This window comes from Globicephala melas, chromosome 2 (assembly GCF_963455315.2).
Source record: "Globicephala melas chromosome 2, mGloMel1.2, whole genome shotgun sequence".
NCBI lineage: Eukaryota > Metazoa > Chordata > Mammalia > Artiodactyla > Delphinidae > Globicephala > Globicephala melas.
Window position 1 is genome coordinate 147,870,699 of NC_083315.2, and position 467,500 is coordinate 148,338,198.

The 467,500-nt window shown below is 45.7% G+C and overlaps 3 protein-coding genes and 1 pseudogene across 13 annotated transcripts; 2 read left to right on the top strand and 2 right to left on the bottom strand.

Annotated features, from left to right (window-relative positions):
• Positions 1–47,316: 47,316 nt before the first annotated feature.
• Positions 47,317–313,822, bottom strand: DPF3 (double PHD fingers 3). 7 transcript variants are annotated; one of them, XM_060294995.1, is made up of 11 exons: positions 313,752–313,822; positions 205,241–205,401; positions 189,529–189,636; positions 174,632–174,759; positions 167,797–167,892; positions 159,141–159,219; positions 137,699–137,836; positions 113,163–113,291; positions 69,035–69,147; positions 51,641–51,722; positions 47,317–51,124 (listed from the first exon to the last, which is right to left on the bottom strand). In XM_060294995.1, the coding sequence occupies exons 1-11, from the start codon at positions 313,781–313,783 to the stop codon at positions 51,054–51,056; spliced, it is 1,137 nt and encodes a 378-aa protein (XP_060150978.1). In that variant the 5' UTR covers positions 313,784–313,822; the 3' UTR covers positions 47,317–51,053. The 7 variants fall into 7 exon arrangements, 4 of the variants coding, with proteins under 4 accessions (XP_060150978.1, XP_060150979.1, XP_060150981.1 ...); XM_060294996.1 differs by lacking the exon at positions 313,752–313,822 and adding an exon at positions 313,386–313,423; XM_060294998.1 differs by lacking the exon at positions 313,752–313,822 and adding an exon at positions 312,356–312,374.
• A 40,322-nt stretch (positions 313,823–354,144) lies between these two features.
• DCAF4 (DDB1 and CUL4 associated factor 4) lies at positions 354,145–384,976 on the top strand. Of its 4 annotated transcripts, none has more exons than XM_030831590.3 (14): positions 354,145–354,306; positions 364,956–365,052; positions 367,180–367,280; positions 367,679–367,836; positions 368,515–368,597; positions 369,774–369,876; positions 371,718–371,861; positions 372,751–372,800; positions 377,488–377,567; positions 378,652–378,750; positions 378,873–378,970; positions 380,080–380,253; positions 380,610–380,724; positions 382,607–384,973. In XM_030831590.3, exons 2-14 carry the CDS (start codon positions 364,964–364,966, stop codon positions 382,798–382,800), a joined length of 1,488 nt encoding a protein of 495 aa, XP_030687450.1. In that variant the 5' UTR covers positions 354,145–354,306; positions 364,956–364,963; the 3' UTR covers positions 382,801–384,973. The 4 variants fall into 4 exon arrangements, with proteins under 4 accessions (XP_030687450.1, XP_060150984.1, XP_030687460.1 ...); XM_060295001.2 differs by having other exon boundaries at positions 378,655–378,750; XM_030831600.3 differs by lacking the exon at positions 364,956–365,052 and having other exon boundaries at positions 382,607–384,975.
• LOC132596715 (CBY1-interacting BAR domain-containing protein 1-like) lies at positions 355,739–356,710 on the top strand (annotated as a pseudogene).
• A 2,641-nt stretch (positions 384,977–387,617) lies between the features above and the next one.
• Positions 387,618–436,724, bottom strand: ZFYVE1 (zinc finger FYVE-type containing 1). 2 transcript variants are annotated; one of them, XM_030831582.3, is made up of 12 exons: positions 436,515–436,724; positions 434,221–435,151; positions 413,975–414,479; positions 408,396–408,610; positions 398,709–398,815; positions 396,581–396,689; positions 395,006–395,103; positions 394,804–394,921; positions 392,369–392,539; positions 391,449–391,629; positions 390,806–390,919; positions 387,618–389,307 (listed from the first exon to the last, which is right to left on the bottom strand). In XM_030831582.3, exons 2-12 carry the CDS (start codon positions 434,731–434,733, stop codon positions 389,075–389,077), a joined length of 2,364 nt encoding a protein of 787 aa, XP_030687442.1. In that variant the 5' UTR covers positions 434,734–435,151; positions 436,515–436,724; the 3' UTR covers positions 387,618–389,074. The 2 variants fall into 2 exon arrangements, with proteins under 2 accessions (XP_030687442.1, XP_030687441.1); XM_030831581.2 differs by lacking the exon at positions 436,515–436,724 and adding an exon at positions 436,222–436,360.
• Between the last annotated feature and the right edge of the window lie 30,776 nt (positions 436,725–467,500).

Here is a 467,500-nt window from a genome sequence, read left to right on the forward strand (position 1 = left end):
GCCTGTTTTTCTAAGTAGCCAAGAGAACAGAGCTGGTCCCTAGAGAGAGCAGGTGAAGGGAGCCACAGAGGACTTTGAAATCCTGCCTAGTATCAAAGACAAGGTCAGCAGATGCCTGGTTATCCCAGAGCGAGTGGTCCATTTCAGCCATCTCTGCCTGCTCTGAGAATTCAAGCCCCCTTGTAGGGAACTAATTAAATTAGGCAGATTAGCAGTCTGCAGGATAAGCGATCCACTCAACACACTCCCCTGCATCCCATATGAGCCTTGTTTCCCAAAGCTTTAAGCCCCTGACACATTCGGGCTGTAAGAGGCAACGTCCTGGATGGAGTCAGAAGACTTGGGTTCTAGCCTTGGATTTGCCACCATTAGCTGTGTGGCCCTAGGCAGCTCATGGTAGCCCAGCACCCCTTAGGGCAAATGTTAAAGACTGCCACGCCACACCTCCAGAGGTTCCAAATGGGGAGTTTTGAGAACCCCAGGAATCTCCATTTTTCATAGGTAATCCTATCTGCACAGCAAAGGAAACTATCAACAAAATGAAAAGGCAAACTATGGAATGGAAGGACCCATTTGCACATCATATATCTGATAATGGATTAATATCCAAAATATGTAAAGAGCTCATACAGCTCAATAACAGAAAACAAATAATCCAATTAAAAAGTAGTCAGAGGAGTGGTCATTTTTTCAAAGAAGACACACAAATGACTAACAGGTACATGAAAAGACGCTCAACATCACTAATCATCAGGGAAATGCAAATCAAGACCACAGTGAGATGTCACCTCACACCTGTTAGAATGGCTAATATCAAGAAGATAAGAGACAACAAGTGCTAGTGAGGATGTGGAGAAAAGGGAACACTTGTGCACTGTTGGTGGGAATGTAAATTGGTGCAGCCACTACAGAAAACAGTATGACATTTCCTTGAAAAATTAAAAGAACTACCATATGATCCAGCAATTCCACTTCAGGGTATATAACAAAAGGAAATGAAATCACTAGCTCAAAGAGGTATACGCACCCCCGTGTTCATCGCAAAATTACTTACAATAGCCAAGACATGGGAACAACCTAAGTGTCCATCAATAAATGAATGAATAAAGAAAATGTGGTATATATACATAATGGAATATTATTCAGCCATAAAAAAAAGAAATCCTACTATTTTAGACAACATGGATGGACCTTGAGAACATTATGCTAAGTGAAATAAGTCAGGCAACGACAGATACTGTATAATCTCACTTATATGTGGAATCTAAAAAAAAACAAACAAAAAAAACCCCCAAGCTCATAGATACAGAGAAGAGATTGGTGGTTGCCAGAGGTGGGGGTAGGGAGTGGGGGGAATGGGGTGAAGGGGGTCAAAAGGTACAAACTTCCCATTATAAGATAAATAAGTTCAGAGGATCTAATGTACAGCATGGAGACTGTCGTTAACAGCACTGTATTACATATTTGAAAGTTCTAGGAGAGTAGATCTTACAAGTTCTCATAAGAAAAAATTTGTAACTATTTGAGGTGATGGATGTTAACTAAACTTACTGTGGTGATTGTTTCACAAGATATACATATATAAAATCATTCTGCTGCACACCTTAAACTAATACAATGGTATATGTCAATTAAATCTCAATAAAAATAGGGACAAAAGTAATCCCAGGTGATCCTGATACATATTCAGATGGGAACCACCGGACTAGATGCTTCCTATGTTTTCTTTCAGCCTGAGAACTGTAAGGGAAGAAGAGCTGACTGAAGTCCAGAAAAGACGTCTAACTCCTCTCCACCTCTTCTCTAACCAAAGATGCTTACCTCCATCTTCCCCAGGTTGAAGGTCTATACACTGCAGTCTGGCTGCGCCTAGAATTTTCCTAAACCGACTCCAACCCCCCTCTACTGGCTCTGTGCTTGCCAACCTCACAGAAGCAACCAATCCTGGGTTCCCCTTCTGGAAGGAAAGTCCCTCATTTAGGGATTAAGGATGCTCCATGTATGTACACACACACACAGACATGCACACGCACACGTATCCATGCACGTGACCATGAACTAATCTACTGAGTAGTTAAATGCTTCTATTCATGCAAGACTTTGCCAGAGGGAACTCACTGAGCCTGAAGATGAATGCATCGAGTCAGAAACAAAGGGAAAACACTGGGATCAAACCAAAAGATAAATTACAAATTGGATCAGTGGCTTTCATTCTCGCGGCGCTGTGGAGGCATGTTATTAGCTCTCTGGACATGCCCAGTGGCTGGCAACACACACACACACACCAACACACACAGAGCATCCACAAGCCCCCTCCCCGGTCAGGCACGAAGCAGAGGTGACCTTGACACTTCTCACTCCTAAGCCTTTAGCACTAAGACTCGCGACTGCACTCAGGATTCTGAGCTTTGGGCAGGAAAAAACGAACTTTCCTTTTGGCTCTCCCCCATGGTACCAGCTGGCGAGCCCACAGAACTTCTGCCAGTTCACTCACACAGGGTTCTGTGCCATCCCCAGTCCCTGCTGCCCCCTCCACAGCCCAGCCTCTTGTTTGGCAGAGTCAGAATGACCACAGAGGAAGGGGGGATCTGGCAGAAGGAAGGCAGGAGTGCGTCTCCCCCAAAGAAGTTAGGTGCCCCTAAGACAGGATTTGGTGGCTGACCTGATAAAGGACCCAGGGAGCCAGTTCTGATGGAAGGCATGTCCTGGGAAATTTACATCTATAAATATTTACTGAGATTGGCCATGTGACAGGTGTGGTGCTGGCTGCCACGCTTACAGAGTTGAGTAAAAGGGGTTCTGGGGCTTCCCTGGTGGCGCAGTGGTTGAGAGTCCGCCTGCTGATGCAGGGGACGCGGGTTCGTGCCCCGGTCCGGGAGGATCCCACATGCCACGGAGCGGCTGGGCCCGTGAGTCATGGCTGCTGAGCCTGCGCGTCCGGAGCCTGTGCTCCGCAACGGGAGAGGCCACGGCAGTGAGAAGCCCGCGTACCGCAAAAAAAAAAAAAACAAACAAAAACGGGGGTTCTGTCCTCCAAGACCACACCTTCTAGTAGAAGAGACAGACTTGTAACTAACCAAGTGTGACACAAGGCAGAGGGGCACAGGTACAAATAAAATGCACATTGTAAGGAGCAACTAATTCTACCTGAGCAGAAATGAGGAAGCGGGTAGCTGGAAAATTGCTGACCTGTTCAGGGAGCAGTGAGTGGACCCCATGACTGGAGCATACAGAGTATGGAGGACTGGAGCGGGTGTGAAGGAAAAGGAAAGGTCAGAGCTAGACACCAAAGAAAGACATCATGATGCCTCAAACCAGGGTAGGGCCTGGCAGTGAGGATGGAGGGAGGGGACGGATTCACACGATGCTGTGGTAGAATGTAGAGCCCTTGGTGACTCAGTGAATATGGGGGTCGGAAAGCAAGAGGGAGTATTGAGTATTTCAGAGGGCTCGAGTCAGCATGGAAGAATGGCGTGGGGTCAGTAGACCTAAGAATGATCCAAAAGGGCATGAGGACAGAGCGGCCAGGCTAGGAGCAGGTTTCCTGGGAATAAAAGCCGTGAGGGAGGTGAAATGATAATAGGTGGTGCTTAGAAAGGGCCTTTCCGAGTTTATTCCATCAGAGGTGGAGCAGTTTTGAGGCAGCCAGGGTGTGGCCGTGGGGTGTCAGGCAGCTGAACTGGAGAGAAGCAGGAAGGACAGCAGGGTGGAGGTAAGGGTCATCCCAGGGGATGTTGAGGTCACTTGGAATGACCGCAGGAGGTGCAGTAGAGGACGAGCCTGGGCGTCGAGAACTGGAGTCCTCATCCTCAGGGAATCTGGAGACGTGACCCGCAGGTCCACAGATGAGGGCACTAAGGAGGGGCGATGATGGAATAGCCACCTGCTGTCCCTTCAGCAGGAGAAGGGTCCGGGACGGAGTTCACAGGTGGGTGGCTGGGAGGCAGCGGTGAAGGGGGCAAGGGCATGCCAGCCTCCAGCTTCATCCGGATTGCCCTCAGAAGTGCATCTGGGCTGAGCCTTCCTCCCCAACCTCCATCACTTCTGGAAATAAAAGCCGGTCCCCTTGGGAAGCCAGTGCCGCGTGTGATGCTCTGCACACAGCAGTCCTTGGGCTGGCTGACTTCTGCTCTGGACTTCGTTCCCATCTGCCCGGCTCCTCCCTGAGAAGGCGTCCTCGGACAGCTCAAGGCTCTCCATCTGGGTCTTTAAGGGCCATCTGGTGGGACGGCCTCTCAGGGGGACGGTCTGGTGACGATACCCGTTTGACTTTTCAGTCATTAGACCCCTCCATAGGGTTCAAGGTGAACTGCCTCATACCCAGTTTCAGTCTTGTGAACACAGTTGAGGAAAGAGTCCCCTTGGTTTGAGGCTCTCCTGTCACCTTTTGCTTTCTCTTCCACGCAGGCAGCACACATTTTATTCTTCCAGTTTTTCTGTTCCAGGAATTTCCTCCAGGTCTCTGGCCACGTAAAGGTGGGTATCTATGCACACGGCCCACCACATGTGGGGCTCCCGGCAACAACAACAGCTAAAAGATCGTAATGTTCTCCTCCCCAAAGAGTGCATACAGAGTTTTCACTGAATAACATCACCCTGTAATCTGTAACAGAAAGAAAAGAAGTGATGATGGGGGGGGGGGGGGCGGCGGGGGGATAAATTGGGAGATTGGCATCTACACCCTTCTATATATAAAATAGATAAGTAATAAGGACCTACTGTATAGCACAGGGAACTTCACTCAATACTCTGTGATGACCTATATGGGAAGAGAATCCAAAAAAGAGTGGATATATGTATATGTATAACTGATTCACTTTGCTGTGCACCTGAAACTAACACAACATTGTAAATCAACTAGACTCCAATAAACATTTTTCTAAAGTGATGATAATTTATAGCAAAAGGACCCGGATCTCCAGCACAATAATGCCATTCCTTTAATGCGCCCCAAAGCAGCAGATTAGGACACGCCTTTCATTTCATAGGATGCTTTCGGCACCTTGAAGCATAAACCCTTTTGTCTGTTTGTTTCAACCATCTGGACCAGAAATTTCGTTTCATTTGCAGAAATGTCATCAGAATGAGTATCCGTAACCATACAGCTTTGTGCTGCAGGGCTGTCCTTAGAGCATCCTGCAGTCCCATGATGCAGGCAGGCTGGGAGACCGGGAACCCGCCTCTCCTCTTCCTGTCAATCGGGGCTTCTCAGCAGTGTGGATCCAACAGCCCCCAACCTGCTGTCCTCTATGCCTTGGGAAGAATGAATGATTTTCAGAGGAGATCTGAAATCAAGCAAATGTCTTAGTGATATTAATCTGAGAGCCTAAGGCTCTGAAATGCCTTATACCTTTCAGGTGAGATAAATACATGGGCTTTGTGACAGCGCTGACCTCGGTTTAGAGAGCGCCTCCCTTTATTTCTGGAACCATTGGTGTGATCTGAAGAGTGAGGCTGCTGGTAGAGGGCCTCCAGGGTCACGAGGCTGACCCCTGTTTTGTCTGTGAAGGTCACCTTCATGCATATCTGCACTGAAGTTCCCAACATGGGGCTGTAACAGGCAGAGGTATTATTTGACACTCACAGCAGAGCCCTAAACTGCCTCTAACTCAAGAGCGATGCCAAGGCTAACAGTAATTTTCTCTTGCCCAGAATCCTATATTCATATGCATATGAAATTCATGTCTATATGAAAATTTCCTGAGCAAATGCATGGCAAGTTTGAAAGGGTGGTCTACAGTGACTAAATTCCAGACATCTGAACAAAATCTCCTAAGGAGATAACCAAGTTCTCTGCATGGAAACACGGCCAGGGTTATACCTTCTTGTAGCATTCGCCAGCTCTTAGCACCTACCTCTTACCTCTGTCCCTCCCTCCCAGCCTCCCTCGACAGCTGGCCCCTTTTAGCCCCACCTCCGAGGAGCACATACATTTAGTGCAGCTCCAGTTCCTACGGTGAGAGGGCAGTAGCTGAAATGTCACCAGGAAACATCTAGGCCAGCATAATTTGAAGAAAGCTGGGTTAGGTTGCCCATGTGTATAATAAAAACACACCGTGGGAGAAGTGATTTCGCACCACACACCTGTCTAGACTGTGACCCTGGAGCTGCAGGCACCCTTGCCATCCGAAGCACCACCTACCACCCAAGGCTGAAAGGTGACTTACGTGTCCCCGTGTCCTTGGAAGGAGTCCAGGGCAGCCCCCAGAGGAGAAAGCCACTTCCTCATGTCACCGACCTGCTATTGCCAGGTCTGAGGGACACAGAAACAGCTCAGATTAGTGGCGATCTAAGGCAGGCCATCAGCCCTGGTAACAGAGAAACGTTACTTTCAAACCCCCAATCATATCTTGCTTGAAATCGAAGAAGCTGAAGTGTGTCATCGTCAAATGAAGCACAGAGGCGGGATGAGTGGCCTGGGAATTGGCACGGGGTAAAGCCCTCTCCTCTCCCTCTAGGGCTCAGAACTCTTGACTTTCAACCACCAGACCCTTACAGCAAGCGGCTGAAATTAGCTACCCTCCCCTCACACCGGGCTTCTGACTCAGAGCTTGTCCACACCTCTCTCCAGCCCAGAACACAAACGGCCAACCTACCATTCTGACCATTAGAACTTAACTTCCCTCATTTGAAAGACATTTTACTGATTTGGAAAGCGAAGAGCTTTTCGAATGTTTCTTTGGCTTGGGAGGACCTCCGCTATCTTCTGCGACACACCCGCATCCTCTTCCTCCCCTGTGAAATGCCTCTCTTGACGACACCCAAGGACCCCACCTCCTAACGTCTGGCCGTCAGCCTCTGATGCCCCCTCCCTCCTCCAGGCTCCACGCCCCACCTGACATCGAATCCTGTAACTTCTGCTTCGCTGTGCTCTCCCTGCCTCTGCCTGGGCTGAGGTCCAGCACGTAGCTGTTTGCAGTCACATCCCTGTCTGCGACCGAAGGCCTCCAGCGCCATCCCAGTATAGTCACTTCCTGCCTCAAACACCTCGATGGCTCCCTATGGGCGTCAGAATTCACTCAGTTCAATTCTGCACATGTGTACCTTGCACTCACGGTGTGTCAACCTAGTGCTGAGGATGTAAAGGTGAACTAGGTGGAGTCTGTGCCTGGAAGGATTTGCAGGGTCTGCCAGTGGGATGGGCACTGAAATGAATGTGGCTTCATGGGAAAAGCACTCAAGTGAAAGGAATTATAAAACATTTTGGAATTCTGGGAGCCAGGGGTTAGAAGAAACTACAGAAGACTGGTGACATTTGAGCTGAGGCGTAGAGGGTAAATAGGCATTTGTCAAGTGGACACTGCTGAAAGGGACACTGAGGGATCGTTCAGGAAAAAGAAATGACGGGCAAAGACATCAAATTATGGAAGCCAGGGCTTCCCTGGTGGTGCAGGGGTTTAGAGTCCGCCTGCCGATACAGGGGATGCGGGTTCGTGCCCCGGTCCGGGAAGATCCCACGTGCCGCGGAGCGGCTGGGCCCGTGAGCCATGGCCGCTGAGCCTGCGCGTCCGGAGCCTGTGCTCCACAATGGGAGAGGCCACAACAGTGAGAGGCCCGCGTACCACACACACACACAAAAAATATGGAAGCCCCTGAATGATTCAAGGCCTCCAAATGGGCAATCATTGTCCCTGGCCATCACTGTCACGTGCCACATGTACCATCTTTAGCAGAAGACCATCAAGATTAGGGCAGAGTGCGGCACGTCCCACCAGGTGGGAAGCCCGTCATCCAAATAACAAACTCAGTTCAGGACGCATCCCGCTTCCTACAGAGCTTCCTGCTATGGAAAGGCAGGAAGAGGAGGAAATGTCCAGCCCTGATGCCCAGAGACACTAAAAGGAAGCCCATGGGCCAGTTTTCAGTGGCATCTCTCTTGGGATGAGGCATTCCCACAACCCTAGGATAATGCTATCCAGTGACAATGACCACTGAAGCTCTGGAGACCCATCCCTTAGAATGCTGTCTGCTCAGCACTAACCAAGTGCCACAGGAGACCAGAGACAGACGTCATAGGACATTGTCCCTGAGCACAAAGTCCTCACAATCTCAATGCATAGATGAGACCCATGCAGAGAACCAAGTGAGATGGCAGCGTATAACGAAGTGAGTATATGACAACTGCGGGTCATAGCGGAATGAGCTCTTCAGACGGTCAAGTCACCGGTGTGGGCTGGAGTCATCGGGGTGGGTTCAAGGAGTAGATGAGCGGGATACGGGCTGAACCACGGAGGTTGGGTGGGAGTGGGACAGTAAGAAAGAAAGACAAAGAGCAAACCTGGGGGAACGCCATCGGCTAATGCATGAGCCTGGACACGTAGCCCCTCAGAACGGGAAGACATCCTGATGCTCGCCCATCCAAATTCTCAGCCATCACAAAACCCTCCTGCAGTACCACGACCACCTAGGCTCCTAAGCGGGTGCTGTCAGGGCACGACAGAAAGGCACCGAATGGAGAGACTCTGCAGCAGACCCAGATCTCTCTCTGTGCTGCCTCTCCTGATAGCGACATCTTTCTCCAAGGAGCCATAATCCTAAGCCTTAAAATGTCTTGCTTTGGGGCTTAGGGGACAACCCTTCCCCCCGACCCTGTATCTCAGCAAAAATACCATCCCCACCCAGGGCGAAAGCTTTGCCCTGCAGGACGGAAGCGATCGGCCTCCATCCTCAGCTTCCATATTCATGGGAATTGTTCATGCTCTGACCTGTAGCCCTGTGTGGGCTGTCAGCCGGGGAGCTGGGGCTAACGATCCCCAGAAGTGCACTTCAGGAATGAGCCCACAGCCATCTGCCTCTCCTCCAAGTAACTCGGGCCCTGGGAGAAATAAACAGCTGTTGTCCCTGCAGTCCCAGAGAAGCATGAAGTAGGGAGGGAGCAAGGAGGGGGCGGGGGGGGCAGCACCTTTCAGAGCGAAAGACCCTCCCGAGAGTGTTTGAAGGTTATTAGTGTGGCTATAATCAGGCTGTTGGCCAAATGCAGGTGGAGAATGAAGCCGTTTTGATATGGCTTTCTAGAGAAAGCAGAGCCTGTGTTGGTATAATCTATGCATACGATCTCTTTCAAGTAGCTCTTCAGCTTCTTACACGTCCAAGAAGCTAGGACTCGGGTCCCCTGCTAACCACAGTCAGAACTTCACACTTCTCTGACCTTCAAAAGGGATCAGGGCCTGCCAGCCAGAGCCCTGCCCTCTACATCTTCCACCGCTCTGTGAGAGTAAGTCCAAGCCACGCGGCCCTTCTCACATGCCCAGTCCGGGCCCAGAGACCCTGTGGGCTCACAAGTACTTCTTTTCAGTTCACAGGCAGGTGGTCTCATTCTGTGGGCAACGTCCTGTGCCCAGGATGGCCAGCCCAGCCCCTTCAGGCTTCCCGACGGGACTCAACAGCGGCCTCATTTCGAGGGACGGTCTCCTGATGAGAGAGGGGTCCTCAGCGTCCCCTGTAGATGAAGCCTCCTGCCCAGGCCCACTTCTTCTCAGGCTGAAGAAAGAGGACAGCGTGTCCCCACCTGCTCCTCCGTGAGTCCTTCTCTTCGTTCACAGTGCCCTCAGCCATCCATTTCTCCAAGCCTAAAGTCTGAGGCTCATTCCCTCCACCGTCCTCCTCCACAGACAATCAGTTACCAACTCTATCCTTACATCTCTCAGCCCAACCACTCTCCTCCTCCCCACTTCCACTCCAGTTGCTTCTGGTTCCCACCACAGCAGCCTACCCGGGTCCTCTGCGTGCAGTTCTGTCTCTCTCCAAGCCATTGTCCACACTGCAGCCAGAATCATCTCCCAGAAATTTCAGGTCTGACCCTCCAGCACCTCTGATCAATGTTCCATAGCTCTCGTCCTTAGGATGTTGTCCAAACGCCTTATCTGACTCTTTCTACCTCCGCGGCCTATGCTGCAGCCGTATTGAAAGTGCTCACCTAATAGGTCTGCTTTCTCTCACTAGCAGCCTTTGCACATGCTGCCGCCTCTGCCTCGAGTGCTTTCTCTTCTCCTCCCTACTCGGCTAAATCCTATTCTTCCTTCAGAGCTTGGCTCAGGGGAAGGCTCAGGTTTCCCCCCTCTCCAGGAGTCTTCTCTGATCCCTTTTTCCCCCAAGTTTGGGATAGAGGTCCCTCTTATATGGACTTGTTACAGTATATGATATGCACATCTCCCTCCCCTGCCTGTCTATGGGCTCCTTCCGGGCAAGGATGCTGTTGTAGTCAATTTTGTACCCCTTATGCCTATTACAGCATGTAACACTTAAAAAGCATTTCAAAAGCATCAAATGGTGACATTCGTAAAATAAAATAATGGAAGAGGTTGAAAATCATTCAGTGATCCCAAGGGCCAATAGCTTGGGGTGAGTGTAGTTGGAGATTAAGATGGGAGAATCACACATGCAAATCACACGTGCAGAACTAAGAAATGTTTTCACAGGAGGTACCTTCAGCTTCAGCTCAAAGTCTCCCCTCCCTTTTGATGGGTGCATTCCCCCTAGACCCATCCAATCAAATGTGTTGACTCTTGGTTCTGTGAGCCTTATCATTGACCAAGGAATAACACTTGGTAATTAGCACGTAGTGTAGGCTGACTAGTGTGGCATGAATGACTCAGCCGTGATGCCAAGACTAGGAGCATAACCATAGCCTCCACCCAACATAGTCCCCTTTCCATGGGGACTCTGATGTGCCGCCATGTGCTTTTCAACCCTGGGTTGGGTAAAATAATCTTTGACGTAGTTGTCCACTCTAATCCAATTGGGCTGATGGGAGGGATGCAAGAATACAGTCTTCTGAGCTGGTATTCGCTGGTTTCACGAACAAGTGAAGGCAAATGAGTTAAACCCTGACTCACAAAGTAGAAGCTACTCTGTCTAGCTCAGGCTTTTTCTTGAGCCAGTTTTTCTGTCAATCCTCCTTGGTGCCCCCAGGCCTCCCCAGGTCTCTTTCACAAGCTGGCAGATGTTTTCAACACAATGCTGGCAAAATGACTTACAGATGGTCACCCATATGGTGCCAGTTTGGATCTGACTCCTGGAGAAAATTCTGGAAGCCCACTCAGCTATGAAGGACACCCACCAGCTTCCTGCACTGGGTCCAAAGCTGACTGCTCATGGGGACACAGGTGGGAAACAGGTGCTTCACATAAATGGACTACCCTCTGCTAATCACCACCAATCAAGCCAGTGGTGCAGGAGAAAACAAAATGAGACAGAATCATCATCCAAGAGGTGAAATGAACTGGTAGCCAAGGAGGCAAGGGATGAGTCTGGATTCCCATAACATAAATGGTCATATGTCAGGCAGGCTTTGCTTCAGAGCAGGCCAGAAACTTGGAGACACAGTGTGGGGATCTTTAGATTTAATTCCAGTTGAGGCAGTATCTAGGGGTGTTCAGTGTATGACGTTCAAGCTAATCAGCGTCCACAACTGCCCAAAACAGACTCAATCAGCCAATCATTCAATGTTTATTGACTATCCAATACGTGCCAGGCATTTACTGAACGCCTACCACGGGCCAGGCACTATTCTGAGTCTGGGGACAGCATGGTAAATAATTACCATAAGGGCCATACTTTTTATTTTTTATTTATTTTTTTACATCTTTATTGGAGTATAATTGCTTTACAATGGTGTGTTAGTTTCTGCTTCATAACAAAGTGAATCAGTTACACATATACATATGTTCCCATATCTTTTCCCTCTTGCGTCTCCCTCCCTCCCACCCTCCCTATCCCACCCCTCCAGGTGGTCACAAAGCACCGAGCTGATCTCCCTGTGCTATGCGGCTGCTTCCCACTAGCTATCTACCTTACGTTTGGTAGTGTATATATGTCCATGTCTCTCTCTCGCTTTGTCACAGCTTACCCTTCCCCTTCCCCATATCCTCAAGTCCGTTCTCCAGTAGGTCTGTGTCTTTATTCCTGTCTACCCCTAGGTTCTTCATGACATTTTTTTCCCTTAGATTCCATATATATGTGTTACGGTATTTGTCTTTCTCTTTCTGACTTACTTCACTCTGTATGACAGACTCTAGGTCTATCCACGTCATTACAAATAGCTCAATTTCGTTTCTTTTTATGGCTGAGTAATATTCCATTGTATATATGTGCCACATCTTCTTTATCCATTCATCCGATGATGGACACTTAGGTTGTTTCCATCTCTGGGCTATTGTAAATAGAGCTTCAATGAACATTTTGGTACATGACTCTTTTTGAATTATGGTTTTCTCTTATATATGCCCAGTAGTGGGATTGCTGGGTCATATGGTAGTTCAATTTGTAGTTTTTTAAGGAACTTCCATACTGTTCTCCATAGTGGCTGTACCAATTCACATTCCCACCAGCAATGCAAGAGGGTTCCCTTTTCTCCACACCCTCTCCACCATTTATTGTTTCTAGAAGGGCTATGCTTTTTAGAGACTTACATTCCAGTCAGGGGAAGACAGAAAGACAAACAAATGAGAAAATGTTAGATAAGTAATAAGGGCGATGTGATAGAGGGTAAGTGGTGGCTACTTTAGGTTGGATGACTAAGGAAGTCCTCTCTGAAAAGCTGACATTTGAAACTATAGTCTGAATGAGAAGGAGGAACCAACTAACCGCATTGGCATCAAGGAAATAGCTAGTGCGAAGGCTCAAGGTGAGACAGGTTGATGCCCAAAGACAGCTGGAATAACAGTATCCTGACAATGGGTGATCCTACAGAAAGTAAACCTCTGGCTGACAGTGGAAGGGTCCAGAAACCGATATAGGCCTGTGTCGAAAACATCACCATGTGCAGCCAAGAGAGTCTGGAGAAGGCAGGGGTTGACAGTGACTAGCTCAACAATATTCACCATTGAGATACTCAGAATTCTAGAGGGATTCACATCGGGAGTAGGCTTGGCATTGGATCGTGGAGACAGGGAGAAAAGCCAGGTCTTGGGGCATTGGGTCGAGGCTACAAAGGAAGTAGGCAAGTACAGGAGAGACTAGAGCTGAGGTATGTCTGAAGGACGGGGTTGAACCAAGCCCAGGGTCAGAATCTAGGGAAGCAGGGCTGAAAGGCAGAATAATTCAATGGATCAGGAATTCAGCGTGCAGTCATGAGTCAGATGTGAAGCCAAATAGGCAGAAATCCAAAGATCGTGGCACTTCCACTTCCAGGAAATTTGGTATAAGCCTCCTGTTGGGAGGCATCAATCCAAGACTTAACTAACCCCAGAACACTACTGACTCTCAAATCTATACTTGGCAATGTACACATTTCTTTTGAAATGTAGTCCCAACTTCCTGAAAGTCTCAGGAAGTTCAAGCTCAACTTTTCCAAAGTTAAACTCATGAGGTCCCTCCTATCCCCTTCAAATCACCTCCTCTTTTTGAAGCCCACATCCCAGTGAATGACGTCCGCATCTACACTGCTCACAACCGGGGAGCCTGGACATCATCCACTGCAGGTTTTGCATTTTCCATGAAGCAGACTCTTAGATGAAGGTTAGCATAAGGAGATGTACTAGAAAGAGCTCTTGTGATCTCCACCTGTGTAAGGGAAAGGAGAAAAGCAGGATTAGGTAAAAGAAGACGTTGAGCTGCAGTGAAGTCTCAACCAAGGTTTCAGCCAACCCCTCAGGGAGCTCTGACGCTGGGAAGGCCCTTAGAGTTGTCTCAAGGTGGGTCTGAGTTGCCGCTTCTGTACCCTGACATTGACCTGTCATTGGATGCAGGCTATCTAGGAAAGCAAAGTGAACTTGGACAAGGCAAACTGTCTTCAGCCGAGGGCAGTTCTCCCAACAGCTGGAGGAATAAGTCCTTCAGTCCTGAAGGGGTCAGGGTGATACATCAAAGCATCTACTTCTTCTCTCTTTTGCCTCATCCCCACCATCCCATTAAAGGTGAGACGTGTCCTGGGGGTCTACCTTCTCTACATCTCTCCCACCCATCCTCTTCTCTCCTTCCACCTTGCCACTAATCCAAGTCTCAAAATTTCTCACCTGGACTAGGTCTTCAATCTGCTTTCCCTGGTCCTCTCCACATGGCTGCCACATGACTGTCCTATGTTTCTGAGACAGATCTGAGCCTGTTACTCTACAGTTTAAAACCCTTCAGCAGCTATCTTCAGAATACAATCTGAGTTCTCTACAGGATGAAATTTGAATTTCAGATCATAGAACGCAAGAGCCTTCAGGACCTGGCCCCTGTTGATGCCTCTGTCCTCCTCTTTCCCCACCCCCGACACCTGGACATTATCTTCAGCCTTTCTTCATGACTTAGGGTTCCTAAGTGTCCCTTTGGACACCTGACTCTTTGGTCAGGAAAGCCTTTCCAATCTCTACCTCTTTGACCTTTAGAACTCATTGCAGGGCTCACTCTGTCCTGAAATAATAGGCCCATCGCCATCCATCCACAGTCCCCCACCCCACCCCCAGGTCATCTTGGTCTTCCCTTTACCCCAGCATTCACAGATCTCTCATAATGACCTGATGCCTTGCTCCCCTTCCCTGTGACAAACTGAGACCCTTAAGAATAAAGACTGTATCATATTCTTTATACTGTCCCCCACTACTGCCACAGTATGTGGCACATAATAGGCACTCAGTAAATATCTGATGAATGAATCAAGTGGTCAACCAATGAGACTAAGAGAATAAGTTAGTAATGTTGTCTATTTTACACCAAAACAAGATGCTTTAAGGGGTTTATCCACCCAACAGGGATATGATAGCCACAAGGAATGGACAGATTGAATCCTCGTTCCAGGGCAACAGCTCCCAGAGAGTGTTGGGACTGTGTGCAACCATGATGGCCCGTTATCCCTGAGCATGGGTTTAACATAAACTGAGGGTCAGCAGTGTCTGTGTTTCTGGTAAGCTGGTGGGCTGTGTTCATGAGAGACCCACTGTGGCTCACCTAACACTCATGCCAAACCCCTTCTCCCATGCCTTCCTGCACTGCAGAGACTGAGAACTGAAAACCACATCCATTTCTAGATCTCATGTGACCTACTTTCCACCAGACATTCGGAAAATGGAAGTGAGCATGTGAGGTGGCAGCCATGTGCTGGGAGGTCAGAACTAGGTGACAGAGGTGCTGGGATTTTTGGAAAAGCCGTGGTGGAAGTCCTACTCCCTGGTCCCTGCCTTGGTGATTAAAAAAAAAAGTGTGTCCAAGTAGGCCCAGCAGTGAGTTTCTGCTCCAACGGTCATTGGGTGTTTCTCCTGGGTGGTTTCCTGACTCTTTGGTAAAACTGACGCCACACCTTGTAATACATCCCTTTATCCTTAAACTAGCAACTGAACAATACACTCAGTTACAAGGAAGCCTGTGGATTTTCCTTGGCAAGCGTTCATCCTGGGGGGAGAAGCAGCCATGTGATAAGCTTAACCCAGCAAGAAAACCTCTGTCATCAAAACCAAGACTCCTATCTGAATCCCATTAAGAACGAAACTGTCGGTAAAAATAGAAAGAACTGTCGACTAAAACCATGTAAACCACTGAGGCATAGTCAGCCCAGCTTGACTACCCTCCAGCAGTGAAGAAAGATGGATGCTACCCCACTTGGCTTCAAATTATTCTGCAGCTCTGCCATCCCAAAGGCTCCAAAGGCTTCCACTAGAGGGGAGTGTCATCCCCCACCAAGAGATGGCAGTGCCCCATCCGATGGCCAGTGGGACGCTCTAGAGCTCACGGGGCACAGAGCTGGAGCAGTGGCCGCGCTGGCAGTGGGAGGTTCATTTGTGAGCTCAGATGCAACGCTCCCTGGGGACTCCCAGGGGTATTTGGGCAGGGGAACATGCTGGGGTGCAGAGGTGAGACACTACCTGGGGACCCCCATAATATTGGGGGAACTCTTATCTGTGAGACCCTGTGAGATCCCCCCTGGGAGTTCCGAGAGATACTTGGGGAAGACTTGTTTGTGAACTGATGTATGGGGGTTTCCCAGGGGCTCTCATAAATGTCATCAAGTGGTCTCTCAACTGTAAGCACATGTGGGACGTGCCCTAGGGATTCCCAGAAAGACCTGGGAGGGCCTTTCATTCATGAGCTCATGGGACACATCCCTGGGGACTCCCACCTCTACGTGGGGGAACTAGTGTAAGAATATGTGAGGCACTCCTGGGCTCCAAAAGTTCAGGGGGCCCTTCCCAGGGGTTAGACACTCTGCATGGTCAGTTTGAGGCAGGATTCAGGGAAATTTGAGAATTTTGACCCATGTGACCTTTTTACCCACAGGCCTGGGAGCATTTTGACATTCATTTTGATTACTGAGAACAGAACCCCTTCCCTCTCTTCCTGGGGGACAAACTTATTATTTAGGTCTGGCAATTCTTTTGTTGAGGTTGCTATCAAAACTTGCTGGCCTGGGAGCCATTTTGACCCTGTCTGGTGACCTTGCATATCACTGTTGTGCTCCATTAGGCAAAAAGTTACAATTTAACTCTCAGAAGGCAAGCTTTTGTGCTGCATTTTTTGGGGACTATGTTGCCCTCTTACTATTTACAGAAATAAATGCAAGCTTTCACAAACTAGTTGCCCTGTGTGAAGGAAGGAGTGTGCAGGGTCCCTGGGCGTCCCGGGTGCCCCATGGAGCCAGCGCCCTGCTCTCTGGTCAGCTGCCAGGGCAATTCTCTCCTCCCCTGACTCCAATGCCGAGCGCTCATCCCCTGCAAGTTCTTTGCAGAGCTGGGAAACGTGACTCAGAAACACATCTGAGAACAAAAGAGATGAATAAACAATTCACACTGGAGGAAAACCAAATGACTACTAAACACTTGGAAAGATATCCAACTACACGAAAAATTTAAGAAATGCAGCTTAAAACTAGCCACCATTACCACTCATTAAATTAGCAAAAAAAAAAAAAAAAAATCAAGGATATCGAGAGCTGGCAACAGCGGTATAAAGCGTGGTTTCCACCTGCCACTGGTGGCGCTTTAAATTGGTGCAAACTTTTGGGAAGCAGTTTGGCACTTGATATCAAAAGCCGTTAATGTGCTCTAACTTTTGACCTTGTTACTCTGCTTCTAGGAATCTATCCTAAGGAGAAACCAGATTTCTGTAAAAGGATATGTATTAGAGTAATCACAAAAGAAAAGCTGAAACAGAAATGTCCAATAAAAAGAGAACTATTTAATAAATAATGATACATTTGTATGGCAGAATATTAACAAATAATAAGTACGTTTTCCAACAAAGTAGCTGCATGAAAAATTGCTTACAATATTAAGTTGGGAAAACACAGGGTTCAAAACCACATGGGACTATCTCACAAAAGACTTGTCTCCAAAAATAAAATCTTAGAACTAAATAAGACGATAATCCAATTAAAAAGTGGGCAAAAGGTTTGAAGATACTTCACAAAGGAAGTTATGCAAATGGCCAATAAGCATATGAAAAGATGCTCAACATCAGTAATCATCAGAGAAATGCAAATTAAACCAGTGAGTTACTACTACACACCCACTAGGATGTCTAACATTAAAAACATGCATAATACTAAGTACACTGTAAAGATGTGGAGCAACTGGAAATCTCATTTATTACTGGTAGGAGTTAAAAATAGTCCAGCTTTGGAGAGCAGTTTGTCAGATTCTCATAAAGTTAAACATACTCTTACCACATAACCTAGCAATCCCACTACTAGGTATTTAACCAAGAGAATTAAAGTATATGTCCACAAAAAACACTTGAACAGGAACACTCATCATCACTTCATCAGAACTGACAAAAACCCAAATGTTCACCAATAGGTGAATGGATAACCAAGTTGTGGCATTTACATATAAAGGAATATTACTCAGCAATAAAAAGAATACAGGGCTTCCCTGGTGGCGCAGTGGTTGAGAGTCCGCCTGCCAATGCAGGGGACACGGGTTCGTGCCCTGGTCCAGGAAGATCCCACATGCCGCGGAGCAGCTGGGCCCGTGAGCCATGGCCGCTGAGCCTGCACGTCCGGAGCCTGTGCTCTGCAATGGGAGAGGCCACAACAGTGAGAGGCCTGTGTAATGAAAAAAGAAAAAATAATAAAATAAAATAAAAAGAATACAGTATTGATATGTACAACAACCTGCAAAAATCTCACAAACATTACACCAAGAAAAAGAAGCCAGACACAAAAGTGTACTACTGTACGTTCCTTTTATATAAAACTGTAGGACAAGCAAAAATCATAATTACTTGGGGCTGGGTAAGGAAGAGGATGTAAGGATTGACTGAGAAGGGACACAAAGGAATTTTTTGGAGATGGAAATGTTCTATATCTTGACTGTGAAGCATTTGTTAAAACTCAATGAACTATATGCTTAAAAGACGTGCATTTTATTTCATTTAACTGTATCTCAATGAAGTTTTTTTGTTTAAAAAAATGTAAGTAGAGACTTCCAGTAAAAAAAAAAAAAAAATGGCACATTAACTACATGCATTCTTTCCAAGTCCCCACTAAATGACAGTAAAGAAAAAAGAGCAAGTAGGGGACCCAATTTTGAAAAGATGTGGTCAAGTTGGAAATCTGATGGAGGAGTGGTAACTGACCCAGCAGGGTGATGTGTCCCTCAACCTACAGCACATTCACTGGTTGATTTGGCCAAAGGAAGAAGGACGGGGACTCAGAAATTCCAGGTGTGAATAAGGGCAAGAATGAAGCAAGGGGGTGACTGCAGAAGAAGTAACTGAATATCTGTAGGTGGAAGAGTCTGTTCTCATACCCCACCATGCTGTGGCACAGAAAGCAATCAAGTGCCCCCTATGCCACCCCCAATAAAACATCAGTATGTTCGACTCTTAAACACACACACACACACACACACACACACACACATACACACACACACAGAGAAAGAGAGAGAGAGAGAGAGATCGATATAAAAAACCCCCCAAAAATTATAGGAACCCTCTAAGAAAGTAAATCAAAATTTTAAAAAACAGAAAAGATAAGGAAATCAAGGTTCAGTTGAGAAACTCCATATCCAAATATTAGGAGTTCCAGGGAGAATGGAGAAAATAAAGAGAAGAAATGATCAAAGAAATAATACAAGAAAAATTTCCAGAACTGAAGGACATGAACCTATAGAATAAAAGGACCCAAAATGCCTAGCACAATGACTGAAAAATGACCTTTACTTGGAACATTATTGTAAATTTTCAGAATACTATGCTTGAAGAGAAAATGCTAAAAGCTTCCAGGGAGTAAAAAAAAAAAGTCATCTGCAAAGGAATCAGAATCAGGCTGGCCTCTGACTTCTCACCAGCACTGTGGGTAATGATTTCAATGTTCTGAGAGTAAACTACCTGAACCTAGAATTCTATACCTGACACAATAATCAATCTGGCGTTACGGTAGAATAGTCAAGGACTCAAAAAATGTACCACCTTCACACCAAGTTTTTGGAAGTTACTTGATGTATGGTACCCAAACAGAAGCCTAAATAAAGGAAAGAATGCGATCCATGAAAAAGAGGAACCACGCCAGGAAAAGAGTGTCAGGAAGCCTCAGCTGGGGCCGTGGAGCAGGCTCAGGGGCAGTCAGTCTAGACTGGAGCAGGATAGAGGCCCCTGGATGAGAGAGAGCTTCCAAAACAGCAAACTTTAGATTACCTGATTGGATGGAAAAGTGGGGGTGAGATAGAGAACTTGGTAAAGAAATTGACAACAAAAACGTATGCAAAACAGAGAGCTGTCCAAGCAGCAAATGTACCCTTGGAGCACTGCTTGGCTCTGCAGAGAACCGCAGTGACATAGCCTCCATGCCTTACCCACTGTTTACTGATTCTTACTTTTCCAGATGAATTTATAGGAAAGATGGAAAACTTAATGGTTGTGGACCACCATGTACATGTTGACATGGGAAAAGCCAAAGTACTGTAGACAGAAGTTGATCTATGGAATATGTGGAGGAGAGCTGAAAAAGGGGTGTGTGTGTGTGTGTGTGTGTGTGTGTGTGTGTGTGTGTGTGTGTGTGTGTGTGTGTGTGTGTGTATTGTGTGTTTGGTAGGGGGCGGGGTGTGGGGTTAATATCCTCCCTGTAGAAAGTGAAGGGTCAAAATAACTGTATATAGTTGATAGAACAAGAATAAAAAGATATGTTTGTTGCTTACAGTAAAAAGTAACCCACAGAGGAATTCCCACCATGCAGGAGACGAGGCCAGAGAGGCCACACCATAAGAGCAGGAAGTCTAGCAGATAATTTCTAACACTGATAAGCAGGAAATAGCGGTAGACCCATGTCAACTGGAGATACAGGCTGACAAAACCACCAGAAGAAAATACCAGAAGGGCTAAAAGCAGCTGCCTCTGTGGATCAGGACTGGGGACAGATTTTCCTCCTGAGCTCTTCTACACTTGCCATTTTTATTTAACTATGTTCACATGTTACTTCACCAAAATTAAAAAAAGAAACATTTAACTAAACTATACACAGCATATGGTTGCCAATATTGTAAAATATATACAAATAAATTCATAGAAAAAAAAGACTTGAAGGAAATATAGTAGCTAAATCTGGGTGGAAGTTTTATGATGTTATTTAGCCTAGTCTTTATACTTTTCCATTTCCAATTTTTCTATAATAGGCATCCATTATTTTTATAAATAGAAAAAAATGTTATATAAAGAATCAAAATGACATTTAGGGACAACTTTTCAATGATATTGGAAATGAAGTGAAAGAAACAAATTTGCACATAAAAATGAATTTGATTATTTAAAACAATATGCATGAAAGTGGAAAGATTTAGGAAAATATTAAAGTAATTATCTTAATGGTAGAATACGGGTGATTTTTTTTCGTCTTATCTTTCCTTTTTTTCCCAACATATTTTTTTCATAATAAGCATATTAATCCAGGTTTGGCTGGAGAAGTAAATTTGATCTCTTCCATTGGCTTCAGGCCAAAATAACTATGTAATGCCTCTGGGGTGGTGCTGACACTTTGAAGGCCCTCATACTTGTGGCATTAACAGAAATAAATGCAAATGAGTTTCTCTGGTGACTGCTTCTAATTGAGCCGACTGGCTTCAGTCACCCACCCAGCATTCATCCAGTGCTTACTGTGTCCTGTGACCTGCAGGAGGGGCTGAGTGGGTATTGCAAATGGAGGGGGTGCCTGATCTTGTGTGGCAGACCAGTTTGCAGAAAAGAATAAACACCCACAGGTGAAAACAGATGGAAAGTGTGCCTAGAGCTACAACAAACAGCAATCTAGCCTGAGGGATGGGTATCCTTGGTGGAATCCTAGATGGCAGGTTTCCTCTCCCCTCCTCCAACAGAGACTCTGCAGAAGCCAGGTCCCCCCTCCTCCCCAGCCCCAGGAGGTGAGCATCCTGCAAATATCCAAGATAAGGATGAATAGCAACAAACACCTGGAATTCTTCACCATCCAACCACACTTGACTCCAGGCGAGCTAGGCTTACTCAGTCTTCCCATGGAGAAACCAAGAAGCCAGAAAGAAGGAAAATCAAGAGGACCCAGAGCTCTCTCTGAAAATGCTCTCCAAGGGCAGGCTGAGAGGTTAACAGTGTTCTCTGGCCAAGTGTGTCCACAAGACTTTCTGATGATGTAAGTCACAGTTATTGGCTCCCAAGTGACTGTCAACAAAAAGAAATGCATGGCCTGGACAGGGATACCTAGTATCTGTATTCCAAGCCTCAGAAGTTCCTTGGCTGTCTCTGTCTCCACCTGCAATTGCATTAAGACCAAAGTAAATATAAAAAGATGTTAAACGGCAAGTTTTGCTGAAGGCACCATGACACAATGGACATGACATTCCAATTTGGTGCCAAAATAAGACGCACATTTTTAAGGGAAGGTCCAAAAATTTGTTATGGAACTCAAATTTCTCACCTACACTCACATTGAAGGCATAAAATGCTCTGGCTTTTAGAGATCAAGGGAGAGGATTTGTAGAGAAGACTAATTTAGAAAAAAAATTATTGATGTGCAGTGAACCTCACCCCTTCCAAGAGGGAGGGTGAGAGGGGCCTGTTCCTCATCTCAAATCTAGTGAAAGGGGCTTCAGGGAGACCATTGAGAAAGCTTGGTAAGTGTGCCCTGTGATTGGGGGGGACAGAGTGGACCCATGTTGGATTCCTGCCCAGAAATCTAAAAGGCAGAGAGACATGGGCTGGCTGGCTGCTCCCACCGTGGATGGAAGGAGATACTGCTGCAGCTTTGGGACTCACCTACGAACTCCCAGAGTGTGTCTGGGCAGGGGCACCTGAATGCTTCCATTGGACCAGATGTGAGCCAGTGGTGCAAGAGAGAGTAGGTGTGGTCACCTTGGACCCTGTCCAAGAGGGGCTTCCTCGGGGGTGAACAGTCCTCAGCAGGGAGAAGTTGAAATGATCTCCAGGTCCTATGACCTGTGAGAAGAGTTTTGTGATGAGCTGGAGGAGAGTGACCACCCTGGACAAGAGAGCTGCAGGGAACAGTCCCAGTGATGGAGAGCTTCCTATGGACCAACCACACCCAAGAAAGAAAGTCAACCTTCCCTACTGCTGGTCAAGCAAGAGCGCCCAAGCCCCCCTCCTCTCTTTTCCCCTGCCTGCTCTAATTCAGGACCTTAAGTCCAACTGGGGAGTTAGAAGAGGAGGAACTGAGAAAGAAAGAAGAGACCCTCTGTCCCCACCCCTTCACCACCCACAGGCTTCCCACCTGTAGTAGCCCTAGCTATTGGGTTGTGTGGAGTTTGGGTTATTACATGGGCCTGGGCATTCTAATTTCTGAGTTGAGACAGTGTCTGGTGACTTAGCATGACTGCAGGACTTTTTATTATCTAAGAGGGAGCAGGAAAGTCATGGAACTGGCATGAGTTCTCCTCTGGGGTAAGGGAAGAACTTTCCTCCATGAGTACATTTGAAAAGGACAATGAAAATGAAAATAACGTTGTTTTATACTTACATCTCAGGGATCTCGATTGTTCAAAGCCTATCACTCTCTCTGCCATGGAATCCATGGCTTCTCCAAAACCAAAGATCGCCCCTCCTTATAGCTAAACTCAGTTCTGGTCCTTTATATAGAGCAAGGGCTGGCTAATGGAAATATTCAAAGGGAGAGAAGAGGAGATCCCAGAGAAAGTAAGGAGGATTGTGAATGTGGGGAACCCTGCAAAGGAGGGTGTAAGGCCGTTGGAGCAGCCATTACTGTTCTGAGGACCTGGATATTCTGTAGTACTAAGACAGGAGGTCCAGAAAGTTCTACCAGCTCTACCAGCAGCACCAAAAGGAAAGAACCATGGATAGAATTACAATTTGGGGGTAAGGGGGAAGAAGATAAGAATGAAACTAGTATTTTGGTGAGCACTTTACACACACCAGTAACTTTTACACACATCCTCTCATTTAATTTTTGCCACTGTCATGCAAAGTAATACCATCATCTCCATTCTGCAGAGGAGACACTGGGAATCCAGAAGTTAAGTGACTTGCTCTTGGTCATTGTCTGTCTGTGGAGCCCATCTACCTTCCACCATAACAGGCTGCCTCTCATATTGTTAAATACTTAGACAGTGACTCTAATGGGCAATGTAATGCAAGGGGCTATGGGATGCTTGGCTGATGGCTCTATGAGTGATGCCAGAAAACCAATTTTCTACCACGACAAGGTAGGCCAAGCCCCAGAATCCGGGCCCCTGCTAAAGCACTCCTTCCCACAGCCCTTTGCTGAGAGAAGCAGATCCTGGACTCCCTGACCCTCATCCCCAACCACTATGTTGATTGACCCAAGGGTCAGAGGCCTATGAAGGGATCTTGTATTAGTTAGGGTTCTCCAGAGAGACAGAACAAATATGAGATTAGACATAGATATAGATATATTTATTTAGAGAGATTTATTATAAGAAATTGCAAATAAATTGCAATTATGGAGGCTGAGAAGGCCCAAGATCTGCAGTCAGCAAGCTGGACACCCAGGAGGGTTGGTGGTATAGTTCCAGTCTGAGTCCAAAGGCTTGAGACCCAGGAGATCCAGTGGTATAAGTTCCAGTCCAAGGGCAGGAAAAGACCAGTGTCCCAGCTTAAGGAGTCCGGCAGGCAAAGTTTCTTACTGAGTCAGCCTTTTTGTTCTATTCAGGTCTTCAACTGATTAGATGAGGCCCACCCACATTAGGGAGGGCAATCTGCTTTACTCCGTCTACCCATTCAAATGTTAATCTCATCCAAAGACACCAACACAGGCCCACTCAGAACGTTCTACCAAAGTCTGGACACCCTTGGCTCAGTCAAGTTGACACAGAAAATCAACCATCATACGTCTGAAACAAAATTTCTATCCAAACAGGGACAATGGGGATTAACCAGCTCAACTGGATTCTCTCCAATACAGGGCAAGAGTCAAGACCGAGGTGTGGGAGTAGAAGCCAAAAGGTACACCCAGAAAAGCTTCCATGCAGGTGCAGAGTAAGCAGAAACCAGAGAAAGGAGAAGTTATAACAGGAGAAAAGGGCTGTGAACAGGGGGTGAGTTGGTTGATTAGCAGTGGCAGGGGCGGCTGCAGGAAGTGGAAACAGGAGTTGGATCCCCAAAATGGCAAAAGGACAAGAATTCTTGCTGCTGAGGAGAGCCTACGCTATCCAGTCCTAAAGGCCCAGCAAAGCCTGCCTGTTCCTGAGCTATATTCCAATACCCAGGAAGCCTAGCGACTTAGCTGTTCTTGCCTTCCTATGAGATACCTGTCTTCCTTCAGAGGAAGCATCAGCAAATTATGGTCCGTGGGTCAAATCCAGCCTGCCACCTGTAGCAGTAAATAAAGTTTTATTGCAACACAGCCACACCCATTCGATTACAATATTTTCTACGGCTGCTTTCACACCACAACGACAAATCTGAGTGGTTGCGACAGAGACCATATAACCCATAAAGCCTGAAATATTCACCCCCTGGTGCTTTCCATAAAAAGTTTGCCTTCAGGTGACACATCATTGAGCTCTTCCTATATGCCAGATGCTCTTCTCAGTGCTTTACTTGAAAAATCTCACTTAGCTCCCACAAAGCCCCTGAGAGATTAATCCAGTCCACCCACTAACGGAATTTTACAGATGAGGAAACAAAGGCTTCCAAAGGTTAAGTAACAGTTTGCTCCAGGTCAGACGTAGTGATGGAGAATTCGAACCCGACAACCTGATTCTGGAGTCTGTTCTTTTAACCACTGAAGCTACACTGCCATCCTGCCACTGTCTATTCCATGTATCTTCACAGTGAGTTCCTTCTTAGAAGACAAGCATTTTTATGCCAGAAACATTTTTTTAAAAAGATGGTTCTGAAAGGATTTCTTTTTTTACATTTTTACCCAGTGCAGTGGCGTCCAGTGTAGGCTGATGGGCAGAGCCAGGCTCAGCTGTGACTGCGGTGAGTGACTTGCTGACACTGGTCCCCGTGATCTGGACAGACCTGTGCAGAGTGTAGTGGATAGTCATGGGGACACCTCAGAGGCTGTGGTCACCAGTAGGAATGATCTTCTACTTTGTTGAGATTAGCCAAGGGGCCACTACTCACACTCAAGAGTGTAACACAGACATCTGGGAAGGTATGAGATGCCCCGCCAGCACCACGACCAGCAGAGAAAGAGCTAGCCACCAAGACCTGATCGAAGCAGGGAAAAATTAAGCAACTCATGAGCTGTTCTTGGTTTCTGCTTCTCCTCACAAAATTTAACAGTCTAGGACTTACTATTGCTTTAAGGAGGGTAAGCAGGGATGTAAAAATATTTTACAGCAGTTACGCACCCATCAGTCAGAAGAGATGCTGGGCCATGGCAATGAGACAGGCTCCTGGAGACCCCCTGTGTGTCGGGTGTTACCCTTTAGTGACTGGGTTGTGCAGAGGTGGGCAAGGGCCCTGAGAGAGGAAGAAAGGACACTGGGTTGGGACACTAGGCAGGGGCGGGGGCAGCAGCCATTACCACCCGGTTGGAAGCGTTTACAATTTTGACCCACAATATGGCCTGACCTGTACACCTTAGCTGAACGTCAGCTTGGAGTGGAAATAGTCCTAGATTTTGACCCTAGAGATCAATTTAATTAGTATTTGCCAAACATTCCTGATCATATGAATCACCTCATGTGCTGGTTAAAAATGCAAGTTTCGGGCTTCCCTGGTGGCGCAGTGGTTGAGAGTCCACCTGCCGATGCAGGGGACACGGGTTTGTGCCCTGGTCCGGGAAGATCCCACATGCCGCAGAGCGGCTGGGCCCATGAGCCATGGCCGCTGAGCCTGCGCCTCCGGAGCTTGTGCTCCACAACGGGAGAGGCCACAACAGTGACAGGCCTGCGTACCGCAAAAAAAAAAAAAAAGCAACTTTCTAAGCTTCATTGCTAGAGGTGCTAGAAGTCTGTATTTTTACATCCACCCTATAACTGTTATGATCTGATACATTCAGGAGACAGTCAGTTAATCCAGTGTTTCCCAAATACGTCTGGTGATAAGAAACAAATTCCCCAGCCCACCCTACCTCTTCTGAAGGAGAACTTCCAGGAGAGGGCCCTGGGAAGCTGAGTCACCCAGGGACTTGATCTATAATCAAGGAACATGTTAATACTGGAGATGGGACCAAGATCTAACTTTCCCGAGACAGTAGTTTGTCTCCCTACAAGCCCCCCAAATAGTGTGTGTTTATTAACCATCTATCAATTCTCAAAACAGGGTAGGATTTTTGTGAGGACAGCATCTGCGCCTTAATTTATAGAGGCGCCCAGAGCAAGTAAAGTGAACGACTCCAGTACAGTGGAGCCAAGATTCAAAGCAGGGTCCTCCTGCCCCCAGGTGTAGCCGTCCTCTTCTTCTCCCTCCACACCCCCTCCCCAGCAGGAAGCCCGCTGCGATTCAGACACACCTGCAAGAAGCAAATGCAATTCCCCTTAGTTATGGACTGTTAAGGAAACAAAAAACCTAGGTCCAACTGTGCCCCTGGGCACACTCCTGACAGTTCTTCAGTTAGCTGATTGCTTCCCCCAGCCTTCTAGAAAGATCTTAACAAGTTCTATTTATAGTTGACCCAGAGAGCTGATTCTCTCCTTCTTTGGGCTCCTGAGGCCCATATTGTTAAGAGTATCATGGCTCTGATACTCTGAGTGTGGGCAGAGTGGGGACTGAAAAACTTTTTGCTGGTTACCCAAAAGCCTTGATAACATCACACCATCTTTCGCCGGCTGCGTTAAGGAGAAACCACTTTCCTCCCTCTGCTGAGCTGCTTGCATATGTAGGAGTTAATTGTCCAAACCTCAGTTTTGTTGAATTAATTGCCTCTCCAGCTGGCCTCTCCTCCTCTGGCCTAGAGTGGAAATATGAAGGACTGTAAGGCGAGGGACACCTTCTCACGTGAGGGACACTCACAGTGTGGGTACCACCACAGGGTGACTCCTGAAGGCCGGCCCCTTGGGCTTATTCTCCACCCACACATTTTCCCTTCCACCCTAAATCCTTCCAGTGCATCCAGGCACATTTCTGTGGTCAGTAGTCATGCTTGAAAGCCATCCAGAAATAGTGACTGAGTTGCCCTTACTAGCCATATTTTCGTAGTCTTTGCTAAGCCTGGTGTCTTTCATAAATGATTCATGGAGCAACTCTAAGTGCATTTTATTTTCTAATAACCACCTCTCTCTGCCAGTCCATTATAGGTGAACTCTACGGAAGAGTAGTGAACCCTTATGAAAGATTACCCCCTGCATGCCCAAAATGACCACACTGACCTTAGCAATATTAATCCCTGGCCCGATTTTGCTGAATATGTCATACATATCCTCAGGTCACTGGAACTATGGTTCAGTGTGTTTTTCCATCTGTATCAAACAACCTGTGTATATGGTTTAATCATGAGTGTAAATGTGCAGGCCGAAATCACAACCTTTGATCCTAGAATTAAAAGATGACATACACTGTCCAAAGGTCATCTAATGCATCCCCCTGCGTCTCCAAAGGCATTGCCTAAGTCATTCCAGACAAAGCCATATGCAACCACTTGTTTAAAATAATTTTTAACCCCAGGAAGATGTCCAACCTTTTCCTGTAATCTGTTTTGTTGCTTAGCGGGTCTCATGAAGGTCCTCACACCATTGTGATGGATTTCTTCCTTTGTCTTTAGTGCAGACGGAGAGCAGCCCACTGAAGAATAGGCTGATTTACCATCAGTAAATTATGAGATGGTGCCTGTGTTTACACTTTCATTCTCCACCAAGGCATCTGTTTATTTAATTGATGGCCTCTTGCCTTCTTTAAAGGTTACCCTGGTATTTAGCAGGGTGTTGGGAGTGGCTGAGAAGTGATCAATTATACCTGCATTTACTCTCCTCCATCATCACTGCCATCATACAGTCCCAAACCCTTGCAGTCGAGACTCCATCCATCCATCCTGTGCTGCTTAGTTTGTTTGCCTCTGTGGAAACCACTGAAGCAATAATTGCTAAACTTAATGATCTCTCCTTGGTTTTGATATGGCTTGAACTCTAAAACATTCATGTGGGGAGAACTTGAAGGAACCAGGATTATATAACCTAGAGGAGAAGACACTCAAGTGAACAGAATGCTGGCTTCAAGGATCTGAGTTCCTTGGAATGCCCCTGTATTCGTTTTTCTGTTCAATAGTTCTATTTTCTATTCTATTTCCATTCGTTTCTCTATAGCTGTGACAAACATAGTAACTTACAACCACACAGGTTGATTATCTTTGGGTTCTGAGGGTCAGAAGTCCTAACATCAAGGTGTCAGCAGGGCTGCATTCCTTTCTGGAGGCTGTATGAGAGAACCCACTCCCTTGCCTTTTCCAGTTTCTAGAGACGCCCACCTTCCATGACTCTTGGCCCCTTCCTCTATCCTCAAAGCCAAGAATGGCTGGTTGAGTCTTTCTCATATCACATCACTTTGAAACTGACTCTTCTACCTCCTTTTTCTATCTTTTAAGGACCTTTGCGATTATATTAAGCCCATCTCTATTTTAAGGTCAGCTGATTAGCAACCTTAATTCCCTCTGCAATTTCTCTTTGTCATGTAACATAACAGATTCTGAGAACCAGGACATGGACATCTTTGAGTTGCCATGATTCTGCCTACTGCAGCCCCTAACTGGTAGGGTTAGGGCCAGCAGGTAGAAGTTACTGAGAGTGCAATTTCAGGCCAGTCCAAAAATTCAGGAAATAAAGAACTTTTTAATAGTCAGGACTGCCTAGAGGCAGAATTGCCTGTTATTGAAGATACTGAATCCCCAGTCCCTACAGGGCTTCAAGCATTGGTCAATGAGCCACTTCATCCTAAATGAGTGGTTACTACCTGCCAAGCACCTGCGCTAAGCACTTGTCATACCTTACATCACCAGTCTTCACAATAGTCCTACTGTATAGAAGTTACTGTTTTAGAGAAGATAAATTTATGCTCAGAGAGACTCAGATGAGACACCCAGCTCTGCCTGGTGTTAACTACATGACCTTAGGCAAGTTACTTAACCTCACCGATCGTCAGACTCCCCATCTGTAAAATGGGTAGAATAATGGAACCCACTTGGAGGGATAGTCATGAGGATTAAATGTGATAATAATAGCATCTAATTCATTGGTTTGTTAAATCTTGTAGCAAATATGTTTAGCCCAGTGCCTGTCTCATTGTAAAGGCTCAGTAGTTCTCACTATAATTCAGCACCTTACACTTAGTAGGATGTGGTGGACTCCTTGGGTGTCTGCCCAGCACCTGGAAACCTTCCCCCAGAGTCAGACTATGGGCCTCAGGCAGCCATGTTTCTCCTCCATGTCCCGGGCCTCGTTGTCATGGCTGATCGGACCAGCAGGGATCACCTGACTCAAGCCCGACCAAAAGATGCTCTCTCGCAGCAATCTGGAATCTGATGCCTGACAGATATTTGACTCAGTCTCTGTGAGTTACTCTCCCTGGATTTGGTGTTGTGGGACATTCATTCTCACTGAGGAAGAGAGAATAATCGGTCTCAAGAAACAGGATTAAAGCCGTTGCCCGGAAAGGAGCTAAGAGATGGAGGGACCAGACAGCTCCCCACACCTCTCTTCCCCTCCCCTTCTGAACCTGCCCCCTTGCCACTGCTGTGTTCCTGAGATACCCATGTGTCTTCCTAACATGTTGCTCTATTTCAATGTAGTGACCTTGAGTTGGTATGTGTGTTATTTACAACCAAAGAGCCTTAACACACAGATGTTCACAAACATTTGCAGACTGTTGGAGCTGAAAGGGACCTTCAGCCCCTTTCTTTGTTTACGCATCCAGGCATCGCGGTGCAGAGAGGTTAGGAGGCTGACCCCAGGTAACACCGAACCAGAGGCAGAGCCAGGATCAGCACCTAGAACCTCGTGGCTGCCCCGGGTTGAACTCTGCCTTCCACATCTGGCTGCCTCCAAATCCTTTTTTTTTCTTCAGCTCTAATGCCTAGGGTTTGAGAAGCTAACATGACTGGAAGCAGCGTAAACCTAGAGACTGGGAAGGGTCCCAGGGTTTCAGAAGGAGTTCAAAGGAAATTTCACATTGGGAGACCAAAAAACCTATTCAAGAAGCTAATTTTGATGCAGGATCTGAGCCTCTTCCAACAGCACCTGGGTCTGCCTGGATGATGCTGGAAAACAGAGGAGCCGGGCATCGTTTGCATATATGCAAATGAGGCCTTCCACAGCTGCCCAGAAGCCACCTCTGCTTGGAGCACCCAGCTCAGCGGCTGGGGCTGCTTTCATCTGTCTACTCAGCCTTGGAAGGTAGAGAGACGAGCTTGTCAGAGCTTCCCACCAAGCTGACAAGGACACAGAATCATCCCAACACCCCTGGGCTGGAGGAGCATAGCGTCTAAACCTCCACAGTGTGAAACCGGGGCCTCCCTTCGGGCCCTGGCCCTCATCCCCCCACCCCCATTTCTCTGTTGGGCAGGAGCCGCAGGGCCCAGTCTTTGCTGGCGGGAGAGCCGCACTCCTTCTGGGGCTCAGACATCGCCCTTTCTCTGGCCTCTAAAACCACCGAGGCTCATCGCTTCTCCTCTGCAAGGCCTTCCCTTCCCTTGGGAACGCAGGGAGAAGGAAGAGACCAGACAATTGGCCTGAGGTTGGGAGGCCTGACCTGAGCCCCAGCTTGGCCATTGGACTCCCTGTCACCTGGAGCAAAGTTCAGCTTCGGTTTCCCCTTCTATAAGGTGGGGGAGGGGGGCAAGGAGTTTAGAATCTGTGTTCCTAGCCAAGGAGCTCCTTCCCCAACAAAAATGTAGATTGACTGCCAATCAGTCACAGCTGTGCTGCTACGACTGCCACAGCATTGGGGGAGATGGGGGGTCCGTCAGCCTCTCCCCGACCTGTTCATCTCACAGAGCCCCCAGGTCTGTCAGAGCACATTTTGAAAACCACTGGGGGCTTCCCTGGTGGCGCAGTGGTTGAGAATCCACCTGCCAGTGCAGGGGACGCGGGTTCAAGCCCTGGTCCGGGAAGATCCCACATGCTACAGAGCAACTAAGCCCGTGTGCCACAACTACTGAGCCTGCGCTCTAGAGCCCGCAAGCCACAACTACCGAGCCTGCATGCAGCAACTACTGAAACCCGCATGCCTAGAGCCCGTGCTCCGCAACAAGAGAAGCCCGCACACCGCAACGAAGAGTAGCCCCTGCTCGCCGCAACTAGAGAAAGCCCGCGTGCAGCAACAAAGACCCAACGCAGCCAAAAAAAAAAAAAAAAGAAAGAAAACCACTGGGCTGGCTGGTCCCTAAGGTCCCTCCCTGCTGCCCAAGTCTGTGATTTCAAAGCCAGTAAAGGCTGCCCGGCAAGTGTGGGGAAGAAGAGACAGTGGGACTGAGGGGGCGAAGAGGATTTGAACTAATGGCAACACCCAAGACCAGCCAGCCAGCCCTCAAGTTCGTGTTTGTGGAACTGCCCTCAGGAAAATCCTGGTGGAGGCCCTCAGCCTCCATCCACATCAGTCAGGCCCCAAGGCCCTGGGAGGACTTCTGAGCCCGAGATGGCGGCAGAGGAGGGCCTGTCCGCCTCCTGTGCTCTCAGGGTCCTCTTCTCTTTCCCTGGCTGCCGCCCACACACACACAGACACTCTCACTCACTGCTGCCTTCAATCTCTCTCCCTCCCCACTCGCCCAGCCCAGCCCAGTCCCTCCCTGGGAAAAAGCTTGAACAATACCTGGAGAAGGGGATCAGGTATCCTGGGGGGACTGGCCCCTACAAAACACACAGATGGTTAATCCCTGGGCAATTCTGGGCTTTCCTTTCTTTCCTTCCCCCTCCCTCTCTCCTCTCTATTTCCACTTCTGGGCCAGCTCCCAGCATCACTGTTCTCCTGACAGACATCCTTTTCAGAAGAAAAGGCAATTAGCCCTGGATGACAGTTAACCGGCTGTGGGACCCAATGAGTCACTGTCGCTCGCCAGGCCTCAGTTTCCTCATCTGGGAAATGAAGGCGCTGCATGGACAAGAGGTGTTTAAGCTCTGGGGATGCTACCCATCCCTTTGAGAACCTGAGGCAGACAGACGCACACACGCAATTTTATAGCCAAGTCGGAAGCCCATCCACGGACTAGAGAAAGGTTATCCAAGGGTCCTGACCACACTCAAGTTCTTAGTCTCGGAGGCTGGGCCCAGCTGCCTGATACCACGCTAGCTACACCTCTCCTGCCCTGGGCTGCAGACCCCGAAGGATTCACAGGAGGACGGGGCCAGGCCAACTGCACCCACGCTGGCTGTTCCAGCTCCCTAGCCTCTCCTATCCCCACCCGTGGCAGGAGGTCTGCTGCTGTGCTCCCGGCACAGTTTCCCAAGCACTCATCTGTAGCCCTCCCGCAGCCTGCAAAATCCCCACGAAAGAGGAAGGGGGAGGGGGCCCCTCAGTAGACAGGGTGGGGGGCAAAGGGCTGCAGCCTCCCGCTCCTCCTTTTCAACCCCAACCCCCTGGCTTGGGCACACCCGCTCACACACCCTTGGCATCTGGCCTTGGCCCAGGAGGTCTGTCCTCTTGAAGTCAACGGCAGGCTCTAACTGACAGGGCCCTGGTTGGAGAGCCAGGGACCTCCCTCGCCCCTCCTCAAATCCAGCCCGCTCAGCGCAATTCACAGCACCCCCTGCTCATGACCCTTTAGAAGCTCTCCATCGAAGCTCCCAGCTCCGTTCTCTCACTGAAGGCTTTCTAGGACAGACTGCAGCCCCAGGCTTTCCTGCCTCAGCTCCTAAAACTCCTGTCCACACTGGTCAGCATGGACGGCCAGCCACATTTTCTTGTCTCCACACATGCCTGGAATAATCTCTCTCCCATCACCTAATGTCCCAATTAGTTGAAATGCCACCTCCTCTCTGAAGCCTTCCTAGCTTTCTCTCCAGTTGGAAGTCCTCTCCCCCTGAACTCTCGTGGCACATTGTCTGATGCCTCTGTGGCCTCTGCCACATTCCCCTCATTTCTGTGAGTAACCTTGACCGTATGCGACCATACAACTATTTAGTGGGCATCTATTGAGTGCCAGGTACAGGCCAAGTGCTTTACCTGAGTCATTTCATTTCACCTTCCTACAAATGCAAGATAAAACGTAGAGGTAATTATCTCCATTAAGAGACAAAGAGGCAAAGCCACATCTCTCTGACTCCCCAGCCATGTACTTTCCTTGGCCCTATTGTGCCGACTAAGTTTCTTAAGGGACAAGATCTTATTCACCTTTTCTCCTAGATGGAAGCTTTTGTCACAGCTGTCATTAAATGGTGGGAGAGAGGGTGGTAGGAGGAGAAAGGAGAAGGACCCTATGTGTCAGGCACTACACACATGCCACTGTCTTCAATCTTCACAGCAACTCTACAAAGTGGGTGTCATTATACCCATTTTACAGATGAGAGAACTGAGGCTCCCAGAGGTAATGTAACATGCTTGCCAACAGTGACTGTGAGTGACAGTGCTAGTCTTCCCTCCAAGCATTCTCAGGCTCCAAAACCCCTCCACCAAATATTTCAAGTTTCACGGTGTTCACTGAGGCAGCAATGAGCTTTCCTGGTGCCTCCCTCCAGTCCACAAATGGGCCCCCAAGTGTTAGCGTCCAATGACTTTTTTTTCTTTTGGCTGTGTTGGGTCTTCATTGCTGCACGCAGGCTTTCCCTAGTTGTGGCAAGCGAGGGGCTACTCTTTGTTGCAATGCATAGGCTTCTCACTGTGGTGGCTTCTCCTGTTGTGGAGCATGGGCTCTAGGCACATGGGCTCAGTAGTTGCAGCACACAGTCTCAGTAGTTGCAGCACGTAGGCCCTAGAGCACGTAGGCTTCAGTAATAGTGGCACGTGGGCTCTAGAGCGCAGGCTCAGTAGTTGTGGTGCATGGGCATAGTGGCTCTGCAGCATGTGGGATCTTCCCGGACCAGGGCTTGAACCTGTGTCCCCTGCATCGGCAGGCAGATTTTTAACCACTGTGCCACCCCGGAAGTCCCGAGTCCAGTGACTTTTGTAATTGAAATGTAGTTTCTTCCTGACTTCCATTAGGTAATTGGAACTGTATTCCCAGGGATAATAATTTTGGCCTCAAGACATAACTGAAAGCATACAGGACAGTGTATATTTTTAAATGGCATAACTAGAGGAAAGCTGATGATTTTATGGCACAACAAAGGCACACAAGGAAGAGAAAGGGAAATCTCTCCCAGCAGCCTCAGAAGCAGCGGATTAAAGTTCCACAATCAACTTGATGTACCTGCATCTGTGGAATAACTGAATAGATAACGAATCATCCCAAATTGAGGAGGTGGACTTCGAGAGCAAGATTTATGATTTTTTCCCCTTTTCCTCTTTTTCCGTGTGGAAGAAAGGCTCTTGGTGCTGCAGCCAGGAGTCAGTGCTGTGCCTCTGAGATGGGAGAGCCAACTTCAGGACACTGGTCCACAAGAGACCTCCCAGCTCCACATAATATCAAACGGCAAAAATCTCCCAGAGATCTCCAACCCAACACAAGCACCCAGCTTCACTCAACGACCAGCAAGCTACAGTGCAGGACATCCTATGCCAAACAACTAGCAAAACAGGAACACAACCCCACCCATTAGCAGAGAGGCTGCCTAAAATCATAATAAATCCACAGACACCCCAAAACACACCACCAGACGTGGACCTGCCCACTAGAGAGACAAGATCCAGCCTCATCCACCAGAACACAGGCACTAGTCCCCTCCATCAGGAAGCCTACACAACCCACTGAACAACAAAGGCACAACTGGAAGATCTCCCCAGAAGCTGCATCCACTCCTCTCCAAAGTCAGTTCTAGTTGGAGGAAGATGGGCCTTAATTCTTATCTAGTCCTTTAAAATCAAAGAGTAGTTACAAATCACCAGTTTTAAACCTTGTACTTTTCGGTGCTCTTTATCAATGGCTTTAGCGTGTGGTTGTCTGTTTAGGGACTAATGTAATAACGTATTTTTTCACGGTCCTTCATGAGCTCTTTAAGGAAAAACCTGGTCTTTTTACCCCAGAGAAGCATAGAGATCATTTTCATAATTTATTATTTCTTTAAGTGCAGAGTGGATTTCCCTTAAGAGGAGCACAGCGTGGCCCACTTAATACAGATCCTGTGAATAATGCAGTGGGACTTGAAGGATTCAGGTTTTAAGTGGGCTGTAGTCACCCAGCCGAGAGAGATGAGTAAAGGCCCAGCCACCCAATCCTTCCCATCCAACAGAGCCGCCTTCTCCCGACAGGGCCCAAGGCCCAGGGCAGATCTGCTGCTAATTTTGCCAGGGCCTTTCCCCAGAAGGAAAAAGACCTATGTCTGAGAGGCAGACTGTGCTCCATACCCCACCCTATTTTATTTCCTCTGATTTGCTCATTCATTCACTCACTCACATATCCACCCATCTATCCATTCATTCATTGAATATAGACCAGGGCAGTTGGGATTCCACCGTGAATAAGACACAGTCTGTGCCAATGAGAAAGCTCGCCAATGAGGCAAGGAGTGCCAGGCGCTATAGAGGGGTGTGTACCTAACATGGTGGAGCCTCTGAGGATGGCTGCTCCCCGGGCAAGTCAGAAAAGGTTCCACAAGGAGAGGGCTGAGTTGAGCCTTAAAAGTGTTTGCAGGTGGAGAGAGTATGAGTGCAAGAGGGTGGGGAGTGGAGGACAGTGACATTCTAGATAGAACACAATTCAGATACGCTGACCAAAGACAGAATGGAAGGATGGAGAAGCTCTGAGTAGCTGTGGGAAAGGAAGATTGTAAGAAACCACCTAGAGAGGATAGAGACTAAGATGTAAAGAGCTGAGAGTAGGATAAGGAGCTGTCCTTCAGGAGGGTGCATGGAGGGTGGGGAGAAGGCGTAAAGGTTGCAAGGATCCAAGCCCACATTCCAAACATAATGACAGGAGAGCTGCTGGAAGACCTCAGACTCATCTCTCGCAGGTTAAGGACTCAGAGCCTCCAACATCAGCTCTCATCTGCAGAAGAAGGCCCCCTGTGCAGTCTTGATGGCAACTAGGGCTCCGTGGAAGAGTTTGCCCTAGATCTGGGAGGCAGCCTGGGTCCCAGGGCCTAAGACACAGGTCCCGGACCAGCCCAGTGTCCCTAGAATAAAGTGGCAGGGGGTCTTTGCCCCCATCGTCCTCTCCATTTGGAAGGCCCACTCCCAAATTCCAGATCACTGCTGTCGAAGTCCTGCACATCCCTCTCTGTTCTCCTCCAATGCACCCAGGCTTTCTGCATCTGTTCTCCCCCACTGCGTACACTCAGGACTATACATCCTTCATTCCATCCTGAATTACAGCCACCTGTGCACATGCCAGCCCCCTCTGCTGGCATGCTGTTCCCATGGGAAGGTTCTATTGTTGATACAGAGCTCTACGTGACCCTCAAGGCTGCAGCCCACAGTAGACGTTCAAGTTGCATTAATCAAACTGGCTTAGATGACCCCTCTGAGCATCTCCATGGACACAGAGCACGCAGAGGTGTGAGGGGATCAGAAAGGGGAGGTGACTGAGAGACTGGCCCTGTGTCAGGCCCTCCTCAGCCCCCCCAGCCCCCAGGGAGGCTCTGTGGAATTGTGTTTTCCCTCTGTTTGGGGTTGAGCCTGTGTTTAGTCCCTGGAGGGGCCGGCATTATTCTCCTCAAGGTTTCAAGGGGGTTGAGAAGCGTTTCATGTTTCTCTGTTTGGCAAATAGTTCATCCCCTGCCTCCCCTCCCAGGAATCAGGAATCTCAGAAATTAAAGCCAGAGGGATTCGGGTTTCTTTCTGAGGAGGGGCTGCCACAGCAGATGCCAGTCGAGCCAGGAGGTGGTGGTGCAGGTGGGGGGCACAGCGCCTTGGGTTTTCTCTGCGGGGGTGGGAAGTGAAGGAAGGAACAGCTCTGAATAAAAAGCCCCGGGGCGCGGAGGGCAGGCTCCGGTTGCCTGCTCCTGCCAGACCCCTTTCTTTCAGAGCAGGGTTGGGACCACAGGGACCAAGAGCAGCCATTCTGCTCCCTCCTGGGGGCACGTTTCTCTTCTGGTGGAAGGGAGAGAGAGCAGGCACGGCACTTGCTGCGCTGGAGAGGGGGCTGGAGGCGCGAGTCCCAGCTGAGAGCGGCAGGCCCGGCCCAGATGCCAGCAGACAGGGATGGGGCGCTGCGGGAGGGACGGGGCTGAACCGGGCTTCTGAGCAGAGGCTCGGAGATGGGCGGGCGATGGCGTGAGCGGCAGAGCTGACACCTGGATCTCCGCTTGCCTCCCCCTGGAGAACACTTTAATGAGGCTCAAAGCTGTAATATCACAGAACGAGCATTAACAATGCTAATTACCTAAAGTTTAGCCCGGGAACGTTCTCAACCCACCCGTCTTGGGAACACACTGTTGTTCCGGCCCTGCTGGAGCATGGATGGGCTGAGGCATGTGACGGAGGAGCTGACAACAGAGTGCCAGTGCGGGCCAGGGTGGGAGGGAGGCGCGGGGCGCCGGGGGAAGGGAGGGTAGTGTGAGCTGCAGGCTGCAGGGACCCCCAGCAGAGGAGGAAGTGAAACCTCCTGGTCGTGAAGGATGTTCCTCCGCGCTGCTTAAGAGAAACCCAAGGGAGAAGCGCCCCTGCCTGTCAGGCCCACTTTGGGGAAAGCTGGGAGCAGAGACTGTGTCCATTTGTGTCCAGGCAGAGGGTGGTGGACCCACGACGGCCTCCCGCAGCCTCAGGGGACACCCCTCGTGCCCCTCCTGCCATGAAGCCCAAAGGCGTTTTCCCATTGTTGTGTGTGTGTGTGTGTTCAAAGCAGCTGAACAGAAGTATATGAAATGGATGAAATCAGAGCTGGTCAACGTCTGAGTTCAGGTTTGGGGCTTAGGACCCTTTTATCCACCCCTGCCCCCTGAGGCCCCTGGACATCTCTAAGGCCCCTTCCAGAAGCCTAGGCCTCTGCACTTGGAGAAAGAGTGTTGTACAATGACCTAGACTTCCAGCTTCATTGTGTCTGGCATGAAATCATGTCCTTCCCAGGGGCTGCTTGGAGTCAGGCATTGTTGGACGTCCCGGGGCCTCTGACCCAGGCCAGGAGAACGCACGGATGCTTGCACGGGTACCTACCTGATCTGTTGGCTCCTTACCCAAGCCTGCCTGAGTCTGGGAATGGCTTTATAGACACTCATGCCTGTATCTACAAAAGGTCACCCAGGGAGATAACGCAAGACTGAGACCTTCCGACTCCTTTCTGCTCCCCCAAGGAGGGGAACTCACACTATCTCTGTCACAATGCCACCCCCTCAGACTCTCTAACATGAGGGGTTATCCCACTGGTCACTCCTTAGTCCCCCCGCCCCATGCTTTTTCCTCTCCCCAAGGAAAGAACAAAGGAAATCCATTCTGCTCTGAATTTGCTTGAACACAATCTGGGTCCCTCCGGTTTCCCCCTCACTCCTCCATCCCTGCGACCCCCTAGAGCCACATCAGTGTCTGGTCTGTGTGAGATCACTTTCCCAGGCCCCAAGACCCATTGCCTCCCCTGAAGCCCTCTCTCAGCAACTGTGGATTGAGACTGGGATGCAAAGCTGGTTCCCTGGGGTCAAAGCAGAAACATCACAGCCCCCCATGCGGATGAAAGGCCTGTGCGTGGGTGTTTGTACCACCTTTTCCTGCCTGAACTTGGTCACAAGCCTGAGTCCCCCCGCTGCTGGAATGAGCAACTCAGCATTGCCAGCCCAGCTCCCACCTGACACCACACCGCATGAAGGCCTGGCCTTTCTGCTCTGGCCCCTGGGCGGGCACATCACTCCCTCCGCAGAGAAGGCCCACCGACCCGCTCGACAGCCCATGTCTGCAGCCACAATCAACAGCTCCTCTGCTAGAAAGAACCGCCCTACACTCTGCTTCGAAGGGAAAGCCTGGAGGCACACGATGACTTATTCAAGGACAATGGAGCATTTAATCAGCAAAGCGACTGAAAGAGACCTCGTCTTTCCCTGCTGCCATGTCCACCTGTGTCTTCAAAAAGGCACGAGCAGACTCTGACTAACAGCGCACTGACTGAGACCAGAAGTCCCTGATCGTGGCCTGGCTCCCCGGATGTCCCCCTGGGCTGTGTCCATCAGATGTCGTATTATTATTACCTGTGTGGTTCGTAAGCCCCATGGGAGTGGGGTCTTGCTTCTCTGCTGTTTCCTGAGTGCCCAGCACATGGTAGAGGCTTTATTTACTTATTTACCTTAAATGTGTGTGGGGGAAACTGACTCCCAACTTGCATCCTCCGGAAACCACTTCCACATGTTTCAGAAGTCCTGCCCCCAGAGGCTGTTCCTTTGTGGAGGTCGCTAAGCAGGCTTGGGGACTCTCAGGGCGGATATGCCTCCTGCAAAGCCTCTTGCTCCTTACCCTGGGCAGCCACCTCACTGCCTTTGATGGAAGGAGGGGCAATGACTCAGCGGGCTTCTAGATGGGTCCTGAGGTCCCTCCTTCCCCCACCGCGTCCCCACCTCAGCTGTGAGTCATCTCTGAGTCATCGGCCTCACCTCCCCCAGAAGCTCCGGGGGCTTCTCTTCAGGATGCCCTGCCCTGGTCTCAGAGGGCTCCTCATATGAAGCTCGTGGCGCTGCTGCCTGCTGTGACCGCGAAAGCCGCCGTGAGCGTGGCCTCCCTGGAGCCTGTGTCTGACGGGGTCAGAATTGCATCCGCAGGAGCCACTGGGACCTGGAATGTGTTGCTTTCCGGGTCTCCTTGCAAACATGTAAGCTCCAGTGTTTCTCTGGAGCCTGACACACAGGCGCACGTGTGCTCACACACACGCACATGCACGCATGCGCTCACACGTGTAGTCCCACTGGACACCACAGAATGAAAGGGCTCTACTCACACAGGCTCTGTACATTTGCAATGGATTTTTAAAGATGGGGGTGGCGGGGGGTGGGGGGGGGAGAGAATAACCAAAAGTTGCCAGGAGTTTTGAAGGCTTTTATTTGTTTCCACATTCTCTAAATTGCAGACAAAAAGATTCGCTACATAGATCATCAACACGGCTAACCAACCACAGAACGAGGATACGACCACAGCAAGGAAGGGGCAGGGCCTGCGACTCAGTCTTTGTGGACGTGCAAGGGCTCCACGGAGGGGCTGGGAGGTCCAGGGGTCCCCAAGATAAAGGCTGCTCGATGCCCACTTCAACTTGGCTACAGGACTTGACATCTCCCAGGCGCCCCTCCCAGAAGCCGGTCAGGACAGGAGGAAGGCGGGGGCAGAGGGAGGGGTCCTGGTTCACGGGCAGTCCTCCCAGCCAGCCCTCTTCTGAAGGAAGCAGTGGACTCCACTTCTGGGCAAGTCCTCCTCAATGGATCCAAATCCAGATGTGGGCTGTTTCCAACCTGCAGATCCTCCCGGAGACTCACAGTACACCCGCTCTCTGGGCAGTCACGGGACCGTCGCGTCCTCTCAGGACACTGGGAGACGGGGCACAGCCTCATCTCCGATACTGAAACACTGAGAGACTCAAAACATCCCTCAGACAGGGCAGAAATGTCACAGCACTTTTCACACCAGGAGCCACAAAAGAGTGGAAACTTAACACACAGGAGAAAGGAGCAGCCCCGGAAGGCAGAGGAGAAGAGTGGAGCACACGCATCTACGGGGGTGACAATCACCTGAAATCGTCAGGGGATGGGGGCTTTTGTTTGTCTGTTGCTGTGGTGGCTTTTTTTTTTTTTTTTTTTTGGCGGTACGCGGGCCTCTCACCGCTGCGGCCTCTCCTGCCACGGAGCACAGGCTCCGGACGCGCAGGCCCAGCGGCCACGGCTCACGGGCCCAGCCGCTCCGCGGCACGTGGGATCCTCCCGGACCAGGGCACGAACCCGCGCCCCCTACATCGGCAGGCGGACTCCCAACCACTGCGCCAACAGGGAAGCCCCACTGTGGTAGCTTTTTACAGGAGCCAACGGAGATCTCTCCTTCAGACCATTACACACAGCTCCCTAAGTCTGGAGCCCATCTCTCTAACCTTGTGAAAGCTGTGTCTGCCTCAGCCCTGGACACTGTCAGAGCACCCGAGCAGCTCAGGGCTGGACGACTCTAAGCTGTCTCATCAGTGGGAGGAAATGGGGTATTGGATCCCAAGGTCCAGTGGGGAGGGAGTTCGAGGGAGCAAACAAGGAAGACCCTTGTTAGCAGGCATTTCTATTGCTGGAGGTCAACTCTCTTGGCCATTCTTTTATGACTAAGAGTTTTAGAAAGGGTTGAGGCGGCGGGGGGGCGGGGATGGGCACGGTGAAAGAGACAAGAAAGCATTTCGGAATGACGGGGATACACTGTGAAAATGGCCTCCTCTCTTGTGCCCACACCTGCAAGAAATGACCCCGAATTTGCATCTTATCTGCAGGTCTAGAGCTATAAATGCATCCTCGGCAACTGGAGATCATTGGAACATCTCCTCCAGGGGTCCCCTTTCCAACCACAGCCCAAAGCAATCTGGGGACAGTAAATTCCTGAGTCTGCGAGGCACCCACGGTCTATTCACCGGCTGGGACAGGCAGTGTGGAAGCTAAACGGACCCATTCCCAGGTTCCTCACGCTCTGACTCAACCGGAGCCTGCAGAGGCTTCAGCTTCCTGCCATCCCCTCCTGAGGGACCCCTTCAGCCTTCCTACCCCAGGGGCCACAGCCCACCCAGAGGAACCCCAGGAAGCCCACCAAAGCCACCAGAACCAGCCTCTCTCTGAGGAGAAACGCAGTGGGGCTTTAGGCAACTATGAGAAGAAAATCAATTTCTCTAGGCTTCCTGGCAGAGATGTTCCACTTTTTGGCTCTCAGAGGGGAATGTTATCGAAACCGGGTTTTAAAATTGCCCTCAGTCTAAACACATTTGGGAAGGGAGGCACAGACCTGTCTGAGGACTTGTTCTGGCTCTCGCGCTGGTGGACTGTGTGACGTGGATGGGACAGCCTCTCCCCCAGGCCTCCATTTCCTAATTGGTCCAGTGGGTCAGCATCAGGCTGGGAAGGGGTCTGAGCAGACTGGATTCGCAGCCTGAGAGTAACCTTGAGTGGAGGTGGAGGGGAGACCGTCTTAGGGCTCAGCCCACTGGGCCAGCGATGTCCACCCTTCATGGAGCCTTGGCCGGTGGGGGGGCGGGGGGGAGGGCGCTGTGAGCTCAGGGTCCAAGGCCAGCTGCCTGGGGGCCGTGCTGCCAGTCTGGCCTGGTTGGGATCCAAGTCAGATGGGCTTCCCCTCCCTCCTCCCGCCAGCAAAAGAGACTGGTGGAGCTGGGTCAGTCGGAAGAGCCTCGCCCACAGGCTCTCAAATGGATGGATGGATCAAGCTCCAGAATGCATTGCGGGTTCTCTGACTCCCGGCCAAGCATCATGAAAGCCTCGTGTCCCTGGACTCTCCACAGAAATCACCAAAACCGCCTGCCGGGAGCCACGTGCCGTCCAGGGAAGAGCCTGCCCCCAAGAGAAAGCACAGGCTGCTTTAGGCCATCTCTGAGCTGACACCTACCCAGGGGCAGACATGTGCCTTCCCCCAGCCCAGGCGCTCAGCCTGAGAGCCAACTTGGTGCGGCTTCTTCAGCTGGAATCTGGCTGTGACATGTGCAGAGGAAGCGGGAGCTGGAGCAAATGGCCAATTTCTGGTGCTGTCAATACAGACAACGGGAGTCTAACGGAGCGTGAAACTCGGATCTGACGGACACCTGGCCAAAGGAGGGCATAGGAGATTTACTGAAAATGCCTTCGTGTCGCCCACCTGCACCAAGCCAGAAACGCTGCACAGCTGAGACAGCCTGGCTGGGGTCTCCATGGGAGTCCACCCAACCCATGCATGAGGCCCCCGTCCCACCACTATTCATCTCTGCTTCCTCCAGTGGGGACCGGACTAGACCATTGCGTGGGTCACTTTCCACCTCTGATCAGGCCCTGCCAGTCGCACCTGCCTGCCCGCCGTCCCAGGAGTGGAAAGGCAGCATCTGGAGGCACAGGCTCAGAGTCCCTCTGGCTGGTGACATACTCCAGCCCAGGTGGCTTCATCATCTCACTCGCGTTCATGTTAAGGATGCTCGTCTTCCAAGGGCAGCCAGTGCTTGGGAAACTTAAAAGCAACCAGGCTGAGGTCAACTGCTCTCTTCTCCCCAACCCCCAGAGGGTGAGAATAACTGGACACCTAAGCCTCATCCTCTACTGATGAACATGGGTCCCAAACAGAGAGACCCAGATACACATACACCTCCCCTGACGGCACACCAGGGTGACCAGGGTCCCTTGGGGGAGTGTAATTTTGGGGGCTGAAAAGCAGCAACTTTGGGCCGAGGTGTGCTTTATTTCCCCAGCACATCTGGGGGAATACCCGGCCAAGTGTTTTAGCCAGCACCAGCCTGCCCAGCAACCAAGCATGGCAGGCAAGAAGTGTGTTCATTTTCCTCTGGAGGAAAGATGCCCAGGGTGGGCCAGCATGGCACATGAGGGGTGGACAACGAGGATGGACACACTCCCTTTCCCGGTCCAAGGCACAAAGGCTCCCTAAGCATCTGAGCATTTCTTGCCAAAGCGTGACTCTGCTTTCCCAAATGCCACATGGACCAGATGCATCGGTGAGCCAGGACTCTGCCTCCCTACCCCGCCTCTCTCCAGCCACCTGCCCCCACCTCCTCTGCTCTGGGATTGTTCTGTTTTCATGCTCTCACTCACATATTTGTGTTCCTTTCCTTTTTTACTAGTACCTAATTTGGGCCTCTTCAACTACGTGGTGAAAATGTGCAGGGGGGTTATTTTCTTTTTCTTTTGTGCTACTGTTTCTTTCCACCACCACCCAGTCCTGCAACATCCGGCATGGCAGGAGGGACGGGGGTGGTGGTGGGGGGGGAAGGTGCAGGAAGGGAGAAGGCTGGATAAGAAAGAGGAGAACCAAGGTCTCGGTGGGGAATGATCATGAAAGGGCAACGTCAGTAAAACCCACAGCCCCAGTTCTACCTATAAAATCTTTGCAATCCCTTAGACAAAGCAGAATCGAGACTTTTTTTCCAGGTTCCCAACTGCTGCCAAACATCTTCCCCAAAGAAGCAGGGGAGAGTGAAGGGGAGAGATGAGAGAGTCCTTGCAGCCAGTGGTTTTCCAAGCACGAGGCTCCCTTTTCAACTCCCTGTGGTTGTGCAGGGGCTAGAAGCTGGGGGAGCCAGCCTGGGAGAACCCGGGGGAAAGAAAGCATCTTGTCTGGCAGCTCCTGGTTACTGGCAGTTCTCCCTCTTGTCCTGGAGCAACACATAAGGTTCGCTTTAGTTCGTTATGCGAGGGGTGCGTGTGTGTGTGTGTGTGTGTGTGTGTGTGTGTGTGCACGTCTCTGTTCTCATCATCCATATTAATAACATTGATAGGAATGACAGGGGTGCAGAGAGGCAAGCAAACGGGATGCAGTGAGTGTGAAGATAACCTGGAGACTTGAGGGGTCGTGTTGCTGAGGGAGAAGAGAGGTCCTGGGGGCCCACCTCCCCCCCCCCCATTTCCTACAGCGACCACTTACCCCTTCATTTCCCCACCACAGCAGCCTTTTTTGCCAGACTGGGTTGGTACCATCCTGAATGGCCACTCTGCTCGCTGCCTGGGCTAGAGGTCAGGATTAGTCATTGTATCTCCTGTCAAAGAGGGTTCTGGCTGCCCGCCAGTCCCGGTCCCTGCCTTCCTCTGGCCTGCCTGGGAAATGTCACCATCAGCACAAATACTTCCTTCTCTTGGCGGGGCCAAAGAGGGGGAAAGCCTGCAATGACCCTCTTTCAAAACACTGGAGCGAAGACAGGGAGGGGGCTGGGAACACAGGCCGTGAGCAGGGGCGTCCCTGCGCCCTCTGACCCCCGTCCTGCCCCCTCAGCCATCTGAGGGGACACGACCAGGGCTCACTCAGAGCCCAGAGCGCCTCCTCCGGGAGCCCGGCCCCTTCCGAAGCTTTCCGCTCACACAGGGAGCCCCTGTTCCTTCTGGGCAGGCCCAGACCCTTCCAGTCCCAGTCCCCTGCAGGCGCTCCCTGGGCCTCTCTTCCCAGCAGCCTGGGGAAGGCGCCATGCAGCCAACGCTTCCCAGGAGCCGCTGCTGAGAGGCTCAGGGGGCGTCCCTGCTCTCACAGCCAGGGCACCCGGGCAGGCAGCACCCAGGGACATCTTCCTCTCCCTCTGGCCTCCCTCTCAGAACAATTACCTCAGCTGTCCCACCTCCTTAGAAAGGGACCCAGCTCCCCAGGGTCAAAGCCCCGCTCTAGCTGCCTCAAAGGCCCTGAACTAACCCATCTGTTCTGCTGTTTCTCCCCCCCACCGCCCCGCCCAGGGCTGGTGGCTGCAGAGAATCATAACCAGACCCCCAAGCCCTGGAATGTTCAGGAACTCAACCCCCTGACAGCTGCAGAGCCCACCTCTGACCACTGACCAGTGAGACCCAAGGAAGCCAGCAGGGCTGTGGGCCCAGGTGGGGAGGCTTGTAGGCCTGAGGCAAATGAAAGTATCTGTGCTTCCCACCACTTCCCCATTCCTCACCTGACATCCAGAGGAATCCAACCGCATCCTTTGGGGGTGGGGGTGGGGTAAGATCGCAAAAAGGGGAGCACACAGCAGGGGTAGGAGGAACCCCATCCACTTTGCCGGGCGGTGGGGAGGACCGGCCAGGTGCCCCCTCTCTTGGTGTCCCAGATGCTGGCATCCTGGACTCGGGGACTGGATGGGGAGGGCCTCCCAGGCCCGACCCCTCTGGAAGCAGCGCCTAGAAATCCTCTGTTCCCAGGGTTGCAGGCCGTGATCTAGCCCGTCCTTTGCTGCCACCTCTTTGCCCACCAAGCCCCGTCCTTCCATGCAGACCAGGAGGACCTCAACAGCTTATCTCACTAAGTTCGAAGGACACTTTTTCTGTGGGGTTGGGAAAATCCACATCGACCGGAAGACCCTCTGTACCTCCCACCTCCAGCTGGGTGAGGGGCACCACTCCTGCCTGCTTTGCCCTCTGAAGCCCCCCAACCAACGGGGAGCCAGAGGCCAGGGGGCCTTGAAAAAGGAAGAGCTGTCCTGGTGTCCAGAACTGACAAAGGCTGGGCCTTTGGGGGAAAAAAAGAAAAGCACGTTGCCAGGATCTCAGGCCTGAGGAAAGAAAAGGGCGGGGAGAGGGGTGGGGTTATAATAACTCTTCCTTTCCATGCCCTCTAGTTATTTAGGTGCAGGACTTCTTTGTGAGTGGAAACCGGGTCTCTGGCCCCCTCCTCAGGTCCCCCTCCTTTTACTTCTCTTCACTTCTCTTTACCTTACTTGAAAGATCTTTGACCTTCTCCACTCCTCCCTCAGGGCCGCCCCTTCCTCCCCCATCTCCAGGGATGGGAACGTACCACAGGTGACAGCGGTGCCCAGCTCTGAAAAGGAGGCAGGCGTGGTGGTCAGGGCATCCTCACTGGGAGTGTGAGCGCGGCTCTGGCCCCCCGGGAGCCACGTCTCCCTTGGGTTGGGCATGGGCACACCCTAAGGAGGGGCCCACGGTGGGCAGCAGGGGAGAGGCTGGGGGGTCGGGGAGCGAGAGAGGAAGGGAGGCTGCCGTCCCAGCACCTGCATTCAGTCTGAGAACCACCTGAGGGGCAGGGAAGGTGGGTGGTCCTCAGCGCTCCCCACCAACCCCCTACACACGACTCAAAAGAGGATACTAGGGGCCCCTCTTCTCTGAGTCTGGAAGCCTAAGTGTGCCCATAATCTTTCTTCGAGAGCATAGATCTCTCTCCTAAACTTGCCCCCATAGGAAAAGTAATAATAATCCTCTAATTTTTCTTCCTTAAAATATCTGAACTTTTAAAGGGAAGGGCCAAAAGGAATCATGCTGTGTTCAAAGCACAAAGACTAAATAAGATGCACCATGAGTGTAACTCTCCAGGGTAGCATGCAACCATCACCGTGAAACCCAAACCCTCCCCCAACCTTAAAACCTGTTATCTTCCCCAGCTCTGAAGGACTCTGGCCTCCCTCCCTCCCCACCCCCGCGGGCTGGCTACGTGGTCCCAGACGGCCTGCGCTGAGCCTGGGGAAGCAGCTGCTCTCCTAGGCCTGCCTGGCTCCCTACCTGACCCTGGGGCAATGACAGGAGCAGGGGCTCATTGGGACCTGCTGGCTCCTGCCTTAGGGGCTCTGAGCCAGTGGGGGGTTTAGAAGGAAAGCCACCGGAAGGTAAATCTCCTGGCAGGGGCCTTGTCTCTAATTCCTCACGCCAGTGCCTCCAACTGGATTTGCTACAGGCCCAAAAAGCAGTTTCAAAAATACCCACAGGAAACAGAGGGTTTCAACTTCCGGTTGGGATCCCGCAGCCTCACCTCCTCTCTGGTCGGCGGGAGCCACAACATCGGGGTGAAGCAGAAGAAAGGCACCCTGGCTGTTCCCAGGGTTTGAGCTGTGAGGCAACAGCACCATTATCTCCACGTGGTGGCCTCTGGACCCAGTGACCAGAACTACCAAGGTGTGGGTCCCTCCCCATGCCAGAGCCCATGCCCGGACCTTCAGCAGCATTACCTCTCGTCCCCGCAAAAACCCTGCCGGAGAAGCCATATCTCCCTGCCTCACAGATGTGGGAAATGAGGCTCAGAGAGGTTAAGTCATTTGCCTGAGGTCAACCAGCTAGAAACTAACAGAGCTGGGCTTTAAACCAAAGTTTTTAAGTGACTGTTACACTGAGCTGAATTATAGCCGTCTCCAGAAGTTAGCACCCCATTCTAGGCTGTGTTGCCCTTATAGAAGGGAGCATCTTCATTCTGAAATCCCCAGCCCCAGGATAGATCTCTCACCTTCCACCACAGATCCATGCTCAGTCACAGTTTTCTTGTCACAGCTTGACCTAGTGGCCCTGACCACAGGCAGCCTCTTCCTTAAAACATAAACCCCCTTTGGTCAAAATGGAGATTCCAAGAAGCCGTCTAACCTTGGCTAACTCACACAAGAAAGGGGGTGTAGAAATCATTTGGGGTCCCTACTTGACAAGCCCAGCTCTCCAGTGATGATTTATATAACATTATGCTTTTTAAGACTCCTGATGTCACTGTGGGACAGGCAGGACAAGTATTTTCTCCATTTCACAGCTGGGCAAACTGAGGTTCAGAGATGTTAAGTGATTTGCCCAAGGTCACACAGCTACTCAATGGCAGGGGCAAAACAAAAACCCTGACCATCCATGTGCACCCTGTGATTCTAGTTCATTCTCTGGGGCTCAAAGAAAGAGCAATTGTTGACCAACACTTTCCTTTTCTCAACACAGAAGGTGATAAATGTGACCATGACTTCTGTTTGCTTGCAGTGTCCTGCAAGTGCCACCTCACAAGCTGGCTTTGCTGTCCCCATTTTCCAGACGGGGAAACTGAGGTCTCCAAAGAAGAAGGGGTTGGGCCCATCCTTCAGGGAGTGAAACTGGGAAGGGAACTATGGGCCTTCCTGATGTCTGGTCCAGACTCCTGGCCACCCTCATCCCTGTGGAAGGTTACAGCACCGTCCTTGGTCTGCGAGACCCAATCCTACCCTCTCAGCTTCTGTGGCGGCAAGTGTGGCTGGAGAGAGAACAGAGCCACCCCATCATCTGCGTTGAGGTGGGGAACAGATTTGCACACACTCCAAAGAGGGTCTGTCACTTGTAGGGTCACTATTTTGGTTTCAGATTTGCTTTTTTTTTTAACTTTTAAGCCATTTGTGGCTTTTGAGAACATTTTGATGACTTTTTTCCTAAAATTAAATCAAGGTGATTTTTTAAAACCAATAACCAGGCTTTGAGGACGCTTACTTTGGGTTTTGTGGGAGGACAGAGAGCCGGAGTGGTCAGGAGAGGAAATCTGGCCCTCTGATATGACCCACCCGGGGTAAATGGACGATGCGACCACATAGCAACTTCCCAGACCCTCCCTGGGCCTCCGGAATCCAAAACGGGTTCACCAACCAGCAGGGGGAAGGAAATATTTCATGAGGAAGATGAAAATCTCATCTGGTCAGGCCCTTTAAACGAGGTCCTTATGTATGCATGGAACCCCCTCCAAGGCCACAGGCTCCTGCAGGAGACTGACTCCCGTCATTGGCCACAGGTCACCCCGTAGAGGACCTGGGGGAGACCAGCACAGCTCGGCTGTGTGCCAGGCTGCCCCAAGTCTGCCGGCCAAGAGCAATTAGCCAGGAAGAAGGGCTCTTGCCAAGTCTCGGCGAGAAGGCCGCAGCCCGGCAGAGGTAGCCCAAGCGGCCAGAGCCTCTGGGGCTCCAGGGGCTTCTTCAGGAGCTGAAGGACTAAAAATAACTTGGGCCTTTGTTGTAAGCAGCCAGACCACAGAGATGGAGCTGATGTCAAGGAAGCTGAGCGTGCGCCAGGGTCCTGCTCACCGAGACCTGTCCTTTAGGCAAATGATTTTTCCAGAAATGTGTCAGTTTTTGTGTGTTGCTGCTGTTGCCACTGCTGCGGAGAGTCAAAGGCAGCCCGGTCCGCTCCAGCCCACAGGGCTGACTTCCAACACAGACTTCTGGGAACTGAGCCTCCCCAACTCTGGCTTCTCAAAAGGAGAGTCCAGCATGTACTGGGGAGCTTAGGAGACAGGAGCAGCCCTCGAGCTGAAGCTTCTGTGTGATTGTCGCCCTGGTCATAAATAATCACATCACCCCAATTATTTGTTTAGGGAACAATCATTTCTCCCCCATCCTGAAATTTCAAGAGTCAGGTCTCAGTAGACAATGGCAAACATACACTATGTGGAAGGAAGGAATTACTTGGGAAAAGGAATTCGTAGTGTCACATCAATACTGAAGGTTTCTCAGAGCTGCAGTCCTTGGGACCAACCTTCAGATTCTTGACCTGGCAGCCTTCACTCACCTCCCTGGTTCTTGAGTCCCACCAGGGAAAGCTCCAGACCCAGGCTGAGTGGAAGGCAGCGTCTAGGTCTCTTCCTCTGCCACAGGCTGTGGCCTGTCTCTCCTCAAGGATGCCCCGGCTCTGAAGGTCCGGTGCCTTGCCAGGCCATTCCTGATGGACAGCAAATACTGACTGGCTATGGCGGGGCCTCAGAATTATCTTCACAACATTTCCATCCACCCCTCAGGGCCTCCCCCCACCCCCAGCCCCATCAAGAGATCGCCCTGGCTGTGGATGCCACTGGATATCTGCTGGGGAAGCAGCTCTTCCTCTTCACGGGGACCAAGGAACAAGGAGGGATTTCAGGGCTCCATCGTCTAGACAGCCTCTAGGTTCCGAGTCTAGAAGTTTCCAGCGGGACTTGTAATAAATAAAAACTTCTCCACAGCTCTTTGCTCCTCTGCTGGGTTCAGGATGAAGAGGCTAAGCTGGGGGCAGGGAGGCTGTGCGAAGATTTCTTGGAACACAATAGATGGGAAACACCAAACCACGCATGAGTGACTGATGGGTGGTCACAAAATGGGACCAGTGGCTCCTTACATGGGAACCAGTGAGAGGGCCGCAGTGCTAGGGTAAATGTGAGGGGGGTCCACAGGGCTGTGGCTGGGGTCCTTCTTCAAAAGTTTACCATCTTTCTGGCAGAAACAGGAGGGGCTGGCTGAAGAACGGAAACCTGTGTGTAGGAGTTAAGCAGATGTCTCGCCCCCTCGGTTCCACGTGTCCACGCCCTCTGTGGTTACTGATGTTCCTTACAGTTGGTCTGTCTGGAAATACAGGAGTAGGGGCTCGATCTGATCTGAACTGGGCTCTGCTTCAGCCTCTCCGGCGGCAAGCCCCATTCTGTGACCTGGGGCCCTAGGCCTGGCAGCCGAAGGCTGAGGCTTTTTCTTTGAGCAGTTCCCAGCATAAGTGGCAGCTCCAGCTCCCTACAAGAAATGAGATGGCATTACTAGCAGCCCCGCCCCCGACCCTCAAGCCCCACCCCTCGACCCTAACCTTTTCGTAAGCCCTGTTTTAGTTTGACTTTCCCAATTCAGAGACCGAGTCCCAGTTCTGAGTCTGTCGCTCAGCTGCTCGGGAAACAGAAAGTGCTCAGAGATGATTGGTTGAACTGCAGTGAAGACCCTCCCTCCTTGGCTGTGCCTCTTAACCAGCATCACCGGGTCTGGACCACTTCCTCTAGAAGCTCACACCTCCCCCGCCCTCTCAGCCATATGTCTGGGAAACACCTCCTTGGCCCTCAAGTTGAAATGTCAGCTGGTTGAGCTGTGCCTCAGTTTCATCATCTGTAAAATGGGAGTGGTCATACCTGCTCCGTAGGGTTGTGACGACTAAATGAGACAAGACACGTAAAGCCCTTAGCACAAGGCCTGCACATTAGTGAGGGCTCAGTAAGTGGTAGAAGTAGCTGTTGTTGTTATTGTTGACTTCATCACCATTACCTTCTGGGGGCTCAGCCACTGGGGGATTTAAACAGTACATGTGGTAGCCGCGGTCACAGTCATCACAGAAGAGGAGCTGGTCCTGGTGGAATGCAGAGTAGGAGGAGAGGAGGAAAGTTTGAATTATTTAGAACCAACATCTGGCCCCCACCTACTCCGCCTGCCTTATTTCCATTGATCAACTTCCCTGGACGCCCCTTTCCAGGCCCCATTTAGTGTCCTCACTGTCCCTTGAACATGCCTTGTGCTTTGCCCACACCTGGAATTTCCCCCTCTGTCTCCCAAACTATGCGCATCCTACTCCCACTTAAGAGTTCCGCTCAAATCATAGCTGCTCCAAGAAGCCTTCCTAGACCACCACCTCACACCCAAGCTGAAAGGGATTCTTTATCCTTCTGAACTCACATAGCCAATAATTCTGCCTCCATAAGGGCGGAAAACTAATTTCATGCATTTCTGTGTTCTCCAGGATGATTGCCTAGTGCCTAGAAAGTACTTTCAATGTTTGCAAATTTTAATTGAATTCCTCTCAACCTCACTCTTCCCATTTGTGCAACGGGCAGCAACCATACTTGCTGGTAACATCCATAACACGTCAGAACTTTTTCAGGGTTTCATTATGCAAGTTTAGAGAAATGCAATGCCACCTTTCAGCTCTCAAAAGCCTCTTCGGGGGCTGGAGGCTGGAGCCAGGTGAGAACTGTCCCCTCCAGTGCTGTGGTTAACTTCCAAGGACACAGTAGGCACCTTGGCTCCTGCAGTTCCCTCTGCCTGGAGACTCTCCCAGTGCCTGACCCCTTCTGTTTTGGACCATTCCCTACCCACCCTTCAAGTCTTCAAACACTTCTCTTCCACAAAGCTTCACTAATCTTCGTCAAATGGAATTTCTCTGACCCCTCTTGCATCCTCATAGTACTTTCTCTTCCTTAGGACACTTAATTGTACTTTTCTTTATGCTACAAAGCCTGGCATGTGGTAGACATGTACACCCAGTCCATTTGGAACATGCCTCTTTTGTCCACTCCTTTATAGACTGCAAGGCCCTTGGGGCAGAACCTTGTCTTAACTCATCTCCGCATCTCCTTCAGAACTTCCTTGCACATAGTAGCTACTCAGTAAGCGTTTGTGATCTGGTCCCCATTCTCCAGGTTCAGCCCTGTTCTATTCAGTGACCTTTGGGCCTGCTTTGATGGCTTATAAGATGTCTGCAAAGTTAAGTTCTGTATCAAATCTCACCTTGGCTCTCACCAGTGTAGAGATCCTAGAAAAAGTAGATATAGAAGTTGAAAACCCCTGTGAGCAAGCCAATGGGGCAGGAGAGATCATGAATGATCTTTTTTTTATATCATGCTAAGACCTTTCAATAGGACAATGGGAAGCTTCCGAAGAGTTAGCAATAGAGGAATAACATGGTCAGCCTTGCAGTATAGAAAGATCTCACTAGCTGCTGTATAAGAAAAGATATCCAGGTGGAGAGAGATTGGTTCTTGAGGCTGGAAGGCCACTTAGGAGGCTACTACAGTCGTCCAGGTAAGAGATAACTTATGATGGTGGCCTGAACTAGGGTTGTGGCTTGGGGGAGAGAAAAGGGGCTTGCTTCCATCTGAGTGTCATTGATTAGATGTAGAGAGTGATAAGGAAGAAATCAAGGATGTCTTCTAGGTGGTGGCTTGGTCGGCAAGCCAAACGATGTAGCCATCCACTAAGGCATGGGGAGAGGAGCAGACCTGTGGGAGGCAGAAGGCAACCTCAGCTATGAACATGATCTGTAGGTCTACAGATCACCTGGTGAGGGTGCCTGGAGGCAGCTAGAGGTCGGGAGAGAGGCCTGGGCGTAAGATATGGACTGGGGAGTCACTGGTGATGAGATGGCACTGGAGGTCCTGGGAAGGGAAGTCCAGAGTACGTGAGAGCAGATGTCTTTGAACTTGTGCTCATGGAGGGGTGTTCGTGAACTCCTAGAAATTATATGCACAACTCGATGTATAGGTACAGAGGTACATTTTTCTGAGCAAAGGGTAAATCCATAGCTTTCGTTGAATTTTCTGAAAAATCAAGGACTCAAAAAAGTTGCTGAGGAGAAGGCCAAGAATAGATCCTTGGGGAACACCAAAGCTAAGGCCCAGGCAGAGAAGAAAGAGACTAAGAAACAGCAGTCAGAAAGGTAGGATGAAAACCAGAACAGTGTGGTTTATTCCAAAAGAGTTACACCATTATTGTTGGAGCTGAAATAAGCTAAATGACAATATGATTTAGGGATAATACAAGGAGAAACCAGTTAGGATAGGGACAGAAAACAGGGAGAGACTTGTGAGAAACAGTATTATTAATATCTGAAATACACTGATAACTCCTACTCTAGTGCTGACACGAGAAATACAAGGAGGTAGAATATACTGGATTGGACTTTCCCAAAGGGAAACCAAGGCATCTGTGGGTTTAAATGTCTCTTTCATGGGTTGACCATTGTCTAGCACCATATTCTCTTCTTTTCCATTTGCTTCTCAGATAATTGCCAGCCAAACCCACCAAAAAAACCCCAGCCCATGCGGACCCCCATGAGAAACACAATTTCAGGACATCTTACTCCCAAGTAGTCAAGAACCAGAATTCACCTATGGCTACAGTTCCAGGAGAATGGGAATCCCTTTCTGGGATGTGCAGGGTGAATCCCTGGCTATGTGAGAGGCACCCCCCATTGCCCGAGCAGCCTCACTCCTTGATTCCTCCCCTAAGGTTCTGCCAAGTCAACAAAAAACCTCTACATTAACACTATTTGTAAAGCCAAAGACCAGAATCAACCCAAATGTCCATCAATAAAGGACTGGTTGAATAAACTAATGAAGAGCTATGCAACTGTAGGAAGGAGTTAAGATCATGTCTATACATTGCTGTGGAGTAACCTCCGGGATATTCAGTGAAAACGCAAAGTAAAGAAAACAGGTATATCTTTCTACCATTTTCTAAGAAAACGCATCCACTTTCTTATGGATTCATGTGCACATATGCACGTTTCCATTTAACACAATAGAAAGATAAACCATAATTTTTTAAAATGGTCCTATAAGCAGAGTGTAAAAGAGGTAGGGATAGAAGTTAGATTTCTTTGAACATACTGTTTATTTTAAAAATTTGACTCTGGAGCCAGTAAATATTTTACATGGTCATAAAGCAAAATTCACAGGGTAACTGTCACTAAAAAAAAAAAAAAAAATGAAACAAATGAATCTAATCACGTACTAGTTGGTGGCATAATCACACAGAAAGAAACTATTCCAAGTGACTTGGAAACAAGTAGTTGGACTGTACCTCCTCAGTCAAATATATCTTAAGGACAAAAACAAGTGCAAATATGCATATACATATACATACATATATATATTTCTTTTCAGCAATCACATTAGTGTTGTTAATAGTGGAATTGATATTCTATGTGTGTATCAAATGAGTGGTTATGTTGGTAATGAGTAGCAAAAATTTTGACATGGTTAAAAGAAAATACAGATGTAAGAGTGATAAGGTTAAGTGAAAACCCTATAATTAGTTCTGGCAATGAATTGGAAGTATCAGTGTAAATTCACAGTGTATTTTATCTTTAAAACAAGCAAAACCTATTTTCTAGCTCTGTCCATTGAAAATGCTCCCAAACAATGACTAATGCAGTAAAAATTAGCACCCCATCACCCATATTATATCTTCTAAAAACCATTGCCCACTAAAAGGAACCAGGAGTCATTGGATAAATGGCTGATTCCAGGTCTGGAGCATGAAATGTGTTAAGTATCGTTACATATTGGAAAGCAAGGAAACAAATACTACTGAGATAGGGACTTCCCTGGTGGTCCAGCGGTTAAGAATCCATCTTGCAATGCTGAGGACGCCTGTTCGATCCCTGGTGGGGGAATTAAGATCCCACGTGCCGCGGGGCAACTGAGCCTGCATGCCACAATTACTGAGCCCGCTCTCTCTGGAGCCCCTGTACCTCAACAAAGAGCCTGCGCGCTGCAACAAAAGATCCCGTGTGCAGACCTGATGCAGCCAAAAAATAAATAAATATTAAAAAAACAAATACTACTGAGGTCATGTCAGAAGGACTCAGGATCCAAACTGTGTTCCCACTGGAACAAAAGTGGGAACACTGTCCCAAATATGGGACAATTTTAACTGTAATGGATTGAAATAAATCAAGTATGTATAAATCCTCGAGTCCATAGATACTATTTTCTACAAACTTTGTCACTTTTGTTAGATGCTAGGGAAACATCCCATCATTTTTTAATTTATTATATTGAAATAATTTTAGTCTTAGAGAAAAGTTGCAAAAATGATACAGAGTTTCTGCGCACACTTTACTGAGCTTCCCCTAAAGTTAACATCTTACATTACCACAGCACAATCATGAAAAGCAGGGAATCACCATTGCCATTAGCATGACACTATTGACTAATCTGCAGACCTCACCTCATTTGAATTTCACCAGCTTTTTTTCCCACTTAAGTCCTTTTCTCCAGGATTCAATTCAGGATCCTACATTCCATTTAGTTGTTAGGTATTCTTAGTGCCCTGAATCTGTGACAGTTCCTTGATTTCTTTGTCTTTCATGACTTTGACACTTTCGAAGAGTCCAGGCCAGTGATTTTGTAGAATGTCACTCAGTCTGAGTTTGTCTGATCTTTCTTCCATAAGAGGAGATCTTCTCAGTGCACCTTATCGGGGGCACGGACACCAATGTATCTTATTACTAGTAATGTTACTCTGATCCTATAGTTAAGGTAGTATAGTATCTGTAGTGTAGTTTTTCCACGGTAAAGTTATGGTTTTTCCCTTTGTAACATATTAATAAGTAATCGGGTAGGGGAGATACTTTGAGATCAAGCAAATATTCTGCTTCTCATCATACTTTTGCCTGCTAATTTTAGCATCAATTGATGACTCTTGCTTACAACAACCATACCATGATGTTTGTCTACTGGTGATTTCCCTCTGCCCTCTACATTTATTAATTGTAATCCTGCTCTAAGGAAGAGTTTACCTCTTCCCCATTCATTCATTAATTCATTCACTTATTCAATTTTTAAAATGTTAATATGAATATTTATTTTGTCTTTGGGTTATAATCCAATACTATCATTATTTACTTTGTTGCTCAAATTGTTCCAGATTGGGCCATTAGGAATTCCTTCAAGTTGGTTCCTGTGTCCTTTACCAATTTTTTAGCACCTCCTTACTTTCTAGTACCACAGGAGGCTCCGGCCTCCTCTTACATTTTCCCAGCTCCAGCTATTTCTCCAAGAATCCCTGGCTCCTTTTACTGGAGAATGGTATTTAGAAACCAATATCTGGGTGCTACAGGTCCTCATTGCTTCTGGGTTGTCATTGCTTCTAGGCCCTTACGACAGAGTTAGGAAATAAATGTACGTGTAGGTGCACATCTATATTTATTTCTGTATTTATCCACATGTGTGTGTACATATAAATAGTTACAGATATATAAACAAAATATATTATATTTAAAAGCATAAATTCATACTGATATCCCCTATTCCAACCCAGGACCACAGGGTTCAGTCTAGCCTTCCCCCTTTATTTGATTTTTCTTTCTCGGACATTGGGAAACCTGGCTCTCATTATTCACAATATATATATGTATCAGTTCAGACCTGCAGACACATCAAGTAGTTTCAGAATGACTAACTCACATGCCTGTGAGAAACAAATTTACTAACTAGCATATAATATGTGTATAGTCATTTCTGTCTTTAGCCTTAAAATACACAGTCAAATACTACTTTGCAAAGTTATCTAGGTTAATTTTTTCCTTCCCTACCCTTCAGTATGGCCATGTTACTATTTATATTATAGTTAAGTTCATTTGTTACTGTTCATATTCCATTTTCGCTTCCCCCAACTCCTGGCTGAATTTCAGTATTTATCTTGAGGGTATGTGAAACAATACCTTGGTTCAAAGAGTCAGAGCTATACAAAAGGTATTTTCAGAGAAGTGTTACCCCCCATCCCTACTATCCCACCCCCATTTCCCCATTCTTTCTACCCCATTCCCACCTACCCTGTAGATGACCAATCTCTTTAGTTTTTTGCTTATCCTTCCTGTATTTCTTTCACACAAGTAAATAGATATATGTATATTTTCTTATGCCTTTCTTGCAAGAATGGCAGCTTACTGTAGATATCATTTTTACTGTGCTTTTTTATTTAACAAATTCTGGAAATCGCTCCATATTAATTCATAAAGATCTACATCGTGTTGTTGTTGTTTTACAACTGCCTAGTACTTCATTGTGCCATCCTTTATTCAACCATTTTGTGTATAAGCATTTAGGTCATTTCCAATATTTTCCAATTATAAACAGTGTGACTATGAATAACCTTACGCATATGTATTTTCATAGAGTTGTGGGTATATCTTTAGGGTAGATTCCTATAGGTGAGATAGCTGAGTCAAAAGTCAAGTGCACAGTAGCTGTGTTAGGTATTGCTAAATTTCCCTCCAGAAGGGTTGTACCACTTTGTATTCCCACTGACAATATATAACGGTGCCACCTTTCCCACAGCTTCATTAACAGAATGCACTGCCATACTTTTCTTTCCCATTCTTATGGGTAAGAAATGATATCTCAGTTTTGTTTACATTTTAATTTCTTTAATTATGAGTGCATTCAAACTTTTTTTTGCAAATATGTAAGGGTCATTTTTATATCTTTTGTGAACTGTTTTTGATACCTTTTTCACATTTTCTATCAGGTTTATGGTCCCTTGTTCCTCAAATTTTAAGAGTTCTTTATATATTGCCACCTTTATCTGTGGTATATGATGCAAATATTTTCTCCCATTTTATCAGTTGTCTTTTTACTTTATTGTGTTTTTTACTATGCAAATGTTTATGTGGTCAGATTTGTCAACATTTTCTTTTATTCCTTCCGAATTTTGAGTCACAGAAAATCTTTCCTTATATTTAAAGAGAAATTCATCCATGTTTTCTTCTATTACTAGTATGGTTTTATTTTTTATATTTATATTCCCAGTCCACTTGAAGGCTGTTCTTACATATTACATGAGATATGGACCTAATTTTATCTTTTCCCAAATGGTTACCCTGTTGTCCCAGCACTGTTCATGAAAATGTCCATCTTTGATCCAGTAATTTTAGATACAACCTTTATTTTATACTAAATGTCCATATGTAGTTGGGTCAATTTGTGGGTTTTCTATTCCATTCCACTGGTCTTTTTGTCCATACTGTTTTAGTTTCAGAGGCATTACAGTATGTTTTAATATCTAGCAGGGCTAGACTCCCTCCATAATTTGTTGTCTTTCAGTGTTTCCTTGGCTATTCTTTCATGTTTGTTTTTCCATATGAACTTTAGTATCACTTGTCTTGTTCCATTAAAAAGCATGTTGGTGCTTTTATTGGGTTTGAATCAAATTTGTAAATTAACTTAGGAAGAACTGAGATCTTTACAATGTTGAGTCATTCTATCCAAGGTCACACAATGTCTTTTCATTTGTTCAAATCTATTTCTATGCCTTTCAAAAGCATTTAAAATTTTTCTTTATTTAGGTTTTACATACTTACTGTTAAGTTTATTTCTAAATATTTCTTATTTGTTGCTACTGTAAGTGGAGTTTCTCTATCATAATGTCTTCTAACTGGTTATTATTTGTGCATATGAAAGCTATTAATTTTTGTATGGTAATTTTATATCCTGCTACCTTTAATGTTTGAGTTAGCTTTACTATTCATTCTCTAGACTTGCCCAGATATACTATTAAAGTTATGAAATAGAGAAAAACTTTCTACTTTGTTGCCATTCTTATACTTATTGTTTTCTCTTGTCTAATTGCATTAGCTAATATCTCTAGAAAAATTATGAATAGTAATAGAGATAGTGGGCATCCTTACCTGGTTCCCGATCTTAGCAGAAATGCCTCTACTATTTCTCCATTAAATAAGACAATGGCTTTAGTTCTAAGGTATAAAAAGTTTATCATGTTAAGAAAATATCCCACAATTTCTATTTTCTTGAGGGTTTGATCATGAATACGTGTTGAATCCACCCCTTATTTTGAAAACTGATAAATAAAGGGAAAGAATCTAGTATTTATCCTGCCTCTTCTATATAATCTATACATGAAGGTAACCAAATATGAGGTTGGAAAAGTTTCTCTTTATAGAATTATTCCAGCTAATAAACAAAGAAGAAATTATGGAATAAGAATATCACTATTTGGTGGGACAGAGGAAGATGGCGGAAGAGTAAGACGCGGAGATCACCTTCCTCTCCACAGATACACCAGAAATACATCTACACGTGGAACAACTCCTACAGAACACCTACTGAAGGCTGGCAGAAGACCTCAGACCTCCCAAAAGGCAAGAAACTCCCCACGTACCTGGGTAGGGCAAAAGGAAAAAAGAATAAACAGAGACAAAAGAATAGGGACGGCACCTGCACCAGTGGGAGGGAGCTGTGAAGGAGGAAAAGTTTCCACACACTAGGAAGCCCCTTCGCGGGCGGAGACTGCGGGAGGCGGAGGGGGGAGCTTCGAAGCCGCGGAGGAGTGCACAGCAACGGGTGCGGAGGGCAAAGCGGGGAGATTCCCGCACAGAGGATCGGTGCCGACCGGCACTCACCAGCCGGAGAGGCTTGTCTGCTCACCCGCCGGGACGGGCGGGGCTGCGAGCTGAGGCTCTGAGGCTCGGGTTTCGGTTTCGGACGGAGCGCAGGGAGAGGACTGGGGTTGGCGGCTTGAACATAGCCTGAAGGGGTTAGTGCACCACGGCTAGCCGGGAGGGAGTCCGGGGAAAAGCCTGCACCTGCCGAAGAGGCAAGAGACTTTTTCTTCCCTCTTTGTTTCCTGGTGCGTGAGGAGAGGGGTTTAAGAACGCTGCTTAAAGGAACTCCAGAGACGGGCGCGAGCCGCGGCTAAAAGCGCGAACCCCAGAGACGGGCGCGAGCCGCGGCTGAAAGCGCGGACCCCAGAGACGGGCGCGAGCCGCGGCTGAGGGCGCTGACTCCAGAGACGGGCGCAAGCCGCGGCTGGAGGCGCGGACCCCAGAGGCGGGCGGGAGACGTTGGGGCTGCTGCTGCCGCCACCAAGGGGCCTGTGTGCGAGCGCAGGTCGCTCTCCACTCCCCTCTTCCGCGGAGCCTGTGCAGCCCGCCACTGCCGGGTTCCCGGGATCCGGGGACGACTTCCCCGGGAGAGCACACGGCGGGCCTCGGGCTGGTGCAGGGTCACGCCGGACTTTGCCGCCGCAGGCCCGCCCCGCATTCCGTGCCCCTCCCTCCCCGCTGGCCTCAGTACGTCAGAACCCCCGAATCAGCGGCTCCTTTAACCCCGTCCTGTCTGAGCAAAAAACAGACGCCCTCCAGCGACCTACACGCAGAGGCAGGGCCAAATCCAAAGCTGAGCCCCTGTGAGCTGTGAGAACAAAGAAGAGAAAGGGAAACCTCTCCCAGCAGCCTCAGAAGCAGCGGATTAAAGCTCCACAATCAACTTGATGTACCCTGCATCTGTGGAATACATGAATAGACAGCCAATCATCCCAAATTAAGGAGGTGGACTTTGGGAGCAAGATCTATGATTTTTTTCCCTTTTCCTCTTTTTGTGAATGTGTATGTGTATGCTTCTGTGTGAGATCTTGTCTGTATAGTCTTGCTTCCACCATTTGTCCTAGGGTTCTATCCGTCCATGGTTTTTTCTTAAAATTTTTTTCTTAATAATCAATTTTAAGAACGTTATTATACTTTACCTTCGTCCTTTCTTTCTTTCCTTCCTTCCTTCCCTCCTTTAGACAACGAATCATCCCAAATTGAGGAGGTGGTCTCTGACAGCAAGATTTATGATTTTTCCCCCTTTACCTCTTTTTGTGAGGGTTTATGTGTACGCTTCTGTGTAAGACTTTGTCTGTATAGCTTTGCTTCCAACATTTGTCCTAAGGTTCTATCCGTCCCTTTTTTTTTTAATTAAGAATTTTTTAATTCAATAACTTTATTATACTTTATTTTATTTTTACTGTATCTTCTTTCTTTCTGTTTTTCCTTCTTTCCCTCCTTCCTTCCTCCCTCCCTCCCTCCCTCCCTCCTTTCGTTCCTTCTTGCCTTCTTTCCTTCTTTGCTTCTTTCTTCCTTCCTTCCTTCCTTCCTTCCTTCCTTCCTTCCTTCCTTCCCTCCTTCCTTCCCTCCTTTCCTTCTTTCTTTCCTCATACTTCTACTAATTCCCTCTACTTTTTCTCCCTTTTATTCTGAGTCGTGTGGATGAAAGGCTCTTGGTGCTCCAGCCAGGAGTCAGGGCTCTGCCTCTGAGGTAGGAGAGCCAACTTCAGGACACTGGTCCACAAGAGACCTCCCAGCTCCACATAATATCAAACGGCGAAAATCTCCCAGAGACCTCCATCTTAACACCAGCACCCAGCTTCACTCAACGACCAGCAAGCCACAGTGCTGGACAACCTGTGCCAAACAACTAGCAAAACAGGAACACAACCCCACCCATTAGCAGAGAGGCTGCCTAAAATCATAATAAGGCCACAGACACCCCAAAACACACCACCAGACGTGAACCTGCCCACTAGAGAGACAAGATCCAGCCTCATCCACCACAACACAGGCACTAGTCCCCTCCACCAGGAAGCCTACACAACCCACTGAACCAACATTAGCCACTGGAGACAGACATCAAAAACAGGAGGAACTACGAACCTGCAGCCTGCAAAAAGGAGACCCCAAACACAGTAAGATAAGCAAAATGAGAAAACAGAAAAACACACAGCAGATAAAGGAGCAAGATAAAAATGCACCAGACCTAACAAATGAAGAGGAAATAGGCAGTCTACCTGAAAAAGAATTCAGAATAATGATAGTAAGGTTGATCCAAAATCTTGGAGATAGAATGGACAATAGAATGGACAAAATGCAAGAATCAGTTAACAAGGACCTAGAAGAACTAAAGATGAAACAAGCAATGATGAACAACACAATAAATGAAATTAAAAATACTCTAGATGGGATCAATAGCAGAATAACTGAGGCAGAAGAACGGATAAGTGACCTGGAAGATAAAATAGTGGAAATAACTACTGCAGAGCAGAATAAAGAAAAAAGAAGGAAAAGAACTGAGGACAGTCTCAGAGACCTCTGGGACAACATTAAATGCACCAACATTCAAATTATAGGGGTTCCAGAAGAAGAAGAGAAAAAGAAAGGGACTGAGAAAATATTTGAAGAGATTATAGTTGAAAACTTCCCTAATATGGGAAAGGAAATAGTTAAGTCCAGGAAGCACAGAGAGTCCCATACAGGATAAATACAAGGAGAAATACGCCAAGACACATATTAATCAAACTGTCAAAAATTAAATACAAAGAAAGCATATTAAAAGCAGCAAGGGAAAAACAACAAATAACACATAAGGGAATCCCCATAAGGTTAACAGCTGATCTCTCAGCAGAAACCCTACAAGCCAGAAGGGAGTGGCAGGACATACTGAAAGTGATGAAGGAGAAAAACCTGCAACCAAGACTACTCTACCCAGCAAGGATCTCATTCAGATTTGATGGAGAAATTAAAACCTTTACAGACAAGCAAAAGCTGAGAGAGTTCAGCACCACCAAACCAGCTTTACAACAAATGCTAAAGGATCTTCTCTAGGCAAGAAACACAAGAGAAGGAAAAGACCTATAATAATGAACCCAAAACAATATAGAAAATGGGAATAGGAACATACATATCGATAATTACCTTAAATGTAAATGGACTAAATGCTCCCACCAAAAGACACAGATTAGCTGAATGGATACAAAAACAAGACCCTTACATATGCTGTCTACAAGAGACCCACTTCAGACCTAGAGACACATACAGACTAAAAGTAAGGGGATGGAAAAAGATATTCCATGCAAATGGAAACCAAAAGAAAGCTGGAGTAGCAATTCTCATATCAGACAAAATAGACTTTAAAATAAGGACTATTAAAAGAGACAAAGAAGGACACTACATAATGATCAAGGGATCGATCCAAGAAGAAGATATAACAATTGTAAATATTTATGCACCCAACATAGGAGCACCTCAATACATAAGGCAAATACTAACAGCCATAAAAGGGGAAATCGACAGTAACACATTCATAGTAGGGGACTTAAACACCCCACTTTCACCCAAGGACAGATCATCCAAAATGAAAATAAATAAGGAAACACAAGCTTTAAATGATACATTAAACAAGATGGACTTAATTGATATTTATAGGACACTCCATCCAAAAACAACAGAATACACATTTTTCTCAAGTGCTCATGGAACATTCTCCAGGATAGATCATATCTTGGGTCACAAATCAAGCCTTGGCAAATTTAAGAAAATTGAAATTGTATCAAGTATCTTTTCTGACCACAACGCCATGAGACTAGATATCAATTACAGGAAAAGATCTGTAAAAAGTACAAACACATGGAGGCTAAACAATACACTACTTAATAATGAAGTGATCACTGAAGAAATCAAAGAGGAAATCAAAAAATACCTAGAAACAAATGACAATGGAGACACAACGACCCAAAACCTGTGGGATGCAGCAAAAGCAGTTCTAAGGGGGAAGTTTATAGCAATACAAGCCCACCTTAAGAAGCAGGAAACATCTAGAATAAACAACCTAACCTTGCACCTCAAGCAATTAGAGAAAGAAGAACCAAAAAACCCCAAAGCTAGCAGAAGGAAAGAAATCATAAAAATCAGATCAGAAATAAATGAAAAAGAAATGAAGGAAACAATAGCAAAGATCAATAAAACTAAAAGCTGGTTCTTTGAGAAGATAAACAAAATTGATAAACCACCAGCCAGACTCATCAAGAAAAAAAGGGAGAAGACTCAAATCAATAGAATTAGAAATGAAAAAGGAGAGGTAACAACTGACACTGCAGAAATAAAAGAGATCATGAGAGATTACTACAAGCAACTCTATGCCAATAAAATGGACAATCTGGAAGAAATGGACAAATTCTTAGAAAGGCACAACCTGCCAAGACTGAATCAGGAAGAAATAGAAAATATGAACAGACCAATCACAAGCACTGAAATTGAAACTGTGATTAAAAATCTTCCAACAAAGAAAAGCCCAGGACCAGATGGCTTCACAGGCGAATTCTATCAAACATTTAGAGAAGAGCTAACACCTATCCTTCTCAAACTCTTCCAAAATATAGCAGAGGGAGGAACACTCCCAAACTCATTCTACGAGGCCACCATCACCTTGATACCAAAACCAGGCAAGGATGTCACAAAGAAAGAAAACTACAGACCAATATCACTGATGAACATAGATGCAAAAATCCTCAACAAAATACTAGCAAACAGAATCCAACAGCACATTAAAAGGATCATACACCATGATCAAGTGGGGTTTATTCCAGGAATGCAAGGATTCTTCAATATACGCAAATCTATCAATGTGATAAACCATATTAACAAATTGAAGGAGAAAAACCATATGATCATCTCAATAGATGCAGAGAAAGCTTTTGACAAAATTCAACACCCATTTATGATAAAAACCCTGCAGAAAGTAGGCATAGAGGGAACTTTCCTCAACATAATAAAGGCCATATATGACAATCCCACAGCAAACATCATCCTCAATGGTGAAAAACTGAAAGCATTTCCACTAAGATCAGGAACAAGACAAGGGTGCCCACTCTCACCACTCTTATTCAACATAGTTTTGGAAGTTTTAGCCACAGCAATCAGAGAAGAGAAGGAAATAAAAGGAATCCAAATCGGAAAAGAAGAAGTAAAGCTGTCACTGTTTGCAGATGACATGATCCTATACATAGAGAATCCTAAAGATGCTACCAGAAAACTACTAGAGCTAATCAATGAATTTGGTAAAGTAGCAGGATACAAAATTAATGCACAGAAATCTCTGGCATTCCTATATACTAATGATGAAAAATCTGAAAGTGAAATCAAGAAAACACTCCCATTTACCATTGCAACAAAAAGAATAAAATATCTAGGAATAAACCTACCTAAGGAGACAAAAGACCTGTATGCAGAAAACTATAAGACACTGATGAAAGAAATTAAAGATGATACAAATAGATGGAGACATATACCATGTTCTTGGATTGGAAGAATCAATATTGTGAAAATGACTCTACTACCCAAAGCAATCTATAGATTCAATGCAATCCCTATCAAACTACCACTGGCATTTTTCACAGAACTAGAACAAAAAATTTCGCAATTTGTATGGAAACACAAAAGACCCCGAATAGCCAAAGCAACCTTGAGAACAAAAAAAGGAACTGGAGGAATCAGGCTCCCTGACTTCAGACTATACTACAAAGCTACAGTTATCAAGATGGTATGGTACTGGCACAAAAACAGAAAGATAGATCAATGGAACAGGATAGAAAGCCCAGAGATAAACCCATGCACATATGGACACCTTATCTTTGATAAAGGTGGCAGGAATGTACAGTGGAAAAAGGACAGCCTCTTCAATAAGTGGTGCTGGGAAAACTGGACAGGTACATGTAAAAGAATGAAATTAGAACACTCCCTAACACCATACACAAAAATTAGCTCCAAATGGATTAAAGACCTAAATATAAGGCCAGAAACTATCAAACTATTAGAGGAAAACATAGGCAGAACACTCTATGACATAAATCACAGCAAGATTCTTTCTGACCCACCCCCTAGAGTAATGGAAATAAAAACAAAAATAAACAAATGGGACCTAATGAAACTTCAAAGCTTTTGCACAGCAAAGGAAACCATAAACAAGACCAAAAGACAACCCTCAGAATGGGAGAAAATATTTGCAAATGAAGCAACCGACAAAGGATTAATCTCCAAAATTTACAAGCAGCTCATGCAGCTCAACAACAAAAAAACAAACAACCCAATCCAAAAATGGGCAGAAGACCTAAATAGACATTTCTCCAAAGAAGATATACAGACTGCCAACAAACACATGAAAGAATGCTCAACATCATTAATCATTAGAGAAATGCAAATCAAAACTACAATGAGATATCATCTCACACCAGTTAGAATGGCCATCATCAAAAAATCTAGAAACAATAAATGCTGGAGAGGGTGTGGAGAAAAGGGAACCCTCTTGCACTGCTGGTGGGAATGTGAATTGGTTCAGCCACTATGGAGAACAGTATGGAGGTTCCTTAAAAAACTACAAATAGAACTACCATATGACCCAGCAATCCCACTACTGGGCATATACCCTGAGAAAACCGCAATTCAAAAAGAGTCATGTACCAAAATGTTCATCGCAGCTCTATTTACAATAGCCCGGAGATGGAAACAACCTAAGTGCCCATCATCGGATGAATGGATAAAGAAGATGTGGCACATATATACAATGGAATATTACTCAGCCATAAAAAGAAACGAAATTGAGCTATTTGTAATGAGGTGGATAGACCTAGAGTCTGTCATACAGAGTGAAGTAAGTCAGAAAGAAAAAGACAAATACAGTATGCTAACACATATATATGGAATTTAAGGAAAAAAAATGTCATGAAGAACCTAGGGGTAAGGCAGGAATAAAGACGCAGACCTCCTAGAGAACGGACTTGAGGTTATGGGGAGGGGGAAGGGTGAGCTGTGACGGAGCGAGAGAGAGTCATGGACATATACACACTAACAAACGTAGTAAGGTAGATAGCTAGTGGGAAGCAGCCGCATGGAGCAGGGATATTGGCTCGGTGCTTTGTGACCGCCTGGAGGGGTGGGATAGGGAGGGTGGGAGGGAGGGAGACGCAAGAGGGAAGAGATATGGGAACACATGTATATGTATAACTGATTCACTTTGTTATAAAGCAGAAACTAACACACCATTGTAAAGTAATTATACCCCAATAAAGATGTTAAAAAAAAAAAAAGAATATCACTATTTGCGACCCCTAATGAAATAGTCAGTGTAGTCAAAGATGCTGCCATCATGAAAAGAGAGACACCAGGTATTACATACCTCCTGATGAAAGTATACCTCACTATTTATGAAGTAGTCTTGCTATTTATATATTTTAGAGACAGAGAAAGAAAGAGACAGAGAAAAAGAAAGAGAACCTGGATGTGATCAAGCCTCTAGCTCTAAGCACCAATGTACAAGAAATACAAGAGACAGAGGAAGATGTCAAACACCACCACAGGGATGCAGTTAGTAAAATACAGTCATGGGAAACTCTATTGAACAAATAAATTGATTTCTTCAACCAAAAACATCAAGGGAGGGCTTCCCTGGTGGTGCAGTGGTTGAGAGTCCGCCTGCCGATGCAGGGGACACGGGTTCGTGCCCCGGTCTGGGAAGATCCCACATGCCGTGGAGCGGCTGGGCCCGTGAGCCATGACCGCTAAGCCTGCGCGTCCAGAGGCTGTGCTCCACAATGGGAGAGACCACAGCAGTGAGAGGCCCGCGTAACACAAAAAAAAATCAAGGGAAAAAAGATCAAAATAGAAGGAAACCCTATATATTAAGAAACTTTAAAGACATATCAACTAATTGCAATGTATGAGTCTTATTTGAATCCCAATTCAAATAAATTGTAAATAAAAACGTTTTAAAACAATTTATGATTATTAACACAATGTTTAAGACAATTGAGGCAATAGGAATGTTGACTGGATGTTTCATTATATTAAGGAATCATTGATTTTTTAAAATATTATTGTTAATATTTTAGTTATATTTGTTAATAAGTAAGTCCTTATCTCTTTTTTTAACTTGAAAATAAATATATTCACAAGCTGTAAAACATAAATCCTTATATTTTTAGACACATATGGTATTTACCGGTGAAATGATATTATGACTAGGACTATAATATCGTGGAGAAAGAGGTGGCAATATTTACAAAAACAGGATTGGACATGTATTGATCATTGTTGAAGCTAGTCATGGGGGTACGTCAGTTTCACTATTTTCTCTATCTTTGTATATATTTGAAATTGTCCATAACAAAATGTGGGTTTTTTAAATTCTGCATCTATTATACTTAACATTTAGACCAAGTGAGATGACACACTCCAGAACGTGGTGTAAAGAGCCAAGCACATCCCGACCGTAAGCAGTGGGCACCATTGTCTATCAATGAACCCTTGAGGGCTAACGGCCAGCAAGGCAGCCTCTGGCCATCACTTCCTACACCTCTCTCCACAGGCACGAAGAGTACCCAAGGTCCCTGGAGCACAAGGGTCCCAAGGGTCCTCGGGGCAAAAGTCAAGAAGGAGGTCCTGATGGATATTTTCCCCAGGAGTCCAGTGATGAGAATCCTGCCTTCCTCTCCAATCCTCGAAGGACTCCCAGCTCCTTGTATTTCTCCCGCCCATGCGGGAAGCCCCACACTCACATCATTCTCCGAGGTCCCACAGAGGATACAGGATTTGCACTCTATGCACTGCCACTTGTAGGTCTTGACAGCCTCGGTCATGTTCAGGGTGAACTGCAGGCAGGTGGGGTGACCTGGAGGAAGCAGAAATGGCAGCATTAGGGCCAGAGGGTCTGACCTGTCACCCCTCAATGCCACAACATCATGGCCAACTTGGAGGGAGGGTGGGGTAGCACGGGTTTTGGAGTAAAGTGGGAGCCTGGCTGGAGCCCTACCCACCATCCTCACCACCACCCACAGTTACATCAGATCAACGCTCAAAGAGAGAAATAGGTATTAAGCCTTTTGCTGAGGAGAGATGTCATCCAAGTCCTCTTGCCCTAAGAGCCATGTTCCCCCAGAGACGTAACCAGTTGATGAGGACAGAAAGTGGTGATCAGAGAGAAAGAGAAAGGAAATCGCACAGCACAAGGCGACACCGTGAGAGTCAGCAGCATTACCTCCCCGGCATCGATTGTGGTGGGAGGTAACACATATGGGCTATTTGCAGCTGAGCCTTCTGACCTGCAAAGCTGTGCACACTGCCTTAGGGTACCGGGGAGGAGATCAGAGGGAACATGTGAGGCTCCCGGGAACAGAGCTCAGGGGGCACTGGGAGGCACTACACTGCCACCTAAGGTGTCCATGCCCACACCCAGGGGACAAGCAGAAGTCCACGCCCTGCACAGTAACAGGCCCTATGGAGGGAAGCAGCCTGGCAGGGAGGGTGAAGAAGTGGAGCACCACTGCAAGGGAGCACGACAGCCAGGTCTATCCTGAAAGGACTCGTCACTGGCTCTAACTCTTCTCTCCATCCTATGTATCACGTTAGCCAAGCCAATAATAAGAGCAGGGAGGGACATTAATGTGACCTAAGAGGACCCAGCCCCAGCAGACCTACACTGGAGCTGGGCTCTGCTCTCAGCCACCGCCCACTCAAAAGAGAGACACCAGCAGCAGGAGGACAGCTGTGAGCCACAGAACGTGAAGACCTTGACCTCCTATTTGGCAGGGAAGGGAAACTTGGATGATGACCCCCGGTTTCCCAGGGCTGTGAATCAGACAGGGATCTGCCCAGACACCCCGGGCAAAGCCCTTTACTGACTCTGTCACAAAAGAATTGATAGTTTTGCCTATTGCTAGGGGTTCACCCTTCTCCCAATTCTGCCAAATCCACCATATAGTGCATGTGTCGCCTCTTTCACATGAGGGATTGTGAGCTTCTAAAGAAGGATAGTATAGATGGGGCACCAATTAGGGGCAACCAACACAGTGTCCAACCCAGTGTCCCCCACAGTCAAGATCCCACGCGGTACCACCACTCCTTGGCAAAGCCACATCCCAGCAGGAGGCCCCCATTTCTTCTTTTCCAAACCCTCACAGAGTTCTATCATGGTCCTTTGGGGGAAATACTGTCTATTCAGTCACTATAAGGACCCTTCAGATCTGGGCCGCCACCAATGCAAACCACACTGAGTTATCTCTGAGAGTGAGAGTGGGGACAGAATGACTCATGGTGAGGGGAGTTGGGGACACCTAGCAAATAGCAGGTGGGAGCATTGAGGAGAGGACTGATCTAAAAGCATTTCTAGGACTTCTCAGGAGCCATGCAACTTAGACCCTCACAGCTCTGAATAACCCTCTCAAAGTGACACCATGCCAGCGACTCTGGGGAGAGCAAAGGCTTACATTAAAAGCCTGGATGAACATCCAGCTGATATTCCTGACAGCATCTCAAAGATCTGTCTAAGAAGAACACTAGCCAGGGTTGTTCCCTATTCTGATCTCTCACACAGAACACTGGGATGGGAATAGGAGAGAAAATACCAGTTTGAGATTCTGGGTGGTCTGGGCCATAGATGCCCAGGTTCTCAGATAGGGCATCTGGTAAGGTTGAAGATGAATTCATGGAGTATATACCTAGAACAGCAGGTTGATGTTGCCCTGTTCTGCGGCCTTAGGGCACACCCAGCCACAACCAGCCAGCTTACAGTAATTGTTCATGAACTAGGGTTTATTGAACATCTGCTAGGCCAGCCATGGCACTAGACAGAAAAGATACAGTGGTGGGCAAGACCCCCACCCCCAAACCCTTCTAGTCTGGTCAGAGAGAACTCAAATTAATAAACTACACACATACCTATTTACCTATAATTGTGTAAGTACTGTAAAGAAAAAACACAATTGGCAATGAAAAAAATCACAGGAGAATCAAATCTAGTCTGAGATGTCAAGGAAACCTTCCCTGAGAAAGATCTTTAAGCTGATACCTGGCAGATGAGGGGGAGTTAGCTGAGTGGGCGAGGGAGAGGATTCCACGTGAGGAGAACAGCACGTGGAGAGGCTCTGAGCAGTGGAGGAGCTTGGCAAATTCAACGGAAGGGAAAGGCCAGTAGGCAGAGGCTTGCGGAGCAAAAGGAGGAGGGCAAGAAGTGCCCAGAGAGGTAGCTACAGCCAAGTTACATGGGCACTTGTGGCCCTCATTTAAGGATCTGGGGCTCTAAAATCATTAAAGCATTTTAAGCAAGGCAGTGACTGAATTGCCTTGTGTTTTTAAAGGAGCATTCCTTCAGCACGAGGGATCTTTGGGTGGTGAAGCAGTTCTGAACCTTGATTGCAGTGAGTTACGTATTGATAAGATTGCATAGAAGTGTACACATACATGCATAAACACACATGTGTGTGAATGTAAAACCAATAACGTATGGATAAGGTCTGTGACTGCATCGTGTCAGGTGCCTGGTTCTGATAGTGTACTATGGTTACGGAAGATGTTACATTGGGGGAAACTGGGTGAAGAGTGCATGGCACCTCTCAGTAATATATTTTGTAACTTTCTATGAAGCTCTAATTATTTCAATATAAAAAGTTGAAAAGGTCTTTTTAAATAAGGAAAACACAAAGAAAAATTTAAGTCATCAAAAAGGAGGGAAGGAAAGGGAGGAAGGGAGGGAGGGAAGAAGGGAAAGGAAAGGAAAGGAAAGGAAAGGAGGAAGGAAGGAGCTGCTGTCTAAGGAAAGAACTGGGGGCGGGGGGCAGAGGGAATGTAGAGATGTAAGAATTGTTGCCAGGAAACTAGTTTGGAGGTGGATGTTGCTGTTAGGAGAGAGACAAGGATGGTGGAGGTGGAGCTTGGAGAAATATTAAAGAAATCATTGACAGGACTTGACCATTATTTGAGCATTGGGAGTGTGGGAAAGAGATGATGAGAAATAGTCTCAAGATTCCGACCTAAGAAACAAGGTGGGTTGCAGTGAAACTTACTCAAATGAGGAACTACAGAAAGCATATAGGGACCAAATGGGGGAGGGGGAGGAGAACTCTGTTTTGAGCATGTTGAATTTGGGAAGTCTGTGAGACTTTGGGTGGAAATGTCAAGCGGATGGTCGAATATAGGGGTTTAGCGCTCAAAAGAAATATGAACTAGACATAAATTTAGGAGGTTTTGCTAAATAGGTGGTCATAGAAACCATGAGAGTTAATGAAATTATCTAGGAAAAGGGAAAAAAGAGAAAGGAAGAGGAAAGAAGAAAGAAAAAAGTCTAGGACTGAGCTTTGAGTAACTCAACCATTTGAAGATCAAAAGAAAGGACCAACAGAGGAAACTGGAAGGATGGCTGGAGAGAGGTAAGATGCAAACCGTTCAAGTATGGGTCTCAGCGGCCCAGAGAAGAGCTTTCAAGAAGGAGAGGGTGGTCAGCGGTGTTGACTGCCAAAGGTTCATGAGTTTGTCATTGCTCGATAAGGACCCTGAATGAGGGCCTGCTGACAGAGCTGAGCAGAAGTTGCCCTACTGATAATAATACCCTCAGCAGTGTCACCTTCCCCGGGAAGGAAGGTCAGCACATTCCAGAGCGTGACATGTAGCTCCACAGCTGGCCTCTGGATGCCTCCGGGGGTGAGGGTGGGGGGGGTGCATGCTTCATGAAGCCAACAACACTCCCCAAATATTTACTGAGAGCCAACTCTCTTTTCAAGACCTCTCGACCACTGAAGACATTTTCTGGGATAGCTTTGGACCAGTGAACAGTAGCAAGTGGGCTTGAGAAAATCCTGTTGGAAGTGTCTCAAAAAATCCCATGGACTTTCTCTGTGTTCCGGTTTTGAGAAAGTCACCAGCCTCCCCCCAAAGACCTTCACACCCAAAGGAAGGGAACGAAGCTCACACAGCCTCCACCCCAGGTAAAATGTAGGACTAAGATTAGCCTCAGCTCTGGCTACAGAGCTCCTTCAGTTCAGAATTCAGACTCAAGTGGGAGAGGAAAGGAGGTGATGCAACTTCTCAGCTGCGGAGGGTGAGACACAAAGAGTTAAGTCACCCAAGCTGCCATTAGCAGGTGCAAAAACTATGCCCAGAACTAAGTCCTCCTTTCTGTGCCACCAGAACAGGTTGCCTGTCTGCTGCCTTTCTCTACAAACTGGAAAAGTCATTTCCCAGATAAAACTATAGGGATAAGACTTCTTATCTACCATGGAAATGACTGGAATAAAGCATACTGTTGGACAAAAGGAAAAGTTGCTAAGGAAAGTGCTAGAAGCCCATATCTAAGTTTTACTGCTAGAAGTCCTTATTTTTGCCCAGAACTAATTTCTAAAATCCTTGCAAGTAAGTGGATAATAGTCTTTCCAACTCAAGGGTGGTAGAAAATAAAGAGGCACCTTGGCAGTAAAGCAATTTACTTATGGCCACCCACTACTTAAAGATTCCTGTCTTAATCTGTTTTGTAAAATTAACCATCATTCTCTAAAGTGCTTGCTTGGAAATCTAGATTTTCCATATATCCAGTTTTCTTAAAGCGAGGAATACCTGCATTGCTATTTAAATAGCCCAATGGAGTGAAGGAGAAACAACACTTCCCGGGTCCCCTGGGTGAGATGATTCAACAGGACATTTATAAGATTTCAATTACCAAAATGGATTTAGAAAGTGGCGTGGTGTGCATGATTCATCCCAGCTAGATCATTAAAAACCAAGTCCTTCCTGAGTGTTCCTCCAAACTTGTTCTATTAGGAGGGTTCAATAAATCTTCTGCCCGTTTGTTCAGTTGGTCCAGTGGTGAACTTGGTGTAAAGAGACATTCTTAATCCAGCCCTAATCCCTTCCAAAATGGACCTCAATCTTCCCTACAAGTTGAAACAGGAAATGTAACCCATGACCACCATGTGCGGAGACCTAACTTCTGGACAGGGCTTTCAGACAACGGAGATTTGGCTTTGGGGTGCTATTTCAGCAGCTGGGTAGAAAAGGGAAACCAGCAGGATGTGAGACGCTTCTCAGAAAGAAGATTGTTCATGAGGTTGGTATGTATGAAATTGCAGTCTACTGAACTCAGTGAAAAAGAGAAGGCAGGCGTCTGAAAGCAGGGATTGCCCCCTTGCCACCTGAAGGATACACGTCATGGCTTTCCAGAACCCATGTGCATAGACACTGACAATGTTCAGGGACAGCGAACAGGAGTTCGCGGTATTTGAGTGAGAAGGCACACAGATGAATATCCAGGCAAAACCAGCGTTAGTTTTATATTTACAGCTGCCTACTTCCACACATGCTCATACACAACTGCCCACACACATGGATATTTCCAACCTTTTAGGGACAAAAATATCTAAATATACCTTGTTGATTGAGTTCACATTACGACTGTGACTTAGAAGCTAACAGAGCCATTAACCAGTCAGTGTCAGGCTATAGATACTCAGCACAGTGAGAGAAACACAGTTCATTTTCAACAAACCCTGGGCAAAAAGAAATCTACAAATGGCTATGACATGTGTCTCTTACATTACGATCCTTATTAAAAGAGTTTTTCATTACATTATTGCCAATATTTAATTTGGACTAGGCTAAGCCACATCACTGATTAAATTAGAGCTCCAGAAAAAAAATTATCTTGCTAGGTATGTGCTGAAAACATAAATAAAATAGATACAAATAACTGTGGAACTAGCATGGTCTATTATTTATTCATTGTGAAATGATAAACACCCAATTATATTTTATTACCTTATTCATCAATGTTGATCTCTTAAAAACTAATTTCTCAGGAAAGGAAAACCTAAATACCACAGTTCTCAGGCAAGTAACTGCAAAATTCAAATTGCACTCCTTGGTCTGATGCCTGGTTTATAGAAATCATATCATATAAAATATGTAGGATCGATTCCAATCTGAAAAAGCACCAAAAACAAGTCTCCATAGGCATTCATTAGAAAGTAATTTGGCTCAAATTTCTAGCAGTTCTCTATATTCATACACACATACAATTTCTAATATTTACATATTGCAAAAATATATAAGAAGCTTTAGCTAAAGAATTTATGCACAGTGCAGTCAAATCTGAATCACCCACGTTAAAGAGTAATTTGCGGAGAAAAAAATATTACTAGCTCACTTTGGGAAGCCATCTCACTCCATCAGATCCATTCATTTTCACTTATCCTCTCTCTCCCTCTCTCCTTCTCTGTCTCTCTCTGTCTCTGTCTCTCCCTCCCTCCCTTTCTCTTTTTCTCTCCTTATCGAAGGAATGAAGCTCTGAGTTATTATACTTAATCTGTAAAGGGAGGAACCAATTCTGAGCCATCAAGAATTTGAACTCTGTGCACATACATTGTGACAAGCGTGTTATCCGGGCACTGCTTCCCCACATAGATTGCTTCTCCAGCCCTGCTTTGCAAACCTTCTACAATGGTCTACAGGCTTACCTCCCATCTGCCCCAGATGTTCTTCTAATACTAAGACATCTACAAATCAAGGACCACAATGGCACTCCAGAGGCACCTGCATGGCTCCCTTTTTTCTCACCATTTTAATGTACTTCAAAGAGGACAAAGAAGAGAAAGAGTAGAAAGGATAAAGACCATACAAACAAAAACGCATTCAAAATAAATGATGGTGGATGCCATGGCTGCCTTTTGCTTGGCTAAAACACTTTACCATCAGCAAGTCTGATCCATCTTAGGGGTCTGTTTATCCTCCCTCAAAGCTGTCAAACTCTAGGGCACCCAGATGTCACACAGGAGACAAGCCACAGGGATTGTTGCTTCAATCATTATCATTAATAATCATAGAAAGCCATTCAAGCAAGGACATTAGGAGCACTTTTAATGGGCTCAATCACTAAGGGCTCATGGCTCCATTCTCAAATGGCCCTAGAAATTCCCCAAGTTTTCATGGTCAAGTGTGGTCTCACATATAAGCCTGAGGGCACTTCAGCTAGTCCTCTTAAAGTGAAATAAGGGCATGGGACAGCCTTGACCTGCTTTTATATAACTTACCTGACTGTCCCAGGTTGGGGCCAAGGTACCAGAAAGATGTCAAGAACCACGGTAATGATCCCAGTGCCCCTAATTAGTCACTGCAGCTGAGTACCAAGGATCATTTATTCATTTACTCATTCCCTCAACAGTATTTTTTGAATAAATAAATGTGGCCGGCAGTGTTCTAGGCACTGGGGATACAGTAGTGGGGAAAACCAAAATCTGCCCTCATGGAGCAAGTACCACAATTTGATATATGATGCAACATCTGAGTCCCTGAGAAAAGTCACTTTGCCTCACAGGCCTTAGTTTTCCAATATATTAAATGAAATGATAGGAATCTGTTATCCATAAAGCTGTGGCTCTGTCTATGCCACCTATAAACACTATTTTTAGAGGTATTTGTGATCCCAAATTGCCCATCTTATTGGTGAAATAAACAAGCCTTCTAAAGTTTGCCAGCTGACACTCAATGTGAAAGAAACTAAGAAGGAAATTAAAGTAAGTTAGTTCTGCTAGAATTTCAGGCAAATGTTCCACTGAACTAGCCCATTCCTAGTCCAATACCACGACAGAAAGCACAAGAAATCTAGAAACTAAAAGCACTTTTCATCAACCACACCACCCACCCCCATGCAAAACGTTGGGTCTGTACAGATGGGTGGTCAATGAGTCTGCAGGCAGCAGAGGCCTTGGGTAAGGTTTCATCATGAGCGATATTGAGCTGTTTGTGTGACAGTGGGCAGATATTACCAGGCAGGAATGGAAGAAGAGGGTCCCCTACATGAGCAACTCAGGTTAAGTCTCCTTCTAAATCTTCACTTGGAACTGTAGATTGGAGGCAACCATCTGCCAAAGTGATGCTTGTCCCACAGCAGTGCATGGAGCCCAGACTGAATCGTTGTCCAGAGCCCAACATCAATATTGTATGTGAATCCCTGACATTGGCTGTGCATGTTAGGCCTCTCTGGACATCATGAGCATCTAGCCATGGGCGCTGGCTAAAGGCTTTGGGTTTTCTTTGGAAAAGTGAGCCCGAAGAAGAAATTGTTGCTCAGATTGGAGAGCCTGCGATCTTCTGTCTGGGAGGATTTTATGGTATAATTGATGGAGAGCTGGTAGAAAAGAGCAGTGATTGGTCAACACTTGATTGCCTGTTATCCTCCAACTGCTGATCTTCCATGAACTGGAAGATAGACTCACGGGTGGTATAAGTTCTCGAGTTGTCTGAGGAGGTTTGCAATGGTATTCCAATTTTTTCTTTCAAAAATATTTCAGAGTTGTGCCAAGTCAAAAGGAAAATGATGCTTTCTTGCTTTGCTGGCCTTTTCTATGTGCTGCTGGGAAGCAATCATAGAAGTGCCTAGAAATAGAGGACTGACAGTGTGTCCATGACACTTAAACACTTTGTCTTTCATTTTATCTTTTAAATCATTTTTAATTCTAATTTGAGGGTTCTTCTGACTTTGCAATTTACTTTATCGTGATCAGGTTCTTACAGAAAAATAATTCTATTGAATTTGACCAAATTCAATGAGCACCTACAACTGCCAGGAACTATACTAGGTGCTGAAGTTTCGAAGATGAATGAGGCGTGGATCCTGCCTTGAGGAGCTCAGGTTTAGGAGGTGTGATAGGCAGCTTCTGAGATGACCACCAATGATCCCCGTCTCTTGGTATTCATAAGCTTGTGTAATTCTCTCCCCTTGAGGGTGGGCTGGACTTAACTGACTCACCTCTAGCAAGTAGAATATGACAGAAGTGATAGGATGTCACTCCTAATATTAAGTTTTAAAAAGACTTTGGCTTTCATCTTTGGCACTCTGTCTTATGCTTTCTCACTCATTTGCTCTAAGGGAGGTCAGTTGCTGTGTTGTGAGATGTCCTTGGAAAGGTCTCAGTCCAACTTCCTGGGAGGAAATGAATCCTGCTAAAAACCATGTGAGTGAGCTTGGAACAGGGTCCTCTCTCAGTCGAGCCTTCAGATGAGACCATAGCTCTGGATGACAATCTGACTGCAACTTCATGGAAACCTTGATCCAAAGACACTCAGCAAAACCACACCTAGATTCCTGACCAATACAAACTATGAGATAATATTTATATTTTAAGCTGTTACGTTTTGGAGTAATCTGTTATACAGCAACAGATAACTATTATAGGTTATATTTTTTGAAAAAACTATAATACAGTGTAATAAGTGCTATAATAGGGGAATGAATAGAGTGCTTACAGATGGAGAAGCAATCAATGATGGGAAGCTTGGGGAAAGCCACTGAGAGGAGGTAGCATTTGAGCTGGGCCTTGAAGGACGAATTTCCTAAGGGAAAAGAAGGGTAAAGAGAATTACAGGGAGAGGAAATTGCAAGAAATTTAAGGTGCATGGTTTATTCAGGCAAAGTAGAGTAGCTCAAGAAGAGCAGGAGAAAAGGGAAGTGGCAAACGATGACGCTGAAGAGGTAAGAGGAAAGATTGTGAAGGGCCCCTTATACAGGCATACACATTGGAATTTGACTCTGTAAGCAGTGAGGAATCCTCAGAGTTTTTTAAGCAGGGAGCTGAGTTTCTTGTACTCATGCTTTAGAGAGATGACTCTGGTGGTTAGGACAGACGGTATGGTGGAGACGGCTAGGGCAGGATAACCAGTTACAATATCCATTTATTCAGAAAATTTTTATTGAGCACTTACAATGTGCCAGGCACTGTGTGAGGTGCTAAGCAGTGAACAAAACAGATAAAAGTTCCTACTCCTATGCAGCTTATGTTCTAGTGGGGGCACTAGCATAGGACCAGCCTAGAAGCAGTGGTGATTAATGTAGGAAACATTTGAGAGGTAGAATTAGTCAATGGGACATGATTCTTGCCTGGACATTGGTGTGAGCAAGAGAAAAAAATTAAAAATAACACCAAGATTCTTAGGTTGGGCCACAGAGTAGATGATAACACTGTTAGCTGAGATGGAGACAGCAGGCTTGCAGAGAGTAACAATAGATTCGTGTTGGTACATTGCACTTAGTGTGATGAGACTTTCAGTGGAGTTGTCCTTGGGTCGCTGAGAAAATACAGGTCTATACTCAGGAGAGAGGACCAGGCTGGAGATATAGACTTAGAAATCATCAGGTGTGGGTGGTAGATGAAACCTTGGCACTTGGTGAGATACTCAGTGAGAGACCACAGATTGAAAAATAAAAAGGACCTCGTTGGGAGGAGGGGGGGAGGGTAACCACCAGAACTAAAGGCATGAAAGGGCATCAAGAAGAGAATTCAGTGAGAAAGAGACAACGGTCACAAAAGGAGGAGAACCTGGAGAGAGCCCTTCCTGGCGTCCATGGCCACCACCATCAAGGGAGAGATGAAGTAAGATAAGAACTGAAGAGAACGTATTACCCTGTGAACCATTGCTGATTAGAACTGGGTAAAGTGATCCCCAAGAGTAGCGGACCCTCATCACTCTCTGAATGACTGGGTGGTTTCAGCGTTGTAGAGGGAAGAATTCACCAGTAGATTATCTCACAACATGCTTCTCCTTCCACAGGCTTTGTCCATCAGGCTCAGGTTTGGAAATACCATATAAAATAGTCTTAAGAATATTGCCTTTATCTGATTCCATTCGTTGATAGCAGGGGTCATTTTTTTGGATGTAGGTTCCATGGCCAAAGCTAGGCCCTGCCAGCATCACTTTCCATCCTTGCCCTAGGAGATGCATCAAGTCTCTGGAAGCCAGTTCGTTCCTTCTGACCTTGGATTGAAGCTCTTCAGTCCCAGGTGTCAGAGCCCTGCCTGCAAGGCTGGGGCAGGTCCTAGTGGAGGCTTTTCCCACAGTTCCAGAGTTTGGTCAAGTGGCCCTGCATATTCTCCAAGAATGGCCAGATCCAGGAGAGATGCTGGTGCCCAGGCAGGAGAGCAGCAGTGCAAGACAGACTGAACAGTAGAGAGGATGGAAATAATCACCAGCTAGTAATGTTGGTGGCTGTGGTGTTTTTTTAAAATGCCATCGAATTCTTTGATTCTCCTCTTTTCAAGAGGTGGAGAGGCTATTCCTCAACTGTTGAGTGTGGGTTGAACTTAATGACTTGCTTTAACAGATACAGTAAAAAAGGAAGTGACAGTATGAAACTATGGAGGCTAAATTTTAAAAAGGCACTCGGGTTTCCATTTTGATCTCTCTCTCTCTCTCTCTTTCTCCCTCTTTCTCCCTCCTCCTAAAAAGGTCAGCTGCTATGTTATGAGCAGCCCTATGGAAAGGCCCACATAGCAGGGAACTGAGAGGGGCCTCTGGTCATCAGCCAGTAAGGAACTGAGGCCCTCAGTCCAACAGCCCAAGATGAGCTCAGCCCTACCAACACCACATGAGCAAGCTTGGAAGTGACTCCTTCAACCCCAGTCAAGCCTGGAGATGACCGCAGCCCCATCCAACATCTTGACTACCACCTCCTGAGAGAACACGCACCAAAACCACCCAGCTGAGCCATTCCCAGATTCCTGGTCCTCAGAAACTATGACATAATAAATGTTTGCTGCATCTGGGGGTAATTTATTACGTAGCCACAGATAACTGAAACAGTAGCAAAGGAGAAAAAGTAAGGGGTCTGGTGTGAAGGCTCTAGAAAAACCAGGCACTTGACAGGACTCCTGCTTAGGCGAGTCCCAGACACAGAAGGACTGGGCTGAACAATGAAGGGCAGAAGTGAGGTTTGGGATTTTATCTCATTTCCTCTGCTCCATGCAGGGCTGTTAATTTTTTAAAAGAACAAATAGTGGAGGGCTTCCCTGGTTGCGCAGCGGTTGAGAGTCCGCCTGCCGATGCAGGGGACACTGGCTCGTGCCCCTGTCCAGGAAGATCCCACATGCCACGGAGCGGCTGGGCCCGGGCTGCTGAGCCTGCGCATCCCGAGCCTGTGCTCCGCAATGGGAGAGGCCACAGCAGTGAGAGGCCCGCGTACCGCAAAAAAAAAAAAAAAAAAAAGAACAAATAGTGGGTACTAAGACAATTTATGCAACAATATGGGGATGACTAAAAAAAGAAGTGAATAGGTGTGAAACCTCACCATGCAACAACAGCACGTCTGTGGCTTCCTGGTCCCGACCTGTCTGCACGGTGTGGGCCAGAGGGGACCTCTTCACCACAGAAGATGCCATCTTCGGCCTCTGGTCTTGACCTCTATTCCCATCTCACCCTCACCCTGCTCCACCCTCCTTGCACCTTCCTGAGCCCCTCTCTTGCCTCCAGCAAGCTTTCTATGTATGTTTTCTGGAACAAGTCCCCCCATATTAGAAAGTCAGGGACTTCCTGGAAGTTCCACAGACTGATATGAGCAGAGCAGCAACCTACAGCCAGTATGTTAGCTAAAGAAAGCAATGCTTGGCCATCTTAATGATAATTCTCATAACATTTTTAAGTAAACACCTTTCTATTCCCTGCTTTCCTTTGATTCCCCACAAAAATCCTCTGAGGTAGGCAGGACAGACATAAGTATTCCTAATTTACAGGTGAGGAAACTGAGGCTCAGAATGGCTTAGGTGGACAGCAAGTCGTGGAACCAGAGCCAGTAGCCATGTCTTCACACCCTCATCATTTGGACTCTTTCTGCATCATGGTCTCTCACTACATCATGACCCAAGACGGCCAACCTAAACGTGGTGGCCCAGCTTGAGTTCAGCTCCTTACTTGAAGCTGTTAAATATAATAGCATTTTCCCCTTTTATTCACAAGAAGTTCGCTAAGACACAGTAATGTAGGTCACTGAGTTTCTCTGTGCCTCAATTTCCTCAGTTCCTCAGTTTGTACCACACACAGGTGACTAGTTGTCCCCTAAAGCCTTTTTGGGCCTCAGTGTTCCATGCCTCTAGCGAAATCCTTCAGGAAGCCGGGCTTGCTCACACGAGGCAGGACGTCAAGCCCTCACCATCTGGCAGTGGCTAATCCTGGAAAACCCGGGGGAAGACTCACCCCGCAGTGAGACAGTCCAGCCCACGCAAAGGGGCCCTAGAGGCTGCAGGAAGTAGGGTAGCGGCCTGTGGTGACATTATTGGGCTTCAGCTCCTGCGAATCTCAACAGAGGTCCCCTGACCCCCATTGGCCACAGCTTCTCTGCCAGAGGCTGGGGTGGGGAGGTGTCCTTCCCCTCTCCCCACCTCACTATCCCATGCAGCTTTGCTGGGCCAGTTATCCCACATGGAGCTACCAGGATGAACGTCCCATCACCAGCTCCCCCAGTAGAGCCTCTGAGAGGAGCACACAAAGACATATAGCATCCAAAGCCAAGTTCGCATCAGCCCCAGACACCTCGAGTACACTGTCAGTTAAGAAAGGATAGGAATGTTTCTTACTCACCTTATTTAGGAGAAGAAGAAAAGAGCAGACAGGGCCCCCCTTTTGCATTCACCAGACTGCACCACAATCAAGACACCTACAACCCTACCACCCACCCTGAAGCCCCAAAAATGGTTCACCAACTCCTTTTAATCCTCTCCCTCTTCACCCCCCAATTCCCCCACATCACTAATCCACTTTCCAAGTTGTGATGGCAGAAGAATGGAAAATGAGGATGACGGTGATGACAACCAGCTTCCCCTGAAGCCTCTCTCCCAGGCTCCTTGAGCGCCTGAGGTCCTTGATATCCTTCAACACCCTCCACGAGAAGAAAACTAAAATCAAGCTGAACCAACCCTACTTAGAGGAGAAACATCCTTGGGCTCCAAACCCAGCACCATCTGTCTGGCCTTGTATTAACTCAGAATTTGCTTCCAACCCCCAACACAAAGGCAGCACCAGCTTTGCACTCGTCCTGCATCTTCGGGCACTCAGTCCAACTCACAGATCATTTTCCAGCAGTCAAATTCTAATCTAAGATTAATCTGACTTTTCCTTACAATCAAATATTTATCCAACAAATTCATGAATGAGAATTGATCTCGCTGTTTATTTAGAAAGCTGGAGGAGTTGATTTTACATGGGCTTTACTTTTTTTCCTCTGGATAAATTAGGGAGTTGAGATAGAACAAGAGAAAGCAAATCAATGGCTATTTCCAGTTACCAGCATTGTCTTCAGATTTAATAGAAATGATGCCCTAAGACACATAGTTTATTCAGTACGAAAATACCCATCGATAGTAGAGTAATGCAAAAGGAAAGCCTTTCCTGGTACTTTGTAACTGTAGACAAGAGCCTCACAACTGTATGAAGATTCACAGAGCCCTTCTGATAGGTGGTCATCAACACCGTTCCATAACCAGGGAAATTAAGGCACTGAGTGTCTCTGAAATGACTCTGGTTCACCTGAGGAATAGGTATGAGAGGATATTCATCACCAGAAATCTGACCCCCCTTCAGAGAGAGCTAAATACGTGGCATATGTGCCCTGTTCCATCCCATACTCACGGCAGACATCATTAATCAATTCAACGTTCTCTTCGCTCCTCATGCTGAGACCTTGGATCCTTGTGCACACAGCACTCCAATCCACCATGACCATTCCGTGAGTTTGCATACAAGAAGAAACCTAGTTGCTACCTCTGAGCTGGAAACTGTTAAGCTTAATAGGTTAAAAGTCTCATGTGAGCACTAAGGATTCGAACCTTAAGGAGGTCACCAAACAGACATTTAACTCCTGTTTGCCTTTCTGTGAGTCAGAGACCCTATCGAAACAACTAGCACCACAAAACAGATGGTGGCCTTGTTTTGTGGTTGGACTAACAGACAGTATTCCTGGAGTCACATACTTCTGTGTACACAGAAAATCATCTGAAAGACCCTTTCTGAAAAGAAAAAAATTAATAGTGGTTAGTGTTTTTTTCTACTTCATTAGTTATGAGGTACTAACCCACCCCTCCTTAAGCGATTCCTACGTCTCTCATTGCCCACGGCGGGAAGTAAGCTCCTCCGTGTTGCAAGCCTCTTTGCTGCCTGGCCACAGCTGCCTGTCTTAGATTCATCTTCTTTCTGACCACTGACCCAGCCACTTCTACACCCTATGCAACAGCCTCAAGGAAAAGTACTTGCCGTGATATCCTCCCTCTCCCCACCCCCACCCCCAAAAACCTCCTGTTCTTTGTGCACTTCACACTTCTGCACACAAAGGTCTCTCTGAGCCGTCTCTCAACTCCCATTCACAGCCAAACCTGTCAAGCAGATAGTCTACGCTCTGGTTACATGAAGTGTGGTCCATGAACCAGTGGCATGAGTATCACCTAGGGGCTTGTTAGAAACACCCACACCAGACCTATGAACCTAAATCTGCATTTTAGCAAGATGCACTGCCCTAAATTCGCTCCCTCTCTTTCTGGGAAACCCCACCCAGTCTTCCTTCTCTCTAATCTGACTTCCTTCCCCACCTCTCCATCAAAAAGACTCTCATTGAGTGAGTGAATCCGTCAATTCATATATGAATAAAAGGATCCATGAAATATCACTTCCACTTGTGCCCACCCTAGGAACTTCTATTCAGCCTTCAAGTCCAGTCCAAATAGCCCACTTCTGTGAAGACATTTCTGCTCTCCAATGCAGACAAGGAAACCAAAGTGCTGAGAGGCTGGACAAACTGCCCGAGCACACCCAGTGCACCCACGGTGTGCCATCTTTAAGAATGACATCAGGAAGGATTCCCTTGACCTCCCCAGAAGCCCCTCGTGGCCACTGTCAAGGGCAAAACTCCATGGCTGAAACGGGTATGGCAAGTCGCAAGTTGCTTTGTGGACGAGGCCCCCGTGTGGGCTGATCAAAACCAGGTTTCCTTGTTCAGGATCTTAACCACTGGGGCGCCCTCTACCCAGTCTCTCAATCCCCTTGAAGACTCTTGTATGCTCTCTTCCTTCAACACACATCCAAAGAACACACCTCTTTCACCCTCCTGGCCTCAAGGGGGAATTTTTCCTTTTTCTTTGCAGAACAAAGACCTCAGGGAGGAAATATCAGTTGCTGGTCTTTCCACGTCCCCAGCCCACAGCAACGTCATTCTGGTGACCCAGTGGCTTTCCAGCTTTAGGGTACGGGGGAGAGGTCTTAAACATGCAGGTCCTGATGCAGGGTCCGTGGGCTGCGCTTGGTGACACTCTGCTTCCTAGACTCTCCTCGAGGCTCCTGCATACCGACAAACTGTGCCATGACGCAGGTGTGTAGGACCACAGGCAAGTCCACCAGCTACCTTGAGTCCACCGTGGTCAAAAGAGGGCTCCAAAATCTCTCCTGCCCGCCTCATCCTTTTATTGTGAGGATCACAGCAATAGGGTGTGTGCTATGGCTTTGTTAAAATGGAAAACGTTCTTTTTGAAGGCAAGGTTTTACCACTCTTCTGCTTGGTTTTGGCACTAACAAGTAACCCTCTATTCCCATTTCCAGAAATTCTGAATTTCTCTCAACCTCAGAGCCTACTGTCAACATACTCTTAAGTGTTTCAGACAGTCCTGTGATTGTTGGATGCAAAGGACAGCAATTCATACTGGCCAGTGTCCAGACACACATAAGCTATCTTCCCGATAGCAGTTCTGTTTGCCAGAGACCTGGGGGGTCTTGTGCATAAGCAGGGGGCCTTTGCTTCCTCTCAGCAGCTTGAGACCGGCAACACACACTCTCTCCCCAAGATAAGGCCTTTCAGACAACAAAGCACTCAGAATATTTCCTTTGTGCTACTGAGAACAAACACAGGAGCCCACCCCAGTGTTTGTGGGACTGATCTGACAGGGGTAGGAGAGATGTAAGGTATCATTTCCATTGTGTCGTCATGAACCATTGAAAATCTTTGCAACCTAATTAAACTGCACTCACTGAATGATGAGTGAATTCAACAGCCCCAGAACAAGCATAGCTTTTCACCATTTTCTATTTTAGCGTCTGTTCAACTATTTTAAGAAGGACATACCTGAGCCAAAAAATCAAAAGAGCACAGCTAGTAACAGCCAGCGTGGTCCTAACTTACTGACGATGCCATCAGTTCGTGGGGTCAGGGGCTCCAACACATTAACCTCACCGCTTCTTACCACTTACCACCCCCTCAGTCATCACCTCTCATACGCCCATAGCCATAGCCTCCTTATCCACCCCTAAAATCACACCCTTGCCTCTATCTACTCACCCCTCTTTCCTACTCACCTCAACTCCACTTCAGCCCAGCCCTCCACCTGTTCCATGCTGAACCCAAGCAGAGCAAATCACACCCCTGTGCTAACCAGTCTCCACTGAATGGGGACCACAAATCATTCTCCCTCATCTCTCCATCTTCTCAAATCTCCCATACCTCGTATGCCTTTCTCGCACTCTTCTCATTTAGCTGAAAAAATACATAAGCAATAAGCATAAAACGTTCTCATCTTCTCCACGGGCTTCCACCCATCTCCCCGCACCTGTGCCCCTACGCCTGTCTCCCTCCTGTTACCAGGAACAACTCTTCCAGCTGCTGCTTGTGCCTGGATCCTGACCTCTCACACCTCCCTGAGAACTTTGTTCCTGCTATAATTCCCTCTTGCATCATCAGTTTCTCTCTCTCTAGTCGACCAGCGTACAAATATGCTCTTGACAGAAGAGCACCCATCTCTCAAGGAGACCCTGACCGAGCAACCCCCCCTCCATCGAGAAACACATTCCTGCTCCTCTTTTTAGCACAGCTCCTTGAAAGGGCCAGTACTCTCCATCCCCCTTTCTGCACACTCTCTCCTCAGCATACTCACCTGCCCTCCTCCCACCTCTCCGCTGCCCTTTTTCAGCCTCCTTTACTGGATACTCTTCCTTACTCCAGTCTCTTAACTTTATCTAGTTAGACTCACTTCCCCTAAATATCACCTACACACTTGTCACTCCCAAAGTGACATCTGCAGCACAGACCTCTCTGCTGAGTTTCAGACTCGTATATTCACTGCCACGGTGGTTGGGAACCCGAAGAATAGAAAGTAAGAAAGATCCGAGATGGCAAAGGATCCTTGTGGGAAAATTCCCATCTCAAGAGGTGGTGCTGACCCTGCAGCCAGGAAGGGAGGCTGCAGTCGGGGGGGACTGCAGGGTCTTCCTGGGGTTGGGAGGCGGAACTCACAGTGAGCAGAAAAGCTGATGGTACCAGCTTTCGGAACGGCCAGGATGCATTTCGGACCATGAATAAGTAAAGAAAAGAGGTCATCACGGTTCCAGAATCATGAGAACAGAGAGGAGAGAGAAAGTGAGGAGCGGAAGAATTAGTAAATCTTGGGGGAAGGACTGCTGAAGGAAGAAAGGAGACAAAGAAAAAGGTGGGAGACAAAGAAGAAGGAAGCGAGAAGGCATGGGTAAGAGAATGAAAATAAGAACCCAGGAAAGCTCACTCAGGAGATACAACCAGCATACTGGCTGAATTCTCAACAAGAGGCAGAAACTCAATTCTCTGAGTCTTCCCCAGAGGGGCAGTAGTATTAGTACTATTAATGGCTACCATTTGTCACTGTGTTTCCTAGGTGCTAGGCGCTTTGAACACACTTCCTCATTTAATTCTTAAAACAGCCTGTGACTCGGGTGTCACTGTCCGCATCTGATGGAAGCTAAAACTCAGAGCAGTGAAGTAATTTACTCAAGACCACCTAGTAAGGGGGTGGCAGAGGCAAGATGAAAACCTACATCTTATCCCAACCTCCCCACAGGTGACCACCACACCCCTGGGCCACAGGAAAGAGGCAGTGGAGAGAGACCTTCTCCTGACACACGGAGGCTGAGGCGGGGGGACGGGGTGCGACGAGCAGCCCTGCGGAGAGCACTGACCACCCGGCAGCTTCCCAAGTCAGAGGGCTGCCCACCTGCGCCGAGGCGCTGCTTTCCTCTCCACAACCCGCTGTCCCCTGTCCACGCTGCCCGCTGCCTGGAGGGGAACCTGACGATCGGCAGGGTGGCGTGAGGATTTGGGCGAACGGCTTGTCCCAGCCCTGGCAGCTAATGTAGGATGCGGGATGAAAAGCACTCCCAAATTATCCTAGGGCAAAACCAGGTCAAGCTCACCTCCAAACCCAGCCCTCACAGAGGTAAAGGTGAGGAACCGGACGGGCTTAAAAGGCAAAGAAGTTAATTAGCTCCCTGAAACCAAAAGGGGAGGAACAGAGCCTGGATAAAGGGGTAGCTGGAGGCGAGGGAGAGGGCGCTCAGCTGGGAGTCCAAAGCCTCACACCCTCAGGGCCTCCAGGGAGCTCTGAGGTCTGGGCCATGCCTCTCCTGTGTCTCTGTTTCCTCCTCTATCGGACCAGGTCTGAGGCCCCTTCTCTGCACCCGACAGCCTAGGACAGGGCAGCATATGGGGCCAACGCAGCCTCATCTGAAACGGGCCCAGCGGGCGGGACAGTGGGGCCTGACTCTGGAAGTCAGAGCTGGGAGACAGCAGTGATTCTCGGCAGGTGTGCCCTCCGCAGGCACCCCGGACCCACAGGGAAGATGCCCTGCCCAACCCTAACCCAGCCGGGTCTCCATCTGCCTTTTCAATCAGGAGAAGAAGTGGATGGAGCTGGGGGGCCAGGGGGGTCACACGTGTGGGTGGACAGAGAGAGCAGGCGGAGAGGGCAGCTACCTCCCAGACATGATCAGTGGTCATGCTGCAGGGGGTTGCAGGGAGAATATAAACATATAAACCACCACCTCCCCTCCACGACCCCCGCAACAGTGCCTAAACCTTCCACCACCAGAGCGACCCCAGGGGCTTGAAAAATGCAAACCAGTTTCTCTGACAGGATAGCGCAGTGTCATATTCCTGACGTGATCCACCCGAGCCTCTGACTGTCAGCACCAGGGTGAACCTTGGACAACCTGGTCCAAACCCTCCTTTAAAAAATACAAGGAGGGGCTTCCCTGGTGGCGCAGTGGTTGAGAGTCCACCTGCCGATGCAGGGGACACGGGTTCGTGCCCTGGTCCGGGAGGATCCCACATGCCGCAGAGCGGCTGGGCCCGTGAGCCACGGCCGCTGAGCCTGCGCGTCCGGAGCCTGTGCTCCACAACAGGAGAGGACACAACAGTGAGAGGCCCGCGTACCACAAAAAAAAAAAACAAAAAAACCCCCCAAAAAACCAAGGAAACAGAGCCCCCAAATGGTAAAGCGACATGCCCAGGGTAACAGGGCATGGTGGCAGCAGGGCTGGGACTCTCACCCAGGCCTCCTAAATCTTTCCACAGCGCGGACTGTCCCCTGGGAGCGTCCCCTGGGGGGTCTGGCATCTTGGCATCCTGCTCCCAGGGCTGCCTCTGCTCCTGTTCAGCCACGACAGCAAACGAGCCCCTGGGGCCTTGCCAGCTGACCCCTCATGACCCTGCCTTCCGGAAGGGTGAATGCACATCAAACCCTGAGGCTAAGGTATTCCTGGGTACCGTCCGCTTGGCGCCCAGCTCCCTTTTCCACAGCCTACTGGGAGGGAGAAATTTCCAGAAGGGATAGATCTAAAGGCTTTCACAGAAGCAGGACTCTCCTTAGAAACATTCCTTCGCTTGGACAATGGGGGTAAGGCAGGAAGATGGGGGGGATGGAAGAAAAAGGTTAATTTTTTATAACGTCACATTCTCGCTAAAATGGCGCCCTGGAACTTTCAAGATCATCTGACCAATACCAGGTTGGACTCCTTAGTTACAAAGATGGAGACTGAGTTTCTTTTGAAGCAGGTCAACCAAATGATGCCCAGGGGACTTAAAAAGAAGTAATGAAAGGGAAAGAAGTCCCTTTGTGCCCTACCTGGGAGTCAGAGCCCTTCGCTCCCCACCTGACAAGCGCGCAGCTACCTAAAATGGTCCTACGGAGCTGCCCGGCACAGACAGGCCTGGCCAGGGCAGCTGGCTCTTTGCAACTGCCCAGTCTGTCCTTTGCTGGGAAACCTGGATTCATTAGCATATGGCTAAACCCACAATGCTGGCCAGCCAATGGGTAACAGGACTCCCAGCGAAGATGGATTTGCCCAGTAGCCAGTGGGATTCTTGTTACTATAGGAAAAAGCCAGGTTCCCAGAGGAGGCTGGAGGACAGGAAACAAGAATGAACAGAAGCCCAGAGCCCATGGTTTAAGGAAGGAGGGGGAGGACGCAGGAGGGTCCACCTCGTTGGGCAATGGTTAAAAGGAAGAGAAAGGAAAAAAAAAGGAAAGAAAGAACCCAGCCTTTGACGTGAAATAGACATATGCATTTACCAGGTTTCGGGCAAATTACTATTTAACCTTTCTCCACCTCAGTTCCCTCAGCTGTAATATAGGCCCAACATCACAGGTCATTAAAGGAAGTGAGGAGATTAGAGAACCTATGATGACGTGTAGTTGGCGCTCAGAGAGCCTGGTCCCCCTTCTCTCCTTAGCATCCAAAGCCAGCCCCACCTGGTCCTGGGAAAAACCCACGGGGAAACTCTCACCCAGTGAGCCCTGGACAAAGCACAGGGGCCTTCCAGGGAGGAGGATGGCGGTCCCAGTGATGATGGACTGACCCATTTGGCCAACCATCCTTAATTTCCCTCTTCACATTTTGGGAGCCCTGGAGCGCTCTTCTCCCAAATGAGGCATGCAGCGGAAATGAGCTGTGATTAGCGCAGGGGAGAGACCAGGAGGACAGGAGAGCAGGGACAGCAGCTGCAGAGTTTCCTGGAATTAATGGAGAGGGAGCAGGGAGGGCAAGCTGCTGTCTCTGAAGCTCTGTCTCCCTGCGCCAATCACCAGGCAGAGACTTCGTTTAAAGCCAACTTTCTCAGCCTCAGCAGGGCAAAACCCACTCTGAGGGTTGCCTATGATAGACTTCATGCACCATTTGAGGCAGGCCTGAGGTGTTCTCTATGGGACACGCAGGGAAATTTCAAGCCAGTATGTAGATGCATAGAACACTGCGCTAGAGGCAGTTAAAACTCAGCCCCGGAACGTTGGCTGTTCCAGATCTATGGCAATGTTAAAGTCTAAAGGCAGATGAAGGAGAGAGCGATTTTGAAAGAGTTTGGTGAGATAGTGCTGTACGAGGCCCAGGTGCTGCATAAATGTTGGGCGGGTGGGTGGAAGGGGAAGGGGTGGATCCAATCATTTTTCCAGGGAAGGTGGTTATTATTCTACCGTTTCAATTCTGTGCTGTCAGATGACCTTTTCCGTCCAGGGCTCTCACTTTTAGCCAGGCCTAAGTCAAGGCAATTGCCACTGAACATTACAGGCGAGTAACAAGCAATGCAAATGCACTCGTGTTAATATCAGAAAGAAGATCTGGAGCCTAGTCTGGGCCCTACCACTTCTGTGTATCTTTGGCCAAGTCACTTAACCCTTCTGAGTTTTGGTCTCTCGTCTGCTAAGTGGGACAGTAACCCCTGTCAAGGCCGCCAGGAAGATTCCATGGAGAGTGTGGTGGCTATGATGTAGCACGTCAGGAAGAGCCAACCATGCTTGGCTGCCATGGAGAAGATGGCCCATGAACTTTGGACTCACTGTCCGTAGTCTGCACACACGGCTACACCTCTTCCAGCCTCAGGGGCCAGTGAGGAATCCATCAACAAGATGAAGTGGGGAGTATGAGATAGAAATGGAAATGAGGACAGGGGGTTGCAATCTCACAGCTTCTTCATCCTCCAACAGGTAAATCAGCTACGGGTGTCCAGACAGTGGTACCAAAAGGAGCTGCTACCCCCAAACAAAGGCCATGGCCAGAATCTAAGCCTGGTTGCCTTGATTTTCCTCAGTGACATTCACTGACCTTTCAGTCCAAAGGGTGCTTTTCCAAATCAACCCTTTCTCCAACTTGACTAGGAGGACAATCATAGATTTTGACCCCAAATTTCAACTGGTCTGTCAGATATAAAGCTCTCTGGGGCCAACCAGCCTCTTGGGATATCCCATACTCCTCCCCAAATGCACTGCAAACCAATCGGTAGTATAATAGAAGATTCTCTGGTTTCAGAGTATACTTCACGGACGATGCCCACGGAATCGTTTGATACCGAGAAAGATGAACCTTTCATCAGCTGGACAAGTGTCACAGAGAAGACAGGATACAGTGGGGTTCTGTTAAAAGGCATTTAGAAGGAATCTGATCACTTCTTTTCCCCACAAGGGCTAGGATCCTATAACCACAACAGGGTCAGAGGCAGCCTGGTGGGAAGCACGTACGAAACCCAAACTTCTTGACATGTGTGTTGGGGCTGTCCTCGCGTAACCATCCTAAACATCACATTCTCCTGCTCGAGAACTCATGACGCCCCTGACTTCCTACCATTCCTGTTTCCTTTGCTATGGATCAGGCCCCACCACAATGAGGATGCTACTTACATTCCTATGACTCCTCACTACAGCCCAGGATCTCCCCCAACTCCCTTCAGGCTCATCTCTGTGACGGCTTCAAACCTACAATGTCACTCGCACCTCTGAGCTTTTGTTCAGACATTCCCCCCTGCTGCTGTCAGTGGCCTGCCTTCTCTTTACCCACCCAGCTCTACTCATCTTTTTTTTTTTTTTTTTGCGGTACGCGGGCCTCTCACTGTTGTGGCCTCTCCCGTTGCGGAGCACAGGCTCCGGACGCGCAGGCTCAGCGGCCATGGCTCACGGGCCCAGCCGCTCTGCGGCATGTGGGATCTTCCCGGACCGGGGCACGAACCCGTGTCCCCTGCCTCGGCAGGCAGACTCTCAACCACTGCGCCACCAGGGAAGCCCTACTCATCTTTCCATGAAGACATACTTCAGCCTGCACTCCTAATCCTAACTCCCTTTGCTGAGCCCATCTGATACTTTGCTGAGCTCCCTTTGCTGGGCCCATTTTGCACCAACTTGACACTTAATTAGATGGTCTTGTCTTAAATAATATACTAATTGCCTGTCTCTCCTCCTCATGAACAGAAAAGCTTTCTTATACAGTGGAGAGAGTCTTAGGGCCAGAAAACCCTTGATTAGAAATATCAGACTTTACCAGCTGTGACTACTATCTTTGTCAATTCCATCTCCCTGAGCTTCAATTTCCACTTCTGTGAAACAGGAATAATAATCTTAACCTGAAAGGACTAAATATGGCTTTCACACGTTAACACCTATAAGAAGCCTATCGGTGACTAGCACATAGAAAGTACCCCCAAAAGTTTGTTTCAGTTCTCCTTTGCTCCTCTTTTATGTCCTGCAAAACCTAGCACAGTATTGCAACATAGAAGGCCTTCAATAAATGTTTGATTAATTGATCAGTATCATAAAGCAAACCAATAACTAGGGGGTCATTATGCAAGGTAACAGTATATGGTCAAAATGTATTCATCTATTCTTCAGTTGTGGACAAAAGGTTGATGTCTACGGAGGGAAACCAATCTATTTTAACTAAAGACGTTTTCAAAATTACCAACTGCCAATCTCTCTGAACCCATAACTCAGCCAAGTAGCAGTTTCAGCGTAAGTGTTCATGCTAGCAATTCATCACGCCCCTCCTCCACCCCCCTTACACGAGTTACCTCCATTCCCAACCTCTTTTACATATTTCTGGCCCCCAGAAAGTTGACTTCACACCCTACATACAGCACAATCCTTGCTACTTCTTTAAATCAAATACCAAGCAAAACCATTCTATAGGAGTTCTTTTCTAAGTTATTTAGAAAGCATCCTGATCACTGCCTTTCCCAAACAGAATTTTTGTCTAATATACACAAATACAAAATTAACTTTGTCTTGTAATAAGACCTTTCTCCCCCACCAAGTAGAGGAGAAGAGAGTAGACAACCATGTATATTAGTGAGGTCTTCAACCAAAATCCAGCTGGGAATAATATCCAGGCCATATGAGCAACTATGAGGTCCACGCACCAAGGATGACACTGGACATGGTGGGGTCCGATGACCTGAGAACTGGAGGGGAATTCAGGTGGAGTTTCAACAGAACAATTTTCACTTCGTGGCCTCTTGGCCTTAGTGGTTTTTTCTGCTGCTTCTCACTGTTCCTTTTTCACATGTTTGGTGTTTCTCTGGAGGAAAATGTCTCTTGCCACCTCATTCACTCTCCAGCTGGTGTCTCACACTATCAAAACAAGAAGAGTCCCCATACGGGCTTGGGACATTGCTCCAGGGTGAATAGGAGCAAGCCTAGAAATGTAATTTTAGTTAACGATCGTAATAAGCATTCGTGAGACTAATTTTCCCCATGCCTCCCACACCCTGGTGGTGAGTCAGGCACTCACTCTTTCAGGTTGCCCAGCTGCAATTCAAAGCATTGAAGAGGTAGACAGGTCCCCAAAAGGTCATCTAGCCCACGTCCCTAGCTCCACACAGGAGAAATCCTTGACTATCAGCAAGTTCCATTTGAACCTCAATAGTCAAAAATCTTTGATATCAAAAGAAGTTTGTCAACTTGTTCTAAGCCCCAAGGTGCTCCTCCTGTCCTCTCTAGAGACCAAAGGCAACTGGTCAGTCTATTTTTCTCAATGATACAAATAATGATGGTTACTAAGTGACCCCTAATTCTCTTCCCCAAGTTAAACAACCCCAAATCCTTTCACCTTTTCTCAAGGGGCTTACTGTCCATCCCTTTAAACATGTTGTTAATCTTTTTTGTACCTTTTGGTTTTTCCACAGTTATTTTCAGCTAATTCGAACATGGCGGTGTCAAATATTAAATAGGGTGGCGAAGTACTTTCCAACCCTTGCACGTTATTCCAATATAACACGGCCTGGTAACATGCTCACTTAAAAATAAACAACACAACACTCCTTCAACTAGTGCTCCACTAGGACTTCCAGATCCATCTCAGCTATGATTTTGCCTTGCCGGGCGATCACTAACAGCACAGTCAATGTAATTGTATCAGTCAGGTTGGTGCTAAACCATTGATGGCCACTGTTACCACCTCTCAACAAAGTATTTCCTATTCTGGTGTAAGGAAAGATCAGGTAACCAAGGGATTGTGCCGCTTATACCATGTTTATGTAAAATACATAACAGGAGTTTCTAACTTTTGGTCTGAAGAATCTTTCTCCTTTTTTTAGTCTATGCCTAAAAGCTGACATCTGGGTGACCTCAGATGTGATCACAGGGTAGAGCTTGCAGCAAATGGAGCTGACATATAACATGTCCATCCCAACTCCTGCCCCTTTTAAGGAAACTTGGAAATAACCAGGGGAACCTAGCAAAAAGCACCACTAAAAGGTATCCTGAGATCTGAAAAGTTACAGATCTTTCCAAACAACTGAGCATCCTCTAATAAGGGCTAAAGAGGGATCTTGGGTACATTTGGCATAGCTGCTGCCACCTGGCATGACTAGCTCAGAGGCCACCCTTCAGGATCACCTCCTATTCAATTTGAAAGAAGGTTTTTTTTTTTAATTTATTTATTTTAATTATTTATTTATTTTTGGCTGTGTTGGGTCTTCGTTGCTGCGTGCAGACTTTCTCTAGTTGTGGCGAGTGGGGGCTACTCTTCGTTGCGGTGCGTGGGCTTCTCATTGCGGTGGCTTCTCTTGTTGCAGAGTACAAGCTCTAGGCGCATGGGCTTCAGTAGTTGTGGCACACGGGCTCAGTAGCTGTGGCTCGTGGGCTCTAGAGTGCAGGCTCAGTAGTTGTGGCACACAGGCTTAGCTGCTCCGCAGCATGTGGGATCTTCCCGGACCAGGGATTGAACCCATGTCTCCTGCATTGGCAGGCGGATTCTTAACCACTGCGCACCAGGGAAGTCCCTGTAAGAAGGTTTTAATTCAATAGGATGTCTGGTATCAGGAATCTTCCCCACCATTCAGGGAGGAAAATTATTTCTTAACAGTTCTTTTGGGATGTGAGGTTGAGGAGGTGGGGGAAGTCTCCTAATTCTGAATATGACCACAGAATCTGAGTTCTTAGAAAGAAAGGCATCACAGCAACATCCTCAAAGGCATCACAGCAATTGTTAAACACCCCGTGATTAACAATTTCACAGAGCCACAGTCATTGAAGAATCGGTAGTCACCAGAAAGAGACCATTTCTCTAACTACAGCAATTCCATGCCTCCTGTGTCAGGTTCCACTAAATTTCCATTATCATTTATCTCATAAGATGACATGCATTTGCACAAATCCGTCCATTTTAAAGTTGGCCTGTTTTCATACTTAAGTTGCCAGAGATGAACATTAGTCATTGCATCCCCAGAGTCACTATTCTGTATGGCCAGCACATAGACTAGCTAGATTATTGACAACTCTTTAGATAAGCATTGCACTATTGTAGTTTGGACTCGGCACTCAAACTGGAAAATCTAGTAGACAGCTTTCTAAAATCTTTTGATGGAATATTTTGGCTCTGAAACATTTTTGCAAATAGGCCTCAATACAGTTGACATTGCTGACCCTGAAATGCACCCCTAGCCTTTCACCTCATGATGTGAAATTCTCTTTCCTTAGTCCTGAGACCTAGAAAATGCCCTAAATATTATCACCATCCAATTTAACAGTATAATAGTTGCTTTCTAAATCAAGGATCAGCAAACTGTGGCCCCTGGGCCAATCTGGCCAGCTGCCTATTTTTGTAAATAAAGTTTTATAGGAACACAGCCATGTCCATTCATTTACACACTGTCTTGGGCTGTTTTCATGCTACAACTCCAGAGCTGAGTAGTTGCAACAGACTTCTGGCCTGCAAAGCCTGAAATATTTATTATCTGGGTCATTATAGGAAAAGTTTGCAAACCCCTCATTATAAATCACAAGGAAAACAAATTGCTTATTCAGAATAACCTTCTCTCCACCCTGACAAAAGAAAACAAAACAAAAAAAACCCCTGAGCCAAGTGAGTAGTTTTTGCATACTACTTTGCATGAAATCTGGCCTGGCTCTCTTACAAAGCGTCCTCTGAAATAAGATGCATAGAAGATGTAAATCACAAGACAAATCCAAATTAAAATTCTAGAGTAATAATAATAATAGATAAACATATGTTATATATAATATATTATGGTATATATAAATATATATTATAAATAATATAAATATATATATCCCTCCAGAATTTTTATTTAAATTTATAAGTATTTTACATCTTATATGTATCTTATTTCAGAAGACACTTCGTGAGATATCATATATGTTTTTCTTTAAATCAAAAGCAGTTGTGAATTTGCTGGTTTGGGGATACAATAAAACTTGAATTCCGTTCTAGTCTCATGGAATAATTTGAAGGTCTTAGAAAAGAAGGGTAAAAGAAATGTGATATAAGAGATAACTCATCATCAATAATAAAGTGAAATAAAAAACATATCTCTAAACTATACAGCTGTGCCCAGAGTTTTAAAGGGGAGCTCTTTCAGAGGGAAAAGGACTGGATGGGGGGAATGTTTTTACTGGAACCCCATCCTGAATCCCTAGCACATGGTGAATAATGATCTAGCTCCATCCAGAGAGCAACCCAGGGACCCATTCCCAGCACATAACAGTTCTAAGGCAGGATACACTAGACACCTCCATAGGTTAAGTCAAGGTTCTGCTGTCATGAAAGAGTTTGGTCAAGGCATCCTAACCTCGACTTCAACTTTAACCAGACTTCCAGCCTTGGGGAGCTGCCCCACAGCCTTCAGAGGGTGTCTGCCACATGCTCACCTTTGGTTTCACCCACACAAAGTGGATCTTCAGTGTTTTTAATTTACAACCAACATTTTAAAATAGGGAGATCTCACCAAAATTTTTGAATTTTTGGCCCCTCTTAAAAACCCAGAAGACCTGGGAAGCCTGGGCCCGTGTTCTTTCAGGCAGCATCCCTTGAGCTGGTGGCAGCTGCCCCATTCAGAGCACAGGTGCTCTCTGGCTCTACACACCCCCTAACTCTCTGTTGCTCCCCTGTGCCCTGAAGCTCAGCATAACGGCTACTCCCTGTCTCCCTGGCACTGTTCATTTTCTCATCCCTGGCCTGCTTTACTCACTAAAGATACCTGCTCTGTAGGCATCTGAATGTCAAACCCAGAGCTAACCCTTTATACAAACTAATATATTTCCAAATGGATGAGGAAAAATGACTTCTTTTCATCTTTCTCATTCTCTGGCTCACATGTATACTTTCCCCCTCCCACTTGGTCAGTGATCACCTACAGACAGAAAGCACACACAGGCTTTGCCAACAACTCACCATCAGTTATTTGGAAAAGGCAGTCCCTGCCCTCAGGACCTGCCATTAGAGACATTAGATTCTCCTGGGTCTCCTCTATCCTTATTTACGCTGATACTATAGCTCCATGCTAGACATCTCATCCCTACAAGCAGCCCAAAGACAGTCTCTACAAAGAAAGACTTAGTCGTGAGGTAAAACACACTTTGGGTAGAAAGTGTTCGCCCATCAAAGTACCCTTTTCCAAGGTATGAAGTAGAAGGAAGATTTCGGGTGTAATCACTTCCCTCCTCAGAAGATACTGAATCCTCTAGGTAACCTCTGAATTGGATCTAATGTCTCAAATGAGTCGCTGTAGGAAGTGGGCGTGTCATAAATGTGCAAAACTTCCTTTCTACGCCAAGTATCTACAGGCAGATGAATGGGAAAAGAACAGGTGACATATACACGCAATGGAATATTGTTCAACCTTAAAAAGGAATGGAATTCCGACATGTTACAACATGAATGAACCTTGAAGATACTACGCTAAGAGAAACAAGTCTGTCACAAAAGGACAAATATTGCATGATTCTACTTATATGATGTACCTAGAATAGTCAAATTCACAGAGTCAGAAAGTAGAATGGTGATTGCCAGGGGCTGGGGTGAGGGAGAAATGGAGAGTTGGCGTTTAATGGGTATAGAGTTTCAACTGAAGAAGATGAAAAAGTTCTGGAGTTGGATGGTGGCGATGGCTGCACAACAATGTGAATGCAAATAATGCCGCTGACCATACACTTAAAAACAGTTACAATTTTAAATTGTATGTCATGTATATTTTGCCACAGTAAAAAAAAGAAAAAAGCCTAAGGAGGGTAGATTGGGGGGAAAGAATCCTTTTTACTGCTAGAGAAATGTATAAAGTCCATAATGAATGTCACGAGGTGACGTTCATTTTAAAGTAAGATAGAACATGCTAGCAGGAGCAACATGATGTCATGTTCCCTCTCCACCTGGCCTCAGCGTGAGCTGGCAATGCTCAGAGGGCAAGACCTGGCCCGAGAGGCTGGTCCTATTCTCTCTGACCTAGAGGACCCCACAGAGAAGATGGGAGAAACCTCTCTCAGGCAGGGGGGTGGTCGGTTTACAGCTGCACCAACTGGCAGCTGGGGAGGCTACATCACTACCTTTCAGGCAGTGGAACAGTAACCTCTCAGCTTTTTCCAAGCACACGCTAAATCTTGCATTCTTGTGCAAGACTACCTTAGCACAGGTGCGACGGCAACATTGGACGGGTATATTAAGTCAGTATCCATAACTAGGCTCTCCATAAACCCATTTAGGCCATGGAGAGGTTGACAGTGGCCGTGGTGATGGTGGGTAGGTGACAGCAACTCTGGACTCAAAGCTCAGACGCTGGTACCAACCCTGGACATTGTTCACTTTCCAAGCCACCGCCTGTCAGCTGAGCCAGTGGCAACCTCTGTTCTAGACTGCGCTTCTAAATAAAACAACAGGGTTCAACAAATCCCGGGCATGCAGAGGGGCAGAATCCTCTCAGGAGTCCCTTCTACAGGACGGTATGAAAGTTGAACTCATGCAGGATGAGGTTGGAAAAGCAAAATTTACAGAGATGCTATAGGAGCATTGGAAACAGACTTTTATTTAACAGAAACGTACACAAACTTGATACAAACCCTACATTATGCAAAGCTTTACCATGATTCTACACGTTATAACTTGTGGGAGTTGGTTGGAGAGTGGATTATTATTATAATTATTAGCATCTTGAAAAAGGACATTTTCTCTCAGAAAATGTCAAAGGAAGGACTACAAAATGATACAGAGACCTTCCTGGTGATCTCCTCCAGGGACTGGCCTTGAAAGGGCTGGCAAGAAGTCCGTGCCCATCTAATCTGCCCTTGCAAAGGCGAAAGAGAGACTCTCGGGCTCAGAACCCTTTCACTAACACTGCCGCTCAAGACTTTTGCGGAGAGAAATATCCAGCGTTAGACTGTGCGTTGATCATTATGACTCTGCTCGCCAGTGAGGGAAACTCAAGAGCATGAACGTGTAAGACTGGGAGTAGAACCCGGTGGCCCGGCCGGTCACCCCAGCTCCTTCACTAGGCCTCAGACACAATGCTGAATGCATTTCATAATCCACCTTCACTTCCACCAACATGGCCATAGAAGGACAGGTCAGACCACTCGCCTTTCTCCTTTTTACCCCCACCAGCAACTGAATTTGAGGCTTCCAGTCTTTCAGGCTGGCCTTCCTTGCCTTGGGGACACCCAGCATCTCAGGCCCCCAAAGCCGGCTCCCTTTGCAAGTCTCCTCTAGGAGCTGTTAGGGAACAGAATTAATATCATCCCAGCTGATGTTTATTTTTTGTTCTTTTTCCCCTCTCTCTTTCTCTCTGCCTTCACTGTACTATTTTAAACAAAGCTGTCTTTGTTCAAATCTATTGAACTCGTAGAGATACATTTAATCGCTAGATGGAATTCCTTTCAGAGCTAGGCCTTGTCAAACATGATAACCAGGAGGCAGGCTGCTTCTTGACCTCAGATAAATGGGGCTTGCCTTGGGTGAGGGGAGAGTTTGTTTGTCTGTTTGTTTTGGGGGGAGCAGAGAGACTGCTGATAGCCCTTGTGGCTAATTTATTTCAGTCAAGTCTTAACACATAATCAAACACTTTCAATAGACTTTTGAAGAAGAAGGAAAAAAAAAACTGATCACTCCTCACTTACCACATCCAACTTGCAGAAATAAAAATACCTAAAGAACATACATGAATGGCTTTTTCAAAAGCCTGAGAGAGCAGAGTTGATCTTTATTCTCTTATTAAAAATGTGGGCTACTTTTCCTTAGAGTTAATATGCAGTCTTTATTTTACATTAAGTCCTCTTTTGATTTTCATGTCTTCACAAAATTGCTTTTAACTTTTGAAGTTGAAGGTACTTTAAACAAAAATACCGTGCCACAACAGCACCTTTTCTTTTAAATATTGAAATAAATAAAATAGTTAACTCTTTTTTCTTTTGTCAGTCTGTTTGTGTTCAGTTATTTCTATTGTAGAGCAATTCCAGTCTGACCTGGATACTTTCTCACAGACACTTACAGAAAATGTAATGGAGGATTTAAAAAAAAAAAAATCTTCTTATTGCACAAAGTGAGGCCATTCCAGAGACTTCTCTGAGCTGAGCTGAGTTGTGCTGGAGGCTTTTCCACAATCCAGGCTCCTGTGTTGGCGGAAACACATGCGCAGGAGGGGGCCAGGCAAGGGAAGAGGAAGAGAAGGAGGAGGAAGAGGAGGAGGAAGAGGTGCAAATCCTCGTGGCTTCTTTCCACCTTCTTCGGAAATGGCTTGCTTGAAGGACGCCAGAGTCCCCGGGCCATAGTGTGGACTGCAGAGGGAAAGGCAATGAAAGATAAAACAAAAAACAACAGCACAGGACAACTGCCTAAAAAAGAAAGATTTAAATTAAGGAAGTGGTGGAAATGAAATGAATTGAAAAAAAAAAAGAAAGAAAGAACGGAAACAACTAACTAATTGCCACATGAATGAGGCCACGGCTGTGTACAACGAGAACCAAACTAGTGTTTCTTGTGCCTTTAACAACAGCAGCTCGAAATCAATCAGGAATGGGGCAGGTCAGTTGCTCCTGGGCAACAGAATGACACAAGAAACAGGATGCAGCTGGATTTTTCAATTCCTAGGTGGCGTAGTAGGCAAAACTGGGTGTTGGCAAAATCTTTTTTTTCTCCTCTACTTGGAAATGAAACAAACAATCTTCTCCCTGTTAAAATACTCCAGAAAGACCATTACGATATAATCTGTCGCCTGTCACCTAAGTGGAAATGAGTAGTTTCTATGGTACAGGACCAGTTGCAGTCATAGAAAACCCCAACGGACGCCCCATTTGGTCTAAAGGACAAAAGGACACTGCTTTGATGCCTACACTCTCACCCCTAATCCTGCCCCAAGTGATTCCAAGGGTGTCAGAATTACTCAGACAGAGAATCAAGCCAAGATATCTGTTCCAGTCCTCAACTAGCCCCGTGATCCCAAGTGTCAGCCTTGGAACGTGGTGGCAGTTCAAACCCGGTGGGTCCTTTAGCCTGGATGGTTACCAACCAGGCATGGATTTTGCTTCTAGCCGAAACGAAATCTGCCACGTTATCTTGGTCTTTGGAATGGAGTAGTCGGCACAAAGGAGTAAGCAAGAAAACCAAGTACTATCACATTTCACCCCAGAAGCAGTTCTTGAGGGCAGAGGTGGGTGCCCCCTAGAGTGTCCAGCTCACTCTGAGTGGCGAGGGAAGGAGGAAAGCAGGGGCCGGGGTGGAGTGGGGTCCAACTGGAAAGCGGCCAAGCCAGCAGGGAACAAAGTTCAAAATCAAATGAGCCAATCAGCCTCTTCCAAGTTGAAACTCCCCTTCCCATCCCCTATCTCTCCTAGTACCCAAGGCATGACTCACTGGTCAGGTGTATAGGACTGGATTAGATGGATTTCCAAAGCTAAGACTCTACCCATCCACCTATGCTTTCAAAGGGAGACTGAGAAAGGCCTCATTTCCACCCACCACCGAGCCCTCCCTCCACACCTGTTCCTGTTTCTTTCCTCTCCATCCCATCCCATCCCTCTGTCTCCCTCTCAGATATGCTTCTCTGCTGCCCCTTCCCAGGTTCCCCTCCTCTTCCCTCATGCTCATCTCTTCACTGTTCCACCTCCTCCAGCCCCTTCACTCCAGTGACAGAACAGCTGGCCTTTCTCCAGACCTCCCAGAGAGCACCTGCCAAGTTGGGCTTTCAGTCAGACTTTCACCCCCTGCGAGGAGTCTTCCTGTCCCTATTCCAATGGCCCAGACGCCCTGGCCCCTCTGCCGCTCATTTGGTGAGTCTGTCTCATAACCATACCCCATGCCCTTTCCATTTCCTCAAATTTCTACCTTTGACCCCCCAACACACACACACACACACACACACACACACACACACACACGAGTCTTCTTCTGCCCTACTTAAGCCATCTCGAAAATAGCTGGTTGGTTCCCAACTTTCTGCTCCTAAATCCATTTTCTCTTTCTGGGCCAACTGCAGGCCACTGGGAATGTCCTGCTATGTCTTGGTCTCCTCCTCTCAGTCCCCTTCAGGAGGCTTACTTTCCATCCCTCCACACATCTTCAACTTCCCCCTCACCCCATCCTCATGTCCTCATTCACTTCCCCCCACCCCACATCACTGCCTCCTGGCTCTCATCTACCTCCTCACTTGACCAATGGCTGCTGTGTCCAGCTACAACTTCAACCTTTCTGCCAACAAAATTTCTTGAACATCCACTATGCATAGAATGAGACACTAAATCCTTCCACTAATTAGCTCAGAAACATTGCTCAGTTCTGTTTGTTTCAACAAATAATTATGGCACAATGGTGTCGGGTACTGTCCAAGGGACACGAATGACATCATCTTTGCCCTCGAGGAACTTATCATCTGTTTGATGAGAAAGACTACAAAAAAATCCTAGTATGTTGTAATAAGCACTAATCCTAGTGACATGAACAAAATACTACAGAACAATACTTAAGCACTTTAAAAAAAATAATGTGATTTTTGCCATTTTACATGTTTCAGGTTGTGATTCCCAGCTTTGCTTTTTGTTGAGCTCTATCTCCATTCTCTCTGACAATAGACACTTTTGCCTACAGATTAAACCGTCAAGCTAGAGCTCTTTGTTGATCTGGATGGCTTCCCCTAAGAAAATCTCCCTGACTACTGTGATTCCCAGCAAAAATAATCACATACCACCCCATGACACTCTTACACATTTTTAACTACTTATGAATATCTAGTCTGCCCAACTAGATTGCAAATAAATCCACTGGCCCCATGTTTAATTTCATCCTATCCTTCACAGGGCTGAGCTGCTATTACTCAGTCCCTAGCCACAAAATGAGTGAAAATATTTTCCTCCAAGGTCTACAAACATACTAGCCTGAACCTCAGCTTAAGGGCCAAATTTCTAAGTCACTCGTAATGCAGTAAATCAATCATGAACCCCCTGACACTATGCACTAAGAAGGATACAACCTCATTTCTGTGGTATTCTTACCGAAAATGCATAACCTGCTTTCAATCATTAGGAAACAGCACACAATCCTAAAGTGAAGGACTTCCTATGAAATGATAGCCAGTATTCTTCAAAGGTGTCAAGGTTATGAAGGTCAGAGAAAGACTGTGGAACTAACTACCCCAGATTAAAGAACTTTAAGAAAACATGACAACTAAACATAACATGTGATCCTGGATTGGACCCTGAACTAGAAAAAGGACATGAGTGAGACAGTTGGCAAAATTTGAATAGAGTCTGTAGATTGTAATATTGCCTCAACGTGAATTTCTTGGCTGTGATCATTGTACTGTGGTTATTTGAAGAATCTGGGTAAAGAGTATGTGGGAATTCTCTTTATTATTTGTGCAAGTTTTTTGTAAGTATGAACTTATTTCAAAACTTAAAAAAAATTTAAGTCTTAGTCATTGGTTAAGGACCAGTGTTGAAATACTCTGGAAACCTAATTGCCAATGCTTTTTAGCCAATAAAAAGTTGGTAAAGTTTAGTTCTGACAGGGATCTTCCATCACTCTCAGCTGTTTTGTAAATCAATCAAGCTGAACGTTTTTTCCTAAACTGTTATTTTGAGTAAATGGTCAGAAATCACTTTTATTAAGTGCAACAGTATCATATAATTCAATGTTTCAGTGTTAGAAGTACTTGGGTATGTGAACAAAACACAGCCTGAAGCGTTCACTCCCTGCCACCTCACTCCTCCCACCCTCACCCCCACCCTGATGTCACCATCAGCACATTGACCATTTAGAAAGCTCAACCTCAGTTCTTTGGGAAGGTTCATGAAGACTTAGACCTAACCTCTCAACAGGATTCTAAGATGATAATAGCTTGGGGGTTTTTTGGTTTTACAGCATCAGATGCCTCTTCTCAATCCAGTAAGGTCTTGAATGAAAGACCTCAAAGCCCTTGACTAATTTTACTCAAGAAATCTTCAAAGTGAGATCTGTGGAGACATCACTACAGCCTGAGGAAAGAGTATTAGAAGACCCAGATAACACCTACTGACCCTGGAACCTCAGACCAGTCATTTAACCTGAACGAACCTCAGTTTCCTCATAAGCAAAATGGAAATAAATAACCTCCACTCTACCTCACGCGGTTGTTTTAAGAATCATGGTGAGGTAATGTTGGTTATATATTATGATAGCGTAAGGAACATCCATATCCTAGGGATAGAGAAACCATGGCAGAGATACACAGAAACAAACTCACACAGGAATTGAGTCCAGAACCCAGAACTTTTCTACTCTAGTCTTCTACTCCCTGGATCAAAAATGCCTCACTCAGAAAATACACAACACAAGTAACGTCACTTCCAATGGCTGAACAAGATCCCCCACAGAAAAATTCCTAATACATGAGTCTGCTCAAACTTTAAGTTCAAGATCATGTTCATCAGATGTAACAGGAGGCATATTGGGATAATATTAATTAACTTTATTCCACCATGAAGTGAGAACCTCCGAACAGTCTTTAGTTCTCTCCCCAAGTAATGATCTTGTGTTCCCTCAAGTGCTATATAAAGGCAGTGGGGCAATACCCATTAGGTGCAAAGAGAGATGCAAAGTAAGCAGGAAGACTTAAAGGGACACTATTGATGTGAACATCATATTTTTTTATTAAATCCTTCTCTCTAAAATACCAGCAGCAAATTGCATTGGTGACTTTAAAGTACCTATAAAAAATTAAATTAACACTCACTCCCAGTGTTAATGGTGATTAGAGGTTCTACTCTCTACATAGTCTCAGTAACAGATGTAAAGGATTAGATTGTCCTAGGTAGGAAAAAACAACAGGTAGACAACAACGATAATCACCTTTACATCAGCAGTTCCCCCCAGGGGATTTGAATGTTGCAACAAATTTAGAAAGTTCTATTATCTTTGATTCTCCTATCTTTGGGCTAGGTCTCAGAAAATTAGGTGACATTTCTGAAGGATTTGGGGTGGTGCTTTACTGACATGATGATAAAAGAAACTAGTCAGACCATTTTCATCCTGATGATTCTAATTTATTTTATATTAATATTTGAGTATCAATACTTTTCTTAACAAAAGCAACAACAAAACGATAGATGCGCTGACTGCTCACACAACTCTTGCAATTTCTGAGGTCGCAAAAAAGTAGATCTTTGTCCCTAATAGGCATCAGGAGGGAACGTATGGAAATGATGATTTAGAAGATGAGCTCTCTATAAAATTCTGCACAGAATTTTAATTGGAATTATCTTTTTGGGATCTAATTGCTTACTCTTCAGTTTTGAAATCGCTTTTAATAAAGTCACCTTTTAAAGGCCTGAGAAAAGGGAAGGGAGATATATATGTATATATTTTTTTTCCATGTATATGCAAGGGGCAGCACAGAACAATAACAAAAGTAAATAGTATGAGTCCTGGGGTCAGGTTGCCAAGGACCAAAATCTGGCTCCTTATTAGCTGCAGGGCTTCAGGTACATTCAATTACTAAGCCTCAGTTTCCTCATCTGTAAATTGTGGATAATACAAGCACCTACCTCACGGGTAGTCAAGAGGATTAAATGAACTATTCCAGGGGAAACAGAACAAGACCTGGCATATAAATGTTTGGCCATTGTTATATAAAGAAAGGAAGATAAAGATATAACAATGACCATCAAGGCATTTGGAAATCCAGGAAAGCCAGCTTCCTCCTCCTATGCCTCCTTTCAGAGTTTTCTTCCTTCCCCTTAAGACATTTTCCTCCAAAGCAATGTCCATTTTACCCTTTCAAATGTAACTCAGTCTCTCCGGGTTGACCTTTCTCAATGAAAAGTGAAAGATTTGAACTTGATTATCTTCAAAGTCCCTTCCAGTTCTTCTCCTGTTTTTTTAAAGGATGTAAATTTTGAGTCTGTTGAAAGATACTGTTCGCAAGGTGAGACAAGGTACTCAGGCAATGCTAAGATGCGTGACTATGCTCATCTTGGCTACACCAACTGAGAAAGATGAGGATATCTGCCACCTCTAGCAAGAGACACTGAAGATCAAGCTATACTAGTAAAACTAAAATAGATAAGCAGTAGTCATCCTCAGATAAATCTTTCCATGGGAGTGTGTTTAGACAGTTCATTATTGGTTCTCCCTCAGAACCCCAAGCTAGACTCTGAAATTAGGTGACTTTTTATAATTTGTTTTGATTATGTGGGTTTTTAAAAATTTCAAGTTCAAAGTCAAGCTGTCATTGAGAATTTCAGGACTACAAACAACTGTTGGGTTGGCCAAAAAGTTCGTTCAGGTTTTTCCATACGCTCTTACAGAAAAACCCGAACGAACTTTTTGGCGAACCCAATACAAGATTACAAATGACAGTATAGATTGGTTGGACATATTTTTATTAATGTAGAAGCTCACATTTTACCAGTGAGAGCAAGTCGTAATGCTGTGAATCCAATGTCTGAGTCAAAGTAACAGAACAGATGAAGTAAAGAGGTGGAGGATGACAGCAAGAGCAGATTGTATCCCTTAAGCAGAAACCAACTGGAACCAACTACGCTGGCTTTTTCACACACGTGAGCATGTAGGAATATTACAATGTTGGAGGTTTATGCCATATTTCCTAGGAACAGGGCCACATACAGATTAGGTAGAACATCCCCAAAGTGGGTGACGTGGTTCCTTTCATTCTCTCACAACTGAGCACAAACGCCCAGGAGAGCACTTACACATTTCAAGCAGGAGGAAAGTGGAAGCCCTGTCTGTCTCAGGCTACCAGGGAAGCACAAGGAGTCCTTTTGTTGGTTTCTTTGCTTGGACCTTTCTTCTGTTGGGTTGGTTTGTTATTTTAATGAGAGGTCTAATTCGTGAGTTCTGCAAAGGCTGGATTGTCAAAGTAGATCTTCCCAGACACTTAAGCCTGTTGCCTGGGCAGCCTCTTGGATCTCCCAACCCAAGCCAAAGGGCAGTGCCTACATCTCTGGACCTACGCTCTCATGAAGGCCGGAGACCCTGACCACACTTAGTGGGAGCTTAGAATCTTCAAATCAACTAGGTTGAATGTTGTGCCTAATCAGAGATCTTCTTTAACTTGGATGCATCCCCCTGGCTGTTGAATTGGTAACTGGAGCAAGGAGCTCCACCCTAGACATGCAGCCCCCTCAATTCCTACCCAAGGACAGCAGCCAACTCGAACCTCAGTTCCCTGGACTCTGCTTCCAGGTATGGCCAAGGAAGGCAGAGTTAGCCAAGCACTCCCCAGCCGTTTTCTCTTGCAGTTGAAGCCAGAAGTCCACCATTCTCCACACAGAGCCTCCCAGAGCCCAAGCAAGCCTCAGATCCCACACCTAGGCCTGGGCCCACATAGGTATGCATGCACACACAGACAGCAGATGGCTGGGTAGAAGATGTTCCAGTGGCCACTCCCACACGAATAAGGGGGTCCGAACCCAGAAAAACAAAAGACAAGTTAGGAGCGGGGGAAAGGAAAAAAAGAAAGAAGGAATAAACTTAAAACAACTATGATGGTTTTCCCTTATTGTAAGACACGTCAGCCAGGACATACCTTTTGACTAGGACCGCACAGCTGTTCATCCTTGGGACTGGCTGACCAACAAGGTAGATGGTCTTCATCACCCCAGGGGCCTTGAGCAAGTGTTGCTTTGGTTTATTTCAGGAGGTGCTACTGGAAACATAAAACAAAGTGCCTGGAGGGCACTATAAAAAATAGAAGAAATATGGGAGACTTGATCATCCAATGGGTATTTATACGTTTTTAAACAGGGGTGAGGGGAGAGGGAAATCTACTGTGAAGTAACGTCCTTTCTTCCATGAGCGCGGCCTCGGGTGGTTTGGTCACTGTTGAGTCCACGACTTTCTGCTTATACTCCATTCCTGTGTTTGGAAATTGCTCTCCACCAGGAGGAAAGTGAGGAAAAAACCAGCAACAAGAAAACAGCAGCTCTGCTGACGGAGAAGGAGGATCCCACAGGCGCTGCAGGTCAGGGCCCAGGGGCTGGACGGGGGCCACACACAGGCTGCCCGGCTTCTCAGGAACTGCTGGCATGTTCTCGCAAGCAGAGAGGAAGATGGAAAGGTCGGGGGAGGAGAAATGGGGAGGGGGTCTGCCGTGGGGAGCCACCAGCTCCGTGGGGTACCAAGTACCATCCTCTCCCGTCAAGGAAATCCTCCCCCATACAGGCTTTCTTCAAACAGGATATTACTTCAGTTTCTTTGATTTCCCTTCTCTCTCTCTCTGTCTCAAAAAAAAAAAAAAAGGCCTGCTTCTAATCATAGCTAGAAGATATAAAATATCATTTTTTAACGTTATTGGTTCTTTGTTTCCAAACCCAATGTTCCTCCTCTCTTCGTTTTGCCAATAAATAGGAAAACTGAGGAAATCAACTCTGCTCATGTCAAAAAGATCCCCTCCCCCCAAAAAACGAGATAATCCGCCTAACTTCCCATTTCTATGGAAAATAAATAGTACATCACGATGCCATCTCTCTGAAGGACTGTTATTCTTTCTTTTGTTCTGTTTTGTTTCAGTAGTCTGTGCTTCTGCTGTATGTACCCTAAATAAAGGGAAGGAAGGGGGAGGGACAAGTGGAAAGTGAGAGGAAAAAGCAAGGATGAAGGGAAAACCTAAATTGTCTTTCATTAAAAAAATATATATATCAGAACCAGAGCAATGACCAAAGTCACAGGGTGATGGCTAATTGCCCAGAAAGTCCATTCCGTGCGTTTAGCAACTGCCCTTTTTATCTGCTGTGGGCGAACCCCGGCCACTGCGGCGTCCTCGGCAGGAGCGAGGCTCTTCCAAATCGTCCTCATCAAAGCCGTGGAAAGTTGAGGTGTCACTTTCTGACGTGGAACCGAATAAGTCCTCCGTGGTGCGTGCTGCGGCCGCTGCCTCCTTCTCCTTCCTGCCTTCTCCTCCCAAATGAGCTGACATGTATGATGAATATATCAGCACATGGGTTAAGCAACAGACAGCATTATTAATATTCTTATTACATTATTACAGTGTTATTCTTAATAGCAAAATCATAAACCATTTCACACCAAAAGGGATTAACTGGGTGTGTCACCTGGTGACAGGGGTTTGGGGTAACGGGACAAAGCCAACATTTCCAGGGAAAAGGATTCTCCCCTCCCTGAAAAGGCATCATCTCTACCATAATATATTTGTCCACAGCTCTGACAGCGCAAGATTCAACCACAATCTTTCTTTCTTCTCTTCCGAAGGCACACATTCGCATGCACGCTCGCTCAACCCACCCCAGACAATGCGTTTCCTTGGTGGTTTTTAAGCCTGGTTGGTATTTCTTTGGTGTTTTCAGTTGGCGTTTCTTTGCACAATGTTTGTCCTTCACTTTGACAGTCAGCTTTACAAAGGTATTACTGTCAGATAACCCAGTCAAGGTGGTTAAGCCTCCATCCGTTTTATTTTTATTTTTACCCGTTTCTAATCCCATTCTTTCCATACCCTTTCAATTCTGCCCTTACATCATGTAGTTCATTTGCACTGAAAGCAAAAAGAAGTTGGAAAGTCTGATAAGTGGTAGGTAATAAAAGAGTCTCCCGTTTTCTTTAACCACTGGAGGACATTTCTGTGATCTGCACCCACACACGTGCACATACACATACACGTGTGTGTGCACACAGGCATGCACGCACACACGCCAGGCCCTAAACACACCCAGGTCTGAGTTACTCCAGAAAGTCCAGGGTTGTCAAATCTAACTCAGAGCACTGAGAAAGTGGGAAGTAGGGGTGGAAAAGCCGAATAAAAGACTGTATCCTGAAGTCTATAAAACTCCGGTAGAGACTTTTTCACGTTCCAAATGGGCCCCAGGACTGCCCCCGATGAGGTCATAAGGTACCATTTAGGGTGCCAATTTCTGGAATCTCACTTTTTCTCCCAGGAAAAGTAGGTAGTGGGGTAGATGGGAAGGAAAAGACAGCTCTTCTGAGCTCCACACTCTTCCTTGGAAGGACTCCAGGGAGGTCCTAGAGAAGAAGTATTGGCCCACCTGCCTTAACAAGCATATCCCATGGGCTAATGCCACCTGCTTATTCCCAAGATGTTGACTATTTCAGGAACATCAGAGTCAGACCTTGACTAAATTATCCACCAAAATTAATCCCTGGCGAATGCAATGAGAACACCTAGGCTGGTATAAAATGGCCCCCTGAGTCACACAGCAGACAGATCCTTGGAAGAAGAAGCTGAGTAAAGGCTGTGAAGAGAGAAGCTTTGTACAGAAAAAAACAACTGCCCACTTCTGGTCCCCCGTGGATCAGATCCAAGTAGCCGTCTTTTGTAGGAAAGGGAGAGGAGAAATTTCAGAAGTTTTCACTGAGAATTCTGAAGCTGCCTTCTCTAACTCCTCCCAAACCCATAGCAGTCCATAAAATTCTGCCTAGAGTATCATGCCACCAAGTAACTTGGTTTCTGGTGGTAAAGATTTTGTCTGATCGCTTGCTTTTTAAAAATGCTGAAGTGAATTTCATTTGTTTCATTTTCTTTTTGAGTATCTAAATCCCTCCACTATCACATGGGCCCTCTCTTCTAAGCTGGCACCAGTAGGATAAAGAGTTCAACGTTAGGTATCACGTTTGGCAAGTGAAGGAATTGACAGAATTGCACAGATGGGCCACCCTGTCAGGGTCCTTAAGGGTTAAATGCGGAGGGTTGTATGCAGTAAAAACCACAGTGCTTTTCCAATTACTGATTTGCTGTTCAAGTCAGTCTTAAAGCTTAAACAACCCAAGACCAAATACAAAAGGACTAAAGCTAATGTCTGCGGACGGAGCGAGGGAAGAACTGAGCTGCTATAGTAAAGCCGGGTGTGGTCATCTCAGGCCTTCTCTCAGGACTAGGAGTAGAACAGATGCTGGGTAGAGAGGTGGGAAGGAGCCATGACTCCTGGCTGGTGGAACGAACCACCCAACCAAACTGTATTTCACCTACCAGTCAGCAGTTGATGAGACTAAAGATGAGTCTGAAACCTTCTCTCCTCCCTGCCTTGCACTTTGGCCTCGTTATAACATAAAACAATATGAAAAGCCAACCACGATCCAGCGCAAAATAATGGAATTTGAAAGCAAAACAGCTTGCACAAAACTTGAAGACCTGTGCTCATTCTAAGAATGGAAGAACAAGACCAATTTTAGTCTCTGAATAGACTGAAGATGAAAATTCAAAACATGCCAAGTCAACTGCAGAGGAGTCCTAAGAACACCTGCCCTTTGCCTCCTTGATCGACCGGGCTCTCTTTTGCTTTCCACATGAGAAAATGGGATAAGTGGCCAATGGGGTGGCATCTATGCAGCTACCCAGAAGCGCGGGGGTCTGTGCCCCCCACAGCTCCAGATGTGGCTGCTCTCCCAGTATTCACGTTTCCACATTCTTCCGGTTTGCCCCGGGCACTTCTGCAGAACCAACGCACCTCTTTGTTACGGGCATGTCACCCGATACAAGGAAGCACGTTGCCTGTGTCTCCGGCTGTTTCCACACTGTCTCACTGTCGTCCACAACAACACACACAAAGAAATATACACCTCACAGAAAGGCCGGACAGACAAAAGCCCAAACCTTCTTCTTTCCCTTTTCCCCAGATCCCAGGGCATAACTTCTAGTTCGTAAGCCTCAAGAAGGAACAAATCAAAATAACCTGAAAACCCATCTCCACTCGAAGTATCATCACCGTCACTTCTGCACCCACCCTTCAGCCCCTGACCCCCACAAGATGGCAGAGAAGTGCGAGTGGAAGAGTTCCTGGTCTACGGGCACATGATGCGAGAAGGGGCCACACTCACCAGAGCGTCCACAGTCTGCACAGGACACCAGCTCTTCCGGCCTCCCACTCTTCTTGTTCATGTTAGAACCCCCCAAGCAGAAGTCACAGTAGTTATTGGGAATGACTGTCCCATCCGGTCCTTTCTGGGCTGTGGAAACATTTTTTTAAAAATCCAATGTTAGGCTCTGGTGAGTCTCCACCGGCCCCTCTTCTCCCATGGTATGGCAGAATCTGCCCCAGAAAGAATATGAAGTTTAGAATCTGAGGTTTTGTTACAACCAAGTTGTTAACTTGGGCAAAGTTTTCTTTATGATTCTCCTCGGTTCAACCATACCAATGTCTTGCAAGCCATCCAGAGCTGAGTTTGATTGTAATGTTTGTCAGCTCTGTGTTTTTATAGAAACTACTCTGCTCTTCTGATTGGATCCCTGGATCAGTGAAGCATCCAGAAGGCCTTACCAACCAAATGAACTTCTCTCATCCCTGAACAATGAGCCCTTGGGACCCAAACATCAGATGGTAACCATCAACGGTGGTGCGACTAGAGGAAGAGAGAAAGGTCACTACCTAGGCCTTGCCCTTGGGAAAGATGCTCTCGTTTAGGAGATATTCCTTCTGTCTCTGAAAAGGAAAACAAAGAAGCACTGATGGGGGATCATTTGCAGGAAGGACCCTGAAGATGCTCTGGGGGACTCTGATGCACCTGTGGGCAGGTACACAGGTGTCCACTCTTGTTCAGCCCCATCTCCCTGAAGTCCAGACTTGTTGGTCATGGAAAGCACCCAGGACTAGTTAATCAGCAGACCCCAAGTGCCTAGAATCAGAACTGAACACTTAGCTCAGCCTCATACCGGAGATGGGTTGAACGGTGAGTTAGTGAGCATATCGGAGGCTTAGACTTTCCTAAGCCACCCTTACGGAAAGGCCCTACACAAAGACAAAGGAATATCTTGGGACATGATTTTAAAAACAAAGCCTCGTGAAAACAGCACATGTCCTCAAGCACTGAAATCTCAGTGTCTAGGGGCTGGTTAAAAAGCCTTGGACAGGTTCTTTGCATGAGAAGAAATCCTTCCATTTTACTTGTTCTTTGATCCCTATTGTGGACATTTCTTTGTCATGTTAACGCTCCCTGTTTGTGACTAAGAAGAAAAGTCTCTCTGTTTATGGGATCAGCCTAAACCACCGGGGTATCTTCCTCTCGCCTATCCCCAATGTCTGCCCCTATCGTTCATTATTCACTGCCTAACATTCATCAGGGTACAAATCTGTAAAAGGAAGCAGATATGTGAGCAGCAATACCATCCAGACAGTAAGTGATAAACGGATTCACCGACTTTAATATGATTCCCCCTGGCCTCCGCTTCCTCCATGCTTCTGCTTTGCCTCTAGGAATAGAAGAACTTACCTGGGGAAGGCGGAAGACAAAAGCTCACAGAATTGCATTATAGAGGGTTAATCCATTTATCAGTTGCTATTTGGATTGTTTAATCAGTTTCTAAGTCATTGATTTTCATCTTCAGGGAGGCAGACAATTCTCTGCAAGAAAAATGTGGGCTGTTTGTGGCAGACAGAGGAGGGGGCCACACCCTGTGGCCTGCGGAGTGTGGGTTTTTCTTCATCAGTCACTGCATCTCAAAGACAGATGTGTGTCATACGGAATGGTTTTGCAAATAATCTCCAAAAAGCAGGACGTCCGCAAAAATTTTATTCTGCCTATAAAATTTTCATTGCCCAAATCCAGAAAGAAGTCCCTTTCTTCTTTCTTTCTCAGTTGCCATCTTAACCACTTTTAGAACTCTCTCAGGACTTCCCTGGTGGTCCAGTGGTTGGGACTTTGCCTTCCAATGCAGGGAGTGCAGGTTCAATCCCTGGTCCGGGAGCTAAGATCCCACATGCCTCGCAGCCAAAAAACCAAACCATAAAACAGAAGTAATATTGTAACAAATTCAATAAAGACTTTTTAAATGGTCCGCATCAGAAAAAAAAAAAGAACTCTCTCAAGAAAATCCAAGTATGTCTATGAAGCAAATAAACTCGGGGTTTCCTGATTAAGCGACTATCATGGAAATCAATCAAAAGATGAACAGTAAGAAGAAGTGGGTTATATTAAATGTACGGGCTGAGTGTAAAACAGAGCTAAGTTTCATGATTGCTATGAACTAGATATAAAATGTGGAGATGCCAGTCACAACTTAGGTAGCTTCCTGCATGAAGAGTGATCAAAGAATCCCATGTATATCATCACACTAAACCTCTCACGAAGCCCAGGCTCATCACCTGCCTCCTGTTCTCTTTTTTAGGCCAGATTTTCTCCCCTTTCACAAAATCTTTAAGCAACAAAGAATCTGGTTTTTCTCCAACACACTATTCCTGTGATTTATGAGGATGGAGAAGTAGAATATAGAGTATAAGAATGCCCAGATAATTCTACAGTTTTCACCACCAACAGACCATTGGCAGAACACCCTACCGAATCAGGGACTCTAATATGGCAAGAAATAAAAAATTCAGAAACAATCTAGTAGAGCAAAGCAGACAGTGATGGAGAAATCAATCCTATGGAGAAAGACCAATGGAAGAGGATTTAATTCACCTGATGAAGAGAAGCTTCCGAGGAGACTGAAGCAGAGCAGGGTCCCCGCATACATTTGTTGGTATACAAAGCTCCTGGCCAAAGGGATGAAAATGGTGATAAACTTCCAGCTGCAGGCCCTGGTGTGTACAGTTGTGACATGCCAGGTGAGCGGGTACCATTTTAGTCCAGCGAGGGCCCAGTGTAGAAAGTGATAGTGAGCAGTTAGACCTCATTTTCCAGTGAAATCCTTTCCACTTCAGTTCCTACTCTCCCCTCACAACAGTGAGCTCGAGCTTCCTTCCATCTTGGTAAAATGGCATGGGATGGACTAATCAATAGCTTTCACCTCTGGTTCTCGTACATTTTGGGGTATTTAGGATTAGTGAGGGTTCTCCCATGGAGCTCTCCCAAGTCCCCAGCCAGAAATGACCAGTCAGGCCTTAGGGAGAGCACGCTGTTGACATTGCTTCTATGACCCTTCGCTTGTCTATACATGTATACACCTGCCTCATCACCCCATATTCAGTGGTTTACTCCTTCAGATCAGGGACCACATCCAACACATTGTTGGGAAACCTATGTGTCCTGCACACAGGAAATGGTTAACAATGATGTGTGAGATGAATGGCTTAGAAAAGGATGACAGAGAGGTAGGTAGGCAGCCCAGTGATGCCTCGGGAGCTCCTCCTAGGGGGACTGAGGCAGAGTTATCTGTCACTCTGAATATCACTCACTGCCTGGTTTATTTCCCCAGTCTCCAAAACGAAGAGCTGGTCCACGTCCAAATGAACGGTCGGTCATCTGGCCTGGGTCATGTCTAGCTCCCCGAGTACACAGAGTGGGTGGCCGAGAGCCCTGGGTTGCTGGAAGAATAACACTGTACTATTCCCTACTCTGGTAGGTGAGACATCGTCCTGTACACAGACATACAGGAAAAGTATAAGACTAGGACTCGCTGTCTCTTGAGAAGGGGACACCAGTTTGTGCCTACCCACCCAGCGCCCCCCATTCAACTGTTTGTTGAGAAGATGAAGCAGACACATATGACACTACAAAATGGTGACAGATCTTACGCTGATGCTTTACACACACTATTTCATTGATTCTCACAAGGATTTTGTGAAGTAGGGAGCATTTGACAGATGAGGTAACGGAAGCCCAAAGAGATTAAGGGGCTGGCTTCAAGCCCCAGTTAAGAAGTGGAGGAAGCGGGATTCACCCCCGGGTTGCCTGTGTCCTCAGAGACTCTTGTCTCTAATCACACTTCTCTGCCTCTGGGAAGTCCAGAGCCAACGTTGCATATATAATATTTCATAAACGTGATTCACCCAGTACTTTCTTTGGGAAGCCCAAAGTGATAAAAAGTATTGAGATTGGCCTGATGAAGCGGAAATTCCCTTTGAACTTAAGTTTAATGTCTCTACCACTGTAATCCATCCCGGTGGCCCCAGTTATTGTCATATAACCCGTGAAAACACTTCTCCAAAGAATTCCAGAGGCTCATGAAGGAATTTTTTTAAGTAAAGCTCACACCGTGGCTTTATTGGCCTTTGGCCTGACCCATCCGTGAGCAATTTCCTGGCACCGTCTATGAGGTCATTATAAAAAGGATTTTGCTATAAATAGGAAGCTCGCCCAGACCTTGCAAGTGCATTTAACTAGAGATTCTGCTTCCGCTTATGGGAAATTGAGTCCCACTTTATAGAGCAAGAGGACGGGGAGGCCAAAGACCCAAGTGGTATCTCGATGGCAGCGTCCGCGACGATGGCTTTGGTTTTCTGTTGATGAATGTTCATGGGCTGAGATCATATAAGCGATGCAAGGAAGCTGCTGGGAAAAGAAAGTGAACCTTGAGAGTTCAGGGGTTTACCTGGGGGGCGGGAGGGGAATAAGTTTAAAAAGCTCAAAGGAAAACAAACGGAAATCAGAACAAAGTTCATGAGGAAATCCCCCCAAATAATAATAATAACAGAAGGTGGGAGGGAACATTCAAATAAATCAACCCAAGAGAAAGGAAAAGCCAAGCCCCAGAGTCCCACCAGCGCACTCGGGAAAGGCTGAGCAGTCATTCTGGAACGGCAGTGTGGCGCATGACCATACTACAGGGTTCTCTACTTCATTCAGGCCACGTGTCGAGGGCAAACAAGGCCCCTAGACAGGGCTGTCTTTTCCCCTTTCAGCCTGATTTCTGCCGCAATACGCCTGCCTGCCGCTCAAGAGGAACATGAGCGATGGGCACAGGCTGGCCACAAGCAGCAGCCCCTCACCTGCTTCTGCCGAGACCAGAGCTGCAGCCCTAGTGTCCTAGGGAAAGAGGAAGCAAGCCAGAAGTTTAGGCTCCTCCATGGCACATCCACGAAAGCGTGACTTCACAACCTGGGCAGACGCTCCGACTGCCTGCCAGGGCCTGGTGTGCACAGACGCGGGGCCATGTCCCGTGCCCTCCACCCAGCCTGACCCCAGCCCCAGGCCAGCAGCTGTCTCCCCAGGGGCCGCTAGCAGGGGTGTGCAGCGCTCTGGGACCCCAGGGGCACAGAGAAGAGCCCTCCAGGAGGCGCTGTGCCTCTCCTCGCTCCCCTCACTCATTCCCCCACCACCCTCCACGGCTGACAGTTCCGTCCCTCCACGGGTCTGACATGTTGCCATGGCAACCAGAATCCTGGGCTCCGGCAGCCTCTGGTCTTGCCACCTGTTATTACTTCATCTCTCAAGTGTAAAGCATCCTAGCCTGGTGCCATTTGGCGGTGCAGAGAGCATCTTCGGAGGACGGAGTAAAGAGAAGGGGAAAGGAAAAGACGGAGAGCGGAAGGCAGCCTCAGGCTGGCCACACAGGGCACACTGGACAGGCCAGGCTGGAGGAGGAAGCTGCGGAGACGGGGCGGGAGGGGAGGGAGGGGGTGAGCCGACGTGCCTTCCCTTCAGAATCAGCGAGCAGGCCTCAGCTGGAGGCCACCGCTGCAGCCTGCTCCCTTCCACCCAGCCTTTAATGAGGGACCCGGGAGGGGCGGGGGAGGCAGCGGAAGGCTGAGGCTGTGAAGAGATCCGTGCTGGGCCCAAGTGGAGTAGAGTCAGGAGAGGGTTAAAGTGGCAAGATAAAGACTGTGGGGAAGGCTGGACCAGAGGGCACACAGAGCCTCCAAGCCTGGATAAATGGCCTTAATTCTCATGCTCTCGCTCACCCCACCCCTTACGTGTTTACTCATATAAATTATCCCCAAGGCCTGACACCTTTTTTCATTGCTTCCCTAGAACTGATGAAAAAATAAATCCCACGGATCCAAGGAATAAAAATGTTGGGCTTCCATTCAGGCTGGTTCTTCTTGGCCACCTAATAGCAACTCTGGTCCCACCCTGGGGCTCCAGAGGGAAGACAAATGATGCCTTCCTCCCTGAATGTGGAAGGCGGGGCAGCTGGGGAGCCCGGTGGGGGAAGCGAACACCGGGGTCCACTCGGCACATGACCGTCAGACCTCACGCACCATTCTGCCACCTGGCATTGCGCACAGGGTGAGTGTATGATAGGGATTTAGGAGGGGGTACTGCTAATGCAGAATGATTCCAGGCCCCGAGATTAGTCCCCCTGGAGACGAAAAGGCCGAGGGCTGATTTAATAAGCCCTTGGGTTTATGGATGGGCCTAAGTCACCGTATTGTCAAAGACAACAGGAGACAGAAGGAGCTGAAATGGCAGTGCACGCTACCAGAAAGCTGGACACGAGCGCGATTCAGCAGTTAAAGGCACGGTCGCGGAAGCAGGCTTCTCTGGAGAGGGTCTGCACCTGGGAAGGTGTCCCTGGCCCAGGTTTCTTTGAGTGCAGGCCCATCTAGAGGCAAGAGAATATGCTAGATGTCTTAAGGCCCCTTTTAGGCCTATTATTTGAGGATTATAATAGGGCGAAAGAAGAGCGAAGTTTTTCAAACCCAGAGGAACTCAGCCTTTCATCCTTGCTTCATATTTGTGTACACATCTCTCTCCCTATTAGCCGTGAGCTCCCTGAGGGCAGGAGCGGTGTCTTTAATCTCTGAATCCCCAACACCTGGCACAGTGATTGACACAGAGCTGACAATAAATACTTAATGAAAGGATGGCAGATCTTCACAGAGGCTTTTGGGAGGGGGAAAAAAACACAACTGCCAGGCAAAGGGAAGTGAAAGACCAGGAATTCAGTGGATGTAAAGTGTCCCGAGTACTCAGTGACCATCCTAAGGCACTGCCAGCATCAGTCCTGCCCATAACAGGGGACATAAAGAGTGAGGGGCAAGGCTTCCCTGGTGGTGCAGTGGTTAAGAATCCGCCTGTCAATGCCGGGGACATGGGTTCGAGCCCTGGTCCGGGAAGATCCCACATGCCACGGAGCAACTAAGCCCGTGTGCCACAACTACTGAGCCTGCGCTCTAGAGCCCACGAGGCACAACTGCTGAGCCCGCGCGCCTAGAGCCCGTGCTCCGCAACAAGAGAAGCCAATGCAATGAGAAGCCCGCGCACCGCAACAAAGAGTAGCCCCCACTCGCCGCAACTAGAGAAAGCCCGCGTGCAGCAACAAAGACCCAATGCAGCCAAAAATAAATAAATAATTTATTTAAAAAAAAAAAAAAGAGTGAGGGGCAGAAGCAACATAAAGAGTGGGAGAGCCCACTGGAGAGAATAAAGTGGTGGTGGAGAAAGCCAGTGGGTCTGCCCTCCCACGGGAATCCTCTCCCTTAGGCATTTCTTGGAAAACCAGGATGGAAGGAGTTAAGAACTCCCAGGCTCATTTGGCCCCCAGGGCCCCTTGAACCTCCTGTTTGGTCTCTTGCCAGGAGCCCTGAACCGTCCAGTGAGAATATAGGCCCTGTCTTACTATGTGCTTTGGTAGCTGTAGAATCTTTCTAAAAATTTTAAATGTGTGTCAGTCATCCCACCCTTCCTTGTACCTATCTCCTTTTCCTCTGTCTTTATGGAACACAAAACTCATACTGTTAGACACACACCTTGTAAATATTTACTCCCAGACACTGTGCTGTAAAATCAGAAATCACGTGTCTGCTCACACTGATGTCTCCATCTTAATGGATGTATCTGGTTAGAGTTGCCACTTGCCAGGAGTTTGGACACCATGTCACTACTTCTGGGACTAGATGGTCACATGACCCTTTGGTAATGTCCTTTGTGCTCCAGCCTTAGGCCAGCAACCCCAGGTCTGTTACTGACGCTTCTGAAGAGTGAGAAGAAGACTTAAGCAAAGTTGATTACTTTTCTCAGTGCTGATTAAGGAAAGCACAAGATGTTTCCATTTTCCAGTGGCAGGTCATGTGGGTCAGTTCATGCCCTGGTGTAGCAACTTGTTATTGCCACCAAATGAGTCAGTTGAGGGGGAAAACGTTTCACTTGAGAGGAACTATGTCAAAAGGGCTGTGAATGAAGTGGTGTCATTCCCCTGAGAGAAATGCAGGACATCCCAGTGCTGTAGGGCAGGATAAGCCTCGTCTGCTTCAGTTGTCAGGATATTATTATTGTGATGGCAGAATTCAGCAAGCTCCCTTCCTCTCTTGCTCAGCCTTGCCCCTCTCCACCCCTCGTCACCACCACCTCCACAGGACTCGGGTATGTCAACCCCAACAGTCCACAAGGGACCAGCATTTTCTGTGTCCTTCAGACTAAAAAGCAGTACTCAGGGAAAAGAAAAGGATGAGTCTCAAGCATCAGACCTGAGGGTGAGGAGAGAGTCAAGGGACCACAGAGCTGACAGGCAGCCCAGCCTAGAGATGAGGGCCCAGACCAGGAACACACCCAGAAAGCAAACTGGGAAGAGGGTGCTGGGAGCCACAGAGACATTCGCCCGTGGTAGGACAGGGCCTTAGGAAAAGAATGAAAACCAAGTTTCTCCCCCCAGATTGAGCAATGCAACCTGTTTCCTGGTTACCTGACTCGGTGCATCCGAAAGTAAAAAGAATTAAAGGGAAACACAGCTTGGCCATTGGTCTTTGAAAGCTGGATTTCTCTAAGGCAGTGGTCCACATAGTTCACATGACTTCTTAAAAATGCAAACTCTAGGCCTCCACCACCGATCTACTGAATCCAAAATTCTGGGGTGGGAGATCCGGAAGTCTGCGTTTTAAGGAACAGGTGATTCTGATGTGCTCAAGCTGGAGGACCACGGCTCTGAGACACATGACGGTCATATCACATTGTGTCATACACATCTGTTAGTGCTGTGCTGTATATGAATTGATTTATTTCAGCGTTGCATAACCCTATGATACAGAGGCATTAGTGTTCTGATTTTACACAGATGATACTTAAGGCACGAGGAAGCTTGTCTAAAGTCACGCTACGCTGGTCCTGAACCCAGGCAGTGTGGCTCTTAGCTGGCCCACCTGATACTATCCTGCCACGGGTACATACAACAACACACCCGAGGGAACTCAAGTCAGAGTGGTCAGCAGGCCCTAGAGGCAAGGGCTTCTCAAATTTGAGTGTTGTGCAGATAAATCACTTAGGGATCTCATTAAAATTCAGATTAGGATTCATAGGTCCAGGTAGGGCCTGAGAGCCCACATTTCTTACACGCTTCCCCGTGGGGTAGCCAAACATCCAGGTTTGCCTAGCACTGAGGTGTTTCCAGGGCACAGAACTTTCAGTCTAAAACTGGGAATACCCTGGGCCAACCTGGACAGGTTGATCACCTGAGCCCTGGGTGATGTGGATACTGCTGACCTCGCTCTGAGAAGCAAAAATGCAGGCCCGCAAGGTGAGGAGTTTGGATTGTATTCAAGTGTGATGAAAGTTTTGACAGCATGGCATGGCATAATCTATTTTATACTTTTGAAAGACCACTTTGGCTACTCCTTGGAGAAAAGACTATAAGAGGTAAGAACGAAGGCAGAGAGACTAATAAAGAAGTTGCAATGATCCAGACAAGAGCCAGTGGTGATAGGGATGGAGAAACGGAAACTGATTCGGGGTATATTTTGGAGGGGTAGCCAAAAGGGTGGTGAAGGAAAACAGAGCCAAGGATTAATCCTAGGATTTTCACTTCAGGTACAGCATTATTATTTTTTTTTTTAAGAACAAGGTCAGAAAGAGATATAAGAGCTTGGAAAGACTGAGACATAGAATGAGAGAGAAAGATGCAGGAAAATTATTGAACTGAGTGATGTGTGATTTTTTTCTAGAGCAAAACTCATTTATGAATTAAAGTCTCAAGCAGAATTTGTAAAGGGGGGTTCCATATAACATCATAAACAGCTAAAGTTCATTCTGAAGATTAAATTTGCCTGCTATGGACTGAATTGTTTCTCCCCTAAAATGCATATGTTAAAGCCCTAACCCTCAATGTGATGGTATTGAGAGATGAGACACTTATGGTGGGATTAGTGCCCTTATAAGAAAAGACACCAGAGAGCTTGCTTCTCTCTACCGACATGTACCAAGCAAAGACCATGTGAGGATACAGCAAAAAGATGGTCATCTCCAACCCAAGGAGAGAGTCCCCACCAGACACCATCCCTGCCATCACTTTTACCTTGGACTTTCAGCCTCTAGAACTGTGAGAAATAAATTCCTATTGTTTAAGCCACCCAGCCTATGGTATTTTGTTACACAGCCCAGGCTGACCTCGATACTGCCCATTAATACATTCATTTCTTTTGAAAAGCCACTATGCAATATGATGCACTTGACAATTGGCCTACAGGGGGAAATTAAGGGACATCAGTAGGACTATGATAAACATCCCAGGTTGAGATTGGGATCCATCACTTGGGGTTCCAATGTCCTGACATAACTGAATGGTGTCCAACTCAAGCATATTCACATCTCAGCTTCTCATCTTGCTAACTGTGTGACCTGGGGAGAGTTCCTCAACCTTTCTGAGCCTCTGTTTCCTCATCTGTAAAATGAGAGTAATGGCACATGCCTCACAGACTTGCAAACATTACACGAGATGACATGTGCAAAGTGCCTGGCACAAGTAGCTATTCCACCATGTCTTTCCCTCTTTCTTTTCCTCTGTAAAATAATTTTATTTCTGAAAAGGCAGGAAAAAGGATCAAAGGTGTAAATAAGTAGGCTTTCCCAAGAAGTGACACATGACTGGAGAATTCACATTCATGCTCTGTGTCCAAGGGCACATCCCTCAGTCTCTGTGTGCCTTGGTGTTCTCTAGGGGACATGGCACCTACCTTATAAGGTTACTGTGAGGAATGAATGAGATAAATGTGGCGTGCCTAGCACAGTGTCTGACACATTCAAGGAATGTCAGCAAGTATTATTGCCCTTGTCATTGATCAGGACACGAAACTCTTCAATCCCGAACTTTCTAGGTAATAGGCCAAAAAGGTGAGAGAAATAAAAGAGGCTCACAGGGCTTCCCTGGTGGCGCAGTGGTTGAGAGTCTGCCTGCCGATGCGGGGGACACGGGTTCGTGCCCCGGTCCGGGAGGATCCCACATGCCGCGGAGCGGCTGGGCCCGTGAGCCATGGCCGCTGAGCTTGCGCGTCCGGAGCTGTGCTCCACAACGGGAGAGGCCACAACAGTGAGAGGCCCGCGTATCGCAAAAAAAAAAAAAAAAAAAAGAGGCTCACAGAAAGGCAAGTGGCAGGTAGATGCCGGATCCTGGGGAAACGGGATGGTAAATACAGGGATGCACACCCGGCTAGATTCTGCTCCACAGTTTCCTTCCACCGGGTTTCACATATCCATCTTATTTCCCCAATTAGACCAGAAGTTGTCCTGGGACCGAGACCACATGTTATATCTTTTTGGAGCCCCAGTTACACTTGGCCCCACGAGTGGGTGCATGCACAGTAAGTACTCAGTAAATACTCATGTTTAGCTTATGTGGAAGGATTGGGGTCCCTTATCTAAGATTTAGCAAAGGATGTGCCAGGCTCTGATAGTTCCTCCTGATGCCAGTGAGACTCCCATAGGCAGTTAGCTTCTCAGCATCAACATGGCCACACACGGGCCCCGACGCAGGTTAGCCATTTGTGGTCCTGGACATGCTCTGCTGGCCTGAATGGCACGGAGATGGGATGTCGGCACCCTCAGAGTGTGGGCCTGGTGCCAGACACCCACGTCACCTCAGGAAGGCTCACGGCAACCCCGTGAGGGCAGAACGATGGTTCTCTCTGTTTTACGGATGAGGCAACAAAGGAGCAGAGAAATGTAAGTACTGACCCACATCTACACAGACAGAAGATGGCAGGGTGGCCGAGTTGTGATTCACACACTGGCCCAGCCAATTCCAGTGGCATTTTCTCAGTCTCTGGGTCAAGAGTGTGGATGACCCACAGGTCTGGAGAGTTAACTCCAAGTATACCTTCAAGGACAGAGCAACCTCAGATTCTTCTTTGCTTTGTAATCTGTAAACTGTTTAGTGAAATCATAATTCACCTAAGGAACACCGGTTGTTAGTTTCCAGATTTGCTCTTTGGGGAGCGAGAAGCAGCTCACTTTTCCAGACAGAGCCCTGGATCTGAATTGCCCTCTCTCTCCCCAGTAACGAAGCCTGAACTTCCTGCGTCAAGCTTGGGTAAGTAGTGAGTTGTGTGGGTTTTATAGGTTTTCAGGCACCTTTCAGACTGATCCAAAATTCTTAAGCTTGTGTCAAACGTGATTTTCACTCTCTCTCTTAAAGCTGTATCCATCGCCCCTGGGCTGTATGTTAGAGGACAGAGATGTCAGAAGACTAACATCTGTTAGATCTTTCCCATCAGTGTGGCAATGACATCATGTGCTTCTTTTAGATAATTTGCACATTATCAGACTAATTTTCAGATTATCTAATCAGCCAACATTACCCTTAATCAACTCGGCTCTCCTCTTTCAGTTCTGTAGAGTACAACGTGCCCTCCAAAGGCACACTGGTGTGGGGACTTTTCTTCTCTTGACAGATATTGAAAGCCTAGCTACATGCCAGGCCACCACTACTAGACAGAAGACTGAGACCTCCCGGGACTGAGGACAACCCAACTTCCATTCCAGGGACCGGAGAAATAGCCTTGGAATAAATTTTATAGATCTAAACTTTAAAACACATTTCCCTCATAAGAGCTCCAAGTATGCTGCAGAGAGCATTTTACATTCATTTATGCTATTAAATAAGAGATACACCATACGATAATTTTTTTGTTTTGTTTTGGTTTGGTTTTCGTTTTTTTTTTTTGCGGTACGCGGGCCTCGCACTGTTGTGGCCTCTCCCATTGCGGAGCACAGGCTCCGGATGCGCAGGCTCAGCGGCCATGGCTCACGGGCCCAGCCAGTCCGCGGCATGTGGGATCCTCCCGGACCAGGGCCCGAACCCGCGTCCCCTGCACCGGCGGGCGGACTCTCAACCACTGCGCCACCAGGGAAGCCCCATATGATAATTTATAATATGCCACACATATTTCTTTATAAATCATTTGTTCTTACTTCTAGTAATTGCTATCATGGTTCTCCTTTTCCTACAAGATGACAACTACACAGCCTGGCAGAGAAGACGCTTCCAGCTGTGGCCCCTGCCCACATTCCATCATTTCTCCAGTACCACTGTCAGACACAACTACTACCAATTGTCTGAACGCACCATGCTATTTCACACCTCCCTGCCTTTGTACACGCAGTTCCCTCTATCTGGGAAGCCCTCTCCCACCCAGTAAATGTCTCCTCATTCTTCAAGGGCTAACTTGAAGGTCACCTCCTCAGGGAAGCCTTTACAAACTCCCTAATGCTTTTTAAATGTTCTAATGTTTCTAACGTTCTGAAGCTTTCAATGCCCTGCAGGGCTTTTTAAAACATAGATTGCTGGCCCGCACCCTCAGAGCACCTGTTACCACATGGAGCCAAGAATCTGCATTTCCAGGAAGTTCCCAGGTGATGCTGATGTCACACTTACAACACTACTGCCCTAAGGAGTAGAAAGTGTGCTGTGCCTTTGAGCCCTTGGCTTCCTACACCATATTCTATACACACCCTATTACACATTCCTGCTCACAACTGAGAGCTCCTCAAGGAAAGGGACCAAGGCAGTATTCGATACAAGGTTACTAAACCAATAGACGGTGGTGGATAGATGGATACATCGATGGATGGACAGATGAATGTGTCAGACTGAATTTATTCACACAGCTTTTTCATACAGGTCCATGACCTCAGACATCCCCATACCCACCCCCCAAAAAAGGTACCTTAAAAACATCATCTATAATAGATTCCCACTGTGCAGAGAAGGTAAAAAGAAATTCAAGAAGAGCTTTGACATTGTGAGCCCGTGTCAAAGGAGTTTTGAATTCTAACCCAGTGCTCTTTCTGCTACCCTGTTTACCAAGGTGACATTTAAGGAGTCACACAGGATGCCTCTGAGTGGCACCTCTCAGAGTCCTAACCTGCCCAAACCCTCCCTCCTTTTATTCATATATATGTAGCCTATGTGTGTGTGTATCTATATGTATGCACGTATACACGCATGTGCACACACACAGTGATTTCATTTGTAGAAAGCAGATGAAGGTGGTCAGAGAAACAGAAGAAGGAAGAAGAATCTAGCCTCCCACAGGGAGGAGAAGGGCAGCAGCTCAGGCAGGGAAGACCCCATCAGAAAATCCTATCTCCCAAGCGGGAGTGTCTGAGCTCCAAGCATCCCCGGGCTGCCTGGAGTTGAGACAGAGAGGTCAGGACACAAAGGAAAGGGGACAAACCTACCAAGGAGACAAACAGTGTATATTCAGGAGAAAATGAGAGACTAGGAGAGGAACAAAGGCGGGAGAACGTCAGCTGGGAGGGGGCGGAGGGTGGGAGGAATGGCAGTCGAGTGCTGAGCTGGTGGCACAGGGCAGCATGGCGGGGGGTGGAGGGCGGGGGGCAGTCAGTGCTGGCTCCAGCACTCCGCTCTGCCCTTTCAGCAGCAGCGGGAGCAAGGATGAGCAATGGGCTTTGCTGGAGACACAGCCGGGGGGATGCAGCAAGGGACAGCAGGAGGACCAAAGTCAAAAGGTCTCTACTGCTGCAGGTGGTGCAAATGCAGATGCCCGTGACATTGACAACTCCTGAGTCTGTAGGGCTATTTTTCCCATAGGCCTGTGCTCACCAGCAGCGGGGTTCCCGCTGCAGCTCTGCTCAAGAGGGAAAAGTCAGCATTCCCACCTCACTGGCATCCAGAACTTTTCCTGGGGGACCTGCAGATTAGCCTCTTGGGTCAAGCTCTCTTGCCTCCCTCCCCCACTCCAGAAACCTTGCCAAGGGAGGATCACAAAGCGGAGACCTTAGGGTGCTGCAGAGCTGTCGCATTCAATTCACCACAGAGCGCCAGTGGCATTTAGGGCAGGACGGGTGGGGGCCCACCCCCTCCCCAAACAGTGGGAGCAGCTAATGACTGCTATTAATGATGCTGGCAATTAGCACTCGCGAGAAAATGGTTGGGGGGCCGCTCACCAGGGGAATGTGGGAGGGAACAGAGCACACATTCAGAGAAGCAAACAGATTGCTGATGTTTGTGGTGCAGGGAACCTGGGAAAAGCCGCTGTCTCTTGGATTTATCCAGAGAAATTGGGGAAGAGGAAAGGGAGGGCTTCTATGGACATTGAGGGCCTTTCTGCCGTACCCTCCCCGCTAGTAAAATTAGAGCTAATCACAGACTTCTCAGAGGCCTCGTGAGGAGATGTCATTAAAATGGTGTTTGTAGGGCTTCCCTGGTGGCGCAGTGGTTGAGAGTCCGTCTGCCGATGCAGGGGACACGGGTTCGTGCCCCGGTCTGGGAAGATCCCACATGCCGCGGAGCAGCTGGGCCCATGAGCCATGGCTGCTGAGCCTGTGCGTCTGGAGCCTATGCTCCGCAACGGGAGAGGCCACAGCAGTGAGAGGCCCGCGTACCGCAAAAAAAAAAAAAAAAAAAAGGTGTTTGTGAGGGTTCTGGAACCTTCCTCGTGTGAGAAGACCCCAGATGAGATCAGGTACAGCTATTCTTTTCTATGCAGTTTTTTGTATGTGTGTGTGTCTGTGTGCGTCTGTGTGTGTGTGGCCTCACCGCGCAGCATGCGGGATCTTACTTCCCCAACCAGGGATCGAACCCGTGTCCCCTGCAGTACAAGTGGGGAGTCTTAACCACTGAACCACCAGGGAAGTCCTCTATGCAGTTTAAATCCCTTGGGTAGTTGGATGATCCTTTATGAAGAACCCAATTTCTCATCATCAGGGAGAGGGGAAGGGGAGTCGAGGGGGGCTGGGGTGGGAGTGCTCACTGGCAAACCCACAGAGAGAGGAGAACACACGGCCGGATACTTAGGGATGCGTCTCCAACCAGGAGAAGAGATGCAGCTTCCTCCCTAAGCAAGGCTGCCTGGCCTCACGGTGAAGACATGAAGAGACAGAAGACACGGACCCACAAGCTGCGTGAGGAGATCCTGGTGGAGAAAGAAAAATAGGGGCCAGTGCCCATCTTGGAAGTCAACAGACAGGCAGGAGGGGCCCACAGGAATGGCTAAGGAGGAGACCCCCTGGACCCACTGGGGGTCCGCGGTGTACTTGGGGGTCACAAGGAACCTTCCTCTGTGGCTGCTATCACCGTGCACACACATGAAAGAGACCCAGACCAAAGAGAAGCACTCCAAACCCCACGGCTCAAGGAAAGCACCTATACACAGGGACAAAACGGACTGACATTTGAGAAGAGATGTAAAGGAGATAAGCCAGCACTGGGGGAAGTGAGAAATAATACCAAGCTAATAAATACTTTAGAGAGAGCAACCACCACTAGTAAACACTTTCCAGACAGCAACCCAAATCAAAGGAGATCATTCTCGGACTCCTCACAGCATGAGACAATAGCTATGCCTTCGCCACTTAAATCAGAGAAGGGATAAGAGGAGAGACAGGGAAATGCAAAAACCAGCTGACCAGTACAGGTCAATACATTTTCCTTTCTGGAAGACAAGGGTGACTGGACCAAGGGAACCTCTCCCCAGGGGGCAGGTAGAGACCTCAGCATCATAGCTATTCAGAAGCTGGCACAGGGAGGTGGGCACCTCCTGCCTGCTTTTCAGGTTCTGTCCAGATGACAGTAGTTGGTAAGAAAACAAAGGGTCTGTCACATGAGAGGCTTGAACCCTGAAAGAGAGCAAGAATTAAAGAAGGTGTTATGGCCTGAACTGTGCCCCCCCAAATTCATATGTTGAAGCCCTAATGCCCAGTACCTCAGGACATGACTATATTTGGATCTACGGCCTTTAAAGAGGTGATGAAAGAGCAAAAGTTAAAATGAGACTGTTAGAATGGGCCTTAATCCACTCTGACTGGTGTCCTTATAAAAAGAGGAAATCTGGGGACTTCCCTGGTGGTGCAGTGGTTAAGACTCCACCTGCTAATGCAGGGGACATGGGTTCAAGCCCTGGTCCGGGAAGATCCCACATGCCTCAGAGCAACTAAGCCCGTGTGCCACAACTACTGAGACTGCATGCCACACTACTGAAGCCCACGTGACTAGAGTCTGTGCTCTGCAACAAGAGAAACCACCGCATTGAGAAGCCAGTGCACTGCAATGAAGAGTAGCCCCCGCTCGCCACAACTAGAGAAAGCCCGCATGCAGCAATGAAGACCCAATGCAGCCAAAAATAAAATAAATAAATTTATTTTTTAAAAAAAAGGAAGAGGAAATTTGGACACAAAGAGACTTTGGAAGTACACGTGCACAGAGGGATGACCATGTGAAGAGGCAGCAAGAGGGCAGCCGCCTGCAAGCCAAGGAGAGAGGCCCCTGAGGAACTAACCCTGATGGCACATTGATCTGGGACTTCCAGCCTCCCGAACTGTGAGAAAACAAATTACTATTCTTTTTTTTTTTTTTTTTTTTTTTTGCCGTACATGGGCCTCTCACCATTGTGGCCTCTCCCGTTGCGGAGCATAGGCTCCGGACGCACAGGCTCCAGACGCGCAGGCTCAGCGGCCATGGCTCACAGGCCCAGCCGCTCCGCGGCATGTGAGATCTTCCTGTATCGGGGCACGAACCCATGTCCCCTGCATCGGCACGCAGACTCTCAACCACTGCGCCACCAGGGAAGCCCCCAAATTTCTATTCTTTAAGCCAGCCAGTCTTTGGTATTTTGTTATAGCAGCCAAGGAAACTAAGACAGGAGGCAATGGGGGTGGGGATTAGGGGAAAACCCACACTAATCCAAAGAAAGGTTTTGGCCAAGGTGTGTTCATTGTTTCAAATATTTGGTGAAGGCAGCCAATTGACATCAGCTAATTGAGCTGATTGACTGAAATGCACAGGAATCACCCTCAAACCCTAGAGTCTAAACATTATTAAAAGTCTGATCCCTTTAATTACACTGAATTGTTCAATTTAAGAGCATCTACCACAAAATCCTTTGAGCAAAATTAAAAACACATGGCATGAATCCGCACTCACACATGCCTCGGCTATGAAAGCATGTGCTCGGCTTCGGCTTTCCCCTTCACGAGTAGAGCCTGGGTAAAGAATGTCACCACCCTGGGCCTGATTTCATCAAACAAGCCTTCTGACAGGTCTCCCATCCTCTAGCTTTCTCCTGGCTTCAGTCCATCTTCTCCAGGATGACCCAGCATGTGGCTGACAGGGTCTTGGTACTCCAGCCAGGTGTCAGGCCTGAGCCTCTGAGGTGGCAGAGTCGAGTTTAGGACATTGGTCCACCAGAGACCTCCCAGCCCCTCGTAATATCAGTCAGCGAGAGCACTCTCGGAGAACTCCAGCTCAATGCTAAGACCCACCTCCACTCAATGACCAGCAAGATCCACTGCTGGACACCCCATGCCAAGCAACTAGCAAGACAGGAACACAACCCCACCCATTAGCAGAGAGGCTGCCTAAAATCATAATAGGTTCACAGACACCCCAAAACACACTACTGGATGCGGTCCTGCCACCAGAAAGGCAAGATCCAGCCTCATCCATCAGAACACAGGCACCAGTCCCCTCCACCAGGAAGCCTACACAACCCACTGAACCAACATTACCCACTGGGGGCAGACACCAAAAACAATGGGAACTACGAACCTGCAGCCTGTGAAAAGGAGACCTCAAACACAGTAAGTTAAGGAAAATGAGAGGACAGAGAAATACACAGCAGATGAAGGAGCAAGGTAAAAAACCACCAGACCAAACAAATGAAGAGGAAATAGGCAGTCTACCTGAAAAAGAATTCAGAGTAATGATAGTAAAGATGATCCAAAATCTTGGAAATACAATGGAGAAAACACAAGAAACGTTTAACAAGGACCTAAAAGAACTAAAGAGCAAACAAACAATGATGAACAACACAAAAAATGAAATTAAAAATTCTCTAGAAGGAATCAATAGCAGAATAACTGAGCCAGAAGAACGGATAAGTGACCTGGAAGATGAAATAGTGGAAATAACTACCGCAGAGCAGAATAAAGATAAAAGGATGAAAATAATTGAGGACAGTCGCAGAGACCTCTGGGACAACATTAAATGCACCAACATTCGAATTATAGGGATCCCAGAAGAAGAAGAAGAGAAAAAAAAAGGGCACTGAGAAAATATTGAAGAGATTATCGTTGAAAACTTCCCTAATATGGGAAAGGAAATAGTCAAGCAAGCCCAGGAAGCGCAGAGAGTCCCATACAGGATAAATCCAAGGAGAAACACGCCAAGACACATATTAATCAAACTATCAAAAATTAAATACAAAGAAAAAATATTAAAAGCAGCAAGGGAAAAGCAACAAATAATATACAAGGGAATCCCATGAGCTTAACAGCTGATCTTTCAGCAGAAACTCTGCAAGCCAGAAGGGTGTGGCAGGACATACTTAAAGTGATGAAAGGGGAAAAACTACAAACAAGATTACTCTACCCAGCAAGGATCTCATTCAGATTTGATGGAGAAATTAAAAACTTTACAGACAAGCAAAAGCTAAGAGAATTCAGCACCACCAAACCAGCTTTACCACAAATGCTACAGGAACTTCTCTAGGCAGGAAATACAAGAGAAGGAAAAGACCTACAATGACAAATCCAAAACAATTAAGAAAATGGTAATAGGAACATACATATCGATAATTACCTTAAATGTAAATGGATTAAATGCTCCAACCAAAAGACACAGACTGGCTGAATGGATACAAAAACAAGACTCATATATATGCTGCCTACAAGAGACCCACTTCAGACCTAGGGACACATACAAACTGAAAGTGAGGGGATGGAAAAAGATATTCCATGCAAATGAAAATCAAAAGAAACCTGGAGTAGCAATTTTCATATCAGAGAGAATAGACTTTAAAATAAAGACTATTACAAGAGACAAAGAAGGACACTACATAATGATCAAGGGATCAATCCAAGAAGAAGATATAACACTTGTAAATATTTATGCACCCAACACAGGAGCAACTCAATACATAAGGCAAATACTAACAGCCATAAAAGGGGAAATCAACAGTAACACAATCATAGTAGGGGACTTTAACACCCCACTTTCACCAATGGACAGATCATCCAAAATGAAAATAAATAAGGAAACACAAGCTTTAAATGACACATTAAACAAGATGGACTTAACTGATATTTATAGGACATTCCATCCAAAAACAATAGAATACACTTTCTTCTCAAGTGCTGAAGGAACATTCTCCAGGATAAATCATACCTTGGGCCACAAATCAAGGCTTGGTAAATTTAAGAAAATTGAAATCATGTCAAGTATCTTTTCCAACCACAACACTATAAGCCTAGATATCAATTACAGGAAAAAACTTGTAAAAAATACAAACACATGGAGGCTAAATAATACACTACTAATAACCAAGAGATCACTGAAGAAATCAAAGAGGAAATCAAAAATACCTAGAAACAAATGACAATGAAAACACGATGACCCAATACCTATGGGATGCAGCAAAAGCAGTTCTAAAAGGGAAGTTTATAGCAATACAATCCTACCTCAAGAAACATCTCAACTAAACAACCTAATCTTACACCTAAAGAAATTAGAGAAAGAAGAACAAAAAAACCCAAAAGTTAGCAGAAGGAAAAAAATCATAAAGATCAGATCAGAAATAAGTGAAAAAGAAATGAAGGAAACGATAGCAAAGATCAATAAAACAAAAAACTAGTTCTTTGAGAAGATAAGCAAAATTGATAAACCATTAGCCAGTCTCATCAGAAAAAAAGGGAGAAGACTCAAATCAAAATAATTAGAAATGAAAAAGGAGAAGTAACAACTGACACTGCAGAAATACAAAGGATCATGAGGGATTATTACAAGCAACTATATGCCAATAAAATGGACAACCTGGAAGAAATAGACAAATTCTTAGAAAAGCACAACCTTCCAAGGCTGAACAAGGAAGAAATAGCATATATGAACAGACCAATCACAAGCACTGAAATTGAGACTGTGATTAAAAATCTTCCAACAAACAAAAGCCCAGGACCAGATGGCTTCACGGGTAAATTCTATCAAACATTTAGAGAAGAGCTAACACCTATCCTTCTCAAACTCTTCCAAAATATAGCAGAGGGAGGGACACTCCCAAACTCATTCTATGAGGCCACCATCACCCTGATACCAAAACAGACAAAGATGTCACAAAGAAAGAAAACTACAGGCCAATATCTCTGATGAACATAGATGCAAAAATCCTCAACAAAATACTAGCAAACAGAATCCAACAGCACAATAAAAGGATCATACACCATGATCAAGTGGGGTTTATCCCAGGAATGCAATATATGCAAATCAATCAATGTGATAAACCATATTAACAAATTGAAGAATAAAAACCATGTGATCATCTCAACAGATGCAGAAAAAGCTTTTGACAAAATTCAACACCTATTTATGATAAAAACCCTGCAGAAAGTAGGCATAGAGGGAATTTACCTCAACATAATAAAGGTTATATATGACAAACCCACAGCCAACATTGTTCTCAATGGTGAAAAACTGAAACCATTTCCTCTAAGATCAGGAACAAGACAAGGCTGCCCACTCTCACCACTATTATTCAACATAGTTTTGGAAGTTTTAGCCATAGCAATCAGAGAAGGAAAAGAAATAAAAGGAATCCAAATCGGAAAAGAAGAAGTAAAGCTGTCACTGTTTGCAGATGACATGATACTATACATAGAGAATCCTAAAGAGGCTACCAGAAAACTACTACAGCTAATCAATGAATTTGGTAAAGTAGCAGGATACAAAATTAATGCACAGAAATCTCTTGCATTCCTATACACTAATGATGAAAAATGTGAAAGAGAAATTAAGGAAACACTCCCACTTACCATTGCAAAAAAAAAGAATAAAATACCTAGGAATAAACCTAGTAAGGAGACAAAAGACCTGTATGCAGAAAACTATAAGACACTGATGAAAGAAATTAAAGATGATACAAACAGATGGAGAGATATACCATGTTCTTGGATGGGAAGAACCAACATTGTGAAAATGACTATACTACCCAAAGCAATCTACAGATTCAATGCAATCCCTATCAAACTACCAATGGCATTTTTCACAGAAATAGAACAAAAAATTTCACAATTTGTATGGAAACACAAAAGATCCCGAATAGCCAAAGCAATCTTGAGAAAGAAAAACGGAGCTGGAGGAAGCAGGCTCCCTGACTTCAGACTATACTACAAAGCTACAGTAATCAAGACAGTATGGTACTGGCACAAAAACAGAATTATAAATCAATGGAACAGGATAGAAAGCCCAGAGATAAACCCACATATGGTCACCTTATCTTTGATAAAGGAGGCAAGAATATACAATGGAGAAAAGACAGCCTCTTCAATAAGCAGTGCTGGGAAAACTGGACAGCTACATGTACAAGAATGAAATTAGAACACTCCCTAACACCACACACAAAAACAAATGGATTAAAGACCTAAATGTAAGGCCAGACACTATAGAACTCTTAGAGGAAAACATAGGCAGAACACTCTATGACATAAACCACAGCAAGATCATTTTGGACCCACCTCCTAGAGAAATGGAAATAAAAATGAAAATAAACAAATGGGATCTAATGAAACTTAAAAGCTCTTGCACAGCAAATGAAACCATAAACAAGACGAAAAGACAACCCTCAGAATGGAAGAAAATATTTGCAAACAAAGCAACTGACAAAGGATTAATGTCCAAAATATACAAGCAGCTCATGCAGCTCAATATCCAAAAAACAAATAACCCAATCCAAAAATGGGCAGAAGACCTAAACAGACATTTCTGCAAAGATATACAGATTGCCAACAAACACATGAAAGGATGCTCAACATCACTAATCATTAGAGAAATGCAAATCAAAACTACAATGAGGTATCACCTCACACCTGTCAGAATGGCCATCATCAAAAAATCTACAAACAATAAATGCTGGAAAGGGTGTGGAGAAAAGGGAACCCTCTTACACTGTTGGTGGGAATGTAAATTGATACAGCCACTATGGAGAACAGTATGGAGGTTCCTCAAAAAACTAAAACTAGAACTACCATATGACCCCGCAATCCCACTACTGGGCATATACCCTGAGCAAACCATAATTCAAAAAGAGTCATGTACCAATATGTTCATTGCAGCACTATTTACAATAGCCAGGACATGGAAGCAACCTAAGTGTCCCTCAACAGATGAATGGATAAAGAAGATGTGGCACATATATACAGTGGAATATTACTCAGCCATAAAAAGGAACTAAATTGAGTTATTTGTAGTGTGGTGGATAGACCTAGAGTCAGTCGTACAGAGTGAAGTAAGTCAGAAAGGGAAAAACAAATACCATATGCTAACACATATATATGGAATCTAAAAAAAAAAAAGGTTCTGAAGAACCTAGGGGCAGGACAGAAATAAAGACACAGATATAGAGTATGGACTTGAGGACATGGGGAGGGGGCAGGGTAAGCTGGGTTGAAGTGAGAGTGGCATGGACATATATACACTACCAAACGTAAAATAGATAGCTAGTGGGAAGCAGCCATATAGCACAGGGAGATCAGCTTAGTGCTTTGTGACCACCTAGAGGCGTGGGATAGGGAGGGTGAGAGGCAGATGCAAGAGGGAGGGTATATGGGAATATATGTATACGTGTAGCTGATTCACTTTGTTATACAGCAGAAACTAACACACCATTGTAAAGCAATTATACTCCAATAAAGATGTTAAAAAAAAACAACAAACACGTGCCATGTCCACAGTTCTTCTTCACCCCATGATCCTAGAATGACCCACATCTTGAAGCAAGCCCTAAAGGTCCCATTATCCCATCCCATCCTGATTTGGGGGTGGACCAGAAGCCATACGGAATGTTGTAGAGGGAAGTCACATGGTGAATGCTAAGCCCTTTGTGACTCCCTAAGTCATAACTAGAAGTTGAGGAAGGAAAGAAAGAATAGAAATGGAAACACAAATCTTCAGGATTATTTTGGGTCTTCAGAGCCCAACATCCCAAGTGACAAGTATACCCAGGTCATGTTTGCTGACTGAGTGCTCAAGTGAAGAGCATGGAGGCTCCAGGGCCATATTTCTAAGGCAGGAGAGCCCTTACCAAAAGTGTGACCCTCTAAGAGCTGAGACAATGAAGCAAGAATATTCTATGTCCCTTGGTGGCCAAGGAGACATTTGGAATGGCTGCCTGAACTGACGCACCCCACAGCTTTGCCCACCTCAGGTTAGCAGCTGTGAATGGATCTTCTGGAGCTGAGGGAAAGGAGTAGCAGGTCTGGCATTTGACAATGGCCAGGTAAGGATGTTTCTCTTCCGCCTTAACACTTACCTCCCATCCTCTAGGAACAGAGCTGGGTGTGCCACCCCTGCCCAGCTCACTCTAAGCTTCAGGCTCAGCTGACCCACAGGGGCAACTGTGGCTGCGCTGAAATAGCCAACTCACCACAGGTCCTTGAGACCAATCAACAGGTGCCACCAGAAGATGCCCGAGGTGAACAAAAAGGAATGCTCCATCGCCCTGCCCAGCTACCTCATCACTCCCCCAACCCAACAACTGGGAACTCACGTCTGTGGTTCTCGTTTCTGTGGTTGGGTGGGGACCGGGTCTCCTGGTCTTGGGCCTCATCCCCCTCCTCGCTGGCCAGGTGGGTGTGAGCGTAGTGGTAGCTGAGTCCCGGCCGGTTTTTATAGCGTTTGCCGCAGACTAGAGAGGAAAAGAGGAAAGGAAGGGAAAACGCAAATGTTAGCAATCTCTGCAGCTACGGCCATCATTCTCCCAGGCAGTGACTCCCATCCATCCACCCCAGAGCTGGGTTTCCCCGAAAAAGTGTCTCCCACTCCCAACAGCCCCCGACCCTCACCCCAGCACCAGCACCGCTGCGACAAGTAAAGAAAAGAACCCAGGTAAAGAAAAACCGGAGAAGACGGAAGTTGAACTGTGTACCATCATTTCCTAGCTGTGAGACCCTGGGAAAGTCACTTGCACTCTATGTGCCTCAGTTTCTTCAGAGGGAAAATAAGCATAACAGTAGTACTTAGCTCTTCGGTTGTTATGATGAGTTAATCTCTATGCAAAGCACTGAGAACAGTGGTAAGGGTGATAAGTATTATAACTTTGGTAAGGGTGACACTTATTATAACTTTGAAGTTAAAAGGCACTGGGAGTCTATTTAGGCCAACACCCCATGGCACAGATGAAGCAAGTGAGGCCCAGCAAGCTTAAGTGATTTGCCTGGGAACACACAGCTGGCTGTGGCAGAGCCACTGGAACCCAGGTCTCCTGGATTCCTGTGCAGTACTCCTTCCACCACCCTGTGGTTGACTCTGTACGAAGTACAAAAGCTTTATACGGATCATATTTTTGATCTATCACCCAGTGATTCTGTGCCAGAAAAACACATTCCACCTCCACCATTAAAACTATGAATCTGAGGCATCCTTGGTAGACGTCGCAACCAAGAGCTTGTGCCCTTGATGGCCCGGGAAGCCTCTGATATCCCGAATCTCTAAACACGTGTCCTAGCAGGCACCACCTCTCAGGTGGACAGTAGGAGACAAAGGCAACAAGTAACACAAATATGATTTCTTGGACCCAAGAAGAAGAAAGGGGCAGCTCCCTTGGTCGGCTGCTCAGTACCTAAATGGCTGAGACTAGACCACTGCCACCACCCTCCCTGTCACAAAGCCCAATATCTCAGCCCGTGGAGGGATGGCACTGCTGGTAGCAGAAGCCACAAGGGTCTTCCAGTAAAAATCTCATGCCAACCCTCTCCATCTTGTCCCCACCTCTCCCCAGCAGAGCAAACCCCACCGGATCTGCTGGAGTAGCGGAGGTTGCCAGCTTTAAGAGACTCTCGCTTCACATGACTGGGTTTTAGCAGTGAGTGTAAACACTTCACAAGGTGGAAAGAGTACAGAGTTCCTCATCAGACACAGGTTCAAATCCCACTTCCAGGTGCCAAAGTTGACCAGCTGCATGACCTCCACAGTATAGAGAAGAGCTGTTACCCACCCCTCTTACCCCCTACCCTTATTATTTCTGGTGGGGTTTCCTTTCTTACTAGATTCTCTTAGGTTTTTCAGGTATTATAACCATTGGCAAAAATGGATATTGTCATCTCTTCTTTCTCATATATATGTAAACTATTGTATCTTCTTAGCTTAATTCATTTGTAAGAATCACCAAGACAATATTTTAAAATAGCAAAAGCAAGCTTTTCCAATTGTAGTGAAATTGGATTTAGTGGTTCACTGTTTAGAAAGATATATGTAGCTAGTTTTTAGTCTTTATCAAGTTTAAGTAGTTCTTCTTATTCCTGAGTTAGAGTTTTATTACAGGAGAATTTTACCAGCTGTCCTTTCAGCATCTACTAATATATGACTCTCTTTTAGTTTGCTGATATGGTGAATTATGTTGATTTCCTAATGCTTCCTACTATTGAGCCATTCTTGCATTCCTAGAATGTACTCCATTTGGTCAGGGTGTATTATCTATTTGATATACTGCTGCATTCTACTTTCTAATTTTGCATTTTGCGTCTATACTCAGACTTGAGATAGATAAATAATTTTGGGCCTTTTACCATGATTTTCAATTGCATAATTGTGCTGACTTCCAAAAATAAATTAAGGAGTTCTGTGTGAAATTGGACAAGATACATAATCTCTTTGTGCCTTTTTTTTAAAAAATATATTTATTTATTTAATTTTGGCTGTGTTGAGTCTTCGTTTCTGTGCAAGGGCTTTCTCTAGTTGCGGCAAGCGGGGGCCACTCTTCATCGCAGTACGCGGGCCTCTCACTGTCGCGGCCTCTCTTGCTGCGGAGCAGTCTCCAGACATGCAGGCTCAGTAGTTGTGGCTCACAGGTCTAGTTGCTCCGCGGCATGTGGGATCTTCCCAGACCAGGGCTCGAACCCGTGTCCCCTGCATTGGCAGGCAGATTCTCAACCACTGTGCCACCAGGGAAGCCCTGTACCTTTTTTTAAATCTGAAAATGATGATGGTATTACTTACCTTGAGGGATTATAAATAATATTTGTAAAGTATCTCACTCAGTACCCAACACCTAATAGATGCTCAATAAACAGTAGTGAGGGGCAAGGGGCTTCAGTGTGGTCTTCCACATCTTAAGTGCTATACCCCCCTTGAAAGAGGGACTTTGACCCTTACCTCTCCTATGGAATCTGGGAATTGGCTGGACTTTCTTAAGAAGGTGAGAGTCTGAAATTCAAGTTGGTGATCAAGTTGGTGACCAAGCTGGTGACCTAGTGACTATAAATTCAAGTCCTACAATTGGCTCCTCTCTCCCTCTCTCTCCCTCTCTCTCTCTCTCTCTCTCTCATAAATATTGCAAAAAATAATAATAATAACATGTCACTACACAACTCAATTCCATTTGGCTCAGGAAGTGGGACCTAAGGAGACCCCTGAGGCACACCGTGGGCCTGCTTGTGACTTTTTCTATTTAACTTTTAAATGATCTAAGGTCAATAAACAGCAAATTATGGGGTCACTGGATATAAATTCATTTCATTACAAGGAATATTGCTGGTGAGGAATAAATGTTTATTAAAAATAAGGCCAATAATGTCAGTATTTATATGGGGAAGCCTCAGCTGCCTCTGCAGATCTCCCTACTGCACACTCCACAGTATTTTATTTGTTTATTTGTTTCATTTTCTTGTGTCAATTACCACCGTCTTCCTTAATCACAGAATTCCAGGATTTTAAGATCCTGGTCTAACTGACTATCAAATTGTTTTATTCCCACGAACACTCTAGATGCCTTCCTGGAACAACTCCACTGATGGGGAACTCACTACCCACCCGAGTAGGCATTTCTTCTTTGACCTCCTTGAATTATAGTTATGACTGCACTGGAGGACCTCTCTTAAGGACAGTGTCATATCGATTTCATCTTGATGTCAACAACTCCACCTGCCGTGCTGCCATGCACATTTTACACCTTCAAAACATACCCATTGAATAGTTGATGAGTGAACACAGAAACGTTTTGTAGGAAAGCGAGGAGATGGGAGAGGAGGTAAGTGTGTAGAACTGGCTCCATCTATCCACATTAATCTCACACTAATAGTTCTTAAAACCTACAAAACCAAACCCAAGCAAAAAGCTTCCCATATCTCCTTCCCCAATACCACAGAAAGTTTTAGAGCAGATCCTTTTGCTAAAAGAGAGATTCTCAAAGAGTAGTCACCAGACCAGCCCCATCTGCATCACCTGGGAAGTTGGTAGAGATGCAGTTTCTTGGGCTCCACCCCGGACCTACCGAAGCGGAAAGTCTCAGGGTAGGGCCAGGCAATCTGTGTTTTAACAGGGCCTGCAGGTGATTCCAATACACACTACAGTTTGAGAACCACTCTGCTAGAAGATTGAATATATTGAGGCTTAACTCTGCCCGCCCTGCATGCGCCTGCCCTTCTGGATGGATGGAGGTGGCAGGAGGGGGCAGCAGGAGGCAGCCCTGAGACCTGTGTTCAGTTATTAGAGGAAACAGAAGCGGACAGCCCACAGTGGCCCTGGAAGCCAGACCCCTTAACCACAATCCCTGTATGCAGAGCTTTCCAGGTGGAGCTTCATTTTTCTCCACCTGCTTATATCATGTCATTCCTTCATCACCAGGTCTTCAAGGAAACATTTATTAAACACCTAATGTGTACCCAGCCTTGAAGCACCAGAGGACAAAGACAAATGAGCCCCAGTCCCCTCCCTCCAGGAGTCCGAAGTCTAGCAGAGGAGATATACACGTCAACTAGCAAGGAGGGAGGTGGGATAAATGCACCAATGCGAGCCTGTGCCCCGCAAAGAGGAGGGGCCAGCTCACGGGCTTAAGTGGGGTGCGAGGATGGCTTCCCAGAGCAGGTGGATGAGCTGCAGCTTGTGAGAGAGCAGGACATCACCAGGCAGACAAAGGAGGAGGGCATGCGGGCACCAAAGCACGTCCCGCCAGCACCTTTGGGGAACTGCAGGATATTCAGTAAAGCCACTGGGAAGGGGGTATCGGGGTGGGTGTGAGGGGGACTAAGGAGAGGAAGGTGGGCAGGACTTTATCCTGACAGTGGGAAGTGGGAGGAGGACTGTATGCATCCTGAGGACCAACTTAATCAGATTTACATTTTAGAAATACTGCTTAAGGTTATAGTGCGAAGATGGATTCGGAGGTGGCAATAGGCTCCTTTAATTTTCCGTGTGTGAACAATGAGGACTTTGGGGTAGGAGAGAGGTTAGAGAGAATCTCGTAGAAGGGGGAGCGGGTGGGAGTCAGCAGAAAGGAGGAGCGCAAAATGACTTCCACGAACTGGGCCTTCCTGGCCACGCGCCATCCAGCCCCCATCCAGCCCCCCAGCCTCACCCGAAGCCTCCTTCCCAGCCCTCCTGCCCACTGGCCCTTTCGTTTCTTAAACATTTTTCCTTCCACAACAGAGCCTTTGCACAAGCTCTTCCCTCTGCCCAGAATGTCCCGCAGCCCCACTTTGCCTGATGAACGCTTCACAATCCTTCAGTTCTCCAGTCTTTCCAATCACAATTAGGACACTGGTGTGTTACCTTCCCAGGACTAGTCGTGTATCAGTATGTGTCTCTCCCACCAGCAGCAAGCATGGCAGGCCCTGTGTGTCTGCACACTGCTGCAGCCCCAGTGGTGAGCTCGGGGCCTGCACTCAATGTCAGCTAAGGGAAGCAATAAAAATACCTAGGTTTCTGACTTGGGCAACTGGGTGGAGGCACGTAGGAGGAAAATCAGATTTAAAGAAGGAAGGGAATGAGCTCAGTCTGGGGTTGGCTTATACACCTGGTGCTTGGGAAAGAGATGTGGATGTTGGAGTTGCCAGGTGGCAGTGGAAGTGATGGATATGGAGAGAAAAGTGCCAGGAGAGAAGGAGGAGAGAAAGAAGAAAGGTGGACACAGGACAACTCAGAAAACACCGGTATCTTAAAGAGTCTGGTGAAGAAAGAGAAACCGATTTAAAATTTTTAAGAAACACTCACAAAGGACTGAGCAACATAGGCCAGAGGAGCAGGGCTTCCAGGTGACAGAAACGATGACACCACCAGTCACGGCCCCTGCTAACAGCTACTGAGCATGTACCATGTGCCAGGCCTGTTCTGGTGCTTCAAGTAAATCAGCTCACAGCCACGCGCATCCCCATTTTACAGAGGCAGAGCCAGGATAACGTCAGATGCCCCAGAAGGGCCAAGAAGGCTGGGGACTCAGAAGACAGCACTGGGCTTGGCAATTAGCAGGTCACCTGAGTGAGCAGGGAATCCACAGCCTCAAGTAGGATGACGCAAGGCTACAGGAAGCTAGGATGCTTTGGGGAATGAGGAAGTGGTGATGGGGCCGAAGGACCATTCCTTCCAGCATGACTGTGGAAGGGGAAGGAGTCAGCTGGTGGGCAGATGGGACTGAAGAGTCCAGGGAGGCTGAGTGGGGATTGTCCTTTAACAGAACAGGTCTTGATCAGGCCCGTAGGCTAAAGGGAAGGAGGCAGGAGGGAGGGGAGTTTGAGAGGCAGGGTTAGGAGAGATTGGAGTTCATGGAGCAAGATGCCTGACCCCAAAACAAAGCTGCTGACCCAAGTCCCAGTCCCTCAGATGACTTCATCCTAGGGACGAGAGATTGCTAAGATTTATTTTGGTTGAAGAGCATCTGGGTCAGACTGCTACATTGTGATGAAGACAAACGCCTTGGAAATCCTGCTTTGACTGGTTTGGAAGAGAAGGAAAATCTAGCACTGTCTCACCTTCTATATGTATTTCATCACATCTCGCTGCCACTCTGAACACTTGTGAGCCAGCTTCGTAGACGTGTGACCTGTACATTCAGACAGGGTCCTGGGTTCGGAAGGGTCCCACACTTAGTTTAACGCCTTGCTCTTGCCATCTTGAAATTTTTAATACTATTAAACAAAGGGGCCCTCATTTGCATTTTGCACTGGGCCCTGTGCATTATGCATCTGGCCTTGGAAACCATTTGGGGCAGGGGGTGGAGATCTGGGACTAAGTTATTCCAAACAGCCACATTGATCGTGTAAGAGCTGCCACAGTGAATGCAGGACCCAGCCAGCTCTAGTCGAGGGCAAAATTTCCCTCTGAGGTAACTAGGAAGCCTGGCCAGAGGGGTTAGCCACTCAGCAGTGGTCATTTTAGTGCCACCAACAGCTCTGGCCCTTCGTCTGGGTCGACCCTCCCTTCAGAGAGGCAGGCTCTGTATTGATGCGTGGGTAGGCTAGATCCGAACAGCCTGGGTTCAAATCCCAGCTCCGTTGCTGACTGACTGTGACCTTGGGTGAGTAGCTAAATCTCTCTGTGCCTCAGCATCCTCTCTGGAAAACGGGGATGATCATGACAGCACACCTACTGCACAGTTGTGAGGCTATGTGAGAGAATACATATAAGTGGTGCTGGGAAAACTGGACAGGTACATGTAAAAGTATGAGATTAGAACACTCCCTAGCTCAAATGGATTAAAGAACTAAATGTAAGGCCAGACACTATAAAACTCTTAGAGGAAAACATAGGCAGAACACGCTATGACATAAATCACAGCAAGATCCTTTTCGACCCACATCCTAGAGAAATGGAAATAAAAATAAACAAATGGGACCTAATGAAACTTAAAAGCTTCTGCACAGCAAAGGAAACCATAAACAAGACCAAAAGACAACCCTCAGAATGGGAGAAAATATTTGCAAATAAAGCAACTGACAAAGGATTAATCTCCAAATTTTACAAGCAGCTCATGCAGCTCAATAACAAAAAAACGAACAACCCAATCCAAAAATGGGCAGAAGACCTAAAATGACATTTCTCCAAAGAAGATATACAGATTGCCAACAAACACATGAAAGAATGCTCAACATCACTAATCATTAGAGAAATGCAAATCAAAACTACAATGCGATATCACCTCACACCAGTCAGAATGGCCATCATCAAAAATCTAGAAACAATAAATGCTGGAGAGGGTGTGGAGTAAAGGGAACCCTCTTGCACTGTTGGTGGGAATGTAAATTGATACAGCCACTATGGAGAACAGTATGGAGGTTCCTTAAAAAACTACAAATAGAACTACCATATGACCCAGCAATCCCACTACTGGGCATATACCCTGAGCAAACCATAATTCAAAAAGAGTCATGTACCAAGATGTTCATTGCAGCTCTATTTACAATAGCCAGGACATGGAAGCAACCTAAGTGTCCCTCAACAGATGAATGGATAAAGAAGATGTGGCACATATATACAATGGAATATTACTCAGGCATAAAAAGAAACAAAATTGAGTTATATGTAGTGAGGTGGATGGACCTAGAGTCTGTCATACAGAGTGAAGTAAGTCAGAAAGAGAAAAATACCATATGCTAACACATATATATGGAATCTAAAAAAAAAAAAAAAGGTCATGAAGAACCTAGGGGTAAGATGGGAATAAAGACACAGACCTACTAGAGCATGGACTTGAGGACATGGGGAGGGGGAAGGGTAAGCTGTGACAAAGTGAGAGAGGGGCATGGACATATATACACTACCAAACGTAAGGTAGACAGCTAATGGGAAGCAGCCGCATAGCACAGGGAGATCAGCTCGGTGCTTTGTGACCACCTGGAGGGGTGGGATAGGGAGGGTGGGAGGGAGGGAGATGCAAGAGGGAAGAGATATGGGAACATATGTATATGTATAGCTGATTCACTTTGTTATAAAGCAGAAACTAACACACCATTGTAAAGCAATTATACCCCAATAAAGATGTTAAAAAAAAAAAAAGAAGAGAGAGAATACATTGAAAATAGTACAGGGCTCACAGTAAGCGTCAGCCATCGTCAGCTGCTATTGTCAACACTGCGGATCCGCAAAGGGAACAAACCCTAAAGGGAAGGGGGTGGGGAGGACTAGTAGTTTGTCCTCTGAAGTCTGGGGTGATGGAGTTGCAAGGAAAAGAATGTTGGGAAAGATACATTCTGGAAATAAAGTATTAGAACCATCTGCTATCCCTTTATCACGTCAGCAATCTCACTCCCCACTCTTGTGCAGAATCAGACTGAGCTCCAAGACAGCTGAAGCATTCAGAGAGGGCTGCTCCCCCATCCTCCCACTCCAGGCTCCCTCCCCAGGGCAAGCTCCTTGGCGTCATGCGCCCCTGAAGCCATCACCCCTGGGACCAGGCACAAGCCTGTGCACAGCCTCAGGTCCTTCTTTTCACCTTGGCAGCACGCACCTGGATTGTGTGTTCCAGGCGCCACGCACGTGGAGAGGAACGGCTGTGACAATGAGGAAGGTCCAGCTTGCCTTCCCCTCTCTCCTTCCCCCTGGGGCAGATCCATCTGTCAAGCTGCAGAATTAGTGCTTGCCCACTTCCCAATCCAGAGCTGCATTCGCCAGGCAGGACCTCCTGTCTGGAGTTATGAATACCTTCAGTGCCACCCCAGAATATTTACAACACACCTCTGCCACCCCACTCCAACCCTACACCACTCACCCCTTATGAGGATGGGGGAGGAAGCGGAGAAGGGGGAGGAGGGAGGAACAATCAGGGGCAGTTTGTGTGAACAAAGCCGGCTGCAGCAGACAGCAGAATCCTTCCTGCCAGGGAGAAGCGGCTGCCTTCCCCACTGATAACTTAATGACTCTGGCACATTTTCATCAGCCCAACTTGGAGCACGCAGTGGGTATCTGAGCCAGTGGTTTCCGAGAGCCTGAAAGCAGCGACTGAAAGCAATTACAGGATGAGCGTCCAAGAGACAAAGCCTGGACCTTGGGAGTCACCGGGCCACATCTCTTTCCCAGCTCTGCCCTGTGGCACTTACACACAGCCCTGAGGACACCACTTCCCTTTCTCTGCAGCTTGACTTCCTCTTCTGTAAAATCGACCCAGCAGTGCCTGTCACCTGCTGATGCCTCCAAGGCATCATACTTACAGACTATCAGGCAGGCACACATTCTCACACTGAATCTCACAACAGCTCAGGAGGTAGGGATTATCATCCCATTTTACAGAGAAGGAAACTGAGTCTGGGGGGCATTGAAACAATTCACTAAATGGCAGAGTCGGAATTTGAACTCAGGTCTGTCTGACTTTGAAACACACAGAGTCAAAGATGTGCTAGTCATTCTCCATTCACAACCCCTCCCAGTGCCTGGAGCTGACCTCGATGGCCTCTTGCCCTCTGCTTCCGGTGGAGTTTGGCCATCGGGAGGCACTGGCAGGAGGACGGAGGGTGAGAAGAGAGGAGGTGGGGATCTGTGCCCTGCCCACCCCACTCGGGCTACCCTCCCTCCCAGATCCAGCTACCCCTGGGAGCCAATGTCCTCCCTGCTCCTTGGAACTCAGGATGGGGAGGGCTCCCCCTCTCCCTTGTTGCTACCTTTATCCTGCCCACACCTCCACAGTCACTCTGACATCAAATTCTCTGCCATTCAGCCCATCTAAGGTTGAAACTTATGTCCTGCTGGAGCCAAGACAAATACAAACAAGGGCCATTTTGACAAGAGAATCATAGCCTACCAGACCGGTTCAGATGTTTGGGGACCTCCACACCTTCCTGAAAACCCTCGGTCTTCTCTCTGCAGAACCATCAAGGTGGGTGGAGGACCGTCTACACCAATTCCCCGGGTGGGAGGAAGCCCCAAGTGAGAAAAGTCCTGCTGTGAATGAGCTTGGGACAAAACCCAGGGAACACTGCAAAAGGCCACTAGCTCAGACCTGTGTACTCAGGGTAGGGTGTTATCCCTACGACTATGTTAAATGCCTAGAAGAGCCAGTGATGGCTCCACAAAGCTCAAGCGATAAAAGTGGTGGCTTCACAGATGGCCCAGGTCCTGCAACATTTAGGCACCAAAAGCTCCTCTTGGACAAGCACAGGTGGGCTTCCCTCCCCACCCCTTCCCGAGCCAGAGGCCAGCAGCGCGGGTGGCCTTCTGCAGACCTGGCGTCTGGCCCTGGCTCTGATACTAACCCACCGTGCATCCTTAGACAAATCCCACAGCTTTCTGGACTTGGTTTCCCTATTTGTAACATATGGCAGTTGCATCAGACCATCTCTAAGTCTTTCCATTCTAACACTGCACAACGCTTTGTTTCTCTGGGTCCTCTGAGGACTGTGTGTCTCCTGAAGCAATTATTCCCTCAACTGTGACAGAAAAATGCTGTAGATTCCCAGCCACAGAATCCACCCAGGGGCTGCCTACACCCTTCTCCCCACCCCACCAAGCCAGGTAGGCAGATGCCCTTCTGTGGCTTCATGCCTTCTTCCAGGCCACCCTTGATGCTTATTTTAAGCTGAGTTCTTCTGGACAGAAACACAGGGGCTGGAGTAGGGGTGGGGTGTAATATCCTGATTTTTCAAAGCCACATTCCTCAGGGTCTGGCACTGACCCATATATTAGGAGTGAACCCAGAGCCAGGATCTATCAAATGCCTGTGATCCACAAGTCCTGTGTCTTCATCAAGGGAGGGCATTCTGCATATTGTAGGAATTTACTGTATGTGAACGTGGCTACATGTTTTTTTTAAAAAAAAAAAACAGGAAGAACGGAGATAGGCAACAAGGTTTCATTTCAAAATACTCTATAACCTGATTCTGGATCCCCCGCAGAGAAATGCAGAAACTTCCAAAACCAAAGCATTAAATGTGTTAGCAGAACTCTTTCCTGCTCTGTTGAGAAGCAGGGTAACATGATTCTGGTGAACTCTGGGGTCAGTTGTCCTACGTCAGCTAATTGGTTGTGTGACCTTGGGCAAGTTACTCCAAACCTCAGTTTCCTTGTCTGTAAAATGGGGATAATAATAGTTTTATACCTCATGTGGGTATTGTGAGAACTGAATGAGTCCATCCTTGTAAAGTACTTAGCACATTGCCTGGCACGCAACAAATGTTCAACAAACAGTAGCTCTTTCTGATCGTTCAGTTCACTCTCAGAATGCTTCCCTGATCTCTGACAATGCCAGCAGCCAGGGCACAAAACACCACTGGGGACTCACATGTGAAATAAATACCCTTTCTTGAATTAGTAGGAAAAAAAAATATTTATTCAGCATATTTATGAACCAGGCAGTGAACTAATTATTTTTACACACGGTCTCATTTCACCCTCTTGAAAACCCTCTAAGGTCAATCTTATTGCCCTCACTTGACAGAAAAAGAAACTGAGGCTCAGAGAGGTTTTTGTGATTTGTCCTAGGTTGTGGCTAGGGAGTGTTGTAGCAAAGACTCAAATCCTGGGCTTCTGATTCGAGAGCCATCTTCTTCGGGCCACCATCCCTTATAGACATGGTGTCTTTGATTCCTTATTCTAGTGAAATCATACATTAGCATGTCCTTAATTCACTTAAAGAGTCAAATATCATTCTTTTTTTAATCTTCATGGAAAATAATTTAAATAATAAATATTACTGTCAACATTTCTGGAGAAGGTAAACAGAGAAAGGCAAAAAAATCAGATGCAATATCATAAAGTATAGTAGCCTCCAAACATTTGGGAATCTGGCCAGCGTGCTCTCTTTGGGGATCTCGGGGTGAATATCTGACATAAACGCTCCTTCAGATCCTTGATTTGTGAGTCCTGACCTACCAAGTGCGTCTCAATGACCCTTACCTGAAGCAGGCCCCCATCCACCTGCGACATCGGTATAAGATCCTCACGAACTTTGGGGAAACAAACGTATACTAGCATATTTTAGACATTTCTGCCTGGATGTCCTGCCATGTCCACAAACCCATATGTCAAAGTTTCATCACTTCCCCAAATTACCTCCTCCTCCTCTAGAATATTCCAGTTAAGCCTCCCTCATGTCTCCATTACTCAAGCTCAAGACTTGAAGAGTCACTGTTGCCACCTCCCTCTCTCTTGTACCCCACATCCTGTCTGTCCTCTGCCAGCTTCTGTGGATTTTTCTTTCATAAAGTCTTGCTTGTTTGCCCCCTCCATTGTGTTCCTGCTCTCACCACTGTCCAGACTTCATGTCTTCTCCTTCCTGACTGGAAAAGGCTCCTCTTAGCCACAGGCTTCAGGCTCTCTCCCCTGAACACCTAATCCTCGAGATTAACCATTCCAGAGACGTCTCCAGGATCATCCATGATTCACCATTGACTATACGGGCCAAACTCTAAGCAGCTCAGTCTAATGTCCAGCTCTGTGCCCCTCAATCTCCCTACCCAAACACTCTGCTTCAGCCACGCTGGTCTATCTTCTGTCCTGGTATGTGCATCCCACATTCAACATTTTGGGAGCAGCCACTGTGCTGGGTCTGGGATGCAAGTTGAATATGACACAGTCTCTGCCCTCAGAAGGCTCACAGTCTAGCTTGAAGAATGGACAAATAGACAAACTGTTATCATACTGTGTGAGAGGTAGCCTATGCAGAGTTATGTACAAGGTAAGGTAGATTCCAGGAAGAGATGAGTGACGGGTGGGGGGATAGGGAGATTGCAGGGGAGACAGAGAGAGATTGCTAACTGGGATCAAGTCCTGGATCTGCCACTTATTCACTGGGTGACCTCAGGAAAGTTAATTAACCCCTTTTCTCCACAGAATCCTTATCTGTAGGATGGAGATGATCATGCCATCTATCTCCTGGTATTTTTCAAGGATTAAAGAATTAATATAGACGAAACCTAACATTCCAGGCCCATATTATAAATCAACAAACTTTTGCCATTACTATTATTACCTCCGGCTGATTCCCACATACCCCTCCTTCCCTGGAGACGTCCGTCAATTCAATACACCCTCACTGAGGACCTGCTTGGCATCCTAGGGAAGCACCCTCTGACATACCGGTCCCCAGCCCCAGACCACTCTCTCCCCTGGATTCCTGCAGTGCTCACTGCCTACTCAATGAAAACTGCTTGTGTTATCTCCTCCTGGGATATCAGCCTTATCTTGCCAACTACATTGGTGACAGAGGAAATAAGGAAAAGGCAAAGGTTGAAGAAACAGTCATTAAGCACATACCATGTGCAAACATTTTAATATATATTATCACATGTAGCTTTCCTAACCGTGTACATCCCCACTCCACACCTCGGGACAATGGACACTCCCAGCAGCAAGACAATTTTCTCGAAAAATTCTGGATAACAAGCTAACAAGTGGCAGGGCCACAATCTGACCTCAGGCTTCTCACTCCAAAGTCAGTGCACCTTCTTTGTGCAGCTCTTGCTAACCCACTTCCCTGACCCCCCACCAGGACTTGAAATAAGAGAAATCAAAGGCTGTGCACCAGGCACTTTGACCTCACAGTTCTGCTTCTAGGAAATAAAAGCATTATGCAAACATATAGCTGCAATATTGTTTTTAATAGTGAACAAATTTTAAACTGTCTAAACATCCAACAAGTGGAACAATGGTTGAGCAAACTGGGGCATGGCCATATCATGGAACACCATATAGCCTTAAAATGTTGTCATAAAAATGTCCTTATTGACATGGAAGGATGGTCCTCATGTGTTGTTGAGTGGGGGGGGGGGGTTAAAGTGGTATGTATCATTTATTGGGGGGAGGGTATAGTAGACAGAGACAGCGAGAACCCTAAACTAGGATACAACAAAACAAAGTGGAAATTACCTCTGAAGAGTAAGATTATGGGTGATTTTTATTTTTCCCTTTATGCTTATCTGTAATTTCTGATTTTTCTGCAATGAACGTATACTGTTTCTGACTGGATAAGAAAGTAATTCAAGAGGGTGTACACATAGGTATAAAACAAACTTACGATTACCAAAGGGGAAGGGGGGAGGGATAAATTAGGAGTATGGGATTAACAGATACATACTAGCATATATAAAATAGATAAACAACAAGGATTTACTGTATGGCACAGGGAACTATATTCAGTATGTTGTAATAACGTATAATGGAAAACAGTTGAAAAAAAGAAGAATATATATATAACTGAGTCACTTTGCTGTACCTCTGAAACTAACACAATACTGTAAATTAACTATACTTCAATTCAATAAATAAATAAAAGAGGGTGTGAGTTACAGCCCAGAAAAGGCAAACCTAGGTTTGGTGGTCAATGGGCAAGGTTCTTGAGAGAGCTAGAGGGTATGAGGGCATGAATGAGAAATTTCAGCCTCTCCCCAGCCCTGTCTCCTACCAGCCCTGCTGCGGCAACCTGCAACCTGTGTCCATGAAGCGAGGACATTTAAATATTTAAACAGACCCAGCTTTGCAGGGACAAATGCACTCAGTCTCCAGGGATCAATCCCATGCCACAGGCCCTGCTCCACAAATCAAGTTTCTGGGGCACGGAGCCTTTCCCACCCCTCCCCCACCGCACCCCACGCAAGAACCTGCAAGATAATAGCGGCAACAACTGAGGGATGAGGCCGGCTTCCCTTCAGCGGCAAGGGCGGCCAGCCTGAAGGCCGCGTTATTGGCTTTTACCACTGCAGCTTGAAGCGAAAAGCACGTGAGCCTTAGAGAATGGGGGACCTTAATGCCCTCAAAATTTTTTTTAAATAAGACTGCAGTAGTCATCTGATTCTTCCTGGGCACTCAGGTATGGGGGAAACCGGAGTGATTTTAAGGAGGCTGAGGTCAAGCGGAGTTTCTAGAATGCCTTGGGAGCAACTGTGCCTGCCCCATGCGCCAATCCAGGCTGCTCTCGGCCCCGCGGGGTGGTCTCCTGATATCCCACGGCCCAGCATCCTATCTCTCAGGAAAAGAGCCTCATTGTTAAGCTGAGAAGAACGGAGCCCATGGCGTGGGGGAGACGGCTGACTGAGGAGCTCTAGAGACTCAAGGAAGGAGCTCCCCATCATTGAGAAGTGCCATAGCCACTGAGGGGTGGAACCAAGACGACACCCCCAGACCCTGCTTCTTGCCCCATACATTCTCCCTGGGGTATACACCACCCAGAAGAGCAGGGAGGAACCCAGACCCTGTCCTGACACTGCCCCAACTGGACAGAGTTACACCCCACCAGATTTCTAGAAGGGAGGAAACACTGTGAAGTCACAGGCCACACGATCGAAAATACACGTCTGTGGGATGAGGGTGGTAGAGGACAAAATTCTTGCTGATGTGGAGGCTGAGTTGAAAGGGATCACTCCTGATGTGTGAATACCTGACATGACTCAGAGGTGAGTCAAGTTCCCAGGAGGGCTTCAATCACGTCTGTTTGCCTTTTGTCACTAAGCTACCCTAATGACCCAGTTAGGGGTGGGAGGCAGAGTGATTTTAATAGATTTAAATTTAAAAGGCTCAAAATTATGTAAACTATTCCATTCCACTTCAGCTATAATTACTGCCTGACTCCAGCTTACCAACCTGACACCTGGAAGCCGTCTGTCAACAGTAGCCAGGGCTTCACCTCATAAATAAAAAATAAAAATAATGAGCAAGCGCTCATTCATTCACAGTTAAAGCATGTTTTTCCTCAGCTCTTAGGACAGCCAAACTCCATACTGGTTTGGAGGAGGGCACATGTAGCCAGATGTTTATGCAGAGATGTGCTGGGGTGTATCAGCTCTGGAGTTGGAGAAATGAGGATTCATATCCCTGCTTTAGCATTAACCGGCTGTGTGATCTTGGACAAGTCCCCTCACCCCTCTGAGCCTGTTTCTTCTGCCTAAAGTGAGGTCAATTGTCCCTGCCTCTCAAGGTTAGTGTGGGGATTTACAGAAATAATGCACATAAAATGCTTAGCACAGTGCTCTGCACACGTAAGTACCCATTAGCAGGGGTTATCACCGTAATCAGAAAAAGCTGGGAGCAAAAGACAAGTGTTGGCAAGGATGTGGGGAAGTTGGAGCCCTCGTGCGCTGCTGGTGGGAATGCTAAATGATGCAGCCGCTATGGAGAGCAGTATGGAGGCGCCTCAAAGAATTAAGAATAGAGCTACCATCTGATCCAGCAATCCCACATCTGGGTATTTATCCAAAAGAGTTGAAATCAAGATCTCAAAGAGATATTAACACTCCTATATTCATTGCAGCGGTATTCCCACTAGCCAAGACGTGGAAACAATCTAAATGCCCATCAATGAATGAATGGATAAAGAAAATGTGGTATACACATACAACGGAATATTAGTCATCCTTTAAAAGGAATACTGCATTATTCAATATGCAATCACACGGATGAACCTCAAGAATATTATGCTAAGTGAAAGAAGCCAGTCCTAGAAAGACAAATACTGCGTGAGTCCACCTATATGAGTTCTCTAAAGTAGACAAATTCAAAGCATCGAAGACTGGAATGGTGGTTGTCAGGGGCTGGTGGGGAGGGGGTGATAGGAAATCGCTAACCAACAAGCATAAAGTTTCCATCAAGCAAGATGAGCAACCTCCAGATATCTTCTGTACAACAATGTACCCCTACTGAACAACATATATTGTGCACTTAAAAATTTAAGAGGGTAGGTCTCAGGTTAAGTGTTCTTTCTACAATGTAATTAAATTTAATTTTTTTTAAAGAAAAAATTGGGAAAGGAAAAAAAAAAACTTCACAAATCACTTCCATTGTGCCCCGCAGAAGGGCAAATGGGTGCTTTGTTCCTCCCTAAATGGCTGAAGCTTAGAGACAAAATGTTCTCCTTCTCCCTGAACATCACCCCATCACCACCATCTTCTTTCCTATGATGCTCCTTGAACAAAGAAAATAGAAAAGTGAGTCTCTCATCAAGAGTCTTCCCCAGTGATGCTAACAGAAAATCCAGAGCTGGGAACAGTTAGGAAGAGAAATGGCAAACTCTTGAAATTATTTTCAAAATATCTCAGTAGCCCAAACCCAAGGATTTCTTTCATATGTCTATCCCCAGTTATCATCTCACCTATAAAAGGGAGTTAATTACATTATTGGGATTTAAAGCCATTAAGTAAACTAAAGTCAAGTACTGGGTTGCTGAATTTTATTTTGGACTACTGAGTTTTATATCAATGTTGAAAGAACAGGAAAGGAAAGATTCTAAAGAGACCAACTAAAACAGTATTGCAAGCTGGTGGCACTCTGCCTGGAGAATTCCTGGAGATTCCAGAACTTCCAGATGCAAAAAACAGGGAATAATAAAAGGGCTGATCAGTCAGAGGCCAGAAGTTTTCGAATTTGAATGCGGTAGACCAGTCATTCTCAAAAATCAGTATTCATAATTATCGCCTGAGAAGCTCTCAAAAATGCAGACTCCTAGGCCTACTCCCAGTGATTCTGACGTAGGAGCTCTGGTGTGAGGCCCAAGAATCCACATTTTAATAAACATCTCGGTTGTCTCTGCACAGGTGGTCCAGGTCCACACTTTGACCAGCACCAACAGCCTTTCCTACAAAGTCACAAGTAGGTGCTTTGCTGTAGGGAATGAATACTTTCCCTTTGGCAAGAGGTTGAAAGGGAAGAAACAGAACTTTAATCCTGAAGCTGGGTAAACTTTCAGGATAATTAATAGAGATTGGTTACTTGCTGGAAAATGAAGTATTCATCTACACACACACCATGGATTGGGTAAAAAATAAATTATGTTCAGATGATTTTAATATTTCTCTGAGATGGAATAAATTCAAGGGCTGAGTGAAAGGTAACAAGCAAACTATCTATCACCTGAAGTTAGCAGCTAAGATAATATTTCAACCACCCACCTTGAAAGGGAAGCTTGGACCGAGAACAGAGCAGGACAACTATATAGGAATATACACCAGGAATGGTTAAATACAATCACATCTGAAAAATAGCTACAACTACTCCACAGAAACCTGGAAAGAGGTGGTGGGGTCCAAGGTGGCCTCATATTTTCATAAATAACTCGAAAGATGGAGTGGAGATTATGCAAATCAATCCATAGACAATACAAAAATGGCAGGGATTGTGAATCTGTGGTGAATGAAATTTAACTACTGGGCAATGTCTTTAAATTTGCCTTTATTGAATCTTGCATATTGAAGTCACATATTATTGTATCTCTTTATGGAGACTCAATAGGGCCAAATGCAGAGTGATTTATGGAAGCAGGAATAATCAAATGTAGAAGTAGAAAAGAGCACACACCTGGAGAGGCATTGGCCCGGGGGTCAGGACAGGCACCGGGTGGGAAGTGTTTGAGATGGTACACAGTGCAGTGGGGTGGCCAATTACTTCTATTCTCTACAGACGTGGGTGGTGTTAAAAGCCAACGTGTAAAATAAACAAGGAAATGTGTCTGTTACTCTTTGAACCACTTGGCCTGGGTGCTACTTCCAATGAAAGTGCTGAGCTTAAATTAAACCTGGAAGAGAATTCTGAGCTGGCCATTGCAGAAATTATGGGATGCATCCCTAGGTAAACCAAGAATACAAGGGGATGTTATGAGGGCCTCCAGCATAGACGAAATCCTGAAGGTGCCTATTTGTTGGGAAAAGATGCACAAAAGCTAAGCGGGCCTGTAGGAGAGAAAAATTTCAGCTCCTATTAAGGAAAAAACAATCATTCAAAGCACAGTTGGAATCATGGAAGAAAGGGCAGCTTATGGTAACACCATCCCTGGGGACATTCAAGGAGTTGACGAGACACCTCTCTACTTAGGATGCATTAGAGATTATTAAAAGCATTCCTTGCTCAGCTGGGGGGTGGGGGTGGGAGGTGGGCCTTGTGACCTCTCCAAAGGTCATTCGTATCCCAAAGGATCACATGTCTGAAGGGCACCAGATAAAAATAAAGTCTATTAATCACTGAGCTGCCACACAATTTCCTAAGAGAGCCAGGATAGAGACGGGCGTTCCACGGTGGACCTTGTCCCGCCGAGGGAGGAAAAAGCAGGCAGCGCCTGTGCAGGCAGAGCCAAGACATCAGCCCCTGAGACTTCCAGAAAGCTGCCACCAGGCCTGCAATCAGGCCTCCCAAGCTCCACAGGGTAAACAGGAGGAGACACAGAGCCCGTGGGGAGGGGAACAGGAAACAGCACATGGCACTGAGAGCCCTAAACAAAGCCGCAGGAGCCCGGGGGCGAGGGGGTGAGCCAGGCCAGACAGGGACACCCACAAGGGCGCTGCGTGGATTTAATACTAAGGAGGCAAAGGCAGGGAAGACAGGAACTGAGGGGAGGGTGGAGAAGGGCACATGGGTGTGTCTGGGATTATTTCCGGCTGAGAACCCAATGAAAGCTGGAGAGAGAGCGTGAAAGGTAATCCCACTATCTGCGGTAGCAGAAAATCACCTAAGAAAATACAGCTTTTTGAAAGAGGAATGCAGTGGCAATGCCCCAGTTCCAAAGCAGCTCTTGGCCTTCTTGATAGCTGGGCTGCTCTGGCCAGACACAGCTGGAAAGCCTGCCCCCTGGGGGTCTGAAGGACCCTTCCCAGCCCAGAATCAGTCTTCCGAGGGCTAGCATGCTTGGGCTTTTATACATCAGAACAAAACTGAACCCCATCCAGGAAGCAAGACCCAGGCGGAAGCAGGCACCTCCTGGTATTGCTGAGAGACATCAGACCCATGCCCTGCTCCCTCCTCATGCTGAACCGGCCTCGGCTTGGGATGGAGATGTTACCTGCAGGAGTCGTCTCAGGAATGTCATCTGCACGGTGTATTAAGCAGCCAAGTGGGGGTCATGGAGTTTGAGTTCTTCTAGCAAAAGGTTCTCCAACCAGCTGTCACCCCACCGGGCACAGAACAACTTTTTGAAATCAAAAGAGGCCAGTGAAGAGGGAGGAAAAGGGCACCACCCCCGATGTACTCCCTGTGCCCCATCTTCCCCTGGGTCTCTCCCACTTTCACAGAGACTGCAGACACTGGCAAGACGGGCAGGACGCCCGAGGAACCACTGTGCCCGGGGCCCTGCCTCAGCGGTCCCGCTGCCATCCTCACTGCAGCCCCTTCTCGCCCACGGTGGAGCTCTGCTTCCTCAGAGAGAAGAAGGTGTGAAGGGAAGATGGTCAGGGAGAGGTGTTTCGAGGGCTGCCCTTGCCATGGAGCGAGCAGATGGCACCCGATATGGTGAGAAGATAACTAGGGAAAGGATTTTTTTTTTTTTTTTGGCTGCACCACACGGCATGCGGGATCTTAGTTCCCCGACCAGGGATTGAACCCAGGCCCCCTGCCGTGGAAGCGTGGAGTCTTAACCACTGGACCACCAGGGAAGTCCCTAAGGCAAAGCTTTTAAATCCACCCCCCGCCCCCGGGTCTTCCCTGGTGGCGCAGTGGTTGAAAGTCCGCCTGCCGAGGCAGGGGACACGGGCTCGTGCCGCGGTCCGGGAAGATCCCACATGCCGCGGAGCGGCTGGGCCCGTGAGCCATGGATGCTGAGTCTGCGCGTCCGGAGCCTGTGCTCCGCAACGGGAGAGGCCACAACAGTGAGAGGCCCACGTACCGCAAAAAAAAAAAAAAAAAAAAAACAAATCCACCCCCCAGTGCTCTGATAGGTGAGAAAGCCAAAAGCTCTCTCAAGCTGACAGCAATCCCTCGGAAAGCTGCAGGTCCCTGGAGGTCCACCCGCTGCCACCGCCCCCGCTGCTCTGCCCCTTGGCCCCTCCCCATCTCTGTCTGCAGACCCTAAACCCAGGAGCCAGGCAGTCGCTTGTCCAAAGATGTTTCAGAAGCAAGCAAGAGAAGCTGGAGATGGATCGAGGGCCATTTATTAAACTAAGTCGTGGTCAGAGAAAGATTCATAACCTGCCCCACCTAGGACAGGAGAGCGAGAAAGAGAAAGGAAGTTAAAGGGAAACAAATGAAAAGCCACAGGAGCCAAGTACCTTTGTTGGAGGATTTTGAGTTATGCTTTTGTTTGAATTCTCTGAAACAGAGAAAGAAATAGAGGATGAAAGAGAGAGAGTGAAAGAGAGAGAGCCGGAGGAAAGCCACGAAGGAGGGCGCTGCAGGGAGAGGAGCACAGGGCGGGGAGGCCTCCGGGCTTGCTCCTCCTTCCTGCAAGCAACACCAGGGCCTGGTGCAGCAATGAGGGGAGGTCAGGGCGTGACTGCGGTGAGGCAGCAGCAGGCAGGCCCGAGAGCAGAAGCCAGCGAGCCTGAGGCTGGGGCGGCACAGGAAGCATGGGGCTGGGGCAGGAAGGCGGCGTCTGCCATACTCACTATCACAGACGTAAGGTTTGTCGTGGTCTTCCTGAGAGGCGGCGTCGTGCCTCCTTCTGCCACCTGTAGAGCCGCGGGCCTGGGGAGACATGGGAATATTGGGATGCTTGTTATGCTGACAATCACTACGGTTCCTGAGCACGTTTTCTGTGAGGCCCTGAGCGCTTCACCCATATCTCCTCATTCAACTTTATACTACATTTGTAGTCTCTCATATACCAACCCCACTTTACAGGCCAGGAAACTGAGGCCCAGAGACGCTAGGTAACCTACCCAAATCACTCAGCTACTCAGCCGTATCACTTCATTGAATCCTCACAACTCCGAGAAGCAGGTGCTACTATTATCTCCATTTTGCAGATTTAGGAGACTGAGGCAACAGAGGGATTAGTAGCTTCCCCAAGGTCACTTGCTCACTAAGTGCAGAGCCAGGAGGCAAACTCAGGACAGTCTGACTGCAAAGCCTTGAGCAGTCAGAATTCCCATCCTCTACTGTTGCCCCTAGGATCTCTTCCTCCAACTCCTTAGCCAGCTTCGCTGAAACCACATGTGGGTGCCAACCCAGCTCCCCTCAGCTGCCCAGATAATGGGCGAATTAGAGCAAGTAGCGTACATGCAGCTATCACCCCAGACTCCTGTGTTCACACTCCCCTCCAGCTCAAGTCTCTCAAGAGGCAGCCAGGGCTTCCCTGGTGGCGCAGTGGTTAAGATTCCACCTGCCAACGCGGGGGACACGGTTCGAGCACTGGTCCGGGAAGATCCCACGTGCCTCGGAGCAGCTAAGCCCGTGAGCCACAACTACTGAGCCCGCATGCCTAGAGCCCATGCTCCGCAACAAGAGAAGCCACCGCAGTGAGAAGTCCAGGCACCGCAACGAAGAGTAGCCCCCACTCGCCGCAACTAGAGAAAGCCTGCGTGCAGCAACAAAGACCCAACACAGCCAAAAATAAAATAAATAAAATAAATTTTTTAAAAAGATGAGATAGACCAGAAAATGCTTTAAAAAAAAAAAAGAGGCAGCCAGGCCTAGCATCGGGGCGTGAGCTCCCCTTCCCCCTGCTCAGCCTACTCCATAGGGCAAGCTTCTGCTGAGGCCCCCCTGTGTGGTCTGCCTCGGGGCTCCAGCCAGTGGCAAGAGCCCTTGACACCTCACACTCTCCTGGGGCTGGACTCTTGAGACCCCCACCCTGTGTGCATCTCCACCAGCATCATCCGGGGTGAGGGTGGGATGGGCTCTACCTCCAAGGATAGACAAGAGCAGCCAGAGAGGGAGCTGGCGGCTGGGCAGCCCCAGGACAGTGGCTACAAGAACATGGCAAGGTTTATTTTTAGACCTTTGTAAGTCCCACACCGGTCACATGGGTAGCACCCTAGCCTCCTCCAGGTCATTCTCTGGTAATGAGTAGCAGTAAACTCCCAACCAAGGAAAGGGCCTGCTGGGGTCTTTAGGGACAGAGAAGAAGGTGCAGCAGATGAGAAATAAAACATGGCAACACCTGGTGTGCAGGGGAAATGGGGCAGTCCCAGGGGCCTGGTCTGGAAAAGTGACCCCCGAGGGGACCTCATGGTCAAAAGGCCTTGAGTTGCTCACACACACACACACACACACACACAGTTTCCCTGGGGATGTCACAGTGGAAAGGCCTGTACTCCAGCCCTACGGGGCTCACACTCTCCCCAAACACACACCCTTCACAATCAACACCACCTGCCAAGCTACCAAGGCCACCACCTCCTCGGCTGTCTCTTTCCAAAACAAATTACAAAGTTCCACCTCCCTCCTTCCCTCCCCTCCAGGGCACTTCCCCTCCTAGCCTCCCCGCCCCCCACCCCTGCACACGCACCAGCCCGCAGTCCCCTCCCCTCGCCCTCATTACTCAGAGTTGACCCCAAGAGGGAGCTGGGCGGCACTGGCAGTCACCCCGAGGCACTGACAGGCCTCCCCGCCTGCCCACGTTGAGGGTGGTCACCCTCAGCTGCCCGCGCCCCCCCCCCCAGCCCCCCTTGGAGAAGCCGGGGACAGCTTGACGTGTGCCGCCCGCAGCCCTGTCACAGGCGCCTGGGAGCAGGTGAAAGCAAGTCAAGCAGAATGACAGAGGCAACAGCAGACTCAGGGAGGAGGTTCTGGGAGACTAAAAATACCACCCAGGAGAAGAGGAGGAGAGCTGGAGCTGGGAGCAGCCAGCAGGAAGCGGGGGCCCTGCTGAGAGCCAGGGTTTAATTGCGCTCTGCAGGGCTGCTGGCAGGGTGGCTGCTGCTCCCGCTTTCTCCCTGCACCTCAGTTTCCCCAACTGCAAAATGGGGATTGTGGCTATAGGGCATTGAGGGGACAGGCAAGGGACGCCTCCTGTGGTTGGAGCACACTTCTAGTCTCCTGGAATGTTTCAAGCTTGGAAACTCGGAATCCTACTTGTCTTGCTCAAATGTCACCTCCTCAGAGAAGCCCTCCTGACCAATGAATGTTCACTCATCCCCTCCATCGGTCTCTTACCCCTACCCTGCTTCATGTCATAGCACATAGCATTGTCTGACATTATATGTGTGTTGGTGTACTTGTTGGTTTTCCATCTCCCCCACATAAGGGTGGAAAACGTCTATTTGGGTGACCATTATACTTGGAACCTGGCACAGGGCCAGTCACCCAAGCAGCACTTAATAAATGTTTGCTGCATAAATGAATCAATCCACCAGTCGGCTGGTCAGTGAGTTAATCATCTTTGGTTCTTCTTCTTCATTCTCTGTATCCAAGTGCTATTGTGTCTTCCTTCAAAAGCCATCTTAGGCTTTGCATTTCCCTTCTATTCCACATCTTAATCCAGGAGCTCATCAATTAACCCCTGAACTGCTCAAAGAACCCGCCAGCTGGGGTTCTACCTCTGCGTTGCCCTACCCGATCCATCCTGCATGAGTCTCAGACCAATTAGACAAAAGGAGTGAAGGACGGGAGCCCATGGTCATCCATTCGTTCACTGCCATCCAAAGCCCACTGACATATCCACTGACGACCTAGTGCCAGTCCTACTAGGATCACCTCATGCTGATGCTACGTCCAAGTCTTTGTTTTGATTGATCCCAGTCACGGATCAGCCTCTACTCTGCCCATCCACATCTGCTCCATGCTTTAGCCTTGCTAACATGCCACACCTCCAAGAATCTTCCTCTTGCCACACTGAGGAGTAAAGCATCAGCTTTAAAGTCAGACAGACATAGGTTTAAACACTAGCATGTGTTTTCAGACAAGTTACTTCTCTAAGCATTAGTTTTCTCAGCTGTAAAATGGGCATAGCAACATCTTTATTGCAGAGTTGTAGTGCTAATAAGGGGGTGTGAAACCACAGGGGACAGAACTAGGTCTACAGGAAGTACTCAATAAATTATTTCCCCTCCTTGCCCAGTTGATTGCTCTTTCCTCTGAACTGTTATTGCATTTGATAAGTGCACGGTCAGAAGCCTGCTGCTTTCTGATTGTATCATGACTATTAGCATTTTCTCCTCAATTTAATTCCAAGGTCCTCGAGGGCAAAGATGGCACTTCGTACTTTATTATGAACCCGTGACATTTAGCACTACGCTGGGCACACGGCATCCAAAGCTCTTTCACATATATTAGCTCAGTTAATTCCTACAACACCATCTGAGTTTAACCAAGTAATATTATTCCCATTTGGCACTTGATGAAACAGGTTCTGAGAGGGTTCATGATTTGCCCATAGTCACAGAGCCACTAGAAGGCGGAGGCCCAGGTTTCCAGAATCTGTTACAGAAAACTTTGAAGCTGATGTCCAAAAGAAACCATCCTCCCTCTCTGAGAACTACTCACCCGACTCCACTCCTCCCCATTCCACCTCCCCATTCACACACTGGTGGGCCATGGCTGCCATGACTGCACCACACAGCCCTGCCCTACTGGCCGCCGTTGATTGGCTGGCTCAGGAATAGACATGTGACCCAAGCTGGGCCAACCAGATTCTACCCCCAAGGTACTCAGAATTGGGAAACAGTGACTCTAGTTAGTACAGGTCACTTGGGGGACCCATAAATTCAGGAACTATGGGGCCACGTGCACAGAGAAGCAGGAGAGGCAATCCTGCAAGAGAAGAATAAAGGAAGGAGAAGTAGAGGCCAGAGCTGCCTGGGTTCCTTACTCTTTCCCAATCCTAAATCCCCGCCACCTTCTTGTCCTTCCTGAATCTTCAAAAATTGCTCAAATATGGGACAATGGCTCAGCAGCTTTTCAAATACTTCCCACTTTTGCTTAAGCTTAAGTTGAGTTTCCTACAACTAGAAGACTCTCAACTCGGACAGGCTCAGTCCCGAGCAGAGAGCTAGTCGTTCTATATCTGTTGTTCTCAAATAGTGGTCAAGGGATCCTTGGAGGTCCCTGAGACCCTTTCAGGGAGTCTCCAGTGTCAAAACTATTTTTGTAATAGTACTAAAATGTCATTTGAAAGTTTTCACTCTCACAAGTGCACAGTGGAGTTTTCTAGCGGCTACACGACACAATGATGTCATCACTCTGTGTGCACGTGTATTCTTAAATTTAACATTTTTCCTGTTTTGATTTCTAATATGGGAAGTATCACTAGTTATAACCCACCAGAACAATAGCTTTTGGGGCTCTCAGTAATTTGTAAGTAAAGAATCCCTGAGACCAAAAAAAATTGAGAACCACTGCTCTACACTCTTGCCATCTAAAGTGAGGTGCTCAGACCAGCAGCACTGCCATCTCCTGGGATCTTGTTAACCAAGCAAGATCTCAGTCCCCACCCACCAAACCTACTGCATCAGAATTTGCAGTTGAACAAGATCACCAGGTGCTTTGTATGCACATTAAAGTTTGAAAGTACTGGACTACACCACAGTGCATCATAAACACTTACTGATGGGTAATACTCACATGGATGACTCACAGGAATTCCATGAACTTTAAAGAGCTTTGATTTGTTGGGCTAAAGTGACCACAGATACAATTATTCATTGTTGGGCCTCAGTTTCTCTCACCCCTCAGGGAATCTCCATTGTCAAGGTTCTGAGATTTGTTCCCTTTGCTTGCACCCTCCTAATAATATCTAGCCTTTATTAAGCACTCAAAATTGGCTGTGTACTATTACTCCAATTTTAATGATGAGGAAACTGAGACCCAGCCTACTTATTCAATTTGGTCAGGGTCACAGAGGTTACCTGAACCACCCAAAGTCTAGTAAGTGGTAGAGCTGGGATTTGAACTCACGGTTCAAACAAAGCAGAGACTGTTCTTGTCATCACTACCTTAGCCCTGACTTCCTCAATGAGCACACAGAGCACCTGGGAGTCCTGTTAAACTGCAGACTCTAATTCAGCCCACCTAGGGTGGAGTCTGGGGGGGATCTGCATTTCTAACAAGCTCCCAGGTGACACTGATGCTGCGGCCTAAGGGCCGCATACTGAGATGTACAGCCTCAGCCTCAGACCTCAGTCCCGACAACAGAAACGGAGTGACTGTCCTCCAGGAGCCAGTGGCAGCTTGAATACACCTTAAAGGGTAGCTTCCTTGAGCCTGTGGGTTAAGCAGCTCCATACCTTATTCCAGCACAGGTAGGCTCACCTGCACTTTCCAGGTCCTCCCACAGCTCCCACCATGGATGTCTACAATGTCACTGCACAATGGAGAGCCGTTTGACTGCCCCTTAGCCAGCCTCGGGTGGGCCCAGAGCTAGTCTAGGCCCCATCCAGCCCCCTCGCTGTGTTCAGGGCTTTGCTCAACTCCCATAAATCTGAAATATGACTTTCTGTTCTTTTTCCATCATTCAATCATTCATTCAACAAAATAGTCAGTGGTCACATGCTGGGCACTGGGCCACATGTGACCCAGTAGAAAAAGCACAGACCTGTGTTCAAGTCCTAGCTTCTTCCTTACTAGGTTGGATGTCCTTGAACAAGTTCCTTAACCTCTCTAGGAGTAATAATACCCACGTATGGGAATGAAAGAAGCAGTGCTGTCCAACAGAAATATAATGGGGGTCACGTGTCATTTTAAATTTTCCAGTAGCCACGTTTTTAAAAAAGAGTAAAAACAGAAACAGATGCAATTAATTTTAGTAATACATTTTATTTAATCCAATCTATCCAAAGTATTACCATTTCAATATGTCATCAGTATAAAAATATTAATGAAGTGTTCACCGTTCTTTTCCTACTATATCTTTGAAATATGGTGAATATTTTACACCTACACCACATTTCAATTTGAATTAGCAACATGTCAAGTGCTTGGTAGCCACCCACATGTGGCCAGTGGCTGCTGTAAAGAACAGTGCAGAAATAGAGAATGCAGTATAAAGGACCTATCGTCACTATCGATATCGTGTTTATGATATCGCTATCGACCTGTTGTGTTTATGATGCACTGTGGTGTAGTCCAGTAACGTAGCTCTTATTGTGAAGAGCTCATCACACTGCCTGATGTATAGGAAGTGTACAGTAAGTACAAATGGCTGTTGCTGCTGCTTCTGCCGGTGTTCTTACAGAGAAGACACCCAATTCGTATTTGCCAACTACAAGTTCAACGCCTAGATTTCAGTTGGGAGTGGAGAAGATGTAAAGACGACCATTCTCCATCACCTACTCGAGTAAGTTTGGTTTGGGCTGAGACAAGGGTTGGAAGCAGGCCTGGAGGTACACAGCAACTGGAGTTCACAAAAGGCCCAGGAACTCCACATTCTAAAGCCTCCTTTAGAATGGAGTAAGATATCCATTATTTTGTAACCTCCCAAGAAGGCATGGGTCCAGGCAAGTTCATCAGGGGCCACTAAGATGATTAGGTGAAAAGGTGATGGGGCACTTTCTAAGGAGAGATCTGGCTGACAACACCCAAATCCACTGATCATTTTTACCACCACTGAAAGCAGAACGAGTGGACAGCATACACCTCCAGATGTGAAGCAATAAGAAGCACACCTCACACCTAAGAGAGAGTCTAGCCTGACCAAAAAATACTTACACACACGCACAACTATCCCGAATCTAATCAGTCTCTCATCAGACCACCAGTTTTCAGGAGATAAAGAGGACTGAGGGACACGTTAAACACCACCAGTCTGCCACATCTAGAATATGAGAAATTCCACAAGACCAACCAGCCAAGTTCTTCAACAAATAAATGGCATGGAGAAAAAAAAAATATGTATGTGGTAGGGAGTAGCAAGGAAGAAGAATGTTATAGAATACAAGAGACCTAAGTTTCAAACAAACCAACTATAAAAAGGCATTTTTGAGAAAATCAGGGGGAAAGGATCAGGGACTGGATAGTAGATGTTAGAATCGTTATTTTTATTGGGTATGATAATGATACCTGTTAGAGATATACATTGAGGTATGTACGGGTTAAATGAAAAAATGTCTAGGGGCTTGCATTCAAATATTCCGCACACACACACAAACCCCACAAACATACAAACCAACCAAAAGTGAGAGTAAAGAAAAGATTAAACAAGAGTGTCAAAACATTGATCGTGGCTGAAGCTGAGTTGTGACTCTATAAGGTGTGCAGCATCAGAGGACCACCCTGTCCGGACTGAGAAATTCCAGCTCCTGTCCAAGTCGGAGCATCTCAGCTCAGCATGGGCACTGCTAGGCCCCTTGCACCAGTCACCTAGGAACTTGCTTATAATACAGCTCTCCAGGCCCTACCCCAGACTTCCTAAATCAGAACTCCCGGGAGTGGGTCCTGCAAATTTGCATTTCGATAGGCTCTTGTGGTGTTTCTGATGTGTACTCAGACGCAAGAACCACGGGAAGAGAGGCTTGCCATAATTCTCACTGGACCCAAGCTCAGAGGGCATCCAGGACTAGCCCCTAATCCACAGGAGGGGTAAGCATCCCGCCTAGAGCCTGAAGGAGCCAGACAGGCCTCAGAGAGTTAATTCTCCAGATGGGAAGCAGCAGTTCATCCCCGCAGGTCCCGCTGCATCTGGCTATTGTCAGATACTCCTGCAGAGCCCTGAAGGTAATCCCAGAAAACCCCTCTGGGCTTGAACATGAGGACTCTGGAGGACCACCCCGAATGCCAGAGAGCACCGCTCAGGTTTCGCTCCCTCCCCTTAAGAGTCACCCTCATACTTTTATTCCTTCCACCACGGATTTCCCCTCTGCCATTCCCCAGGCTTCTGGCCTTTTCTTGTCACATTCCAGGCCCACACGCCTCCAAAGCCCCCGCCACACTGGCTTGGGAACCATCAGCTGCGGCCCCCATGCTTTCCCAGTTTGCTCCCACTCTCTGCCTAGTGAAACGTACCCCAAAGCAGGTGTCCTGACCCTGTCATTCTGGGGCAGCCCCAGGGACAGGACACTTTCCGCCTTATTCTATGACTGAGGAATGGGGACAGCGGTCACATTCCCCTCATCCTCCACCTTCACCCACACCTCAACCTCCACCTTCCCCAGACCCTCACCATCCCCTCGGGGCACCGTCTGCCTCTTCTCTCCCTCTTGCCAGCTCTAAACTCTTGCAGGCTATCACCTGAGAACCAGAATTCTTCTGGAGGTTTCCTCTCTGGGTGTCCTGCAAGGAAGACCATGGATACACCCTCTATCTAGCTGCAGTGGGATTTTGAATCTAGGGACCAGTTGTTTGCCAGGCCCCGGCCTCCCTGATCTCTTTCCTCCCTTCACGGCTTACCCGTCCTCTGGTCCGATTCTTCCGCTTGGGAATATCTTCTTCTAAATCCTCTTCTTCATTTCCTTCTTCTACATTTTCATCATTTTCCAAAACCCTCTGAAATGACAAGAAAAGAGAAGCGTTGAGAAATAAAATGCAAAGGAGAAAACCATCAGAGGGTAATTCGGAGGGTGTTCTGTTTTGGTGTGTTTTTTTTTTAACACAGTGAAGATGCTTCCATGGCTTGGGAAGCTAGGCCTCCAAAATGCTGGCCAGGAACTGGAGCTCTTGGCGGTACCAACTCTCTCTCCTGGGACCCGTCCAGCCAACTCCTCCTAGAACACCGACTTTTTCAACTCTTTTTGCCCAAGAAATGTTTTCTAAAAAGAGAATACTCTGGTAGGGGTACCCTTCTATGTGGGCCCAAGATGTCTGGTCAAAACTTACTTTCATGTAATTTTCCTTTTGTTCCTAAAGGGCCACCTCAAATATATGAAAATATGTTTCTCCTTTCCCTGGCATTCTGGAATCTTGCCCTGTTTGATGAAAGCAAGTAACTTCCTGTCCATCTGAACAGAATTTGACATGAATGTGTTATTCATAATCTTCCATTGTTATTTTTTTAAGAGTAATGGATTTTCGTTACAGCACATTACTTGTAATGGAGCTTAAAGATCATAACTTTAATTCTCTCTCTCCAACAGCCCCGTGAGTCACACTGCAGCAGAGAATCCAATTTCCATTTTACAGGTAAATAAACTGAGGCTGAAAATAGTTTTGACTGCTCAAGATCAGATAGCAGAATCCATGACCAAAGCAAGGTCAGGTTCATCAGCTCAGAGTTTCCCATTTCTCTCTCAGCCCTTGTGTCTGAGAATTCCACGGCATATTGCAGTATTTCCTATAGGACCTGAGCACCTCACTTGCTTTGGCGTAGGGGAGGAAAGGGGAGGTAAGGTGCGTATCTCTAGGTTTAAGGGAGGGATGAGAGACTGTGGCAGAGGACCCAGCCCCCCAGAGTAGAAGTGGGATAAGGGGAAGGGGAGCCCATGGATTCCATGTCAGGAGCCCTGGGGGCTTCTTTATAAGCTCACTGTGTGACCTTGGGTGAGTCATCATCGCTTTGTGCCTCAGTTTCCCCAATTATAAAATAGGAACTCATTCATTCAATCAACAAACATTTGTCTAAGGCTGACTACATGGCAGGTACTGTGCTAGATAAGCCAAAAAATGGCTACAGTCCTGGCCCCAAGTGGACTCTACAGTCTAATGAAGGAAGGACAGATTCAATCAACATACATAACCATATAATTACAACTGCTATGAAAACAGTGACAGTCAAGTTCAAGGTGCTATGAGAGGTTGTTAGAAGGGACCTTTCCTAATCTGAGGTCAGGTAAGGCTTACCTGTGGAAGTGAACTAAGGAAGTTTAGATGTAAAGGATGGACAGAGACTAACCTTGGGAACAGGGACCCAAGGGAGGAGAGGAGGGAAAGTATTCTACTCAAAGGCAACAGCATGAGCAAACTCCCTGAAGCAGGGAGGGGAATATGGCTTGTCTAGAGAGCATGAAGAGGCCAATGTGACCAGAGCTCAGTGGCTCAGGAAGAGACTGGCCTAAGATGAAGCTAGAAAGGTGGGTGGGCACCAAGTTATACAGGACAACAGCATCCACCTATCCTTGCGGTAATAGTGTGACAATCACACGAGCTATGAAAAGACTTAGAAAGTGGGACTTCCCTCGTGGCGCAGTAGTTAAGAATCCGCCTGCCAATGCAGGGAACATGAGCCCTGGTCCGGGAAGATCCCACATGCCACAGAGCAACTAAGCCTGTGCGCCACAACTACTAAGCCTGCGCTCTAGAGCCCACGAGCCACAACTACTGAGCCCACGTGCCACAGCTACTGAAGCCCGTGCGCCTACAGCCTGTGCTCTGCAAAAAGAAAAGCCACTGCAATGATAAGCCCGCACCCTGCAACAAAGAGTAGCCCCTGATCACAGCAACTAGAGAAAGCCCATGCACAACAATGAAGACCCAACACAGACAAAAAATAAAAATTAATAAAATTGAAAAAGAAAAACCATTCATGCTGCTAAATAATTTTTTTTAAAAAGACTTAGAAAGCAGCATGCATGGTAGTGACTTCTGGTATCACCATCACGGTTCCAGTGGCCTCCTGGACAATGCCCTGGGCCTGTCCTCAAAGCAGGAAGCCCAGGGGTGAGTTTCCAGTGACCTTCTCCCATTGCCTTCTTGTCAGAGAGTTCCATTCCCATCGCAGGGATCAGGATATTGCTAATCGCCAAATCCTCCCAAAGAACTCAAAATAGGTCTAGTAAATTCTTCTCTGGCTTCTCCACCAGGTTTATATGGGAAGCCATCAGCTGATAGCGCTTAGGCTCTCTGGGTCAACCTTCGCCACCTAACAGAGAAGCAACAGCATCTGCCAGACACAACCTCTGGCCCACAGCTAGGAAACGCTGGCCCGGGTCCACAGCAAGTCCTAGCCTTCCTGCGCCTTGGCTTCCTGAACCGTAGGGGGGAACACTAGTGAGACAATGACAAGTCAGATGCTCTGCAGCCTTTGGTGAAAAGATGTAGCATAAATACAAGGTGTCGTTCTTACAACAACTGTTGCTGTTTGTGTAGCCATCTTGCAAACTCTCTGGGTGTTGAAGTCATTTAATCATGGTAAGTTCCAAGTGCCTCGAATTTAAAGATCATTGCCTCTGGCATCTCAGTGCAGTTCTGATGCCACTCTCATTTTTTATTATGAAGGTATTTAGTACCCACAGTATGGACTCTGGGTTGGAAGGTGAAAGCTGGTAAAGGTGAAAACTGTGCAGGCACTAGTCCCTAGATGTGCCGCACAGCTTCAACATCCTGGAGAAAATTGACTTCTCCCTCCCTCTTCTCACTGGCTTCCCTGTGTCTCTAGAACCTCTGGTCCGAGCCCCAGGCCTCACATGTGACAGCAGCATTTCCTGTGTTTCTGCATTTCCTGTGTTTCTGCATTTCCTGCGACGTGGCCCTGACACCAGAAGCCTCTCTACACAACTTGGGAGAAGCCAGGAGTTCCTAACAAACAAAGCCCGTATTCAGGGCTCAGGAAGCAGAGGGAGCATCCTGTATTAGGAATGAAGGGCAGGGGTGTCCAACTAGAGATGCAGCTCATCCCCCGTGACACACTTGCATTCCCTGTCCAAGGACATTATCTGGAAAATAAACACATTTTAAAACAACTTTGCTCCCTGTTACTCTAACCAGTCTTTACGGTGATGATAATGATCATTTGTGGTTGTGCTTTTTTAAAAAAGAAGGAATTCCTCTTTTTTTTTTTTTTTTTAAATTGTGTGTGTATCAGAGGAATTCCTCTTTAAAGATACCATTATCTCCAGCTGGAAGAGTGCAAAATTCTGCTATTTCCCTCCTTGCACTGCTGGCCCTGCATCCAGTCTCCTTTCCATGCAGCATCCACAGGGGTCTTAAGGAAACACAAATTCACTGCCCTGGTTAAAATCCTCCAAATGGCTTCCTTTTTCACGTCCCATGAATCCAAGAGCCTCCTGCAGGTCTGGCCCTGCCCACCTCTCCAAGTGCCTCCCCGGCCCTTCTCTCCCTGGCACCCTGCTCCAGCCACACCAGCCTCTGTTCTTTGCACACAACGAGCTCAGAACTATCGCGATGCCTTCAAGAGCACTGTTCCTCTGCCCAGAAAGCCCTTCCCAGGTTCCTCACTTTACTGGCTCCTTCTCATCTCACAGGACCGGGGTATAGCCCTTGTCTCCCCTAGGATGCTACCTAGAATCCGTCCCTCCTCTTATGCTGAGCCTTCACACTCTGTTCTTTTCATGGCATTTATCCTGAAATGCAGTTACTTTACTTGTTTGTTTACTTGCTTTCTGTCTGTATGTCATGCTACAAAATAAGTATGAGCAGAGGGGACAGGTCTCTCTTGGTTTCCCTGTTACCCCAGAGCCCAGCACAATGCCTGCTCAGAGGAGGCACTCAATAAACTTTGATGGAATGAATGGAAAAATGAACAAAACAGTCCATTTGTTACATGTGCACTTTATTTTAATAATCAAAGCCAATAAAAACGTAAACTCTTCTGGCTTTTGGTCCTGGTTTCAGTTCTTAGCACAGCAGGTCGTAGGCCCATGCTTTGCATATAGTAGACATTCTGGTTACATCGGGGAGGATGGTGATGATGATGATTCGACAATGACGACCCGTATACTGGCCCAATGCTGCCTGAGAAGGACTCGAACCCACTGCCCGCTCGAAAAGGAAAGGGCTGCCTCTCTCTAGAGCATCAAGGCTTCTGGGCAATGGTTCTGTCCCACTCATTGACTCGGTCAAATTACCCCAACTGAGCAAAAATACTCTTAACAGGCAATACAGATGGGACAGACGGTGACTTCAAAGATCTAAAAGTCCAAAAATGGGGGATAATACATGAATAGCAAAAAAAAAAAAAGAAGAAGAAGAAGAAAAAGAAAGTACTAGGTGCCCTAAATGCCAGCGGTAAAAAGAGAACTAGGGGGTGGGGGGTGATCAAGAAAGGCTTCATGGGGAAGGTGGTATCAGGGCTGAGCCTAATAGGTGGGTGGAATTTGTACACGTGGTGATGGAAGAAAAGGCATGCCAGATAAAGGGCACAGCATGACCAGAGGCACGGAGGGAAGGAGGCTGGAGAACAGAGGGAGTAAAGGAATCGTGGGAAATAAGCCTGAAAACTAGGTTAGGAGCGGAGAGAGGAGGCCCAAGAAGATCACACTCATCACTTTAGATTCATTTAGCGAGAAACAAAAGTGTTTTAGCCAAGTTTTTTAAACAAGGGCATGGCACAAGCAGCATTGTGTTTTGGGATGAAAGGTCAGCTATCAAAGTCGGACATGATGGAGAGGGGACAGACTGGAGACGGGCAACTCACAGGAATCTGTTCACTCGTGCATCCACGCAATAAATGTTTACTGTGCACCTACTATGTGCAGGCACTGTTTAGGTCTTGAGATACAAAGGGGTGCAAGCAAGAGAGACAAAGATTCCTGCCCTTGAGGAGTTTACATCCTACTAGAAGAAAACAGAAAATAAACAATAGCATCATAAATCAGTAAATTATAAAGTATGTTAGATGCTGGTAAAACCTATGGGGAAAAAGAAAAAGAAAAGGAAAGCAGAGTAAGAGAATCGGGAGTGCTGCGGGGCAGAGAGGGCACAGGATGTGGTATTACATTCAGTGGTCAGGGTAAACTTCACAGAGAAGAAGAGACAGGAACCAAAACTTGGAAGAAGGTGAGGGTGAGAGCCCAGCATATGGGGAGAGGGCCGTGAGGCAGAGGAAGCAGCCAGAGCACAGCCGGAGGTGGAGCGCACCTGGTGTGTACGTGAGTAGCCGAGGGTCGGTGCGCCTGGAGCTGAGTCAGCCAGGAAGAGAGGAAGCAGCGAGTCAGAGAGAGGGGAGAGGGCCGCGGCTTCTTCTCGGGAGAACAGGGGCCAGTGCAGGGTCTGAGCTCCCTCTCAGCCATGAGCAGGGGACTACTTAGAAAGCAACTGCAACCGTTCAGACAGGAGATGTGAGTGCCTCGGACCAGGGCAGCAGCGGTGGATGTGGTGAGAAGGGGCCACGCTCTGGATTTGTGTTGAGGCACAGTGGACAGGATTCCTGATGAATGGATATTGGGTGTGAGAGAAAGACAGGGGTCGAAGACAACTCCAAGGTGTGTCAGGCATATAAAGGTTTCAGTCAATAAGGATCTTTACTAGGGCTGTAGGTCTGACAAGTAGAGGAGGGAACAAATATAAGCCATGTTGTGACAACCAAACGGAAAAGACTGGACCATTCATCTGAACGCAGGAATGGCAGAGAAGGAGGCCACGTTCACTGACTCATTCAACACCTTTATTGAGACCAGACTCTGCTGAGCACGTGCAAGGCCCTGAGGGTACAACAGTGAACACGAAGGTACGGTCTCTGACTCGACGGAACCCACACACTGTGGTACTGACGAAGCAAACCAAACATTTTACTGGTAGTCATTTAATTACAATGTTAATAAATTAATATGCAAATATTAGATTGGATATAAAATTAATAAATATGTAATCGTATAACATATGTATAACATAAAATATATAATTTTAATATAAAGTATTAATGTAATTTAATTTTAATAATTTCATTATGTTTAATTATTAAAAACTATGATTTCATATTTGTATTCATTAATATTACGAGCTTCTGTGCCAACCATTGGATTCAACAATGGGGGCTCAAGACACATAAATAAGACACCATCAGAGCACACCATTGTAATCCTGCGTGGTGACCCTGCGTGGTGGCAGCCTTAGCCATGCTGTGCACAGAGGGTGGTGAACACATGGGGATGGAAGCCACCAACCTGCCTGGGGGATGACTTCTAAACTGGCCTTGAAGGACAGGTGGGTGGTGCTGGGGAAGGACAAGACAGCCGGTGAACTAGAGCTGATGAGGGTGTGTGTGAGGCAGGGGTGCGGTGGGGATCCCTGCGGGGCTGGTGGCCCCAGACAACCGAGCTTTCCAAGCCTGGGCTGTGGCTGCTGGCTCCCGGGGGGCGGGAAAGAGGATGTGGTCAGTTTCACTCACCACTGTGTCCCCAGGACCTCGCACGGTGCCTGGCGCACAGTAGGCTCCAAAACTACGTTTTGAGTGGACTAACAGGGAGACCAAGGCCAGCTTCCCAGTTGTGGTGGGAAGTTGAGACGCAGCCCTGGCCCTTGAGAGAATGACCAGAGCTGGGGCTGGAGTTCCGGAAGCACGACGGTGATGCTTGGGGGCCACCCCCAACCCGTCCCGCAAGCACAGAAATACCTGTATTTCCTGGATGTTTTCCTCCTCCCTGGTGTCCACCTTCTTCTCGATCCCCTCGCCACGGAGCAAGGCTTCCAGGGTGGTGCTTTCTGAGGTGAACCCATCTTTCTTCAGAGGCAGCTCCACTTCTGAAAAACAAGGACAGAAAAGCAGTGTCAGGCCACTGGAAACAGGAGAGACAGGAGGGAAAGGAAGGGTGGCCCTTGGGGGCATGCGGGAACCGCAGCCCCCGGCAAGGATTCAAGATGCCTGCAATCTCTCCTCCGGGACGAACAGGAACACTGGAGTTCAGCGTTTCCATCTCCAGTTCACAGTCCCAGAGCCAGAGCCCAGCCCTGCCTGCTCCCTCAGAGACGGCGGAGACAGGGCAGAAGGGGCGCCAGAAGCACACGGGGTCAGACGGCCTGCGTCTCTGTCCTGCTTCTGCCACCCTCCGGCTCCGTGACTTTGGGCGAGGCGCTCAAGGATCCCCGAGCCCTTTTGCACGTCTACAAAGTGAGGGCGACAATGCCCAGCACCCCACCAGGCCATTTTGTGGAGCATAAATGTGTCCCTTTGCATTCAAGCGCTTTGAAAACTCTAAAGCGGTGCACCAATGTCGGCCTCAAGTTTTATTATCTTCTCCCTCTATGCCAACTCTTGTCTGCCAACTCCGTGACCTCCCCCCGGCCATGCTGGCTGCCCAGCTCCAGTCTGCTCCATGAAAAGCTATTTCAACCTCAGAGAGGCTGTTCTTATCAACTCACCAGGGAAGTAAAGGCCTCTGAAGCCCAGTGAAGAAAAAGAACGAGAGCAGATGCCTAACAGGCCCCTGATCAGCAGCTGGGAGCTGCAGTGCCCGCACACTGGGGCGTCTGTTCTGAAGACATCAGAGTCTGATTGGCTTCGTGGGGCTTGAGATCATGGGGCCACCTGAGCAGTGGCAGCCAGTGCCGGCCCTGCCCATGAGAGAAATCGGAGAGAGAAACTGAACCCCTTTCTCAAGAATTCTTCAACTCCTAACCCAAAGGAGGGTGGCTGAGGGTTTCTTGGTTTGTTTTGGGGTATTTTTTTTTTCTGTTTTTTTCATTAAAAACAGAAACCTCATGTACAGGCGATCATACTCAGATTTACTACAAAATATTCCTCCAACCTCTCCCCGGACCCTGCACTTCATACCCCCTGCGATTAGATGCGTAGTCCCTACCGTGTATCAGGTAAGATGGGTGCAAGACCATGAGGGGGTGGTGCCGGAGCAAACGGTCAGGGGAACGAATGGCCCATCTGCATGGAGTTTACAGAGGTGTGGACAGGAATTAGGGGACAAGGAATGGGGAAGCACCAGGGCAGTTAACAGTGGGGGGTCATGAGCCCTGCTATCCCTGGGGGATAGAAAGAGTGTGTTTGCAAGACCTGGAGAGAGCCATGGAGAGCTCTCGGGCCAGAGAACCCGGGTACGACACACCCAACCTCTCTCTCCTTGCCCTGTCTTCCTGCTTTGCCCTCCCACTGGCCAAGCTCAACCAGAAGCCAGAGGGTAAGGGAGCCTCACTGATACAGCCATTGAGGTCAGCTTCCTGGGGCACAGGGCAGCATAAAGAAGGGCAAAAGGCTGTTCTGGGGGAACAGACAGAAATAACAAGCACAACCAACCCACGTTCCACTGGCCTTTATTCAAATGGAGCTCCACATTCCCCTTCTATCTCCTCCACCAGAGCCAGATGCAGGCTGGCCAGCCCATAAGAAAGGGTGCTCAGGCAGCCCATTAAAACTGAAGAAACTCACACCCATGCATGACCAGCCCCCAGGAGATGATGGTGGGAAGGAGAAACAGTATCTAAAGTCCCTTGAAAGACAAGGTCTTTGGGATTTCCTTACCAAAAAAGGCAAGCAGAGGATCCACCTCCATCAAGAAGTACTACCCCCAAATCAACCACCTCTGAAACTCATTCACCCACTTATTCATTCAACAAATATTTACTGAGCACCTGCTATGTGATGACCACCATGTTAGAACTAGGTACATAGTAGGTGAACCAAATAGCGACCAACCCGGCTTTAGATGGTTGACAATCTAAAGAGACAGAATTGGGAGATTGGGATGGACATATATACACTAATATGTATAAAATGGATAGCTAATAAGAACCTGCTGTATAAAAAATAAATTAAATAAAATTTTAAAACAATAGACATTAAATGCTAAGTAAAAATAAATATGCACTTACAAAATGTCATAAGTGCTACAGAGAAAAGCAACAGGGTGAAATGTGAAGAAAGAATACAGTGTGTGTGTGGGGGGGTGTCTACTTTAGATCGGGGGTCAAGGAAGGGCTGTGTGGTGAAGTTACATCACACAGAAAAATAGCCAACTGTCTGCTTTGGTGAGTTCAGAGTGTGCAGCTCCAGAGCCTGCTCCAATGACATATTAGTCTTTCTCCCAAGTCACAAAAGGCTTCCAAATGATTAATCTAAAACAATTAAAATATGTTGCCTCATGTCCTGTCCTCAGCCAAAAGAGAACAGCTGTTCACCATCCCTCAGATTTATAATCATCATATATATATTTTTATTTATGAAGTTCATATTTTAGTATCCCCCTTAGCCTTCTCAACACTAAATAAATCCTATTTCCAGAATTGCACAGTATTTTAGAGCTGAAAAGGCCTTACAAATCATCTGCTTTAATCATCTCACTTTCTTTTTCTTATTTTTTTATTTTGGCCTCACCCTGCAGCATGTGGAATCTTAGTTCCCCAACCAGGGATCGAACCCTTGCCCCCTGCATTGGGAACATGGAGTCTTAACCACTGGACCACCAGGGAAGTCCTATCATCTCATTTTATAAATGAGTCACCTGAGCCTCAGAAAAGTTAAGTAACTTCACTGAAAGCCACACAGCAGGACAAGAATGCAGCCAAAGGATCTTCTTTCCTAGACACGGTTAAGATCGTGACAAGAGCCCCACTCATTGTATTCTTATTAGAAGTTTGCAGGCTCAGGCTGAGTCCCAACAAGCACTGATACGTTTGTGTACACGCGGAGTGCCTGGCACATAGGAAACATTCAAAATGTGTCAGCTGTTATTGCTACGTATCACTTAATCCCCACCGCCGCCCAAGTGCTGAGCACAGTTATCATCCCATTTCACAGATGAGGATGCTGCAGCTTAGGGAGGCTTAAACTTGCTCAGTATCAGACACCTGGTAAGGGGCAAAGTCCAGCCTTGATCCCAACCTGCCTCAGAACCCATTCACCTAATCTCTACGCTATACGGACTTCACCTTGCCTCGATCTGGTCCTTCCCTGAAAAGTCGTTTCCCAAACCTTTGTGCATGTTCACTGCCCTCCTAGACCACCTCCACAGTTTTCATATTTCGAGATAAAAGGCAGACCTTTGCTGAGGCTGAGGGCAGGTCTGTGTCAAGGTCCTGGGCTCTGTTCTATGCCAACATCCCCATGGGGTGTTCACTCCGCACAACGGTACTGAGCTGTCCATCGCTGGTAAACTCCCTCATGCTGTTCGCCCTACTGCTTCTTCTTCCTCCCCTGCTAACCATTCCTCCATCCTGCTTTCCCATCATTCAGTCTACCCTGTTGGTCCTCTGGTCCTCTGATCCTCTGAGATGGGCACAGGGTCAGAAGCACGAGGGGGAAGAGAAGCAAAATGGGAAGAGTGAAATGGGCTCTCCTACACTCGAAGAGCTAGAAGGGACCCCCAACAGCATCTGGAGTCCAATCACTTAACGAGGAAAGTAGAGCACAGAAAGACACAGAGACTTTCCCAGGGTCACAGAGAAATTTAGTGGCATTATCCTTGCCTAATTACCAAAATATTTAATTGGCTCATAGAAGTTCTGCTTTCAGAAACTCCTGGAGTCAAACCCTGGCCTTGCCATGTATTAGCCAAGGGACCACGGGCTGGTTACCTAAACCTCTAAGTCTGTTTCCTTATATGTTAAATGGGGATGATCGTCGTATCTATTTCATAGTGTTGGTGTGAGAATTAAACATGGTACTACACTGCATAAAGAAACTCTGAAAAGATTCCCACAAAAGCTAGCGTGAGAAACAGAGTGGAAAAGGAGGCTTACCAATTTTGGCTTTGCTTTTTTTCAATTCAAAACAAGATTCAAAATTAGATCATATAGTAAAGAGCCCGGGATGTTCTAAGTGTCCTAAAAATGTTACATGCTATTATTATCGAAGTTTGAATGATTCTGATTTAATGGCACAGCAATGCTGTCCAATAGAAATATAATGCAAGCCATTCATGTAATTTAAAACTTTTTAGTAGCCACATTAATAAAAGGAAAGAGCAACAGGCACAATTAATCTTAATATATATTTTATCTAACCCAACATATCTAAAACATGATCACTTCAATGTGTAATCAATCTTTTTAAATGATTGCGATATTTTACATTATTTTATTCACATCAAGTCTTTGAAATCTAGTGAGTATTTTACGCTTACAGTGCATCTCAATTCAGATGAGCTGCATTTCAAGTATTCCATGGCCACATGTGGCTGGTGGCTACCATATTAAACACCACAGGTTTACAGAATTAAAAGGAACATTTGCTATGATTTTGCTTCTAAAAAATGGAAGGACGTTAAATATGCTCTTAGTTTTGTCTACTTGATACCCGGCTGAGCACCATTCCAGAACAACATTCTAGCCGACCCCTGGCAAACCCTGGTTTCAAAGCACTATGGGTAAAGCCTGCAAGGTCAGAGTGACAGGCTAACCAGTGCCCTCCCAACAAAGCAGCAGAGGGTACATTCTCTGGCTCCAGACCACAGGAGGTCCCAGAGGGAAGGAAAAATAAGGTAACAGGTCCAAGCTCTTGCACAATGCATGTCCTAGACACGCTCCCTATGGAGCCCTTAGGGATTTCATTGATTCGTTTTTATTCTAATACAGCTCATCTGGATATAAGATTTAATAATTCTTTAAAAGAGTATTCATTTTGACCCTTGCACAAATTTGGGGACCGCATAACCTGACAGGAGCCATCAAACACTTAACATTAAAAGAAAATGGTCTAAAACACAAACACCTAATTCATCTTTAAATTAGCCTGATTTTATACACATGGATACAAACCCACGGATCGGTACTCTCTCCGGAGCGGCAGCAGCTGTCACCCAAGCCAGCCACCTCCCCAGGCCCCCGTACGCAGCACTGCCTGCACTTCTAATTGGGAACAGAGATACTCCTTGGGTGACTTCCAGCACGATCCATCACACCAGAGACAGCTTCTGTGCAAGCTGAAGCAAATCAGTTTCCAAATAAGAAAAAACCTCTCAGACAAACAAGGATTGAAGCATAGAAAGTCTTGGAAGGAAGGAAGGAAGGAAGGGAGGGGGGGGGGAGGGAGGGAGGGAGGGAGGAAGGAAGGGAGGAAGGGAGGAAGGGAGGAAGGGAGGGAGGGAGGGAGGGAGGGAGGGAGGAAGGAAGGGAGGAAGGGAGGAAGGGAGGAAGGAAGGAAGGGAGGGAGGGAGGGAGGGAGGGAGGAAGGAAGGAAGGAAGGAAGGAAGGAAGGAAGGAAGGGAGGGAGGAAGGAAGGGAGGGAGGGAGGAAGGGAGGGAGGAAGGAAGGAAGGGAGGGAGGAAGGAAGGGAGGAAGGGAGGAAGGGAGGAAGGAAGGAAGGGAGGGAGGGAGGAAGGAAGGGAGGAAGGGAGGAAGGGAGGAAGGAAGGAAGGGAGGGAGGGAGGAAGGAAGGAAGGGAGGGAGGAAGGAAGGGAGGAAGGGAGGAAGGGAGGAAGGAAGGAAGGGAGGGAGGGAGGAAGGGAGGGAGGAAGGAAGGAAGGAAGGAAGGAAGGAAGGAAGGGAGGGAGGGAGGGAGGGAAGGAGGGAGGGAGGGAGGGAAGGAAAGCACAAATAAAAGCAAAACAAAAAAAGAAAAAGTCACCAGTGAAGAGCAATGGCTTCTCCCCAGGGCTGTGGACAGGGCAGCCATCCTCTCGGGTGGAGATCAAAGCCACAGGCTTTTGACACAGGTGCTCCAAGTCTGCCACCCAATGCACCAAATGCAAGGCTTCCACTGGGTTGTTGGAACCACTGAGCTCATTAACAGGATGCAGGCAAGACGAGGCTGAAAGTGCAACATGGGAGCACGGTGAGTAATTAAATCCCAGGTCATTTAAAAATGCAAACGCTTGGATGTCACAGGCTCACGGAGCCTCTGACTCCTCGTGCATTTTTTGCCTCAGGATGGAGGACTGGGAACCTGCAAGTCATATATGGATTACAATAAAATATGCCATATAAAAAACAAATTAAGACAGTTCTTCTTTGGGGACATATACAAAGAGAGGAGCTGTCTGTTAACTGTCGAGTTTGCAAGAGATACCATCTTTGGGGAGGCTGTGCTCTGCCAACAGACAGACTGCCCCCGGGGAAATCGTTGTGAAACACCCTGACAAGGCACATCCATCCGTCCATCCATCATGGGCGCTCTCTGACGCAGGAGCCTGGAGATAGAGTTATGGTGCAAAGGAGGTAGAAACCCCACAGACAATGGCAGACAATCCTCCTGCTACATCATGAGTGCTCAGATTTTTTTTTCCACCTGACGCTAGTTTTTCTTTAAAAATACAAATGTGCAGTTTTCTCTTCTGGCCACTTATTATTTTGAGGAGTTAATCTCATCACATTTCCGTGGGTTTATACATCAACTTACACCAAGGAGCAAGAAGCTTAGGAATCATTTTTTCATTTATGCCCAACAGACTCTCGGGCTCACGGGGAAGGAGAGGGGTATTGTTATCTCTCACCCTACGGAGGAAGAGATTGGAGGGGACCAAAGCCCTGATTTCCTGAGATGGTGGCAGGCCCAGGAATCCATCTGTGCATTCCTCAGGGGTGCCATTTTCTTGGCTACGTTTGACTCCCTGCTTTGTGATTCATAAAGCTCAAAATAGATGAGGTTCACAATGAGGACCCATCGCCCAGGCTGCACCCTGCAGGCCCTCGTTACTGCTTCTTTTAGAAGCCCAAGATATGCACACAACAGGAGGACTGATCATGGCCCCAAGAGCCCTGTGGTCCCCACTCTCTGCTGTGCCTACCCACTCACCCCTAAGCCAACACGCAATGATGGGCCCCTGGAAGCAGCACCCAGAGGTTGGCAGCATAGATAAGCATTCCCTCACCCCGAGACACAGAAAAACACCCACACTATCAAAGGAAGCTCACCACTGGGCTGGTCAGCAGACCACGTCAATACAACTTAGCAGGAAGGTGAGGGAGCGGAAGGACGGTGGGAATGGACTGAGTGGTGAAATGATTCAAGGGAATACAGATTGCTGGAAAGTGCAAGAAACTGTCTGGGGTGAAATCTCAGCTCTTGTACCCTACACTGCACACTTGGCCTTGATCTCCTCACCTGTACAACAAAGCCCACTTCCCGGTGTTTTTACAGGGCCAGATGAGATAATGGATATACAGCGTCTGCACAGGGACGATGCTCAATTCATGTGAGCCCCCCTTTTCCCCTTCTAAAGTCTCCTTCTCCTTGCACTTCTCAGCAAAACTCCTCACCTTCTGACGCTCTCAGACCATCAGACATGGTGAGACGCAGCTCCCTGCAACTGGGCGTGGGCCCAGGGGGAATGGAAGCGAGGAAGCCAAGTCTGGAGCAGTTAAGAGGACAGAGGAGGCTGAGGACGGGACTCAGCTCACAGGCCGAGATGCTGCTCCGATCCCAGGGGGGCCCATGCTGCAGATTTGGAAATCACAGCAGCACCATGTGGAAGAGGGCTTGCTCTACTCATTCATTTTACAAATAATTATTGAGCACTTACTATGTACCAGGCTCTGTTCTAGGTGCTAAGGACACAGCTGTGAACAAGAGACAGAAATTCTTGCCCTCATAGAAGTTATATTCTAGTGGGGGAGAAACAAGACATAAACAAGCAAGACCCACAGTATGGCAGATGGTAATCAATGTTCTGGAGACAGAGCAGAGGAGGGGAAGCTGGAGCATCGGGGGTTATGGGAGGGCGGTTCCACTTTTAGATGTGGCCAGGAAGGCACGAGCCTGAAGGAGCAGGAAGGAGGCCACGCGGCTAATAGGAAAGGACGTCCTAAGCAAAGGCGCCATCGCGCAAAGGCCCTGAAACTGAGGCCTGTCTGCCCAGAGCACAGTGAGCCAGGGAAAGGGTAGGAGCCCAGTTCAGAGAGTTCTGGGGCCTGAACGGCTGTGTAGGCCATTGCGAGAATGCTGACTTCTAATTCTGAAGCCATTGGTAGTTTCAAGCAAAGGGTGACATTATGATGCCTATGTATATTTTTTAAATTTTATTTTATTATTTTTTTATACATCAGGTTCTTCTTAGTTATCTATTTTATACATATTAGTGTATATATGTCAAGCCAATCTCCCAATTCATCTCACCACCACCACTACTCCCCCCACCCGCTTTCCCCACTTGGTGTCCGTATGTTTGCTCTCTATGTCTGTGTCTCTATTGCTGCCTTGCAAACTGGTTCATCTGTAACATTTTCCTAGGTTCCACATATATGCGTTAATATACAATATTTGTTTTTCTCTTTCTGACTTCCTTCACTCTGTATGACAGTCTCTAGGTCCATCCACGTCTCTACAAATGACCCAGTTTTGTTCCTTTTTATGGCTGAGTAATATTCCATTATATATATGCACCACATCTTCTCTAGCCATCCGTCTGTTGGTGGGCATTTAGGTTGATGATGGCTATATTTTAACAGGATCACTGTGAAGTCAACTGAAGGAAGGTGAGGGCAGAGTGAGGAGACTAGTTAGGAGTGACTGCAGTAGGTGTGGAGCCCCGCCAACGAGCCGGCGCTTAGGAGAGGGCCCTGTCCTCATGGTGCCTATGTCCTGGTTGCTAGATACAGCCAGAGGGCAGGCCCCTAGCCCCTGAGCAGGGGGCATCCCCACACAGTGAAGGAGGCTGGGTGGCCAGTGCCAAGGGGCACAGGTACAGAGCCATACCGGAGCAAGTCCACAGAGGAACGGTTCTCAGAGAAGAAGGCAGATCAGCCTAGGCCAAGGGCAGGAGAAAAGACCCAGCCAGACAGGCCTGGCCCAGCGCCACGGGATAACAGGCGTTAGTAAAACAGAGAGGAAGCCTTCCAAGTTTACCTCTGTGCTCTGGACAATGTATGCGAGAGGACTCAGTTCTGGGACACAAGGGGTGAGCTTGGGCAAGCTGTGGTTCTGGGAAAGGTAGATCCCACAGCCAGACGCCAGGTCTTTTCTCCTCAGGATAGAAGATACTAGACTCGGGCTTTTAAGAGACTCTAAGGCAGGGCTTCCCTGGTGGCACAGTGTTTGAGAGTCCGCCTGCCGATGCAGGGGACACGGGTTCGTGCCCCGGTCCGGGAAGATCCCACATGCTGCGGAGCGGCTGGGCCCGTGAGCCATGGCCGCTGAGCCTGCGTGTCCAGAGCCTGTGCTCCTCAACGGGAGAGGCCACAACAGTGAGAGGCCCACGTACTGCAAAAAAAAAAAAAAAAAAAAAGACTCTAACGCAGACTGTGTTCCCATTCTGGCCAGACAGCACACACTCTTCCAGCTGGGCAGTGAGCTGCCTGCAATGAGCACATGCTGGGGACAGAACAGGGTCGGCTGAGGCCCCCTTGGCCCACCTAGCAGCACTGCGTGGAGGTGGCATCATAGTGCCAAGTCCTCCAGCTCCACCCTCCCACTGGACCCTCAGAACAACCCCGGGAAACAAGCAGAGCAGCTGCCATGATCTGCATTTCAGATGAAGAATCAAGGCCAGAGTGGTTAGGTGACTGCCCAAAATCACACAGCCAGTGGGTGGAGAGGTCTGGACTTGAACCCAGGCCTTGTGATTCCTATTTGAGGGCTTGTCTCCTGCAGAGCACAGCTGTTCGACATAATGAAGGCCCCTATGGGCTAAAACCAAAGAGAGGCAAGATGGCAAAGCTGGGACAGGCCCCACGGGCCAGGCTGGGTGCTAGTTGGGGAGGCCAGGTCAGTGGCCGAAGGCTCCGCCTCTCCCACTCAATCTCCCTCATCCGTGCAATGGGCATGATGAGAGCTAAGCCATGTTCTTCAAGCTTGGGAACAGACACCAGGCACTTTTCTTTCCTTCATCCCTTTAATAAATCTTTGCTGTCCACCTATCATGTGCCAAGTCCGGTGCTGGGTGTTGGGGACACAGATGAAGGATTGGGTGCGCCTTCCAGCAGGGAGAGATACAAGTGAAAAGGCCCTGGCGTAACAGGGCGACAGCCTTACAACCTACACTCTAAACATGGTTCCCCCAGGTCCAACTGAAAAACCCAGCCATGGAAACTCTGCAGCAGCTGTGCACGCCGCCACCCAGCCGACTCCCAGCTGCCGCCCATTTCCTGGGCCAGCCCAGGCTCCCAGAGCCCTGCGAGACTCGAGCAGTGTCATAGGCCCAGGCCCAGTCCCCCGGACCCAGCGCCTTCCCCCAGACTGCCAGGAGGGCACAAAGCAGGGGCCGGAGTGGCCTGCCCACCTCTCTCCAGCTCACGAGGCCAACAAGAGCTGTGAAAAAGCTGCTGTTGCCGGCCTCCAGGATGGATGGCTGCAGCTCTGACACTGCAGGAAAGAGATAAATGACTGGTCATTTCCCCCTGATGCACTTGAAGGCATCCATTCTCCCCGCCATACCACGCTCAAGGAACCCCCTCGCAGAGACAGATAAGCACTGACATATGGGGTGGGAGCTCAGCGTCCTTCCCCCTTGGAAGGACACAGCCAGACTCCTCTGTGGGCCAGGGGAAGGTCACGCTGTCCGTTGGCTCACACCTGGCTGGGGGCTCCACGGGTCCCTGCCCCCGCCTCCCCCAGTCTTGCCCACCCCACCTGGCTCATCCCTGTGAGGCGCACACGGGAGACGGGGAGGCGGGGGCAGAGGGAGCCAGCTGACAGGCTCATCGATCTCAGGCCACATGCTTGGCACATCGGCAGCGTTCCGTAAGTTGTTCCCGGGCTGGGAGGGTGCTGGAGGAGTCGGGGGGACTGCCTCGAGGAGAAGAGAAATCGCGCCGAACATCAGAGAGAAAACGGTGGAAGAAGCCCGGAGATTATTAAAATGTGGGCCATGTACAAAAGCAGTAGGGAACTAATTAAGATGCAGGATTTTCAAAAGCTGGGGAAGTTGGCCACAGCCTGCTCCCATCTGTAGAGTCCTGGCAGTTCAGTGCGGCAGGGACAGCACCCTAGGCAGGCAAAGCAGGCCTCTCCACCGCTGCCCTCACAGGTGGGACTCAGGCCTCTGCCTGGACCGCCCCCTTGGGGGGCACCCCTCCAAGGGCCCCTGAGACTTGCTTGTTGGCCAGCTATGGCACCCTCTGCTTTGGGGCCGTACCCTAGCCTACCATCCCCTGAGGGGCCCTGCCTGACTGTTCACGTTCCCCCAACATGTGGTAGGGTGGTGATTGTCCCGGTCATTCATGCCCAGTCACTGGGTGGCTGCCAAAAAAAAAACGAAGAGAAAGAACCAGAACCCTGTTCCTGGCTGCCTTCCTTCCCATCACCCTTGGAATTTGGCAAGGGTGGCAAAGAGCCAGGCTGCTCCCTAAGTGTCCCGGAGCGGAAGGGCATTACAAGGCCTCAGGTACATTCCGGGAGCCCTACAGGTCTAGACACCAGGATGAATGTGCGTGTTGAGTCCTGGAGCAACATGGCGCCAGTTCCAACAGGTTCCCCCATAGGGTTCTTTTCCTTGGCTTCACCACTGATAGCCCCTTGAGAAATTAACTTCCTAATTCAGTGCCACAGTTTCCCAACCTCTAAAACAAAGATAAAATCTGCTCTAGATCACAGGGACCAAAAGGTCTGGGGTCAGAAGATGCTAAACTGATCGAAGCAGACTATCTGAGGATTTAACCCAGAAAGACACAAGTTAAAAGTTTGTTCCCAGCCCTTTTTCCTCATTCATAAAAAAAAAGTGAAGTTAAAGGCTCTTTTTTAATCAGCTGGCTTTTGCCCAACATCTGCCCAGCTTCAGGGCCTTCTGGTGGATATTCACTACCCACCTTTGTCTCCTGCCAGCTCAGCTTCCCCTTTGCAAGGGCAGAGCTCCATTCCTTGGGGAACGGTCCAGGGGAGGCCCCTCTCTGGCACCAGGCTCCTGCCCCTCTTCGCGTTGCCTGAGTTGTGATGGCTGTGCCCTGAAACACCCTGCGTGCACCTCTGCAGCCAGGTGCAAGCTGCAGAGAACACTGAACTCCGCTGTCAGTCAGCGGAGAGAAATGATGTTGCGTGTGTTGTCCTTCAGATGCCCAGGCAAGTGGGAGGTTTGCAAGATGTTTATTCAGGACTGATCGGAGGGGTGATGTCAGGCGTGAGAAACACATAGGTCCAGGGACGTTGAGAATGCTTTCAAATTCCAAAGAGCTCGCCCCAGCTGTCATCCTCATCCCACCCACACACAGACACATTTTTATTTTCAGCAAGTAGTAAAGAAACATAGGCAGGATGGCATATTCACAGTGAGGGAGATGGGATGAGGACTGCAGGCCTAGGGAGGACTCCATCAGTGTAAGTTTAGCCCAGGAACAAACGACTTCACAGCAGCCATGATGGGCTCCCCACTCGCCACCCTGTGATGCCATAGATGAGCTCTGTGCTGGGCGGGGGCTCTGCAGCCCTGCCCTCAGACCTGCTCCGAGGTCCCTCAGATTCCTGAGTGGACACCCCCTCCCCTTGCCCTGACCTGGTTTCCTGACAAAGCTCTCAGCTCTGAAGACCTGGGGTCAAGGACAAGTCTAAGCCATGTTTAACCCTGGCCTTTGTTGCTGAAAGCTGCCCGCCACTGGCTGGGCTCAGGCAGGGACGCAAAGGAAGACAGGAGGGACAAACCAGGTGCTGGCATGACAAATTGCTTGTGGCATCTCCTTATTATGCATAGAAAGGTCTGACGTGGAAGGAAACTCATGCCTTGAGACAATTCCTCTCCAGGCCGGTGTCCAGTCTCTCACAAGTCAGGGGAACTCTCTCCCCTGAGAACTCTACTGATGGTAGAGCCCAAGGGAGGCTCCAAGAATCATAGACATAACTGCATTCCTAGAGCCTGTCAAGGGGAGCTCAGCAGCACAGGCATCACCTGGGAGCTTGGCAGTATTTTGGTATTATCACCTAGGAGCTTGGTAGGTATTATTTTGCAGGTATGGGCTTCCTCCTTTGTTGTCCCAGATCTGGAAGTGGTCTGAGTCCTGGTCTCTTGGAAGTGGCACGGATGAGTGATGAGGTAATCCTTAACTGGATTATCCTTTTTTTTTTTTCTTTGCGGTACACGGGCCTCTCACTGTTGTGGCCTCTCCCATTGTGGAGCACAGGCTCTGGACACGCAGGCTCAGCAGCCATGGCTCACGGGCCCAGTCGCTCCACGGCACGTGGGATCTTCCTGGACCGGGGCACAAACCTGTGTCCCCTGCATCAGCAGGTGGACTGTCAACCACTGCGCCACCAGGGAAGCCCTGGATTATACTTTGAGTGTAATTCTAGAACCACTCTGGCTAATATGGGGACCACTAGCCATGTGTGGCAATCAAGCACTTAAAATGTGGCTAGTTTGCAATGAAATGTGTTAAAAGATACACAATGGAATTAAAAAATAATACCAAAAAAAGTACAATACCTCGTTCATAATTTTTATACTGATTACACGCTGAAATGATATTAGTCATATGTTAAGTTAAATAGAATCTATCGTTAAGATTAATTTCACCTGTTTCTTTTTCCTTTTTTAAATGTGGCTACTAGAAAATGTAAAATGACACATGTGGCTCACAATCGTGATCCAGGAGACTTGGCTCTCCTACAGCCTGCATCTCAGGGAGTTTGGGACAGCCCCAGTCATCACCCTGGAGTGTCTGCAAGGGTCTGTAAATTGTCCAAGGCCATTTGAGAACTTGGGTGGAGCATCCGCCCCTAATAAATAAAACTTTTGCACAAGTGAAATGTGAGTTAGGGTGAAAACTTGAAGCGTGCTTAACAAGGGACCTGTGAGAAAGCATCCCGAAGAACCGTTAAGTAGAGATTTTGCAGAAAAAACACAGCCTAAGGAGCCAGTGTGAAAAGGCAGGAGTGAGGTAACATTGCCAGGCAGCTGGCCTTGACAGGCCTGTGTTGTTTGGTGACAGTGGGAGGGGGCATGTCAGCTCTGCCTTTGCCCCACTTAACAGCACTGTTGCCACCACTCTGAGTCATGTCGCAGCTCTGGCATCCCCCAAACCAGACATTCCCTTAAAGCTAAGGACCCAGGGCAATCACTTGGCCTTGCTGCAGCAAGGTCTGAAGACTGCCACCCGCTCAGAAGTGTAATAACAGATCAGTAGTCAAGAAAACTAACCAATTCCTTCTGCACGGCCACAAAGCAATCAACATCACCTAGAGGCAAATTTTGAACTCAAACTCTCTCATTTCCATGTCCAAGATGGGTTCTATTTTTAGTGACTGGCCCCACTCGTGTAAGATGCTCCATTAGCTCATTTCCAGTAAGGGTGGGAGAGGGTACATGGTGCACTGTCCTCCTTTGAAACAGCCTCGGACAAGTTTTCCTTACTTGAAGCCATGGGAAGGTATCACCTGGCCCAAAAGAGCTGCAGCTCCTTCAGCTCTGTTGGGAAAGTCATTCATCCTGGGCCTGTTCCCACACTGTGCCTGCTTGCTCTCCTCTCCTGGGGTGGCAAGAAAAAGACAAGAGGAAGGGGAAGGCCCGAAACACCTAGAGGGAGAGAAGCTTGGTGAGGCTGGGGGCACGTGGATGTGTTTATTCCTGAGAGCGCCATGTAGGCACGTTCACTCTCCTGGAAAACTCAGCTCTATGGACAAAGCGGCAGAGCAACCTTGTCCTCAGCCAGCCCAGCACCCCCGACCTCTCCCATCGCTGGCCCAGCCAAGCTCCACAGGGCACTGACCAGGTTTTATTTCCAGCAGCCGCAGCTTCGGATCCTCAGGTGGGTGCAATCGTCTCTTCTTACGCCAGCAGCGGGCAGGGTACGTGTATAGCTGGCCCGGGGCGAGGCCTGTGGACAGAGACAGTGTAAAGATTAAAGGCTCCAGGCTGGATCTAACCTTCTCATTCACAGTGAGGAAAGTAAAGCCCAGAGACGTGAAGTGACTTGTCAAGGTCACACAGCTGGTAGATGGTAGAGCCCAGGCAGAATCTAGGTCATCTGACCCCAGGACCCTTGCTCTGTCTGCTCTACCATGCTGCCTCAGTAGACACAGGCCAAAATGAGCCATCACTGTGACCAAAATCAGTTCTGCTCTCTTGGCCTAGGAAGAAAATCAGAGGGACCTCCAAACCACAAGAAGGACTTTTCCAGATTTACCCTCATCACAGTGTTTCCAAGGCAGTGCATATCCAGCTACTGCGCATCAACTGCCCCTCTGTCCAGGCCAAGCAGGTTCCCTTCAAGGGGGAGCAGCAGAAGTCATTCTGTCTACCTACGGACAGCCTGGATTGGGAAACATTTCAAGGAAACAGGATCAAGGCGCTAGATCTCCTACCCACTGAAGAAGTGGGCTTCTTCCACCCACTGATAGCTGCTGGCAGCTCGCTGAAGCCAAAGGGATCCCTGTGCCACCTCCATCAGAATGTAAGCCTGCATAGCCAGCAGCCCTGTACAGCCCTGCCCACCAGCCTGGGCGTTACAAAAAAAAAATGGGCAGGAGTTCAGCGGCTGGCCTCATGTGTCACATGGTCTCCCAACAAGAATCACCATTGAGATTTGGCTTTTGACACGAAAGCTCCACAGCAGCAGCATCTGTCATGCCGAGCGCCCCATGAGGAGCCTTCCTGCTCAACAGACAACACTCTCGTGGGCAGCCAGAGGCCTTGGAGGAATGTGGACTCCCTGCACTAGACCCTGGTTTGTTCCCAGAGAAAAGGGCAGCGGGTGGAGGCTGAGGGGAGAGGAAGAGGGCTGAAGACTGGTTAGGCGGTTAGCAGATTAAAAAGACTGCTCAATGCACCCCAAAATGAACCAGCAAGCCCACTGACCCACCCCTGCTAGAGTGAAAGCCTGGTGAGGACAGGAACTTTGTCTTGTTCAGGTCACAATCCCCAGAACCAGAACTGTGGCTGACACAGAGAAGAATCAGACTAAACATTTGCAGAATGAATGAATGAATGAGTGAGTGAGTGAGTGAGTGAGTGAATGGAAGAATATGTTCCAGTTCACTTTCATGGAAGTCACAACTCGGTCTTCTGTAGTAAACATGGCATGTGACGGCTGTTAGAGACAGGCAGCCTCCTATGAGAGGGGCACTTCCTAGACCTAGGACCATGAGTAGAAAACATCAGGACCCTATTCCCATCTGCTGTCTTCCATTTTGGGGGGTTTAAAAGTTAAGAGAAAAAAACGGCTTCATTTTTGCATTTTTCAGAGAAAAACCTACAAAAGTTTCATTGCTACACATCCATTCATTCATTTTTCATTTGTACTTGTCATCTCTACCCATGCATAGATTTGGGTCCAAAGCACAGGACCAGCGTTAAAGGAAACAAAATTTTCCAATTCTTTCTATGTGCTAAGTTTCGTTTTTAATCACACAGCTGCTCCCACAGGTTGCTAGGCTGTGAAGAAGCTGGAGGTTCTGACCCTTCCCCCTGTGATTCTTAGAAACCATCAAGGGTGATAGAGCCTACAGGCTCCAGAGATACCTCTGATGTTAGGAGCTAAGGGCTCATCATGTCCTAGAGTCCTTCTAACACTTGACTTTGTTGATAACTGTAAGGTCTTCTGCACAGTAGGAGGATCCTGAAGCTCTGAGTGCCTTGAGCTCTGAGGACCAGACTTGTGACCGATTCATAGAAGACACAATGAATCCAAAAAATAAGCTTGGTCTCGCTCCCATATGAGGTCCACTTTTGACCTCTGTTTGAGGGAAGGCATCACTGGGAATAGTTTGATGTTTCTGGTGTGTTTCACTCCAGGGCCATGTCACCTCTCACCCCATAATTCCTGAATGGGTACATTGAGTCAGAGTCCCTTCCAGATGTTTTGGCCACTTCTGGGGCTGGTGTTCCCCAGGATCCCAGAGAAGGCCAAGTACAAGGGCTGGCCTGCTGCTCCATATCCCAGAACGGGTCCCATAATCCCACTTATCTTGGATTAGCAATTCTTAATCCAGGCTGAAGCCAAAATCACCTGGAGAACTTCTTATTAACACCAATGCCCCAAATCCATGCCAGAGCTACCCAATCCAAACGTAGGTGGGTGGGGGAATTGAGCAACTCTTTTCTTTTTAAGAACTCTATAGCTTGTTACAATAGCTGACAAAGAACCTCTGGATGTCTAAGCATCATCTAGTTACTGCCTGGATGTCCTCTCTGATGTACCAAGACTAGTCTAATGGTTTTTCCAGTAGATTCCCAAGGTTCCCTGTATTTTTCCCAAGCCACTGTCATTAACTGCCTGCTTCCTAGACTGTCCTCTCCACTGGTTTTATAGGATCCAGGGTGGCAGGAACCATGTCCACCTCAAGTATCCCCAGTGCTTAGCACAGCGCCTGGCGGGCATATCAAGAAATACTTATCAAATAAATTCAACCAGAACTGAACCAGCCTCAGAAACGCGGGAAGTGAATGACCCTTAGCCCCTGCTGTTCCTGGCTCCAGGAGACTCCTCCATCCACATCCAAACCGTCCAGGAAGGACCCCTTGAACGGAGCACAGAACCCACCCCACCCATGCCAAGACAGGAGCCTCTGTGCCTTAGGCTCTTTCTTGCCCCACGCGCTGCTTCATGGTATTTCCAGCCTGACCAAAAGCAGGTTAGTGAGAAGGAACTGGTCCAGACCAGCATACGCAAAAGGTCTAAGTGACAAGAGGTCAAAACTGTCAGTGCTCGTCCAAGTCCTCCACCCTCCCTGAGACTGCGGTCACCACACTTGTTGGTCAGCTGCCTGGGGCCACTCAGCTTGTAGCTGCAGGTCCACTCTCCCAGGAGAGTCCATTTTAGTAAGTAGTTTGAATGTCCAGAAGAAGGGATTGTCTTTATTTCATTCTTTAACTTTCTCTAGTAGATTGGAGAAGCTCCACAGTGCAGAGGACAAGGGCGAGTCCTCATACCCCCATTCCCTGCTACCTTGGAAATCTCACCACACCTATCTGAGCCTGTCTCTTTGCCTGTAAGATAAGGGCGGTAATAATACCTACCTTACAAGGACTGTCGTGGGGATTAGCTCATATTCAAGAAGAAGCTCTTTATAACCATGAAGCATTGTACAAATGTCAGTTATTAATTATCATGAATTAGCTGACTTAGACGAGCCTGGACTCTCTGCCCACGTGACATGACAAGGCTGCTCTTTGCTCCTTTAGCCACAAGGGTGGAAACAGGCCTCCCTTTGATGTCTGCTTCAACTCATATCAACAAGCAAATGGCCCCAAGAACTCTCTCAGGGCTCCCGCCCCCTTCCTTGCCTTCCTCCCTGGGCTGGCAGGCACCAGAGTGCCTTTACAGGGCCAACACGTTCAGCCCTGGAGTTCCACTTATAGAGGGATGAGCAGAGCCCCGTGAGAGTTATATTGTTTATCTCATTAGAACAGGAGGCACATAACTCAAGCCCATGTGTGTGGTGGACGAGGAGGGAGGAAGAGGAGGGGGGAGGGGGAGGATAGAGGCACAGCTGGGCCCGGGAAATTAACCTGGAGGAGGGAGCCTGGGGCTAGGGGGGATATGGAAGAGGGGAAGGGGGAGGCGGTAGACAAGAGGGGGGACCAATCCTCCCCTTAACCAAGGCCACAGCAACTTCTCCATTCACACACCCCACTGAGCAAACTGCTTTGCTATTACTTTGATCTGCAACTCCAGGTACACTTAGGTGCAAGCACAAGCATGACGGACGCACATGCACACACGCACATCCACATGGGAACTCATACACTGGATGGTGGGAGAACTGGCTTCAGAGGAAAATTCAGCAGGATGAGCTCGGTGCCTGTGCAGTCGGCAGACTCCAGGCAAATCACTTGTTATATGCGTGGCCTACGTTCAGCAGGTGGGTCCTGAGTGTATGAGCATCTCTGACAGACACAGCATGAGCCATTAAGAATTCAGAAGATGAAATGGGATGGGAACAGATGTGAAAAGAAGAAACAGAATGGCTTCCTCTTCCCCGGACCAGAGCTGAGTGGTGGCATTCAAGCCCACCCAGAGAAGGGCTTTGCCTGCAGCAGCCCAGGGAGGTGGCCCGAGGCTCCCCACAACAGAAAGCTCATTACTTCACAGGACAGACTGTTGGCCAACTCTTACTGTGATAAAGAGCCTCACCTTGCCCTTATTTTGAATCAAAATCTACCTTCCTGTTATATACTTATGCCAATTTGTCCACCCTCGGTCCCAAGAGTGAATAGGTGTCATCTGCATCCCAGCCACCCACCCCATCCACCTGCTTGGGTTTGAAGGAGAGCCTACGGAGAGGACGGAGAAATGGAGGGCAATGGGAGTTGGAAGAAAGAGGCAGTGACTACACCTGCTCGTGAGCCTGGGATTCTTCACCAAGACTGGGCATCAGAATTACAGAAGTAGTTATCGAAAAGGGCAGATGGCAGCTTGGTTCCAGTCCAATCCTACCGAACCAGAATAATAGAGATTCACCAAGACAACTGTAGTTTGACAAACTCCCACATAAGGAACTTCGAACAAGATCAAATCTTACTCATATTTATTTCCCCAGGGCCCAGCACATAATAGGTGCTCCATTAATGTTTGTGGCTGAGGATGCCAATTTGGACCAACTGCAGAGTTGGAGGGATGAGTGATAAGCCCCGGGTAGGGCTTCAGGAGTGGGGAAGATGTATTTCCCAAGCACTTATAGCCATGTCATTTCCTAGTGCTCTGTCATCCTCTCTTCTCCTGGCTTATATAAGAGCTGCCCTGATCTCATGGACCGCCTCTTCAGTGGAGCATTCCTGAACCACCCCAGGCCACAGTGCCTCTTCTCTTCCCTGAAAGTCTGGAGTCCTGGGCACTTGGCACCACGTGACAGCACTCGGCGTGGCTCTCTGTCTGGCTCCCCGACCATCCCTTTCCTGCCTCCCCTCCCATTCTTCCCTGTAAGCTTCTCTCTAAGATTCAATTTCAGTGTCCCCTGTGCCAGGACTGCCCAGGCAAGGTAGACCTCAAATCCATAATGCTGCCTGCTTCTTCTGGTCCAGAGGTTCCCAAGACCCTCACTGGTCCCATCACACTCAAAAGCTGACAGAGTAACAGTAGCTAACATTTACTGAGCTCTTACTCTGCTCTAGGCTAGCACCTTATACTCAATGCTATCTCATTGTGACAAAAAGCCTACGAGACATTTAAAGGATGAGGATAGTGAGGAAAGCAGTGATTAAGTAACTGGTGCAGGGTCATACAGCTCATAAGCGTAGCCTAGCTATCATTTCTTTAACAAATGGGGATATACACATATATATATACATACATATATGTTGTGTGCTTGCATAGAGTTTTTTAATGGAAAGATAAACCAAAAATTAATTTTTTAAAGAAGTTACAGGGAAAATAAAAACAGAATAATAGTAACAAGAAGAAGAGAAAGTTGCCTTTAGAAAGAAGAAAGGAACAGGGTAAAAGAACAGAGATAGAATAGAGCTAGACTCTCTCTGAATATACCATGCTTTGTAGATTTGACTTTAGAACCATGTAAATATTTTATATTATTAAATTAAATTAAAATATAAAAACAAACATCTGCTTCTAGCTAAAATGGTTTACCAAGGACCAGATTTACCTTCCCACCTGAAGCCAAGACAAAGAAAAAAATGAAACAAGAGTTTTCAAGACACTGGCCATCAGGCAATGAAGGACCATGATCCCTGAGATACTGGAAATGAACAAGATGAGTCCTATGACTGCCTGGGCTTACTTCCTTGAGAGAGTTTCCAGAGTGCAGCACAAGGAGGAGGAACATGGGTAGAACCCAGCCAACTTCCTGAGTCTGAACTGAAGAGAAAGAGCTGAGAGTCTGGGAAGACCAAGGTAACTAGAATTCAAGGAAAAGAATAGTAAAAAGAAGAAAGCGGCACAGAGAAGGAACTGTGGAGATACACAAAGGGTCCCCTTCAAGTATTCAGCTCAGTACTGATGAGAGCATGCTTGTAAGGAATCTACTCAATGCAGAGGAAAGGACCACCTGTAAGAACAGAGGTGTGCCTGGTTTGCACAAGGGGCTGAGAATAGTCTGTTCCCACAAGCATGCTGGGAAAGTCTCATGATTCATGGAGTACTGGGTAGGGTACACAGAATGGTCTTGCCTCACTAATGAGGAATAATTAGCCCTAGGCTAAGCACTGCTCCAGTTCCACCTAACAAATCTTAAAAGCAAGATAAGAAAAGATCAAATTGTTTCCAAGTCACTTGACAGTGAACCAAAACAAAGTTCCAGAATATTTACAGGAATAAAAAATATATACCGTACCCAGCAAGGTAAAATTCACAAAGTTGGACATCCAATCAAAAATTACAAGGCATGTAAAGAAGCTAGAAAATATGACCTACAATGAGAGGGGGAAAAAAATCAATTGAAACCAAGCCAGAATTGACACTGATGTTAGAATTAGCAGCAAGAATACTAAAAGTTATTATTTGTATTCCATATGTTTAAAAGTTAAAAACAGTTTGTTTTAAAAGACTCCAATTTGACTTCTAAAAATGAAAACTACAACGTGTGAGATTAAAAACATACTGGATGGAATTAATGTCAGATTAGACACTGGAGAAGAAAATATTAGAACACTTAAAAACATAGCAATATGGGCTTCCCTGTTGGTGCAGTGGTTAAGAATCCACCTGCCAATGCCGGAGACATGGGTTTGAGCCCTGGTCCGGGAAGATCCCACATGCCACGGAGCAACTAAGCCCATGCGCAACAACTACTGAGCCTGCACTCTAGAGCCCGTGAGCCACAACAACTGAGCTTGCATGCCGTCAACTACTGAAGCCCGCCCACCTAGAGCCCATGCTCCGCAACAAGAAGCCACCTCAATGAGAAGCCTGCGCACCACAACAAAGAGTAGTCCCCACTTGCCACAACTAGAGAAAGCCCGCATGCAGCAATGATGACCCAACACAGCCAAAAATAAAAATAAATAAAATAAATAAATTTTAAAAAAAAACAATCAATGTAACTCATCATATTAACAAACTACAAAAGCAAAACCACATAATCATCTCAATAGACTCAGCAAAATCAGTTGACAAAAACCAACATCCAATCCTGATTTAAAACTGTCAAACTAGAAACAGGAGCATCCTCAATCTGATAAAGAGCAACTACAAAAAACCTACAGCTGGGACTTCCCTGGCAGTCCACTGGTTAAGACTCCGCACTTCCACTGCAGGGGGCAGGGGTTTGATCCCTGGTTGGGGAACTAAGATCCTGCATGCCATGCAGTATGGCAACAAATAAAAAACAAAAAAAACCTACACCTAACATCATACTTAATAATGAAAGAATGAATGCTTTCACCTTAAGATCAGGAACAACATAAGGAAGTCCACTCTTTCCATGTTTACTTAATATTGTACTGGACATTCCAGCCAGTGCAATAGAGAAGTAAAATAAATAAAACACATAGATATTGAAAAGTTTTCTTTATTCACTAAAATAATCAACTATGTAGAAAATGCTGTGGAATCTATAGAAAGCTTCTAGAACTAATAAATGAGTACAGCAAGATTGTAGGATTCAAGTGAATACACAAAAAATAATCGTATTTCTGTATACTAGCAAAGAAAACTCAGAAATTTAATTTTTTTAATCCATTTACAATATTATCAAAAATATTAAGCACTTAGAGATAAATCTGACAAAAATGTGAAAGAACTGTACATTGAAAACTAAAAATTATTGATGAGAAAAATTAAAAGGGATAATAATAAATGGGAAGATATATAATATCCATGGGTTGGATGACTCAATATTGAGAACTGTCAGTTTTCCCCAAGTTGATCTATAAACTCCACACAAGGGCTTCCCTGGTGGTGCAGTGGTTGGGAGTCCGCCTGCCAATGCAGGGGACATGGGTTTGAGCCCTGGTCCGGGAGGATCCCACATGCCGTGGAGAAGCTGGACCCGTGCGCCACAGCTGCTGAGCCTGCACTCTACAGCCTGTGAGCCACAAATACCGAGCCTGAGTGCCACAGCTACTCAGGCCAGCGTGCCTAGAGCCCGTGCTCCACAACAAGAGAAGCCACTGTGATGCGAGGCCTGCGCACCACAGTGAAGAGTAGCCCCCATTCCCACAACTAGAGAAAGCCTGTGCGCAACAACGAAGACCCAGTGCAGCCAAAAATAAATAAATATTTTTTAAAAAAATCAAAAAAAAACCTCCACACAATGTCAACCAAAATCCCAGCAGACTTTTTGTAGAAATTTACAAATTGATTATAAAATTCTTATGGAAGTTCGAAGAACCTAGAATAGCTGAAATAACTTCAAAAAAGAAGGACAAATTTGGAGAGGTCTTGTATCTATTTTCATTAACAAGAAAACCAGCAAACAACCCAATTTTAAAATGGTCCAAAGATTTGAATATTTTACCAAAGGATATACATGGATAGTAAATAAGCACATGTAAATATGCCCAACATCATTAATTAGGGAAATGCAAAGTAAAACCACAATGAGATACCACTATATAACAATAGGAATGGCTAAAACTTTAAAAAGTTGACCATACCAAATGTTAGTGAGAATATAGAGGAACTGGAACTCTCATACTTTGCTGGAATGGATATAAAATGGTACAACCACTTTGAAAAACAGCCTGACAGTTTCTTAAAATGTTAAATATATACCTTCCTTATGATATAGCCGTTATACTCCTAGGTACTTTACCAAGGAGAAATGAAATTATAAGTCCATATGAAGACTTATACACAAATGTTCATAGCAGCTTTATTTAAAATAGCCAAAAACTGGAAACAAATCCAAATGTCCATCAACAGATGAATGAATAAACTGTGATATAGCCGTACAATGGAATACTACTCAGCATAAAAAAAAATGAATCATTGATACATGCTAGAACATGGATGATCTCAAAATAATTACTCTGAGTGAAAGAAGTCAAGACCCCAGCCACCAGCCACCAAAAAACGAAGTAGATATTATATGATTCCAGTATAGAAAGCATGCCTGGGGATTGGGAGACATATAAGGTAGAGGTAGGAGGAAGAACAGGAAGGAGGAATTACAAGAGACACAAGGAAACTTTTGGGAGTCATGGATATATTCATTATATTGATTGTGATGATAGTTTCACAGGTATACAGATGTCAAAACTTACCAAATTGTACATGTTAAATATGTGCAGAGTACTGTATGTCAGTTATACTTCAATAAAGATGTTAACTTTTTTTTTTTTTTGCTGTACGCAGGCCTCTCACTGCTGTGGTCTCTCCCGTTGCAGAGCACAGGTTCCAGACACACAGGCTCAGAGGCCATGGCTCACGGGCCTAGCCGCTCCACGGCATGTGGGATCTTCCCGGACCAGAGCATGAACCTGTGTCCCCTGCATCGGCAGGCGGACTCTCAACCACTGCGCCACCAGGGAAGCCCGACCTGTTAACATTTTAATGAAAAAGCAACCCAGGGACTTCTGCTTCTGGAAAGATAGAGTAGATATACTCTTCCATATTCCTCCCACTAAGTACAACTAAAACTCTTAGACTTTGTTTACACAACAAAAATAAGATACTGAAAGGTAAAGAGGCTGACCAGCTAGAGACTTTCAGACCCAAGAAACAACAGGGTGGTGAGTTCCCTGGGCATTCCTTTTGCTTTATATATCCCAGACTGAGTTCTGGAAAAGCTGATAATCCAGAAACACCTACAAATGTAGACAAAAAAAGCCCCAAGAAAATCCTGCTCTCAGGGCTTCCCTGGTGGTGCAGTGGTTAAGAATCCATCTGCCAATGCAGGAGACACGGGTTTGAGCCCTAGTCCAGGAAGATCCCACATGCCATGGAGCAACTAACCCTGTGTGCCACAACTACTGAAGCCCAAGAGCCCTAGAGCCTATGCTCTGCAACAAGAGAAGCCACTGCAATGAGAAGCCTGTGCACCACAACAAAGAGTAGCCCCTGCTCACTGCAACTAGAGAAAGCCCATGTGCAGCAACAAAGACCCAACACACCCAAAAATAAATAAATAAATTGAAAAAAAAAAAGAAAGAAAGGAAATCCTGCTCTCTCTAGCTAAAGGACCAGGAAAGGGGCAGCCTAGCAGGGCATACCCTTGCTGGGTTAGTTTCAGAGAAGGTCAAGTGACAAACTGACCCCCCGTCGTGTCAGTGGAGCCCGCACAAGGAAGAGTAATGAGGCACTCTTCCTCCTCCCAACTAGGGTGGTATTGGTGAAGGCTTAGTGGGGAATCTGAATTCCCACCCCCACCTAGCAATAATAAGGTACTCCTCCCCCACCAGGGTGGCAACAGAGACCGAGAGGGGAACATGGACTTCCACATTCATCCGACAGTAACAAGGGGCACCTCCCTTCCCCTGTCAGCACTGTGTCAGAGGAGGTCTGTGAAAATAGAAGATTTAGATAACATCTAGAGTCTCATAACATTATAGCCAAAATGTCCAGGATTCAATCAAAATCAGTCATATGAAGAACCAGGAAAATCTCAACTTGAATGAGAAAATACAACAGGTACCAACACTGAAATGACACAAATGTTAGAATTATCTGACAAGGATTTTAAAGTAGCCATCATAAAAATGTTTCAAACAAACAATCATCAACACTTGAAACAAATGAAAAAATATAAAGTCCCACAAAGAAATAGAAGATATAAAGAAGAACTAATGACAAAAACCAAACTAACCCACAATGAATGGGCTCAACAGCAGAATGTAGAGGATAGATGAAAGAAGTAATGAATCTGGAGAGTGTATAATAGAAATCCTCCAATCTGAGCAACTGAGAGAAAATAGATTGGAAAAAAGAAGAAGGAGGAGGAGGAGGAGGAGAAAAGAAGGGAGCCTGGGGGACTTATGGGACTATAACAAAAGATCTAACATTTTGGAGTTCCAGAATTTTCTTTCCCAGTGGAGTCCCAGAAGGAGAAGGGAAAGAAAGTGAGGCTGAAAATATATTCAAAGAAATAACGGCTGAAAATTTTCCAAATTTGGCAAAAAACATAAGATTCAAGAAGCTGAGTGAATTCTGACAAGGATAAACTCAAAGAAATCTATACCAAGACATCAAAATCAAATTTCTGAAAACTAATAACAAAAAAATCTCAAAAGCAGTGAGAGAAAAATGATACCTCACTTATAAGAGAAAACAATCTGAATGACAGGAGATTTCTCATCACAAACTACTGAGGCCAAAAGGCAGTGGCGAGACATTTTTCAAGTGTTAAAATAAAAGGACGGTCATCCCAGAATTTTATATCCAACAAAAAAAATATCCTTCAGATGGGGCACGTATATACAATGGAATATTACTCAGCCATAAAAAGGAACTAAATTGGGTCATTTGTAGAGATGTGGATGGACCTAGAGACTGACATATAGAGTGAAGTCAGTCAGAAAGAGAGAAACAAATATCGTATATTAACGCATATTTGTGGAATCTAGAAAAATGGTACAGATGAACCAGTTTGCAAGGCAGAAATACAGACATAGATGTAGAGAAAAAATGTATGGGCACCAAGGGGGGAATGGTGGGGTGGGATGAATTGGGAGATTGGAATTAACATATATAAACTAATATATATAAAATAGATCAACTCTTGAAATGAGAACCTGCTGTATAGCACAGAGAACCCTGCTTCACTTCTCTGTACAGTAGAAACTAACACAACATTGTAAAACAACTATACCCCAATAAAAAAATAAATTAATAAAATAAAATAAAATAAGAATATCTTTCAGGAATGAGGGGCGGAATTCCCTGGTGGTCCAGGTTAGGCCCAGGTTAGGACTCTGCGCTTCCACTGCAGGGGGCACAGGTTCAATTCCTGGTCAGGGAAATAAGATCCTGCATACTGTGCAGTGTGGCCAAAAAAAAAAGGAATGAGGGGAAAAATCAAGACATTCTCAGAAGAAGGAAAACTAAGAATTGTTACTATCAGACCTACTTAAAAAGAATGGCTAAAGAAAGTACTTAATCAGAAAGGAATTATAAAAGCAGGCATCTTGGAACATCAGAAAGGAAGAAACAACAGCAAAAGAGTAAAAATATGAGTAAATACAACAGACACTTAAGTTTTCTAAATTATATTTGACAATTGAAGCAAGAATTAGACATCTGTCTGATGTGGTTTCCAATGTATGTAGAGGAAATATTTAAGATACTGTTGTTATAAATGCGAGAGGATAAAGGATTTAAATGAAGAGAGGAAGAGATGGGTGTGACTATAAAGGGGTAGGATGAGGGAGATCTTTGTGGTGATGGAATAGTTTTGTATCTTGATTGTGGTGGTGGTTCCACAAATCTATACGTGTGATAACATGGCATAGAGCTATGCACACACATTTCATCCATGTCAATTTTCTGGTTTTGATATTACACTATAGTTACACAAGATATATCCATTGGGGGAAATTGCATGAAGGGTACAGGCGATCTCTCTGTACTATAGTTACAACTTCCTGTGGATCTATAATTATTTCAAAATAAAAAGTTAATTTAAAAATGTAATTACATAAAATACAAAAAAAAAAAACCCAGCAATACCTAATAAGTGAAAGCAAAAATGAAACAAATAAATCCAACTGTGTATTGAGTTAGTAGTACAACCACACAGAGGAATTATTTTAAGTGACCTTAAACACAGCAATTTGACTCTACATCCTTAATAGGAAATACGCTAAGGACAAAAAAACAATTGCAAAGAAAGAAATAAAAACTTAAACCATTTAAGTAACCTTACTGATGGTAGTCTCATTTTATTCTGATATTGCTGTGTGTTTATCACAGAATAAAACAGATAAGTAATTATGCTGGCCTCATTAAGAGCCAGTATCCTTTTTTGGTGTGGGAGAAAGGAGATAGAGAATTAAGATAGTTAAAACTGTCGAAAACTGAATTGAATGGGAAATACCAGTAAATTTCATAATGTATTTTCCCTTAAAAAGAGAAATAATGAAACAAGAAATCATATTTCTTAGTTCTGCTCACTGCAAAGTCCTAGAATCAACAACCAACCCAGAAGCAATGAGCACCACCAGATTGTGCTCTCTAAATAATATTCCTACAAAGAGGAAATAGGGGTTTTCCCTGGTGGCGCAGTGGTTGAGAGTCCGCCTGCCGATGCAGGGGACACGGGTTTGTGCCCTGGTCTGGGAGGATCCCACATGCCGCGGAGCGGCTGGGCCCGTGAGCCATGGCCGCTGAGCCTGCGCATCCAGAGCCTGTGCTCCGCAACGGGAGAGGCCACAACAGTGAGAGGCCCGCGTATCACAAAAAAAAAAAAAAAGAGGAAACAGGGTTTCTTAGAGAAATAGCTGATTCTAGGTCTGGGCCAGGACATGTACAAGATGAGCCTGAAACATTTGTCCCAATATTAGGATATCAAGGATGCTAGAGAAACTACTAGGCAGTTTCAAAACACTAGCACCGGACAAAACCCCTACTGTCCAAAGATGGGACAATTTAAGCATCAAGAATAATACTTGCAATGGATTAAAATGTAGCCAAAATGTATAAATCTGTGAATTCATGATGGTACTCAAGATAATAAAAATAACTTTATTGATCACCTTTGGAGAATACTAGGGAACCAACTCATTATTTTGAAAACTGATAAATAAAGGGGAAAAAATCATTTATCCATCCTTTCATATGTGAACTATACCACACAATAACTAAAACTTTACTGAGGAGATATTTCTCTTTATAAATGCCGTAGAGCTAATAAATGAAGAAATAATGATATCCTCAAATTGAATGCACCATTCTGCAACCCTGTATAGAATAAAGGATCTAGGCAATTTTCATCAAGGGCTGCTAACATCAGTAAAAGAGTGATATCTAGACCCCATGAACCTCCTGATGAACGTACACATCACCACTTAGGAACTGTTCCAGACCCAAAAATTGAACGTGAATCTGCTCTTACCAATTCACAGGAATAACACCATGGGGATGCAGTGAGAAAACCCAGACTCTGGGAAACCCTACAGTGCAAACAACCCAGTTTCTTCCACAAATAACGAGAGAAAAAGAGAGAGAGAGAAAGAAACCTACAGATTTAAAGAGACTTAAGAGACACATCAGCCAATTGTAATGCAGGAGTCCTATTTGGATCCTGATTTCAACTATAGGGGGAAATAAATGTTGAACAAATATTTGATGCTATTAATGTCTTGTTTTTAACTTTGAGCTTTGATAGCTATGGTTGGTATGTTTATTTATGTTCTTAGCATTTAGAGATACACACTGAAAAATTTACAGATGAAATAATATGCTGTCTTGATTTGCTTCAAAATAACCAGGGTTCAAGGAGGAAAGTGGGAGGTGAGCATAAATGAAATGATTGACTATGAGTTGATCACTGGGTGTTAAGGCTGTGTGACAAGTACATAGAAATTCATTTTACTATTCTCTCCACTTTTGTATGGCTTTGAAACTTTTCATAATAAAAATTTTAGGGCTTCCCTGGTGGCACAGTGGTTAAGAATCCACCTGCCAATGCAGGGGACATGGGTTTGAGTCCTGGTCTGGGAAGATCCCACATGCCTCAGAGCAACTAAACCTGTGTGCCACAACAACTGCGCCTGCACTCTAGAGCCCACGAACCACAACTACTGAGCGTATGGGCCACAACTACTAAAGCCCATGCACCTGGAGCCCCTGATCCACAGCAGGAGAGGCCACTGCAATGAGAAGCCCGCGCACCGCAACTAAGAGTAGCCCCGACTTGCCGCAAATAGAGAGAGCCCGCGCACAGCAACAAAGACCCAAAACACAGCCAAAAATTAAAAAATTAAAAACAAATTTTTGTAATATACCCTTATAGAGCCAGAAAACTGAATTCTTATAATTACCTCCCTGATCTCCACCTATTGGTCTTTCTTCTGTTCTCTGGAGCCTAGAAGACTAGTATCACAGTAATAGTAATAATAATAATATCAACAATAACAGCCAACATTTTTGGAGCACATACTTACTAAGTGCTAAATTCAGGTTATGAGCTTTTTATGAAGATTTTCATAATCCTGACAAAGTCCTGAAGTAGGTACAATTATTATCCCATTTTACAGATGAGGAACCTGAGGGCAATAGGTTTGATGACAAAGCTCAGCCTCAAACCAAAATCTGACTGCGGATTTCCAGCTTATAACCACTAAGCTATAAAGGTGAAGAGGGCTGTCATGGCCTCAGTCTTCCCTTTTTTGGGTTAAGCATCCTGACTTCTTTCACTCTGCCCCTCCCTGCCAATGTGGCTTCAATATCCCACACCATCATTGGAGCACCCTTGGAGCACCTTGGAGTTATAGAAGCAGTTGAGTTTCTTGAAAGCATCCTAGGCTCCCTGTACAGCTTGCGCCACCCCCATGCACACCCAAGCTGCGGGGATTGCCAGACAATCTCTAGTTGGCCTGCATCCAGGCTGGGATCCTGAACATGTGCAAGTCCCAGGGGTGGCATGGCTCACCTGGGCCTCGGTGCCTCTTCTCCATCCAGATGTAGCAGTTGTTCTGGGCCACCCCGGTCTGCGAGTCCAGGAATGGGAGACGCACGCTGCGCTCTGCGCAAAGGCGCGAGTTATAACTCCGGCAGTGCTCAATGGCCTCCTTGTAGAACTGGTCCCCGAGCCTGCCGGGAGACAGAGAGAGGAGGAATGAGGCCAGGGAAAACCAGAACACACGCAGAAGGAAACTGAAGTCACCCACCCACCTCCCAGGGAAGATTTTGCTGTTATGAAGACCAAGGCAATGTGTACCAAGAGCTTTGCCAAGCAGCGGAATCCAACTCAGTGTCAGGTCTCCAATAGGTTCTATTTCCTGTACTACATCCACCAGGAAACTTAGAAACCCCTTTAACAAAGAAATGAGGACCCCAGGAATAAACCACCAGTAAAAGTGACACGTCCCTGTTCTAGGAAGCATGAGGTCCCACTCCAGAATGGAGGTAGCTCTAGAACAACCTCCTGCATGGGATCTACTAGGACACCAGGCTTCTAGAGCCCCCTGCCCCTTAAAATCCCCCATGAGCCACACTTTTTTCTCAGTGGTAACCAACAAAGGCACTCTAGATTGAACCCAAACCACCAGCACAGATACAAAGATTTCCATTACAATAGAAGAGAAACACGCCATAGAAAAGACTAGAAGGTCAGAGGAAACATCCTGTAAAAGTAGAGCTATTATGGAGGAAGGAGGTGAAGAAGGGCATGCACCAATCTTTTAAAACCACACACTTAAAGAAAAATAACTTTCTGATGGAAAACAAACAAAAGAAACATTTGAAATAATAATAGTTGATTTTTGACCTCAAAATAATTCAATGCCCAGAGTTTAATACACAAATAGAAAGACCTTTCTGGTTTGCTGGAGTGGTGGTCTGATTAAGCACAGTAAATTTTAGTGTCTGAATCTTTGGTATCCTTGGACATGTGGTGATGCTACTAATTTTAAGACAATGTCCTTTTCAAAAACCAAAAATACAACATTCTATAATTGATCAATCTTAAAACATAATCAATGAGATCAAATACCTAACAAGTAAAAGATAGGCATATGGCAGAGGTTAATAATGACCCAAGGGGCCTTCCCTGGTGGCGCAGTGGTTAAGAATCCGCCTGCCAATGCAGGGGACACGGGTTTGAGCCCTGGTCCGGGAAGATCCCACATGCCGCAGAGCAACTAAGCCCGTGTGCCACAACTACTGAGCCTGCGCTCTAGAGTCCGCGAGCCACAACTACTGAGCCCACATGCCACAACTACTGAAGCCCGCGCTCGGCAACAAGAGAAGCCACTGCAGTGAGAAGCCCGTGCACTGCAACGAAGAGTAGACCCCGCTCGCTGCAACTAGAGAAAGCCCGCGCGGCAACAAAGACTCAATGCAGCCAAAAATAAATAAAATAAATTGAAAAAAAATAATGGCCCAAGGAATTACAGATGTAATCACATGATGTCTACCAGGTAAAGCAGAGATTCTTAGTGAGGAGAGTGAGGAAAAGGCAGGAAGAGGAGGAGCCTCAGGGATTACAGAGCCAAAAGGGAGACTCAAGCAGCTCATTTTGAAGGGACATTATGAATGTCGCTATTTTTTGGTCTATGTAGATCCAAGAATGCCAAAATGGGGGGGGTGGGGGGGAGGGGTCTAAGTTTAAAATAATATATTTCTTAACCAAAATATTTAGAGCAGTAAAGAAAGAAAAATTTAAATGGATTCTTCTGTACTCTTTTTCACTTTTTTATTGAAGTGTAGTTGATGTACAATATTTTGTAAGCTACAGGTGTACAATATATAGTGAGTCACAATTTTTAAAGGTTATATTCCATTTATAGTTATCATAAAATATTGGCTATATTCCCTGTATTGTACAGTATACCCTTGTAGCTTATTTTATATGTAATAGTTTGTACCTCTTAATACCCTACCCCTATCTTGCCCCTCCCCCTTCCCTCTCCCCACTGTTAACCACTAGTTTGTTCTCTTTATCTGTGAGTCTGCTTCTTTTTTGTTATATTCACTAGTTTGTTGTATTTTTTAGATTACACATATAAGTGTTATCATACAGTATTTGTCTTCTTACCCTTTTTTAAAAGTCAATGGGTCAGACTGTACCAAAAATTTTAAAGCAAATTCCTTACTCTGGGAGGATACAATCATTGAAGCTTCTGAGGCATCTTTTGGAAACTACTTGTGGACGTGCCTCCTAAAAAAAAGCCCTTTGCTCCTTTTTTACCTCTGGGCATCTTCCCTCTCGCAAGGACGGCATAACAGCTCAGAAAGTGTCTAGCAGTTGCAAAACCTAACTGTAATCAAATTATAATAGTCACACAGCTGGAAATGAATTGGGGAGGGGGAATGAAAGCCCATCAAAATGCTATAAAATGGAACTGCACATAAGCTGATGTAATCAAAGTTAGTAACAAGGATCATGAGATTGATCAAAAATAAAGAACCATTTCCTGCAAAGCGTTCACATCTGTGTCCCACCAGTTTAAATACCTCCTTCTGCTAAGGCGATGCAGCTCAGTGTAACAGAACTGTCGAGGGCAGCTCAGCCCAGGCAAGGTGACACACAGCCTGTCCAGGGTGTCCTGGGGGCTCCAGCTTCCCTCCACATAACAGAGACCAGTCACATCACATGGACGAGAACTGACAAGAACACACGACAGAGAAGCCTCTGATGTGAGAAGCCGTTATCTGGTTTCCCAGGATATTTTGACAGACTGCCAAGAAAGATGTTAACTATTCCAACTCCAAAACTTCTGCTTAAAGAGAAACCATGGAAGGAAAGGAGGGAGGGACGGAGGGAGGGGAAGGAAGGAAGGGAGGGAGGGAGGGAGGGAGGGAAGGAGGGAGGGAGGGAAGGAGGGAGGGAGGGGAAGGAAGGAAGAAAATTGTACACTAAAACTCATCAACTGGATAGCTAGTGGGAAGCAGCCGCATAGCACAGGGAGATCAGCTCGGTGCTTTGTGACCACCTAGAGGGGTGGGATAGGGAGGGTGGGAGGCAGGGAGACGCAAGAAGGAAGAGGTATGGGGACATATGTATATGTATAACTGATTCACTTCGTTATAAAGCAGAAACTAACACACCATTGTAAAGCAATTATACTCCAATAAAGATGTTAAAAAAATAAATAAAATAAAGATACCTTCAAAAGAATAAAAAATAAAGAAAAAAAAACTCATCAACTGGAGAGAAGAGGGTTTCCATTTTCAAAACAAACTTCTGGAAGCCAGTACAAAAGAAATCTACAATAGGATCTCAAATCAGACTTTTCTCGATATGCCTGGAACTCGCTTCCAACAGCTTCAATCCCAAAAAGAGAAACAAGAAAGTGAACTTGCTGAAAATGAGAAGTGCATTTGGCCAAGTCCATGCCCCATACTGAATGGAACGAAAAAGTCAAACAAAGTGGCTCACTGGGTGAAAATTAATTTCATCTTAAATACTTTCCACTTTCATAACATGCAATGTTATTAGTAACAGGCATGCTGCGGGGAAATGTGTATTTTTAAATGTAATCTTTGTGTGAATGATACCTCCCTCATGTAAACAGGAGAGATTTTCTGAGGACTGGAACAACCGTATTAAAGACTGAAGCTACAAAAACGTGACAGCCGTCACCCTCTGCCATCGCCTCCAGGGAAGTCACTTTTAAACAGGCCAGGCATTGGCAGCAATTTGGAAACAAAAGTTTAAAGCCTTTTTTAAGATATGTGAGGAGAAAAGAGACTTCATCCTCTGATAAATTCAAGCTGCACTTCTCCAAAAGTTAATTAGCCAAAAGCTTCACAGGGCTTGCTCTGTTCTCTAGAAGAAAATCAATGGCCAGGTCTCCCTAACCCATGGAAAGCAATTTAAACAGGAGAGGGGACAAATGTCCTTTTCAATGTGGTATTTCTTTTTTTTCTAAATTGAAGTATACTTGATTTACAATGTTGTGTTAATTTCAAGCGTACAGCAAAGTGATTCAGTTATACATACATATATACATATACTTTTTCAGATTCTTTTCCATTATAGGTTATTATAAGATATTGAGTATAGTTCCTGTGCTATACAGTAGGTCCTTGTTGTTTACCTATTTTATACATAGTAGTATGTATATGTTAACCCCAAACCCCTAATTTATCTCTCCTCTCCCCATGTGGTATTTCTTTTTAAAAAATCCCACATTGGGGGCTTCCTTGGTGGCACAGTGGTTGCAAGTCTGCCTGCCGATGCAGGGGACACGGGTTCGTGCCCGGTCCGGGAGGATCCCACGTGCCGCAGAGCGGCTGGGCCCATGAGCCATGGCCGCTGAGCCTGCGTGTCCAGAGCCTGTGCTCCGCAACGGGAGAGGTCACAACAGTGAGAGGCCCGCGTACCACATAAAAAAAAAAAAAAAATCCCACATTGATAGGATCCCAGGGGTGACATTTGCATTAAAGTTGCAAGGGGCAGGGACTTCCCTAGTGGTCCAGCGGTTAAGACTCCTCGCTCCCAGTGCAGGGGGCCCGAATCAGGGAACTAGATCCCACATGCATGCCACAACTAAGAGTCTGCATGCCACAGCTAAGACCCAGCACAGCCAAAATAAAAAATAAATAAATATTTAAAAAAAAAAAAGAAAAGAAAGTTGCAAGGGGCAGAGGAAGGGGCAGAGGAAGCTGGGAAAGGCTGGCAGCAAATGAATCATTTCGTGCAGTGGTGACCAGTGTGCCCCAGGCTGGGACAGGCACGGCCCAGCCTCAGCCATCACCTGTCTGCATCAAACCAAGGGGGCTAGATTTTCCACAGGGTGATAGATGTCTTGGGCTCAAAGAAGCTGGCACGAGGCAGAGCTGAAGGATGGTCTCATCAACAACTGACTTCAGGCTACTCAAGGCTGAAATCAGAAGCAGGAAAGGCAGGGGGAACAAAGTGCTGGGCTCTCCGCCAGAGCAGGAGCCCCTCACGGCCTGCTGCTTGGAGCAGTGCTGGCTGCCCCGCGCCGGAGCTTTTGTGAGGGGTTTTGTGGGATCCTTAGCCATCCCTTCTGGAGTGAGAGAGCCATCCTAGCTCTGAGAGCTTTCCAGTGGCCCTCCTTGAGCGTATCTGTGGAGAAATGGATTCTAGGCACCAAAGAGGATTCAGAGTGGAGAAAAATAAGACTTCTCCAAAATGACTGCCAGCTAGGCTCCACATGTGATCTTCAGAGCCTGTCATACCCTCTCCAAGACGCCCTGCTCCCCTTCCTCACACTTCCACCTCCCTCTCTCGAGACCTTGCCTGTTCTCTTAGATTCCATGTCCACTGTGCCGAACAGACTCCCAACTCCGACCCCCAACCCAGACACCTAGGGCCCCTCCCTCTTCATTGTCCCTGTGGTCCCATGTTCTGACCCAAGGACAAGTGTCCTGCCCTGCCTCAAACATGTGTCCAAGAGTGAATTCTTCATGCCCTGCCAAAGACTGCTCCCTCCCCAGTCTCCACAGGGGTGGGAGCGGGGACCTGAGGGAACCCTGCTCTGTCTCTCCCCAGCACCGTGTCCTTGACCCTCCCCTATCCTTCAGCCCAGCTGGCACTGAATTCTTTCATGTCTCGGGGAGCTCTCCCATTCTCTCCTTTCCCACCCCGTGGCCACAGGTCCCTTCCAGCTGTAAAAACAGGACCTTGGCCCATCACAGCTATTTGTGCTCATAAACAGAGATAAGCAGAGATAAAGAGGAGCTCAGGCCTGTGGCAGATTGCTGGCCCTGCCTTCCCCCATCGGCCCCTCTTCTCTGTGGGCACCTGGCTTTCCTGCTGTCTCACTCAGCTGCCCAACTTCCACAACGGCCCACACACACACATTAAAACTCATCTACACCAATTTGCTAACTTCCTCCTGTTTGCATTTAAACACGTTTAACTCTAACTGTGGCAGGGAAAGCCATCTCCCATTTGTGTCGTGTTTTGTAATAATTAGCAAGCAGGGGGCAATATTTGCCAAGGTGGGGGAACCTTTTCATTTTCCTCACGGTTACACTGTTCCTCAAGCTGCCCTTGAAAGAAAACCAAGTTTAGTGTTTGTTATGGACTGAATTGCATCCCCCCCACACCCGCGAAATTCACGTGTTGAAGCCCTGACCCCACAATGGATGGTATTTGGAGATGGGACCTTTGGGAGGTAATTAGGTCATGAGAGTAGAGCACCCAAGATGGGATTATGGCTTTCTCTCTCCCTCTCCCTCCTTCTCTGTCTCTGTCTCTCTCCTTCTCTCTCTCTCTCTCTCTGCCATGTGAGGACATAGCAAGAAGGCAATTACCTGTGACCCAAGAAGAGGGCCCTTACCAGACCTCACCTAGACCATGCTGCCACACTGATCTCAGACACCCCAGCCACCAGAATTGTGAGAAATAAATGTCCGTTGTTTAAGCCACCCAGTCTATGGTTATTTTGTTATAGCAGCCCCAGCTAAGACAGGGTTTCTTATATAAAATAGGAAGGGATATAGAGGATTTTAAGAGAGAGATTCAATCCCCTTCCTCCTCATTCTGTTCTCTTCCAACAAAAACAACAATAATAATACTATTAACAATGGCAATTTTAACTCAACTCAATATTTAATATTTGTCTTCCCTACTAGACTACAAACTCCACGAGGGCAGGGACCACATCTGCAGGGCCACTGCACACAGCCATTCAGATTTTACACTAAACCACACCAGGCGCACCTTTCATATAAACTCCAGTGTGAATCGTACTGGAGCAGTGTAACCCAGCAGCCCTGCATACCTGGCTTTTTTAGTGGTTCACCTCCAGCATCTAGCACAGAGCCCAGCACACAGTAAGTGTCCAATAATTCTTTGTTGAATTGCTTTCAACAACTCATATACCACTAACTTATGGCAGGAGTTTCAGTCAGAGCAGTAAAGCATATGGTGCATGCATGGTCTTCTGAGTTTTTTGCACATATAGGTTGGGGATTTAGATTACATGACTGTCTACTTGCAACTTTAAAAAAAATATTAAAAGAATGTTTGCAGGCACTTCCACTTAGTCCTCAGCACCCGGCCCCTGTTCCTGCAGCAGTCTCCTGACTGCAATCGCTACAGCTCTTCTCCTACCCAGCTGACAAAAAGAAGTCTCCCTCGAACCCAGTTTTCAATCTTGCATTCCTCAGTACAGAAGCCAAGATGGCTCCCAAGAGTGCCAAATTCTTCTACTGAGCTGTTAAGGCCCTTGGAGAGTCTTGGTATTGAGGTAGAAAAGAGACTTGGAATCAGGCAGATGAGTCCAGCTCCACTGCTTACTGGCTACACGAACCTGGGGCAAGTTACTTACTCTCCTTGAGCCTAAATTCTCCTTCCCACAATATGGGTACATAGCTCCTACTTCAGCTCCAAGATAATTAAATGAGAACCTCTGACTCACAGAGGTAAATGCCTGTCATCAGTGGTGATTCCTCTCTCCTTCCTTCAAAGAGCAGTGTTTTCTGCCACTTTATGACTTGACCCTCTGCCTGAGCAGGCTAATGCCCTCCATGTGACACACATACACACAACAGTATCTTTGAGGTTGTCAGGTACCCACACAAACCTCCAACCCAAGACATTAGGCAGCAGGGTGGTGAGGCACCAAGGAGAGCATCAAGGAGAGCAGAGTAGATGCTGCACGATGACCTCAGGAGTTTAAAGCCTGCCCCAGGTGCAGAAACCACATCTGGCTTGTTTGCTGCTCTATCTCCAAGCCCAGCAGAGCTTGCTGTGTTGGGTTGATGATGAAGGACTGAGTGGATGAATGAATGAATCCTTATCTGACCTTCCTGCGTATATGAAGCAGACAGGCCTTCCCTGGACCCCAACAAAATACTTTACTCAGAACCCCCCACCCCGAGTCTGGAATTCTTGCCTCCTGTCCTTGGCCTGGTTGACCTTACCCTGTTCAAGGGCTGGCTGAAGTCCCACCTCTTCCAGGAAGCTTCCCCAGTTATTCCTGCCAATGGTTCTTGCTCTCTGCCTCTCTGAGCTCCCTAATTGTCTCACTCATGTTTGGCCAGTCTCTACCACCGTCCTTCTCTCTCCCCACCCAACTGGATTATAAACATCTTGAAGACAGGGACTAAGAGTTATATACTTCTGTGCTACCCCACCAAGCACAGTGCTGAGAATGGAGAAGCATGTGATAAATACAGATTGCTTGTTTGAAATGTCACGCCATCCTTAGCAAACTCATGGGAGCTTCACAGTTGGGGGATGCTGAGGACCTTCTTTCTCCAGATGATAATGAAGTGAGCCTGAAGTTACGTGGCTTCTCCAGAGCACAGGATTAGGCATCTGAAAACAGATTTCCTATAAGTTCAAATTCTACTGAATTCTCTTCATCATCTTAAAAAGGGTCACTTCAGCTCTTGAGATTGTATTTCTCCATCTACAGTACTCACGCCAAGATGCAAAACATTCCTCTTCTGTGAACTCTATAAGAAGCTCACTGAATATTGTGCTGTGCTGTCATCAGATCACCCCAGGAAAACTTGCTCCTCTTCTGCTGATGCAGGAAACACCCCTTCTGTGCTTATCAAGAATGCCGTCACTCCACCTTCCAGAAGAAGGATCTAGGGCAGAGGTTCTCAAACTTTGGTTTGTATCAGCATCAATGCGGGCAGGAGGGTGGGGTGGCATTGTGCAATTCTGATGCTGGAGGTGTGCCTGTGATCCAGACATCTGGATTTTTGACAGATTCCCCCAGTGATTCTGAGAAATATGAGACTCACTAATTGAAGGACAGTTCCCCCAAACTCCAAAGCAAGGGCAAGAACAAGAGAACACTGTGATGCTCTTCAGCCATGTTGTAACAGCAGAGCAGGAAAGCCTGGTTAACTGACTTTAACTCAGCTTGTTTTGTTTCTGTGGGAAATGTTTTTCAGGCAGCAGACATGGATTAACCTGGCAGCACTCACCTGCAGCAGACGCGTCCCACAGAAGTCCGCATCTCTCACAAAACATCCACAAGGCCTGGTCAAGACAACCGTACGGAGATCCTGACTTCCTTAGGGCGGTCACTCTGGAGGCGACTCTGACCTTCCTAACATCACAGGAAAGGCACCTGGGGAACGAGGGTATCGCCTTGCAAAAGCCAAGTCAAACGAAGAATTTGAACCCTAAAACTCCCATCGTGACTTGAAATGCCGCTCAGTCTGACGTTCAGGCCCGCTAGACCCAATAAATCCCTTTTCCGGCATCTGCTCTGGTGAAGATTTTTCAGGGACTTATTATGCAAAGCTGCCTAAGCAAGACAGAATTTATATTGAGAACCTGGCCATGATTTCTGAGCTGCCACTGGGTGTTCTGATGACATACGCAACTTGGGGTTGAAGTCAAGGGGCAGCCAAGGACAGGAGACTAGAGGTAGGAGAAAAGCAGTGTGATTCCTTCCAGTAAATAATGGGAGACTGGGGCAAGGGGAGTGAGAAAAGGGGGATGCTCTGGGCGGGGAGGAAGACTGTAGCTTTTCTTGTATCCAAGGTTTGCCTTTCAAATGCATCCAGACTTGACAAAATAAATCTCTCCTCCAGAAGCTAAAGAATGTGTAGAACGCAACCAACTTTCAAAAGTGTGTGGGGGGGGTGCTTTATCTAGGGTGAAGCAGACCTAGAAAGAAAACACACACCCACCACAGAAACTTCATTGATTAAGTAGTTTTAGTTTCCCTGGTTCATGGACTAAGTCCTTTCTGAAATCCCAGCTATGTGCTGGACACCAGTATGCTGTCCCCTGAGGGTGATGGCCAGGAGAAGCAGCCCATGGATTAGAGACAATTCTCGGACAAACACATCCTTAGACCCCATCTTTGCTGCTGGAAAATAAGAGCCTCAGTGCTGCCCTCCCCAGTAAAGGGAATATTGGTCTGGCATTTAAAACACAGCCACAAAGAACACATCCTCTGTAGTCAATTCTCGATGCAGCAGTCCAAAGGATCTTTTTAAAATGGAAATCAGATCACGACATTCTCCTCCTTAAATCCCTCCAATGGCTTTCACTGCACTTAGAATATAATTTGAACTCCTTCCCGTGGCTACAGGCCCCCAGACTATCTGGCTGTGCCCACTTTTCCTGCTTCATCTTGTCTCCTACCCCCCTTCCCTACTGGACTCCATCCTCACTGCACTTCTTTCTGTCTCTCTAATAAACTAAAATCATCTCATCTCAGGCTTTTACACATGCTATTCCCTGTTCCTGGTATACATTTCTCCCAGATCTTCTCATGGCTGGCTTCTATTCAAAGAAGTCTTTTTTCACTCACTGAATCTAGGGTAGCCCAACCTATTCCACTCCTGCTCTAGCCTTTACTATCTCATACCCTATTTTGTTTTTTCCATACTATTTACCGCTCTAAAAAAGTCTCTGGGGCTTCCCTGGTGGCTCAGTGGTTGGGAATCCTCCTGCCGATGCGGCGGATGCAGGTTCGAGCCCTGGTCCGGGAGGATCCCACATGCCGCAGAGCAATGAAGCCCGTGCTCCACAACTGCTGAGCCTGCGCTCTGGAGCCCGCGAGCCACAACTACTGAAGCCCGCGTGCCTGGAGCCTGTGCTCCACACAAGAGAGGCCACCATGATGAGAGGTCCATGTGCTGCGGCGAGGGGTGGCCCCTGCTCGCCGCAACTAGAGAGGGCATGCACGCAGCAGGGAAGACCCAGTGCGGCCAAAATAAATAACTTTAAAAAAAAATAAAAATATAAAAAAGTCTCTGCTTTCTCTTGGCCTGCTGATCACCTCTACATAACAAAATTGTGAACTCTGGGCGAGAAGGACCTTTATCTCCCTGATAACTGCATCCCCTACACCTAACACAGGATTTGGCACATAGGAAATGCTTGTCAGATAATGCTGAAAAAATAAATGAAAGATCCAGGCCAACCTGCAGCACAGAGTTTGGAGGGTATGGAAGCCCAGCCTTCCAGAGGGCAAGAAGGTCAGCGGACTGTGCCCCCAGCACAGGCAGTGAGAATCACACCGCCACCTTCTCACTTCCGATCCTCTCACACACCCGTGACAGTGGGTGAGGGACCAAGTCTACTGTCCATACCCAAATCCTGCTCATGACCCCACAATGCCACCTATACAACCCAAAGCCTGGAGAGAAGTGGGACCAAGTGGATAAATGCTGCCATTCATGGTATCAGCCACTCCTTTCTATGCCCAAAAAGGACTTTCCAGGACTGATACTGGCACCATAAACTAGTGGTGGCCAGAAGTGGTCCCCAGAGTAACTTACTCCAGTTCCCTGAAAGGGCCTCTCTCTGAATTAACCTCCTCTGTGTGTACGTTCTCAGAGAGCTGACCCACATGTCCTCTTCCAGAGCCCCAAGCCCACCGGTAGTGGCAGAGGCAGGAGCAGCGTGCGGGTGGGGAAGCACTGCTTGATGGGAAATCAATGGGAACTTGAAGGTCATCTGGAGGGCGCTGTCTCCCCATCATGCACCTGCTGGGATGGGATTTGTGGTCCTGACCTCGCTTGGAGACCTCTGCCCTCCTGTCAGAGTTGGTTAAAATCAGCCTGCCGAAGCAAACACCCTGCAGACCAAATGATCTCTGGGCCGTCCTTCGAAGGGACATCAAGCCAAACAAAGAAGCACTGAGTCTCATTTAACCTGCCACAAGGTTGAGAGTCACCCCAATTTCTCTTGGCAGCCCCCTGGGAAAACTGTCCCAGGCCTGCTGCTTTTAGAGGCACATACTTGTAAACCTTTTAATAAAGACAGAACAAAGCCAGGCTAACCGAGAGGCTGGTCATGTCTCCAAATTTAAATTCTCTGGTGGAAAAGGTAGAACTGTCTTGAAAACTCAAGACCAAAACTGAAAGGTGAGTGCACTCTAGAAATACCTAAATCTGCCCTCATAACCTCTGCATCCCAGGATAATGACAAAGGATACCAAAACCTCCACACTGCTTAAAGGAGGTCTATTTTTCTTCCCATCCCAACAACTATTAGGAAACATGACTGGATTTAGAACCTGATTCTCCTTTCCTCATGGACCTATTTTCCCAAGTCCCCTTCCTTCCTTCCATCTTTCTTCCTACCTCCCTCCCTCCCTCCCTCCCTTCCTTCCTTCCTTCCTACCTCCCTTCCTTCCTTCTTTCCTTCCTTCCTCCCCTCCCATGCCTTTCCTCATCTTCTTCCCCCAGTCTTTCCACCTCATCAAGAGTCAGTTAACATACAGAACAGGAGAAAAGCATTCAGCCCACATCTCCAACCCAAAAGGTGAAGATGAGTCTGGCATAAAAATGAGGACGAGACACCCTCAACATATTTATAGAAGGATGACAAGATGATAATGATCATAAAAATAACAGTGGCAAGGTTTCCATTTGTTGGGCACTTACTATGTGTGCCAGGCACTGTTCTCAGCACTTTATATGTATAATCTCATTGCATCCTCACAACAACCCCATCCTTCTATTTCCCCCTATTTCACAGATTAGGAAACTGAGACTCAGAGTTTTAAGCGATGTGCCTAGGGTTTTAAGTGGCATTGTGAAGACAGAAGCCCAGGCAATTTCAGTCTTGCTCTCGGCTGCTACACTATCAACCTCCCACAGGGACACCACCACCCTTTCACCGTGAGTTGAGCCTCCAGAACTGGAATGACTCGGACAATACGTCTTTTTTTGGAGGCACCTGGTTTCTCTAAGAGCATCACCAATTTGCTGGGTAATCTTAGCTACTTCTCTTTTTGGGCCTCAGTTTCCCAAACTGCCAAACAGTCCAGAGGTAAACTTTCCAATCACAGAGTCATCCTCAGTAACTCAAGAAGTAGGTTGGTTATGGGGCTGCCTGAGAAGATACCATCAGAGAAATACAAAATGTTATGGTGTAGTTTAGAAACCACAGCCATCTGGAAGGTGGACAAGTGGTGATGGACTCTGAGAGGCCCTGTGGGTCTGAACATCTACTAAAGGGAGGAAAAGAAAGATGCCAGGTTATCATAAACTAGGGTCAGAGTTAAGAACCCCAGAGCGTTAGAGACCGTCTGGTCTGATGCCTTTGTTGTACTGCAAGGAAAACCAACAACCAGAAAGATGAGGTGACTTCCTCCAGTCACACAGGGGCAGGGCTGAGAGTCAGTCCTCAGCCTCCAGGCTGCCAGTTCAGGGACTTCTCCACTGTTTACAGTAGGGGTCCACAAACTGCAGTCCCCGGGCCAAATCTAGCCCACCGTGAATTTCTATAAATAAAGTGTAATTGGAAGACAGTCACACCCATTCATTTATGTACTGACTGTGGTCACTTTCATGCTATTGTGGTAGAACTGAGTGGTTCCAGTGGAGATCGCACGGCCTGCAAAGCCTGAAATATTTACCTTCTGAATCTTTACAGACAAAGTTTGCCAACTCCTGGTTTACAGTATAAGCCTTGAATAATGAAAAGACTCCACCTTTGGAATGAAAGAAAATAGAATGGGAGGCCAAAGAGTCTTAAGCAGATAGTTTTACAATTATCCCAGCTGGGTATAACTTAATAAAAACCCATAAATACAGTTAATAATAAGGAAAACAAGCACTAGCTCACCCTACCTATTTAATAATTATCATTAACCACAGCAAGTAAAACTCATCACTGAAAATTTTTTTCTAGCCTCCCTTGAAAGCCCTTTTGCACTTAGGAAATACTCTCGGCCAATGGGCAAAATGATACTTCATACAATTGCACAGACCTCATTTCCTCCTGATGAGTTAAAGACTGTTGCTGAGGCAGTGGGGGAATTGAGAGCAGTGCCCCTCCCTGGGGTGCCCTCTGTCAAAGAGGAGGTGTTAAAACCCACTTGTCCCCCTTACTCTGAATAAAACCGTCAGGAACAACCAGGCACAGCAGAGACTCTCATTTATGCTTCCTCTGCCCCTGGTGCTTCCCTGCCTCTCTCATCCATCTCTCTCTTCCCCAGAAAGTGATCAGAATCAGCATAAGGCTGAGAGAAGCATCCCAGCCCTTGGCTGTTTTGATGAGGATGGTCCAGCCCATGGAACAGAGGGATGGTGCTTGGCCCCTGCTGGGCTGAGGTGGGAATCGAGGCTGGACCTCCGTTCTAGGTCAGAGTTGGAACTTAATCACTGAGGGTAGGCAAGTCTCTCAGCCTCTCTGGGCCCTGGGCTCCCACCTCTCAAATGGAGAGAATCATCCTCACATATTCCAAATGATGGAATATGGACAGAGCCCAATTAAGGGACAAGGCAGGTCAGCCAGGCAGCACCCTGGGTCCAATCTCTAAGTCATAGTAAAACCCCACCAGGAATGTGGAAAGTTGCAGAGGCTTATATTTACCAGCACTATCTCAGGCAGAGAACTTCAAGAAGTAGGACCCAGTCTTTGTGGAACAGTCTCGGTTCACATCGAGGTCCTGGCATAACTGCTAATAACTCCTGCTTTCCCTCTCAGAAGTGCCTCTGCTTGGCTGATAAATGATCAGGTCACCCTACTGATAAGCTGTTTAGAGTCAGAGAACAGTGAGATTCCCCCCACCCCGAACATGGTCAGTGATGGCAGTAAATGGGCTTCTAAGGAAGACATGTCCAGTTCGGTCAAGAATTGGGGTGCAGGTCACGGGCCAGAACTGAATTGTTTGGGACGAGAAAGGAGAGGTTGCCTCCAGTGACCCGGCTTCTCTGGTGGCCCCTCAGCCAGCCCTTTGCCTCTTCTTATATTTGTTAAATAAATATTTAGAGAATATCAGCCCTGGAGAGAAGAGGGGGCTTCAGAAAGTACTGTAAGAGCAGCGATGTACCAACAGGTACTTACCACCTGCCTGCACTGCTAAGTACCTGATCTACAATCCCCAGGACCAGGTCCAGTCCAGGCCCTTCACTGAGCCCAATTCTGACTCGTTCTGGGGACCTGGACCCAAGTGAAGCTCAGAGCCTCCTTTTCTTCTTAGAAACTCCTTCCCACGGGGGCTGCACCTCATCTACCAATTCTGCTCAACCACAGGGCCGTGGTTGTGTTGTGGGAACTCCGTCATTAAGCGAGCTGAGAGGCAAGCAAAAAGAAAGAAAGGAACAGAAGAGCCAACTTGAGCCAGAGGCTGACGTCTGTGGGGGAAGAGGGACGGGCAGGGCAGCTGATTAGAGAAAAGGTAACAGAGGAGGAAGAGGAAGGGGAGGAGGAGGCCGGGGACAGGAGTCAATATAGCAGAAAGGGAGCAGCCTGGAGCACCTGCCTGCCCCACAGTCATCAATATCTCTTCTGAGGACAGGTTATCTGGGGAATTTATGCTCTCTAATAATTACCTTGCAGAGGGTTACACTTATCTTACCAGAAGAATCTGCCAGTTGCCAGACAACACAGGGTTCTGGTTAATTCCACCCACCCTGCCCTCCACCTCTACCCAGCCCTCCCAGCTCCCCAGCTCCAGTCCTCTGACCTCTAACCTTTCCTCGCCTCTCTGGCCTGAGGGAAGTTGAGGGTAGAAGAGTCTCAATAACTTCCAGCAGATTTAAAGGCTCACTGGAGCTGACCGAGGAGGTTGGGGGGCTGTCGCGTGTTGATAGACATGAGAGATAAGTTGAGGCCGGGCAAGGGGTTGCAGCAAAAGGCTACACAGGCAAAGCAGAAGCAATGTTTTGGGGCAGACTGATCTAACTATTTTTGTCTTCAGCTGACTGATGCCAGCAGATCTGGTTAGCGTTAATTTTTTTTGTCTTCACATCCCTCCTCAAAGCCTTCTGTCCCCACCCGCAGCGCTCCAATGATGGCTCCCTCCAGTAATGGTCTGGCCATTTATGCAGTAACCATCATATGCTGCCTTGGGGGGCCGGGGTCTCTATAAACACATGTCCCAGCCCCAACTGGGAGGTCCTGAGAGCAGGTCTTGGTTCAAGTCCCCTTGTGCCAGCATCTGCTCCTGAGTCTCAGCAGTACCACGGACCGGGCCAGGCACTCTTCTAAGCGCTTTAGAAATAGCGATACGGACTTCCCTGGTGACGCAGTGGTTAAAAATCCACCCAAGGCAGGGGACACAGGTTCGAGCCCTGGTCCGGGAAGATCCCACATGCCGCGGAGCAACTAAGCCCGTGCGCCACAACTCCTGAAGCCCGCGCACCTAGAGCCCATGGTCTGCAACAAGAGAAGCCACGGCAATGAGAAGCCCGCGCACCGCAAAGAAGAGTAGCCCCCGCTCGCCGCAACTAGAGAAAGCCTGCGCGCAGCAACAAAGACCCAACGCAGCCAAAAATTAAAATTAAGTAATTAATTAATTTTAAAATAATAATAAGTGAAAAACACAGATGAAATCAAATTTAATAAAAAATATTAAAAAAAAAAAAAGAGGGCTTCCCTTGTGGCGCAGTGGTTGAGAGTCCGCCTGCCGATGCAGGGGACACGGGTTCGTGCCCCGGTCCGGGAGGATCCCACATGCCTCGGAGCGGCTGCGCCTGTGAGCCATGGCCGCTGAGCCTGCACGTCCGGAGCCTGTGCTCCGCAACGGGAGAGGCCACAGCAGTGAGAGGCCCGCATACCACAAAAAAAAGAAAAAAGAAAGAAATAGAGATGCATTTCATCTGCACAATGGCCCCGTGAGAGAGATGCTCCTCCTATCCCCCGTCACAGGTGAGGACACTGGGGCTCAGACAGCTTAAGTCATGAGCCCAAGATAACCTAGGGAGTGGCCGAGTCAGGATGTGAGCAGGCCATTTGTCTCAGAATCTCCACTCTTCAGCATTCCACTCACGCTGCCTTGACAGTAAAAGTTTGCTGATCCATCGGAACATTTTATATTGTACCTACCCACTTATTTACAGTACTCTTTTCTAAAATAATAATTTTTATTAAAGTGATAATAAGAACAGCCAACAGCTAACAGTCATTGCATGTGTGTAATTGCACATGTGTAGGTGCCAGTCCTCCCGTCCACCCTGCAGGGAGACGCCATTATTGGCCCCATGCTCGGCTCCAGCCTCCTGTCTGCCCCAGAGACACCAACTTCCTCCTGGCTCAGGGCCTTTGCACCTGCAGCTCCCTCTACAGGCGCCCTCTCTTCATCGTCACAGGGCAGGCTGTTTCTGCTGCTTCCGCTCCGCTCAGCCCGCCCCCTCAGAAAGGCCCTCCCCGAATTCCTGACCCACAGCGCCCATTCTTAACCCATCTCTCTGGTTTAGGGCCTTTTCAGCACCTTGCCAACTATCAAAACTTATTTTACTTATATTTACTTACTACCTGTCTTCCCCCCACTAGATACGTCAGCTCCCTGGGAGAAAGACTGGTCTGGTTTGCTCACCCCAGCATTCCCAGTGCCTAAGACTGGGTACCTGGCATAGAGGAGGCACTCAATAAATATCCCGTGGGCACTGTATAAATGATATACCGCTGGGCCTTATGGAACACACGGCGGCTGCTCAGTTGGACACTTTCACGTAAACCCTCTGATCTGTTCAATTTTCATTTATTGAGCCTTTACAGCGTACCAGGAATCTTGCTGAGTACTTAGTATTTCATTGTACCCCACTATGAGAGAGAGAATGTCTTTACCATCCCATCTTACAGATGAGGAAACTGAGGCTTAGCAAGGTCACACATTCACCCAAGACCACACAGAAGCAGGGTGAGTTCAGTCCCCATTCTGTCTGCCTCCTGAGTGTCTTGCACTGGCCCTTCTAGGTTCTCTCTGCCATACTTCTTCGGGCTGAGTGCCCCCAGGAGTCCTGTATGATCAGCCACTTGCTCCCTCCCCTCTGCTTCTGGTGGCCTGGGCCAGCGGCAGATCAGAGAGAAGAAAAAGAGTGAGATGGGGTACTTAATTCCCCCAGTCGCCTCCTCACTGGGTCACTGTGGGGTGGCTGCAACATCTACTGAAGGTCCCAGCTCCTGTCGAGCAGCCCTCTCCACACAGCTACCCCTTGCCATCCCAGTGACCTTCCCCTCTCCCCTTGACCTCGTCCTGGGGTGCTGCCATCCCCTTGTATGTTTCCCTGTCCGCCTTTTCATAAATAGCCATCTTATTAAACACTCCTCGTTTCCTCCGCGGCTTTCTGCTGGAACCCTGAAACACAGAAACGCCTCCTCCTCCAGTCCCCCCACCATGGTCACTGCCCCCTCTACTGCCCCTGCTCACTGCGGCTGCCTCCGCCAGGCCCTTCCTCATGGCCTGGGGGCTGTCTCCCTCCAAGACCTATAAATAAACGTTGACTTGCTGGCTGGAAGGTTTTCCTGTCAGCCTCTGCTCTTTGCCAACCACTGAGCAATACTGGGGGGAAAGGGGCACTCCAGGGCAGCCCTGCAAGGGCCACAACAAGCTGTTGCCTGGGACAAGAACGAAAGCAGAGGTTATCGGGTCCAGGGTAGGGGTCTCCTTTGCTGGGCTCAGGCTTCTCCTGGGCAGGCTGCTGGGGATCCTGCAGATAGGCACCAGTGACTCAAACAAAGCCAACCTCCCAACTTCAGTGATCACAGTACCACTTGTCGGGCCACCACAGTGCGGCAGGTACAGAACTCAACTGCCATGTGCAGACGTTCGCCCTAAAATCAACAGATGAGGAAACTGCAGCTCAAAGAGGACAGAGCATTTAACCAAAGCTACTAAGTGGTAGAGCTGGGATTAGAATACAGGCCAGTCCAAGGCCACAGGCTTTAACTTCCCACCAGTCCACGCGTTCTCACAGCCCAGCGCTTCACTCTGCAGGAGCGCCACAGACGCGAACCCAGTCCAGGCAGGCAGCTCAGAGTCACTGGCCGCCCGTGGCCAGACGGGAGTCGGGTGGAGTGGCGTATGGGCTAGGGAAGGGTGTGGAGGGCCCCGTGCTGCCTGGAATCACTTTGTCCAAGGGGCACGGCATCGCTTGGCCACAGCGAGCACTGACCAGCCGGGGGTCGGGAACCTGCAGAGCCAGCAGGAAGCTGTGTGCTCGTCCTGGGGCACACACCAGCATTTCAACAAAACCCGCCGCAGGCTCGGGCCTTCCACACCCCTGCCCTGGACAGTCATGAGGCAACCGCGAAGGGGAAGGTGGAGGGACCAGGTGGAAACAAAAAGGGAGGAAGTCTCCCTGCTGTGGGACCTAATATTCTCCATTCCCCCAATTCAGGGACTAAAGACCTTGTTTCTTTTTTGGAAGGCAATGGCAAAAAAACACATTTTTGGTCTTGGGAGTGATTTTTTGGAGGACACGCACTCATGAGGATGCACACACACACACACACACACACACACACACATACACACCAGCTCTGTCACCACACAGCCCAAAATAGTCCACGCTTTGGTCCTGGCTCCTGGGCTCCTGGAGAACCCAGCTCGGCACAGCCTCCTGACCTCGGTCCACATGACTACTGGCCTGCTCGTTCCCCAGAGTAACAAAGCACTCCCAGGGCCCGGCAGCAGTGACACCTGCTCCTGCAGACCATTCCACCCCCACAAGCTCGGGTGTCGCCGTGGCCCTGTCTGATGTGTCCTGACAGGACAAGGTCCAATTAGCAGAAGCCATTTCCAGCGACCCAGCGTGAGATGGGGCCCAAACCTCCAGAGCCGTCCTGAATCTCGTCTCCCCCAGTCCCTCCAAATCTGAAACCACTGACGTGACATCTCTAGGTGAATGGCTCCCATCTCCTCTCCCCCAGTCCCTCCAAATCTGAAATCACTGACGTGACATCTCTAGGTGAATGGCTCCCACAGCATTTTATAGACTGTTTGGAAAACAGCCAGACAGAAAATGTCCTTTAAAAATATATATATGTATTGAAACACACAAAACTCGTTCTAAATCTGTGTACTACTGTAATTTGAATACTCTCACTCTAATCAGAAACACTCCTTGCCCTTCCCTTTAAACACCAACAATTTAATCTCCCCTAAAGATAGGAGAATGGCAAACATGATTAGACCCAATTAATATACAGAGAAACTGAGAACAAAAGAAGGAAAATCAATAGAATTGCCTTGCTCTGACCAGTGCTGCAAATGAAGTCATAAGTTGAGGGAGATTTGGAGAGGAAGGAAACCAAAACTGTCAGACAGCAGTCATGAGGCAATTTAATGAAGGAGCATCATCCCATATGAACTGGCTGGGCAAAGAAGACCACTATGGCTGACAAGGCATTCCTGGGGATGGTAGGAGGGGCAGAGGCAGCTGGGGTCACTTGCCTTCTATTCAAATTATCTGCCATGAGGTTCATCAGTGGTAAACTCTCTCTCACAAAAGCAAGACATAAAAGAAAGCAAAAGGGAGGACGTATCCACACAAGCTGGCAATCTATTAGGGACGTGGTAATTTCTAAGCAGGCAAAGGCCATGTGGGCTCCCCTGACAGCTTCACACTAAGTTTAAATCCATCAACACCCTCCTCCCTTCTCTCTTCCATATTCCGGGAGGAAGAAAGGAAATTAATAAGCCCACACCCAACTCCCACCCTAGTTGGGCCCTTTGGAGCATCCAAAGATGGGGTGAGAGAAGCCCCAGGAAAAGGGAGACCTTGAGAGATCACCATCCCCACCTCCTGCTTGGTGCCTGGAGCTCTGGAGAGAAGACACCAGCAAACTCAACAAGAATTTAGTTAGGCCCGCCCACAAGTCCAGGCACAAGATGCTAAGTGAGATAGCCAGCTCCATGTTATTTTTGCACCAGCAGGAGTAAATTCCTCTCTGTCCAGCTGGGTTTCCTAGCAGCCCCTCAGTCTACCCTGCCACTCCTGGATGGGGGTTCACAAAGCTGCTCCTGGCCTATCTGAGTGACAGCCATTCATTCATCGAGCCAGTAAGAGTGTCAGGAGTGCCGACTCCATGCATGCCACACCACTGAGAGGCAGCAAAGCATTTCAGTGAAGGGCTGGGCGCTGGCCTTAGGAGGCCAGGTTTGATTCCTGGTTCCTCATGTATCCGTTGTTTGACTTATTGACCTGAGCTTCACTTTCGTCATCTGTAAAATGGGGATAATAGGACCGTCTTCGTAGATCACTGAGAACAGATGACATAACCTCACTGCGAGCAATGAGTAAATATTAGCTGTTGTTACTATGAGTTGGGGGCTCACCTCCACTCGCTGCTACCACCAGTGGCAGAAAAGACAGCTGGCGTCACTCTCAGACAGGACTGTCTGTTCCACTAGGCTCTCTGTCCACCAGGATGAAGAGCAGCAGAATGTATTAAAAAATAAAACAGCTCAATGCCACTGGCTCAGACAGCACCTCCACCACCAGTCAGCTGTCTAGCCAACAGGATCAGTGCTCAGAAGCTCAACCGTGAGTATGTGGTTGATTCAGTACAAACCATCCGCACCAGCAGGAACCTAACTCATAGCACAGATCTTCCCAGTGGTGGGTCAAGGGCTTCTATCCCCTTTGCTTAAAGGGCACTTGGTCACAAAAGAGGAAAAGGCCTTCGCAGGTTGGAACTTTGGAATATTCAACAGGACATGTGAAAAGGTGGTACAGTGGTTTCCTATTGCTGCTGGATGTAACAAATGATGACAACTTAGTGCCATAAGAAAACAGAAATTTATATCTGACAGTTCTGGAGGTCAGAAGTCTGAAATGAGTCCTAGAGGGTTAAAATCGAGGTGTCGTCAGGGCTGTGCTCCCTCTGGAGGCTCTGGGGGAGAATCTGTTTCCTTGCCCTTTGCCCCCTCTAGAGGCTGCCCGCATTCCTTGGTCTGCGGCCCCTCCCTCCACTGCACCACTTTGATTTCTGCTTCCCCTGTCACATCACCATCTCTGACTCTGATCCTCCTGCTTCCCTCTACAAGGACCCCTGTGACTGCGTCGGGACCACCCACATAATCCAGGATAACCTCCCCATCTCGAAGTCCTTAATTTAATCACATCCGCAAAGTCCCTTTCCCCATATTCACAGGTCCCAGGGGTTAGGGTGTGAACATCTTTGAGGGGCCCCTAGTCTGTCTGCCAAAGGTGGGTTCTGCTGCAAAGGGCACTGGAGAACTGTTACAGCAACAGTGAGACTGTGACGAGTAAGGTTCCTCCCTAAACTCAAGAATACTGAAGGTGTACACCTGAAGCTTATACACTATTGTACATCAACTATAGTTTAATTTTTAAATAAATCACTAAATAATAAAAATTAAAAGAATATTGAAGATGTCCTACTTTGAGGAAAAGATCTAATTAAAGTGGAAGGCACATGGTGCCTAAGGGCACAGGCTTTGGACACCCAGCCCTGGCTCCATTACTTAGTGTCTGTGTCAGCTTCTATTTCTCCAACTAGAAGTATGTGCTAACTTACCACTTATATCATAAGGAATAAAGAATGAAACACACCCTTCTCTCTACGCTGCGTTCACAATAAATGTTTAGTGAATGGCAATCAATGAGCTACCCACTGGTCCCATTGGTCAGTTACTCTGCTCTTATCAGCCCAGTCACTAAATAAACCAGTTTGACATGAACTACTTGACTGTCAGCAAATACCAGCAGGCCCTGTCAGGCCCTAGGAAGCGGAAGGGCCACTCAGCCCAATGCAGACTGACCCTATGAGGCCAGAGGGGCCTCAGCAGACACCCAAAGACCTAAATTCATGCTCAGAATTTCCTAGTCGGGACATAGTCCAGAAACAGGGATCTCAGTTTACTTTCTGCAGAAAGAAGATGAGTGTGAGGCCCAAGTACTCTTCTCTTCCACAAACTCATACTCCATTCCCCTATGTGTCTTTTTCTCTTACAGATAATGGCGTATTATTTTAGTTTGTATTGTGATCAATATGGGCTGCAGGTTACAGTCAACAGTTCCCATTATGAATCTTTCTACCTTCCCATTTTGTAGATGGGCAAACTGAGGCCGGGACCCAAAGAAAAAGGACTTTATCTTACAACATCACCGTGAGTCACTTGATTCCTTCACTGAAGTATCTCAAGTGAGGTTAAAAAGAGTTTTAGAATTTGAATCTCAGATCTCCTGCTAAATTAGCTGTGTGACTTCAGGAAAACTGTATAACTTATCTGAGCATCCCTTTCTTCATCTGTAAAGGAGATAGGAAAATTTGCCTTTTACATGGTTGAATGGTTAAATATCACATAAAACCCTCAGCATGTCGGATCTATGGAGCCCTTACCATGTTTTAGACACCTTGAGAGGCATTGTGCATATTAATTCATTTAACCCTTACAACAACTCTATGAGGTAGGTTTTGCTTATTATTATTATTATTTCTGTTTTCCTAGAAAGTAGACCTCTTTGGGGCAAGGATATTCTTTACATCTTCAGCCCCTAATTCAAATACGCTGTGAGTGCTAAATGTAATCTATAAATACTGTTGCTGATAAAAAAGAACTGAGAGGTCAGTTGAGTCTAGAATCATTCCCAGAAGGTTTTGTGAAGGTAGAATCTGAAAGGTAGGTAGAATTAGAGAAAAGCAAAAAGGAGAGAGGGTAGGTCTTCCCAACAGGGTAAGGTGAGAAGCAAGGCATGTAGGGGATAAGACTAAGCACTGCACCTGGATCGGACACTAAGTAAAACTGCCTTCCTGCAGCTGCAGCGTCTGCTAGGATACACTCATTGACTTGCCTTGGCCAGTAGAATACAATGGAAGCTAGGCTGTGCCAGTTCCAAGCCCAGGCCTCAGGAGGCCTTGCGAGCTTCCACCCTGCTCTCGTGGAAGCCTGCCTAGTTGCTTGGCATGTGAGGAAGAGTGGGCTAGCCTGCGGGAGGGTGAATATAGATGTGGAGCAGAGAGAAGCCATCCCGGCTGAGGCTCTTCTAGTCCAGCCAGCCCATAACCTACTCAGCAGCTGACCAGAAACACACACATAAGTGAGCCCAGCCAAGATCAGAAGAACCACCCAGCTGAGCCCAGATCAAGCTGTTGACCCACAGAACAGTAAGCAAAATAAATGGTTGCTCTTCGAAGACACTAAGCCTTGGGGCATTTTGGTAAGAAGCAAAACTAATAGGAACCAGTGTCTCTTTCATCTTTATGTCCTCAATAGCCAATACAAGGCCTGGCATATAACAGTTACACAGTAACTGCTTCATGAATAAAGTACTGAATCAATAAAACTGTGAACTAATGAATGACATGCTGGAAAGTTGAAACTATGTCAGATCGCATAATTCTATTGAGATACCTTGGTTTAAGGAATATTCTCAAATTGGGTTATGAGATACCTAATAAGAAGACCCACTTCCTTTCTTCTTCTCAGTCAACATTCTTTTTCACCAAATTTAGTCAAGTGAAAAAGAAAGTTTCACCTGAAGTTATAATGTAGGGTACGGTGATTAAAAAACCAGACTAGTTGTTTAGAGATTTGAGTTCTAGACTCAACTTTTCCAATAACTGCAAGACTTTACTAATTCTCTTAATTACCATTTCTACCTCTGTAAAATAGATATTAAAAGGAAAATGACCCTCCCCTGTCATCCCCTCACTGAGTTGTTGTAGCAAATGAGATGGAGTGTGAAGGCTCTTGGGTGCTTTTCGCCATCAATAATTCTACTTCTTACTAAGCAGAGTCTTACTTATTGACAGTTTCAAGTGCTTTTATAAATATATCCTTCTATAAGCTCCATTTACCCTTTCTCTATCTTTCTTCCCACATTTTGCTCTCTGGTAGCCATCTTTTCAACAACAAAAAAAACAAGGTAGGAAACAGTTAAAATTATCCTTGATGGTGAGGGGAAAACTGTTGCTCAATCCGAGAGGTGGTATTTCTGGCACTGAGGATTCCATGTGACTAAGGTCAAACCTGACACCTGCCTGATTTACTCTCCGGGACCAAAGTCCCCACTAGGCCACACCAGGGGCTGCCAGCTGCTGAGGATACAGCCTGGTCCCACTCCTCTTCCAGCAGCTTCTGCCCAGGGTGGAAAGTCAAAGTCTCCAAATTCCAAGTAGGGCTCTTCCAACAGCCTCAGTTTCTGCCTTGGGCCCAGTCATGGGATCAGTGTAGCTGAGTTCCAAGCCCAAGTCAGGCACTGTTGAAACGAGTCTTGGCGACTCCTCCTACAATGGCAGGACCAGGTTGGAAGTTCACAGAGTTCTCTGAGCACTTTGTGACCCTCTTGGTTTACTGCCCTCTCCCAAACTGCAAAACCTTTGAAAGTCATAGTTCTGGGGTGAGCATCAGGTTTCCTTAGACCCAAGCATCTCGGAGCATAGAGGACAGATAGTCTGTGCCCACTAAGCCCTGTGCTACACTCATCCTGTGCCTGATGAGGGCTGGACAGAGGTCAGGAGTGGTCGCTACTCAAACCAGGCAGGTAGGGCTGAAAGAGTAGGCAGCTCTGGTCCTGCTCAGTGTCCTGGGTCCCACTCACAGAGACCGTGCATCAACCCATCCCCCCTGTGCTGGGCATGGGTCATCTGTCTGCCAAGCTGCCATTCCACCTCCTTCCAGTAACAACACTTCCGATTTCCTCTAGGGAACCAGCTTTCCCCACCATCAGCTGAGTAAAATCAACCCCACTTCATCCCTCAACTTTAGAGAGAGGCTTGTGACCCAGCCCTGGCCAGTGAGAAAACCACCTCCCCAGGCCTTAGTGATTGCTTCAAAGATGAATGAACATGTGGTCCAGGGCAGGCAAATTTGGGCCAGACTTGGATTCGCTGTGAGAAAGAGGCACTTACTTTCTCTTGGTATGGAAAAGCTAACACACTGTATATCCGAAGCTGCTGGGAGACCCCCATGAAGCAGACCTCTCTGCAGAGGAGATGTAGAGAAAAGAAGAACCGAGAGGGGAGGTGGAGGGAATCCAGGTGACCTAGGTGAGCCCCTAGATCCAGGCCCAAATGAAGCAGATGTGCTACCGAACTTTTAGTTTCATGAGCCCCTACATTTCTCTTCGTGCTTAAGCAGTTCGAGTTGAGTTTCTTGCCATTTGCAACCTTTAAAAGCCGTGACAGATGCACATTCCAGAGTCTGGTTTTACTAAGACACTCTAGACAAGGCTGAAGAAGAGGCCAGGGACCCCATCCAAACAGCTCTAGGCCACTCCAACCCAAATGCTTTTGAGATAAAGATGGTTCACTATGGCCATCAGGTGCCACACATCAAACCTGAGAGGTCAGAGCCAGAGAATGTTATATACGGCAGCTCAGCAAACTGCACTCTCCAGCTCACCACAGTCCCCACCACTCCCTATTGTATTTAACAAGCCCATTTTCCTCATTTACTTTACCTGCCTTGTCTCCTTAAATGGATGGATGGATGGATGGATGAATGTATAGATCAGTTAATCAACCCATGGATGAATTGATGGATGGATGGCAGATGGGCAGACAAGCAAGTGGTTATGTATTTGCAAACTGAGCCTACCTACAAATAGGCATGAGACAAAGAATAATAACTTCAGGCCACTGCATTCAGGGATCACTTGATAGTACGGGACAGGAAATAACCACATGCTTAATTCCACGTGGCTTTCATCTTTGGAACACTAGGGGACAAGACTCTCTGGGTAGCGTTCACCCCGTAGTTATTCTCCTCCCTCCCAAGCCAGGGTGGTTAACATAATCCCACCAATACTGTGGCACAAGAAGGAACCATTCCTGGCATTCACAGGCAGCTACATCACATGAAAAACTGGCCCAAGGCAGTGGCCTCTCGTCAATCCTCAGCATCTACTCAGATATGGGCAGCAGCCGCACAAACAGAAAGAATTACTAAGGATGCGGGCCCTGTGCTTTGGTGTCTGGACTTGGAGTCATTGCAGGCAGATGTCCACAAATGTATCTGTGAGGCTTGGGCCTTGAAGCAAAGATATGAGGAGTCCAGGGTGGCTATGGAGGGACACTAAGTGGCTCAAAGAACTGAGGAAAAAAAAAAAAAACAGAGAGATAGCAGCTAGAGAGATAAGGCTCAGAGCAAGGACAAGGCCTGTTCCTCTGCCCCCTGGCTGAAGGCATCACCATGACCTCAGGGAGGTAACTGGTGATTCACACAGAACCACACTGTGAACCATTCATTGTGGTTGTGTATGCTCACAGGCAATCACTTAGGAAACCATATACCATTCACTCCACTATGAACCACAGTCCCCCTTCCATTGTCTTTGTGAAGTCATCACAAAGTTCTGAGCAAAAGAATCTTTCCAGGGATCACTGCGGGCTGATCCCATAACCAGGTAGGTTCAGCTGCTTCGGATACGGACAGACCAGGAAGCAGCACCCATACTCAACGCACCTGGACAAGGCACAGTCGTGCTGGGTAAGCCACCACAAAGGTGAGACACAAACACAAAGTGTGAGGCTCTGCATTTCATCTCTCCTTACAGCCAGGAAATGACTGCTTACAAGAGTGGGAGAAAATAGAGCTACACACATAACTAGTCCAAGGACATAAAAGAAGGGTAGCTGCTGGCGGTAAGAAGTACTAGTTTCCTTGGGAATAACCCTCGATGGTGTATACCATCCCTGCCAGGCATCCACCTTCAGGATGACTCAGTCCCAGAGCCCAGGAATCACAAGCATCGAATGAGCCATGTAAAATAAATTGCCACAGAGGAGCAAAGGGAATGGCACCAACAAATGGCAGCATGTGGGTACCAGTCAGCAACTGTGCCATTGCCTGTGGCTAACAGGAACAGCTGGTGTGCAGGACTGTCATTGGTCCCCTGGGACACTATGAAACAGACGAGGCCCACGGTCTCTGCCCTCAATATGCTTGTATTTGAGAGAGGCTACAAGACCAGTGAGTATACAGTCACAGTAAAACACATACAACCTGGGAGTCAGGAGACCTGGATCTCACCCCGCTCTGTTGCTTTGGGTGTTTGAAGTTCGTCACTAAGTTTTCTGGGCTTCAGTTTCCTCATCTGTAAAGCGAGACCCCTCACAGCTGGTCAGTTCTGAGTGTTTCTGGTTCTCAGATTGGCTGATCTCCAAGGACTTGCCCAGTGTTCATACATTATGCTTTTGAGAGTCATGTAGAAATCAAAGTTCAGAGTTAACTTCCGGGATTGGGCGCAAAGGTGCTGAGCCCCCAACCCCTCGCATCAGCACACACCTCAAGGCACAGGCCCCCAAGCAGCCCCAGGCCTGAGACACACTTTTGATTGTCCCTGAGCACATGGACTTTCAGCCCTGGGTGTTTGTTTTAATTCATCAGGAGGAAAGAATTTGGATTCTTTTTAAAATATACACAAAGGGAATACATTTGTTTATTTTACGGAATGTATTTTCAGATACAACCGGGTGAGAAGCAAGGCTAAAGACCACTCTTTTCTCTTGGCTCATGAGAGTACAATTCCTCCATGGCGATTTCTCCAAATGGCAGAGATTTTCAGTTTCCTGTCTTCTGATCTGTCTCGTTCGCTACCCTGCTCATGGGGAACTGTCACATCATCCTTCGGGACCTCGGCACTCCAATAACTACATCCTGCCACCATCAGCCTTGTGGGGATGCAGGGTACCTGGCCACTGCCCACCTTTCTACCTTCCCTGCCCTGTAAGGCCACCAGATAAAATAAGGATTCCCAGTTAAATTTGAGTGTTAGATAAAGAACATAAATTTTTAGTATAACATTTGCCTTTCCAGGTGGCAAGACTGAGGCAGGTTCCTTCCGAGGATAGAAAAGATCTTCTCTCCTTCTAAGCGTGTTTACAGAATCTCAGCCCAGTGGCCCTCACGTCGCCTGGCTTCAGTGAAGCCTGCCTTTGCTTCTTTAAGGGTGAACTGTGAAGGCCATGGCCTCTGAGGTTCACGGTAACATAGGTAGTCATCCCATTCAGATGCCAGTGGTGGTTGGTCAAAAAAAAAAACTGCTTATGGCTAGAATCCAAAACATTTCTACACATAACTACCAGCCTCAGTGCAGAAGAGTCTGGTGAGAGGGGGAGGTGGGAGAGAAGGAGAAATGTGAGACAGGTATTACCCTAAAAATCTCCAAGGGAGATCTCAGTCTAAGAGATCTCACTACCCTTAATAAAAAAAAAGAAAGAAAGAAAGGTGTTGCCTGGCAATAGCTGACACATGGGCCATGAAGATCTGGTCCTAATTTCTAGCTTCAAGAGACAAGGCCAGCATGTCCCCCAACCCTGGATTCCATAAGGGTTGAGTGGGCCTAACAACACCTGCAAATCTTTCACCTGCCTACATGAGCACCTGGAGTGGAAGCTCCACGAGGGCAGGATTGGTGCCCTTTTCCTCTCATCACTATATACCCACCGTCTAGTCCAGGACCTAGCTTCATGGCAAACACTCGGTAAGCTTATGTTGAATGAGTGGATGAATGCCCAGTTATCCAATATGTCCCAGAAAGTAACATGAGCTTTGTAGCGCAAGGGCTCTGAACAACTCAGATGTCCAGTGAAAGGGGTTGGCCTGGATGATGCCTGAGGTCATCTGCAATACCACGAGCCCTTGAGCCATCAGACTCAGGCAAATAACTTCACTGAAACAATTTTTTTTTATTTTAAAAATCATTTTATTACTTTTCTTAAAAATTAAATATGTAAGAGGAAGGTAAAATAACCATTTCACTCTAACTAAAATATGATTAATTACAAATATTTTAAGTAAAAGCAATGTGATTAAACATGATGTTTTTTTTCCTTGAAACAATTCAAAGATCAGTTCTAAATTCAGTTTATTTCAATACTTGATTCTAAGGGTGCTATGAGCTGAATTAGGTCCAAATTCATATGCTGACGTCCTAACCCCTAGTGCCTCAGAATACAACTGTATTTGGAGATGGCACTGAAACAATTTTAAACACTTCCTTCAACACCCCAGCTCAGCGTCTCTAGCTGAAGTCCTCAAACTAGGCCCAGTGATAACCCCAGGAGGGAAGAGTATAAAGAAGCCAAAAATGGGAACTTGGTGAAGAAAATAAGGGATGAACAACTGGGGGAATAGGGCACAGGTGGCTAGGGATCCAAAGAATGGCATAAGAAAAATAATTCAAGATGCAGCATGGCTGTCCAGGACATACACACTCACACAAGCACAAAGATCCTCCTTCTAGATCCACACTGCATGCCCCCCCAGCCCCATCCTATCACTCTATGACAGTGCTTCTTTGTGAAACAGAACAATAGCTACATTATGCCAACCTATAATTATCCTAGGAGAAGCGATAGTAAAGTCAAGACATTGCGTGAACACTGGGATACTGGAGACCATCCCACAAGAACAACAACAAAACAACAACAATCCACAAAATCCCTAATTTAAATAAAGACTGAAAACTGCCCACGCCGGTACCCTTTCACATTTATCTGAGGGCAGGATTTTTTTTTCCACGTAATTATCTAAGTACAAGGACTTCTTTCATTGGAATTGATAAAGAGTATTGGGGGAAGGAGTGGGGAGGTTGGTTTTTTTTTTTTTTTTTTTTCAATAAGGAGGCAGAATGTAGAGGAAGCAGTCAGGGGGTGGGGCATGAGAAAACACCAAGGATAGGGGATGACACACAGGAATGTGGGACAGGGGATGACACAAAGGTAGTTGAACCTGCCTCTACTCAGTGAATCCATTCCACTTTAATAAAGAGATGCCATTTCACTACTCCAGTGAAACTAGTTTCCAGGGAGTTTGGTATAAAATACACAGAACCCTGGATGGTGTCATGGAAAAGACAGTGACCAAAAAAAAATCAGAATACTGAATTCTCACCTCTCTGCAATAACTAGTTCTTTCCTTGGTTTATTCAAGAAATAGGTGTTCCATTTCTGCCCCATGCAAGGCATCGAGCTAGCAACTGAGGGAAACAACAAAGAAGTAATCACTCTCCTCTCTTGAGCCTTAGTTTCCTACTATTGCCAAATGAGAGTCCCTACCAGCCCTGGCCACACACACACACACATGCATGCTTCTAAGTTCCTGGTGCAGCCCCAGCCCCGCATGGGACCGGCCTCCATAGGCCGTCAAGGAGGAAGGAGAAAGTCTGCTGCTTCTAAAGCTGAGATGAAGCCTGAACTCTGAGCAAGGAGTAGGAACAGCATGCCATGGACACGCAGGGTCATCTTGGTGTGTCCTGATAACAGCAAGCATGTGGGAAAGAGGGCTGTCTCTAGTTTCTAAGGAAAAGGTGTCTCTTCTCTCCAAAGGGGCCCATCCTCCTGAAGGGTGGCCTCTGTGTTCTGCCTCTCCTGGACTCCAGGCCGGGCACCCTCCCGCTCAGGCCTCCACACTTCTCAGCCTCCTTTCCTCTCACCTGCGCCACACACTAACACAGGGGCTGCACGATCATTCTTTTAAATCGTCAAAGGCCCTTCTAGCAATGATCCAACCTCATTCCTACATTTACTGAGAAGCTCCTCAAATATACAATATTCTCATCTGTCCATTCTGCTGAGCTCTTCACCATCCTTCCTCAGAACTACTTTTTCATAGTCATTAATTTCCTCCTTTTTTTTTTTACCACTTCCTAGTCATAATGCTGCTTTACCAACATTTGACAGTATTAGCCATGTACTCCTTGAAACCCACAGAACCTTGATTCTCATCTTTCATTTAGTTCCCTCAATGAAAGTTCCCTGCATCCGGGGCCAGGTGGTGGGGCTATAGGGCAATCGTAGGACCCAGTCCTCACCCCTCTACCCATCTCTCCATATCTACTACCTTGGCTCCAACTCTCACCTCACATCAGCCAAGGGCTGTAAAGAACGAAAAGCACCTCCATACTCATCACCTCTTTTATTTTTTTTAAGTCTCTATTGAATTTGTTACAATATTTCTTCTGTTTTTATGTTTGGGTTTTTTGGCAGCCAGGCATATGGGATCTTAGCTCCCCCACCAGGGATCGAATCTGCACCCCTCACATTGGGAGGCGAAGTCTTAACCACTGGACCACCAGGGAAGTCCCAGAAATCTGTAACTGGCTATGATCAATTAAGTGTAAACACCACTGCACTCTGACCAGCCCCTACTCATCGCCTCTTACAATAACAAAGTTCAGTCCTGCAAACTCTGGGAAATCATTTTACATTTGCAATAATCTCTTTCACTTAGAGAGAGGCTACTCTTGCAAGGAACACTGTTTTGGAAGCACGGAAAACCTGTAGTGGAAGTGCAACCAAATGACTCCTGAAATGTGACACGCTCTCCCCAAATCCTCCGCTCACTGAGCCGCTCTCCCTTAGCACGGTGCCGTGTGCCTTACCACAGATTAACTGTGTCAGTCTCCCCTGCACCATGAGATCCTGGAGGGCAGGCTGGTCTCTTTTTAGTCCCCATACTGCCCAGTGCTTAAATATTAGTCACAATGCAGCAAGATCAGGGAGAAGTTCAATACCAAATCTCATCTCTATACGATTCGTCCCTTTGGAAAACTATTCCCAGGTTTATTTCTAGCATGGCCCAAGGGAGTGCTTGCCTACCTACCTACAGGGTTTAAGAAGGAGAGCTTTCTCTGATCTTGGGCATTTCAGAGGCCACCATCACACTGCACCAAGATATCCAAGCAGGCCCACCAGTTGGACATCCACAAGGAGGACCTTGAAAGAAACACCTCACAAGGTGTTTCCGTAATTCTGTAATTGCCTTTCAGGACACAAGGCTCTGTAATTCTGTAATTGTCTTTCTTATTTACTGTATGCCTTTGACCAAACTCCTTAAGAGGTTTGTTCCTGTTTTCCCATCAATCAAATAAGGATTAACACACCTGACTCCTAGGGTTTGCTGTGAGGATTTGGCAAACAAGTACTAGAGAAAGTGCCTAGTGCTATATGCTTAATACGTAATAAAGGCTCAAAAAATACTTTATTATTATTATTATTAACAGGTTAGAAAGGGGGCATGATAGTGACTCCAGCTAGTTTGACTTGGCTAGTTTTGACAGAAGGGCCTTTTGACAATGCCTAAAAAACAAACCACTAAACTTTCAGCTTTTAGAAAATACCAGGTAGTGTGAGAAACAGATAACCTCCCTCCCTTCCTAAGGTCACCCTACCCTGACCTCAGGGATTGGAAAAGATAAGCTCAGAGATGGGGTGAGGGATGTGGTGAGGGTTAGAACTGGGGTAAAGATCTGGGATCGAGTGATAATTAGGAAAAGAAGAAGGAAAAGAAAAGGGTCAAGGATGGATGGAAGGTCTGGAAGAGGGGAGATCAGAAATGGAGTAAGGGTCAGCTTTGGAGGGTGGCAGAAAGTAGGTGAAATTAGGAATATCTGACGGATGCTCACATTAACAATTTTAACTTTCCACCACCATCACCCCCCATTATAGAATCAAAATGTCCTGCTTTGTAAAGAGGAGTGCATGTGCTGGGGGGGCAGAGGGGAGAACCCTGAACTGAATGAACATTTTTAAACAAACAAGACATTTTGAACTCAAACAGTAAAAGCCACTAAGCTGGTCCAATCCCACTGGTCCTTCTCCACAAGTGGGGCTCACAAGTGGGATTGGCAAGAAGGTTCTAGTAACTAGGTCCGCCCACAGGATATAAAATGACTGGTGAATTTTGCATTCCGAGGACAAGAGTTTTCCAAATTAAAATTTTACTAGTGTGTGAAAATAGTTCACCATTTACTTTTAGGATGAGGTAGTGTTTAGAATACCAGCCTAGAAATCCAAGCTAGCATTTTCAGAGATGCTGTCTATTCTGGGAGGGGGAAAAAAAACCCTCCCAAAAGCTTGTTGCTTCTATCCAGACCTCTGAGATCTTGGACCCAGAAAGAGAGAGGGGTCTCAACAGCTTCTTCCACCAGGGAACCAGCCAGATGTCTCTGGGCTCATAATGGGTAGGCCAAAAAGGTTCGTTCGGGTTTTTCTGTAAGATGTTACAGGAAAACCCGAACGAACTTTTTTGGCCAGCCCTCATAGAATGTAATTCAGAAGCCATGGCTTGGATTTTGATATTCTTGGGAGTTCAGGAACAGTCCTGTTGATCTGAGTTCCAGCCTCAGCCAGACCACCTACTTGCTGTGCAAACTCAAGCAAGTGATTTCACCTCTCTGAGCCTCTGTTTGCTCATCTGGCCCTTCTGGACAAGCTTATTGGCAGTGCCTTTCAGCTCTAATACTCATTCGGTCAAAAAAGAAAGTGTTCACTGAGCACCTACTACATGTCGGACACTTTCTAGACTCTGGGGATACAGCAGGTTCCTGCCCTTATGGGGCTTACATTCTAGCTCCAACGTCCTATGAACTCCTAAGAGCCTATGAAGAATACACCCTGTATGGTGTGCTTGTACATCTCAGAAAAAGAGATGGGGCAGAGGCTCCATAGGATAGAACGTAAAGTTTATGGGTGATTAAGTAACTGTCACCCAGTTAGTAAGTAGGACAACGGTAACTTCTTCCTTCAAAAAAGTTTTAAGTTGCTGAAATATACTGGGTTTTTGTGGCGGTTTTTTTGGGGCGGGGCATTATTTTTTGGTAGTGGTGTGTTTTTTCTGATGAGGGGCTGCAAAATGGGACTGTGGGTACAGGAAGAGCCTTGAGGAAGGCAGAATGTGTGCAGAGGAAGACAGAGCAGAGAACAGATGTGTGACTCTAATGGAGGCCCCAGGAGAACCCCACGCTTCTGCCAGGGTCAAAGACTTCACTCCAGAATATCCACTTCCTTTTCAGTCACAGGAAACTTTAATATCATCACCAAACACGGTTCAGGCCTGCCCAGCCCTGCCCGGCTACTGCCTGATGACCCAAGACCTGGTCCCTCCACCAGGGCCTTGGGGCAGAGTGGAGCCGGGGAAGGACACGGGGACATGGAGAAAGGGTAAGAAGCCCGCAGGTCAGCACAGGTCACACAAGCCACCCTTTCTCCCAACCTGTGTGCAAGCCTGTGTCAGGGAGGAAAAATTTTTCCTCTACCCTTCTAGGTTCTTCTGGCTGGTCTAAGAATTACCCGGACTTGAGACAGATTAATAGGAAAAAAAGCAAACAAAAATTTAATAACATGTATGCATGGGAGAAAACCAGGAAAACTGAGTAATTCCCCCCAAACGGCCCAAGTCCTCATCCTAATTACCATTCTCAGCTGAAGACCAGAGAGGCTGCTGGGACTGGGGGGGGGTGGGGGGTCAGCTCTGGGGGGTGACCAGCAAAAGCAGAGCCAAAAAGGGTAAGGTCGTTTGGCAGCTTAAAGTCATTGCCTTCTCCATGGATAGTGTTTCCAGAGATTTGGTCAACTCTTTGGTACAGTGAGGGAGATGCCCTTACAAATGGAGATTTCCCTTACCAATGTAAATGTTGCTTACAAAGCTGTAACTCCTACCTGGTGTTCAGAGTTTTTTCCCTGTCGTCTGTTTCTTAGAAAATAACCAGCTTAAAATAATTAATATGCCAAAGAGACATATTTGGGGGTGGCATATTCTGCTCCCCTATACCAGATTGCCCTCCCTCCACCAGAACTTCCGGACAGCTCAACACCAGGGAAGGAGGACGTGGGGCTGCAGAGTACACGTGCCCTACATTTCAGACGCGATCTGTGGGGAAGGGCAGGTTCTGGGCAGCCACGGTGGAACAGGAAGGGAAGAAGGCGCTGGGAAGAAGCAGACCCCTGGGAAGGGTTCACAGCCCATGGGGTGTACCAGAGTCCCTGAGGAACAACTATGCAATGTAGATTCCCGGCGCCCCGCCCCACTCTCTCCTGATTTAGTAGATTAGGGTGGAGACCAGGAGCCTGACTTTTCACTCTGCTCTCCAGCTAATTCTGATGCAAGTGGGCCATTGCCCGCCCTTCGAGGCCCCCTGTGGATAAGAAGAGTAGAACCTGAGGTTCCACTTGAGAACTGTATGCATCCCTCTTTAGCTGACAGTTTGGGAAGTTCATATTTCCTTTATTTTCTTTCCAAACTTCAACTGCCCACCTGCAAAATGAGGATAAGGAAAGTACCTGCTTCTTGGGATTACTGAGAGAAATAAATAAGAAAAAGGATGGAAAGCACCTAGCACTGTGCCTCATACATGGTAAGAATTCAGTAGATTCCCTCTTATTATTCAGGGGGTGTTTTTTTTTTTTTTTTTTTTTTGCGGTATGCGGGCCTCTCACCGTTGTGGCCTCTCCCGTTGCGGAGCACAGGCTCCGGACGCGCAGGCTCAGCGGCCATGGCTCACGGGCCCAGGCGCTCCGCGGCATGTGGGATCTTCCTGGACCAGGGCACAAACCCGCGTCCCCTGCATCGGCAGGCGGACTCTCAACCACTGCGCCACCAGGGAAGCCCCAGGGGGTGGTTTTTATAAACGCCTTCTTCCTTGCCAGCCCCTTCCTAAATTGGAGCATGTCTTGGGAAAGATGGGGATGGCCCGCAGTGAAGCCTCAAACACAAAAGGCAGGGCACCAAGGCGTCCCTGTACCCTCACAACTAGCACGAACACCATGGTCCAGGAACACCACCCAGAACATGCTTTGATGTGCAAGCACCCAGAGCAGAGGGGGGTGCTCATGGAATGAGGGGGATCCCATCAGAGATATGCCCTGAAAAGAGACTGTGGTGGGGGACAAAAAGGGTGACAAGGGAAACAGTAGGGAAGGGGGCAGGGCACAACCCTTAACGAATGAATTGTGAGTACGACATAAACTGCTTAGAACCAGCTAGGCCCAATTGTCCAAAGATTTGACTTCCAGTGGACTTTGAGCCTCCGTATATTAGCATATGCTAAATGACACACCCACAGGTGCCATGACAGTTCTGAGGCTGATCATAAAAGGTCAAAAAGTAGGCAGAGGCCCAATTCCTGGAAATCCCCACCCCTTCCCCAAAAGAGTTGGAATAGTCCTCCCACTCGTTAGCCTATGATAGTACTCAGCCCATAAAAACTAACCGCCCCATACTTCAGCTGCTCTTGCCTTTTGACACAGACCGCATTCTGTCTGTGGAATGTATCTCTCTCTAAATAAATCCACTTCCTACCTATCGCTTTGCCTCTTGCTGAATTCCTTCTGCTCTGACACATAAAGAACCTGAGCTTCATTAAGTCCTGAGACTCAATTAAAAGACAGTGGGTTCGAGTCCCAGCCAGTGGGTTTGAAACCGTGTACCTCAGATTAGGACTTGAATCCACGTGGCCAGGACTCGAACCTGGCCAAACCCCACAATCTTCCAACTGAGCTCACACCCCTGGTTTCAGGACTTAATGAAACTCAGGTTCTTGATGTCTCATCGTAGAAGGAATTCAGTGAGAGACAAAGTGATAGGTGAGAAGTGGATTTACTTAGAGAGAAACACACTCCACAGAGTGTGGGCCATCTCAGAAGGTGAGAAAGGCACCAGGATATGGGGTTGTCAGTTTTTATAGTGGTGGGTAATTTCATAGGCTAATGAGTGGGTGGAGTATTCCATCTATTTCAGGAAGGGGCGGGGATTTCCAGGAATTGGGCCACTGCCCATTTTTTGATCCTTATGGTCGCCTTAGGACTGTCATGGCGCCTGCGGGTGTGTCATTTAGCTTGCTGATGTGTTACAATGAGCAAGTACTGAGGCTCAAGGTCTAGTGGAAGTCGACTTGTCCGCCATCTTGGACCCATTTGGTTTTAATCGGTTTATGTCATGTCCTCGAGCTATGGCATTCTTTCAAAGGTTGTGCCCCGCCTCCTTCCCTCCTGTTTCAAGTTCAAGACCCAATCTGAAAGTCTTGGCTGGGTTCGAGTCCCACCTGAGTTGTGCAGTTTCAAAAGGAGGAGGGGAAGGGCAGAGAATGGGACCCATATTCACCCCGCAATGTCCTGCATTGGCAACTGAGTACCCACTTTTCAGAGTTGGAAGAAAGGTGAATCCTGCGTGTATGGGGTCGGTGTCTTGAAGGGAAAGAGGGGCACGAAAAAGAAAGGGGGATGAAGAGCAAGAACAGGTACTGCATTTGGGTCTAAACACAAATGGAGAGATTTTAGTTAACAGGAACTGCTCAGAAGGAAAAAAACCCAAAACTCAGTCTAGGAACAAACCCCCACACCCCAAATCCAAGAATGGTAGTAGAAAATGGGGTCCCTCACCCACAACCACCTGCATCTGCATCAGAACTCTTTTCCTAGTCAGGCCTGGCACACTGCCTTGGTCTTCCCTATCCTCCACTGGCCCCTGGGCTCAGAAGACCCCTGTCCAACATGTCAGGACATAGGGCTGAGAAGTAATTAGTTAGAATGAGGTCATGAGGGTGGACCCTAATCCAACATGTCTGGTGTCCTTTTAAAAAGGGGAGAGTTGGGTACAGAGACATGCGTACAGGGAGGACACTGTGTGAAGATGAAGGCAGAGATCAGGGTGACGCTTCAACAAACCAAGGAACACTGAAGGTTGCCAGCAAAGCACCAGAAGCTACGAGAGGCCTAGAACAGATTATCCCTCACGGCCCTCAGAAGGAACCAACCTTGCGGACACCTTGATCTCAGACTTCTGGCCTCCGGAACTATGAAGCAATAAATTTCTGTTGTTTAAGCCACCTAGTCCGTGGTATTTTGCTACAAAAGTCCTACCAAACTAATACCCCCATAGCCTTACTTTTCTTCACCACAGTGACCATCAATGGGCAAATGAGATACTTCCAGAAAGTCACTATATTTACTTTTCTATCCAACAAACCAACATGGTAGAAGAAATTCAAAGATGAACAAAACAGGGGCTTCCCTGGTGGCGCAGTGGTTGGGAGCCCGCCTGCCGATGCAGGGGACACGGGTTTGTGCCGCGGTCCGGGAGGATCCCACATGCCGCGGAGCGGCTGGGCCCATGGACCATGGCCACTGAGCCTGCGCATCCGCGCACTGAGCCTGTGCTCCGCGGCAGGAGAGGCCACAGCAGTGAGAGGCCCGCATACCGCAAAAAAAAAAAAAAAGAAAAAAAAAAAGATGAACAAAACAGAGTCCCTGCCCTCCAGCAGCTCACAGAAATACAAATGTTTGCCACTTTACAGTTTACAAAACACTTTCACATACATCACCTCTTGTAGACCCCAGACATTATACTGAGATGGAGGGGAGGGTCACGTGAGCCCTTCCACAGATGGGAACTCTCTTACTAGCACTCAGCTACTAAGTGGCAGGAAAGCAACTGCAGCGAGTCCAAGAAGATGTTTGGTGGGGCTGTTTCATTTTACTCTGTCTTTCTGCCTCTTGTCTCTCCCACAAGCAGAAGCCACAGCACAGTGGCAACTGGTATCCAAGATCTGTTCCAAGCTAGCTCCAGAAGGCAAGAGGGAGGCCAGCCAGGGAGAAGAGGCTGCTGCGCCCACCACCCACCCCCAGGCCCCCAGCCACTTCCAGCTCACAGGCCCCGCAGGTTCCTGGTAACGGTGCCACCCAGTGTTGTCAAAATAGCGAGCAGCTGGAAAGAATTCCAGAATGAAATCTATGTGCCTCTGCAGCTTCCTAAATGGCTGCAACTGTGGCAGCTAAACCCGCTAATGTGCTAAGCATTTTCTGGCAGGGCCAGGAGGCAGGGCTGGTATTTTGGGAGCTGGGAGGGGCTTGGAGGCATCATCCTCGGCAAGTCCTGGAAGGAGGTGGAGGCAAGGAGAACCAACCCGGAACACTTCCCATGAAGTCACCGAGGGCCACCGGGGCTGCACTTCAGAATTCCTGGAGCGCTGCTGGCGGGCAGAGAGGTTGCTTGGCCTGGTGGGCAGGGCCAGCCGGGCGCAGAGCCCTCACAAGGCGGTGGGGGGAGGGCTCTAGGATGCAGGTGACGGTGGATGCTTTTTCTGCTGACACAGAGCAGTGTGTGATGCTGTCCGCAATGCTGGGCAGCCTGGGCCTGGCCCTATCTCTGTTTGCCTCTGAGTTGGCAGGGGCAGGGCCCATGGTGACCAAACAAAGGACAAGAAGCCAATGCCCAGGGCAAGCCGGCAAGACTCCCTGAGAGGGGTCTGAGGATAAGGGCATTCCCCGTGGTCAGGGCATTGAAACAGAGTCGGGGGCAACAGGAACTTTCATACGTGGGGCCCTCTGATTTCCCAGGCGCATCTGAGCCCCTCAAGCATTTGCTTCTCATGGTGCCCTTGTTTTTGAGTGCTCTTTTAAAAACATGAGACCAGGAAAAGGAGTAAACCCCCAAAGCTGGATCAAAACTAGGTCCTGGCGTTCCTTTGTCCCTGATGTGCTTGAGTCCACATTTCTTGGAGAAACCAGAGGGTTCTGACAGAGTGAAGAGGCAGGTGTTGGGGACCTGGTAAAGAATGGTAAAGAATTCTTTCTTGAGGAGGCATTGGTGACAGGAAGCAGTATGAGGACAAAGCAGGGCTGCTCAGATGAGGGAGACATGAGTCAATCTGGGAACACAGAAGCCAGTAAAACCCTGACAGGATTCAATCTGGGGGGAAAAAATCCGGACTGATAGAAACTGCTGAGAGCTTGCAGCTTTTAAAGCCCTGCTAGCAAAAGGATCTTTGGAAGCTTTGCAAACCCTGACCACACAGCCAGTCAGCCGCAGCCCGGCCCAGAGCGCTGAGTGTTTTTGCTAAATCAGAACAAACCCACTCATAAATATCTCGTCCTGACCTCCCCCTGGCACCCATTCCTTTCCTGTCTATGTGCCTGCCTTCCTCGGAAGTGAAGTTGTCTCAGAGCCCAGGGGGAGAGTGCTGCAGAGGCCGAGGGGAGCTAGGGGGGCAGACTGCAATCTCAGCTCTGCTACTCACTAGCCGCTGACCCTGGGCGAGGCATTTAGCCTTTACACGTCTCATTTTTTAATCTGCAAAAGTGGAGATAAAGAAACTGCGATTGTAGAGTGGGTGGGAGAACTGAGATCAAGCACAGAGCCAGGGTGCTCCATAAGGGCTGGGCCCCTTCCTCTGCAGAGCCTCCAGCACCATATTCAATGCGGGGGAGGATGCAGATCAGTGGGAGTTTAATTAAAAAGTTGGGGAGACAAAAGCATTCTTATATAAAACAACCAGTCATGAGTTTAATAGAATCCCCTCTAAAACGGTACCCCTGCCCACCCCACCCACCTTCCCCATAGTGTCTCAGCTGGTAGATGTATTTTAGCAGGGCCACTGCTTACAACTCTAGGGGCGTGCCATCCATGGTCTATTCTATGAGCCCTGAAGGGAGCACCATTCAATAGACTAGCGTTTGAACAGTGACCCCAAGGGCGGGCAAAGTTGCAGCCCTACTAAAGTGCTTTCTTAGTGTCACCACCTTCAGGAAGCCTTTCCTAAGGCTTCCCACAGCCTCTTCCTTCTTGCAATGCCAAAAGCAGTGCATCTGTACTTCCCTTATGGAGCTCGTTAAACTCTGCCTTTATAATTCTTGGGGTGTGTTTACGTGTGTGACTCCAGCAAGAGTTGGATCTGACCTTTACATTCCCCGCAGCACCTAGTATAATACTAATTCATTTTGTGAGGCCAGCATTAACCTGGTACCCTAACTAGTCAAAGGCATTATCAATTTTTTTTTTAATTTTAAAAACCATAACCCTTACCTCACACCATGTATAAAGATCAACTCAATATGAATCATACAGCTAAATATAAGAGCTAAAACTATCAAACTTCTAGAAGAAAATGTGGAAGAAAATCTTTGTGACTTTGGGTTAAGCAAAGATTTCTTAGGACACAGAGAGCATAAGCCATTAAAGAAAAAAAATTGATATACTGGACTTGATCAAAATTTTAAATGCCTGCTCTTTAAAAAGGCACTAATATGAAAATAAAAACACAGACTTGGAGCAGATATTTGCAAAACATAAATCTGATAAAGGTTATGTAGTCAGAATATATAAAGAACTCTTAAAGCTTAATAATAAGAAGACAAATGACCCAATTTTTTTTAATGGCCGAAAGAACTGAATAGACATTTCACAAAAGAAGTAATATAGATAGCCAAAAAGCCTGTGAAAAAATGTTCAACATCATTAGTCATCAGGAAAATGCAATTAAAATCACAATGAGCTATCACTAAACATCTATTATAATGGCTAAAACTAAAAAGACTGACAATGCCACGCACTGGCAAGGATATAGAATAACTGGAACTCTCATGTACTGCTGGTGGGAATGCACCACTTTGGAAAGCACTTTAGCAGTTCTTATAAAATTAAATATACACTTATGACCCAGCAATCCCACTCCTAGGCATTTGCTCAAGAGAAATGAAAACGTATGTCCACACAAAGACCTACATATATGAATGTTCATAGCAGCTTTATTCATAATGGAAACAACCCAAGTGTTTGTCAATTGATAAATGAATATGCAAGTGCTGATACATCCATACAATGGAACGCATCCATACATGCAATAACTTGGATGAATCTTAAGTGCACTGTACTAGTTTCATATTCCTACTATAATGAATTATCACAAGCTTAGTGGCTTAAAACACTACACATTTAGGGCTTCCCTGGTGGCGCAGTGGTTGAGAGTTTGCCTGCCGATGCAGGGGACACGGGTTCGTGCCCCGGTCCGGGAAGATCCCACATGCCGCGGAGCGGCTGGGCCCGTGAGCCATGGCCGCTGAGCCTGCACGTCCGGAGCCTGTGCTCCGCAACGGGAGAGGCCACAGCAGTGAGAGGCCCACGCACCGCAAAAAAAAAAAAAACACTACACATTTACTATCCTATCGTTCTAGAGATCATAAGTCCAAATTCAGTTTCACTGGGGTGATGTCAAGGTGTCAACAGGACTAGATCCTTCTGGAGGCTCTGAGGAGAAAACCCGTTTCCTTACCTTTTTCAGCTTCTAGAGACCACCTGCATTCCTGGGCTCATGTCCCTCCCTCGGGGCCAGCAGTACGGCACCTCTCTCTCTCTTCCTCTCCCTCTCTCTTTCTCTCTTTCTCTCTCTCTCTCACCTCTGCTTTGAAGGAGCAGGACTTTGACCAAAGGCACAAAGGCATAGCAAGTTTGGGGAACTTATAAGCAGTTCCGTATTTCCAGAGTATTATAATGAGACGTTTCAGAGATAAGGAAACTGAGAGTCAGAGAGATCAAGTATCTCACCCCAGGTCTAGGGCATGGTGAGAATCCTGTGCAAGCCCAAGGCCTCAGAATCCAAATCCAGAGTTTTTCCCAGTACATGTGAGCTCTCAGATGTCCGCATGTTAACCTTGGAGGCTGAATGGGCATCTTCACCACGTCTCAGAGCCCTGCATCCCCTCCCCGCTCCATGAGAGATGGTACCTGCCTCTGGACACCTCAGCAGCAACTCAGCCTGTGGAGTCAGCATGACCCTGGGTCTCCGGCTCTCCCTGCCCTGGGACCAACCGATTCCCAGCCCCAGTTTGATGAAATTACAACCTTAATAAGATTGATGTTTGCATCCTGCTGTATATTTGTCAGCACTCTTTCACACAGGTTATTTTGCTTGGACTTCCCCATTGTGTGAGGCTAAGGGTGCAGATATTATCAACCCCACTTAATAGATCAGAAAGCTGAGGTACTGAGGGTGGGAGGCTGGCCACACTCTCCCAGCAAGTAGACAGAAGCCAAATCAGAATTTACTGCAGGCTTCCTGCTCCCCACGCCGCAGTGCCTGTAACTCAGAGAACAGAACTGGGCCAAGCCTGCTAACCTCGCTGAGCCTCACATTCCTCCTCTGTAGGACGGATAATGGGGTAATAGCTGCCCTGCCTATCAAACAATGCATAAGTGAAAGAATTTCAAAAGGTGGAAGAAAGTATGTATAAAAGCATTTTGAAAACTTTAAAATGTACAAAAGGTAAGGCACTGTTCTGATTATACTCTGAAGGAATGTCATAAATTCTCTCCAGAAGTATCTTTTTAAAGTTTCTTTGGGGACTTCCCTGGTGGTCCAATGGTTGAGACTCTGCGCTTCCACTGCAGGGGGCGCGGGTTTGATCCCTGATCAGGGAACTAAGATCCCACATGCCTCGCAGCGTGGCCAAAGAACAAATAAATAAATAGTGCTGGGAAAACTGGACAGCCACATGCAAAAGAATGAAACTGGACCCCTATATCACACCATACACAAAAATTAACTCCAAATGGATTAAAGACTTAAATTTTTTTAAATATAAAGTTTCTTTTATTCCTTTGGAAAGCCAGTTTCTCCTCCTGCTTTCTTTATTTCTGGTCAGAGCAGAGAAGTTCTACCCAACAGCTCAACTTGAATCTCAAAGTCAATGTTTAATTCCTCGTTCCAGCTTCACCCTTTCTGGGGGCAATTCCTCACCCCCACCCCCATCCCATCCTCTCTGTCTCAGTCAGTCCCCCTTTAATGCTAGAAGTTGCCAGCTCCCACCTTCTGTTCTCATCCCTCTGGTCTCTCCCTGGTCAGAGCCAACCTACACATTGTTAAAGCAACATTCCCATCGTATCTCTCAGTGGCTCATGACCCCCGAGGCGACAGAGTCCAGGGGTCCTCCATGGGCTGCCGCTACCCCAGCCAGCCTCTCTGGCTTGTCTCCGACAACTACGTCTTCCCAGGCGAGCCCAAGCGGCCCGCATTTCACAAAAGCTCTACCCTCTGCCCACCTTATGTCCCCATTAGAACTCCCTCTCCCACTATTCAATTAACTGTTGAGGGGGAATCAAATCAGTCCCTCAACTCTTAACATAAAGCTCAACACATTCCAAGTGAATCAAAGAACTGAGGTTTAAAAAAAAAACAGAAACAATTATATAGGTAATTATCATCTATCTGATGGCTGAATGGGGGTGAGGAATTTCTAAGCTAAACAGCAATGAAATAAATCAGTGGCTAACAAAAAGGAATAAGAGTTAACATCTACTAAGTTCTACTTAATTTAAGTGGATATCAGTATTAAAAATAAATAAAATCAAACTTGACCTCATGTAATACACAAAAGAATAACTCCAAATGGATCATAAAATTAAAGTAAGCACTAAAATTATAAAACTTCCAAAAGAAAACATAGGGGGAAATCTTCATGACCTTAGTGTAGACAAAAATTTCTTAGGACACAAAAAGCAAGAACCACAAAAGGAAAAGAATAATTTGAACTTTGTCAAAATTTTCTATTCTTCAAAAGACTCTTAAAAACAGGAATAACGGTTGCCCAACTATGTAAGTGTAATTGATTTCACTGAATTGTACACTTAACATGGTTAAGATGGCATCTTGTGTGTTATATATAATTTTATTGACACTGTTAAGAAGATGAATAGGCAAAACACAGACTGAGAGAAAGTGTTCGTCATACATATATGTGACAAAGGACCTATATCCAGTACATATAAAGAACGCTAGCATCTCAGTATTAAGAAGTCAAAGAATCCAATTTTTTTAAATGCGCAAAGATTTGAACAGACTCTTCACAAAAAAACACAGACAGCCAATAAGCACGTGAAAATATGCTTAGTATCGTTAGTCATCAGGGAAATGCAAACTTAAACTATATTACACCCACTAAAATGGCTAAAAAATTCTTTTTAACTTTTTATTTTATATTGGAGTATAGTTGATTAACAATGTTGTGATAGTTTTAGGTGTACAGCAAAGTGATTCAGTTATACATTTACATGTATCAATTCTTTTTCAAATTCTTTTCCCATTTAGGTTGTTACACAATATTGAGCAGAGCTCTATACAGTAGGTCCTTGTGCTATACAGTAGGTCCTTGTTGGTTATCCATTTTAAATATAGCAGTGTGTACATGTCAATCCCAAACTCCCTACCTATCCCTCCCCTCTCCACCCTTCCCCCCGGTGACTGTAAGTTCATTCTCTAAGTCTGTGAGTCTGTTTCTGTTTTGTGAATAAGTTGATTTGTATCATTTCTTTTTAGATTCCACATATAAGTGATAGGTATTTCTCTATCTCTGTCTGACTTACTTCACTCAGTATGACAATCTCTAGGTCCATCCATGTTGCTGCAAATGGCACTATTTCATTCTCTTTAATGGCTGAGTAATATTCCATTGTATATATGTACCACATCTTTTTTATCCTAAAATGGCTAAAATTTTTAAAATTGATAATATCAAGTGCCGGTGAAGAGGTGCAGCAACCAAAATGCTCATACATTGCTGATGGGAATATAAAATGGCTCAGCCACTTTGGAAGAGTATGGCAGTTGCCTATATAGAACCATGCTTGCTATATGACTGAGCAGATTCATTTCTAAGCATTTACCCAAAAAGGCAGGAAAAAATTTGTCTACAAAAGGACTTATACACAGATGCTCATAGCAGCTTCTGTCATAGTAGCCAAAAATCGGAAACAACCCAAATGTCCATCAAGTGGTGAATGGACAAAAAATTGTGGTATAGTCATAGAGTGGAATAAAAAGAAACAAACAAACATACACAATAACATGGATAAATCTTAAAAAAAAAGGCTGAGTAAAATAAGCTAGATCTAAAAGAATACATACTCTGTGATTCTATTTATGTGAAATTGTAGAACCGCCAAATTAATCTATAGTGACAGAAAGCAGATCAATGGTCACCTGGGGCAAGAGATGGGGTGGACTGCAAAGAGACACAAGGGAATTTTGGGGGATGATAGAAATATTCTGTTGTGGTTACATGGATATATACATTTGCCAAAACTCATAGAACTCCATACTTAAATTAGTACATTTTATTGTACATAAATTATACCATAATAAAGTTGGTTTAAAATAATTTTTTAAAAGTCAAACCACAAACTAAGAAAAACATTTGCCACATATATGACAGATATGACAAATCAATATCAATAAGTACCCATACAAATTGATATAAGAAGCATTAAGACCTTAACAGATAAAAGGCCAAAGGACACAGACAAGCCACAAAAGAGGAAATAAGAATAGCTAATGAGGGCTTCCCTGGTGGCACAGTGGTTAAGAATCCACCTGCCAATTCAGGGGACACGGGTGCAAGCCCTGGTCCAGGAAGATCCCACATGTCGCAGAGCAACTACGCCCGTGAGCTACAACTACCGAACCTGCACTCTAGAGCCCGCGAGGCACAACTACTGAGCCCACGAGCCACAACTACTGAAGCCCACATGCCTAGAGCTTGTGCTCCGCAACAAGAGAAGCCACCGCAATGAGAAGCCCATGCACCGCCACAAAGAGCCCCCACTCACTACAACTAGAGAAAGCCCATGTGCAGCAACGAAGACCCAACACAGCCAAAAATAATTAATAAATAAACAAATTTATTTAAAAAATAATAGCTAATAAACAAGAAAAAATTAAAACAATGAAATGCCGTATTTCACATACCAAATTTGCAAAGTTTTTTTGTTTGTTTGTTTGTTTTAATAATAAGGCTAGTCTTGTAGGGTAAGATAAGCACTCTGCTGGCAAAACATAAATTGGTACATTTCTGGAATATAATTTGGCAATAAGGATCCAATTAACAATTTCCAGATTATTTGACCTACTTCTAGGAACCTATGCTAAAGAATAATCAAAACTAGAGATCAATATGCAAGAATTTTCATTACTGACTTAGGACAAGCCACTGGGCTAAGTAAATACGAATATCAATATGATGAAATAACAAATATTTGTTCATAGTAGGAACTTAACAAATATCGCTTAAATGTACTTCTTTATATACTACATAAGAATTTTAAGAAGGAAATATATCGATGACTTCCACTAGTGGGCACAGAAATGTATATATAAATTTTTTCATTACAGCAAAGATTGGAAATCACCTAAATGTCTGTTCAGAGAGGTGAAGTTAAATAAATCGTGGTATATCCACACAATGAAATACTGTGCATCTGTTAAAAATAGGACAGACGTAAACCTATTGACATGGATCTCTGAAATATATTGTTAAATTGAAAAAGCAAGGTGCAGAAAAACAAGGCACGTAGAATGCAACTATTTTAAGGGGGAAAAAAAAGGATAGATAGACATTTATGCTCATAGAACATCTCCAGAAAGACATAGGGAAGAAACAGGATGGGTGACAGTGTTTGGCTCTGTATTGAAGAACTAGGGGGAGTTCTCTGGTGGTTCAGTGGTTAGGACTCGGCATCTTCACTGCCCTGGCCGGGGTTCAATCCCTGGTCGGGGAACCAAGATCCTGCAAGCTGTGCAGCACCGCCAAAAAAAAAAGTAAACTGAAGAACTAGGGACTGAGGATGGGAGGGAGACTTACTTTCCTCTCCCGTTTACTCTCTGTAGTGTTTTAATTTTTTACCACATAGAGGTCTTTCTTTTTCAAAAAGTAAAAACCCCTAAAAAAACAAAAAAACAACACCTTTTTCAGAAGAAGAAAGGGGAGTGTTATTGAATTGTGTGTGTCCTCTCAAAATGCATATGTTAAAGTCCTAACCCCCACTATCTCAGAATATGATCTTATTTGGAAACAGGGTCATTGCAGACCTAATGAGTTAAAACGAGGTAATTAGAGTGGGCCCTAATCCAATATGACTGTTGTCCTTATAAAAGGGGGAAATTTGCACACAGAGACATGCACACAGGGAGAACACTATGTGAAGATGAAGGGAGAGATCGTGGTGATGCTTCTACAAGACAAGGAGCACGGAAGACTGCGAGCAAACCTCCAGAAGCTACAAGAGTCCTGAACAGCTCTCCCTCACAGCTCTCAGGATTCCACCCCGCTGACAATTTGATCTTGGACTTCTGGCCTCCAGAACCGTGAAGCAATACATTTCTGTTGTTTAAGTGTCTCAGTTTGTGGTACTTTATTACAACAGCCCAAGCAGACTAATACAGGGAGGAATATTAACATGAAATCAAACAGACAAAAAAAATGATAAGGTTCACAAAGATCAAACCAGCTATCCTAGAAACAAACATCCCCAGCACCTTGTCCCATAACCAATCAACCCATCAGCTTACTCCACCCCCATGCCTGTAGCTATGGGGTAAATTCTTCACATTCTCTCTCCCTCCCTCCCCCAACCCCTCACTCACACACACACACACACACACACACACACACACACACACACCACTTAATTTAAAAACGTAAAACAACAAACAAAGCCATTTGACTTTATTACAATCCTGTGCGTGTGTCAGTACTGTCCCACTCACCTAAAGAGAACTGAGCCATTGTCCAGAATCCCATGGTGTTGCAGTAAAGGCACTGGAAGAAAAGGACACACCAGGAGACCCCTGGTAACTCTAGCTAGTGACTCAGCTTTTGTCTGTGAAATGGAAACTACCCTTTCTAACAGTGCCCAAGACATCTTCAACAAGGAAGCTTTAGCTTCCACAACTGTACTGTAGCTCTATCAGCCACTGTGCCCAGTATACACCCAAAACAGAGCTGCTGCCACAGCAAGAGCACGCTCAGCAGGTTCCCCCACCGTGTGCCTCTCCCACACCTCCAGTGCAGGCTCCAGACCCCCAACCAGACCTCCCCAAATTTCCCAGCAGCCCTTGCTCCCATCAGGCTAGATAGGTTCTTCTTTCCAGTGGCCTTTCCTTTTCTCGTCCCTATTTCTGCCAGGTCAAAAAGCAAAACAGAAAGACACTAAAGCAAAACCAAAATACTGGTCATAAAAAGCAAGTGAGCTGGGTGGGGTTTGATAGAGAAGGTTTAAGCTCACAAGGCCCTTTAACTGAGATTTCAAAATGGCAACTAGCTAAATGCCATTTGGCCTAAATCTGCTCACCCAGACCTCCCTCCCAGGCTCCAAGGGGTGTCCATAATTATTAGCACAGCCACCTGCAAACATAGAATCTGAATCTCCCTTCTTTCAAAGATTAGAGAGGTGGGACCACAAAGACGAGTTCCCAATGCCAGAGAAAGGCTGGAGGTGGGGAAAGGGGAGAAGGGAGAACTTCACGGCAGCGTGCAAGGACGTGGTGGGCTCGCCCCATCCCATATCTCAGCTATTATGCATTCCCAACCGGCTTGGCCAAAATCCAGGGAGACTCCAGGCTGGTAAGTCTGTGAATGTGAGGCAGAGATAAGCAACTCAGAGAGGGAGCGCTCGCCCATAGTTATATACGGCTGCAGTGCTGCTGGAAAAAGGAGCCAAGGGAATCTTCCATTTCCAAGACATTTCTGCGCTCAATCCTGCTCCTCAAGATTAAGAATTCTCTTTCTCGGTTTCCTCCCACTCTCTGGACGGTAACTAAGCAGTTACCTTGAGAACATGAAAAATCAGGAGGGTTTGCAACGTTTTTTTTAATGTGTTAAAAACATGTTGACCCTGGATACTTGTTTTTAATAAAACTGGGACAGTAGGAAGCTCCATTCTTTCCTTCCGTCTCTGGGATGGCCACCCTGTGGCATGCCCCAACAGACAGGGAGGGCCCAATCTCCAAACCCGCCCTCCGCAGGAGATCTGCTTTGGGAGCTCAGAAAAAAAAAAGGTGCATTTCCTTGGGAATGTAAATTGATACAGCCACAATGGAGCACAGTATGGAGGTTCCTTAAAAAACTAAAAATACAACTACCAAAAGACCCAGCAATCCCAGTACTGGGCATATGCCCTGAGAAAAACATAATTCAAAAAGACACATGCACCCCAATGTTCGTTGCAGCTCTATTTACAATAGCCAGGACATGGAAGCAACCTAAGTGTCCATCGACAGATGAATGGATAAAGAAGATGTGGCACATATATACAATGGAATATTACTCAGCCATAAAAAGGAACTAAATTGAGTTATTTGTAGTGAGGTAAATGGACCTAGATTCTGTCATACAGAGTGAAGTAAGTCAGAAAGAGAAAAATAAATACCGTATGCTAACACATATATATGGAATCTTAAAAAAGAAAAAAAAAAGGTTCTGAAGAACCTAGGGCCAGGACAGGAGTAAAGACACAGACGTAGAGGCTAGACTTGAGGACACGGGGAGGGGGAAAGGTAAGCTGGGACAAAGTGAGAGAGTGGCATGGACATATATACACTACCAAATGTAAAATAGATAGCTAGTGGGAAGCAGCCGCATAGCACAGGGAGATCAGCTCGGTGCTTTGTGACCACTTAGAGAAGTGGGATAAGGAGGGTGGGAGGGAGAAGCAAGAGGGAGGGGATATGGGGATATACATATATGTATGGCTGATTCACTTTGTTACAAGGTAGAAACTAACACACCGTCGTAAAGCAATTATACTCCAATAAAGATGTTAAAAAAAAAAAGTGCATTTCCTATCAAAAGGAGCCTGGGCCTTTGGGGAAGGGTGGATGAAGCTGGACAAACAGAAATGAGAGGAAGGCCTTCCTAGAGAGGGAACAGCATGAGAAAAGCCAGGGAAGAGGGTGACGCCAGTCCTGGCAACGAGAACGGCTGCGGGGAGGGGCAAGAAACTTATGGAGACCGAGCGATCTAGTGCTGGAAGCTTATCCACACCCTTCACCAACTCCAGGGCACCCCTGAGTTTGTCCTATGCACCCTGCATAGAGCAAATCCAGCCACGTGGGGCCCTCGTGGTCCGGAGGAGAGAAGTGTCCGCCCCAGGCCTTGCCCAGGGCCAGGCGCCTGGAAGAATTCCGGGGATTACTGGTGCTGTCTGAGATGGATTTGGAGCCACGCTGGCTGAAGACAGAAGTGGCTTTGGGTGGCGCTGCCAGGCCTGGTCTGCGGCAAGCTGAGGGTACTGTCACGTATCAAAACTTTTGCCCTTGCTGTTTACCAGTCTGCGTCTGCTTTCCTTTCTCTTCTCTTGTTCACTGAAATCCTTACAAACCATATCCTTCCCCAAGCTCTCCCGATCCCTTCATTCAGAATTAACCCACCACCCTTTATACTCCTTCAACAAGTCGCTGTATCTCTAGTTCCATGTGTGCTTACCTGCCTCGTCTTATAAGAGTCTCACTTCCCTCTAGATATAAATGCTTGAATGTCAAGAACAAGGTCTCACACATCTTTTGACCCCCAGCACCAACTCTTCCGCGGCATACTCTCAGTAAATACTTAATGAGTTGACTACACAGACCCATAAGGATTGACCTGGTACTGGCTGACATTCCTTATTCCTATATCCATCCATTTGTTCAAAAAGCATGTGAGTGCCCAAGATCTGGCAAGCTGGCTCATCTCTAACAGAGCACACTGGAACTCTTCAATCAATCAGCTGAAAAGTGAGTTTCAGTATCCAGGCTTCAGTATGAGGGCTTCTTCTCAGCTCCAGGACATAGAACATTCCACAGAATCACAGGACAAAAACCTGACCACTGCAAGGTGGGTGCAGCCTACATCCTGATGCCCATATCTGTCCAGATGGAAAGTCACACCCCTCAAGAGGGATCCCTGGGGGAGATCGATTGTCTGGGAGGTGGGTGAGGGCCCTCAAGGGCTCTGCCCAGCCCACTCAGGGGAAGCCTAGATAAGCCTATCACAGAAGAGGGCAGAGTAAAGACAACCCCCCCATCTAAGGGCACGGTACTCTGGGAATGCTAGGTAAGGGGCTGGCAATGTGGAGTGTGGGGAGGGCTCTAGGAAGCCTCAGCAGGGTAGACATGATCATGGAGGCGGGAGGATTCGCTGAAGGTCATGGGAAAAGTCACCCTGCTCAGAGCTCAATAGGTGCAAATTCCTTGAGAAGCTGGTATGTCCAGGAACTGCTCTGCTCTGGGGGAAAAATAGGGGTAGAGGTGGGAGAGGGAGGGGGTAGGTTAGGGAGAGTCATTTATCTCAGGTCTCTTCCAGTTCCAAAGTTATGGGATCCTAATCTGAACCTCCCCTGCCAACAACTCGAAAAACTTGTCTGAGACCAGGGACTTTGGGAGAGAAAGTTGACTAGTGCGTCAAATAATAAACCAAGAAGAAATTCTGAAGTCAAAACAAGGGATAAATTTTCCTTATCGCTCTAAGACATGCATCAAAGCAGCTAGCTGCTGTCTGCCCAGCCTGGGAAGACAATAATGGTTTTTAATGGCCTGTAAACATTAGGACCAGCCTTTGTAATAAAGTTTAACCAATTCATTCTTTAGGCTCCCTCCCTGCACCCTGTAGGGCCCCGCTCCCCCCAGCTCTGGGACAGGGCAACCTTCAGGAGTCTGAGAAGAGGAGGGATCCAGGCCCAAGGCTCAGTGCCTCTGAGTCCTCTGGTGGTGTCCAGAGAAATATCAAACCTGTGGGGCAGCAGCAGGGGTGCCCACAGGGAGTGTCAAAGACAATTGCCTTGTCCTCCATCTGGGTAAAAGGAAGAAGAATCCCTCCTTTCAGAAAATACCAAAAACAAGAGAGAGACGCGACACACCAGGGAACTGGCACAGGGGGTAAACTTTGTCTCTACTCTATGAGTTCACTCATTCATTCAGCAAACACTCGTGTACACCTACTACGGTGTGAGGCACCTGCAGAGGGTGCCAAAGTATACAAAGAACATACCTGCTTGGGATGGAATTACAGTCTGGGGGCTGGTGCTGGGAATAAGGTACCTATGCAGGTATTAATAATAAAGGTGAGTACAATAGTATTTGCAAAGTGCTACCCATGTCCAGACCTCTATTTCCATTTCTTTGCTTCTCCTTTCTTTGATGTACCATGTTCAATGTGGGTGACTAGGGCAGATAATATTCAGGAAACAGAGGAATCAGAAAGAGGGGAAAGAAAGGGGACACAAAAGAAAAAGGAAGCCAAGCCCTCCCCCTCCTGCCACTGTCCTCTCTACACTCAGCCCCAGTTCTGGGAAAGAAGAGGACCTATTGTCACTAGAGGCCCTGAGCAGGTCCAGGCCACCGAGTCACAATTCATGCCACGTTTGTTCCTGCACCAACGAGGCATATTTTCGCTGAACTGTGCAAAGCTCTGGCTATCTGAATTTTTCTAATTGATACACTCACTCCCAGCACCCGACAACCTTTACTCTTAGACCTGCTCTGTGTGTGTGTGTGTGTGTGTGTGTGTTTAGGCATAAACACATGTGCACACACATGAATGATGATGTGACGGAGGCAATTCTAAGGTTTTTCATCCATGCTTCCAAAGTTAACAATGTCTCCTTTTGAAAACAATGATGAATACCTTGTTTTGCATTTGTATAGCCTCTCATTCTTCAGTTCTTCAAAAAATATTATCTCACGTTCATGCCACGAGTAACCTTGGATGGTAACAAAGAATAAACACTGTTATCTCCACTCTAAATTTTTCCTCCTTTCTCCATTTGCTTTCTACTCAGCAACGGTTGAGCACCTACTGTGTACCACACAGGGTATGACGTTTACAAGACAGAGCAAGACAAATGCGGGCCCCACCTTCAACAGCTTCACAGTCCGGTGGGGGAGAGAGACAGGACACGCACTCAGTCTCCAGGATCTGCGGCAGCTTCCAGAGGAGATGACTGAGACAGACCTTAAAAGATATGTATGATTTTGCCGAGAGGAAAGGAAATTCCGAGGAGGTGGGCCTGCCATCTGTGCTCAGAGAAGAGTGATGCTGTGTCCAGATCACGGGGTGAGCGGTGGTGAAGGGCACAGCGTGAGAAACGAGACTGGAGGGGTGGGCTGGGGAGCCAGGAAAGTCTTGCCAAGGAGCTTGGACTTTGTCCCGTGGGTAACGAGGAAACCACCAAGGGTTGTAAGCAGAGGCAGGTGACGTGATCAGATTTATGTTTTAGCAAGTTTATTCTGGCCGCTGGGTGGAGAATGTACTGGAATAGGAAGAGACTGAGCAGGCCCTGGAGACCTTTCCAAAATAGAATCAACAGGACTGGGTGTCCCCTTGGCGGTAGGAGGGAAAGGAGGTGTCAGAGACGGCTTTATCGCGGGGGCTTGAGGGGCCCTCGTCCAAGACAGGAAACCAATAAGAAAGCAAGAGGCAGAGAAATGAAGTGCTTTGCCTAAGGTCACATAAACTACCTGATGGCAGACCCAAACCAGGAATCTAAAATTCTTTCCGGTAGAAACCCCTTGGTTTGCCACGTTAGCATCAACCAGTGACTTAGCCATCATCTGCCAGGTTATTTCCTTGTTCCCTACTTGTTTTACGCATGTTCATTTTTTATCCTACAGAGATCACGAGCCCATCAAGGCAAAATTCCTTTGACCTCCCATAGGGCCTGGCACAGTACTAGGCACTAAGTGGTCAATGAACGTTAGTTATTAAATCAAATCCAGGAGCCCCAAGGGCACCTTAGGCATTGCCTGCCTTAACTGCAATGTGAGACTGTTTCCTTCTTTAATCCTTAACAAACAGGGTTTTTAAAATAATACCTAGATGGAGTAATTCTTTGATGTTTGGATTTCAAAGTTCAGGGAACTTTTCACAACAACAGAAAAAAAAAAAAATTAGAGAGATCACCACAGTCTTGCCAACTTGTTTATTTTGCCCAATAAGGACATTCTAAAACCCAACTGCCATCTACTTCACTGTTTCTTAAAAGAAAGGACACAATACATGTCCCACAAGTCAGAATAATATAGTTTTAAGATTAGGGATAATCCTTCAAATAAAATCAGAGTTCCTCAATCTTAGCACGATTGACAGACACTTTAGGCCAGATAAGGCTTTGCTGTGGGGATGGGGGAAGGGAATGGGGAGCGATCCTGTGCACTGTACGATGTTCTGCAGCATTCCTGGTAACTACTCAGTATATGCCAGGAGCACTCTCAAGTTTTTTGGTAACAACCAAAAAATGTCTCCAGGCATTGCCAAACAGCCCCTGGGGCCAAGATCATCTCAGTTGAGAACCACTGAATTAAATAAAGTAAGCCTTATGAAAAATCTAGTTATATCATCCTTATATTTTAGAGCAATGAAAACTTCATCACGAACTGGCATCAGTCCATAAAACAGCTTTGAGGAAGGAGAGGCACAGAGGTTAAGAAGATGGGATTTGAAATCAGACTTGACCTCAAGTCCCAAATCTGCCTCTTACTCATTGCCTGACTTTGAATGAGTGCCTGCTCTAAGCCTCCCTTTCCTCTCCTGAAGGATGAGGACAGCACCTTCCATCGGAGTTGGGAGGATTAAATGGAATCGATGTAACCCACTTAGCAACATGCCTGGCACGTGATTGTTGGCAGAGGGGGTATGACAATTACTAATATTATTTCTACCTCTTCTATACCACATAGCACAGTGTCTGGCACATAATGATGGCTACCCAGATTTAGGATGTTCTGGGTAAAGGGACCTTGCCCATAATGTAGGCATCTAATAAACATTTATTGAACGAATAAATGAACCCCCAATCACCCTGCTCTCACCAGTTCTTTCCTCAATCCCAGCACATCTAAGTTCATTCCTCTGTTACCAGAACTTTCTCAAAACCTACTCATGGGAATTAAACCCATAAAAGAAGTCTGGCCACTCCAGGACCCCTGCTCTGTGGGTGAGAACTCTGGGGAACCCTCTAACAATCTGTATCAACACACTACCCACCCACTACCTGGACTTTGAGTAACTCTCACCCCACATATGAGAGTGCAGCCTTGCTCAGGTCCACCATTTAAGTCACCCATTCCATCAACATCGTCAGGTTGCTCTCATCCTCCTTAGATATTTAAACTGGAGGTAGGCCAGGGACAGAAAAAGGAGGTGGCAATATCCTTGAGCAAAAGTATCTATAAAAGGGCATGGGAAACAAGGCGAACAACAAATGAAACAAGCAGGCAACCTCAAGGGAAGGGGAGGGGGGGAGGCTCCAACAAAGGGGTCAGAGTTCCCGCAGCTCCCTCTGTCCCCACCAAGCCCACCTCCTGCCCCAGCAGACAGAGCACTGGTAGCTCGTACAAGGGGAAAAAACACTCCTCATTATAAACCAGACATGGTGCTAGCCGAAGTCCAGCCAACATACATTTCTGGGGTTCACCTCACACGTACATTAAGCATCTTCTGACAATTTCCCAAAGGACGGAGATTTTCTCGCCATCACAGGGTCATAGGACATAATCACAGGGAGGAGACTTAAAGAGCAGGTGACCCAAGCTGTCGTTTTACAGACGGGGAAACTGAGGCTCGGAGAGAGAAAGGAACTTGCTCAGGATCATCTCAGTGTGCTCCAGGTAGCGGCAGCACTGAGCTGAGAGCTCAAGGCTACAGTTTTGGCACACAGCTTTGCTGGGGGCTCCAAGACATACCCAGAGAAGAGCGAGGCGTGTTATGAACTGAACCTCACCCTTCCTGAAAATACAGTTGCTCACATTTGCAGCCTCAGAAGAGGAGAGGCTTAACAAGTTCTCGGAAGGGGCCACCAATCTAGTCCTATGGCTTCTCCTTCCATTCGGAAACTGTTAAGAGAAGAAGTCACCTTCCACACAAGAATCCAGAAACTCCTTTCTCTGCCCCATCATGTGTCATCTGTCTTCTCCAGACCATTTGATACTATAACCAAAATACAAAATACTATAACCAAAATACAAAGAGAACTGTAAAGACCGTTTGGGGGATGGGGGGTGTTGGGGGGTGCAGGGCACACATGTGCATAAGATGGGAGGAGAGAGAGGAAACTACTGTGGCCAAATATTAGTAAATGGTGAATCTAAGCAAAGAGTTCATTGTACCACTCTTGCAACTTTTCAGAAGGTGTGAAATTTTTCTATGTAAAAATTTCAGGGAGAGAAAGCACTAGATCATAATCTAAATTAACTTGTTTTATTTATTTGGAAGGAATCAGGACTCACTCCTTCAGTTTCTCACAGCTTCTCTATCTAAGGACTAACATCCTCAGAAAGAGTTGTAAGACATCCCAGAGGTTAAGAGGCGTAGGGCTCCAGACAAGTATGTGCTCATAGTAGGCAGCAGCTACGGTAACCTTGGGATCCATATCTGAGTTCAAATATTTTGTCCCATTAGCTCCCCAAATACACATATGCTTGTCACATCATGTATCATGGTGGTTTTGGTTCAGAAAATAAAGTCACAACAGGTTATGGATGGGGCAAAGTCAGAATTTTCCCAAAACAGTTCATCACCTTTTCAATACAGGTGGTTCATAAATACAACAGAATGCAGTTTAATTCCTATTCAGCATGGAAATTCTTTCACATAAATGAATTATTGAATCAAAATTCACACCTGACCCACAGTCACCATGTTCTCTATTCATAGTAGTATTTAATTTGGGTCAGATGGAATCCATAATCCAGCCCTGAAAATCTACCCTTGACCATATATATAAAACTCATGCCAATAACATAGCATTCAAGGCATGGAGGTTTGAGAGAATACAACCCATTCAAGAAACTCGAAGGAATTCCTTATGGCCAAAGTAAGGGTTGAAAGGAGAATGGGCAGAAGGATATGAGGTTGGAAAGATAGGTAGAGGTCAGATCCAGGAGGGCCTGTATGCTGGACAAAGGAATAAGAAGTTTATTTTGAGGGCAACAAGGAAGCACTGGGTTTTAAGATGGGATGGATATAATTGGATCATTCTGGCAGAGGATGGATGGATGGCAGTAACTCAAAACTAGGGAGTCTAATTGGAATGACAAAAATCTGAACAGAGTGGGAGTGAGGACAAATTAGAGAGGGCTATTAAAGACAGCAAATGGATAGTCCTTGACAGGAAGAGGGCAGATGTGCCTGAGAGAGAGAAGGAGTCCAAGGTGACTTCCAGCTCGGCTGACTTGGTAAATGATGCTGCTGGTCATTCAGATGGGGAATCCAGGAGAAGGTTTGGCAGAGGACTGTAGTAAGTTTTGAACATGCTGAGGTTTCACCTGCATATGTAAATATGGAGCCCCAGAGAGAAGTGCGGGTCAGATATACGCATTTGAGAGTAATCAGCATACATATGGTCATGGATGTCATGGGTGTGGAGGTGGTCAACTGGAGAGAAACTGAGAGCAAAACAAGAATTGAATCAAGGACAGAAACTCTGGGGAACAGAAGTGTTTTAAGGGTAGGCAAGGAAGAGGAGACCCCCATCCCCCAAGAACACTGAGGACTGGTCTAAGAAGCAGAGACCTCAGCCTGATTTTAAGTGGCCCACTAAACTCCTCCATCTCCCCAAGCTGGTCACACCATGCTGGAGTAGAGGAAGGAACAATAATGTACTAAAATAAACTCACTTCTTAACAGCAAGAAGAGAAACAACCCAATTACAACATGGGCAAAGAATTTGAATGGACATTACTCCAAAGAAAATATACAAATAGTCAATAAGCACATGAAAAGATACCCAGCACCATTAATCATTAGAGAAATGCACATCAAAACCACAAAGAGATGTCACTTCATATCCACTAGGATGGCTATAGTCACAAAGATCATTGCATGTGTCAGTAAGGATGTGGAGAAGTTGGACCCTCATACACCACTGGTAGGAATGTAAAATGGTGGCGCCACTCTAAAAACAGTTTGGCAGTTCCTCAAAAAATTCAGTATAGAGTTATCATACGACCCAGCAATTCCACTCCTAGGCATATACCCAAGAGAACTGAAAACATGTGTCCACACGAAGACTTGTACTTGAATGCTCATATTAGCATTACTCATAATAGCCAAAAAGTAGAAACAGACAAAATGTCCATCACCTGATGAATGGATAAATAAAATATCCACACAACGGAATATTATTCTACCATAAAAAGGAACAAAGGACTGATATACGGTACAATACGGTCAGACACTGAAAACATGGTAAGTTAAAGACCCCAGACACAAAAGACCCCATGTATTGTCTGATTCCATTTGTATGACATATTCAAAACAGGGCAATCCATAGATACAGAAAGCAGATTTGTAGTTGCCAGGGCCTGGGGGAGGGGAGAATGAGAATGACTGCTTATTGGGTAAAAGATTTCTTTCTGGGGTGATGAAATGCTTTGGAATTAGAGAGTGGTGATGTTTGTACAACATTGTGAATATACTAAAACCACTCAATTGTATACTTTAAAATACTAAAAATCAATATTTGAACGTTGACTGGATATAAATGTCGTAAGGAATTATTTTATGCTGTTTTCAGGCGGAAGAATGGCATGGTTCTGTTTTTATTCTTTTTTAATCCTTTCCATTTAAATAAATAAATAACTTTTAAAATAAAATACTGAAAAAAAAACCCAATTAATTGTACACGGTTAAAATGGTGAACTTTATGTTACGGGAATTTTATCTCAATAAAAACACATTTTAGACAATAAACTCACTTTACAAAGTTACCCATAGGCAAGAGGAGCTGGGTAAGCAATTTCTCCAGCTTGCCCAGATATTCTGACTAAAGAAGCCCAAACTCCAGATATTCTAATTAAAGAAGCCAAAGAGCATGCTTCTCAAAAGACACTTAAATGTCTTCAAATGTCCATAGGTTGGGGGTGAGGGACCCTGCTGATGAGTAGAGATGCAGCAGGAGCCTCATGATAGCTACTCATGCCTTGGCCAGGCTGCCTCACTTCTACGACCCCAAAATGCCAAACAAGCAGCCTCTGATTGGACCTACAGAGAGACAGCAACCAGGCATGACCTGGCCATAGTAACTCCACAAAGACAGAAAAGAGAAAAAATTTCCAGGTCCAGGGTAAGCCCCAGAAGCCCCAGAATGGCAACCTCCCAGTTCCTGCCCCTTATTCAACACCTAAAACCCCTGCACTATGTTCAAGACAACCTCGTGAGACAGCATTCCAAGCTGTCCAGAGCATCAGCATTCACCACATATATATAGCAGCTCTCTGTCCACACGGTGCCTCAGGCAGTTGCTCCGAATCTCATTGGGCTTTGGACACAAGTGACTTTGAAATTAGCACAACTTACGTGGTTGACACCCAGCTCAACACCGTCGGCTGCAAAAGTCAAGGCCCCAAGAAGCCGAGTGTGGGACAGGAGACGGACCGTGAGTTTATCAGAGGAGCTCAGAGTCTCTGGGGAGCAGAACCTGAGGACGGAGCTCTGGGGTTCCGCAGAACTTCCTGATGATGATTTCATCTCTACTTCCCTCTCCAATGACGTGCTTCCCTCTCTTTTTGCTCCCCCTCTCCCGCCAAACTCCCAGGGTAACCCTGGATAGTAAAGTGACAGAATGAAAATGCTTCGAGGTGGCACCCCACCACCCCGGAGAGACCATCAGAGCAGGGAGGCAGATCTGGAGTGAAAAGCAAAACCTCTGGCCTGTTCTAGCCATTGGGTAAGCAACCCCTCCTCCATGCCTCCCTGCTCCTGCCCGCCCCAAAGGGAAACGGAGCACAATGAAACCAGGTCTTCCCTTGGGGTTCTGACCACCTCGTGGGGAGATTATGATTACCCTGTGGTTGCCATGCCTACTGTGATGTCATTCCTCTTATCATTCCATCTGGGTGGATTTTTTTTCCTTTTCTCTAAAGGACATCCTCCTATCCAATACCTGGGAGCCCAGTGGGAGCTCTAGCCCTTGTCTTAATCTAGACCCAGGTAAACTACACTGTCTGGGGACCTGAGAAGACTCTACAGCCCTAATGGAAGCAGAGAAGAGTTAGGAGCAGCTCTCAGGACACAGAGAAGCTCTCCTCCCATCTGGTCAATCTCTCCCTGCATTTAAGCAGAGTACAGATTTCACCAGCTCTCAGAAATGCAAACAGGACAGGGATGTGTGATAAGGTCCTGTCAGCTTTACTTAACTGGGCAGAAAGAAATCACTTTTTAAGTAAAATAAAGGCAAAGAAAAATAAGGCTAGAGGGAAAGGTTTACAAACCCCATACTTATCATTATCATGCACAGAAGAATGCAAAAGAAGAAAGAAAAATATTTCCTAAATGATTACTTTCCACGCTGTCTAGCCATGAAGCTCTAGGGGTTCCATGTCAACGAAAAGCATTTCTTTGGGTCCCTACTGTGTGCCAGGCACTGCACCAGGTACTGGAGTCCCAGTCTTCAAGGAACTAATAACAAGATGACTGTTCACAATCATGACAGCTACACAGGTTTGTCCAAAAAGATTTTGCTCCACTAAAAAGATAGAGAAACTGAGGCTCTGAAAGACCAGGCAGTTTGCCCATGGCCAGGAGCCTCCGTCTACAACCTGTGGGCAGGGAGCAAAAGCTCAGGCATGGGCAGGCCTCTCCCCAAAGCCTCAAGTGAAGACGACAGCCTGCTGCACGCTTTCTCCTCCTTCTGTCCTCTGCTCTGGGATCTGCAGAGGATCCTTCTCCCGGGCAGTGACGGAAGGCAGCAGGCGGAGGCTCCAGCTCCAGCTGCTGCAGCCCCAGCAGGGAAACGGCGACCATCGGCCATGCAGAAAGGCAGGAGGGCCCAGGGAAGGTCATCCCTGCAGCCAGCTCGCCCTCTGCGGTCAAGCTAAACTTCATGCAGCGGGACTGCTCCTGGAAGTCATCGATGCCATTGTTAGGACACAGTACCAGCTAGAAAACAGTGGTCCTGCAGCACTGGCAGCGTCCAGACTTACGAAATAAAAATGGCGATTGCTACTGGTGTCAGCAGCACTGTTGTTTTCAGCCAAAACCTAACACACAGAACTGGCTTTACCTTGCTAAATCTATAACATGTCTCTTGTGTTAAAAAAAAATCATACATCATAAATATATTCTTTTATTCTTAAGCAGGAAAAAAATCCAATCCCCATTTTATGAATGAGGAAACCAGGGCAAAGAAAAGAGAAAGGTCATCCCAGGTGACACTGATATGAAGAACGGAGATTTTTATCTTATGTACTCACTTTGGGGGACCCTTGGTGACAGCACAGGCACTCAGTGATTTGGATGAAAGCCCCATTACCAGGCCACCAAACAAGCCACTACTGTTAGTTCTTTTGTGTTTAGTGGGGCTAGGGGGCAAGTGGTGAGAAGAGGTGGGAGACAGAGCCCCATGAAAGCCCAGCCATTTACTCCCAAAGAGGCTGCTGATATGGTTCGGGGGCCAGATGTCAGACTTGGTAACACTGTCCTCCTTTTTAACAAGCCAGACTGCCTTTCACCTGTCCTGAGGTAGGTGTCCAGATGCCCTACTTTTCCATGTAGCCCTGCTCCCCTGGGACCAGAGGCCCAAACAGACTGCTTTGCCCCCACACAGGTAAGAAGCTTTACCATCCAAAACCAGGCCAGTGAGTACACACAGGAACATTCACCAGATGATGGCTTGGCTGGTTTCAATAGCAAAACCTGTCCTTTAGGACCCATACCTGTGAGAGAGAGCCCTGCAGAAATCTCCATTTGGATCAAAGCAAGCTGGCCCTGTTCACCCCACCAAGAGTGGCAGGATGTGAACTCCGAGCATGATGAGGCCTAAAAAGCAGGAGTTCTGGAATCTGACAGACCTGGGCTTGAATCTCAGCACCACTCACTCACTATGTGGCCTTGAGTGTTTGCTCTCAGTTTTCCTCATCCATAAAATGGGGATAAAAATAACTAACTTTGGGCTTCCCTCGTGGCGCAGTGGTTGAGTGTCTGCCTGCCGATGCAGGGGGCACCGGTTCGTGCCCTGGTCCAGGAAGATCCCACATGCCGTGGAGCGGCTGGGCCCGTGAGCCATGGCCACTGAGCCTGCGCGTCCGGAGCCTGTGCTCCTCAACGGGAGAGGCCACAGCAGTGAGAGGCCCGCGTACCACAAAAACAAAAACAAAAATAGCTAACTTTGAGGGCTTCCCTGGTGGCTCAGTGGTTAAGAATCCACCTGCCAATGCAGGGGACACGGGTTCGAGCCCTGGTCCGGGAAGATCCCACATGACGCGGAGCAACTTAGCCCATGCGCCACAACTACTGAACCTGCGCTCTAGAGCCCGCGAGCCACAGCTACTGAAGCCCGTGCACCTAAAGCCCGTGCTCTGCAGCAAGAGAAGCCCCCGCTCGCCACAACTAGAGAAAGCCCGCAAGCAGCAACAAAGACCCAATGCAGCCAAAGATAAATAAATTTTTTTAAAAAAATTTTAATTATAAAAAAAAATAAGTAACTTTGAGAAATTATGAAAATGCCAACTCTTCAAAGATGGTACCTATGATTATCGGTTTGCCAGATGCAGCAGTGTGTCTGTGCTCAGCCACTCACACATTTTCCCTGATCCCCTTCTGCCCGTGTCCTTCACTTGCAACATAACTGACCTGGAGGGTAAAGCCTTCGCTCACAAGACTAAGCTCTCATCCTTGCCAAGCTAACTGACCCATATACGGTTCACAGCCTTGTTCTTATTGGGACCATTTGTTTGTTTATTTGAATTTTTTATTTAGGCATATTCTTTTTATGAGTTTCTTTATGCATATATGTATATATATAATTTATTCAAATGCATTTTATCACTTATGCTATTTTCCTATACTCTATTTTCCCACATTAGCATCCCACCCCTGACCCTGCTTTCCCCAGGTGGCCCATGTTAACATTTTAGTCTGTGTCCTTCCACATTTGTCCCCATACCCATGTAATTTTACACGCACACAAACATACATAAATAGGGGTCTGGGGAGAGGTATACACTCTTCTCCCTCTTGTTTATTCTGCCATACATTGCTAAAATCCCTTTAATGGTTCTGTAATGACCCATGGTATGAAGTTACCATTTCTATCAGACCATTTTCCTACTGATGGGTATTCACTGAGTTTTAATTCTTGGCCACTAACAAACAAAACAGCTATAAAATCCTGTGTATATGTTCTTACCAAAGACCATTTCCTTACCAGACAAAATGCCCAAGTCTGGATGTGTAAGTCATCCATCAAAAGGACATGATGATGAGCTCCCAATATGGTCACATCATCCTTAAAAGTCCCCTTAGAGGGCTTCCCTGGTGGCGCAGTGGTTGAGAGTCCGCCTGCCGATGCAGGGGACGCGGGCTCGTGCCCCAGTCCGGGAGGATCCCACATGCCGCGGAGCGGCTGGGCCCGTGAGCCATGGCCGCTGAGCCTGTGCGTCCGGAGCCTGTGCTCCACAACGGGAGAGGCCACAACGGTGAGAGGCCCGCGTACCCCCCCCCAAAAAAAAAGTCCCCTTAGAAAAGGACTCCTCTGGTCTTAGAAGTAGAAATCCCAAGCATTGGTCTGACCTCCAACCCCTAGTTCTTCCAGGGTCTTACTGTGTCAACTCTATAGGTCTTAATTTTCCCATCTGTAAAGTAAAATAATACCTGCTCATCGGGGTAGGATTCAAGAGTGCTCTTGTGAGGGGAATTTATGAGGGAGCAGTGTGTGAAGTGCTATTTTTGCTGTTATTCCATAGGATGTTGCTTCTAGCTTGTTGTTTGGGGGGTCAAGAAAGGGAGGGTAAGCCAAAACTAAGAGTTTCAATTAAACTCCCTTTAAGACTCAGAGGTCTTGGGCTTCCCTGGTGGTGCATTGGTTAAGAATCTGCCTGCCAATGCAGGGGACAAGGGTTCGAGCCCTGGTCCGGGAAGATCCCACATGCCACGGAGCAACTAAGCCCGTGTGCCACAACTACTGAGCCTGCGCTCTAGAGCCCTCATGCCACAACTACTGAACCCGCGTGCTGCAACTACTGAAGCCCGTGTGCCTAGAGCCCATGCTCCACAACAAGAGAAGCCACCGCAGTGAGAAGCTCAAGCACCGCAACGAAGAGTAGCCCTTGCTCGCGGCAACTAGAGAAAGCCTGCGCACAGCAAAGAAGACCCAATGCAGCCAAAAATAAATAAATTTATAAAAGACTCAGAGGTCCCGCTTTAGAAAGTTGCTGGGGCTGGAGAGGAAGGCCTCTGTCTCTCCGCCTTCCTGAAGCACGTTTTGCACTGAGATTGTTTACAACCCAAAGTCAGGACTAGACAGAGGGACTTTTGACTCCACCTGCCGGGCTTTGTCACATTCCAAAGAGGAGCAGCTGTAATTGAAGTTATGAGAGGAATGATCCAGTGACCAGATTTTGGAAAATCAGTGATCTCAGTGACGTCTGATTTTCACTCAAAAGTTCTCTAAGCTCCAAATTTCATTCAATAAAAGGTATAAGGTTGGGGGGAGGGGGTGTACTTCTTTTGCAGGGGGTGTGGTAATAGCATTTTCTGTTCTTGAAAAAAAGGAGACACTCTGGGGAGGGGTGGACTCCTAAACCTTCCATTTCAGGTAGCAGTTTTAAGTCTTTCAAGAACCTCCCTGTAAAGAAGCTGTTACGGCAACTCAAGTGAATTTGCCTGGTTACCATATGGCTCATAGCACATGAGAGCGGAGCAATAGGAATGATAAAAATCAACAGAATTAGTGTAATGTTATTCTGCTTTAAAACTCAAATCAAATCTGAACACGTAACAATTGTCTTCATCAAATTCGAGCAGATGATGGACACCCCACCTCCAGACGAGCTCTTGGCAGCATCTATTGAACATAGCTTACCCTGGGACCTAGCCGCCCCACTGGCAGGTATGCACACTTCAGATCTCCAAATGTGCCAGCATGTTCCTCACAGCACAACTCAGAGAAGTCCCAAACCGGCAATTGCCACGAGCCCGTCAAGAATAGAAACAGGCAAAGAAACCATAGTAGACTCACATGACGGAATACTACACAGCACCCAGAATGCACAACCTACAAGACCTGTAACTACAGCCGACACTATGGATGAATCTCTCAATGTTGATGGGGGAAATACAGACACTAAAGTGGACATACTAGAGGATTCCACTCCATGGGGGGCTGCAATCAGAATGGTCACCCTTGGTGGTGGGGGGCAGGGGTAGGAGGTGTGGTAGTAACTGAAAGGGGCACAGGTGGGCTTCTGTCCTCTTGTTTCTTAATCTGGACATTGATGACACAAGTAAATTTAACTAGTCAGAATTTCTTGAGCTGAGTAAGTGTGTACTTTTCTGTATATATGCTATACTTCAAGTTTTAAAACTTTAACAAATAAGACATTGAGGGACTTCCCCGGTGGTCCAGTGGGTAAGGCTTCACACTCCCAACGCAGGGGGCCCAGGTTTGATCCCTGGACAGGGAACTAGACCCCACATGCCTCAGCTAAGAGTTCACACACCGCAACTAAAAGGTCCTGCATGCTGCAACGAAGATCCCGCGCACTGCAACTAAGACCTGGCGCAGCCTAAATAAATAAATATTTTTTAAAAAAATAAGACATTGAACAAAAATAAAAGTGATTAAGAGGAAAATAATCAGGTGGACAGGGCTCTTGGAGCCAGGTTTTATCTGGCATGTGTCATTCCCGAGGACTCTCCTGTCCATGCAAAGACTGCTTAGCTGAATGTGGCAGAAGAGGCTTCTGTGAGAAGAGATGAAAGTGGGAACAGAAACTGGCACTTTCTTTGGAAAAGAGCGGTTTCACAAAATCTAGATGTGCAGCCTCCAGCCGGGTAGTTAATCCAATGCACTATCCATTACAGATGGACCCAGGTTTCCTTCAAAAACATTTGGGATTTTCGTTTTTGCTTTTCTTCTCTTAAAAAAATGTTTGGAATGAGGGGAAAAGGCATCATTATTTTATATGGAAATCAAATCCATTTTTACAGATAGAGACTGGAAAGAAAAACTGATCAACGATATCAAAGTTGAAGCCAGAGAAGAAAAGAAATTCTCTATAACGCTCTAATACCACAGACAAACTTGGTTTCCATTCACTTCAATAACAATATTTACAGTAACAGCTAACACATATGCAGGGTTTACATATGCTAGGCATGGCTCTGAGTGCTCAGATACATTAACTTATTCAATCTCCATCTGTGAGGTAAAGATTGTATAACCCCCACTTTGCAGACTGAGACTGAGGCTCAGAGAGGTTAAGAAACTTGCCCAAAGTCACACAGCTAGTAAGTGACAGAACTAGGCAGTCTGGCTAGAATCTGCCTTCTTAACCATTATATCATATTGCTTTCTAACAAGCGTTTACTAAGCCCTTATTACGTGCTGGGCACTATACTGGGCAAGAGAGGTACTGATATACAGAAAACACCGATCCGTGGGTTACAGGGTTAGTCCATGCAGTGATGAAGTTCACACAGGCATCCAGAGGTCTAATTCCAGAATGAAAAGTTAGAAAACTCTCTCCAAACGCCTGGATGTAAGTTTTCAATGACTAAAAAGCACTGCCCACTTTCTCAGTAAATTAAAAGAATAAAATTCCTTAATACTTAAAAAAAAAATTCCTTGATACTATTCTTCTCAGTAAATTATATGGATAAATATTCCTTGACGCCCCACCCACTCCTGGCTCATGAGACTCAATAAAGCTCTCTTCATTTTGATTGGGGGGGAAAAAAAACTTGTAAATATGTTTGTTTACTTTTCCTGAATTGCCCTCTTGTGTAAAATGGATTGCTCACCACTGACCTAGCAGGCTCCAATACAGGGCCTCTCAAAAGGTGCCCAGGTTATTAAAAAATGGAAGAAACGCAAAGCAGGATTACTACACTTATGGCACATTTTAAATGCTCCACTTAACAAATTCACACCTTTTACATATACACACACACAAACTTAAATACAATGTAAAATAATTATGATCTCAAGAGAATAACAGGATCTTTTTTTAAAATATTAATTCAGAGAGTACCCCATGGACAGTGTGGTCTAGCCACAGACTATACATTGGATGTCTTGTGATGAACATCTTGGTAACTACACAATATAATCTCATGCAGAGGTAACAAAGTTTCGTTTGAGTCCTCAATGAATGGGAGACCCAAGTTTAATCAGCTCCCACTACTGCCCCCACCCTCTTAATAAGCCTTTCTTAAGGGAAGAAGAATAAAGTGATTCATCCCAGTGGTAAGGAACAATGAAAGCCTAGCTGGGAAGCAGTGACAGAGAAGAAATGAGGTTCACAGAGCTGGAGAAAATGTGGTTGAAAACTTGAGGACATTGCCACTAAAGACCCAGGCCAGCCAGATGTAGGCTCTTCATGATACCTAGAGGTCAAATCCAGGAGGTCAACTAAGGTTACAAGAGGCAGGCAGGAACGCAACCACTGCCTACTTGCCCATGAACTAGCTCTGACCCAGGCCTCCAGATGCTACACCCACGCCACTGGCCCACCTTTGCTGGCCTCTCTACAGGCACAGAGGGTCCTAAATGCATATGAATCTTCCAATATGTGCTCCCTTCTCCCAAGTCCATCCCATTTCCTGGGAGTCAATTAGATATTTTTAGAGAGTCAAAAACGGTGCCCACTGTGACATGGCATCTTATGCTCCTTTCCAGAATAGTGCGAGGTCCAATTCTAAGACCTGGGGTAAAAAGGTATGAAAGCTCCTCAGACCCAAAGATGAGAGTGCAGAAAGCTGGTTGAAAACAATTTTCCAATGTCTATTTATTTTTCTGCTAAAATCTATCCACTGTGTGAGTTGCCAAGGAAAGTTAAGGCTCTTGTTCTAAAACGAGGAAGGTTCTTTTTCCACACAACACCTGTAGAAGATGGAAAATGTGATACCCTCTGCATATCACAGGACACCAGCTCCCGGTAAGCGGACACCCCAATTCCTGCCAGTGCAGCACCCAGTGGCGGCAGCTTTTTCATTTTTCTCCTCTTGCTGAAGGGGCCCTAGAAAGGCCACCAGGGCCTTCCCCAAGGGCAAAGTTCTCCCTGGCCCCCAGTGAGGCCTCACTGCTTACTATCCCTTTTATTTAGCTGAGTAGTAGAGTCTTAAAATAATTCCTGGAGCTCTTTACTTGGAGACACACCCAAGAAGAGGCCCGTGGACCATGAACTAAAGGCACTGGCTCCTACTCAAGCTATAGAAGGCTAAGTGTGACCTTGAAACATCCTCTCTAAATTCCTCCACTATGTCCAGTCCAGGCAATCACTAATTGATTCTATTTTCTCAAAACACCAGCCCCTTCAGATGGCTTTGTTCATCTTCATTACCATTTCTCAGTGACCAAGGGTTCAATACCCAATGTTGCATCCAGAGAGACAAGGCCCACGGGAAGACATAAGCCTGAGAGAGGTGGTGAATCCATGAGCAATGCCCCAGATACCCTTGAGTCAACTGACTTTCTCAAACACGCCCACCCTCACTCCCCAGCGGGAATGGTTTATACTTCCTGAGCCCTGACACTGGTTCAGACCATCTTCTAAGAGTTTCATGTGGGTTAACTCATTTAATCCTCACACCAACCCTATGGGGCAGGTGTCAGAGGTGAAAGAGAGGGCTGGGATTTGAACCCAGAAGTCTGATTCCCAAGCCCAGGCTCCCATGAAGACCACAACATATTTCTCTACTCAAGGATTACAGCTGGTACTCTGATGAGGAGCATTTACCTAAATGTGTTGTGAGAGTTCATTTACTTCTCTATCTCCCTGACTCATAAACTGCTAACTGCCCCTCAGTATTCATTCCTTCTCCCTTTTTATAATAATCTCCACCCCCAAGCTTTACCTAAGTATTGACACATGGTCATCAGCTCCAGACTACATTTCCCAGCATCCCTTGCAGCTAGATGTGGCCATGTGACTAAGTTCAAGCCAATGAGATGTGAGTGGAAGCCCCTTAATGACAAACTGCTTGCCTTGGATTTCCTCACCTCCTGCTTCCCACATTTTGAAAGACTAAGAGATGAAAAATGGTAAAAAAACAAAATAAAATACCTGGGCCCAAGAATGACTTCATAGAGTTACCTTGCCAGCCTGGTATGATCCCCCTAGGACTTATATTAAATAAGGACCTGTCTTCTTTAGCCATTCTGTTTGGGGAAATTTATAGCAGCTTACCCTTATATGCTAGATTCAGCATCTGAAGTCCCAAACCTTGTCTTATTCTACTCAGCATCCCCAAAACCCTCTCTTAGCGCTTGGAACATAGTAGGTTGCTCATCAAATATTTGTTAAGATAAATGAAAACACCATTATGTAAACCAGATGATACTGGGGACATTATGTAAACCAGGTGATACTGGGGCCAAACAGACTTACCCAAGCTCAGTAGATGACCCTTATCCAGGTGGGTACAATGTCTCCCGCTTTCCTGGCAAACAGGAGCTCTGGCCAGAGAGCCTATGTTTAGGGAAGCATTTGTAACAGGGGAGGAGTAAATTTGTACTGTATCTGTGTCAGCTCTCTGCTGAGACGATGGATTTTGCGCTTAACCACAAGTTAGCTGAGGTTACCGCTTGTCTCACAATAATGATGAGTTCAGTTTGAGCACTTACTGCAGCCCAGGTACTGTACTAAGCACTTCACACACATTATGGCATTCGTTTTCATTTAATCCTCACAACAACCCTAAAAGGTAGGAACATTTATTATCCCCAAATGAGCACACCAGGCTCAGAAAGAAGTTAAGTAACGTGCCCCGGCCACATGGCTAGTAAGTGGCAAAGGTCAGAGTCAAACCCAAGTTGCTTGAGCCCTATACTTACTCTTCTTACCCACTATGCTACTCTGCCTCTCTCCATGTATGGCAGGCTTCTGTTCCCTACTATATTGGGAGGGTTGGGCCAAGTTTTATGCTTATCTGAAAAGATGCCTAATGCACCGAGCTTACAGTGTGGACATGACACTTTTCCTCTGTGCATAGTTGGTGAGAGGCTACACACACCCACCAGGCTTCAGCAGGGCAGAGGGCAAACAGCCGAGGCCCCAGGACCCACCTAGCTCCCTCTTGCTTTCTCCTGCTCCCTGGGCTGCCCTTGCTGTCTCCGGACCTCTGCACCCTGCTGCCCACACCACTGCCACCCACAGACTGCATCCTTTCCCCTCAGCTGCCTCCCCTGGATTTGCTCTCTGGCCTGCCTCCATGCACAATTCTTGCCAGGCCCTGAAACTCTCCTCCTTGAAGCCGCACAGTCCAGATCTGCCCATCTAGCTTGGTAATGGTGTGGTCCAAGTTTCACATCCCACCTTCACCCCAACTTTGTCCTCACAGCCATTCTTCACCTCCACCAGCTCCTTCCTCCTCATGCCCTACACTCAGCAAAGTAGAGTCAGCAGCCAGGGAGGGAGGCACCAAGCAGGCTTTATCGAAAGAGGCTGTAAACCTAGAGTCTATGGGACAAATATGGCCCCCAAGTATGTTTTGTTTGGTTGTACTATGCTTTTTGAAAATTGAATTAGTTATATCAAAAGTTGTTAGAGCTTACCATAAATGCTGGAGAAGGTGTGGAGAAAAGGGAACCCTCCTGCACTGTTGGTGGGAATGTAAAATGATACAGCCACTATGGAGAACATTATGGAGGTTCATTAAAAAACTAAAAACAGAACTACCATATGACCCAGCAATCCCACTACTGGACATATACCCTGAGAAAACCATAATTCAAAAAGACACATGCACCCCAATGTTCATTGAAGCACTATTTACAATAGCCAGGTCATGGAAGCAACCTAAATGTCCATCAACAGATGAATGGATAAAGAAGATGTGGCACATATATACAATGGAATATTACTCAGCCATGAAAAGGAATGAAATTGAGTTATTTGTAGTGAGGTAGATGGACCTAGAGTCTGTCATACAGAGCAAAGTAAGTCAGAAAGAGAAAAACAAATGCCGTATGCTAACATATATATATATATGGAATCTAAAAAAACGGTACTGATGAACCTAGGGGCAGGGCAGGAATAAAGACGCAGATGTAGAGCATGGACTTGAGGACACAGTAGGGGGAAAGGGAAGCTGGGACAAAGTGAGAGAGTAGCATTGATATATATACACTACCAAATGTAAAATGGATGGCTAGTGGGAAGCTGCTGCATAGCACTTCGAGATCAGCTTGATGCTCTGTGATGACCTAGAGGGCTGTGATAGGGAGGGTGGGAGGGAGACGCAAGAGGGAGGTGATATGGGGATGTATGTACACATATAGCTGATTCACTTTGTTGTACAGCAGAAACGAACACAACATTATAAAGCAATTATACAGATGTGAAAAAAAAAGTTGTTAGAGCTTATATACACATTCAGATTTCAAGCCTCTCTTGAAAAATCAGGAGTCCTGGCAACAGTGGGCCCTCCTTCCCATGTGGCAAATGGCTGGAGTTGAATTTGGACATCCCGATGGGTGGACAGGAACTTCCATTTTACCACAGTCCTCTCTATTCCCTGTTCTACTTTTCCCATCCAGACATCTCTTCACTCATTTACACGGCCTGCCTGGCCCCTACGGGCATTTATGTTTGCAGTACCTGCTGTGGTGTCTCTGTTTTGCTGATGAGCAAACTGAGAAAGCGGGGAGACCGCTTATTCTTCCAAGTCTCAAATTTGAATTCATCAGCAAAGCCAAGGCTGCCTATCGTTAGATACTATTTATCAAGCTCCTGGGTGTCCCAGGCACTGTCCAGAGCATCACAGAGGTTTAAATACAGGTGCCTTGCCCCTGCCTCTCTCTAGTCACTACCCGCCTCCACACTGCTGCTCCAAACGCAAGGACAGGCCAAAGAAAGGCACTGTATTTTTCTTTTTTTTTTTTTTTCACTTGTTCATTGATTATGTGAATGTCTTCCTTTTTTTTTTTTGGTCTATTTATTTATTTACGGCTGTGTTGGGTCTTCATTGCTGCACGCGGGTTTTTCTCTAGTTGCAGCGAGCGGGGGCTACTCTTCGTTGTGGTGCGCAGGCTTCTCATTCCGGTGGCTTCTCGTTGCGGAGCACGGGATCTAGGCACGTGGGCTTCAGTAGCTCCGGCTCACGGGCTCTAGAGCACAGGCTCAGTAGTTGTGGCACACAGGCTTAGCTGCTCTGAGGCATGTGGGATCTTCCCGGACCAGGGCTTGAACTCATGTCCCCTGAATTGGCAGGCGGATTCTTAACCACTGCACCACCAGGGAAGTTCCCGGCACTGCATTTTTCAACACTCAGATCACAAACACCTCTTTTATCGTGTACCATGATAATCTGATTCTCCTCATCTCACCCCAGATTAACTTTTCTCAAACCTCTCATTCAGATTATACACTCTGAACCTGCTGAGATGTGACCTTTCTATAAGGTAATCCCCTCGGGGCCGAAATCCTGGATGGTGTGTGTGTGTGTGTGTGTGTGTGTATGTGTGTGTACACAAGTGTGCTCACACATGTGCTTCTGGATTAACACTATCTCCTCATGAACTTCCCACACAGGTGAGAAGTCAACATTTGCCCCAAGTGGTGAACCAGTATCTGTCCCCCTGCCCCATAAAAGGGGCAGCAGCTGATGGTGGTCCCTTGGTGGAATGAAGGTTCAGGGTTGCCACGTCTCTGATTTTTCAAGAATCCAGGAATATAACTTAGAAAAGGGAAACAATGATTGCTATTAATAAAACCTGTGCTGAGAAACAAACCACCGGCACACTCACCCCCAGCCCCGGTGCTTGGGAGACTCTACAAGGAACAGGTGCTGGAGGGCTGATAGGTAATGCAGGCAATGCAGGCTCCCCTTGAAACGCCCCATTGGAACAGTCAGCAGCAGGTGCTCAATCCCTCATCCCGGGTGTCCTGACACCCATCCTAGGACTTGGAAGAGGACCCTAGCCTGCTTGGCTGGCTTGGCCCTCCAGCTTTGTCCTCCATGATGACAAGACAGCTAAGGTGTCTTTGACTCGTTTCCTTTTTTTTCTAACTCCCTGTTTGGGCTGTCCTTGAAACAAACCTTATTTTTCTTATTCATCTTCTCCTTAGAACCCTCAAGTTCTTAACTCACACTGCATTATGTGGATCTGTCCAATAAGTAGGTTGCAGCTTCCATTCCTTTGATTAAGCAACTCTAACAAAGAGTTCATTGAGATGAAAGTGCTTATCATGAACCAGGTAACGCCCTTTTTTCCTCCCTGACCACACGCAATAAACATAGAAATGGCAGGCAAAGGGACTTCTTGGGGAGGTGGCAGATTATAACTACTCTGGCTCCTTCACTTCTAAGGCTTTTTTTAAAAAAGAGAGAGAAAAGAACAATCTCCAAACGAGAAAATGTCACAGATTGCCACAAACAGGCTTCCCGTGGGATGATCATTTTGATGCAAATACTCTTTCTCCAAGTGAAAAACATACAATGTACAAAATGTCCACTTGAGGATCTGTGCCTCCTATTTGGGTAATCGCCCTTCTACTGTGGGTACTGAGCAGGCAAACGATATGCCCAGAAAGGCAGCCAATGAGAGAGGCACGTTTGCCCAGCGTCCCTATTGGCCAGGCCTGGCACCAGCTGGAACCAGGGCCAGCTTTGAGGACAGCAGAGCGACTTGATAGGATTCTCTCTTCAAAGCATAGAGCAAACATCAATTAATCCTCAAAAGATGCTTTCAGGGAGAACATTATCCCTTTTGAGGATGTGGAAGCTAAGAGGTACCGCAGGTAGTTGAAGGGAGGGCAGAAGAGAAAACAGAGCACTGGGCCCTGGGCCCCAGATCTGTTCTCCGGAGAGAGTCAAGTTGCGGGAGAAGAATGAACCAACAGAATTGGGGCAAAGGAGGAGGCGTCTGAGAAGCCACTGCTTTTGAGGGTGCCCCTCAAGGCTCCTACTGCCCCATCCCAGAGGAGGCTGCAAAGTGAAACAGGGTGAGAGCCCTGAGCACGGCTCTGTGCGCACCAAGCCCGGAACCAGAGAAAGAGTTCAAATGACTGGATTTGGGCTCAAAACCCCTTCTTTAGAGCCTACTCGCCACTGAACATGGGAGGAAAGACGGAAATCTGGACCCAATTTGCCACACTGAGTCTGTTTTGGTACTCCCAGCCCGTTTCTTGAAAGGGGGAGGGGGAGGATATGTGTGTGTACACAGAGGCCATCCCTTGCCAGGCTGGTCTTTCCATCTCAGGAGAACCAATCCAGAGCTTCCCACAGCTCACAAGGATCACAGTCTGTCACTGTGTTTGGCAATAAATGTCACACATTCTCACATTAAACGTTTATTTGACCTTTAATATTTTGCTCTGAGACACCTGGAAAAGTTGTATGCCACTGTTAAAAATGTTATAAAACACCCCACAATCTCTTCTCCACACACAAGCAGTAACCTTACACACTGATTTCTACACTGTATGTTTTTAGTCTGTGTTTTGTCAAAAATTTCAAAAAACTTTCTTTGTCGCACACTATGTGCTGTTTGCACCCCTAAACAGAGCCCATGCCATGGGCAAATTATAGGCTTATTGGAGATACTTAAGTTTTTATAGAAAGGATTTTCCTAAAGGGTCTGAATGAGTTTGCTCTCAATTTACCATTTAGTCAAAGAAATAAAAGAAATCATCCTAAAATGGACTTTTTTTTTTCATTCAACTACCAACAGCCATTCTGACATAGCCTTCTGTATACATGTGTATGCTTTCAGAGGCGTAGAAAACATCTGGAAGGATATACAAAAAAACTCTCCTTAACTGCGGGGGGCAGAATGGGCAAGAGGGGAAGAAGTCTTTTTTTTTTTCCTGTTCTTTTTTTTCTCTTTTTATGCCCTTCTGTACTCTGCTTTTTTTTTTTTTTTTTTTTTACAATCAGTGCATCACATCTTAAATGCTTAAAATTATAAAATGAAAAGTCACTCTAAGATCATTTTTTCCCCAAGTGTTGCATTTTGTCCCCATGCCAGTGCAAAGTAAGCAAGTAGGTTTTGGAAATAGCTTGCTGTCTTGTACACAAAAAATATTATAAACTTTCATCACAATATTGCCAACACTCGGGCTGCTTCACCTAAAATGCACCAAGCTAAGAAAGGACAATATCTTGAAACCTACGTCACAAAGGAGGGTGAAGCTGCATCAGTCAGAGGCGGAAATGTACCTCTAACACCTAGGAAACAACTGAGGCTTCTGGACTCGACTTCCTTAGGGATTATCTGAGAAACACAACTGAAAAGCCATCATTCTACACAAATCAGACACGACTCCCACTCCCAATTCTTGGTCCCTATGAATGGCCAGAACACACAAATTCACAAAAACAGCCGATAGGCTGGAATCCCTCCAATTATTAAAATCATCTTTTTCGGGCTTCCCTGGTGGCGCAGTGGTTGAGAGTCTGCCTGCTGATACAGGGGACACAGGTTCGTGCCTCGGTCCGGGAAAATCCCACATGCCGCGGAGCGGCTGGGCCCGTGAGCCACGGCCGCTGAGCCTGCGCGTCTGGAGCCTGTGCTCCACAACGGGAGAGGCCACAGCCGTGAGAGGCCCGCGCACCGGGGGAAAAAAAAAAAAAATCATCTTTTTCTTCTCTTAAAGAATGGACTTTTCAAGTGACACCAACCTCTTCCATCATTTAAGTGTTTATTTAGAGAATACGTCTGTTGGAAGCTTGAGATATGCAGATCTAATCTCAAAGGGCTCTTAACCATTTGCAAAGGAATTAGAAATGAGGTTTAAAAAAAAAAAAAAAAAACCAGCAGGGTTTAAGTGATGAGGCCAATAGGAAAATCCAATTCATTTACAAAATTTTCACTTACATCTGTTTTCCTCACGAATACAGCTAGATACAGTTATTATCAGCAAATCAGTGACTAGGAGTCTGAAATGAAGGAAAATGTACACTCTGGGTCTCTCAACTCCTAGTATTTGGCAGAGCTGGGCAGCAGGATCAAATTGTCGATTTCAGCCTAAGACTGAAATCAAAACTCTAATAGTCACAGAAGTTCTGCAGCTAATCAGTTAGTGTTCACACTTCACTCATCACAAGCCTTAAAGTCACCAGAGGGAGTCCGAATTTGCAACAGTCCAGAATGCATTCCTTGAGGGCCATAGATGTCCTTCCAATTCTACTTTTGCCCTCTCCTTCCAGAGACTGATTTAGAAACGAAGGGAAGTAGGCTAAGAAAAATCTCACCTTTAATATTAATAAGAATTGTGCAGTCCCCGGATGATCAGAGCCCAGACTATACGGGACTTGAAAGAACGATTGAGACTTTGATATGGAATATGAAAAAGTAACAGGCAGGAGGGGTGGGGAGACCAAACTGGGAGGCCCAGGGCCCAGCTTCTGCTAGCTCCAGTACTGACTCACCAATGATGATCGCTCTGATTTATTAAGCAAGGATGATGTACACTTACCTCACTACCTTTTTATCTGTGAGATGAATGCAATTACCTCTCAAATGGCTTATTTGTCATGACAGGGGAAAAAAAATACACAGTACAATACAAATAAGGGAACTAGGAATTGAGCCCACCCTTTGCCTTCTTTTCAAAGAGATTTCATATATACTATCTCATCATTATCCCTGGTGAGATAGTAGACCATTATTATTAGCCCCATTTTACAGAAAAAGCAACTGAGGCACAGAGTGGTGAACTGACCTGGGCAGTGTGGTTTGTAGAAGCAGCACTGGTCAGTTCAGAACATTGAAATGCATTCCAGTGATATTGGTCTTGGTTTGAGTCTGGAAGACTCAGCCACCTGGAGATACAGAACTCAGGCTTCCTCTGTACCAGCCTAGAGCTCTCTCCTTGACCTCACCCTGCTTCTGCACAGAGAGTCTTTTAACTAAGACAGTCTCAGAGTCCCACTGGCCAAGGGGGTAGTAGGGAAAGCAAAGGCTTCTACTGACTCTTTATCCCATGTGTCAGTTTGATACAAAGCAGACGTGGACATCCCTGGGTCATGAGGCCAGGAGAGAAGATGGAGAGGTCAGGAGTGAACACCTGGGTGCTGTTAGCTGGGAACCCCTGTCTCAGGGGGGTTTAACAGCTCAAGGCATGAGTAATCAGCAGTAGCCCCAGATAATGATTCCTGCACTCAGGTGTAGTTTCTATTCTTATGAAACGTCAGGAAACTTATGTTCTAGAATCTAGGATCAACCACTGCTATCAAAGACCTGGGTGAATTGGAAGGAAAGACAGAAACAAGTGTATAATGAGCATCTTCTCTAAGGCCTGGCCTATTTTTGGGGCCCTCACAGAGTTCGTCTCATGCAATGGCTTCAGGCAAGGCATGACATGGACTTTCTCCACTGACAGAATGAGAAAGAGGATGTCTCTGGTTCCTTCCAGCCCAGACATATTATCAGTTACTGTCCCATCCCCACTTCATTACTCAAATTCTCTTCCACAGACACCACAGGATGCTGCTAGGGCTTCTCTGACCCCAAAAATCCTCCCCCCGAACACTCTCTCCGAGGCAGAAGGAGAACACCTTTCCCTCTTCTCTTATCACCCCTATTGTAGCCAGCAGGACCCCCACCAGAACGCCCTCAAGTTACTCAGGAATCCATGAGGCAACTTTGGGAGAGGCGAGAGGGGTGAGGAGAGAGAAGAGGAAGAATGTCACAGTGGCAGCCTTCCACTTCTGGAAGGATGCAAGCATTCCCCAGCCTGCTTCATGAAGGCCCCCCAAACCCTGCACTGGTCTAGGGAGGGACACTGCATTCCAGGAGTTGCAGGGGACTGAACAGACCCAGGTGGAGCATGGATTCCACCCCACAGGAGATGATATTTTGAAAAGAGCACACATTTGATGAGGGAAGAAGGAAGGACCATGCTTAAGACCTGCCCCCCACACCCCCAACCCTTCCCAGCCTCAACTTGAAGCAAATGGTTAACCAACCCAAACCCAGAAGTGTGAATAATGCATGCAGCCAGCTCTCAGGCCTCCCGCACAGGAAGGCGTGTCAGGCTGCACAGATGGCAGCCTCACGTGTACAGGCCATAGGTCTTCTGTGAGGGCTGAGATCCCAGCACAACCCCTATGCTCCTCAGTTACCATGCAAAAGAAAGCGGGGCTCCCCCAGAGAGGTATGAAATGTGAGGTGAGCTCTTCTGAGTGACTGGGGAAATGCCAGCCACCCTGGGGCGGACACCAACAGCTGGAGCAATTTGTTAGCCCTGTTTTCATGAGTTAATTTGCTTCCAGCAGATTCCATTAGTGACCTGACAGACCCAGGACCTGGAGGAGGGCCTTGGAAGAGCTGCTGAGTCAGCAGACTGGAGGGGCGACGGGGAAGGCCAAATGTCTTGCACCCAGCCCTTTGCCCGCTGTTTCTATTTGAAGAGCTTAGAATACTTGTTTGCGAAGCTCTTGTTAAGGCAGCACCACTAAACTACATACAGTGAGAAGACACACGAACCTTGACCACCAAACTGCCAACAAGAAGCTGATGCAATACAGGAAAAGGATTCCCACATGAGAGAAGCTTTTCTTCCCAATGGCAGGAAGAAAGCAAAAGTCAAAGTCATAGACTGTGTTCCATCTGCAACCAGGAACCTGAGGGGAGTGGAGGCTGGGAGAGGGCTGAGCTCTCTTTGAGTTCCAGTTGACAATTCTAGTAGAATGAGAAAATAATGATACTATTACTACGGCTGTTGCTCTTACTACAAATAATAATAATTACAGTTAACATTTATTTGGCACCTGGTATGAGCTAGGAACCATGCTACAAGCTTTTTAGGCATTATCTCCTTTACTCTCTGCAACAGCCCTTTCAGGTAGGCAAACTGTATGGGTAAGAGATGTCTCACAGCCACTAAGTCAGGAGAAAGATTCAGCGCAGAATTAAGCCCAGGTGTGTCTGACTCCAAGCTTGTGCACTGAACTGCTTTGCTACAGCTCAATCCCATGGTCCGGAGAGAGAGCATTGAAAGGGGACTTGGGAGCACAGGCTCCAGCCCCACACATGCCCTAAGTAGCTGTGGGATCTCGGCAAGTGATTTCAGCTCATGGGCCATTCTATCTCATAAGATGGCTGAGTGATTTCTTAAGGGCCCCCTCAATTCAAACTACAGTCACTGACCACCTGAGTGCCACCTGACTGATGGGGGAATGGGTGTATAAACATAACTGAGGCACGGCCCTGCTCTCAAGGGCTCTGCAGACTAGCCCTGCCTTATGCAAAAGCTAAAGAGCCTTGGGTGCCCTTTCAGCTCTAAAATACTACTCAGCGATTCCTTTTTAATATAAAAAAGTATTTCTGACAGCATTTATACCCATCTTCTATTTATTCTTCTTTGTAAACATAGGCATGGAGAAGTGTCTAAAATGACGTTCATCTAATGGATTTGGGGTAATATTTTTGCTCTCATCTTTTTACATTTTTGTGTTGCTTGAATTTTTAGTAACAAATATACATCATTTTTACAAAAATAATAAATTCATTTTGAAACACCACTAAAACAATATATATATGCATGTTTATATGCACACACATACATATATACACAGATATATATATTTCAACACTAACTGGATATTTTATATTATTAAGAAATTACTGTTAACTCCAGTGAGATTGTGACTTTGGTTTTAAACAGAATCCTTTTGTTTTGTAGAGACATACTGAAATATTTATAGATAAAATGATGTCTGGAATTTATTTCAAAATATCCCTAGTATGGGAGGGTCGGGGTAGGCTTTTGGTGAGACTGGCTATGAGTTGCTAATTGTTGAAGCTGCGTGATGGGTATATGATATTCATTATACTATGTATGTTTGAAATTTTTCATAATATACAGCAAAAGAGACGCCTCTTTGAAGGCCAACAGGGAAGCAATATTTCCCAAAAGCTAAGCTAAGTCCCCAGCCAGCAATCTTTCTACCTGAGCTTTTCATCATCCTAGGCTAACTCTTCTCTTTCACTGTTACAGTTTAACTTCATTTTTTTCTGTGGCTTTCTTCCACTCCCACACCATTCCCCCAAACTTTCTAGAATCATCCATCAGGTCTGTTGGTACATTCTGTGCCCAGGCCACTCTGTCTGACCTTACCCTTGCCCAGGGGACAGAAGGTATGGGCCTGAGCAATACTCCCACACACCCCTGTTCAAAGTCAGCTACTATCAGGCTCTGTTTATTTAGAAGCAGAACAGCTTGACTGTAGATGGTGGGGGGCACGTTTCACTGACCCATTCAACAAATACTTACCGATCACCTACTCTGTGCCAGAAACTGAGCCAGGGATGGTGAACAAGACAAAAGTGCCACCTTCGCAGAGTTTTCACACTGGAGGAGGGGCTACTGTAGATGTAGCTCCAAGATTTAGGGTCGGGGGTGTATTCTCTAAGACATCCCTGAATCACGTGGGATCTTGTCCAAAATAAAGACAAACATTACCTGATGCCAAGAGATCGAATTACACCCAACAACCCACCCCAACCCGGTTCCCCATTTCATGGGACACAAAGACCAAACCAAGGCAACCACTGGGTAAGTAAATGATGGCAGAGGAAAGGGCAGCCAGGCCTCACCACGCCGGGCCCACCACTTGCCACATTCGTATCAGAGTGTTTATAACCTTTGCTGCCACTTTGACAAAGGATTTGCATCCACATTTGACGGTGAACTAGGTAAAGTTTTACTAGGATGCATGACTGTAGCAGTTTTTAAAAACAAAACTTCCCTTACAGGAATGACTTATACGACCTCAATAATACAACCAGGGGCCTCCTATGTGAATGTGTGGTCATGGGAAAATGTTTAGCATTATTCAGTGAATCACTTATGCCTGCAATCAGGGCACAAGGACTTCCAAATCAAATTTCTTGGCCAAAAAAAAATTCAATTTGGAAAAACCACAAACATTTTCCAATTTTCTTGCTCTATCACAATAATGGCAATAGAGTGTTATGAGTGAAGGTTTTAATTTATTCATCAAGATATAGGGTCTGGGCTTCCCTGGTGGCACAGTGGTTGAGAGGCCGCCTGCCGATGCAGGGGACACGGGTTCGTGCCCCGGTCCGGGAGGATCCCACATGCCGCGGAGTGTCTGGGCCCGTGAGCCATGGCCGCTGAGCCTGCGTGTCCGGAGCCTGTGCTCCGCAACGGGAGAGGCCACAGCAGTGAGAGGCCCGCGTACCGTAAAAAAAAAGAAAAAAAAAAAAGATATAGGGTCTAATCTCGTATTAATTGTGGATTCACCATTGTTCTACTAAAAATGCATGTTTTGCACATTTTCCCCCATTGACTACAAACTCAAAGAGGAAAAAAACCTTTCAGCCCTACTTTTGTGTTTACCCTCAGCACCTAACACAATGCCTGGCATATAGTTGGTACTGGTAGACATTTCTTGAATTGAATCCAAATATGCTTTAAAAATATTTTTTTAATTAAAGTGCAATGGCACAGGACTTCCCTGGTGGTGCAGTGGTTAAGAACCCACCTGCCAATGCAGGGGACACGGGTTCGAGCCCTGGTCCAGGAAGATCCCACATGTGGAGCAACTAAGCCCGTGCACCACAACTACTGAGCCTGCGCTCTAGAGCCCGTGAGCCACAGTTACTGAGCCCACGTGCCTAGAGCCCATGCTCCGCAACAAGAGAAGCCACTGCAATGAGAAGCCCGTGCACCGCAATGAAGAGTAGCCCCCGCTCGCGGCAACTAGAGAAAGCCCGCTCACAGCAACGAAGACCCAATGCAGCCAAAAATAAATAAAATAAAATAAGAAAAGAAATACATATTAAAAAAAAAAAAAAGTGCAATGGCACATGCCCAGCACAACCAATCTGAATCCAGGTCCCAACAAGACTCACTGGACCACATCCTAATCTCCTCCCCGGGTGGAGGTCCAACAAGGGCAGATGCAACAACGCCCCTGCCTATTGGACATTTCCATCCAAATGTTGAATCAGCATCTCAAGCCTAACAAGGGCAAAGCTGGGCCCGCACACGCCTGCTCCCCCGCGACCCTCACCAGCTCAGCAATCCCATTTTTCTACTTGCTCAGGTCAAAAGCCTTGGAGTCATCCACGATGCCTCTCTTGTTGTCACAGCCCACTTCCAATTTTTTTGCAAAAGCTGTCTTCCCTATCTACAATTTGTATTCCAAATCCAGCCGCTTCTTACAACCTTTGCAATCACCACCCTGGCCCCAGCCACTGCCTCGTTACTGGTCTTTCTGTTTACTCCCAACTGAGCAGCCAGGGTGATGCTGTAAAAATCCTCCAGTAGGTTCCCAACTCCAAAGATACGCCAAAGTTTTCCTATTACTCTCCCCCAATTCTGCTCCAATCACACTGGCCTTCTTGCTGTTCTGCAAAACATCAGGCATAGCTTCACCTCAGAACCTTTGCACTTGCTCCTCTGTCTGCCTTGAATCTTATTCCCCCAGATGACCCTCAAATGTCACTCTTCAGTGAGGTCTCCCCTGGCCACCTTAACTGTCCTCCCCCAACACCCCCTACCACAACTCCCTGATAGATTTAGCACCATCCCAGTTATTCACTTACTTAGATTACCATCTGTCTGCCTCCGCTAGAATGAAAGCTTAAAGAAGGCCAGGATTTTGCCCATTTTTTTCACCGCTGGTATCCAGCACCCAGAATAGTGCTAGGTACTCAGTAAATATTTGCTGAATTAATAAATTAATCCCAGGACACCTAGAAATAGTCTTAACTCCCCATCATGGAGGAAAAAATAAATCACAGAATCCCCTTAAAGACATATGATCCAGTTCATAGCAAAACATACATATTTCAGGCCTTTCTCAAGCAAACAAGCAAGTTCTAATGAATCTCGAGAGGGGAGGAAATCTCATTTCATTTTTACTCCCTCTCACCCTTCCTAAATCAGAGACCGCCTCCCCTTCTATCAGGCCCAAAGCTGGAAAACATCTGCTCAAGGGATGGAGGAGGAGGTGCAGGTGCCACCAGACCTGAAGGCGTTACCACCCACAAGTTTGAGGGGAAGAGAAGACGACTGAGAAAGGGAAGAAAAATTAGCGCAGCGATTAGAAACACATGTTTAAAAACCCCTTCCCAGCCCATGAGTCGGCTGAGTGAAGCTGGCATCAGGGTGACAAATTAATTTCATGACCTTCTTGCTTTCACTAAGAACTGCAGAACTTTTTTTAAGCAACTGATGTGAAGAAAAGGGGCATGTATGTCTGCCCATATGTCTATATAGAGAGGTCTGATAACAAAACAAGATGTTTTCCAACACGACATGCACCGAACCACCTACAGTGTGCCCAACACAGTGCAAGGTGCTGGAGACCCAGGAAGGTCTAAGATATGGTTCCTTCTTACAGGGAGCTCTGGCAGGCAGAGGTGACCGGCGCAGACACAGCTCACCGGATGTCACTGTGCTAAGTGCTCCCCTGGCATGAACAAAGTGCTATGGGACCCACAGAGGGGCAACTGGTTCTGCCTGGAGGTGGCTCAGTTATTGAAGGGTGAGTGGAAGCTGGAAGAGATCATCAGGGAGAGGCGTGGGGGTCAGAGGAAGAAGACCTGGCAGAGATGGTCAGAGAAGCAAAGGCCTGGAGGTGGAAAGTCCACAATCTGGCATGATTCAAGCTCAGAGTCCATGGACAAGTGGTGGAATGGGAGGCTGAATCGTCATGCTAGGGAGTTTGGCATCCTCCTCTGAGGAGTGCCCCCTGGTCCCTCCAGGTAGAGTAGATTCCTCCCCTCCTTTGTATCCCACCATGCCCTGTACACACTCCCCAAAGCACATTCCCAGCCCAGCAGGGCCTTGGCACAGGCCATTGGCTGTTCCTTCTGCTTGGAATGCTTTCCTCCCAAGCTGTCTGCAAGTGCCGCTCCCTCCCGCCCTCCAGGTATCTGCTCAGACATCACCCTCTCTGTGAAGCCATCTCTGAATTCCCTCTCCAGGGGGCAACACACAAACATGTGCCCCTTACCCTCACTGTATTTCCCCATAGCATTTATACCTGTGTCTTTGTCCACTGTCGGTCTCCTTCACTAGCATGTATGTTCCGTGAAGGCAGGGACTTTGTTTTATTGACTGGCTGTATCCCCAGCACCTGCAGTGCGTGGCATGTAGCGGAAACTCAATAAATAGTTGATGAATGAATAAAAAGCACCTGTAACACTTGAAGATCAGGGTTGTTTATATCTGTCCCCCCCTACAAGGTTGAAAATTGATATGAAAGCAAAGACTGTGCTCTCAGTTCTCTACCCAGCACCTCCCATAGCGCACATGATCGGTTCTCAGTAAATAGTTGATGGGTGGGTGGATGGATGGATGGATGGAAAGGCTAGATGGTTGGGTGGGTGGGTGGATGGATTGATGGGTGGATGGATGGATGGATGGATGGGTAGCTGGGCAGATGGATGGATTCTACAATCAGTAGGCACCACTGAAAGTATAAAGAAACTGAACAGTGCAAAGCTCTCCCTGTGGGTAGGGATAGCCTGACATGAGGAGACATTACAAGTTAGGAAGTCAATTAGGAAGCTCCTGCCAGTGTCCCTGTGAGGACTTATGTTGCCTGAATGAGAGGTGAATGGAGGAAGGGACAGAGTCCAGAGACATTGCCAAGGTTAAGTCAACAGGACTTGGGGACTAAGTATATGTAGGAGTGAGGAGAGAGAAGAGCCAAAGATGACCCTGAGATTTTTGCTTAAATGATAGTGAACTCCAAGAGGAATAAGCAGCTTTAGGGGAAGAAGAAAGTTTTATTTAGAATATAAGTTTGAGGAAGGACAACCCAATGGAGTCGAGTAGGCAGTGGGACAGTCAGGAGGAGAGAGGAAGATCAAATCATGAGCGCTGGCTGAAGTCACGGGAATCCACTCATTCATTTCCACGTCTGAGCACCTTCCATTGCTCCAGGCACTTACTATGTGCTAAGACTTCGGATGCCACAGTACCCAAGACAGGCACAGTCACGTAAATTCCAAGAGGAAAGGCAAACATAAGACAGGTGAACAAATGCATAAAGATAATTTCTGATGGTTGTACACACTGTGAAAAAAAATACACCAGGGTAATGGGAGGGTTATGCAGGGACAGTATTACATGGGTTGGGCAGGGGAGGCCCCTCTGAAGAAGTGGCTTTTGCCATGATGAGGCAGAGGGCAAGAATGACAAGGAAGTTCCTTGCTTCACGACTTTGATTTTCTTGAACAAGTCTGGGGTGAAATCATCTGCTAAGAGTAAGAGGATGGAGAGGAATTTCATGCAAATGGCAAAATACTGAAACAACTGCTGTCGGGGAGAAATAAAAAGGGGTGAGAAAAGAGATTATGGTGGGGCACCAAGGACCAAGCTGAGGGCTGACACTGTGAATGTGTAAGGACGCCTATCAATGCAAAGCATATTCATATTTTAAAAATATTATATAATGATGAAGCTCTATGTCCCTGCAGCTATACTGAAACCAGAAATAATGCCCTAGTAAGATCCGGAATCTCTACCTCTACTTGGTATGAGACGGGTTTGCCAGAGTGTTTATTTGATTTTAATTAAGTTTGATGGGCTGTGAGGGTTTTCATTACTTGGTCTGACCAGGCGCATTTCCACCACCACCCCCTCGTAGACCCCAGTCGCTTCCTGCCACAGCTTTCCCACTCAAACCATCCTGCAAATTAATCACCCTCAACGTCCATCCTGACATACCTTAAATAACGCCCCAACATCTACAGGATCAGTGCCAAACTTTTAACACAGGTGTCTATAATAGGTCCTTTGTTACCTGTTCAGCCTTCTCTCTCCCAACTACTCAGCCTGGCTGGTATTCACACTTCCTTTTTGAACCCAAGTTCATTTGGATGGACAGACCCAGGTCCATGCTTCAGGTCTTGGGCAAGTTGCTTAAACTCTTTGGAGTGTTCTCATCTATAAAATAGTTAATACTGCCTGCTTCCTAGGAGGATTAAATGAGTTCATGTGTGTAAGCACACAGCACAGGGCTGCCGAGCAGACATAGGTGTTCAAGAGATGGTAGCTGGAACGAGCGTGACTCTTACTTTAAAAGCTGCCGTGTAACGATGCAGTTATCGCCGCATCCAGCACACAGCCACACACGCAGAAGACATTGGGTCCATGCCATTAATATTGCTACTACGTGCTGCTTTGTGATTCACCTCCTAGTTTCCACTGCACTCTTCTTCAGGCTGATCTTAAAAGTCAACTTGCATCTTACCGTCTTAGAGTCTGCCACTTATATTAATATTCAACATATGTCTTGTCCCTCAACTAGACAGAAAGTTCCTGGAGAATAGAAATTGTATCCTCTGCTTCTCGGTATCGCCTTCACTGTGAAGTACAGAACCTTCCGCTTCAGGAGGTGCTAAATAATTCCTGATCGATGTGCGGTGCTGAGAGATTGGTTCCCCTCTTAAAGGGAAGCCTTCTCTATCCTCAACTCCCTAACTTCTACCCACCCATCAATATCTACCACCCACCCCCACCTCCTCCAGGAAACTGGTCAGTGAAACTGGTTTCTTCCTTTCTTGAAAGTCTATGGCACTCACTAACTTGTCATATTTTGCTTCAGGGCTTCTAAAATTTTAGGGCAGGCAGAGCTAAGGGAGAATCGAGCATGTGGTCCACTTTGCTTTCACCAGTACTCATAGATGTATCTATCCTAGCCAGACCAGGAGACCGCTGGGCTACACCAAGGATCTTTTTCACAAAGGGGAAGCAAAAGCTGAGGTGGTCGAATACTGGAATTTCAACCATGAGGGCTCTGGTGGGGTTTCTGTCCCACAATTTCATGCTAGAAAATACTAGAACAAAAATGCCAAGAGACCCTCTGTGCTGTGTAAGGAAGGCAGGGCTGGAGGACCTGCCTCTTATTAGCTGTGCAGAGCCTGAGGACTGTCCCCAGACCTTGCTCTGGCCTCTGCTGCCATGTCCTACAGTGAGGGAGACCATCAATGGTCTCTAAGGTATTTCTTAGATCTACAGTTCCAAGCACTAGCTCTGCCTATGAGCTGTACAATTGACAGACAAATTGAATCAAAAGAGCTTTGTCCCTCTTTGGTCATTAGTTGGTGGGGTACTTTGAAAGCTTCTCTGTTCCTGCTGCCCACTCACCTATCAGGTATTTCATCCAATGGACATAGAAATGAGAGCATCACAGAGCAAAGTCTGAACAACTGAAAAGATGCCCACCCCCCTTGTGACTGTTAAAGCTGGGTTGGGTGCTGGATACATGGAGGTTCTTTGTGTTATTCTGTGTATTTTTGTACAGGTTTGATATCTTCCATATTAGAATGTTATAATAATAATTACGATTAACTCACCTATTCCATCCTTTCATGTACTAATTGGATACTCACTTTCTAGATGGATCTCATGAGCCCCCAAAAAGGTACTGGATCTTTTTCTAAAAAGGAACTACATCTGGAAATTATAAGTCAGTACTTTTTAACCTTTGCCCACTGGAGAATAGAGTGGGAAGAAAGAAAAGCAAAGGAAAGTGCTTGGAGTCAGACATCAATTGGAGCTCCCTCCTCCCACCAACTCCATCTGGTAAATGAAGTTACCAGAGCCTTGTCTCCTCAAGCAAATTATTGTGAGGCCTAAAGAAGACCTTCTTTCCTTCTTTGCCTCGAAAGCACTTGGTACCCATCTACCCCCCACCTCCCATTTAAAGCGTCATTACACTTACTGATGCATGTGCAGGGCTGAAAGAACAGCGGTTCCCAAGCTTTAGAAGAACTAAGAACCAGAGTGCATGGTCTCAGCCCTGATTCAGTGGGTCCAGGAGGCGGCCCAGAATCCACCTTTCACCAGTCACACCCATGCTCCTTGTGTACGTAATCCTCGGGCCACACCTTGAGATGCTCAAAGGGTAGCTGGAGGGAGCAGCAGGGACAGCAGGAGGACTGCTCCAGACTCTGCTTAGGAGGAAAACAGATCTCTCCACAGTATCAAGAACTTCCGAGGATGGGGGCGGCCTATCAGCTTCTTTAAACTACCAAATGGAAAAATAAAAAATAAAAACTACCAAATGGAACTGAGAATGAGCGGAAGGAGGGAAGCAGTTCAAGGGAAAACTCTATCGTCACAACCTTGTCCAGCTAATGCCTGTCCTTCATGACACGCACATGTCTCATTTTTATTTTCTAAATTTTACCCAGAAAAGCCTCCTCAGAACTCATTCAGCCCATCCTTTCCAGGCTCTATTGCTAAATCTCCCTTCAGCCAGGGGGAAATTTTTAGAACATAAATGGGATTAAGTCACTTCCCGACTTAAACCCTGGACTGCTCACTGCTCTTAGGAGAAAGTGCACACCCTTAAAATATCCGTCAGGGCCCTGCATGTTCTGGTCCCTCCTGACCTCTCTTACCCTATCATGAGCCACACTTTCCCTTTCTTTCTTGCACTCCAGCCACAGCAGCCTTCCTTGGTTCTTCCAACATGCCACAGGACCTTTGCACGTGCTGTTCCCTCTGCCTGGGATGAAACATTGCCTCTTCAAGGAAACTTTTCCTCAACATACTAGACTAGAGCAATTTCCTCAGCCTACTCTCTTCTATCTTCCTGGACCTTCCAACATAACACAGATTCAACTTTTATTTATGTATTTATGTGATTAATGTCTATCTCCCCAACTGGACCACAAGCTCCACAAAGATAAAAGTCCACATCGGTTTTGCTTACCACTGTATACTCAGTGCCACAGTAGCTGGTAACCCGTACATGCTCGACTAACATAGGTGCTAAGTGCACCATGGTCTAGAGAGATGTGTGAAGGAAAAAGAGAAATGGCACACAAAGCTGGAGAAATTCACAATGCAAATGACAGGCCAGTGTGAGATGGCGCACTTTCTCCTGGACTTGGAGGGCTGAGAATCTTCTCCAGTGTCACAAGGATGGTGGTCACTGACGCCACAAGATCTCGGGTTCTCTGAAATAAAAGTGTCTGTCCAGGACTGTCCCCAGAGGATGATGAGAATGTGACTTGCCCCTCGGGGAATGTGGGGGCTGAAAAAGAGGGCCAGGAGAGATTGCACGCCCAACTCCTCAATGCCCTGCCTGTTATCTCTCTGAAAACATAGCTTTGTCCCTCACTATCAGGACGCCGAGAGAGAGCGGGGACAAGAAGGTCACAGACAGAAGGGATCTGCCCCCCTCCTATCTGGAGCCACAGAAACAGGCGAGCTCAGGTTATCTTTGTGTTCACTTCTGTTCCCCAGAGATGCGCGGGGTGTGGGGTGGACATGAAGATTTAGACCAGTCAGCTCTGAAAACAGGGTGTTTTTCTGCTTGGTCATCAGACATATGCCCATTCAAGGGAGGCAAAACAAGCTGAAGTTTAGATTCTCTGACGAGGCTATGGAGTCCCATCAATTACACGACGTGGAAAAAACTTTGGACAGTTAAAAATAACATAGGGGTCTGGTGTTTGGAAGATCTGGAGTTTGGAATGCCAGCTTGTCAAGCACAGATCGCTGCCTACAAAAAGCGTGTGCTGGGAACATGTATACACACACCCACCGGGACAGGAGGGCTGCGATCAGCAAGGTGTCCAACAACGGGTTGGCGGGCCACGTGGGAGAAAAGTGCACAGACCAGCTCTCACCAGCTCTCACTCTGGCCTGAAGGATGTTCAAGCCCTTTTCTAGCTGTGGAAAGGGCAGAGCTCATTCGGGCAGAAAACACTTGCCTCTCCCTTGGAAGAAGCGTCAGTGAATGGAAGCAGGAGCCAGGCGTTCAATCACATGACGGTTCACCTCAATGTGTTGTGTTTCTGCAGCTGTGAAATTCTCGTTCTTTCTCAGAAGGACCCAATGTCAGCACCGATTCAGTGGCATGCAATAACCTGAACTCCCGGACAAAGCATCCCGTAGCTAAATCTCTCTCACATTTTCTAGCACATTTGTTCTAAGAGTTACTAATAATAATGCCATTGAGTTCTAGAGTGTCTTTCCTCTAAGAAAATCAGAGCTTCTCCTACTTATTATCTTATACTCCTTAAGAGGCCACTGTGGGAAAAATCAGCTAGTGTGACTGCATTTTACAGATAGAAAAACGGGGTCACTGCCAACGTCTATTACGAGGATAAGAAGCACCAACTCTTCTAAGCACTGTACGTATATTAACTTGTTTAATTCTTCCAACAACCCTCTAAAGGCAGAAACCATCTCTCGCACTTCGCAGAGGAGAAATTTGAGGCACAGAGGGGTTAGGAATCCTGCCCATGGTCATGGGGCTTGGATGTGAACCCACTCTCTCCAGCTCTAGAGCCCATAGCCAAGCTGTAAGCCACATGGCACTGCTCGCCACCCTCTCACTCCCTAGGATGGGCATCTGAGCTCTCAAAGAGTTTGAGGCTCCAAAGAACCTGAGGACTCAGGTAACACCAGCCTCCCCCTGAAAGCTAGCTCCCTGGAGCCCAGGCCTTCCGGCAGGAGGAAATAAACATTAGGTGAGCAGCTTGGATGGGTAACGGGGTGCCTGGGTGCCTGGGTGGGAGTGGAGAGGCATTACCTTCAGAGTAAACCACTTCCATCCTCCCAGGAAGAAACACAGTCTTAGAGACCTGTAGCCTCACTGCCTGCGCCCCGTCCCACACTCCCACCTCACTCCCCGCAAACCCCACTCCCATGTGAACCATGAAACCAATCCTCGGGGCACCAGCCTTTGACTGCACTACGAGGGTCAGCATTTATGTTTTCTTCCCTGGACTGGATTTGTGTATTTTATTTATAACCATGTATGGGTCGTTATCATTGTTGCTTTTGTTGAAGAAAGGGGGTGGTGATTAAAGTATAGAAAGGGGGAAAGACCTTTAGATCCAGCACTAGGACAGGCTTTATCCTACAGTCCTGCACCACTTGGCAAATGTGCCCAAGCAGCTGGCCAGGGCTGTCCTGTACCCGATGGGATGGATGGCTCATCCAGGGCAAGCCCCCAAGGGTCCCCCTCACCCTCACCCCCTCTGGGAGGTGCCCTGGGAAAGACCCAGAACACATAACCAAGGAAACCAAGAATCAGTGAGAGGGAGTCTCTGGAGGTGGACATCTTCCCTGCTGAGGGACACAGGATGACAACCCCTACCTCCCCCTGGAGTCTCTCTTTTGGCCTCTGAGGTGTTCAAGTTCTTCCTGAGAATTGGCTGCCAAACTGGGGCTCCACTCAGAGCTACCTGGCCCCAGGCTATTTCATTTTTTACCTTCTGTTCATAGACCCCTCCCACTCCCGTCCAGCCACATGGATCCATTTGCTATCACCCACACATCCCTTCCTACCTGGCCCTCCCACCACCACCCCAAAGGAAGAGGGTTCTCTAAGGAATTACTCAAATGCTTCCCAAATCCTTGTTCACATCCCTTTCATGCCTGAACTTCTCCATCCTCAGCCTCCACCACTCCTGAGCCTGACCAGATCCCACTTTCCTTCCAAACTCAGCTCCAAGCCGCCTCCTCCCTGAAACCTCTGACATACCCACCGTGGGACCGCTTTCTCTCTTCCAATTTCACAGACCCCTCGGGGGCTGGACCGCTCACAGAGCGCAGTTAATCCCACCATGTAACCTCACGCACTCTGTTTCTTCTCCATGGCTTCTTCTCACCTGTTTGCTGTGTGCAAGCTTTGCCTTTTCCTCCTTCTCTCTCCCTGCTCCCACATTGATAAGATAGAGTGTGCCCTCCTGGGGACTAGGCAGAATACTCTTCCCTTCCTTTTGTGCCTCTTCAATGCTTTTTTTTTTTTTTTTTTTTTGCAGTACGCGGACCTCTCACTGTTGTGGCCTCTCCCGTTGCGGAGCACAGGCTCTGGACGCGCAGGCTCAGCGGCCATGGCTCACGGGCCCAGCCGCTCCGCGGCACGTGGGATCTTCCTGGACCGGGGCACGAACCCATGTCCCCTGCATCATCAGGCAGACTCTCAACCACTGCGCCACCAGGGAAGCCCTCTTCAATGCTTTTTGATCAAGGTGCGATGCATGAGGAAAGGAGAAAGATGTCAACAGGGCACAGATGAAGGGGACAAGGTCAGAACGAAACCAAGGCTGGAGGTGCAAACCTTGATAGGAAGCATTAAGTGGATTATTCCTCTATCTAGGGCTCACAGAGCATTGGGGAGGTTTAGATCTGAGTCAAGGAATGAAATAAGAAGCAGAAAGTAAAAGAAAAGAGTAACCAGTGGGCTTTTCCTTCCTGGGGATTTGAAAAGCTACAATAGAGCCTGAAGCAGAGATGCCAGGAGGTTGGACTGCCCAAGGCTGCCAGCTCTGGGTCTTGGAGAAAGGTGGGGACATTTCAGAGCTTTTATATTGTCCAGACCAGTTCATCTGCGTCACAAAGGAGACAGGAACTCCTGGCAACACTGGGCAATGATAGAGATGGTTGCATCCATCAGAGCTTCTTTTGTCCTGTATTTCTCAGGAAGCTGAACACACTGTAGGCAGATAATGGGTGAACATAAATGATCACCAGAAGAGGGACCTATATAATTGGGTCTCTCAGTTAGGCAGATCACCAAATAATAAAAGAATCCTATTGCTCCAAGGATAGCAAGAGCTAGCTCCGTCTCAGAAAGGTTCCTACATTCAGACCCACGAACCAGTCAGGCTCTATCCCTCCCCCATGCTGACTGGGATCTCCAGCCCCTGAGATAGCAAACAATGCCCCCTGGTGTGCTATGGACCAGGGAACTATGGGAAATTTCTGAATTTCATAGAACTCCGTAGATCAGTGTTCATCTCAGCTACCCTGTGCATAACTGACCTAAAATCGAATGATCCAAACCTGTTTCCCATCCCCCAGAGATGTGTGTAATTAGATAAAATGAGGACAGAATATGTATAAGTATCTGTTATACTGGGATGGCTGCCCAGAAAGGAAATGAGCACCAGGAACCGGATGGCCCCATGTGCACCCTCTGTACTGAAGGGCTATACCCGGGACTGAAGGAGAGTTAACTTCCAGAGTAGGTGCTGGTGCAGTATGAACCTCTCTGAATTCACAAACACTTTGGTACAACCCTGCTCCTCCAGCCTATACTTCGTGCACCATCAGCACTTTTTCTAGCTCTCCACGTTGAAGGATGTCTAGTGGACGAGAATCTGAGTTAAAACTTGACTTGAATAGCCTGTCTCCACCTTCCTTCTGACACAGAAAGGCCTCTCCAGTGTGGCACCTTCCTCCACATGGTCCCAACACTGAATGTTCTGGAGGGTCGAAAAGCAGCAAGAGGACATGCAAAAGTTATGAGGATAGAGATTTCTCTCTCTCTCAATATGAAGAATAAAGGCCCTCACATGATCCCCAGGACATCATTTTTTGTTTCATTGTCACATGAATTTACCTGCACTGAACATGGTTGGGAGAGAGTCATAGGGAAAGTTATATCTATGTAGGCATTATGAAAGTATAGGAAATTCTCTCAAAGAATATCTATCTGAAAACAGTGACTGGGCCACAGTTACCTCCAAAGCTCAGTAGGACAGGCAACAGACTCTCACCAGATCCCAACTTTGGGTTAAACCATTATAGTACCTGTACCTTCTGGTCTCTTCTACCTTAAAAACCCATAAAAGTCCTCAGGTATACCGAAGGCTAAAGGAAATCCCATACACAGCTGAGCATATAGTAGGCACTTAGTAAAAGTGTGGTTGATTTATCAGTGGCTAGTCACAAGCCCTGGGTTACTTAGTCCCTGAAAGAGGACAGAGCAAAAAGACTTGCCTTTAATTCCCAAGACCAAAGGGAAGGAAAGCCAAGTTTTTCAGATCCACAAGGATGAAGTGGTAAAGAGACAACGGGCTAGAATAAATGACGATGACAATCATCACAGCCTCACACGCTACATGCAAGCAGGGCAAGCTTGTGCCTATTTTCCGACTACAGAAACTGTAGAATTGGGGGAAAGGAATTCTGCTGCCTTTTCCAAACTCCTGCCAGGGAGAGAATGAGAAACAAGTGGACTCTAAAGAGCTAGAAGCAAATTAGGTGGGAAGAGCCTGCTGGCTTCATTTGCTCAGTTACTCCACACACATTTATTAAGTGCCTGCTATGCTAGATCCTATAGGGATAGAAAAGCACAGGCAGCCACCCTCCCAGTCTTCCAAGGCCTTACAGTCTAACCAACCAGCGTTAAGTGTTTCAGTGGCGGGGAGAGAAGAGTATGCTTGGGACTATGGGGCCAAGGACAGCGGTGGCCAATTCTACCTGAGGGCCAGCAAGGGCTTTGCCAGGGAAGAGGGGACTTTGAAGTGTCTGGAAGATGAGCAAGTAGATGTTCGTCATGTGCCTCTGGGGCAGGATAGGGCTGAGGAGCCACAAGCAGTTTGGTAAGACTGTAGGGGAAGTGCGAATGGTGCCACCTGTCTGAGCAGGGATACAGAAGCATCCTTTCACGGTAACAAGTTCACCCACATCGCTCATTCTAAGGTTCTTAACCTGGAGCCCATGTACCTCTAGCCCATCTGCTGATGGGCTCCTCCAAGTCTGTGAACCCCATAAAACCACAGGCATATGTTCACACCTATCTGCATTTTTTCTGGGGAGATGATCCAGAACTTCCATAGGATTCTCAAAAGGGCCTGTAATTGCCAAGGAAAAGTGAAAAAGAAACACTCAATAGGACATTGAGTTGCCTGAACACCAAACTGTGATGTTAGAAGCCATGGTTTTCTGTCTCTGTACCCTGAAGATAGCTTAGTACCTGACATATCATAGGTTTTCAGAATTAGCAGAGCTCAAGGGATGAATACAAGGAGATGGGAAGAAATCGCCATTTTCATCATCAAAACAAACATTGTGTGCACAGACATTCGTGTGCCAGTCAGTGGGCTAGATTTTACAAACCAATACCTCTTAACATAAAGGCACATGGAAAAATATCTTCTCAATTTCCTGTTCACAGGATTGCAAAGCCAAGTCCCTAAATGTGGATACAAGTCACCCAGGGCAAATCACTGCAATCCCAGATCAGGCTCAAACTTTAGTTGGCAGTTGCCTAGCAACGAATAACCCTGAAGACACATCACCAAATAGAGATGCCAAAAGGGCATTCTGTGGACAAGCTGGTTCTGAAAACTAGCCCCCGCGCAAGTTTGTCTTCCAGGCCTCTCTGGGACTGTTGGGGGAAGAAGCAGACTTTGCAGCCAAAAGGAAGCTGGAAGAGGGGGTGGAAGGTGTTCAGATGGTGGTGTGTAACAAGTGGGCACAGAAACAGGGAACCGAGGGCTGAGGGACCAGGCAGCCTCAAATAGAGAAGGCAATTGGTGCCTCTGCAGGTCCTCTTTCAGACCGTACCTACAATTACTCTTCTGAGCAGTTGCTGAGCAAATCCCAGCCATATCTAAAGATGCAGAAAGTGGCAGAAGACTTGACTGCACCTACATCCAGCCCTGCCCTGAAGTCATCATCCTCTAGCAGTTCCACTGAACTACGTCAGTTTGGGGTGAGCAAGATGACAGACCTCCAGACCCAGGAAGCAGTTTTTATCCAGCTCTCCAGGGCAGCTCGCTCCCTTACAGAGGCAGCAAGCACCAAAGAGGCAAAGAGACCTCACTTTCTAAAATTCCGATTTTTTTGTTTTTTCTTTAATGAAAAGCTCAGAAACTCCTTCTGCTGAGGCAGGTGAGACTGGGATTCCTAAGACAAAAGTTCTAATCCAAATCATGGCATAGGCCAACACTAGGCACCTCTCCCTGCGCAATGGTAGAAAGCTTGGGAAGAAAGCTTGGGCCTCCTTCAGAACCCGTTCTCCTGGAAGGTCTTGGGGGCCAGGGGGAAGGGGCAAACAAATATATATCAGTCAGGAAGCGACTCAGGAAGAACAAATGCGGAAGTCAAACAACAACAAATAAGGCGGATATAAATCCAGATAAAATATTAAAATCATTAAAGGGCTGCTGCTCCCTGAAGATTGGGAAAAATGAAGAGAGTTAATTAAAAGCAATCTCCATGCACTGCTGAGCCAGCCGGCCCTGATAAATCAACAGCTGGGGCTTCTGTGGAGGGCAGTCAGGGGGCTTCAGGAGTGGGGTGCGGGGGGGGGGGGCTGCCGGCCGGGGGAGGGGGGCTGCTGCAGAGATGGCAGTGACGTCCAGTTGAACACAGTGACTTAAGTTTCGTGTCTTATTAAATATTTTATGACCACTGAATAAAGCTGTTCTTCCAAGCGGGGAGAAAATGATCATTCGGGTGAACAAAAAGTGAGGAAGATAAGGGTGAAGAGATATTTTTTGTTTGATTCAAGACATACTTGGGACCATGATGTCAGCATCTCTGATCTTGCCTCAGATGCAGAGGCTTTTGTTTCTTCTCTCTACCTGATCTGCACAGGTAGATGCCTCTTCTAAATTCTCTCTGCAAAACCCTGGGCTATGTTTGTTTTGGGGGTTGGGGGAAGCAGTGCAAAGTCAGGGAAAGAAATGAAGAGGAAGAGGAGATAAAAAAGACCTTCAAAATTCTCATTGTTGATCCAAGCCAGACTTTTAGCGCAAAACTAAAAGGTCAGTGGAAATTGTGGGAACTTTCTTTTTTTTTTCTTTCTTGCTTTCTCTTTCTTTTTCCTCCTTTCTTTCTCTACCTCCTTCCTTCCCCCTTTTCTCTGCAGTCAGATAAAGTTTCTGTTCTTCATTTTAAACAAAAAAGAGCTCAGAACTTTGGGGGCCAATCTAAGTTAAAAAAAAAAAAACAGCAATTTTATGTATTACAAAAATGGCCCTTCTCTATTCTAAGGGAACCCTCCAGTTCTTCCTTGATGGAAATACAATCAAGAGAAATGATTAGGAGAAAGTGGGGTTTTTTTCCTCCACAGAATTGGGATTGGAAGGGGGTGTGTGCATGGGGAAACATAAGGAATTATGCATTTGGATATGCATTTTAATTAGGTGGACAGAAGCAGCCGCCTGTTAATTTTTCTTGCTTGTTTCCACTTAGCATTCATCACAGGCAAAACCACCATAGAGCACTCCCACGATAATAGATGGTTCTGCATTGGCTAAGTCCTCAGGGAAAATAATTAGCAGGAGAGAATATATTCTCTCCACTTCAACTACCCCAACCACCCTGCCCTCCCCCACCTCCAGCACCACATTGCCTCCGCCCTCCCCCCAACCCCACAACTGACAGTGGTTTCACTAGACGCCTAAGGGAGCAGTCCGCCTCCTGGTTTACAAGCACTTACTTTGCCCTGCCAAAGAACAAGGGTCTGGAAGGAGAAACGGACTGGAGGCCTTCATTGGAGTGGAAGCCCCTAGATACAGGGAGGGAGGCTCTATGCCGCTTAGCTGCGAGGGGCAGGCTCGCAATCAGAATTGGCCAGGACAGGATGAAAAAAGCTCCAAAGAGGGTGAGACAGTTCTCCCTGAGCTCAACTAGCAGCAAACAGAGATATGTAAAGAGTCCTTGGTTGAGGATAATGGGAGTAGGGATGACGTTTCTCATTTAATTTGCTTTTATAAAGTACAGGAATGCTGTGGGTTTGCACCAAGCTTGGATCTGAAGCATTTCCAAGGCTGGCAAATAACTCTGTCATTCTGATATTTGACCCTCGCCACGATGCTGTCCATAGTCTACTCTTGTATAAAGAATCAATTCTTGCCGCTGACCCCCTATGTCAACAGCACACCCTCCTTGCTCACAAGCAGATTTAAACCCCAGCCCCCCTGTCACCCCCTCTCCCTCCCTGGAGTCTTCTTGATAGAAGGAGGAGCCAGAGACTGGCTGATGACAGGAGCCCAAGTTCCAGGAGAGCACTCCCTCTGCCCGCCAGCGTCTGATTCCTCTGATCACGGGTGGACTCAGTACAGGGCTGACAGTGGGAAATGAAATGAGGACTTCCCTTGAGCTCATATTCTCACCTATTTCAAACCCAGACAATGTAAAAAAGCCCACTGAGATCCCAGGGCTATTTACACACAGCTGGACGAGTGAGGCTTTGCATTTACTGAGAAACAATGATTAGATATGATATGTAATGCCAGGATCTTTTCGTTTATTTTAGTTTTAATATAGTAATGTTTATGAGACATTGCTGACTCTCTGAGAAGGCCTCAGTTAGCTACGAGAAACTTTGCAGTTCTAGTAACACCTCACATTTGTACTTTACACCTTCTGAAATGTTTTCACAACCATTATTTCATCTGGGCCCCTTGCAGGGGGTAAGCAGGGCTGGGTACAGGGAAAGGAAGCGAAAGGAGATACAAGCCCTTCTCACCTTATGAAAAAATAGGCCAGATTTGCTACCTCTTGACTTTCAAGCTGTCCTGTCATCCCAGGTGCTCCTTCCACCTGAACCCCTGTTGCCAGATGAAACCTCCACTCTGCCTAGGAAACCTTCACTCCAAGTCTCACCAGGTAACTACTACTGCTGCAGCTTCTGGAGCCCCCCCAAACCCAAACCCTGGCCCCCACAGGGAGCCACTGCCCTCAAAGGGTTGGGGTTAGGGGGACAAAGTGAAGGCAATCCTTGTGGCTGGGGATGAGAGAAGTGAGTCTCTGGGTTCCCAGGGCATTTACCCCTCCTCCCCAAAACAGTGGTTGTTCCACGGGGGAGGGGGGTAAAAAGGTTGAATTCTATGATACTATCAGTATTTTTTTTTTTAAGTTTACAAGGAGGGAGTTGCGTGTACTATCTAGAAATGTACTCCCTGGGTTTTAATAAGTCTAAAAATGAAGGGGGACCTAAGCACATACCCAAAAGAACTGAAAGCAGGGACTCAAATAGCTACTTACACACCCATGTTCATAGCAGTATTATTCACAATAGTCAAAAGGTGGAAACAACCCAAGTGCCCATCATTGGATGAACAGATAAACAAAATAAGGCATATACATACAATAGAATATTATTCAGCCGTAAAAAGGAAGGAAATTCTGACACATGCTGTAACAAAGCTGAACCTTAAGGACATTATGCTAGGCTAAATAAGCCAGTCACAAAAGGACAAATATTGTATAATTCCATTTATATGAGGTGCTTAGAAGAGGCAAATTTATAGAGACATAAAGTAGAACGGTGGTTAGCAGGGACTGGAATGGGGGCGGGAGGAGGATGAGGGGTTATTGTTTAATGGGTACAGAGTTTGTTTAGGACGATTTTTTAAATTCTGGAAACGGATAGTATGGATGGTTGCAAGACATTATAAATGTACTTAATGCCAGTGAACTGACACTTAAAATGGTTAAAATGGCACATCTACATGTCATATATGCTAAATATACATGTTATGTGCATTTTACCACTAGTAGTAAAAAAATTTAAGGGGCTTCCTCTGTATGCTGGAGGTCAGGGTGACCATTTTGTTTTGTTTTTCTTTCATTTTATCTCTCACAATTTAGGCTTTTATGAATTCTGGTAGGTTTTACAACCCCTCTTCCTCCTTTAGACTTGTAGCAAATTGCCAAGGGAGCTTCCAAACAAAGGAAAGCCTGATAATAACACCCCCAGAAGAATCTGGGATGTTCTGGAGGCATGTCACTGAATGAGAGGCAGTGAATTCCAGTTTAGACACTGCTAAATACCCACTTGGGTATGGCCAGACTCTGTGTGTCTGCTAGACACCTCCATTTCCTCAGCAGTTATCACGGGATACAACAGAGGAAGCTCACTGAGACACCAGTACAGGCCCACATGCTTCGGCTCACTGAACAGTCAGGTAACTGCAGCTGCCCAGATGGAAGTGAAATAAGCACTTTATTTACATGTTAATTGGGATGGGTGCCGTGGTAGAGGGGAGAGCTGTTCCAAGGAGACTGTAGATAAATGAAATCCAGAGAAGAAAAATCTTTTGCTTGGTTCCCTGTCTCCCTCCATACATTTAAAGAAAAGAGGAAGAAAAAGATAGATGTTCTCAATAATTCCAGTCTTTTGCACAACCAAAAACTTTATCTGAGTGCTTGTAAACAACAAAATAGGCTAATTAGTTTTCCCACTTCTCTTTCCATCCTCAAGTTGGAGTGCTAATGAGAAGAAAAGTGTTCAAAAGGGATAATCAGAAGAAAAGTCCACATTTTAAACGGGCCACCACCTGGTCCTCAGGCTTGGGCCCTGAGAAGGGAGAGATTAGAACCCCAAATGGTAGCATAATGTGGCAAGACTGGATCAGAGAAGATGAAACTACGGAAGAGTCTACCAGTCTTAACTCCTCTTTAGAGCCACACTTTAAAAACAAGGAAGGGGACTTCCCTGGTGGCGCAGTGGTTAAGAATCTGCCTGCTAATGCAGGGGACATGGGTTCGAGCCCTGCTCAGGGAAATCCCACATGCCGGGGAGCAACTGAGCCTGTGCACCACAACCACTAAGCCTGTGCTCTAGAGCCCGTGAGCCACAAATACTGAGCCCATGTACCACAACTACTGAAGCCTGCGCACCTAGAGCCCGTGTTCCACAACAAAGAGAAGCCACTGCAATGAGAAGCCTGTGCACCGTAACGAAGAGTAGCCCCTGCTTGCCGCAACTAGAGAAAGCCTGCGTGCAGCAAGGAAGACCCAACGCAGCCATAAATAAATTTATTTTTTAAATAAATAAAATAAAAACAAGGAAGAATTTGAACACTGGACCCTAACTATCCTTCTCATCTTAATTAACCATAGTAAGAGCCACAAGTTTTTGACTTGAAAGGAATTTTGGCAATCAAGGTGCATCACCCTCATCTTAAAGACAAGGCATGTGCAGCTCAGAGAAGTTCTGTGTCTAAGATCGAATAGTTAGTGGGTGGTAGGGCTGAAAACAGAGCTCAGATCTCTGGGATTCTCTCCCAGAGCTTTTTCTCTTCCATTACTCTGAAGCTACAAAAGAAAAGCCACTGGGGAGAAACCAATGTGGAAGAGGGACAGAGTTTGAGACAGGGCCACGCTGATGGCAGGTGAAAGTCTGGGGACTGAAAAACCTTCTCTGGTGGAGCTTCCAACTGAAGTTAATACAAACAGCAGATTTTCAAAGTGAATAACAATGAAAAAAACTCACTCATTTCATAGCAACATGAGATGACCACAAGGCAGATTAGACATGTGCCATCATTGTTCCTTGGGCTCTTAACTAAGGCCTGGATAGTGCAGGACTCAATGTGGGCTATTCGAACCCCATTATTAAGAGCTCTGAGCTTAATCCCCTTGCCCCTCCTTGCTTCCAAACACAACCCCCTAAATCTTAGTCTCCTCAAGGCTTCTCTCTTCCCTTGCCACTCCCACCCACTACTACTATTCACAAACACACAACCTAGAAATTCCCAGCACAGGCTGCTCCTCTTTTCCCACCCCCCGCCAAAACACCTCCTAACCACTACTTTTAAAACTCTGAGGGCTTCCCTGGTGGCGCAGCGGTTGAGAGTCCGCCTGCCGATGCAGGGGACACGGGTTCGTGCCCCGGTCCAGGAGGATTCCACATGCCGCGGAGCAGCTGGGCCCGTGAGCCATGGTCGCTGAGCCTGCACATCCAGAGCCTGTGCTCCGCAGCAGGAGAGGCCACAACAGTGAGAGGCCCGCGTACCGCAAAAAAAAAAAAAAAAAAAAAATCTGATGCAAATCACAGGCTTCAAAAACCTTCTTTCAGGGGCTTCCCTGGCGGCGCAGTGGTTGAGAGTCCGCCTGCCGATGCAGGGGACACAGGTTCGTGCCCCGGTCCGGGAAGATCCCACATGCCGCGGAGCGGCTGGGCCCATGAGCCATGGCCGCTGAGCCTGCGCGTCCAGAGCCTGTGCTCCACAACGGGAGAGGCCACAATAGTGAGAGGCTCGCGTACCGCAAAAAAAAAAAAAAAACACCACAACACCTCATCTCTCCACAGTTGCTCACACAACTAAAGAAAACTTTGGGGGCTTCCCTGGTGGTGCAGTGGTTGAGAATCTGCCTGCTAATGCAGGGGACATGGGTTCGAGCCCTGGTCTGGGAAGATTCCACATGCCGCGGAGCGACTGGACCCGTGAGCCACAACTACAGAGCCTGCGCATCTGGAGCCTGTGCTCCGCAACAAGAGAGGCTGCGACAGTGAGAGGCCTGTGCACGGCGATGAAGAGCGGCCCCCGCTCGCCACAACTAGAGAAAGCCCTCGCACAGAAACGAAGACCCAGCACAGCCAAAAATAAATATAAATAAATAAATTTTTTAAAAAAAAGAAAACTTTGGAACTTGCAGTAGATCATAATATCAGTCTCTGTTGCTATTAAACAATCATCTTTTCAAAGTTCCAGACCACACAGTGGTTTTATCCACTTACCTATCCTCTCCCCACCCCCACCCCAGGCCACTCTTTTATCTTTTCTTGTTAAATACCTACATGTTTAAAGATTATTTAAAGCTAGGGTCATGCTTACATAGGCCCCTGCTGGAAAACCCTGGCTGGGCAAAAACTATTTCAGTGGTTGTGGCACTTCTTTGGCCAGGAGCTTGCCACATTGGGCTACATTTGTCTTCTAGTGACTTTCAGAACACTCAGAAACCACAAAAGTTACTTTGAAGAGGTTGGGATAATAAACAGGACTGGATTCTGGTGCCTTTTTATGACCCACCCCCAGCACCACTACAATCAGCATGGCTGCACTTTCAAAACTGAAACATCAGCCTCAGTTTCCTTTCTTTTCCCGGCACAGGCTCAAAACAAAGCCTGTTGACGGTGGCATTTTATTTTTTGCCTTAATCTGAGCAGATGGCTCTGGAACAGCTTTAGACATTACGGTGTTTCTCAGATGTACCTAAATTTCAGCTACCTGCATGATTCCAAAAAGACAAAGGAGGATAAGGAGTCTCCAATTAAGTTGCCTATGAATTCCTGCCCACTTTACGGAACTGAGCAGCTCCCATTCAACTGGGGACCTCTGGATGTCTCCCAGGTGGTCTGCAGGTCCGGCAATTTTCAGAGGTTTAACCTGTGACAATGCCTTCATTTGGGTTCTGGCAGAAATTAATATCCTTTATGGGTATCTCATCCAAACCAGACATTCTTCCCACTGAAAAATAATGTGTGCTAACAAAGTTTGGAAATTTTAAGGATTTTTTTTTTTCCGGTGGCAACCATAAGCAGATGCAGAAGGTGGTTCTTAGGCATCTGTCGGCTTAAAATGTCTGAGGGTCCTTTTTCATAAGGGGCTAAAATAATGCCCATAAAAAGCTGCAAGTTTGGGCTTCCCTGGTGGCGCAGTGGTTGGGAGTCCACCTGCCGATGCAGGGGACATGGGTTCGTGCCCCGGTCTGGGAAGATTCCACATGCCGCGGAGCGGCTGCGCCCGTGGGCCATGGCCGCTGAGCCTGCGCGTCCGGAGCCTGTGCTCCGCAAGGGGAGAGGCCGCAACAGTGAGAGGCCCACGTACCACAAAAAAAAAAAAAAAAAAAAGCTGCAAGTTCACAAATTCCTAACTGCAATGTTCCCCATTTAGTACCTACCCACGCCCCCCCACCCCAACAGAAAGAGCCAGAAGGAGATTAGAACCAGGAATGTGTCCCCCGAACACCATCCTCTCTGATATCTAAACTGAGTGCCACAGCAAGGGTGAGGTCTGTCTTCTAAGTGGCAACAATTACACAACTTTCACAGGCACAAAACCACTTTAGATTAGAATATGCTGTCTCCAGATCATAGACTGTATAAAAAGATGAAGATCTGAGGTCCATCTATGCCCATGACCAGCTGCTTGACCTTGGCTGAGTAAGCATATTTGCTTCTCCCAGAGCTGTGTCCTTAATAACAAAACAGAGATGTAAAACCATGCCTACAAGCAAGGGAAACTCCTTACAAAAAAGTTTCAATACAATTACGTATATGTATGTTCACATGTTACAAGCATGACCAAATAGTTTTCTGCTCTCATTATTTATAAACAAATAGTTTCTTGGGGTAAATCCCTATTGGTTTATATGGAATAATTAAATAATAATAACTGTTACTCTTTTCTAAGCAGGCAATTAGTATAATAGATATATACGTGCATAATCCAGTCTGGCAGAAGGTGGCAGACATTCCCAGTTAAGTGCATACAAACCAGGGTTTTGATAATTTAATAAAAGAGTAAGTTGTTTAAACTGTTGATAGCAGATTTGGGGGAGGCTGGCTAACCTGAAGTAGAATATCAAATAAGATTAGAATCTATATTAAAAGCAAAAACAAAAAAAGAATATAGCAGGGCAAAAAAAAAAAAAAGCTTTATGTTTCCTAGGTATGTAGAAATCAACCAGAATACGATAGGTAATGTGGCGGACTTACACATAGACCTTTATCAAATCCATATTTATGTTACCTATATAACATGGCCTTTTACTTCACTACATGGCCCTTATCTTGCATGTACATGTAAGAAATAAGGGTGACTCACACATCTAGGCTCAGACAATGTAGCTGCTAAATTAAATAATGTGCAATACCTATTTACACATCATACATGTCTATCGATGCTTTTAAATTCTATCAGCCCAGATGTGACTGCTTGGTTGTGGAGCCACCTGCCGTGTCCCCTTTGTGATCTGATCAGTCCAGGCGGCTCCTGTTTCTGCCTCTAACACCCTATTGGGCAGTAATAAGATGTTAAAGGCGACAACAGACAGAAAAGCCAGGCTGTCAGCTTCAGAGAGGACGGGGGTGAAGGGTACAAGGAGGAGGAATAAGAAAGGGAGTTGAGGGGAGATCAAAGACAGGCAGGAAGAAAGCTAAACTGCTGAGAGAGGAGATGTGGCTCCAGGAGCTTGGGGCCCTACAGAAGACCCCAAAGCAATGAGATTCAAATTGTGCCATCCAGTTACTCAAGCTATTGAATTATTGAATGTCCCACGTGGAAAAAGCTAGTGTGATGAAAAATGGTCTACACTCAGCATAGGCAGAGCCCTACAGAGATGTTGCATGAAACCTGGGCTTGTTTCTTCCCAGAACATTACCTACCACCACTTTATCCCCCAATCCTAGAGGAAACCTTTGTGTGACCAGTTTCTATAGGGGGCGTCCTTGGTGTTGGCCTTTTTTTTTTTTTTAAGGGAAGGGAGAGAAAGACTCAGAACGCACACAGAGAAAATGCTGATGTTGTTCAGCTCCGTTTCATTGTCAAGAGGGACACAGGAAGATAAAAACATAGCTCTCCAAACCTTTCTCCCTGCTCCTCTCCTCCCAGCACCCCCATCCATCCCTTCCGCTGGATGTGTCTCTGCGCTTTGTTCTAATTTAGCCCATGCATAATTTATTCACGTGTGTATTGTTTCCTGATCAGCAACTTTTAAAAACAAATGAAACATATAAAGGTGATCTATTAAACAAGTTGTTTTGAAAAATAAAGGCAGATGTTGTAGGTCTCGCTGTAACAACATGCGTGCTCCTACGTTAGCAGTTTAAAAACCTTCTAGGGCGCAGGAGGCTCGGCTGGTCGGGGGTATTGTTTACACACCCTTACCACCAGGGAAAGGGGTCGGGATGCAACAAAATGAGCGGCTAATTATAAATGACCATTCAACTGCCACCTAGAAAAAGCAGGCTGGGGTGTTGTGTGTATGGCGACACAGAATTACAAATACATCACATTGCACCTGTTTCTAATTATACAAAGTACAAGTGTAATAATTCAGAACTAATTCCAATAATCAGCCCGCTTCTCTGTCCCTTTCCCCACTTCTAACCCCACCCCACACAGCCACTCTCCCCAAATACGCACCCTTCTGCGGTCCAAAAAGCAAAAATAAAAAACTGGAGCGGCAGGAATCAGTGTAGAGACCTTGCGCCCGCCCGCGCGTAAGCGGGCTCCCGGGTAATAACCAGGGTACCGCTTTCCCAGTAGGCAACAAACCCGGCGCACATGTGAAAATAGATTTCTCTAACTTGAGTTTACCAGGAGGCATCAGCCCCGCTACGCGTTTTCGTCTGGAAATGTGAAAACTCCAAATCGGCTGTGGGTTCGGTAAAAACTCACAGCATCAGCTGCGTGGCAGCGCTAGCGACGAGGAGAGGGGATGCGGCGAAGTTACGCCCGTTTATTCTGCCACAAAACATCTTCTTTCTTGGGTGAAACGCTGTGGCGTTCAAGTGCAGCGTATCCTATCCGAGCTTCCGAGCGAGAACTGAAGCCGAGGGCTGCTCTGTAATCAGCCTCAGCTTCCAATGTCCTCTTAGCAGCGTTAATACATATACAGACATTTAAAACTCCGAGATCTGGGACATTCCTACCCCTTTCCCTTATTACCGATAGGAGATAAGCTGGTGCAAACACCTCCCGTTCTCTCCGCGCGTTCCTTCGCGTTAAGAACCCCCTGCCGCCCTCCCGCCTCCCCGCGTGCGAACCTGGCTTTCAACTCCTAGGGGAGCCCCGGGTGCTGACGCGGATGCGCTAAGTTGAAAGAACCTGGGTGGGCATCCGCCACGCACCCGCGAGAATTCGGCACGAAACGGCCCCCACGCGCACCTCTCCCTCCCCTCTCCCGCGACTTCCAGCTGGGAAGTCCTAATCCCAGGCGCGCAGACCCACCCACCCACGCCGCGCCGAGAGAGGGAGCGCCCCTCTGCCAACATTACTGCCAATAGCACCCCTTTTAGAGAGACGCTAGTTTTCCGAAGCCACCCCCGGCTCCGCGATCGCGAGCGGACTTGGCGGCTTAACAGTTCCACCGACTGGAAGGAAGGAAGGAAGGAAGCCAGGATAAAAAGGAGGGGGAAGGAAGGCGAGCAGGAATTGGCTGTCGGACCCGGGGACTGGCCCCCGCGTGTCCTCTCCCAGCCCGCCCCCTCCGTCCCGGATCTGGGCGTCCGCTCAAAGTCTCCCGGCGGCGGCCAGAGGCACCTGCCCCTCGTCTGGCCGGGAGCAGACGCAGCCCGCTCAGGCAGGGAGCCCCAAGCTGCCTCTCGCCTGCCTCGGCTTTTCACCCGGGGGAGGCGAGACCACCATTCATAAGACCTGCAGCTTCCCGGTCTCCAAATCAACCCCAAGTTAACCCGAGTCGTTAATTTACTACAGCCAGCTCCCCCCCAAACACACCCGGAGACACACCGGCGACCGCCCGAAGCGCCGTCACGCTCCGGGGGCTGCCCCGGCAGGAAAGCCCCGGGCAACCACCTGGGCCCCAGGGCTCCCGGGACCCGCTGCTCCCCCTGCGATCCTCCCAACTCTGGAAGGTTTGCACAAACTCCCCGCAAGCGATCGGAAGGCGGAGAGCGTCTTGCAAACTCCGGAGCTGCAGTGGTCCGCTCACCCCGGCGGACCTAGCTGCGGGGCGGGGGCCGCGGGCTCCGGAGGCGCGGGGCTCAGCCAAGTGCACCCAGGCCACCCCAGCCCGGCGCTCGCCCCCAGCAGGGCCGCCCCCCGCGCCGCGCTCACCTCCCCGCGAAGCCGGGGACTCAGGGGACCGTGCTGTCCCCGAGCTGCCCACGATCCCCTAGCTGTAGAGCGCTCGAGCGCCTGGCTTCCCTGCCGATAACCCCTCTCTCTCTGTTCGCCAATTTAGAAGAACACAGATGTGACAATTTTCTTCTTGTTAATTGCATCTCCTGACATTTCTGCGCGTTGGGGAAAAAAAAAAAAAAAAGATGAAGAAGTAAGAGCTGAAAGAAAAGAGAGAAGCCCCGCCGCGGCTGTAGGCGCCTGCAAGCGCAGTGCATAGGCAGCGCTCGGCCCGCAGAAGGCGCCTTTTTTTTTTTCAAATTGAAACCACGCGGAATATGTACATTTTTTAGTCTTACTTACGCTTTCAGGGGGTTGTGAATGACAGTCGCCATTTTGCTACAATGTAACAGAATATTGTCTGTCTCGGAGTTCTAAAGGTTTGCTCAGGGGAAGCGGAGAGCCAATCAGAGCACGGGATACCGGCCCGCCGGCCAATCGGCGCGGCTGGTCGCCAGGTGGGCGGGGCCTGCACGGTGGTAGTTATTAGGGGAGCTGTCAAAGCCCAGAGGTCACTCCCTTTTGTAGAGCCCGAGAGCAAGCAGGTCTTAAAGGGGCAGTACCGCGCGAGCAGCTTCTTTTTCGGATTGAGGAAAGTGGAGACGCACAGCAAAGTATTTTAGTTTGGTTTGAATCCCTACTTTCTAAATAACTGCAGAGAGTTGCGCTCCTGGACAGAAATGTTTAAGTCCTGGACAGAAATATTTAAGTATTGCCAACAAACCACTGAACCCCATTCATTAGCTTTTGGCTTTGCTGTTACGTTTTTAATCCCGCAAAGGGCAAATCCCCTTGTTCCCGTGCAAAAGTTGAAAGGCGGCCGTTTCGTCTAACAAATTACTACACGTGTCCTGCCGTTTGCTAATACTCTGGGTCCTGCGGCTTCTTAATATTCTCCTTCCCGAAGTGTCGTCTTTATCTCGGCCACCTTCCTCTCTTGGTTTCTTGAACTGCCGCCGCCGTTCCTGGCGACTCCAGAACAGCAACTCCCCTCCCCCTGCAATGTCTCAATGTCAGGCTCGCTCCCTCCTGCAGCCTGGGCTTTCGTTACGTAATGCGCGGTGGTAACTCTGGCGGTTCCCCACTACCACCTCTTCTGTTCTCGCACACACCAGAAACTTCTGAAATGGTCAGATTCCGGCTGGCTTGAGAGCTAACTGGGGCCTGAGGCTCTGACCTTTAGGCTTAGGGGAGGAGAGGTTTAAGGGAACTTTGGAAACGCTTTCTACCCCTAGGAAAGCGAGTAACTAGACAGAAGTTGTGGAACCTAGGCTGGGTGTTCCCAGGCTCTCTTTCGGGGAGTAGCACACGCGATTCTGGCGTCAACTTTAACTGATTAGATAGAAGGTGAAAAGAATTTGCTAATGAATAATCCGATGTGACCCGAAGCGTTCAGAGAGTCTCTGTCTGCTTCAAGTCAGTGCGAACGCCTCACTGGCGAACCCCTGACAAAATCAGGAGACCTCTGCGAAGCCAAGCTTCCACTGGGCAGCCTGTTAGGTCGGGGTGGATGAAATCGCACTAAATCATGAATAGGGGCCTCGTCAGTATACAGAAAGCTGGCTACCATCCCAAAGTTGTTTAATCAGGTCAAATAGCTAAGATAGTGGGGGAGGAGTGAAAAGGGGGGAGAGGAGATGCCAAATTGCCAGTTCTTCAAAGCTGTGCCCTCTCACTTCCTTTCTCAGTGCTCCCCTCAGAGCAATGGATAAAATAAAATAAAAATTTTTTTACGTTCCACAACTTTCAGAGTTCAACTCCATATACTATTAGAGTTACAGATAAACAGAACATGACTGAATCAGTATGTTTGTAAGACTTGACATTTTTAACCCCTTCTTTCTGCCTAGTTAATAGCAGAGGCAAGTTCTATAGATTGCTTTGTAACTTTTTTTTAACTTAAGTATAGTTGATTTACAATGTATTAATTTCTGCTGTACAGCAAAGTGATTCAGTTATACATATATATATACATTCTTTTTAATATTCTTTTCCATTATGGTTTATCATAGGATATTGAATATAGTTCCCTGTGCTATACAGTAGGACCTTGTTGTTTATCCATTCTATATATAATCGTTTACATCTGCATCTTACATCTGCTAACCCCAACCTCCCTGTGTAACTTCTTTGCACAGCATCTTGCAGTTTGAAAAAGTTATCCCCTTTAAGTTCAAAAAATCCTGTCCTTATTAATTTGTCAAGGGATTGGTTCAAAAGCTAATACTTTTCTGGGATGGGCCTTGACAACATTAAAAAGCAAGCACTGTTTTCTGACCCAAGAAGTATGAGTTTGAACTACCAGTCAGAACTCCCAAAGCCTCTTTGAGATATCAAAAGCACAGCAATTCAGATTAGAAGACAACAGTGCATTGTAATATACGCAGCTAGATAAATAAGCAGGAAAGGTAGTGCCTGCCCTGAACAAGGCTTACAATAGGAAAGGGAAGACAAATTTATATTACATATTAAAAAAAATATATACTCTAAGCATGTATGGTCATTTATTGAGTTAAGGCCAAGATGCAGAAACCAGCATAATTTCCAAATATCCAGCACGCTTGAAAATGGCAGACCAGATATGTCTTCATTTTGAGAAACTAATCCAGAATTTAAACATTTAAGTTACATTTTATAATGATTGAATTGAAAATAAATTATTAATTAAAGACGGGATTTGGGTTTTTTAAGTACCATAGCCTTGCCTTTTATAATCTAATGGAATGTCATTTTAACTCGTCCACACAGGTATGACTTTTAAATAAACAGAATTGTGAATTCACCTTTTATAAATTATAAGACATATAAGAGTTATTATTAATTTAACTTTGGTTTTTATGTCATAGATCAAGATTTTTTCTACAGTAAGGCACGTTGTGTCAATTGGCAGATTAATCCCATCTGCAATGAGAGCAACTTGTTCAAATAGGACTTAAAATGTACTGATCTCACCTCACAAAAAAGGCACATATTTTTTTGCCAGAATGCCCAAAAGCAAAGAAGCTTAGAGTAGACATGTTTAAATGAGACAAGAACCCTAAAAATTGGGGGAGAATGTTAAATTTTACATTAATCTTGCAAAGAAGTGCTGTATATGGTTTAGAAGTGTGGACTCTGGAATCCACCTGCCTGAGGTCACCATTTGCCAGCTGGGTTATCTTGGGCAAGTTTACTTAGGAACTTGAATGTTCCAGTCTCCTCATCTGATAAATGGCAGTAATAATAGAACCTACTTACCTACTTAAATGAGGTAACACATGTCAAGTGTCTGGTGCATAACAAGCTCTCAATACATGCTGATTATTATTTTTATATAGATATTTAATTCTTTCCTGTTAGCATAAGGAATGAAGGGGATCCAAATAAAAAGACACATCAGAAAGTGAAACTGTCCATCAAGTTTAGATTTTAAACTCATTAATCCAAGAAAAATAAGCAAAGAACAACTTTGATGAGAACGAAATAATAAATAGGACTAGTTCAGTTTGGGGGGTTTAACTACTTAAACCCCCAAATGTCCTCTTACTGACTGTAATATCAAGAGACTTTTTTTTTTTTTTTTTTTTTGCTGTACGCGGGCCTCTCACTGATGTGGGCTCTCCCGCTGCAGAGCACAAGCTCCAGACGCGGAGGCTCAGTGGCCATGGCCCACGGGCCCAGCCGCTCCGCAGCATGTGGGATCCTCCCAGACCAGGGCACGAACCCGTGTACCCTGCATCGGCAGGCAGACTCCCAACCACTGCGCCACCAGGGAAGCCCTCAAGAGACTTTTGAAATCCCATCTCTAAAGCTCTATAGATAGTCATATATTTGAATACACTCCACCCCTCCCCATCTCTTTCATCATGATTTAGTTGGTTAGGTGGCTTCATTTGGAGGACAGAGAAGGTCCAGAATAAACACTTCCCCACCCTACCTGGAGAGTCTAGAGCTGTGCTGTCCCCTGTGGGAGCCATAAGTCACATGTGGCTCCTAAGCATTTGAAATGGGGCTAGTCTGAATCCAAATGTGCTGTAAGTGTACACACACACCAGATGTCATAGACTGAGGACCAAAAAAGAATGTAAGGTATCTCATTAATAATTTTCATATTGATTACATGTGGAAATGACGATATTTGGGATTTACTGGGTTAGATAAAAAATGTTGGGCTTCCCTGGTGGCGCAGTGGTTGAGCGTCCGCCTGCTGAGGCAGGGGACACGGGTTTGTGCCCTGGTCCGGGAGGATCCCACATGCCGTGGTACGGCTGGGCCCGTGAGCCATGGCCGCCGAGCCTGCGCGTCTCCGCAACGGGAGAGGCCGCAACAGTGAGAGGCCCGCGTACCGCAAAAAAAAAAAAAAAAAAAAAAAAAAAAAACAGTTATTAAAACTAATTTTACCTCTTTTTAACTTTTTTAATGTGGCTACTAAGAAATTTTAAAATATTCATGTTGTGTTTCTATCGTACAGCATTGCTCTAGACAGTGTATGTGACCTGGGAAAGAAGGGTGAGGCGTCTCTCAATCACGTTAATCCATCCTGTGTAGTCTTCTCAAATTCAGCTTTGGCATCAGTTAGCAAAACTCCCTGGTCCCGCTTAAGTATGTGTTCCACACCACCTATCTAGAGGACCATTTGGGGTGGGACCAAGGACGCAAGTACCTGAACCACTAGGGGCACTGGAATCTGTTTTCTCTTAAAGAAAGTTTGAAGACTATTTCAGCAGAGAATGAATCAAAGCTGTGAGGAGATGCTCATCCAGAAGCAGGGAAGAGTGGCATTTCTGTATCAAGTGTCAGCCTTTCCAGCTGACTTCTTTAAGGCACATGGAAATAAGAGAAGTAAGAGAAGGAGATGCAGGCCTCACAAACAGCCAAAGAGTTCATTTGAAAGAGGAAGCTCGCCACAAAAGCCACCCAAAATAAAGGCAGCTCCCAGCGGGCTCTGGGAGCTGAAGGAGTTTGAAGTTTTGTGGGTATTTAAAAAACAAGAACAAGCTCACCCTCAATCCCTCCATTCATCCACAGAACAATCAATCATGGCCTTGGCAGCTGGTTGGCCATGCTGGTTCCCTGAGATCCAGAACCAGCTCTGGTATGTTCTAGGCACTGAGCTGAAGAGGGGGCATCAAAACTGTAATCTAGTTTGCTCTCTTCTTGGGGATGGAGGTGGAGGGGTTCTTAATCCATTCCAAAATCTCAAAGCACAGGGAAAAAAAAATCTGGATATGGGAGATGCTCCTAGGGCCAGACCTCTGAAACCTCCTGTTTCAGGGAGAGTCGAATTGAAACCAATGCACGCTGCTTCCACTCACTCCATTCATTCATTCACTCATCTATCGGAGGCTTTCTATAAGGGACGCTTTGTGCTAGGCACAGGTGGCAAAATAAAAATAAACCAGACGTGGAAACAACCCGCAAAAAAGCAATTCCCATCCATCTGGAGAGAGAATAAAAATAGTAGGCCAACCCTACAAGCAAGCAGAGTAATTACTTGATGTGACTTAAAAGGGAAAAGTTGTCTGCCCAGCCAGTCTCGCCTTTTCCTGGCATGGTGCCCATAATCCCATCCTTGGGTGTTTATTTTTTTTTAATAAATTTATTTATTTTATTTATTTATTTTTGGCTGTGTTGGGTCTTCATTGCTACATGGGGGCTTTCTCTAGCCATGGCGAGTGGGGGCTACTCTTCATTGCGGTGCGCACGCTTTCTCATTGTGGTGGTGGCTTCTCTTGCTGTGAAGCACAGGCCCTAGAGCATGTGGGCTTCAGTAGTTGTGGCGCACGGGCTCAGTAGTTGTGGTTGTGGCAGCCGGGCTTAGTTGCTCCGCAGTATGTGGGATCTTCCCAGACCAGGGCTCGAACCCATGTCCCCTGCAGTGGCAGATGGATTCTTAACCACTGCGCCACCAGGGAATTCCCCCTCGGGTATTTATTGAATGCATTCACTCCTTTGGGTTTTCAAGGTTCCATGGTATCGAGATTTTCATAAATTGGCATAAAACAAGGGAGAAGTGATATATGCCAAAGAGCCTCAATGGAGGGAGCAAGTACCTCTAATGCTGTGGGAGGGAAAGGCTTCATGGAGACGGTCATATTTAATTTGGGCCCTGGTTGGGTAGATTTCAGAAGTGAGCCAAGGGGTAAAAGGCCTTCCAGACCCAAAACATAGCCTAAGAACATCTAATTCATTCATCAAATATTTGTAGATTCCCTACTCTGTGCCACTATGATCCTTTCTGCTGGTCCTCGGGGTATACTGAGACCTGAGACAGTCCCCACCTTTAAAGGACTCATATTTGAAAGGTAGGGGAAGGGGGAGAAGGCAGTGACGATGTCGTGAGGCGGAAGAACAGGGGGCACTGTGGGGTTAGATGAGGCACCAACCAGACAGGAGGTCAGGGTTGTCGTCTTAGAAGAGGTGAGGGCTTCCCTGGTGACACAGTGGTTAAGAATCTGCCTGCCAGTGCAGGAGACACGGGTTCGAGCCCTGGTCCGGGAAGATCCCACACGGCACGGAGTAACTAAGCCCGGCTGCCACAACTACTGAGCCTGCGTGCCACAACTACTAAAGCCCACATGCCTAGAGCCCATGCTCCGCAACAAGAGAAGCCACCGTAATGAGAAGCCCGTGCACTGCAAGGAAGAGTAGTCCCCTCTCGCCACAACTAGAGAAAGCCCATGCACAGCAACGAAGACCCAACACAGCCAAAAATAAATAAAATAAAATTATTTTTAAAAAAAGAGGTGATACCCGAGCTGAGTCCCCAATGACCTGTAGGATGAGAGATGTCCCTGCAGAGGTGGCAGCACATATAAAACCTTCGGGAGGTGTGACAGGGCATCATGATTTCAGGGGATCCCATAGTAGGAAGGTAGTTGCAGGGGGACAAATGAGACAGAAAAAGCTAGAGAGGTGGGGCTGTTGCCAATAATAAGAGATATGGAGATTTATCTGGAAGGCAACCAGGCAGCACTGAAAGATTTTTTTTAATAAGTTTATTTGTTTTTTATCTATTTTTATTTTTGGCTGCGTTCGGTCTTCGTTGCTGCGCACGGGCTTTCTCTAGTTGTGGCGAGCGGGGGCTACTCTTGGTTGTGGTGCGCGGGCTTCTCATTGAGGTGGCTTCTCTTTGTTGCGGAGCATAGGCTCTAGGAGTGCAGGCTTCAGTAGTTGTGGTTCGCGGGCTCAGTAGTTGTGGCACGCAGACTCTAGAGCTCAGGCTCAGTAGTTGTGGCACACGGGCTTAGTTGCTCCGCGGCATGTGGGATCTTCCTAGGCCAGGGCTCAAACCCGTGTCCCCTGCATTGGCAGGCGGATTCTTAACCACTGTGCCACCAGGGAAGCCCAACACTTAAAGATTTTAAGCTAGGGGTGAAAATGAAATGGTTGCCTTTTCAGAAAGCTCATTGCAGCAGCAATATGACCACAGATTGGAAAGAGGCTGAGCTGGAGGGCAGGGAACCTGCTAGTAGGTGGCACTGGGGTGAAGATAAAGGGCAGGTTCGGTGATTTCTAAGGAAGTAGAACCTGCAGGACTTGGTGTCTGGCTTGCTGTGGGATTGAGGGAAATGGGAGGGGCCCAGGATAATGCCAGGTTTCTGGCTCCTGGAAATGCCAGCAGCCAGCTCCCCTTGACTACAGAAATATGAAGTCAAGGTCAAGGCCTGAAGGCTGGAGGCCAGCGAAGTCCTAGGACTTTCTACTGTGGGAGAGGAGCATGCCTTACTAAAAATCGTCCAAACTCCCCCATAATATTAGTATAAATCTCTTCCCCTGGGGGAATGGTGACCTAGGCTGGGATTCTCTTATACCCCCTTCCTCTGGTTTTTCCTTTCTCAATGGGCTCTACCTTCCATTAAGGGCCCCTTCCAAATCCCTTCCTGCTAATCTCCACCCTTTCTTTCAGGGCATGTTCTGAATGGGCTTAAAGAAGCAACTCCTCCTGGGTAGTTGCATCTTAAGAGGGGATTCTAGGACACCTCAAAACTTTCACAATAGGGCTTCCCTGGTGGCGCAGTGGTTAAGAATCCACCTGCCAATGCAGGCGACACGGGTTCGAGCCCTGGTCCAGGAAGATCCCACATGCCGCGGAGCAACTAAGCCCATGCACCACAACTACTGAGCCTGAGCTCCAGAGCCCGCGAGCCACAACTCCTGAAGCCCAGGCGCCTGGAGCCCGTGCTCTGCAACAAGAGAAGCCACCGCAGTGGGGAGCCCGCGCACCGAGAAGTAGCCCCCGCTCACCGCAACTAGGGAAAGCCCGCGCACAGCAACAAAGACCCAACGCAGCTAAAAATAAATTAATTAATTAAAAAAAAAAAACTTTCACAAGAAAGGGATCAAGACTTCATGAGATATACACACACATACATACACACGCACGCACGCAGAAGCAGTGGCTTGATTAGAATCGCAGGCACCAGGAAAGGCAGCGAATGGGATATTTTTATACAAGAGCTTTCTCCACTCAAATCACAGGGAGTTATCAGTCTACTCTGAGGACTGGCCCTGGCCCCTTTTCTCCCTCACTAATGCCAGACAATCACAAGTGGGCCTCGGTCCTTCCCGATACAGGCACTGGTTATAGAGCTCTCACCAAGTCTACTTTTTTAAGATAGCTAACTCCTCTCTCTACCTTCCAAGCCCAGATTTTCCAAGTTTGCCCTCGGCTCATCCACATGGACACCATATCTGAAATCCTGGCAGCTCTTGCATCCTAAATCAAAGCACCTGGCAAGGTGCTCCTGCAGAGAAGAACAGAATGGAGCAGGGAGGGGGGAAACTTCCTTCCACCATTACCACCACGTGGAGTGACTAGAACCATGTTTGGACCAAGTCACAAATGAACCAATTTCCCTTCAGACTGTATCCACACATAAAGAAATAAACTCACCCCCTCAGCCATTTCCTGGTAAAGAAACTTTCTTTCATCTGCAAAATGGCTGCACCAAGAGCCCCCAAAGAGGGCTTTCCTCGGGGTATTGCTTTACGTGCGGTAACACTCCGAGGCACCTGTCTCCCTCACTCACACCACTGACATGACCTCGGGCTTGTCCTCTGTCATTAGGCAGGACTCATCCAGGAAGAGTGGAAGAGCCAAGCACAGGAGAACATACTAAGTCTGGTTGTTCTGCATATATTTACACCACCATATAAAAATAGGTGTCCAAGCAGGAGAGATGGACAGAAGCCACAGGACCTAAAATGTCCCATACTCTGGCAAAGAAGGGGACAGAGGCTGGCTGAATTGCAGATGTTTTCTACTCTGACGCTCTAGGCGATGAACTCTGGCCTGCATAGCTGCAGAAGGACCTCAACTCCATGTTTATTCTACTCAAGAGGAAAAAGGAAGATGAGAAAACGTTCCTGAAGTCCACAGAGGACCCAGTACATTTAAAATGCATCTAAGCCAACGGGGGCAGCCAGCCTGGGGACAGCTCCTCCCAAGGGGTCCAGAACCCAAATGAAAATAATGATAGAGGGTGAGGGAGGTGGGACTGCTAGAAAAGAAAACAGAATGGAAGCAATTTGTTCCTGTAAAGAGGAGAAGCAAAAATCCAGTGAAAGGGGATTATTAAGGTCTAGACAAGAAATGAAACTTATTTTGGTACCTAGATTCCCAAAGTCACCATATGTTCTCTGTTCTCACCAACCAAAGTTTTTTATCCCTCCACAACAGACAAAACTTTGTATAATTGCCATTTTGTAATAGTTGGGGCTCACTGACAATTCTGAAAAACAGGGCTATTTTCTAAACACAAGTGGGCTCACTCACAACGACTCTGAAAACTATCATGTTTCTAAAATGGCTTTTTATAAAGCTGATATTAAATATTTTAATCATACCCATTTGGTAGGGTATAGGATGTAAACCTATGTGGATTAAATGGATCTCAAGGGACTTCACTGGTGGTGCAGTGGGTAAGACTCTGTGCTTCCGCTGCAGGGGACGGGTTCAATCCCTGGTTGGGGAACTAAGATCCCGCATGTCACATGGCATGGCCAAAAAAAAAGAAAGAAAGGAAAATACGCTTGTATTTTAGAATATCTCATTTTCTGTCTCCCACAAAATGTGGAGGGTAGGTATGGCACCTTTAAATCTCCAGAGCCTGGCCCTAAGCTTAGCCAGGTTAGATGGTTAATACCTCGTAGTTGAAACGATAAATAAAAGCATAAATAACTATAACTAGTAATAGAAATCCCACCCTATTAAAAAACAACTCTATTTCATACACACAAGAATGGCTAGAATCAAAATGTCAAATGACAAGTGTTGACGAGGATATGGAGAAATCAGAACCCTCTTACACTGCTGGTAGGATTGTAAAATAGTCCAGCTGCTTTGGAAAACAGCCTGGCAGTTCTGCAAACAATTAAACATATCATATGACTCAGCAATTCCACTCCTGGGTATAGATCTAAGAGAAGTGAAAACATATGTCCACACAGAAACTTGTACATGAATTTTCATAGCAGCATTATTCATAATAGCCAAAAGGTGGAAACACTCAAATGTCCATCAACAGATGAATGGATAAACAAAAGATGGTATATCCACACAACAGAATATTATTCAGCCATAAAAAAGAATGAAGTACTGATACATACAACAACATGGATGAATCTTGAAAATATTATGCTAAGAGAAAGAAGTCAGCCACAAAAGACTACATTCTATGTGATTCCATTCATATGAAAGTCCAGAATAGGGAAACCCATAGAGACTAAAACTATTATTTATTAGTGATTTACTTAGGACTGGAGAGGGCAGGTGCAGGGGAACAGGAGGGTAATAGCTAAAGGATACAGGATTTCTTCTTGAGGTGAAAATGTTCTAAAGTTGACAGTGGTGATGGTTGCACATATCTGTGAATACAATAAAACCCACTCAATTGTATACTTTAAATGAGTGATTGTACAATATATAAATTTATATCTCAGTAAAGTGTTTTTTGATATCTACTCATAATAATGGCAGAAGCTCACTAACCCAGAAATTTCTATGGCCACTTTCTCCCTGAGAACTGCATCAGACAGTAGAAAACGTCGACTACTGGAGAGAATTCAACCTTCAACTGGATAATTCTATATTCACGTTAGTCTCTTGCTTTATACCAAGTAACACAGAGAGAAATTCCTTGCCAATTCCTTTCAAAAGCTTGAAATATTGAAGCTATAACTATGACCAAACAAATGAGCTCTTTAACAGAGATTCTGAAGGCCGATGGATTTCTGGTCTTTCTATAAAGTCAAATGTAAGTGTTGTGATCTTGCATAATAGCCTCTCTGGGGTGCTTCCTAAAGTGAAATCTCATAAAGTGGGGGCTGAACCAAGAATCTATTTTACTTAATGACCAAAGCTACTCCTATCCCAAGTTTGATTTCTTTTTAATCCTTATTTATACGGGGGGTAGGAGGGCCAATTTCATCAGAATTGGGGTCTATTTTCATTTTCGTAATGTCTTTAGCTAGTGTTTATCATAAATTGTGAATTTTGGTTAAACTCTCCTATGGTAAAACCAAGGAACGTGACAAGGAATGCTATGACTGGATACACTGATGACAACACTGAAGAGTAAGGAGGGAGGTACAGAGGAAAGCATAAATCAGAAAACCTCAGAACTAAACCCTGGCTCGACTACTTACACGATATACAATGATTTAACCCGGTACCTCAGTTGATTCATCTGTAAAGTGGGGATATCGATACCAGCTCCTAAGGGTTTCTGGGAAGAACACATGTCATAGCGTAAGTGACGTAAGGAAAAGCACTTGAGAAATACTTCTCCCTTCTCCTTAGGAAGAGGATGAAAGATGGAGTGCTCGTTGGTGCTTAAGAGGTACAAAGAAGGGAAAGAACAGAAGATAAGGGACGGTGGAGTTAGGGGGAGTCTGAGGTAAACGGCATGTGGTCCACTAAATCTGCTGAAGCCAGATAATCCTCGGCCAAAATGGGAGGCAAGACGTGCCTGTGCGCAAGGAAAAAGGGCATTGGACGTAACAGAAAGCAAAATGAGAGGCAAATTGGCCTGTCAGTAAATTCTTTGAGTTTATAAAGCAGTCCGTCCTTTCAAGAATTTCCTTTTGGGATATCTAGGGATTAGTTGTGGATGTGGTGGATGACAATAGGATGTGATTAAACGTAATATCCAGGATGTGTGTACTAGCAAGTTACTGTTAACAGGCATATTTCAAAAGCCTGGATTTTCAGGGAGAAAGCCGTCATGGAAACCAACATCTAGTCAACGTTAGAGTGTCTCCTCTTTTGACACCCCATTAGGAGGAGGATGGAGTTGTGCAACTGTTCTTTACTTAAAAGAATAAAACCGAAGTCTTGAAAAAATGCACGAAGTCCACCCGCCAAAATTTGTTACTGGCAATTGCGCGCCCTCTAGTGTCAGTTAGTGGGGAAGACAGACTTTGAAAGCGGCAAAAGTTGGGAAATCCTACAGGGTCCCAGCCCTGGAAGAAACTGCCAAACCGGCAATGATTACACATACCTCCAAGGCAGAAAAGGGTTGAAAAAGAATCAAGATGATACAAGTGAGTCCTTCTGTCATGAACATCGTAGGTATTCACAAGATGTTTGTTGAATGATTTAATGGCATTAGGTCCATGGCAAACAGTCCTGAATTAATGCCACATCAGGGTATTGACATGTAATGAACATGCCACCTGTCAAATGGATACAGCAATGGAAAACTTGATTGTTCACATTTTAGGATGTATTCTAAGTGATACGGGTGAGTAAGAACCATGGCAGGGTCACCTATTTGAAATTAAGGAACTGCTCCACTGGGTCTACCAAACGTGCATACTGTCAATAAAAGCAAGTCACCTTTTCCTCTATGAGCTTTGGTGAGTCCATCTGCAAAGCTGGGGGAAGTGGGGAACACGGCTTGCTTATGAAGAAAGATTACCCATAATCCCACATACTGTTAAAACAGTAAAACACAGTTGATTTATTTATCACCCATGCTGAGTCAGGTGGGGAAAAAAATGCCCAGTTCCATAGCCAAAGCTGTTTTGGCATCATATCTATGATTCACTGTGAGGGGAAGAAAAACTTGACCACACACACTTACCTCAAATTGCTTGCCAGGCCAGTTTCTTCTGTTGCCAGAAACTTATATTCAGTGGATTTGACAATATATGGAGCAAATATTCCCTGGTTATTCCAGGTTTGCCCAGGAGGATTGCAAGGATTTTTTCTTAAGGAGAAAAAACCCAGCCCCAGCATGCAATGATCCACTTTTATCAGAGCACCTGGATTTCTGGGACAGCCAGCAATACACTGGAACCTGCATTCTCCCTGTTTTGAGAACTTGGAGAGACAATTCCTATACAACTTCAGGGTGAATATATGATACACACCATATTACTTCCTTCACTTATGAAATCTACAACAACTTCTACTTCTTTCTATGAGAACGCCAAGTTGTATCTACAGCCCTTATTTATGTCCCCTGGATGAATGGTCAATTACCTGAAACTGAATATCCAGCAGAATGGCCTGAGATGCCCTGCCCTGCCTTTTGGAAAAGCCCTACAGGCCGCACCTCCTGAAGGTTGATACTTCCGATAACTGTTCATTTGGCCTAGAAGTCACAGACATTTATGCCTCAGACAGTCTGGAGAGAGGTGCCCAGAGCACAGACTGAGAACTCAAAGGACTGTTCCCAATCTTCTTTCCCGTATCAAGAGAATAAAGGGAGACCAGATGCCTTAAATGCATCAAGGGCAAATGGTACTGCTAGGAAAGAGATACAAATCTGTCCTCCAGACAAAGCCCTTTAGGAGAGATGCCAAAAACAAGCTGGAACTTACTCAACATTTCCAAAAGTAAGGCAGGCAGGTGAACACGGAGAGTAAAAACTGAGGCTACCATTGGTCAGCACATTTGACTGGTTTCTATTTTAATAGAAATGGAATGAGTTGGAGAGGGGCAGAGTCTTCCTGCATTTGCTCTGCACTCACACAATTGTCATTAAGCACCAGGGTGCTTTTAAAATCTGGAAGCCCCGCAGGAGGTTTGCTGGCTCACAGCTAATGCAGGAGGAATGAGGCCTTCTCATCTCCTGCCTTCTTTTCAGGGTTCCTGACCTTCCAATACCAGGAGTGCTCTCCCAGTGAGTGGGTCAAACTAGCTATTTATATTTCAATAAAAAATGTTCCATAAGGAACATGAATATAGAAAAAAAATAGCTAATCCAGAACTCGAGGGAGGGTGAAGGAGGTACAAAGAGTTAGTAATGGTATTCTAAGACTCTGCTCTCAGAACTGTAGAGGTCACATAGGTGATGGGACATTATATCTGGATGAAACAAAATACAAAACCCAAGAGCAAAACCCCTTAATTCATCCTTATCGCATGATGTTGTAAAAGGTTCTTTTTTTTTAATTATTAGAAAAAGACACCCTTAAAAAAAAAAAGAAAAAGACACCCTTGACAAAAACTGCTAGATATCCCGCAGACCTATACTTTCTATGTGTCCTATCCCAACTAGAGCATCAGTAACACCTGATTTTATTGAAAACCACATTTAGTTAAGGAAGCCAAAAATATTTTTTATATCCTATTAAATCCCTAAGTGTCATTAGGAGGTGACTATATGTAACCATTGATTTAATTTTGCCACCAAATAGAATTTAATGCCCTCAAGTTCATGGTGTCGGATGAAGTATTATATGCAAAGTAATTCACACAGCATCTCAGAATCTTAAACTACATCAATACAGTATATTATTAGCCATTTCCAAAATAAAAAAACCAAAGTGCACACTGTGCAACCAGACAGTCAAGCCCAACCTACGAGAAAAGATTGATAGTAATAATAGTAATAATAATAAGATCAATACTTATGGCATGCTTCCCAAGTGCAGGCCCTGTTCTAAAGCACTTTATCCATAGGAGCCCATTTAAATCTCTCAACAACTCTTGGCCATACTCTCAGGATGCTCATTTTAAGGGCAGGAAAGATTTCCCTTGTTTTTCTCAGTTTGCGAAAGGATAACTGAGTAAAAGTAAACCCAGGCTAACTACCAGCATTGACTCTTCTCTCAAGTCCAAAACACAAAAGTGAATTTCATTCTCAAATCTAAAATGTGCAATGCTGGGTTTGTAACATCACATAATGCTATTTTCATTAGCCATCTGAAAAGCAGGGAGGAAACATCTCTCTCAGACAAAACTGTACCCCTTCAGAGAACTCCCTGGTGGTCCAGTGGTTAAGATTCCATGCTTCCACTGCAGGGGGCACGGGGTTCGATCCCTGGTCAGGGAACTAAGATCCTGCATGCTGCAGGGTGAGGCCAAAGAAAAGCCCTGTACCCCTTCAAAGCAGCAAGCAACACTGAGCCAGTGATCCCAGCTGCTGGAGAGGCCTCCCAACCTCTTCCTTACACAGTCCTTTACCTCTCATGACCTTCCACGTCCCTGCTGTGTTCTCCCATAAAGAAAAAATAAATACCAAAATATCAAACTTCTACTGAAAGTTTCTAAAAGTTTACAAAAAGCAGCAAATAATTCTGCTGACACAGTGAAACCATCAAAAAGAGGTACTGTAACAAATATATGTGTGACTTTGAACATTTTCCCAACTGCCCCATAATTTGCGATGGAGGCAATACTTCAGAGCAATAGATCTTCGCTTTGTTCTTTCTTTTCCATCCCCTTTTCAAGCTGAGTCCCCTCCAGCCAACTATAAATAAGAATGTGTGTGTTACTGGGTCATATTAGTATTTCCAGTTTGGGGTTTATTTGGGTTTCATTGCTATCTTTATTTTCAAAATGAAAATAACTTCATCTTCTTCCTGGATATAAAAATAATCCATGTCCATTATAAAGAATTGGAACAATATATAAAGAAATAATCATGAAAATAAAAGTCCACTGAAATCTCACCATCCTACCACTAATACTGAGGTGAACTTCCTTTGCTGCATTTACATACACACATATGTACGTGCATACACACCTATGTACAGATATTCCCACAATTTTACATGAATGGGATTACATCATACTTGCTGTTTTTATCGTGGGCAACTTTTTCTCTCTTTTCCTCTCTTCCCTCAACATTAACAATCTAGAGTCCACATAGATTTCCTTTTGTTATTATACACACTCACACATACATATTCATATATACCCACATATATAAGGAGGGTTTTTGGTTCTGTTTTTTACCGTAACAGAATAATATTACACTCATTTTGCATCTTGCTTTTCTCACTAACCAGTATCTCATGGAAATCTCTCTCAGACATCTGGCAAGGCTATAATTCATTCCATTTAATGGCCATGTAATATTCTATGGAGTAATATATTTTAATTTTTCAGCCATTCCCTGATTAATGGCCATTCACCATGTTTCCAGTTCTTGGCAGCTACAAACAATGCTGCAATAAACATTCTCGCACACATGTCCTTACAAATTAGCACTTTTATTTTTATGGAATAGATTCCTAGGAGTAGGATTCTGGGGTCAAGGGGAATATGTTTTTTATTTTTGCGGTACGTGGGCCTCTCACTGCGGTGGCTTCTCTTGTTGCAGAGCACGGGCTCTAGGCATGGGAGCTTTAGTAGTTGCAGTGCATGGTCTCAGCATTTGTGGCTCGCGGGCTCTAGAGCACAGACTTAGTAGTTGTGGTGTTCGGGCTTAGTTGCTCCGTGGTGTGTGGGATCTTCCCGGACCGGGGCACGAAACCGTGTCCCCTGCATCGGCAAGCAGACTCTCAACCACTGCGCCACCAGGGAAGCCCTGTAATTTTCAATTTAATAGATATTGCCAGGTTGCCTTCCAAAAGGGCTGGAACAACTCCAATGTATGAGAGCACACCTCCCCCACACCTCTGCTGGCAACAGGTACCATAGCTCAAGTTTTTGCCAGTTTAATAGATTTACAGCAATATTTCATGATTAATTTGCATTTCTCTTAGTCTGGACCACAGCATGCATTGTACAGCTTGCACACAGTTTGTCGGGGCTTAAATCCAGTCCACAAATGGCTTGCAAAACCAAGCTTCCCTGCTGTGTTCAGTGCAGAGGAAGCTCCCTGACCTTTTCTAGTTTATGGAAAGGTGCTACCAATGGCCTTGTCCTGACCACCAAGAAATCTGAGCATATTTTTATATGGCAGAAGATATTTGCACTTGTTCTGTGAATTTTTTCTTCATATCTGTTGCTCATTTTTCTATTGCATTACTTAGTATTTTTCTTGTCAATTTTTATGAGCTGAAATTTTTGTTAAGATTGACTTTATAGACATTAAGTCTTTGACTTTCATCTACATTACAGATATTATCATTTGCCCATTAACTTAGTTTATGGTACCATTTATAATATAAAAGTTTTTTAAATGTTTTCATCCAATATATTTATCTTTTCTTTATAACTTCTGGATTTCCAGTCTTGGTTAAAGAGATCTCCTTGGTTCTTGGAAAATACATGTAGCATCCTAAATTATCTTATAAAATATTTATTTTATTTTTTACATTTATCTTTTTTTTTCCAACTGGAATTTATTCGTGGATATGAAGTAAAATAGGGGTCCAAATTTACTTTCTTCTGGCAGAATAACCAGCTGAACCAACATTATTTAAACATGTTCATCCTTTATCTACTAAATTCAAATGCCTCTTTATTGTGTATTAACCTCTTATGTGTACCAATTCTGGATTCTCAGTTGCGGTCCACTGTTCTAATAATTCCTATACCAACATCAATCCCTATATCAATAAGTTCTTATATCTGATATTCTTTTTTCCTTCAGTATCTCAGTTATCCTTTGTGTAAAGTTTAAGATTATTTTATCTAATTAAGAAAAAACTTATGGGACTTCCCTGGTGGCACAATGGTTAAGAATCTGCCTGCCAATGCAGGGTACATGGGTTCAAGCTCTGGTCTGGGAAGATCCCAGACACCATGGAGCAACTAAGCCCGAACACCACAACTACTAAGTCTGCGCTCTAGAGCCCGCGAGCCACAACTGCTGAGCCCACGCACTGCAACTACTAAAGCTCCACTGCCTAGAGCCTGTGCTCCGCAACAAGAGAAACCACTGCAATGAGAAGCCCACGCACCGCAACGAAGAGTAGCTCCAGCTCACCACAACTAGAGAAAGCCCACATGTAACAATGAAGACCCAACTCAGCCAAAATAATAATAATAATAATAATAATTTTATAAAAGAAAAAGAAAAAACCTATGAGCACCGTAAGTGGACTTGCATTAAATGTATATACTATTTTGTAGAGAATTGACATTCTAAATATTGTCTTTATATCCAAGAACACGATATGGCTTTGCATTTATTCAGATCTTTGTGGTTTTATACTACTAATGATAATATTTTGTATTTTTCTCTATCTAGGTCCTTCCTGTGTCTTGTTAGATTTATGTCAAAGTATTTCATTATTTTTGTTGCTATTATAAATGCAATAGTTTTTCCATTTTGTTGTTATTATAAATGCAATACTTTTTCCATTTCCACATTTAGTAAAGTTCCTGATCTTTATACTTATTTAAAATCTATCCACACTACCAAATTATCTTTTTTTAACTAGAGTCTCACAGTTTTTCTAAGTATTTAATCATACCATCAAGAACAAAAAGATAACTTTTCTCTTGTTTTCCAATTTGCTAGTCAAATTATAATGGTGATTTTAATGGAAATTATTTTCATGTTTCACCATGAAGGACAATATTTGCTGTTAGTTTTTGGTAAATAGCTTTCAACATATTTAAGTTGTTTCATTCTATTACTATTAGAGTTTTATTAGGAATGAGATACATTTTATCAAATGCATTTTTAGCAGCTATTGATATGATCGTATGGTTTTTCTCCATTATTTAAACATGGATTTTATTGAAAAGTGTCCTGATATTGAATCACCTTAACAAAGCCCTCCCAATCCTGGTTATATCAGGAGAGTTCTGTTGTTGTTGTTTGTTCTTGTTGTTTTGTCTGTGTGTGTGAGAGAGAGAGAGACAGAAAGAGAGAGAGAGAGATTTCTAGGTTCTTTTTGCTAGATTCTATTTGCTGATATTTTATTTAAAATTTCTGCAAATACATATTCATTAGTGAGATGGGCCTATAATTCTACTTTTGTACTACCTTTATCAAGTTTTGGTTGTAAAATTATACTGGCTTTGTAAAACAAATTGGAGGATTTTACCTTTTTTCTGTAGCCTGGAAGATTTTAAATAACTTTAGAATCATCCATTATTTAAAGGTTAGGTAATATTCAGCTTTGACTCTACCAGGCCCCCTTTTTTAAAAACTAGATTTTTAAAATAGTAGATTTTGAATCATCTTTCTGATTTCTCCTATGATAAGTAATCTATTCTGGTTTTTCATTTCTTCTTGGGTCAAATTTGATTGTTTGTATTTTGATAGGAAATAATCCTTTTCTCTAAGACTTCAAATTTGCTGCATAGAGTTGTATGTCACAGTCTCTCAAAATTGTTTTGATCTTTCTGTTTTGTACTATAGTTATGTCTCCCTTCTCATTCCTAAACTAGTTTCTTTTTGTTCTTCCTCTTTTTCCTTTCAATCCCCTCAAGCCAAATGAATATAAGAAATGGATGCATTATGAGCCATATTCAATACCGTGTTTTCCTAAAAATAAATTATAAGTGCATATGGTATGAAATTTAAAAGATGAAAAGGATACACAGTGAAAAATAATTCTTTCTACTCCTGTCCCCCAGCCACCCAGTACCCTCCTAAGACACAACCACTATGGAGTATTCTTTTTCTCACTTCCTGAGGTAAATGCTTATCCCATTAATTTTCAGTCTTTCTTCATTTTTAACATATGCATTTAAGTATATAACTTCCTCTAAGAACTGCTTTAGCTGTATCCTAGGGTTTTAATACGTTGGGTTTTTTAATTATTAATTCAATTTTTTACCTAATGTCCATTGTGATTTCTTCTTTGAATCATGGGTTATGTAGAAATGGATTTCTTAAGGCGTAGATATATTACTTTTCTCAGTTAGTCACTCCCTCCTAAACTGTAGTAGGATAATAAATGCCCATTCACCTTGGATTTGACCATGCGGCTTTCTTGGGCCCGTGGACTGTTATAGGTATGCTATATTGGAGCAGAGCTTTTACCTTAAACTGTGTGGTTTGACTAGGCCTTTTGCACTCCAGTGCCTTCTGCCACAAGAATGGCATGTCCCACTTAGAGGCTGCTCCTTCAGCCTGGATACCAGAATAAAGAGACACAGAAAGCAGACCTAAAGCTAGCCCATAGCTCAGATGGGGCAGAGCTGCAACAGCGAAAATATTAACATGAATGGAAAACAAATGTGTTGTAAGTCAAGGAGAGTCTGAGGTTGTTTATTTGCAGGATAACCTAACTAAAGACACCTAATACGATTTGCATACACAAGGGTATTTATTTTCTAGTTATCTTTTTGTTATTGATTTATGGTATAATTGCATTGTGGTCACAAAATGCACACTATTATTTCAATCATTTCAAGTCTGTCAGAGACTGCTTTATAGCCCACGATATCTCCAAGTTTAGTAAATACTACTTGGTCTTGAAAAGAGTATGTATTCTGCAGTTATTGGATGCAGTATTGTGCATACTGATATGTCCATTAAATTAGGTTTGCTCATCATGTTGTTCAAATCTTTTATGTGTTTCCTGACTTTTGTCTGCTTGTCCTATGAATTATTGAGAGACATACATTAAAATAGCCCATTATTATGGATTTGCCAGTTTCTCCTTGTTAGTTCTATCAATTTTTGTTTTATATGTTCAAAGGTGGATTTATTATCTCACCCTAGTAAATTGAACCTGTAATCATCATGAAGTGACCATTTTATTTCTAGTTATGCTTTTTGCCTTAAAATAAATCTATTTTGTTCAGTACTTACACAGCCATACAACTGTCTCTTCTATTTAACATGGTATATTTTCACTCTCCTTTGATTCTCAGATTTTTTGTATCCTTATGTTTTAGATGTGTCTCTTGTAAATAGTGGACACTTAGGTTTTGTTTTGTTTTTTATCCAGTACGATAATTTTTGTCTTTTAACTGAAGCACTTAGTCCACATACAGTTAATGTAAATTCTGATATATTTGAATTAAAGTCTATTACATTATCATGTGCTTGCTTCTTGTTTCATATGTTTTATGTTCCTTTTTCTCTCCTTTTTGCCTTCTTCTGGATTGACTGAGCATTTTTTTATCATTTTATTTTCTTACACACTTTGAAGCTCTATATTATTTTTTTATTCTTTTACTTTTACATTAAAAATTAAATATTACATTACATATAAATTAATTTATTAAATATAAATTAAATATTACATTACAATATTACAATATGTACATTAAAAATTATAATACATATCCATGACTTATCAAAATCTAATGAAATCAGTTTATCTAACCTTCCTCCCCAAAAATTCAATAAAATTTTTAGAACATTTAACTCCACATATCTCCCTCTAATTTATGTTACTATTGTCATCTATTTTACTTTTAAATTCTACAGTCTATATTCTCCTAGATTACCCACTTATTTATCCCTTTCTTTGCTCTTTATTCCTTAATGTATTTCTAACCTTTCACCTGAGATCTTTTTCATCCTACCTGAAAAAAAAAAAAAAAAACGTGCTTTAGAATTTTGTTTAGTGGGTTTGCTGATAGCAAACTCTCAGTTTTTGTTTGGCCAATAAAATATCTTTATTTTCCCTTCACTTTTTGTCTAGATAATTTTGTAACTTAGAAATAATTTTAAATGCAAAGAAATTTGTAAAACTAGGACAAAGAAAGGACCTCTTGTTTTCCTGCCCATTTGCAAATAAGTTGCCAACAGGAAGCCCCATCATACTTAAACACTTTGTGGTATAATTCTTATAAACAAGGACATTCCAAATACTTAACCAAAATAAAACATAAACATCACCTTAATCAAGAAGTGAAAATTAACGTCATCCATAATGGGACCAACCAAAATCACATGCCACCTGATAGGATGCAATGAGAAGAATGCCATGTCACTTCTCTGATTTTCCTATTGAACATGCAGTCTGAATCCAATCATGGAAAATATTAGACAAACCCAAACTGAGGGCCCAAACTGAGGGACATTCTACAAATTAACTGGACCATAATCTTCAAAAGTGTCAAGGTTATGAAAATTTAAAAATAACAAATAAACAATAACAAAAAAACAAACAACCCAATCCAAAAATGGGCAGAAGACCTAAATAGACATTTCTCCAAAGAAGATATACAGACTGCCAACAAACACATGAAAGAATGCTCAACATCATTAATCATTAGAGAAATGCAAGTCAAAACTACTATGAGATATCATCTCACACCAGTCAGAATGGCCATCATCAAAAAATCTAGAAACAATAAATGCTGGAGACGGTGTGGAGAAAAGAGAACACTCTTGCACTGCTGGTGGGAATGTGAATTGGTACAGCCACTATGGAGAACAGTATGGAGGTTCCTTAAAAAACTACAAATAGAACTACCATATGACCCAGCAATCCCACTACTGGGCATATACCCTGAGAAAACCATAATTCAAAAAGAGTCATGTACCAAAATGTTCATTGCAGCTCTATTTACAATAGCCCGGAGATGGAAACAACCTAAGTGTCCATCATTGGATGAATGGATAAAGAAGATGTGGCACATATATACAATGGAATATTACTCAGCCATAAAAAGAAACGAAATTGAGCTATTTGTAACGAGGTGGATGGACCTAGAGTCTGTCATACAGAGTGAAGTAAGTCAGAAAGAGAAAGACAAATACCGTATGCTAACTCATATATATGGAATTTAAGAGAGACAAAAAAATGTCATGAAGAACGTAGGGGTAAGACAGGAATAAAGACACAGACCTACTAGAGAATGGACTTGAGGATATGGGGAGGGGGAAGGGTAAGCTGTGACAAAGCGAGAGAGAGACATGGACATATATACACTACCAAATGTAAGGTAGATAGCTAGTGGGAAGCAGCCGCATAGCACAGGGAGATTAGCTTGGTGCTTTGTGACCACCTGGAGAGGTGGGATAGGGAGGGTGGGAGGGAGGGAGACGCAAGAGGGAGGAGATATGGGAACATATGTATAACTGATTCACTTTGTTATAGAGCAGAAACTAACACACCATTGTAAAGCAATTATACTCTAATAAAGATGTAAAAAAAAAAATCAGAAAATTAACATTACACATTATCACTATCTAATATAGAGACCCATTCAAGTTTTGCTAATTGTTTCAATAATATCTTCTAGGGGTTTCCCTGGTGGCGCAGTGGTTGAGAGTCCGCCTGCCGATGCAGGGGACATAGGTTCGTGCCCCGGGAAGATCCCACATGCTGCGGAGCGGCTAGGCCCGTGAGCCATGGCCGCTGAGCCTGCGCGTCCGGAGCCTGTGCTCCGCAACGGGAGAGGCCACAACAGTGAGAGGCCCACGTACCGCAAAAAAAAAAAATATATATATATATATATATATATATATATATATATCCTCTAGAAAACTGAAAGATCCAATTCAGGTAACACGTTGCATAAAACTGTCGTCTCTTTAGTCCCCTTCAACCTGGAATAGTTCCTCAGACTTCCCTTGTCTTTCATGACCTTGAAACTTTTTAAGATTACAGGACAGTTATTTTGTAGAATGTCCCTCAACATGGGTTTATCTGGTGTTTTTTCATGATTAGTTTCAAGTTATGTGTCTTGGGCAGGAATACCACAAAAGTGATGCTGTGTTCTTCTCACTGCATATTTATTTATTTATTTGTTTGTTTGTTTATTTATTTTGGCTGTGCCAGGTCTTAGTTGCAGCACACAGGATCTTTGTTGTGGCATGCAGGATTTTTAGTTGTGGCAATGCAGGATCTTTCAGTTGCTGCACGCGGGCTTCTTAGTTGCAGCATGCGTGCGGGATCTAGCTCCCCAACCAGGGATCAAACTCGGGCTTCCTACATTGAGAGCGCAGTCTTACCCACTGGACCACCAGGGAAGTCCCCTTCTCACTCCATATTATCAGATGGTACCCAATCCAGATTTGTGTCATTACAGGTGATATTAACTTTGGTCACTTGATTAAGGTGGTATCTGCCAGGTTTCTCCACTGTATAAATTACCCTTTCCCACTATGTAATTAACAAGTATTTTTTTAGGCAGTATCTTGAAATTATGTATATATTCTTACCTCACCAAATTTTTACCCTCTAAAATGCAAATCAAAACTACACTGAGTATCACCTCACTCTGGTCAGAATGGCCATCATCAAAAAGTCTACAAATAATAAATGCTGGAGAAAGTGTGGAGGAAAAGGAACCCTTCTACACTGTCAGTGGGAATGTAAATTGGTGCAGCCACTATGGGAAACAGTATGGAGGTTCCTTAAAACACTAAAAATAGAGGTACCATATGATCCAGCCATCCCATTCCTGGGCATATACCCAGAGAAAACTATAATTCGAAAAGATACATGCACCTCAATGTTGATTGCAGCACTATTTACAATAGCCGAGACATGGAAGCAACCTAAATGTCCATCCACAAATGAATGGATAAAGAAGATGTGGTATATATACACAATGGAATATTGCTCAGCCATAAAAAAGAATTAAATAATGCCATTTGCAGCAACATGGATGGATCTAGAGATTATCATACGAAGTGAAGTAAGCCAGACAGAGAAAGATAAATATATGATATCGCTTATATGTGGAATCTAAAAATAAAAAATAAAAAGATACAAATGAACTTATTGACAAAACAGAAATAGACCCACAGACATAGAAATCAAACTTATGGTTACCAAAGAGGAAAGGGGGAGGGAAGGATAAATTAGGAGTTTGGGATTTACATATATACACTACTATATATAAAATAGATAATCAACAAGGACCTACTGTATAGCATAGGGAACTGTATTTTGTAATAACCTATAAGGGAAAAGAATCTGAAAAAGAATATATATATATATATATATTCACTTTGCTGTATACCTGAAACTAACACAACATTGTAAATCAACTATACTTCAATTAAAAAAAAAACTTTTACCCTCTAGCTTCAGCATCCATTGATGTTTCTTTGCTGAATTATTTCTATATGGTGGACAAACAGTGATTTTCTAACCCCACCATCCCTTCTCCATTTGTTGGCATTCTACTGTTAGAAAAAGTTTTCTCCTCTCTTCACTTATTTATTCATTTAGTTATATCAGTATGGACTCAATGATTCCTACTTACTCAATGGTTTAGAATCCATTACTACCATCATTCATTTTGATGCTCAAATTGCCCCAGATTTAACCAGTAGGAGTCCCTTCAAACTGGATATTCCAGATTCATCTTAGACTTTCTCTGCCCTAACCCTGGAATCAGGCATTTCTTAAAAAAAAAAAAAAAAGAAAGGAAGAAAGAAAGAGAAAGAAAAACAGATTCCTTTTACTAGAAAATAGTGTTTAGGAACCAAGGTCTGAACACTAAGGGGGCTTATTGCTATTAGGGTGTTGCTGTTCCTAGGCCCTCTCAGTGGCCAGGGATATGGAATATATGCATATGTGTACACACACACATTTACATCTGTATTTGTTTTTCTATATATCTGTACATACTGAAAACAATGATTTTACTTTAGTACCTCAATTCCAATGTAGTTTTCTATCTTTCTATATTTATAGCTCCCTTCTCCAACAGTAGGAACCCTCTCTCCCATTATTCTCAATATATTTGTTTATTGAATCGTGTTATTGTTTATTGAATCATATTATCAGCCGAATTGCGTCCTCCCCCCACCCAGTTTATATGTTGAAGCCTCAACCACACTCCTGTACCTCAGAATGTGACTCTATTTGGAGATAGGGCCATTAAAGAGGTGATTAAATTTAAATGAGGCCCTAATTTTAATTTAAGGGTGGGCCCTAATCCAATATGACTGGGGTCCTTATTAGAAGAGGAAATCTGAGAGACACAGAGAGATTCCAAGAATGCATGTAGAGAGGAAAGAACATGTGAGGACAGTGAGAGGGTGGCCATCTGCAAGCCAAGGAGAGAGGCCTCAGGAGAAACCAATCCTGCCAACACCATGATCTTGGACATCCAGCCTTCATAACCATGAGGAAATAAATTTCTGATGTTTAAAGCTACCCAGTCTGTTGTGTTTTGTTATGGCAGTCCAGGCAATTTAACACAGATCAATTCCTGCCCTCCTTCCTTACCCTCCCACTCCTGCCCCAGTTTGTAACCAGTCTCCCATCACCGCCCCACCCATTCTCCCCAGCCCGCCCCTTGGCTGAGTATATATATTTACCCCATTCAGGCTCTAATATCACACACTGGGCTAACCTTGCTGCTACTAACATCACTAATATCCCCCCACCTTGTATAAGCCCTCCTTGTCCCACTCAGGATCTGACAGCCCCATCACATGGCTACTTATCTTGCTTAGCCTTACTTAATGACTTTTGGACTAAATCTCACCTTCATTCTTACAGGGTATTTTTCACCTTTTCCAGGACAGCTTTCTCTAGTAGCAATGCCAACTAGGAAAACAGGTGAGGCTGCAATGATATGTCCAATTTATTACCTGTATTGCCTAGACCTGAGTCAGCAGGACAGTCCTGCAGAAATCAAAAAATTCTCAAACACACAGACCTGATTTTGGTATTTATAAGATATGAGTCTCTCCTCCTTCTGCTTCCTCTTGACTCCACCCATGTTCCTGCCTGGTACCTCACTCAGGGAAGTGTGACAGTCCTGGTTCCCTCCACTCTCATATTATCATTGGGGTACCAGGACGTTTCTTCCCTCCTAGTGATGCCAATTGATGCCAAGGAAATCTGAATCTTTCTTCATTTTCCTTGAACTCTGGGTTCTACTTTTTTTTGGCAGAGGCCTCTTTTCCTTAATATTTTTTTTTAGTTATATCTCCTCATTTCTAAAACATTATTAGACCTTTTTTTAAATATCTTTATTGGAGTATAATTGCTTTACAATGTTGTTAGTTTCTGCTGCACAACAAAGTGAATCAGCTATATGTATACACACATCCCCATATCTCCTCCCTCTTGAGCCTCCCTCCCACCCTTCCTATCCCACCCCTCTAGGTCATCACAAAGTATCTCCCTGTGCTATGCAGCAGCCTCCCACTAGCCATCCATTTTACATTTGGTAGCATATATATGTCAATGCTACTCTCTCACTTCGTCCCAGCTTCCCCTTCCCCCACCAACCGTGTCCTCAAGTCCGTTCTCTATGTCTGCGTCTTTATTCCTGACTTGCCACTAAGTTCATCAGTACCGTTTTTTTAGATTCCATATATGTGCGTTATCATACAGTGTTTGATTCTGACTTACTTCACTCTGTATGACAGACTCTAGGTCCATCCACCTCATTATAAATAACTCAATTTCATTCCTTTTTATGGCTGAGTAATACTCCATTGTATATATGTGCCACATCTTCTTTGTCCATTCATCTGTCGATGGACATTTAGGTTGCTTCCACGTCCTGGCTATTGTAAACAGTGCTGCAACGAACATTGTGGTACATGTCTCTTTTTGAATTATGGTTTTCTCAGGGAATATGCCCAGTAGTGGGATTGCTGGGTCATATCATAGTTCTATTTTTAGTGTTTTAAGGAACCTCCATACTACTCTCCATAGTGGCTGTATCAATTTACATTCCTACCAACAGTGCAGGAGGGTTCAAGACAGTATGGTACTGGCACAAAAACAGAAAGATAGATCAATGGAACAGGATAGAAAGCCCAGAGATAAACCCACGCACATATGGTCACCTTATCTTTGACAAAGGAGGCAAGAATATACGATGGAGAAAAGACAGCCTCTTCAATAAGTGGTGCTTGGAAAACTGGACAGCTACATGTAAAGGAATGAAATTAGAACACTCCCTAAAACCATGCACAAAAATAAACTCAGAATGGATTAAAGACCTAAATATAAGGCCAGACACTATCAAACTCTTAGAGGAAAACATAGGCAGAACACTCTATGACATAAATCACAGCAAGATCCTTTTTGACCCACCTCCTAGAGAAATGGAAATAAAAACAAAAATTAACAAATGGGATCTAATGAAACTTCAGAGCTTTTGCACAGCAAAGGAAACCATAAACAAGACGAAAAGCCATCACCCAGAATGGGAGAAAATATTTGCAAATGAAGCAACTGACAAAGGATTAATCTCCAAAATATACAAGCAGCTTATGCAGCTCAATATCAAAAAAACAAAAAACCCAATCCAAAAATGGGTGGAAGACCTAAACAGACATTTCTCCAAAGTAGACATACAGATTGCCAACAAACACATGAAAAGATGCTCAACATCACTAATCATTAGAGAAATGCAAATCAAAACCACAATGAGGCATCACCTCACACCAGTCAGAATGGCCATCATCAAAAAATCTACAAACAACAGATGCTGGAGAGGGTGTGGAGAAAAGGGAACCTTCCTGCACCGTTAGATCTTTTATTTTTAACTTTACTGCTCATGTGAGTAGGCACGAGGCTGCAGAGATTTGTGTCAAGGAGTACAATCAGATGTGCAGAGAGAAGCAGAGATGAAAGTTTTCACATAGCTCTCAAAAGGCAGAGAGAAAATCACCTGGGTTCCTGATACTCCAGTTCTTAACTCCAGTGCCGCCGCCTCTTTGATACCACGACAAATCCCAAAATCCTTCTGCTAAATTCTACTTTGGCTTGTGCTAACCTGACAGGTTTTCTGGTACTTTGCACAAAGAGGAGTGACTAGGATATCCATCTATCTGCAAATCTCAGTCCATCTAGCCAAAAACAAACTGATCTAAAATCAGCACCTACAAATGCTTGGTGATGGATTGTCCAGCCTGCCTTAAGCAAATTCTGAGAAGCACCTATTCCTGTAGCAATCTCATGTTCGTATAAATTCAGTGTTCTCTGACAACCAGCTGGCCACGCACAATCCCAGTGTATTTGCAGAGGCTGGTTTGGTCATAATTCAGGGACCAGTGGATTTGGTCACATTTATTCTGTGCATATTGCACTGTGATGGGCCCTATTCATTCTGAAGATCTCCCCTACAGCTCAGCACCTACAATGCATATTTACTGAGCACCAGAGAATGTAGGCTTCCCCCAGAGAACGCAAACTCTGACAAGGAAACCAACTCAGAGTTCGTTCCTTAATGTGGAACTACTCAAACTTTTACCCTCTTATGAAGTATCCTTTCAATTGCATTGTCATATTACCTTAATCTATTCAACATTTCAGAAACCTGAAAAATGACTCTAAATCATAGACCTCAAATCCTTTATCTCACCCATTTTTATTCCTCTTAGAATTTATACCCTGACTTCACAAGTCTAAGAATGATTGGTCTGGCTACTTGCACTGCATGATCTTCTGGGGGCAGAAAGCCCCATCTGTGCCTCTGACACCTCCCCTGTCAATCAACAGAACTCTATCAGGGCTTCCCTAATGGCTCCTGCAGCAGTGGGCAATGCGGCCGCTCATTACTAGTGGTACTATCACCATGGGGCTAGTGTGAACAAATGTTTATTTGGCTCCAGTAAAAGAGCCAACCCCACCATTAGACACTGTCCACAAAGGTGCAGTGAGAGGAAGCCATTTATAGAAAGAGAAGCTTATTTTGCTGAAGCCTGTAAAATGAAGTGGTTAAAGCTTCTGCAGCAAAACCCACCACGGCTGACAGCCTCATTTGGAGGAGCGGCCTCTTCAGAGGAGAGGGAGGGAAATCACACCCATGCTTCAAAATGGGAAGACAGATGCCTGGGAAGAAATCTCCCTCTGTGATTCTCCTTTACCTTTCCTGCTCTCTCAAGAGGGTACAGCCATGCTGCTGGGATGCCCACTGTGTGGGACAAGGTTACAATGCAGCTTTGGGGGTGCTGTTCCACTGAGTTCTCAAGTGCTCACGGTGGGTCAGGCACTGTTCTAAGTGCTTTGCATAATCCACGTGTACTTAATCCTCATGTGGAAGGGGATACCCTTAGTATCCTCATTTTTCATTTGGGGAAATAGGCTCAGAGAAGTCAAGAAACATGCCCAAGGTCCCACAGCTAAACTGTGAGGGAACAGGAATTTGAAAACAGGCCGACTGGCTCCACAGCACACAGTCTTAAACTCTAGACTGTATTTCAGATGATGGTTAACAATAATAAGCAACATTATTTATAAAGTGTCTTCCTTCCAATAAACAAAACACCTTCAAATATGTTGTCTTGTTTATCCATAGTGTAGTATTTCTCTAATCTGGAAAAGTGGGGTCACAATACCTCAAATTACCTCCTTTTATGCTTAACAAAGGACTAGGTAGTGAAATCTGGGACAAAACAAGGAAGAAATTAATCTTGTGAGAGCATGTAGCTTCTGAGAGTTGGGGAGGGCACACTATTTGTGGCTGAAGAGCTTCCTTACTTCAGCCTTCTTGGTTTACCTGACTGTCTACGTATATAATTCCGGAAAACACAACAGATTCCTCTGCTGGGCTCAGGAACAACATTCTCACCAGATTTTTTAAAAGCCTCCCCAGGCGCAAGTACATATAGGTTTCTTGATGAATTCAGTTCCGCTTCAAGTCCTTCTATAGTTTCCTAAACCTAAACTGAAGCCGAATTCGTCCCTATTCCCTTCCTCGTATCCCCTAAAGGCAATCCTCCTATCAGGGTTAAACAGAAATTCAGATGCAGGGGAAACCAGGGAGGCAGTAAGATTTGGAACAATTACATGCCTGAATTTTTTTTTTCTACTCTTATTCTGCAGGATATTTTTTTCCTCCTCTCAGTCTATAGCTTTTTACTTCTATAAAGCTGTTGACACTGATAAAGCCAGTCACAGGAAACAATGCACATCTTTTCAATGTCCTTCAGTCTTGCTGAGGAAATGAATGATGCTTCTGGAAGCTACAGCAAGGTACTCTTCCTGCAAGCCCCTTCTCACTCTCCAATCTAGATGGGAAGACCCCGCAGTCTTGCAAATGTCTAACAGAGGCAGAAAAAAGTTTTTAAAATTATTTGAAGAATCCTCCAAATGGTACAATTCTTGGCATTAAGAAGACAAGGTAATAAAAGAAAAAGGAGGCTCCTACAATGGGTTGCATATCCAAGAAAGGGCTCTGTTGACTCCTAATGGCTGAGAACCCTCCCTAGGCGGGGCAGGGATTGAAGAAATGCACAACTGAGGACAAATTCTGATGAAGGAAATACTGTCTGTATCATAAAGAGGCCAAAAAATCGCATTTCTTGGCTAATCTGGATGCCTGGGGGGTAGAGTCACAACAGTGTGCATATCACCCCCTTGAAAGCACAACTCAAGCTTCTTAGGCCTCAGGTCAGGAGCAGGAGAATCCATTCTGCACACAATTCCAGAAAGACAAGCCTGGCTAATGTTTTCCTTTTTCAACTGATCAAATTGAGTTTTTGAAAATCATATTGTAGAAGAATATGTATTAACCTGAAAAACGATTCACAATAATTGTTTAAACAAAGAGTCATGGGCTTCCCTGGTGGTGCAGTGGTTGAGAGTCCACCTGCCGATGCAGGGGACAAGGGTTTGTGCCCCGGTCCAGGAAGCACAGCGGCTGGGCCCGTGAGCCATGGCCGTTGAGCCTGCGCATCCGGAGCCTGTGCTCCACAACGGGAGAGGCCACAACAATCAGAGGCCCGCGTACCGCAAAAAGAAAAAAAAAAGTCATTTCCTCCAAGAGCCCTTTCCTAAAATAGAATCCAACTCGTTGGTTCAAAAGAATTTAATGAAGGTACTCTTAACAAAGGTGTAAGCAGAATACGGTATTTGTTTTTCTCTTTCTGACTTACTTCACTCTGTATGACAGACTCTAGGTCCATCCACCTCACTACAAATAACTCAATTTCGTTTCTATTCATGGCTGAGTAATATTCCATTGTATATATGTGCCACATCTTCTTTATCCATTCATCTGTTGATGGACACTTAGGTTGCTTCCATGTCCTGGCTATTGTAAATAGAGCTGCAATGAATATTTTGGTACATGACTCTTTTTGAATTATGGTTTTCTCAGGGTATATGCCCAGTAGTGGGATTGCTGGCTTGTATGGTAGTTCTATTTTTAGTTTTTTAAGGAAGCTCCATACTGGAATCTAAAAAAAAAAAAAAAAGGTCATGAAGAACCTACGGGCAAGACGGGAATAAAGACACAGACCTACTAGAGGATAGACTTGAGGTTACGGGGAGGGGGAAGGGTAAGCTGGGACAAAGTGAGAGAGTGGCATGGACATATATACACTACCAAATGTAAAATAGATAGCTAGTGGGAAGCAGCTGCATAGCACAGGGAGATCAGCTCGGTGCTTTGTGGCCACCTGGAGGGGTGGGATTGGGAGGGTGGGAGGGAGGGAAACGCAGGATGGAGGAGGTGTGGGGACATGTATAACTGATTCATTTTGTTATAAAGCAGAAACTAACACACCATTGTAAAGCAATTATACTCCAATAAAGATGTTAAAAAAAAAAAGGTGTAAGCAGAATAAAAAGAGACAAGGCCATTGGGGCACCCACGAGCTAGCAACAGTGGGAACCTATTACCACTAGGAGCCTTGAAGGGACAAGGGGAGGAAATGGAATTTTTGGAGCCTGATGAGAGCGGGAGCCAGAGGAGGCGCAGCAAGCAGATAATACATCCCAAGTCAGGCAAGGGATTCCCTCTCCTCCCACTCACCAATCTCCTGCTTGTTGAACTCAATCAGAAAGCAGGCTGCAGAGGAGCCAACATAATACATTTTGTAGATATGCAGAGAGCAGGGCAAAGAAGGATGGGGGGGTACATAAAGAGAATAATCAACATCACCAACCCACAGTAGCACCCCAGTCACTTCTTATCACATTATCTTGTTTCTTTTAATTGCACTTATCATTACCTCATTTTAATTTCTTTTTTCCCCTCCCCCCCACCATTAGACTGTAAGCTCCTTGAAATTAAGGATTTTGTCTCTCCAAAACTATATTCTCACATGGAGTGCTGGAGCCCAGGAGGAGTGAGGAAGGCATCCTCTTTGTCGGGGGTGGAGAGTATGTCCCAGCACAGGTTCTCAGAATCTGTGTGGGGTTAGGAGGGCATCTGCATTGGGGAGGGAGTAGTGGCAGAGATGCCTCTATGTATGGCCACATACAGAGGGACTGTTCAAATAAGTAAATAAAAAAAGATAATGGGAACTTCACTGTTGGAGAAAGGAGATACAAATATAGAAAGGGAAAAATCTTGAATGAGCCCTGTGGTGATGGATTACAATTGGAAGTATTGGTGTGAACTCATGGTTTTCAAGATAGATAGATAGATAAATGTAGATGTAAATGCATATGCATGTTTGTGTTGTGTGTGGGAGTGTGTGGGTATATATTCCCAACTGCAACCCTGAGTTCCAGTATCCTTGGAATAGGGATACCCTAATAGCAATGAGTACACTTGGCACTCAAATCTTGGCTTCTAAATACCAATTTCCACTAAATGGGACTTGGACTCCTTAGAGAAATGACTCATTCCAGGCCTGGGCAGGAAAAGTACAAGATGAGCCTGGAACATCTTTTGCCAGAAAAGAATGATCAAAGAATGATGAGAACATGTCAAAAGAACACAGAAGTAGGTAGGAAGAGCTTCTACTAGCAAAACTGGGACTACTTGAGCATCAAAATAAATGATAAGCATGAATTTGACCCACTGAATAACAGAGGAAACCATAAGCCCATAAATTAATTGAATGTTTGATAAAGAGTAGGATATTTACATAGACTTACAAATACTAGCCAAATTACAAAAAGATAAAGAGTGATATTGGGGCTTCCCTGGCGGCGCAGTGGTTGAGAGTCCGCCTGCCGATGCAGGGGACACGGGTTTGTGCCCTGGTCCAGGAAGATCCCACATGCCGCGGAGCGCCTGGGCCCGTGAGCCATGGCCGCTGAGCCTGCGCGTCCGGAGCCTGTGCTCCGCAACGGGAGAGGCCACAACAGTGAGAGGCCCGCGTACCGCAAAAAAAAAAAAAAAAAGTGATATTGTACCATGGTTATATGAGATGTTACCACTGGGGAAGTTATATGAAAGGTACAGGGACCTCTCTGCACTATTTTTGCAACTTCCTGTGAGTCTTTAATTATTTCAATTTTTCTTTTAACTTTTATTTTTTAAATTAAAAAAACAGAGTAACTTCACATTGCAGAAGCCTGGCTGACATCACCTTAATCAAGAAGTGAAAATTAACGTCATCCACAATGGGACCAACCAAAATCACGTGCCACCTGATAGGATGCAATGAGAAGAATGCCATGTCACTTCTCTGATTTTCCTGTTGAACATGCAGTCTGAATCCAATCATGGAAAACATTAGACAAACCCAAACTGAGGGCCCAAACTGAGGGACATTCTACAAATTAACTGGACCGTAATCTTCAAAAGTATCAACGTTATGAAAATTAAAAAAGGACTTAGGAGACATAACTAAATACATGTGATTCTGAATAGATCCTTTTGCCCTTAAGAAAAGTATTGGGACAATGGGTGATACTTGAGTGGGACCAAGGATTAGATGGTAGTGGTCTAAAAATGTTAATTTCCTGATTTTGATGGTTACGTTGAGAATATGTAGGAGAATACCCTTGTTTGCAGAAAATACAACTAAAAGTATTCCAGTGTCAAAGTTCTCTGTACATAGTTGGAATTTTCTATTAGTTTGTGATTGTTTCAAAAAGAATTTTTTTTTAATTATTAAAAAAATACAACTACATCTCTAGCACCTAGAACAGGCATGGCATTCCAAGGGCTCAGTAAATATTTGTTGAAGGAATTAATGAACTATATAAACAACTACAACAAATACATGCTTAATAAAGACATCCAAATATTAACAGTGGTTTTTTTTGGAGGTATGGATTTATCATAGGTAATTTGCGTATATTTTATGCTTCTCTGTTTCTTAAATTTTCTGAATCAAGCATGTTTTTATTAATTGTTAAATTGGTCAGGCTGCTAACTAGCTAAGAATAATATTTTAGAAGCACCACAGTCTCATCCTTGGGTTTCTGGATTCCGACATTTGATGTTACCAGTTACTTGGACCAGACCCTTGGAAACTGCTTCAGTCCACCCAAGTACCTAGAATACCAATACTATAGGTTAATTATTACTGGGATATATAACTTCCTGGTGTCTAGAATATTCTTGCCCATTACTCAGGGCTCCCTCCTTCCCAGAATCATGTCCTGAGTCATAGAATCGGTCATCAGCAGTTCAGTGAACATGTAATCATAATAAGGGGTTTGGAGAGTTTTGTGGGATGTTTAATTCACGTTAGGGAAAGGACTGGAGAATTACTCCGGATCCAGATTTCCAGTGACCAAGACATTCACATCCCTTGGATAATGGACATGTTGATTATGTTTCTCTTGTATTGATTATATTTTGGATCCGTGTCTCCATGATGGGATTTGACAGATGTCTTAGTTCCTTTAAAAACTCATTTACATCTTCTGGCTGGGCCACTGGCTAGCAGTGTAGCTCTGAGGGCGTATTTAACCTGAGCCTGTGTCCTCTAAGATGGGCGGATAGCGCTTCCCTCGGGGCCCCTGCGTGAGGAGGGCGAGAGGCGTGTCTACAGCAGGCGAAGCAGTAACTCTTAGCATGCGGCCTGTCTCTAAGGGTTGTAAATCCAGAAGGCAGGACCACGATGGTATCCCTCACAGTCACACTGGGACAAAGCAGAAACTGTCGGCACCGGAAACCACCTTACCTGGCGGTCCCCGGGCAGGTTTCCCTTAACAGCATTCTTCCTGCTGTGGGTCCTGCCCAGGGCTCCGGAGAGGAAGGTCCCAGGGCTTCCACCGATCACCCGCTCCTGGGAGTTTCTCATAAACCCTGCTAACTGCTTTTAAAATTGTGTGACCAGTTCACCATGTAGGAAATGATCCTGAAGTCCCCACCACGGACTCCCTGTGGATGCTGGGATGCTGTCTCGTCCAGTGTTTTTCTAAAATGCACGTGTGTGTTTGTTTTATAAAACTGGTGTCCAACTGTATGTGTGGTTTCTATCCAGCTCTTTTCACTTAATATGTGAACTTCTGTATCATTAAATATTTTTGAGAATGTGAAAAAAAAAAAAAACTCATTTACATGTCACCTCTTAAAATGAACAACTTCTGCAGTTGGTTGCTGTGCATAGTATGCAGATTTAATTAACATTTAAATTTTATATTTTAATAGGTAATATATGCCAATAGTCAAAATTCAAAAGGTACAATGGGGTGAAAAGCTCTCTCTCATCCCTGTCACCTAACCACGCAGGTCCCCTCCCTAGAGGTAGGGAGATACACATACATACACATATTTTTCACCCTATTTAATTCTTTTTTAATTTTTATTTATTTATGGCTGCGTTGGGTCTTTGTTGCTGCGCGCGGGCTTTCTCTAGTTGCCGCGAACGGGGGCTACTCTTTGTTGTGGTGTGTGGGCTTCTCATTGCAGTGGCTTCTCTTGTTTCAGAGCACGGGCTCTAGGCACGCGGGCTTCAGTAGCTGTGGTGTGCGGGCTCTAGAGCACAGGCTCAGTAGTTGTGGCACACGAGCTTAATTGCTCTGAGGCATGTGGGACCTTCCCAGACCAGGGCTTGAACCCGTGTCCCCTGCATTGACAGGCAGACTCCCAACCACTGCACCACAAGGGAAGCCCACCCTATGTAATATTTTATGTACTGTTCTTCACCTTCCTTTTTTCACCAAGAATCTATCTTGGAGGTAATTTTACATTGGTATATAAAGAGCCTCCTTTTTTTTTTTTAAGTACACAGTATTCCACTGAATGAATGTACCATTACTTTTTTAACTAGTCTCTAACTAATGGACACTAAGATGGCTTCCAAACTTTCGCTATTACACGATGTTCCATGTACCTAAGTTATTTTGCACATAAGCAACTATATTTTTAGGATGAATTCCTAGTAGTGTGATTGCCAGGTCAAAGGTATATGCATTTTTAATTTTGATAAATATTGATATATTGCCAAATTGTCTCCCTTAGAGCTTGTATGAGAGCTTCACTGAATATTAACAAACTTTTGGATTTTGCCTATCTGGTTATGAAAAAGGATATGTCAGAGGAGTTTTAAACTATATTTTCCTTACACTGAGTGAGGTTGAGCACCCTTTCATGTTGACTTCCTTTTCTGCATAGTTGGTATAGCCGCGGCTCCTTTTTCTACTGAGTTTATTTGTAGAAGCACTTTATGTTTTAGGAAAATTAGGCTTTTCTGTGATACAAGCTGTAGATATTTTATACCAAATTGGAGCATGTCTTTCGACTTTCATTATGATAGTTTTCGCCTGGAGAGCTCCAACTCTGGAAACTACCTGGGTTTGAATCTTGGCTCTGCCACTCACTAGCTTGAGCAAGTTACTTAACCTCTCTGTGACTCAATTCATCAGTAAAGTGGTGATATTAATAGTACCTGCCTCACAGGGTTGCTGTAATTAAAAGAACAATATATGGAAAGGGCTTAGAAAATAGGTGGCACATGACAAGGACTATAAAAAGTATTGTGGTTTTTTTTAATGTAGTCAAAGTTAATGCTGATTCATTTTAGGTGCTGTTTCAAAGAAAAACATATTTGCCTTGGCTTCAAATTCTGGAGATAAAGTGAAAAAAAGAAATTATTCTCACTTTTGATAAGTAATATGCACTATTTACATATCAAGCCATCCACATAATAAAGGGTGCCCAGTCCATGGGAGTGTAGACCAAGCAGTGAGGTGCTTTATGGTCACTGCATTTACTCCTCACAACCACTCTCTTCAATAAACAAGGTCCCACTGTAGAGCACAGGAAACTGTATTCAATATCCTGTGATAGGCCATAATGGAAAGGAATATGAAAAAGAATATATATATGTCTAACTGAATTACTCTGCTGTAGAGCAGAAATTAACACAACATTGTAAATCAACTACACTTCAATAAAATAAATTTAAATACATATATTTAAATATTATATATATATTTGGGGAAAAAAACCCGCTTCAGCAGGTATCATTATCCTCATTTTACCTATGAGGAAATTGAGGTTCAGAGGTGCCAAAAGATTTGCCCAAGGTCAAGCTTCCTTTGTGCATTGATTTGCAAATATTCTTTAATCCTTTCTCTTGGCATGCCTGCTGCAGGTCCCCAAGGCATATCCTGTGCCTATACCCAGTTCCCTCAGTGAACACTCAAGAGACCCCTCTGGGGCTTCCCTGGTGGCGCAGTGGTTGAGAGTCCGCCTGCTGATGCAGGGGACACGGGTTCGTGCCCCGGTCCAGGAAGATCCCACATGCCATGGAGCGGCTGGGCCCATGAGCCATGGCCGCTGAGCCTGCGCGTCCGGAGCCTGTGCTCTGCAATGGGAGAGGCCACAACAGTGAGAGGCCCACGTACCAAAATAAAAAAAAAAAAAAAGAGACCCCTCTGGCTGGCTGTTTGCCATTCATTCACTCAGCAAGCCCCAAGCCAACTCCTTCTGACTTCCTCCCATGACCCTGGCTCTTCAGCTTGGAATCCCTTTTGACTCCTGACACAGTGTTCATCAAGTCTTACAGGTTCTCCCTCCTCTGAAATGTCTCGACTCTACCCTTCCCTTCCATCCCAGCTGCCACCACTATGTTTCAACCCTGACTATCTTTTGCAGGAACGGTAGCTGCACTAAGCTTCTAAGGAAGCTTCCAGCTGCCTTCCACAACCTTTCCTCTCTAGTTTCTTCTACAGTGCTGCCCAGGTGATTTCCCTAAACCACAGCTCTAGTCTTATCACTCCCCAACTCTCAAACCTTCAGAGGCTCCCTCTGCCAGCTCCTTACCCTTGACATTTGACCCAACCTATTCTGCCAGTTTTGCTTCCAAGACTCCCTACCCATCCAGCCAAAACGAATGCTTCACTACTCCATGAACAGGCTTCCAGTCAGCTTGTTCAGCTTGGGATTTCTCTCTCTGCTCTCTCTTCCAGGCAGCTCAAGCTTCAGGAAGTTGTCCTTTATTCTGACTATACTCACTTCCCTCCTTACCCTCATCACCTCTTCCCACTCCACATCCTTTCTTATACAAAATCCTTTAGAGGCAGAATCCTACTTTCCTTGTTATTTACTGAAATGCTTTCACACACAGGTACAACTGATAAACCCCACAACCTATTTTCTAATGGGTCTAGCCACTCACAGGGCCCTGGATTAACAGAGCACATGGTGTGCCAGGCCTGCTCGTGGCAACAACCAAGCCTGGCCCATTTGAACTCAGCTCTCCTCACAGAACTGTGACTTCTGCATAGAGAACAGACCTGTGGTTGCCAAGGGGAAGGTGGGTGAGGGAGGGATGGAGTGGGAGGTTGGGATTAGCAGAGTATAAATAGAATGGATAAACAACAAGGTCCTACTGCATAGCACAGGGCACTATAGACAATATCCCATAATAAAGCATAATGGAAAAGAACAGGAAAAAGAATATATATATATGTATAACTGAATCATTTTGCTGTATACCAGAAACTAATACCTTGTAAATGAACTATACTTCAACAAAAATAAAAATAAACTAGATCTAGATTTAAAAAAAAAAAGCAAACTGTCACTTCTGGTCAAGAGCCCTTCACAGGCTTACATTTTTCTTTTAGATCTGACAGCTGTCAACTGATACCTAGAACAGGCACAGCACAAAGAGACCATTCTGGAAGTATTAGTGGTACGAACAAAACTTTGCACTGGCGAGAACATCAGAACGTTAGATCAACTTCCTTGTTTCAACAGAAGAAATCAAGGCACAGAGGCTTCCCTGGTGGCGCAGTGGTTGAGAATCTGCCTGCCAATGCAGGGGACACGGGTTTGAGCCCTGGTCTGGGAAGATCCCACATGCCGCGGAGCAACTAGGCCCATGAGCCACAACTACTGAGCCTGCGCGTCTGGAGCTTGTGCTCCGCAACAAGAGAGGCCGCGACAGTAACAGGCCCGCGCACCGCGATGAAGAGTGGCCCCCGCTCGCCGCAACTAGGGAAAGACACAACACAGCCAAAAATAAATAAATAAATAAATAATTTTTTTAAAAAAAAATCAAGGCACAGAAAGGGAAGAGACTCGCCCTAGGTCACACAGCAAGAAGGAACCAGAACTAGATCTAGAACTAACGCCTCCTGACTGAAGTTCAGAGCATGCTCCTCTGCACCTTGGAGCCACGCAGATCTAGGGTGGGCAGCCTCAGCTACCAGAGGTCACAACCAAACACGTCACCACCAGTTCAACACGCGTTGCTCTTTCCTCACACTCATCTCAGAGCCGCCTTCGACCTTTCCACAACACAATCTTTCCTCGTCTCTAAGTAACAGTTTTAAAGGTAGGGATCTTCAGCGGAGAGAGGGCTTCCCTGTCAACCGGGTTGGACACAGAAAATACACGGTGCTGGGTGGGGTTCCCACCGCTAGAGAAGAGGTAGCCTCGGAGCTCCCGGGGTCCGAACTCAGCCTCCGGCCCCGCCCCGGCCCTGCCCTCAAGCGCGCCCGGCCCCGCCCCAAACGCGCCAAGCCCAATCAAGCCTGCAGCCGACTCGCTGCATCGTCACCAGGCCTGGGCGGAGCCGAGCTCCCAATCCCTTCCCCCTCCCTAAGATCCGCCCCATTGGCGTAGACAGTCAGAAAACGCGTCCACTGAGAAGGAAGGGGTGGCCGCCACGGCCCTATCCGCTGAGACAACGCGAGAACGGACACAACTAACTGGCAGATTCTAGACCTCGGTCTTTCCGCGTCCTTCTACGCTTCGCTCTCACTCTTGCCGATCCTGCGCCCGAGGGAGAGCCGGAAAGGCCCCTCTGATCAAGTAAGTCTACGCTGACTGAAGTACTGTTGGCGTTGGTCCAGGGGCGGCTGCTGCTACCCCGACAGAGCTCGGGGTGGGATGGGGGTCGGGGGAAGGCCCGAGAAAGGGGCGAGGAGGAGCCGAGCACGTGGAACGCCGGCACGACCCTGGCGTGGGTGGCTGGTTGGGCCGGCGAGCTCCGGCTGTGAGGGAGGAATCGGTGGGCGGGTGGAGCTCGCGCGTCTTGTCGGATCTGCCGCCGTAAAGACTGGGGGAGGGGGACCCCGAGTGTCACCGCTCCGTGTCCGCCCTGAAGAAGCGTTTTACTAAATCCTGATGTGAAGTTGCCACCCAACACCTGCCAGTGGCTGGACTGCGGGCCCTTGGTGGCGGCTTACCTGAAAGTTGAGGTTGAGGTTGATGTTTTCAAACAGGTCAGCATAACAGCTAACGCAAGCGCCTCGTGAGTGCTTAGGCACTGCCACCTGCTTTACAGGCATTAACTAAGCTTTCCGTACACCAGCCCAGTGAGGTAGGTGGTAGTGTAATACCTCCGTCAGACGCAGAAGAGCCCTAGTGAGGTTGTTGCTTACCCGAGGTAACTCGCGAACTAGTAAAGTGACGGAGCCGTGGGATGAAGCCAAGCTTCCCGAGGTAACCTCCACACCGAGTTACGGTAGCGACAAAGCCACGCCTTCCACTCTAGCGCTCGCCGTGTCCAGGAAGCCTCGTCGTCTCCCCAGTTATCCTTAGAAACCATGACACCCCGTCCCCCTGGACGGGCGTGGTGTGGTCCACAGACCTTGGCAGACACAGAAACAGCCCAAAGGAAAGAAGACTGAGGCCACTGCTTCCTGGAGGAAACAAAAGTCCAGAGCCCCACACTCCAGTTTTAAATAACGGTGGAGATTGTAGTTGAGGTGGTGTCCTGGGGCCGGACCAGCAGGGGTGGAATCCCATTTCCCGCACGCAGTGTGTCTTTCTGGGCACCATGCTTGGCCCTCTAAGCTTCCGTTTCCTCATTTGTGAGGTAGAGTTTTAAATAAACGCCGACGCAGGGTGGCCACGGCAAGCCCCCTGTGGAAGCCATTTTGCGTAGGGCTTTTCAAACCAGTGGCGTTAGCGTTTTCCACGCTGCAGTCCAGTATCCTCTATAATGCCCATGAACCTGTCGCTGGATATTTAGGATGTGCCTCACTCATAAATGGTATAGTACTGCTGTAGTAGAAAATCTTTTTTTGTTTGGGGGATATAATTCATATACCATAAAATTCTCCGTTTAACAGTGTACGTACGGTTTGGCAGGTTTTGTAGAATATTCGCAAGGTCGTGCCACCATCTTATTCCAGAACATTTTCATCACCCCAAAAATAAGCACTGTGGCCCCGGCGCGGCCTAGGCCGAGGCATTGTTAGGCTCCAGGCCCGGGGCCACGGGCCACGTGCTCGGCAGGATGTTGAGGCGGCTGCTCGGGTGCGAGCAGTGGAGCCTCCGCTCCGTGCTGAATTTCGGCTGTGGGCCGCAGCCGAGACCGGGCCCACCTCTCACAGAGGCCGGGAGGGAGGCTGCCCGCCACCCCACAAGCCTGAGGCCCCCAGGCCGGGCCTTTTCTGGGTGGCACCGGCAGAACTTGGCGGCCAGGCCCAGAAGGGCGTCTTGTGGGAGGGGAAGGAAGTGGTACCCGGAAACTGGGCAGCTCAAACCGGAAGCAGTTTGGAGAGCTGTGCCAAGTCTTCGGCGCGCCTGCGCAGAAAACTGCCCGGCTGGGAGGCAGAGCCGACTCGCCTGCGAGAAGGTCTCCGCAGAGACCCCAGATTTGAACAAGGGCCGGAAAAACCGCTGGGGAATGTGCCGAACTTAAGGATTATCGGTGTGCCACCACAGTTGAGACTTGCGGCCGAAGGAACCATTGTAGAAATGAAACGGGATGACCTCACAGCGACATCAACATCAAGGAATGGAGAAGCTAAGCAGCTACCTGAAGTAGAAAGGACAAGTCAGCACACCCATCCGCTGGACCTGTTATTTCATGGCGAACCCACTTACAGAGAGCTACCCTGGATGCTGTGCAAACAACGCTCATCTGGAGGAAACTGCTGGCAGTTTTGAAAAGCAGAAAGTAAAGGATATAAAGACTATATTTTCAGAATTTATCACTACTGAAATGCTATTTCAGAGCAAAGCTTCAGAGGTATACACTGGTGCCTACCAAAATATACAAAAGATTGATGAGATTTGAGGTTTTCAGAAGCTCTAGGTATTCACCCGATTATCCATCTCACTTGTATATTGTAAGAGCAAATTCAGAGTTGCCTTTTCAGAGATTTTTTTAGCTAAGTGTCTGCAACAGGACAGGTGTCCACTTGTGGACTAAGGGGATCAGCAAGAAGAAGATGAATTAGACATTACAGAAGAAGAAAATTAATTTTCCTCAGTACATGTCTCATTTCCATTTTTATCTTAATATGACTCAGAATTCAGGATTGCTGAATTATAAAACTTTATTCTGGCTTGCTATGCTAAACATCAAAATGGAATGCTACTGAAAATAGAGGAGAAAAATGGAAGGATATGTATGCTGATACAAAATGAAGGTTTTAAAAAATATTACACAGCCAGTCATTTCAACTTCCTACCTAGTGATATATGATCTTTTTGTATAACTCCCACACTTTTTTTTTTTTAAGATTATGGGTTTCAAAGTATTTCATATTAATGTACTGTACCTGCTTGGGAGTCCTATAGTAAAGTAGATATCAAAAACCAAAAGATCTACCAATTCCATTTAGCTTCTTTTAGACTGACTCTGCAAAAGGATCCTATCTAGTCATTTTGATTAAATATAAATTCTATCCCATGAAGCTTTAAATAAAAAGACAAGTTTTCTTTTCTTGAAAAAACTTTTACTGAAACATGAAGTTTCATCATTTGATCTGTAAATTTACCTTTAACAAGTGTATAATCAAACAGAATAAAGGAAATATGACACCAATATATCCATGTTTTACAAATGAACAAAGCATAAATTTTAGTTTAGAGTCACATTCAACTTGATTCTGGCTTTAAAACAAAACTGCTGTCATACTCATAGAGTACAGACTTGTGGTTGCCAGGGGGGAGGGGCGGAGGGAGGTTGGGGTTAGCAGGTGTAAGCTGTCATATATAGAATGGATGGATAAACAACAAGATCCTACTGTATAGCACGGAGAAGTATATTCAATATCCTATGATAAACCATAATTGAAAAGGATATTTAAAAAAGAATATATATGTATAACTGAATCATTTTGCTGTATGGCAGAAATTAACACGTTATAAATCAACTATACTTCAATTTAAAAAAATTTTTTTAAACTGTTGTCATACTAAAGTACTATAAATGGTACTACAGCCTTTGGAAAGCTAGTAATTTGGTGGAATGTTTTCTAGAAAAACATAAACTAGAACACATGGAACACCATAAATCATTTAAAATTCTATAAAAATTTTTCTAAGCTGCCACCTAGATAATAAAAAGATATAACAGTTATTCTTGGAAACATAAAACAATTTAATCAGAGTCTTTATCAACTCATGTGGGGTAACTGGAAAAAGCAATTATTCATAACAGAAAAGTAGACTTTCGAGAAGCTATAAAAAAAGGACCTAAACCTTTATACTCCCTGTTCTGTAACCCCTCTTCCTTCAGCACCTGGAAAACCATTTCTCTCTTTCTCCCTCTCTGGATTTGCCTATTCTGGAGATTTCATATACATCAAATAAGTAATACAGTGTGTGGCCTTTTGTGTCCCACTTCTTTTATTTAGCATAGTGTTTTCAAGGTTCATCCACATTGTAGCATGCCTCAGTACTACATTCTTTTTATGGCTGAATAACATTCTGTTGTATGGATGTGCTGTATTTTGTTTATTGAGTCATCGGTTGATGGAAATTTGGATTGCTTACACTTTGGGGCAATTATGAATAACGCTGCTGTGAATATTACTGTCCAGATTTTTATATGGCCATATGTTTTCATTTCTGCTGGATTTTGCTAGGTCATATGGTAACTCTATGTCGAACCTTTTGAGGAACTGCCAAACTGTTTTCCAAAGTGACTGCAGCGTTTGCGTTCCCACCAGCAGTGTATGAGAGTTCCAGTTTCTCCACATTCTCACCAATACTTGTTATTTGTGTTAGTTTTTTTTTTATTATAACAATCCTGGTAGGTATAAAGTGGTATCTTATTGTGGTTTTTATTTTCATCTACCTATTGACTAGTGATGAGCATCTTTTCGTGTTCTAAGTGGCCATTTGTATATCTTTGAAGAAACGTCTTCAGATTTTTTTCCTTATTTTTTAATTGAGTTATTTTTTTCTTGTTGAGTTTATATACTCTGGATACTAGATCCTTATCAAATGTACGATTTAAAAATACTTTCTCCCATTCTGTGGGTTGTCCTTTCACTTTCTTTTTTTTTTTTGAAGTGAATGGTGTTGCTTCTTTTTTTAATTTATTTTATTTTTGGCTGCATTGGGTCTTTGTGGCTGCGCACGGGCTTTTCTCTAGTTGTGGCGAGCGGGGCCTACTCTTCGTTGCAGTGCACAGGCTTCTCGTTGCTGTGGCTTCTCTTGTTGCACAGCACGGGCTCTAGGTGTGCAGGCTCAGTAGTTGTGCCTCGCAGGCTTAGTTGCTCCATGGCATGTGGGATCTTCCCGGACCAGGGCTCAAACCCATGTCCCCTGCATTGGCAGGTGGATTCTTAACCACTGCGCCACCGGGGAAGCCCCCTTTTCACTTTCTTGATAGTGTGTTTGCACAAAAGTTTTTACTTTTGGTGAAGTCTACTTAATCTATTTTTTCTTGTGCTTTGGGTGTCATATTTAAGAAACCATTGCTTATTGAAAGTTCATGATGATTTATACCTTTGTTTTCTTGTAAAAGTCTTACAGTTTTAGAGCTTGAATCCATGAGTTAATTTTCATATATGATGTGAAGTAGGGATCGGGTTCATTCTTTTGCAGGTGAGTGTCCAGGTGTCCGAGCAGTTGAAAAGATTATTTTTTTCCCCACTGAATGGTCTTGGTCAAAAATCAATTGGCATAGGTATATCGGTTTATTTCTGGACTCTCAGTTCTACTCCATTGATCTATGTTGCTATCCTTGTGCCAGTACCAGTGTCTTGATTACTGTAGCATTGAAATTGGAAAGTGTGAGTCCTCCAACTTTGCTTTTTTTTCAAGATTGTTTTCACTCTTCTGTGTCCCTTGCATTTCCATATGAATTTCAGGATCAGCTTGTCGATTTCTCCAAAGATGGCAGTTAGAATTTTGATAGTGATTGTGTTAAATCTGTACATCAATTTGTAGACCATGTTAAGTCTTCCAATCCATGACATGGATGTCTTCCCATTTATGTAGGTCCTCTGTAATTTCTTTCAACAATGTCTTGTACTTTCAGTGTACAAGTTATGCACTTATTTCTTAAGTTCATTCCTAAATACTTTATTCTTTTTGATGCTAATGTAATGTCATGCTATTGTATGGTTTTGTATTAATTTCATTTTTAGATTATTCATTGCTAGTGTATAGATGTACAATTGATTTTTTTATAAATTATTTATTTATCTTTGGCTTCGTTTGCAGTGTGCGGGCTTCTCATTGCGGTGGCTTCTCATTGTGGAGCACAGGCTCTAATCTCACGGGCTTCAGTAGCTGTGCCACTCAGCCTCAGTAGTTGTGGCTTGCGGGCCCTAGAGCGTAGGCTCAGTAGTTGTGGCGCCTGGGCTCAGTTGCTGCGCAGCATGTGGGATCTTCCCAGATCAGGGCTCGAACCTGTGTCCCCTGCATTGTTAGGCGGGTTCTTAATCACTGCACCACCAGGGAAGCCCTGATTTTTATATATTAATCTTGTATCCTGTAACCTTGCTTAAATCATTTATTAGCTCCAGTAGTTTTTGTGTGTGTGTGTGTGGATTCTTTAGGATTTTCTGTATGTATAACATCATGTCATCTGCCAATAGAAATAGTTTTACTTCTTCCTTTCCTGTTTGCATGCCTTTTATTTCTTTTTCTTGCCTAATTGCCCCTGGCTAGAACTTCCAGTACAATGTTGAATGAAAATGCTAAGAACAGACATCCTTGTCTTGTTCCTAACCTTAGGAGAAAAGCTTGCAGTCTTTCACTATTATGATGTTAGCTGTGGGGTAGATGCCCTTTATCAAGTTGCGTAAGTTACTTCTGTGCCTAGTTTTTGTCATGACAGGGTATTGGATTTTGTCTGGTGTTTTTTCAGCATCTCTTGAGAAAATCACGTGGAGGTTTTTCCCCTCATTTATTCTGTTAATATGGTGTATGGTATTGATTGGTTTTCATATGTTGAACTTGGAGTAAATCCTCCTTGGTCATGGTGTATTAGCCTTTTTATATGCATCTAGATGTGGTTTGCTAGGATTTGGTTGAGGATCTGTGGCTGTGTCCGTAAGGTAGGTTGATCTATAGTTTTCTTGTCTTGTGATACCTCTGTCTGGTTTTGGCAACAGAGGACTACTAGCTTTAGAAAGTGAGTTGGAAAATTGTAGTAAATATCTTGCATATAATTCTTACAACCTTTTGGATTATTTTCTTCATATCTATTCCCAGAAGAAGGCATGTACATTTAAATTACTTGATAATCATTGCTCAGTCATTTTCCAAAAAGTTAAATCATGTTTGTTTGTTTGAGATTAACATTGTCTTTCTAGAATAATGGTCTCTTAGAAATTATTATTCTTTATCCTTCAAGTACTTGAAAGCTTGTGTAAAAGGCAAAGCCAAGCTCAGCCTACCACAACACATTTAATGTCTGTGCCTGGCAGAGTGGCTCCAGAGGAGCTGGGATTCAACATTTCACCCAGAAAATTATAATGGAGCGCTTCCTGTCTCGAGCAGGGTTTCCTAACCTCAGCACTATTTGGGGCTGGATAATTTGTTGTAAGGTCCTGTCCTGTATTGCAGGATGGTTAGCAGCATCCCTGGCTTCTACCCACTAAATGCCATAGCAGCCCACCCTTCCCTGCCACCAAGTTGTGGCAAACAAAAATGTCCCTGGACATTGCCAGATGTCCCCTGGTGGGTGAAATTGCCCTTGGTTGAGAAACACCAATCTAAAAACTGATTGTGCTGACTTCATATTACTGTCCAATAAAATTGTCTCAATTTTGAATTTTAATCTTTGCTATATATATATATTTGGCTTTGGAGCCACATTTGTCTCACTCTGTTACCATGTGCTGGTGACTTTCAAATCTATATCTTTAGCCTCATTTTCCCTCTGAATTCCCAGACCCCTATTTACAAACATCTTGAGATTGGTTTGTTCAAAATCAGACTTACTGTCTTCATTCCCCAAACAGCTCCTCCTCCTTGTCTCTCAGGTCAGAACACTACCAGTTATTCATTTACCAGGTTTCAGCTGTTCTCTCTCCACCTCTCCCATGAAACTCACCTCCTAAATCTTTATAAATTCAGGGTTCTCTATCCCAAGTATCACTTCCATGTTGGTGGGTTCATGTAACCTGAGTTGCTACAGCAGTCCTTAACTTCCAACTTATTCCCTCCACCGCTGCCTTTCTAAAATGCAGGTTTAGTCATGTTACTCAGCGAACTTACCAAGCACCCAGAGACCTCAGCATCTGACCCTGCCTGCCTCTCTAGCCTAATCTCCCAGCCCCTGTACTTTAGGCTGTGGCCATACCAAACTGCTTGCAGGCCCCTCACTCTGCCAACCTTGCCTGACAGACTGGGTTCAAACTCACTCTCCCCTCTGGCTCTTGCATTCAGAGCCATCACTCCCTTCTCTCCCACTGCAGTGCCTGCACCTGTGCTTGTGTGAGGTGGTGGTTTAGAAATATTGTCTTTGGCCAAAACCAGCACTCACCATTTATTTCATTATTTACCATGTCCTTCTGATAGTGCAGTGCTCTACTGAGGACAGTGGTGCAAGTGGGCCAATGACCCTGCCTCCTAATGGGCGATCTGACGCCTTTGACTCGCCGTTACCTATGCTTTTCCACTATTCATGCATCATTTCATAACTAAAGCAAACTGGAATCATGTACAGAATGTGCAATCTAAATAAGTTTTCTTTTTTTGTAGAGTTGGTTGGTAATAATGATGATCTTATGTCAGTATGGCTTATTTTTCTTACCAGTTTTCTTATCACCATCCATACATATGTATTTCCCTTCCTGTGCATAGTGCCTTTAACCTGTAACGTAACTAATTAATAAATACAACTTTATTCTTTGTCTGAGGCTTAAGATAATTGATCCAAAGGGAAACCTATGCATGTGGTATTCAGGAGCCATTAAAGTGGTTGCTGAGGAAAATGAATAAAATTATTATATTTTTGGATGGGGATGGGGCAGTGGTAGAATTTCAGAGAAAGGAAATACAGATAGGTGAAAGAGCATACTAGGAACTAGGGAGAGATCATCAACTCGCTTTGGAACATGGTCTGTGAAAGTAGACAGGAGGCAGCCTTTTTATAAGAACTTGATGCTATGTTAGAAATGAAACGGTGTTTGCAAGTGAGATTGTATTAAGTATAAAATGAAGAGGATCTAGGACAGAACGTTGTTAAACACAGAGTGGGTGACCCCAGAGAAACTAGAGAAGGATGAACTTGACAAGTACGAGGAGAACCAAGAGAAAGATACTCCAGAAACCTAGGGAAGGTGAAGCTTTGTGGTGTCATGTGTTGTAGGAATAGGGCTAAAAAGAGACCACTAACTTTGGCAAGTAGGTGATCATTAACCTCAGCAAGAGCATTTTAGCAGAACGGTGAGGATGGAGGAGGCCTGACTACAGTGAGTTGAAGAATGATTGGAAAATAAAGAAGTGGAGTGTGTACATATAGACCATGCTTCCAGAACATTTCTGTTCCTTTTGGGTTGGAAGTGGAGCACATACAAATGAAAAACCTGAGCGTGTTTATATGCTGAGATAAGGAGAGGGGGAGATTGATTAAACATATATGAACACAGATGTCTGCAGAGTTTGAGAAGGAAATGAGATCAACAGCCAGGAGGGATGGGTTTGCCTGGAAAAGGCACAGGGACACCTGTTTCTCCAAGACAAAAAGGAAGATGATAAGAATTAGTAAAGGCAGGCCTTTGTGGAGGGGATGAAAAAGAAGTTGGGGGTATTCGTACTGGTAACATCTCTCTTCTGGGTGAGGTAGGGAGCTATGCTGTCTACTAAGTGTGACTAGGAGGAAGTGGGAAGGGATTTTAGGAGAGTGATAACACCCTGGATTGTTGGGAGTGAATCAGACTAGGAATAAATAAAACTAGGTCAATTTAGAATGTCCCAGAAGAGGATGAAAGTGAGACATTTGTGATGACTCCAAGTCGGCATGGCTATATTGATGAGCTTTAGTAGTGCTTATTCATTCTGGCACAGGACTAGAGAGTGGCTGGTTAAACTAATCCAGGTTGTGGAGTCTGCTTCCCACTGACGCTGAAGCAGGCAAATCAAGGACTGCGTTACAGAATTCATGAAATGTTTGGTTAAGTACTATACTCATTAAATATCTCTTCCTTTGTATCGAATAGCCCCAACTCACAATCATAGGTTGACACAGAAGTCATTGGGTAAATACTGAATTCTGGAATGTAGGTCCAGACTTCTGGTGCTCTGTTTGATGCTAACAGGCACTTCCTACTCAAAAGTAGAAGTTGGAAAATAAAAGCAAATAGATTTTCTAATCTATTCTTTGGTTGCATTCAGCCCTAGAAATTTTTTTCTAATTTTGTTAACGGCATTTGAATATACTTTTAATGTGTATTCGGTAAGATGTCACAGTGTCTCCACTGAGTGGGGAAAGGATCACCAGGTGTTGGGAAAGCATGAAACTCACAGCAGCTGGTCTGTGTACTACAGTTCAGTCTCTTTAAGAATTCCTAATGTGATTCCCAGTGTTAAAACAACTGATGATTTGATGAGTAAGTGATAAATTCAGGCCATACAAGATAAGACTTGAAAAAGCCACTCAAAATAGTTATGGCAACATCAGTGTCTTTAAGACATCATTCCTTATTTCAACAAATGCATGTGCACATCCTTCCCTTTAACAGCTAGTGTACTTCAGGAAACTAAAACACTCTCTAAATCACATTGAGAAGTCACATGCCACTGGCCCCATTTAATTTGTTCACAATTTTTCCTGCTTGATACTGAAACCGAGGAGGAGGTAGTGTTCACGATTAACTATTCTCTATGAACAGGGATGTGGGTGGATCGAAAGAAAAATTATTATATGCTCTGGAGTTAATCTGGTAAGGAAAAGAAGACTAGCTTAGGAGGGTTCTCATGCCAGGCTCAGACTGTTGTTGGAAAGTAATTGTGAGTCTGTCAACACGTCACACAGTGACCTGGGGAATGGAGGTTGGCAGGTTGTCAGGCCAGGCATCAGCTGTGAGGTAAGAGGACTGCAGCCAGAGAGATGGCTACAGACGCGTTGGGTTTTATTTGTGTGTCCACCTGGTGATAGTCCTACAGGTAAGGCTTGGTGGCGGCTTTAATGATAACCCAGGTTGGGCCATCCTTTTGCCTAGTTCTGAGCATGAAGGAACTATCAAGAAGCAAACAGAAGAGAAAGATGTGCACACATGCATTTGTATGTAATTTTCTTTCTTTTTCTCTTTTAGCAGCTGAAATGCATAAAAGCAGGGGGCAGAGTAGAAGACAAGGGAGAAGGAGCCACCGACACAACCCTTGGTTCAGACAGCATGGTTCTAATGAGAGGCAAGTGCTGTTGCCCAGTGTCTTACTAGCGCTGACAGCACCTTCACACGCACATGACTCCCTGGGGGTCTCAGAAAAATGCAGGCTCTGAGGTCGGGCCGACTAGAGTCTGTGCTTCTCACATGCTCCCAAGGGGATGTCTGCTGGGGGCCAGCCTGCCTGCCACACTTTGAGTAGTGAGGAGGTAGCCACACTTGTCTTTCTTTTCATTGTGACCATGACTTCTGGCTGGAGCCTTAGCCACAGGCTTAGAAGTAAACATTATCTGATACAACTGGGGAGCTCTTTCTTCATTTTTTAGTCTGTCTTCTTCTTTTTTTTCAGCCTATGAAAGTAGCTTTCTGGAAACCTAATTTCATTAATTCAGCCTAAATCCTAAGTAAGGCTATATAATATATAATACAATAGAGTATTTAATAAACACAAAAAGGTATAAAGAATAATACAATGAATATTAGGTACCTACCACCCAGCTTGAAAAATAAAACAGTGTATACTTAGGTGAAATCCCCATAATAAATATTTTCCACACTCTACTTATCTAATCTCAGAACATGATTCACCCCACCCCACCCCAGGAGAGGATACCTCTTCACAGTTCAGGGCTGCTGACGTGACTTCTGGCCATAGGAAGTCTTTGCACAGCCCTCTCCTCACCAAAGGAGACCCGTATGCCAATTTCAAAAGTCTTTCACACTCCAGATCTCCTTTTAAAATGGACAGATTTCTAGCTATAGGGTCAGAAGATGTCGAATGCCAGTATGCTTCTCTAGAACAGATTAACTCAAACAGAAAAAAAAAAAAGCATCAGAATGTTGTGGAAGAAACAAGGGCTTTGGAATTAGGAAGTCTGGGTTTGACGCTCTACGTTTTCCTGTGTGAAATTGGTCAAGCTATTTAATCACCCTGAGTCACTCTTCGTGTACCATACTTCTCTTGTGAGGTTCGTAATAATGTATGTAAAGGCCCATCAGGCTGCCTGTCTCTGAGTAGGCCCTGTGTATATGGTGGACCTCATTTGGTGCAGAATAATAGGGACTCTGAACCAAAGTCCCCAACATGACCCATACTGTAGAAAGATCAGGACAGGTACTCAATGTTTGTATGTTTTATGAGGAGAACCATGGATACTCTTTGGGCCCCAGGCCTTCCCTCAAGAGCGCGTCGTGCAGCAAACCGTGATCTGCACAGGGAGAGAGTCTTGATTTAGCTTGGCAGAGTCACGTGGAAGCCGGCTGGACAGCCACCTTCCGGGCTCCCTGTGGAAAGAATGTGGCAGCGGTCCTTGGGCTAGAGATGTAGACCTTTGTTATAACCCTTAATCCTCCCTCCGCTTGCTGCTGATCACACGTGAGCTTCCTCAGGAAGCTCTGGGCCGTAAAAAGGGAGAATAAATAATTTTCGCTAAAACTGTGCATAGTTAGTATTTATAGACAAAAGAGAGAGTTCTTTGATTCCTTTAACCTAGTTTTGCAGTTTGTATTCCTTTTGGTGTTATTAGGGGGCAGGGGAAGTTCGTAATTTTAAAGTGGATTTTACCAGAATTCTAAAATTAGGTCTTTTGTTCTTTCATTATATCCTTCAGCCTATAATTGCCACAGAAGCTGCTTGTAGCTTTGCAAAATGAGTATTTAAACCATGGCTCTATCCCGGTATTGCTGAGCAAATCACCTCTGTGCCCTGAACCCCAGTTTCTCCATCTGCAGGGTTGAGTAACCAAGTAAAATTTAAACTTTTGTACTGCTGAATCCAATAAAAAATGAAATTCACCTGGCCTTGTAACTGCTGTTGAGCTGACAAATGAGCCCAGCTGGTAAAATTCATATTGGCCAAGATTTCTGTTCTCATTTTCATCTGGAAAATTCCAAAAGACCTCACAAAATGCTCAAATGAGGAGATACAAAAGAGGAACTACTGTGACCTGCATCCTCTTAAGGATGAGGAACCAAAAACCGTGCCCTAACTTTGGTGTATTTGCAGTAGGTAAACTGCTTCCAAGAAAAAGAGGGGTCAGTGCTCCCCAAGTAATCGAGGGTTGGGGTGAAGGCTGTGGAACTGCAGGACCCCAGAGTCAAAGAATGACTGGGACTCATTGGCTGCAAGTTAACCCTGACTGTGTGTCAACAGGAATAATACAAGGGTACAGCAAAGCCCACAGGGTTCCAGCCACAGCGATGATGAGGCCCCGTCGACCTCCTCGAGCACAGCGGGCAGCTCTTCTGTGCCAGGTAAGGCAGCCTGCTGGACAGGGCTCTTCCGGCCCTGCCTGTGGGGAAAGAGGAAACCCAGTTGTGCCTCGTCATCTAGTTATGTCTGTTCTGGCTGCCCTTCTCCTCAGTCCTGTGTGTCTTCACTTGTGTGTGGGTACACTCCATGTGTGTCATCAGCCCATTCCTGGCTTGGAGGAAATTCTGGGAGCAAATTGAAACAAAAACCGCGATCCTGAGGCAAACAGCTCCCCACAGGACTGAACTGGGCCCGGGATGGTGACTGGCAGTGCTAGCCCACCTCCTGCCCCTCAGGAAAGACCAGCAGCTGTGAGGGGTGGTAGGCAGGCCCCTGGGCTTCTCGCTGGGTGGCTCGGTTCACGGTGTTTTAAGTTGGATTTTATTTCTTTCGACTAAAGATCTACCAGGTTATTACTTTGACCCTGAAAAGAAACGCTACTTCCGCTTGCTCCCTGGACATAACAACTGCAACCCCCTCACGAAGGAGAGCATCCGGCAGAAGGAAATGGAGAGCAAAAGGCTGCAGCTGCTAGAGGAAGAGGACAAGCAGGGAAAGGTAGGCTCCACAGCCCCAGGAGCTGCCCTGTCCCCTCCACTTCTGCCAGCATCCACCCACTGCCACAAGGAGGTGCCAATTAAACGCCCCTGTAACCCTCAGCGTAGCGCACTTTAGGAGGGTGGCGTCGAATTTTCCCTGACAGGAACCTGATGAAGAGAATAAGAACAGGCAAGAAATCTCCTCCCACCACCACCCCCCTTTTCTTATTTGCTGGGTTTCATCAGGAATTCTTACATTCTGTCCTTCCCCAGGAGACTATTGGGTAGCAGCCCAATACAGCCTCTGTAACTGTGTATTTTAAATAGAAAACCAGAGTGTGTGGTTTGGATACGAGGGTTTCTGGTACCCCTTCTGGAGATGAGATGCCAGGACATTTCCGTGATCATGGGGACAATGGAATGGAAAATCTGGGCCCCACAGTAACCGTAGGTCGAATGGAAAGGGTGTTACAGACCTGAGTGTCCAGTGCCATTCCTGCACTCACTAGCTCAATGGCCTCATCTCCTCAGGTATAAATTGATGGGGGACTTGGAGAGGTGCTGAGCAGACTTCCCATCTCACACATGCTTCCTTGTGATAGGCTTTTCCTCTTTCCAAGGAGAGGAGACTAGAATCCTAAAAACATAATTCATTATACAATAACATAAAACTTCACTGAATCTTTCTCTCTTTTAGAAAACAGCCAGGTTGGGATTTAATGCATCTTCCTTACTACAAAAAAGCAAGCTGGGTTTTCTCAACGTCACCAGTTACTGCCGGTAAGATAACGCCTCTTTGTTATGTTTTCTTCATGAATGTTCTTTTCCTATTTCTTATTTCCATGATCCAAGAATTGTCAGGATAGAGCACGTAGCTGCTCCGTGAGGAGTGTTCACAGTTGAGGAGCTTCAGCTCGACAGCCTGCTTCTGCTGCTGAAATCAGCCCTGAGAGAATCATCCTTCCTTTAGAGCCAGGGAGTGAGGAGAGGGGATCTAGGCAGAGAAATTGGGCAGAAATTTCTCAAGATGGCTCCTCTTTGTTACTTGTAAATCATTTCTAGTTAAGTAGAAGGTCCTTTAACTTCATCCCGTCAGCCTTCTGCCTCTTTTTCTCCTTCTAATGAGTTGTCACCAAAAAGGGAACGTTAAATGGATGTGTACTAAACTTTAAATACTGGTGATGTCTGATACAGTTCTAACTAAAGCCCTGTGAGATAGGTTGACACTTTCCCCAGGTTCCAGAAGAAGAGACTGAGACTCAGAGTGGAATGATCTGCTCAGGGTAAAGCTAGAAAGCGGGGGGATCTGTCTGACTCACCAGCCTGAGCTCCTAACCCCTGCATTCTGCTGCCTCCCACTCTACCTGGGCCAGTGAAGAAACAACATGGGTGTGGGTGGTCTACCCAGGGAGGCCCCCTCAGGGAAGGCCAGCCCTGCAGGCAGTGTCAGCCAGGGCAGGTAGGGCTGTGCTTGTCCTGTGTTTCTCTCCTTCTGAGAGGGAAAAGAGTTAAAGGTCTAGTTAGGAAGATCTGTTCTTCACCCTAAAACATGCTCGGGCTTTGGTGGAGAGGAAAAGGGGTAACCGGATGGGCAGCTGCATGCCTGGCTCTTCATGAACTGTGTGCCCTTCAGCAGGTGGTTTCATTTCTCAGGCACATTCTCTTCATCTCAAGAGAACGAGTTGCACTAGATGATCCAATACAAGTCCTTCTAGTTCTGACTTTCTTTGACACTGTGAATGAGCCACCCATTTCTTTGCTTTAGTTTCCCTAAGAGTTCTAAAATTGAGATTCTTTGGGGCCTTGCTCAGCTCCATTGCTGAGATTTAATATGGAGAGAGAGCTGACGAGAGAAGGTGGTCTTCAGGGTGTGGGACAGAGCAGAACCCCTGCATCTTCATGGATATCTAGGTATGATGTCCATACCTCCCCTGCTCCCCTCTTTCTCCTCTGCAGTTTAGCCCATGAGCTGCGAGTGAGCTGCATGCAGAGGAAAAAGGTCCAAATTCAGAGCTCGGATCCCTCCGCTTTGGCAAGTGACCAATTTAATCTGATACTGGTGAGTGGGAGGGACCCATCTGTAGGTTCCAGAGACATAGTTGCCATCCCCTGGACAATTTGTGGCTTTGCATTCGTTTTCATCAAGCCTGGCTGTGTAGAAGCCACTAGCCATGAAAGCAGGTTTTATGGTTTTAACAAGCACCTACCAGCTACCCATTGGCAGATGCCAAGCTGGCAAGACAGGCTGTGCTGTGACCATTGTCACCCCCACTACAGCTCTGTCATTTGACATTAGAGCCGGGGTCCACACACGCTGACAGAGAACCATCACAAAGTAACTTTCCCATGGGTATGTTGTGTACACAGTTGAAAAGTTACATGGAGGACCAGGGGCTTCTGATCCTTTCCATACTGGACAGGATTTGGTGGCCAAACCTGAAGCACCAGTGTCCTTCAGTAGCAACAGCGTATTAGTTTCTTGCTTTCTGTCCCTGACCTCAGTAACAGGGGCCTGCAGGCCATGTCTCTGGGCCTGCACATCCAGCACACCTCCACTGCATCATTTGCGGGGAGCAGAAAATGATCTCTCTGCTTCTGGTTTAGACCCGGACTGGAAGCCAGGGGGCAGAGAAATGTTGGCAGAGGAGCAGAGGGTCCACTGCAAACAGAAGTAGCCAGACCTCTCAGCTGGACTGGCAACTCCTCTCCTGGAGGCTGAGGGACAGCCAAGGAGAGTGAGAGAAGGACACAAAATAGAGAGCCTCAGCCTGGTGGTCTACTGACAGGACTGGAGGCTGAGGCTACGGAATTTACCCTTGAGGTCCTCCCCCGGACCTCTACAACAGAGCCCTTCACGTAAGGAGTGTCAGGGGCCAGGACTCATGTTTTCTCCTGTGTTTGGGGAACAGTTTGACCTGAATCACGTAGAATACTTTCTTGTGGTGGGTTCCCCTCAGGAGCCCCTTCCCTGGGGTTCTTCAGTAAACCGGGTGGGGACAGTGGAGATCACTGTGCACCTGCTGCTTAGCGTGGCCTGAGCACCTGTTCTTCATACTTTGTGTGCTGATGTTTGGAAGACCCTCCCCATGATCCAGAGTTACGATGACTGGATGGCTGGTGTGACCCAGAGGGGTGGGAAGGGCAGTTTGTCACCCAGGGATCAGAGTTTTCAGATCTGACTCTAGTCACTGGTAATGATTCTTCAGGAATATAGCTATTCTTGCCAAGTAAACTTGCAAAGTGAGTGTGTTTTCACCAGCACCCAAACCCACGTGTATTTGTGTGTGTTATATTTATAAATATATTTTAAAAAACACAAACATATAAAGGTTTTGCTTTGAAATAATTATTAACCACATTTTTTAAATGAAAACAGAAAATCTTAAAAATAACCCACATCCCAGTGCCATCTTTCCTATTGTAATTTTTTTCCACCATGCGATACCTTTCTTTTTACTAGGTGATAATCACAGTGCTTATGTAATAGGAATACAATTTTGCTTTCTTCTTTTATCCCTTGGCAGTTATAATTAGCATTTTCCACATTTCTGTGTGGCTTTCATGATGGCCACATGCTCTGTCACCATGTGGCTCATCTAAACTCCTCTGGGTGGACGTTAGGACTCTCCCAAACCCAGTTCTGAGAGGGGTCACTGTGCAGACTGGCCGTGCCCCCTCACTGCCTTTTTTGCTCCTGAACTGTGAGACCAGATGCCTGTCAGCTTTGCCCAGTGATGGCTACACCAAGTAGGGGCAAGTCAGGTCATTCCGCACTTCCTCATGGGCGAGAACCCCCACCTGGTGAAAACACACAAGAGCGTGGGAGCTAGGTAGACGGTCTTTCGGCAGACCGCGTGGCTCAGCCTGGGAGGCCACCCACAGTCCGCCTCCCTTCTCCAGGCGGATACCAACAGTGACCGGCTCTTCACCGTGAACGATGTCAAAGTTGGGGGCTCCAAGTATGGCATCATCAACCTGCGTGGCCTGAAGACCCCCACGCTCAGGGTGCACATGCATGAAAACCTCTACTTCACCAACCGGAAGGTACGCTGCGCTTCCCTTTAGCCATGGCAGCCTACTCTGCCATTGGATCCAGGGCACTGCAGTAATTGGCCAAATTCAGAGTAGAGGAGAGAGCTTTGTGAAGAAGGCAGGGCTCGGTTACCTCATTTTCTCAAGGGAAAAAATGGAGTTTTAGATCCTGAGAACTCATAGGGGAAGAAAAGGGCCTCATTATTTTCTCGTCTTGGAAGAGAAATGAATTTACATGGGGGAGGACTTGAAGCAGTGTTGCTTTAATTAAACTGTTGCAGGGACTTCCCTCCAGGGGGGTTAAGTTGATCCAAAGGAGCCGATGCTAAAGCACAGAGTCCCTGGGAGGTGGGCCACAGAGGGCTGGGTGGAGGGTCCTCCCAATGTATCAGAACATTATGTCAATCTTCCAGTCAGTCGTAGCCAGCACTGAAATTTATGTAAATGTAAGGAGCCTGCTATCTAGGGGGCAACTTTTAACATTGCAGTGGGTGATGGCTGCATCTGTAAGAAGCTGTGATTTTCTGTTCTGTTGAGACATGAGCCACAAGACGGACACAGGTTGAAAATGGTTTTTGGGTGAAGTGAGATCTGTTGCAGAGAATTCATCCCTGGCCTATACCAGAGGGTATACCAGATGGCTCATTGTGATGCCCATGCTGTGCTGATGATGAAGGACTGAGGCCTGGGGGTTACTTCTTCCCTTTCCCCTCAAGGTTCTGCACGGTGGGGCAGGGAGCTTCCTTGTTCTCAGAATGCTCGTTCCAGTCCCTATTCAAGGAGTGAGACCTGAAGAAAGCAGTCAGTCACATTACTGTTCTATAAGAAAGTATTTGTCTGTTTCTCTCCATAAGTTGGCATCAAACCAATCTTTCCATCTGGCTGTGTGTTTCCTCACCAGGTGAACGCTGTGAGCTGGGCCTCGCTGAATCACCTGGATTCCCACATTCTGTATCTTTTGGCAGGTGAAGAGGTTTGGTGGGCCGGCCATGCCCTGATGTAGACCAGGGCATCTGTGGGGTTTGTGAGATGGTGTTTTAGTGTCCAGAGGTCTAGGCCATTCTGCACGAATGTCTCACCTTGTAGGAAAGAGCAATGCACCCACTAGAAAACAAGGACTCCCATGGAGCACAGAGAAGTAGCTGAGGTCCTGGAATGACGTCAGTGTTACCAGGTGCCAGACACTGTTCTGGAACTTGAGAGTTGGTGCTTTAGCAGAGGAACAAAGCAGAAAGGAACAGTAAAGCCTTGAAAAGGAACCCCAAATCCTCCTGAGGCAGAGGAGGAGGAGCCTCCCAAGGCAGGGAGGCTGAGGGCACACACCAGAGAAGGGTGTTCCTTTGACATCGGACTGGGGCTGTGGGCTCTGGGCCTAGGTTCCCTGCCCAGAGATGGCCTTCTTTAGAGCACTCTTCATTCTAGTCTCTTCCTTCCCTACCCAGAGAGCCATCTGGGCTTTGTAGGAGCACACAGTACAGTGTCAGGGTAGCTGGGATCCCTGGGGTCTCTTTTTTTTTTTTAACTTTATTTTTATTAGGATATGATCTGGCAGCATCCCTTTATTTATTTATTTATTGCAGTATGCAGGCCTCTCACTGTTGTGGCTCTCCCATTGCGGAGCACAGGCTCCGGATGCGCAGGCTCAGCGGCAATGGCTCACGGGCCCAGCCACTCCGCGGCATGTGGGATCTTCCCGGACTGGGGCATGAACCCGTGTCCCCTGCATCGGCAGGCGGACTCTCAACCACTGCGCCACCAGGGAAGCCCCCTGGGGTCTCTTGATGATGCAGAGGACAGCTGTCCATTGTGTCCTTCATGGAATGATACTGTTTGACCCAAAGCCAAAGCCACATGTTAATGAGTCTTGTTGTGGTTCATTTCCATAATAAATGAGTTCGCTCACATAAATGAAACTATGTGACCACTTGTCATACCTAATGCCAGCTTCAGAGTTGTCATAAGGTTAACTGGTTAACATCTGTGAATACACTTAGCACAGTGCTTGGCCATGTCATGGGTCCTCAACAGATGATGCCTGAATTGGAATCTGTTGGTTTGGGTTTTTTTTTTTTGTTTTGCGAGAGGGTTGTTTGTTTGTTATTTTATTTATTTGGCTGCCCTGGGTCTTAGTTGCGGCACGTGGGATCCTTTTTTTCTTTCTTTCTTTTTTTTTTAAGTTGTGGCATGTGGGCTCTTAGTTGCCGCATGCAGGATCTAGTTCCCTGACCAGGGATCGAACCCAGGTCCCCTGCATTGAGAGCACGGAGTCTTAACCACTGGACCACCAGGGAAGTCCCTCAAAGGGTTTTAAAGCCTAAAGCACATTAGAGATCTGATTATAACTTTTATGTAAGACAAACACAAAACTGTGTGTTCTGTAAATTGAAAGTTTTCTGTGGCTTTCATTTGGTGGGGTTTGTGGGGTGACGGGACCACCTGTTACTGTCTTGATCTTACCAGAGGGCAGAAGAGATCAAGCCTTAAAAGAGAGAAAACAAGAACCTCGCTCTCATTTCTGATCTTCAGACAATATGGCATTTATCCATGCTTCTCTTTGTGAGGATAAAAATCCATATATAGGGGCTTCCCTGGTGGCACAGTGGTTGAGAGTCCGCCTGCCGATGCAGGGGACACGGGTTCGTGTCCCAGTCCGGGAAGATCCCACATGCTGCGGAGCGGCTGCGCCCGTGAGCCATGGCCGCTGAGCCTGAGCATCCGGAGCCGTGCTCCGCAACGGGAGAGGCCACAACGGTGAGAGGCCCGCGTACCGCAAAAAAAAAAAAAAAGGAAAAAAAAATCCATATATAGGCATACCTCAGAGATAGACAGATACAGATATAGATGTAAGAATTATGTTTACACTATATTGTAGTCTGTTAAGTGTGCAGTAGCATCATGTTTGAAAAACAATGTACATACCTTAACTTAAAAATATTTTGTTGCTAAAAAATACTAATCATCTGAGCCTTCAACAAGTCATAATCTTTTTGCAATAGTAACATCAAAGATCTCTGATCACAGATCACCATTAACAAAATAGTAATGAAAAAGTTTGAAATATTGTGAGAATTACCAAAATGTGACACAAAATGAGCAAATGCCACTGGGAAAATAGCACCAGTGGACTTGTTCAACACCAGGTTGCCACAAATCTTCAATTTGAAGAAAAAAAACACCACCACCACTATCTGTGAAGGGCAGCAAAGGAAAGCACAGTGAAAGGAACGAGTGTGGTCTATTGTGGTTTGATCAGCGGCTTGCCCTCTGGTGGTCATTTCAGGTAATCTTCAGGCTTTTGTGCACCTGATGCTTCTGCTGAAGGTCTTAAACTTTCTTCCTTTACAAAAATGACACATGGTTCAGACCTGCACTCTGCGCTTTTCCCCAAAGAGTGGTGGGAGGTTAGACTGAACTTTTTCTACACTTAGCAGGTTCTTCATTGACCTGTGGCCTTTTAAAGGATTAGCTCTATGATACTGGCCCTGTAAGTGTGATACAAAGATTGAGTGTAACCTGGGTTTCAGCCATAGTAACATGGGTAAGTGCACATGGGTAAGGACTTTCTCCCACATCCTTGCCCTACAAACGTAGAAGGAAAAGAGATTTATCTCCGAAGGAATTGAGCTGCCCAGATACAGTGTTCTCATTTATAGTGTCAGCAGCCTCTATACTAGAGATATTTAACATGGGGCTTACCACCCAAGGCAACACGATACCCACACAACACACATTCAGATGGTGGAGATCGTTGCCTGATTGCTTGGCAAAGATGTACATTTTCAGTGAGGTGTGTGTGTTGATTCCACCAGCATCTATTGGGCATCTAGAATCCCTGTGCAAGGTGCTGGAGCTGGGCACCTCAGCAGGTGGTCAGTCTTTGCAGTGATGTCAGTGGGGAATTGTAGGGTGCAGGGATTGGGGTGGCCTTCCTGGTGGTGGTTCCCACATGGGAAGGAGGGCATGGAGCTCCCATTAGAAGAGTGAGAAGAAAGCTTGGCACATTTGGCAGCAATGAGTGGTTTGGTATCGGTGACGTCTCTGGCTAGGTAGTGCCTTGCAAAACCAAATCCTTGGGGCTGTGGGATGCCCCTGGAGGACTGTAGTCATGGATTCATTTCTCATATAGCAGTGAAGGTGGTAGGCTGGTGAGGGTGAGACCTCGGATGGAAGGCTGTTGCAAGACTAAAGATGGTGGTGGAGAGGGTGTGAACTGATGAGCAGGAATGGAGGAGAGACACGAGTTTAAGAGGCTTAGGACCTAGACCAGGGAATCTTGGTGATAGGAGAAGGTCCAAGGATGGAACGCCAGGAGAGTGGTTGTGGAGGCCAAGAAGGAGTGTATAGGTAGAAATTGTGCTGCATGGCCCGGGGTAGGACTGGAAATCCTTCATCACGTTTAGTATTAGGAGCTCACTGGAGATCTTGGGGAGAACATTTCACTGGAAAGGTGAGGGTCTGACCTGGATTTTAGTGGGTTGAAGAGTAAAAGAAAGGCGAGGAAGTGGGGATAAACACAGGCTCCTCTTGAAGCTCTGAAGGGAAAGGGAAAGGAAACAAATCAATCAGAAGACAGTCCGATAGAAAAGCAGGCAAAGGATATAAAGAGGCAGTTCACAGTAAGGGAAACGCAAATAACTATAATCAGATGTAGTTCAGAGAAATGCAAGTTAAAAGGAGATATTTTATGCCCATTCAGATAAACACGATTTTTAAGGTCTGATAGTGCCAAGTTTTGGCCTAGGTGGAGAATGGGGGGCAATGCTGGTATAAGTAAATGATACAGCCACTTCAAGTTGGAGATGCGTGTACTTTACAACCCCCCAGTTCCACTCTAGGTATAGCAGTGTTTTCAAACTGTGAGTCATGACCTATCCTATAAACTGTGGCCCAGGAAATCAACTTATTGAGCAGCTTTTTTTTTTTAATGAAATAGGTTAGAAAATATCAGTTTCATATTTAGTAAGTGTAAATATTTTATGAAACTTTTGTGTCAAATGTTTGTGTGTATATAGCACACTGTGGTGAAAAATGAAATTCTTAACCACAGATGTAAGAAACTGTCTTAGAGAAGCCTCCCATACATGGGAGTGGGAGACAGGAGGATAGGAAGAGAGGCTCATTTCAGCAGCAGAGGGGGAAAAAAAAGCGAAAACCATCTCAGTGCTCATCAGCAGGAGACTGGATAAATAAATTGTGGTCTGTTCATACAAAGGAATGCTCTGTGGTGAAAACAATTGAACTGGAGTTACAAATATGAATACAGTTGCATCTAGGAGACAATGCAGGTGGCGCCGTTGTAGGAGATTCTGTGTGATGCCATTTACATGCGTTTTAAAATCAAACACATAAATGTGTTCTTTATATTGTTGACGGACAAATATGTAGTGGAAATATTAAGGCCTAGAACTCAGACCAGTTTTAGAATAGCGATTCTCTCTCAGTGGAGGAAAGTTAAAAGGGGGCCTTTAACTGTATCTGTGACATTTTCTTCCTTTTAAAAAATCTGAAACTAAATATGGAAAATGTAAACATGTTAAATGTGGATGATGGGTATTATTATACCTTTTTCGAAGGGTACTGATGCCCCTTCTCCTCCCAGAGGAGACTTGTACTTGGCTGTCCTTAACGGCTTTTCCAGGCTGTGCCTCATGGGAATTGCAGAGACTCCAGGCTGTGCCACCCTGCTCCCAGCGTCATTGTTTGTCAGTAGTCATCCAGGTACAAGGGGTCCTTTTCCTTTGGATAAGGAGGTGCTAAGGGACATCTTAGTCCTTTTCCTCCCAGGAGCTGCAGCCAACAGTAGCATAAGCTCCATGGTGATGGCTTGGACAGGAGGGGTGGGAACCATGGGCTGGTGAGCCCAAGTCGGAGCTCGCAGGGTGGGGACAGTCTGCAGAGCACCTGGGAGGATTTCTTAAACCTGACCCAGGATTTGTACTAGAAGCATGTGCATCTTCACCTATCCCCTCCTTTTGGGTCATTTCAGCAGCCGGAACAGTTAAAAGTGTGTGTAACCAGTACAAGAGATGAAAATATTTATTGGGGCTGCCTATATAGATCGCCCAGAGAGCATCTGTTAAGCTCCTACTGTATGGCAGGTTCTGTCAGGGATACTTACATTCTGTCTGGCTGAAGGCAGTCCAACTGCCTGGCAGCGTTCTGGATATTAAGTTTTCAGTCTTTCAGAGAATTAGGATCAATTAGACAAGGATCAGGCCTCTAAGAGTGCAGGCTTCAGGCAGACCTGACATGAATCCCAGCTGTGCCCCTTACCAGTTTGAACAGATCGCTTAAGCTCTCTAAAGTAAATACCTGCCCCCTCAGGTAACATGGAGGATTAAATGATTTAACGCGCACTTACCCTGGTGCCTGGCATTTCATCATACAGCAAGCTTATGAGGTGGGAGTAAATATTATCACCATTTTACAGATGAGGAGACTGAGGTAAAAAGAAGTTCGGAATTTCCCTTACAAAACCAAAAGATGGTGTGAGAAGTCAGGATAGTGGTTCCCTTCAGGGAGGAGTGAGGAGGGTAGTAATTGGGAGGGGACAGGAAGGGTACCAGGGTACTAGAATGTTCTATTTCTTAACCTGGGTAGTGGTTACATAGCTATACTTCACATAGCATACGTTAGAGTGTATACTATGATTTGTACCCTTAATGTATGTTTTATCAATTTAAAGAAATTATTTTTGAAAAAAGTTTGAGACCACATAGCTGGAATTGAAACCCTTCTATCTGACACCGTACTGCCTCCCTGATAGCTGTTAGTCTTTCTAACACTACTACTGTCCCCTCAGCAGGAGACCGGCCTGGCATGCTCTGCAGTTTCCGGATCCCCGGGGCCTGGTCCTGTGCGTGGTCCCTGAACATCCAGGCAAATAACTGCTTTAGTACAGGTGAGCTACGGCTGCCTCCCCAGGTGCCCAGGGTAAAGGATTTCACAGACCCTAACCCCCTGTCCACAGTCCCTCTCCCCACACCTCGAGTGACACTGTCCGCCCATCTCCGTCTCTGTCAGGCTTGTCTCGGCGAGTCCTGGTGACCAGCGTGGTGACGGGACACCGGCAGTCATTTGGGACCAGCAGTGACGTCTTGGCCCAGCAGTTTGCTGTTACGGTTGGTTGGATTGGGAAGGGCCTGATAGAAAGTTTCCCAAGAGTGGACATTTTGCTGGATTGGAATGAGATTCCCCTGTGTGGAGTCTAGTCCTCCTCCCTCTTTTACAGGGAGAAGGAGGGCACCAGAAGTGATTAACAGGTTACGTGGTGAATAAGTCAGCGCTGAATGAAATTTGGCTGATCCAGAAGGGCGTGGCTCAGCGGCCTTTAAACAACTTATGAATTGTTAGCAATTCTTGAGTACTTGGATTAGCCAGCAGGACAGTAAAACTTTTTAATGTATAAATGAAGTATGTCCCAATTCATAACACTTTTATCTGCAGCTGTCAAGTTACACATTTTATAAATTTAAAAATCAAAATTCTAGTCATTACTACGTTTCAAAGACTTGACCTGTAGAAAATGCCACCTTTCGGGCTTCCGTGGTGGCGCAGTGGTTGAGAGTCTGCCTGCTGATGCGGGGGACGCGGGTTTGTGTCCCGGTCTGGGAGGATCCCACATGCGGCGGAGCGGCTGCGCCCGTGAGCCATGGCCGCTGGGCCTGCGCGTCCGGAGCCTGTGCTCCGCAGCGGCAGAGGCCACAGCAGTGAGAGGCCGGCGTACCGCAAAAAAAAAAAAAAATGCCAAAAAAAAAAAAAAAAAGCCACCTTTCTTTAAAAGGGTGGAAGATGTGCCGACCTGCTTTGGGCAATAAGCACAGAATTCATTATTCAGGTTTCTTCAGCCATCTTCCCACTCAGTCTGGGACCCCATGTCTTACCTGGATTTCTGATCTCTCTTACTCCACTCTCATCACCCAGCTTCTCACTAACGACCTGGGAGGAGTGAGGGCACACCCTCACTTCACAGGGAGGGGTTCAGGGTGAGGCCTTAGGGGCCAGTTGGCAGCCAGCGGGGAGGACACTGGAGGGACTCATGGTGTCCAGTTCTTGACCCTTTGATAAGGAGCCCTTCCATCTCCACTGAGGCTCAAACCCTAACCAAGCTGCTCCACGCATACCTCTGACCTAGGGGCTGGGATAGGGGAGGGGAGGCAGGGGTGTATTCTGGAGGGCACACCCCTCCCAGCCTTGGGAGGGAGGTACTGAGCAGGCCCCCTTTCCGCAGGCTCCTTTGCTGTTTAATGGCTGTCGTTCCGGCGAAATCTTTGCCATTGATCTCCGTTGTCGAAATCAGGGCAAGGGCTGGAAAGCCACCCGCCTGTTACATGACTCAGCAGTTACCTCTGTGCAAATCCTGCAAGAGGAGCAATGCCTGATGGCATCCGACATGGCTGGAACGGTACGGATACCACTGACTTTCTCCAGCCGCTGGAGCTGGCTCTGGGTGGGGGGAGGGGCTCTGCAGGAGAGACCCTCACGTCAGATGGTGGCCGGGGAAAGGCATCTGGAGACCAGGGGAGTTGGGAGTTGTGCGGGGCAGCTGCTTTGCTGCCCGCTGGGAGCCGAATCTGGTCTAAACAGACGTGAAACTGGTCATGGTGCTTTTGATGGACTCTGTGGCTCGGGGGTTTGAGACATATTTTCTAACTTGAAGAGGTCTTTGGAGACCACCTCGCCCTCTCTGGCTTCGTGCCTGGGCTTCACCAGTGTACCTGTTGGACCCTCCCTAACCGCCCCTTGTGCTTCTTCCCACAGATCAAGCTGTGGGACCTGAGGACCACTAAGTGTATTAGGCAGTACGAAGGGCACGTGAACGAGTATGCCCACCTGCCCCTGCACGTGCATGAGGAAGAAGGAATCGTGGTGGCAGGTACCTGGGGAGGAGGAGATCATCCCATCAAACACTGTCCCTTAGGAGCGCCAGCAACTTAAGCAGATAAGGGAGAAATTACTCTAAAACGAAACTGAATAAAGGGGATTTTGGACAGTTGGGGTCAGGGAGTTAAGATGGGATGTAGAGTTGGACATTAGTAAGCAACAGTTTTAACACTCACCAGGTGGATAGCCCTGTGTCCCCACGTGACTGGGCAAATGTCACTTCAGTTACAGATGAGTGAGGAGCAATAAAACAGTGGTTTAGGAGACCTGGGTGTGGAGTTTAAGCCTATTCACCAGGTCAGCATTCAGTGTGACCCTCAATCCCATCTTGCAGCTGTCCTGTCGAAAAGCTTGAGCTCCCTGTTCTTTGTGCTCCCGTTTCCACCAGAGGATGCTAAGAAAAGAGATGGAGGTCATTGTAAAGGAATCTGGTTCCTTTAACACCACTGCTGTGAACCCATGATTTGTAGAATAGAAGCAGAGCTTTCTAGCACCAAACCCCCTTGAAAGGAGTTAACAAGTTGATCACAGATTATATGATTATTTGGCAGTTTGACAAACGAAATAGTAGGCCCTTGGCATTAAGGAATATGTTTCCAGTCTTCACAGATGTCAAATTTTCTAATATTCCTATGGAAAGTATTTATTTGCGATGAAACTTTCTGTGGCTAAGAAGCATCACTTGGCTAGAACTTCCTTAGACTTGTTTACTACTGTCACCACCACCAGTAATTAGCTTCCTTAAGTCTGTTTTCCACAAATTTTCATCTCCAGAGAGTTTCTGTGTTCTGGACAGTAGAAAAGATATGAGCCTTGTTGAGAGGCAGATGTGGGGAATGGGCTGGCTGCAGTAATCCTTGAATTGTACAACCTGAATGAACTACAGCTAAGGTCATAGAGTCAACTCATATGGTCAAAAGCACACTAAAATCCATGCTGCCTAAGGTCTGCCCTTCTCGCCCTGAAGATCTCCAGCAGCACATATTTCCTATCTGAGTTGCTGTAACCAGTGGTGTCAGGTATCAGATTCCTCTCAACTATGAACCCTGAAAGACTATGAAGTCTTATGAACTGAATCATTAAACCAGAAAATGCTCTGGGGAGAGTTGTCACCTGATTTGTCCCCAGGATGTAATGAAGTTATGAGATCTTCCTGGTTACTCTCTCATAAAAAGGAAATCAGCTGCATGTCATCTAGAACAGGTGGCCTGGGCTCCCTCTTGAATAGCCCTTGTGACCAAGAAAAGCAGAATGGGTCACCTGATAGCCAAGATGCCCCGTGAACACCCCAGGGTGTCACAGCCAGCCAGTGCATCTTGTCACTTTGAACACCTGCAATCAGTGGTTCTAGAGCACCAGGGCAACCTGTAACTTTAATTTTCTTTTTCTTATTCATTCATTCATTCATTCATTTATGGCTGCGTTGGGTCTTCGTTGCTGTGCACAGGCTTTCTCTAGTTGCGGCGGGTGGGGGCTACTCTTCATTGCGGTGCGTGGGCTTATCATTGCGGTGACTTCTCTTGTTGTGGAGCACAGGCTCTAGGCACGCAGGCTTCAATAGTTGTAGCAGGCTCAGTAGTTGTGGCGCATGGACTTAGCTGCTCCACGGCATGTGGGATCTTCCTGGACCAGGGCTTGAACCCGTGTCCCCTGCATTGGCAGGTGGATTCTTAACCATTGCACCACCAGGGAAGTCCTGTAACTTTAATTTTCAAAAGGGACATCTTATCAGTAGAAATAATTTCCATTTGTGAGTTTGTTTGGCTCATGTGAAATCACCTTTAGCCCTTAGGAATCATAGAAGCCAGGGCCACAGGTACACAGGCTCTCTGCATTCTCTCACTAACTTGCCGCGTGTCTTCCCTCTTTCTTAGTGGGCCAGGACTGCTACACGAGAATCTGGAGCCTCCATGATGCCCAGCTGCTCAGAACCATACCCTCCCCACACCCCACTTCCAAGGCCGACATTCCCAGTGTGGCCTTCTCTTCTCGGCTTGGGGGCTTCCGGGGAGCGCCAGGGCTGCTCATGGCCATCCGACAGGACCTTTACTGCTTCTCCTACAGCTAATTCTGCAGGTTGCAGCCTGGAGAGCCGTGGATGTGACTCAGGGGAGCATAGGTAGCCATATTTTTGCCACAATTGCCATTTTCAGTGAGGGCATTTCAGATGGATGCCCTTGTGTATGCATATCCCATCCGTCCAGCTGCCGGGGAAAAGGTGCTATATGTTACGTGGAGACACTTCAGTTATTTCAGTTAAGTTGTGGGTTCAAGAAGCTTAAAAGTCCTTTTCATAAAAGGTACCTATTTCCTTGTTGAATTCCTTAGAATAGTTCCTCCACCTTTTTTTTTTAACAAAAAATACTTTTCTAAGGGCTGAAGATTGACAATAACTAAAGCTGCTGCTTTCACCAAAAGCCCTTTCAAGAAGCCTAATGATGAAACTGGGTGAGACTGTTGACAGTCAGTGCCTGGGTCCCAGAAAGACATGCATCTATACTTGAGAAAGCCAGCTGGAGAGAAGGGGGAGTCATTTATCTGAGTCTCTAGAGATTTTACGGCTGAGTTGGGAATCATTAAACTAGCCTTCTCAAACTCACTCGATAACCAGTGTCAGATCTCTGGGATTCTCATTCATTACCATGTATAGGCATTGTAAGGAAAGATGGATCCTTTTAGATGCTAGACAGGCCTTAGCATGCATATGTTGAAGTACCTTCCAGAATGTTAGGTACAGCAGCTCCTGTTTCTATCATGGTGACCTGAATGTCAGATTCAAGGGCCCCATCTCGAAGAAAATTGGCTTTGACTTTTGTAATCTAGGAGAAGCAGTTTGTGAGATGTTTATACAACGCGTTAATACAAAGAGCCTTTCTACCAAACAATAAACTAGAACGTAGAAAGAACCAGACATGGCATGTTGCTTCTGTTAATGGTTTAGAAGATTGTGATGCTTGGCTGCTGTAGCATCAGACCAACATCTGCTCAAACCCAGTGTGAGGAAGAAACTGAGACCAGTTTTTATGGCTCTGCTGGGAAGCTTCCACTTGCTCCTGTGCCCCAAGAAGCTATGGACTACCTCAGCAGGCTCCCTGGCCCAGGGTGGGTTCAGCCTATGGGGTGTAGCAGCAGGAAAGCAGAAGGCAGAAGACTGAGGGATTGTTAGTTCCCTGACTCCCCTTCTGCTGGGGTGTGGTGGGCTGTGGTTGTGTTCCTCTACCCAAGTCTACAGCTTCTGCTGGAACACAGCTCTCTGGATTCCAGTAACTTCTCTCCATTTGTCCCTTCAGACCTACAGCCGATAATTGCATCTCACTGTTGCTAGCCCAGGGTGCTTCACCAGTTGAACTCTCTTCAGCTACCCCCTTGAGTGTTATGCATCTGTGTCCTGCCAGAACCCTACTAGGTACAGAGAGAGCAATCCAGAAAACAAGAGAGTTATCAGATTGGTCATCTGGTAGGTGAGCAATATGTGACAACAAATACTTTTAGTGCCTTAGGTTTTATAAATAACTTTCCTCCACCTTAGCTGACTTGATCCTTAAAACAACGTATGAAGGAGGTAGGACAGTAGTAATAACATAAAAACTATAAGCATCATTTTCTGGGCACAGAGAAATTGAATGACTTGCCTCCACGCAGACCTGTTAAGTGGAGAGCTGGGACTTGGAACCAGAAGAGATCACGTTCTCTACTTTCCACACTCCTCTATTTGCTGACAGTACTTGTGTATCACACACAGCTAGTGCTAAGGAGAAATCACAAAGTGGCTTGGTGCGAGTGTAAACATGCAGTGCTAACATTTCATATTTAATTGCTAAGTAAATGAACTTTTCTGGCACTCACCAAAGACTAAGAAGCTTGCCAGTTACCAAATTTCTTAGGTGTTTGTTTAATCTTTGAGACACCACCCCTGTATCTTTACAGCCTTGGCATACCAGCCTGCACATAGGTCCCAGGAAATAGCTGTATGATTGAAGGGTCCTGGTGACCGCAGTCACAGCAGGGTCTTTTGGATTAATTTTGGTGACATGCCTCTCCCCAAGAGCACAAAAAAGCATAAGTGCTGAGCCATGACCCTAATATCACTCATACTTTTGCCCCCAAAGTTAAAAGTTCTCACAACATACTAGTTTGTTCACTACATGATCTGCTCTTTACAGTCACTGGTATTGCACCTCTGGTGAAGAGCCTTTGCCACTATTCTGTACTATTTCAATGGAGCTGTGGCTATTCAGTCCAACTTTGATCTCACAGACAGTGGAGACGACTGACTACTCAGAATACCTGGTGAGTTCTGACATGTGGGGCTCTATCCCTATATACCTCCCTAACTCATCAGGTGTGCCATAGCCCAAATTTCTTGCTAGGCAAATACAGTTGTCAAAGAATTAGTTTTATGTTTCCCTTAGGCTTTTAAGAAAAGGAGGTGGGGGACATCTCAAAATCTGTTCTTTATCTTTAGTGAGCAGTCACTGCACCTAACATTTGGTCTAGAGCAACAGTCCCCAACCTTTTTGGCACCAGGGACCCGTTTTGCAGAAGACGGTTTTTCCACGGACCAGGGTGGGGGGCGGGGTGGGGGAACAACGGCAGATGAAGCTTCGCTTGCCCGCAGCTCACCTCCCGCTGTGCGGCCCAGATCCTAACAGGCCACCAGCCAATACGGGTCTGCGGCCCAGGGGTTGGGGACCCCTGGTCTAGAGTATATGAGAAGTGGTTAAACTCAGCAGAGAAGCTGATTAAGCATTTTGGTATGTTTGCTTCTTAGTGTCCCAAAGATTAGTATGTTGCACAGTCTGGAAGCATTTTTCACTTGCAGGTCTGTTAGGGCATTTTGCCCCATTCCCCAGGTGACAGTGAAAGGTAGCGAATGAGCAGGGGGTGGTGGCAGCAGCACTGAGCTCCAATAAACCCTTTGCTGTTTGCTTGCTGTAGCCTTCTAAACAGATGAGAACAGTGGCACAAACTGGTTACCAGAAATGTCCACAGATCAACACTTGGTGTCCCCCAACAAGGACACCCAGAGACCAAGTAAGCCCCACTTACCTGTCAGCCCTCGATCTGCCCTGGTCTAAATCTTCCATGTTACCACCTCTGAAAACAACTGCAGGCTAAACTCAGTTTCTTCTTCCATTTCTCCATTCATATATGTTAGTAAAAGCCTTTCCTTTCATTTTTATTTATTTTCTTTGGCCACGCCACGCTGCTTGTGGGATCTTAGTTCCCCGACCAGGGATTGAACCTGGGCCGTTGGCATTGAAAGCACAGTCCTAACCACTGGACCTCCAGGGAATTCCCTGGGCCCACTCCTTTAAGTCTGCCTCTCCAGGCCACCCACCACATGGCCACTGCCACGGGAATGACCTTCCCAAAGATCTCTGCACTCAACGCCTTCTTGTACCTCGGAATAAGATGTGCGGCATCTTGAGATATGGTCACATGTGCCTCACTCTGTTGCCCCTTCTCCACCTCCCACCTGGTGCTCTCAGGACACATGTTGCAAGTCCCTCCGTCATCTGGGCCTCTGCTCAAGCTGTCCTCCACTCCTTTCATCTGTTGAGTCTCAGCTTCACAGAAACCTCGAGGAAGCTTAGTTTCCCCAGCACTTGCCACATCTAGACACTTAGTATGTTGAATGAACAATTTTTGCCAGCATTATTCCCTTTTAATTCTTAGAACCCTACGAAGCACGTGAAGGTCACTCCTATATACCAAAGAAAAAGCTGAGAATAAAGCAATCTGTCCAAGGTCTCCTGCTAATAAGTAGCAAAGCCAACGGGGTCTCCTGCTCAAGAAATCTATTAGGCCCCATGTGTTGGAGGGAATGGAATTTTTATTTTCCTCTGGAAGTTTAAGATCTCCTTAAGATAATTTTCTGGGACTTCCCTGGTGGTGCAGTGGTTAAGAATTCACTTGCCAGTGCAGGGCACATGGGTTCAAGCCTTGGCCTGGGAAGATCCCACATGCTGAGAGCAACTAAACCCATGTGACACAACTACTGAGCCTGTACTCTAGAGCCCATGAGCCACAGCCACTGAGCCCGTGTGCCACAACTACTGAAGCCCACGTGCCTAGAGCCAGTGCACCGCAACAAAGAGTAGCCCCCGCTCGCTGCAAGTAGAGAAAGCCCGGGTGCAGCAACAAAGACCCAATGCAGCCAAAAATAAATTAATTAATTTTGGGGCTTCCCTGGTGGCGCAGTGGTTGAGTCTGCCTGCCGATGCAGGGGACACGGGTTCGTGCCCTGGTCCGGGAAGATCCCACACGCCGCAGAGCGGCTGGGCCCGTGAGCCATGGCCGCTGAGCCTGCACGTCCGGAGCCTGTGCTCCGCAACGGGAGAGGCCACAACAGTGAGAAGCCCGCGGACCGCAAAAAAAATTATTGATTTTTTAAAAAAAGAAAAGAAAAAGATGAACCCTGGGTATGTAGGGCAAGAAAAGAGAACCTTTGGTTATTTGTGACACCGGGTTACCTTCTTTTCCTCTACCGGTCTGACTAGTGTAAGGAAGAGAGTTCGGAAGACTTTTATGCATCCTCCCTATGTGGTCCAGCATCCTCCCATGCTCAGGGGCGCCCCTAAATGACAGAACAGGAGACAGTGGATAGCGGTTGTTCAACAGGAGCTGAACAGACAAAGCAAGGCAGGGCAGAGGAACAAAGAGCGACAGGTACAAAGCGAGAAAAGTCTTTTCCCAGGGTTTCCATAGGTCACTAGTAACACCTACTCTCTTCTGTGATGACAGAGGATTTGCCGGGGAATAAACTGAGGTATTTACAGGTAAAATATACCTCTCACTTGGCTTCTGCTCTAAAAGCCACCAGCTACTTTCTTAACTAGAAAGAGGTAGCAAGATACACGGATGAAGTTAAAGGAAAGAAGCAGCACAGTCCATATTCCGCAGGAAGATTCCTTTATAACGGCGAATTTAATAATACACAGTACTAGAGCAGGGCCTCGGTCATAGGCCATAGGAGGCAGTAAGGAAGCAGGTCTGAGAGGGACCAACACATTCCAGGGCTCACGTTACAGTAACACTCACGCCACGCACCTCCCTGAAGCTCGGCCCACCCACCAGTTCAGTCAAGAACTGTGTCACTTTTAATTCTTCATTTTTGGCCACTGACGATAAAATCCACCATGATGACAGCATTTCAGCACAACAGTCTCTTTCCAGTCACGATAGAAATGGATGTCCCAGCTCTTGAGAAACAAAGTTCATCTGATTTCTCTTGCCAGGACCGGAGAGAGAATTTTTTCTTAGTGGTCTGTTGAAATACTTATATATACTTTAAAAAAAACCCCACTAACAGTCCATTCTGTGCTCTGTTTCCCTGGAATATTTCTCATGATCACCCCTCCAATAGCTAGAGGGGTCGTGTGTCTGGGAATAAAGAATTAAGATGCTTCAAAACAAGCAAAAACCCTAGTGCAACACTCAGTAGATGGTGGGCTCAAGGGGGTTGGTAGGGGAGGGAAGCAGGTGCTCTATTTCTGGGCAGGGAAAGCCAAGTGCTCGCATAGACGGAAGCATCAACAAGCAGGAAACACTGGGGAAGGCCCATCTCCTTCCGTGTTCCCCCTGTATGAGGGCCATCGCGTCACCTGCACTTGGACTTCTGAGGTCTGAGGACCGTACCCCCCACCTGCCACCCATCCATGACCTGCATGCTAGGCTGGGTGTCTCTGACCACGACAGGCCTAGGCAAGGAATTGGGATCCGACTCTGGAGGGCCCAGGGAGATCCTCCACAGGCTATCCCAAGCGAGAAGTACCTGGGAAGCTCACTTGCCCCAGCAGCTAAGGGGCATGAAGGCTTCGAAGCCTCGGAAAGAAGCAGCAAAAGGTGACTAGCAACGCAGTGGCCTTGGACATGGCTCGGTTTTGTGGGGAAGACCTGCTGCCACTGCCACCTGATTCTGTGCTGGGGACAGACTGTGCAGGTCTTCACAGCCAGCAGCAGCCTGAATACACTCCATGTTCCTTTCATATGTATATACAGGTTTTGTGTGTGTGTGTGTGTGTGTGTGTGTGTGTGTGTGTGTGTGTGTTATATGTATAATTTTTAACTGAAATAAAATGCGATGGATTCAGGTTCGTTCCCCTTCGCTATAAGCTGCTCGGTCCCCTGCCCTGAGGGGTTCGTGCCTTCAGGCCCGCCACCAGGCTCACCCTGGCTCGCCATCTGTCCTACCCGCCACCGTGGGAAAGTGGCCTCAGGATGAGCAGAGAGGACACATACCACAACAGGTGACCAGGAGGAGGGCCTACCTCAGCGAGATTTCATTTCTAACCCTGAGAACCTAAGGAATTGTGAAGGACTCGGAGAGGGAGCTGGGGTTAAAGGTCACCAGGCTTTTTATTGCAGTTAAAGCAGACTCGGACAGGATGGTCCCAGCCTCGAGAGGGCACAGCCCGTCGGTCATGGGAACACTCGTCACAGAAGCCCTGTCCGCAGGCCCGGCAGTGGTGCTTGGAAAGCTTGACGCTGAACTCCTTCCGGCAGTTATGGCAGTGCAGGATCTCATGGTCTGGTACCCAGTACGCCGGCCTGGCCGCATCCTTCACCAGACCTGCAGCACGGAAGGAACCATGGCAGGCGGCACACGTGGGACCCATCACCCCGAGTTCCACGAGGCAAGAAGCCATCCGCAGACACTTCACTGGCTCTCAGTCTAACTGCACACAGATCACCCCCTTCCACCCAGGTCTCCTTCACCGCCTACCACCCAGGTCAGGATCTCTGGGGCTGGGACCTAGGCACTGACATTTGTGTATCTACTAAGCTCTCCAAGTGAGCCTAAAGTGGGGCTGAATTAAGAACCAATGGAGTAACAATAAAGTTTGGGCTTTGGAGTCAGGACATACCTTCACCCCAGTTCCACTGAGCCTAAGTCAGTTGGTAGCTGCGGGATTAAGAAGTTCCTTAAATTCTCAGGGCCTTAGTTTACTCATCTTTAACAACACACCTTCAAAAGTGGTTACAGGATTACAAGAAATAATGTGTCTGATGCACTGGGACCCAATGGCCAGTGAGTGCTCAGCAGGTGAGCACCTGTGAGCACAGTCGGCAGACTTTGTGCCAAGGGCAGCCCCTGCCTCTCCCGGTTACCCGTGAGAGCAGATGCAACCTGAGCATCAAGCCTCGACAAATCCATCTATTCCCACACCCTGAAGTCAAAAACTCATCATCAGCTCATTCTGTGAGCCACAGTGATTAAATCTAATCCAAGCAATTTCCATCACACCCACCCAGGAACCCTTGGTCTCTCCCCTACAATGGGCTTAAATACCCTAGGCCCGGCCAGCCCTGCCTAAGCCCTCCACACGCTGGCGGGGCTTCCCTTCCTCTCCCTCTTCCCATCCTGGTTATAAGCACCCCTCACATTCAGAGGTGAGTGGCTGTCTTAAATCTTAAAGGAATAACAGTTTGGCTGGTGTGGCGGATTAAAGACAGCCACAGATTCTTTGATAACCTGCCCCCTCCCTCGAATCTAGGCAGGCTCTGTGACTACAGCAGACTGTAGCAGAAGGGCCAGTTTCTAGGCCCAGGCCTGTCTCAGAGTCCTGAGCCACCATGTAAGAAGCCCACTACCACTGGAGAAACCACGTGGAGAGGCCTGGAGAATATGGGGAATGGCGGGGGGAGTTCTCCTGAGCCCAGCCTTCGAGGCATCCCTGCCAGGCTACCCAGCATGTAAGTGAGGTTGGCTTGGCCCCTCGAGACCAGTCCAGCTACCAAACTGGAAAATCCAGCAGTAATTCCAGTCAATGCCACTTGGAGCAAAATAATTGCCCTTCCTGTGAGACATGATAAAATGCGGGTTGTTTTAAGCCTTTACATTTTCAGGTAGTTTGTTATGCAGCAATAAATGATATAAGAGGATGGCCTCCAGGAATAAACATGAAACCACCAAGGTATTCAGCAGAAGCAAATGTAAATTTTCAGTCACTTCCTTGCTGCCCAACTCAATCTAGGTCAGTAAGACTTTGACAAAACAACAGCCCAAGGCACTATGAAAGCCCTCATCCCACGTACACTGCACCCAAGAGAGGCACTGCCAGGCCCACCTAGTGGTATGTCAATGGCTGTCACCACAGCTCCCAAAGTGTTCTGCACGGCCTCGCCCACCTTCCGAGCAATCAGCGTCCCGCCTTCATCGTCCGCCTGTGCCTCAGTAACATCTGCAGACAATGATGAAGGAAAAGCTGTTATCTCTTAGTCATTTCCCAAATGGAGAACTCAGGGGCAACAGCAGAGCATTCTGGATGCTTCTCCCAGGGTACCACTGTGCTGTCCTGCAAGGATGGCAAGGGTCTGGGCTATGGGCACCAACACTGCAGCCGGTGAGATCTGTTAGTCCTTTACCTCAACCCTCTGGGGCTATTTTATAACCTTCCTTTACAGTGAGCCAGAAGGGTTCAAGGAGCATGACCTAGAACCTCCTCCAGAGATAAGACTCAGTCTAAAGCCTGTGGTAAACACAGGACAGGTTTAACACGCCCCCTCCCCCCCGCCCCGCAAGGAATAGCACCCCAGGACCCTGTTAACAAAGAGCTTAGAGGATGACTGGGCAAGACCGGGGAGCAACTACTCTCAGAAGAGTGACGTGGTGAGGAACAGGGTCAGGCAGGTGGGAGTCCCGTTCCCAACACCCAGTGCCAAGGAGAGAGGTTCCCCCTCCACCCATGCAGTTCCCGGGCCCCACGTTACCTAACTGGGAATTCCTGGCTTCATAGCAGTTGTCACACACCCGCACGGGCGCAGGGCCCCAGCCCCGCTCCGGCACTGGCCGGGTCTTGGATGAACAGCTGTCACAGAAGCCCTCCCCACAGGCCCGGCAGTGATGCTTGGTGTCGTTATCTTTAAAGGATGTAGCGCACTTGTTGCAGCTCTGTTCCAAGCCCAAAACAGAGAGGCAGGTAACATTCATGTCTGCTCAGCTGAGAAAGTCAACCCAGGGGAGATGCCCAGGACCATCTGGGAATGGCAGGACCCCGATGATCCCAAAGGATGGGACCTAAGATCTCCAGCCACATGAAAATACCCACTACTGAAGCACAGCTGTGATTAACATTTTCTTCCAAGAAGTGCCTGGAAAGGTACCAAATCCATCTGGCTGAGTCACAGGGTTCCAGAAGGGACTACACCAATCCCAGCTAAGAGAGCCATGAGGATCCACTGCTTTCACGGCTTCTCAAAAGAGCCTCTGGGAAGCTGATGAGGAACGGGTTTCCTGTCACAAGTGCTTGGGCCAAAGCTGGGTGCTCCCTTTCTGTAGGTGCCATGAGGTTTATGTCTCAAGCTGAGGATGACCCTAAATGACCTCTAATGGCCCCTTTTCCTCCAGATTCTATATGTATGACCTCAGACATCTGACCAATAATAACTGGCCCTTGCAGGGAAAGAAACTAAAATCCACCGCAAGGAAAATACTTGCAAAATAACAAAGGGAAATCAGTGGGCAAAGAGGACACTGGCTGCCTCAGCATACCCCACCCTTTCCAACACTCTGAGAGCTAATCCGAGAGAGAAATTCAGAGCCTCCCTCACAGAGCAAGCTTAGGACAGGGCAAAGCGGCACAAGCAGAACGGGCCGTGCCAGGGATGCAGGGCATCCTGCCACACCATACCAGGATCTGGGAGTTGGGCCTCCAGTAGGCAGGGGCGATCTGGTCTGTCAGCCAGGACGTCACAGCCTTGGTGGGCCCAAGGCTAAGCTCAGACACCGACTGAGCCATGAAGTTCATCCCATCCAAGAGGCGCTGGGCAGCATTGTTGTTGTCCTTCAGAAATCCATCAGTCTGAAATGAAAATGCAGGTTCCCATCATGCTCTGAGCAAAGGGAGTAAAAAGAAGGAGAGAGAGGGGTCTCAAACAAGTTATACACTCATCACAGCCAACTCAGAACCACAAACTCCATGGCAGAGAAGAACGGGGATGGGCCAGGAATCCCTCTGGCTTCTAGACAATATCACACCCATGAGTCATTGCTGATATTATTATTCTCTTCAAGGTGACCATAACACTTGGTGTACAACTGTTCAATTCAGAACTTACTTTGCTGTAAGTGAGATACACAACCCAGGAAATACTTATGTAAAGAGGACACCTCAGGCTTCCCTGGTGGCGCAGTGGTTAAGAATCCGCCTGCCAATGCAGGGGACACGGGTTCGAGCCCTGGTCTGGGAAGATACCACATGCCGCGGAGCAACTAAGCCTGTGCACCACAACTACTGAGCCCACGTGCTACAACTACTGAAGACCACGAGCCCGTGCTTCACAACAAGAGAAGCCACCACAATGAGAAGCCGCGCACCACAACGAAGAGTAGCCCCCATTCGCTGCAACTAGAGAAAGCCCGAGCACAGCAATGAAGACCCAATGCAGCCAAAATAAGTGAATAAATAAGAGGGTTAACATAAATTATTTAAAAAAGAAGAGGACATCTCTTCCAGGAGGCCTCCCACCCCAGACTGGGTTAGGAACCCTTCATCTCAGTTCCTCTAATATCTGCACATCTCTAGAAATCCTATTTCCACATGTAAGTGCAATGTCTCTTTATACATCCAACTCCCTATTAGACTGCACTGAGAACAATAATCCTTTTTCTTTTTTGTAAGTATCTAGTTCAGTTCTGGGCACATAGTACTCAACAACGTATGGTGATGAATGAGTGAACAAAGAGAAGGGGAGGAGCCTATATTCCCTAATCCCAAGGACTATGAGGAATACAGCCTAAAAATAAACTCGTATTACTGTTTTCTTGGAATATAAACTACCACAAGGATGACAGCTTTTACAAGAAAGAACACAGATCGAAAACAAAAGATATTGATCAAAGAAGTCTAGTGAGAAAGTTATACTAGTTCAAGACCACGTTAAATCCTTGGGACAGAATGGCCTCGACCATCATGTCAAGGGGATGGCCTGCAGAAATGAGACCACACTGCAGTAACCAATTCCAGTGCAGCTGGAAACTGGAAAGAAGATGACAAAACAATAAGGAAATCTTCAGTTCTCTGGTATCTGCAGGATCCAGGAAAGCTAAAAGGTGGATCTGCAGATAGGCCTATTAGGCTGACCGGAATCACCCAGCAAGGGGAACACCAACCAAGTAAAATAAGTCCCTTAGAGAAAATCGCTTATCTTTCTTCCGTGAAGGAAAAAGGTTTTGGATGTGTTGTGACTGATGGGTAATTCCAAGTGTGAATGGTGGTTTAATGCAGAATGAAAGCACCATATCACTGCCTCATGAACAGATTTGTTTTTCCAACATCTTGAATTCAAAAGTCAAATTAAAAACAGTAAAGGTCCATCCATAGTAATTCCGCTTCTCAGAATATACTTCAAGAAGAATATACTCCAAAACAAAGTCTCTCTTACATGAAGATGGTCACTATAGCATTTTCTTCGATAATAAAAAAAAAAAATCATAAACAGCATGAATGAAATCGAACTGTAATACTAGACAGAATATTACACAGTAATTACAAATGAGAACTGTGAAAAGTGAAAACAATGTAGAAACAAAGCAAAACTGTGTATGAGAAAAAAGTGGCACACAAATTGTAACTGCATCTATACAAACATACACATACGGAAAATGAGTGAGGAGAATATGAAAAAATAAAGTTTTATTTGCTAAGGCAATGGAACTACACAGCAATTTTTAGTTTATTTAAAGTTGTGCTTCTAGGGACTTCCCTGGTGGTCCAGTGGTTAGGACTCCACGCTCCCAACACAGGGGGCCTGGGTTCGATCCCTGGTCAGAGAACTAGATCCCACATGCTGCAACTAAGAGCCCACATGATGAAACTAAGACTTGGTGTAGCCAAATAAATATTTTTTTAATAAATAAATAAATAAAGTTGTGCTTCTAATATTTATGCAAGAAGAAATGGAAAAAATTTAAGGGTCTAGAACAAGAAAGGCTCTCCAGATCACACTTTCCTAAACCACCAGTATATTGAAATTCATGGTTAACCTTAATTGTAAACAAGTTCTGCTTTCCCACACACAGGACTGGACAATACAAGAGAAAACAGGAAAATAAAACAGCTCTTACTCCAGGCCACACATGCACAATCTCTGTCCGCACCACTGTATCCACAGGATCTTGGTTTCCAAACCAGTACTGCCGGCTACGATAGACCACGCCACAGTTGGGACATTCAATTACGTACCTACAAGGAAGGCAAATAGATACTGTAACCCCACCAGGTGCCTGGAGAGACAAACACACCAAACAACCGGTAGCTGAAACTCACCCAGACCAGGCATATTTTGCGAGACCCATCCAGGGGGAGTCGGTGGAAGCAGCCGTCTTGGGCACCACGCTGACTTCGTTGCCTCTCTCGTAGCAGGCCTGAAACATGGAGCACTCTGCCAGCTTCTACTCTGTCCACCAGACCCCCTGGCCTCTCCACATCCCTGTCCAGCCCCACTGCCCACAAACCACACCAGCGGAGGGTTTACAGACCCTGAGTTTAGCACAGCAGAAGAAGGTCTTTCTCTAAAGAGGTCAGTGCCCTAATATATACAATGGAATATTACTCAGCCATAAAAAGAAACAAAATTGAGTTATCTGTAGTGAGGTGGATGCACCTAGAGTCTATCATACAGAGTGAAGTAAGTCAGAAAGAGAAAAACAAATACCATATGCTAACACATATACATGGAATGTAAAAAAAGAAAAAGAAATGGTTCTGAAGAACCTGGGGGCAGGACAGGAATAAAGACACAGACGTAGAAAATGGACTTGAGGACACGAGGAGTGGTAAGGGTAAGCTGGGACGAAGTGAGAGAGTGGCATGGACATATATACACTACCAAATGTAAAATAGCTAGCTAGTGGGAAGCAGCCACATAGCACAGGGAGATCAGCTTGGTGCTTTGTGACCACCTAGAGGGGTGGGATAGGGAGGGGGGGAGGGAGACACAAGAGGGAGGAGATATGGGGACATATGTATATGTATAGCTGATTCACTTTGTTATAAAGCAGAAGCTAACACACCATTGTAAAGCAATTATACTCCAATAAAGATGTTTAAAAAAAAACCTCGGGCTTCCCTGGTGGCGCAGTGGTTGAGAGTCCGCCTGCCGATGCAGGGGACATGGGTCCGTGCCCCGGTCTGGGAAGATCCCACATGCCCCGCGGCTGGGCCCGTGAGCCATGGCCGCTGAGGCTGCGCGTCCGGAGCCTGTGCTCCACAACGGGAGAGGCCACAACAGTGAGAGGCCCGCATACCGCAAAAAAAATAAAATAAAATAAATTAAAAAATAAAAAAAAAAAGGAAGTCAGTGCCCTAAATGATTATGAATTGAATATATACCCATCCCGGGCCCCAAAACTGAGCTATAAATTATATCCCTGTCACAGACAGGAGAAATCCATCAAAACTGGGTTTCTGAACAGCATTTCTGCTCTTAAGAATGAATAGTCAATGTATGGGAATTCCCTGGCGGTCCAGTGGTTAGGACTCCACACTCTCACTGCCAAGGGCCCAGGTTCCATCCCTGGTCAGGGAACTAAAATCCCACAAGCTGCGCGGTGCGGCAAAAAAAAAAAGAAAAAAAGAAAAGAATGATAGTCAAGGTAGATGGCCCTTGCATATATAAGCTCAACAAAATAAGGGGGATTGAAGCTTAAAAAAATAAACCAAGGAGTCCCCAGCAACAGACATGTGAGTTCTTATGGTTAGAGCTGGAGAGAAGTTCCAGAGATATTCAATTTGAGTATCAAATACTTTGGGATGCAGCAAAGAATGGTCCCAAGCCAGTCTTCCCAAAAGGAGAGTGTGGCCGGCAAGCCAGCTGCTAGGGAGGAAGCTGGGTGGACTCACCTTGCAGGTAAAAACCCGGTTGTCATACTGGTGAGAGTATCTGCAGCGGCTGTTGGCTTCATGAGGTACTCCTTCTTTCCCATGATTCATGCTGTTCTTACATCCAGCCCTGAGTGAAGCCCAAAAGCTGACAGTGAAGCCGCCAAAAGGAGCCAGCGCCGCTTACGCTGAAGAGTCTCTGACCCTGAGCCAGACCCAGGGCCAAAACCAGAGCTCCAGAATTAACCAGGCCCTGAATACTGAGCAGAGAGAGGGCAGTTTCTTTCAGAAACCCACGTGCCTCTCTCACACTTGCAATCAACATCACTACACAGGTAAAGCAACTATTACTCTTGTGTGAGGAGAAAGGGCCAAAGGAGTAATCTCTTCTTGGAAAACCACCTGGTCCCTCAGTAGGAACGGAGCAGCCAGAAGACACCACCTTGACCAGATATAAAACCTGAATGGCCCTCAGGGAACTCAAAAATCCAAACAGCATGAAATGGGAAGTTTAACCAGCACAGGCTGCCAAGATGTAAAACAAAAACCGACCCTCAAAATTTGGCAATGCATAAAAAGGAGGCTTAAGCTGAACAAGAAAACCTTCCAAATGAACAGTGAGCTCTGCTATCCTGACAACGCAAAACCAGGGCCTGGGACTTTGGAATTTCACTGTGATAGAAGGAAAAGTTCTGGAAACCCTAGTGAGGCACAGTTAACATGGAAAAGTGATGATCTAACAGATCCTAAGCCTCCTGCTGGGCTCATGGGGCCCGCTAAAGGAAGGCAAGTCGCACTGGCAATTACCATCCCTCCTTCCTCTCCAAGACAATGCCCAGTTCTCCGTAGCCCAGACTGTATAATCGTAGCCCAGACTGTATAATCGAAGAGCCAAGTCCTTTTTACAAACCCAGAGCCAAGCTGGTGACCCAGCAGGTGGCCTACAGGGATCAATGCAAAAAGGCCATTCATAACAAAAAAGGTTCAGGTCTCCTCTGTATGGACGAATGTGAAGGACAGGAGCAGAAGTCCTGATGAGAGCAAAGACTCTGCAGTGGTGAAGGGAGTGGAGAGCTGGGGGAGTGTCTGCAAGACACAGTCTGCAATCTGACCCAGACACACTGCATTTAAATCCCCTGGGCTCCATCAGACAAGTCACCAGACTGTGATTGAAGAGCCATTAACGGCTCAAATTAATCCAGTGAGCCTCAAAGTGTTGTCCCCATCCAGCAACATCAGCATCACCTGGGAACGTATCAGAAGTGCAAGTTCTCAGGCCCTACATCAGACCTACTGAATCAGAAACTGGGGGCAAGGCCCAACGATCTGTTTTAACATGTCCTTCAGTTTTTTCTGATGCATGCTAAAATCTGAGAATCACTGCTCTGTTCCCCCGTAACAAAGTGTGATCCATGGACCAGCAGCACAGGCATCACCTGGGAGCTTGTTGGAAATGCAGACTCTCACCCAGACCAGCTGATTCAGAATCTGCATTTAACAAAATCCTGAGGTGATGCATACACGGATTACAGTTTGAGAATACTGCCCTAACTCAATGTTCTCAAGTGAGCTGTGTATCAGAATCATCTGAGGAGCCTTTTAAATGCACCAGTGCTGAGGCCCCACCCCAGATCTGTTAAATGAGAACCCCTGGAGGTGAGGCCCAGGCCTCAATAATTCTGAACGCTCACTGGATAATTCTAATGTGCTCTAAGCATCTGCCCTCATTGTGAAAGCAGTCAACTAGGAATAATACCTACCCTAGTGCTTTGCACACACCGGGCTACCAAATATTAGGTGAATGGATGGAATGACTACCATTGAAAGCTCTGGTAAGAGAAACATAGAAAAACAGGCAACCTAAAGTTTTCTGTGGTAAAAATTACCGAAACCAGTCAATTTTACATCTAAACCAGGTTGGAATCTTCAGGGGATTCCTCATAACCATGTGTCCTGGGATCCCCTGCAACCTCAGAGTATGGCCCCCAGACCATCAGGATCACCTGGGAACTTGCTAGAAGTACCCCATCTCAGCCCCCACCCCACCCTTAAATCACAATCTAATTTAACCAGACCCCACATGATCTGCATGCACTGTGAGGTCTGCAAAGCACCGTTCTGAGTCTCTTTGCCCAAGATGGGGACTTACCCGCAGCTGAGGCACAGGACAGAGCAGGTGAAGTACTCATCTGGAAAAAAGGAGCTGTGTGCCATCTGGTCATCAGGGATCTCACCGCTGAAGCGGTCGCTCAGGGCCTGTGTGAAGGGAAGGTGATACATGAAGGGACACGGCGGACAGCCCAGAGCTCTGGCCCTTGTACTGCTTGCCTTTTTTTTTTTTTGAAATGAACTTTATTGATTATTGTTTTCCTTTTCTTCTTTGTTTTTTCCCACACCGCCCAGCATGTGGAACTTGGATCAAACCCACACCCTCTGCAGTGAAAGTGCAGAGTCTTAACCACTGGACCACCAGGGAAGTCCCACTGCTTGCCTTTCTAATATGCCCTCACTGCTGGCTTATTTCTTATGGGCTCCACAGCTAGAAGAGGGAAGCCAATGACTTCTGCTCTTTACCCTAGACCTTCTTGGCCCGACTTGCACCAATCCTCACCACAGGAAACCTCAGAAAGAACCGGCCCGTTTCCCACGAGGTCAGAAGTAAGCAAACAAAGTTACCGTTCTCTCCTAATTACCATGCAAGTTATAAACACCTCACACACTCTCTATCTTTCATTCAAAACCACCAGATATTGACTAATGTCCACTTCAACTTTGTGAAGCTGGGACCAAAAAACCAACACTAAAGAAGGTGGCTTGTCTTTCAGTCAGAGGCAGGCAGAGCTGAGAAGTGAGCTGGGAGTTTCCTGGGCATCTCCACCAGTTCTAACCAAAGGTGCTCACTGGAGTTTATGAAACCACAGAACTATATGTAGAATAAGGGTTATCAGCCAAAAAGCAAGGAGGAATTATTATAGGTTCTGGCAGTCTTTTATCAACTACAGTAACCTAAAAGACAGCAAGTGGCCAGGACTTCCCTGGTGGCACAGTGGTTGAGAGTCCGCCTGCCGATGCAGGGGACACGGGTTCGTGCCCCGGTCCAGGAAGATCCCACATGCTGCGGAGCGGCTGGGCCCATGAACCATGGCCGCTGAGCCTGCGCGTCTGGAGCCTGTGCTCCGCAACAGGAGAGGCCACAGCAGTGAGAGGCCCGCGTACCAAAAAAAAAAGACAGCAAGTGGCCAAAATAAATGCTAAGAAGAAAGATAAAAGTATTTGCAGAAACAAACTGAAAATTTTATGTTTAAAGGCAGCTTCCATTTCTAAACCTCTGTTTTCACTCACTACTTTATATTGAAAGCATTCTTCAGGCTGGTTTTTTCCTTCCAGGCCCTTCCTCGTATGCAGTGGAAAAAGTTATATAAATTAAACAGAAATGGGCTTTCCAGGCTTTAAAAATTATTAAATGCTCGCAATTCCAAGCTTCTCTCAATCCCTCATTCTGAGGCAGCCAGGCACTATTCAGGGGAAGAGAAGTAACAGTAGCTTAAAACAAAATGTTACTTCCTTTAGTAAAAAGGCAAAAGAAATTTTAAGATGAGACTTGGAAAAGGGGCAGATTAGGTTTTAAACTAAGGTTCTCAAGCTCTAAATGGAATTTCACTTAAGGAGAACTTATTTATTAAAGTTCCTTTCCCTTTTTTCAATGAAACCTACTACCCTGAGTTGTAAACGAAGTGTTTACAAAAGCACATGCTCTCAATGTTGAGTCAGGTCAGGTGTTCAGACAAGAGTGGCGGCAAAGAATGTGTCGAACTAAGGGTGAGGGCCTCACCCACGTGCATTAAAATTCAGCTCCTGCAAGGATAATGCACAGGCTTGTAAGACACCATCTGCCAGCGATGGCCAACCAAGTGGCAATCCTTGACTCAGACCAAAAAAAACAGTCTAATAATACATATATGTCCTGTTCTCTTGGGGTAATTCTGTAAAGAGTAACAGGGAAAACAACTAAGATTTTGAGAGAGACTATAACGGCATATACCTATGAATATTAAAGAGAATAAACGAGAAGCAAGGCAAGTAGAATCACTTACTAGCCTACACGGTCCTCCTCTTACTTCAGAATGTGACCCATCTTTCGGGGACCTTTTCCATGAAGCCTTCCCAACCACTCTAGAAAGACCACGCTTTGCCTTCCCTGAGCACCTGCCGTCCTCAACATCTGAACCACGTACTAAGTGATGAGGTGATGAGGCAAAAGCTATGAGCCTGTTATACGTATTTTACCTCCCAGACTAGATCACTACCACCGTGAAAGACATTTCCTACCTTTGTATCCTCCTCTCACTCCGAGCAAATGTCCTAACAAGTACTCAACTAGGACCTCTGGAATGAAGTGCCCCAGCACCAACCCCCATGTGCACACCAACCCCTGCCCTCTCCTCCTCACCTTGGCCCTGCCTCTGCGCCAGGCTTCATCCCAGGCCCACAGGCCCTCTCTAATTTATGGCTAACTACTCGTTGATTGGCCAAATCACTGATAGCTCTTAGGGCTGTATTTCTCAAACAGCTGTGTGCATAACTCTCTGGGGCTAGCTGGTGGAAAAATAGAGCATTATCTTCCCAATGCATCAATTTACTGAAAGATACGGGGAGGAAGTTATTTTCAGATAAAAAACAAACATGGATATAGTATGAAACTAAATGGAAAATTTGCATAAATAAAACATGAGACCCCCACCAAAGTTATTTTAGCTTGCAGGTGGCAGGTCTGCACTCTGTGCCTTTATTTCCTTATCTATAAAATGGGGGTGCTAGCAGTACCTTCCTCAGTAGGGGTCTCCATGGATTACACTGTAAAGATCAAATGAAGTTACTCATGTAGAGCACTTGGCATAGACTGAGAGCTCAGAAAACGTTAGCTGCCATTATTAATATCATCTTTATTTTTTATGCTGAGAACTCTCTTATTCCCTCACTAATTCAGGTAACACAGGGGATATAAGAACTTCTCTCTTTTCCATGATGGCGCATTGGTCTTCATGGCTGTTTGCATTTGTTGGTGAATATTTAGCTGCAAAAAGATGCTTATGTACCTAAAGCAGTGTTAAAATAAGAAAGAAAGGGCTTCCCTGGTGGCGCAGTGGTTGAGAGTCTGCCTGCCAATGCAGGGGACACGGGTTTGTGCCCTGGTCCGGGAAGATCCCACATGCCGCGGGGCGCCTAGGCCCGTGAGCCATGGCCACTAAGCCTGCGCGTCCAGAGCCTGTGCTCCGCAACGGGAGAGGCCACAACAGTTAGAGGCCCACGTACCGCAAAAAAAATAAAGAAAGAAAAAATAAGAAAGAAAAAACACAGAGCTAACTAAGGAATGCAGAAGTTACTAAGGAGGTATAAGGAAAACCAAAGAATAGCATTTTTAGCCCCAGGTAACTGAAAGGGTAACCTAAGTCCTAGTTTTCCTTAGGAAAAATAATACCAAATTTAGCATGAATCCAACAGCTGGGTTGAATTCAGAAGGCATGCCACTCTCCAGTAAATATAAAATTGCAGCCCAATAATAGTGATAAGCACAAGGTTTTTTCTATTCCAAATTCAAGTGGCCTGGTTCACTTCTCTGAAAGTTCTTCAGAAAAATGGGGGCATTTCTAAGTGTCTCAAGGCTAAGCATAAAACGATCTGCAGCCTGATTCCCATGGGACAAATCCCCACAGAACCACCACCATCACCTGCCCTAGACATTATGTTGGCCAAGGCAACAGTAACTTCTTGTGACATCAGAAAGAGAAGAACTCCTAGACCAACCAGCCTCATCACTTCAGATGCTGGTCACCCATCCTCTCAAATGCTGGGTAACACAAGCATCTCATTTCCCTCACAAGTCACTGAAGAGCTGGCAGTCAGTAGTGAATGAGAACTTACAAGCATCAGGAGGACTTACTGCATCATGAGTATGTGAATAAAACAGTAACTGTTAAAAAGAAAATCTGATGTTCACGTGTTTTAGATACGAGGGTAAGGAGACACTGTTTTCCTTCCTCTATAACCTGATTGTTCCTTTCCAGCGTGGACATGACCACCTAATCCACATACTTCGTCCTTCAAAAATTCCAAACATCACATCATTCCAGGGTTTCTTGGGCTCTCCTCCTCCTGAGGTCCCAAAGCCTTAAGAGGCAGGGAAGGACCTTTCCTGAGAAAGCTTGGGAAAGCACTTGAGGCCAATCTGGAAAAGGTTGCCTGGAGGCCAGATGATCTTGAACTTTAGTTGCCTTGGCAACAGTAGGGCTCTTACTACTGAACCTGTAAGTTTAGCCCCAGTCACCAAAGGCTAGCAGTGAATTTTGATTTGAAATGGAGACTCTTATGTAATCCATGATGCCACCCACCCCCCCAAAAAATATAATAACTTTATAAATACTTAATAGGTGCTTCCTGATGTGACAGAATTAGAAAGTCAGAGTTTCTAGTTTTAGAGATTGGAGGCTAAAGGAGATATTACATAAAACCTATCGAATTCAACTTTAAAATTGTTCTCTCCATTATTCAGAACTGTAAATACAGGCAACAATAGTTAATTCAATATTCAATTCCCTTATTCAGTAGGGACCTAAGCATCTCTTTTCTTTAAATAGACTTACTTCATCAGTGAGAATATGCCCTGCTGGTAGGTATCTGGGCTGTTGCTACTGTGGAAACAGAGCAAAGGAGTGAGTGGTCAAGAAGTGGGGGAAATAACCCAGCTGGAAAAAAGGGACTGGAGCCTGGACCACAACATGGCTAAATGGTAGGAAGAGTGATCAGGTCAGCAGGATGAATCGGGAAACATAGGGGCAAGCAGCTAGAGCAGAAAGAGACTGTAGATCTCTCTCTCACTCACGCTCACTCACATACACACACACACACACACACTCACACATTCTACAAACTCCTCAATCTTTCTCATTAATCACATTTCCTTTTCAATAACGAACATGAAAAGAGAATATGGAGAAGGAAAAAAGATTAAACTTCCCTAGGATCCGATATATTTAGGGAGAAAATATACATATACATTATATACATATACTTCTGTATGCACTGACGTAGCACCAAAATTTCTAGAGGCATAAACAAGAAAGTATTAACAACAGTTATCATACAGTGAGAGGGGAGAGGAGAGAAAGGGACTTAAGTCATGTCTTACATGTTTCTGTACTATTTGAGTCGTTTATCACAAACACACATTGCTTTCTAATTTAAAAAATAACTTTTTAAATTAACCAAACACACAAATACAACTTATAAGAATGTCCTTTCTAAAGGCAACTGGCAATATGCATCAGGAACCTTTAAAGGTGACCACACCTTCTGACCTTCTTAAAAGTTGAGTAACTACTGAGAAGGAATACAACACAGGGTTATATAGACTTGGGAGTCAGACTATCTGGTTCAATCTCTCCACCACTTATTAGAGGAGTCATCTCAGGCCAATCAATGAACCTCTCTGTGCCTCCATTTCTCCACCTCAGAGTTGGTATGAGGATTAAAAGAATGAATACACGTGCGGTGCAGAGCACAGTACATGGCATCAGTAAACACTCCAGAAAGGTTGGCCAGCAGTAGTATTGGGAGTTGTAATTTATCCTAAGGAAACAGGCAGAATGTGGGCAATACCTTTAAATACTTGGAAAATATAATAAGGAAAAAGGGAAACTACTATTAAAATAAGGGCAGAATTACTAAATGTAAAAAATGATCCATTCATATAAATGAAAAAGCATGGAGCTATTTTAAAAACATGTTTTCATAGAAATATTTAATAGCATGGAAAAAATGCTAGGCTTCAATGTTCCATGAAAAAAAAGGTATATTAAGTGTACACACATACATCACAACCCCAATTCTCTTTTTAAAATAAGTAGCAAAGAATCATATAATACCCCATTTTTATTTATCTATTTTTTGCACACTGTTTTTCTTTGCTATTACAAGGATGCTACTATTAACTTCCTCACATAGTTCTCTGTGTTCCTGTGGGAGAGTTTCTTTAAGGCAAATTCCTAGAAATGATATGATTAGAATATATATTATGCATATCTTTACCTCTACTATTGCATTTCAAAGTGGTTGTACTAATTTTACTTCCACTGGAAGTTTATAAGAGTTTACATTGCTTCATACCCTTTTTGACATTTTATTGCCAAACTTGTCAGTGTTTGCCCTTGCATGGTTGTGGTCTTAATTTCTTTGATTACTAGAGAGTTGAGATTTTTTTATTTGTGCATCACAGTCTTGACTGCCTCTTATGTGATTTGTCTCTCCATTTTTCCAAAAGGTTTATACATTTTTTCCTAACAATATTCCTGCATACTTTATGTAAAATAAAAAGAAAATCATATAGGAAACAAAATCATATTGGAATATATTCCTAGGCTTCCTGAAGTGTTTACTCAGTGAGTTAGTGAGGAACTGGACAAGGTAAAGCATAAATACCAGGAGAGAAAGAAAAAAAATGGAAGAATCAGAAAGCCAAACAAGTTATTTTGGCACTGATAATTTATCTGCTTATGACCATCCCAGCTCTTTTGTTCCAAAAAGGATTCAAGGCTGCTTATTTTTTTAAAAAATACAACACAAGGGCTTCCCTGGAGGCGCAGTGGTTGAGAGTCCGCCTGCCGATGCAGGGGACACAGGTTCATGCCCCGGTCTGGGAAGATCCCACATGCCGCGGAGCGGCTGGGCCCGTGAGCCATGGCCGCTGAGCCTGCGCGTCCGGAGCCTGTGCTCCGCAACGGGAGAGGCCACAACAGTGAGAGGCCTACGTACCGCAAAAAAAAAAAAAAAAAATACAACACAAAACAAAAGATAAGTGGAGAAAAATAAACGACCATTATTATCCACTGCTATAAACTATGAAGAGTGTATTTTAACAGCAATAAAACTCTCCTGCGTCAATTTGCCTAATGCAGACCTTAAAGGTAGTTTTCTATTAGAGTGATTACCAGAGAATTAACAACTTCTAATTGAAACAAAACAACAACCAGAAAAAGACAAAAACAACTTTTTCAAGGATTTGAGTAAGTTCCAAGACCCCACAGCTCCCTGGGGAGAGCCCAAAACACATGCTTAAACAGGTAACTCCTTCCCATGCACAGAGCAGTGGGCCCACATCTCAGTACAGCACAGACCCTGCCTCAGAGAACAGAATATATAGGAGCCAGGTAAACTCTGAGGACAGCACTTACCAAGAAGCCTCAAAACTCCAGCTGACCAGGCTCATTTTAATCACAGAAAGCTTCATGAATCATATCACTTCATAAGAATACACTATAACTCTTTTTCTCAAAAGTACCTAACAATGGGACTTCCCAGTGGCGCAGTGGTTAAGAATCCACCTGCCAATGCAGGGGACACAGGTTCGATCCCAGGTCCAGGAAGATCCCACATGCCACAGAGCAACTAAGCCCACACACCACAACTACTGAGCCTGCGCTCTAGAGCCCATGAGCCACAACTACTGAGCATGCGTGCCACAACTACTGAAGCCCACGTGCCTAGAGCCCGTGCTCCACAAGAGAAGCCACCACAATGAGAAGCCTGTGCACCGCAACAAAGAGTAGCCCCCGCTTGCCACAACTAGAGAAAGCCTGCGCGCAGCAACGAAGACCCAATGTAGCCATAAATAAATAAATAAATAAATAAATTTTTTTTTAAGTACCTAACAAACTGGCCTGGAGTAGGACATCCAAGACACCTGAGGGTAGAATCCCTGACCACTAACTACTGCTTAGAGCACTCAGTGTCCCTGAAGGTCTTATTTAAACTTTAAGCTGGGTTAGCTTTGAGAAAACCTAAGGAACTCTAGAATCCAGCCATTGGCCTAGTCGTTCATACTTATCAGATTTTACAGCCCTTTGTATAACATAGCATGGATTCCCCTCTTTTAAAAATGCTTGCAATACTTGGGTGTAATCTTCCACTTGACTACCTTTGAGCCATTACAATGGACAGTAGCCAATAAATCTAAGTATACTTTAACCTCAAATTCTAATTAGAAATATGTATTTCATGAATTATTCAAATATAATCATTTTTCATAGTTTTTTTCCCTTAACATTATTCACATTAGTTAACACTTATGGAAAATTTACTATATACCAAGTACTTTGCTTCTTAAAGTATGTGTTCTCATTTAATCCCCTCCTCAACTTCATTAGGAACTTCAGTAGGAATCCCCTCCTCAACTTCATTAGGAACTTCAGTAGGAATCCCCTCATCAACTTCATTAGGAACATCCTACTATTGCCCCTTTTTTACAGACGAGGAAAAAGGTCTGAAGAAGTACAATAAGGGCAAGGATTGTTGTCTATCTTATTTTCCACTGTATTCCCAGCACCTGAAACTCTACCTGGCACAAAGATTCACTCATTTATTTGTTGAATGAATGAACAAACGAAAGACAAACTAATTTCCTAAGACCAAGCAGCAGGTAAATGGCAGAAATGGGATTCCAACACAAGTCTGTCTGACTCCAAAGCACCAGCTTTTATAGTCCATTCAGGCTGCTATAACAAAATACCACAGACTGGGTAGATTATTAACAACAGAAATTTATTCCCCACAGTTCTGCAGGCTGGAAGTCCAAGATCAGGGTGCCAGCATGGTGGCCTTCCAGTGAGGGCCTGCTTTCTGGTTCACAGATGGTGCCTTCTCACTGTGTCCTCTCTTGGTGGAAGGGGCTAGGGAGCTCTCTGGGGCTTCTTCTTTTTATTTTTTTTTAACATCTTTGTTGGAGTATAGTTGCTTTACAATGTTGTGTTAGTTTCTGCTGTATAACAGAGTTAATCAGCCATATGTATACATATATCCCCATATCCCCTCCCTCTCACGTCTCCCTCCCTATCCCACTCTGGGGCTTCTTTTATAAGAGCACTTTTATAATGTCACTTATGAGGGCTCCATCTTGATGACCCAATCACCTCCCAAAAGCCCTCCATCACATTGGGCATTAGGATTTCAACATATGAATTTTGGGAGGATACAAACATCCAGCCTTTACCAAGCACTATGCAAAAACCATAAACCATTTTTGAGGGGTAACTTTTCATCCACCACCCCCCCTTTTTCTTTTTAACTTTTCATTTTGATATAATTTCAAACTCGTAGAAAAGTTGCAAGTATAGTACAAGGAACTCCCATATACAATTTACCCAGATTCATAAATCGTTTACATTATGTCCCACTGCAAACTCTTTAAACTCAATGGATTAAGCAAATCAGCATATGCCCAAAGTCTGTTGCTGGGTAAACCAGGGCTGACCTATCTTTACGCAAAAGCACTCCTCCTATCCCTTCCAGTCTCAGGCTCTATGCCCTAACCGTCAGGGCACCCTCAGATCCCTAGCTCAAGTCTTCATGTCCACACTTGCTGTCCCTTCTCCAAATCCCACACTCCCAGCACTGCCCCAAAGGCCCTGCTCCCTCCCTGCTCCTCTGTACTCAGTCTGCAGGCATGGTGACACAGAGGTATACACAAAGCAAACTGCAAAAAAGGAAGCAGAACTGGCAGGAATTGATTTGATGAATTCCTTATAAAGAATGGTAAAATAAGGTTTTTCTCCAAGATGAGGACCTGTCACCTTTTAACTATCATCCAAGATTCCTCCATACTCATGTTCCTGGCAAGATGAGGCCATTCAACAGGTGCAAACTCTACTCATGCCCTTCCTTTCATATATCCTCTCTTTCAAGCCCAGATTTCTAATCACTGGCATCGACAAAAGCTGGAGAATTGAGTGTTCTTACCACCCACTGGTACCCCAATGAGAAGCACTCGGGGCAGAAGCCAACTGACCTTCAGGGCTTTGAAGATGACCCCTGGGTGCCGGGGAGAACGGGTGGTGTTATTCTCTAGTTGTTGCTCCAAAGCACGTCGAAGACCAGAAAAGTCTGTGGGAGGATTGTATGTCCTCGTTCCCTTGTAATGAATGGAACTGAAGGCTTCAGGGAAGCGGCCCAGCTTCCGGAACCGGTCCTGGATGAGCTTCTCGGGCACCTCAGAGGGGTGATCTGGACAAGCAGAAACAGGTACGTGAACAGTGGCCTCTCTTTAAAAGAAAAAAAAAAGTCGCCTGTCTTTCATTATTAAAGGGATATATAGTCTGACTCCGTAAATATAAAGTACATAAACAGGCAGAACTGATCTATGCTGTTGGAATTCAGGTTACCTTTGCCTAGAAGGGAGCACAAGCTGGGACATGGGTGCTGGTGTGTCATGATCTAGTACTGAATTCACATGTATGCTCAGCTGGTGAAAATGCATCACATATACACTTTTGATATAATGTGCACTTTTTGGTATGTATGTTACATTTCAAGGAAGTGCCTTTTAAAAACAATGTGCTCACTGTAAAAAATCCAAACATGGACTTCCCTGGTGGCTCAGTGGTTAAGAATCCGCCTGCCAATGCAGGGGACATGGGTCCGATCCCTGGTCTGGGAAGATCCCACATGCCACAGAGCAACTAAGCCTGTGCACCACAACTACTGAGCCTGAGCTCTAGAGTCTGTAAGCCACAACTACTGAGCATGTGTGCCACAACTACTGAAACCCACGTGCCTAAAGCCCATGCTCCGCAACGGACAAGCCACCGCAATGAGAAGCCCACACACCACAACAAGAGTAGCTCCCGCTCGCCGCAACTAGAGAAAGCCCGCGTGCAGCAACGAAGACCCAACACAGCCAAAAGAAATAATAAATAAATTTATTTAAAAAGAAAAAATCCAAACATGTCAAAGCATAAAAGGAAAGAAATGTACATCCTCTGCTCCCTCCTCCTCCTCATCAAGGTAACTACAGGCCAATGTTTACACTTTCAGACTTTCTTTTCTTACTCAATTACCAACACATTTATGCAACTTGCTTTCATCACTTAATAACATACTGTAAATATGTCCTTGTCAGGTTATACTCTGAGACATTCCTTATTCTTTTTTAACAGCTACACAGTCTTCTACTCTATGGACGTATTCCACCAGTCACCTACGAACGAACATTTAAAATAAATAGCTACTTTGAAAGTGCTGGTCTTATGCTGGTGAAGCTGTGGACAAACTGCCAACGTGTGAGGGTATCAGCCTCCCCATAGTTTCACCAACATTTATCCAGAAATTTGGGGAGTAGCAGTATAAACAGATGCAATAAATATTTTGGAGGTAAAACTTGGAAGGACTTTTAAATTTCCTTTAATACTTTAACAACAAAATCACTCCAATTAACACTGGAAATGTGGCTTTAGCTCATATTTAAAGGTACAGTCATCAAAGAGAAGTAGCCAAAATTCTGCAGTCAATCCCTAACCCCATCTCCTCCTGAACTCTTCCTGTGAGTCACTCTTGAAGGAAGGAGCAGCCCATCAGCAAGTGACTTCTCCCAAAGGCACCCAGAAGCCTGACCACCTTCACTTTCTCCCAACATCAGCTCACAGCTTGTCCCTGAACAAGTAATCGCTCCCAAATGATTATGGGAGCTTGGTCTGCTCGTTTGTAAAACAGAGATAATTTGCCTACTAACTCCCACCTAGGAATCCTCTGTCCAGAAAAAGACCAGGATCTAACAAAATCCAAAAGTCTACAAGACAGAGAAATATGTAATTATCAATTTGCCCACAATTTTGGCACCTCTCCTACCCTGCATAAACTCTGGCTGTCTTGGTTCCATCTCAAGGTTTCAGGAAACAGTGATGGTATTCCAGAAACAACTCTGGATTTAGGAGTTAGAGACCTTGTTTTGAATCCCAATTTTGCAACCTGCTAGCTGGAACCTCCTTGGTTACATAACCTAAGCTGAGTTCAGTTTCTTCATCTGTAAAATATGGCTGCTGTTGACTGAGCTGAATAACAAGGATATCTTAAGTTAGCGTTTATTTTTAGAAAGTGTTGGGACTTCCCTGGCAGTCGAGTGGTTAAGACTCCACACTTCCACTGCAGGGGGTGCAGGTTCGATCCCTGGTCAGGGAACTAAGATCCCACAATGCCGCGTATCGCAGCCAAAAATTAAAAATAAATTTAAAAAATAAATTCTAAAAAATATTTTTTTAATGTTATTCAGCATTTTTTTTTTTTTTTTTTTTTTTTTGGCTGTGTTGGGTCTCCGTTGCTGCGTGTGGGCTTTCTCTAGTTGCAGCGAGCGAGCGCTACTCTTCGTTGCAGTGTGCGGGCTTCTCACTGCGGTGCCTTCTCTTGTTGGGAGCACGAGCTCTAGAGCACAGGCTCAGTAGTTGTCGCACATGGGTTTAGTTGCTCCGCGACATGTGGGATCTTCCCAGACCAGGGTTCGAACCCATGTCCCCTGCATTGGCAGGTGGATTCTTAACCACTGCGCCACCAGGGAAGCCCTCAGCATTTATTTTTTTAAAAACAAATAAATAAACACCTAGCATAGTGCATGGCACACAGCCAAAAAAAAAGTTACTTTTGAAAGGCTAGTTATTTCAAAATCCTGAACTGGAAGTTAGACCTTCCCCTCACCAAAGTTGTAAAGATCCAAAGTGGCATAAAAATGCTGATCACAGGAGGCACCCTAAAGTCAGCATTTCCAACCCCCTCTCCTTATCTCAGAGTCACATGCTAATGAGGCTCTTCTTCCACTCCGGAATATTTAGATTTCTCATCTTCCCACTAGACCCAGGTCCTTCAGATTCTAACTCCTTAATACAGTCCCAGTCTGTCCACTTCCCGCCTACTGCCCCTGCCCTGGCTCAGGCCCCATCACTCCTCACCTAGTACGGTGATAACCTTCTGGCCATCTCCCTGCCTCCAGGCATGCCTCTCTAGTTCATCCTGCAAAAGGCCGCAGGGGATCTTCTGAAAATACAGATCTGATCACGTAACTCCCTGCTTAGAATCCTTCAGGGGCTCTTGTCATACTTGTGACCTCAATCAAGGCCATCCACGCATGATCTGATCCCTGAGTATGTCCACTACTCCCTCCCACACCATCTATGCTTCAGACACACTGAGCCCCTTCATTCAGCAAATATCTGATGAGAGCCTACTGTGTGTCAAGCACTCATCCAGGCTCTTCAAAGGCAGCAGTGAATAAGACAGGCAAGGTTCCTGCCTTCACGGAGTTGCCATTCCAAGGGGAAAAGGCCAAAAACAAGTAAGCAAACAAACAGGATGATTTCAGACAGCGACAGGTGCCCTGATGCATATGAACAAGGTGATGCAGTAAGACTGTGACCACCGGGGTGCAGGAAGGACCACTTTAAAGGAGACACTTGGGAAAGGCTCCAATGGGGTGAGAGTTGAGATGAATCTGAAAGAGGACAGCTAACTGGGGAAAGACTGTTCCAGGCAGACAGAGTAGCATATGCAAAGATGGGAACAGAGAAAAGGCTGGTATAGCTAGCGGAGAGAGTGAAAGGGGGTAACTAGAGAAAGAGTTCAGAAACAGAGGCAGGAGGTAGAGTGAGGACACCATAATTAGGAGTTTAGATTTTTTTTTTTTTTTTTTGCTGCTTTGGGTCTTCATTGCTGCGCATGGGCTTTCTCTAGTTGCAGCGAGCGGGGGCTACTCTTCGTTGCGGTGCGCAGGCTTCTCATTGCAGTGGCTTCTTTTGTTGTGGAGCACAGGCTCTAGGCACGCGGGATTCAGTAGTTGTGGCATGCGGGCTCAGCAGTTGTGGTTCGCGGGCTCTAGAGCTCAGGCTCAGTAGCTGCGCACGGGCTTAGTTGCTCCGCGGCAGGTGGGATCTTCCCGGACCAAGGCTCGAACCCATGTGCCCTGCATTGGCAGGCAGATTCTTAACCACTGTGCCACCAGGGAAGTCCTGGATTTTTATTTATTTATTTTTGTCTGCACTGGGACTTCGTTGCTGTGCGCAGGCTTTCTCTAGTTGAGGTGAGTGGGGGCTACTCTTTGTTGTGGTGCGCAGGCTTCTCATTGAGGTGGCTTCTCTTGTTGCGGAGCACAGGCTCCCGTAGTTGTGGCACGTGGGCTCAGTAGTTGTGGCTCATGGGCTCTAGAGCACAGGCTCAGTAGTTGTGGCGCACGGGCTTAGTTGCTCCGCAGCATGTGGGATCTTCCCGGACCAGGGCTCAAACCCGTGTCGCCTACACTGGCAGGCAGCTTCTTAACCAGTGTGCTACCAGGGAAGCCCTGGATTTTATTTTGATTTAGTGGAAAGCTATTGGCAGGTTGGAAGCAAGAGTATGACATGATCTAAATTATAAATTAAGCTTTTAAAAAGCATCACTCCCCATGCTTTGTGGAGGACGCATTGAAGGGGGTGAGAATGGAATCCAGGAACTCACTGTACAACTACCTACAGTTCCCTGGACACAACGAGCTCTTCAAAATACTAGGGGTTTGCTCTTTCTGGAGCATCCTTACTCCCCTCCTCTATATAGCCGAGTCTCTAGAGTTCAAATGTCACCTCCTCTTTCCTAGATCCCATAAGGAGGTGTAAAGGGCCCCTCTTCTGCACTCTCACAGCTCCAGGACCTACATCCACCACAGAACAGAACACGTGTGGTCTCTCCAACTAGACTATCAGCTATTCGAGGGTGGGAACTGTTTTTTGTTTTTCAGCTTGGGGCCCCAGTGCTCAGCACATGACATTGTGCACTTAATAGACTTTGTTGACTAAATGAACGTAAATAATGTAACTGTTTTAGGGGCCCACACTACCGTCCCTACCTGCATCCAATCACTGTCACTGCACCTGCTCCCTCATCCTCCCACTCAGGTGATGCTCTTGCTTCCCATTTCTTTAAGAAAATAGAAACAATAAGACAACTTCCACACACACATCCACCACATCTGCCTACTTACCAGTAACCATGTCCATATAATCTACCTTCTCTCCTGCTGTCATGGATGAACTGTCCATGCCCCTAAGGTCAACCCTCCACCTGTACATCACTCCTGCTCTCTCTCTTACATCTGCACTTCTTCTTTTCTAGTGAATCATTCCCATCAGTACACAAGTGTCTGCAATACCTCACATCTTAAATTTTTAAAAAGGGAAAACTCCTTGAAGTCCCAAATCAGCCTCCAGCTATCACTTCATTTGTCTGCTTCCCTTTATAGAAAGAACTCTTTGAAAGAGGTGAATATACTACCTTAAGTTTTCTCCTTCTGTTCTCTTGATCCCACTCTGATTAGGCTTTCATGCCCACCATCCCTGGGAAACAGTCTTATCCAGATTCCCAAGGACTCTAAACCTCCAAAGCCAACAGGCAATTCTCAATCCACATCCTGATCATGAGCAGATTCTGACGTGGTTAATCACTCCATCCCTCTTGAGACACTTCCTTATGTCTTGCCCCAGCAGAAATTTTTCTGGGCAATCTACCACCACCAAGTTGCTACTGCAGCCCAATGTACCCAGGAAGGTCAACGTGTGACATAGTACCCCATCTACTCACCAGAGCCTAGCAGCTGAGTGTGCACAGTCTCGTGGAAAATGATAACAGCAGGGCCCAGGGTGGACAGGGGGACATCCAGGCCACAGCGGGCAGTGGTAGCCTTGAGCTCCTTGGTGAAGTGCTTCAGGTAAGCTTCTGAGGCGTCCCCAAGGAACTTGAAGAGGTCATTGTGCAGCCGGTCTGCGTGAGTTCGATAGATGACGAGGTCTGAGATGGCCAGGACCTTAAGCAGCAGCCGTGTTCTCTGGCTTAGGTTCACTGTAGCCCCCAAGAGCCCTTCTGTGTCTATCACTGCTACTTTGTGGACTGGGTCATATGCTGCCCACACTCCCACAGTGCAGGACTCCTGGGCAGGGGAGGTTTTGAAGACTTCCCGGCCATAAAAGAAAGTGTGGTTGAGGGTATGAGACTTCCCATCCCCAGTATTTCCAAAAATGGAAACCACTTTCAGATGCTGATCAGGTTTGCAGTCCAATTTCCTAATAAAGTCCTCTTCATTCGTTACCTTCCCAAAAAAAGGAAAAAACAAAAAAGACAATGAAATATGGAAACTGCAAAATAGCTAGAAACACCTGCAAGAAGAACAAGTGCTTCCCAGGGCCCCTTGATTGACTTGTCAAGGTGGCAAGGAAAAGAAGTCCCAGGATAAAAGCCTCTCACCCAGCACTTACCCCTAGCAAACAGCTAACGGGAACTTTTAAAGCCTCAGTCAGTATAAGAACTTAGTGGTCATGAAAGAGCTAAAACTATAAACTCTTAGAAGAAGACATAGGAGGAAATTTTATGACCGTGGATTAGGCAAAGGCTTCTTAGATATGACACCAAAAGCAATACAACAAAAGAAAAAAGAGATAAAATGAACTTCATCAAAATTAAAAGCTTTTATTCTGCAAAGGATTCCATCAAGTGAAAAGACAACCCAAAGAATGGGAAAAATATTTGCAAATCACATATCTGATAAGGGACTAGTGGTCCAGAATACAGAAATAATTCCTATAACTCAACAAGAAAAAAATAACCTAATTAAATATTAAGCAAAAAATCTGCATAGACATTTCTCCAGAGAAGATATATAAATGGTCAATAAGCACATGAAAAGATGCTCAACACCATAGTCATCAGGGAAATGCAAATCAAAACCACAACGAGGGGGTAGGGAGTGGGCAGCGTTTAAAAAAAAAAAAAAAACCACAATGAGATATCCCTTCACACCCACTAGGATGGCTATGATCAAAAAGATAATAGCAAGTTTTGGTGAGAATATGGAGAAATTTCAATGCTCATACACTGCTGGTGAGAATGTTAAATGGCACAACCACTCTGCAACACAGTGTGGCAGCTTCTCAAAAAGTGAAGCATAGACTTACCATATGTCTCAGTAGTTCCACTCCTAGGTATAAACCAAGAGAACTAAAAACACATGTCCACACAAGACCTGAACATGAATGTTCATAGCAGCATTATCCATAATAGCCAAAGGTGGAAACAAGCCACATGTCCATCAACTGATGAATGGATAAACAAAATGTGGTATATCATACAATGAAATATTATTCAACCATAAAAAGGAAGTACTGATATATGCTACAACGTGGATGAACCTTAAAAACATTATATTAAGTGAAAGAAGCCGGACACAAAATGTTACATATTCTATAATTCCATTTATATGAAATGTCCACTACAGGCCAATTCATAGAGACAGAAAGTATGTTAGTGGTTGCCAGAGGCTAGGGGAAGCAGGAATAGGGAGTGACTGCTAATGGTACAGGGTTTCTATTTGGGGTGATGAAAATGTTCTGGAATTAGATAGTGCTAAGGGCTGTATAACTTTATAAATATACTAAAAACACTGAACTGTAGAATTGTATACTTTAAAAGGATGACAAATACATGGTATGTGAATTACATCTAAATAAAACTGTTTAAAAAAAAGAAGAACTTATTAGTCAAATTTTATCCATCCATAATTCCTCTGTACAGTTTAAAGAACACTGCAGTCCTTGTAAAAAGTCAGGCCAGGGGACTTCCCTGGTGGTCCAGTGGGTAAGACTCCACGCTCCCAATACAGGAGGCCGAGGTTCAATCCCTGGTTGGGGAACTAGATCCCGCATGCATGCTGCAACTAAGAAGTCCTCATGCCACAGTGAAGATCCCACGTGCTGCAACTAAGACCCGGCGCAGCATGAATGTGTGAATGAATGAATAAATAAATCTTTAAAAAAAAAAAAAAGTCATGCCAGGAAGGAAGAGACCTGGTGCCAGTGAGATCCCAGACTGCAGCTCCAGAAAGATGCTCAGGGTCTCTAACTCTTATAATACAGAACCCCGGGGTCAAAGCTCCTAATTCAAATAGGCAGTGTTCTACTCCAGCTAAAGGAGTGATGAACCTTTACACCTAGCATCCTCCAGCCACAAGAGAAAAAACACTGCTGTCATTGTCACTGTTACTGTCATTGTTCTGTCATTAACACGGTTCAGCTGGGAACTACATATCCTAGAATCCCTTTCCCCCTACGATTCTGGGTTAGAGTTGGCCAAAGAGGAACGTGCATAAAATCTGGAAGGCAGAAGTGAAGGGCTGGCCATCCCTTTCTGAAGGTCTTTTCACAGTCAGATACAGTACAAGTCATAATCAGAGGGGCCCTGTCAGTTCTCCGGCTGGATTCCCCAGGTCCCAAATCTTTTCTGTGTGTATTTTTGTTCCAAAGGCTCACACCTGCAACTCTTCTTCAGAGGCCGGTTATCAGGCTACTAGACTTAGTCAAAATCACCTGGGAGTTTACAGCCCCTGAGGGTGACCCTTGGAAATGACCTATGGCTGCAAACATCACGAAAGCTATGAGGCCACTCACATGCCAGAGCTCCCCTGGGGGCCAGGCTGGAGTGGCCTTTGGAGGCCTGGTTGCATCCTGCCTACACCACCCACAATAAGTCACTCACACAGGACCCTGATTCTCAAGAGTCTGCTGGTTTGATAAAGAGAAGTTAGAGAAATGTAGACAGACCACTGGGTGTGATAATATGATGTCTTCATTTCTCATAACTCATCAAGATGGTAAACCACTCATTATTCTATTAATAACATCACTACTGCTATGTTAATAGCCTTAATGTTAATGATAATATTAATAATTTCATTTACTGAATGCCCACTGCAGTGACAGTGCCCTTCACTAGATCCATGAGGGCAGAACTGAGTCTATCTTTACATCCCTAGTCTATCTTTACATCCCTAGTACCTGGCACATAAGAGGAGTTCAATATCTAGTTACTGAATGAATGAATGCCAGGCACCTTGCTAGGTACTTTAACCACTTTTCTCCACCTTGTATCTTCCACAGGGCTTAACACACAGCAGCATTTGATAATGGGCTCACTGATCTCCCAAGCAACCGAGAGGAACAAGAAGTTACACAGAACAGCCCATTCTGGACTGGTGTCACTCAGTCAGCCTTGTTCCAAGCTGCTAAGCTGGACACAAAAGAAACAAAACAAAATCTCCATAAACCTCTACCAGCAAGGAGTCAGATAAGGTCAGAGGGCCGGCTGCAAGAGCCATGAAACAGTCCTGGGGAAGAAGACTCAGCCCAGGAGTTTTCTCCCCTGGAAATCTACTCCTTCATGAATCTGTTACCCAAAAATCAACAACTGCTATCCAGGATACTCAAGAGTGGGCACCTGAAAAGGGGTCTGTAGGAGCCGTTAGGTACAGAATTAAGTGTCTCAAGATTCATATTGATTAAGTACCACCAAATGACATACATAATATATAGAAATAGCTCATTCGAGTCAGCATTTGGGGATACTACTTTGGAACCAGGTGTCCTGGGGTATGTTAAACATACAAGTTCATGTGTTGGGCATGTGCAGATGGGTCCAGTGCAAAGAATTCTGGGAGGTGGAGCTCAAACCTCAGGCCGATTTTTCTACCAAGGAGCCCTAGATGATCATTTAATATGCACTGATAGCACTTTTTCACATGTAAAATGAGGATATAACCATCTTTGCCTCCCCTGACTGGGTATTGGCTGCTAATCAAATCAACAGATAAATAAGAAAATGCCTGGCAAACTGAAACCATGCTTCATTTTTCCTTCTGCATTTCACATTATTTTGCTCCCTGTTACGCTATTCAATTCATCCTTACCCTGTGGGCATTTTCCCCTGAGCCAGGAAGGAGAGAACAGCCTAGGTGGTAGCAAGACTGGTTTTCAATCAGGGGAGGAGAAGGTCAAGAAAAGATAAGAAGGACTTCCCTGGTGGCGCAGTGGTTAAGAAGTGGTTACGAATCCGCGTGCCAGGGCGTCCCTGGTGGCTCAGTGGTTAAGAATCTGCTTGCCAATGCAGGGGACACGGGCTCGATCCCTGGTCCAGGAAGATCACACATGCCGCAGAGCAACTGAGTCCGTCCACCACAACTACTGAGCCTGCGCTCTAGAGTCCACGAGCCACAACCACTGAAGCCCGCATGCCACAACTACTGAAGCCCGTGTGCCTAGAGCCCATGCTCCGCAACAAGAGAAGCCACAGCAATGAGAAATGAGACATGTTGGAAATGGTCCTCAGCCCTTACATAACAGCAAAAGCAGGAGCAACACCCCAAAGCCGCTCCTCCCCAACCTCCCGCCTTCAGTCCTCCTCCAGCTTGCGTGGACCTCAGGCAAGTCAGAAACACCCAATTCCACTCCCATCTTTGCCACTATGTGGCCTTGGAAAAGCTACTTAACTACTGAAGCCTCAGGGAAATGAGATAATAACAGATACTACTGAAAGGACTAAATGATAAAGCACACAAAGGGCACAGCACAACGCCTGGCAGCAGTAGGCACTTGATGAATATCACTCATTATCTGTAAAGACGAGGCCACTGGGAAAGCCTCCAGGGGCACGGCAGCAGCACCAGCAGCGGGCTCGGGCCTGCTTGTGGCTCTGAAATTGCTCATCCAGGGACTAAAGTAGCCAATGTGGTGAGATCTAAACTGTTCTATCTGAAAATGAAAGATCTCACTGCTTGCTCCTGATAGCTCCTTTCCACTCCCGGTAAGCAAAGCAACATAGTATTATTAATACTGACTTTATAGCTGACTCTTAGTCAAGGTACTATCTAATATCATATCCATCTTGAAGAAACCAAACAGTACACCCCTCTCTCTATCACTGTCTCACCCATAAAGCTTTTCACTTTGTGTAGAGTTCCAAGGAGAGTTCCTAAAATGAAATGTAACAGTACTCGATCATCTCCACTGTTCCAATTCAGAGTTCAAAGCAGTTTACAGCAGTGCAAAGTCAACCTCTGCCCCAAGCAGGCAATGGGAATGATGACAGTCTCCCTCAAGAAATTCCTTCTTAGGGACTTCCCTGGTGGTACTGTGGTTAAGAATCTGCCTGCCAATGCAGGGAACACGGGTTCAACCCCTGGTCCGGGAAGATCCCACATGCCGCGGAGCAACTAAGCCCATGTGCCACAACTACTTTGCCTGAGCTCTAGAGCCTGTGTGCCACAACTACTGAGCCTGCGTGCCACAACTACTGAAGCCTGTGCCCCACAACAAGGGAAGCCACCGCAATGAGAAGCCCGCACACCACAACGAAGAATAGCCCCCGCTCACCTCAACTAAAAAAGACTGTGTGCGGCAACGAAGACCCAACACAGCCAAAAATAAATAAAGTAAATAAATTTTAAAAAAAAGAAATTCCGTCTTAGCCATCAGAGAATTATTCCAAGAAGAATGACCACATGGGCTTTGTTCTGAGGAGGCCTTAGAAGGGAAAAGCAAGAGATGGGATAGAAACTGAAGTAAAAAGGCTTGGAAGGAAGAAAGTTCAACAGAGACTAAAAGTTAAACTCCAAAGACACCGGCAAACACTCCAAAGCAAAGAAGCTCCGCACTGAGGTCCTTTCAGTTCTGGTCTCTCTGGGTGAAAAGGATCTGATTTGTACCAACGACAATCAGACAGTCCTCTAAATTTTTATGGTGTTCCCTTAGCTGAGGGCAAAAATCAGCTCCTTCCCCAAAGTAATGGAAAGGGCTCAGGGAAGCGTGGCTGCTCCCCGCCACGACCTAAGGCTCATGATAAATCCCACCCCCGAGCCAACGAAGACAATTTTATCTCTCTCCACTGAGATTCTAAAATTAATCTAAATTAATAAATTATTCCCAAAGTTAAGTTCCCACTAATTACTTTTATGTGATGGTCTGTGGGTTATTCTCCTTTCATTCCGTTTTTGCCTGAGTTCAGAGGAAGAGACAGAACCCAAAGAAACCAAAACAGATTCTTGATCTTATCAGAACTGGGACCACTATTCCAGAAGGAAACTAAAACTCGATTACTTCATTTAATCTGTAGACCAAAAACAGTTGCCTGCCATTTCAGTAAACAAAGAATGCTGCCTGCCATCCTGGTAAACAACGAATGTTGCCCCCATCAAGCCATCAGTCACTGCAGCCACCCCTCCCCCCATGGTTCACCCTGAGGGGGATTCAGGATGGAGAAAAACAGGATACTGACCCTAGGTAGTGAAGATGTATATCAAAGGAATAATTTTAGTGAGCCCAGACTCTTGCATGTTCCCATACACAGAAAAGCACTAAAATCATTAACCTGAGGTGTCTGTTCTTTGTGATTAGAAGTAATCTTTTGATGTTGGACGACAAGGTTTTTGGGGGGGTTTTCCCAGCAAAAACTCCCATATATCCTGGCTCCTCCCTTAACCCCTATGAAACAGTTCCTCAGAGCCATCTAAGAGGCTGTAGTCCAGGCTATAGTCCTCAGTAAGGTCACAGAGTAAAACATAATTCGCAGCTTTTAGGCTGTGGTTTTTTTTTTCAGTCCGCAAATCAACAGACATGTATCAAGCTTCATCTAGTGTCTGGCACTGACCTAATGATGTTAGACCAGCACAAGTATAGAATTTAGGTAACAATTTCCTTCTTCTGTGGGAAGGAAAGGAGAAGCGGAAAGTCAGGGAACTCAAACTCCAGCCAATGATTTAAGTCCATGGCCTAATTTTCAGGCAGAATTTTACTTAAACAGTGTCATACAGATCAGTAGCCACTCCATTTTTAAAGTCCAAAACCAAAGGAGGTTCCATTCCAATAGCAAACTCCTATTGCCAGAAAGTTCTAGTAAGCCTGTTTCCCCCAACCCAGCTAGTTCATAAAATTACGTTTCATTCTATCCTCAAAGGAGTCTATATTTTTGTGTTTATCCATGTATGTGTCAATAGAGTTTCATGTTAAAACAACTGTTTCTCAATCAAATGTTTTCTTAAGACCGCTGAAGTCACAAGATGGGCCTTGCAAACACATGGAGCACATTTGATAAGGGCAAAGATCACTTTCTTCCACTCCAGTGTCCCCAAAGAGTTCCATTACTTGAGAGGTCAGGAATTCTCCTACCATGTCTTCTAACTACCAGTGGTGCTTCTGACACATAGCCTCACAGCGCTGCCTGCAGCTCCCCTCCTCCTCTAGCAGGAAAGAGAAATGTTTCTGTGTAGAGATGACCCACAAAATAAATTTTTTTAAAGGGTCATTTTTAGCACCATGGTCAGTTTCTTTGACTTCACCCAGCTCATCCAGTTCAGCTCTCCATTTATATCTCCATAAAAAGTTTTCCAAAGCCATGCTGAATTCTGAGGACAGACTGGAAATACCAAGTCATCCTCAAGATCCACGTCATCCTCAAGGGACTCTTCCAAGGGGCTTCCAGATGGAAGATGGAGGCCCCCTTTTAAGTGGCATAGCCTTATCAGATACCCATATCTGGCCAGCTATAAAAACAGACACACGCTCTGGTAAAGGCTCTAGGATCTAGCAGTAACAACACCAGGCTAGACAGAAGACGAGAGCTGAGCACAGGGAACTGTATTCAATATCCTATAATAAACACCAATGGAAAAATTTTTTTAATTTTTTAAAAAGAAAGAGCTAGGCCATCATCAAAAACTCTAGAAACAATAAATGCTGGAGAGGGTGTGGAGGAAAGGGAACCCTCCTGCACTGTTGGTGGGAATGTAAGTTGATACAGCCACTATGGAGAACAGTATGGAGGTACCTTAAAAAACTAAAAATAGAACTACCATATGACCCAGCAATCTCACTACTGGGCATATACCCTCAGAAAACCGTTATTCAAAAAGATACCTGTACCACAATGTTCACTGCAGCACTATTTACAATAGCCAGGATATGGAAGCAAACTAAATGTCCATCGACAGATGAATGGATAAAGATGTGGCACATATATACAATGGAATATTACTCAGCCATAAAAAATAACGAAATTGAGTTATTTGTAATGAGATGGATGGACCTAGAGTCTGTCATACAGAGTAAACTAAGTCAGAAAGAGAAAAACAAATACCATATGCTAACGCATATATATGGAATCTAGAAAAATGGTACTGATGAACCTAGTGCCACAGCAGGAATAAAGATGCAGACGTAGAGAACAGACTTGAGGACACGGGGGGAAGCGGAAGCTGGGACGAAGTGAGAGAGTGGTATGGACATATATACACTACCAAATGTAAAATAGATAGCTAGTGGGAAGCAGCTGCACAGCACAGGGAGATCAGCTCAGTGCTTTGTGACCACCTAGAGGGGTGGGATAGGGAGGGTGGAAGGGAGGCTCAAGAGGGAGGGAATATGGGGATATATGTATACATATAGCTGATTCACTTTGTTGTACAGCAGAAACTAACACAACATTGTAAAGCAATTATACTCCAATAAAGAGGTTAAAAAAAAAAAAAAAGAAAGAGCTAGGTTCAGATCCACCTCTACCTGGATCACACTATGGACAATTTACTCAACCCTTGCTCACAGCCTCCATTCCTCACCCACCATCTCTGATAACATTTTCCCATTATTCCTGGTTCCGAGCTTCCCACTACAATGTACTCCAGGCTGGCAAGGGTCTGGGCCATGTTGTTCACCGCTGTAGCCCTAGCACAGAGCCTGACACGTAACAGGAAATCTACACTTATTTGTTAAAAGAATGAATGGACACAGCACAGAATGTCTAAATGCTATATTCCCTCTGGGGAAGGGAACAGCGTAGTGTTACCATTAAGGGTCCAATCTGCCTCGACCACTCACTGACTTTAGAATAAAGAAGTTATTTAACTTCTCTGGGCCTCTGTTTTCTCTCCTGTAAAATGAGGATAACAACACAATCTACTTTACAGGGTCACTGTAAGGATTAAGTGAGTTATTAATGCACATCAAGCACTCAGCACAGTGGAAGCATGCAGTAAATGTGAGAGAAGTGCTGACTGATATTACTGCTGCAGTTGCCCGAGTCTGCCTCTAGGCCACACTCGTCACCACCACCGCAGAATTTCATTACATTATCGATCCCAAGCAAAAACCCTCCAGAGGGAAGGTTTCCAATAAATGCCTCATTAAAGAATCAGGGATAATGGGACAAGTTAGAAATTTACTCAACACATGCCACTCCCTCCCTCAAAAGGATGTATATTTTCAATTAAAAGAAAAAAGCTGTTAGGACTTCCCTGGTGGCGCAGTGGTTAAGAATCCGCCTGCCAATGCAGGGGACACGTGTTCATGCACCGGTCCGGGAAGATCCCACATGCCGCAGAGCAACTAAGCCCGTGCGCCACAACTACTGAGCCTGTGCTCTGGAGCCCGCGAGCCACAACTACTGAGCCTGCGAGCCGCAACACTGAAGCCCACGCACCTAGAGCCTGTGCTCCGCAACAAGAGAAGCCACCGCAATGAGAAACCCGTGCACTACAACAAAGAGTAGCCCCTGCTCGCCACAACTAGAGAAAGCCCGCATGCAGCAATGAAGACCCAATGCAACCAAAAATAAATTTTTTTAAAAAGATGTTATAAGATTGCATAATACATATATTATGCATAAGAAAGCATTCAGTCTTCATAACTATGAAGTCACATGATTCCAAGAATTATTAGTACACTAGAGACTCCCTAAAGTGCCTTTCTCACAGTTTATGTTGAAGATCTTAATGGATGACACAGCTTTATAAGGAGATCTTTGATGTCTGAGGTGGACACTGAAAGGGGCCTGGTTTCTGTTCTACATGGAATGTGATAGTGGAGCCCTGGTGAAGTAACAGTATAGCATATAACTATTTAAGTAACAATAGTAACCACTCCAGCATTATCACCCTCCTCTGAATTTCCATAATGGCCTCTCTGTACTGCTCTGAGGTCATTCACCTTATTTCTTTTTTTTTTTAATTTATTTATTTATTTTATTTTTGGCTGTGTTGGGTCTTCATTGCTCTGTGCAGGCTTTCTCTAGTTGCGGCGAGCAGGGGCTACTCTCTGTTGTGGTGTGCGAGCTTCTCATTGCGGTGGCTTCTCTTGTTGTGGAGCACGGGCTCTAGGCGCATGGGCTTCAGTAGTCGTGGCTCGCAGGCTCAGTAGTTGTGGCTCACGGGCTCTAGAGCGCGGGCTCAGTAGTTGTGGTGCACGGGCTTAGTTGCTCTGCGGCATGTGGGATCTTCCCAGACCAGGGCTGGAACCCACGTCCCCTGCATTGGCAGGCGGACTCCTAACCACAGCACCACCAGGGAAGCCCCACCTTACGTCTATGTATTTGGTTGTTGTGGTTGTTGTTGCTCACCGAGCAGCTTGTGGGACCTCAGTTCCCCGACCAGGGATCAAACCGGGGTCAATGGCAGTGGAAGCCCAAGTCTTAACAACTGGACCGCCAGGGAATTCCCTATGTATTTGTTTTCTATTACCACTCGACTGTCCTCTCCTCAAGGGTGAGTTCAGTGTCTTAGTGCCACTTTCTATCTCCCTCAGTTGTCAGCACATCGTAGGCACTCATTAAATGTTTGCTAAATAATGATTAAACTGATTTATTCTCATTAATACATTTTATTCATTCGACAAATATTATTTGAGTGCCTACCATATGCCAAACACTGTTCTAGATGAGGATGAACAGAAGGGGAAAAAAATCACTGTCTGATCAAAATGTTCTAAAATTGACTGTGATGATGGGTGCATAGATCTGCGACTATACTAAAAGCCATTAAACTGTACACTTCAAACGGGTGAATCGTATGGTATGTGAATTATATCTCAATAAAACTATTTTTGAAAAAAGTAAATGCAACCTTAAAAAGGATTGAGATACTAGTGGCTTTCTTCTATTGTAAAATTAAGATAAAATTGTATACTTTTCTGTAGTTCTGTATTTTCAGTATTTTAACATGATAAGTCTATGTTATTTTTATAATTGGAAAATAATAAACATTGTATAAAAAAGACACACAAAAAAACCCACTGCCCTCTGGGATGGACTGCTTAACAGGTACAGGGTTTTCTTTTGGGATGATGAAAACGTTTTAGAACTAGACAGAGGTGGTAGCTGCACAACATTGTGAATATACCAAATACCAATGAACTGTTCGCTTTAAAATGGTTAATTTTATGTTACATGAATTATACCCCAATTAAAAAAAATCACTGTCCTCATAAAGCTTACATTGTAATGGAGAGAAGAAAGACAATAATCAAACAATATATATGGTATAAAAAATGTCCATCGACAGTGAGTGAAGATATCACGGTATATCCACACAATGGAACAAATTACTGGCCACAAGGACCAGAAAGGTGTGCAGAAAGAATTACAGGATTCTCAAACAGCCTCTACTCAGAGACAAGTACAAAAGACAGTGGGGCTTTCCCAGGAATGAAAGCCTCTGCCATCCCTCCCCAGTCTTGCTTAACCGCTGAATTTTCATTTTAAAGTATTTTTCACAGAGATTGCTCAAACTAATAAGGCATATAATTGACACTCAATAAATGTTTATGACTGCTGTTGAATGATACTTGTAAACTGAATTAAGCTCTTTGAAAGAAAAGGTTATGAGAGATTATGGAAAACAGTTTAGCCATGTAGATGACATATTCGCCAGGCAGGAGAATGGGCTGAGAAGTAGAGGAATTTCTAGAATACTCTATGACTGCTGAATTGCTCGGGATTATGTTCTCTCTTAACTTGAACCTGGGGTGTCTGTGTCTACATGCCAGAATCAGGCTCTGTCTATTCCCTTCCAGTACTCTAACATCTACAGTCAAATTCTCTGGGAAAGACAACAATAATCCAGGCAACAAGTAGAAGAAAATCAGGAAGGAGGAAAAAAAATTCCAGAAGCTACCAGAAAACAGATCACCCTCCAGTGAAGTCAAGCCAGAGGTCAGGTGCTTACGTGTGGTGGGTATACATACTTCTCTGCCCAAGGACACCAAGCTAACCTCACAAACTTGTCAAAGAGAGCCTCTTAATTACTGGCCAAAAGCCATTGAAAAGAGGGGCAAAATGAACAAAACATCCTCCAGGGAAACATCCACCCTTTCCTGCCTCCAAAAGTTCCTCTGTGTCCCTTCCCATAGGTGTTTGCAATCCTTGCCTGGAACTTTCTACATCCTTGTTTTCTTTCCCTCCTTTGTGGTCTCGCCCATTAGCTTTCCTCTGGTTGCCCCTCACTGATCAAATGTGCTCAATACATTTAGCAGTTCTAACCTCAACCAGAGATAATTTCTTGGAAGTTCTTCCCAAAGCAGGCAGGACTCCCCTGAAAAGTCCAGCCAGCCATCAGAAGGCTTCCATGTGACACAATCTGCAGGATAAACTCAAGAGCAGTACAGCCAGGAGATGCATCCACAGGGAAAACATACACTGTCAACGTAATAAGAAATCTGCCTTTTATATTAACCCTGACTCAAAAAGCCAAATGTTTGCTGAATTCCAGAAAAAAATCAATCACTTCAAGGAACTGACAGACCAGAAACAATCAGAATCACACAAACTGGAGGTAACTTGAAATAGTTAAAGATAGATTCCCTGAAAAGCTGACTCACAGTGGTTTTGATGGCTTGTATGCGTCAAATTTTAAACAGCCCTGGACTAAACAAAACAGCCTCCCAGGTTAAATGCCAGGAGCCTGTTACAACCGAATGAGCCCAAGGCTGAGAGAGCTCAGAAGATGCTGAGCAGAAACCAGAGGCATATAATAGGGGCTCTTTCATCTTCCTGTTTGTCTGAGTCATCCTCAACCCTGGTTTCCCAGTAATACATACAATGCCCTCCCCTTACTACTATTACTAAACAAAAGGGGCTTTTACTTGAGTTTCTATGAGTAAAAGGTGGGGGAGGTGGAGGGAGCCTTTGCTGTTCTACCAATTACTGCTTATTATTTTGACAGACAGCTCCTAAGCAGATCTATAGGATTTTTTTTTTTTGGTTACATTTTTTAATATGGCACCTAATAAGTGACCGTAAATATATTTGTGCTCTGACTAGAATTTGCCAAAGGGCTAACCAGCCACAGCACCAAAATTAGTCCTCACATTATAAAAGTTTGACCATTCAAAGAGAAAAATGGGGAAGTTCCACAATTTAGAAGATTATGATCCCCAGGCTCCTGACCCATTGACCAGTTAAGTCCTGAGGGGTTTCTGCCAACCTGTTTGAAACAGAGATCCTGGAAAGAGCAAGCCCCAGAAAGGTGCCCTAGACCAGGAAACGGAAGACAAGGCCAAGGGGTCACCAGCAGGGGAGTCTAAGACAGAAGGAGCATAGAAATGGGGCAGACCAGCACAGGCAGTTTGTGGTCAAGGATTCTCACACAGTACAAAAACATCCTCTGCTCTTTTCCATTCCTGAATCCCACTAGAACAATGTCTCTTTTAGCCAATTAAAAAAAAAAAAAAAAAAAAAAGCCAAGTCCCAGTATTTTGAGCCACACTATTCTGGGACTGTAAACAAGCAAAGCAGCCAAACAACGTGATGGGTCTTCTTAAAGGAACGGTCTCAGTGAGATCAGGTCCACCACTGACTCACTGAAGGAAGGACTTGAAGACTCACCTTGGCCTTCCCTTTCAGACAGGGCCCAAGGCTGTCTATTTCTGAGTCCAGGAGGGCCTGCCCCAGGGGACACTTTCTTAGCTTCTCATTGACCACTCCTGGGTCACTGGGCTTCCCTATCACCTGCATGTTCAGCAGGAGGGATTTAACTTCAGGAGTCTTTTGGCATGAAAAGCTCCTGCTACCATCAGGGGTCAGTCAGCATGAAGATGAAACAGGGGCAATTGCTTGCCAGTGTGCTGCTCTATTCTCTTGGAAAGAGGGAAGTTATAGGAGGTTTGTAGAAAAGAGACAGTGGAGAATAAAGTGGTTGTGAAAGAAAAACTTGTATGGGGTTTAAATATTTATATATATATTAAACTTATATATAGACATATAATTTTATTATATACATATGATTTTTTTCACCTTTTCTCTGTGACTAGAAATATTCTGGTAAGACAAGATGTCCGAATCCCTCACAAGACTCAACCGATAGGAAAATACTACCCACTACGTCCACTAAGAACTCTAATCGTTAGAACTTTATTCTTCTAACCTTTCAGTTGCTTGCTAAGGGTGTCCTCTCTCACTTCAAGAGATTATAGATGACTTGTCAGTGTGGATCATTTACTTACTGCGGCTCTAAATAAAGGGTCCATGAGTCATTTGGTTTTCCAAGTACAGTTCCACTAAGGTCTAGAAAAATCAATGAATACAACACAGAAAGTCTAAGTATTTCACTAGAAAGGTTACAAAATATGCCAAAAGAGAATACTGATTTCAGTTAAATTACTTCTAAGGAACTAACAGAACCAAAAGAGGGAGGAAAAAGTAGTGTATCGGCTAAATGTTTTCCACTTCACTGGAATCCAGATCTCCTATCACATCGAACCTTCATCTCTTAGATGAGTTTTCTCAATCTCAGCACTCTTGACATTTTGTACAAAATAATTCTTCATGTGGGGGTTGCCCTAGGCCTTTTAAGATATTTAGCAGCATCCTGGCCTCTATCCACTAGCCGGTAGCACATAATCCCCATCCCCCAGCTGTGACAACCAGAGATGTCTCCAAACATTGCCCAATGCCCCCTGCGAGGGCAAAATCTCTCCTGGTTGAGAACTACTCTGTTAGACAATACCAAATGAGATTATTTTAACTCTCTTTATTGTGTGAATTGAGTCCTTAAAGTTTTATCAATTTAAGTCAATAAAACCTGGGGTATTAAGCAGGTGTCATTTGCACAAACCAAATGCCTAGGAGTCACCACTGAGTTCTCTCATTCCCTCACCCCTCCACCCAATATATTAGCATTCTCATTTTACATCCAAACTTTGTCCCAAATTGATCAATGTCTTTCCATGTCACTGATCGCACCAAACTGAAGCCACCTCTCCCCTCAGCATCTTCAATAGCCTCCTAAGTGGTTTCCCTGCTTGCCCTCTTGCCCTCCCACAGTCACTACAATCTAGTCTTCACACCAGCTCCTGTGACCTTCTAGCATAAAGCAGTCTGGTGCTTCCCATTACACTTAAAATCCACACTTATTTCCCTGGCCTACAAGGCCCCACAGGATCTGGCACCCCCCTACCTCTGCACCTCTATCCTCACCACTCTCTCCAGCTCACTCCAGCCACATAGGCATTCTTTCTCTACTCACACATGCCTTCCCACCTGCTTTCTGTTCTCATTCCCCTCTGTCTGGAGGTCTATTTCCCCAGGTAGTATTAACCACCAGGTCTTTGCTTAAAAGTCACCTTTACAATGAAACCTCCCCTAACTGTCCGGCAAAAGTGGCTTTCCAGTCACTCTTCCTTGATTATACATCTGAACCACCTTTTTATGTGTTTGACATGTGTGAACTCTGCTTTCCTGGAGCCGAGAAAATGCCTGGCACCAGAACATATACCCAGTAAATGTGACGAATGAATGAATGTCTTTGGCTAGTAGGCCAGATGTGTCCATTTAAAAGCCACCAATGAGTTCCTGCTTCTGAGACCAAAAGTCAATCTCTCCTCAAATCTGCCATTCTAGTATACACTCAAATGGCAACAAGGTAATGATAAAATTGTCACCACCTAAAGGAAGTTTTTTGTCCTTTTAGGTTTTCCAAAAGAAACTAAATAATACTCAAATCACAAACAACAAATCTTAGGAGACTCTAGGCCAGAGAATTTGAGGGAACCACACATAAGAGTAACAGCCTACAAGCTACTAAAATAATTCCTATGTACTAAACTGAAAATGATCAAAACCCACAAATGCCTAGAAACATGAAAAGAAAGACAAAGTTGGGGCCTAAATCATGGAATCTTCACTGCTACGAGGAAGGAGTTCTTCAATGGTAACGTCTTGCATTTATATAGAGATATGTTTCATTTGATTCTCACAGCAGCCATGAGGAACTGGTGAGTTGATGCTATTGACCAGAATGAAGTTTGACTACAAAGTTTAAATGACCTGGTGAGAGAGAACAGGAGTATCATAGAGCAAGGATCTTAGATCACAAATCCTCTGCCACTAATCGTAACTTGATCTTGGCAAGTCACTTCATCTCTCTGTGCTTCAGTGTCCTCATCTAGAAAATACAATGCTATATACGAAATGCTTGTATCCCCCTGAAATGCATATGCTGAAATCTAACCCCCAAGGTGATGGCATTAGGAGGTAAGGCCTGTGAGAGGTGATTACGTCATGAGGGTAGAACCCTTATGAATAGGATTAGTGCCCTTATAAAAGAGACCCCAGAGAGCTTCTTTCTGCAATGTGAGGACACGGCGAGAAGACAGCTGTCATGAACCAAGCCCTCATCAGATACTCAATCTGTCAATGCCATGATTTTGAACTTACCAGCCTCTAGAGCTGTGAGAAATAGACGTCTGTTGTTTCTAAGCTACCTCATCTATGCTATTCTCTCATAGCAGCCCAACTGACTAAGACATACAACTTACTTCATAGGGTGTGGTAGGCTGAAATTGCCCCCCACCCCACCCCACCCCCAAAGATGTCCACATCCTAATGCCCAGAACCTGTGAATACGTCACTTCATGGGGCAAAAAGGCTCTGCAGATGTGACTGAATTAAGGACCTTGAGGTGGGGAGATTACGCTGGATTATCCAGGTGGATCCAATGTAACCACAAAGACCCTTGTGAGAGGGAGGCAGAAGGGCCACAGAGAGAGGCAAGTGACAACAGAAGAAAAAAGACAGAAAGGGATTGGAAGATGTTAACACTACTAGCTTTGAAGCTGGATGATGGGGCCACAAGCCAAAGTACGCAGGAGGCCTCTTGAAGCTAGAAAGATAAGCAAACACATTCTTCCCTAGAGCTTCCAGAAGGAACACAGCCCTATCAGGTCCATTTTAGGTCTTCTGACCTCCAACCAATGAGAGAATAAACTTGTGTTGCTTTAAGCCACTAAATTTGTGGTAATTTGTTACAGCAACAGTAAGAAACTAATACACAGAGTTCTCAATGAGCTCAAATGTTAAGGACTCAATGAGCTCAAATGCTAAGAAAAGTGCCAAGCGCCACAGTAAGAGCTCTTTAAATTTTAACTATCATGAGCCAAGACCAGAACCCAGGGGAGACTCAGAGAAGTACTGCAGAAGCTAAGAAAATAAGGTTCAGGAATTTGGTAATATCAATCAAAATTTAAAATGTACATATCATTTGACAAAAAGATTCCATTTCTAAATAGATTTATAGGATATTCAACACATCCTTGGTTGTAATAACTCAAATATCCCTTAATAGGCTAAAATTGGAGAAAAACCATTCAACAGAGTACTAGGCAGCCTTTAAATAATGAGGTAGACCTCAATGTGCTGATAAGGAAAGTTCTACAAGATGTATCCTTCAGTGAAAAACAGCCAAGGACAGAACAGCAAGTACATCGGATTCCATTTTTGCTGAAAAATTAAAAGGCTACATACATATATTCGTAAGTATACGTGAAAAAACTCTAGAAGTGCATGTAGTTAACTGTTAATAGTGATTGTTCTAACGAAGGAGACTAAGGGTATGAAGGAGGAGGGAAACTTGTCATTGTATGCCCTTTCAAATGATTTTAGTTTTGTTTTTTTTTTACTAAGTATTTGTGTGATATTCATTTCTAAAAAACTGAGGTTGAGATGTGACATCACCCATCAAGTATTTATGCGCTGACAGCATGCCCACCATTGTACGTGATCCAGGGCACAAGACGTGGTCCTGCTCTCCAGGAGTCTACAATTTAGCTGAATTCACCATCTAGATTTATATCAGAAAATCATCTCTCTAATTGTTTTAGACATTCACATTAGAAAAGTGAGCTAGATATTTTCTCCAAGTATTCTTCCACCATGACCCTATGAGAACAAGTCACCACCTAAAATTCTTGTCCCATCCATTAGTCCCAACCAGTGCTTTTTACAATTAATAAACTGTTATTTCCAGGGAAGTGGTCAATGTTTATGAAGGGAGAAATCTTTACAAAACAACCTAATTATATACACATTACACACTACAAGAAAAAAAGATGGATTTGTCTGCTTCAGTACACTTCCTTATATTTTCTTAATTCTCTGCTAAGAAATATGTACCAGTGCTACAAAAAGAAAAAAGAAAATACAACCTCCTCCCCTCAAAAAATACTCTTTTTGGTGCTGACACAATATCCGCTGGTTCATCGCAAATCTTCCTCTCATTTTACAAAAGTGACAACAATTCGAAGTATGACTTTCCAAAGGCTGACATTAAAGAGAACTGGTGGCAAAACCAACAGGAATCATCCAAATCCAAGTGTTCCATTTGTAAAACATTTAGTGCACACTGTCACCCAATTAGAGCAGAATCCATCGAGGAGACATTATTGCTAGCAAGGGAGGCAGAATGGGATCTGGCTCACTCTTCCATAACTCTATTAGTTCCTCTCAACCAAGCAAGAAAGCCTGTGTTAGCAAAGTATTTAGCTGACAGCGCTTCCCTGGTGGCGCAGTGGTTGAGAGTCCGCCTGCCGATGCAGGGAACACGGGTTCGGGCCCCGGTCCGGGAAGATCCCACATGCCGCGGAGCAGCTGGGCCCGTGAGCCATGGCCACTGAGCCTGCGCGTCCGGAGCCTGTGCTCCGCAACGGGAGAGGCCACAACAGTGAGAGGCCCGCGTACCGCAAAAAAAAAAAAAAAAAAATGAAAAAGTATTTAGCTGACAACATACGTACACAGAAATCATGACGTAATTCATTTCCATAACCTTATCTAAGGTGGAAAAAGACAGATGAAAAATACTCACTGGGTAATTATAAAGTTTTCAAGCGGTAACTTACAAAGGTACTCCTCCAATCTGGAGACTTGAGGAGTCATCACAGCTAAAAGTACTGAATGTACTACAAAACACTCCCTGATACTGACAAACACAACAAAGTGGTTCTGTACTCCACGTGCCAGGCCCTGTGATAAGGGCCTTTCCGTTTCTATTCCTAATTTCTTTGAATCCTCTCAACTACTGCTGCCATGTAGAAGTGAAATTGAGGCATGGAGTTTAAGTAACTTGCCCTTGGTTATACAGCCAGTGAGTGACGCCAGGATGTGAAATGAAGCAGTCTTCATTTGAAAGTACAGACATGATAATTGTACCACCTTCACTGGAAAGTATAAACATTCTACTACCCCTTTCCCAATCGCCCCTGTCACACACTTCCATCTCCCCAACTTGCTCCTATCAGACGCCACCCTCTCCCCAGCTCAGAATCAAATCAAATATTCTCCAGTCCTTCTGTAATCCCAGATGCCCTAACTGGCTTCCATTGATCAGAAGCCAATACATGAAAATAAGAGGTCATCTGGAGAGGATACTACCCTTACGAAAAGCCACTTTTCAAACACCTGTCTCTAAATGCAGTTAGCAGGGTGATGACTTACAGCTTTGCACTCCTATGGGACCCACCAGAAGTCAGTGTCTCTTTCCCTGCACACACACAGTCCCTCCTTATTCACATGTATTCACAACTTGCCAAAGTGCTCTCATTGAGAAAACAGTTCTAAATCAGTTCTTCCTGATAATAATCCTAAAAATAATAATGACAGCTACCACACACTGAGCGTTTATTAGGTAACAGGCTTTACAAACACTGTGTCATTTCATCCTCACTGCAACCCAATGAACTAGGCACTGTCCCCAGTTTATAAATGAGAAAACTAAGGCTCAGAGAGGTAAAGTAATTCAGCCCAAGGTCATGCAGCTGGTAAAAAACTAAATCTGACTCCATACAGATGTAAGCTTTCCGGGGTCTTGCCTCTTACTGATTAAAATGCGAGCTCCTCCTGGACCTCCCCTGAGAGCCAGCTGCCAACATCAGATCTTTACCGCCACCACATGAACCCTACTACCACTGAGCGCTTACCTGAACTTCTTCATTCTCATCTACTAGGAGGAAACTCACAACCTTCTCAGTCATCTTCTTCCTCTTGGTGTCCTCATCCATCCCTTCTTCCTCCAACAACTCCTGGACCTTAGCCACATGGTACACCGTAACAGGGTGCCTCCTTCTGTTACCCCCAGAATGAGTCCTCTTCTGGCACTCCAGGCACAAGTTGATTTTACAGGTCTGGCACCTCACAACTGCCCTCTGCTTCACACCTGGAGAATGCCCACTGGGGCCCTTGCAGGGGTCACAGTAAGGGACGTGGCCAGCTTTGAGTCTGATCCGCTCATGGTTTCTCAGGCGCTCCTGCCGATGGAGCTCCTCCTCGCAGCGGAGACACTGCAGGCTACAGCACTCGTCACACTCGAAGACGGCTTCATCAGTCCCGCTGCAGGTGTAACTCTCCTGGCACAACAGCCCAGGGTTCAGGCCCTTCTCTGCTGGGGAAGTCTGCGCACTCATATTCAGACCGGGAAAGAAAGCACCTACCATATAACAGTACCTGGGCTTTCCCCAGAAGTGAAGACAAAGGCGTTGAGTCCGAAGACTGAGCACAGCCTCCACAGCGTTCTGAACACCCTTAAAAAAATGTTTTTAAAAAAACATTCGATGTCTTATTAGAATTCTTCACACATTTACAAATGTTCGGATATTTAATTTCCTGCTGCCAAGACTCCTGAGTCAGCAGCAACGTTGACTTGGTTTGATAGTTTCATCCTCCATAAAGTGCAGGCAAATATGTGGTTAAAATTAACTTGAGAGGGTCTGTTATGGCTATCTGAGAGAGATCTGATGGGTTCACTGAGGTGGGCGCATGCATGGGGCCTCAGACACAAGGTTTTGGTAATGAAAGAGAGTGGTCAGGAGCTTTTCAATATTATGCAGCTCAAGTCAGTATTTCAGAGTATACCTAGAATAGAGGCAGGAAAAGGATTTCACTCATCTAAAAACAAAAATGCACCTTATAAAAAAAAATATTGTGATTAAATAGGCCAGAACTCCCAAGAGAACTCTCACTCTCGCTTGTAAAAATCACACTGGCTCATTTTGATCCTAGAAATTTCTCCTCAAAATCATGGTTAAGCCCGCTCCTTCTGAAAACAACCATGACCTCTAGTCTCAAGGCATTTAAGAGACTGTGTTGCTTTATTTCCCAGCCTGAAATTCTCTGTTCCCTCAGTTATTAAATTAAGAATCAAAAGCACTAAGCAAATAGTCCTTGGAGGAACACCCTCTGCACCCCTACCTGCACCCCACAATTGGGAGAGGTGGAGAAAGACGCTTGTAACAAGCTAAAGAAACAATAATAATAAACTTTAGCTCCATCAAAGTCCTGCACAGATCCAATTAACCTTGTGACTGGATTGCTTCAACTCTAGACAGATGCCTATTAACGACTCTAAACCTGGAAACAAGAGTCACCATTCCATGTTTAAAAACAATTAAAAACAATTATTGTACTTCCTTTTGTCTAACTGCAAAAAAAGGGAGCAACAGGAGACAGAATTCCTCCACTATGGCCCACTGCAAAGCCAGGCCTGAAGTGAGTTAAAACAAATAATTCTTCTCTTTGTCACTCAAAACCCAACTTTAAAATAACTAAATAAGAAAGAAAGAAAGAAAGAAAGATAGATAACTGGGGCAAGAAAGGGGCTTTTTGTCACAATCATATTCCTAACTCCCCTTCGCCTCGACACCCAAACTAACGCTCCAAGGAAATGTAAAGCCCTCCTTTCGGGTATTCACTCCTCCCATACAGTAATCAATCTATCCATCTTATTTTTAGATAAACAAGGAAGGCGAAAGGAGTGACTAGGAGACCTTATTTACACCCTAATCACAGAAGTGCCCAACCAGCTCCCACAACGTTAATAAAAATCAAAATTTGTCACAATTGAGAAAAAAATAAAACCAACCTTCAAAAAGATACCTCTCCGCCCACCAGACCCAAGCAAACAATCTGCCCACTCGGCCTCCCACCTCGACGCCTCTCTCCAGCCGGGGATTCCTCACCCTTCCTTCCTTCCGGACACCACCACCACAACCCGAGGGGCAGAAGCAAGGTCTAAGAACAAAGAAGGTCCCCCCAAATCCCCCCAACGCTGGCAGAGGCCAGAGCCGAATCCATTGTTTATACCACCCCACCCCCACCCCCACCCCCGCCGCACCCGCCCCCCCTTCCTCCTGGGAAAGGAGGGAGCTCCAGGGCTAGCGCTCGTCCGGCGCAGGGCCGTGCCCTTCCCTCCCCGACCGCGGCGTCCCGGGAACCCCACCACGAAGCAGCTCTGCTGCGGCGAGGCGGCGTCGGGGGACCCCGGGGCGCCGGTGGAGACGGGGGCTGTTCCTCAGGGCACCGGTGGATCCAGCCTCCTCTCCATCTCCACCCCCCTCCTCCTTTGCTGCCTCCCGGGCTTCCTCCTCTCCTGTTGTCAGTTAGGATCAGCTGATCTGAGTGAACTTCTTCCTGCTCGGACTAACAGGAAGGCGTGAGCGGTGCAGCCCAGTGAGGGAGGAGCGGGAGAGGTGGAGCCTGACGCCGGCGGGGGCGGAGAAGGACGCGCATAGCCTCCTGGGAAATGTAGTTCTCCGGAGGCGCGTCCTTCCCCAACTTCCCGGAAGTGAAGCCCCCTGAATGACTACAACTCCCAGTACCGAAAACGCTGCTCTTGCGCAGAGGCGGTAGAGACTGCCCTTCGAGCATTATGGGACTTGGAGTTTTTGCGGTGACTGTGGTTTCCGCAGGTTTCAGCACCTTGTTTTGGGTAGTGGCCAGAGAAGGAGTGGCGCTAAATTAGAGAACTGATGTAATATGTACTATAGGCGAGGAAAATAATTCGATTTCAAGTTACCCTTAATGCATACCATTCCTTCAGGAATGTATAAAAACAGGCAGTCTCCTCTTACCCAAGTTCATCTTGCACTAACTAAGAAAAGACCAGAAAGAATTTATAAGAGAATATAAGTACTCTTGTGGGAGTTTTGTTTTCCCTTCAAGAGTGTTCTGCAAGCCAACCATTAATTTTTTTTCTCCATTAATTTATTTTTCTGACTTTTCCTTACATACCTGAAGAACTTCCAAATTTTCTTTTAGTTAGAGGGGGTACATTTATTCAAGTAAGCTTTCAGACTACAGTAAGGCTAATGGTTAACACCGTTATCTGGCTTTTCGTAAATGGTCTTATACTTGTTCAGTGCTTTCACTTTTTGTTTTTTTCGTTTGTTTCTTAGAACAGCACCGAAAGCAAGCCTGATGTAAAGAGCACTGGTTTGAGATGCTGAAGACTGGGTGCTTGTTCTAGAAAGCTCTTGGGTAAATCATGCAACTCTCCATGAAATAAAAGGATTATATCCTGTAAACTCTGAGGTCCCTGCCAGTTTTAATGTTCTATGATTCTATCTTGATAATTGTTAACCCAGGAGAGAAAACGAAGGTTAAGTGACTTGCCAAGGTCATAAAGCAAATTATTGACAAAGCTGGGACAAGAACCCATCTCCTGACCTAAAGTGAGATAATTTTGTACGCTATGATTCAAGGGATATAGTTAGACCAATAGTAAAACCAAATCTACATAATAATGAATCAGCCATGTGTGAGGGTTATATTGCTGAAAATTATGTCTTCAAGACTGGGCAGATAGCCAACAGTGGGACTAACAGCACAATGGTGGAGAAATGCCACATCACAAACAAGGATACTAAGACCTAAGCTATCTGAAGTACTTTACAATTTCGAAGTTTAAAGGGGAGAAGAGGAAAAGAGGGATTTTAGAAAGGAATTTAAGATAACAGGTCTTGAGCTAGGCTCTTGAGACTGGCCAGCATGGCATAAAATTTCCCTAGAAGGTTTCGTTCCTAACCTACCACTATAATTTTTTGTAGCCTTAATAGTTTGCTTCATACTCCTAATTATAAAATGAGGCTATTAATATATCCTGAGAACAAAATGGTATTTAACCCTTTTTAAAACCAACGTGCCCATTTTAAAGTACATTTTTTTAAGTTAAAATAAGAACCCCCTAAAACTGTGGAAAATGGTTGCCTCCAAGGAAGGTAACTAAGGTGAGGAAAAAGAAAGACTTTAAACACAGTTATACTCTTGAAATTTCTTACTATTTAAGTGCAATATGTCGATAATGGAAAATAAACTATTTTACTTTTATTTCTTGTAATAGATCATGGGAATTATCAGATCCCTTTCAGTTGTTGGATGGTTTTACTCAGTCTCATTCTTTGTGTGCTTAGTTATTTTTTACTATGAGCTGCATTTTCCTTGGAAAATTATTTGTGGGAATTTTGAAAGCTAAGATAAAGGTTCATTCCTCCTGAGAGAATTTAGTTTTGCTTCTGCCAGTAGAGATAACTTTAAACTAGCACTGTTTGGGATTTTTTTTTTTTTAAACCACCAAGAGATGTATATTTAGGCTACATATCCCTGAGAGGGCTGGCTTATGGGTCCAGTACCCCTCTACAGCTCCCCACAATCACCCCTTCCAAGACAACTTTCTTTCAATCTGTTAGGTGGGGGTGTGTTTACTTGCAATTCACCCTTACACTGAGGTCCCGGCTTTAGAATTCCCCATTCGACCAGGTCCTGGGCTTAGCCTTCTGTCCTACTTGCCCCCTAGGCCTAGAAAAAACAAGTTTAAGTTCTCTAGGTCCATCCATGTTGCTGCAGATGGCATTATTTCATTTTTTTTTACGGCTAATATTCCATTGTGTATATGCACCACATCGTCTTTAGCCATTCTTCTGTTGATGGACACTTAGGTTGTTTCCATGTCTTGGTGATTGTAAATAGTGCTGCAATGAATATTGGGGTGCATGTATCTTTTCCAAGTATAGTTTTCTCCGGATATATGCCCAGGAGTGGGATTGCAGGATCATATGGTAACTCTGTTTTCAGTTTTTTAAGGAAACTCCATACTATTCTCCATAGTGGCTATACCAATTTATGTTCCCACCAACAGTGTAGGAGGGTTCCTTTTTCTTCATACCCTCTCCAGTATTTAATATTTGTAGACTTTTTGATGATGGCCTTTCTAATGGGTTTGAGGTGATACCTCATTGTAGTTTTGATTTGCATTTCTCAAATAATTAGCAATGTTAAGCATTTTTTTCGTGTGCCTGTTGGCCATCTGTATGTCTTCTTCGGAGAAATGTCTATTTAGATCTTCTGCCCATTTTATTTTATTTCATTTTTTTTTTGCTGTATGCGGGCCTCTCACTGTTGCGGCGTCTCCCGTTGCGGAGCACAGGCTCCGGACGCGCAGGCTCCGGACGCGCAGGCTCAGCGGCCATGGCTCATGGGCCCAGCCGCTCGGCGGCATGTGGGATCTTCCCGGACCAGGGCACGAACCCGCGTCCCCTGCATCGGCAGGCAGACTCCCAACCACTGCGCCACCAGGGAAGCCCTCTGCCCATTTTTTGATGGGTTGTTTTTTTGATATTGAGCTGTATGAGCTGTTTGTATATTTTGGAAATTAATCTCTTGTCAGTCACATTGTTTGAAAATATTTTCTCCCATTCTTTAGGTTGTCTTTTCATTTTGTTTATGCTTTCCTTTGCTGTGCAGAAGCTTTTAAGTTCAATTAGGTCCCATTTGTTTATTTTTAGTTTTATTTCCATTACTCTAGGAGACGGATCCAAAAAAATATTTCTGTGATTTATGTCAAAAAGTGTTCTGCCTATGTTTTCCTCTAGGAGTTTTATAGTACCCAGTCTTACATTTAGGTCTTTAATCCATTTTGTTTATTTTTGTATATGGTGTTAGAGAATGTTCTAATATCATACTTTTTTTTTTTTTTCTTGCGGTACGCGGGTCTCTCACTGTTGTGGCCTCTCCCGTTGTGGAGCACAGGCTCCGGACGCGCAGGCTCAGCGGCCTTGGCTGACAGGCCCAGCCGCTCCGCGGCATGTGGGATCTTCCCGGACCGGGGCACGGACCCATGTCCCCGGCATCGGCAGGCGGACTCTCAACCACTGCGCCACCAGGGAAGCCCTAATATCATTCTTTTACATGTAGTTGTCTAGTATTCCCAGCACTACTTGTTGAAGAGACTGTCTTTTCTCCATTGTATATTCTTGCCTCCTTTGTCATAGATTAATTGACCATAAGTGCATGGGTTTATCTAGAGATTATCATATTAAGTGAAGTAAGCCAGACAGAGAAAGACAAATATTATATGGTATCATTTATATGTGGAATCTAAAAAAAGAAAAGAAAAGATACAAATGAACTTGTGTACAAGACAGAAATAGACCCACAGACATAGAAACAAACTTATGGTTACCAAAGAGGAAAGGAGAGGAGGGATAAATTATGAGGTTAGAATTAACACATACACACTACTGTACATAAAATAGATAACCAACAAGGACCTACTGCATAGCACAGGGAACTATACTCAATATTTTGTAATAACCAATCAGGGAAAAGAATCTGAAAAAGTATATATATATATATATATATATATATATATATATATATAACTGAATCATTGTGCTGTACACCTGAAACTAACATGACATTGTAAACTCAACTGTACTTTAATACATAAATAAATAAAATAAAAATTATATATTTTCAAGGAGCCCTGAAAACAATAAAAGAATAAAACTGGATATGAAAAAAAAAAGCCATATAAGAGAAAGACAAAAAAAAAAAATGTTTAAGTTCTCAAGTAAGACATGTGCCCTAGGGTAAAAGTAACATCATTGCTCTATTTACTCTCTGGATCCTGCCTTCACCTAGATTTTGGTCTGATTTTTCCATGTCTTCTTATTGACTCTTCACTATTTTACCAGCATTTTTCATTGTTTCCAGTAGGCTGGCCAATTTGCCATATTATGAGCCATTATACAAAAAAGAACAGTCAAGTTAGTGGTTAGCTCACGGAGGAGCCAATATGATCAGGGCACATGATGGACATCTGGGTGTTTGTTGGCAGTGTTCTACTCTTTTTAATTATTATTCAAACAGAAAGTCACAGGCAGTGTTCTACTCTTGACCTTTGTGGTGGTTGCACCAATGTTCACTTGATACTTTTGCTTTAAACAATTTATATGTTTTTCATACTTTCCATTTGCATATCTCACCGTATAAAATAAAATTTTAAATTTTTTAATTAGAAAAACATGAATAAAGTAAAAGGTGACTGGAAAGTAGAATCTACAAGGTAAGCAAACCAAGCTTTTGGACTTAATAATTTCCTTAGGTCACTCAACACAGCATTTTAAAGGTCTTAACCACAATAGGACGTACAAAACAAGTAGAAGAAAGGTTTTCAGGTTTGTCCCCTTCAACTTCCCCCATAAAAGGAGTCCTCAGTACAAACACACACACACACACACACACACACACACACACAACCACTGGTCTTTAGCTATTAAAATACACACTCCTAAATTGTGTGGCTACATCCAGGTATCCTGTGTGGATTAAGCTGTCTGTTTCCCAAATGGTGCAAAGGGATGGCATTCATTTCCTTGGTAAGTTTGTTAGGGCCAGATCCACCCTTCGGCCTTGCAGACACAGAAATTTGATTTTATCACCCACCTAGATGGATCCATCTCTTAGCGGTAGACACACACTAAGTTTACCAGGCTGAGGATGCCAAGCCAATAGTTTACAATGACATATTACTATTACCCAGACTGGAATGCTCAAAATTAACACAGCACATTTGTTCCTCTGATAATAGTCCTATAGGAGAAACCTATTGAAAAAGTGCTTGGTGAGTATAGAATCAGAACAAGAGGGAAGTATTCAAATCAGTTGAATATTTATGATAAAAGGCTAACATGTATAGACCTCCTGTTAGAGATAGTCTCTACCTATGGAACCAGAATAATTGAATTCCTCTAAAGTTACCTTTCTGGACTTCCCTGGTTGTGCAGTGGTTAAGAATCTGCCTGCCAGTGCAGGAGGCACGGGTTCGAGCCCTGGTCCACGAAGATCCCACATGCCGCCGAGCAACTAAGCCCGTGCGCCACAACTACTGAGCCTGCGCTCTGGAGCCCGCAAGCCACAGCTACTGAGCCTGTGAGCCACAACTACTGAAGGCCACGTGCCTAGAGCCCATGCTCCGCAACAAGAGAAGCCACCGCAGTGAGAACCCCGCGCACCGCAACAAAGAGTTGCCCCCACTCGCCGCAACTAGAGAAAGCCCGCGCGCAGCAACGAAGACCCAACGCAACCAAAAAAATATATATATATATATGTATATATATATAAATTTACCTTTCTGCTTGACATTACATGGCTATCCACTAAGACAGAGCTTGGAAATTCACTCTGTGTAATTAAGAAGTTATTTTATTGGAAGGCTATAAGGTATCTTAGAATTGTTGAGAAGTTTGGGAAACCTGGCTCAAAAACTAGTCAAGGGAGGCAGTTAGGTGGAATCACAACCAAATTCTCACCATAGGAGGTCAAGGTGGGACACAATCATTAGCACCATATCACCTGAAGACGTTTTCCAGTACATTCTATGCTACTGCCACCACTGCGTTCTCAGTGATGGCAACTGTGGTAGGCAGAATAATGGTCTTCCAAATATGTCCACATCCAGACCCCGACAACCTGTATACACGTTACATTACATGGCAAAAGGGACTTTGCACATGTGACTAAGATTAAGGAACTTTTTTTTTCAACTAAAAAAATTATTATTAGATTCAAAGGAAATTAAAAGGACTCTGCCAAATCGCTATAAAATTTTCTAGATGCTTCCTTTCGATTTCTGTGTTCATCTCATCAGAGACCAGTAGCCATCATTTCAGGGAGGGATGCCGGCCCCAGACCTCAGCAGGTGGAGCCACTGCCCCAGGTTTTGTTAGTTCTTTTCATCAGTCACTCAAAACTGGGCACTTCTGGGGCCCTGCCACGTACAGCACCCTGGACTAGGGTGAGGACTGGCGGGGTAAGGGAACTGGAGCTCTGGCGAAAGGATCGCCACTGTCATCGTTAGGAGCAGGAAGAAGAGGCCGGCAGGTCGCTGCTCATTCTTTGGGGGCTGCACCTGCCTCAGAGTTTTTGTTTGTTTCTTTATGTATATATATACATATATATATATGTATATATATACACACACATTTTATATATATACATATATATGTATATATATATGTATGTATGTATATATGGTTTATATTTTTTTGGTTTTGGTTTTTTGGCCACACTGTGCGGCATATGGGATCTTAGTTCCCCGACTGTGGATCAAACCCACGCCCCCTGCAGTGGCAGCGTAGAGTCTTAACAACTGGACTGCTGTGGAGGTCCTGTTTCTTTTTTTTTAATATTTTAATTTTATTGGAGTATAGTTGACTTACAATGTTGTGTTAGTTTCATGTGCACAGCAAAGTCATTCAGTTATACATATATTCATTCTTTTTTACATTCTTTTCTCCTATAGGTTATCACAGAATATTGAGTAGAGTTCCCTGTGCTATACAGTAGGTCCTTGTTGGTTATTTATCTTATATATAGTAGTGTGTTTATGTTCTTCCCATAAGTTTAAGGACCTTGAGATAGGAAGATTAGCCTGCATTATCCAGGTGGGCCCAATTTAATCACAGAGCAGAGAACCTTTCCCAGCTGTGGTCAAAGACAAATGTGATGACAGAAGGAGTCAGAGTTGCTGACTTTGAAAATGGAGAAAGGGTGCCATGAGCCAAGGAATGCTGGGAGCCTCTCAGAGTTAGGAAAGGTAAGGAAACAGATTATCCCCTACAGCCTTGGAAAGGAACACAGTCCTGCCAACAACTTGATTTCAGCCCAGGGATACCTATATCTGACTTCTGACATGTAAAACTGTAAGATAATAAATCTATGTTGTTTTAGCCAATAATTTTGTGGTAATTTGTTACAGCAGCCACAGAAAACTAATACAGCAGTGCTGCTGTGAATAATTTCTTAACTGTCTCTGCATCTTTATATATCTCTCAAGCTTCAAAATCCTAGGCAGGAAATCTACTTGGCTCACATGGATCATATATTTGCGGCCTGAATGTAAGGAAAGTGGAGAGAGGGAGGATCTTTTCTCTTGAGTTCTGGAGTAGGAGGCATGATATAGTGGGAGACTACCTACAAATAGGAAAGGAGGTGGGATGTTGGACTGCAAAATAACAACAAGTGTCCAAAAGAGGCAATCCTATATTTTACTAAGAGGACTTTGCTTTTTCTATACTTAAATGGATTACTTACTCTACTCTAGTTGGTAGTTTTTAAATATGATAATATATTTCATCAGATTATGAGTGAGTCCACTGACCTATGAGCTATATTTTCCTTCCAGTAGTTAAGGCAGAAATTGCAAATCAAACTGCCTTAATCAATAAAAGAAATGTACTGGCTCACATAACTGAAAAATCTGGTGATTATAATTTCTGCCAAATCTCAATCTTGGAGTCAAATAGCATGCTCAGGACCTTGTTTCCTTCTCTATTTCTCAACTTTGAGAAATTCACTCAACTAATTTTTGACAAAGTTGCAAAAACAATTCATTTACAGGAAGGACAAGTCTTTCCTTTATCCTAGAGGAAGGATGGTGCTGGAGTAATTGGACAAAAAATAGGCAAAAAATAACCTCAACCTGAATCTCATACCTTACACAAAAATTCATTCAAAACTGATCATAGATTTAAAAGTAAAATGCAAAACTATAAAACTTTAAGAAGAAAACATATAAGAAAAATGTCAAGATCTAGGCTAGGTGAAGAGTTCTTAGACATGATAGCAAAAGCACAATTCATAAAAGAGAAAATTGATAAAATTAGATGTTAACAAATTAAAACTTTTTTCTCTGTTTAAAAGGTACTAGAGGGCGCTTCCCAGGTAGCACAGTGGCTAAGAATCCACCTGCCAATGCAGGGGACACGGGTTTGAGCCCTGGTCCGGGAAGATCCCACATGCCGCCGAGCAACTAAGCCCGTGCTCTACAACTACTGAGCCTGCGCTCTAGAACCTGCAAACCACAAATACTGAGCCCGCGTGCCATAACTACTGAAGCCCGCATGCCTAGAGCCTGTGCTCCGCAACAGGAGAAGCCACCACAATGAGAAGCCCGCGCACCACAACAACGAGTAGCCCCCGCTCGCCGCAACTAGAGAAAGCCCGCACACAGCAACAAAGACCCAACGCAGACAAAAAGAAATAAATTAATTTTTTTTTTTTTTAAAAAAAGGCACTAGAGGACTTCCCTCATGGCACAGTAGTTAATAATCTGCCTGCCAATACAGGGAACATAGGTTCGATCCCTGGTCCGAGAAGATCCCACGTGCCGCAGAGCTGCTAAGCCCATAAACCACAACTACTGAGCCTGTGCTCTAGAGTCCACAAGCCACAACTACTAAGCCCGTGTGCCACAGCTACTGAAGCCCACACGCCTAAAGCCAAGCTCCACAATAAAGACAAGCCACCGCAATGAGAAGCCCGAGCACCACAACAAAGAGGAGCCCCTGCTTGCCACATCTAGAGAAAGCTTGCACGCAGCAATGAAGACCCAACACAGCCAAAAAACATTAATTAATTAAAAAAAAATACACTATCTCAAATGAAAGATATACTGTATAGGATTAACAACAGATTAAACACCACAGAGGGTGGAAAACATAGCCATAGAAGGTACTTAATATGAAACACTGGAAGAAAAATGACTGGAAAAAAAAATGAACAGAGCATCAGCAATCTGTGGAACAATATCAAGCAATCTAGTATATGTGTAATTAAGGTCACAAAAGGAAAGGAGAGCAAGAGAAAGGACAGAAAAATATTTCAAGAAATAAATGGCCAAAAGTTTTGCAAATTTGATGAAACCTATAAACCCACAGATGGAAGCTCAATGAACCCCAAGCAGAAAAGACATGAAGAAAACCACAGCAAGGTCCTTATAATCAAATTGCTGAAAATGAGTGATAAAGAGAAAATCTTGAAAATGGCCCAAGAGAAAAAAAGATATATAACAGAGAGGGGAAAAAATGATAGCAGACTTCTCATCAAAAATCATGTAAGCCAGGAAACAATGTAGCAACATCTTAAAAGTAATGAATGAAAAAAAACCTGTCAATCTAGAATTCCTTACTAGTAAATGTCTTTTATAAATGAAGGCAAAATAAAGACTTTTTCAAACAAAAGTAATCACAGAGAATTCAGAATAAGCAGACCTGCACTACAAGAAATGATAAAGAACATTATTCGGGCAAAAGGATAATGATACTAGAGGGAAATTTAGATAGATACAAAAGAATGAAGAATGATGGAAATGTCAAATATATGGATAAATATAAAAATATTTTCCCATTGTTAAAATATTTTAAAAAGATAATTGTTTATAATAAAAACAATAACAATGTATCATGGAGTTTATAACATAGTTTATAAAGTAAAATGTAGGAAAATAATACCACAAAGGATGGGAGAGAGGACTTCCGGGAAGATGGCGGAAGAGTAAGACGCGGAGATCACCTTCCTCTCCACAGATACACCAGAAATACATCTACGCGTGGAACAACTCCTACGGAGCACCTACTGAACGCTGGCAGAAGACCTCAGACCTCCCAAAAGGCAAGGAACCCCCCACGTTCCTGGTTAGGGCAAAAGAAAAAACTAAACAGAGACAAAAGGATAGGGACGGGTCCTGCACCAGCGGAAGAGAGCTGTGAAGGAGGAAAAGTGTCCACACACTAGGAAGCCCCTTCGCGGGTGGAGACTTCGGGAGGCGGAGTGGGGGAGCTTGGGAGCCGCGGAGGAGAGCACAGCAACAGGGGTGCGGAGGGCAAAGCGGACAGATTGCAGCGCAGAGGATCGGGCCGACCGGCACTCACCAGCCGAGAGGCTTGTCTGCTCGCCCGCCGGGGCGGGCGGGACTGGGAGCTGAGGCTCCGGCTTTTGTCGGAGCGCCTGGAGAGGACTGGGGTTGGCGGCGTGAACACAGCCTGCAGGGCGTTGGTGCGCCGCGGCTGGCCGGGAGAGAGTCCGGGGAGGGGTCTGGACCTGCCGAAGAGGCAAGAGACTTTTACGTCCCTCTTTGTTTCCTGGTGCACGAGGAGAGGGGATTAAGAACACTGCTTGAGAGAGCTCCAGGGACGGGCGCGAGCCGCGGCTAAGAGTGCGGAGCCCAGAGACGGACATGGGACGCTAAGGCCGCTGCTGCCGCCGCCAGGAGGCCTGTGTGCGAACACAGGTCACTAGCCACACGCCCTTCCGGGGAGCCTGTGCAGCCCGCCACTGCCAGGGTCCCGGGATCCAGGGACGGCTCCCCCGGGAGAGCGCACGGCGCGCCCCAGGCTGCAGCGTCACGCCGGCCTCTGCCGCTGAAGGCCCGCCCCGCACTCCGTGACCCTCCCTACCCCCGGCCTGGGTGAGCCAGAGCCTCCGAATCAGCGGCTCCTTTAACCCCGTCCTGTCTGAGCAAAGAACAGACGCCCTCCGGCGACCTACACGCACAGGCGGGGCCAAATCCAAAGCTGAGCCCCTGGGAACTGTGAGAACAAAGAAGAGAAAGGGAAATCTCTCCCAGCAGCCTCAGAAGCAGCGGATTAAAGCTCTACAATCAACTTGATATACCCTGCATCTGTGGAATACCTGAATAGACAACGAATCATCCCAAATTAAGGAGCCCTGTGGATGAAAGGCTCTTGGTGCTGCAGCCAGGACTCAGTGCTGTGCCTCTGAGGTGGGAGAGCCAACTTCAGGACACTGGTCCACAAGAGGCCTCCCAGCTGCACATAATATCAAACAGCAAAAATCTCCGAGAGATCTCCATCTCAACGCCAGCACCCAGCTTCACTCAACGACCAGCAAGCTACAGTGCTGGACATCCTATGCCAAACAACTAGCAAGACAGGAACACAACCCTACCCATTAGCAGAGAGGCTGCCCAAAATCATAATAAGTCTACAGACACCCCAAAACACACCACCAGACGTGGACCTGCCCAACAGAAAGACAAGATCCAGCCTCATACACCAGAACACAGGCACTAGTACCCTCCACCAGGAAGCCTACACAACCCACTGAACCAACCTTAGCCACTGGGGACAGACACAAAAAACAACAGGAACTACGAACCTTCAGCCTGCAAAAAAAAAAAAAGGAGACCCCAAACACAGTAAGATAAGCAAAATGAAAAGACAGAAAAACACACAGCAGATGAAGGAGCAAGATAAAAACCCACCAGACCTAACAAATGAAGAGGAAATAGGCAGTCTACCTGAAAAAGAATTCAGAATAATGATAGTAAGGTTGATCCGAAATCTTGGAGATAGAATGGACAATAGAATGGACAAATTGCAAGAATCAGTTAACAAGGACCTAGAAGAACTAAAGATGAAACAAGCAACGATGAACAACACAATAAATGAAATTAAAAGTACTCTAGATGGGATCAATAGCAGAATAACTGAGGCAGAAGAACGGATAAGTGACCTGGAAGATAAAATAGTGGAAATAACTACTGCAGAGCAGAATAAAGAAAAAAGAATGAAGAGAACTGAGGACAGTCTCAGAGACCTCTGGGACAACATTAAACGCACCAACATTCGAATTATAGGGGTTCCAGAAGAAGAAGAGAAAAAGAAAGGGACTGAGAAAATATTTGAAGAGATTATAGTTGAAAACTTCCCTAATATGGGAAAGGAAATAGTTAATCAAGTCCAGGAAGCACAGAGAGTTCCATATAGGATAAATCCAAGGAGAAATACGCCAAGACACATATTAATCAAACTGTCAAAAATTAAATACAAAGAAAACATATTAAAAGCAGCAAGGGAAAAACAACAAATAACACACAAGGGAATCCCCATAAGGTTAACAGCTGATCTTTCAGCAGAAACTCTGCAAGCCAGAAGGGAGTGGCAGGACATATTGAAAGTGTTGAAGGAGAAAAACCTGCAACCAAGATTACTCTACCCAGCAAGGATCTCATTCAGATTTGATGGAGAAATTAAAACCTTTACAGACAAGCAAAAGTTGAGAGAGTTCAGCACCACCAAACCAGCTCTACAACAACGGCTAAAGGAACTTCTCTAGGCAAGAAACACAAAAGAAGGAAAGGACCTACAATAACGAACCCAAAACAATTAAGAAAATGGGAATAGGAACACACATATCGATAATTACCTTAAATGTAAATGGACTAAATGCTCCCACCAAAAGACACAGATTGGCTGAATGGATACAAAAACAAGACCCATATATTTGCTGTCTACAAGAGACCCACTTCAGACCTAGAGACACATACAGACTGAAAGTAAGGGGATGGAAAAAGGTATTTCATGCAAATGGAAACCAAAAGAAAGCTGGAGTAGCAATTCTCATATCAGACAAAATAGACTTTAAAACAAAGACTATTAGAAGAGACAAAGAAGGACACTACATAATGATCAAGGGATCGATCCAAGAGGAAGATATAACAATTGTAAATATTTATGCACCCAACATAGGTGCACCTCAATACATAAGGCAAATACTGACAACCATAAAAGGGGAAATCGACAGTAACACATTCATAGTAGGGGACTTTAACACCCCACTTTCACCAATGGACAGATCATCCAAAATGAAAATAAATAAGGAAACACAAGCTTTAAATGATACATTAAACGAGATGGAGTTAATTGACATTTATAGGACATTCCATCCAAAAACAACAGAATACACATTTTTCTCAAGTGCTCATGGAACATTCTCCAGGATAGATCATATCTTGGGTCACAAATCAAGCCTTGGTAAATTTAAGAAAATTGAAATTGTATCAAGTATCTTTTCTGACCACAACGCCATGAGACTAGATATCAATTACAGTAAAAGATATGTAAAAAATACAAACACATGGAGGCTAAACAATACACTACTTAATAATGAAGTGATCACTGAAGAAATCAAAGAGGAAATCAAAAAATACCTAGAGACAAATGACAATGGAGACACAACGACCCAAAACCTGTGGGATGCAGCAAAAGCAGTTCTAAGGGGGAAGTTTATAGCAATACAAGCCCACCTTAAGAAGCAGGAAACATCTCGAATAAACAACCTAACCTTGCACCTCAAGCAATTAGAGAAAGAAGAACAAAAAAACCCCAAAGCTAGCAGAAGGAAAGAAATCATAAAAATCAGATCAGAAATAAATGAAAAAGAAATGAAGGAAACAATAGCAAAGATCAATAAAACTAAAAGCTGGTTCTTTGAGAAGATAAACAAAATAGATAAACCACTAGCCAGACTCATCAAGAAAAAAAGGGAGAAGACTCAAATCAATAGAATTAGAAATGAAAAAGGAGAGGTAACAACTGACACTGCAGAAATAAAAGAGATCATGAGAGATTACTACAAGCAACTCTATGCCAATAAAATGGACAATCTGGAAGAAATGGACAAATTCTTAGAAAGGCACAACCTGCCAAGACTGAATCAGGAAGAAATAGAAAATATGAACAGACCAATCACAAGCACTGAAATTGAAACTGTGATTAAAAATCTTCCAACAAAGAAAAGCCCAGGACCAGATGGCTTCACAGGCGAATTCTATCAAACATTTAGAGAAGAGCTAACACCTATCCTTCTCAAACTCTTCCAAAATATAGCAGAGGGAGGAACACTCCCAAACTCCTTCTACGAGGCCACCATCACCTTGATACCAAAACCAGACAAGGATGTCACAAAGAAAGAAAACTACAGGCCAATATCACTGATGAACATAGATGCAAAAATCCTCAACAAAATACTAGCAAACAGAATCCAACAGCACATTAAACGGATCATACACCATGATCAAGTGGGGTTTATTCCAGGAATGCAAGGATTCTTCAATATACGCAAATCTGTCAATGTGATAAACCATATTAACAAACTGAAGGAGAAAAACCATATGATCATCTCAATAGATGCAGAGAAAGCTTTTGACAAAATTCAACACCCATTTATGATAAAAACCCTGCAGAAAGTAGGCATAGAGGGAACTTTCCTCAACATAATAAAGGCCATATATGACAAGCCCACAGCAAACATCATCCTCAATGGTGAAAAACTGAAAGCATTTCCACTAAGATCAGGAACAAGACAAGGTTGCCCACTCTCACCACTCTTATTCAACATAGTTTTGGAAGTTTTAGCCACAGCAATCAGAGAAGAAAAGGAAATAAAAGGAATCCAAATCGGAAAAGAAGAAGTAAAGCTGTCACTGTTTGCAGATGACATGATCCTATACATAGAGAACCCTAAAGATGCTACCAGAAAACTACTAGAGCTAATCAATGAATTTGGTAAAGTGGCAGGATACAAAATTAATGCACAGAAATCTCTGGCATTCCTATATACTAATGATGAAAAATCTGAAAGTGAAATCAAGAAAACACTCCCATTTACCATTGCAACAAAAAGAATAAAATATCTAGGAATAAACCTACCTAAGGAGACAAAAGATCTGTATGCAGAAAATTATAAGACACTGATGAAAGAAATTAAAGATGATACAAATAGATGGAGAGATATACCATGTTCTTGGATTGGAAGAATCAACATTGTGAAAATGACTCTACTACCGAAAGCAATCTATAGATTCAATGCAATCCCTATCAAACTACCACTGGCATTTTTCACAGAACTAGAACAAAAAATTTTGCAATTTGTATGGAAACACAAAAGACCCCGAATAGCCAAAGCAATCTTGAGAACGAAAGAAGGAACTGGAGGAATCAGGCTCCCAGACTTCAGACTATACTACAAAGCTACAGTTATCAAGACGGTATGGTACTGGCACAAAAACAGAAAGATAGATCAATGGAACAGGATAGAAAGCCCAGAGATAAACCCACGCACATATGGTCACCTTATCTTTGACAAAGGAGGCAGAAATGTACAGTGGAGAAAGGACAGCCTATTCAATAAGTGGTGCTGGGAAAACTGGACAGCTACATGTAAAAGTATGAAATTAGATCACTCCCTAACACCATACACAAAAATAAGCTCAAAATGGATTAAAGACCTAAATGTAAGGCCAGAAACTATCAAACTCTTAGAGGAAAACATAGGCAGAACACTCTATGACATAAATCACAGCAAGGTCCTTTTTGACCCACCTCCTAGAGAAATGGAAATAAAAACAAGAGTAAACAAATGGGACCTAATGAAACTTAAAAGCTTTTGCGCAGCAAAGGAAACCATAAAGAAGACCAAAAGACAACCCTCAGAATGGGAGAAAATATTTGCAAATGAAGCAACTGACAAAGGATTGATCTCCAAAATTTATAAGCAGCTCATGCAGCTTAATAACAAAAAAACAAACAACCCAATCCAAAAATGGGCAGAAGACCTACATAGACATTTCTCCAAAGAAGATATACAGAGTGCCAACAAACACATGAAAGAATGCTCAACATCACTAATCATGAGAGAAATGCAAATCAAAACTACAATGAGATATCATCTCACACCAGTCAGAATGGCCATCATCAAAAAATCTAGAAACAATAAATGCTGGAGAGGGTGTGGAGAAAAGGGAACCCTCTTACACTGTTGGTGGGAATGTAAATTGATACAGCCACTGTGGAGAACAGTATGGAGGTTCCTTAAAAAGCTACAAATAGAACTACCATATGACCCAGCAATCCCACTACTGGGCATATACCCTGAGAAAACCAGAATTCGAAAAGAGTCACATACCAAAATGTTCATTGCAGCTCTATTTACAATAGCCCAGAGGTGGAAACAACCTAAGTGTCCATCATCGGATGAATGGATAAAGAAGATGTGGCACATATATACAATGGAATATTACTCAGCCATAAAAAGAGACGAAATTGAGCTATTTGTAATGAGGTGGATAGACCTAGAGTCTGTCATACAGAGTGAAGTAAGTCAGAACGAGAGAGACAAATACCGTATGCTAACACATATATATGGAATCTAAGAAAAAAAAATGTCATGAAAAACCTAGGGGTGAAACAGGAATAAAGACACAGACTTACTAGAGAATGGACTTGAGGCTATGGGGAGGGGGAAGGGTAAACGGTGACAAAGCGATAAAGAGGCATTGACATATATACACTACCAAACGTAAGGTAGATAGCTAGTGGGAAGCAGCCGCATAGCACAGGGAGATCAGCTCGGTGCTTTGTGACCGCCTGGAGGGGTGGGATAGGGAGGGTGGGAGGGAGGGAGACGCAAGCGGGAAGAGATATGGGAACATATGTATATATATAACTGATTCATTTTGTTGTGAAGCTGAAACTAACATACCATTGTAAAGCAATTATACTCCAATAAAGATGTTAAAAAAAAGAAAAAAAAAAAAAAAAAAAAAAAAGGATGGGAGAGAAGATGGAAGTATGCAGTGGTAAATTCTATATAAATGGTATTACATTTTTTGAAGTTAGAGTATGATAAGTTAGCAATATATATTGTGAACCCCAGATCAACTAAAAAACAAAACAAAGATGTATAGCAGATAAGCCAATGTCAGCAAGAAATTTGAATAATAAAATGTACTCAATCCAAAGTAAGATAAGATGGGAAAAGAAGTAAAGGACACACAGAACAAGTAGAAAACAAATAGCAAGATGTCATATGTAAACCCAGCCATGATGAAAATCACATTAAATGTAAATGGTTTAAACACTGCAGTGAAAAGGCAAAAATTGTCCAACTGGATAAAAAAAGCAAGGTCCAACTATATGCCATCTACAAGAAACACACTTTAAGGGTAAAGACACAGAGTAAAAGGATTTAAAAAGTTATACTATGAAAACATTAATCAAAACAAATCTGCAATGGCCACATTAATATCAGACAAAGAGAATTTTAGAATAAGAAATATTATCAGGTTTAGAAAGAGACATTTCATCAAGAGGACATAGGCGTTCACCTAATAACAGAACTTCAAAATACATAAAGCAAAAATTGAAAGAACTGGAAGGAGGAATAGACAAATCCACAAATAGAGCTGGAGATTTCTATACTCCTGACAGTAATTAATACAAGTAGGAAGGAAATCAGTAAGAACAGGGAAGACTTGAACAACATTATCAACCAACTTGGCATTCCCAACGACAGAAAAATATACCTTCTTTTCAAGTGCACACAGGCTATTCATCAAGATAGATCATGTTAGGCAGTAAAATAAAAAGTATTGAAATCATATAAAGTGTTTTCTCTAACCACAATGGAATTAGCTAGAAATCTGTATCTGAAATATAAGTGGAAAATCCCTAAATATTTGGAAATTAAACAATACACTTCTAAACAACACTTTGGTCAAAGAAGCCACAGGGAAATTAGAAAGTATTCTGGGCTGAATGAAAATGAAAACACAACAAATAAAGACAATGCTTAGAGAGAAATTTGTAGGATATAATGCTTGTCTCAGAAAAGAATAAAGGTCTCAGAGCAATTATTTAGGCTATCATCTGGAACTAGAGAACAAGAGGAAGTTAAATACAAAATAAACAGAGAGAAGAAAATAATTAAGATAGAGCAGAAACGATGACATAGAAAACAATAGAGAAAATAATCCAAAAGATGGATCTTTGACAAGATTTTTTAAAATTGATAAATTTATATCTAGACTTACCCCAAAAAGAGAGAAAAGACACAAATACCGTTACAGAAATGGAAACGAAAATCACTACAAATCCTAATATAATAAAAGAATAATAAAGAAATATTATTAATAACTTTATGTTATCATAAATTCAACTACTTACAAGAAATGGCCAGTTCCTTAAAGGACACAAACTGCCAAACATGACTCAAGGAAAAACATAACTGGAATAACCCTTTATCTATTAAGATGAATTTTAGTTTAAAACCTTCTCACAAGGACAATTCCAAGACCAGATGGCTTTGCTGCTGAATTCTACCAAACACTTAAGGAAGAAACAATACCAATTCTACACAAATTCTTCCAGAGGATAGAAGAGGAAACACTTCCCAACTCATTTTTTAAAATTTAGGCATAATTGGCATATAACATTATATTAGTTTCAGGTGTACAACATAATGATTGGATATGTGTATACATTATAAAATAATCACCACGATAAGTCTAGTTAATATCTATCGCCATATATAGCTACAAAATTTTCTTTCTTTTTATTTATTTATTTATTTTTGGCTACACCACGCAGCTTGTGGGATCTTAGTTCCCCAGTCAACTAGGGATCGAACCTGGCACCTCGGCAGTGAAAGCGCAGAGTCCTAACAGCTGGACCTACAGGGAATTCCCCCAATTTTTTTTTTTTTTTTTTTTTTTTTTTTGCGGAACGCGGGCCTCTCACTGTTGTGGACTCTCCCGTTGCGGAGCACAGGTTCTGGACGCGCAGGCTCAGCGGCCATGGCTCACGGGCCCAGCCGCTCTGCGGCATGTGGGATCTTCCCGGACTGGGGCACGAACCCGTGTCCCCTGCATCGGCAGACAGACTCTCAACCACTGCGCCACCAGGGAAGCCCCCCCAAATTTTTTTTGTTATAGTGAAAAAGTTTAACACTTACTTTAAGCTTTCAAATACGCAATACAGTATTATTTACTATAGTCACAATGTTGTATTCAGTACATTACATCCCCATGATTTATTTATTTTATAACTAAAAGTTTGTACTTTGGACCCCCTTCACCCATTTTGCCCACCCCCCAGTCTCCAACTCTGGCAGCCACCAATCCATTCTCTGTATCTTGGAGCTTGATTCTGTTTTCTTGTGTTTTTTAGATTCCACACAAAAGTGAGAGCATACAGTGTTCATCTTTCTCTGTCTGATTTATTTCACCTAGCATAGTGCCTTCAAGGTCCATCCATGTTGTCACAAGTGGCAAAATTTCATTATTTTTATGGCTGAAAAATATACCATTATTTATGTATCTCACATATTTTTTATCTATTCATCCATCGATGAACATTTAGGTTGTTTCCATATCTTTAGGTTGTTTCCATGCTGCAGTGAACATGGGGGGGCATATATCTTTTTGAATTAGTGTTTTCATTTTCTTCCAATAAATACTCAGAAGTGGAATTTCTGGATCTTATGGTAGTTCTACTTTTAATTTTTTTGGAAACTTCATACTGTTTTCCATAGTGGCTGCACCTATTTACAGTCCCACCAACAGTGCACAAGGGCTCTCTTTTCTCCACATCCTCACTAACATTTGTTATCCCTTGTCTTTTTGATAATAGCCATTCTCACAGGTGTGAGGTGATGGTGAGGTGGTCTTGATTTGCATTTCCCTGATGATTAGTGATGAGCGTGTTTTCATGAACCTGTTGGCCATCTGTAGGGCCTTCTTTGGAAAAATGTCTATTCAGATATTCTGTGCATTTTTTAATTGTATCTGTTTGTTGTTGTTATTGAGTTGTATGAGTTCTTTATGTATTTTGGATATTAATCCCTTATCAGATATATGATTTGCAAATATTTTCTCCTGTTCAGTAGGTTACCTTTTAATTTCATGGATGGTTTCTTTTGCTGTGCAGAAACCTTTTAGCTTCATGAAGTCCTACATGTTTATTTTTGCTTTTGTTGCCTTTGTTTTTGGTGTCAGATCCAAAACATCATTGCTAAGACTGATGTCAAGTAGTTTACCAGCTATGTTTTCTTCCAGGAGTTTTATGGTCTCAGGAGAAAATAATTCCACTTACAATAACATCAAAAAGAATAAACTACCTTGGAATAAAGTTATCCATGGAGATGCAACACTTATACACTGAAAACAACAAAATGTTATTGAAAGAAATTAAAGAAGACATGGGACTTCCCTGGCGGCGCAGTGGTTAAGAATCTGCCTGCCAATGCAGGGGACACAGGTTCGATCCCTGGTCCAGGAAGATCCCACATGCCATGGATCAACTAAGTCCATGTGCACTCTAGAGTCCACATGCCACAACTACTGAGCCCATGCACTGCATCTACTGAAGCCTGCGCACTCTAGAGCCTGTGCTCCAGAACAAGAGAAGCCACCACAGTGAGAAGCCCGTGCACCAGAATGAAGAATAGCCCCTGCTCACCGCAAATAGAGAAAGCCCGCGTGCAGCAATGAAGACTCAACACAGTCAAAAAATAAATAAAAAATTTTAAAACATTAAAGACATGAGTAAGTGGAAAGATATCCTGTGTTCATGGATTGAAAGACTTAATATTGTTATGATGGCAATACTCCCCAGATTGATCTACAGATTCAATGAAATTTCTATCAAAATTCCAAACACTTTTTTCTGTAGAAGTGGACAGCTGATCTTAAAATTCGGGAATCCCATGTAGCAGTCTTGAAAGTCCTAAAAAGAACAAAGCTGGAGTACTCACACTTCCTGACTTCAAAACTTATTACAAAGATACAATGATCAAAACAGTGTGGTACTGGTATAAGATAGACGTATAGATCAAAGGAATATAATTGAGAGTCTATAATTAAACCCACCCATCTACTGTCAATTGATTTTCTACAAGGGTTCCAGGACTATTCAATGGAGGAAAGAATAGTCTTTCAACAAGTGGTGTGGGATAATTGGATATCCACATGCAAAAGAACAGACCTAGGGAATCTGGACCCCTATATTACAACATATACAAAAGTTAACTCAAATGAATCCAAGACTTAAATGTAAAAGCTAAAACAACAAAACTTTTATTAAAAATATAAGTATAATCAGAATTTCCTGGCAGTCCAGTGGTGAGGACTTGGCGCTTGCACTGCCATGGGCCTGGGTTCAGTCCCTGATTGGAGAAGTAAGATCTCACAAGGCCTGCTGTGTGGCCAAAAAAAGAGTAAAAATACAGGTATAAATCCACATGAATTTGTGCTAAGGTCTGAATGTTTATGTCCCCCCAAAATTCACGTGGTGATATCTTAATCCCCAAAAGTGATGATATTAATAGGATATTGATAGGTGGGGCATTTAGAAGGTGATTAGGTCATGAGGGTGGAGCCCTCATGAATGGGATTCGTGCTCTTATAGAACAGATCCCACACAGCTTTCTAGCCCCTTTCTGCCATGTAAGGACATAAGTCTGCAACTAGCAGGAGTGCTCTCACCTGGCCATGCTCGTACCCTGATGTTGACTTCTATCCTCCAGAACTGTGGGCAGTAAATTTCTGCTGTTCATAAAGCTACGCAGTCTGTGGTATTTCGCTTCTGAGCCTGAACATACTAAGACACCTTAGATTTGGCAACAGTTTCTTAAATATGACACCAAAAGCACAAACAAACAAACGAACAAAAGGTAAATTGGACTTCATCAAAATTTAAAATTTTGTGCATCAAAGGATGCTGTAAAGAAAGTGAAAAGACAACTCACAGAATGGAAAAAAAATTTGCAAATCATATATCTGATGAGTCTTATATTCAGAATACATAAAGAATTCTTAAAACTTAATAATAAAAAGTCAAATAGGAGGCTTCCCTGGTGGCACAGTGGTTAAGAACCCACCTGCCAATGCAGGGGACACATGTTCAAGCCCTGGTCTGGGAGGATCCCACATGCCGCGGAGCAACTAAGCCTGTGTGCCACAACTACTGAGGCTGCGCTGTAAAGCCCATGAGCCACAACTACTGAGCCTGCGTGCCACAACTACTGAAGCCCACGCACCTAGAGCCTGTGAGCTCTGCAACAAGAGAAGCCACCGCAATGAGAAGCCCGTGCACCGCAATGAAGAGCAGCCCGCACTCGACACAACTAAAGAAAGCATGCGTGCAGCAACGAAGACCCAATGCAGCCAAAAATAAATAAATAAAGTAAAAAAGTCAAATAACCCAATTTAAAAAGGGCAAAGTATGTAAATAGACGTTTCTCCAAATAAGATACACATATGGCCAACAAGCACATGGACAGATGCTCATTAGAGAAGCTCAAATCAAAACCCAATGAGAGGGCTTCCCTGGTGGCGCAGTGGTTGAGAGTCCGCCTGCTGATTCAGGGGACACGGGTTCGTGCCCCGGTCCGGGAAGATCCCACATGCCGCGGAGCGGCTGGGCCCGTGAGCCATGGCCGCTGAGCCTGCGCATCCGGAGCCTGTGCTCCGCAACGGGAGAGGCCACACACAGTGAGCGGCCCGTGTACCGCAAAAACAAACAAACAAACAAACAAAACCCAATAAGATACCACTTCACATCCACTAGGACAGGTATAATTAGGGAAAAAACCCAGAGAATAACAAGTGCTGGCAACTGGAATCCTCAAACTTTGCTGGTGGGGATGTAAAATGGTGTAGCTGCTGCGGAAAACAGTTTGATATTTCCTTAAAATGTTAAACATAAAGCTACCATATAATCCCACAATTCCACTCTCAGATATATATCCAAGAGAATAGAAAATATGTGTTCAAACAAAATTTGTACACAAATGTATATAGTACCATTATTCACAGTGGAAACAATTCAAATGTCCATCAACTGATAAATGGATAAATAAAATCTGGCATATCCATACAACAGCATGTTATTCAGCCATAAAAAGGAATGAAGTACTGTCACATGTTTTAAATGGATGAAACTTCACAACATGTCGAGCGAAAGAAGCGAAGCGCAAATCATATTCTATATTTCTGTTTATAGGAAGTGCTCAGAATAGGCAAATCCAGAGACAAAAAGCCGATTAGTGGTTGCCAGGGGCTGTGGGGAGCAGGTAATAGGGAGTGACTGCTCAACGTACAGTGTTTTATTTGGGGGTATGAAAATATTCTGGAATTAGTGGTGATTGTTGTACAACATTGTGAGTACACTAAACGCCACTGAATTGTAGACCTAAGAATGTTTAAAATTGTGAATTTTATATAAATTCTACTTTTAAAACAAAACAAAACAATAGAGGAGACAATAATGAGTGTAGTGTCGCCTAAGTTGAGTTTGAGGTGCCCAGGAAATATCCTAATGGAGATACTCAGTAGGTAGCTGGCCAGTAAGAGAAGGGAATTCATGTGATCTAGGCTACAGATATAGATCTGGGAAAAGATCTATATATGTAGATTTATTGTTGAAGCCCTAAGAGTAGATGAGTCGGCTGTGGAATCACGTAGCGTAAGAAGAGATGAATGCCTGCAACAGGACACTGAGGAGGATCAACATTTTAAGATATGAGAATAAGAAGAGGACCCTCCGAAGCAGATTGAGAAGGAGGAAGCAGGGTGCTAGGAGGAAGAGTCTGGGACATAGAAACCAAGGAAAAAGGATTTGTCAAAGGTAGTGGTCAGGCGGTTCCCTGGTGATCTAGTGGTTAGGATTCGGCACTTTTACTGCCTTGGCCTGCCTTCAATCACTGGTCAGAGAACTGAGATCTCACAGGCTGTGTGGCGCGGTCAAAAAAAAAAAAAAAAGGTAGTGGTCAGAGGTGTTAAATACTAGAGGAGTAAAATAAGATAAAGGCTAGGACTTCCCTAGTGGTCCAGTGCTTTAGACTCTGCGCTTCCAATGCAGGGGGTGTGGGTTCCATCCCTGGTTGGGGAAATAGGATCCCACATGCCATACTGGGAGGCCAAAAAAAAAAAAGACTAAGAAACGTCCATTGGACTTAGCAAAAAAGTAGGCATAGTTTCATTGAACTGGTGGGGAACAGGTTGAGATAACAGTTGTAGGATAAGATACCTTCACTAGGGGAAGTCAGGGAAATGTAAGTTAAACTAAATTAAATGTCATTGTCTCCCATTAGAGCCAGTGTATATATATGTATATGTATACATGTGTATTTAAGTTTAAACTATTTGTAGAAAAGTAATTGGTATAGCCCGTTTGAAGAAGGGTGGTATCTATTCAAATTTAGAAATTAGCATACCCTTCCACCTTTCCTTTCCACTCCTAGGTATCAGCCCTAGAGAATTATGGACACATATTTTGAAGGAAACATGTATAAAGATGGTAATTGCAAGACTGTTTAAATGCATACAAATTGGAAACAAATGTTCATAAATAAATGATTAAAAAAAAACTGTATAGTAGACTATGGTTGCCTTCTCAGTATCCATTTCCCTCCTCTTTTCTAACATAATTCTAATTTTGTCCAAATAGCCACATTTCTCCAGCACAGACCTTAGATTTCAGAGAAAGCCAACCTCACTCTTATGTCAACGGATAGGCTTGATTTTCTAAGGGTATTTGCATCTATCTTGCCAATTATTATTTTAGGCAAGAACAAGAAACTTAGTTTAGGATGTGATTCAATTCAGGTTCCTGGGGCTTCTAGAAAGTTCTCTTTTGACCTTCCGGAAGAAATTCTGACCATAAACAAAATGAAAAGACAACCTACGAACTGGGAGAAAACATTTGCAAACAATGCGACCGACAAGGGCTTAATTTCCAAAAAATACAAACAGCTCATATAATTCAATAACAAAAAAACAAATAACCCAATCAAAAAATGGGCAGAAGACCTAAATAGACATATCTCCAAAGAAGACATACAGATGGCCAAGAAGCACATGAAAAGCTGCTCAACATCATTAATTATTAGAGAAATGCAAATCAAAACTACAATGAGGTACCTCCTCACACCAGTCAGAATGGCCATCATTAAAAAGTCTACAAATAATAAATGTTGGAGAGGGTGTGGAGAAAAGGAAACCCTCTTGCACTGTTGGTGGGAATGTAAATTGATACAGCCACTATGGAGAACAGTATGGCGCTTCTTTAAAAAACTAACAGTAGAGTTGCCATATGATCCAGCAATCCCACTCCTGGGCATATACCCGGACAAAACTATAATTTGAAAAGATACATGCACCCCTATGTTCATATGTTCATAGCAGCACTATTTACAATAGCTAAGACATGGAAACAACCTAAATGTCCATTGACAGATGAATGGATAGACTATGTGATATATATATATGTTATGTATATATATATATAATATATATATAAAACATGGAAATATTACTCAGCCATAAAAAGGAATGAAATAATGCCATTTGCAGCAACATGGATGGACCTAGAGACTATCATACTAAGCGAAGTAAATCAGAAAGAGAGTACTTCCCTGGTGGCGCAGTGGTTAAGAATCTGCCTGCCAATGCAGGGGACATGGGTTTGAGCCCTGTTCCAGAAAGATCTCACATGCCACAGAGCAACTAAGCCCCTGCGCCACAACTACTGAGCCTGTGCTCTAGAGCCCACGAGCCACAACTACTGAGCCTGTGTGCCACAACTATTGAAGCTCACTCACCTAGAGCCCGTGCTCTGCAACAAGAGAAGCCACCACAGTGATAATCCCCCGGCAACGAACACCCAACGCAGCCAAAAATAAATTTTTTAAAAACTCAGAAAGAGAAAGACAAATACCATATGACATCACTTATAAGTGGAATCTAAAATATGACGCTAATGACCATATCTATGAAACAGAAACAGACAGACACAGAGAACAGACTGTGGTTGCCAAGGGGGGTGGAGGTGGGGGAGGGGGAGGGAAGGATTGGGAGTTTGGGATTAGCAGGTGCAAACTATTATACATAGAATGAATAAACAACAAGGTCCTATTGCATAGCACAGGGGACTATATGCAATATCCTGTGACAAACCATAATGGAAAAGAATATGAAAAAATATATATATATGTATAACTGAATCACTTTGCTGTACAGCAGAAATTAACAAACCATTGTAAATCAACTATACTTCAATAAAATTTTTTTAAAAAAGAACTTCTGAAATCCACTTATACTTTCTCCTAAATTAAAAAGCACGTGGGCTCAAAGTAGCCGTGTATGCCCATAAGGTGAGCTAGCCTTAGAACAAGGCCCCCATTGTAGACGGTAGGGCAGAGAGGTAGGAAAAAATAAAGACAGGAAGAACCTCATTCTTGATAAAATTACTGAGGTTCTGGATCACTTAGCCCTGAAGGGCAGCCTAGCTAGTCTTTCTGCTGAATGGGCCAGTACATTTCCTTACTGGCTAAGCCAGGTTGAGTAAGTTGTTTGTTTCTTGTTTTTGAAAACTTTCTAGTCCAGACATTATGACACAACTGTATTATGGAATACAATGCAGCAGTTTTAAAGGCAGATTTCTGGGCTTCCCTGGTGGTGCAGTGGTTGAGAATCTGCCTGCCAATGCTGGGGACATGGGTTCAAGTCCTGGTCCGGAAAGATCCCACATGCCGCGGAGCAACCAAGCCCGTGTGCCACAACTACTGAGCCTGTGTGCCACAACTACTGAGCCTGTGTGCTGCAACCACTGAAGCCCGCGTACCCAGAGCCCATGCTCCGCCACAAGAGAAGCCACCACAATGAGAAGCCCGCACACCGCAACAAAGAGTAGCCCCCATTCGCCACAATTAGAGAAAGCCCGTGCGCAGCAACAAAGTCCCAACATAGCCAAAAATAAGTAAATAAATAAATAAATTTATAAAAAAGAAAAAAAAATTAAACAAAACAAAACATTGAAGCTACCTATATGTTCTTTTCCAATCTCCACCTTTGCTCTCTCCAAAAGGGATACAGTAATTCCAAGAGGTAACCACTACCCTGAATTTTTCATTAATTTTTTTAAAGTATAGTTTTACCACATACGTTTTTTTAAGCAATAGATTCTTATACCATTTTTTCAATTCTTATTTTATTTATTTATTTTTGGCTGTGTTGGGTCTTCATTGCTGCATGCAGGCTTTCTCTAGTTGCGGTGAGCAGGGGCTTCTCTTGTTGCGGAGCATGGACTCTAGGCGTGCAGGCTTCAGTATTGTGGCACGTGGGCTCAGTAGTTGTGGCTTGCAGGCTCTAGAGCGCAGGCTCAGTAGTTGTGGTGCATGGGCTTAGTTGCTCTGAGGCATGTGGGATCTTCCCGGACCAGGGTTCAAACCCGTGTCCCCTGCATTGGCAGGTAGATTCCTAACCACTGCACCACCAGGGAAGCCCTTTTTATATCTTTTTTTTTTTTTTTAATTTTTGGCCGTGTCACATGGCACGTGGGATCTTAGTTTCCTGACCAGGGATCGAACTCGTACCCCCTGCAGTGGAAGCATGGATTCTTAACCACTGGACCACCAGGGAAGTCCTAGGTTCTTATACCATTTTCAAATCTTTATAGTAATGGTATCATACAATATACAGACTTATGACTTTTTTTACTCAACACATCATGTGTGTAACTGTAGTTTATTCATTCTATTTTTATACAATGCTCATTATGTGAATTTTTGAAAATATGTATATTTATTCTCCTGTCAGACATTTGAGTACTTTCCATTATTTTTTTCCTTTATGAACAATGGTGCCATGGACATTCTTTTTTTTTTACATCTTTATTGGGGTATAATTGCTTTACAATGGTGTGTTAGTTTCTGCTTTATAACAAAGTGAATCAGTTATACATATACATATGTTCCCATATCTTTTCCCTCTTGCGTCTCCCTCCCTCCCACCCTCCCTATCCCACCCCATCAGGCAGTCACAAAGCACCGAGCTGATCTCCCTGTGCTATGCGGCTGCTTCCCACTAGCTATCTACCTTACATTTGGTAGAGTATATATGTCCATGCCTCTCTCTCGCTTTGTCACAGCTTACCCTTCCCCCTCCCCATATCCTCAAGTCCATTCTCTAGTAGGTCTGTGCCTTTATTCCTGTCTTACCCCTAGGTTCTTCATGACAGTTTTTTTTCTTAAATTCCATATATATGTGTTAGCATACGGTATTTGTCTTTCTCTTTCTGACTTACTTCACTCTGTATGACAGACTCTAGGTCTATCCACCTCATTACAAATAGCTCAATTTCGTTTCTTTTTATGACTAATATTCCATTGTATATATGTGCCACATCTTCTTTATCCATTCATCCGATGATGGACACTTAGGTTGTTTCCATCTCCAGGCTATTGTAAATAGAGCTGCAATGAACATTTTGGTACATGACTCTTTTTGAATTATGGTTTTCTCAGGGCCCAGTAGTGGGATTGCTGGGTCATATGGTAGTTCTATTTGTAGTTTTTTAAGGAACCTCCATACTGTTCTCCACAGTGGCTGTATCAATTTACATTCCCACCAGCAGTGCAAGGGGCTCATGGACATTCTTGAACATGTGTCCTGGTTCATATATGCAAAGGTTTCTCTATAAAATTAAGAGTGGAACTCTTGGGTCTTAGGCAAAGCACTTGCTTTATTTTTCTAGGTTATACTAAAATAGTTGTATCAATATACATTTCCACCAACAATCCCTAAGTGTTCCTGTTATTCTACATCCTTGTATTATAGGACTTCTTATTTTGTACCAATGAAATGACTTTAAAATGATATCTCACTATGGTATTAGCATTTCTATGATTACTAATAAATGGTAACAATATTCATATCTTATTCATTATTTGTCCTCCCTCTGCAGTCCTAGTTAAACATAGCTCAGGATAATACTTCCTCCTAGAAGCCTTCCCTGACTTCCCCAGATCCTCAGGCTAGCCTAAGTGCTGCTACTAATACTTTGCCTTTTTCTATCATTACATTTTAACAAATCCTCCATTTTTCAAGGCTACTTGACCATGTCTTCTTTATATCCCAAAGCATAGTCTAATTCATCATTTCATATAGAAGACTGCCCTTTTTTATACCCATTTCCTCTTCCACCCAATGTTATTACTTGTTTTTTGATAATTTTAGAAGACCTAACACAAGTATACCTCTATCTTCTATAATTATATATATATTTTAATAATGCCAAGTGACAGCAGTTTGAATTCACATAAAGTCTAAATCTTGATGACAAAGTAGCCTAAATTGGAGCCCTAGGCAGAGATGTAGACAAAAACTGATTATCTGATTGTTTAAAACTATTTTCCTATATTTTAAAGATATGCTGTGATTTTTAAAAATCTACGTATCTAGCTTGGCAATTTAAAAATGAATAAACACATGGTCCCTTCCTTGAAGGAACTCAATGTCTAATACGGAAACTATGTGACAAACAGATGACTATCATACAGGAAGCTACATGGGTAGGCGTCTGGGAGAATAGAGCTTCATCAGGATACCACCTTAGCTCCAGCAGCTCTGATGACAGCCCAGGTGCCTTGATAAGAATTCCAATAATTTCCTCTTCTCAATCCAGGGCACAAAGGTGCCTATTCTTCTGACCTGTTTTTGACGTAATTCACCTACTTTCTCACCTACCACTGCATTTCTCTTTTATTTATTTATTTTGGCATGCGGGATCTTAATTCCCCAACCAGGGTTTGAACCCGCCCCTCCTGCAATGGAAGCGTGGAGTCTTAACCAATGGACTGCCAGGGAAATCCCTGCATTTCTCCTTTGCTACCAATTCATTGACTCCACTATATTTTCAGTTTAAATTGAGAGGATCTGCTTGGTCCAGCGAAAGAATGTTTTTCTCATAGGTCACCTGATATTTTGCTGACCAGTTGGCTCAGATATGGCAGTAGAAATAAGGCCAGAATGTACATAATGCCGTTAGCAATATCCAAATTAATTATCTACAGCCACATTCCTCAGCAAGGGTCTATGAGAAAAACTCCTCAGGAGGGGGTTGAGGATCATTACAAATGAATGGCTTGGCCTATGCTCTACAAGTGATATATAAATGTATTATTTAGGACTCTTTCCATTTAAGGGATAGAACACTCAATTCAAACTGATTTAGGAAAAGGAATTTATTGGCTTACGTACCAAGAAGCCTAGAAGCATAACTGGCTTAAAGAATGGCTGAATCCATGGTTTCAAACGATATTGTCAAAAATCTCTCATCTTCTCTTAGCTCTGCTTTCTTCTGTGCTGGTTTCATTTTATCCCCACTAGTTCTAAGTTTAAATCCTCCCAGATGTAAGCTAAGTGAAAAAAGGGAGTCCTCCCCCTCTCCCCTTTAAGCATTATTCCTGATAGGATGAGGCACATAGTGTAGTGGTTGAGAGCATGGACTCAGGAACTAGGTTGGTTCCTCAATTACCTACTATTCCTATAATCTTGGGCAAGTTATTTAACCTCTTCAAGACTTAATTTTTTTTCACTGTATTACAATATCTCCTACTTCCCTGGGTGGCTGTGAGGTTTAAAGTTGCTGATGTTTGCATGATACTTAAAATAGTGCCCGATACAATGCAAGGGCTAAATTACCACCTCTGATTGGGTCATAAGTCCACCCCTATGTCCTAAGGGTTCTGGCTAAGGTTGGGACTTTCTATCCAAACTACAAAGATCTGGAGTAGTGGAAGGATGGTTTATTTTAAGAAATTTGGAGTGCCTTTACCAAAGGCTGGGGAATGGATGCTGGGTCAATGTAAACTACAAATGTCAACTACAGGAAAGCAAACTGTTGCTTGAGACAACTTCCCTCTCTAAGGTTTTATTTTATGATACAG

Coding starts and splice junctions, on each gene's coding strand:
- DCAF4 (XM_030831590.3), top strand. CDS start 364,964: ATGCATAAAAGCAGGGGGCAGAGTAGAAGACAAGGGAGAAGGAGCCAC. Junction 367,281..367,678: donor GGGCAGCTCTTCTGTGCCAG/GTAAGGCAGCCT, acceptor TTTCGACTAAAG/ATCTACCAGGTTATTACTTT. Junction 371,862..372,750: donor TCTACTTCACCAACCGGAAG/GTACGCTGCGCT, acceptor TTTCCTCACCAG/GTGAACGCTGTGAGCTGGGC.
- DPF3 (XM_060294995.1), bottom strand. CDS start 313,783: ATGGCGACTGTCATTCACAACCCCCTGAAAGC. Junction 174,760..189,528: donor GCTGCTGGAAATAAAACCTG/GTCAGTGCCCTG, acceptor CTTGTTTTTCAG/AAGTGGAGCTGCCTCTGAAG. Junction 51,125..51,640: donor AGTGGCTGAGCCCCCAGAAG/GTAATGGTGATG, acceptor CATTTCTTGTAG/GGAGCTGGAGCTGCCACTTA.
- ZFYVE1 (XM_030831582.3), bottom strand. CDS start 434,733: ATGGTAGGTGCTTTCTTTCCCGGTCTGAATATGAGTGCGCAGACTTCC. Junction 396,690..398,708: donor GTCCTGTGCCTCAGCTGCGG/GTAAGTCCCCAT, acceptor GGCTTCACTCAG/GGCTGGATGTAAGAACAGCA. Junction 395,104..396,580: donor ACCGGGTTTTTACCTGCAAG/GTGAGTCCACCC, acceptor TCCATGTTTCAG/GCCTGCTACGAGAGAGGCAA.